This window comes from Ranitomeya imitator, chromosome 5, assembly GCF_032444005.1.
Source record: "Ranitomeya imitator isolate aRanImi1 chromosome 5, aRanImi1.pri, whole genome shotgun sequence".
Taxonomy (NCBI): Eukaryota; Metazoa; Chordata; class Amphibia; order Anura; family Dendrobatidae; genus Ranitomeya; species Ranitomeya imitator.
In genome coordinates, this window is record NC_091286.1 from 82775680 (window position 1) to 83352395 (window position 576716).

Below are 576716 nucleotides of genomic sequence, written 5' to 3' on the forward strand. Positions count from 1 at the left end.
CTCTCTCTGAGGCTGTCTCGGCCTCCTCCTCTCTCTCTCTCTGAGGCTGTCTCTGCCTCATCCTTTCTCTCTCTGAGGCTGTCTCTGCCCCCTCCTCCTCTCTCTGAGGCTGTCTCTGCCTCCTCCCCTCTCTTCTTGAGGCTGTCTCCGCCTCCTCTGTCTCTCTCTGAGGCTGTCTCCGCCCCCTCCTCTCTCTCTCTGAGGCTGTCTCTGCCTCCCCCTCTGTCTCTCTCGGAGGCTGTCTCTGCCCCCTCCTCCTTCTTTCTCTGAGGCTGTCTCTGCCCCCTCCTCTCTCTCTCTCTGAGGCTGTCTCTGCCCCCTCCTTCTTTCTCTGAGGCTGTCTCTGCCCCCTCCTCTCTCTGAGGCTGTCTCTGCCCCCTCCTCCTTTCTCTGAGGCTGTCTCTGCCCCCTCCTCTCTGCCCCCTCCTCTCTCTCTCTGAGGCTGCCTCTGCCCCCTCCTCCTTCTCTCAGAGGCTGCCTCTAACTGTCGATCCCTGGGCCACGCCTCCGGTGAACCCTGCTGGACCGTTACCCGGTACAGCCGTCCCTGGTCCCAGACCACCTGCTCGCGGTCTGACTCCCCGGGAGGCTGTGCCGCCTGCTCCTTAAGAGCTTTCAGGCTAGCGTCGGCTTCCAGCGCTGCCTGAAATCCCTGACTCGATGCGGCGAGAATGGACGACACTGCCACATCCACCGTCCGCTCCCCGGGATCTGTCTCCTGGCTGCTGTCTGACTCGGCAGCCGCTTGGTCAGAGAGGGGGAAGCCGTCGGACCTCTGCAAGGCTCCTTGGGCTCCAGCGCTCCCACTCCTGGTGACAGCGGCAACGACCGCTGTGCCCACGGGTAGCGCCTGCTTCCCCCCGGCTCCTGACCAAGTCGCCGGGTCAGGCAGACTTCCCTGCCCTCCTGACATCCCGGGTGTGGGGAACTCCTGCCCTAGGGTCTTACCTGGTGGCTCCTCTCCCGGGACGCCTCCTCCCCCCCTGGCCTGTTCCTCTTCCCGTAGGGGCCCTAGACTCAGCAGGCTGGATTCACTTAGGGGCCCTACACTGCCCATAGCAACCCCTCCCTCCACCTCTGATCTCTCCCCTACAGTCTCCTCACCTGTCCTCACTGTGAGCCCCGTGTGTGTGGTGTCAGTGTATGGAGTACCCTCAGGTTTCACTCCCTCCCCCACTGTTGGAGGCACATTCAACACATCAACATTCACAGTAGAGTCACGACATTCTTGGGGAGCCGAACTTGGGGGTTCAGTGGCCACATACTGGGACACTAGCCGCCCCAAATCGGTCCTAAGTAATACATTAGCAGGAATATTTGACGTTACTCCCACCTCCCGTACTCCCCTCCCGGCACCCCAGTCCAAAAACACCTTTGCAACAGGCAGTGCCGGTTCCACGCCTCCAATTCCGGAGACAGACAGGGTTCTCCCTGGCACCAAGTCTTGAGGGGACACCACCTCAGGACGTACCAGGGTTCGTTCAGCGCCTGTGTCCCGCAGTCCCATGACCGCTGAGCGGCCGATAGTGACGGGTTGGTAATTGTCCAGGGACCTCCCACCACCCCCTCCCACACATAAAACAGTGGACGGTTCCAGGGATGGGGGCTTAAGACGCTGGGGACATGCAGCCTTGAAGTGTCCCAGCTGGTTGCAGTGATGACAACGTCTGGGTTCTGCGTCTGGCCTGGAGAGGGCAGCAGGGGGGTACACCCCTTGCACTCTGGGGGTTGGGGGAACAGGGGCCGGATTGGGCTTACCCCCTCTCCAGGTGCTGCTGGCAGGCTTCTTCGGCTCAGGTGCCCTGTTATTGGCATACTCGTCTGCCAGGGCGGCTGTAGCAGAAGCCCCCTTCGGTTTCCGGTCACGGAGGAACTGCTGAAGGTCCTCTGGGCAGTTCCACAAGAACTGCTCCGTGACGAACAGTTCCTGGACCTCCTGGCGGGTGGTGAGCGCTAGACCCGAGGTCCAGTGCTCTGCAGCTCTCAGCAACGCCCGCATGTGGTCGGTCCAGGTGTCCTTTGGGCCCTGCTGCAGGCTCCGGAACTTCTTGCGGTAAGACTCTGGGGTGAGGTTGTAGTGCTGGATCAGGGCCCGCTTGATGCTGCTGTAGTCCTGCTCCGCCCCGGCAGGTAAGTCCCCCAAAACTTCCAGGGACTTACCCCTCAAACGGGGGGTCAGGTATCTTGCCCACTGATCCGGGGCCAGATGGTGTTGAAGGCAGGTCCTTTCAAAGGCCAGCAAGAAGGAATCCAGGTCTCCATCCTTCTCAAGCAGAGGGAAGTCCTCGGCCCGGACTTTGGAAGCTCTGGACTCTGGTGGTGCTGGGGTGTCCAGCGGGAGCCCGCGTTGAGCCATCTCCAGTCGGTGCTGGCGCTCCGCTGCCCACTCAGCAGCTCTCACTGCCCGCTCCGCTGCCTCACGGCGTTCTGCCCGCTCTCGCTCCTCTGCTTTCTCTGCAGCTGCCATGAGTCTCATATAGGCGTCTTCATTACCTGCCTCGAGACGTGCCACTGCCGCTGCAACAAGGGCCTCTGATGTGGACAGGCTGGTGCGGGTAGGTGGTGGGTAGTCCCTTGCCGGACTAAGCACGGGTGGCTGGCTCCTTGGGGAGTCTGGGCTGAACTCCCCCTCGCATGGAACAGTACCGTCCACCACCACCTCCTCATAGACCATAGCACTGGCCTGCGCCCTCACTGCACTCCTGGTGCCATCCGCCATCTTTGGAACCTCTGGTTACTGACACAGCTGTAACCCTGACCTTGCACACAGCTTATTATATCTACACTCTGACCGTCTAGTGCTGGGCTGACCTTAAGACCCCAGCAGTGAAAGTTACCATTGGTAGTCTTTAGTGTCTGGGAGTAGGGGTCCCACGCACACTATTACTCTGATCCCACGTACGCTGCCACCACTGTGAAGGATTACCCCTTCCTCCCACGTCACCAATCCGTGACGTCACTACACAGGCCCAGCTCTCCGGCGCCCCCTTTGTCTCTCAGGTCAGTAAAAGAACTGCACCCAGAGCAAATGGCCGCCGGGGAGACTGCCCTGTTACCCACACTGGGTATTCTAGGATTCGCAATCAGAGTAAAAGGATCACCCCAAAATTAATTTATGATTTAATTGCCTTAAGGGCGCACTAGATAATTACAAGAAATATACAATCACAATATATCAAGAGTTACAGTCAGAGTACAATATAACAACAATAATACAAGGCTTAAAGATATAAAGCTGGAGGTCAATTTACCAGGTTGAAGGTCGCTTGTGGAAGCCGGGGGCGCGCAGCATTCCGCAGGTCCAAACTTAGTTACCGGGCAGCCCCCAGAAAGCGTGTGCTTGCTCCCCTCTGGCTGGCATACCCTGTTCCTTAAGATATCAGCATGATCTTCTTCTGTGGAGTGAGTCTCCCAGAGACCTTAGCTCTTCTTAAACCTGGCTGAGCCCCCCTGCCTGCAGTTGGGTGGGCTTAGCAATCTCCACCCCCTCTGCCTCCCTGCAAGATTTATTCCAATTTCTAATAAATGGGACAACTTCCCTCAGGATGATCGTATCAGCACACGGGCAGTACCAAAGCCTGTGGTTTGTCCTGCCGGTCGTACTGGGATCAAATCTGGACCCATTCGGTCCCTGTGGGAGGCTGATCCCTATATCTCGGGTTTCAGACCTCCCACAGCCACGGGAGTCGCACTGTTAGATGCACAATTTCTTTAGGGCGAGGAGAATATTTTTTATGAGCCTGTACCTCGGACGATGCATCCATAATTCACAATTCCATGTTGGAGACGGTTCGGCTGGGCTGCCATAATAGATGTGTATCCAGTGGCCACTTGGCATGCGTGTTTTAATTAAGCCCCCAAGCATTTCCAAGCCCGCTGCTGGCGTGGTTTCCTCATTGAGCTCTGAAATACTGTCTACAGTTTACACTGAGCTCAGCCCGTTAGCATACTAATAGGAACCTTATTCATCAGAAAGGTGGGGGCCAGAAGCACTCCTGCTGCCGACCTGTGACCAGGAGACAAAATGGAGTCACGCCAATCTGTAGTATGCCTGTCCCAAGATAGCGGCTGTTCCCTCATCACACCTCCCTGCTTTAGAGGGCTCTAGGGGGCATCACATTCCTGTGTTCCCCCATGCGCCCTTCCACACCTCCGTGCCGGGGCAACCCATCAGCATTACTAGGGTCTCGACCTCTCTCTCCCTGAGCCTGTCCCTGCCTCCTCCTCTCTGAGGCTGACTCTGTCCCTCCTCTCTCTCTCTCTCTCTCTGAGGCTGTCTCTGCCTCTCCCCTCTTTCTGAGGCTGTCTCTGCCTCCTCCCCTGTCTCTCTCTGAGGCTGTCTCTGCCCCCTCCTCCTTCTCTCTCTGTGGCTGACTCTGTCTCCTCCCCTGTCTCTCTCTGAGGCTGTCTCGGCCTCCTCTCTCTCTCTGAGGCTGTCTCGGCCTCCTCCTCTGTCTCTCTCTGAGGCTGTCTCGGCCTCCTCCTCTCTCTCTCTGAGGCTGTCTCTGCCTCATCCTTTCTCTCTCTGAGGCTGTCTCTGCCCCCTCCTCCTCTCTCTGAGGCTGTCTCTGCCTCCTCCCCTCTCTTCTTGAGGCTGTCTCCGCCTCCTCCTCTGTCTCTCTCTGAGGCTGTCTCCGCCCCCTCCTCTCTCTTTCTGAGGCTGTCTCTGCCCCCTCCTCCTTCTCTCTCTGAGGCTGTCTCTGCCCCCTCCTCTCTCTCTCTGAGGCTGTCTCTGCCCCCTCCTCCTCTCTCTGAGGCTGTCCCGGCCTCCTCCTCTCTCTCTCTGAGGCTGTCCCTGCCTCCCCCTCTGTCTCTCTCGGAGGCTGTCTCCGCCCCCTCCTCTCTCTGAGGCTGTCTCTGCCCCCTCCTCCTTCTTTCTCTGAGGCTGTCTCTGCCCCCTCCTCTCTCTCTCTCTGAGGCTGTCTCTGCCCCCTCCTCCTTCTTTCTCTGAGGCTGTCTCTGCCCCCTCCTCTCTCTCTCTCTCTGAGGCTGTCTCTGCCCCCTCCTCCTTTCTCTGAGGCTGTCTCTGCCCCCTCCTCTCTCTCTCTGAGGCTGCCTCTGCCCCCTCCTCCTTCTCTCAGAGGCTGCCTCTAACTGTCGATCCCTGGGCCACGCCTCCGGTGAATCCTGCTGGACCGTTACCCGGTACAGCCGTCCCTGGTCCCAGACCACCTGCTCGCGGTCTGACTCCCCGGGAGGCTGTGCCGCCTGCTCCTTAAGAGCTTTCAGGCTAGCGTCGGCTTCCAGCGCTGCCTGAAATCCCTGACTCGATGCGGCGAGAATGGACGACACTGCCACATCCACCATTCGCTCCCCGGGATCTGTCTCCTGGCTGCTGTCTGACTCGGCAGCCGCTTGGTCAGAGAGGGGGAAGCCGTCGGACCTCTGCAAGGCTCCAGCGCTCCCACTCCTGGTGACAGCGGCAACGACCGCTGTGCCCACGGGTAGCGCCTGCTTCCCCCCGGCTCCTGACCAAGTCGCCGGGTCAGGCAGACTTCCCTGCCCTCCTGACATCCCGGGTGTGGGGAACTCCTGCCCTAGGGTCTTACCTGGTGGCTCCTCTCCCGGGACGCCTCCTCCCCCCCTGGCCTGTTCCTCTTCCCGCAGGGGCCCTAGACTCAGCAGGCTGGATTCACTTAGGGGCCCTACACTGCCCATAGCAACCCCTCCCTCCACCTCTGATCTCTCCCCTACAGTCTCCTCACCTGTCCTCACTGTGAGCCCCGTGTGTGTGGTGTCAGTGTATGGAGTACCCTCAGGTTTCACTCCCTCCCCCACTGTTGGAGGCACATTCAACACATCAACATTCACAGTAGAGTCACGACATTCTTGGGGAGCCGAACTTGGGGGTTCAGTGGCCACATACTGGGACACTAGCCGCCCCAAATCGGTCCCAAGTAATACATTAGCAGGAATATTTGACGTTACTCCCACCTCCCGTACTCCCCTCCCGGCACCCCAGTCCAAAAACACCTTTGCAACAGGCAGTGCCGGTTCCACGCCTCCAATTCCGGAGACAGACAGGGTTCTCCCTGGCACCAAGTCTTGAGGGGACACCACCTCAGGACGTACCAGGGTTCGTTCAGCGCCTGTGTCCCGCAGTCCCATGACCGCTGAGCGGCCGATAGTGACGGGTTGGTAATTGTCCAGGGACCTCCCACCACCCCCTCCCACACATAAAACAGTGGACGGTTCCAGGGATGGGGGCTTAAGACGCTGGGGACATGCAGCCTTGAAGTGTCCCAGCTGGTTGCAGTGATGACAACGTCTGGGTTCTGCGTCTGGCCTGGAGAGGGCAGCAGGGGGGTACACCCCTTGCACTCTGGGGGCTGGGGGAACAGGGGCCGGATTGGGCTTACCCCCTCTCCAGGTGCTGCTGGCAGGCTTCTTCGGCTCAGGTGCCCTGTTATTGGCATACTCGTCTGCCAGGGCGGCTGTAGCAGAAGCCCCCTTCGGTTTCCGGTCACGGAGGAACTGCTGAAGGTCCTCTGGGCAGTTCCACAAGAACTGCTCCGTGACGAACAGTTCCTGGACCTCCTGGCGGGTGGTGAGCGCTAGACCCGAGGTCCAGTGCTCTGCAGCTCTCAGCAACGCCCGCATGTGGTCGGTCCAGGTGTCCTTCGGGCCCTGCTGCAGGCTCCGGAACTTCTTGCGGTAAGACTCTGGGGTGAGGTTGTAGTGCTGGATCAGGGCCCGCTTGATGCTGCTGTAGTCCTGCTCCGCCCCGGCAGGTAAGTCCCCCAAAACTTCCAGGGACTTACCCCTCAAACGGGGGGTCAGGTATCTTGCCCACTGATCCGGGGCCAGATGGTGTTGAAGGCAGGTCCTTTCAAAGGCCAGCAAGAAGGAATCCAGGTCTCCATCCTTCTCAAGCAGAGGGAAGTCCTCGGCCCGGACTTTGGAAGCTCTGGACTCTGGTGGTGCTGGGGCGTCCAGCGGGAGCCCGCGTTGAGCCATCTCCAGTCGGTGCTGGCGCTCCGCTGCCCACTCAGCAGCTCTCACTGCCCGCTCCGCTGCCTCACGGCGTTCTGCCCGCTCTCGCTCCTCTGCTTTCTCTGCAGCTGCCATGAGTCTCATATAGGCGTCTTCATTACCTGCCTCGAGACGTGCCACTGCCGCTGCAACAAGGGCCTCTGATGTGGACAGGCTGGTGCGGGTAGGTGGTGGGTAGTCCCTTGCCGGACTAAGCACGGGTGGCTGGCTCCTTGGGGAGTCCGGGCTGAACTCCCCCTCGCATGGAACAGTACCGTCCACCACCACCTCCTCATAGACCATAGCACTGGCCTGCGCCCTCACTGCACTCCTGGTGCCATCCGCCATCTTTGGAACCTCTGGTTACTGACACAGCTGTAACCCTGACCTTGCACACAGCTTATTATATCTACACTCTGACCGTCTAGTGCTGGGCTGACCTTAAGACCCCAGCAGTGAAAGTTACCATTGGTAGTTTTTAGTGTCTGGGAGTAGGGGTCCCACGCACACTATTACTCTGATCCCACATACGCTGCCACCACTGTGAAGGATTACCCCTTCCTCCCACGTCACCAATCCGTGACGTCACTACACAGGCCCAGCTGTCCGGCGCCCCCTTTGTCTCTCAGGTCAGTAAAAGAACTGCACCCAGAGCAAATGGCCGCCGGGGAGACTGCCCTGTTACCCACACTGGGTATTCTAGGATTCGCAATCAGAGTAAAAGGATCACCCCAAAATTAATTTATGATTTAATTGCCTTAAGGGCACACTAGATAATTACAAGAAATATACAATCACAATATATCAAGAGTTACAGTCAGAGTACAATATAACAACAATAATACAAGGCTTAAAGACATAAAGTTGGAGGTCAATTTACCAGGTTGAAGGTCGCTTGTGGAAGCCGGGGGCGCGCAGCATTCCGCAGGTCCAAACTTAGTTACCGGGCAGCCCCCAGAAAGCGTGTGCTTGCTCCCCTCTGGCTGGCATACCCTGTTCCTTAAGATATCAGCATGATCTTCTTCTGTGGAGTGAGTCTCCCAGAGACCTTAGCTCTTCTTAAACCTGGCTGAGCCCCCCTGCCTGCAGTTGGGTGGGCTTAGCAATCTCCACCCCCTCTGCCTCCCTGCAAGATTTATTCCAATTTCTAATAAATGGGATAACTTCCCTCAGGATGATCGTATCAGCACACGGGCAGTACCAAAGCCTGTGGTTTGTCCTGCCGGTCGTACTGGGATCAAACCTGGACCCATTCGGTCCCTGTGGGAGGCTGATCCCTATATCTCGGGTTTCAGACCTCCCACAGCCACGGGAGTCGCACTGTTAGATGCACAATTTCTTTAGGGCGAGGAGAATATTTTTTATGAGCCTGTACCTCGGACGATGCATCCATAATTCACAATTCCATGTTGGAGACGGTTCGGCTGGGCTGCCATAATAGATGTGTATCCAGTGGCCACTTGGCATGCGTGTTTTAATTAAGCCCCCAAGCATTTCCAAGCCCCCTGCTGGCGTGGTTTCCTCATTGAGCTCTGAAATACTGTCTACAGTTTACACTAAGCTCAGCCCGTTAGCATACTAATAGGAACCTTATTCATCAGAAAGGTGGGGGCCAGAAGCACTCCTGCTGCCGACCTGTGACCAGGAGACAAAATGGAGTCACGCCAATCTGTAGTATGCTTTTTCCAAGATGGCGGCTGTTCCCTCATCACAGCTTCTTACACCTGTCAACTGAAATTTTTGACCACTTTTTTTTTGCAAACTGCTCCAGGCCTGTTATTTGAACGGTGCCTTCTCCAAACAACAATTTTAAGATCTCTCCACAAGTGTTCAATGGGTTTTAGAACTGGACTTCTGAGGAGCGAGTGTGCTTGTGTCCTAATTGAGGTTTTTTTTTTCGGCATGGTTGAATCACCGCAGCTGCAACACATGCAGGGATTGCCTAGCAAAGGCAATCCCTGCATGTGTTGCGGCTGTTGAACAACTTTAAGACATGCAGCTGCGGCAAGTCGAGTTTTTTTTTTTTTTTGTTTGCGAGAAGGGATCCGTCCTTCAAGGTTAGGAAACCTTCAAGCTGAAAAGGGCGGCACCTCCTCGTGAGTTGGTTTCCTGTCCTTGATAAGGAACCTTCGGCAAGAAGACTGATGTGAACAAAGAAAGAAGGAAAATGTTTCCCAGCCCAGGGCCAGTCGGTGTCTTGCAGGGCATCGTATCTGCTGCGGCTGGCACTAGGAGGAGCTGGAAGTGCTGTGGCAGGTCCCACATGTGTGTCCTCCCCAAGCGTGCATGAGCGGGGCGCCAGCGTTTGCACAGGAAGTTCAGAAATCCATAAAATCACTATCCCACTTGGAAGATAGGAGCACTAGGGGAAAAAGAAGCCTAGAAAGTCCCCTCTGTCATCAGATAAATCCTCCGCGTCAGTCTGGATTCATACCCTCTTTTCTAAGGCTAGGTTCCCATTGCGTTAATGGGAACGCGCTAACGGACAGCGTTGCACGGCGAAATTAATGCCGTGCAATGCGTCCGTTAGCGCGCCCATTCACGGCAATGGGAACGCGCAGCACTAGCGCGTGCCATGTTCGGCACGCGCTAGCGACGCGTCGGTGTTTTCTGGCACGCCGCGGACGCTGCTTGCAGCGTCCGAGGCGAGCCCGCGGTCCGTTCCCCGCTCTCGCAGATCGGGGATCTGCGAGAGCGGGGACGTTACCGCAACCCCCGGGACGCGGCCCCGTTAAAAACATTGCGTTAGCGCAATCCGCTAGCGCTAAACGGATTGCACTAACGCAATGTGACCCTAGCCTAAGTTCTATCTCATCTGAAAGTGACGCAGAGGGTTGACATTGCATACCTCTAGAGGCTATAGATTAAGGTCTACAATGGGTCTCGTAGACCTAAAGTCCCAAAAAAATTCAGGATATGATGTTTAAGCGAAGCGTAAGACCTTTCCCATAAATGAGAAAGTACAGGACCTTGTTAAAAGGGAATGGGAAAACCAGAGAGAAGAGGCCCATTTGTAGCTTCCTTTAAAAGAAAATATCCTTTTGAGGAGGAGTTTACTAGATCTTGGGATAAAGCCCCTAAACTGGGTGTAGCCACTTCCAAAGCCTCCAGGAAGTTTTCCCTACCTTTTGAGGATCTAGGATCATTAAAAGACTTGTTGGACAGGAAGACGGATAGCTTCCTTAGAGCAACGTGGGAAGTCTCCGCAGGTGCCCTGAGACAAGCAATAGCAGTGACCTCCAGAGCCAGATCCCTAAGGGTCTGGTTAGATAATTTGGAGGGTCATCTTGAGCAAAAAGTGCCAAGGGAGACCATCCTAGACTCAATCCCAACCAAAACGGGGATGGCATCGTTCCTTACAAACCCATCAGTGGACTCCGCTAGTTTGGAAGCTAGATCAGCAGCCCTATCTTAACTCAAGTCGTAGAGCAGTGTTCCCCAAGTCCGGTCCTCAAGAGCCACCAACAGGTCATGTTTTCAGGATATCCTTAGTATTTCCCAGGTGATAATTGCTTCACCTGCACAGGCAATAATTCCATCACCTGGGCAATACTAAGGAAATCCTGAAAACATGACCTGTTGGTGGCTCTTGAGGACCGGACTTGGGGAACACTGTCGTAGAGTGTTCTGGCTGAAGGGGACATACAGACAAAAGGTCAAGTTATGTTCTCTACCCTGCAAGGGAAGATTCGGGTCTTTCTTATCTTTCAGGTTACATCGGGGGGCTTATCTACACCATTACAGAATGCTGCAGATAAGCCCCTGATGGCGGTGGCCTTAGCTTATAGGCGAAAAATGGGGTGACAGATTCCCTTTAAGGTCATAAGTCTTTTTGGGCCTTATAATAGACTCAAGCAGAAATGCCATCTCCTGGAGGAGAAAGATGAAAAAAATGTAAGCCAAATCTCCAGCAGCGATGAATCTGATAATGTCCCTCAGAAAGATGTTGTCCCTTCTGGGTTCTCTAACCACATGTAGTCCAGCAGTCAAGTGGGAATTGCAGTGGTGTATCTTGGAAAACAAGGTAGTCTTGCAGGGACTATTGGAGGGCAAGCTGACACTTCCTTGGGCAGTAGTCCACTCCTTTGGTGGCTAGGAATAAAATCTGCTCCGATGGGGTATGTACAATGGGTTTGCAATGTATCCAGTGTGGTCACTATGGACGCCAGCCCCAGACAACCATCTAGTGCAGGGAACTTGGTCAGAGGAAGAGATGTTGGCGTCCTCAAGCAGCTGTGAACTTTTGGCAACGGTCACTGAACGAACGGTTACATTTTCTGCGACATCACCATGTGAGGGTTCTCTTCAACAACCGTGTTGCAGTAGCACTCATAAACCACCAAGGGGGTACTCGTTCCAGACCACTAATGGCAGTAGCAAATCAAATATTTATGACAGCAGAAGAACACTTTCCTCTCATTATCGGCCCTGCATATCAGGGGAAAACAAAATTTCAAGGGAGACTTTCTAAGCCGCAAACAATTATGTCAAAGAGAATGGTCACTGGAAAAAATCGGTGTTCGATCAGATTGTGGATATGTGTTACCAGAAAGAACGGGAAGGTCCAGAAATTATGTTCTCTAAGCATGGTGAAGAACCTCACATGGTGTATGACTTCAGAATGAAATGGACCCTCAGGCTAGTCTATGCGTTTCCCCCGATATATCTAATTACGTCAGTCCTAAAGAAGATCAGGGAGGACGAAGCAAGGATTATCCTCATAGCCCCCTTTCGGCCAAAGAGACTGTTGTTCATTTGGCTGAGAGCGATGTCGGTCACGGATCTGTGGGTTGTCCCGGGAGACCCGGATCTTCTATTCCAAGGACTATTTCATAACGCCCAAGTATCCAGGCTCCATTTAACAGCCTAGAACTTGAAAGTAGAAGTAAAATTTAAAAAAGGGGGGTACCTCTAGATTAGTATCTACCCTACTTAGCATTAACCCCTTTCTGACATATGACGTACTATCCCGTCGAGGTGGTGTGGGCCCGTATGACCACCGACGGGATAGTACATCATCACCGATCAGCCGTGCTCACGGGGGGAGTGTGGCCGATCGGGGCCGGGTGTCAGCTGACTATCACAGCTGACATCCGGCACTATGTGCCAGGTGCGGTCACGGACCGCTCCTGGCACATGAACCCCCGGAAACATGATCGCAGCGTTCCTGTGGCATAGAGAAGCATCGCGCAGGGAAGGGGCTCCCTACGTGCTTCCCTGAGACCCTCGGAGCAACGTGATGTGATCGCGTTGCTCCGAGGGTCTCCTCCGTCCTCCCTGCAGGCCCTGGATCCAAAATGGCCGCAGGGCTCCTTCTGGGTCCTGCAGGGAGATGGCTTGCAAGGGCCTGCTCAGAGCAGGCGCCAGCAAGCCTCCTGCAGTGCCTGTCAGATCGCCGATCTAACACTGTATAGTCATGTCCCCCCCTGGGACAAAGTAAACAAGTAAAAAAAAAATATATATTTACATGTGTAAAATATATATATATATATATATATATATATATATATATATTGTTCCAATAAATACATTTATCTAAATAAAAAAACAAAAGTACACATATGTAGTATTGCCGCGTCCGTAACGACCCGACCTATAAAACTGTCCCACTAGTTAACCCCTTCAGTGAACACCGAAAAAAAAAAGGTGGCAAAAAACAGCACTTTATTATCATACCGCCGAACAAAATGTGGACTAACGCAATCAAAAAGAGGGATATAAAAAAATCATGGTACAGCTGAAAACGTCATCTTGTCCCGCAAAAAAAGAGCCGCCATACAGCGTCATCAGCGAAAAAATAAAAAAGTTATAGTCCTCAGAATAAAGCGATGCGAAAATAATAATTTTTTATATAAAATAGTTTTAAATGAGGTATCACCGTAATCATTCTGACCCGAAAAATAGTACTGCTTTTACCAGATGTGGAACGGTATAATCACCCAGAAATTTATGAATTGCTGGTTTTTGGTCATTCTGCCTCACAAAAATCGGAATAAAAAGCGATCAAAAAAATGTCACATGCCTGAAAATGTTACCAATAAAAACGTCAACTCGTCACACAAAAAACAAGACCTCACATGACTCTGTGGACCAAAATAATGGAAAAATTATAGCTCTAAAAATGTGGAGACGCAAAAACAATTTTTTGCAATAAGCATCTTTTAGTGTGTGTGACAGCTGCCAATCATAAAAATCCGCCAAAAAACCCGCTATAAATAGTAAATCAAACCCCCCTTCATCACCCCCTTAGTTAGAGAAAAATAATAAAATTAAAAAAAAATGTATTTATTTCCATTTTCCCATTAGGGTTGGGGCTAAAGTTAGGGCAGCATGGTGGCTCAGTGGATAACACTCCAGCCTTGCTTTTGCAGCGCTGGAGTCCTGGGTTCTAATCCCACCTTGGACAACATCTGCAAGGAGTTTGTGTGTTTGCTTGGGTTTCCTCCCACATTCCAAAGACATACTGATAGAGAATTTAGATTGTGAGCCCCATTGGGGACAGTGATGATAATGTGGGCAAACTGTAAAGCGCTGTGGAATATGTTAGCGCTATATAAAAATAAAGATTATTATTATTAAAGTTAGGGATAGGTTTTGGATTACATTTAGGGTAAATTCACACGTTCAGGAATTTTCGCGTTTTTCGCTATAAAAATGCATACATATGCATTCTATCATTTAGAATGCATTCCGCAGTTTTTGTGCACATGATGCGTTTTTTTCCGCAATAAAACGCATTGCAGAAAAGGAAGCAACATGTTCATTATTTTTGCAGATTTTATGCGGATTTCCCATTATATTATGGCATTTGGAGTGTCAGGAAAAAAAAAACGCAAAAAAAATCTACATAAAATCTGCAAAAAAAAAAAACGCGCAAAAAACGCATGCAGAATTCCTGCAGAAAACCTCATGTTTATCTCAGGAAAATTCTGCATGCATTCCGGACGTGTGCACCTACCCTTACGGTTGGGATTAGGGTTGGGGGTGTGTCAGGGTTAGGGGTGTGGTTAGAGTTGTGTTGGAGTTAGGGGTGTGGTTAGGGTTGGGATTAGGGTTAGGAGCATGGTTGGGATTAGGGTTAGGGGTGTGTTTGGGTTAGGGTTTCAATTACGATTGGGTTTCCACTGTTTAGGCACATCAGGGTCTCTCCAAACGCGACATGTCGTCCGATCTCAATTCCAGCCAATTTTGCATTGAAAAGTCAAACGGCGCTCCTTCCCTTCCGAGCTCTGCCATGCGCCCAAACAGTGGTTTACCCCCACTTTTGGGGTATAAGCGTACTCAGGACAAATAGCACAACAACTTTTGGCATCTAATTTCTTCTGTTACCCTTGGGAAAATAAAAAATTGAGGGCGAAAAGATCATTTTTGTGAAAAAATTATTTTTTATTTTTACGGCTCTACATTATAAACTTCTGTGAAGCACTTGGTGGGTGAAAATGCTCACCACACATCTAGATAAGTTCCTTAGGGGGTCTACTTTCCTAAATGGTGTCACTTGTGGGGGTTTCCACTGTTTAGGCGCATTAGTGGCTCTCCAAACGTGACATGGCATCCTATCTCAATTCCAGTCAATTTTGCATTGAAAAGTCAAATGGCACTCCTTCCCTGCCGAGCTCTGCCATGCGCCCAAACAGTGGTTTACCCCCACATATGGGGTATCAGCGTACTCAGGACAAATTGTACAACAACTTTTAGGGTCCAATTTCTCCTGTTACCCTTGGTAAAATAAAACAAATTGGAGCTGAAGTAAATTTTTTGTGAAGTTAAATGTTCATTTTTTGTTAAAACATTCCTGCGAAACACCTGAAGGGTTAACAAACTTCTTGAATGTGGTTTTGAGCACCTTGAGGGGTGCAGTTTTTAGAATGGTGTCACACTTGGTAATTTTCTATCATATAGACCCCTCAAAATGACTTCAAATGTGATGTGGTCCCTAAAAAAAATGGTGTTGTAAAAATGAGAAATTGCTGGTCAACTTTTAACCCTTATAACTCCCTAACAAAAAAAAATGTTGGTTCCTAAATTGTGCTGATGTAAAGTACACATGTGGAAAATGTTACTTATCAAGTATTTTGTGTGATATATCTGATATAAGGGCAAAAAAATTCAAAGTTGGAAAATTGAGAAATTTTCAAAATTTTCGCAAAATTTCCGTTTTTCTCACAAATATATGCAGGTAATACCAAATAAATTTTACCACTATCCTGAAGTACAATATGTCAGGAGAAAACATTGTCAGAATCATCCGGATCCGTTGAAGCGTTCCAAAGTTATAACCTCATAAAGGGACAGTGGTCAGAATTGTAAAAATTACAGAATATAGGGTACCAGCGCACTACTAATACTGTATATCAAATAAGGAGGGCTGCAGAAGAGTGGTAATATAATGACAATGAAGAAAAAAGAGGGGAAAAGGACCACTCTAAAACACTGCACACCACAATGAGTATAGAAATATATAAAAAAAAGGCAAACTTTATTGATGCAAAGATAAAAACATTAAAAACAAGTGAACACACCGAAAAGTCCCCACAATGATCCGTAAAAGTAACGGTGGCCAAACAGGGGCACATACCCTGCAAGTATTGCAGAGGTAAAGTATCACATAACCTAAGCAATATGTACCGTATATCTAAATAACAAGTCAGTATAATAAACATACACCAAATACAATGCATAAGGGTGGCCCTGTATAGCTGCGCCTCACTAGATAAACACAAAGTTCCCTAAATGGAAATTATATGTAATGCTCATAAACGTCCGAGTAAGAACACAGACCCTATCCACAGGTACCTAATGGGTCTCTAGATTTATCGAGGCCTGTAATAGATTTAGATCAATCTCTTCCTGTAGAGCCCATTCTTGGGACTTGAAACTAGTCTTAGGAGCATTAATAGAAAGCCTCTTGAATCCTTGGATTCTGCCTCAGACAAAATAGTCTTGCTAAAGACATCCCTGCTAGTAGTCTTAACATTGACCTGCAGAATAAGTGACATCCGAGCTTTATCAGCAGATTCTCTATTCACTCAGGTTCTGGATGATAGGTTAGTTATAAAATTAGACCCGGGTTATCACAATAAGGTAGTTTCAAAATTCCATAGGTAGCAGAAAATTGTGTTGCCATCTTTCTGTTCTAACCCTACAAACCCTAAGGAAGAAAACCTACATACCTTGAATGTCATAAGATGTTTACTGCAGTATTTAACAGTCACAGAACCTTGGAGAAATCTAGAGCCCTTTTGTATCATTTCAGGGATCTAGAAAGGGCCATAAGGTGTCAAAGGGAGCCTCTCTGACAGCGCGATGGGTCAGAGAGGCTATTAAAGGGAAGGTGCCGCAATTTTGTTTTTGTATTAAAAATGATTGTTTATATAAAAAATTATTTTTAATACAATTTTTTTTTTTTACTTTAATATCTTTTTTATTAATAAATATTTTTGCAGCCACTGGGCGCCGCCATTTTCCTTTGCAAGAGTGTAAGAGTCCCAGCACGACACTTACACTCTGCAAATATGGCAGCCCTGGGCATAGGTACTGCGGTCGGCATCCAACCCCATAGTTATCATTGAGCTGCTCCCTACTGTGATCTGGCCACGCCCCCTGGGCTGTCCACATCACAGCAGAGGAAGGAGGTCGGCGCCATCTTTCTTCAGCCCATGGAGTGTATCTGTGAGCTCCACTGTGACTTGAGAGCTGCGCTGTTATAGGAGGGACAGCTTCATCTGTCTGTCCTTTCACACTGTCAGCAGCGGCCATTCCCTGTCCTCTTCTCTGCTGCCTGGTGCCCTGGCTCTAATCTCTAGAATCGCTAGAGAGGATGAAGTGCTGCGGTCTGATGTCCTCTTATCAGGAGCTGCAGAGAGGTAACAGAGGGGGATGGGGGGGCTCTCTGTGCTGCTTCGACCCTGCCTCTCACTGTACCTCCTCATCAGGACATCAGACCGTTTATCTATCAACTATACTGTGCTGAGCCGTGTATCTAATTCTCTCCTGTATGATACTGTCTGCTGACCTGTGTATCTAATCCTCCTGTGTGATACTGACTGCTGAGCCGTGTATCTAATAATCCTCTCCTGTGTGATACTGACTGCTGAGCCGTGTATCTAATAATCCTCTCCTGTGTGATACTGACTGCTGAGCCATGTATCTAATTCTATCCTGTGTGATACTGACTGCTGAGCCATGTATCTAATCCTATCCTGTGTGATACGTTCTGAGCCATGTATCTAATCCTCTCTTGTGTGATAGTCTGCTGAGTCGTGTATCTAATAATCCTCTCCTGTGTGATACTGACTGCTGAGCTGTGTATCTGACTAATCCTATCCTGTTTCATACGGACTGCTGAGCCATGTATCTAATCCTATCCTGTGTGATACATTCTGAGCCATGTATCTAATCCTCTCTTGTGTGATACAGTCTGCTGAGCCGTGTATCTAATCCTATCCTGTGTGATACTGTCTTCTGAGACGTGTATCTAATAATCCTCTCCTGTGTGATACTGTCTGCTGAGCCGTGTATCTAATAATCCTCTCCTGTGTGATACTGACTGCTGAGCCATGTATCTAATCCTATCCTGTGTGATACTGTCTGGTGAACCGTGTATCTAATCCTATCCTGTGTGATACTGTTTGGTGAACTGTGTATCTAATCCTCTCCTATGCACTCCTCTCCCCCCTGCATGTCTTTTCCCATTGCACACACAACTCAATGCGTGCGATAACCGGAGCTGAAGAGGTCATGCTGTATTATGGCATTATGTGAGATCTATGTGACAGTATTATGTGATCTGTATGGTGGTATTATGCTTGATCAGTATTGTGAGAATTATATGGTGGTATTGTGTGATCTATGTGGCGGTATTATGTGAGAACACTATGGCGGTATTGTGTGATCTATATGGCGGTATGTGAGAACACTGGCGGTATTATGTGTGATCTATATGGTGGTATTATGTGAGAACTGTTTGACAGTATTGTGTGATCTATTTGATAGCATGTGTGATCCATATGGCGGTATTATGTGTGGTCTATATGGCGGTATTATGTGTGATCTATATGGCGGTATTATGTGAGAACACTATGGCAGTATTATCTTCAGAAAGGGGACCCATGCTATGGTGGTTCTGGCTGAGCAGCTGCACACGGGTCTGGGGTAATAGAGGGGGCAGCATGACCTCCAGTTCGGTGCAGTCAGGGGAAGGCTGGTGAGGCAGCTGAAGAGAGGCGTCTCATATTTATAGTTACTATATGGCTACATTTCCTTCCCAGCTTCGCCCCGGACTTCGCCTGTCACCTCGCTTTCACACATTGCCAGGACAGGATGGAGAAGACAGGATCTGAGGAGGGGAATGGGGTCTTTGCATGCAATATCTGCATCAGAACAGGCCATCAATCCGCAGAAATGTTTCCTGGATTTCTGTGGAGCACATGGTCCATCCATGTGTATAAAAGACAGCGCTCTATGTACAATCCCTGGCTGCTCTGCGCACCAAACAGGGTGCCGCCCATAGACCAGCACACTGCTCTCCTGAAATACACTGTGCTGCTGTCATACTGCTCCCTCCACCATATATCTCCCAGAATCTTTGCTGCCTGCCATCCTCTGTGACTGTCTACTTGTCAGTATAACTCTGAAGCCACCAACAAAACGGCTGCTCACTGGGTTCCTGAATATCATCCTCTCATATCCCTTAGCAAACACCCAGAAGGGGGAGGAGAGGAGTGACATCACACCCATGTCAGCAGACTCCGCCCATATTTACTGCAGTGCTGTAATATAAGCTATTTGTACACTTGGTTTTTGTGAAATTTCAGCAGCTGCTCCCCCTAGTGTTTAAAAGTGGAAATTCCAAAACTTTTCAAATTATTTTTCATATTTTACTAAATTATAAACAAATGATAATATTTTTTAAGAAAATATAAACATTAATTCTTTACATTTTTTCAATTGCTGTAAAAAAAATTTTTTTTATGGCACCGTACCTTTAAGTTAGCTTATGGGAGTGCAGGTAGGGTTGTTCGAGAAAGTCTGAGGGCCCATTCAGAAGAGCAGTGGCTGTATCCTGGGCAGAGAAGGTGAATGTCTCCATCGACAAGATCTGTAAGGTGGCCACGTGGTCTTCTCCATCTACCTTTTATAAGCACTATAGACCAGATCTACCTGCCTCCTCTGACCTCACATTTGGGAGAAGCATTCTACATTCAGTGGTCTCTCCCTGATAGAGGATTAATTCTCAATTCTCTGTAATTCTCTCGTTGGTGTTGTCATGGGTGACAGAAAAACACGTATATTACAACCCCTGTCAAAAAATTATGGAATCACCGGCCTTGGAGGATGTTCATTTAGTTGTTTAATTTTGTAAAAAAAAAAAAGCAGACCACAGACATGGCACAAAACTTTAGTCATTTCAAATGGCAACTTTCTGGTTTTAAGAAACACTAAAAGAAATCAAGAACAAAAAATGTGGTAGTCAGTAATGGTTACTTTATTTTAACCAAGTATAGGGGAAAAATTATGGAATCACTCAATTCTAAGGAAAAAAATATGGAATCACCCTGTAAATTTTCATACCCAAAAATAACACCTGCATCAAATTAGATCTGCTCATTAGTCTGCATCTAAAAAGGAGTGATCACACCTTGGAGAGCTGTTGCACCAAGTGGACTGACATGAATCATGGCTCCAACGCGAGAGATGTCAATTGAAACAAAGGAGAGGATTATCAAACTCTTAAAAGAGGGAAAATCATCACGCAATGTTGAAGAATCTGCATTGGGCAAGGTGATGATGCTGGAACTTTTGTTTGGTGCCGTTCCAATGAGATTTATAAAGATGACTGCCTGAAGAGAACATGCAAATTTCCAGTCATTGATGATATGGGGCTGCATGTCAGGTAAAGACACTGGGGAGATGGCTGTCATTACAGCTTCAATAAATGCAACACTTTTCTTATCCCATCAATTGAAAGGATGTTTGGGGATGATGAAATAATTTTTCAAGATGATAAATCATCCTGCCATAGAAATTGTGAAAACATTCCTTGAAAAAAGACACATAAGGTTAATGTCATGGCCTGCAAATAGTCCGGCTCTCAATCCAATTGAAAATCTTTGGTGGAAGTTGAAGAAAATGGTCCATGACAAGGCTCCAACCTGCAAAGCTGATCTGGCAACAGCAATCAGAGAAAGTTGGAGCCTGATTGAAGAGTAATGTTTGACACTCATTAAGTCCATGCCTCAGAGACTGCAAGTTGTTATAAAAGCCAGAGGTGGTGCAACAAAATACTAGTGATGTTTTGGAGTGTTTTTGTTTGTTCGTTTGTTTTTCATGATTCCATAATTTTTTCCTCAGAATTGAGTGATTCCATAATTATTCCCCTATGCTTGGTTAAAAAAAAAAGTAACCATTACTGACTACCACATTTTTTATTCTTGATTTCTTTTAGTGTTTCTGACAGCCAGAAAGTTGCCATTTGAAATGACTTAAGTTTTGTGCCATGTCTGTGATCTGCTTTTTTTTTCTACAAAATTAAACAACTGAATGAACACATGACTAATGAATCCTGCACACCACACTGGTTAACCACACTGAACGAGCACATGGAGGGCTGTGCGGCCCTCCAAAGAAATGCCAGCCCACACCATTACTGACCCACTGACAAACAGGTCATGCTGAAGGATGTTGCAGGCAGCAGATAGCTCTCCATGGCATCTCCAGACTCTGTCACGTCTGTCTCGTGCTCAGTGAGAACCTGCTTTCATCTGGCGAATTTGCCAATCCTGGTGTTCTGTGGCAAATGTCAAGCGTCCTGCATGGTGTTAGGCTGTGAGCACAGCCCTCATCTGTGGACGTCGGGCACTCAGACCATCCTCATGGATTCAGTTTCTAACCGTTTGTGCAGACACATGCACATTTGTGGCCTGCTGGAGGTCATTTTGCAGGGCTCTGGCAGTGCTCCTCCTGTTCCTCCTTGCACAAAGGCTGAGGTAGCGGTCCTGCTACTGGGTTGTTAACCCGTACTATGGTCCCCTCCATGTCTCCTGGTGTACTGGCCTGACTCCTGGTAGCGCCTACAGCCTCTGGACACTACGCTGACAAACACCACAAACCTTCCTGCCACAGCTCGCATTGATGTGCCATCCTGGATGAGCTACAATACCTGAGCCACTTGTGTCGGTTGTAGAATCCGTCTCATACTACCACGAGTGTGAAAGCACAAGCAACATTCAAAAGTGACCAAAACATCAGCCAGAAAGCATTGGTACTGAGATGTGGTCTGTGGTCCCTGTTATGATGCGGTGGTCTAGGAGCAACATGGAACGAGCTCTGAAGGAAGTGGTAACTGTACTGATCGCAGTCCCTAATCTCAACACAACACTAGAAGTAGCCGTGGAATGCTCCTAACTCTCCCTAGGCATCTCGTCACAGCCTAAGAGCTAACTACCCCTAAAGATAGAAGCAGGAAAGCTATCTTGCCTCAGAGAAAACCCCCAAAGGATAGATTAGCCCCCCACAAATAATGACTGTGAGTGGAGAGGGAAAAGACATACACAGAATGAAACCAGGATGAGCACATGAGGCCAGTCTAGCTAAATAGATAGGACAGGATGGAATACTGTGCAGTCGGTATAAAACACTACAAAAAAATCCACGCAGAGTTTACAAAAATCTCCACACCTGACTAAAGGTGTGGAGGGTAAATCTGCTTCCCAGAGCTTCCAGCAAGACAGAATTAATTCATACGAATGTCCAATGGAGCGCTGTTCATTCTACTTCTCTAGAATTAATTAATACTGATAAGCTGGACAAACAAAGAAAGCACAGAACGGATAAGTCCACAATCTATGGACAGAAAAGAGCAAGCAAAAACTTAGCTTTGCTGAACTGGTCAGGATAACAGGGAAATCCAAAGAGATGTGAATCCAACCAGGAACCATTTACAAGTGGCACTGGCTGAAGGAAAGAGCCAGGCCTAAATAGCAGAGCAGAAGAGACGATAAGTGGAGGCAGCTGAAGACAGCTAACTCCAAGGAGCAGCCATACCACTTGAAACCACAAGAGGGAGCCCAAGAGCAGACTCACAAAAGTGCCACTTACAACCACCGGAGCGAGCCCAAGAGCGGAATTCACAACAGTACCCCCACCTTGAGGAGGGGTCACCGAACCCTCACCAGAGCCCCCCGGCCGATCAGGACGAGCCAAATGAAAAGCACGAACCAAATCGGTGGCATGGACATCGGAGGCAACAACCCAAGAATTATCCTCCTGGCCATAACCCTTCCACTTGACAAGATACTGAAGCCTCCGCCTCAAAAAATGAGAATCCAAAATCTTCTCAACCTCATATTTCAACTCTCCCTCAACCAACACCGGGGCAGGAGGGTCAACCGAGGGAACAACGGGCACAATATATCTCCGCAACAAAGATCTATGGAAAACATTATGAATGGCAAAAGAGTCTAGAAGAGCCAAACGAAAAGACACCGGATTAATAATTTCAGAAATTTTATAAGGGCCAATAAACCGAGGCTTAAACTTAGGGGAAGAAACCTTCATAGGAACATGACGAGAAGACAACCAAACCAAATCCCCCACACAAAGCCGGGGACCAACACACCGACGGCGGTTAGCAAAATGTTGAGCCCTTTTCTGAGACAACGTCAAATTGTCCACCACATGAGTCCAAATCTGCTGCAGCCTGTCCACCACAGAATCAACACCAGGACAATCAGAAGGCTCAACCTGCCCAGAAGAAAAACGAGGATGAAAACCAAAATTACAAAAGAAAAGTGAAACCAAAGTAGCCGAACTAGCCTGATTATTAAGGGCAAACTCGGCCAACGGCAAGAAAGACACCCAATCATCCTGATCAGCAGACACAAAGCATCTCAAATAGGTCTCCAAGGTCTGATTAGTTTGCTCAGTTTGGCCATTAGTCTGAGGATGAAACGCCGAAGAAAAAGACAAATCAATGCCCATCCTAGCACAAAAGGCCCGCCAAAATCTAGAGACAAACTGAGAACCTCTGTCAGTCACAATATTCTCCGGAATGCCATGCAAACGAACCACATGCTGAAAAAATAATGGAACCAGATCTGAGGAGGAAGGCAACTTAGGCAAAGGCACCAGATGGACCATTTTAGAGAACCGGTCACAAACAACCCAGATAACAGACATCTTCTGGGAAACAGGAAGATCCGAAATAAAATCCATGGAAATATGCGTCCAGGGCCTCTCAGGGACCGGCAAAGGCAAAAGCAACCCACTAGCGCGGGAACAGCAAGGCTTGGCACGGGCGCAAGTCCCACAGGACTGCACAAAAGCACGCACATCACGCGACAAGGAAGGCCACCAAAAGGACCTAGCAACCAAATCTCTGGTACCAAAAATCCCAGGATGACCAGCCAACACTGAACAATGAGCCTCAGAAATTACCTTACTAGTCCATCTATCAGGAACAAACAGCTTCCCCACTGGACAGCGGTCAGGCCTATCAGCCTGAAATTCCTGAAGCACTCGACGCAAATCAGGGGAGATGGCAGAAAGAATCACCCCCTCCTTAAGAATGCCAACCGGCTCAAGGACTCCAGGAGAATCAGGTGAAAAACTCCTAGAGAGGGCATCAGCCTTTAACATTCTTAGATCCCGGAAGATACGAGACCATAAAATCAAAACGGGAGAAAACAGGGACCATCGAGCCTGTCTAGGATTCAGCCGCTTGGCCAACTCGAGGTAAATCAGATTCTTATGATCGGTCAGGACCACAACGCGGTGTTTAGCTCCCTCAAGCCAATGTCGCCACTCCTCAAACGCCCACTTCATAGCCAACAACTCCCGATTGCCGACATCATAATTGCGTTCCGCAGGCGAAAACTTTCTGGAAAAAAAAGCACACGGTTTCATCAAAGAACCATCAGACTCCCTCTGAGACAAAACGGCCCCTGCCCCAATCTCAGAAGCGTCGACCTCAACCTGAAAAGGAAGAGAAACATCCGGCTGACGTAACACAGGGGCAGAAGTAAATTGGCGCTTAAGCTCCTGAAAGGCCTCAACAGCCTCAGAGGACCAATTCGTCACATCAGCGCCTTTCTTCGTCAAATCAGTAAGGGGCTTTACCACACTGGAAAAGTTGGCAATGAAACGGCGATAGAAATTAGCAAAGCCCAAAAATTTTTGAAGGCCTTTCACAGATGTGGGTTGGATCCAGTCATGAATAGCTTGGACCTTAACAGGATCCATTTCTATAGACGAGGGAGAAAAAATAAAACCCAAAAAAGAGACCTTCTGAACTCCGAATAGGCACTTAGACCCCTTCACAAACAAAGCATTATCACGAAGGATCTGGAACACCATCCTGACCTGCTTCACATGAGACTCCCAATCATCGGAAAAAATCAAAATATCATCCAAATATACGACCATGAATTTATCAAGATAATTGCGGAAAATATCATGCATGAAAGACTGGAACACAGATGGAGCATTAGAGAGCCCAAATGGCATCACAAGGTATTCAAAAAGGCCTTCGGGCGTATTAAATGCAGTTTTCCATTCGTCACCCTGTTACGAACAAGATTATATGCCCCTCGGAGGTCAATCTTAGTAAACCAACTAGCCCCCTTAATCTGAACAAACAAATCAGTAAGCAAAGGCAAGGGGTATTGGAATTTGACCGTGATTTTATAAAGAAGACGATAATCAATACAGGGTCTCAAGGAGCCATCCTTCTTAGCAACAAAAAAGAAACCAGCTCCCAATGGTGATGAAGAGGGCCGAATATGCCCCTTCTCCAAAGATTCCTTAACATAACTCCGCATGGCGGCATGCTCTGGCACAGACAGATTGAAAAGTCGGCCCTTAGGGAACTTGCAACCAGGAATCAAGTTAATAGCACAATCACAGTCCCTGTGCGGAGGAAGGGAACTGGACTTGGGCTCATCAAATACATCCTGGAAATCCGACAAAAACTCAGGGACCTCAGAAGAGGGGGAAGAGGAAATTGACATCAAAAGAACGTCACTATGTACCCCTTGACAACCCCAACTAGTCACCGACATAGTTTTCCAATCCAGCACCGGATTATGTTCCTGTAACCATGAAAAACCCAGTACAACAACATCATGCAGGTTATGCAACACCAGAAAACGACAATCTTCCTGATGTGCAGGAGCCATGTACATAGTCATCTGTGTCCAGTACTGAGGTTTATCCTTGGCCAAGGGTGTAGCATCAATACCCCTCAAAGGAATAGGGCTCTGCAAAGGCTGCAAGGAAAAACCACAGTGCCTGGCGAATTCTAAGTCCATTAAGTTCAGGGCAGTGCCTGAATCCACAAATGCCATGACAGAAAAGGACGACAATGAGCAAATCAGGGTCACAGATAAGAGAAATTTAGGCTGTATAGTACTAATGGTAACAGACCTAGCGACTCTCTTAGTACGCTTAGGACAATCAGAGATAACATAAGCAGAAGCACCACAGTATAAACACAGCCTATTCTGACGTCTGAATTCCTGCCGTTCTGTTCTAGTCAAAATCCTATCACCTTGCATAGGTTCAGGACTCTGCTCAGAGGATACTGCCATATGGTGCACAGCTTTGCGCTCGCGCAGATGCCGATCAATCTGAATGGCTAGAGACATAGATTCGCTCAAACCGGCAGGCGTAGGAAAGCCCACCATAACATCTTTAAGGGCTTCAGAAAGACCTTTTCTGAAAATAGCAGCCAGAGCCTCTTCATTCCATTTAGTGAGCACAGACCATTTTCAAAATTTCTGGCAGTATAACTCTGCCGCTTCCTGACCTTGACACAAGGCCAACAGGGTTTTTTCTGCATGATCCACAGAATTAGGTTCGTCATACAATAATCCGAGCGCTTGAAAAAATGTTTGTTTTCTGTCCCCAAAAAAACAAATCAGGAGTAGGAATTCTAGGCTCTAAAGCCGGAGTCTGGACAACATAGTCCTGGATACTCTGTACTCTTGCAGCAAGTTGATCCACACGAGAAAACAAACCCTGAACATCCATGCCAAAGCATATATCCTGAACCACCCAGATATCAAGAGGAAAAAAAAGACAAACCAGAGCACAGAAAAAAAAAATGGTTCAGAACTTTCTTTTCCTTCTTTTGAGATGCATTTAATTTATTTTTGGCCACTTGTACTGTTATGATGCGGTGGTCTAGGAGCAACGTGGAACAAGCTCTGAAGGAAGTGGTAACTGTACTGACCGCAGTCCCTAAGCTCAACACAACACTAGAAGTAGCCGTGGAATGCTCCTAACTCTCCCTAGGCATCTCGTCACAGCCTAAGAGCTAACTACCCCTAAAGATAGAAGCAGGAAAGCTATCTTGCCTCAGAGAAAATCCCCAAAGGATAGATTAGCCCCCCACAAATAATGACTGTGAGTGGAGAGGGAAAAGACATAAACAGAATGAAACCAGGATGAGCACATGAGGCCAGTCTAGCTAAATAGATAGGACAGGATGGAATACTGTGCAGTCAGTATAAAACACTACAAAAAAATCCACGCAGAGTTTACAAAAATCTCCACACCTGACTAAGGCCATTTTCACACTATGCGGTTTTTACTGCGGAACCGCGGCGATTTTGCCGCTGCGGGTCCGCAGCTGTTATCCATGCAGGGTACAGTACAATGTTACCCTATGGAAAACAGAAACCGCAGTGCACATGATGCGGAAAAACCCGAAAAAAAACGTGCATAATTGCTGCGGAAAAAAAGAAGGACCATGTCACTTCTTTGTGCAGAATCGCAGCGATTCTGCACCCATAGAAATGCATTGATCCGCTTACTTCCCGCATGGGGCTGTGCACACCATGCGGGAAGTAAGCGGATAATGTGCGGGTTATACCCGGGGTGGAGGAGAAAAGACTCTCCTCCAGGCCCCGGGAACCATATTTGTATTAAAAAAAAAAAGAATTAAAATAAAAAAATCATGTATACTCACCCTCGGAAGTCTCAGCGCTGCACGCGGCCGTCCGGTCTCAGGTTTGCTATGCGACCAGGACCTTCGGTGACGTCGCGGTCACATGACCGTGACGTCACCGAAGGTCCTGGTCGCACAGCATCTTTGGAACCGGACCGCCGCCTGCAGCGCCGAGGAGATCGGGACGTCAGAGGGTGAGTATACCATGATTTTATTACTTTTAACACTACTACTATTAATTCATACTGATAAGCTGGACAAACAAAGAAAGCACAGAACGGATAAGTCCACAATCTATGGACAAAAAAGAGCAAGCAAAAACTTAGCTTTGCTGAACTGGTCAGGATAACAGGGAAATCCAAAGAGATGTGAATCCAACCAGGAACCATTTACAAGTGGCACTGGCTGAAGGAAAGAGCCGGGCCTAAATAGCAGAGCAGAAGAGACGATAAGTGGAGGCAGCTGAAGACAGCTAACGCCAAGGAGCAGCCATACCACTTGAAACCTCAAGAGGGAGCCCAAGAGCAGAACTCACAAAAGTGCCACTTACAACCACCGGTGGGAGCCCAAGAGCGGAATTCACAACAGGTCCCCACCTGCAGAACCACTCCTTTATTGAGTGTGTCTTGATAATTGCCAATAATTTCCATCTGTTGTCTATTCCGTTTGCACAACAGCATGTGAAATTGATTGTCAAACAGTGTTGCTTCCTAAGTGGACAGTTTTATTTCACAGAAGTTTGATTTACTGTGTTATATTCTGTTGTTTAAGTGTTCCCTTTATTTTTTATGCAGTGTATATATATATATATATATATATGTGTATATATATATCTACTCTATAACTGTCTAAGGGTCACTTCCATCTGTCTATCTGTCTGTCTGTCACAGATATTCATTGGTCGCGGCCTCTGTCTGTCATGGAAATCCAAGTCGCTGATTGGTCGCGGCAAAACAGCCACGGCCAATCAACGACGGGCACAGTCGGGAAGAAAATGGCCGCTCCTTCCTCCCCGCAGTCAGTGCCTGGCGTCCGCATACTCCCCTCCAGTCAACGCTCACACAGGGTTAAGGCCGGCGGTAACGGACCGCGTTATGCCGCGGGTAACGCACTCCGTTACCGCCGCTATTAACCCTGTGTGTCCCCAATTTTTTACTATTGATGCTGCCTATGCGGCATCAATAGTAAAAAAAATGTAATGTTAACAATAATAATAAAAAAAAAAACCTGCCATACTCACCCTCCGTAGTCCGCCGAGTCGCTCGCGGTTGCCGCCATCTTCCGCTAAGTCATCTGGGTAATTTTGCAATGCATCCTGGGAACGGAAGATGGAGGCAGCCGCGCGCCTATCGCCGGAGCTTCGATGGATCCTAGGGGGTGAGTATATAACTATTTTTTATTTTAATTATTTTTTTAACAGGGATATGGTGCCCACACTGCTGTATACTACGTGGGCTGTTAGATACCGCGTGGCTCTGTGCTGTATACTACATAGGCAGTGTTATATACTATGTGGGCAGTGTGATATACTCCGTGGGCTGTGCTAGATATTACATGGCCACTGTTATATACTATGTGGGCAGTGTTATATACTACGTGACTGTGCAATATACTATGTGGCTCTGTGCTGTATACTACGTCGCTGGGCAATATACTTTGTGGCTGGGCAATATACTACGTGGCTCCGTGCTGTATACTACGTCGCTGGGCAATATACTACGTGACTGGGCAATATACTACGTGACTGGGCAATATACTACATGACTGGCCCATATACTACGTGACTGGGCAATATACTACGTGACTGGGCAATATAGTACATGGCTGGGCAATATACTACGTGGCTGGGCAATATACTACGTGGCTGGACAATATACTGTTGTGAATTCTGCTCTTGGGTTCCCTCCAGTGGTTGTAGGTGGGAATGCAGTTGTCTCTGAGTCGCAGTCCTGGCCAGGTGTATCTGCTGATTGCAGTTCTGACTGGGATATTTAGGTGTGCAGGATTCATTAGTCCTTGCCAGTTGTCAATGTTTCTTGTGAAGTGTTGGATCACTTTCTGGCTTCTCCTGCTTAGCTGCCAATTCAGCAAATATAAGTGTCTGTTTCTTTTTCTGTGGCACACATGCAGTGTGCTTATATTCTGTGCTATTCATTTGTTTTTCTCTTGTCCAGCTTAGACTGTGTCAGTGTTTTCTCAGTCTTGTTGGATTCTTTGGAGTTGCAGATGTACGCTCCATATCTTTAGTTAGATGGTGGAGTTTTTGTATTTTCTGCTGTGGATATTTTCGGAAGGATTTTAATACTGACCGCTTAGTATTCTGTCCTATCCTTTCCTTTTTAGCTAGAGTGGCCTCTTTTGCTAAATCCTGTTTTCTGCCTGCGTGTGTCTTTCCTCTCCTTCTCACAGTCAATATTTGTGGGGGGCTGCCTATCCTTTGGGGTTCTGCTCTGAGGCAAGGTAGAATTCCTATTTCCATCTATAGGGGTATTTAGTCCTCCGGCTGTGTCGAGGTGTCTAGGGTTTGTTAGGCACACCCCACGGCTACTTCTAGTTGCGGTGTCAGTTCAGGATTTGCGGTCAGTACAGGTTCCACCCACTCCAGAGAATGTTTCATGCGGCTCCAAGGTCAACGGATCATAACATTCTACCTATTCTATTCTGTCAGTGTAATTTTACTGTACACCGCACTGAATTGACGGCTTTTCTGGAGAACACCGCAGGGTATTTCTCGCAAGTCACACTGCTGGTCCGTGTGTAATCCGTATTTTTCTCCCCCCCATAGACTTTCATTGGCGGTGTTTTTGCGCAATACGGTGACAAACGCAGCATGCTGCGATTTTCTACGGCCGTACAAGACCGTATAATACGGATCCGTAAAATACGGCAGATAGGAGCTGGGCCATAGAGAATCATTGGGCCGTGTGCAATGCATGTTTTCTGCATGTATTGTCTGCGCTCATACGTCCGTAAAAGTCGTTAGTGTGACGTCGGCCTGACAGGTTAGAATAGAATAGATTTATACACATAGAATACATAGATATATAGATGTCAGTGACACACACACATATATATATATATATATATATATATATAGTAGCGTTTCACCCACTACGTGTCTTGGGGAACACTCACTTGGCAGCAGAATAATCATAGACAGGCACGGTTCCTCACATAAGCAGACCATATGGTTTATTTAAACTCTGCATAAACCAGATAGGGTACAGTCCATTTCATTACAGCCAGGAAACATTATAGGCCATCAGTCAGTTCATATAGCAGCTAGGCTTCTCTGCCGTATATTGTGATCCCCTTGGCCGGGGTCACCTTTCAGGAGTTCCACTCCTCACGCTGATTTCACTTCAGTCCCAGGTCCTCAACACAGACCATCCAGGACCTACAGCACACAGGCCACTCAGTGCCAAACACAGGAACATGTGACCCACACCCTGGTCACATTATATACCTTTTAACCACTCCCCTGGGTGGGAGTGTGGATGTGTGGCTAGTTTGTCCCGCCCATCTCACATAACTAGCCTAGTAAGTCCCCCTTCATAACTATACAAACTCTTGAGGGACTACAGGTCCCAGAACAACAACATTGTATCAGACTTACCACGCAGACTCCTTCTGAGACACATATCGGCCATTCACAACTCTGCCAGTCACTGTTTCATCAGCTTTATGCCTCCAAGCACATCTTGAAGTGCACACACAGTGCCCCCTGGCTGTAACGTGGGTCACAACAGCACATACCTCCCCCCTTTGTTCAACCCTATCGGGGTGGACACATGACATAAACCCGGGGGTTCCGATACCGGGAACCCTCGTCACCTTTGATAGGCCTCCCCGCCCCAGCGGTCAGTTTGTCGGCCTTGGGTTTCAACCCTTGAGTCACCATCCGTCTGTGTCAGCAGACCCTTTTTGGTCAACCCACTTACAGTCGAGTTGACTGCCTGGTCTGAGTCTGACCCTTTGCTACTTTGCGCTTTCCTGGCATGCTCCAAACGTCGAGCTGTTTCATTGTTCCTCAACAGGATCATTTGTTTCGTGCGAAGACATTGTAGGTGCATATCCTTCAGGATAGCTACCCGCTTTACTGTGACTTCCTTAGTGGACAGTATCACCAACTGTTTTGTCTCTGGGGCCCAGTTCACACTACATGCTTCCACTGCTTTTCTAAAGGCCTCATGCACCCCTCCACCGGTACAGGCTTCTTGCACCTCTTCGGGTACATCAATCACGGACTTGAAGAGCGGGGTCTCACTCTCTTCATAGACGGACAGCTCCCTTTTTGCCTCGGACCTTTCCATCAAGTCGTCTGCCACAACCGGATGACTGTCTTGTTCTGTTTTTAGCGCCAATTCTTCCTCCGCTTTACTCTCTTCCAGATCCCTGGCCAGGATGGGCACTGACAGCTTCTCCTCATTACCACTCTGGTACCGCAGCTGTGAGTCTTCGACCAGCAACCCCTTCTCTTGCAGAAGACCATTTAATGCTTCTCTGAGCCCTTCCAGCTCATCTACCCTGTGCTCAGCTGCTTGTCTCAGATAACTTAACTCGGCCTGTAAATCTGTTACCTTTTGTTTCTCTTGATACAACTCATTAGGAGATCCTGGACCTCCTCTTTAACATTCTTCTCACAGGGTGCAATTTGTTCAGCCCCTTGTCCGGGGTCACCTTTCAGGAGTTCCACTCCTCACGCTGACTTCACTTCATTCCCAGGTCCTCAACACAGACCGTCCAGGTCTACAGTCTCTAGGTGCTTCCAGGACCTACAGCACACAGGCCACTCAGTGCCAAACACAGGAACATGTGATCCACACCCTGGTCACATTATATAACTTTTAACCACTCCCCTGGGTGGGAGTGTGAATGTGTGGCTAGTTTGTCCCGCCCATCTCACATAACTAGCCTAGTAAGTCCCCCTTCATAACTATACAAACTCTTGAGGGACTACAGGTCCCAGAACAACATTTCATCTGCCGTCTTCTGTAAAATCACTGCAGGAGCTGATAGGCTAGAAGACATGGATTACATATAGTAAATACACATATAATAGGTAGATATATAGATGTCCGTGACAAATACAATTAGTACAGTGTGTGTGCAAATTAGTGGACATGTATTTAATTAATAAAAGATTATTTTTTTAAAAATGGCGTGGGCTCCTGTGCAATATTCGTAATCAGCAGAGGGAAAACCGACGGCTGGGGGCAGATGTTTATAGCCTGGGAAGGGGGTAATACCCATGGAACTTCCCAGACTATTAAAGGGAACCTGTCACCTGAATTTGGCGGGACCGGTTTTCGGTCATATGGGCGGAATTTTCAGGTGTTTGATTCACCCTTTCCTTACCCGCTGGCTGCATGCTGGCCGCAATATTGGATTGAAGTTCATTCTCTGTCCTCCGTAGTACACGCCTGTGCAAGGCAAGATTGCCAAACATGATCGCGGTGTGCCGGCGGTATAGGGAAGTATCGCGCAGGGAGGGGGCTCCCTGCGTGCTTCCCTGAGTCCCCCGCAGCAACACGATGTGATCGCGTTGCTGCGAGGGTCTCTTACCTCCCTCCCTGCAGCAGGCCCGGATCCAAAATGGCCGCGGCATCCGGGTCCTGCAAGGAGGGAGGTGGCTTACCAAGTGCCTGCTCAGAGCAGGCGCTTGGTAAGCCTGCCGTGCTCTAAGTCAGATTGCTGATCTGACAGAGTGCTGTGCAAACTGTCAGATCAGCGATCTGTGATGTCCCCCCTGGGACAAAGTAAAAAAGTTAAAAAAAATTCCACGTGTAAAAAAAAAAAAAAAAAAAAATTCCTAAATAAAGAGAAAAAAATATTATTCCCATAAATACATTTCTTTATCTAAATAAAAGAAACAAAACAATAAAAGTACACATATTTAGTATTACCGCGTCCATAACGACCCAACCTATAAAACTGCTCCACTAGTTAACCCCTTCAGTAAACACCGTAAGAAAAAAAAACGAGGCAAAAAACAACGCTTTATTATCATACTGCCAAACAAAAAGTGGAATAACACGCGATCAAAAAGACAAATATACCGTATATACTCGAGTATAAGCCGACCCGAGTATAAGCCGACCCCCCTAATTTTGCCACAAAAAACTGGGAAAACTTATTGACTCGAGTATAAGCCTAGGGTGGAAATGCAGCAGCTACCGGTGAATTTCAAAAATAAAAATAGATCATTATTTCCCCATAGCTGTGCCATATAGTGCTCTGCACCGTTCATTATTTCCCCATAGCTGTGCCATATAGTGCTCTGCACCGTTCATTATTTCCCCATAGCTGTGCCATATAGTGCTCTGCACCGTTCATTATTTCCCCATAGCTGTGCCATATAGTGCTCTGCACCGTTCATTATTGCCCCATAGCTGTGCCATATAGTGCTCTGCACCATTCATATTTCCCCATAGCTGTGCCATATAGTGCTCTGCACCGTTCATACTGCCCCATAGCTGTGCCATATAGTGCTCTGCACCGTTCATACTGCCCCATAGCTGTGCCATATAGTGCTCTGCACCGTTCATACTGCCCCATAGCTGTACCATATAGTGCTCTGCACCGTTCATACTGCCCCATAGCTGTGCCATATAGTGCTCTGCACCGTTCATACTGCCCCATAGGTGTACCATATAGTGCTCTGCACCATTCATACTGCCCCATAGCTGTACTATAGTGCTCTGCACGTTCATACTGCCCCATTGCTGTGCCATATAGTGCTCTGCACCTTTCATACTGCCCCATAGCTGTGCCATATAGTGCTCTGCACCGTTCATACTGCCCCATAGCTGTGCCATATAGTGCTCTGCACCGTTCATACTGCCCCATAGCTGTACCATATAGTGCTCTGCACCGTTCATACTGCCCCATAGCTGTGCCATATAGTGCTCTGCACCGTTCATACTGCCCCATAGCTGTACCATATAGTGCTCTGCACCGTTCATACTGCCCCATAGCTGTACTATAGTGCTCTGCACGTTCATACTGCCCCATTGCTGTGCCATATAGTGCTCTGCACCGTTCATACTGCCCCATAGCTGTACCATATAGTGCTCTGCACCGTTCATACTGCCCCATAGCTGTGCCCTATATGCTCTGGACCGTTCATATTTCCCCATAGCTGTGCCCCATATAGTGCTCTGCACCGTTCATATTGCCCCATAGATGCTCCACATAAATCTGTGCCGCTGCTGCCGCTGCAATAAAAAAAAAATGCCATACTCACCTCTCTTGCTTTCAGCTCCCAGCGTCCGGTCTCGGCGTCTCTGCGCACTGACTGATCAGGCAGAGGGCGCCGCGCACACTATATGCGTCATCGCGCCCTCTGACCTGCACAGTCAGAGCGGAGAGACGCCGGGAAGATGGAGCGGCGCCCGGTGGCTGGAACGGGGACAGGTGACTATGCGATACTTACCTGCTCCCGGCGTCCGGCTCCTCCGGGACAGCTGTCTTCGGTGCCGCAGCTTCTTCCTCTATCAGCGGTCACCGGCACCGCTGATTAGAGAAATGAATAGGCGGCTCCACCCCTATGGGAGGTGGAGCCGCTTATTCATTTCTCTAATGAGCGGTTCCACGTGACCGCTGAAGAGGGGAAGAGCTGCACACCAAAGACCATGGGACGGCAGGGGGAGCGTCAGGATCGCTGGAAGCAGTTAAGTATGCCTCAGCGCCCTCAACCCCTCACCCGCCGACCCTGCCACCCACCTTGACTCTAGTATAAGCCGAGAGGAGCACTTTCATCCCAAAAATTTGGGCTGAAAATCTCGGCTTATACTCGAGTATATACGGTAAATAACCATGGTACCGCTGAAAACGTCATCTTGTCCCGCAAAAATGAGCAACCCCACAGCATCATGAGCAAAAAAATAAAAAAGTTATAAGGCGATGCAAAAATAATTCTTTTTTCTATAAAAGAGTTTTTATCGTATAAAAGCGCCAAAACATAAAAAAATGATATAAATGAGGTATCGCTGTAATCGTACTGACCCGAAGAATAAAACTGCTTTATGAATTTTACCAAACGCGGAACGGTATAAACGCCTCCCCCAAAAGAAATTCATGAATAGCTGGTTTTTGGTCATTCTGCCTCACAAAAATCGGAATAAAAAGCGATCAAAAAATGTCACGTGCCCGAAAATGTTACCAATAAAAACGTCAACTCGTCCCGCAAAAAACAAGACCTCACATGACTGTGGACTCAAATATGGAAAAATTATAGCTCTCAAAATGTGGTAACGCAAAAAATATTTTTTGCAATAAAAAGCGTCTTTCAGTGTGTGACGGCTGCAAATCATAAAAAGCTGCTAAAAAACCAGCTATAAAAGTAAATCAAACCCCCTTAGTTAGGGAAAAATTAAAAAAATGTATTTATTTCCATTTTCCCATTAGGGTTAGGGCCAGGGTTAGGGTTAGGCTAGGGTAAGGGCTAGGGTTAGGGTTGGGGCTAGGGTTAAGGCTACAGTTAGGGTTGGGGCTAAAGTTAGGGTTAGGGTTTGGATTACATTTACGGTTGGGAATAGGGTTGGGATTAGTATTAGGGGTGTGTCTGGGTTAGAGGTGTGGTTAGGGTTACCATTGGGATTAGGGTTAGGGGTGTGTTTGGATTAGGGTTTCAGTTATAATTGGGGGTTTCCACTGTTTAGGCACATCAGGGACTCTCCAAACGCGACATGACGTCCGATCTCAATGCCAGCCAATTCTGCGTTGAAAAAGTAAAACAGTGCTCCTTCCCTTCCGAGCTCTCCCGTGTGCCCAAACAGGGATTTACCCCAACATATGGGGTATCAGCGTACTCAGGACAAATTGGACAACAACGTTTGGGGTCCAATTTCTCCTGTTACCCTTGGAAAAATACAAAACTGGGGGCTAAAAAATAATTTTTGTGGAAAAAAAATATTTTTTATTTGCATGGCTCTGAGTTATAAACTGTAGTGAAACACTTGGGGGTTCAAAGCTCTCACAACACATCTAGATGAGTTCCTTAGGGGGTCTACTTTCCAAAATGGTGTCACTTGTGGGGGGTTTCTACTGTTTAGGTACATTAGGGGCTCTGCAAACGCAATGTGACGCCTGCAGACCATTCCATCTAAGTTTGCATTCCAAATGGCGCTCCTTCCCTTCCGAGCCCTCCCATTCGCCCAAACGGTGGTTCCCCCCCCCACATATGGGGTATCAGCGTACTCAGGACAAATTGGACAACAACTTTTGGGGTCCAATTTCTCCTGTTACCCTCGGGAAAATACAAAACTGGGGGCTAAAAAATAATTTTTGTGGGAAAACATTTTTGTTTTATTTTTATGGCTCTGCATTATAAACTTCTGTGAAGCCCTTGGTGGGTCAAAGTGCTCCCCACACATCTAGATAAGTTCCTTAGGGGGTCTACTTTCCAAAATGGTGTCACTTGTGGGGGATTTCAATGTTTAGGCACATCAGTGGCTCTCCAAATGCAACATGGCGTCCCATCCAATTCCTGTCAATTTTGCCTTGAAAAGTCAAATGGCTCTCCTTCCCTTCTGAGCTCTCCCATGCGCCCAAACAGTGGTTTACCCCCACATATGGGGTATCAGCGTACTCAGGACAAATTGTACAACAACTTTTGGGGTCCAATTTCTTCTCTTACCCTTGGGAAAATAAAAAATTGGGGGCGAAAAGATAATTTTTGTGAAAAAATATGATTTTTTATTTTTACGGTTCTGCATTATAAACTTCTGTGAAGCACTTGGTGGGTCAAAGTGCTCACCACACCTCTAGATAAGTTCGTTAGGGGGTCTACTTTCCAAAATGGTGTCACTTGTGGGGGGGTTTCAATGTTTAGGCACATCAGTGGCTCTCCAAACGCAACATGGCGTCCCATCTCAATTCCAGTCAATTTTGCATTGAAAAGTCAAATGGCGCTCCTTCACTTCCGAGCTCTGTCATGCGCCCAAACAGTGGTTTACCCCCACATATGGGGTATCGGCGTACTTAGGACAAATTGTACAACAACTTTTGGGGTCCATTTTCTCCTGTTACCCTTGGTAAAATAAAACAAATTGGAGCTGAAGTAAATTTTTTGTGAAAAAAAGTTAAATGTTCATTTTTATTTAAGCATTCCAAAAATTCCTGTGAAACACCTGAAGGGTTAATAAACTTCTTGAATGTGGTTTTGAGCACCTTGAGGGGTGCAGTTTTTAGAATGGTGTCACACTTGGGTATTTTCTATCATATAGACCCCTCAAAATGACTTCAAATGAGATGTGGTCCCTAAAAGAAAATGATGTTGTAAAAATTAGAAATTGCTGGTCAACTTTTAACCCTTATAACTCCCTAACAAAAAAAAATGTTGGTTCCAAAATTGTGCTGATGTAAAGTAGACATGTGGGAAATGTTACTTATTACGTATTTTGTGTGCTATATCTCTGTGATTTAATTGCTTAAAAATTCAAAGTTGGAAAATTGTGAAATTTTCAAAATTTTCACCAAATTTCCATTTTTTCACAAATAAACGCAGGTAATATCAAAGAAATATTACCACTATCATGAAGTACAATATGTCACGAGAAAACATTGTCAGAATCACTGGGATCCGTTGAAGCGTTCCAGAGTTATAACCTCATAAAGGGACATTGGTCAGAATTGAAAAAATTGGCCTTGTCATTAACGTACAAACCACCCTTGGGGGTAAAGGGGTTAAAATGGGGGACTCCTTTAATGTTCTTAATTAAACCATACTGACAACCTCACCTAATTCCACCGAAGCTCTCGATCTCCTATAATAAAACTAAAATAAAAAAACAACAATATACTATACCTGTCTGTCGTTGTGTCCCACGCTGTAATCCATGTCTGTTTGAGCAATAGTTTTCAACCTTGCCGGTGCCAAGATGCGACCATCCAGGCTGAGAACCACTGATGAATGAGCTGCTGAGAGCGCAGCGTCAGTGACTAATAGTGACATCACTGAGGATCCATTCCCAGCCGGGATGAACTACGGTGACCTCGGTGAGATCCCCGATAGCACCGTGAGAAAGTCGCACGGTGCAGAGGCGAGATCACCGGGAGAATTTCATTGCGGTGAACTCGCTGTTAGCTGATATTAATAGTCTGGGAAGTTCCATGGGTATTACCCCTTCCCATGCAATAAACATCTGCTCCCAGCCGTCGGCTTTCCTTCTGCTGGTTATGAAAATTGTGTGGGAGCCCACGCCATTTTTTTCCAAAAAATAATCTTTTATTAAATACATGTCCAGTATTTTGCACACACACTGTACTAATTGTATTTGTCACTGACATCTATATATCTATTCTATATGTATTTACTGTATGTAATCCATCTCTTCTATCCTGTCGGCTCCTGGAGTGATTTTACAGAACACGGCAGATTAATTACCAGCTTTTCTTCAATCTATCTATGTAATATAGATACATATAAATGTGGCACCCCTAGGGGTATTTGCCACAAAAATAGTTACTGACAGTAAGTACAAATACTAAAATAGCAAGACTGCACTACCACCTCCGGCCAGAAGGGGGAGCTCCAGAGACTCCCCTTGATCCATTCTGGTCTGAGAGAAGAAATGGCAGTTGGGCTAAGGAGCTGAAAGTGAGAGGTCATACAGCTGAATTTCTAACAGCCCTGTGACTGTTACCAGGCCTAAATCACCGGCCTGAGGAGAAGAGGGATAGAGAAAAAGGACATTGTGAGAACCGGGTAGCATTAATCACTACCCAGAACAGGCGCAAAGACGGATACCGGATCCGTGGCTGTATTCATTATATATAATACAGCAACCGGAAAAACGTGAGGTGATATCAGCTTCACTAGGGCTGGACGCAGCAACAGACACAGAGTTCAGCGGTACTCCCGGAGGGGGTAAACCGATAAAAGGACTCGGGTTGCCCGTCGAACCAGGACCCGGAGGGGACAGATTGGGCCGGCAGCCAGTTCACATACAGCAGCAGGGCCACACAGAAATTGCGCACAATAAGAGGCGAAGACCCCGGCAGGGTCAAAGTAACTCAGAGTTCCCATACAGACTCCGGTGACAGGACTGGTTGTAAATCCTTTTATGTTAAAGTAAACTGGTTAAACGTTTCAGTGCCTCAGTCTTTCATTTGGACAATAGCCATCTATCCAGGATCGGGATCGTCACCGCTGGGAGAACCTGCTGCTGATCAAGTAAGTGCCTGTCCCCTCATGATACCCCTTTCACTGTGCATTGCCTGAGGCCACAGCACCGGGTCAAGCCACCCGTGACATCCCCCTCAAGAGACAGACTCCATTGGTCCGGTGCTGGGTATCCCGGTCTCCTGGGCGTCACAATTGGCGTCACGAACAGGATCTAGCCAGCCCGTATACCGGGTATTGTGTGCCGTGATTGGAGCCCAAAACTGTGAAAACTGGGATGAAAAATCTTGAAAATTGACTTTATTAAAGAAAAATCCATTCCCCATTGAAAACTATTGAAAGTGACTTTTCCCCATTGGTTATAATGGAGTAAAGATGGCCGCCATCCCCTGAGGTAATCACTTTATAACCGTTAGGCACTAGACTGTTAATTGAGCTACGCCATCACCTGAGCCCCAGTCTAACTGAAAAACTTCAGAATCCGCCATTACAGAGCGCGGTGGGTGGGAGCAGCAGGGGGTGTGTCATTGTGGGCGGCACCAAGCTGAGCGCTCTGACATCAGAGCAAGGGGAAAATCGATCCTGCTGCACAGCGGAACGAATCTACACTATCCCGACGGAAGCGGAGGACCGGAAGGGTCCGGATTAACTAAGGGGGCACAGTATGTCGCAGCACGGAGACGCCGCAGCACCCGGCAACGCTAATGCAGCTAAAAGACAGAGTGTCAATAGAGAGTCCGGCAGCGCAGCGGTGCAAGGAGTGGCGCCCATCATGCCGGTGCTGATGCCATATACCCCGGGTGGCCCATGGCTTCCAATGTATGAAGGTGAGCCTAATACCCTTGACGATTTCAGAGAAAAGATGCTGGCCCATTTTGACATGTTCCCTGTGGGTGAAGTTCAGCGTGTTAGTCTCCTGATGATGCAGTTAAGTGGCCATGCTAAGCGAGAAGTCACAGCATGGGCAGCTGATCTAAAAGGCACTGTTGAACGCATATTTGCTGGATTAAAAGCTACATTTGAAACCACGGCCAGCAGCAAAGCTAAAATACGATTCTTTAATTGCAAACAAAAAGCTAATGAGGGCGTGAGAGACTTTGCCTTAAACCTGCAGGAAGCCCTTAAATCACTTACACTGGCTGAACCCATTTTTAACACCGGAGCGGATAAACTGCTAAGAGATCAATTTATTGAGGGACTCTACACCCCTTCTCACCGGGGGCATGTGAGCATGCTTGTTTTTAAGAACCCTGAATTGACATTTGCCCAATTAAAGGAGAGCGCTATACGTCTCCAGCTGGCAGAGGCACCTCGGGATCAGGATCCTGCGCAACCCATGGCAGAGGCACCTCAACAACAGGGAGTGCCAGTGACATCAGCTATGTCTGGGGCCATTGCTAAGCCCCTGGGGCCCAGTACTAATGAGGCTCTTCAACAAAAGCTTGACTCTTTAGCTGATGTTGTTGCTTCAATGGCTAAAACCATGCAGGAGATGAGAGGACACAAGATGGAGTTGGCAAACTGTAGAGAGGATGTTCCATGGATGAGACCCCGGAGATACCCGACATGGAGAGGACGACCCCGCGACCGCTACCAACCGGATGGACAGCCCATTTGCCGCCGTTGCCAGCAGCCGGGCCACTTTGCACGAGATTGTGATTTAAACGGGAATCCCCTGGGAATGCGGGCCGCTTCGCAGGAATGAACTTTCAAGGCCCAACACCCTGGCACGACAGGTACATCGGAGGACGACCCATTATCCCTATCGTGCTGGACGGAATTCCCCTCAACGCTTTGCTGGACACAGGTTCCCAGATTTCATCTATACCGTATATCCTTTATAAGAGGTACTGGGCTGATGCAGATATTGATAAAGGGCCCTCTGATGTTGAACTAGATATATGGGCCAGTAATGGTAAGTTGGTACCGAAACTAGGATTCAGGGAGATGACCATAAAGATTGGTAAAGTAGAACTGAAGAAACAGTTAGTAAATGGGTTAGTAACTGGCTTAGTGATAGAAAGCAGAGGGTGGTTATAAATGGTATAGTCTCTAACTGGGTCGCTGTGACCAGTGGGGTACCGCAGGGGTCAGTATTGGGACCTGTTCTCTTCAACATATTCATTAATGATCTGGTAGAAGGTTTACACAGTAAAATATCGATATTTGCAGATGATACAAAACTATGTAAAGCAGTTAATACAAGAGAAGATAGTATTCTGCTACAGATGGATCTGGATAAGTTGGAAACTTGGGCTGAAAGGTGGCAGATGAGGTTTAACAATGATAAATGTAAGGTTATACACATGGGAAGAGGGAATCAATATCACCATTACACACTGAACGGGAAACCACTGGGTAAATCTGACAGGGAGAAGGACTTGGGGATCCTAGTTAATGATAAACTTACCTGGAGCAGCCAGTGCCAGGCAGCAGCTGCCAAGGCAAACAGGATCATGGGGTGCATTAAAAGAGGTCTGGATACACATGATGAGAGCATTATACTGCCTCTGTACAAATCCCTAGTTAGACCGCACATGGAGTACTGTGTCCAGTTTTGGGCACCGGTGCTCAGGAAGGATATAATGGAACTAGAGAGAGTACAAAGGAGGGCAACAAAATTAATAAAGGGGATGGGAGAACTACAATACCCAGATAGATTAGCGAAATTAGGATTATTTAGTCTAGAAAAAAGACGACTGAGGGGCGATCTAATAACCATGTATAAGTATATAAGGGGACAATACAAATATCTCGCTGAGGATCTGTTTATACCAAGGAAGGTGACGGGCACAAGGGGGCATTCTTTGCGTCTGGAGGAGAGAAGGTTTTTCCACCAACATAGAAGAGGATTCTTTACTGTTAGGGCAGTGAGAATCTGGAATTGCTTGCCTGAGGAGGTGGTGATGGCGAACTCAGTCGAGGGGTTCAAGAGAGGCCTGGATGTCTTCCTGGAGCAGAACAATATTGTATCATACAATTATTAGGTTCTGTAGAAGGACGTAGATCTGGGGATTTATTATGATGGAATATAGGCTGAACTGGATGGACAAATGTCTTTTTTCGGCCTTACTAACTATGTTACTATGTTATGTTACTAAACAGGGTATAATTGTTGTTGATGTTGACCGGCGGAACTGTGAACCAACTGTATTGATAGGAATGAATGTGTTAGAGAACTGCTTTTCCGAAGTCATTTCTGTCTTACAGCAAATTGCTGAAACTGCCCAATCCTGCCAGCAGAGAGTTCTCCGGAGGGAAATAAAAGTATTGATGTTAAGGCAACAGGTAGAAGTTGCAGGTGGAGAAATCGGCAGTGTGAGGGTAAGTGATCCAACGTCTATTGTAATCCCACCAAAAACAGAAATGCTGGTATGGTGTAGAGCAGCCATTGGTACTAAGGGACGAGATTATCAAGCCTTAATAGAACCAGTGTACACCGACAGCAGGCCCACTATACTCACAGCACGAGGGATAGTCGAGGTACACCGGGGACGAGTGCTGGTACGACTTTTGAACTGTGGAGAGGAAGAGGTCACTTTGCCAAGGTATGCTACAATGGCAAAGCTATATACTGTTGACAACAATGCCATCACAACCATTGAGCCCTTAGAACCAACCTGTCAGGTGGAAGGCAATGGCTCAGATGGAGAAATGGAGGATTGGTGCCAACAGCTACACGTGGGCATAAATTCAACACCTACCCATCAAAAACAAGGGGTGTATAGGCTAGTGACGGAATATGAACAAGTCTTCAGTAAACACCCATTGGACTTCGGACGGATAGAAGGGGTAGAACACACAATCCCCACAGGTGACCATCCCCCAATAAAAGAAAGATATAGACCCATACCGCCCGCTCACTATCAATGTGCAAAAGATATGCTGAGGGAAATGAAACAGGCCGGGGTAATAAGAGACAGCTGTAGCCCCTGGGCGGCCCCTCTAGTGATTGTCAAAAAAAAGGACGGAACCATGAGAATGTGCGTAGACTACCGGAAGATTAATAACATCACCCATAAAGACGCCTACCCCTTGCCTAGGATAGAAGAGTCCTTAACTGCTTTGAAATCTGCTAATTATTTTTCCACCTTAGACTTAACAAGCGGGTATTGGCAAGTCCCTGTGGCTGAGAGAGATAAGGAAAAGACGGCATTCACCACACCAATGGGTCTATGTGAATTTAATCGCATGCCGTTCGGACTCTGCAACGCATCCGGTACCTTCCAGCGGCTGATGGAATGCTGCCTCGGACTCAAGAACTTCGAGACCGTCCTCCTGTACCTAGATGATGTGATCGTCTACTCAAAGACTTACGAACAACACTTAATAGACCTGGCAGAAGTGTTCGAAGCCTTATCCAGGTATGGCATGAAAGTCAAGCCATCCAAATGTCACCTTCTCAAGCCAAAGGTACAGTACCTGGGACACATCGTGAGTTCGGAGGGAGTAGCACCAGATCCCGAGAAAATAAGCGCCATAAGGGATTGGCCAAGACCTACCAGCGCAAAAGAAGTGAGACAATTCCTGGGATTGGTGGGTTACTATCGCAGATTTATAAAAGGATTTACCAAGTTGGCAGCACCCTTGCAAGACACCTTGGTAGGGCAGACGAAGAAACCTTCAAACCGAAACCCTCCTTTTCAGTGGAACGACGAAAGGGAAGACTCCTTTGAACAACTAAAGAAGGCACTAACTGGAGAAGAGGTTCTGGCATACCCAGATTACCATCAACCTTTCATCCTCTACACCGATGCCAGTAATGTGGGACTAGGAGCGGTGCTGTCACAAAAGCAAGAAGGTCGGGAGAAAGTCATCGCCTTTGCAAGTAGAAAGCTCCGGCCTACTGAAAGAAATTCAGAAAATTACAGCTCCTTCAAATTGGAACTACTGGCAGTAGTTTGGGCTGTGACGGAGCGTTTCAAACACTATCTGGCCGCTGCAGAATTTATTGTCTATACTGACAACAATCCGTTGACCCACCTGGACACAGCCAAATTAGGTGCGTTAGAACAGCGATGGATAGCCCGGTTATCTAATTACAACTTCATAATCAAGTATCGAGCAGGTCGCAAGAATGGAAATGCCGATGCCCTATCCCGGATGCCACACTTGAGAGATGTAGAAGAGGAAACAGGGGAGCTGGAAGAAATTGAACTACCAGCCTTCCATCGTCCCAAGGCAAAACATCATCAGTCAAGTACCTATCAGAAACAACAAGAGGTGAATTTTAATCCGTTAGCACACCATAGATGGGCTGACACCCAAGACAGCAATCCGGCTGTGAAGTTGGTGAAGGAACTGTTGACTGAGCAAAGTGCATATCCCGATGAGGATGCCCCAGGAGAGACGCATCAACTCTGGAAAGAGAGAGGCAAAATGTTCCTGTATCAAGGGAAGCTCTGTAGAAGATACACCAATCCGAAAACACATGAATTGGTTTGGCAGATTATTGTGCCTAAACAAGATGTGAAGATGGTCCTCGAAGCTTACCATAATGGTGCTGGTCACTTCGGTTGGAAAAAGTTAGAAGTACTTCTAAGAGAAAGATTTTATTGGGTCGGGATGAGAAAATCAATCGAACAGTGGTGCAGAAATTGTGGCCCGTGCAACCTCAGAAGAAACGATCAAAAGAACCAAAGAGCACCACTGCAGCCCATAATCACCAAACAACCACTTGAACTTGTAGCCATGGACCACGTGAAGTTGACACCAAGCCGGTCCGGCTATGTCTATGCCTTGACCATCGTGGACCATTATTCACGTTTCTTGGTAGTAGTACCCGTAAAAGATCTGACAGCAAAAACAGCAGCCAAAGCGTTCCAAACGTACTTTTGTAGACCCCATGGATATCCGGAACAGGTTCTCACCGACCAAGGTACAGCCTTTGAATCAGAGATCTTCAGAGAATTCTGTAATATGTATGGTTGCAAAAAGATCCGGACGACGGCCTATCATCCACAAACAAACGGTTTATGCGAGAAGATGAACCATATTGTAATAGACCTACTAAAGACTTTACCTGAGACAGAAAGGAATCAATGGCCAGAGAAATTGCCTGACTTGGTGGATCTGTATAATCATGTCCCGGTGAGCTCCACCAACTGCACCCCAGCTTACCTTATGCGTGCAAGACCCGGCCAATTACCAATCGATCTAGAAATGGGAATTCTGAAACCAGACGCAGAAGTTCAAGACTCCAATTGGGATATCATACGGCAAAAGCAGTATCGCCAAGTGCAAGAGAGTGTGGAAAGAAGCCTTCAGCAAACTAGAGAAAGACAAGAGCGAACTTTCAACCAGAATGCTCTAGCGACCCCATTAAGACCGGGTGACCAAGTGCTCAAGAGAAATCGTCGAACCAATAAACTGGACAATCAGTGGGAAGCCGTACCCTACACAGTTTTACCAACAAGAGTGGATAATCCTAAAATGTGTCTCATTAGCAAAAACGGAGGCTTAGCATCTGTACTAGTGTCAAGAGACAATCTTAAATTGTGTCCGGAAGCATTGAAAGAGCCAGACGTTGTCCAGCCAGAACCAGAAGTTATTCAACCCATACAGGTTCAACCAGTAAAGGAAAGAGAAGAGGAAGTGTATCACACCTGTATAGGAGACTTTCCCAAAACCCTACTAACATACCATGGTCAACCCAATAGAGAACTTATGAAGACACTGGATCAATAATATAAATGTTAAAAACCAAAGGCTTTATTACATAGAATCTATAAAAAATACATATAAAATAGTATAACAAACTGGTGAGATATAATATACCGTAAGTACAAGGTCATAGCAGAAGCACAAGACTGGTCGGACTCCTCTACATAATAACCTGTATAGAGTAACTATCGTAACTATCGTATATACGGGTACCATATGAAAAGAGAGGCTCCTAAATACTACCAATAATACAGCTAGCCTACAGTGTATATATGAATAGGTCCACACCAAATGACAAGATCATGTAAAGATAACAGTCTAACAATCATATATACCTGTAGACATGATGGAGCCCAGAGGAGAGGAGTCGTGCAGACTAGGCACACCTCGACGCGCGTATCGCTGCGAAAGCAGCTTCGTCAGGAGGTACCATGGTGCAGTAGTGGTTCCCATGGTGGCCTTTTACCCAACACCGAACCCAATACCAGAAGTCCCAAGACAGGAAGAGGCTGACCCCGTACTACAGGAGGTTCCAGGCCAGGAAGAACAGATTCCTGGTCAGAGTAATCCCATTCACGGTGGACTTGCCAACTCCATAGTCGTGGAATTATCTTTAGCAGAGCGGGCAGATACTACATCCGCAGTAGACAGTAGTACACCACATGAAGAGACACCGCTATTACGTAGATCACAGCGTAGTACCCAGGGTCAATTACCGGCCAGGTATGCAGATTACCAACTATAAAGCTCATAATGTGAATTGTATATATGTTATGCCGTATATAGTTAAACAGAAAATGTAGTATAGTCATTGTTATCAGTCTGCAACGTTTAAGCCCAGTGCCTACAGAGACTTGTCTGTATGAACTTATTGCATATTCTTGAACTTTTTATCAGCCCGGAGGCACTTAATCAAAGCTCCGGAAAGACTGCTTTTTGAACTTTGCTTTTTGCTCTTTTTGAACTTTCTTTAGACTTTATATTGATAACTCCGTTGGAAAAATGGAACTAAATTCCTGGACACTAAGTACAGTGCCTTTCCTAATACCTTCAAGGATAGAACTGTATTAATGGACGCTATTTGAAGTGACTTTTTTACAGAACTCTATTTTTGTTTCCTTGAGTGGTTTTTGTAACTTTTCATTTTTAAGACTCTGTACATATTAATTGTTATTTCAAAATGTTATTGTCCCACAGTCCCGGAGTACTGTTCTTAACTAAGGGGGAATGTGGCACCCCTAGGGGTATTTGCCACAAAAATAGTTACTGACAGTAAGTACAAATACTAAAATAGCAAGACTGCACTACCACCTCCGGCCAGAAGGGGGAGCTCCAGAGACTCCCCTTGATCCATTCTGGTCTGAGAGAAGAAATGGCAGTTGGGCTAAGGAGCTGAAAGTGAGAGGTCATACAGTTGAATCTCTAACAGCCCTGTGACTGTTACCAGGCCTAAATCACCGGCCTGAGGAGAAGAGGGATAGAGAAAAAGGACATTGTGAGAACCGGGTAGCATTAATCACTACCCAGAACAGGCGCAAAGACGGATACTGGATCCGTGGCTGTATTCATTATATATAATACAGCAACCGGAAAAACGTGAGGTGATATCAGCTTCACTAGGGCTGGACGCAGCAACAGACACAGAGTTCAGCGGTACTCCCGGAGGGGGTAAACCGATAAAAGGACTCGGGTTGCCCGTCGAACCAGGACCCGGAGGGGACAGATTGGGCCGGCAGCCAGTTCACATACAGCAGCAGGGCCACACAGAAATTGCGCACAATAAGAGGCGAAGACCCCGGCAGGGTCAAAGTAACTCAGAGTTCCCATACAGACTCCGGTGACAGGACTGGTTGTAAATCCTTTTATGTTAAAGTAAACTGGTTAAACGTTTCAGTGCCTCAGTCTTTCATTTGGACAATAGCCATCTATCCAGGATCGGGATCGTCACCGCTGGGAGAACCTGCTGCTGATCAAGTAAGTGCCTGTCCCCTCATGATACCCCTTACACTGTGCATTGCCTGAGGCCACAGCACCGGGTCAAGCCACCCGTGACATCTCCCTCAAGAGACAGACTCCATTGGTCCGGTGCTGGGTATCCCGGTCTCCTGGGCGTCACATATATGTTTGTGTCACTGACTCCTATATATCTATGTATTCTATGTGTATATATCTATTCTATCTATTCTGTTCTAAGCTGTCAGTGTGATTTTACTGTAAGTGGCACATGAATTGACAGCTTTTCTTCTATCTATCTCTCCATCAAATATATATATACTGTATATGGTTGTGAGTGTGTGCGTGTGTGTTTTGATGAAAATTTCTTTTGAAAACGAAGTGTAAATGACAGAGAATTGCTGCATGTAAAATCTCATGTTAAAATCGCATTGTAATCGGATAACAATCGCACTGCATTTGGATGTAAATCGGATGCTAGGTGTGAAAATCACATTGTATGCATGACACTCGTCCGCTTTTTCGGTCCTGATATCAGAACTCTTTTAATTCACAGATATGGGTATGAACCCTTAATAGGAGAACCAGAGATTGCTGAGAGCAGTGCTTGACTGATCTCCTATTAGATTGAGTGGAGCGTTAAGGCCCCTTCACATTAAGCGACGCTGCAGCGATACCGACAACGATCCGGATCGCTGCAGTGTCGCTGTTTGGTCGCTGGAGAGCTGTCACACAGACAGCTCTCCAGCGACCAACGATGCCGGTAACCAGGGTAAACATCGGGTAACTAAGCGCAGGGCCGCGCTTAGTAACGCGATGTTTACCCTGGATACCATGCTAAAAGTAAAAAAAAACAAACACTAGATACTTACCTACCGCTGTCTGTCCTCCAGCGCTGCGCTCTGCACTCCTCCTGTACTGTCTGTGAGCCGGAAAGCAGAGCGATGACGTCACCGCTCTGCTTTCCGGCTCACAGACAGTACAGGAGGAGTGCAGAGCACAGCGCTGGAGGACAGACAGCGGTAGGTAAGTATCTAGTGTTTGTTTTTTTTTACTTTTAGCATGGTAACCAGGGTAAACATCGGGTTACTAAGCGCGGCCCTGCGCTTAGTTACCCGATGTTTACCCTGGTTACCAGTGAAGACATCGCTGGATCGGTGTCACACACGCCGATCCAGCGATGTCTCCAGGGAGTCCAGCGACGAAATAAAGTACTGGACTTTGTTCAGCGACCAACGATCTCCCAGCAGGCGCCTGATCGTTGGTCGCTGTCACACAGAACGATTTCATTAACGATATCGTTGCTACGTCACAAATAGCAACGATATCGTTAACAATATCGTTATGTGTGAAGGTACCTTTAGTGTGCATTGTCAACCTCCGCTTCATTCAACCCAAGGTTCTTTAAAGTCCTGATTCTTGGAATTGGTGGAGGCCACAGTGGCAAGATCACCAGTGATTGGAAAGTTATCCCTTTAATACAGGGTAACTTTTAAACTTGAGAACATGATTTTAGCATTCATAGCGTGTCCGTATTTTTGTAGCTTTATGTTCACAATTTCTGATTCGATTGTGAGTCTTATGACCCAAACTTGCAGTTATATGTTTTTAATGCTGCATGTTCAGACCGACCGTCAGATCAGGAATTGAAGCTGAAAGCCATCTGGATAAGGCTGGAGACCCCTAGACAGGATCAGAATTAAGCTACCTTCACACAGCCTGATTTTACTGGTATTGGAAAAATTAGTACCAGCGTGATCAGGGTTGTGTGTCCATGTGAAACACTTGTGGTACCTGTGTGGCATCCATGTGTACGTGTGCATTATCAGTGTGCTGTCCATGCAGCGTCCGTGTGACACGTACCAGAATAGAATGCAGAATAGAAATGACAGATGTTTAGGTGTTAAAGATGTGCAAAGATATAGTTCAAAACTCACTTCAATACACTGAATTGACTGTAATGCGACTGTTCGTGCAATGTTTCAGAATCTGGGGCCCCACTTTGAATTTTGCCTAGGGCCCCACTTTGTCTAAAACCGGCCCTGCTGCCTAGAATAGATATACCATGGTATACTCCCCAGGCACCACATATTTGATTATACTTCATAAATGCTTTCCTTTTCTTATATACCCAAAATTCTAATTTGAACATGAGGTTTTAGATTATAAATTCACACACAGTAAAAATATTATTATGCAACCGTTTTGCTGCTCTACCATTCCTGGCTTGATATAATATGGGGAACAATGACAATTGCAGGTATTTGCATTCCATTCGATTATATACCACAACCAAGACACAAAGATCTGGTTGAATAGAGATTTGGAGGACTGTTTAGATGCACATCCAAAGGGTGACCAAAATGTAGTCACCACTCAGCACACATGTACAGAGCATATGGAGTAAATTTACAGGGTACACCGAGCCTCAGACCTAAGTCCACTTCTTTTTAGAAACAAAGGGGTTCTATATACTCTATAAACTAAAAAGATTTTCAATATGTGGGAGCATGTCCAGAAGGAAAAATTAAAAATAATCCTTTATTTCATCTAATTAAAAACATGAAAAAAGGCAAAGATTCCTAAGAGACTGTTCTATGCGTTTCAAACTGTGAAGTTCTTAATCACGTGGAAATGTGTGAAATAGAGGATTATTTTTAACTTTTCCTTATGAATGTGCTGCTAGTTTTCGAGCACATTTTTTGGAGGTCCTTACTCTTTAGACATGCAGATTTTTCACGTGAACAATCAATAATTTAAAGTCTTTTATGGTTAACCTTGGTGGGTGACCTTAGATCAAGTTTACTTTATTTTTTTTACTTTATGAACTAAGCATAAATGAGAACGATGATAAGCCTTAGTTGTTAATAGCTAAGGTATAAAGACAAGAATGGATTCTCATCGTTTAGTCAGCCTCCAATTTTTCCTTACTTTGCAATGGATAGGAGCCTAAAAAGTCAGTCAACAGATATTTATATAGCAAGGAGCTGAGAAATTCTGTACAGCCTAGACAAGCTCTCATTGACTTTTTGCAAATTGCATTACCAGTCCTGGTAGATTGTCCCTATCCCATGGCAATGGTGTTGTGGCTCCTGCATTTTTGGGATAAATGGTCTTGGAATTCTATTAGGCTCACCAGGTGAGGTGGATACTCTAAAGCTTAGGTTCGTTTGGGCAACCGGACCCCAGAGCTTGATGCAACAGGTAGGAAGGCACATGGGAAGTGAGGACTTGGCACACACAGGAATCTCAGTCGCAGCAGGACTGATGGAGTGGAACCCAGCAGAAATTAATGCAAACAAAAATACAAAAAGCACTGATGATAGAGCACACCAAACATGGGACTAGAGTCTCAATCGCAAGACTCAGCTGTGTGTCAAAATGGGCTTTTAAAAGGTCTAGGGATATTATATAATTGATACTCCAGGCAACTCGCAAAACCAGGTGTGGAGCACAGAAGAGGGCAGCTGACCCAGGGGAAGGAAATGGAGCTCGGGATACTCAGGTCAGGTGTGTAACAATTACGTAGCAAAAACCTTGTGACATATTCCATTTAACACATATATATATATATATATATATATATATATATATATATATATATATACACTAGATGGCAGCCCGATTCTAAAGAATCGGGAGTCTAGAATCCATATATACTTTATTTATTCAAATGTAAGAATAATACAATTAATAAATAATAGTAAGAAAGAACAAAAATAATAGGCAGTATATGGAGAAAACACCAAACAAAAGTTCAAAATTGGTGTGAAAATGTCACTGAACCACTTCACAACTAAATATATATAGTTTTGGTAAATGGTATTATCATTTTTTTGACGAAATTCGGCAGGAGCTTGAAGAGCAACGTCACTGGGCCCGCCTCCACGCAGTAGAAACTTGCTGTGAGGTAAAAATTCAAAAATCACACCAAAATGGCGGGCGGAGTGTGTCACAGTACGGCACGTTTCTGATTGGTCGCTCGCAGCAGGCGGCAACCAATCAGACACTGGACACTGTTGACGTCACTTATCTCCGGACATTAGCTCCGGACATTAGCTCCGGACATTAGCTCCGGACAAAGCCACGGAAGTTGGCACAAATTGCAGGAAGTAGTATTCTAGGCAATTATATATTAGATATATATTTGCAATTGAGGAATTAGATCCTAGCTTTTTCCCGCAGACTAAATCCTTCTAACCAAAAGAATTCTATTATTTCGTGATTATAACAAATAGGAGATAGCAGACAGAACCCGGATACTTTCATTATCTCCATATTCTTATATTATAAGTCTAATTGTGGGAAAACCGCATTCCTGCAGGTTGGAAAACAAGGCACACAAAGTGACAGTATATTGCTGTGCTCAGCAGTATGCCGACTGTACCCCAAACTCACCACTTCACCCCACCCACCTAATAGTTGTAGCAACTATAAAATATATCCAAGGATTAGGAGCTGTAAGGTCTCCTGCTTCTTTGCTTCTCTGTAATCTCTCATATTTAATACGCGGATCTGTTTTTATACCTAAAAAGATTATGAAAGAAAGACTGTACTTTAACCCCTTAGCGACCGCCGATACGCCTTTTAACGGCGGCCGCTAAGGGTACTTAAACCACAGCGCCGTTAATTAACGGCGCTGTGGAAAAAGTCCATAGCGCCCCCCAGAGGTCGATTTTCTCCGGGGTCTCGGCTGCCGAGGGTAGCCGAGACCCCAGAGAACATGATTCGGGGGTTTTTTAACCCTCCCCGCATTTGCGATCGCCGGTAATTAACCGTTTACCGGCGATCGCAAAAAAAAAAAAAAAGCGATCTCTTTTTAATTTCTCTGTCCTCCGATGTGATCGCACATCGGAGGACAGAGAAAAGGGGTCCCAGGTGGCCCCCCAATACTCACCTAGCTCCCCCGATGCTCCTCGTGTCTTCCGGTGGGCGCCGCCATCTTCAAAATGGCGGGCGCATGCGCAGTGGGAGAATCTTTGGGGTCTCGGCTGCCGGGGGTAGCCGAGACCCCAAAGAGCATGATCGGGGTCGGTATTACCGACCCCTGTTTTGCGATCGCCGGTAATTAACTGTTTACCGGCGGCCGCAAAAAAAAAAAAAAAAAAAAGTAAAGTGTAATTCTCTGTCCTCTGATGTGATCGCACATCAGAGGACAGAGAAATAGGGGGATTCGGGGACCCTAGCATACTCACCTAGGTCCCTGGATCCTCTTGCTGCTCCTCCTGGCCGCCGGCAGAAGAACATGGCGGACGCATGCCCAGTGCGCCCGCCATCTGTCTCCATCTGCCGGCCGGCAGGAGAACAGCAGTTGGGGCTAAAATTAGGGTTAGGGTTAGGGGTAGGGTTAGGGGTAGGGTTAGGGGTAGGGTTAGGGGTAGGGTTAGGGGTAGGGGTAGGGTTAGGGGTAGGGTTAGGGGTAGGGTTAGGTTAGGGTTAGGGGTAGGGTTAGGGGTAGGGTTAGGGTTAGGGGTAGGGTTAGGGGTAGGGTTAGGGCTAGGGTTAGGGCTAGGGTTAGGGTTAGGGCTAGGGTTGGGGCTAAATTTAGGGTTAGGGTTGGGGTTAAATTTAGGGTTAGGGTTGGGGCTAAATTTAGGGTTAGGCTTCTTTCACACTTACGTCGGTACGGGGCCGTCGCAATGCGTCGGCCCGACATACCGACGCACGTTGTGAAAATTGTGCACAACGTGGGCAGCAGCTGTAGTTTTTCAACGCATCCGCTGCCCAATCTATGTCCTGGGGAGGAGGGGGCGGAGTTACGGCCACGCATGCGCGGTCAGAAATGGCGGATGCGACGTACAAAAAAACGTTTCATTGAACGTTTTTTTGTGCTGACGCTCCGCCTAAACACAACTGATCCAGTGCACGACGGACGCGACGTGTGGCCATCCGTCACGATCCGTCGGCAATACAAGTCTATGGGCAAAAAACGCATCCTGCGGGCACATTTGCAGGATCCGTTTCTTGTCCAAAACGACGGATTGCGACGGAATGCCAAACAACGCAAGTGTGAAAGTAGCCTTAGGGCTAGGGTTAGGGTTGGGGCTAAAGTTAGGGCTAGGGTTGGGGCTAAAGTTAGGGTTAGAGCTGGGATTAGGGTTAGGGTTTGGATTAGGGTTGGTATTAGGGTTAGGGTTGGCATTAGGGTTACGCTTGGGATTAGGGTTAGGTTTGGGATTAGGGTTAGGGTTGTGATTGGGGGTGTATTGGGATTAGGGTTAGGTTTGAGGTTAGGGTTGAGATTAGGATTAGGGGTGTGTTGGATTTAGGGTTTTGATTAGGGTTATGGTTAGGGTTGACATTAGGGTTGTTTTGGGGTAAGGGTTGTGATTATGGTTATGGTTAGTGATTAGGATTATGGATCAGGTTGGGATTAGGGTTAGGGGTGTGTTGGGGTTAGGGTTGGAGCTAGAATTGGGGGGTTTCCACTGTTTAGGTACATCAGGGGGTCTCCAAACACGACAGCCAATTTTGCGCTCAAAAAGTCAAATGGTGCTCCCTCCCTTCTGAGCTCTGCCGTGTGCCCAGTGGGTTACCCCCACATATGGGGCATCAGCGTACTCGGGATAAATTGGACAACAACTTCTGGGGTCCAATTTCTCTTGTTACCCTTGTGAAAATAAAAACTTGGGGGCTACAAAATCTTTTTTGTAAAAAAAATTTTTTTTTTTATTTTCACGACTCTGCATTCTAAACTTCTGTGAAGCAATTGGGCATTCAAAGTTCTCACCACACATCTAGATAAGTTCCTTGGGGGGTCTAGTTTCCAAAATGGGGTCACTTGTGGGGGGTTACTACAGTTTAGGTACATCAGGGGCTCTGCAATCGCAACATAATGCCCACAGACCATTCTATCAAAGTCTGCATTCCAAAAAGGCGCTCCTTCCCTTCCGAGCTCTGCCGTGCGCCCAAACAGTGGTTTACCCCCACATATGGGGTACCAGCATACTCAGGACAAATTGGACAACAACTTTTGGGGTCCAATTTCTCTTGTTACCCTAGTGAAAATAAAAACTTGGGGGCTAAAAAATCTTTTTTTTGGAAAAAAAAAATATTTTTTATTTTCACGGCTCTGCATTATAAACTTCTGTGAAGCACTTGGGCATTCAAGGTTCTCACCACACATCTAGATAAGTTCCATGGGGGGTCTAGTTTCCAAAATGGGGTCACTTGTGGGGGATTTCTACTGTTTAGGCACATCAGGGGCTCTCCAAACGCGACATGGCGTCCGATCTCAATTCCAGCCAATTCTACATTGAAAAAGTAAAACGGCACTCTTTCTCTTCCAAGCTCTGCGGTGCGCCCAAACAGTGGTTTACCCCCACATATTGGGTATCGATGTACTCAGGAGAAATTGCACAACAACTTTAGTGGTCTAATTTCTCCTGTTACCCTTGTGAAAATAAAAATTTGTGGGCAAAAAGATCATTTTTGTAGAAAAAATGCAATTTTTTTTTTCACGGCTCTACGTTATAAACTTCTGTGAAGCACATGGGGGTTCAAAGTGCTCGCCACACATCTAGATAAGTTCCTTAAGGGGTCTAGTTTCCAAAATGATGTCACTTGTGGGGGGTTTCCACTGTTTAGGCACATCAGGGGCTCTCCAAACACGACATGGCGTCCAATCTCAATTCCAGCCAATTCAACATTGAAAAAGTAAAACGGCGCTCCTTCACTTCCAAGCTCTGCGGTGCGCCCAAACAGTGGTTTACCCTCACATATGGGGTATCGACGTATTCAGGAGAAATCGCACAACAACTTTTGTGGTCTAATTTCTCCTGTTACCCTTGTGAAAATAAGAATTTGTGGGCGAAAAGATCATTTTTGTGTAAACAAAAGCGATTTTTTATTTTCACGGCTCTACGTTATAAACTTCTGTGAAGCACTTTGGGGTTCAAAGTGCTCACCACACATCTAGATAAGTTCCTTAAGGGGTCTAGTTTCCAAAATGGTGTCACTTGTGGGGAGTTTCCACTGTTTAGGCACATCAGGGGCTCTCTAAACGTGACATGGCGTCCGATCTCAATTCCAGCCAATTTTGCATTGAAAAAGTCAAACGGCGCTCCTTCACTTCTAAGTTCTGCGGTGCGCCCAAAAAGTGGTTTACCCCCACATATGGGGTATTGGCGTATTCAGGAGAAATTGCATAACAAAATTTATGGTTACATTTCTGTTTTTACACTTGTGAAAATAAAAAAAATGGTTCTGAATTAAGATGTTTGCAAAAAAAGGTTATATGTTCATTTTTTCCTTCCACATTGTTTCAGTTCCTGTGAAGCACGTAAAGGGTTAATAAACTTCTTTAATGTGGTTTTGAGAACCTTGAGGGGTGTAGTTTTTAGAATGGTGTCACACTTCATTATTTTCTATCATATAGACCCCTCAAAATGACTTCAAATGTGATGTGGTCCCTAAAAAAAAATGGTGTTGTAAAAATGAGAAATTGCTGGTCAACTTTTAACCCTTATAACTCCCTAACAAAAAAAAATCTTGTTTCCAAAATTGTGCTGATGTAAAGTAGACATGTGGGAAATGTTATTTATTAACTATTTTTCGTGACATATCTCTCTGATTTAAGGGCATAAAAATAAAAAGTTTGAAAATTGCAAAATTTTAAAAATTTTCGCCATATTTCCGTTTTTTTCATAAATAATCGCAAGTAATATCGAAGAAATGTTACCACTAACATGAAGTACAATATGTCACGAAAAAACAATCTTAGAATCAGCGGGATCCGTTGAAGCGTTCCAGAGTTATAACCTCATAAAGTGACAGTGGTCAGAATTGTAAAAATTGGCTCGGTTATTAAGTACCAAATTGGCTCTGTCACTAAGGGGTTAAGGCTACGTTCAGATTAGCATTTCCCGACGCTGCGTCGGGAAACGCAGCGGCGACGCACACGTCATGCGCCCCTATGTTTTACATGGGGGACGCATGCGTTTTTCTTGTTGCGTTTTCCGACACGTGCGTCGTTTTTGACGCTAGCGTCGGACGCAAGAAAATGCAACAAGTTGCATTTTTCTTGCGTCCGATTTCGTCCAAAAAAACGACGCACGCGTCGCAAAACGCAGCGTTTTTTCGTGCGTCGTGCGTTGCATCGCCGACGCAGCGGCGCGCAACGCTAATCTGAACGTAGCCTAAAAAGTATTTCAGGGGAATCCAAACCGGAGAATTGTGAATAAGATATAACAATTGAGACATTAGCAAAATTTGATCTAGATTGAATCTTCCAATGACTAATAATGAATATTTTACCTGTTATGCAAGACCTTCCAATATTGGGGTGATGTTTCTAGAGACAAATGTTTTAAGGTGTGCAGAAATTTGCATTTAGAGATATATAAATTCCTACACAATCACCAGCCGAGTCTGAGACACATGAAAATGGTGCAGGATGGGATCTATAAGCTTTAGTATAGATTTATTCAAATTGGCACACTGGCCTGAATTATTGCCAAACGCCGACAGATTGTGCTCTGTAAGCAATTACTTTTTTTCTCCCCAAAACATTAGATTGTCAACATATATAGTATGCCCAGCTATTTAAGCCATACATAAACCACTGAATGTTGGAAGTGTCTCTTAATTTAATTGCCAAAAGATTTATTGCTAGAGCACATAACATTGGAGACAGCAGGCCTCCTTGCCATTTCCCCCTTGGCAAGCTAATATGAAAGAATGCCATTGGCTCCGTTTCAGACTGAGAGGAGGTGAAATCCCATTTCCCTCATCACCATGCAAAGGTGCTCCCACTAGACACTGGACACTGGCACAAATGGAGATGTAAGTAAAATTATTATTATTATTTATTATTATTATTAATTATTATAGCGCCATTTATTCCATGGCGCTTTACATGTGAGGAGGGGTATACATAATAAAAACAGGTACAATAATCTTGAACAATACAAGTCACAACTGGTACAGGAGGAGAGAAGACCCTGCCCGCGAGGGCTCACAATCTACAGTCATGGACAAAAATTTTGAGAATGAGACAAATATTAATTTTTCCAAAGTCTACTGATTCATTTTTTCTAATGGCAATTTGCATATACTCCTGAATGTCAGAGTGATCAGCTTAACAACAATTACTGTACTTGCAAAGTCAGTATTTGCCCAAAAATGAACTTTAACCCCCAAAACACATTTCAACATCATTGCAGTCCTGCCTTAAAAGGAGCAGCTAACATCGTTTTAGTAATTAATCCATTAACACAGGTGTGAATGTTGATGAGGACAGGGTTGGCGATCAATCAGTCATGATTAAGTAAGAATGACATCTCTGGACACTTTAAAAAGAGGCTGGTGCTTGGCATCATTGTTTCTCTTTAGTTAACCATGGTTATCTCTAAATAAACATGTGCAGCCATCATTGCACTGCACAAAAATGGCCTAACAGGGAAGAGTATCTCAGCTACAAAGATTGCACCTCAGTCAACAATCTATCGCATCATCAAGAACTTCAAGGAAAGAGCTTCCATTGTTGTCAAAAAGGCTCCAGGGTGCCCAAGAAAGACCAGCAAGCGCCAGGACCGTATCTTAAAACTGTTTCAGCTATGGGATCGGACTACCAGCAGTGCCGAGCTTGCTCAGGAAGGGCAGCAGGCTGGTGTGAGTGCTTCTGCACGCACTGTGAGGCGGAGACTCTTTGAGCAAGGCCTGGTTTCAAGGAGGGCAGCAAAGAAGCCACTTCTCTCCAGAAAAAACATCAGGGACCGACTGATATTCTGCAAAAGGTACAGGGAGTGGACTGCTGAGGACTGGGGCAAAGTCATTTTCTCTGATGAATCCCCTTTTCGATTGTTTGGGACATCTGGAAAACAGCTTATTCGGAGAAGAAGAGGTGAGCGATACCACCAGTCTTGTCTCATGCCAACTGTAAAGCATCCTGAAACCATTCATGTGTGGGGTTGCTTCTCAGCCAAGGGAATCGGCTCACTCACAGTCTTGCCTAAAAACACAGCCATGAATAAAGAATGGTACCAGAATGTCCTCCAAGAACAACTTCTCCCAACCGTCCAAGAGCAGTTTGGCACCCAACAATGCCTTTTCCAGCATGATGGAGCACCTTGCCATAAAGCAAAGGTGATAACTAAATGGCTCATGGAACAAAACATAGAGATTTTGGGTCCATGGCCTGGAAACTCCCCAGATCTTAATCCGATTGAGAACTTGTGGTCAATCATCAAGAGACGGGTGGACAAACAAAAACCAACAAATTCTGGCAAAATGCAAGCATTGATTATGCAAGAATGGACTGCTATCAAGTCAGGATTTGGTCCAGAAGTTGATTGAGAGCATGCCAGGGAGAATTGTAGAGGTCTTGAAGAAGAAGGGTCAACACTGCAAATATTGACTTGTTGCATTAACTCATTCTAATTGTCAATATAACCTATTGGTACTCTTAATATGATTGCAATTATATTTCTGTATGTGATATAAACATCAGACAAACACTAATAAAAACCAGAGGGCAGCAGATCATGTGAAAATATAATTTTGGTGTAATTCTCAAAACTTTTGGCCATGACTGTACAAATTGCCTAATACTAACCACAGTAGGCTAGGTAGGAATGAAGCTTTACTGATCTTCATGCACTTAATATGCTCTAACCTTTATAAGTCTAAGGGATAGAATTTTAGCCAAAAATTTTTATCAACAGAAGAATAATGGGCCTATGTGACTACGTGAAAAGAGTCTTTACCATATTTAGTAATAACTACAGTACTAGAGTTGAACGAGCACTAAAATGCTTGGATGCTAATTACTCGAACCAAGCAATTTCTAAAGCTTGGGTGCTCATTTTGAGTAACGAGTATAAAGGGAGTCAATGGGAAATCCGAGCATTTTTCCGGCAGACCCTACAAGGAGTTCTGAGATACAGTGAAAATGTTGAAACGGATAGAAAAAGTGATGAATGGAAGGTAAACAGCATGGGGAAGACCCCTGGAAGTATCTCTGACTCCCAGATTGCTGCTGAGAACAATGGTGTCATGCTGTCACACTTTTACTCTACCTTAATGACTAACAATGAAACTTTCAAAATTTATGAGAAGTTGGAGTTTATAGGAAAATAGTATTAAAACATTTTTTCCTGTATAATGGCTTCTATATGTCAGTGTAACTTATGAAGAAAGCAAGAAGGGTAAAAAATTACGGATTCAAATACACCCTGTGTGAGGAGGGAGCAGCCGCCATCTTGGATACGGGCATAATAACAGAGATTGGCGTGACTCCATTTTGTCTCCTGGTCACAGGTCTGCAGAGATGAGCACTCCTGACTCCCACCTTTTCTCATGAATAAAGTTCCTTTTAGCATGGTAATGGAATTAAGCTCAGTGTAGCAGGCAGAAGGTACTTCAAGGCTCAATGAGGAAGCCACACCAGCAGGGGACAAGGAGGTGCCTGGGGGCTCAATTAAAGCATGCATGTCAAGTGGCCACAGGTAACACGTCTATTGTGGCCTTTCAGTCGAACCGTCTCCAACATGTAATCATGAATTATGGACGCATCGTCCAAGGTACAAGCTCATAAAAAATATCTCCCTCGCCCTACAGAAATTGCGCATCTGACAGTGCAACTCCTGGGTCCGTGGGAGTTCTGGAACCTGAGATATGGAGATCAGCCTCCCACAGCGACCGAATGGGTCCGGGTTTGGTCCCTGTGCGACCGGCAGAACAAACCTCATGCGCTGGTACCGCCTGTGTGCTGATCCAATCATCCTGAGAGAAGTTATCCCATTTATTAGATATTGGATACAGATCTTGCAGGGAAGCTGAGGGGTGGAGATTCTTAGCCCGCCCAGGTACAGGGGGGAGGGACGCAGCAGGGATAAGAGCTGGGACCCTTGGAGAGTGGGGCAGAACAGAGGAAGATAAGGAACTAAGGGAGAGGGTATGCCAGCCAGAGGGGAGCAAGCACACGCTTTCTGGGGGCTGCCCGGCAACTAAGTCTTGGACCTGCAGAACGTCGAGCCCCCCGGCTTCCACAAGCGACCTTCAACCTGGTAAATTGACCTCCAGCTTTATACCTCTAAGCCTTGTCTTGTGATTGTTATATTTTACTCTGACTGTAACTCTTGGTATATTTTTACTGTATATTTCTTGTAATTAACTAGTGCGCCCTTAAATGAAATGAAATCATAAATTAATTTTAGGCTGATCCTTTTACTCTGATTGCGAATCTTAGAATACCCAGCGTGGGTAAAAGGGCAGTCTCCCCGGCGGCCATTTGCTCTAGGTGCAGTTCCCCTATTGACCTGAGAGACAAAGGGGCGCTGGAAAGCTGTGCCTGTGTAGTGATGTCACGGATTGGTGACGTGGGAGGAACTGGGTTTCCTTCACATTGGTGGCAGCGTGTGGGATCAGAGTAATAGTGTGCGTGGGACCCCTACTCCCAGACACTAAAGACTACCAGCGGTAACTTTCACTGCTGGGGTCTTAAGGTCAGCCCAGCACTAAACAGTCAGAGTGTAGATATAATAAGTTGTGTGCAAGGTCAGGGTTACAGCTGTGTCAGTAACCAGAGGTTCCAAAGATGGCGGATGGCACCAGGAGTGCGGTGAGGGCGCAGGCCAGTGCTATGGTCTATGAGGAGGTGGTGGTGGACGGTACCATTCAAGGCGAGGGGGAGCTCAGCCCGGACTCCCCAAGGAGCCAGCCACCCGTGCTTAGACCTGCAAGGGACTACCCACCACCTACCCGCCCCAGCCTGTCCACATCAGCGGCCCTTGTTGCAGCGGCATGGGCATGTCTTGAGGCGGGTAATGGAGACACCTATGTGAAACTCATGGCGGCTGCGGAGAAAGCAGCGGAGGCTGAGCATGCAGAATGCCGTGAAGCAGCGGAGCGGGCAGAGAAAGCTGCAGAGCGGGCAGCAGAGCAAGCAGCGGCAGAGAGAAGCGGAGCACAAGCACCGAATGGAGATGGCTCAACATGGGCTCCTGCTGGACGCCCCAGCACCACCAGAGTCCAGGGCTTCCCAAGTCCGGGCAGAGGACTTCCCTCTGCTTAAGAAGGATGGAGACCTGGATTCCTTCTTGCTGGCCTTTGAAAGGACCTGCCTTCAACACCATCTGGGCCCGGATCAGTGGGCAAGATATCTGATCCCCCGTTTGAGGGGTAAGTCCCTTGAAGTTTTGGGGGACTTACCTGCCGGGGTGGAGCAGGACTACAGCAGCATCAAGCGGGCCCTGATCCAGCACTACAACCTCACCCCAGAGTCCTACTGCAAGTTCCAGAGCCTGCAGCGGGGCCCAAAGGACACCTGGACTGACCACGTGCGGGCGTTGCTGAGAGCTGCAGAGCACTGGACCTCGGGTCTAGTGCTCACCACCCGCTAGGAGGTCCAGGAACTGTTCGTCACGGAGCAGTTCTTGTGGAACTGCCCAGAGGACCTCCAGCAGTTCCTCCGTGACCAGAAACCGAAAGGGGCTTCTGCTACAGCCGCCCTGGCAGATGAGTATGCCAATTGTAACAACTCTGCTGGCATCACGGCATGGCCTCGCATCTCTCACACTATCTTACCCACTGCTCCAGGTCATGATGTGGTTTCTGTTTCATGCCAGCTCCATGTTCTGTGTCTCTGCTCTCTGCATGCTTCATGGCTGTGTGTATAGGGGGGGGGCGGCGCCTGAACTCTCTGGTTCTTATAGGATTCAGGTGCATCTGTCTAATCTGTTCCTGACCAATTACCAAGAGGCCTCCAGTATATAGTGCAGCTCCACCCTGTGGTCTGGGCCTGTGCAATGTGTTAGCTCAGTTTGTGTCTTGCTTCTGAGTTTGCCAGGCCTTGCTCTGAGTTACTCCCTCTCTGGAGGCTTTTCTCTGTGCTATTGCCTTGATCTTGTTGTCCACCCTCCAGGAGGCAGAATATCCCGGTCCCTGTGTCTTTGTCCTTGTTTCTTGTCTTGTTCCTTTTCCTTGTCTGAACTTAGTCTTATCTCGATCTCCTTGTCTATGGCTTCCTTCCCTGCTGTGTCTTTCCTCATGTTCTCAGTCTGCTTACACTCCGCACTCTTGTGGCTCTGCCTGCTCTGTACCTTTGTGGCTTTACCTCTGCTCCGCACTCCTGCGGTTCTGCTCCTTTCTACTCTGCTTATCTTCTGCTGCTGCAGTTATTCCTTGCTGCAGCTCCTCTCCTTATTCCTTGTGGCTCCGCTCTGCTTTGCTGCAGAAACCTCTCACTGCAGCTCCTCTCCATATTCCTTGCAGTTCTGCTCTGCTTAGCTTTTGTTGCTACACTATCTCTTGCTGCTCTACCATTCCTATCTGCAGCCTTGCGGTTTTCTTCCTGTGTGAACAGGTCCCAACCTGTTCCTTCATTCTCCTTTCCTTCTGGCTTGTTTCCGTTCCTACATCTCCTGTGTGAACAGGTCCCTACCTGTTCCTCCAAACTACATATCCGTACCTGCACCTCCAGTGTGAACAGGTCCCTACCTGTTCCTTCATATACCACATCAACCAGTCCTGAGTTCTCTGCCGTGCCTTACAATCCTGTGTTCCTGCCAGTTCTGCCGTTCCTGCCGTGCCTTCCAGTCCTGTGTTTCCTGCCATCCTAGCCAGCCCTGTGTTTCCTGCTGTCCTAGCCAGTCCTGTTTCCTGCCGTCTCTGCCAGCCCTGTGTTCTCTCCCGTGTCTCTGCCAGCCCTGTGTTCTCTGCCGTGTCTCTGCAAGCCCTGTTTTCTCTGCCGTGTCTCTGCAAGCCCTGTGTCTTAGCCGTGCCAGCCTACTCGTCTGAGTTCCAGCCGTGCTCTTCTGCCAGTCCTGCCTGATGCCCGCACCAATCCTGGTGTTCCTGTCTCCCAAGTGGGATCAGCAGCCACAGCCAGACACCACCCTGGAGTAGCACCTGGCAGCTGCCTGCTGCACAAGCCTGACCTCACCATCAGGCTCCAGTGAAAACCCAGGCAGCTGTCATAGTCACGCCCCTTCTAGGGTAGCCTGGTTTGTGGCACAGTGGGGCCACAACCCCCCCGAGCTCACGCCCACCAGTCAGGGCGTGAGCATGACACCAATAATAGGGCACCTGAGCCGAAGAAGCCTGCCAGCAGCACCTGGAGAGAGGGTAAGCCCAGTCCTGCCCGTTCCCCCAGCCCCTAGAGTGCAAGGGGTGCACCCCCCTGCTGCCCTCTCCAGTCCAGGCGCAGAACCCAGACGTTGTCATCACTGCAACCAGCTGGGACACTTCAAGGCTGTATGTCCCCAGCGTCTTAAGGCCCCATCCCTGTCCCCGAAACCGTCCACTGTTTTATGTGTGGGAGGGGGTGGTGGGAGGTCCTGGACAATTACCAACCCATCACCATCGGCCGCTCAGCGGTCATGGGACTGCGGGACACAGGCGCTGAATGAACCCTGGTACATCCTGAGGGGGTGTCTCCTCAAGACTTGGTACCGGGGAAAACCCTTTCCATCTCCGGAATTGGAGGCGTGGAACCGGCGCTGCCTGTCGCAAAGGTGTTTTTGGATTGGGGCGTCGGGAGGGGAATGCGGGAGGTGGGAGTAACGCCAAATATTCCTGCCAATGTGTTACTTGGGACCGATTTGGGGTGGCTAGTGTCTCAGTATGTGGCCACTGAACCCCCAAGTTCGGCTCCTAAAGGATGTTATGACTCTACTGTGAATGCCGATGTTGATGTGTTGAATGTGCCTCCAACAGTGGGGGAGGGAGTGAAACCTGATGGTAATCCATGCACTATTACCCCAAACTCAGGGCTCACAGTGAGGACAGGTGAGGAGACTGTAGGGGAGAGCTCAGAGGTGGAGGGAGGGGCTGCTATGGGCAGTGTAGGGCCCCTAAGTGAATCCAGCCTGCTGAGTCTAGGGCTCCTGCAGGAAGAGGAACAGGCCATGGGGGAGGGGGCGACCCGGGAGAGGAGCCACCAGGTAAGACCCCAGGGCAGGAGTTTCCCACACCCGGGATGTCAGGAGTGCAGGGAAGTCTGCCTGACCCGGCGACTTGGTCAGGAGTTGGGGGGAAGTAGGTGCTACCCGTGGGCACAGCAGTCGTGACCGCTGTTACCAGGAGTGGGAGCGCTGGAGCCCAAGGAGCCTCGCAGAGGTCTGATGGCTATCCCCTCTCTGACCAAGTGGCTGCCGAGTCAGACAGCGGCCATGAGACAGATCCCAGGGAGCTGACAGCGGATGTGGCAGTGTCGTCCATTCTCGCCACATCGAGTCAGGGATTTCAGGCAGCGTTGGAAGCTGATGCTAGCCTGAAAGCTCTCAAGGAGCAGGCGGCACAGCCTCCCGGGGAGTCAGACCGCGAGCGAGTGGTCTGGGACCAGGGACGGCTGTACCGGGTAACGGTCCAGCAGGGTTCACCGGAGGCGTGGCCCAGGGACCGACAGTTAGTGGTACCCTATCCGTTCAGGGCGGAATTGTTGCGGATAGCACACGAGATTCCCATGGCCGGACATCTAGGGATCGCTAAAACCAGGGCCAGGCTAGCACAGCATTTCTACTGGCCTGGAATGAGGGCCGAGGTAATTGCCTACTGCCATTCGTGTGACACCTGTCAGAGAGTGGGGAAGGCGGGGCGGCGGCCCAAAGCCCCACTGGTAACCCTGCCCATCATTGAAGAGCCTTTCTCGAGGGTGGCTGTGGATCATATTGAACCTCTGTCCACTCCCAGCCGCTCTGGAAAATGCTTCATATTAACGGGAGTGGACTATGCCACCCGGTACCCGGAGGCGATAGCTTTGTCGTCCATTCAGGCTGACAAAGTGGCCACTGCCTTACTGTAGATCTTATCCAGAGTGGGGTTTCCCCAGGAAATGCTCACCGTCCGAGGGACCCAGTTCATGTCACAGCTGATAGAGTCTCTCTGTAAGCAGATACAGGTAGCCAGCCCGAATCACACACAGACCAATGGCCTGTGTGAGCGGTTCAATGGCACCTTAAAGCAGATGCTTAAGATGTTGGTCAACTCCCATGGGAGAGACTGGGAGCGGTATCTCCCACACCTTCTATTTGCCTACTGGGAGGTTCCACAGGCCTCAACGGGGTTCTCCCCCTTTGAGCTCCTGCAATGGCGACGTGTACGGGGGCACCTTGCTCTGGTGAAGGAAGCGTGGGAAGGAGATTTGGCCAGCCCTGGAGTGTCGGCCATTGAGTATGTTGTGTGCTTCCGGGACAGAATGACGGCCCTGACACGGCTGGTGCATGACAATATGGCCCAGGCCCAAGCTGACCAGAAGTCGTGGTACGACCAGAATGCTTGTGAGAGGACTTACCAGGTGGGTCAAAAGGTGTGGGTACTGGTCCCCATCCCACAAAACAAGCTTCAGGCAGCCTGGGAGGGTCCATACCTCGTGCTCCAGCAGTTCAACGCCATCACCTATCTGGTCACCCTGGACCACGCCCGTGGAAGGAAGGCCTTCCACATGAACATGATGAAGGCACATCATGAGCGGGAGGCTTATGCCCACCCAGTGTGCAACCTCCCCGAGGAAGGTGAGGTAGAAACCCTCCTGGATCTACTCACCCAAGGCAGGTGGATCCATCGAGGATGTGGGGGTTGGCCACCAGCTCTCAGAGGACCAACGTTCCCAGCTGGGGGTCACCCTACACCCCTTTCAGGGGCTGTTCAGCAGCCTGCCCGGAACGACTGAGGCAGCCGTCCATGAGGTGGACACCAGCAATCATTCCCCCAATCCGGCGTTCAGCATATCGGGTCTCTCTCGAGGTGAAGCAGCACAGGCGCCAAGAGATAGATGAAATGCTGAAGCTGGGGGGTGATCCAGGCGTCCAACAGCGCATGGGCTTCGCCTGTAATCCTCGTCCCTAAAAAGGACTGAACTACGCGGTTCTGTGTGGACTACCAGGGGCTCAACGCTGTGACGGTCACCAATGTGTACCCAATGCCGCCCATCGATGACCTGCTAGATCAGCTGGCCGGGGCCACGTACCTGACCATCATGGATCTGAGCAGGGGATATTGGCAGATTCCCCTGACCCCCTAAGGCACGGGAAAGCTCTGCCTTTATCACCCCATTTGGACTGTACAATGAAGAATGCACCTGCCACTTTACAGCAGATGGTCAACACGCTGCTCGAGGGACTGGAAGGGTATTCGACCACGTACCTGGATGACATTGCCATCTTCAGTCCCACCAGGGAGGATCACCTACAGCACCTGGCGCAACTGTTAGGGCGGATCCAGAGAGCAGGGTTGACCATTAAGCCGGAAAAGTGCAGCTGGGTATGAGTGAGGTCCACTACCTGGGACACCGGGTAGGTGGGGAAGCTGTGAAGCCAGAGCCCAGGAAGGTGGATGCCATCACATCCTGGCCCTCCCCCAGGACCAAGAAGCAGGTGATGTCCTTCTTGGGGACTGCCGGGTACTATAGGAAGTTTGTTCCACACTATATCACCCTGGCCAAGCCCCTGACGGACCTCAACAAGAAGGTGCCTGTCGCAGTCGACTGGACAGTCGCCTGCAAGACAACTCTACCAGGCACTCAAAACCGCCCTTTCTAGCTCTCCTGTACTACAGGCTGCCGACTTCACGCGGCCGATCGTAGTACAGACCGACGCCAGCGACTTTGGCCTCGGTGCTGTGCTCAGCCAGGTCGACACTACGGGACATGAACACCCCATTTTGTACCTGAGCCGGAAGCTCCTGACGAGGGAAGTGGCCTATTCCACAATGGAGAAGGAATGTCTGGCAATTGTATGGGCCCTGCAGCGTCTGCAACAGACCACAACCCCCCTCAGCTGGTAACACTCGCTCTCTGGGACGAGAGGGAGGTTTCTACGCTGGAGCCTCGCTCTCCAGCAGTATCACTTCACCATTCACCACTGAAGAGGCAGCGGCCATGGTAATGTTGATGGTAAGGTTGATGGGTTGTCCCGGCAAGGGGAAGGTGCAGAAGGGCGCATGGGGGAACACAGGAATGTGATGCCCCCTCTAAAGCAGGGAGGTGTGAGGAGGGAGCAGCCACCATCTTGGATACGGGCATACTAACAGAGATTGGCGTGACTCCATTTTGTCTCCTGGTCACAGGTCTGCAGAGATGAGCACTCCCGGCCCCCACCTTTTCTCATGAATAAAGTTCCTTTTAGCATGGTAATGGAATTAAGCTCAGTGTAGCAGGCAGAAGGTTCTTTAAGGCTCAATGAGGAAGCCACACCAGCAGGGGACAAGGAGGTGCCTGGGGGCTCAATTAAAGCATGCATGCCAAGTGGCCACAGGTAACACGTCTATTGTGGCCTTCCAGTCGAACCGTGTCCAACATGGAATCATGAATTATGAACGCATCGTCCGAGGTACAGGCTCATAAAAAATATCCCCCTCGCCCTAATGAAATTGCGCATCTGACATTGCAACTCCTGGGTCCGTGGGAGTTCTGGAACCTGAGATATGGAGATCAGCCTCCTACAGCGACCGAATGGGTCTGGGTTTGGTCCTTGTGCGACTGGCAGAACAAACCTTGTGCGCTGGTACCGCCCGTGTGCTGATCCGATCATCCTGAGAGAAGTTATCCCATTTATTAGATATTGGATACAGATCTGGCAGGGAAGCTGAGGGGTGGAGATTCTTAGCCCGCCCAGGTACAGGGGGGAGGGTGTTATGAACAGGTGATTCAGAACCACAATGGACCTAGTGGTTAAGAGCACACAAAGTGACCTGATAGTTACTAACATAGGACGAGCTCTGAGACGTGGGAACTCTGCTGACCGCAATCCCTAATCCTTTCATACCACACTAGAGGTAGCCGTGGATTGCGCCTAACGCTCCCTATGCAACTCGGCACAGCCTGAGAAACTAGCTAGCCCTGAAGATAGAAAAATAAGCCTACCTTGCCTCAGAGAAATTTCCCAAAGGAAAAGGCAGCCCCCCACATATAATGACTGTGAGTTAAGATGAAAATACAAACACAGAGATGAAATAGATTTTAGCAAAGTGAGGCCCGACTTACTGAATAGACCGAGGATAGGAAAGATAGCTTTGCGGTCAGCACAAAAACCTACAAACAACCACGCAGAGGGGGCAAAAAGACCCTCCGCACGGACTAACGGTACGGAGGTGCTCCCTCTGCGTCTCAGAGCTTCCAGCAAGCAAGAAAAACCAATATAGCAAGCTGGACAGAAAATATAGCAAACAAAAGTAACACAAGCAAAACTTAGCTTATGCAGGGCAGACAGGCCACAAGAACGATCCAGGAGAGAGCAAGACCAATACTGGAACATTGACTGGAGGCCAGGAACAAAGAACTAGGTGGAGCAGCACCTAACGACTTAACCTCGTCACCTGAGGAAGGAAACTCAGAAGCCGCAGCCCCACTCACATCCACCAGAGGAAGCTCATAGACAGAACCAGCCGAAGTACCACTCATGACCACAGGAGGGAGCTTGACCACAGAATTCACAACAGGAGGGATACAGCAGGGTTAAGAGCCCCAGCTCGGTTGAGCCCCCCGGCTTCCACAAGCGACCTTCAACCTAGTAAATTGACCTCCAGCTTTATACCTCTAAGCCTTGTCTTGTGAATGTTATATTTTACTCTGACTGTAACTCTTGATATATTTTTACTGTATATTTCTTGTAATTACCTAGTGCGTCCTTAAGGCAATAAAATCATAAATTGATTTTGGGCTGATCCTTTTACTCTGATTGCGAATCTTAGAATACCCAGCTGTTGTGAATTCTGTGGCTGAGTTCACTTCTGTGGTCACAAGTGGTATTGCAGTCTCTGGGCTTCCTCCCTCAGGTGTTTTGGTGAGCTCGTTGGCTGCCTTGCTATTTAGCTCCACCTGAGTCTGTCTTCCTTGCTCCTTGTCAATGTTCCAGTGTTGGATCTGAGCTACTGCATCTTTCCTTGGGCCTGCTGCTCTGCTAGATAAGTGCTTCTAGTTTGTTTTCTGTTTTTTCTGTCCAGCTTGTTATTATCTTTTGCTGGAAGCTCTGAGAAGCAAAGGGGTGCACCGCCGTGCTGTTAGTTCGGCACGGTGGGTCTTTTTGCCCCTTTGCGTGGTTTTCGTTTTAGGGTTTTTTGTAGACTGCATAGTTCTCTTTGCTATCCTCGCTCTGTCTAGAATATCGGGCCTCACTTTGCTGAATCTATTTCATTCCTACGTTTGTCTTTTCATCTTGCTAACAGTCATTATATGTGGGGGCTGCCTATTCCTTTGGGGTATTTCTCTGAGGTAAGTCAGGCTTGTATTTCTATCTTCAGGCTAGTCAGCTCCTCAGGCAGTGCCGAGTTGCATAGGTAGTGGATAGGCGCAATCCACTGCTGCTTCCAGTTGTGTGAGGATAGATCAGGTACTGCAGTCTACAGAGATTCCACGTCTCAGAGCTCGTCCTATTGTTTTGGGTTATTGCCAGATCTCTGTATGTGCGCTGATTACTGCACGCTGTGTTGCCTGATTGCCAGCCATAACACCCAGCGTGGGTAACAGGGCAGTCTCCCCGGCGGCCATTTGCTCTAGGCGCAGTACCCTTATTAACCTGAGAGACAAAGGGGGCACCGGAGAGCTGTGCCTGTGTAGTGACATCACAGATTGGTGATGTGGGAGGAGCTGGGTTCCTTCACACCCTGTATTAGACATAAAGGAGAGCCTCATACACATTCTGTTCAAATTGTCATGTAGTGGTAGTCCTAGACTCATAAAGACTATACACTAAGTGCAAATCCTGCCAAAAATTACAAGGAGGGTCATCCATACACCCTTGAAGGCACCAACTGGAGTGCCTCATAAAAAATTAGGAAAGTGTAGTTGTGGTACTTCTATACTCATAAAGGCTTTGCACAAAGTGCAAAGCCAGAAAAAAATTATAAGGAGGCTTAGCCAGTCATCCATAGACCCTAGAAGGCAACAACTGGGGGACCTCATTCAAAAAATGGACATTAAAAACCCTTTATTTGCTGCTGTCATCTGGTTTTGTGGAAAAGTTGGTTCTAAACCAGTCTTTTTTCATTTTTATCAGTGTTGACAGACTAAAGTGTCTGTCTGAAATGAACCTCCCAGTGGCACTAAAAACCCGCTCATACAAGATGCTAGCGGCAGGGCAGCACAACATCTCCAAGGCATAGAGGGACAGCTCATGCCAGATGCCCAGCTTTGAGACCCAATAGCTGAAGGTTGCAGAGGAATTAGGGACTACACTAGTTTTGTCGGCCAGGTATTGCTTGACCATCTTTAAAAATGTTTCCCTCTTTGCCAAAAATACCTGGTCATCAGGCCCTGGATGCTGGGAGGGTGTCATGAAATTGACCCAAGCCTTTCACAGTGTACCCCTGCCTCTGCTGTGTGTCTCCCTTGCCTCTTCTCGGTTGGAAAAGCAAGCTTGCCCCCTGCAGGTAGAATTGTCTGATGGGAATTTTTTCAACATGTTTTCCACAATGGCTTTCTAGCACCTTTAAGACCTCTCCGCCTCAGGAAGAAGCAATGCAAAATTCTGCTTGTAGCATGGGTCTGGCAGGGTAAACTAGTACTTTTTTTGGCCAAGATGAATGTAAGTCGAGGGCCATGGGAAAGGCAGCGGTACATAAAGTCTGCTATGTATAGCCAACACTTCCCTAACTCCACCTTGATGACTAATCTCCATCTCCTCCTCCATCTCTTCCTCATTTCCCACCTCAGCTCATCCATGTAGTAGAGCAAGCTCCTGTTTCTCCTCCTCTTCCTCAGCCTCTACCTCCTCATTGTTACCCAATCTGAGCTGAGCAGATGAGATGAGGCTTGGTAGTATCTGCCTGTCTCATCTCTTCCTCAGTCTCCACTTGATCCGCATGCAAAGCTTCATGTTCAATTGTCAGCAGCGACTGTTTAATTAGGCACAGAAGCAGGATCGTTGTGCTCAGGCCCACACTGGCAATCTGCCAAGATGGGAAGATACTCAGTGGGTTGGCGGCTCTGAACTACAAAGTAAGCTGCCGGCCCTTTAAAACTTCTCAATAAAGGCCCCGTGTGAGCATGCTCTCTCGCTTGCACGAAACACCGAATTCCCTCGGGGGAGCTCCGGCAAGAGAACCCCTTAACAGGGATTGACCCTGCACAACCAAGAAGGCTCAAGTGCAACAACTGCAAGACCAGAGGGTCAGACCCAAGAGGAACAGTAGAACTGACAGGAGGAGAGTGAGAGGTCCAGGGAACCGGAGGTGGACCAGAAGTTCCAGATGGTACCTTCAGAGTCCACAGGTAGATGTTAGGTAGGCAGGACACCGGCACTAGAGGAAAACACTGGGTATTAGTACAAGGCAAGACAAGGCTGAACAAGCAAGAGCTGGTCTGGGACATGAGAATGATAACTAGAACAATGCACCTCCCAAAGTAAGTGAGGGACTTAAGTATACACAAGCCTCACAGCGATTTGCTGAGCGGTGATTACAGGAAAAGGGTGCACTGGCCCTTTAAATCATTTGACAATGGCAGGCGCATGCCCTATGCTCGCTCCTCCGCCATCCAGAAGTGAGGAGGCAGAGGAGACACGTCAGAAAGACGTCGCAGCCCGAGGGAAGATCGCAGAGCACGGACATGGTAAATAAGATTGCGGGGAACAGGGGAATGCCTGCGGCCAGACAGAACCTGATCTCCCAGTATTCTGGAGATGGGTCCAGCTGACCGGATCATTACACTACCGCCTCCATTATGCCCCCTCCTTTTCAAGCCAGCCAGGAACCTATGCATGAGACGAGGAGCATTAATATTCTCTCTCGGTTCCCAAGACTTCTCCTCCGGACCAAAACCCTTCTAGTCTACCAAAAACAGCGTTTTGTTCCCTCTCCGTTCCACATCAAGTATGGCCTTAACCTCAAAGATATCACCAGCAGAGACAGGGGAAGGAAGAATACCAGGATCCTGGAAGTAGTGTCCGAGGACAATAGGTTTAAGGAGAAAGACATGAAAAGAATTGTGGATACACAAAGAGGGAGGCAGTTTTAGCCAGTAGCATACCTTATTGATTCTCTGAAGCACTTTAAATGGAACAATGAATCGAGGGGCAAATTTGTAGGAGGGAACCTTGAGGCGAATGTGCCTAGAAGAGAGCCATACTGTACCTTGTCCCCAGGTTGAAATGGAGGGGAATCCAGACGTCTCTTGTCTTCGCGATCTTTCATCCACATGGATGCCCATTCCAAGGAAGCCTTGGTCTCGGACCAGATCTTGGAGAAGTCTCTAGCCAGATCCTTGGCTGCTGGATTACTGGAAAAGGTGTTCAAGGGAGTCGGAGTCCTAGGGTGGCACCCATAAACCACAAAGAATGGAGAATTAAGCCGGGGTCACACTTGCGAGAAACACATGAGTCTCGCGCCTCAATACCCAGCACTGCTGCCGGCACTCTGGACCAAAGCGCTCAGCTGCATAAAAATACATGCAGCCACACACTCCGGTCCCAAGTGCCGGGTATTGAGATGCGAGACTCCTGAGAGTTTCTTGCAAGTGTGACCCCGGCTTTAGAAGAAGACTCATCGACATGATTGTTGTAAGAGAACTCCACCCATGGCAACAAGGCAACCTAGTCACTGTGGTGTGCTGGTTGACTGTGGGCAACAACAGGTGCAGGGTCTGAGGCATCTTCACAGGCATGGTGAACTGGGGATTGGCTTGTACGCAAAACAGTGGAAGAAGCAGTGGTGTCACCTGCAGTGTTCCTGGAGCCTGGGATTCGGCCCACAAAGTCAGGTGCTTCGCTGCTATGTGCCTAAACATGCTCGTGGTCGTCAGGCTGGTTGTTTTTCTACCCCTGCTCATGCGGGCATGGCAGGTGCTGCAAATGGCCTGTTTGGGATTATCGGCAGAGTCTTTAAAAAATAACCAGACTCGGGAAGATCTAACAGTTTGAATGGCAACTTCCATCATGTTGGTGTTACAGGGAACGGATGCACGCCTTATTTATGTGGCCACCACACTGCTGCTTCCTGCCTGTTGGGGGCATATGCCTCCTTCCCCATGTGTGCTGCTGTCCTCCTGCCAGGTTGGATCAGTCACTATGTCATCCACCACCTCGTCTTCCACATAAGCACCCTGCTCCTCCTCCTGACTTTCTGGCAATTGTGTCTCATCATTGTCCACCTCTTGTGACACTTCCCCACCATCGTCTTCGTGTGACCGTAGCTGTTCAAATCTTTGGGCATCGCTACATACGATCTCATCTGGCCTCACTTCATGTTGACCGGCCAAGAGTCCGGAATCTTTAAAGGGAAAACTGAACAACTCTTGAGTGTCCAAGTGTGGGATCAGTTGTCTCAGGGCACTCGACATGGTGGGAGGAAGGAGGATCAGGGTGAGTAATATTCGGTCCACACTCACAGCTACTCAGACTTGACCGTGTGGAAGACATGGTTGTGGTGGTGGTGGCTAAGTGACTGGAAGCATTATTCGCTATCCAACCAACAACTGTTTCACACTGCTCTGGCAAAAAATAACGAGTAGACTAAGGCTAGCAGACAAAAAATTACAACGTATGCCTGCGAAGAATTTGACACCACAGATACTCCAGGTGTCTGACGGAGATAAATATTTTTCAATTTTTTTGTAATGTTTGAAAACACTAAATACTGAGTAGACCAAGGCTAGCAGACAGAACAATACAACGTATGCCTGCGAAGCGAAGAATTTGACACCACAGGTACACCAGGCGTCTGACAGAAATAACAGATTGTATAAATATTTTTAAATGTTTTTTTTTTAATTTTTGAAAAAACTCAATATTGAGTAGACCAAGGCTAGCAGACAGAACAATGCAACGTATTCCTACGAAGATTTTTGCACCACAGATACACCAGGCATCTGACGGAGACAACAGACTGTATAAAGTTTATTACTTTTTTTTGTAATGTTTGAAAACACTAAATACTGAGTAGACCAAGACTAGCAGACAGAATACTGCATCGTATGCCTGCGAAGCGACTATTTTTACAACACGGATACACCAGGCATCTGATGGAGATAACAGAATGTATACATTTTTTAAATGTTTTTTTGTAATTTTGGAAAGCACTAAATACTGAGTAGATCAAGGCTAGCAGACAGAACAATGCAACGTATGCCTGTGAAGCAGAGATTTTGACACTACAGATGCACCAGGCATCTGACGGAGATAACAGACTATACATTTTTTTTACATTTTTTTGTAATTTTTGAAAACACTAAATACTGAGTAGACCAAGACTAGCAGACAGAACAATGCAACATATGCCTGCAAAGGGAAGATTTTTACGCCACAGATACACCAGCTATCTGACGGAGATAACAGATGGCATACATTTTTTTTAATTTTTTTGGTAATTGTTGAAAACACAAAATATTGAGTAGACAAAGGCTAGCAGACAGAACAATGCAATGTATGCCAGCTAAGGGAAGATTTTTACACCACAGATACACCAGGCATCTGAAGGAGATAACAGACTGTATACTTTTTTTTGTAACTTTGGAAAACACTAAATATGGAGGAGACCAAGGCTAGCAGACAGAACAATGCAACGTTTGCCTGCGAACTGAAGATTTTTACACCACAGATACACCTGGCGTCTGATGAAGGTAACAGACTATACATTTTTTTATTTCATTTTTGAAAACACTAAATACTGAGTAGACCAAGGCTAGCAGACAGAACAATGCAATGCATGCCTGCAAAGCAAGGTTTTTGACACCACAGATACACCAGGCCAGAGATAACAGACTGATCAAAATGTGGCCTTGATTTTTTTGGGCACACCAAAATTGTGTCAAATAAGTTGGCTATGACACAAAAAAAAAAAATTGGAGTACTAAAATTTTAAGATGAAGACACAAAAGAGCACAGTGAGGTCAAAAATACTCTGTTGTAAAAAAAAATCACAGTAATAAGCAAGTGCTAGTCAAAAGATGGAAAAAACAGGGTATTTAGTTGATACGTTTTTTGCAAAAAAGTATACTAAGCTGCTCCACCAATCGTCAAGGTATACCCATATAGAGCAGTCCTACCTAATGTATATAATCCCTATCTGATGTATTTAAAAACCTGATCATCTGTATGGTACCTGTATAAGCAGGGTTCAGAGAGGGAATTTTCATGTGGACATGCTGGATGGAACAGCTTTGATGCAAATGACCCATAAGGAGTGGTGGACTCCCTAGTCTTGTAGAAACAAGAGAACAATTACAGAACCAGAAACACATGGGCTACTTGCACAATGAACAAGTCTGTAGGAACCTGTTCACACACCACCAAGAAACTTGAAGACACAAAAGAGCACAGTGAGGTCAAAAATACGCTGTTGTAGAAAAAAAATCACAGTAATAAGCAAGTGCTAGTCGAAAGATGGAAAAAACAGGGTATTTAGTTGATACGTTTTTTTTGCAAAAAAATGTATACTCAGCTGTTCCACCAATCGTCAAGGTATAACCATATAGAGCAGTCCTACCTAATGTATATAATCCCTATCTGATGTATTTAAAAACCTGATCATCTGTATAGTACCTGTATAAGCAGGGTTCAGAGAGGGAATTTTCATGTGGACATGCTGGATGGAACAGCTTTGATGCAAATGACCCATAAGGAGTGGTGGACTCCCTAGTCTTGTAGAAACAAGAGAACAATTACAGAACCAGAAACACATGAGCTACTTGCACAATGAACAAGTCTGTAGGAACCTGTTCACACACCACCAAGCAACTTGAAGACACAAAAGAGCACAGTGAGGTCAAAAATACTCTGTTGTAAAAAACAACAACACAGTAATAAGCAAGTGCTTGCACAATGAACAAGTCTGTAGGAACTTGTAGGAATTGTAAGATATTTTGCACAATGATATGCGATGCGTGTGGCATACAAATTAGAGTGATAAATATAAGAACTGTAGCTAAATAATTTTGGGCCAGCTACAGAATTTTGGGGCAGCAAAATGGTGTCCAAAAATGTTGTAAGACAACAAAATATTAGATAGTACCAAAAAAAAGGACAGATTTTTTGGCGCACTCAGATCTGATGCCTGGGACATTTTTTTTTTAATTCTTAGATTTGAATGCTCTCGTATTGCAATGACCTGGCTGTAGTCTGCAGCTGACCAAGCAAATAAATGTAGAAAAAGGGGGCTGTGGATTGCTGTATAATAAAATGAGCAGGTATAAGCTGCAAAAAAAAAAAAATTGCCATGGATAACTGCAGCTAGGTATACATAAAATAAGCAGCAGCAGACAGTAATGGAGCTTTTTGAGGTATGCAGTGAGATCTACTGTATGTACTCACATACAGTGCCTGCAGGCCTTGCACTGATGTGTATATGTGCACATAGACTCCCCTGCCTATCAAGCGCTGCAATCTATGTACTTCCGAATTAGCCCTAAAAGGACTGTTGGTTTATCAGGATTTGTGGACTAAACACTAGCAGACCCACACGATTAAAAGAACGATTCTGACCCTATCTCAGCAGCAACTCTCCCTACAGTAGCTGACTCCGGAGCAGAATGCGGCCAGCAGGTCGGTGCCATGTCTCTTATAGACCTGATGACGCTGTGCGGCCAGCCAATCACTGTAATACTATAACAAAGAAGGCTTCAGCATTACAGTGCATGGCAGAGAATCTCTGCATGGTCATTGGCGCTCTAAAGAGCGCCAAAATTGCAGGGCGGAGACCCGAGCTCCCGCTGAATAATCCCAGAAACACTCGGTGCTCGCCGAGTACACCGAGCATAGTTCTAGGGGGCGCCCCCTTGGAAGAAGCGACGAAGCAAAATGCGCGTCGGGGGTTCTGTCCCCTTGCAACCACCGCACCAGGTATTGCCCATATTCCGGCAGCATTTGTTGTTTAACCCATGGATCTTATTTTCTGCTAGTATTACACAGCACTTTGCATTAGCGTTTAGGATCATCAACCTTGATTCCATGGGCTGTTTACATCTATATACAATTGTTTAGCACTTTGGCACATTGCACTTTTTTTTATATCACTTGTGTTATGATTTTTTCATATTTTTAAACTGCCTTTTTAGGAAGTCCAGTTCTTTTCCCATGTTAACTTCATTCCCTTTTGGGTTTTATTTTGTTTATATGAGGGTATATACTTCCTGACTTCTTATCAATGTGCTATTATTTATACCGGGTTTCATTTGAAGTTATTTGTGTGATGCTTGGAGTTCACTCTGCCATGTTCTATATATTGATGTTTTCCTCTGAATAATTGTACTAATTTTGTTAATAAACCACTCAGACTCTATTAAAACCTGTGGAGATGGTTAGAGAAGATTCCTCATCCAATGTTCCGCCAGTGTTGTAGAGGGTCAGCTGGAGTATGAGGTAGGGCGCACCATTGATTCACGGTGATTGTGCCGGGGGCTTCAGTACCTAATCCACTGGAAGGGATATTCCATTGAGGATCGGTCATGGGCTCCAGCCAGTTCTGTGCATGCTGATCCACTGGTGCAGGCTTTTCATGCAGGATACCCTGAGAAGCCTGGGGGTCCAGTGGCCCCAAGTTAAGAGGGGGGTACTGTCATGGTTAGGACATGGTTAATGTCCTGTTCTCTTAGGGTTAATTTTCTCTGGCCTTCCTTTGGATCTCGGGGTGGTATTTATTCTCACTCCAGACTAGAATACCCTGTCAGCTATACTTTCGTCTTGTTTGTGTGCCTGACCCCTGGAGTGTGTGCTCGTTTTGCAATTGTGTTCCTTGCTCTCCATGCTTTACTCTGCTCATTTGTTCTTTTGGATTTCTGACCTTTGGAATCAATTCTGACAATCCCGTCTCTTTCCTTTTGGTACCTCGTGATCTCCTGGTTCTGATCTTAGCTTGTTTGACTACTCTCCTGTATCGTCTCCTCTGCACCCTGGCATCTGGCTCCACCCACGACCACCTCCCACTCTGTCACATGGCTCAGGTCCTGTTTGTTACCTGGTTAGTAACCCGGCACTTTTCTCAGCTCCCTTGCTGCTGTGTGCAGCTCTCCCCGCAGTAGTAATAACTGGGAGTCGTGACAAGGGGTCTTTGGAAGGATGGAGCTAAACGGGGAAATCGCCTCTCATGGAATCTCTCCTTGGTCCGTTCTTAAAGGCGGAGATCGATTCAGATGGTGAGAGAGATGAAGTCATCCAGGGTATCGGGTAGCTCCCGAACCGCCAATTCATCCATTATTCTCCCGGATAACCCACATCAGAAGACTCCAATCAAGGGTTCGTCGGACCACTGTAACTCAGAAGCCAGAGTACAGAACTGAATGGCATATTGACCGACCGAGAGAGAACCTTGTTGTAGGTTGAAAAGAACTTCCATCGACGACAATGCCACTTGTACTGGCTCGTCAAAGATCTTGCGGAAGGTGTCCAGGAAATTATGGAGATGTGACACAATGGGATGGTTCCGCTTTAGTATGGGATTAAACCATGCTAAGACTTCTCCCTCAAAGTGGGAGGCAAGGAATGCCACTTTAGCTACGTCTGTCGGATACTGATGGGGAAACAACTGAAAAAGCAGCTGACACTGGTTAAGAAACCCCCTGCACAAATTGGTATCACCATAGTAGCGAGTGGGTTTGCAGAGACAAGGAGAAGGACCAGATGCCGCGGCAACCACCGGATCGAACACTGGTACCGGAACAGGAAGAGGAGCAGCTGCCATTTGCATGCTGGTTAGGCGTTCATCCACAGAAGTAATGTAATTAAACATCCAGGTTTGCATTTCACATTGCCGGTCAAATTCCTGATGTAAATCCTCAAGTTGTGTAGCATTGGTTGGTTCAGCAGCCTGAAGAGAACTGAGACGGGCATCCAAGATCTGCATGAAAGTCATGAGTTGGTCCTGACTTTGTCGAAGGCCTACTAGTTCCCTTTGGGAGGAGAATCGGGTATCAGCGGGAAACATGGCCTGGGCAAAATTTGTCACGCCTAGGCAGGCAGAGCGAGGTTAGTGAATCCACAAGACCACAGAGGACACTGTGGAAGCTGAACCCTAGGAACCAGCCAGACAAGGATGTCAGGTAAATTGCAAGGCTTTATTTAGGCTTTTAAACAGGAGAACCTTCAAGGGAGAACCGCCTGGGCCAAAACACCGAATTCCCTCAAGGGAGCTCCGATGAGCGAACTCCTTAACAGGGATTGATCCAGCTCTACCAAGGTTCAAATGCAACAGCTCCAAGATCAGTGGGTCAGACCCAAGAGGAACAGTGGAACTGAGAGGAGGAGAGCAAAAGTCCAGGGAACCGGAGGTGAACCACAAGGTCCAGAGAGTACCGTCAGAGTCCGCAGGTAGATGGTAGGTAGGCAGGACACCGGCATTAAGCGCTGGTCTGGGACCTGAGAACAGCAACTAGAAAAATGCACAAAGCTGCGAAGACACCTCCCAAAGGAAGAGAGGGCCTTAAGTACACACAGGCCTCACAGCGATTGGCTGAGCACTGATTACAGGAAAAGGCGGCACTGACTCTTTAAATCATTTGTCAATGGTGTGCACACGCCCTATGCTCGCTCCCCCGTAACACGGAAATGAGGCAGAGGAGACACGTCAGGAAGGCGCCGCAGCCCAAGGGAACATCGCAGAAGCGCGGAAAAGGTAAGATTGCGGTGAACAGGGGAATGCCTGCGGCCAAACGGAGCCCGATTTCCCAGCATTCTGGAGTCGGGTCCCGCAGACCGGATCGTTACACCACTGGCCTGTACCAGCATCAGAGAAAATTATGCTCTACTCATCATTCCCAGGGATCTGTTCCTTAGCACGCCCGAGGCTGAACCCACTTCAGCTCTTCATCTCCCCCTCCATCTCAGGGATCTGGGTGAGTCCCAAAATGGAAACTTTTTTTATGTAGAAACAGCAATTGTAGTTTCACCTGTATAATATATATAGACTGCTGTATTTACAATATACAGTGGCTACGGGAAGTATTCAGACCCCTTTAAATTGTTCACTCTTTGTTTCATTGCAGCCATTTGATAAATTCAAAAAAGTTCATTTTTTTTCTCATTAATGTACACACTGCACCCCATCTTGACTGAAAAAGAAATGTAGAAATTTTTGCAAATTTATTAAAAAAGAAAAACTGAAATATCACATGGTCATAAGTATTCAGACCCTTTGCTCAGTATTGACTAGAAGCACCCTTTTGAGCTAGTACAGCCAGGAGTCTTCTTGGGAATGATGCAACAAGTTTTTCACACCTGGATTTGGGGATCCTCTGCCGTTCTTCCTTGCAGATCCTCTCCAGCTCCGTCAGTTCCATGGTGAATGTTGGTGTACAGCCATTTTCAGGTCTCTCCAGAGATGCTCAATTGGGTTTAGGTCAGGGTTCTGGCTGGGCCAGTCAAGAATGGTCACAGAGTTTTTCTGAAACCACTCCTTTGTTATTTTAGCTGTGTGCTTAAGGTCATTATCTTGTTGGAAGGTGAACCTTCGGCCAAGTCTGAGGTCCAGAGCACTCTGGAAGAGGTTTTCATCCAGGATATCTCTTTATTTGGCCGCATTCATGTTTCCTTCAATGGCAACCAGTCGTCATGCCCCTGCAGCTGAAAAAAAACCCCATAGCATGATGCTGCCACAACGTTTCAATGTTGGGATTGTATTGGGCAGGTGATGCACAGTGCCTGGTTTTCTCCACACATACCGCTTAGAATTATCACCAAAAAGGTCTATCTTCATCTCATCTGACTAGAGAATCTTATTTCTCTTAGGCTGGGAGTCCTTCATGTGTTTTTTTTAGCAAACTCTATGCGGGCTTTCATATGTCTTGATTATCTTGAACTGAAGAGACACTTTCTTCGGGCTACTCTTCCATAAAGGCCCAACTGGTGTAGGGCTGCAGTGATAGTTGATTTTGTGAAACTTTCTCCCATCTCCCTACTGCATCTCTGGAGCTCAGCTACAGTGATCTTGGGGTACTTCTTTACCTCTCTCACCAAGGCTCTTCTCCCACGATTGCTCAGTTTGGCTGGATGGCCAGGTCTAGGAAGACTTCTGGTGGTTACAAACTTCTTCCATTTAAGGATTATGGAGGCTACTGTGCTCTTAGGAACCTTGAGTGCTGCAGAAATTATTTTGTAACCTTGGCCAGATCTGTGCCTTGTTGCAATTCTGTCTCTGAGCTCCATGGCCAGTTCCTTTGACCTCATGATTCTGGACCACTGGGTAAATCTGACAGGGAGAAGGACTTGGGGATCCTAGTTAATGATAAACTTACCTGGAGCAGCCAGTGCCAGGCAGCAGCTGCCAAGGCAAACAGGATCATGGGGTGCATTAAAAGAGGTCTGGATACACATGATGAGAGCATTATACTGCCTCTGTACAAATCCCTAGTTAGACCGCACATGGAGTACTGTGTCCAGTTTTGGGCACCGGTGCTCAGGAAGGATATAATGGAACTAGAGAGAGTACAAAGGAGGGCAACAAAATTAATAAAGGGGATGGGAGAACTACAATACCCAGATAGATTAGCGAAATTAGGATTATTTAGTCTAGAAAAAAGACGACTGAGGGGCGATCTAATAACCATGTATAAGTATATAAGGGGACAATACAAATATCTCGCTGAGGATCTGTTTATACCAAGGAAGGTGATGGGCACAAGGGGGCATTCTTTGCGTCTGGAGGAGAAAAGGTTTTTCCACCAACATAGAAGAGGATTCTTTACTGTTAGGGCAGTGAGAATCTGGAATTGCTTGCCTGAGGAGGTGGTGATGGCGAACTCAGTCGAGGGGTTCAAGAGAGGCCTGGATGTCTTCCTGGAGCAGAACAATATTGTATCATACAATTATTAGGTTCTGTAGAAGGACGTAGATCTGGGGATTTATTATGATGGAATATAGGCTGAACTGGATGGACAAATGTCTTTTTTCGGCCTTACTAACTATGTTACTATGTATTCTCATCTGGTCAGAAAAGCAATGTGAGCTGTGCGGTCTTATATAGACAGGTGTGTGCCTTTCCAAATCAAGTCCTATCAGTTTAATTAAACACAGCTGGACTCCAATGAAGGAGTAGAACCATCTCAAGGAGGATCACAAGGAAATGGACAGCACGTGACTTAAATATGAGTGTCTGAGCAAAGGGTCTGACTACTTATGACCATGTTAATATTTGTTTTTCTTTTTTAATAAATGTGCAAAAATTTCTACATTTCTGTTTCTTTTTTTCAGCCAAGATGGGGTGCAGAGTGCACATTAATGAGAAAAAAAATAACTTTTTTTAATTTACCAAATGGTTGCAATGAAACAAAGAGTGAAAAATTTAAAGGTGTCTGAATATGTTCTGTACCCACTGCATGTGCTATATATCGTATTTTTCGGACTATAAGATGCACCGGATCATAAAGACGCACATAGGTTTTAGAGGAAGGAAAAAAATTGAAGCAAAAAATGTAGTCATGACACCCTGTTATAGGCAGGGCCGCCATCAGGGCTTTAAATTTCATATATTTACATCTCTTTTGCTTTTCTATTTTTTCTACTGTCTCATTCATCACCATTTTTGTTGTACGCTTTTTTTCATCAGTTACATTTTTTCTTTTTGCCATATGACCTAAGTTTCTATATTATTGAAGTATCCTGCACGCATATTATGTGCCTTATTATAGGGATGTATGGTATTGCAATATTAACATCTTCACACCCATTTTATGGAGCGGTTATTTATTCTTGCATTATTTTCGCTTGTGCAGTCAGATTCTTGTGATAACCTTATTGTGGGAAGCACATGTTTTGTGGGCTGTCATTTTCCTCATTCTAGGATATGACATATATATGGGCATGTTTTCTTGCATGTTTGCATTTTTTAAGTGTTTTTAATGGTTTTTGTGTTGTTGTTTTGTGTGTGTACTTATGTCCAGTCTTGAGTTTTTTGCCAATTTAATAAAAACTATTTTTGATACTGGTATATATATATATATATAGAGGTGTTCCTGTCTATGTGGGCATGATCTTTTTCTTGCTCTTTCTTCATGTTTAATCACAAGCCCACAGCGAACCTTCCAATCTTTGGTGTATTTTTGCGGTGCCCTCCATTTATCTATTTATAAATGATGGAGGGGGCTGCAAATGATGGAGGGGGCTGCAAATGATGGAGGGGGCTGCAAATGATGGAGGGGCTGCAAATGATGGAGGGGTGCTGCAAATGATGGAGGGGTGCTGCAAATGATAGAGGGGTGCTGCAAATGATGGAGGGGGCAGCAAATAATGTAGGGGCAGCAAATGATGGAGGGGGCAGCAAATGATGGAGGGGGCAGCAAATGATGGAGGGGCAGCAAATGACGGAGGGGGCTGCAAATGACGGAGGGGGCTGCAAATCATGATGTGAGGGGACAGGGGCAGCGAATTATGAAGTGAGGGTGGAAGGGGTACTGCAAATGATGAAGGGAGCTGCAAATGATGAAGTGAGGGAGAGGGATGGGGACAGAAATTGAATTGAAGGTGGGGATGTGGAGAGCAAAGGAGGACCTGGGGGAGAGCAAATAATGATGAATTTTGAGGGTGGTGGGAGCAAATGATGTATTGAATGTGGGGGGAGTGTATTTGATAATGAATAGAGGGTGGGAGAGAGAGAAGACATGACAACGAATTGGGGCAGAAGGGGCATGTAAATATAATGAATCGGTGGAGCGGGAGCACATAGTGGGGGCGTTGAGGATGCGGTGACTGGTAATGAATTGGGGGAAAGAGTACAGTGGCTAATGTACAGTATATATTAGGTGGGGAAAATGGCTATTTCTAGTTGGTGGGAGCACAGTGGTGGATTATAATTTATATTTGGAATGATGGATTGCATAATAACTAATGTTATATTAATGGTGTATGCACGGCTGTATTCAGCTGTGTAGTGTAGAAGAAAGGGAAAAAATTGGGAGATCTCTTCTGGAAGCTGTGCTTTAGGTTACTACTGTATGTGTTATTTTATGCAGACGAGTCCTGACTGGAAGAAATGATGGCGGTCTGAGCTGCATGAAAAAGAAAAGCAAAGATGAAGGACTCGTGAGTCAGAGTGTTACCTGTACATTGACACTATATACAGAGGAAATGTGTATAATTTCACTGGTGATCCCTGTATAACCTGTACACTGACACTATATACAGAGCTCCTGTGTATAATGTCACCATTGATTATTGTATTACCTGTACTCTGACATTATATACAGAGCTCCTGTGTATAATGTCACTGGTGATCACTGTATTACCTGTACACTGACACTATATACAGAGCTCATGTGTATAATGTTACTAGTGATTCCTGCATTACCTGTACACTGACACTATATACAGAGCTCATGTGTATAATGTCACCGTTGAGATCATTATATTACCTGTACTCTGACATTATATACAGAGCTCCTGTGTATAATGTCACTGTTAATCACTGTATTATCTGTAAACTATATACAGAGCTCCTGCGTGTAATGTCACTGGTGATCACTGTATTATCTGTACAGTATATACAGAGCTCCTGTGTATAATGTCACTGGTGATCGCTGTATTGTCTGTACAGACACTATATACAGAGTTCCTGTGTATAATGTCACTGGTGATCACTGTATTATCTGCACACTATATACAGAGCTCCTGTGTATAATGTCACTGGTGATCACTGTATTACCTGTACACTGACACTATATACAGAGATCCTGTGTATGTCGTCACTGGTGATCACTGTATTACCTGTACACTGATACTATATACAGAACTCCTGTGTATGATGTCACTGGTGATCACTGTATTACCTGTACACTGACACTATATACAGAGCTCCTGTGTATAATGTCACTGGTGATCACTGTATTATCTGTACACTATATACAGAGCTCCTGTGTATAATGTCACTGGTGATCGCTGTATTGTCTGTACAGACAGTATAAACAGAGTTCCTGTGTATAATGTCACTGGTGATCACTGTATTATCTGCACACTATATACAGAGCTCCTGTGTATAATGTCACTGGTGATCACTGTATTACCTGTACACTGACACTATATACAGAGATCCTGTGTATGTCGTCACTGGTGATCACTGTATTACCTGTACACTGATACTATATACAGAACTCCTGTGTATGATGTCACTGGTGATCACTGTATTACCTGTACACTGACACTATATACAGAGCTCCTGTGTATGTCACTGGTGATCATTGTATTACCTGTACACTGACACTATATACAGAGATCATGTGTATGATGTCACTGGTGATCACTGTATTACCTGTACACTGACTATATATATACAGAGCTCATGCGTATAATGTCACCGTTGATCATTGTATTAGCTGTACACTGACACTATATACAGAGCACCTGTGTATAATGTCACTGGTGATCACTGTATTACCTGTACACTGACACTATATACAGAGATCCTGTGTATGATGTCACTGGTGATCACTGCATTACCTGTACACTGACTATATATACAGAGCTCATGTGTATAATGTCACTGGCGATCACTGTATTAAATGTAGACTATATACAGAGCTCCTGTGCATAATGGCACTGGTTGTTATGGACCTGGTGGTTAGGAGCACCCGGAACGACCTGATGGTTTAACTCACACAGGACAAGCTCTGGGAAGTGGGAGCTCTGCTGACCGCAACCCCTAATCCTACCACACAACTAGAAATAGCCGTGGAGCGTACCTAACTCTACCTAGACGCCTCTTCACAGCCTAAGAGCTAACTAGCCCTAGAGATAGAAAATAAAGCCTACCTTGCCTCAGAGAAATTCCCCAAAGGAAAAGGCAGCACCCCACATATATTGACTGTGAGTAAAGATGAAAGTCACAAACACAGAAATGAAACAGGTTTCAGCAAAGGGAGGCCAGACTTACTAAACAGACTGAGGATAGGAAAGGTATCTTTGCGGTCAGCACAAAAAACTACAAAAAGACCACGCAGAGTGTGCAAAAAGACCTCCGCACCGACTCACGGTGCGGAGGTGCCACTCTGCATCCCAGAGCTTCCAGCTAGCAAGGCAAAATCATGATAGCAAGCTGGACAAGGAAACAATGAACAAATAATTAACTAGCAGGGACTTAGCTTCTGCTGGAGTAGACAGGTCACCAGAAAGATCCAAGAGCGAACTGAACCAGTACAAGAACATTGACAGCTGGCATGGAGTAACGATCAGAGTGGAGTTAAATAGAGCAGCCAGCCTAAGACTAATCTAGGTCACCTGTGGAAGGAACCTCAGAACCAGCAGCTCCACTCACAGCCACCAGAGGGAGTCCATGGACAGAACTCGCCGAAGTACCATTCATGACCACAGGAGGGAGTTCGATAACAGAATTCACAACAACTGGTGATCCTTGTATTACCTGTACACAGACATGATATACAGAATTCCTGTGTATGATGTCACTGGTGATCACTGTATTACCTGTACACTGACATTATATACAGAGCTCCTGTGTGTCATTGGTGATCACTGTATTACACTGAAACTATATACAGAGCTCCTGTGTGTAATGTCATTGGTGATCACTGTATTACCTGTACACTATATACAGAGCTCCTGTGTATAATGGCACTGGTGATCACTGTATTACCTGTACAATGACACTATACACAGAGCTCCTATGTATAATGTCCCTGGTGACCACTGTATTACCTGTACACTATACACAGAGGCCCCCAGAATAGTAGGAGTCGGTATGGCACATACCAGGCCTCCAGCATAGTAGGAGTCGGTATGGCATAGAACAGGCACCCAGGCAGTAGGAGAGGAACGACAGACCAGGTCCCCAGGCAGTAGGAGAGATTAAGGCACAGATGCCAGGCCCCCAGGCAGTAGGAGAAGAATGACACAGGCCAGGCCCCCAGGCAGTAAAAGAGGTATGGCACAGAAAAGGGTCCCAGGCAGTATGATAGATATGGCACAGACCAGGCCTCCCAGGCAGTAGGAGAGGTATGGCACAGACCAGGCCCCCAGGCAGTAGGAGAGATATGGCACAGACCAGGCCCCCAGGCAGTAGGAGAGGTATGGCACAGACAGGCCCCCAGGCAGTAGGAGAGGTATGGCACAGACCAGGCAGTAGGAGAGGTATGGCACAGACCAGGCCCCCAGGCAGTAGGAGAGGTATGGCACAGACAGGCCCCCAGGCAGTAGGAGAGGTATGGCACAGACCAGGCAGTAAGAGAGGTATGGCACAGACCAGGCCGTACATAGATATGGCACAGACCAGGCAGTAGGAGAGGTATGGCACAGACCAGGCCGTACATAGATATGGCACAGACCAGGCCCCAGGCAGTAGGATGGGTATGGCACAGACCAGGCCTCCCAGGCAGTAGATAGATATGGCACAGACCAGGCCCCAGGCAGTAGGAGAGATATGGCACAGACCAGGCCCCAGGCAGTAGGAGAGGTATGGCACAGACCAGGCCCCAGGCAGTAGGAGAGGTATGGCACAGACCAGGCCCCAGGCAGTAGGAGAGATATGGCACAGACCAGGCCCCAGGCAGTAGGAGAGGTATGGCACAGACCAGGCCCCAGGCAGTAGGAGAGGTATGGCACAGACCAGGCCCCAGGCAGTAGGAGAGGTATGGCACAGACCAGGCCCCAGGCAGTAGGAGAGGTATGGCACAGACCAGGCCCCAGGCAGTAGGAGAGGTATGGCACAGACCAGGCCCCAGGCAGTAGGAGAGGTATGGCACAGACCAGGCCCCAGGCAGTAGGAGAGGTATGGCACAGACCAGGCCCCAGGCAGTAGGAGAGGTATGGCACAGACCAGGCCCCAGGCAGTAGGAGAGGTATGGCACAGACCAGGCCCCAGGCAGTAGGAGAGGTATGGCACAGACCAGGCCCCAGGCAGTAGGAGAGGTATGGCACAGACCAGGCCCCAGGCAGTAGGAGAGGTATGGCACAGACCAGGCCCCAGGCAGTAGGAGAGGTATGGCACAGACCAGGCCCCAGGCAGTAGGAGAGGTATGGCACAGACCAGGCCCCAGGCAGTAGGAGAGGTATGGCACAGACCAGGCCCCAGGCAGTAGGAGAGGTATGGCACAGACCAGGCCTCCATCTTTTGGAAGCTGTTGCTGTAATTTCTCCATTCTGCAAGGAACCACAAACTCCCCTGTAAACAGGAAGTCAGGAACACCCCTAGTCTGTCACAATGGACCAGTCCATCCCGGGTGTCGCCCCAGGTCTATTGGATAGAGCTAAAGGTGACGGGGTGCAATACATCAGCTGGGCTAAGGCTGTGGCGGCCATTTTGCAGGCGGGCGGCCGGAACACGAGAACGGAGCAGAGCTCATATATGGTGAAATGGCTTCTCTGGAGGGTCACAATGAGGGACCCGCTACAATAAGGCTGACACGACGATTTCACCAGTGACTCTAGTCCGTAACAGGCTACCAACACAAGTGATACACACAGGCGGCGACATAAAGGATTGCTGATCAAGCACACAACTCCCAGCATGCCTCAGGCTGGGACACGCTGGACAGTCCGAGCTCGCAGGCTGCAGTCCCCCGCTAAGCCCCGCCTCTCTTTTGATTTGGTCATGTGACTTGAGAGTTGGCCGCTGGGCGGGATCTCTAAGCCGAACAGCCGAATCACTTCCGGAAACTGCCGAGCTGAACCGAGCATCCCCAACCAAAATGGCGGCGGCTGTGGTGCTGATGGCTCGGTGAGGCAGTGAGTGGCTCCGCTTGTCGCCGCCTCGGTCACATTTGGGAATAATAAACTCGTCGTTATTCTTTCCACTTCGCCCCTTCTTGCCGCCTCCTTCTCGTCGTAAACATCCAGTCACAGCGCGTCCCTCACGCCTGCTCGTTCCCGGGCCTTGCAGCCACAAGCGGCGCCGAATACACCGGCTGACGGGCCGCGGCAGCACCAGATCCATGCTCGGGACGCGGCTCCTTCATGAACGATGTGTGAAATCTGCGCAGACCTGGTGGAGGTGTTAAATGAGAGTAAGTGACCGATGAGGGGACGACGAGGACCGGGGCCTGGAGAGCTGGAGGGGAGAACTGAGGCCTGGGGAGCCATGGCTGGAGGGGACGATGAGTGCCTGGGAAGCCGGGGCTGGAGACGAGGACCGGGGCCTGGAGAGCCGGGGCTGGAGGGGGGACGAGGACCGGGCCTGGGAGCCAGGGCTGGAGGGGATGACAAGGACCGGGGCCTGGAGAGTCGGGGCTAGAGGGGAGGACAAGGAGAAGGACAGGGGCTTGGGGAGCCAGCGCTGGAGGACGAGGATCGAGGCCTGGGGAGCCGAGCCTGGAGGGGACGATGAGGACCGGGAGTTGGGGCTGGAGGGGAGGACGTGGACCGGGAACTGGGGAGTCGGGGCTGGAGGGGAGGACGCAAACTGGGGAGTTGGGGCTGGAGGGGAGGACGTGGACCGCAGTCAGAGCTGGAGTGGAGGAACTGGGGGGTTGGAGGGGAGGATGAGGACCGGGAACTGGGGAGTCAGGGTTCGAGGGGAGGACCGTGAACTGGGGAGTCGGGGTTGGAGGATTAGGGGTTTGGAGGGGAGGATGAGGATCGGGAACTGGAGAGTCGTGGTTGGAGGGGAGGACGAGGACTGGGGAGTCGGGGCTGGAGGGGAGGACCGGCGGGAACTGGGGAGTCGGGGCTGGAGGGGAGGACCGGCAGGAACTGGGGAGTCGGGGATGGAGGACGAGGATCGGGAACTGGGGAGTCGGGGTTGGAGGGGAGGACGAGGATCGGGAACTGGGGAGTCGGGGTTGGAGGACGAGGATCGGGAACTGGGGAGTCGGGGTTGGAGGGGAGGACGAGGATCGGGAACTGGGGAGTCGGGGTTGGAGGGGAGGACGAGGATCGGGAACTGGGGAGTCGGGGTTGGAGGGGAGGACGAGGATCGGGAACTGGGGAGTCGGGGATGGAGGACGAGGATCGGGAACTGGGGAGTCGGGGTTGGAGGGGAGGACGAGGATCGGGAACTGGGGAGTCGGGGTTGGAGGGGAGGACGAGGATCGGGAACTGGGGAGTCGGGGTTGGAGGGGAGGACGAGGATCGGGAACTGGGAAGTCGGGGTTGGAGGGGAGGACGAGGATCGGGAACTGGGGAGTCGGGGTTGGAGGGGAGGACGAGGATCGGGAACTGGGGAGTCGGGGTTGGAGGGGAGGACGAGGATCGGGAACTGGGGAGTCGGGGTTGGAGGGGAGGACGAGGATCGGGAACTGGGGAGTCGGGGTTGGAGGACGAGGATCGGGAACTGGGGAGTCGGGGTTGGAGGGGAGGACGAGGATCGGGAACTGGGGAGTCGGGGTTGGAGGGGAGGACGAGGATCGGGAACTGGGGAGTCGGGGTTGGAGGGGAGGACGAGGATCGGGAACTGGGGAGTCGGGGATGGAGGACGAGGATCGGGAACTGGGGAGTCGGGGTTGGAGGGGAGGACGAGGATCGGGAACTGGGGAGTCGGGGTTGGAGGGGAGGACGAGGATCGGGAACTGGGGAGTCGGGGTTGGAGGGGAGGACGAGGATCGGGAACTGGGAAGTCGGGGTTGGAGGGGAGGACGAGGATCGGGAACTGGGGAGTCGGGGTTGGAGGGGAGGACGAGGATCGGGAACTGGGGAGTCGGGGTTGGAGGGGAGGACGAGGATCGGGAACTGGGGAGTCGGGGTTGGAGGGGAGGACGAGGATCGGGAACTGGGGAGTCGGGGCTGGAGGGGAGGACGAGGACCGTGGCCTGGGATGCTGCAGGCCCCGGCGGTGTGCGGACTGTGCTGCTCTGCAGGCTGCTCCCTGGCGGTGTGCTGACTGTGCTGCTCTGCAGGCTGCTCCCTGGCGGTGTGCTGACTGTGCTGCTCTGCAGGCTGCTCCTGTCATCACTGGGCTGGTAGCATCGGGGATCATGTGACATGGATTCCACATAGATCTGCAGTCTGTGCCTGGTTTACAGATCTTCCTGATGTCTGTGCAATCACCTGATGTGTGTGGAATAGTCTGATGTGTCTGATCGAGATCTGGTCGGATGTAACTAATTGTAGCCTGTAGACGATATCTGCCAGAATTTGATTTCTGAAGGTTTAACTGAGATGAGAGCAGTTCTGTCCTAATGGTTCATCTGTAGCCAACCAAGTCCGATTGTCGTTATCTGTAGAAATGTGTTACCACAAGCTGAGGTGATGTCAGGGAGACAGACCCCACTACACCCTGGAGGGAGCTGGTCTGTGAGTGGGGTGACTACTTTGGGCTGCACAGATCCAGTTGATTCCAGTAAGGCTGTTGAATTAGATTATATGGACTGTATTTTTTTGCCCCATCTCTTTGGATCCTAACAGCTGCGTTGGAGATCAGAGGCTGTACTCAGACCTTCTGAGTTGAAGGGACTCTGTCACCCCTGGGAAATATCCTACCCATATGCCTCATATCTGCCATCTTGTTGAGAAATCCTCTTTTATTTCCTTATGCTAATTATTTTTTCCGGGATGTGCGGTGCCTTTAAGAAATCTTTGCCTCCTGTCCTCATTACACCACCCTCCTTCCATCAGTGTCACAGTGTGCGGTGATGTGTAACGGTGGCTCCAGAATCCCGCGTCCGCGCCCTGAAATAGCGCGATTATACAGTACCTGTTCTGTCCTATGGGCATTGGCTTCAGCATTGTTCTGTGCAGGTGAGTCACTGATACTTCCATTGCAGTGACCTCCGGCGTGCGCAGTGATAAGGTGCTCTCACTACCATGCATACGTGGGTGACCGGGGCATCAGAAACGGTATGGTTCCTAACTATGCAGGGAGGAAGGAAATGGGGAGAGCACCTTATCGCTGCACACGTCGGCTTCTATGCAGAAGTATGCTGAATCCAAGGCCTATAGGAGGACAGAATAGGAACTGTATAATTGCGCTATTGCAGGTGCTGGGTTCTGGGGCCACCATTACACGTCACGGGGCACTGACATTTGGTACCCAAATGAAGACAGGAGGCAGAGATTTCTTAAAAGCACCGCAATCCACAGAGCCTGGAAGAAATTATTAGCATATAGAAATAAAATATGATTTTTCAACAACAAGACCACAGATTTGAGGCATACGGGTAGGACTAGTTTCACATTTCCATCATCTGTATGCCCATATTAATAAGTTTTATATGTCCCAGACGGTGACAGACTCCTTTTAAGGCTGGTGTCCCACTTGCGACTTTTTTTCGAGAAACTCGCGCCTCAATACCTGGCACTCGGGACCGTAGTGTGCGGCTGCATGTATTTCTATGCAGCTGAACTCTCCGGTCCGAACCGCGGTTGGCAGTGCCGGGTATTGAGGCGAGAGTCTAGCACTACAGTCGCAAGTGAGACACCGGCATAATGCTGGGGCTATGTGATGACTTTGTCCGTGAAACTTGTAATGCAACCAAAGTTCGATAGGGAGTCCTTTGTGCATGAGAAATTCCCCCATCAGGAGTCAGAAAAGTCTCCAGCTATGTATTTGAGGAAGATTTCTGCCCATAATGAGTGCCAATCATTGATATGACAACTTGGTCAGTGCCCATTTCTTGTGGCCTGATACAATCTGTATGGGTTTGAACAATTTTATGTGGTAATTTCCTGATGAAGAAGTCATTTGGACTTTGAAACATGTAGATGAAGGGTATGTTCACACAAGGCGTTTTTTGCTTCTTTTTATTTTTTCTGCAGCAAAACCTGATTTCTTGGCAGGAAAGGAGCTGCAGCAAAAACGCAGGTTTAGGTGCGGTTTTGGTGCGATTTTTGGGCTAACTTGTGTCTCTTTGTCCATGCTAATGTCCATGACTTTTCTGCAGAAAAAAAGCTACAAATAATGATACCTGCGTTTTTGCAGCGTTTTTTCAACACCCATTCAAGCCAATGGGTGAAAAACGCTGCAAAAACGCTGAAAGAAGTGACATGCTCCAAAAAACACAGCAAAGCACAAAATACTGATCACACAAAAAACCAATGTGTGTGTATGAGATTTCTGAAACCTCATCGGCTTTGCTGGTACTGTAAAAAGCAGCTGAAAATTATCATAGAAAAACGCAGCAAAAGAAAAACGCAGCAAAAACGCCCAGTGTGAGCATACCCTAAACCACTATATTCCATTTTTCTATCACGTCTGGACCTGCATTTTTTCAACAGCGCTGATTATATCCACAGAACTTTTTTTAATTTAAGTAAAGGTCATTAATATCTTGGTCAGGGAAAACCCTTTTGATGGAATTGTTTGGCCTCCATATTTTCCACAAACAGCCCATATTTAGTGGAGGAGTTGTGATACCAAGAACGATTATTTTTTTTAGTGTGTATAAAAGATGCTATTGGCCAATAAATGAATATTTTCTTTCATTGTCTGGTCATGCCATGTTTGTGTGCCAGCGATTTGTTGGGTGCTGGCCTGTGTTAGAAAACCTTAGGCCGGTTTCACAGGTCAGTGGCTCCGGTACGTGAGGTGACAGTTTCCTCACGTACCGGAGACACTGACTCACGTAGACACATTAAAATCAATGTGTCTCTGCACATGTCAGCGTGTTTTCACGGACCGTGTGTCCGTTTGAAAAACACGGAGACATGTCAGTGTTTGTGGGAATGCACGGATCACACGGACCCATTAAAGTCAATGGGTCCGTGTAAAACACGTACCGCACACGGATGCTGTCCGTGTGCCGTGCAGGAGACAGCGCTATAGTAAGCGCTGTCCCCCCAGCGTGGTGCTGAAGCCGCCATTCATTTCTTCTCTCCAGCAGCGTTCGCTGGAGAGAAGATATGAAAAATCTTTTCTTTTCTTTTTTGCTGTTTAAAAAAAGATCCCTGTCCCCAACCCCCTCCCACCCCCTGTGCTCCCCCTGCTGTTAATAAAATACTTACCCAGCTCCCTCGCTGCTTCCTCTCCTCGCCGCAGCTTCTCCTGTATGAGCGGTCACGTGGTGCCGCCCATTACAGTGATGAATATGCGGCTCCACCTCCCATAGGAGAGCCCAGCATGTGAGTATAAGTTATTTTTCTTCTCTTACAGGTTGGGTTGGGGCAGATATACAACATTATAGAATGCCGTATATCAGCTCTGAAATGTGATGGCCGTATATACCTCATATCGGCCAAACCTGGTGACAGGTTCACTTTAAGGAAATTGCATGTGAAAAAAAATTACCCCATTCACTAGTTTATCCTACAAATACAATAAGGCCTATTTCAAGCTTATGGATGCCCCCCAAAACTCTATACAGAGCCTCAGTACAGCATCCAATTTTTACAGATGCATTGCAATTCTGTAACAAAGTAAATTGTAAATAGTGTCTACTAAATAATTGTCTAAGGGTCACTTCCGTCCTTGTCTGTCCTTCTGTCACCGTTATTCATTCGCTGATTGGTCTCGCCAGCTGCCTGTCATGGCTGCCGCGACCAATCAGCGATAGGCACAGTCTGGAAGAAAATGGCCGCTCCTTACTCCCCACAGTCAGTGCCTGTCACCCGCATACTCCCCTCCGGCCACCGCTAACACAGGGTTAATGACGGCGGTAACGGACCACGTTATGCCGCGTGTAACGCACTCCGTTACCGCTGCTATTAACCTTGTGTGTCCCCAACTTTTTACTATTGATGCTGCCTATGCGGCATCAATAGTAAAAAAAATGTAATGTTAAAAATAGTAAAAAAAAAAAACCTGCTATACTCACCCTCCGTAGTCGCTCGCGCCAGCCGCCATCTTCCGTTGCAGGTTCCGGTGGCAAAGATGGTATGGGAGAAGGACCTGCCATGATGTCACGGTCATGTGACCGCGACGTCATCACAGGCCCTGCGCGAGAAGGACCTGCCATGACTTCACGGTCATGTGACCGCGATGTCATCGCAGGTCCTGCGCTCATACCAATCCTGGGACCGGAAGCTGCCGTGGACTACAAGGGGCCCTCGGAAAGGTGAGTATATGTTTATTTTTTATTTTTTAACCTGTGAGAAACCTGGCTGGGCAATATGCTACGTGGTTCTGTGCTGTATACTACGTCACTGGCCAATATACTACGTGGCTCTGTGCTGTATACTACGTTGCTGTGCAATATACTACGTGGCTCTGTGCTGTATACTACGTCACTGGGCAATATACGTAACTGGGCAATATACTACGTGGCTCTGCTGTATACTACGTCACAGGGCAATATACTACGTGTCTGTGCTGTATACTACGTGGCTGGGCAATATACTACGTGGCTGGGCAATATACTACGTGGCTGGGCAATATACTACGTGGCTGGGCAATATACTACGTGGCTGGGCAATATACTACGTGGACATGCATATTCTAGAATGCCCGATGCGTTAGAATCGGGCCACCATCTAGTTATATTATAAGTGATTAATAGCTGCTGCTGTAAATAACAGATTTTCTACGGACTGCACACGGATAAGTGAGGAAAAAAAATCATTCATCTTTTCTGGATGAAACTTTTTTTTTTTACATATCTCATTTTCACTCGTGTGAACCTAACCTGTACTCATTTTCAGCAAATAACTGGTTTATTAACTAGTGTTTTTTGTTTTTATGGCTTTTCTATTATTTTCTATTACGGTGTGTTTGCATTAGAACATACTGATAGGGAATTTAGATTGTGAGCCCCAATGGGGACAGCAATGATAATGTGTGTAAAGCGCTGCGGAATATGTTAGCGCTATATAAAAATAAAGATTATTATTATTATTATTATTAGAAGACTTGCTCTCTGCAAACATTGAAATCCTGCTGTTTCCCATTCATTTTATTCCTTTTAGTCCTGGTTCTTAGTGTTTCTGCAAATTCAAATATATCTGGACATTTGTAAAAATCTCTGAATATTTGCTGTGTTCTGGTATAGCCTCTGTTCGGGTCATGTGTCGCTTTGATGGATGGATACACACTGCCTCAATCCTGTAATAACCGGTGGCTGGTCTGGGTGACACCTGCAGGGGCGACTATTCCTGGTTATTTCCTGTAGTAACAGTATGTCCTGAACAGGTTTGGGTGGGATCTGGTTTGTCTCATGTATTTTCTGGATCACTGCATTTAATGCCCATGTCATTGTAATTAGTGACAGCATTGAGTGTATTCTTGCTTTAGGCATTCCACTGCAGACATGAATGCTCTGGCCGTGTTTTATTTTTTTTAGATTTCTAGAATGCATCAGTATGTGACTAGTTGTGTTCAGTGGTTTGATAGTGATATACTAGTGTGTACCCCTATCACCTTATAACTGGTGAGGAGGGTCCACTCTGTAGGATCTCACTGAGGCTAAACTCAGATGTCCGTGTACAGACCATGATGCATGGATTGGCCGCAGTTCTGACCCGAACTTGAGCGCTTTATATAAATCTATGATGCTTTCCTGTTCAGGCTAGAAGACGCATGGCAGTCTGTAAGGCCTTGGGGTTCCCTCACGTTGTCGAGTAGCCAGCGTATAACTTGGACGAGTGCTATCCATGACTTTCTTTGTAGTTTATTGCAGGTGAGTCTTGGAAACGTAAAAACATTTGACTCTGTATTGCAGTGAGACGCCATAGAAGCTCATTCTATGCAATGTCACAATGTGGCACTGCAATTTGAGTGCGCCTCGACACATGTTGTGTAGCCCTATCCTAAAGGTGCTGCAGGGCTAACTCTGCCTTGTGGCAACTGACTTTTTCTCTGCACCTTTGCCTTATGAGATTTTAATATTTAGTGGATGTCCGTTCCCTTGTATTGGTGCATATTCAAGTGATTCTCACTAAATAAGAATATCTTCAAAAAGTCAACTTATTTCAGTTCTTCAATACATAAAGTGAAACTCATATATAGTTGTTACAAACAGTGATCTATTTCATTTGTTTATTTCTGTTAATGTTGATGATTATGGCTTACAGCCAATGAAAACCCCAAAGTCATTATGTCAGTAAATTAGAATATTTTATAACACTAGCTTGAAAAATGATTTTCAAATCAGAAATGTTGGCCTACTGAAATGTATGTTCAATAAATGCACTCAATACTTGGTTGGGGCTCCTTTTGCATCAATGCGGCATGGCATGGAGGCGATCAGCCTGTGGCACTGCTGAGGTGTTATGGAAGCCCATGTTGCTTTGATTGCAGCCTTCAGCTTGTCTGCATTGTTGGGTCTGGTGTCTCATCTTCCTCTTGATAATACCCAATAGATTCTCTATGGGGTTAAGGTCAGGAAAGTTTGCTGGCCAATCAAGCACAAGGATACTGTTGTTCTTAAACCAGGTACTGGTAATTTTGGCAGTGTGGACAGGTGCCAAGTCCTGCTGGAGAAAGAAATTTCCATCTCCAAAAAGCTTGTCGGCAGAAGAAAGCATGACGTGATCTAAAATTTGGTAGACTGCTGCACTGACTTTGGTCTTGATAAAACACAGTGGTCCTATACCAGCAGATGACATGTCTCCCAAAACGATCACTGACTGTGGAAACTTCACACTAGACCTCAAGCAGCTTGGATTGTGGCCTCTCCACTCTTCCTCCAGACTCTGGGACCTTGCATTCCAAATGAAATGCAAAATTTACTTTCATCTGAAAACACCTTGGACCAATGAGCAACAGTCCAGTTTATTTTTTCTTCTTGGCCCAGGTTAGACACTTCTGGGGTTATCTATTGGTCATGAGTGGTTTGACACAAGGAATGCGACACTTGTAGCCCATGTCCTGGATGCGCCTGTGTGTGGTGGCTCTTGAAGCAATGACTCCAGCAGCAGTCCACTCCTTGTGAATCTCCCCCAAATTTTTGAATGGCCTTTTCTTAGCAATCCTTTCAAGGCTGCGGTTTTCTTGTGCACCTTTTACTACCAAACTTTTTCCTTCCAATCAACTTTCCATTAATATGCTTGGATACAGCACTCTGTGAACAGCCAGCTTCTTTAGCAATGACCTTTTGTGGCTTACCCTCCTTTGGAATGTGTCAATGACTGCCTTCTGGACATCTGTCAAATCAGGAGTCTTCCCCATGATTGTGGAGCCTACTGAAACAGACTAAGGGACCTTTTTAAATGCTTAGGAAGCCTTTGCAGGTGTTTTTGGTTCGTTCTAATTTACTTATGACATTTTGGTTTTCATTGGCTGTAAGCCATAATAATAATAATAATCTACTATATAATTGTCTAAGGGTCACTTCCGTCTGTCCTTCTGTCTGCCTGTCTGCCTGTCACGGTTATTCATTCACTGATTGGCCTCGGCAGCTGCCTGTCATAGCTGCCGCGACCAATCAGCGACGGTCACAGTTCGGAAGAAAATGGCCGCTCCTTCCTCCCTGCAGTCAGTGCCCGGCGTCCGCATACTCCCCTTCGGTCAGCGCTCACACAGGGTTAATGGCAGCGTTGACCGCGGTGTAACACACTCGGTTAACGCTGCTATTAACCCTGTGTGACCACCTTTTTACTATTCATGCTGCCTATGCAGCATTAATAGTAAAAATATCTAATGTTAAAAAAAAAAAAAAAAAAAAAAAAGTTACATACTCGCCCTCTGGTGGCCTCCCCGGATCAGGAACCGGCCTTTCCCGCTCCGCGCGACGCCCCGGAGACCGCTGCATGCATTGCGGTCTTGCGAGATGACGTGCGGTCTCGTGAGACCGCTACATCATCATCTCGCGAGACCGCAATGCAATCTTCAGACCGGACCGCGCGAAGTGAATCGGGAACCGGCCGCTTCGATCCGGAGGCTCCAGGAAGTGAGTATGTAACTATTTTTTTAATTTAATTCTTTTTTTTTTTTTTTTTTGATACTACATGACTGGGCAATATACTACGTGGCTCTGTGCTGTATACTACGTGGCTCTGTGCTGTATACTACGTGGCTCTGTGCTGTATACTACGTGGCTCTGTGCTGTATACTACGTGGCTCTGTGCTGTATACTACGTGGCTCTGTGCTGTATACTACGTGGCTCTGTGCTGTATACTATGTGGCTCTGTGCTGTATACTACGTGGCTCTGTGCTGTATACTACGTGGCTCTGTGCTGTATACTACGTGGCTCTGTGCTGTATACTACGTGGCTCTGTGCTGTATACTACGTGGCTCTGTGCTGTATACTACGTGGCTCTGTGCTGTATACTACGTGGCTCTGTGCTGTATACTACGTGGCTCTGAAATAAATTAACTTTTTGATATTCTAATTTATTGAGAAGCACCTGTAACTGTACACGATGCTGGAGTTTGATATCTGCTGCTTTGCACATAATTTACTTTACTATGACTGATCACTGTTAAAGGGAACCTGTCACCCCCAAAATCGACGATGAGCTAAAGGTACCGTTACACTACACGATTTACCAATGATCACGATCAGCGATACGACCTGGCCGTGATCGTTGGTAAGTCGTTGTGTGGTCGCTGGGGAGCTGTCACACAGACAGCTCTCTCCAGCGACCAACGATCCGGGGAAAGACTTCGGCATCGTTGAAGCTGTCTTCAATGATGCCGAAGTCCCCGGGTAACCAGGGTAAACATCGGGTTACTAAGTGCAGGGTCGCGCTTAGTAACCCGATATTTACTCTGGTTACCATTGTAAAAGTAAAAAAAAAAACACTACATACTCACATTCCGATGTCTGTCACGTCCCCCGCCGGCGTCCACAGGGTTAAAACTGCTTTCGGCAGGAGCGCTGCTAATGCACGCGCTGCTGCCGAGAAGCTTCCCTGCACTGTCAGTGCTGGCTGTAAAGCAGAGCACAGCGGTGACGTCACCGCTGTGCTTTGCTTTACGGCCGGCACTGACAGTCAGTGCAGAGAAGCTCTTGGCCGGAGCGCGTGCATTAGCAGAGCTCTTGCCGAAAGCAGTTTTAACCCTGTGGATGCTGGGGGACGTGACGGACATCAGAATGTAAGTATGTAGTGCGTTTTTTTTTTTTTTTTTTAACTTTTACAATGGTAACCAGGGTAAATATCGGGTTACTAAGCGCGGCCCTGCACTTAGTAACCCGATGTTTACCCTGGTTACAGGTGAACACATCGCTAGATCGGCGTCACACACGCCGATCTAGCGATGACAGCGGGGTGATCAGCGACCAAAAAAAAGGTCCTGATCATTCCCCACGACCAACGATCTCCCAGCAGGGGCCTGATCGTTGGTCGCTGTCACACCTAACGAGATCGTTAGCGGGATCGTTGCTACGTCACAAAAAGCATGACGTTGCAACGATATCCTTAACGATATCGTTGTGTGAAGGTACCTTTAGCCCACCGTCATCAGGGGCTTATCTACAGCATTCTGGAATGCTGTAGATAAGCCCCCGATGTAACCTGAAAGATGAGAAAAAGAGATATTATACTCACCCAGGGGAGGTCCCGCTGCGGTCAGGTCCGATGGGCGTCGCAGTCCAGTCCGGGGCCTCCCATCTTCTTACGATGACATCCTCTTCTTGTCTTTACACTGCGGCTCCGGCATACTTTGTCTGCCCTGTTGAGGGCAGAGCAAAGTACAGTGCGCAGGCGCCTGATCTCTCTGACCTTTTCTGGCGCCTGCGCACTGCAGTACTTTGCTCTGCCTCAACAGGGCAGACAAAGTACGCCTGCACGCCGGAGCTGCAGCGTGAAGACCAGAAGAGGACGTCATTGTAAGAAGATGGGAGGCCCCGGACCGCGACGCCCACCGCATTGGGACTGCCCCTGGGTGAGTATAATCTAACCTCTTTTTCTCATCTTTCAGGATACATCGGGGGCTTATCTACAGCATTACAGAATGCTGTAGATAATCCCCTGATGTCGGTGGGCTTAGCTCCCCTTCGATTTTGGGGGTCACAGGTTCCCTTTAATATGGAAGTGCATGCTGTGTAATATTGTTCCACATCGAGTGTTGCATGTAAGGTTAACTGGACATATGACATCAATCATTAAGCATGCTGCATTTTTGTGTGTATTTTGTATAAATCTGTTTCCATGTTATATTTGTGGACCTTTTGCTGTATAGAGTATACGTATCATGCAGTAGTGTACAAAAGGACAGAATCCAGTGGTGTTAATGAAACGCATTATGTTTATACTGATGGTCTTATTTAATTTCAGATTGGGCTTATCACACTGGGCAGTAACTGGCCATACAGCTTGCACTTAGAGGTGCTTTCAGATGTTTTAAAAACGTCTGGAAATTGTATAAAATAACAAAATATCCATCCTTATACCTTCTTAACCGCGAAAATTGGACTCAGCCCTTCAGTGTACTGTACTAGTACTGTCACTACTCAGTGACGAGTCTTAATACCGGTAGTATGCCACATGTCCTCTGCAAGTGACATGCTCACCACTTAGCTAGGCAGGGAGGAACACTGGGGCATCAGTGCTGTACTGCTGGGGGAAAAAGGATGAATGTTGTTGATTTGCTTAGACTATTTGATACTTAAAAAAAAAAAAAAAAAAAGTTGGATAACACATTTTTACAGGATACCTGCACACACAAAATTTGAATGCAAAGCGTTGCTGTATATTATACTCTGAATTGCAAAAGTGAAAACTTCAGCATAAATTGACACGCTGTGGACTTAAAGGGGTTTTCTGATTGGCATCAAAATAACAGCAGTTATTATGAAACAAATATCTAACTTGTTGTTTACTCGTGTCTGAGTTTCCCACCGTCTGTCCTGGTGTCTATTATCCTCAGCGCTAACGTCGCTTCCGCTGCGCTGTGGCCAATCAGTGAGCTCAGCGACTTGTAGGATCTATTCGAGCTCAGCGCTGTTATTGCCTGGAGTGCTGCCGATGATCCCAGACACTCAGAGCAACGGTGGAGACTCAATGCTGAATCTGCGGAGGGCGAGTGAAGCACAGCGTTCTCTTTTAAACGATCCATGCATGGGAGTGTTTTTTTTTTTTTTGTTTTTTTTGTTTTTAAGTATAAACTGCGGTGTGTTGTTGATATTTTGCAATCGTAGCCATTTTGCTCTCACTATTAGGGCCCCTTTCCACTTGTGAGAAAAACGGACGAGTGCAATCCGATAAAAAATCGGATTGCACTCGGACCAATGTTTTTCAATAGGTGACATTCCATTTGCGATTTTTTTTCCCAGCCGAAATCGGACTGAGAAAAATCTGTGTCGGCTGAGAAAAAAATCGCAGCATGCTGCGTATTGCTGAGATTCTCGGACGAGACTCGCCAATGCAAGTCAATGGGTGCGAGAAAAAAAACGCATGGAATACGGACCATCCGTATTCCATCCGTTTTTTACGGATACCTTACCATTCTGTGGCACAGAACACTGTAAATAGTCCTGTAAATGACTGTATAAAAATAGTTGCAGAGAAAAAAAACGGATTGCATACGGATGTAAAAACGGACGATGCGATTAAAAAATCGCATTACACTCGCATTACACTCGCATGACAATCGCACACGTTACATCCGTTTTTTCGGTCCGTAAATCGGACCGTTTTTTTCTCACACAAGTGGAAAGGGGCCCTTAGGCTATGTGCACACTTTCAGGATTTCTTTCAGAAAATTCCTGAGAAAAACCTGAAATTTTCTGCAAGAAATCTGCATGCATTTTTGGTGCGTTTTTTTTCCCGGACATTTCCCAATGCATTTTATAGTGGGAAATCCGCAAAAAAAGTGCAAAATTAATGAACATGCTGCGTTTTTTTTGCGGAAAAAAACGCATCATGTGCACAAAACATGCGGAATTCATTCTAAATGATGGGATGCTTATTGTATGCTGTTTTTTTTGCGTTTTTATAGCGTTTTTATCGCCAAAAAAACGCAAAAAATCAGCAACGTGTGCACACAGCCTTACATGCTGCAGACTTTCTGCCCAGAAAGCCCTGTGTGAACACCCCCTTCAGTTTTATTCAGACTTCATTGCCATGTGTGTTTTGCCTAAGGGTACCGTCACACAGTGCAATTTTCATCGCTACGACGGTACGATCCGTGACGCTCCAGCGTCGTAACAATATCGCTCCAGCGTCGTAGACTGCTGTCACACTTTGCAATCTACGACGCTGGAGCGATAATTTCATGACGTATGTGCGATGTAGAAGCCGTTGGTTACTATGCACACATCGTATACGATATATGTTACACCATGCAATCATGCCGCCACAGCGGGAAACTTGACGACGAAAGAAAGTTTCAAACGATCTGCTACGACGTACGATTCTCAGCGGGGTCCCTGATCGCAGGAGCGTGTCAGACACTGCGATATCGTAACTATATCGCTCGAACGTCACGAATCGTGCCGTCGTAGCGATCAAAATTGCACTGTGTGACGGTACCCTAAGAGTTTACTTTGTTCTAGAATTTGTTGGGAGCCCTGCAGTTGGACCCCCCTGCCGTTTGCTATGTGCCATTTTCTGCTGAGTTGGGATAGCCCCTGTAGATAGTTTGTAGGGGGCACCCGCATTGTCCCCCTGTCCTTGCTGTGGCAGTCGCTGCGGTCTTTTTTTTTTTTTTTTCTTTATATACTGGAGGTAACCTGATATATTTTGCAAAGTGCTGCATCAGAAAAGACAAGTATTTTGGCAAAATTGTTTCCCAAATTCTTGGACAGACCTTGTATTTCGGGGCAAAAATGAGCTATAATCTGCTCCCCTCGTATTATTTTTCCCCAAAGCTGCTCCTTATTCAGAATGGTTGAGTAGTTTGTGGTTGTAGTGACCCAGGGATGTTCTGCAGCTGCACATTGTCATATAACAGTGGAAGATGTTTGTGAGCTATTTATGTTCCTAGGAGACTAGAAGAAAACTAATGTGAACCATGCAGTAATGAACAGTGCCCTGGTAAATGAGTCAGGAGAAGAGGCGAAGACTAGGAGGTGCATGAAGAGATTACTGTACGCGAGATGATTTAGTTAAGGAATGTTGACTTCTATAAAAAAAATAAGACTTGGTAAATGCCAACCTATTGAACCATATGTAAAAAAGTTACCATGCACAGAGACATTTAACACTGAAGATTCCTGGCTTGTGGATATGTGTTTTGGGGATTCCTGTGTTTGGTTAGGTTCTTTAAGGGTACCGTCACACAGTGCAATTTTCATCGCTACAACGGTACGATCCGTGACGCTCCAGCATCGTAACAATATCGCTCCAGCGTCGTAGACTGCTGTCACACTTTGCAATCTACGACGCTGGAGCGATAATTTCATGACATATGTGCGATGTAGAAGCCGTTGGTTACTATGCGCACATCGTATACGATATATGTTACACCATGCGATCATGCCGCCACAGCGGGACACTAGACGACGAAAGAAAGTTTCAAACGATCTGCTACGACGTACGATTCTCAGCGGGGTCCCTGATCGCAGGAGCGTGTCAGACACTGCGATATCGTAACTATATCGCTCGAACGTCACGAATCGTGCCGTCGTAGCGATCAAAATTGCACTGTGTGACGGTACCCTAAGGGGAACCTGTCTGTTGATTCATTCTGCCCAAACCGCAGGCAGCATGAATTAGAGCCCGGCTACACGATTGCAGTCAGGTATGCTTTTCTCTGAAAAAGTCAAGAAAATATAGTTCTAAGATCTGTCTGGGGAACCATAGGAATAGATGAGAATAGTCCGTTTCCTCCCGTAGACCGCTTTCCCTGTTTTGCTAGAGGTGATTGATCAGTCTCTCCCATAGAGACCTGTCAATCAATTGTAGCAACACTGGGAAAGCGGTGCAGGGGTGGTGCTGGACTAGTTTAGTCTCTGGCCAGATCTTCTAACTATATTTTTCTGAAACACTGGTATATTATAGAGAAGGTCATCTTTAAACAGGCATGCTTGGAGAGCGGAGAAGTTCTAATTACCATGTTTTTCGGACTATAGGATGTACCTAGGTGTTAGAGGAGGACATTAGGGAAAAAATTGAAGCAAAAAAAGTGGTCAATTCTGTACTTAATATCCCCTATCCTGGTATAGTACAGACCAAAAAGTTGGACACCTTCTCATTTAAAGACGTTTCTGTATTTTCATGACTATGAAAATTGTACATTCACACTGAAGGCATCAAAACTATGAATTATCAAATGTGGAATTATATACTTAACAAAAAAGTGTGAAACGACTGAAAATATGTCTTATATTCTAGGTTCTTCAAAGTAGCCACCTTTTGCTTTGACCAGGGCCGGCTCCAGGTTTTTGAGGGCCCCGGGCGAAAGAGTCTCAGTGGGCCCCCCCCCTTTAACACATACCCGATTTATGATGCACAGATATGGCAGAGAAATGTATAGTACAATGCCAGATTTCACTTCTTACATGAGTGACAGCTATTGTAAATTCTGCAGTGTATATATACAGGACAGGAGGAGTGGTACTGTGCAGTGTATATATACAGGAGGAAAGGTGCTGTGCAGTGTATACATACAGGAGGAAAGGTGCTGTGCAGTGTATATATACAGGGGGAAAGGTGCTGTGCAGTGTATATATACAGGAGAGGTGCTGTGCAGTGTCGTGAGCAGGGCGTTGTTGTATCAGAAAATCTTTTCTGTTTTGAGTTTTTCTATGAAACAAAGACTTTTCTACATAAACAACGTTGTTTGGTTTTGCGGCCCTAACAGATCTGTGCTACAAAGTAACATCGCTCGGGCATTAATGAGGGACCTGATGCTGAATCCTTTCCACAAACCCTAATGACCCAATTAGTGCCCCGCCATTAGAAGCTCATTAAACGCCTCCCTGTCCCAAGCAATCATGTACAGTATGGGGGGATCCTGCAGCCCACCCCCTGACTGCTCCATACCATACACTGCCCTCTGTCGCTCTCACTATTATCCTGTGCATTTCTCCTTCATCGTTACCCCATGTTACACTTGTCACCCCCCACTACAGAGTAGCAGGGCAGCCAATGTCACCCACTCCCGGACCCTAATGGCAGCAGGAAATGTCTGCTCCTCTATTGGGTTGGAACCTGATTTAATCAAGGAATAATGTGGATTTGTTGCCGGTGGCTGCAGGGGAAGGGTTAAGTGATGCCATGTCCTTGGTGGGAGCAGTGGCAGCTGCTGGGACCTGGACAGAGACAACCAATGTTGCTGTGCCTGCACAGTGTGACCTGGAGGAGAGAAGCTGAGACTCCGGAGCAGAAATCACCCACATGCCAGCACTGGGCAGAGTCCCTCCAGTCACCAGCCTGGGACCACGGGGCCCCAACATACAGCCCACATGGCAGCAGCTCCCCTTTCTCCTGGCATCTGGTTAACCCCATTTATGCGGGTCAGATTGTTATATTTAAGGTTTAGCAATAACCTTCATACAGATGGGAAGGGGTTAAGCTTCTTCCTACCCCACTGGTGCAGGTTTGGTGCAGCATGCATGTATTCTGGGGTTCTGGGAGAGCTGGGTGGCTGCAGGCTGCACCCCACCAGCTGCTCCTCCAGACATCACCCACATTTTTAGGCAGCAGAGACAGACAGCAGCAGACTGAGCCACAGGACCAACTGCAATTATTGCTGGATACCTTTGCACTCTGGTAGGACTAGCTCCTCAGAATCTGCCTGATAAGTTCAGCACTGCAGCACTGTCTGCAGCCACCCAGGGGGGAGAGCAGAGAATGTGCTCTCTCCGCCCACAGACAGTCACGCTGGCTGCCTTCTCTTAACCCCTATGTGTGCCTGCCTGGCTGCACTGACTGAGTGAGAAGATGCTTGTGTCAGAGCTGGCACATAGGGGTTAAGAGAAGGCAGCCAGCAGTGACTTTGTGGGCGGAGAGACCATGTTATCTCCTGCTCTGCTCTCCCAGATGCTAGTGGGCCCCCCTTTCTTCCCAAGGCCCCGGCATTTGCCCGCTGTGCCGGGTGCTGACGCCGGCCCTGGCTTTGACTGCTGTGCACACTCTTGGCATTCTCTTGATGAGTCTCAAGAGGTAGTCACCGGGAAAGGTTTTCACTTCACAGGTGTGCCCTGTCAGGTTTAATAAGTGGGTTTTCTTGCCTTATAAATGGGGTTGGGACCATTAGTAGTGATGAGCGAATATACTTGTTACTCGAGATTTCTCGAGCATGCTTGGGGGTCCTCCAAGTATTTTTTTTAGTGCTCGGAGATTGTTTTTCTTGCCGCAGCTGAATGATTTACATCTGTTAGCCAGCATAAGTACATGTGGGGATTCCCTAGCAGCCAGGCAACCCCCACATGTACTTATGCTGGCTAACAGATGTAAATCATTCAGCTGCGGCAAGAAAAACTAAATCTCCAAGCACTAAAAAATACTCAGAGGAACCCCAAGCATGCTCGCGAAATCTCGAGTAACGAGTATATTCACTCCTCACTAACCATCAGTTGTGTTGTGCAGAAGTCTGGTGGATACACGGCTGATAGTCCTACTGTATATAAATATAGAGATATTGGCCTGCACTCTGTATTAGGTCGGGGTGCTGGTGCGACAGACCATAAGGTCTAATGTCAATGTAATATTAAATCCACCGCACTCCCTACGTGGAATATCTTTGAGCAGAAATGTAACTTTTTTTGAAATTTGCTAATTTATTCAAGTTAAGAAATAATAAATCAATAACATCGGATCAAACCCAAGGCAATTGTTACAAATTGTGTATGCGACTCAGAAATTCTGAGTCGCATACACAATTTGTAACAATTGCCTTGTGTTTGATCCGATGTTATTGATTTATTATTTCTTTACTTGAATAAATTAGCAAATTTCAAAAAAAGTTACATTTCTGCTCAAAGATATTCCACATAGGGAGTGCGGTGGATTTAATATTACATAGTCCTACTGAATAGACTGTTGGCTGCTTTTTTTCTTGCCATAATACAAATTCTAAGTAAAGAAAAATGAGTGGCCATCATTGCTTTAAGAAATGAAGGTCAGTCAGTCCGAAAAATTGGGAAAACTTGTCCCCAAGTGCAGTGGCAAAAACCATCAAGCGCTACAAAGAAACTGGCTCATATGAGGACTGTCCGACTGCCCCAGGAAAGGAAGAAGAAGAGTCACCTCTGCTTCTGAGGATAAGTTTATCCGAGTCACCAGCCTCAGAAATCACAGGTTAACAGCAGCTCAGATTAGAGACCAGGTCAATGCCACACAGTGTTCTAGCAGCAGACACATCTCTACAACAACTGTTAAGAGGAGACTTTGTGCAGCAGGCCTTCATGGTAAAATAGCTGCTAGGAAACCACTGCTAAGGACAGGCAACAAGCAGAAGAGACTTGTTTGGGCTAAAGAACACAAGGAATGGACATTAGACCAGTGGAAATCTGTGCTTTGGTCTGATGAGTCCAAATTTGAGGTCTTTGGTTCCAACCGCCGTGTTTTTGTGCGACGCAGAAAAGGTGAACAGATAGACTCTACATGCCTGGTTCCCACCGTGAAGCATGGAGGAGGAGGTGTGATGGTGTGGGGGTGCTGTGCTGGTGACACTGTTGGGGATTTATTCAAAATTGAAGGCATACTGAACCAGCATGGCTACCACTGCATCTTGCAGTGGCATGCTATTCCATCCGGTTTGCGTTTAGTTGGACCATCATTTATTTTTCAACAGGACAATGACCCAAAACACACCTCCAGGCTGTGTAAGGGCTATTTGACCAAGAAGGAGAGTGATGGGGTGCTACGCCAGATGACCTGGCCTCCAGTCACCAGTTCATTCTTTCTTTCGCCGGAACCATCGCTGGCCGTTTTTTCGCCGGACAGAAAAAAATGTTCCTATGTACGTTTTCGACGGATCCAGCAATAAATGGATGAAATGTGAGGCCATCCAGCGCTAATACAAGTCTGAGAAAAAAACTGATCCAGCGGCAACTTTTGCCGGATCCGTTTTTTTCCAAGTTTGCCGGATAGTGCCTGACGGCAAAAAACTGATGTGTGAAAGTAGCATTAGAAGGTAATTTACACAAACTGACAGGCGGCCCTAAACAAACAACTGCTGGTCATCAACTTGTGTAGTTTTCAATCTGTACATCACTTTTGTGCCTTGGATGCTGGGATTCCCAGCATATTGTGTGGTTTTTTTTTTTTTTTTCCCTTATGCAACACACAGAATAGATCAGTATTCACATTCTTCTCGTCAATACGGTGGGCATCACAGGTACAGCTGGCAGGTAACGGTTTCATAATCATTGCAGCAGCTTCCACTGCATTATTTGCAAATTGCTTGAACTTTAGACATGCGATGATTGCTACATAGGGTAAGGCTAGGTTCACATTGCGTTAACAGCAGCCCGTTCAACACATGCGTTAAACGGGCTGCGTTAACGCAAGTGCCGACATGCCAGAGCAGATAGAGCTAGCAGATGCTCTATCTGCGCTAGCGGTGACGGACACGGAAATGCTGCAGCCCGCGTCCCAGGGTCCGTCGCTCAATGACGGCACATCGCTAGCGCATGCCCATTCTGGGCGTGCACTAGCAATGCGTCCGACATAGGGCTTAATGGCGGCGTTAAGGGACTGCGTTACACCGCGTTATGCCGCGGTGTAACGCAGTCCATCTAACGGACTGGGGAAATTTAGTGTGAACCCAGCCTAACTCCTGCTGCGCAGGGACACCCAGTTTCTATATTCTTATGTTTCTAGGGGGAATAAGAGGAGAACAGCATCATTCAGAGTTATAAGAAAAGATGCCCCAGAATTATTTCTTAGTGCAGACTTCTTCTTTAAACTTTCTTTTATTGGAAAGTTGTGATTACCCCCCTCCCCCATTTAGACGAAGTTCACATTGGGCGTTTTTGCTGTGTTTTTTTTTTATGCTAATCTTCAGCTGCATTTTTCAGTACCAGCTGTTTTTGAGATTTCAGAAATCTCATGCACACACATTTTTTTTTATCAGTATTTTATGCTTTTTTTTTTGGGGGGGGGGGGGGGGGGGGATGTAGAGCATGTGACTTGTATTAGCGTTTTTCACCCATTGAATTGAATGGAAAAAAAAAGCATGAAAAAAAACCCCATAACATCGCAAAAACTGCTTCAAATCCTGCAGGTTTTGCTGTAGAACCCCCCCAGCAAATATGCCCAGTCTGAACTTAGCTTTAAGGCTGTGTGCACACGTTGCTGATTTTTCGTGTTTTTTTTTGCTATAAAACCGCAAAAAAGCAGCATACATTATGCATCCCATTATTTAGAATGAATTCTGCAGTTCTGCACATGCAGTAAAAAACGCAGCATGTTCATTAATTTTGCGGATTTTTTGCGGATTTCCCACTATATAATGCATTGGGAAATGTCCGGAAAAATCCACAAAAAAAAAACGCACCAAAAACGCACAAAAAACGCATGCAGATTTCTTGCAGAAAATTTCAGGTTTTTCTCAGGAAATTTCTGCAAGAAATCCGTGTGCACATAGCCTTACATTAAGTCTATGTGCACACGTTGAGTATTTACTTGCCGAAATTTCTGCAAGGTTTCGGCATCTCTTAACAGCAATATCGCTGTGGCAAAAACTCGCATTTTGCCTTGGTTTTGGATGCGTTTTTGCATGCGTTTTTGCACAGCAATGAAGGCTTTTTTGAGTGAAATAAAGATATTAAAAAAAAAAAAAAAAGTTTTATGTAATTTCTATGTTCAACACCACCTTTTTTATTCTGATGCAGTAGCATCAAGGGTAATGGGATTAGGGCTTGGTGTCCACAGCTGTCATTAACACAAAGCCCTAGGTTTAGTAATGAAAAGGAGTCAGCCTGACATCCTCATTACTAAGCCTGTAAGTACACGCTCACTCTGTAACCAGCCTACTTAGGAGCGTTAACAGAATGAACCTACATAGGCTGTAACCAAACTGCAGCTGTTAATTTTTACAGAAAAGTATATAAAAAAACTAAAATATATTGTATTGGCTCCCTCATAATTTTCTTAACCCGCAGAGGCAAAGCTGAGGGCTGATGTTAATGTTCTGGGAAGGCGCCCATAGTCATAAAGCTATGTGCACACAGTTCATTTTTTTTAATGCATTTTCCCACATGGAAATGGGCCAAAAACGCTATGGAAACCTTGTGCAAGCTAATTCAATGACAGTCATGAAGTGTTGTGCACATGATCAGTAAATTTCCTTGGAGTATTTGCAGTACGTTTTTTTTTTCTGCAGCATGTCAATTTTTTGTGCATTTCTGCAGCGTTTCCCACACATTGATTTCAATTGAGTCAGTCAAAGCCATTTCAAAACCACAGGTGTAAAAATGTTTGCGGATTTGCTGAGTTTTTGTTTCTGTTTTTACAGGCTGCCCATGGTGTTTCCCATGCTGTCGTCTGTGTGATAGCATGGGAAAGACTGGCGTGGTGGTTTTGATCGGCGGTAACGCTACCGCCGGTAAGACCGACAGAGTCCTGAGGGGTCATTCTGTCAGATGTTAGCTTGACCCCCCAACTGTGACCCGCAGCGATGACCTGCGGTAAAAAGCTTACCGCAGGTCAGCAGACGTGGGCTGATGAGACTACTCTACCCCCCCCCATCAGACTTTCTGCTGTCATTGATGACAATGATATCATAAGACGTAGTCTCTCATCAGCCGGTGCCTGTGCTCACACTTAAAAAGCAAAAAAAAAAAAAAAAGCAAAACCATAATTGCATACATATTCTGATAAAAATAAAAAACACATTATACTCTCCTAACACCAAATCCTGACACCCTTGTCTCCTAGAAAAAATGTAAAATAAAATATACTCGCCTTAAGGGCTCCTTTTCATTTGCGAGAAATACTTCCGAGTGTCGCAGGTTAAAACCCTGCTCTGGCAACGGCACTCCAGAGCGGAGCGTGCAGCTCCATGTATTGCTGTGCACCAGAGCAGGGTTTTAACCTGCGAGACTCGGATTTCTCGCCAGTGAAAAGGAGCTCCTACGCCCATTCTTAGGATGCCCATGTCTCCTAGAAATAATCAAATATAATGAACCACCATATACTCACCTGTCTGCCATAATCCAGATTGTCCCGTGGTGATCTCAACAGTCACATCGGGATATGTGACTGCTCTACCCAGCCACCGGCGGTACATTGACAGGTGGTAATTGCTCCTGAAGTGTATCACTGAGCTGCCGTGCGGCTGAGAGCTGATGGTTTTTAGCCTGGGGGCGCAATATCCATGGCCCCTTCCCAGGCTATTACGTTCAGCCCACAGCTGTCTGCCTAGAATTTGCTGGTTAGATTTTATAGGGGGACCCTGTGTCAATTTTTTTTTTCTTGAGTCCCTCTGTAAACTAGCCGGTAAAGGCTAATCCGACAGCTGTGAGCTGATATTAATAGCCTGGGAACCTTTATGGCTACTGGCTCCTTCCTAGAATATTAACATCAGCCCTCAGCTGTCTGCTTTCCCTCTGCTGGTTATGAAAATTACGCGGGAGCCCATGCAATCTTTTTTTTCATTATTTTTTTTTTTCTTTTAAGACTTGCTGTTTGGTTACAACCTATGTATGTTCATTCTGTTAACACTCCTACATAGGCTGGTGACTGTGTGTTTGGGTCATTCCATATGAAGTGATCCAAATATGAATATTTTTGTACCTGACGTCTTTAGATTTTTTTTTTTTATTTTTTTTTTTTATGCAGTACAACTTTAGGTAATTACAAATTAAAAGTTTTGAATTTTTTTCTTCATTATTTAATTTTTTACAGACTTCTAAAGTTTTGAAAAAGCGCCAATTTTGACCTGGTATAGCTTTACATTTGTTCTCATATCTTGGGCTAGAATTAAAATAAAGAGGTGGGAGAGGCATCATCTTTCTCAGAACGGTACCGGCTTTCAATATGTTTCTTTATATTTTGTTTCGGAGAAATCAAATTTAAAATTTTTATGCACAATTGTGGAAAAACATGTTTTAAAATGGTAAAAAAATGCATTTTACTTGTGTTCTTGTTTATATTTGTACAGGGATTCAACTTTGGACCTATCAAATTTTTTTTTTTTTTAAAGCCTTGAATCATCTGATTTTGCTTGTGTGAGTTCCTTCCTTTTTTCTTTTCAAATTACAACATATTGAATTCAACGTTTATATGTAATAATAAACACAAAAAACAAATACTGAAGTGCCAGAATAAATACATCTTAATCATCATAACACAACTTGCTCAGCATTTTCAACCTGAATTCATTGAACAAACCAAAAGAAAAAGGTGATCACATCCTCATGTGATTTTCTAAATACAATTTGATCCTAATTATATGTTAAAAACAAGATTAAAAGAACCAATATTTTTACCACCTATTTATACATGTAACAATTATTTTCTGTTATATCACTAAACATGTCATTTATGAAGTGTTTAAGAATAGTACAGTAGTTACATCCTCGTTCTATAAAATATGAACTAATCAAACAATAGTATGGTTTTTACACTGGCCTTTTATCATGATTTTTTCCCTTCTAGTGGCTGAAATGTAATCTTGTCCATAAGCGCTTACTAGCAATGGCCATTTCCTTTTGTGTCAGAGTATGTACGACCTGTCATGGTGTTCGGCTCCACCTGAGTTAATATCTGATTTTTGTTAACTTTTAAAATGTCTGGTTTTCTTGGATACACAAGATGGCGCTGGGCCAGAAGGATTCAAACAAGTCGATTCTACTTCTTCATTTTCACAATCTTTGGAGAGTACAATAGCCAGCCACCAGCGCCAGTCATATTCACAGGTTACAACCAGTTATGTCATCCATTGCCAATCTTGTGTCGCCTTCTACCAGTTCATGGACTTCACCGTCTTTGCTGAATGAAAAAATCCTTGTTTTTATCCTTCACTACATGGGATGACAGTGCGGTATTGCTGAGTCCCTGTGGTGGGTTCTGCTTCCTGTAACCGATGTTTTAACAAACTCTCCTCCTCTTCGTAGTCCTGGTTTTTACAATACATGAACTGGATGTTAAGAATATTTTTCTCCCTCCATTTGAAAAGTTGCACGGGTGTTAAGATTTGGTGTGAATACGGCCTCTGGAGGCTGGAGCTGCCAGCCTGTCATCTGCTCTGCATTCACTGTCTACCCCTGCTCATTCTCAGCCCTAACAAAGCTTTCTCCTCTGTCCTCTCCTGCTTCTAAGCTGTAAAATAATAAAATAATACAGTAATATCTTAAAATCATGGATTATTTGGTAAATATAGACCCCACACTTTTAGACCACAGGCTGAACAGATCTGAATTCAAGATTTTTGAATTGACACTGTAATAGTTTTATTTTTTTAAATATGATCCCATCACGATCCCAACTTGTATTTTGGTACAGATGTGGCTAGGAGCCCAGCAGGCACGTGCAGTTTTTGAAATTTTTAAATTAAACTTTGTTTTTGCAAATGCGTTTTAAAATTTTGCTTTGCATGGGTAAAATATTAACAAAGATACTCTTGTGACATATCTGGTGAAAGCCTGTACAGTTCTGAGTAGAATGGTGTTTATTTTGTTTCTCTATCTTTTTTCTAGCCTGAGTTATGAAGAGAAATGTAAAGGCAGGCAACACTGAAACTCGCACTTTTTCTGAACTTTGAAAATCAATTTAAAAAAACAAATTTAGAATTTTTTTTTTCACATTTTGCATTCTGACACACTAAGGCTAGTTTTACACTTGCGTTTTTAACCCCTTTACCCCCAAGGGTGGTTTGCACGTTAATGACCAGGCCAATTTTTACAATTCTGACCACTGTCCCTTTATGAGGTTATAACTCCGAAACGCTTCAACGGATCCTGGTGATTCTGACATTGTTTTCTCGTGACATATTGTACTTCATGATAGTGGTAAAATTTCTTTGATAGTACCTGCGTTTATTTGTGAAAAAAACGGAAATTTGGCGAAAATTTTGAAAATTTCGCAATTTTCAAACTTTGAATTTTTATGCAATTAAATCACAGAGATATGTCACACAAAATACTTAATAAGTAACATTTCCCACATGTCTCCTTTAAATCAGCATAATTTTGGAACCAATTTTTTTTTTGTTAGGGAGTTATAAGGGTTAAAAGTTGACCAGCAATTTCTCATTTTTACAACACCATTTTGTTTTAGGGACCACATCTCATTGGAAGTCATATTGAGGGGTCTATATGATAGAAAATACCCAAGTGTGACACCATTCTAAAAACTGCACCCCTCAAGGTGCTCAAAACCACATTCAAGAAGTTTATTAACCCTTCAGGTGTTTAATAGGAATTTTTTGAATGTTTAAATAAAAATGAACATTTAACTTTTTTACACAAAAAATTTACTTCAGCTCCAATTTGTTTTATTTTACCAAGGGTAACAGGAGAAAATGGACTCCAAAAGTTGTTGTCCAATTTATCCTGAGTACGCTGATACCCCATATGTGGCAGTAAACCACTGTTTGGGCGCATGGGAGAGCTCGGAAGGGAAGGAGCGCCGTTTGACTTTTCAATGCAAAATTGACAGGAATTGAGATGGGACGCCATGTTGCGTTTGGAGAGCCACTGATGTGCCTAAACATTGAAACCCCCCACAATTGACAACATTTTGGAAAGTAGACCCCCTAAGGAACTTATCTGGATGTGTGGTGAGCACTTTGACCCACCAAGGGCTTCACAGAAGTTTATAATGCAGAGCCATAAAAATAAAACAAAATTTTTTTTCCCACAAAAATTATTTTTTAGCCCCCAGTTTTGTATTTTCCCTAGGGTAACAGGAGAAATTGGACCCCAAAAGTTGTTGTCCAATTTGTCCTGAGTACGCTGATACCCCATATGTGGGGGGGGGGGGGGGAAACCACCATTTGGGCGCATGGAGGGCTCGGAAGGGAAGGAGCATCATTTGGAATGCAGACTTAGATGGATTGGTCTGCAGGCGTCACATTGCGTTTGCAGAGCCCCTAATGTACCTAACAGTAGAAACCCCCCACAAGTGACCCCATATTGGAAACTAGACCCCTCAATGAACTTATCTAGATGTGTTGTGAGAACTTTGAACCCCCAAGTGTTTCACTACAGTTTATAACGCAGAGCCGTGAAAATAAAAAATCTTTTTGTTTTCCCACAAAAATTATTTTTTAGCCCCCAGTTTTGTATTTTCCCAAGGGTAACAGGAGAAATTGGTCCACAAAAGTTGTTGTCCAATTTGTCCTGAGTACGCTGATACCCCATATGTGAGGGTAAACCCCTGTTTGGGCACACAGGAGAGCTCGGAAGGGAAGGAGCACTGTTTTACTTTTTCAACGCAGAATTGGCTGGAATTGAGATCGGACGCCATGTCGTGTTTGGAGAGCCCCTCCTGTGCCGAAACAGTGGAAACCCCCCAATTATAACTGAAACCCTAATCTAAACACACCCCTAACCTTAATTCCAACGGTAACCCTAACCACACCTTTAACCCTGACACACCCCTAACCCTAATCCCAACCCTATTCCCAACTGTAAATGTAATCTAAACCCTAACCCTAACTTTAGCCCCAACCATAACTGTAGCCCCAACCCTAGCCCTAGCCCTAACCCTAACCCTAGCCCTAGCCCTAACCCTAATCCTAGCCCTAATCCTAGCCCTAACCCTAGCCCTAACCCTAGCCCTAACCCTAGCCCTAACCCTAACCCTAGCCCTAACCCTAGCCCTAACCCTAGCCCTAACCCTAGCCCTAATGGGAAAATGGAAATAAATACATTTTTTTTTTTATTTTTCCCTAACTAAGGGGGGTGATGAAGGGGGGTTTGATTTACTTTTATAGCGAGTTTTTTAGCGGATTTTTATGATTGGCAGCCGTCACACACTGAAAGACGCTTTTTATTGCAAAAAATATTTTTTGCAATACCACATTTTGAGAGCTATAATTTTTCCATATTTTGGTCCACAGAGTCATGTGAGGTCTTGTTTTTTGCGGGACGACTTGACGTTTTTATTGGTAACATTTTCGGGCACGTGACATTTTTTGATCGCTTTTTATTCCGATTTTTGTGAGGAAGAATGACCAAAAACCAGCTATTCATGAATTTCTATTGGGGGAGGCGTTTATACCGTTCCGCGTTTGGTAAAATTGATAAATCAGTTTTATTCTTCGGGTCAGTACGATTACAGCGACACCTCATTTATATCATTTTTTTATGGTTTGGCGCTTTTATACGATAAAAACTATTTTACAGAAAAAATAATTATTTTTGCATCGCTTTATTCTCAGGACTATAACTTTTTTATTTTTTTGCTGATGCTGTATGGCGGCTCGTTTTTTGCGGGACAATATGACGTTTTCAGCGGTACCATGGTTATTTATATCTGTCCTTTTGATCGCGTGTTATTCCACTTTTTGTTCGGCGGTATGATAATAAAGCGTTGTTTTTTGCCTCGTTTTTTTTTCCTTACGGTGTTTACTGAAGGGGTTAACTAGTGGGACAGTTTTATAGGTCGGGTCGTTACGGACGTGGCGATACTAAATATGTGTACTTTTATTGGGTTTTTTTTTTTTATTTAGATGAAGAAATGTATTTATGGGAATAATATATATATTTTTTTTCATTATTTTGGAATATTTTTGTTTATATTTTTTTACACATTTGGAAATTTTTTTTTTTACTTTTTTACTTGGTCCCAGGGGGGGACATCACAGATCAGTGATCTGACAGTTTGCACAGCACTCTGTCAGATCACTTATCTGTCTCAGAGTGCTGCAGCCTTCACAGTGCCTGCTCTGAGCAGGCTCTGTGAAGCCACCTCCCTCCCTGCAGGACCCGGATCCGCGGCCATCTTGGATCCGGGGCTCGAGCAGGCAGGGAGGGAGGTAAGACCCCCGCAGCAACGCGATCACATCGCGTTGCTGCGGGGGGCTCAGGGAAGCCCGCAGGGAGCCTCCTCCCTGCGCGGTGCTTCCCTGCACCGCCAGCACATCGCGATCATGTTTGATCGCGGTGTGCCAGGGGTTAATGTGCCGGGGGCGGTCCGTGACCGCTCCTGGCACATAGTGCTGGATGTCAGCTGCGATAAGCAGCTGACACCCGGCCGCGATCGGCGGCGCTCCCCCCGTGAGCGCTACCGATCGCTATGACGTACTTTCCCGTCCAGGGTCAGATAAGCCCAGGGCACCTCGACGGGATAGTACGTCTAAGGTCACAGAGGGGTTAAAGATATGTACGCGTAACGCATACAGATCGATGCAGATCGTACGCTACGCACAGATGCAAATGTAAATTCAGCCTTAGACATAGGTGGTCGATTTCAGGTTAGGACAGACACGTCTGGTCCGTGCATCGGACCCCAAAAAACTGTTGTGTGAATCGAACCTTATCCTTATCCTTTGCTCTATGCTGAGCATTCATCAGGGTTCCCGTCTAAGGCCGGGTTCACATTAGCGTTTCTGTGCGCAGCGTATGATCCGCATACTTCCTCATGCGTACATATCTTTAACCTTGTGTACTCAGGGACATGCTTTTGCATGCGGATGCTTACACATGCGTCGTTTTGCGGTGTGTGGCGGTTTCCGGCAAATGCAACTGGTTGCATTTTTTGAGGCATCAAATATTACGCAATCGTCCAAATGCGGATGATTGTGTCAAAAACCGCATTATTGTCTATGGCAACGTATTGGTACACAATGACATGTGCGAATGCGTTCGATACGCATGTGTACTTTAGACTGCACATGTCCAAAAAATGTCACCGCCTCCACAATGTGCATAAAGGCAAACGCATGGCAAAACGCATTTAAACGCATGCACACACAACGTTTTTGTTTGCGTAAGATGATGCGGAGGCGTAAGCATGCTTTTGCATGCGTTTTGGCACGCGTTTGCGCATGCAGATGATACGCTGCGCACAAACGCTAATGTGAACTTAGCCTAATTCTTTAAGAAAAACAACATTCAGGCCAAACCCCTGACAGAACCATTCACTGTAGCGAGTCAGATGGAGTCACTTTGGACTGTGTGGCCTCTGTCCTGGCGGTGTCTCTTCTTTTTAGACATGCACAAAAGCGTGTAATTTCCAAAATGTGGCCGCTTGGGGGTTTTCTGCTGCTGTTGAACCCTGTGGGTTCTGCAAATAACTGCCATTAACTATTACTGCAGAATATGGCCTCCAAAAGTCAAATAGTGCAGGCTCTCTTCTGTGTCCTGCTGTGTGCCCAAACAGTGGTATATAATATATATATTTATTATTTACTAGATGGTGGCCCGATTCTAACGCATTGGGTATTCTAGAATATGTATCTATGTATATAGCAGCCACATAGTATATAGCATAGGCCATGTAGTATATAGGAGCCATGTAGTTTTTTTGCAGACAAATACTACGTGGCCTGTGCTATATACTATGTGGCTGCTATATACATACATATTGTAGAATACCCGATGCGTTAATACAGGCCACGCAATATATAACAGTGGCCACGCAGTATATAACACAGGCGACGCAGTATAGAACACTGGCCACGTAATTTATAGCACAGCCTACGCAGTATATAGCAGCCACGTAGTATATAACACTGCCCACGCAGTATATAGCAGCCATGTAGTATATAACACTGCCTACGCAGTATACAGCAGCCACGTAGTATATATCACAGCCCACGCAGTATATAGCAGCCACGCGGTATCTAACACAGCCCACGTAGTATACAGCAGTGTGGGCACCACCAAATTACCCATATGACTTGGCGGTCTTGCGAGACCGCTAAGTCTTCCGGGTAATTTCGCAATGCATCGCCGGGAACGGAAGATGGCGGCCGGCGCGAGCGGCTTGCCGGACTACGGAGGGTGAGAATAGCAGGTTTTTTTTTAATTATTTTTAACATTACATTTTTTTTTTTTACTATTGATGCCGCATAGGCAGCATCAATAGTAGAAAGCTGTGGGCACACAAGGTTAATAGCAGCGGTTACAGAGTGCGTTGCCCACGGCATAGCGCGGTCCGTTACCGCCGGCATTAACCCTGTGTGAGCGGTGACTGGAGGGGAGTATGCGGGCGCTGGGCACTGACTGCGGGGTGTAAGGAGCTGCCATTTTCTTCCGGACTGTGCCCGTCGCTGATTGGTCGTGGCTGTTTTGCCGCGACCAATCATCGACTTGGATTTCCATGACAGACAGAGGCTGCGACCGATGAATATCCGCGACAGAAAGAAGGACAGACAGAAAGACGGAAGTGACTCTTAGACAATTATATAGTAGACTAGATGGTGGCCCGATTCTAACGCATCGGGTATTCTAGAATATGCATGTCCGCGTAGTATATTGCCCTGCGCCGCGTAGTATATTGCCCAGTCACGTAGTATAGAGACTTAAAATAAAAAATAAACATATACTCGCCTTTCGAAGGGCTGTTGAAGTCCTGCTATACTCACCATCCGCCGCCTTTCCCGCTCCTCGGGACGCTCCGGTGACCGTTACATTGCAAGCGGCAGCTTCTGGTCCCAGGGCTGGTATGAGCGCAGGACCTGTGATGACGTCGCGGTCACATGTCCGTGACGTCATGGCAGGTCCTTGTCGCATACAATCCTTGCCACCGGAACCTGCCGCTTGCATGGAGCGGTCACCGGAACGTCCAGAGGAGCGGGAAAGGCAGCGGATGGTGGGTCTAGCAGGTTTTTTGTTTTTTATTATTTTTAACACGACATATTTTTACTATTGATGCTGCATAGGCAGCATCAATAGTAAATAGTTGGGGACACACAGGGTTAAGCGGTAATGGAGTGCGTTACACCACGGCCCGTTACCGCTGGCATTAACCCTGTGTGAGCTGTGACTGGAGGGGATTCTGGAGCGGGCGCTGGGCACTGACTGCAGGGGAGTAGGTGAGGGACTAATCGGACTGTGCCCATCGCTGATTGGTTGCGGCAGCCATGACAGGCAGCTGACGAGACCAATCGGCGACGCGGGATTTCCGGGACAGAAAGACTGAAGTACCCCTTAGACAATTAGATAGATAGATAGATAGATTTTTTTGAGACAATAGCAACGTTTTTTTGTGTGGAAATAATGTAATTTTTCATTGCACTTAATGTTAACCCTTCAGGTTCTGTCCTTGAATTAGAATTTAAAACCACATTTGGAAAGTTTTTGAGGGGTGTGCAAGAGAAAGAAGTGTGGGACATTCTGACATGTAGACTCTTCAAAAGTGAAATGGCCCCTAAAAAACAAAACACAATTTGTAAATTTGATTGAGAAAGTGAACATTTGATACTAAACTTTTAAGTTTTCTAACATACTAGCAAAATATGATGTTTGAAACTGATGCTGGCGTATAGAAGACGTGCGGTAAATGTTAGTATTAGATATTTTGTGGTATCTGGTTTAAGAGCAGAAATAATTTTCCCCCAAAAATAATTTCTCTAAATTTGTCAAACTTAAAATAGTGTGTTTTGCTTTTAGTTTTCAAAATATCGACCTAAATTTACTAATATAAAGTGTACAATGTGTCATGAGAAAAAGTCTCTTAATCACTTTGATATTTTGAAGCGTCCCAGAGCTATTTCTGCACAATGTGAGACAGGTCAGTTGTGATAAATGGGGCTCATGCAGGAACGTCAGAACCCTCTGACGGACTTATTCCAGGCAGACCGCAGTCTTGTGCTCTCAACTTTCTCCCAAGTGCTCAAAACCCATACTAAAAGGCTGATTGTGTTCCTATGTATGCATCTGGTATAGGGACAGATGTGAATGGTGATGGTCTGCACGGTGCTGTGGTTTGGCGCGTTATGAACCAGTGTAAAATATCTCCGCAATTGGTTCGCACTTCAGCCTCGTACTGGCTTTTATACCTCGTCATAATAACTATTTTTTTTTTTAATTGTAGTATCTGACTCTGATGGCAGTGATGAGTTGCACCTCAGAAAAGAACATGCTCTCAAGATATTTGCTTACATTAATTCCTGGACACAGAGGTAAGCGGTGTGTAATTCTGAAGCGGAACTGATTATAAAGAATGCAAATCCTTCTCGTTCTTTATAGAGGTCTTTGCATTTTATATACGTTATTAATTGTAATGTGGTGTTTGTGTATATATGACCTTTATCTCCATTTAACTCTAAAGGTTTTTATTTTTTAGAAATGTATGATCAGTATAGAATTGTGAGACGATTACTGTGGTCAGCAGGGAGCTTCCCTGTGTACAGTTGTGGTTTTTGTACAGTGTTCTCCAAAATGTTTTTTTTTTTTTTTTTGCATTGATATAAAGTTTTTTTTTTTTGCTTGTATGAACTATACACTACATTTCAAGCGCTGTCTGCCTATAAACAGTGTGCGGAGCGGGACAAGAGCTTCTGGGTCTTGCAGATCTGCTTCTTTTACAGAGGTGGCGTCCTTCTCCGTAAACAGTTTACAGCTTTACCACTGGGCGTTCATGGAGAAGTTAACTGCTGATCAGAGGGACCGCCAGGTGTCGGGCCCCTTCCCACTGATCTAATCCCAGAAGTGGAAAATGCCTGTATAGGAAACCTGTCAGCATGGCAGTAGTTGTATGGCCCTAATAAAAATGCTACCTGTTTTGTCGCGATTCGGTGTCAGATATGAGAAACCTGCCTTATAAGACAAATGCAAATCAGGGTGGAAGTGCACTGGGGGTCCTTGCCCTCGGACGGATTCTTCCAAGTGTATTGACACGCACCTAGTGCACTTCCAGCCTGATCTGCATATGACTTCTACACTAGCTTTCTCATGAGTGTCTATCCTTTTTACGCCGGTATGTCCCCAGTAAAATCGTCCTGACCAGTTCCCTTTATGTGTGAGTAGTGTATGATCAGAACATGTGAAGGTCACGGTGTAGCCTTAATTGGATGCACACTGGTTTATTTATTTTTTCACTTCTGTTTTCAGACAGTGTCTGTGCTGCTTTAAGGAGTATAAACATTTGGAGATCTTCAACCAAGTGGTATGTGCCCTTATTAACTTGGTGATTAGCCAAGTCCAAGCCCTGCGGGACCAGCTTTTGAAAATTTGCACTACTAGCCCTGATACAAACTGGCAGGATGAGACTAACCCATCCGAGGAGCTGCTGAATGTGGAGAAGGGGCCTCCGGAGGAGGAGAGGGAAGAGGGGCCATCGCCACCATGTAAAGCCCCTGAGAAGCCGATGGAAACTGCAAGGACTATTAACCTGACAGAAGAGGACCCACTGAAAAGCACTGACCCGTTTACTTTATGGAGCACTGATGAAAAAGAAAAACTGTTATTGTGTGTGGCAAAAATCTTTCAGATCCAATTTCCCCTCTATACAGCATACAAGCATAACACCCATCCCACAATAGAGGTAGGTGTCATGGTCGCTGCCGGGGTTCATCTCTTGCTAGTAGATGGTTGTAATGCTGCAAAGAATTGTTTTCATTTACTGAAACTTGGTAATATGCAATCTCCAAATGTTTAGGCTGTAGCTGGCATTTTAGGGACCATGTGAATATATCGCCCCATGGCCAGTCCCTATGTAAGAGACACTGTACATGGTGTGGCTGTAATATGGACATGCTCAAAAAGTTTGTTTGTTGACCTCAGGAAGGACCTTTTTAGTGTTTTTTTTTTTATGGTGGCAGTTTTGATCATATATATGGATGTAGACATGTCACCAAAAGTGCATGTAATAGAAAAAAAATATTTTTAAATGCATGGATCTAACATTTATTTTATAATTAACAAAAGGAAATGTAGCATAGGCCGAATTTAGCTAGCAGTGCTCTTCTGCGCTGTCCTTGCAGGCTGTGCCCTCACCGAACAGTTTACAAATAACTACTAGAGATGAGAGCATCTGTTCACAGGACCTCGGTCCAGTGACTACATCAGTACTCTGACCGGTGAACGAAAGCCTTGCAAGCCTCCTCCTACAATACTGGCTCTTTTGTTTGGTTGGCCTGGTGCTATATCATTGTTGCGCCATAGCGGTTAATAGAGAAGACGGCTATGTCGGCAGGTAGGAGGCCGTTCGCAGGGCTCCTGCCTGGTGGCCTAGTGAGGGTGATGTGGCAGTACCCTGCTGCCACCTTTAATACAGCTGACGGAGCTGTGCTGCTAGCTCCGCAACTGGTAACATCTGAAGCATCAAAAACATTACATGTGAATAATGTGTTGATATGAATTACGAAGCTGATGATCCAACTACAAAATGGCCAGTAGCTACTGGGATAGGGGGTGTACAAAGAGCTTCTTGCACTGGCTAAATGTGAACATTTTCTATTGTACACACACAGTCCGGCATAATGCCATGTAGCCTGGAAATGTTATAATAACAGTTAAAGGGAACCTGTCATTAAAGGCAGCGTGAAACTGCCGTCAGCTGCGCGATTGCAGGCAGGTGTGCTTACTCTTAAAATACTGCATTTCAGAGGGAACATACTTAGAAAAGCTGGTGCGGCCTCTGTGTTTCAGCTGACTAGTCCGAGGTATGTCTCCGGCTGGTTGTATTTCTACTATAGTATTTTGATTTGACTACAGGACTATTGGATGGTGTCCTCGAGGCTGACACCTACCGTACATCTTTGTCTACTTCCAGTGCTGCTGTCCTGGCCTATGCATAAAATATATGCACACGTGGTGAGCATGCGGGCATCCCATGGCTTTTGCTGCCGGTAGAGTTGTGATACTCCCATACACAGAACAACCTAGAAGTTGTGATAGCTGCTATCTGTCGCATAAGTTTTGGGGAAATGTGGCTCTCACAATTGCTGACTTCAGTTACCGCTCAATTGTGTTTTTTATGCACCAGTATGGTAGAAGAGGATGCCTCATAATAAAAGCAGGAAAATATGATAAGGATTCTGGACAGCTGGGTGACATCCCATAAGGAGCTTGAAGCCCTTACTGTGAATGGTCCCTTTCTTTGAAGTAAGCTCAGAATCTGAGGCTGCTTTTACCAGCTGATGATGGCTGTGTGATTGAGCCATCATCTGCCTTTAACCATCACTGGTGGAGCCGAGCTCTGCCTGATGCTATTAACTTGTGAAATGTCGTGTCTGAAAGTGGCATTTACAGTGCATTGGTCTAAGTGCCCATCAACCCCAAGAATGCAATTGCAGGGTGCCGTTTTTTTTGCCAGGTCGGCCAGTGGTCTGCTGAAGCCCCTATTGTCTGTCATGACTGTGCTCTCATGAAGCCCAGTGGTATTTTGATTACTATGTACTGCAATAGTACAGTATAAGCGATCACAGGTTCAGGAAAAAAAAAAAAAAAGAAAATATTTAAAAGTTAAAATTATTTTTTTCACCATTAAAATAAATTAAAGAAATTAAAAAAGAAACATTTTTTTCTCACCATATCCATAGAAATCTGATATATCCAAATATAAAAATTAGTGATGAGCGAATAGACTCGTTATTCGAAATTTCTCGAGCACGCTCGGGGGTCCTCCAAGTATTTTTTAGTGCTCGGAGATTGTTTTTCTTGCCGCAGCTGAATGATTTACATCTGTTAGCCAGCATACGTACATGTGGGGATTCCCTAGTAACCAGGCAACCCCCACATGTACTTATGGTGGCTAACAGATGTAAATCATTCAGCTGCAGCAAGAAAAACTAAATCTCCGAGCACTAAAAAATACTCGGAGGACACCCGAGCATACTCGAGAAATCTTGAGTAACGATTATATTCGCTCATCACTAATAAAAATGATAAACCTGATCCTTAGCTGGGGTAACAGGAAAAGATCAAAGCAACAGAATTGTGTTTTTTCATTCACCTTAACTTAGAAAAAAAATGCAATAGTAATCAATCCAAATGTCTAATGTAAAAAAATAAAAAACAAGCCTTTACATAATGACATTAATTGAAAAATGAAAATATTACTGGTCGCTGAACATGGTGACGTGAGTAAATTTTTATTACATTTCTGAATATTTTTTCCCCACTTAAAATAAAATATGTACCTTTGGTATTGCCATCACTTATTAAAAAAAAAAAAAAAAAATAGTAGACATTTTTTTTTCTTTGCAAATTTGCACCGCACTTGAATTTTTTAAATATTCCTAATGAGTGGTGTCTTATGCGGATGGAAAAATATAAAAGTTATGTGCCTTAAAAGGAGAGGAGAGAGAAAAAACAAAAACGTAAAATCGCCCGGCTGGGAATGGGTTACGTAGGTGATTGTGAGAGGAGAGGAAAACTTCCCACAAGGCCAGAGATTGTGTAGCTGCTGCTTCTTCTGGCAGGATAGGCTAAATGTCAAAATAGTTGTAGTAAGGAGGCATTTACTGTGAATAGCACGTGCTCTAGAGTAAGCGGTTACATAACCTGACTGCTTAGGAATGCTATGGACAGGTGAAATGTCTCTAGGTAGGTCTAGATGATAGTTTTTAAGAATTACCGTATACACTCGAGTACAAGCCGACCCGAGTATAAGCCGACCCCCTAATTTTGCCACAAAAAAACTGGGAAAACTTATTGACTCGAGTATAAGCCTAGGGTGGGAAATGCAGCAGCTACCGGTGAATTTCAAAAATAAAAATAGATGCTCCATACCGTTCATTATTGCCCCATAGATGCTCCATATAAAGCTGTGCCACATATAATGCTCTGCACCGTTCATTATGGTCCCATAGATGCTTCATAGAAAGCTGTGCCATATATAATGCTGTGCACCGTTCATTATGGCCTCATAGATGCTCCATAGAAAGCTGTGCCATATATAATGCTCTGCACCGTTCATTATTATTATTATTATTATTATTATTATTTATTGTTATAGCGCCATTTGTTCCATGGCGCTTTACATGTGAGGAGGGGTATACATAATGAAAACAAGTACAATAATCTTAAACAATACAAGTCATAACTGGTACAGGAGGAATGAGGACCCTGCCCGCGAAGGCTCACAATCATTATGGCCCCATAGATGCTTCATAGAAAGCTGTGCCATATATAATGCTGTGCACCGTTCATTATGGCCTCATAGATGCTCCATAGAAAGCTGTGCCATATATAATGCTCTGTACCGTTCATTATGGCCCCATAGATGCTCCATAGAAAGCTGTGCCCCATATATAATGCTCTGCACCGTTTATTATGGCCTCATAGATGCTCCATAGAAAGCTGTGCCATATATAATGCTCTGCACCGTTCATTATGGCCTCATGGATGCTCCATAGAAAGCTGTGCCCCATATAGAATGCTCTGCACCGTTCATTATTGCCCCATAGATGCTCCTTATAAAGCTGTCCAATATATAATGCTGCTGCAATTAAAAAAAAAAAAAATCACATACTCGCCTCTCTTTGCTCAGGACGCCGGCGCTTTCAATATTTACCTGCTCTTCGTGCGGCTCCGTCTCCAGCACTGACTACGTCACCGCGCCCTCTGAACTGAGCGTCACAGCCAGAGGACGCTGGAGACGGAGCCGCATCGGAGTGAGAAGCAGGTAAATATCGCGCAGCGCTGTGCTCCCCGTATACTTACCTGCTCCTGGTGCAGTCCCTGGCTTCCCCGGCGCTGCATCTTTCTGTATTGAGTGGTGACAGTTACCGCTCATTTACAGCAATGAATATGCGGCTCCACCCCTATGGGAGGTACCATGTGACCACTCAGTACAGGAAGAATCTGCAGCGCCGGGGAAGCCAGGGACTGCAGAGACTGCGCCGGGAGTAGGTAAGTATAATTACACAGTCCCCGCTCCCCCTCCCCAGCTGACCTCCCGGTATATGACTCGAGTATAAGCCGAGAGGGGGACTTTCAGCCCCAAAGAATGGGCTGAAAATCTCGGCTTATACTCGAGTATATACGGTACTATCACACTATATCACTAAACTGCTTTACGGCAGAGGTTAGTAACCTGTTACCCCAGCCGTTATGAAAATTCAACTCCTAGATAACGTTCAGGGTAAGCTGGGATTTATAGTTGTACAACAGCTTGTATGCGGCAGGAAAAATGCTGTTTAAAATACATACATTTTTCATTCATTTGGGTAAAAAATGCTGCAAAAACATTGAAAGAATTGGCTTGCTGCAGATTTGTAAAATGCTTTGTCTGTTCCCACGGTGAGTTTTTTAAGTGTTTTTTTTTTTTTTTACGCTTGAAAAACACAATTAATCTTTGACTTAATGGGTACAGAAAATCTGCAACATCAAAAACTCACCAAAACCTTATTGTGGGAACATAGCTGAAAGTTCAAATCTGTGTAGTTTAAAGGGCCACTGTCACCCCCTCCAGCCGTTATAAACTAAAAGAGCCACCTTGTGCAGCAGTAATGCTGCATTCTAACAAGGTGGCTCTTTTAGTTTTAGGCAATGTTCACACCATCCTTTTTTTCATGCGGAATCGCCGTGATTTTCCCGCTGCGAGTCCGCAGCTGTTTTCCATGCAGGGTACATTACAATGTACCCTATGGAAAACAGGAACTGCTGTGCCCACATTGCGGAAAATCGCGAAAAAAGCCGCACTGAATAGCCGCGGTAAAAAAGAAGTACCATGTCACTTCTTTTTGCGGAACTGCAGCGGTTCTGCACCCATAGATCTCCATTGTGAGGTCAAACCTGCAGTAAAACCCGCAGATGAAAAAAATATCTGCGGGTTTTCTGCGGTTTGTGGTGCAGAACCGCTGCAGTGTGGCTGCCCCCCGTGCCCCAATCCCACCCCCCCATGCTCCGACGCCCTCATCTCCCCCCTTATACTTACCCGGCCCCCCGGTGTCCGTCTGGCCGTCTTCTCCCTGGGCGCCGCCATCTTGCAAAATGGCGGGCGCATGCGCAGTGCGCCCGCCGAATCTGCCGGCCGGCAGATTCGTTACAAAGTGCATTTTGATCACTGAGAGAGGTTATATCTCAGTGATCAAAATAAAAAAATAGTAAATGACCCCCCCCCCCTTTGTCACCCCCATAGGTAGGTTAAGAATTTTTTTTTTTTCCCCACTAAGGTTAGAATAGGGGTAGGGGTAGGGTATTTTCAGCCATTTTAACCCTAAAAAACTTCCTAGAAAACACACAGACTCTGCATAGAAAACTGCATCAAAAAACGCATCAAAAAACGCACCAAAAAAGCACCAAAAAAAAGACCTGCGTTTTCTGCCAAGAGCTGCGGTTTTTGTCCTGAAAAAAAAGGAGGGAAATCAGGAACGTGTGAACATAGCCTTAGGTTCAAGTATACCCCAAATAAAGCATTTTTATACTTAGCCACAATTCCTGTCTCTAGCCAGGGAGGCGGGTCCTCACTCCCCAGCTCTAACCGCTCCTCTGCCGTCACTCACATCTTCCTTCGCAAAACCGGCGCCTGCGCAGTGTACTGCTGTGCTGCGCAGACGCAGTAAGCTCTGGCCTTCTGACGTCCCAGCCAGGCTTGCAGACTGCGCCTGCGCGGGCATTGCGGCCAGCCACCTTTGGAATCCCCGCCCCGCACTGTGTTATGCATAGTCTCGTTGTGTTTGACACGCAGCAGCGATCAGGTTCCTGCTGTGACATCGCTGGTCGTAGCTAGAAGTCCGGAACTTTATTTGGTTGTCAGGTCAGCGTGATTCGTCATGTTTGACAGCAATGGTTTTTCATGGAGCGAACAACCAGCGAGAACAATAAGTGAGTCGCCGTTACGTCACTGGATCGCTCCTGCATCGCTCAGCTGTTGCCGGTGTTTGACGTCTCCTAGCGACCTAAACAGCGACGCTGCAGCGATCGGCTCGCTGTCTATATCGCTGCAGCGTCGCTCAATGTGACGGTACCTTTATGTGACATGGCACCTGTAAACCTTTTCAGCAAAATATTCCTAAATATGGTGCTCCTTCCCTACTGAGCTTTGCTGTGTTCTTCAAAAGTAGTTTTTGACCACATATGGGGAATTGGTGTACTCAAGAGAAACTGCCTAACAAATTGTACCTTTCATTTTCTCCTATTGTCCCCTTTGACAACTGAAAACTTGGGGGCCAAAGTAACATTTTAGTGGAAAAATTGTATTTTTCCATTGACTCAGTCCAATATTATACAATTCTGTGAATCGCCCGAGTGAAAAATACTCACTACACCCCTAGACGAATTCCTCAAGAGGTGTAGTTTCCAAAATGGGGTCACTTGTGGGGGTTTCTGCTTTTTTTGGCATGGCAGGAGCTTTTCAAATGTGCCATGACTTCTGCAATCCATTTTTTGCCAGAATTGCTCCAGAATTCAATTTGGCACTCCTTCCCTTCCTAGCACTCCGTGTGACCAAACCGTAGTTTTCCATCACGTGGGGGCGTCTGTGCGCTTTGGAGAAATTTCACAACAAATTGTACTGTCTTTTTTTTTTCTTCTTCTTCTGTTTCCCTTGTGAAAATGAAAAATTTGGGGCCTCAGCAACATTTTTGTGGGAAAAATTTATATTTTCATGGCTCAACATATTAAAAATCTGTAAAATACCAGTGAGTTGAAAGTGCTCACTACACCTCTTGAAAAGTTCCTTGAGAAGTGTAGTTTCCAAGATGGGGTCGCTTGTGGGGGGTTTCCTTTGTTTAGCCACATTTGGAGCTCTGCAAACGTGTGGTGGCATCTGCTGTCTATTCCAGACAATTTTACATTCCAAAAGTCCATTGGTGCTACTTCTGTTTGAGCCCTGCCTTGCGCCCAAAGAGTAGTTTCCCCACATATGAGGTTGCAGCAGACTTGAGAGAAACTGCACATCAAATTGTGTGGTATATTTTCTGATGTTACCCCGTTGTGAAAATACAAAAATGTTCATTTAGCCCCAAATTTTTAAGAAAAAATGTGAATTTTCCTTCCACATTCATTTAATTCCCGTGAAGCACCGAAAGTGTTTATAAACTACTTGAATGTTGTTTTGAGCACTTCGTGTGGCGTAGTTTTAAAAATGTTGTCACCTTTGTTTTTTTTCTGTCACTTAGGTCCCTCAAAGTCACTTCAAATGTTATGTGGTCCCAAAAACATTTTTGTAAATTTTGTTGGAAACATAAGAAATTGCTGACATTTTTAACACTTCTAACTTCCTAACAAAAAAAATATTTAAAACTGACACTGATGTAAAGTAGACAAGTGAGATGTTATTTATAAACTAGGTGGTGGCCCGATTCTAACGCATCGGGTATTTTAGAATATGCATGTCCACGTAGTATATTGCTCAGCCACGTAGTATATTGCACAGTCCACGTAGTATATTGCACAGTCCACGTAGTATATTGCCCAGCCACGTAGTATATTGCCCAGCCACGTAGTATATTGCCCAGCCACGTAGTATATTGCCCTGCCAAGAGCCCCGTAGTATAGAGACTTTAACCCCTTCCCGACCCATGACGCCACGTAGGCGTCATGAAAGTCGGTGCCAATCCGACCCATGACGCCTATGCGGCGTCATGGAAAGATCGCGTCCCTGCAGGCCGGGTGAAAGGGTTAACTCCCATTTCACCCGATCTGCAGGGACAGGGGGAGTGGTAGTTTAGCCCAGGGGGGGTGGCTTCACCCCCTCGTGGCTACGATCGCTCTGATTGGCTGTTGAAAGTGAAACTGCCAATCAGAGCGATTTGTAATATTTCACCTATTATAACGGGTGAAATATTACAATCCAGCCATGGCCGATGCTGAAATATCATCGGCCATGGCTGGAAATACTAATGTGCCCCCACCCCACCCCACCGATCGCCCCCGCAGCCCCCCGATCTGGCCGGTACACTGCTCCGGCTCCCCTCCGTCCAGTGCTCCGCTCCCCCCCGTGCTCTTGTCCGCTCCCCCCGTGCTTTAATCACCCCCCCCGTGCTCCAATCACCCCCCTGCACTCCGATCCACCCCCCCCCCCGGTGCTCCATTCCAGCCCCCCCGTGCTCCGTTCCACTCCTCCCGTGCTCCGATTCCCCCCCCCCCGTGCTCCGATTCCCCCCCCCCCGTGCTCGAATCCCCCCCCCCCCCCCCGTGTTCCCCCTCGCCCCATCATACTTACCGATCCAGCCGGGGTCCTGTCCGTCTTCTCCCTGGGCGCCGCCATCTTCCAAAATGGCGGGCGCATGTGCAGTGCGCCCGCCGAATCTGCCGGCCGGCAGATTCGTTCCAAAGTGCATTTTGATCACTGAGATATAATCTCAGTGATCAAAATAAAAAAAATAATAAATGACCCCCACCCTTTGTCACTCCCATAGGTAGGGACAATAAAAAAATAAAGAAATTTTTTTTTTCCACTAATGTTGGAATAGGGGTAGGGTTAGGGTTAGGGTTAGGGCTAGGGGTAGGGGTAGGGTTAGGGCTAGGGGTAGGGGTAGGGTTAGGGTTTCGGTATGTGCACACGTATTCTGGTCCTCTGCGGATTTTTCCGCTGCGGATTTGATAAATCCGCAGTGCTAAACTGCTGCGGATTTATGGCAGATTTACCGCGTTTTTTTCTGCGCATTTCACTGCGGTTTTACAACTGCGATTTTCTATTGGAGCAGTTGTAAAACCGCTGCGGAATCCGCACAAAAGAAGTGACATGCTGCGGAATGTAAACCGCTGCGTTTCCGTGCAGTTTTTCCGCAGCATGTGTACAGCGATTTTTGTTTCCCATAGGTTTACATTGAACTGTAAACTCATGGGAAACTGCTGCGGATCCGCAGCGTTTTCCGCAGCGTGTGCACATACCTTTAGAATTAGGCTATGTGCACACGGTGCGGATTTGGCTGCGGATTCGCAGCAGTGTTCCATCAGGTTTACAGTACCATGTAAACATATGAAAAACCAAATCCGCTGTGCCCATGGTGCGGAAAATACCGCGCGGAAACGCTGCGTTGTATTTTCCGCAGCATGTCAATTCTTTGTGCGGATTCCGCAGCGTTTTACACCTGTTCCTCAATAGGAATCCGCAGGTGAAATCCGCACAAAAAACACTGGAAATCCGCGGAAAATCCGCAGGTAAAACGCAGTGCCTTTTACCCGCGGATTTTTCAAAAATGGTGCGGAAATATCTCACACGAATCCGCAACGTGGGCACATAGCCTTAGGGTTAGGGTTGGAATTAGGGTTGTGGTTAGGGGTGTGTTGGGGTTAGGGTTGTGGTTAGGGGTGTGTTGCGGTTAGGGTTGTGATTAGGGTTATGGCTACAGTTGGGATTAGAGTTAGGGGTGTGTTGGGGTTAGTGTTGGAGGTAGAATTGAGGGGTTACCACTGTTTAGGCACATCAGGGGTCTCCAAACGCAACATGGCGCCACCATTGATTCCAGCCAATCTCATATTCAAAAAGTCAAATGGTGCTCCCTCACTTCCGAGCCCTGACGTGTGCCCAAACAGTGGTTTACCCCCACATATGGGGTACCAGCATACTCAGGACAAACTGCGCAACAATTACTGGGGTCCAATTTCTCCTGTTACCCTTGTGAATCTAAAAAAATGCTTGCTAAAACATAATTTTTGAGGAAAGAAAAATGATTTTTTATTTTCACGGCTCTGCGTTGTAAACGTCTGTGAAGCACTTGGGGGTTCAAAGTGCTCACCACATATCTAGATAAGTTCCTTGGGGGGTCTAGTTTCTAAAATGGGGTCACTTGTGGGGGTTTCTACTGTTTAGGCACACCAGGGGCTCTGCAAACGCAACGTGACACCCGTAGACCATTCCATCAAAGTCTGCATTTCAAAAGTCACTACTTCCCTTCTGAGCCCCGACGTGTGCCCAAACAGTGGTTTACCCCCACTCATGGGGTATCCGCGTATTCAGGAGAAACTGGACAACAACTTTTGGGGTCCAATTTCTTCTGTAACCCTTGGGAAAATAAAAAATTCTGGGCTAAATAATTATTTTTGAGGAAAGAAAACGTATTTATTATTTTCACGGCTCTGCATTATAAACTTCTATGAAGCACTTGGGGGTTCAAAGTGCTCACCACACATCTAGATAAGTTCCTTTGGGGGTCTAGTTTCCAAAATGGGGTCACTTGTGGGGGGTTTCTACTGTTAAGCCACATCAGGGGCTCTGCAAACGCAACGTGACGCCCACAGAGCATTCCATCAAAGTCTGCATTTCAAAACGTCACTACTTCACTTCCGAGCCCCGGCATGTGCCCAAACAGTGATTTACCCCCACATATGGGGTATCAGCGTACTCAGGAGAAACTGGACAACAACTTTTGGGGTCAAATTTCTCCTGTTACCCTTGGGAAAATAAAAAATTGCAGGCTAAAAGATCATTTTTGAGAAAATAATTTTTTTTTTTATTTTCATGGCTCTGCGTTATAAACTTCTGTGAAGCACTTGGGGGTTCAAAGTCCTCACCACACATCTAGATTAGTTCCTTTGGGGGTCTAGTTTCCAAAATGGTGTCATTTCTGGGGGATCTCCAATGTTTAGGCACACGGGCTCTCCAAACGTGACATGGTGTCCGCTAATGATTGGAGCTAATTTTCCATTTAAAAAGCCAAATGGCGTGCCATCCCTTCCGAGCCCTGCCGTGCGCCCAAACAGTGGTTTACCCCCACATATGGGGTATCAGCATACTCAGGACAAACTGGACAACAATATTTGGGGTCCTATTTCTCCTATTATCCTTGGCAAAATAGGAAATTCCAGGCTAAAAAATCATTTTTGAGGAAAGAAAAATTATTTTTTATTTTCATGGCTCTGCGTTATAAACTTCTGTGAAGCACCTGGGGGTTTAAAGTGCTCAATATGCATCTAGATAAGTTCCTTGGGGGGTCTAGTTTCCAAAATGGGGTCACTTGTGGGGGAGCTCCAATGTTTAGGCACACAGGGGCTCTCCAAACGCGACATGGTGTCCGCTAACAATTGGAGCTAATTTTCCATTCAAAAAGTCAAATGGCGCGCCTTCCCTTCCAAGCCCTGCCGAGTGCCCAAACAGTGGTTTACCCCCACATATGAGGTATCGGCGTACTCGGGAGAAATTGCCCAACAAATTTTATGATCCATTTTATCCTACTGCCCATGTGAAAATGAAAAAATTGAGGCGAAAATAATTTTTTTGTGAAAAAAAAAGTACTTTTTCATTTTTACAGATCAATTTGTGAAGCACCTGAGGGTTTAAAGTGCTCACTAGGCATCTAAATAAGTTCCTTGGGGGGTCTAGTTTCCAAAATGGGGTCACTTGTGGGGGAGCGCCAATGTTTAGGCACACAGGAGCTATCCAAACGCGACATGGTGTCCGCTAACGATGGAAATAATTTTTCATTCAAAAAGTCAAATGGCGCTCCTTCCCTTCCGAGCCTTACCATGTGCCCAAACAGTGGTTTACCCCCACATGTGAGGTATTGGTGTACTCAGGAGAAATTGCCCAACACATTTTAGGATCCATTTTATCCTGTTGCCCATGTGAAAATGAAAAAATTGAGGCTAAAAGAATTTTTTTGTGAAAAAAAAGTACTTTTTCATTTTTACGGATCAATTTGTGAAGCACCTGAGGGTTTAAAGTGCTCACTATGCATCTAGATAAGTTCCTTGGGATGTCTAGTTTCCAAAATGGGGTCACTTGTGGGGGAGCTCCAATTTTTAGGCACACGGGGGCTTTCCAAACGTGACATGGTGTCCGCTAAAGAGTGGAGCCAATTTTTGATTCAAAAAGTCAAATGGCGCTCCTTCCCTTCCAAGCCCTGCCGTGCGCCCAAACAGTGGTTTACCCCCACATATGAGGTATCAGCGTACTCAGGACAAATTGGACAACAACTTTCGTGGTTCAGTTTCTCCTTTTACCATTGGGAAAATAAAAAAATTGTTGCTAAAAGATAATTTTTGTGACTAAAAAGTTAAATGTTCATTTTTTCCTTCCATGTTGCTTCTGCTGCTGTGAAACACCTGAAGGGTTAATAAACTTCTTGAATGTGGTTTTGAGTACCTTGAGGGGTGCAGTTTTTAGAATGGTGTCACTTTTGGGTATTTTCAGCCATATAGACCCCTCAAACTGACTTCAAATGTGAGGTGGTCCCTAAAAAAAATGGTTTTGTGAATTTCGTTGTAAAAATGACAAATCGCTGGTCAAATTTTAACCCTTATAACTTCCTAACAAAAAAAATTTTGTTTCCAAAATTGTGCTGATGTAAAGTAAACATGTGGGAAATGTTATTTATTAACTATTTTGTGTCACATATCTCTCTGGTTTAACAGAATAAAAATTCAAAATGTGAAAATTGCAAAATTTTCAAAATTTTCGCCAAATTTCCGTTTTTATCACAAATAAACGCAGAATTTATTGACCTAAATTTACCACTAACATGAAGCCCAATATGTCACGAAAAAACAATCTCAGAACCGCTAGGATCCGTTGAAGCGTTCCTGAGTTATTACCTCATAAAGGGACACTGGTCAGAATTGCAAAAAACGGCAAGGTCTTTAAGGTCAAAATAGGCTGGGTCATGAAGGGGTTAAAAAAAACCCCCAAAACATATACTCACCTATAGCCCGTTGAAGTCCTGCTATACTTACCCTCCGCTGCCTTTCTCGCTCCTCTCCACGCTCCCGGGACCGCTCCATTGCAAGCGGCAGCTTGCAGTCCCGTCCCAGGGCTGGTGTGAGCAGGACCTATGATGACGTCGCGGTCACATGACCGTGACGTCACGGCAGGTCCTTGTCCCACACCAGCCCTGGGACGGGAGCGGAAGCTGCCGCTTGCAATGGAGCGATCCTGGGAGCGTGGAGAGGAGCGAGAAAGGCGGCGGGGGGTGAGTATAGCAGGTTTTTTTTTTTTCTTTATTATTTTTAACATGACATATTTTTACTATGCCTATGCAGCATCAATAGTAAATAGTTGGGGACACACAGGGTTAATAGCAGCGGTAATGGAGTGCGTTACACCACGGGCTGTTACCGCTGCCATTAACCCTGTGTGAGCGGTGAGTGGAGGGGATTACGGAGCGGGCGCCGGGCAGTGTCTGCAGGGGAATAGGGGAGGGACTAATCGGACTGTGCCCGTCGCTGATTGGTCGCGGCAGCTGCCGAGACCAATCAGCGAACGAATAACCGTGACAGAAGGACAGACAGACGGAAGTGACCCTTAGACAATTATGTATATAGATTATTTTGTGCATCATGACCAACTGGTTTAGCCCCTTCACAAGATTTGCCGTACATGTACGGCGCAAGTTGGAGGCAGGTGATGGCCGTGCTCCCGCAGGTAATGACTGCGCTCTGCCCCTGATTGTTACTCTGTGAAATGCAGCTGTCAGACAGCGGCATTAAAAATGTGTTGACACGCATGCGCGTCATTCTCTGTCCATCTACTTGCCCGTGACGTGATTGGGGGTCGCCGATGGGTTGTCATGACACGCTGAAGCATCGCTGTATATAGCACAACCAATTGGACCATTGCATCTTCAAGTACCAAAGTAAAAGAAAAAGTTTTAAAAAAATATGAAAAATAAAAAACCTAAGTTCAAAACTTTCCCTCCTTTTCCCCTATTTTAAATAGATATATTTTTAAAAAATATATAAAGTACACATGAGGTATCGGCGCGCTCAGAAAATTCCCATGTATCAAAATATACAAATAATTAACCCGATCGGTAAACGCCGTATTTGATAAAAATTCAAGAACATCAAAATAACGTTTTTGGTTTGCCGCAATTCTACAAAAAAAAAAAACAAATGATCAAAAAGTCACCTATACTTAGGTTCTCACCTACCACGAAAACCTTCAAAAGGAACCTGAAGACCAAACTTTTCCGACAAGCCTACAACCTGCAGTGATCCCCAGTCTACTGAACCGCCACATGACCAGCTCTATCCTCACCTACTGTATCCTCACCCATCCCCTGTAGACTGTGAGCCCTCGCGGGCAGGGTCCTCTCTCCTCCTGTACTTGTGTGTGCCTTGTTTTACTCATGTTTATTGTACTTGTCTATATTTGCCCCATTCACATGTAAAGCCCCATGGAATAAATGGCGCTATAAAAATGAATAATAATAATAGTAATAAAATCCCAAAATGGTGCTAATAAAACCGTCTTCTTGCCTCCCCACAAATAAGTCATCACACAACTCCATCGACTGAAAAATAAAAATGGTACGTGTCTCTGGTAATGACGACATAACCCCAACTTTTTATTTTTCCCAAACTTCTGATTTTTTTTTTCCCCCACCACTAAATTAATAAATAAAACTGGACATGTTTGTTATCGCTATAATTGTATTGATGAGGAGAATCGTATCGTAAGTTCATTTTTACCACAAATGTACACTGTAAAAACAATTCCCCAAAAGCTGTTAGATTTTTTTTTTTTTTCACAATTTCACCACACTTGGCTTTTTTCTCCCATTTCTCAGTACACTCTATGGAAAAATGTACAATGTCATTCAAAAGTACAACTTTTCCTGCAAAAATCAAGCCATCATATGTCTGTGGACATAATAATAAGCGTTCTGGCTCTGGGAAGGAGAGCAAAAATTGGAAATACAAAACCTGAAATTGACTGCGGCGTGATGGAGTTAAGGATATAAAAATTGGAAGTTTGAAAACTGCAACATTTTCACAAACGCTAAAAATGTTTACCTACATTTACCACTAACTACCACTAAGTACAATGTGTTATGAAAAACAAACTCAAAATCGCAGTGATACGTTGGTGTTAGAATTATTACCTGATAGTGACACTGGTCAAAATTGCAAAATTTGGCCTGGTTATGAAAGTGAAGACAGGTTGGGGGCTGAAGAGCTAAACGAGGACCTCCTGCTCTTCTGACGTCTATTCTTCAAGACATATGAACGTTGAAGCCTCTTTTCTTAATCTGTGTGTTGTGCTGTTCCTGTCTTATTCCTCCATGAAATATATAAATAATGACAATAGGGTGTTGCCAGTTACTGGAGGGGGTACATGGTGATGGAGTGAGGTCAGTGCTGACTCTGACACACCCATTTGACAAGAAATACGAGTGACATCCAGCTGTCAACTTGTTCATAAATATTCAGGAAGGATAACGGGAACAGCAGCACCATTTTGTAAAAAAAAAAAAAAAAAAAAATGAGGCTTCTGAGTTATATGGTTTATATGTCTTTCAAAAAATGGACATGTCTGGAGAGGTGATGGATCCTCTATAAAGAGGGAGAACATGAATGGTGAATTTATTGATGTATATTACCGTATATGATGCAGCTTGCATTATGTCTCTGGGTCTATCTGAAATAATGCAGCTGTTTATGACAACCTGCATGTGGCACAACTACTATAGGAGGCCATAACCTGCGACTGTGCAGGAGCCCGATGTCTGTGATATCCGCTCATTGTAGCAGCTAAACACTTGTTTTATTCTGACTGGTTTTTTTTAAATTTTTTTAGGATATCTCTGCGCAGGAAAGCAATCTCCTGGGGGCATTCTGTGACATGAATGTAAGTATATTACGATCATTGTATTAAGAACGTTCAGTGACTGCAGACTTATCACTTTGGACTGGACAACCCTTTAATTTAAGAAAAGAATGCTTTGAACATGTTTCCTGAATATGGTTTCTCAAAGAAGTAATGCCTCATGTCCTACTACCTGCAAAATACTAGACCTCGTATTATTACGTTGAGATATATAAAAAATCTTTGCTTAACTGCATGCAGGGGAAGACGTGTACTGGTCTTAAAGGAAGCATGTCACCTCCAAAAATGCAGATATAGTGGAATCTTCAGTTAAAGGGAACCTGTCACCAAGTTTGGCCGATATGAATTACGGCCACTGCCTTTCAGGGCTTATATACAGCATTCTATATTGTTGTATAGAAGACCCCGATCCGACCTGTAAGAGAAGAAAAATAACTACTTATACTCACCTGCAGGGTGGTCTTGGTCCGGCGCCTCCCATCCTGTGATGCTGTCCTCCTGCTTGGTTAATGTGGATGACGTGTCCCTTCGTCATCCACACAGGCTCTCTGGAATCGCGCTCCTGCGCAGGCTGTTGAGGGCAGAGCAAAATCCTGCAGTGCGCAGACGCCGGGCCCCCTCTGACCTTTCACGGCGCCTGTGCACTGCAGGATTTTGCTCTGCCCTCAACAGGACAGATAAGTACGCCTGCGCAGGAGCACGATGCCGAGCAAATTGTGTGGATGACGCATTATAGAATGCTGTTTATCAGCCCTGAAAGGCAGTGGCCGTAACTCATATCTGGCAAACCTGGTGACAGGTTCCCTTTAAATGGTGTTTAGAATTTGCCTGGCTGCCTTACCAAAGAAGCGGCTACAGGGAGAAAATGAAGTTTTACTCTCCCTGCAGCTGCTCACTTACAGCCATTGGGGTCCGCAGGGAAGTGATTATTATAGTCACTGCTCATGATGCAGCGACTGTTCTGTAATCACTCCCATTGGCCGTACACACGCACACTGAACATCATTGTGCAAGGGAAGTATTACAGCATGCTCACTCGGGTATCAATTTTATTATTTTTTTTTACTTTTTTTTTGCGTCCCTTGGGGGCATTGAGCCAGAGATCCTTTTATGGCTGGGCTTCACAGGAGTGCCAAGATGGTAGCGTTCCTCTTGGCCATCGTAACTCATTGGCTCCCAGCATTTGCAGCGGTGTAACAAGCAGTCGTCAGTGGACTTGTCTCTTGAGCCTGCTCCCACATGCTGACCCCAGCGCAGATGTACTTCCATATGCACAAAGGATTTAGTAGGGTTAAAATGCACTAAAGAGACCTGCATAATTCCCCCCCCCCCCCAATATATTTACATGAGATCTTAAAATAAAGAAATTGACTCTTGAGACATTTGCTTTCCTCCCAATTTTAATGTCCTTATGTGGTTACATTTCCATGAGATACTGTGGTAGAATATGAACATACAGTAGTCCTTTAAGGGGAACCTGTCACCTGACTGAGGCTGCCCAAACCGCAGGCAGCATGAATAGGAGCCTAGCTGCACAAATGTGTGTATTTTTTATTTTTTTTGCATATATTTTAACCCCATTCTGCCCTCGAACGGAATAGTACGTCCGAGGTCAGATCCCCCGCTTTGATGTGTGCTCCGGCTGTGAGCCCGCATCAAAGCCGGGACATGTCAGCCGTTTTGAACAGCTGACATGTGCCCGCAATAGGCGCGGGTGGAATCGCGATCCACTCGCACCTGTTAAATGCTGCTGTCAAACTCTGACAGTGGCATGTAATAAGCGCATCTGGCCGGAAATGCGTGCATCACGTGATCGGGGGGTCATTGGCATGTCAGCATGACAACCAGAGGTCTCCTTGAGACCTCTATGGTTGTTGATGCCAGATTGCTATGAACGCCACCCTGTGGTCGGCGCTCATAGCAATGCAGTAATTCCGCTAAAGGCGATCTGATCATTGCCTCTATGTAGCAGAGCCGACCAAATTTTGGCAGCTTCTAGCCTCCTATGGAGGCTATTAAAGCATGGCAAAAGTAAAAAAAAAAAAAAAAAAAAAAGTTTTTAAAAATATGAAAACAATAAAAAAAAGTTTAAATCACCCTTCTTTCGCCCCATTCAAAATAAAACAATTACAAAAATCAAACCTAAACATATTTGGTATCGCCGCATTCAGAATCGCCCAATCAATAAAAAAAAAAAAAAAGCTGATCGCTAAACGGCGTAGCGATAAAAAAAAAAGTCAAAGCGCCAGAATTACTTTTTTTGGGTCGCCACAACATTGCATTGAAATGCAATAATGGGCGATCAAAAGATCGTATCTGCACAAAAATGGTATCATTAAAAGCGTCAGCTCGGTACGCAAAAAATAAGCCCTGACCCAACCCCAGATAACGAAAAATGGAGATGCTACGGGTATTGGAAAATGGCACCATTTTTTTTTAAAGCAAATTTTGAATTTGTTTTCATCACTTCGATAAAAAATAACCTAGACTTGTTTGGTGTCTATGAACTCATAATGATCTGGAGAATCAGAATGGCAGGTCAGTTTTAACATTTAGTGAACCTAGCAAAAAAAGCCAAGCAAAAAACAGGTGAGATTGCACTTTTTTTTGCAATTTCACTGCACTTGAAATTTTTTTTCCTGTTTTCTAGTACATGACATGCTAAAACCAATGATGTCATTCAAAAGCCTTCACATGGCCATATTGACAGAAAAATAAAAAAGTTATGGCTCTGGGAAGAAGGGGAGCAAAAAACGAAAACGCAAAACCAAAAAAAGCTGGGTTAAAGGGTTAAAGACCCAACATTTCTGAGAACATATACTTTAACCTTCGTCAGGCTGCATAATTTTACAAAGTTAACAGGCTGGAGAGGTACAATTGTACATTCATATATACCTTCATATATACCTCCACTGGGATATTTGGCCAATATATTCTGGACCAAAACTGCAGAGATGTCACAAAATTTCAGCCCTCTACGGCTTTTCGAAAAAAAGTTATTGCAATTTTAAAACCGAATAGTTACAATTGTACCTAGTCAGCCGGACGAAGGTTAAATAACCGGCTGGGGGCTGTAGTTGGAGATGAGACTGGTCTGGCCCACCCACTGACCGACTTTTCTAAGTGCAGGTGATTAACTTAACTGGTTTCTCCCATTGCGAGAGACCTGTCAATCATCCAGAGCGGTGCAGAGAAAGCTGTCTGTGTGCATAGCCAGGCTAAACTGGCTTAGGTTAGGTTCAGATTGCGTTAGTGCAATCCGTTTAGCTCCCAGCGCTAGCGGATTGCGCTAACGCAATGTGTTGTAAAGGGGTCGCGTTAAACGTCCCCGCTCTCGCAGATCGGAACGGATTGCGGGCGCGCCTCGGACGTTGCAAGCAGCGTCCGTGGCGCGCCACAATACACCGGCACATCGCTAGCGCGTGCCGAAAATGGCACGCGCTAGTGATGCGCATTCCCATTGCTGTTAATGCGCGTTCCCATTGCTGTTAATGGGCGCGCTAACGGACGCGTTGCACGGCGATAATTTCGCCGTGCAACGCTGTCCGTTAGCGCGGTCCCATTAACGCAATGGAAACGTTATGGTTCCTGGGAGTATCAGAGAGACGTAATCCTGGCTGCATTCGTGCGGCCAGGCTCTGCTTCATGAATAATAGAAATTGTAGGGCAGCACCTCACCAGAAATAAGTTGATATGTAGGTAGTGCTTGCAAGTATGCCAAAAAGGGGATGATCCCAATCTTCATAAGATCCGAAGGTGAAGAAAACTGCAACAGCATCCACTGTAGCAAAAAAGTAACTTCTGCTTTATTAATACATTTCACAATACAGGGAGACGGCAACGTTTCAAGCTGACAAGATATGTCTTTATCAAGCCATGACCTGTATTATGTGATGTATTAATAAAGATATTTTTTGCTACCATGAATACGCTTGTTGCTTTGTATACCCCGCCCACAACACTGATTGGCAGCTTTCTGCCCATGCACAGTGTACACAAAGCTGCTAATCAGTGATGGGGCAGGGTCTATGGAGGACTACATGGCAGCAGGTTTACTAGTCCTCTAGTCTCTATTGATAATCTCATGCTGAAAACAGTGATTTTCAGACCTACAGCAAGAAGCCCAGTGACACATCGCTGGAGTCAGGGTCTAGATCTCTACATTATGCTACTCTCAAATTAGGTGGCAAAAACCTGGTGACAGTTCTCCTTTAGGGAAATTCAATTATCCTACAGAAATTCATACTGTGGCTTTGTTTTTTTGCCACCATTTTGTTCCCCCTACCAGTGTATTGGTTTTTTGTATTGTTTAGTACATTGTTTCCTGCTTTTCTTTCAGGATGTAGAAGTCCCACTGCACCTTCTCCGTTACGTCTGTCTGTTCTGTGGAAAGAATGGGCTTTCTCTAATGAAGGATTGCTTCGAATATGGATGTCCGGATTCTCTTCCCTTTTTAATTGCTCATGCATTCATCACTGTCGTGTCCAATGTAAGTTGACAGTCATGATAGGCTTTTATACCGACTTGCATGTTGGTCTGCATATTCAAGATGGAACCGTAGACGTAAGAATTCCAAATATTCCATAGCTGGGTAGCATTAGATTTTGAATTATTTGTCAATATTTAGCGTGCCAGCAGTGGAAAAATTCTTAGTCGTAGAGTGTCGCGTACCTACTTCTCAACACGTGACTGGAGGTTGCGCCTGCAAGGGGTAATCTATCTCCTGTCACTCAGTCCAGCATTCAGCCTCTGTCCTATACTGCAATGGGAGCATAAATCACACCCTGACACGGACCACGCACCCTGCTCGTACACGCTGCCACCACTCACCAAACACACGGGCGATGAGTCCCGGAAATACTACTGCTACTGTCTGCCAATCAGCAGGGTCACACACTCTAAGGCTATGGATTCTTTAGAGCGTACAAAGTTCAAACTTATTAAACGTAGTAGTATAAGGAGCAGAACGGCACTAGAGTAGAATGTCTCTGAAATCAATAGGACTATTAGTGGACCGCTGTGCGTTCAGGCGTCACAATCATAGAGGGTAGTGGTGCTCTGCATGAATGTCCAGCAAATAATCCGTATGTAGCAAAAAGGGAAGAAAATTATGCGGCACTCACCCCAAATAAGCTGTGAAGATTGTGATCTTTATTGAAGAAAAATGAAGATTACATCCGTCAGGACATCGGGTACATGAGAGGGTGCGGTATAGGAGCACGGACGACGGCCGTTTCGCACACACAGGTGCTTCAACGGGTCCAGGTCTGAACTAATATCTAAATTTTGCAGTCTGGCATTCTGCTCCTTGAGGGGGGATGAATATGAAATGGATCACATCAGCTGGCTGCCCCTCAATCTGTGAACAGGTTTCTAAGTGTACAAGCCTAATTTATAGGCTAATTTATAGAGTTAACCCAGGGGTTAGAGTTCTAGAACAGCCTCTCAGGTTAATATTCTAATTCCTTGGTTTGTGACGGACTATTCTACCAATGAATACATTATATTTCTTTGAACACTATTCGTGTAATCTTTCTTTCTCAGAGTAAATATACAGTGTCAGGCTGCAATTTGGCGTCTTCCCATCAAAGGCGCTAGGAGGTGTGAAGTATTTCCAATTGTGTGTGTGTTGTCAGAACATCCCCCTGGGGTGACTGGAGACCCAGGAGACTGCCTTCTCAGGATAACATAGGTCATGCCCTTTGTGAGAGCTGCAGTCTGCAGGACAGATGTTGATTTACTGCTGGTCGTACATCCATACATACACATATTTCACTACTTAGAGGTAAAACAATCTTTTTTGACTGATGGAAATCTGTCACACCGGTTAAAACATTTATTGAATTTCCAGTATCTGTGACGTTTCATATACAGAAGTTAGTTACGTTGTTTTAACCCCTTAATGAACTTTGACGTGTATATTTTTCATATATTGGATGTGGGTATATTGAGCAAACTTGACTCCAAAAACATTTAAACATCTGCCTCTACAGCAGTGACCAGAGCTAGCCCTGACTGCTGCGGGTTACCCAGTTAGATGCTACGGTCAATCTCTGACAGCGGCATTTAAATGACTTGAAATTGTTTTGACATAATTGGGTCAAGAAGCCATTAACTGTCTCCACCCCCTGCAACACAATTGTGGGGTGCAGAAGGATTAGGATAGCAGCCGAGGGCTTACCAAAGACCCCGTTGAAGTCATTTTGGCGCAGCAAAGGCTGGGCTTCATAGAGTTGAGCAAATTTTTTACAAATTTGGTTCTGATGATCGCCGACATATTATTTTGGCAATAATCGCCGAGCACAAGCTGACTGTCATTGGGGTCAATGGGAGGCGATTATCAAACATAAATTCGGCACGAATAGGTTACCAATATGGTACAAATATGGCAAACTCAGATTCGGCGACCGATTCCGAACATATTTGCTCAACTCTATTCATAGATTATTTTTACTATATATTGCAGTACTCGCACCTTCAGTTTCCTAGGTGGGATAAAGAAAACATGTTAAATGTACTTAAATGTAATTAAAAAAAATAAAAATAGTTAAAACATAAAAAAAAAACTTTGTTGCCCAATTGTACCAATCCGGAAGTATAAAAAAATAAAGCAATTTTGGTATTGCCTCGTCCATAAGTATGATGTATCAAAGTGTAAAGTTAATTTTCCCATACTATAAACATGCTAGGAAAAAAAATGAAAACAGAATTGCTGGTTATTCTATCACAGCATCTTTGAAAAAAATGCATTAATGAAAATGTTCTATGTAGGGCAAAATTTTACCAATAAATACATCAACTTTTCGCACAAATATCAAGTCCTCACATCAATAGAAATTCTTTTTTTTTTTTTTTTAAAGCCATAAAATGTACAGTATAAATTGTATCATGATTTATATTAAATACTGTAAAAATGGAAACCATAAAATCAATGGGGAATTTTTATTTTCCTTTTATTTCACTTGTAAGTTTTTAATTGAAATTTTATGCTGAAAATGATGTGTGTAAATGCGGGGATTTCTGCTCGTGGAGCTCATACTTGGGCCCTGAATAAATCGAGATGTTTGGAAAATGTTTCCATTTTTTTTATTTGCAGTTTATCATGTCTTTCCATCTTGTGATTTCCATAATTCCACATTTTCCTTCTTGTCAGTGATGATATGTGTATATATTTTAGTCTATGGTCTGTTGGGTCAGCGCTTAATCCGATACTTGTGACAAAAATGTATTTTTTTCCTTTTATAGATCAGAATATGGCTTCACATCCCAGCTGTTATGCAGCATATTATACCCTTCAGGACCTATGTTATAAGGTGTGTGCGTATATAGCAATAACTTGGTTTATGAAAGTCTAAAAGAAAAGAAAACAAATATGTGATGACTTGTAGATAGTGGGATGACTGCTTGGTCTCCCAGATTGGGGCTCTGAAATGCCCTATTGGCATGAAGTGGCCGCTAAAAGTGATCGAATACTCAATTAATTTTCTATGGGATTACCTAAAATACTGGAGGATTGTCCTCAGAGCACCACCTATCCGCAGGCTTTCACCTAGATGATAGCATGCACTTGTTGGGTGCAACACATTTTTCTGCTTTTGGGGAAACCACTGGCACCACTAAGAGGCTTGAAGCTAATCCTGTCATTTGGTTTTGGGCAGGGCTGTGGAATTGGTAAGCCAGACCTCTGACTCCTCAATTTCCATGACACCGACTCTACAAAAATGGATTCGGACTCCACAGCCCTAGTAAGCCAGACCTCTGACTCGTACTCAATTTCCATGACTCCGACGTCACCAAAATGGACTCCAACTCCACGACTCTGACTCCATAGCCCTGGTTTTGGGGTACTAAACAATCAATCTGCCTTTATGCAGACTTTTATCGACTGCCTAATAAGCTTTGTAAAGGGAATGTCACCCCAAAATTCACCTTTAAGCTAAGGCCCCTGCTATTAGGGGCTTATCTGCAGCATTCTGTAATGCTGTAGATAAGCCCCGATGTAACCTGAAAGAAGAAAAACAAGTTAAATTATACTCACCCAGGAGCGGTCCCGGTGCGGTCCGGTCTGATGGGCATCGCGGTCCGGGTCCAGCGCCTCCCATCTTCTTTGCTTCTTGCCAGGCTCCTGTGCAGGCGTACATTGTCTGCCCTGTTGGGGGCAGAGCAAAGTACTGCAGTGCGCTGGGGCTTGGCCTTTCTGACTGCAGTACTTTGCTCTGCCCTCAACAGGGCAGATAAAGTACGCCTGCGCAGGAGCCGTGGCAAGAAGCAAAAAGGACATCGGTGTGCGAAGAATTAAAGTCCTATAAAAATACGGAAGCAGTGTTAATAAATTATTAGTCTCCAGCAAAAAAGCAAAAAATGCAAGTAGTGCTATGTTCAGGTTAAATACCCAAACCAGGGACTCAATCAGAATAATAAAGCAAAGATACAAGTAAAGAGTGTCTGAAGTTAATTGTTGTAGATGGCTAAAGTGCCAAGTGCTTAATACGAGGACCAATAGGGTAGGTTAAACTGCACTGTGTGCATTGGCAGATAGTGTAAACAAGGAAAAAGGCTTAGGAAGATACATGATACGTAACCTGTGAATGCAAGCACGGACCCCGTTTCGCAATAGCTTCTTCCTTTCTTCCTTGGGAGGTTTTCGTGAGAGTTACATTGAGAGATTGTCTGACTTCTGGTCAGACAGAGGTTGTGGTTACAAGATGGCAGTGTGGGACCACAGCAGTGTGAGGAAGAACTGAAGTTGGCAGCTTGTGAGTATAATGCTAGGGTCAGGGACCTTAGATTAATTGCACCACCCCATCACTGAAATGAAAAGAAAAAAAAAATGGTTGAGTTTGGAACACGATGTCTTGGGTCTCCTGATCTGAATGTATCAGTGTCAGATGCATATATGCGGCTGCTGAGTTTTTGGGTCAGAAGACCCACGGCTGGAAAAGTCCTCACGGTTCGTTTTCTGACCATGGATGTCTTATTAAACCTTCCTAATTGTGTGTTCACATGCTGGGCTTTTGGAAATCCTGTCCAAATAAAGCCAAAATCCTCTGCAGAGAGAAAAGACATGCTTAGGTTGGTTTCACATTTGCGTTTTTTGCCGCTGCGTTTTAGCGCAAAAAAGCATGCGTTTTCCCCCCCCTATACTTAACATTAAAAACGCATGCGTTTTTTTTTGCATGCGTTTTGCCGCGTTTTGACAACGCATGCGTCGTTTCTATGCATGAGTTTTGTTGCAGAAACGCAACATGTAGTAATTTCTAGCGGCGTTTTTTTGCCGCAAAAAAAGTATTGCTGTCTATGTAAACGCATGCGTTTTTAAGCACATGCGTTTGCATGCATTTTAATAGAAAAACACAAGAATACACACTGATAAGCCACCCCCCAACCCTAACCCTAAGGGATCCTAACCCTAGGTTTAGGGTTAGGATCCCTAGGGTTAGGGTTAGGATCCCTAGGGTTAGGGTTAGGATCCCTAGGGTTAGGGTTAGGATCCCTAGGGTTAGGGATAGGATCCCTAGGGTTAAGGTTAGGATCCCTAGGGTTACTAGGGATCCTAACCCTAGCTATTTCTGTTTATAGTGGGTATTGTAGTTGAATTTGATTGGCAGCTGTCCCACAATTGTCATCATGCATTTCAAAAACTCAAACGCAGGAAAAAACGCATGTAAACGTGTCAAAACGCCGCGTTTGTTTTAAAACATGCAAAAACTCATGTGTCTAAAAAACGCAGCGTTTAAACGTGGGTTTTCACCACATGCGTTTGCGTTTAAAACGCTGCGTTTTTAAATGCAAATGTGAAACCAGCCTAACTGTGGCCTTAATATTTTCGGCATGTCATTTGTGTTGCAGATTTATGGTAAGTTTTGATCTGGGATTTCACTCCTTCACTTTGTAGGCATGCAATCTGCACTTTAATTGACCATAATGACTGACTGTTCTAGGGCTCTTGTAATTATGCTCCCAATTATTGTAGGATATTTCTCCAAGAACAGCTGTAACGTGGCAGGTAAAGCACGTTATTTATATTCTCAAGGTTCTGACTTTTCTGCGTTTCATGCAGCACTTACCTTTCTAAATACCAGAAGTGCAGTGTCCCACAGGTGCCGTTAGAGTCCCCAAGGTGAATACAGATGTATACTGTGCCCACCAGTATATGGGTGCACTCAGCCAGGTTGCACCTACTTTTTCTGTAGATGAAATGTAGGAATGTGGATCTCTGAACCTGCCTATGTGGTGATACTGTTTTCTGTTCTTCCAGGTATTTGTGTAAACTGTCTGACCAGGATCTACGGCAAAGTGCAGCCCGTAACATGGCTGACCTAATGTGGAGCACAGTGAAGGAGCCCCTGGACACAGCTTTGTGCTTTGATAAAGAAAGCCTGGACTTGGCATTCAAATATTTTATGTCCCCTACACTAACAATGAGACTTGCTGGGCTGAGCCAGATAACGGTAAGTGCGCCATCTTCTTCTTGGAAATCTTTGTCTTGTGTCAGGTTTGCTCTGATGCTGGTTGTAATGAATTTATATCCTGGCTTTATTTTCTAGCAAAATACATTCTCAAATGTTAAGTTAAAAATCTCTTGTATTAAATATAAATATTTTCACAACTTTTCTCTGTTCAAGATTTCTTAGAATTATAAGGGGAAATAACCTCACAGAAATTAGCATAGATCTTAGTGTGGCTGGGAACATGTATATCCTAAATTGATCTGTGTGTCCCCCACATAATATTCCATTTGGACAAATCAGTAGTTGTAAACACCCATCATATATGTTTAATCAAAAAAGATACACATTTAACACAATCAACAACTAGAATGCAAAACCTAGATGGTGATCAAAAAAGCCTGGGATGGACATGAACCACAATGTAATCACAGTGCATGGTGGTAAGTAATCTTTGAATGAATGAATGTTTGCACGAAACCCTGTGAATCCTAATGCATATGAAGTAAAGGGGTGAGATGGCAATGCCTCATCTAACCTATCATGCATAAGTTAGTGCAAATAAATAAATTAAAAGTGCAAAGTAAATAGTGATCACAGATATTGTGGTTCATGTCCCCCCAGGGAATGGCGGAGTTGCGACCCACGTTTCGTGGTAGCTCCCTGTGAAAAAGCTATTGCGAAACGCACGTCTGGACTCCGCCATTCACTGGGGGGACATCTACCACAATATGGGTGAGCACAATTTACTCTTGTAATTTTAATTATTTGCACTAATTTATGCATGATAGGTTAGATAAGGCATTACCATCCCACCCTTTTACTTCATAAGCACTCGGATCCACAGTGTCTTGTGCAACATTCATTTATAGATTATTTACCACCATCCACTGTGATTACATTGTTTATGTCCATCACAGTCTTTTTCTGGCCACATCTAGGTTTTTTGTCCCTGTAGTTGATTGTGTTAAATGTATATATTTTTTTTTTTTTTAATATATTATTAAAACTTTTTAGAATTTAAGATTTGTTGACTTTAGCCCCTTCATGACGGAGGTATTTTTGTTTTTGCAGTTTTGTTTTTTTGCTCCCCCTTCTTCCCAGAGCCGTAACTATTTTATTTTTCGGGCAATATGGCCATGTGAGGGCTTGTTTTTTTGCGGGACGAATTGTACTTTTGAACACCATTGCTTTTAATGTATCGTGTACTTGAAAACTGAAAAAAAAAATTCCAAGTGCAGTTGCCAAAAAAAGGGCAGTCCCGCAGTTGTTTTTTGTTATGCTTTTGTACCATGTTTACTAAATGCTAAATCTGACCTGCCATTATGATTCTCCAGGTCATTTCGAGTTCATAGACCCCAAACATATCTACGTTCTTTGTTTTATCGAAGTGGTGAAAAAAAAAATCCAAACTTTAAAAAAAAAAATTGTGCCTCTTTCCGATACCTGTAGCGTCTCCATTTTCTCCTTTGCCACATTGGGGGACATAGAACCATGGGTGTTATGCTGCTGTTGCTAGGAGACTGACACTAAGTTGAGACAAAAAAGTTTGCTCCTCCCCTGCAGTATACACCCCCATGCTGGCTTCCAGAGACCCAGTTCAAGCTTAGTGTCCGTAGGAGGCACACAGGGTCTGCTATTCAGACCAGAGTTTCTCTTATTTTTTTATTTTTTACTGTTTAACTTTTTTACCCGGATGAAGGGGCAACGGAACCTTTCAAGGCTCCGCTCTCCCCGAACCAACAACAGGCGAGCACGGAGAGTGTCGCCTCTCCGTATCCTCTCCTGCGACGTGGGATGCCACTGCCTGGGCTGATTCTAGGGGCGACTGGCCCCTTTAAGGGCACCGATCTCCCCTCCTCCCTTAACAGACGAGCACATGGAGTGTCACCTCCACGTATCCTGTTCTGCAGCCAGGCCTATTGCCGGACATTTTGTCCTGCCCACCAGGTTATACCCTCGGATGCTCAGAGGCACTCTCAATCGTGGCGTCCGTGCAGCCCCCACTGCATCACCACTGAAGAAAGCGGATGATGGAAGGAGGCGGACGGTTCCTCTCCACCCCCCTTTTTAAGGGGATGGTGGATGGAGGTTCCCCCAACCCTGCACCGTCCTAACTACCCCGGGCACAGCTCTGTCCTGCGGCATCTGCCATCCTCTTCATATCTTGGTAAGTGCCACCCGGGAGGGGTTGTTTTCCGGCGGTCATAGGAGTGCTCCATAGCGCAGGGACTCCACAGGGCTCCGCGGCATCTTTTCCGGTGGTCCGCGGGTGCGTGCCGGCCGAAGCCATAAATTTAGTCCCCGGCTTCGGCCTAGTGCGGGCAGCATCCCAATAGGCCCCGCCGACCACTCGCATCACTCTTGCGGCTCCGCCCCCAGACCTGGCGCTTCTCGCTCCTTGTGAGACTACCTCCCAGCTCTCGGCAGCCATCTTTCCCCACTGCACAGCAGCTCTGGCCGTCGTCTGCAAGTGTCGGCACTCCTGGATGCCAGTCTTCCCCTACTCAGCGCCATCATCTTCAGATTGCGGGACACAGGCCCTGGTAAGGAGACTGCACTAGGTGCTTCCCTGCAGCTTTACCCCACATTGCTTCCACTAGCAGTGTTTTTTACTCTTATTGTGGTACATCATGTCGCAGTCAAGGGCTAAAAAGGCTACAAAGGTACATACCGCCTTTTTCACTGCTTGTACCACCTGCCAGGCTCCTTGGCCTCGAAGCTCCCCTCTCTGCTCAGCCTGTGATGCCCAATGTGCCCAGTAGCCCTCTGCGGCTACCGACCCCAGTGTATCTAGCCCCCCCCCCGAGTGGGCCGCGTCACTGTCACAATCCATGGCTTCATTGGCCAAAGCGACTGAATCCCTTCATGACCCCTCTGGGGAGCGGGGCACTCGTCTACCTGGGTTAAGAGACCCCTCCCTTACAGGGGAATCATCGGCCAGCAGGGGTCACTCTCACCTGAAGGAGGTTCGGACATCCAAAAAATGGATCCGCACTACCTCTCCTGAGCATTGACCACGCCATTCAGCCTCTGGTAGCTCCACTTCTCGCTCACCCTCTCCAGGGGTTCGCAGCGATCATGACTCCAAATATGAGTCTGAGGCATCCTTGGACCCCAGAATTTCAATCGACTGTGGATTCCCTCATTGAAGCTGTCAATCACGTGCTAAAGGTTGATGACCCTAATTCTGCTCCGGATCATGCGGTAGAACCAAGCAATCCCATAGGGTGTTCGCCTCTCATCCGGATTTTTTAGATATAGTCCGGCGACACAGGGAGCGAGCGGATAAGCGCTTTACGGGAGAAAAGGCCCTGGAAACGAAGTATCCCTTTTCTGCAGATCTTGTCAAAGATTGGACGGAACCTCCACCAGTAGATCCTCCGGTATCTCGTTTGGCTACCAAAACGCTTTTATCCGTTCCTGATGGGGCTTCGATTAAAAATCCCACAGAACGCCAAATAGATTCCCTGACTCGCTCAGTATATGAAGCCTCAGGTTCCTCTCTATCCCCTTCCTTCGCTGCGGCATGGGTCGCAAAAGCAATGGTTTTCTGGGCAGATATCCTTGTAAAATCCATTCAGGACCAGGCTCTTCCGTCTGAGGCGGCGTATCTCCCCAAACAAATCGCTATGGTTAGAGACTATGTGATGTATGCGTCTTTAGATGCAGCAAACTGTGCTGCAATTGCTGCTTCAAATGCCGTCACCATTAGGAGAGCACTATGGCTTAGAGAGTGGCGTGCAGATTCCTCTTCTAAAAAGTCTTTGATTTCTCTGCCTTTACAGAGCGGACGTCTGTTTGGAGAAAAATTAGACCAGCTTATTTCCGATGCTACAGGAGAGAAAAGCAAATTCCTCCCCACAGCACAGGCCTAAAACTGCTTTTCAGCGTCAGCAATATTTTCGCCCTTTCGCAGTAGCCCATTCTGGTCCACCTCCACAGCCTCGTCCAGATCAGAACGATCTCCACGTACAGAGAGAGACCCTCGGCCCTCATACAGGCCTAATCAGTCCTGGCGAGGTAAGCCTAGGCAACCCAGAACCAGGGGATCCAAGTCCTCCAGATTTCCTTACGGAGGTCTTCCAGCAGATTTGCCTTCACTGGGGGACTCCGGACGTGGATCTGATGGCGTCCAGACTAAACGCAAAAGTTCCTAATTTCATAGCACGTGCTCGGGATCGCCAGGCCATCGGGGTGGACGCACTGATATCCCCATGGCATTGGTTCCACTTCCTGTATGTGTTTCCTCCGCTTCCTTTACTACCGAAGGTGATCTGAAAAATCAAGATGGAGGGGGTTCCTTTGATCCTAGTCGCCCCAGATTGGCCAGGTCGCACGTGGTACGAGCTCGTTCAATTCGTATCAGACGTACCCTGGCGGCTACCAGATCGCTCAGATCTGCTTCGCCAAGGGCCGATCTACTACCAGAGCTCAGAGGCCCTATGTTTAATGGCTTGGCTGTTGAAACCTGGATCCTAACTCAAGCTGGTTTCTCCCAGGAAGTCATTGCCACCATGATAAGCGCTCGCAAGACGTCTTCCGCTCTCATCTATCACCGCACCTGGAAAGCCTTCTTCTCATGGTGCAGGCTCCGTGAACGTCCTCTCCTTTTTTTCAGTTCCCTCCATTCTGAAATTTTTCCAGTCCGGCTTTGATTCCGGTCTGGCGCTCAGTTCCCTCAAGGGTCAGATCTTGGCATTATCTCTGTTGCTCCAATGTAACATTGCTGCTAACTTGCAAGTGAGGACTTTTGTTCAGGGGGTCCCCTTTTGAACCTCTGCAAGATGTCTCACTGATTGTTCTCTCCTGGAAGGTCGCCTTCCTTGTGGCAGTAACCTCTATCAGGCGAGTCTCAGAGTTGGCCACCCTGTCCTGCCGGGCGCCCTTCCTTTCCTTCCACCAGGACAAAGTGGTCCTACGTCCATCTCGGTCTTGTCTTCCCAAGGTGGTTTCATCCTTCCACCTTAATGAAGATATCGTTCTTCCCTCCTTCTGCCCACAGCCAAGACATAAAGTTGAAAAGGTCCTTCACACCTTGGAAGTGGTAAGGGCTCTCAGGAGGTACATTTCTAGGACTGCCCCCTTCTGCAAATTGGACTCCCTCTTTGTGCTCCCTTAGGGTCACAGAAAGGGTTTAGCTACTTCTAAAGCCACGATAGCCAGATGGATCCGATCAGCTATTCAAGAATCTTATCGGGTCAGGGGCAGACCTATCCCAGCAGGGATTAGGGTACACTCAACTTGGTCGGTGGGTGCTTCCTGGGCCATTTGGCACCAGGCGTCGGCAGAGCAGGTTTGCAAGGCCGCAACATGGTCCAGCCTGCATACTTTCCAGCCTGCATACTTTCACGAAGCACTACAATGTCTACACTCAATCTTCTGCGGATGCGGCCCTTGGCAGACGTATTCTGCAAGCGGTCGTTGCGCATTTATAGTCAATTGGTACACGGAGTTATTTGGTTATATTGTTCCCCACCCAGGGACTGCTTTGGGACAACCCATGGTTCTGTGTCCCCCAATGTGGCGAAGGAGAAATAGGGATTTTTGTGTACTCACCGTAAAATCCTTTTCTCCGAGCCACTCATTGGGGGACACAGCACCTACCCTGTTAGCCTTATGGCTCGTTCCTTTTTTGGCTTACTCTGACATGTTATACTCTAATATTATATTATGTGTTGTTAATGATCTCCTACTGCTTTTACACTGAACTGGGTCTCTGGAAGCCAGCATGAGGGTGTTTACTGCAGGGGAGGAGCTAACTTTTTTGTCTCAACTTAGTGTCAGCCTCCTAGCGACAGCAGCATAACACCCATGGTTCTGTGTCCCCCAATGAGTGGCTCGGAGAAAAGGATTTTACGGTGAGTACACAAAAATCCCTATTTTCTTGCTCTCGGTTTGAGTGAGGGCTTATTTTTTGCTCAGCGAGCTGACTTTTTTAATGATATAATTTAGGTGCAGATACAAACTTTTGATCACCCGTTATTGCATTTTAATGCAATGTCGCGACGACCAAAAAAAAAATAATTCTGGCATTTTTTTCCTCTATGCCGTTTAGCAATTTAAGTTAATCCTTTTTTCTCATTGATTGGGCGATTCTGAACGCGGCCATACCAAATATGTACATGTTTGATTCTTTTTTTGTTTTATTTTGAATGGAGCGAAAGAAAGATGATTTGAACTTTTTATATTTTTTTTTTATTTTTTTTAAAAACATTTTTTTTTTTTTTTTTACTTTTTGCATGCTTCAATAATCTCCATGGGAGACTAGAAGCTGCCATAACCCGATCGCCTCTGCTACATACAGGCGATGATCAGATCGCCCAGAAAAGGAAGAGCTGCTCTGCCGTTGGGTAGAACAGGCAGGTTAGCAACTACCTGTCAGTAAGTTCTTGGCCCCATACAAAAAAATAACCAAAGCCCCTGATAATACATTTAATTCATGAAATATTTGATGTGCATACAATTTTTGCTTGTTGTCTATGTTGATTTCTGCCTTGACTAAAATTTAAAGGACCTTTTTATAGTCAATTTGGTCCATCAGGCGCTGCTGTTTATTGACATGTAAGGGTGCGTGTCCACTGTCCGGATTGACGGCTCTTTGGATGGATTGGAAAACCCCCTCCGCCCAAAGCCCCGCCCCCTTATGTACTCGCGGTGATTTTGGATGTGTTCATCGCACATATCCGGAATCGCCGCACACTATGCATTGGACCCTGTTATTTACCTTGTGGTGACGGAGCGTCGCCGCAAGGTAAACAGACGTGCGGCGTTCTAAAAAGACACCCCGCATGTCCGTAAACACAGGGCCGCCGGATGCGTGTTCGCACACATAGTGGAGACGGGATTTCATAAAATCCCCTCCACTATGCTGTAACATCTGGACGCTGCAGGTTGGACGCTGCGGTTGTACGCAACGTTCAATCCGCAGCTAATCCGGATGTAATTCGGCCTGTGGACACATACCCTTAGGCTACTTTCACACTAGCGTTTTTTTTAAATCCGTCACAATGCGTCGTTTTGCAGAAAAAACGCATCCTGCAAAAGTGCTTGCAGGATGCGTTTTTTCCCCATACACTTCTATTGATGACGCATTTGCGACGGATTTGCACACTTCGCATCCGTCTTGCGACGAATGCGTCGTGCTTTGGCGGCCGGAACTCCGCCCCCACCTCCCCGCACCTTACAATGGGGCAGCGGATGCGCCGGAAAAATGCATCCGCTGCCTCCATTGTGCAATGCAGCAAACGTTAGCGTCGGAATCTCTCCCCGACGCATTGCGACGGGGAGATTCCGACGCTAGTGTGAAAGAAGCCTTAGGCGTTTAGCACTTTTGTTAATTTGATCTGCTCTGTTATGCTTGGGATACAGTGCAAAACACATCACGTGACATTGAGATCATGGTGCCGCTTTGTCACATATCACGACATCACAACCATTGGTTTCCTTAAGCGTTGCATTGAAACTTATTGTGCTACAGAGCCATAAATATTTTTAATTAGGTTGGATTCTCTGGTGCAGATCGCACGCTGCCCATTTGCTGTACACTTCAAGTTGTCTCCAACTTGTGATTTGGAAGTTTTGTTTTGTTTTTTTTGTTTGTTTTTTTTTTTACAGCAAAATTGCTCCTCTAAAATCGACTTTTCTGAGTGTTGATGTTGCAGGATACATGTTGCAGTGACCGCTGAACAGTGGATTTAAATAACGTAAATATGGATAGAGCCTTGGATTTCTCTGCTGTTTGTTGACTTTTTCTTTTTACTTTTCTGTTTCCTAGAATCAGCTGCATACATTTAATGACGTCTGCAACAATGAGTCCTTGGTTTCTGACACAGAGACGTAAGTGCTTTAGTGATTTCATCCCTGTTTACCGCATATGCTCTCCTAATTTCTAATTAACAGTATGAAGTCTTAGTTATGACCATACGTTGCTTATTTGGGGCGTTTATCCGATGTGGTGTTAAGAATTAAATTACATTATGAACAGTTTGATAATATACTGATGCAGTTATGTTATTTAATGGACAATGGAAATATCTTGTCATTGCACAGGGAGGCTTTCCGACTTGTCTATAAACATAGCCGTGGGCCTGTGAGGTTTTCTCTCTTCGATGCGGTCAGCCGTTCTGCCTCCAGTGCCACACGTCCAGCGTGGCCATATATTGCATCTGGCCTCTGTTATTTTAGATTTCCTTCTAAATCGTGTTAAGTGTGTCTGACAAGATAGCTAACAGAAACTTCTTCCAGGTCTATAGCCAAGGAGCTTGCAGACTGGCTGATCAGCAATAATGTGGTAGAACATATTTTTGGACCAAATTTACATATTGAGGTTAGTGTTATTTCTTCTTTAGGGTATGTGCACACGATGCAGATTTTTCTGCAGCAGAAACGCTGCAGAACTGCACTGTGATTTACAGTACAATGTAAATCAATGTGAAAAAAAAAAGCTGTGCACATGGTGCAGAAAAATCTGCGCAGAAACGCTGCAGATTTCAAAGAAGTGCATGTCACTTCTTTTGTGCAGTTCTGCAGCGTTTCTGCACCCTCCATAATAGAAATCCACAGTGGTAAAAAACTTACAAAAAATGCATAAACGCATCAAAAAACGCATAAAAAATGCACCTGCGGATTCTGCCAGGAGATGCAGATTTAGTGCAGATTTTATGCAGAAAATTCTGCACCAAATCTGCATCGTGTGCACATACCCTTATTTTCTTTTTTCGGAAGATCAGGGAATCTTGAATATGATGTTGAAAAATGTACTGAACAAAGGTTTCTGCATGTTTCAGATCATCAAGCAGTGCCAAGTTATTCTGAATTTTTTGGCAGCAGAAGGTCGTCTGAGCACACAGCACATAGACTGCATTTGGGCAGCAGCCCAGGTATGTGTCCTGTAGCGAGAGACTGTATTTTGCCTGTGCCATTTTGTAATGACTATATAGGCACATGGCACTTGTTGTAATACTTGATACTTTTCTTCTTTTGCAGCTAAAACATTGTAGTCGCTACATCCATGATTTATTTCCGTCATTAATTAAAAACTTGGATCCTGTGCCTCTAAGACATCTTTTGAATCTTGTTTCTGGCCTTCACCCGAGTGCACACACAGAGCAGGTAGGTGGCGTTTCTAGCGCTAAGATACCTGATGATGTGCTGACCCTATCCACTCTGATTCTATCTCATTAAATCACATTATATTGCATGTCTTTCTCAATATGTCGTTCTGTGGTTGTGAATTCCACATGTCATTGTACAAATCTATGCAGTCAGGCAAACCCCTTGGACGCAGAGGCTAGGAGTACAAATGTTTCATCATTTCTCTGTGTAGCCACCACGCGTGCTAGTTTTGAATTTTAAAATAAATCTGTTACATTTTAGGCCCCTAATCGCTCACCATTCTGATATACCCCATGGTGATGGACTTCTAAGGATCCTATAAAAACATTACTACTAGTGATAAATGAACGTGCTGGGAAAGGGTGTTATCTGAGCATGCTTGTGTGCTAACCGAGTGACTTCGTTGTGCTCGAATAATGGGTTCTAGTCCCCGCGGCTGCATATCTCGCAGCTGTTTGACAGCCACAACACATGTGGGGATTGCTTAACTAAGAGGAAATCCCTGCATGTGTTGTGGTTGTCGAACAGTCGCGAGGACCAGAACATAATATTCGAGCACGCCCAAGACAGTCAGTTGGCACACAAGCATGCTCAGATAACACCTTATCCAAGCACGTTCTATCATCACTCATTACTACCTGATTGGACTAAAGGTACCTTCACACTCAGCGGCTCAGCAGCGATACCGACAACGATGTCGATCGCTGCAGCGTCGCTGTTTGGTCGCTGGAGAGCTGTCACACAGACAGCTCTCCAGCGACCAACGATGCCGGTAACCAGGGTAAACATCGGGTTACTAAGCGCAGGGTTTTTTTTTTTTTTAACTTTTACGATGGTAACCAGGGTAAACATCGGGTTACTAAGCGCGGCCCTGCGCTTAGTAACCCGATGTTTACCCTGGTTACAAGTGAAGACATCACTGAATCGGCGTCACACACGCCGATTCAGCGATGTCTGCAGGAGGTCCAGCGACGAAATAAAGTGCTGGACTTTCTGCAGCGTCCAACGACATCACAGCAGGATCCTGATCTCTGCTGCCTGTCAAACTCAAACCTAGCCAGGACGCTGCAACGTCACGGATCGCTAGCGATATCGTTCAGTGTGACGGTACCTTAAGTAAAATCATCCAAGTAGCAATTTCAATGGTCACAAAAAAAAAATCACTATGCTCTGTGTTTCAGACTATTTGGTCTTTCTTTTTAACTTGTGCTATAATTTAACCAAGCTTTAAACATGTTTTTGTTACAATTTAGCAGGCACAACTTTAATTGCTGGCAGATTGGTGGGTGTTTCTAGGTTGTGAGGCCTCCACCGATTGCTCAGTAGACCTCTGAACAGTTTCTGCTTGAGTACGCACACAAATTGGAGGATAGATCCAATAGAAGGCATGAAGGAGCACATATGCTTTATATTGACTCTATACTCCACTCTGTGCGCTTAGGCAGTAACTGTGTGCTCCTGTCTGCTGAGCTGCGCACTGTTTGGGGTCTATTGAGCAATAGGCAATTAAAGTGCTGCCTACTAACTATATACAAAACATGTTCAAAGTTTAGTTTACTCTTTAACTCCCTTCGCGATGTGTATCATTACGGGCGTTAGTGTGTGGGGACTGCTCAGGAGCTGCGCTCTCTCCAAACGGACCCACTTATTACGTAGCATCCACACCTGAGCGCTGAGCAGCCAGGGACCTGCTGATGGTTTCCATCGCTGCCATCCTGGTACTTGTGGGTAGTTTGGATGCATAGGAGACTGTTTTTCACTATATACTGCCATACTATGGTATTGCTTTATAAAGTATAAGTGATCAAATGATTACAGGTTCAAATCCTCTAGAATGGGTGAGCAATTTCTCCATCGCCACATTGGGGGACACTGGACCGTGTGTGTATGCTGCTGCCACTAGGAGGCTGACACTAAGTAAATACAAAAAGGGTTCGCTCCTCCTCTGCAGTATACACCGCCCACTGGCTCCGGATAATACCAGTTCTTGCTTCTGTTTTGCTTCTTGCTGTCTGTTTTTTTCCAGACGTTCTTATTTTTATTTTTCACTTTGCGCAAGAGTATGAAGGGGGCGACGGACCCTTTTGAGGGGGCCGATCTCCCCCGAAACATCAACAGGCGAGCACGGCGAGTTTACTCCCCGTACCCTTTCCTGCGACGTGGGATGTTCGGCCGTGGACTAGCCCTGTGAAATCCTAGGGGAGCGAACCCGTAGACTGCACAGAGGCCACCTTACCATGAGCACAGTCCGGCCGCCCTCACTCTGCACCACCACTGTAGACCAGCGGTGCAGCAAAGAGTTTCCCAGTCCCTCTCCACCTCCTCATCAAGAGGGCGGCAGATCGAGGTTGACTGCACTTCCCCTCATACCTCGCCTGAAGAGGACCTAAGCGGTGAGTCTAGCAGGGGTGGGGGAGGGCTCCAGAGCACACCGCGGGCTCGGCCGCATCTTGCAGCCGGGCACCGCTAATTTAGCCCCTGGCACACTGCGAGAAGCACCCCACAAACTCTCGGTGGCCATCTTGGACAACGAGGAGCCTCAACGCCACCCTCTCCCCCCAGTCTCAGTGCGGCATCTGGACACAGGACCTGGATAGGTGCGCTGCACGCTGACACAGGCCCTCATACTCCTGCACAGTGCTCTGCTTTACTAGCTGCACAGGTGCTCCACAGCCCGGCACGGAGGTTAACAGACAAGTCTCTGCCTAAACGCAAAAAGTCCGCAAAAACAGTGTTCTTGACATCTTGCACCTCCTGTCAGGCTGCGCTACCAAGCGAGCATACTACTCTGCTCTTAATGCTTGTGACCGTAAATGCGCTAAGGAGCCCCCCGCCGCAAATGAGCCGGCGGTGACCAGTCCCCCTGAGTGGGCTTTGTCACTTTCGCAATCTATCGCTTCTTTGACTAAAGCTATCGAGTTCTTCCAGGATCCAACCAGGAGCAGGACCACTAATCCGCCTATTCAGGAAGCTTCCCCTACGGCTGCAGAATCTCCAGGGGCCGCTCTCATTCTAAGCACAATCGCCATATAGGAAGCGCGTCCTTAGCTTGTCACCAGGCGCTCTGGTGCCTCGGCGTCCGTTAGCTCCGCTTCCCGCTCTCGCTCCCCAGGCACCTCTTCCGACCAGGACTCTGATCCGGAGTCTGATAGGCCTCTAGATCTGGAGTCGCCAGGTTATCAGAGCACTATAGATTGTCTCATTGAGGCCGTCAACCAATCCCTTCAGGTTGATGAGGAACCGGCGACCTCCAGTACGGATAATTCGGTGTCTTTCAAAAAAACCAAATGTACTCACAGGGTGTTTCTCAATCACCCGGAGTGCCAGGACATAGTCCAGCAACATAGGGAGGGTCCAGACAAACGTTTTCAGGGTCATATCTCTGGAGTCCAAATATTTTTTTTCTTCTGATCTCGTTCGCTGCTACCTGGGTAGCCAAAACCGTGACTTGTTGGGCATTCCTCAGCCAGTTCCCCTGGTTTGGGGCGCCGCGCCAGCAGAGACAGAAGCCCTCAGGCTTCATACAGGCCCAACCATTCCTGGAGGGGCCGCTCCACACAGTCTAGGTCCAGGTGATCCAGACCCAAACCATCTTCTTCTAAATGACTCGCAATCCCGTCCGCACGTCACCAGCAAAGTAGTCGGACGCCTTCTCTTGTTTCGTCATGCCTGGCTTGCAGTCGGAGTGGGTCAGGGATTTGGTGTCCTCCGGTTACAAAATCGATTTTTCCTTTCCTCCTCCAACCCGGTTTTTCACTTCCTGCCCTCCCGAAGCAGTAATGCGCGCTGGGGCTTTTTCCCAGGCCCTCCAGTTGCTCCGACAAGATGGAGTGATTGTCCCTATCCCAGAGGACGAAAGGTTCTGCGGTTGTATTGAAATCTGTTTATGGTCCCCAAAAGGGATGGAACAGTACGGCCCATCCTGGACCTAAAGCTCTTGAACAGATTTGTCAAAGTCCGTCATTTCAGAATGGAATCTCTCCGTTCCGTCATTGTCTCGATGGAACATGGTGAATTGTTAGCATCAATCGACATCCGGGATGTGTACCTCCACATCCCAGTCTTCCCACCTCATCAAAGGTTTCTTCGCTTCGCCGTCGGAGAGGAACATTTTCAGTTCACGGCCTTGCCTTTCAGCCTCTCCACCGCCGCCAGAATTTTCACAAAGGTCATGGCGGCGGTCATGGCCATTCTGCATTCTCGGGGTCTAGTTGTGCTTCTCTACCTAGACTACTTGCTGGTCAAAGGTCCATCTTTCCGAGCCTGCGAGGAGTGCGTCCGCATTTCCTTGGATACTCTTTCTCGGCTGGGCTGGTTGATCAACATTAAAAAGTCATCCAGCTCAACGGATCTCCTTCCTGGGCTTGACCCTGGACACCTCCCTAGGGTTGGTGGTGCTTCCTCGGGACAAGGTCCCGGCTCTTCAACAGGGGGTCTGGAAGCTTCTTCAGCTGTCCCCCCCCATTTCAGCATGAGGATTCTCGGGAAGATGGTGGCCGCAATGGAGGCGATACCATTTGCGCAACTACACCTCCGTCCCCTCCAGCACGCTCTGCTGGACGCATGGGACGGGAGTCCGTTTTCCCTCGACCAACTGTGTCCTCTCTCTCCTCGGGTCAAGCAGACACTGTAATGGTGGATGCTCAGATCGTCTCTTCTCCAAGGGAGGTCCTTCCTGCCAGTCCTTTGGCTGGTAGTCACTACCGACGCCAGCCTCCTAGGCTGGGGAGCGGTCTTTCGACATCACACTGCGCAGGGAACCTGGACTCATCACGAGTCTCGTCTTCCAATCAATATCCTGGAGATACGTGCGATTCGGCTGTCCCTAAAGTGGTTCCATCATCTCCTAGCAGGCCACCCCATCCGTAACCAGTCCGACAATGCCACGGCCGTGGCTTGTATAAATCATCAGGGGGGCACCTGCAGCAGAGCTGTAATGCGTGAGGTAGAGCACATCCTTCGCTGGGCCGAACACAGCCACTTGGTCATATCGGCTGTTCACATTCCAGGAGTGGAGAATTGGGCTGCGGATTTCCTCAGTCGACAAGGTGTTGCCTCAGGAGAGTGTTCTCTCCATCAGGACGTATTCCAACAAATCTGCCTACGTTGGGGTACTCCGGACGTAGACTTGATGGCTTCCTGGTTCAATGACAAGGTACCTCAGTTTATGGCCTCCCTTACCTGTTTCCCCCCCTGCCCCTGCTTCCCAGTGTCATCAGGAAGATCAGGGCAGAGGGTGTCCCGGTAATTCTCATCGCCCCGGATTGGCCTCGCCGGGCGTGGTATGCAGAGCTGGTCCAGCTCATCGCAGATGTTCCTTGGCGCCTACCATATTGTCCAGATCTACTTTCCCAGGGCCCAAACTACCACCAGAACTCAGGGTCCCTGTGTTTGACGCCATGGCCGTTGAATCCTGGGTTCTGACTCAAGCAGGTTTTTCCCGTGAGGTAGTTTCCACCTTGATCAATGCCCAAAACCTGGTGTCATCGCGCATCTACCATCAGACCTGTAGGATCTTCTTTGATTGGTGCAGAAGCAGAGGTCGCCCTCTGATGGTTTTCAGCATCCCTACCATCCTGTCCGGATCTCCAATCCGGTCTGAATTTGGGGCTTTCGCCGAGTTCCCTTAAAGGGCAGGTCTCGGCCTTGTCAGTCCTTTTTCAATGAAGAATTGCTTCTAAACCTCAGGCCAGAACGTTCTCTCAGGGAGACTCTGTCGTGCCTCCCTACAGACCGCTTCTAGAGGCTTGGGACCGTAATCTGGTCCTAGGTGTCCTGCAGGAATCTCCCTTTGAGCTGTTGCAGGACATCTCTCTATCTCTTCTTTTATTATTATTATTATTATTATTATTATTTATTTATATAGCACCATTAAAGGGAAGGTACCGCGTTTGTAGATCATTAATTAATCAATGTAATGTAGCATATCATGCTGTTATAACCCAGATATGAATGCATGTAAAACAGATTCCGTGTGTTATATGAGTAGAAAGAATGCACTGGGGGCTGACATCTTGGTTTTGCAGCAGTAGTACGTCACTATCAGTGTCAGATTACGGCACCCCATGGACATAGGAGATAATAGATCGGCTCGGACCCTATCTGTAACATTGCAGCAGCATTAGCAGTGAGCTGGGCACGCCTCTGTGGGCTGCACAACTCACTGCTGTAGGTGTGACTAGCTGACATTTTATTAGAGCCCTGTGCTATCTGCCGAGCTCCACTTGCTCTCTATCACAGGAGAGAAGCACTGACTGCTCCTCTGTACTCCAGGCACTGCACATCCTGGGCACACATCCTCTGCTCTCACACGCTGCCCTGTGTGCTTCTCCTGCTCTGTCTCCGCCTCCCCACTTGCACAGAGTCCCAGTGATCTCCGGTAAACTGCACTCTCCCCCTGTGTCGCTCTCCCTCTCTGTGCGGCGTGTTGGGGTCTCTGTGCGGCGTGGGGGGGTCTCTGTGCGGCGTGGAGGGGTCTCTGCGGCGTGGGGGGATCTCTGTGCGGCGTGGGGGGGTCTCTGTGCGGCGTGGGGGGGTCTCTGTGCGGCGTGGGGGGATCTCTGTGCGGCGTGGGGGGGGGGGTCTCTGTGCGGCGTGGGGGGGTCTCTGTGCGGCGTGGGGAGGTCTCTGTGCGGCGTGGGGGGATCTCTGTGCGGCGTGGGGGGGGTCTCTGTGCGGCGTGGGGGGATCTCTGCGGCGTGGGGGGATCTCTGCGGCGTGGGGGGGTCTCTGTGCGGCGTGGGGGATCTCTGTGCGGCGTGGGGGGGTCTCTGTGCGGCGTGGAAGGGTCTCTGCGGCGTGGGGGGGGATCTCTGTGCGGCGTGGGGGGGTCTCTGTGCGGCGTGGGGGGGTCTCTGTGCGGCGTGGGGGGGTCTCTGTGCGGCGTGGGGGATCTCTGTGCGGCGTGGGGAGGTCTCTGTGCGGCGTGGAGGGGTCTCTGTGCGGCGTGGGGGGTCTCTGTGCGGCGTGGGGGGGTCTCTGTGCGGAGTGGGGGGGGGGGTCTGTGCGGCGTGGGGGGGGTCTCTGTGCGGAGTGGGGGGTCTCTGTGCGGCGTGGGGGGGGGTCTCTGTGCGGCGTGGGGGGGGGCTCTATGCGTGTATGCAAGCATCGTCCGATGGGACTACAAGTCCCATCGGACGATGCCTGCTACAATGACAGTGATTGACACATTAGCCAATTATGGGACAGTAATAGTCCCATCATCCGGCTAATGTGTTGAATGAAAAAAAAAAATACTCCATACATACATGCTACATACATGCTATATACATGCTACATACATACTCCATGCATGCTACATACAATACATTCATACATTACATACATATAGACATACAGTACATTAAACATAGATTTCATACTCACCATTACTTGTCACTTTGTTCCCCGAAGCCAGTGTCATCTGTAAAAAAAAATATGAAAAAAACAAACAACCAATATACTCCCTGTCCGCAGAAATCCACGAGTGTCCCACGGCGATCTCCCGTGGAGAGCAGCAGCATCAGATAATGCGACTGCTCTCCAGGGGCTCCAGGAACACAATGACAGCAGGAAGGTATCCTTCCACCACTGTATTCCTCCGCCACTGTAAAAAAAAAAAAAAGTCCCTAGTCTCACTTTATGCCATTGCTGTATGAGAAATTTTCCCAGGCAGCAATTGCCATAAAGTGAGACCTTGTCCTAAGGTAACCTCTCAGTGATGCACTGGAGGAGCCATTGTCTCCTGTCAGTGTGTCACTGAGGGTCCTATAGAGCGGTGACATCACCCGATGTCACTGTTCTATAGGGGAGATCGTCGTGGAACACTCAATATTAATTGGACTACGGCGGACAGGTAGTATACGGTTTATTATTTTACGTTTTTTGCAGGCGCTGAAGTATGGTAAGTATGGTGAAATGAAGAATATTAAAATACTTTTTTCCTAATGTGTGCGTGTTTTTTTTTTTTAACCCTTTCTTACTATTGGATTAATAACGGATAGGCGTCTTATTGACGCCTCTCCGTTATTAACCCGGCTTAATGTCACCTTACAATAGCAAGGTGACATTAACCCTTCATTACCCCATATCCCACCGTTACACGGGAGTGGGAAGAGAGGGGCTAAGTGCCGGAATTGGCGCATCTTACAGATGCGCCATTTCTGGGGCGGCTGCGGACTGGTATTTGTAGCCTGGGGGGGGGGGGGCAATATCCATGGCCCCTCTCTAGGCTATGAATATCAGCCTGCAGCTGTCTGCGTAGCCTTTCTGGCTATAAAATATAGGGGGACCCCACGCAATTTTTTTTTTGGGGGGGGGTCCCCCTATTTTAATAGCCAGTAAAGGCTATACAGACAGCTGCGGGCTGATATTCATAGCAGGCTACAGATATTGGCCCCCGGCCGTTGGCTTTCCCCCTCTGGCGCAGAAAATTGCACGGGCGCCCACGCGTTTTTTTTGTTTTTTTTTTAAAATTCAACCCTCATAAAGGCCTCTTTCACACTTGCGTCGGTACGAGTCCGTCGCTATGCGTCGGGCCGACGTACCGACGCACGTTGTGAAATTTGTGCCCGACGTGGGCAGCGGATGCAGTTTTTCAACACATCCACTGCCCATTCTGAAGTCTGGAAGGAGGGGGCGGAGTTTTGGCAGCGCATGCGCGGTAGAAAATGGCGGACGCGCTGGACAAAAAAAGTTCACTTGAACGTTTTTTCGTGCCGACGGTCCGCCAAAACACGACGGATCCGACCACGCGACGTGTGGCCATCCGTCACGATCCGTCGCTAATACAAGTTTATGGGAAAAAAACGCATCCTGCGAGCACATTTGCAGAATCCGTTTTTTTCCGCCAGACCCGTTTTTTCCACCGGATCCATTTTTTCCCGCCGGATCCGGTTTTTTCCGCCGGATCCATTTTTTCCTGCTGGATCCGTTAATTCCCGCCGGATCCGTTTTTTCCCGCCGGATCCGTTTTTTTCCACAATTTCCTTTTTTTTTCTGCCAGATCAGGTTTTTTTTCCATTGGATCCTTTTTTTCCCGCCTAATCCGTTTTTTTCCGCCGGATCCGTTTTTTTTTCCACAAGTTCCTTTTTTTTCTGCCAGATCAGTTTTTTTTCCATCGGATCCTTTTTTTCCCGCCTAATCCGTTTTTTTCCGCCAGATCCGTTTTTTTCCCCCACAATTTACTTTTTTTTCTGCCAGATAAGTTTTTTTTTCGCCGGATCCGTTATTTTCTCATTGAGTTGTATTAGCGCCGGATGGCCACACGTTTCATCCGTTTTTTGCAGGATCCGTCAAAACAGCTGTTTCCGCCGGACGGAAAACACATACAGAGGAACGGTTGAATCGCGATCTCACCCGCCACTATTGCGGGCACATGTCAGTCATGTTTTTTTTTTATTGACAGATTGGGCGATTTTGAATGCGGCGATACTAAATATGTGTAGGTTTGATTTTTTTGTTTTATTTTTGATGGGGCAAAAGGGGGGTGATTTAAACTTTACATTTTTTTTTTTCATATTTTTAAAAACATTTTTTTTTACATTTGCCATGCATCAATAGCCTCCATGGGAAACTAGAAGCTGGCACAACTCGATCGGCTCAGCTACATAGCAGCGATCATCAGATTGCTGCTCCGTAGCTGAATTACAGGCTTGCTATGAGCGCCGACCACAGGGAGGCGCTCACAGCAGGCCGGCATCAGTAGCTATAGAGGTCTCAAGGACCTCTATGGTGACCATCCTGACGCATCGCCAACCCCTGATCATGTGACGGGGGTGGACGATGCGCTCATTTCTGGCCGCGCGGCTGGAAGCGGTAGTTAACTGCCGCTGTCAGCATTTGACAGCGGCATTTAACAGGTTAATAGCGGCGGGTGAATTGCGATTTCACCTGCCGCTATTGCGCGCACATGTCAGCTGTACAAAACAGCCGACATGTCGTGACTTTGATGTGGGCTCAGCGCCGGAGCCCACATCAAAGGAGGAGACACGACATGCGCAGAACATGTTGCGTTTCTTACTGCGATGCGTTTTTCCCCCAGAAAAAATGCAACATAGGCACAAAAATTGCGGAATGCATTATAAATGATGTATGCATTTTTAAATTGTTTTTATCACATTTTTATAGCGAACAAACGCAAAAAAATGCGAAAAATCCTGAACGTGTGCACACAGCCTCAATGTGTATCTCCCCATCACACTCCATATGTGTCTCACTCATCATACTTCACGTCTCTTTCTCTCCCATCAGTCACTCTTAGGCGGGGGACACACACAACGTATAAAAAAACGGTCCGTTTTTGACGGACGAGAATCGCACAAATGTTACCAAAACAGTGATCCGTGTGCAGTGCGAGGATGCGATTTTCTCGCATCCAATGATCCGTTTGGCGTCCGTGTGACATCCGTATGGTGAGATTTTCTCACACACTTGCAAAATGAGCAAATAATGGCTGAGCCTTTCCTGTCACCTGCCCAATGCCTGAGAATTTCTCGCACGTCACACTGATGGTCCGTGTGCTGTGCTATTTTTTCTCGCCCCCATAGACTTCAATTGGCGATTCTCGGCCGAGAAACGCTGACAATCGCAACATGCTGCGATTTCACTCGGATCCTGAATACGGCCGAGAAAATATCGGATGATGGGAGCTGCCCCATAGATTAACATTGGAACGAGCGCTATGCGATTTTTTTATTGCATTGCACTCGTCCGTATTACGGTCTAGTGTGACCCCGGCCTTAGCCATACAATGCATCTCTCCCCTCCCTCCATAATGCCTGGCTATTCACTGCAGAGCTGGAGCTCCCAGACAGCTCCCAATGCTGCTCCATGCACACCACATGTCTTCACTCTTCTTGGGTCCAGATGCTGCTGAGCCCACTGTGTTCTGCTCCTCTGTAAACAAGCTGTCACTCTGATGCAGTAACTGCTGGTGATAGCAGGTCACAGGGCAGTCACACACAAAATGGTGCTGCCCTGTGATGCTGCTCTTCATTCTTACTGTTGGGGCAGTAACTGCTGACATCACCATTTCCCTCCCCTTTTTGGGTGGTCTAATATCCCTGGGGCAGAGCTGCTAAATCTTACTATAGCTGCTTGAGGTCTAAAACGGAAAATGCTCCCCCTAGTGGTAAATATGTATATTTGTAGAAAAATATATAATATTTTTCATATAGAAATGTTTGCAAACAGTGCAAACATTGCATTAATACATTTTAATTACTATTTTAAGCTTAATTTCACAAAAAAACAAAATACAAGAAAACTGGTGGCACCTTCCCTTTAATTCCATGGTGCTATACATGAGAAAGGGTTTACATACAGAGTTATAGATATCGTTTACAGTAACAGACTGGTACAGAGGGGAGAGGACCCTGTCGTTGCGGACTTACATTCTATGGGATAATGGGGAAGAGGCAGAAGGTAGGGGCGAGGCGGCGGCTCTGGCGATGGAGAGGCTGTGGCGATGGAGAGGCGGCATAATGGTTATTGCAGGGTGTAGGCTTTCTTGAAGAGATGGGTTTTCAGGTTCCGTCTGAAGGACGTATTGAGGCATGGAATTCCAGAGGATGGGAGATATTCGGGAGAAATCTTGGAGGTGGTTGTGTGAGGAACGAATAAGTGTGGAGGAGAGTATGAGGTCTTGGGAGGATCGGAGATTAGGTGAAGGAAGGTGGCCTTCCAGGGAAGGTGGCCTTTCTCGTCGCTATTATCTCGATCAGACGAGTCTCTGAGTTGGCTGCCCTTTCCTGTCGGACGCCGTTCCTTTCGTTCCACCGGGACAAGGTGGTTCTCAGACCGTCCCCTACTTTCCTCCCGAAGGTGGTGTCTTCCTTCCACCTCAGAGGATATCGTACTTCTGTCCCTTTGCCCCACTCCAACGCACCACGTGGAGAAGGATCTTCACTCCTTGGACCTTGTTAGAGCTCTCGGGAATTACGTGTCCAGGACGGCATCTTTTCGACAGACGGATGCTCTGTTCGTGCTCCCGGCAGGACACTGGAAGGGACTGGCCGCTTCTAAGTCGACAATCGCCAGATAGATTTGGTCGACTATTCAAGAGGCCTACCGCGTCAGAGGCAAGCCTATCCCTACGGGCCTCAGGGCACACTCCACTCGGTCGGTGGGTGCTTCCTGGGCCATTCGGAATCAAGCGTCTGCAGAGCAGGTTTGCAAAGCTGTGACCTGGTCTAGCATGCACACCTTTTCAAAGCAGTACAATGTCCATACTTGGGCATCTTCAGATGCAAGTCTGGGTAGGCGTATTCTGCAGGCAGCGGTAGCGCACCTTGTAGACAGCAGGTGCCATAAGTTTACACTGTTGGGTTGTTATTTCCCACCCAAGGACTGCTTTTGGACGTCCCACGGTCCTGTGTCCCCCAATGTGGCGATGGAGAAATAGGGATTTTTGTGTACTCACCGTAAAATCCTTTTCTCCGAGCCACTCATTGGGGGACACAGCACCCACCCTTGTTTTGGCTTGTTGCCCATGATAAGTATTTTAGTCTCTCACATGTTGTTTCTACGGTTAAATCTTCTTAATCTCCTACTGCTTTGCTACGAACTGGTATTATCCGGAGCCAGTGGGCGGTGTATACTGCAGAGGAGGAGCTAACCCTTTTTGTATTTACTTAGTGTCAGCCTCCTAGTGGCAGCAGCATACACCCACGGTCCTGTGTCCACCAATGAGTGGCTCGGAGAAAAGGATTTTTCGGTGAGTACACAAAAATCCCTATTTTCTTGAGGGGCCACATGAGACCGTGATCGTTGTGGAGGGTCGAACCAATGGGCTAAAATTAATTATATACCATGTGTATACAGTATGATCCTCCACGTATCCTCTGTATATACAGTGAGCCCCCACTTAGCCCCTGCTTACAGTGTGAGCTCCCACATAGTCTCTCTATATAGTTAGTCCCTATGTCAATTGTTTCAGTGTTTTTCACTCATTCAAATGAATGGGGGAAAAAAGGCGTCAAAAAGTGCACATTTTACCCAGCATTGTTTTGCCGATGCTCTGGTTTTTGCAACATGTACACTTATCAGAATGCCTTAAAGGGAATCGTCACCCCATTTTAGGCCTATATGCTAAGGCCACCGCCATCAGGGGCTTATCTACAGCATTCTATAATGCTGTAGATAAACCCCCAATGTAACCTGAAAGATAAGAAATAAGTTATATTATGTTCAACAGGGGGCGGTCCCGGTCCGGTCCAATGGGCGTCGTGGTACGGCGCCTCCCATCTTCATACGATGACGTCCTCTTCTTTGCTTCCTGTCGCGGCTCCTTCACAGGCGTACTTTGTCTGCCCTGTTGAGGGCAGCGTAAAGTACTGCAGTGCACAGGCGATGGGAAAGGTCAGAGAGGCCTGAGCACTGCAGACAAAGTACGCCTGCGCAGGAGCCGTGACAGTAAGCAAAGAGGGCGTCATCGTATGAAGATGGGAGGCCCTGGATCGGACTGGACTGCATCGGGACCGCCCCTGGGTGAGTATAATCTAACTTTTTTTTCTTATCTTTCAGGTTACATCAGGGGTTTACCTACGGCATTACAGAATGCTGTAGATAAGCCCCTGATGGCGGTGGCCTTAGCTTATAGGCCTAAAATGGGATGAGTAAGTAAGAAAAAAATTCAGCTCCGGAGTAAAAGTCATCAATTTTATTTCCACAAATTTAAAATTCGGAAAAAGCTGCTTGCAAGTAACTGCACAACTATTCCAGAAAAGAAGCCATAAGTTAGCTGAATGCGTTTCGAGCACGCATGGTGCTCTTTGCTGTGGACAAAGAGCACCATGCGTGCTCGAAACGCATTCAGCTAACTTATGGCTTCTTTTCTGGAATAGTTGTGCAGTTACTTGCAAGCAGCTTTTTCCGAATTTTAAATTTGTGGAAATAAAATTGATGACTTTTACTCCGGAGCTGGATTTTTTTCTTACTTACTCAGCAGAGGACGTTGGGTGGTGGCGTTTTCCTTGCTCGGATGTTCCTGTGGACTCTCATGGATTTGCTGATGGGGGTGAGCTGAAACTTAACTTTTCCACTGTTCTAAAATGGGATGACAGATTCCCTTTAATATTTAGGTTAATTAACCTGGTAGGTAAATAAGCAGTCTTTGTTATAGAGACCTCACTGTCTCTTGCATTTGAGAACGGCTCTACTCCACCTCTTGCTAGTCTGTTAACAGACTCCGTTCCAAGAATCCAAAAACTGGAAAGATTACACTACGCAAAAATGGTATGAAGAGTTTGGAGATTTTTGAGCCTTAAGCATCTGTTGCTTGTGCAGTGGGTAGAGGTGAACTGTCCTTGGCTTCATCTGCACCAGATTCCTCTGGTGATGGTTTGTGGGGTCGTCATATAAGCCAGCAGCGAAGTGTTCATGACTGAATGACTCCTCAGGAGAGCGGCACCACAACTCTTCACCTGTAATAAACATACAGCGGATGTTATTTTATAGCTCCAGTTTTCTGCCGCACTTTATACAAACCTGCTACTCTTTGGTATCATGGCAGAATGAGGTTTGAAAAGCCCATCCATGTGTAGCAGAAAAAAATCGACTTGGAAAAGCAAGCAAAATGCAGACATTACCCATATATTCACTAAATTTTGGTGAGACCTCCCAATATGGCTTTGAGGTTTATCACATTGCGTTCTTGATGTGACGCAGCCCTGGATGTGCTGCACTGCTCTTTGATAGCGTATAGCCGATGTTTAGCTGACTGTTTTTCCTTTTTATTTTGTGATCCTATAGACCTTGTACTTGGCATCAATGCTGATTAAAGCTCTCTGGAACAATGCCCTCGCTGCTAAAGCCCAGCTTTCTAAGCAGAGCTCATTTGCTTCATTACTAAATAACAACTTACCAATGGGTAATAAAAAGGGTAAGTCTGTTCATGTCTACTTTTAATGATTTTTCCGTCACACTCGCAGTGTATTGTGGAGTTTTCCTTGAATTGTCCTTGTGTTTTTAGGATCGCCGGCAGCCAGTCCACAGAGCAGCGACAACAGTGACACTCACCACAGTGGAGGAAGCGACATAGAAATGGACGAGCAAATCATGAATCGATCCAAGCATGTACAGCAGCGACTGTCTGATACGGAGGTACTCGGCTTTGTGCTTGTAGTTTTGATTTCAGCCGCCTCCTGAGGCCTGGCCTACAGTGTCGTAATGCTTGAAGGATGTTTCACTTTTATGTTAATATGTAATGTGGACTGCACATGCAGATGAGTTCAGAGATTGGCTGCAAAATGTCACCGCTGCAGCTGATCAACAAAGACTCAAGCAGCGTACTGCGATGTGAACACTTGTTTGCCCCTTAGAGCCCTCCCCATTTTCCCAACCTACAGGTAGGCGGTAACTGGCACAGAGGCGGCACACGCTCACTGGGGACACTGCTCCGGCGTTCAGTGAGTATACACTGAGACACAGATCATGCTGGGAGTGCAGCCGTCACAGCGAGGCCCTGCCCGTAATCAAGTGTGTCTACTCTGTACTCTGAGTATGGAGTTTACTCTCAGATCTGAGTATGGAGTTTAAGTAGCAAACCTGAGCTGGAACAGATGGGGATGTGTATAGGGGATGTGTGAAGTGTGACAGAATGGTAATGGAGTGGACTTTAAAAATACCTAAAAGTGCCGGCGCTACAGTTTGATGCAACATTTAAGAAAAATAAAGTAACCCCCCTCAAAATTGTACAATTCCCACAAGGCTGTTTGATTTTATGAGTCACATGTACATAAGTGGCAATGGACTGACTCATGCCCTGTTGTCTCCTAAGCACGCATATTAGGTGTTCTGTTAGCCACCTTACATCGCTTTCTGTGCAGTGAAATCTCCCGTGTTCTGTCACTAGGAATCCATGCAGGGGAGCTCAGATGAGACGGCAAACAGCGGTGAGGATGCAAGCAGTGGACCCGGGAGCAGCAGCGGGCACAGTGATGGGTCAAGCAATGAAGTAAATTCCAGTCACGGCAGTCAGTCTGCGGGAAGCCCGGGCAGTGAGGTGCACTCGGAGGATATAGCAGATATGGACGCCTTAAAAGAAGAGGAGGAGGATGAGGAGGAGCATTGCCACAACCCACCAAAGAACAGCAGAGTGGTCGACTTGCAGAAGAGAAAATTGGAATCTCAAGCAGGTATTTGTTTGGGGGAGCCCCAGGGGACATCAGGCATGGGTACAGCAAGTAATGGCACTTGCAAGGACCTGGTTTTTAATTCAGAGTCTGTTCAACCAGGTGATAGTCGCATTCGCATCTTGGATGCCTGCTCCCATGCCGAAGATCATGATCACGACATGGAAGGAGAGATGAGCGGCGGCCACATCCAAGGCTCTCACGATACCTGCATCACCCGGACCGGAGACTTCCTGGGAGAAACTATTGGGAATGAGCTGTTTAACTGCAGACGGTTTATAGGCCCCCAACATCACCATCACCACCACCACCATCACCACCATCATCACCATCACCACCATGAGGGGTAAGTCTTCATTCAGGAACTTTATTTAGATGATTCTTTGTGATAAGAAGCCACAATGTCACCTGGGATGCATCCCTATTACTCTCGTTACAGCACTGTTTTATATGGTGGTGGGCATTTCTGGTGCAGCACCTATACATTATGGCTCTGCAGATTAGCAGTATCATAGGAGATTTATTAATCCGAGGAAGTTAGAAATCTCTTTATTTGCACAAACAAGCAGTGTGACCTGCCCGCCACCACATTTATTACACGATTTAGAGATACTTCCTTCCCTTGTGATGAGGGGTGCGGCTTTAGGAGCAACACAATGCGCTAGAGTTGTGCCCATTGTAGGCAAGATGCCTACTTTTTCCCACATGGCTAACAGTGCTGGTATTTGGGTTAGTGACGTGGTCTCCCATCAATGCAGCATGCGGCGTACAGAGGGTTTGCCATTGTTACCATAGTCTTTTTGATAAGTCCTGAAATAGCACCCTGTAAAAAAAAAAAAAAAAACCTGAGTAAAAGTGACTTAAAACATTAGAAATGTATGTTAGGCCTAGTTCACACTTATCCAGTGCCCTTCACTGTGCGCCTACATCACGTTTTCTGCTACATCTTTAAAAATGGATTCAGACTGAACCCGTGATGGGGCATCCAGTATAATGGGACAGATGAAGACACCTTGGACTCTTGTTTGCGCTTTGTTCTGGCGGTGTCCATATTTTGACACATGCACAAATACATAGTCCACCATGCCACTGCCCACCTGAAAAATAGTGGAAATTCAATAGCAGAGCTAAAATGGCGAGAAAGTTAGTTATGTCATTTAATGTTCTACACTATGTAACACTAGAAATATCACACGTTTTGGGAAGAAGGGTGGAGGCTTTAATTCTTTGTCATACTACATATTGTCCATGTTCAAGACATGCTGTGCTTTTATTTCAGGCACATGGTGGACGACATGCTGAGTGCAGATGATGTTAGTTGTAGCAGTTCTCAAGTAAGTGCGAAGTCCGAGAAGAATATGGCTGACTTTGATGGAGAGGAGTCTGGATGTGAAGAAGAACTTGTGCAGATCAACTCACACGCCGAGCTGACCTCTCACCTGCAGCAGCACCTCCCCAACCTCGCTTCTATCTACCATGAACACCTCAGCCAAGGCAAAGCGGATTTATTATTTTCTTTTTTTTAATGTAGCTTTTAGGGTTTGTATGAGAAACTCAACATCATTTACAATATAAACATTTTTACATTGCAATTTATTTGTGGAAAGGTATCCATTTTCTAAATATCTGTTTAAAAAAAAAAAAGGGGGAGAGGCATTTCTGGTTATCACTTATCTCCCCCCACAGAGGATTACACATACACTATGACCGATCCTTCTCTCCATCTGACATCTGCTGTCAGGACACTCTTGTGAACATTAATTGCTCATGGTCATCTAATCTGTGTCTGCATTTACCTTAAGGCCGGGTGCCCATGATCTGAAAATAGCAGCGCTTTGGACGCGGCATATTTTCGCTGCGTTCTATTGAGCGCAGGTAAATCTGTATGTGTTCACTGAACCGAGCGGATTTCCCGCATTCAATACATTCTATTGATTCAGTTTCTGTTGCGGAGACTAGCGGTCTACAGTTCTGAAAGACATGCCGCATGTCCGTCTCTGCGGGTGATGCGCAGGCTGATACACAGAAATCCCATCCACTATGTTGTAACATCTAAATAAATACGCATTGTCAAAACCACAGCAATTCGTGATAGTTTGCACGTACGCGAACAGTGTATAGTGCCATATAACACATGCAAGGCAGCATAAAATATCCATTATACAATTCAGATGTCTTAGTGAATATTTACTCATCTCCTTTGTATGTTCTGTGCAGGTCCCTCTGTTCATAAACACCAGTACAACAGCAATGCTGTGGTGGACATCAATCTAGATAATGTGTGTAAGAAGGGCAACACGCTGCTGTGGGACCTGGTGCAGGATGAGGACGCTGTGAGTTATCATTTACACTTTTGCAGTGTATGGATTTGATAAGTATGTTAATAGTTTTGTCTGTCACTATATGCATTTTTCTGATTTTGCAGGTTCACCTTTCTGAAGGGTTAATAAATGAAGCAGAGAAACTTCTCTGCTCATTAGTTTGCTGGTTTACGGACAGGCAAATTAGAATGCGTTTCATTGAGGGCTGCCTAGAAAACCTCGCTAATAATAGGTAAGGAATAATAATACAGATCATCATTTGTTCTATAGGATTATGTTTTCATCATGTTCAGAGAAAACGAATCTATACTTAGATTGCATGTGCTGTGACAGTGACACAGCCGCTACACAAACAGCTGATCAGCCGGCGCGCTCCATGTATCCGGGTTACCTCTGCAGCTTATTCAGCAAGCGCTATAGCTTGCCGAATAAGCAGGGACCCAATTAAATGCGCTCAACTCTCGATACTACACTTTCGCTTACTATTGGTTTGAATAGGAGGTGCATGTGCAGTACCCTTCCATGGTCACTGTCATAAGATGGAGCAGATCCGCAATCGAGCAGTGCCAGTCAGCGGCCACCACAACCAACACAAAGTAAAGCTCATCAGCAGGGATGCCATGTCTCGGACCCCGACCGATCAGACATTGATGACGTATACTAAGAATAGGTCATTATTGCTAAAGTAGTGAACAACCTCTTGAAGTATAATTAGCACCTCTACACTAGAAAAACATCTAACTTTTATTACCTGTGGTCCTACACCATGTCTGTGCCCCACACTGCATGTTGTGGTATAAAAGTAAATACTTAGGATAGATTGTCACTTAGTAAGTCAAACATTGCATATTACAAGAGCAGCGTTTGATACTTAATTTAAAAATAATAAATAATCTTTTCAGAATTTAGACTGGGTCTGACCTGTGCTTAGCTGTTCTCTGGATTTTGGTGTATAAAATAGTACACAGTTTATGAAAATACAACTGCACCTTTTTGACCACTCAGAAAAATAGTCTTTATGGTCAAGAGGAAAAAAATAAAACTGCTGTAAGAAAATGCTGCACACAGATTTACTTGCACTGGAAATGAACATGAATGTTTCCTATCCAAAATGTATAAACATGTCTTATGTTTTCTCAGTGAACCTTAGTTTTACTGCATTTGCATTGCTTTCTATAAAGTATAAGATTGACTAGTGATGAGCGAGTATACTCGTTGCTCGGAGATTTAGTTTTTGTCGAAGCAGCTGCATGATTTACAGCTTCTAGCCAGCCTGAGTACATGTACGAAAACTGAATCTCCCAGCACGCTGAAATACTCAAATCACCTGAGCGTGAACAGAATAACCCGAGCAAGGAGTATACCCCTTCTCTGGAACTCTCTAGCACAACATATCAGACTCTCACCTACCATCAAAACTTTCAAAAAGAACCTGAAGACCTACCTCTTCTGGCAAGCCTACAACCTGCAGTAACTGCCGATCGACCAAACCACTGCACGACCAGCTCTATCCTCATCTACTGTATCCTCACCCATCCCTTGTAGATTGTGAGCCCTCGCGGGCAGGGTCCTCTCTCCTCCTGTACCAGTTGTGACTTGTATTGTTCAAGATTATTTATTGTACCTGTTTTTATTATGTATACCCCTCCTCATATGTAAAGTGCCATGGAATAAATGGAGCTATAATAATAAATAATAATAATACTCACTCATCACTAATTATGACCCTTTGATAATGGTTTTCAATTTATTGTTTTCAGGTCTGTAGTTGTGTCTCTCCGACTCCTGCCCAAGTTGTTTGGTACCTTTCAGCAGTTTGGAAGCAGTTATGATACCCACTGGATAACCATGTAAGTTACCAAAGACCCCATCCCCTGCCCACAGCAGTTTCTTCAGAGACTGCAAAAGTCTACTGTGGGACAATCTATTCACCTGATAGTCCGTCCACAATCTCCATAACAGGGCCCGTTCCTTGTTCCAGTTCTGTATTTCACCCTTTCTAACTGCCGTATTTACTTTAAGCATAGCACCATGGCAGGATGCCAAGGCAGACTACTTACACAGGTTATGGTCCATCTCAAAGAAGACTTGGTTGTAAAATTGCAATACTCTTCTATTCTGTAAACACGTTCAACTTTCTGACTCCGTTATGGAGCCTGCACCACATAGTCATGCCTCCAGAATTATAGGTAGTAGTTATCAGCTCTTCTCATATTTAAGTGGTCTTTGTCAATTTCTACCAATCAACGAGATACAGTCATACCATTCATAAACTGTGTCCTGTATGCATCCAGTTTAGCATTACCGTAGGGCTGTTTAGCACTTTGGTGCAAAAATTCGACTTGTGGAGATCACCAACTTAGCCATATTGACACAAGTTTTCAACATTGAGCCAGTTTAGTCTGACTTTTTATTTCTTTGCAGGTGGGCAGAGAAGGAATTAAACATGATGAAGCTGTTCTTTGACAATTTGGTGCACTACATCCAGTCTATTCGAGATGGGAGACACAAGCATGTTCTGTAAGTTTTTGTGCGTCAAATGGGTAATATACCATATATACTAGAGTATAAGCCGACCCCCCCTAATTTTGCTACAAAAAACTGGGAAAACTTAATGACTCGAGTATAAGCCTACGGTGGGAAATGCAGCAGCTACCGGTAAATGTCAAAAATAAAAATAGATAGGGCGTGTCCTAGCTGGCCATGTGAGTGGAAGCAGTGAAGAGTGCTCCTGCTGCCAGAAGGACAAAAATCCTGCTTTAACCCCGATTTTCGGGTAAACTCACCTAAATCCGGCTGGCTGAAGGTCCGGAGAGTGCAGCGGTGCGGAGCGGCGGGTCCGGAGTCGGCAGCGATGACCAGGAGGCGGCAGAAAGACGCTGGCACCAGCGATGCAGGAGCCGGCCAAGATGGTGCTAATGCTAGGGAGGACGCCGAGAAGGAGAACGCCGCATGTCAGCGGCGCATGGAGGTGGCCGCAAAGCTGCAGCAGTATGCCAGAGTGGAGGCTGCTGAGGAGGCAGAACCAGGATCTGGAGCTGGAGCTGACCAGGAGGAGGAGGATGCAAGCACGGCTGAGCAGCATGAGGTACAGAGGGGGAAGGAGAGAGGCAGCATGGCTGGGGCTAGTGGGGGACCTGAAGCTATATCACAGGGAGAGGAGCCGACTCTTAGAGATGTTATCACACTGATCTCTTCATGTCAGCAATCCCTGAACTCCTTGGCCCAGCAGATGCAGGAAGTTAAAGCGGACACAGCACAGATTAATGCGGCTCTGCAGAAAATGGACAAACGTATAGGAGTGGTCGAGGAGAGGGTGAGCACGGCAGAAGATCACATAGTTAAGCTACAAAAAGCTGAAAAGAAGTTTGCCCAAGCAATAGCCGAGCTCGCTGCTAAAAATGAGGATCTGGAAAATAGATCCAGAAGAAATAATATACGTATAGTGGGGCTGCCTGAAAAGACTGAGGGGAGAAATCCCACTGAGTTTGTGGAGAACTGGCTGTTGGAGAAGATTGGGAGCACAGTGTTGACAAAAGTCTTTGCTGTTGAACGGGCTCATAGGGTCCCGCTGCAGCCCCCGGAGCGAATCCCCGTACCATGCTTGCTAAAATACTCAATTACAGAGACAGAGACATTATCCTTAGAAAGGCTAGAGAGATGGAGGATCTGACGGCTGGAGGTCAAAAAATCGCCATTTATCCGGATTATTCCGCTGCGGTTCAGAAACAGCGGATGAAGTTTACTGGAGTCAAGCGACGGCTGAGGGAGCTGGGAGTGCAGTATTCAGTGATGTTTCCCGCCAAGCTGAGACTGGTGGCTTTTAATAAGACCCACTTTTTCCTAACACCGGAGGACGCTACCCAGTGGCTTGATACTCATGAGAAAAAACTTAAGGGAATGGCCGACTGACATTTCGGCGAGATCCAGTTGGGATTTGTTTTCTCTGTCGATAGAGGAGAGTTCTGCGCTCGTTAGCAATGGTTAAAGAGTTGAGCAACTGTTGGGGCTTTTGCTGGGCCATATTGAAGGAATGGCCGGAGGGGACAGTACCAACTACTAAGTACGGGGGAGGAGGGTTATGCTGGGTACTGTGAACTGGTTTGGTACTTTTTCTATATGTTAATATAAGTTGAAATGTTAAGATACAATAAAGTGAAAGTTGGGGGGGAAATTGTGATTGCTATGGCAGCGGGACGCGAATGGAGAGGGTTAAGCAGTGGGCAGTGGAGCCCCACTCTTGCTGAGAGGAAGAATGCGTTATATTGGGGGGGGTTAGGGGGGCAAGTTGGGAGGGGGCAGGGGGGGTGGGAGGGTTGGGGCAGCTCATACTTGGGAAATTGGATACTTTAAGAAATGATGAGCCACATTATGGGAGATTGTATTAAAATATTGAGTTGGAATGTGAGAGGTCTGGCGGATAAAACACGGCGGGCGGCAAGTCTGCAGTATGTCCGAGAACAGAAGGTCTCAATGATATGTCTGCTGGAGACACATTTAGTGCGGGAGAGGGTGAACGTATTGAATAGGCGCTGGATACAGAGGGCGTATCATTCTACTTTCTCGACGTACTCTAGGGGTGTGTCTGTGTTAATACCTGCGGGGGTGCAGTATGAGGAGGTAATGGTAAAAGAGGATGTGGATGGTCAGTATGTGGTGGTGAAATGTAAAATAAATAGAGTGTTGATGTGTATAGCGGCAATGTATATTCCGCCCCCATACTCAAGTAAGAAGATAAGAGAGGTGCTGGAGAGGGTAGAGCGTTGGGGACCGTTACCATCTCTAATTATTGGCGATCTTAATAATATCTGTGATGACTTTTGGGACAAAAACAAAAATCCCCAGAATAGAACAGGGGGACATATCACTACGTTTGGGACCTATGTCCGGGAAGTAGGTATGATTGATTTATGGAGAGTTAGACATATTGGGGAAAGGACGTACTCATGCTACTCGCCAGCTCATGGTACTTTGTCTAGGATTGACTTGGCGCTGGGTAACTGTTTACTGGACACGATGGTAGGGGAGGTGAGATATTTGCCTAGGGCTGTTTCAGACCATAGTCCAGTTGAGGTGGAATTTCGGCCTGTGGGGACACGGATCGGGAGCAGGAAGGAGTGGAAGATTCACCCTAATTGGCTACACAGTATGGACTTGGAAAAGATAAAGAAGGAGTTGGTGGAATTTTTTGAGATCAACGAGGGAAGTGTAGATGTTCTTACTGTGTGGGAAGCCGTGAAGGCGTACTTGAGGGGACTGCTGTTCAGGGATATTAGCAGGTGTAAGAGGAAATCGAGAGAGACAGAGAGGTTGGCGGTTGAAGGTGCTGAGGATAGCCGAGGATGAGATGGTAATAGCGGGTACTCCGGAAGCTGGGAGGAGGCTAAAGGCAGCTCAGAGTCAGTTGGAGGAGGTATTGCTCGGTAAGGCTGAAAGGAAGAGGGAATTCATGAATCTGGCTTTTTACCAGGAGGGCGAATCTGTGGGTCATTTGCTATCGATGGTGGCTTCTGCCCAGAGAAACACTTCCTTTGTTCATTCTTTGGTATCGGGGAGCGGTGTGGCTGTCTCTGAGACTTCAGAGATTTTGGAAATTTTTGCGGATTTTTATGCGGACCTATATTCCTCTCAGGTAGATGGGTCGGTGGAGGACACGGTGGCGTTCCTTGAGGAATTGGAGCTCCCAAGGCTGAGTGGCATAGATAGAGAAGATTTGGAAGCTCCCATTACGGAGGAGGAATTGGGTCGGGCACTGCAGTCTATGGCTAATGGGAAGGCACCTGGTGTAGATGGATTTCCTGCTGAAATTTATAAAAACTTTGGGGAAGTGCTGATCCCTAAATTAAGGGTACTTCTGGAGGAGGCTAGGAGTGGCGGTCGTCTACCGGCATCTATGCGGGAGGCCATAATAGTGGTGATTCCTAAGGAGGGGAAGGACCCGACACAGCCGGATTCATATCGGCCAATCTCCTTGCTTACTACAGACGTTAAACTTCTGGCTAAGGTGTTGGCGATGAGGTTGACAAGTGTTATTTCCGGCCTGGTGCACTCAGACCAGTCCGGCTTTATGCCTGATCGGTCCACTGCGATCAACTTACGAAGGCTGTATATGAATTTGCAACTCAGATCTGACAACTGTGGCCAGAGAGTTATTGCATCTTTAGACGCTCATAAGGCGTTCGATAGTGTGGAGTGGGGATATCTCTGGCAGGTGCTCCGGAGTATGGGGTTTGGACCGCAGTTCATATCCTGGATTCGACTGATGTACTCGATGCCGATGGCTAGGGTTAGGGTAAATGGGGGGTTATCACGGACCATACAACTGGCTAGAGGGACGAGACAGGGGTGTCCGCTCTCTCCTCTTGTTTGCTCTGGCTGTGGAACCACTGGCTGCTAAGCTTCGACGGTCTGATGAGGTGACTGGGTTTAAATATGGGATAATTGAAGAAAGGGTGGCGTTGTATGCGGATGACATTCTGCTATTTCTGGCTGACCCGGGTACGTCCTTGGAGGGAGCAATTGGGATTATTGAGTGTTTCGGATCGGTGTCGGGACTTAGGATAAACTGGAGTAAGTCTGTCTTGTTTAAGGTGGATGTTGATGGTGGGGAGCCACTGGAGGATGGGCGACTGGAGGTGACTAGCCAATTTAAGTACCTTGGAATATGGGTATCTATGCCTGTTACTGACTATATACATAGAAATCTGACTCCAATCTTAGGTGTTCTTAAAGCGAAAGCGGATGCTTGGCTTAAACTGCATTTATCTGTGGTAGGTAGGGTGAATCTTATTAAAATGATTTTGATGCAAAAAATACTGTATATTCTTCATAATGCGCCAGTTTGGATACCACGCGGGAGATTTAGACAGATTAACTCTCTGTTCAGGAATTTGATATGGGGGAGACAGCATCCGCGTATAAAACTGGAGACACTTCAGCGACCCAAGGAAGATGGGGGATTGGCATTGCCTAACCCTGAAATATATTTTCTTGCAGCCCAGAGTCAGCATTTAAAAGGCTGGGCGCATGAAGGGTCATCTGGGGCGGTACAGCGGCTGATGGAAGTGGTGACAAAAAGAAGGCCAGTGGTACAATGTTTGGAGGATGGATCCCTGGGGGCTCTTGGGAAATTATACCCGACTGTTTTGTTGATACGCAGGCTGTGGGGTAGGCTGAGACATATACGGGGGGTCACGGATTTGACTAGATTCTCATCGCTATGGCATAACAGCAACTTACAGGAGTTTGAGGCACTGGGGGTACTGACAGAATGGCTGGGCAAAGGGATTCAGTACGTGTATCAAATAATTGAGCGAGGTGAATTGAAATCATTTTCCCAATTACAGGCGGAATTTGGTCTTGGGACTGTGGGGGAATTTCAGTATTTGCGGATGAGGCATGCTTTTGGAGCTCAGAGTAGAAACGGAGGTATTGGAATTCAGAGGGATATAGTACTGGAGTATGTGTGTAATGAAGGGACTACTGGGGGAGTCATATCTACTTTGTATAAAGATCTGTTGCACACTTTCCTATTGGGGTTTCCAATAATGGCGAGAGCTAAGTGGGAGAGGGATCTGGGTCCAATGGAGAATGAGACTTGGGAGTCGGTGCTAGAATGCGTCCCACGATTGTCACTGAGCGAACCGTATAGACTGTCACAGCTCTATGTGATATACAGGGTTTATAAGTCACCGATGGTGCTATATAAGGCTGGTTTGCGTGATGATTCTGAATGCCCGAGGTGTAAAACTGCAGATGCTGATATACTCCATATGATGTGGACGTGTCCCAGACTGGCTGCTTTTTGGGTGGTAGTTTTGAGTCGTATGGATGTAGGGTGCCAAGGGATCCTATAGTGTGCTTGTTGGGATACGTGGATGAGATTGGAGTGGATAACAACCTAAAGATAGCTATTGCCAGATTGTTATATATGGCTAGGAAGGTAATAGCTCGAAATTGGATTAGGGAAGAACCGCCGTCAAGAGGAGAGTTCCTCCAGTATGTGAAGCAGGGCCTGACACTGGAAAAGGGGTTTTATAAAAAAAGAGGGAAAATCGAAATGTTCAATAAAATGTGGTCTCCGTGGATTGCTATGGGATAGGGGTATTATAGAGGGAGAGTTAATTAAGGTTCCTAATTAATGGTAATGTTAAATGTGGCTTATATTATTGGCCGAGGGATTAGATAGTATATTGGTCTAATGATGGAAGTGCTAAGGCTACGTTCACACTAGCGTTGTGCGCCGCTGTGTCGGCGACGCGACACACAACGCACCGAAAAACGCGTGCAAACACACGCAAAAACGCTGCGTTTTTCGACACGTGCGTCGTTTTTTGACGAAAATCGGACGCAAGAAAAATGCAACTTGTTGCGTTTTCTTGGTCCGACGCTACCGTCAAAAAAAGACGCACGTGTCGGAAAACGCAACAAGCAAAAACGCATGCGTCCCCCATGTTAAACATAGGGGCGCATGATGCGTGCGTCGCCGCTGCGTCGCCCGGCGCTAGCACGATGCACACTAGCCGAACGCTAGTGTGAACGTAGCCTCACCAAGGTGAGCTGCTTTGGAGGGTGGTGGGATTGAAGGGGAATGTTTGAAGGGGGGAAAAAAGCTTTGTATTGAAAATGAGAATGTAACATGTCCTTTATCTTGTTATTCTTAATAAAAATTTATTTGAATAATAAAAAAAAAAAAATAGATACCAATAAAAGTAAAATTAATTGAGACATCAGTAGGTTAAGTGTTTTTGAATATCCATATTGAATGAGGAGCCCCATATAATGCTCCATAAAGTTTATGATGGGCCCCATAAGATGCTCCATATTAAAATATGCCCCATATAATCCTGCATAAAGGTTAATAATGGCCCCATAAGATGCTCCATAGACACATTTGCCCCATATAGTGCTGCACAAACCTTGATTATGGCCCTATAAGATGCTCCATAAAGACACTTGTCCCATATATCGTAATGCTCCACAAGCGTTAATTATGGCCCCATACAGACACTTGCCCCATATAGTGGTGCGCAAACGTTATGGCCCCATAGATGCTCCATACAAACACTTGCCCCATACAGTGCTGCACAAATGTTATGGCCCCATACAGACACTTGCCCCATATAGTGCTGCTCAAACGTTATAGCCCCATAGATGCTCCATACAGACACTTGCCCCATTTGCTGTTGCTGCAATAAAAAAAAATAAAATCACATACTCACCTCTCCGTCTTTCAGGCCCCCGGCACTTTCAATATTCACCTGACTTCGTTCAGCGTCTTCTGCACTAACGTTCAGGCAGAGGGCGCGCGCTAACCACGTCACCGCGCCCTCTGACCTGAGCGTCACTGCTAAAGACGGAGCGGCGCCAGAACGAGGAACAGGTGAATATCGCGCAGCGCTCCCCTCCCCGTTATACTCACCTGCTCCTGGCGCGGTGCAGTCCCTGCTTCCCAACGCCGCAGCTTCATCCTGTACTGAGCGGTCACCGTTACCGCTCATTACAGTAATGGGAGGTGGAGCCGCATATTCATTACTGTAATGAGCGGTACCATGTTACCGCTCAGTACAGGAAGAAGCTGCCGGCGCCTGGGAAGCCAGGGACCTGCAGGGACCGCACCAGGAGCAGGTGAGTATAATTAGACAGCCCCTGCTCCCCCTCTCCTGCCGACCCCTGGGTATGACTCGAGTATAAGCCGAGAGGGGGACTTTCAGCCCAAAAAAGTGGGCTGAAAATCTCGGCTTCTACTCGAGTATATACAGTATATGGAATTGTTCAGAGTAAAGAGTTTTCTCTCTAAATATCAGCTATCCATGGGATAAGTGAATGAACCTGTGGAGCTCATGCTGGATCACTGTTTATTTCTATACGTTATTCCTAGACATTGTGGATTGGTGTAAAATGTATTTATTGGCAGTACCCATTTCAATAACAATTTTCTAGAATTGATTCACCATTGTATGCATGTTAGTCTTTTGTTACAATGCAAGTTTAATGAACTTGGTAAAAAGGCAGCATGCAGTAAACTGTCCTGGTTCCTGCATGTACCCAGCACGATAATGATTAAATTTGTGTTTCTGCAGAAATCTGCTTAGTTTCTTTGATATGTTAACATTTGGGTTTGGGTCAATGTAAGCAGTGACCACTCACAAAATAATATTGAAATTGTTACCGTTCAGGTACAGCCACAGTGCAGAGGTCCAGGTTCGTCTTCAGTTTTTAACATGTGTGTTCTCTACCTTGGGATCACCAGACCATTTTAGTAAGTATTCGACACATTTCAGTTTATATATTTCTTTCAGTATTGTTACACTATCTGCTGCTTGACACTGCTTCCAATAAGAAATAGTCCTGCAAAATGGACGACTCCAGGTTGCTCATTTAGAAACTCTTCAAGTATTTCCTCTTTCCTTTTGTTAGGATTGAGTTTAGAGCAGGTGGATATCCTGTGGCACTGCCTAGTAGAAGATTTGGAGTGCTATGATGATGCTTTACATTGGTTCCTAAATCAGGTGCGCAGCAAAGATCAGCATGCCATGGGGATGGAAACTTACAAGCATCTCTTCTTAGAAAAGGTAATTGAATTTGTACTTCTTTTTATTTGACATGACTGTCAGCAGACCGTGGTTGGATCGGAATACACTGCTCGACCCCTGGGTCTCCTTGCCTGAACTCCCTGCCTCATGCGAACGATAAATCACTAAAGAGATAAATATTACTCAAAATTCATAAATAAGTTTTCTGGTCTTAAGCTACAAGTCTGTCGTCACACTGTGACAGCAAACTTGTGAGTGTTAACGTTGTACCCATTGAGCGCTGTGGGGATACGCCGGGAGCCGGTGGTCATATGACCGCAGGTATGCAATTTGCATACTCCCTGGCACATTCCAACTATACGGTATTCGCCCTCGCTTAATACACATGCATTGAGTGAGGTCGTGCACGTTTAGTTGGCATGTGACTACATCTATGCCAATCACATGCTTAGTCATGCTCCCACCGCTCCAGTCACCGGAGAATCCTCACAGCGCACGATGTGGGGATTCACAAGTCTGCAGTTGTGCTTGTAGCTTACACCCAGACTACCCCTCCAAGTGTATGCACACACAAAATGTATGATGTATTTGTATTTGTAGATGCCACAGCTGAAACCTGAAACTATTAGCATGACAGGCCTCAACCTGTTCCAACATCTGTGCAATCTTGCTCGGTTAGCAACTAGTGCCTACGATGGTGGCTCAAACTCAGAGGTAAGTAATAATCCTTGATGATCAGATTTCTTTAGGTTGTGTGTTCTCCGTATCACAACAAATTACAACTTTAAGCTGCGCAATTTGTTTAATAATGGCATTTCTAACCTACTTTTATCTAGTTATGCGGAATGGACCAGTTTTGGGGCATTGCTTTAAGAGCACACTCCGGAGATGTCAGCCGCGCTGCAATCCAGTACATTAATTCTTATTACATTAATGGTAAGAATAACTTTGACTTAAGTTGCAAGTACAAATTAAAGGAATTTTTTGTGTTTAGTATCACAAATTGCCTGGGCTTACTACAATTGTTTTTTTTTGTTCTAAATCGATTTTTATTAATTTTTTTAAAGGTAAAACAGGGCTAGAGAAAGAGCATGAATTTATTAGTAAATGTATGGAAAGCCTTATGATTGCATCTAGTAATCTTGAGCAAGATGCGCAGTCGAGCCTGACGATCATTGAACGAGGGCTGTTGATGCTGAAAACACACCTTGAAGCTTTCAGGAGACGGTAAGCAGCTGGGCATTAATGCGTCTTACTACTTTTAAAAGATTTACCTCTTTGTCGAAAAGGGGCATTATTCTCTCTTTGCTAAATAATACAGTAGAATAGTGAATGTTTGGGCTAATTTACCATGGACTAAACTTTTAAGTAGATGAATACAAAGGAGGAATTTTTTTTATACTTGCAGTGTAAACTTTTTATGGTGTCCCCCCCCCCCCCCCTTGCCTTTTTTTTGGCATCTAGAGGCGCCAAAACTAAGGACAAGACAGTCAGCTTTTACATAGACTTTTGCTGACCCCCCTTGCACCAAGCTAATCAGTTTATGACTAGCAGTAGGGAAAGTAATAGCAAATGAGAAAGCTCAGAGACCACCTCAAAAGAGACAGCCCTAATATCAGAAGGGCGACCGAACAATAATGTAGCGGGACCTGTGTCCTCCAATGACTCTCTGGATTGGGAAGGAGAGTGGCATAAAGCTAGGAGGGAGGAAGTCTGTTGAGATTGAAGGCCTAGGGGGAGTGTTACCGGATGTGGAGCTGAACGGACTTGGGAGGCTCAAGCTCCCTAGCCACCAGCTATCATATGCAGCTCAAAGCATAGTGAAGTGACCGGAGGAGGTCAGATCCGGAGATAAGATAAGTGAGGCGCGGCAGGAATGAGGCGAGGGAGAAGGAGGGGGCAGGCGCCCAGCAGGGTCCCGGTCTTTGAAGCGGCCAGTAGCTGGATCCAAGATGGCGGCCGCAGCTCTCACCACGCGGCCGCCGGCAGCAGCAGGTGTAACAGCAGTGTGAGGCAAAGGTCAGAGCTGCACAGTGAAACACTCCAACAGCCCCAAACTCCCAGCAAAGGTGCAAACTCCCTGACCACACAGAGCTATTCACCAGCATTGCAGTCCCTGCTCCTCCCCCTGCTGGGAATGCTGAAGGTCCAGAGCCTGAAGATTTACAGCCACTAAACACAGCCCTGACCGTCTCCTCAGACTCTCCTATTACAGACTCCAATTCTGCCCCTGTCACTGTAGCCACACTCAGATCCCTGCTGGGAGACCTGAAGCAAGCCATTCATACTGATATCACAACGGCTTTCACTGAGCTACATAAAGGAATTATTCAAATTGGCGACAGAACCTCACACATAGAGGGGAAACTGGAGGAATATACTACAGCGCACAACCAACTAGTAGACGTGCATAATGAAGCGGATGAAGAAATCATGGCCCTGAAACTGAAGCTTGCAGACTTAGAAGATCATTCCATGCGCAATAACCTACATTTCAGAGGAATTCCTGAGAGCGTGTCAGTGGATACACTAAAGGAGTTTTTAATGGACTTTTTTACAATTCTGGTGCCGTCAGCAGAATAGAGAGACCTGCTGATTGACAGGGTACAACGGATCCCCAAACCGAAGTCTGCTCCCAGCTCCGCACCGCGAGACGTGATAGCCAGGCTGCACTTCTACCACTTCAAGGAGGCAGTGACCAAGGCAGCGACAGCAAAGCAAGAACTTCCAGAAAGATTCCAGAACATCCTAGTGTTCACCGACTTGTCTGCGACAACCCTGAACAGGAGGCTGGAATTCTCATGCACAACCAAGATTCTGCGGGACAGCAATATTGTCTACAAGTGGGGATATCCAGTAAAGCTCATCGTGACAAAAAACGGAGCTTCACACGTCCTTGTGTCTCCCAGAGAGGCCATGACCCTGCTCCAGGAATGGTCCCTGACATCAGTGGATGAAGATACCAGCTCCCCACTAAAGAAAAGACCCCCGGCGCTGAACAAAGAATGGACCTGATACTCACGCAAGTCCTCTGTATCTACATGTATCACCTATGTGCTTATGCTGGGACACCACACTGTTATTTTTTTTTTTTTTACCTGCCTGGCAGGTTGAAGGGACATGAGAATAACGCTTTCGCTTTTTCTATTCTTTCCCCTCTTTAATACTGGATAGAAATGATTATCCAGTTGGTTCACGTAGAATCGGACTCGGAGTTGTAGAAGTTGTACTTGTTGTAGTTGTTAATAACTTTAACCCTTTTGTTTCCCTTATTATCCTGTATTTGGTGACTGATTTTTTTTTTCTTTTTTGTAACCAATGGTATTAAAGATATCGAGCATTAATGCGAAAGGCCTAAATAGCCCTTTCAAGAGATCGTTATTATGGAAAGAAGCCCAGGCACTCAAAGTGGACATACTATGTGTCCAAGAAACTCATTTAAATCGTGAAGATACACATAGATTACAACATAAAAATTACCCCCATATCTATGTGTCATATGCGGCGAAAAAGAAGAGGGGTAGCGATTGCAAAAAGACACTATATAGCATTCCAGCTTGTTGATAGCGTTCTGGATGATGAAGGCAGATAGGTCATATTGATATGTAATATCAATAATACGGTGTATACAATTGCATCTATATACTCACCCAATTCCGCTCAAATCACTTTATTAAAGACCTTATAACCAAATTATCCAAAATAAAACAAGGATCCCTGCTAATCTGTGGAGGTTTTAACATCGTCCCGATACCTAATATAGACAAATCTTGGTGCTCAAAGAAAAAGTCCCAATCCCATGCGTTGTCCCAGTGTCTTATGTCAGAAGAACTGTATGACACGTGGAGGGTCCTTCATGCTTCTGAACGGGATTATACATAATATTCCCACCCACATAAAGTATATTCAAGAATAGATCTAATAGTAGTGGATAAATGGCTCCTTCAAAATATACAATCAGCAAAAATTGGGAACATAACCTGGTCGGACCACGCTCCTGTAACATGCCAAATTAAAGAGACGTACAATAATTTAACTTATTCCCCGTGGATTATTAATAACTTTTTAATAGCCTCAGATAATATCAAATCCCATCTAAACGACCTTCTCCAGGAATTTTTTTTATATCAATAGTACCCCCGACATATCCCCGACCACAGTGTGGTGCGCCCACAAGGCCTATATAAGAGGGCGGCTAATACAGATAGCAGCGCAACACAAAAAATTGAGAATGCGACAAATGGAAGCGCTTCATAAAAATATAGCAACATTGGAAAACACCCATAAACATAGTCCCTCACCCACGGTATATAGAAAACTATAAAAGGCAAGATACAAACTATATCAGCTATTCCATTATAAATATGAGCATAATTTGAGGAGGAATAAAGCAAAATATTATTGGCAGGGGAATAAAGCGAGTAAAATACTTGCCAATAAGATTAAAGCGAGATTTGCAAAGCAAAAAATAGCTCACATACAAGATGATCAAAAGAACAAAATATACAACCCTAAAAGAAATAGCGAATACTTTTGCAAGATACTCCTCACTCTATAATCTTAAGACCGATAACCTTATCCCACAACCCAACGCTGAGCTAATTAATAATTCCCTAAATAGCATATCTTTACCCCAAATCCAAGAGGATAAATTGATGGCAATAAATCAACCTGTAAGCCAAAAAGAAATCCAACAAACCATTCAAGCTACAAAAAATAATAAATCCCCAGGACCGGATGGTATAACTAATGAATACTTGAAGTTATTCAATCAAATATTGTCCCCACATCTATTATTAGTCTTCCAAAATATATTTGAAATGGGCAAAATACGAGAAGAAATGTTACAGGCGACTATAATCCCCCTCCCCAAGCCAGGATAAACGCCCGACCACCCAAGTAATTTCAGGCCAATATCCCTTCTAAATACTGACCTCAAGCTGTACTCAAAAATCTTAGCAAATAGAATCTCCGATGTAATCCCTTCCCTGGTGCACAGAGACCAGGTTGGATTTATCAAATCTAGACAGACATTGGACGGCACCAGATGAATGATTGACCTCATCCATGTGGCGGGGAGGGACTGGATGGCTTCTCTGCTCCTATCCCTGGACGCGGAGAAGGCGTTCGATCGGGTGCATTGGGGATACCTGTTTGAGGTTCTGGGCAGATTTGGATTTACAGGTAATATTGTTAAAGCAATCACTCTGCTATATTCTTACCCATCAGCGTCGGTTTCTGTCTCTGGAATGATGTCTGACAGGTTTACTATTACTAACGGGACGAGACAGGGGTGTCCGCTATCACCCCTTATTTCTCCTTCGCCTCATTGGGGGACACAGGACCATGGGTTATGCTGCTGTCACTAGGAGGCTGACACTAAGCTGAGACAAAAAAGGGTTAGCTCCTCCCCTGCAGTATACACCCTCATGCTGGCATCCAGAGACCCAGTTTAAGCTTAGTGTCCGTAGGAGGCACACTGATTTTTAACCCTTTTGGTTTTTTTTTCTCTTTTTCTTTTTTCTTTTTCCTTTTTCCGGACGAAGGGGGCGACGGATTCTTCTAAGGTCCGATCTCCCCCGAACCAACAACAGGCGAGCACGGGAGTTTCACCTCTCCGTATCCTCTCCTGCGTCGTGGGAGCCACTGCCTGAGCTGTCCTTTTTTGGGCGACGGTTTCTCCCCTAATGGGCCCCGATCTCCCCTTTTTGTTATACAGACGAGCACTGGTGTTCCTACCTCCAGTATCCTCCTCTGCAGCCAGGCCTTTTTATTGCCGGACATCTGCCCTGTCCACCAGGTCCTACCCTCGGCTGTACAGTGGCTTTATCCCAGTGGCGTCCGTGCAGACCACACTGCATCACCAATGTGACTTGTGACTCAGGTGGTGGACGGTTCCTCTCCACCCCCCATGTGGGGTCGGTGGATAGAAGGCTTCCCAACCCCTGCACCGTTCCTATGCATGGCACCTCCATATGGCACCCTCTCACCTCCATATCAGGGTAAGTGCCCGGTGGGGGGATTTGGGGGGGGGGGGGGGGGGGTCGCCAGCGGTCAGGAGGGCTCCTCATACCTGGGCTCCATCTGCAGGCTTTTTGGGCGGTGTCCCTTTCTTTTTCCGGCGCTCGCGACCGCACGCCGGGCCGAGGCCGCAAATTTAGCCCCCGGCTTCGGCCTAGCCGCTGGTCGCCGCCGTTAAGCCCCGCCCACTCCAGTCAGTGTCAGCGGCGCCGCCCCCCGCTCCTGGCGCTTCTCACAGCCGCCGAGATTTCTCTTCCTGATCTCGGCGGCCATCTTGGCCCCTCTCCTCAGCGCCGCAGCTCCTGCCTGTCGCATCTCTGGTGCGTCAGTGGCCCACGTGCAGCCGGCTTCCTCTTCTCAGACTGAATATCTCAGCAGTTCGTCTCTCCTGGATAGCGGGACACAGGACCGGGGTAAGGAGACATCGTTAGCTCCCCTCTGCAGCGCCCTCTCAGACACTGGTTACCCTATATAGACTCCGTAAATTTTTTCTGCATTAGCATCATGTCACAGTCAAGGTCTAAAAAATCCTCTAAGGTACATACAACCTTTTTTTCTGCGTGTACCACCTGCCAGGCCCCACTTCCCAGGCCTCAAAGCTCTCCCCTCTGCTCTGCCTGCGATGCCCCATGTGCCCAGGAGCCCTCCACCGCCGCCGACCCTGGCGTACCTAGCCCCCCCCCGTGGGTCGCCTCTCTTTCTCAGTCCGTGGATTTTTTAGCTAACACCATCAAATCCATTCAAAATCCTCCCGGGGAACGAGGCAATCCGCTACAGGTGCTAAGAGATCCCTCCATAGCAGGGGAATCGTCGGCCAGCAGGGGCCGCTCTCCTCTTAAAGAGGCACGGTCGTCCAGAAAACGGACCCGTACTACCTCTCCGGAGCGTTCTCCTCGCCACTCAGACTCTGGCAGCTCCACCTCTCGTTCTCCCTCTTTGGGGGCTCGCAGCGTTCAGGACTCTGAACATGAGTCTGAAATTTCTTTGGATCCGGAGGCTCCGGAGTTCAGAGCCACGGTTGACTCCCTCATCGTAGCAGTCAATCACGCACTAAAGGTGGATGACGATTCTAATTCCGCTCCGGAACACGCGGTCTCCTTTTCCAGAACCAAGCGTTCTCACAAATCTTTTGCCTCTCATCCAGCCTTCCTGGATATTGTCAGGCGTCACAGGGAGCGCCCAGACAAGCGCTTCACGGGAAAGAAGGACTTGGTTTCCAAGTATCCCTTCTCAGCTGATCTCGTGAAAGACTGGACGGATCCCCCTACGGTAGATCCGCCGGTCTCGCGCCTGGCTTCTAAGACTCTTCTCTCAGTCCCGGAGGGCGCTTCAATTAAGAGCCCCACCGAACGCCAGATAGACTCTCTAGCTCGCTCTGTGTACGAAGCCTCTGGCTCGTCCCTGTCTCCCTCCTTCGCCGCGGCTTGGGTGTCCAAGGCTATGGTTTCCTGGGCGGATGCCCTAGCGAAATCCATTAATGAGCAGGATCTCCCCTCTGAGATGGCGGACCTGGCTAAGCAGCTAGCCATGGCCAGTGATTATGTTATGTTCGCATCTCTCGACGCGGCAAATTGCGCTGCTTCGGCGGCTTCCAACGCCATCGCTATTAGACGGGCCCTTTGGCTCCGAGATTGGCGTGCAGATTCTTCCTCTAAAAAATCCCTGATTTCTCTCCCTTTTCAAAGCGGGCGTCTTTTCGGCGAAAAGCTTGACCAGCTTATTTCCGACGCCACAGGGGGAAAGAGCAAGTTTCTTCCCCAACAGAGGCCCAAGGCGGCTTTCCAGCGCCAGCCTTATTTTCGTTTTCGACCTTTTCGTACCAACTCTGCCTGGTCCAATCCCTCTGGCCTTCCCAGATCGGACCGCTCCGCCCGCGCAGACAGAGACGCTCGTCCATCCTTCAGACCTAATCCCTCCTGGCGCGGGAAACCGAGGCAGCCCCGAACCAGAGGTTCGAGACCCCCCAGATTCCCTTCTCAATGACTCGGGAACGGCGCCAGTCGATACCAGAAGAGTAGGCGGTCGTCTACTCCTTTTTCAGCAAGCCTGGCTCTCCGTCGTTCACGACGAATGGGTCAGAGATCTGGTATCATCTGGCTACAAGATAGAGTTCTCCTCTCCCCCTCCAACTCGGTTCTTCCCCTCTCGTCTTCCCAGTTCGGGAGCTCAGTCTCGCGCCCTTCTTTGCGCCATCCACTCCCTCCGCCAGAGCGGGGTCATCGTGCCGGTCCCGGAACACGAGAGGTTCAGAGGCTTCTACTCAAACCTCTTCGTCGTGCCAAAGAAGGACGGGACAGTTCGTCCCATTTTGGATCTGAAGCTCCTGAACAGGTGCGTGAGAGTCCGGCACTTCAGGATGGAATCGCTCAGATCGGTCATCTCCTCCATGGAAAGAGGGGAATTTTTAGCCTCGATAGACATCAAGGATGCCTATCTTCACATCCCGATTTTCCCGCCTCATCAGAGGTTCCTCCGCTTTGCCATTCGAGAAGACCACTTCCAGTTCACGGCCTTACCCTTTGGTCTCGCCACGGCGCCCAGGGTGTTCACCAAGGTCATGGCGGCTGTCATGGCCATTCTTCACTCTCGAGGAGTCGTCGTATTACCTTACTTAGACGATCTCCTCATAAAAGGCCCGTCTTTTCAGGCCTGCGAGTCAAGCGTCCACATTACCCTGGATTCGCTTTCGCGCCTGGGCTGGCTGATCAACTTAGACAAGTCATCTCCCGTTCCTTCCCGTCGGATCTCCTTTCTGGGAATGATCCTGGACACTTCAAGGGGGCTGGTTTTGCTTCCTCGGTCCAAGGTCCAAGCGCTCCAACAGGGAGTCCGTACACTCTGCCATTCTCGCCCGCGAACCATTCGGTTCGCCATGAAGATCCTGGGAAAGATGGTTGCGGCAATCGAAGCTGTTCCCTTCGCTCAACTCCATCTCCGCCCTTTGCAACAGGCTCTGCTGGACAACTGGGACAGGAGTCTCTTTTCTCTCGACCTCCCTTGTCCTCTGTCCCCACAGGTCAGACATTCTCTCATTTGGTGGACCCTGGGACCGTCTCTTCGCCAGGGGAAGTCCTTCCTCCCGATCCGCTGGTTAGTGGTAACCACCGACGCCAGTCTTCTGGGCTGGGGGGCGGTGTTTCTTCACCACTCGGCCCAGGGCCGTTGGACTGTTCGGGAATCCAGTCTCCCCATCAACATTCTGGAGATTCGTGCTATCAGACTTGCTCTGATTCACTTCCACGCTCTGCTCGCGGGTCACCCAGTACGAGTTCAATCGGACAACGTCACGGCGGTGGCTTACATCAACCACCAGGGGGGTACCCGCAGCAGGGCGGCAATGAGGGAAGTCTCCCTCATCCTTCGTTGGGCCGAGACCAACCACTCCATCATCTCGGCGGTGCACATTCCGGGAGTCGAGAACTGGGCGGCGGACTTCCTGAGCCGCCAGGGCCTTGCCTCGGGGGAGTGGGAACTTCACCCAGAAGTTTTTCACCAGATCTGTCTTCGCTGGGGGACCCCGGACGTGGATCTGATGGCGTCCAGATGGAACGCCAAAGTCCACAACTTCATTGCTCGATCTCGGGATCCCCAGGCCATAGGAGTGGACGCGCTGATTTCTCCGTGGCATCATTTTCAGCTCCCATATGTGTTTCCTCCTCTTCCCTTACTGCCGAAGGTCATCCGAAAGATCAGGACGGAGGGAGTTCCGGTCATTCTGGTCGCCCCAGACTGGCCTCGTCGCGCGTGGTACGCGGAACTCGTCCAGCTCGTAGCCGACGTCCCCTTGCGGTTGCCAGACCGCCCAGACCTACTTCGCCAAGGACCGATCTACCATCAGAGCTCAGGGGCCCTACGTTTAACGGCGTGGCTGTTGAAACCTGGATTCTAGCTCGTGCTGGTTTCTCTCAGCAGGTCATCCCCACCATGCTAAGTGCTCGCAAGGCGTCTTCTGCCTCTATCTACCACCGCGTCTGGAAGACCTTCTTCTCCTGGTGCAGGCTCCGAGGGCACCCTCCGCTCAGGTTCTCCATCCCTTGTATCCTGAATTTCCTTCAGTCCGGTCTGGATTCCGGTTTGGCCCTGAGCTCTCTTAAAGGTCAGATCTCAGCCTTATCCGTGCTGTTCCAGCGTAGGATCGCCACCAACCTTCAGGTCAAGACTTTCATTCAGGGAGTCTCCCATGTTGTTCCTCCCTACAGGATGCCGTTGGAGACCTGGGATCTCAACTTGGTCTTGGGGGTTCTCCAGGAACCGCCGTTCGAACCCCTTCAAGACGTTCCGCTCTCTGTTCTCTCTTGGAAGGTTGCCTTCCTGGTAGCGGTGACGTCCATCAGAAGGGTTTCAGAGCTCGCCGCTCTATCCTGCCGGGCACCTTTCCTTGCCTTTCATCAGGACAAGGTAGTCCTACGTCCTTCTCCCGCGTTTCTTCCGAAGGTGGTCTCAGCTTTCCACCTTAACGAGGACATCATTCTTCCCTCCTTTTGTCCGCAGCCCAAACATAGGGTCGAGAAAGCTCTCCATACTCTGGACGTGGTACGGGCCCTCAGGAGGTACATCTCCAGAACGGCGCACTTCAGAAAATCGGACGCCCTTTTCGTGCTCCCGGAGGGTCACAGAAAGGGTTTGGCTGCGTCTAAATCCACGATAGCCAGATGGATCCGATCTGCTATCCAGGAATCCTATCGGGTCAGGGGCAGTCCTATCCCGGCGGGGATTAGAGCTCACTCCACTCGGTCGATGGGTGCTTCCTGGGCCATCCGGCACCAGGCATCAGCGGAGCAGGTTTGCAAGGCCGCGACGTGGTCCAGCCTACATACGTTCACAAAGCATTACAATGTTCACATCCAATCCTCTGCGGACGCGGCCCTTGGCAGGCGTATCCTGCAAGCGGCCGTTGCGCACCTGTAGTCAGACGGTACATGGAGTTATTATGGTTGTATTGTTTCCCTCCCAGGGACTGCTTTGGGACGTCCCATGGTCCTGTGTCCCCCAATGAGGCGAAGGAGAAATAGGGATTTTTGTGTGTACTCACCATAAAATCCTTTTCTCCGAGCCACTCATTGGGGGACACAGCACCCACCCTGGTAGCCTTACGGCTAGTTATCTTTTTTAGTCTTTGACTGTTGTTTGACATGTTATGTTCCAATGTTTTTTGATATATTGTTCTCATTATCCTACTGCTTTTGCACTTAACTGGGTCTCTGGATGCCAGCATGAAGGTGTATACTGCAGGGGAGGAGCTAACCCTTTTTTGTCTCAGCTTAGTGTCAGCCTCCTAGTGACAGCAGCATAACCCATGGTCCTGTGTCCCCCAATGAGTGGCTCGGAGAAAAGGATTTTACGGTGAGTACACACAAAAATCCCTATATTCGCTTTGGTGATTGAGCCTCTAGCGGAGAAAATTAGATCACACTAGATGATATCAGGAATTCAGGTGAATAAAACAGAACACAAAATAGGTTTATTTGCGGACGACATCATTCTAGCGTTAACAAACCCGACCGAATCATTACCGGCAGCAATGCAAATAATCGAATCATATGCTAAAATATCATATTATAAGCTAAACGTGTCTAAATGCCAGGTATTAAACCTAACCCCATTCATAAAAGACCCCAAAAAGTTTGAGAATAAATACACTTTTAAATGGGAAAATGACCATATTGAGTATTTAGGTATTCGGCTGACTCTCTCAGCAGATAAAATGTTATCATTGAATTATGTCTCTAAGGAAGAAAATCCAAACTGACATGTTACGCATGAAGAAACACGAACTATCATGGCTGGGCAGGATTGCGTCAGTGAAAATGTTCATTCTCCCACAAATAGTGTATTTGTTCCGCAATCTCCCCGTCATATTCCCAATGAAAATATTAAGAGATTCAAGCAATGATTTTAAAATACATTTGGCAGGAGAAAAAAACCCAGAGTCCAAGCGGACACGCTTTACATCCCTATGAGTAAGGGTGGCCTGGGGTGCCCCTCAGTGGTCTGTTACTACAGGGCCGCATTTTTCGAACAGTTCCGACATGTGGAATAATGATGACGACCGGCACTGGATAGGAATTGAAAAACATTTGTTGAGAACCTCCAATGTCTCAGCTTTTTACCATGCACATTAAATTAAGGTCCCTAATAAAAACCTAAAAATGTCCCCAACAATAGACGCGGCTCTGGAGCTATGGAGAGTGCTGACAAATAAATAAATATATTAGGCCTTATACAAACCGCATTCCTTAAAGCTCCCATAGAGACACTGGAACATTGTGTCCCGGACCTCAAACTTAAAAATTGGAATTTACCCCAAACCACCTCAATTGGGAACCTGTATGAGGGGAGGAAATAATTACTTTTCATCATTGCGAGATAAATACAATGTCCCTCAAAGGGATTTTTACAAATAATTGCAGATCCGACATTTCCTAACTGAAAGGAAAAACAGATGCCTGCACCGCCATCAATACTATACTCTCTGCTGATGACCCCGATATCACAGATTAGGGCGCTGTCCACAAGCTATGACTTTATGTTGGAGAATACCCTGCCCTCTCTAACTACATACCTGCAAAAGTGGGGAAAAGACCTAAATTGCACATTCACACCGGCTCAGTGGAGGGCATGTTTCTCAATTATTGAAAGCCAATCTAAATGTACTAACCACATAGAAAATGCAAGGAAGTTGTTCTATAGGTGGTATTTCACTCCCAATAGATTGTCTAGGATGTTCCGCAGTTCCCCAGACACGTACTGGAGGTGTGGAGCCGCTAGTGCAGACATGCCACATATATGGTGGAGTGGTGACAGAATTAGACGTCTGTGGAAAAGCCATAGATCATCTGATGTTCCAGATTTGTGGTATACCGGTGACTCTTAGCGCACAGCAGGCATTACTCGCTATTGATTTGGACTCGTTTTCCCTATGAGTTGCATACAGTGATTGTACCTATTATTGTAGCAACAAGAATCAAAATTGCTAGTTACTGGAAAGACTCCAAATGCCCCTCACTGTCCGAGGTCGTGTCACTGATCGAGAACGGTCTATCAGAAAAGATAATTGCTACATCTAATAATAATATAGCTCATTTTCATAAAAAATTGAACAATTGGTTATCTTTCCATTTAAATATCGTTATTAAATAATTTTGCAGATTCCCACATAGAGAATGTGATTAGATAGTTATTGTAATGTCACCATTTCTCCATCGCCACATTGGGAGACACAGGACCGTGGGTGTATGCTGCTGCCACTAGGAGGCTGACACTAAGTACATGTAAGTATAAAACGGGTTAGCTCATCCTCTGCAGTATACACCGCCCACTGGCTCCGGATAATACCAGTTCTTGCTTAGTGTCTGTAGGAGGCACACTGCGTCTGGTTTTTCTCCAGACATTTTTATTTTTAATTTTATTTTTAACTTTGCGCAAGAGGATGATGGGGCGACGGACCCTTTTAAGGGGGCCGATCTCCCCCAAAACATCAACAGGCGAGCACGGCGAGTTTACTCCCCGTACCCTCCTGCGATGTGGGATGTATGGCCAAGAACTAGCCCTGTGAAATCCTAGGGGAGCGAACCCTTCGGATACACAGAGGCCACCTTCCATAGGCATAGTCCGGCCGCCCTCCCTCTGCACCACCACTGAAGAACTGCGGTGCTGCATGGAGTTCTCCAGTCCCTCTCCACCTCCTCATCAAGAGGGCGGCGGATCGAGGGTTATTGCATCTCTCCCCCCCCCCCCCCCCCCCCCCCCCACAATACCTCGCCTGAAGAGGAGCATCAGCGGTGAGTCTGGCAGGGGTGGGAGGGCTCCCGAGCGCACCGTGGACTCGGCCGCATCTTGCGGCCGGGCACCGCTAATTTAGTCCCCGGCTTCAGCCCTAGATAGGCCGCGTCTACGCCCACAGCACGTGTCACGCGTGAGGCCCCGCCCACCAGTTTAGCATTTCTCGCACACTGCGAGAAGCGCTCCACATACTCTTGACGGCCATCTTGGATACGAGGAGCTTCAGGACGCCAGCTGCACCTTCTCCTCCTCGTCACAGCACTGCGACAGGACCTGGGTAGGTGCGCTGCACACTGACACAGGCCCTCCTCCTCCTGCACACAGTGCTCCGCTTTATTAGCTGCATTAGTGCCCCACATCAGCCCTGCACTGCTCAGCTTTGTAATGCTTGTGACCCTAAATGCGCTCAGGAGCCCCCCCATCTCCCCCCCAAAAAAAACGAGCCCACGATGACCAGTCCCCCTGAGTGGTCTTTGTCACTTTCGCAATCTATGGCCTCTTCTATCGAGTCCCTCCAGGATCCATCCAGGAGCAGGACCACTAATCTGCCTATTCAGGATATTTCCCCTACGGCTGCTGAATCTTCAGCCTGCAGGAGCCACTCTCATTCTAAGCACAAGTGGCCATCTAGGAAGCGCGTCCTTAGCTCATCCCCCAGGCTCCCTGGTGCCTCGGCGTCCATTAGCTCTGCTTCCCGCTCTCGCTCCCCAGGCACCTCTTCCGACCAGGACTCTGATCCTGAGTCTGATGGGCCTCTAGATCTGGAGTCGCCAGGTTATCAGAGCACTATAGATAGTCTCATTGAGGCTGTCAACCAGTCCCTTCAGGTTGATGAGGAACCGGCGACCTCCAGTACGGATAATTCGGTGCCCTTCAAAAGGACCAAACGTACTCATAGGGTGTTTCCCAATCACCCGGAGTGCCAGGCCATAGTCCAGCGACATAGGGAGCGTCCGGACAAACGTTTTGCAGGCCAGAGATCTCTGGAGTCCAAATATCCTTTCTCCCGATCTCCGCAAACAATGGTCAGAATCCCCACCTGTGGATCCTCCTGTTTCACGTTGGTCCTCTAAAACTCTCCTATCCTTGCTGGATGGACCTTCTATCAAACATACTACAGATCGCCTAGTGGACAGTCTCGCCCGTTCAGCCTTTGAGACTTCAGGCTCGGCACTCTTTCCCTCCTTCGTTGCTACCTGGGTAGCCAATGCTGTGACTTGTTGGGCAGACTCTCTGCATAAGGCCTTACAGAATAGTGATCTTCCTTCTGACATAGCGAAGCTAGCAAATCAAATTTCCTTGGCTGGCGATTACTTAGTAAACGCTTCCCTGGACGCGGCAAACTGCTCTGCACTTACGGCTTCAAACGCTGTGGCGATTAGGAGAGCGCTATGCTTGAGGAACTGGCGAGTGGACTCTGCATCTTAAAAGTCCCTCACGTCCCTGCCATATCAGTGGCCGACTATTTGGTGGAAAGCTGGACAAGCTGATTTCAGACGCTACAGGGGGAAAAAGTACTTCCCTTCCCCAGCAGAGATTCAGACAACCGTTCCGATATCAGCCGCAGGCTCGTTTTTGGCCCTTTCGTGGAAATTACGCATGGCATTTATCGGCCAGTTCCCCCAGTACGGGGCGCCGCACTGGCAGAGACAAAAGCCCTCAGGCCTCGTACAGGCCCAACCATTCCTGGAGGGGCCGCACCACGCAGTCTAGGTCCAGGGGATCCAGACCCCATCCATCTTCTAAATGACTCGCAACCTCGTCCGGACGACACCAGCAAAGTAGGTGGACGCCTTCTCTTGTTTCATCATGCCTGGCTCGCATAAGGCCTTACAGAATAGTGATCTTCCTTCTGACATAGCGAAGCTAGCAAATCAAATTTCCTTGGCTGGCGATTACTTAGTAAACGCTTCCCTGGACGCGGCAAACTGCTCTGCACTTACGGCTTCAAACGCTGTGGCGATTAGGAGAGCGCTATGCTTGAGGAACTGGCGAGTGGACTCTGCATCTTAAAAGTCCCTCACGTCCCTGCCATATCAGTGGCCGACTATTTGGTGGAAAGCTGGACAAGCTGATTTCAGACGCTACAGGGGGAAAAAGTACTTCCCTTCCCCAGCAGAGATTCAGACAACCGTTCCGATATCAGCCGCAGGCTCGTTTTTGGCCCTTTCGTGGAAATTACGCATGGCATTTATCGGCCAGTTCCCCCAGTACGGGGCGCCGCACTGGCAGAGACAAAAGCCCTCAGGCCTCGTACAGGCCCAACCATTCCTGGAGGGGCCGCACCACGCAGTCTAGGTCCAGGGGATCCAGACCCCATCCATCTTCTAAATGACTCGCAACCTCGTCCGGACGACACCAGCAAAGTAGGTGGACGCCTTCTCTTGTTTCATCATGCCTGGCTCGCAGTCGTTCACGACGAGTGGGTCAGGAATTTGGTGTCCTCCGGTTACAAAATCGATTTTTCCTCCCCCCCCCCCCCCCCAGTTTTTTGCTCACCCCCCCAACGAAGTGGGAACGCGTGCGCGGGCTTTTTCCCAGGCCATCGAGTCGCTCTGCCAAGATGGAGTTATTGTCCCTGTCCCAGGGGACGAGCGGTTACGCGGTTTTTGTTCAAATCTGTTTATGGTTCCCAAAAAGGATGGAACAGTCAGGCCCATCCTGGACTTAAAGCTCTTGAACAGATTTGTCAAAGTCCGTCATTTCAGGATGGAATCCCTCCGTTCCGTCATTGCCTCGATGGTACAAGGTGAATTCTTAGCATCCATCGACATCCAGGATGCATACCTCCACATCCCAATCTTCCCACCTCATCAAAGGTTTCTTCGCTTCTTCATCGGAGGGGAACATTTTCAGTTCACGGCCTTGCCCTTCGGCCTCGCCACCGCCCCCAGAGCTTTCACAAAGGTCATGGCGGCGGTCATGGCCATTCTGCATTCTCGGGGTCTAGTCGTGCTTCCCTACCTAAACGACTTACTGGTTAAAGGCTCATCTTTCCAAGCCTGCGAGGAGTGCGTCTGCATTTCCTTGGATACTCTTTCTCGGCTAGGCTGGTTGATCAAATTAAAAAGTCATCTCCTGTTACGGCTCAACAGATCTCCTTCCTGGGCATGACCTTGGACACCTCCCTAAGGTTGGTGCTACTTCCTCGGTACAAGGTCCCGGCTCTTCAACAGGGGGTCTGGAAGCTTCTCCAGCCATCCCCCTGTTCCATCCGTTTCGGTATGAGGATTCTCGGGAAGATGGTGGCCGCAATGGAGGCGATACCATTTGCGCAACTACACCTCCGTCCCCTCCAGCACCCTCTGCTGGACGCATGGGACGGGAGTCCATTCTCAACCGACCGTGTCCTCTCTCTCCTCTGGTCAAGCAGACACTCCAATGGTGGATGCTCAGATCGTCTCTTCTCCAAGGGAGGTCCTTCCTGCCAGTCCATTGGCTGGTAGTCACTACCAATGCCAGCCTCCTCGGCTGGGGAGCGGTCTTTCGCCATCACACTGCGCAGGGAACCTGGACTCATCACGAGTCTTGTCTTCCAATCAATATCTTGGAGATACGTGCGATTTGGCTCTCCCTAAAGCGGTTCCATCATCTCCTAGCAGGCCGCCCCATCCGTATCCAGTCAGACAATGCCACGGCTGTGGCTTATATAAATCATCAGGGGGGCACCCGCAGCAGAGCTGCAATACGCGAGGTAGAGCACATCCTTCGCTGGGCCGAAAACAACCACTCGGTCATATCAGCCGTTCACATTCCAGGAGTGGAGAATTGGGCCGCGGACTTCCTCAGCCGGCAAGGTCTTGCCTCAGGAGAGTGGTCTCTCCATCAGGACATATTCCAACAAATCTGCCTTCGTTGGGGTACTCCGGCCGTGGACTTAATGGCTTCCTGATTCAATGCCAAAGTGCCTCAGTTTGTAGCACAATCTCGGGACCCAAGAGAAATCGGGGCGGACACGCTGGTCCTTCCTTGGAGTCAGTTTTGCCTTCCTTACCTGTTTCCCCCTCTGCCCCCGCTTCCCAGAGTCATCAGGAAGATCAGGGCGGAGGGTGTCCTAGTGATTCTCACCACCCCAGATTGGCCTCGCCGGGCGTGGTATGCAGAGCTGGTCCAATTTATCGCAGACCTTCCTTGGCGCCTGCCAGGTCGTCCGGATCTACTTTCTCAGGGCCCGATCTACCACCAGAACTCAGGGGCCCTGCGTTTGATGGCTTGGTCGTTGAAGCCTGGGTTCTGACCCAAGCAGGTTTTTCCTGTGAGGTAGTTTCCACTTTGATCAATGCCCGAAAGCTGGTGTCATCGCGCATCTATCATCGGACTTGGAAAATTTTCTTTGAATGGTGCAGAAGCATAGGTCACCCTCTGTTGGTTTTCAACATCCCTACCTTCCTGGATTTCCTCTAATCCGGTCTGGACTTGGGGCTTTCGCTGAGTTCCCTTAAAGGGCAGGTCTCGGCCTTGTCAGTCCTTTTTCTATGAAAAATTGCTTCCAAACCCCAGGTCAGAACGTTCTTTCAGGGAGTCTGTCATGTAGTGCCCCCCTACAAAGCACCTCTAAAGGCTTGGGACCTTAATCTGGTCCTAGGTGTCCTGCAGGAATCTCCCTATGAGCCGTTACAGGACATTTCTCTACCTCTCCTTTCATGGAAGGTGGTTTTTCTCGTCGCTATTGCCTCGATCAGACAAGTCTCGGAGTTGGATGCCCTTTCTTGTCGGACGCCGTTCCTTACATTCCACCAAGACAAGGTGGTCCTCAGATCATCCCCTATCTTCCTCCCAAAGGTGGTGTCTTCCTTCCACCTCAACGAGGATATCGTACTTCCGTCATTTTGTCCTGCTCCAATGCACCGCGTGGAGAAAGCTCTTCACTCCCTGGATCTTGTGAGAGCTCTCAGGAAGTACGTGTCTAGGACAGCACCTTTTCGACAGATGGAAGCTCTGTTCGTGCTCCCGGCGGGACACCGGAAGGGACTGGCCACTTCTAAGTTGACATTCGGCAGATGGATTCGGTCGACTATTCAAGAGGCTTACCGCGTCAGAGGCAAGGCTATCCCTGCGGGCCTCAGGGCACACTCCACTCGGTCGGTGGGTGCTTCCTTGGCCTTTCGGAATCAAGCGTCTGCAGAGCAAGTTTGCAAAGCTGCGACCTGGTCTAGCCTGCACACCTTCTCAAAGCATTACAATGTCCATACTCAGGCAACTTCAGATGCAAGCCTGGGTAGGCGTATTCTGCAGGCAGCGGTAGCGCACCTGTAGACAGCAGGTGCCATTAATTTACACTGTTGGGTTATTTCCCACCCAGGGACTGCTTTTGGACGTCCCTTGGTCCTGTGTCCCCCAATGTGGCGATGGAGAAATAGGGATTTTTGTGTACTCACTGTAAAATCCTTTTCTCCGAGCCACTCATTGGGGGACACAGCACCCACCCCTGTTTTGGCTTGAGTGTTTTTAGTCTCTGACATGTTCCTACGGTTAAATTTTGTTAATCTCCTACTGCTTTGCTACCGAACTGGTATAATCTGGAGCCAGTGGGCGGTGTATACTGCAGAGGAGGAGCTAACCCTTTTTGTATTTACCATACTTAGTGTCAGCCTCCTAGTGGCAGCAGCATACTCCCACGGTCCTGTGTCCCACAATGAGTGGCTTAGAGAAAAGGATTTTATGGTTAGTACACAAAAATCCCTATTTCCCCTATCCTATTCCCTTCCCTAATCCCCATAACATTGTGTTAATCATTAAGAATTTACTGTCAATAAGATGTAATGCTCGACACAATTTGTAAATAAAAATGTATGTTTAAAAAAAAAAGGAGATTGAAGGCCTATACTACCGTAGGAAGGAAGTACCGTACGTACTGGCCAGTCACTTGCAGGAGGAAATTTTGCAAGTTCAATTCACCTTTGAAGAAAGAAAAGGTCTGTACATAAGATTTGGAGGCTAACCGCTCCTGGAGAAGAAATTACACAGCGTGATGTGGCCCTTCAAGGTAGCATGGTGGCTCAGTGGTTAGCACTGCAGCCTTGCAATGCTGGAGTCCTGGGTTGAAATCCCATCAAGGTCAACATCTGCAAGGAGTTTGTATGTTCTCCCATTGTTTGCGTGGGTTTCCTCCGGGTTCTCCGGTTTCTTCCCACACTCCAAAAACATACTGATAGGGAATTTAGATTGTGAGCCCCATCGGGGACAGCGATGGTGATGTGTGCAAACTGTTCAGCGCTGCGGAATATGTTAGCGCTATAGAAAAAAAAATAGAGAAAAAAACAATCTTGAGGGCCAGGTTCTCTTCAAGGATTTATATAAAGAAATTCAGAATAAGAGGAAGAGAAAAGACTATGGAGACCTGTTTTTGCTTACACTGATGGAAATAGGCCTTCCAAGTGCAGTGGTAAATGGAGAAAAAGGCTTCCCTGCCTTGAAGGGAAATTGCCAGCAGGTTTCTGCTATGTATTATGAGAAGCATGATGTAGGGGCAGAGACCCTAATTCCATCTCTGTATAATCCCGCCCACAACCCTGATTGGCAGCTTCATTTGTACACTGTGCACAGTGGGCAAGCTGCCAATCCAGGGTGGGAGCGGGGTTACACGGATTAGCCTGACAGGTTTGCACACCACACCTAATCCAGTAGTGATAAACTGCTGGTAAAACATGGATTGACTTGAAACTACAGCAAGCTGCTAAGCAAGTGACACATCCCTGTATTCAGGCTCTCTGCTCCTACATAGTAAAAGCTTGAATTAGAGAGTGGGGAGGACTGTACCAGAATAATTGGCTATATTAGGATGAAGGGGGCCTCTGACCTGCATCCAAATTAGAGCCAGAGTCTGAGGATCTTCATTGCGGGAAGAATGGTCCGCAGGAGCACAGGAGTGGATCGATGAGGGCCCGTAACACTGAATCAGGGCCATAGTGAATCATGAGGAGGTCTGAGTACTTGCCAGCACTGTATGGTTTTGTAGAAGTTTGATAACAATTACAGTGGATTGAGAAATCCTGATTAACTCTTCCTGAGATGAGACTTTTTTTTTTTTCGGAGGGAAAACACTTAGTTGGCCAGAAGTGGTGGATATTTTGGGTTGGTTGCAGGTGGGCTAGAGGACGGGGATAGATGAATTAAAGTGACTAACCACTACATTAATGCATTCTGTAGATTTACTGTTCGGTTTCTTTGCTAGGTTTGCCTATCATCTGAGGCAATGGCAGATTGAAGGAACTGGTATCAGCAGTCACTTGAAGGCGCTGAATGATAAGCAGTCGTTACCTCTGCGGATTGTGTGCCAGCCGGCAGGACTTCCAGATAAGGTTAGGGTGCTACTTTTCTTACGTTGCCGGGGCTTGTATTAAGGGTGTGTTTAAGTTGTCCGACCTGCAGCCATTAAATGACTACCGGTCACATACATGAAGCTGAATAGCGGTCTGATTAGTTTAAAGGTACCTTCACACTGGCCAAATAACAACGATATCGCTAGCGATCCGTGACGTTGCAGCGTCCTGGATAGCGATATCGTTGTGTTTGACACGCAGCAGCTATCTGGATCCTGCTGTGACATCGTTGGTTGGAGCAGAAAGTCCAGAACTTTATTTAGTCACTGGATCTCCCGCAGACATCTCTGAATCGGCGTGTGACACGCCGACCCAGCGATGTGTTCACTGGTAACCAGGGTAAACATCGGGTTACTAAGCGCAGGGCCGCGCTTAGTAACCCGATGTTTACCCTGGTTACCAGCGGAGACGTAAAAAAAAAAAACCACTACATACTTACATTCCAGTGTCTGTCCTCCGGCGCTCTGCTTCTCTGCACTAGCGCCGGCTGGCCGTAAAGCAGAGCACAGCGGTGACGTCACCGCTGTGCTTTCCGGCCGGCGCTTACACAGTGCAGGGAAGCAGAGCGCCGGAGGACAGACACTGGAATGTAAGTATGTAGTGTTTGGTTTTTTTACGTTTACGCTGGTAACAAGGGTAAACATCGGGTTACTAAGCGCGGCCCTGCGCTTAGTAACCCGATGTTTACCCTGGTTACCAGGGGACTTCGCATAGTTGGTCGCTGGAGACCTGCCTGTGTGACAGCTCTCCAGCGACCACACAGCGACGCTGCAGCGATCGGGATCGTTGTCTAGATCGCTGCAGCGTCGCTAAATGTGACGGTACCTTAAGGGTAAGTTCACACTGGGCGTTTTTGCTGTTTTGTTTTTCTTCAGCAAAATCTGATCTTCTTGGCAGGAAAGAAGCTGCGGCAAAAACGCAGGTTTAGGTGCTTTTTTGCTGTGTTTTTTTGTGCCTCTTTGTCCATGCTAATGTCCATTGACATACTGCAGTAAAAACGCTGCAAATAAAGGTACCTGCGTTTTTTTTCAACACCCATTCAAGCCAATGGGTGATAAACACTGAAAGAAGTGACATGCTCTGTCCAACACAAGCAGCAAAGCACAAAATCCTGATGACACAAAAAAAAAAAACAATGTGTGTGCATGAGATTTCTGAAATCTCATAGGCTTTGCTGGTACTGTAAAAGGCAGCTGAAAGTTAACATAAAAAAAGCAGCAGCAAAACCGCAACAAAAACGCCCAGTGTGAACTTAGCCTTCCAACTGCACCACCATGTGCACAGAGCGATCGATAAGAGAATATCTTTGTTCTCATCGGCACATGTGCTGCTTGCTCTGGACAATGTGCGGTTGGAACAATTATTTTTAAGCAAGTTTAATCTTTTCACCCAAGGAACCAGCATTTTTCTCACTAGACAGATAAGTTGCCAGGTTATGCTGCATGATTATCGCAAAATGATAGGAGGGCTCGTTCCCAATAATCAGCCAATGTGCCCTTACCCATCACTTAGCTGAACAGGACTTTTTTTTTTGTATTTTAGATGACTATAGAAATGTATCCAAGTGATCAAGTAGCTGACTTGCGGGCAGAAGTAACCCACTGGTACGAAAACTTGCAGAAAGATCAGATGAACCAACAGCCCCAACTTCAGGAATTTGGGCAGAGTAGCCGTAAAGGAGATTTTCCTGGTAAGCATTTTTTGTTTTTTTATATTGGCACATGAAGTTTTGCTGTAAACGAAAGCCTGCATGTTTTGGATGGTTTAGGCTACTTTCATACATCAGGTTTTTGCCGTCAGGCAGGATCCGGCAAATTTTTAAAAAAAAACAGATCTGTTACAAATTGTGAAAAACTGATGCGACCGATCCGTTTTTTTTTTTTTTTTTTAATCCCGGGGATAGAGTTTGAACTTCCTGTTCAAAGAGAGAGAGACCAGAATGGAAAATGAAGCTACGGGGCATGCTCAGTGTAAAAATACCAGAATATGTAGCCGGATCCGCTCATTTCTCCTCAAGTTCCATCTGTTTATCGCTGAAACCGTCGCTGTGTGTTTTTTTCACAGGACAAAAAAAACCGTTCCTCTGAACTTTTTCTCCGGCGGAAAATCACTTTTTTTCGTTGTCGTATCGCTGCAGCGTCGTTTCAGTGTGACGGTACCCTATTGCAGAGGGGGAGGAGAAGGGAAAACACAAACACATCCTGCAGGATTTCCTAACAAGTGTTTTACCTCACATCAGAGTTTGATTCTGACCAAGACTGCTCGGCTCTGCTGTGTAATGTCATCCATGTTGCTGCAGCTTGTCTGTGAGCTAAAAAGTGAATAGGAAGTGTTTCTGCGCTCTGCGGATTACGTCACACATATCACACATAAATTGAACTGTATGTTTGATAGGCGTAGCACTCCTCTGCAGTATCCCCGGCCCCTCACATGCCCAGACCTAGGGAGCTTCACTCCCACCTATATCATTCACTATGCCTGCGCCCTCTCCAAAAAGAAGGCCTCTGCCTTCTGCCAAGCTTGCAGCCCTTCCACCATGCTGACATCACAGTAACCCCCCGCCGCCCTGGACGAGAGCACTCCCCCTCCCACGGAGTGGGCTGTTGCTATTTCTCAACCAGTATCTGACCTAACCAAGGAATCGCAGTCCCTGGTGTAGGCCCTAGAACGTTTACCTAACGTTCTACCTAACGTTTACCTACGTTTACCTAACTGCCACCTCCAGTGCTCTGAACGTTTCTCATGATGATTCGCAGACATCCTACCACCACTCTCAGAAGGGCAGATCAAGGATAAGATCCAAGAAGTGGGCTAACTCTAGCTCCTCGTCCAGCTCCCCTTCCCCTTCCATCTCCAGAATGCCCTAGGTATTCCGAGTTGGCCCTGGGGTCCGAGTCAGATTCTGACGCCGACACGGACCAGACTTCCAAGCTTCAGGATTTGGTCGACAGCAGAACGCACCCCACCCAGGACAACAGTCTCATTCAAAAAGGCAAAACTCCCTTCTCAGACGTTTTCTAACCAAGAGGAGTTTGATAAAATCTTTACACAGCACTTGGGAGCACCTGGAAAAGCTCTCCCCCGGGTAGAAAGAAATTGGATATCCTTTTATCCCGGACCTTATGAACAAGTGGACAGTCTCCGACTGTGGATCCCCCTGGTCTTTCGCCTGTCCGCAAAGATGGTTCTTTCCCTGCCTCATGGCTCCTCTCTCAAGAACTCCACTGAAAGCCAGACAAGCCCTAGCCAAATCAGCCTTTGAGGCTGTTGGTACATCCCTCTTTCCCGTCTTTGCTTCCACATGGGCAGCGAAGTCTGTCTCCGCTTGGGCAAAGCTCCTCTGGCAGGGCATCCTATTATCTCCATTTTTCAGCAATGTCCCCATCCTGTAATGTTTTTTGTCCTAGTTCCATCTTGTAGTAACATCTCCATCCTGGTCCCCTTCTTGTACTAGCGGTTCCCATCTTAGTCCCGGAGTCAAAGTAATCACTGCACTCGTATAGTTTCAAGTTGCATATATCAAAAATTTATTTGACTTGAGTCAGTAGACAAATGCTTGGCGAATTTTTGTCTTAGTCCCATTTTGCAGTAATGTCCCCCATTTTGGTTCCCATCTTGCAGTAATGTTCCCCATCCTGGTCCCCTTCTTGCACTAATGTCTCCCATTCTGGTCCCCATCTTGCAGTAATGTCCCCATCCTGGTCCCCATCGTGCAGTAATGTCCCCATCGTGCACTAATGTCCCCATCCTGGTCCCCATCATGCACTAATGTCCCCATCCTGGTCCACATCGTGCACTAATGTCCCATCCTGGTCCCCATCGTGCAGTAATGTCCCCATCCTGGTCCCCATTGTGCAATAATGTCCCCATTGTGCAGTAATGTCCCCATCGTGCAGTAATGTCCCCATCATTCAGTAAGGGCCCCCAATATGCTGTTTTTTACACACCTGTACACTCATTCTCACCTTACCTCGCTCCATCAGCAAATGGCATCCTCTTCCCCCTGGCAGTACCATCTGTTGCTACACTGGCTTTTGGCCAGAATAGGTATTGTGGTGCAGAGGGCTGGTTTCTGCACTGCCATACAGTTCAATTGACTGTGTCCTCGGACGCACATTCAGTTGAAAACAAGCGCTGGTGTCATCAGTCACCTCACTCTCTGTATGCAGTAGTCTCAGGAACACGGGCTGCACAATGGAGCCCGCAGAACCAGTGTTCTAGACCCCTGACATAGAGCTTAGAAGGATTCAGATAGTCAGTTTTTAGTCATGTGATGCCATAGACCTAATGGAAAAGAGAATAATTGGCTGGGTAGAAAGGCAAAATTAGCAATGGTAAGTACACAGTGCTATATAATCTATAGTTCATCCTGCAACAGAAGTTAAAATTTCACTAGGTGAATAAACCAGGCGGATATTCGTGGAACTGCCCGACTATCATTCTGTTACTCTAAAACTTCCTTACCCTCACTTCCCAACATGCACGTTATTTGCCATTGTTCAGTTGCTTTTCTGTCCCAAAAACTGAAGCCCTCCATTCTATTATACCTACATGCAGTTCTACAGAGAGGCAAAGACCCGTCCCCACTTCATGTAATGTTGTCATCTCTGCTTCTGGAGGCAGATGACATTTGACAGTAGCCAGTGTTTTCTGTCTAAGGCTATGTGCACACGATGCAGATTTAGTGCGGATCCGCAGCGGATTTTTCCGCGCAGAAATACTGCAGATCCGCACTGTGATTTACAGTACAATGTAAATCAATGGGTAAAAAAAAAACTGTGCGGAAATGCTGCGGATTTAAAAGAAGTGCATGTCTCTTCTTTAGTGCGGATCTGCAGCGTTTCTGCACCATTTCTGTACCCTTCCATTATAGTAATCAGCAGAAGTAAAAAATGCAGCAAATCCGCACCAATTAGGAGGCAAATCCGCATAAAAACCGCAGCAAATCCGCAGCTGTGGATTCTGCCAGGAGATGCGGATTTTGTGCAGAAAATTCTGCACCCCATTCCCTACATGTGCACATAGCCTAAAACCATCATTTGGGTATATATGGACTGTTCTGTGTCTGACCTGTACTTATATATGGACTACTTTCTCTATTTAAATAAAATCCTCATCACAAGAACAAACTTTACTAGCTTTTGGTATGATGTGGTGGCTTTGTTATACCCTGTTTATCAGGCCACTCCATTATTGCGTGCATTTGTTCTCAAATTCCAGACTTGGTTGGACTCGATAGAAGTACAGTGTCCAAGTAGAAAAGTGATGGTCCCAGAGTAACCTAGTACAATCGCACATGTTTCAATTCACTTGAGAATTTTGTGCACAAATTTTAAACCGTGTAGCCTTCATTTAAAGGGAATCTGTCAGCCGTCTATATAGACACACAGGTCATAGCAAGCTGAATAAATTATACCTTGAGATCTGATGTCTTATTCTAAAGTAAACTCTTTTTTTTAATATGTAAATGAGTTCTTAAGAATCTGCCTCCAGAGGTGTTTTTTCTTTTTAATATGAAAGAAGGCGTTACCAGAGTCATTCATGTAAATAAGCTCTGGAGGCAGATTCTCAGGGAGATCTATGTCCGGCCCATAGATCTTGAAAGCTCATTTACATATTAAGAAAAATGTGTATTTCTCTGGAGTGAAGCATCAGATCACTGATGTCAAGGTATAATTTTATTCAACTTTCTATGACCTACATGTCCATATAAAGGAACTCGTACTCCCATTTGTTACTGTGCTCAGAAGGAAAATTGGAATATTCCAATAGAAGAAAGACTTTGTCACACAGTAAAGAATAAACTATATCCTGTTAACCCCTTCATGACATGCGTCGTACATGTAGGCGCATCTTGCGTCTCTCCCTTTGATGTGTGGACTCTGACGCTGAGCTCACATCTTTCCCTGCATGTCAGCCGATTTGATCAGCTGACATGTGCCTCTAACAACCGTGAGTGGAATTGCGAGCCACCCGCAGCTGTTAACCTGTTAAATGCCGCTGTCAATCTGTCAGCAGCATTTAATGTGACCGCGCCGGAAGCGTGTTGGTAATCCCGCCCATCGGCGCCCGTGTCACATGACCGCAGATCACTGATGGGTTGGCATGACAACCAGGGGTGGTTGTCATTGCTGGATTGCTGAGTGCTGCCGCCGGTACTCATAGCAAGTGAGCATTTCTGCTACTTAGAGCAGGACCTCAGCCCTCCTCTGTGTAGCACAAGTAATCGGATGATCGCAGCTTCTAGTCCCCCATGGAGACTATTGAAGCAAGTGCTGGAGTCCTGGGTTCTAATCCCACTCAGGACAACATCTGCAAAGAGTTTGTATGTTCTCTCCGTGTTTGCGTGGGTTTCCTCCGGGTACTCCGGTTTCCTCACACATTCCAAAGATTGTGAGCCCCATCGGGGACAGCGATGATTATATATTACAAGGTCAAATGAACCCCATTTGCCCCATTCAAAATAAAACAAAAAAATAACTCATTTGATACCACTGCATTCAGAATCGCTCGATCTATCAAGATATAAAAAGAATTAATCCGATCTGTAAACGGCATAGTGAAAAAGTCAAAACGCCAGAATTCTTTTTTTGGTCACTGCAACATTGCATTACAATGCAATAACGGGTGATCAAAAGATCGTATCTGCACCAAAATGTTATCTATAAAAACATCAACTCAGCATGCAAAAAATAAGCCCTCACCCAACCCGAGATCACGAAAAATGGAGACGCTACAGGTATCGGGGAAAAAGAAGCAAATTTTTATTTTTTTAAATAAACTTTGGTGTTTTTCTTCACCACTTAAATAAAATAAAAAATAAAACAACCTATAAATGTTTGGTGTCTACAAACTCTTATTGACCTGGAGAATCATAATGGCAGGACAGTTTTAGCGTTTGGTGAACATGATAAAAAAAAAAAACAAGAATAATCACAGTTGTGGAATTGCACTTTTTTGCAATTTCTCTGCAGTTGGCTTTCCCCCCATTTTCCAATACACGATCTTGTAGCGGAGCACTGACACTCGGCTCACACTCGTAGCAGAGCAGGAGCCTACCATATTGTCACTACCATATTGCATCCCGTATCATACGCTAATGTGTCTCTGGCCTAAGTCTGTGAAACCATCCAGCAGTCTGTTTCCAGGGAAATCATGGAAAATTTTAAGTGCATTGTCAATTCAAATCCCATAATTGGCAATAACAATTAATCATATGTTGGGACAGCAGTCAGTTTGGTCATTGTTACATTTTAGACACTGGACACTCGCTGCCAGATTGGTTTCACCTTTGAATTGGGCTGTGTTCACACTGACATCTTGGCTTTCATTCATTTCACAAGTCATGGTAAGGTTTTAGATCCATGTCCTCACCTACCCCAATGACTCACACTGGGGTTTTTATGGCTACTTTCTCCTTCGCCTCATTGGGGGACACAGGACCATGGGTTATGCTGCTGTCACTAGGAGGCTGACACTAAGCTGAGACAAAAAAGGGTTAGCTCCTCCCCTGCAGTATACACCCTCATGCTGGCTTCCAGAGACCCAGTTTAAGCTTAGTGTCCGTAGGAGGCACACTGATTTTTAACCCCTATGGGGTTTTTTTCTCTTTTTTCTTTTTCTTTTTTCTTTTATCTATTCCGGACGAAGGGGGCGACGGATTCTTCTAAGGTCCGATCTCCCCCGAATCAACAACAGGCGAGCACGGGAGTTTCACCTCACCATATCCTCTCCTGCGACGTGGGAGCCACTGCCTGAGCTGTCCTTTTTTGGGCGACGGTTTCTCCCCTAATGGGCCCCGATCTCCCCTTTTGTTATACAGACGAGCACTGGTGTTCTTACCTCCAGTATCCTCCTCTGCAGCCAGGCCTTCTGCCCTGCCCTGTCCACCAGGTCCTACCCTCGGCTGTACAGTGGCTTTATCCCCGTGGCGTCCGTGCAGACCACACTGCATCACCAATGTGACTTGTGACTCAGGTGGTGGACGGTTCCTCTCCACCCCCCATCTGGGGCCGGTGGATAGAGGCTTCCCAACCCCTGCACCGTTTCTATTGCATGGCACCCCCCTCCATATCAGGGTAAGTGCCAGGTGGGGGGATTGTGGGGGGGGAGGGGGGTCGCCAGCGGTCAGGAGGGCTCCTCATCCCTGGGACACCATCTGCAGGCTGTTTCCGTCATTGGGCGGTGTCCCCGTCTTTTTCCGGCGCTTGCGACCGCGCGCCGGGCCGAGGCCGCAAATTTAGTCCCCGGCTTCGGCCTAGCTGCTGGTCGCCGCCGTTAAGCTCCGCCCACTCCGACGCGTCACAGCGGCGCCGCCCCCCGCTCCTGGCGCTTCTCGCAGCCGCCGAGATCTCTCCCCTGATCTCGGCGGCCATCTTGGTCACTCTCCTCAGCGCCGCAGCTCCTGCCTGTCGCATCTCCGGTGTGTCAGTGGCCACGTGCAGCCGGCTTCCTCTTCTCAGAGAGAAATTCTCAGCAGTTCGTCTCTCCTGGATAGCGGGACACAGGACCGGGGTAAGGAGACTTCCTTAGCTCCCCTCTGCAGCGCCGCCCTCTCAGACTTGGTTACACTATATAGACCCTGTAATTTTTTCTGCATTAGAATCATGTCGCAGTCAAGGTCTAAAAAATCCTCTAAGGTGCATACAACCTTTTTTTCTGCGTGTACCACCTGCCAGGCCCCACTACCCAGGCCCCAAAGCTCTCCCCTCTGCCCTGCCTGCGATGCCCCATGTGCCCAGGAGCCCTCCACCGCCACCGACCCTGGTGTACCTAGCCCCCCCCCCCCCCCCGTGGGTCGCCTCGCTTTCACAGTCCGTGGATTTTTTAGCTAACGCCATCAAATCCATTCAAAATCCTCCCGGGGAACGAGGCAATCCGTTACAGGTTTTAAGAGATCCCTCCATAGCAGGGGAATCGTCGGCCAGCAGGGGCCGCTCTCCTCTTAAGGAGGCACGGTCGTCCAGAAAACGGACCCGTACTACCTCTCCTGAGCGTTCACCCCGCCATTCAGACTCTGGCAGCTCCACCTCTCGTTCTCCCTCTTTGGGGGCTCGCAGTGTTAAAGACTCTGAACATGAGTCCGAGATATCTTTGGACCCGGAGGCTCCGGAGTTCAGAGCCACGGTTGACTCCCTCATTGTAGCAGTCAATCACGCACTGAAGGTGGATGACGATTCTAATTCCGCACCGGAACACGCGGTCTCCTTTTCCAGAACCTAGCGTTCTCACAAATCTTTTGCCTCTCATCCAGCCTTCCTGGATATAGTCAGGCGTCACAGGGAGCGCCCAGACAAGCGCTTCACGGGTAAGAAGGACTTGGTTTCCAAGTATCCCTTCTCAGCTGATCTCGTGAAAGACTGGACGGATCCCCCTACTGTAGATCCGCCGGTCTCGCGCCTGGCCTCTAAGACTCTTCTCTCAGTTCCGGAGGGCGCTTCAATTAAGAGCCCCACCGAACGCCAGATAGACTCTCTAGCTCGCTCTGTGTACGAAGCCTCTGGCTCGTCCCTGTCTCCCTCCTTCGCCGCGGCTTGGGTGTCCAAGGCTATGGTTTCCTGGGCGGATGCCCTAGCGAAATCCATTAATGAGCAGGATCTCCCCTCTGAAATGGCGGACCTGGCTAAGCAGCTAGCCATGGCCAGTGATTATGTTATGTTCGCATCTCTCGACGCGGCGAATTGCGCAGCTTCGGCGGCTTCCAACGCCATCGCTATTCGAAGGGCCCTTTGGCTCAGAGATTGGCGCGCAGATTCTTCCTCTAAGAAATCCCTGATTTCTCTCCCTTTTCAAAGCGGGCGTCTTTTCGGCGAAAAGCTTGACCAGCTTATTTCCGACGCCACAGGGGGAAAGAGCAAGTTTCTTCCCCAACAGAGGCCCAAGGCGGCTTTCCAGCGCCAGCCTTATTTTCGTTTTCGGCCCTTTCGTACCAGCTCTGCCTGGTCCAATCCCTCCGGCCTTCCCAGATCGGACCGTTCCGCCCGCGCAGACAGAGACGCTCGTCCATCCTTCAGACCTAATCCTTCCTGGCGCGGGAAACCGAGGCAGCCCCGAAGCAGAGGTTCGAGACCCCCCAGATTCCCTTCACAATGACTCGGGAACGGCGCCAGTCGATACCAGCAGAGTAGGCGGTCGTCTACTCCTTTTTCAGCAAGCCTGGCTCTCCGTCGTTCACGACGAGTGGGTCAGGGATCTGGTATCATCTGGCTACAAGATAGAGTTCTCCTCCCCCCCTCCAACCCGGTTCTTCCCCTCTCGTCTTCCCAGTTCGGGAGCTCAGTCTCGCGCCCTCCTTTGCGCCATCCACTGCCTCCGCCAGAGCGGGGTCATCGTGCCGGTCCCGGAACACGAGAGGTTCAGAGGCTTCTACTCAAACCTCTTCGTCGTGCCAAAGAAGGACGGGACAGTGCGTCCCATTTTGGATCTGAAGCTCCTGAACAAGTGCGTGAGAGTCCGGCACTTCAGGATGGAATCGCTCAGATCAGTCATCTCTTCCATGGAAAGAGGGGAATTCTTGGCCTCGATAGACATCAAGGATGCCTATCTTCACATCCCGATTTTCCCGCCTCATCAGAGGTTCCTCCGCTTTGCCATTCGGGAGGACCACTTCCAGTTCACGGCCTTACCCTTCGGTCTCGCCACGGCGCCCAGGGTGTTCACCAAGGTCATGGCGGCTGTCATGGCCATTCTTCACTCTCGAGGAGTCGTCGTGCTACCTTACTTAGACGATCTCCTCATAAAGGGCCCGTCTTTTCAGGCCTGCGAGTCAAGCGTCCACATTACCCTGGATTCTCTTTCGCGCCTGGGCTGGCTGATCAACTTGGACAAGTCATCTCCCGTTCCTTCCCGTCGGATCTCCTTTCTGGGTATGATCCTGGACACCTCAAGGGGGCTGGTTTTGCTTCCTCGGTCCAAGGTCCAAGCGCTCCAACAGGGAGTCCGTTCACTCTGCCATTCTCGCCCGCGAACCATTCGGTTCGCCATGAAGATCCTGGGGAAGATGGTTGCGGCAATCGAAGCCGTTCCCTTTGCTCAACTCCATCTCCGCCCCTTGCAACAGGCTCTGCTGGACAACTGGGACAGGAGTCTCTTTTCTCTCGACCTCCCTTGTCCTCTGTCCCCAAGGGTCAGACATTCTCTCATTTGGTGGACCCTGGGACCATCTCTTCTCCAGGGGAAGTCCTTCCTTCCGATCCGCTGGTTAGTGGTGACCACTGACGCCAGTCTTCTTGGCTGGGGGGCGGTGTTTCTTCACCACTCGGCCCAGGGCCGTTGGACTGTTCGGGAATCCAGTCTCCCCATCAACATTCTGGAGATTCGTGCTATCAGACTTGCTCTGAGTCACTTCCACGCTCTGCTCGCGGGTCACCCTATAAGAGTCCAATCGGACAACGTCACGGCGGTGGCTTACATCAACCACCAGGGGGGTACCCGCAGCAGGGCGGCGATGAGGGAAGTCTCTCACATCCTTCGTTGGGCCGAGACCAACCACTCCATCATCTCGGCGGTGCACATTCCGGGAGTCGAGAACTGGGCGGCGGACTTCCTGAGCCGCCAGGGCCTTGCCTCGGGGGAGTGGGAACTTCACCCAGAGGCTTTTCACCAGATCTGTCTTCGCTGGGGGACCCCGGACGTGGATCTGATGGCGTTCAGATGGAACGCCAAAGTCCACAACTTCATTGCTCGATCTCGGGATCCCCAGGCCATAGGAGTGGACGCGCTGATCTCTCCGTGGCATCATTTTCAGCTCCCATACGTGTTCCCTCCCCTTCCCTTACTGCCGAAGGTCATCCGAAAGATCAGGATGGAGGGAGTTCCGGTCATTCTGGTCGCCCCAGACTGGCCTCGTCGCGCGTGGTACGCGGAACTCGTCCAGCTCGTAGCCGACGTCCCCTTGCGGTTGCCAGACCGCCCAGACCTACTTCGCCAAGGACCGATCTACCATCAGAGCTCAGGGGCCCTACGTTTAACGGCGTGGCTGTTGAAACCTGGATTCTAGCTCGCGCTGGTTTCTCTCAGCAGGTCATTCCCACCATGCTAAGTGCTCGCAAGGCGTCTTCTGCCTCTATCTACCACCGTGTCTGGAAGACCTTCTTCTCTTGGTGCAGGCTCCGAGGGCACCCTCCGCTCAGGTTCTCCATCCCTTGTATCCTGAATTTCCTTCAGTCTGGTCTGGATTCTGGTTTGGCCCTGAGCTCTCTTAAAGGCCAGATCTCAGCCTTATCCGTGCTGTTCCAGCGTAGGATCGCCACCAACCTTCAGGTCAAGACTTTCATTCAGGGAGTCTCCCATGTTGTTCCTCCCTACAGGATGCCGTTGGAGACCTGGGATCTCAACTTGGTCCTGGGGGTTCTCCAGGAACCTCCGTTCGAACCCCTTCAAGAGGTTCCGCTCTCTGTCCTCTCTTGGAAGGTCGCCTTCCTGGTAGCGGTGACGTCCATCAGAAGGGTTTCAGAGCTCGCCGCTCTATCCTGCCGGGCACCTTTCCTTGCCTTTCATCAGGACAAGGTAGTCCTACGTCCTTCTCCCGCGTTTCTTCCCAAGGTGGTCTCTTCTTTCCACCTTAACGAGGACATCATTCTTCCCTCCTTTTGTCCGCAGCCCAAACATAGGGTCGAGAAGGCTCTCCATACTCTGGACGTGGTAAGGGCCCTCAGGAGGTACATTTCCAGAACGGCTCACTTCAGAAAATCGGACGCCCTTTTCGTGCTCCCGGAGGGTCACAGAAAGGGTTTGGCTGCGTCAAAATCCACTATAGCCAGATGGATCCGATCTGCTATCCAGGAATCCTATCGGGTCAGGGGCAGTCCTATCCCGGCGGGGATTAGAGCTCACTCCACTCGGTCGATGGGTGCTTCCTGGGCCATCCGGCACCAGGCATCAGCGGAGCAGGTTTGCAAGGCCGCAACGTGGTCCAGCCTGCATACCTTCACAAAGCATTACAATGTTCACACCCAATCCTCTGCGGACGCGGCCCTTGGCAGGTGTATCCTGCAGGCGGCCGTTGCGCATTTGTAGTCTGATGGTACACGGAGTTACTTGGTTGTATTGTTTCCCTCCCAGGGACTGCTTTGGGACGTCCCATGGTCCTGTGTCCCCCAATGAGGCGAAGGAGAAATAGGGATTTTTGTGTGTACTCACCGTAAAATCCTTTTCTCCGAGCCACTCATTGGGGGACACAGCACCCACCCTGATAGCCTTACGGCTTGTTATCTTTTTTAGTCTTTGACTGTTGTTTGACATGTTATGTTCCAATGTTTTTTTTTTTTTAATATATTGTTCTCATTATCCTACTGCTTTTGCACTTAACTGGGTCTCTGGAAGCCAGCATGAGGGTGTATACTGCAGGGGAGGACCCTTTTTTGTCTCAGCTTAGTGTCAGCCTCCTAGTGACAGCAGCATAACCCATGGTCCTGTGTCCCCCAATGAGTGGCTCGGAGAAAAGGATTTTACGGTGAGTACACACAAAAATCCCTATTTTTGGTGTTCATTGTTTTCTTTTCCGAAACGTAAAAAAAATATATATTTTTTCAAGCAAAATATATACAAAATTACCAAATGTCTGTTCTTTCTCATTTACTAGTATATGCACAATTTGTAGTGATGAGCGAGTGTACTCGTTGCTCGGGTGACCTCCGAGTATTATGACTGCTCGGAAATTTAGCTTTCATCACGGCAGCTGAATGATTTACGGCTACTAGCCAGGCTGAAATACATGTGGGGGTTGTCTGGTTGCTAAGGAGGTCACCCGAGCGTACTCGTGGAAAACCCGAGCAACGAGTATACTCACTCATCACTAATAATTTGACATGTTGAGTGCAAGTCATGTTTGGATTTTCATTGGTTATGGTCTTTGTGTTTAAAAATAAAGTTTGTTTTTCCCCCTCCATAAAATAGGCGGCCTAATGGGTCCAGTTCGCATGATTTCATCAGGCCATGAACTAACAACGGATTATGATGAGAAGACTCTTCATGAGCTGGGATTTAAGGATATGCAGGTACTTTCGAGAAGAGGATTTCTACTGGTGCCATTTTAATTATTCACCATTGTGATTCCGTGTTTCCTAAACTACCGTAATTCAAGGCATCCCTTCCCTAATAGCCCTAGAAAAATGTTCCCTTTTGGTTATTCACATCTTCTATACACAATAGATCTGGATAGATATATAGATATAGATAGATATATAGATAGAGATAGAGATATATAGATATATATTTATATTTTCGGGGGAAAATGTGAACAGGAAAAAAAATGCATGCCTTCGGCCTAAGAACAAACAGCACATCTCTCTGCACACAAAAGTCACATCATCCTAACTAGGACAGAAGGAGTAGTGTTCGTTTCCTAAACTGTATACACAGTGTTAGGGTAAGTTCACACAGGACGTTTTTGCTGCTTATTTTTTTCTGAAGCAAAACCTGATCATCTTAGCAGGAAAGAAGCTGCATCAAAAACGCAGGTTTAGGTGCGTTTTTGGTGCGTTTTTTGTCTCGTACTTGGTGCTTTTTTGGTGCGTTTTTTGGTGCTTTTTTTCCCCTCTTTGTCCAGACTAATGTCCTTGGATTTTCAGCAGCAAATAACGATACCTGCGTTTTTGCTGCGGTTTTTTTTTCAACACCCATTCAAGTCAGTGGGTGAAAAAACAGCAAAAAAAACAGTGAAAGAGGTCACATGCTCTATGTAAAAAAAAACGCAGCAAATCACAAAATACTGATCAAACAAAAAACCAATGTGTGTGCATGAAATTTCTGAAATCTCATAGGCTTTGCTGGTACTGTAAAAAGCAGCTGAAAATTGGCATAAAAACTTAGCAAAAACGTCTTGTGTGTCGTTTAGACCGCAGTCAGGAAAGCGGACACTGTAATAAATCATCTCTTCTGTCTCTGAAGAGTCCAGCTATCTGACAGTCGGCTCCACATGCTTTAGGCTATGTTCACACGTAGCATTTTTGATGCGTTTTTTTTTTTTTTTTTTTTAACCAATAGATATTTATTGAAATTTTGCATGTTAAACAACACATCAGTAAACTTCAGAGGGGGAGGGAGACAAGGGTAAACGGGGGGGGGGGGGGGGGGAGGGGGATGTGGGAAAAAAGGGCCAGCGCCCAAGTTAAAGACCACAATATGAACAGTATAATACACACAGATACAGTGTCAAAACTTGAGAAGCAAACGATTTAAATGAGGGCAAGAGCAGACTGAGATATATGTGCCGAGGACACCCAGGGATCCCACCACGAGAGGACCCTAGTTCTCCTCGATAGATCCTGTGCCATGATAACCTCATAGCAGAAGTGTAAGTCAATTCTGGCGATCAGTTCGGCTCTGGAGGGAAGACCCGAGGATTTCCAATGTTTCGCTATACATTGTCTAGCGGCAACTAGGATATTTGAAATTATGGGCCGGAGAGGGGAAGGGAGACCCATGAGGGAAATACCCAGGACAGCTAGTTGACCACTCAGCGCAAGGGGGAGACGTGTCAGATCGACAATCAAAGCCTCCACCTCACGCCAGAAAACCCGGATCTGCGGGCACGACCACCATACATGAGAGGAGGACCCCAAGGCGCCGCACTTCTTCCAACACAGAGGGGAGGAAGACGGGAAAACCTTCGCCAGGCGGACAGGGGTAAAGTACCAATGCAGTTGAATTTTTTTCACCTGCTCCAAGTGGCCAAGACATGTGGAGAACCTGGAAGGGTGCACCATAGCAAATTGCCAGTCCTCCAGGGAGGCCTCGAAACCCAGCGAGGACTCCCAGGCGGTCATGAAAGGGAGCTTGTCAGCAGAACCATAGGAGATGAGAGCTTTATAGATTATGGAGATGCCATGGGGCAATATGGTGGCCGGTCTGAAATATCTATGAGCCGGGTCCTCTGTCAGAGGCGGGGGCACTCCGAATGACCGACGTGACCTGAGAAAGCTACGGAGCTGCAGGTATTGATAGAAGTCAGACCCAGTAAGAGAGAATCTCCCTGAGAGGTCCTCAAACGACAGAAGGCCATTTGAGCCGAAAAGGTCTGCCACCCGGAGCACCCCGCGGTCCGTCCAGGAGGAAAGAGAAATGTGCCCGATAGCATACTCCAAAGCCTGCAAAGAAACATAGTCAAACATAAATATTAGATGGGAAGTGCTGAGTAGCGCCCACAATTTAGAAGCATTCCTAATAGAACGGAGACAAGGGCCAACTAGAGGTACCTTAAGCAGCTGAAACTCCAAGAGCAATCTAAGCGAGTTTTTGGGGGCAAAATGCGATTCAATCAGAAACCAGGGTAAACATGAGTTCCCCTCCCACCATATTTTAAGGGGCTCGAGGATCGCCGCCCTATAGTATGAAAGCACTGCAGGCGCGCCCAACCCACCCATAGAATACGGTAGGGACATAATCCGACGCTTAATCCTGTGAGGTTTCCCATTCCAAATAAACCGATCTATAAGAGATTGAAAAGCTGAAATAAACTTCGAAGGGATAAAAAGGGGGAGGCATCGGAAGAGATACATTATTTTGGGTAGGAATAGCATTTTCGCCGTTTGTATGCGGGCCATCCAGGAGAGCAGTGCACCCGACAGATGATCCATGCTCTTCCTGACTTCCGCAAGAGTTTCCTCACAATTTACACGAACTATATTATTCAGCCTAGTTATCCTGATGCCTAAGTACGTAAAGCCCAGGGGAGCCCAAATGAACTCGTATTGGGATTGAATTTGGATTTGAAGGGGGGCCGGGAGAAAAAGGGGGAAAATTGTGGATTTGGTCAGATTAAGTTTATAATATGAAACCGCCGAGAACTCAGTTAAAATAGAGGTAATCGCGTTCAGCGATGCTAACGGTGAGGCACAAGTCAGGACCACGTCGTCGGCATAGAGGCCAATTTTGTGTTCGGTTCCCCCCACCGGGATTCCCTCAACATCCGCACTCTGTCTGACCATGGAAGCCAAAGGCTCCATGACCAGAGCAAAAATGATAGGCGAGAGGGGGCAGCCCTGACGAGTGCCATTCCGAATAGAAAATGTCCGAGATCTAAATCCTGCCGAACGAACCGACGCGCAGGGATTGGAGTATAATGCCATAACCGCTCTACTAATTTGCCCGGTGAGCCCAAATTTTTCCAGCGTGAGTTCAATGTAACTCCAGTGTACCCTGTCGAACGCCTTTTCGGCATCAAGCGAGAGAAATACACTGGGAAGGCTCCCCCTCTCGACCACATCCAAAAGATCTATCAGGCGCCTGGTGCCATCCCTGGTCTGTCTGCCAGGAACAAACCCAACTTGGTCGGGGTGGATGAGACCAGGGAGAACCGAGAACAGTCTGTTGGCCCAGATTCTTGCATAAATCTTAACGTCGCAATTTAAAAGTGCTATCGGACGAAAGTTCCCCGGGGATGTTGGGGGTTTCCCTTGTTTGGGGAGAGTCGCTATGGATGCCTCCAACCCCTCAGCCCTAATACTGCCCGTCGACAGCCAATTATTAAAAAGGCGCAAGAGGTAGGGGGAGAGGGCAGGGAAGAACTGAGCATAGTAGAGAAAAGAAAAACCATCAGGCCCCGGGGAAGAACCCTTGTTGGCCTCTCTGACAATCTGCGAGAGTTCAGACTCCACAATGGGAGAGTTTAGGAAGGAGAGCTGTTCCTGGGTGACCGAGGGGAGATTAACCTTCTCCAAGAACGCCAAAATTGACTCCCGCGAAGGCTGAGGAATCCCTAGGTCAGACCCGAGGTCATAGAGCGAGGAGTAATAAGATGCAAATTCCTCCGCGATATGAATCGGATTATACACCCGGGAGCCGTCAGGCTTGAGCAAAAATGGAATCTTGGATTGAGCCTCTCTCTTCCTAACACGTCTGGCCAGAACAGCACCCGCTCGATCGCCCATTGTGTAAAATTTAGCCCTAGTTTTCCTCAGGGCCCTCTCAGCCTTATGGAGAAGCAAATTGCGAACATGCATGCGTGCTTTGGAGAGGTCGGAGAGAAGCGCCGGGGTAGGAGATAATTTGTGCGCGGACTCCAGGCGCCTTAATTCATCTAGGGAAGACTGGAGAGCTGCATTATACTTTCTTTTGGCCCTTGCCGCCAGTTTAATAAAGTGACCCCTAATTACCGCCTTGTGGGCAAACCAAAGGGTGTCGTCGCCTATGTCAGGAGTATCATTGGAGGTGAAAAATTCCCCCAAAGCCTCCTCAATACACCGAGAGTTGGAATGGTCAGCGAGGAGATGGGGGTTGAGACGCCAGTGCAAGGGGGGTCTAATAGCCAAGGGATCTCTCAGTGTAAGGGACACCGGGGCATGGTCTGACCATGTGATACTGCCTATATCTGCTGAAATGCAGTGAGGGAGAGCCACGTCATTTACCAGCACAAAATCAATCCTGCTATAGGAACCGTGCCTGGGAGACAGGAACGTGTAGTCTCTCTCGCCGCAATGCAAATATCTCCAGATATCATGCAGGTTAAAAGAGTTAGTCAGAGGACCTGCTTCGCATCTTGACAGGGAAGAGGCAGAGCAGTCCAAGTCCCTAAACATTGGAGCATTGAAATCACCAGCAATCAGGTTATGACCATGTTGGATATCACGCAAAGTTTCAAAGACCCCCTCCAGGAACCTAAGCTGCCCTACATTGGGGGCGTAGATCGAGGCGATGGTATAGGGGGCGTTATTAATGAGGCATAGGACCACAATAAACCTACCCAACGGATCCGCTATGGAGCGAACCAGCTGGAAGGCGTTGGACCTACTGAAAAAAATGGCTACTCCCGCCTTTTTTGACGGGCCGTTGGCAAAAAATTGATGCGGGTATAAGCCTGACTGCATTCTGAGATTATCACATTCCAGTAGGTGTGTTTCCTGAAGACACAGAATGTCGTGACGGGATTTACCCAACTGACGCCATACCACAGACCTCTTGCCCGGCGAATTGAGACCATTAACATTAATTGAATACAGCGATATACTCATAATGAGAACATGTAAACAGTTTTGCAAACTTCAGGACACCTGAACCTGTGTAAAAGAGTCTAGTACTTGTGGCAAAAAAGTAAGTAAGGGGGGACCAGAAGGAGAGAAGGGGAAAAAGGGGAGCAAACAAGACATACAACAAGTCAACCAGTGGACCGAGGTCCATCAGGGATACCCTGAGTCCAAGAGGTGAGAATCAGGAAAACAATTCACCTATGGGGCAAACAAATGTTGCGGATACTCTCGAGAGAGGAACCAACGCAGCTTAAAAAAAGAAAAAAGAAAACCAAATGAATCCGTGCGGGAAAATGGCCAGGAACCAAAGTTGCAGTGGGCTCAGGCCACCTCCCAGTCCGGTGTGATGCGGGCCCTGAGACCTCCACCAGCTCCACGCTTAGGAAGGGTCACGGCGGTCGGAGAGTCCGGAGTTGAGAATCCCCATTTGGTGAAAGCAGTAGCTGCGTGTGACGGAGTCAGGCAGGTGGTGATTGATCCATCTTTACGGATGAGGAGCTTGGTAGGAAACCCCCAGCGCGGTACAGGATGCCTTTCTCTCTGAGGATGGTAGTGTAGGGGGCAAAGGCCCTCCGTAGAGCCAACGTGCCCGGGGAGAGATCTGGAAAGACGGAGATGCTTGCAAATCTTTCAGGAAGAGCTGGACCCTTCCTTAGGGCCTGGAGAAAATCCTCCTTCATCTCGAAGAAGTGTATGCGTGCCAGGACATCTCTCGGGATGGAGGGCCCCAGGCCAGACGGTTTAGGGATCCTGTGCACACGGTCAATTATAATGTCCTTTGGGGCCAACTGCGGGAGAGCTGCGGCCATAAAATCCTGCAGAAATATCTTCAAATCCGCCGCCAGGACAGATTCCTCAATGCCTCTCAGTTTGACGTTGTTTCTCCTGGACCTATCTTCCAGGTCCAAGGCTTTAGCATGGGTTTTAGTGGCCATGATTTGCAGGGTCTCATGAGCGTCCCAAAGTTCATTATGAGAAGAGACCAGCTCCGCCATTTTGCGTTCCAAACGGTCAGTGCGGTTACCCAGCTCAACCACCTCCCCTCTCAGTTCAGCCAGCATAGTGCGTATATCTTCCTGGATGGAGGTTCTAAGGTCTCCCAGCAAACCCTTGAGGAGAGAAGCAGTCACCGGGCCATCAGCCAAATCAGACGCTGTACCACTTGAATGCAACGCCTCTCCGCCTAAATGCGACGCTGCTCCGCTTGAATGCGACGCTGCAGCGCTCGATTGCGACGCCTGAGCGTTGCGTTGTGAAGAGCGGGAAGATCTGGGGGAGGGCGGCGCCATCTTGGACTCCGGCAGTAGCTGTGAGGAGGCCGCAAAGAAGTCAGGAATTCTCCTGGTGGGGTCACGGGAGCGCGTTTTGGATTTCCCCATACACTCACCACCGTACCAGGGACCGGAATCAAGATCGAGGAGGAGCAGAAGGGCGCCGGAGAGGTAGATAAGAGCCGCTTTAGGATTCCTGGACACGGAGCTCCCACTCTGTGTGACCTACTCCATCAGCAGTTAGGCCACGGCCCCGTTTTTTTTTTTTTTTCAGCAAGCAAAACCTGCTCTCTTGGCAGTAAGAAACTTGCTTCAAACAAAGCAGGTTTTGCTTAGTTTTGCATTTTTTCCTACGTTTTTGGTGCGCATATGTCTTTTGTGCATACTGCTAAAATTTAGTGCATAAAAAACATCTGATTCTATTTCATCAGGTTTTGGCACTAAAAACGCAGGAAAAACTGATACCTGCTTTTTTTCAGCGTTTTTTGCACTACTCATTGCTTTCAATGGGTAAACGCTATAAAAACACAGTGACATGCCACGTTTGGCAAAAACCAAGGTATTGCACAAAATACTGAGGACAAAACACCAAGCTGTGTGCATGAGTTTTCTGAAATCTCAGACTTTGCTGGTACTGCAAAAACACATAAAACACTGAAAAAGCAATGTGTGAACATAGCCTTATAGTTGCACATTTTCTTCACAGCTGATGTCTGCAATAATTTTCTAAAAGGTCCATGCAGAGTCATATGCTTCATATCCTAATGTTGTTACTGACGTTTCTTTATCTGCAATAGTTAAAGGGGTTGTCCAATACTGAAGAAGCCCTTTTGAGGGACCGCCATGTGTAGCATTAAAAAAAAATATATCTTCTACTTATCTCACAGCTGCACCTTTTAGGCTGGTTGCCCGTGAACCGAAACTAGCAGCACTGTGGACGCAGCGTATGTTCGTTGCTTACAAAGCGCTGCCTTCTATTGAACACTGGTATATCCGCATGTGAAATTGATATGCTGCGGTCTGGAGAGATGCGCCGCATGTCGGTCTCCGCAGGTGTCTGTGGACACACAGTGGGCATGGGATTTCCTGAAATCCCATCCACTATGCTATCATAGCAGGCCCCATCTGGTTTGACGTTGCATAAATACGCAGCGTTAAACCCACAGCAGTTCCTGACGGTTGTCACATACCCTTAGTGTTGTCTTCCCCAGCAAACTTGTAACATTATCATCAATAATGATGTATCCTATTGGGCTGCAGCCTTCATCCGCTCTGCTAGAACTGTGAATCCTGCAGCGATCCGTAGTCAGTCATGAGATCGCTGGGGAACACAGCGCTTGGAGCGGAGCAGAGGTACTGGTCTGAGATACGGCAAGTGTCTTTTATTTTATTCTGCTCAATGGGGCCATTCAAAAGTGGTTGTCTACTAGTGTTAATGTCTGTCATTGCTGAACAACTTGTTTACTGACATGTATAGAGACCTCATCATCACTGTCCCCATTGGAGCTCACAATCTGAATTCCCTATCCGTATGTCTTTGGAGTGTTGGAGGACTCTGGAGACCCACACAAACACGGGCAGAACATACAAGCTCCTTGCTCATGTTACAAAGCAGTAGTGCTAACCACTGCACACTCTTAGGTCCTTATAAGAGGTGTAGTCCTGCAATGGCAAAGGAACCATTGTTGTTCAGGGAGGAGTAGCTATTACCTGATTTTTTTTTTTTTTTTTTTGCTAGTCTACCACGGATTTGGTGGCATTTACAAGCAGAATTTCTCCTGAGCGGATTGCTGCCAGTCCTCAGCACTGTTGTGTGTCTGTGATGTATAGCTACAATTTTCCCAGATGTACTGCAATGTTTTTTTAATCTAGTAATTATCTTATGCCTTTATCAGATGGTATTTGTGTCTTTGGGGGCGCCACGACGAGAAAGAAAAGGAGAAGGTGTGCAGCTCCCCGCTTCATGTTTGCCCCCACCCCAGAAGGAAAATATTCCCATGCTTCTCCTACTACAAGAACCTCATCTCACCACGCTATTTGATTTGTTGGAAATGCTAGCATCTTTCAAGCCTCCTTCTGGGGAGATGGATTTATTGGACATTGAGGTAAGACACTTGTGTTTGTGTGAATTTACACGTGTGGGTTTTAATATACCAATATGATATAATGGTTGGATTCTTAGTGTGGTATCCGAGCCTGCAGTGCTGACCACTAAGCCTCCGATTATTTCATTTGGAAAGATTCTGGTAGGAGATATAAGTCGCAAAACAGATTATATTATCACCACATATTGCAAAAAGAATGTCCCTCCTGTGAATGGAGCAATATTTGCACAAGTGTGGCCAACCCCTGCATTCAATATATATTGGAGCGTTGTTCTTCTCACAAGTGCACTCCTGCTCCCATAAGCCTATAGAAGTGAATGGCGTGGTGGTCACACTTGCGCCCCCTAATTATATATGGGACTGAGGACCGCCGTGTTGGTGATCAGTGCAGGTATCGGCTGTGGGCTCACTACTGATTATAGTCATCATTTTTCCTGTGGATAGGTAATGTTGGAGGATGACCCCCTTTAAATCAGTCACTTTCTCTTATTATAGCTATTTCTATAAAGATCTCATATTCTGGGTCTGAAAGATAAACCGCAATGCATTTTCGTATCTACTGACGTTATCCACTTCATTGTAGAGTGCAAGGTGTGAAGAACTGCATCTCCACGCAGAAAACCTATCCAGACGGGTCTGGGAGCTCCTGATGTTACTTCCTACCTGTCCGAATATGCTGCAGGCATTCCAGAATGTGTCTGAGGAGCAGGTGAGAGGACCCCAATGTTGGGACACTTCCCTATACACATTATACGTTGCACTCACGTACGACTTACTTATCAATATCCCATGCAGCTGCTGTGGTTCATTTATTTTTATAACAATTTATTGTCTTAAATCTTAAGGGAAATGACGGACCTTGCTGGAAAGACTTGCTTCGGATAAAAAGCGCACACAAGCTTCTGTATGCACTAGAAATTATTGAAGCTCTGGGAAAGCCAAACAGGAGGATAAGAAGAGAATCCACGGTAATGGGCTGAAGTGGATGCAATTCTTCTTGTATATTCTTCACTTATCTGGTCTTTTAATAAGATGAATATGCAGACTATCCATAGAAATGTAAAATTGTTATCTGATAATGTTTATCCTTTGATTGTTTCTCTGGTTAACGCTAAACGAGGCCAGAGCACAGTTGTAAGGCATCGTGGGGTGATAGAAATAATGCAGTCACTTCTTTAGGTCTGTCAGTGCAAGTACTAAAAATGTGACAGATTAGATTGGAAACACAAGCGTCCGAAAAAGGATAGGAATTGCTGAAAGCTGCTGATATATCAGCCGTCCTGTGTGAGAACCTGTACATAAAATAGCTGCTAGATAAAAGCTTGATACTGTCGCTATACAGCTACTGGACAGAGTGGGATGAGGTAAAGAGAGAAGACGTGTAGAAATAATGTTCCAACAAAATTTGAACATGTCTGTAGATGAATGCAAATGACATTCCTGCAACTAAGATACAAAATTTATGAAGTAAATAATAATTTAATTTATATACTGCCAACATATGCTGCAAGACTTTACAATTAAGCAGCGACATATACCGACAATAAATTCAATACAAGGTGAGATGGTTGAACAGTTACAGGAGTAAACTCACATGCTTACAATCTACAAGGAGATGGGGTGGACACAATAGGTAAAGTGCTTCCTTCAGGTCCAGCCATTATAGTAAAGCTTTTCCTATAAAGCTGCATGATCCAGTAAGCAGCCAGTATGTATAAGTGCGGTTATCGTGTGCGTGGAGGGTGTGGAGGCAGATGAATAGGAGGGAGCAGATTCTGAATATTTAGAAGGTGGGAACAAACAGTTGTTAGTGAGGTGATAGGCATAAAGAGATGTCCTTAAATTACGCTTAAGAACTTGAGGGCTAGGTATCTGTGGGATTGCCTTAGTGCATTTCAGGAAACTGGCGCAGCATGAGAGAAGTGTTGGAGACAGAGGTGCGAGGTTCTGGAGGATGGTAGTCTTGGGTCCGTTACAGAACGGAGGGCATGTGTAGAGAGAAGTTTATATTGTACTACTCTGTGCCGAATGGGCGACCAGTGTAATGACTGACATTAGGTGGAGGCATCGGTGAAGCAGCGGGACAGAAATACGAGCCTGGCAGCCACATTCAGGACAGAATGGAGAGGCGAAAGTTTGGTTAGTGAGAGATAAAACCAGTAGTGAACTGGAAATGTCAATAAGTGATGATCCTATGTGACTGATGCAGCAGACCTATTGCTCCAGCTGAAGATCTCACAAGTATATAACAGGAACACATGGGCTATATAAGTAGTAAAGTAGAAGTGGTGTCAGGTAGATATACAGTTTGCAGAAATTGGTTCCTCCTTGTGGTCTCCAATTATCTGCCGGAGGGTAGGGGTTTGTGCTCTCCTGTCCAGTGTCCTGGGATGGCTGGATGTGGGCAGCGTGCCTCTGAGAAGTCAGAGACCAGGGCGCTCTGGCTGGTAGCGTCTCTGGTAACCACGAGTGCAAATGCTGGAATAGCATGTGATGTCACTATTGTTAGGCACGGAGTCCTGCAGTGTACAGATACCTATTTGTTTTGGGGAAATCTCTGTTCCTTTTTGTCAGGGGTCCTGAAAGGGAACGCCCTGGTCTCATTGACTTTTCAGAAGATTTTCAGCGGCATGCTGCAACGTACTTATAAAGTAACTGTATTTTCACCAAACTTTGCATAATTTGAAAGAAGCGATTAGAAGAAACTTTGTAATGTATCTTATCAGAGAAATCTGTTTCCTTCCCACTTACCACATTTCTTCCCCTCTCCTTTGCCTCATGAATAAACCATCCACTGTGAAAATAGAAAGTCTGTGTTGTCAGAGGAGATGGACTGCATGGGTCATATGACACAGCCCATTATTCTCTATGGGGAGGTGTGAGCTCCAGGGAAGGAACAGACAAAAAAATGAATGCAGAGCTCTGTGACAAGTTTTACTGCACTACTTGATTCATTCCAGCACAGCTCAGCTCTGCTGTGTGGTGTCCTCCACATACCCATAGAACAGAGAGGTATAATATATCACAAGGATCACTCAAAAGAATGTGTAAAAATAATTACTCTTTATTGACATACCCAGCAATGTAATACTAAAACCATTTAAAACCAGAAAAACCACACACAAGAATACATGCCCATAATAGGCAGAGAGGCATGTCCAACTCTTTTTTTTTTTTTTTTGTTTTTTTTTTGTTTTGTTTTGTTCCTGGTGTAGGGTACGTCTGAATCACCACAAATAGAATCAGAAAATCATGTTATAAATAAACCTCAAACAGACACGGCAGAATAAACTACAAAACCCACACTATCCCGACCATTGATAATTATATACATGTTGCTGTCCAATACCCCCACCTGGGGAAACTATGCTGAAAACAAAGAACACCATACCGTCCCTATGAAAGTTCTAAAATGAGAAGGGGGAGGAGAAACCTCCGTGATGCAGACTGATGGGAGAAAAATTAAAACACCAAGTGGTACCCCAAATGGCAAACACTTGCTGCAGGGTACAGGCAGCCAAGTAATAGCTGATGAGAGGGTTAACAACACATGTACAAACAATGATACTACCTGTACCCCGGGAATATATATGGACACCACTGGTCGGCCTCTAAAATGACAAAAGGTCTGGATTGGAAGGGTTAACCAGGCGAAGGAGGACAGCAAGGACTTGCCCAACGGGTGTCACCAGACAAGCTGGCTTTGTCAGGCTCTATGGGTTTCAGGATTGTAAATTGGGCATAACACGGGTGATCCTCCTTAATTGTGGTTGTGTCCTCCACATCGCTGCAGCTTGTCTCTGTGAGACTCACTCATGTCTGTTCTGTGTGGTCTATGGGAGAAATCACTGCAGTTTGTCTCCACCAACTCCCAGTGCATTGTATATTACAGATAGAGCCTGCAGAGGGGAAAACCGGTGAGAATGTCATTAGTCACATAATGGCAGAAAGTGTTAATCCACGTGTACACACACAGGACAACTTATACTGAAAAGTTACTTGAAAGTACAGTTGCCCTTTAACCTAAAGGTACCTTCACACTCAGCAACTTTGCAACGAGAACTAAAACAATCCGTGACGTTGCAGCGTCCTGGATAGCGATCTCGTTGTGTTTGACACGCAGCAGCGATCAGGATCCTGCTGTGCCATCGCTGGACAGAGCTAGAAGGCCAGAACTTTATTTCGTCGCCAGGACACCGTGTATCGTCATGTTTGACATCAAAAGCAACGATGCCAGCAATAATTTACATGGAGCGAACAACCAGCGAGAACGATAAGTGAGTCGCCGTTACGTTACTGGATCGCTCCTGCATCATTCTGGAGTTGCTGTGTTTGACGTCTCTACAGCGACGCTTTATCGATCTGGTTTAGATCGGCTCGTTGTCTATATCGATGCAGAGTCGCTGAGTGTGACTGTACCTTTAGAAATGATCTGCTTGATGGAGAGATTAGCCATGATCCTACTGATCCAGTGCCACTCCATGCCCCTGCTTACTGTGCTGTCGTTTAGAACATTTTCAGTTGAACTTTCTGAGTTTCTGCACATAATCATGGGTTATACATGACTTCTCTATTACAGGGCAGTTATAGTGATCTGTATCCAGACTCTGATGACTCCAGTGAAGATCAGATTGAAAACAGTAAAAACACTTGGAGTTGCAAGGTACATCACCTTGTTGTAATCCTGTCATTGCAGTTATTGGAAGGTTTTCATTTTTTCCAACTTGACGCTAGTTCTGATAAGCTAATAAAAAAAGCAGTGCATAGTTCCTGCCGTGGAACGTCATATTGTGGGGTGGTGGAGAAAGTGAAATGTTTTATATGTAGGCATTGAACCAATAAGTATTTGACTCTCTCCATTATTCTTAGTTTGTAGCCGCAGGGGGTCTACAACAGCTGATTGAAATTTTTAATTCTGGGATTTTGGAGCCAAAGGAACACGAATCTTGGACTGTGGTGAGTTTTATTTTTAGTGCTTTTAGTTGTAAACTCAAAGGTAATGTGAACTGCCTGATTTATATGTAACTGTGGGGATTATTTAGATTGCGTGAGTCCTCCTGCAGATAGATATGTGGAGAAAGTATTTCCTGACCGATACCTGTGACTGAATGGTTTCCATTTTTTCCGTCTGTTTCTGCAGTGGCAGCTGGACTGTTTAGCGTGTTTGCTGAAGCTGATATGTCAGTTTGCTGTAGACCCCACAGATCTGGATCTGGCATATCATGATGTATTTGCTTGGTCAGGGATAGCAGAAAGCCACAGGAAAAGAGGGTGGCCTGGCAAATCGAGGAAATCAACGGCCGATCACTCAAAGGGCCTTCATATACCACGGTTAACAGAGGTACATTTGAGCACGCGTGGTGTCCTTGTATGTATAATCCATTATTTCACCCATTTACATTGAAAGTAACCAGTCGGCTAATTCATACTGTCCAAATTACAGAAAAAGGGGTATGACAAAATAAACATTTTCTATAGAAAAAAAACAACTATTTTCTCCTTCGCCTCATTGGGGGACACAGACCGTGGGTGTATGCTGCTGCCAATAGGAGGCTGACACTAAGTGATACAAAAAAAGTTAGCTCCTCCCCTCCAGTATACACCCTCCTGCTGGCTCTCAGCTCCTCCCCTGCAGTATACGCCCTCCTGCTGGCTCTCAGCTCCACCCCTGCAGTATAAACCCTCCTGCTGGCTCTCAGCTCCTCCCCTGCAGTATAAACCCTCCTGCTGGCTCTCAGCTCCTCCCCTGCAGTATACACCCTCCTGCTGGCTCTCAGCTCCTCCCCTGCAGTATACACCCTCCTGCCGGCTCTCAGCTCCTCCCCTGCAGTATACGCCCTCCTGCTGGCTCTCAGCTCCTCCCCTGCAGTATAAACCCTCCTGCTGGCTCTCAGCTCCTCCCCTGCAGTATACACCTCCTGCTGGCTCTCAGCTCCTCCCCTGCAGTATACACCCTCCTGCTGGCTCTCAGCTCCTCCCCTGCAGTATAAACCCTCCTGCTGGCTCTCAGCTCCTCCCCTGCAGTATAAACCCTCCTGCTGGCTCTCAGCTCCTCCCCTGCAGTATACACCCTCCTGCTGGCTCTCAGCTCCTCCCCTGCAGTATACGCCCTCCTGCTGGCTCTCAGCTCTTCCCCTGCAGTATACACCCTCCTGCTGGCTCCCAGCTCCTCCCCTGCAGTATACACCCTCCTGCTGGCTCTCCGCTCCTCCCCTGCAGTATATACCCTCCTGCTGGCTCTCAGCTCCTCCCCTGCAGTATACGCCCTCCTGCTGGCTCTCAGCTCCTCCCCTGCAGTATACACACTCCTGCTGGCTCTCAGCTCCTCCCCTGCAGTATACACCCTCCTGCTGGCTCTCAGCTCCTCCCCTGCAGTATATACCCTCCTGCTGGCTCTCAGCTCCTCCCCTGCAGTATACGCCCTCCTGCTGGCTCTCAGCTCCTCCCCTGCAGTATACGCCCTCCTGCTGGCTCTCAGCTCCTCCCCTGCAGTATACGCCCTCCTGCTGGCTCTCAGCTAACCAGTTCTTGCTTAGTGTCTGTAGGAGGCACATGGGTCTGTTTCAGACCCCAACGTTTTTATTTTATTTTTTACTTTTCTGTAAATTTTTTTTTTTTAATTAACGGAGTGAAGGGGGCGATGGTTCCTTTCAAGGTTCCGATCTCCCCCGAACCATCAACAGGCGAGCACGGCGAGTATACCTCCCCGTACCCTCTCCTGCGACGTGGGAAGCCATGCCTGAGCTCACTTCAGGGGCGACGGTTCCTTCACTGTCCCGATCTCCCCACACCAGCAGCAGGCGACCACATGGAGTGTCGCCTCCATGTATCCTCTCCTGGAGCCAGGCCTAATGCCGGACAACTGGCCCTGTCCACCTGGACTGAACTCCGTGGCTGTACAGAGGCCCCTCTCTATGGCGTCCGAGCAGCCCCCACTGTCCCACCACTGTGAAAGCGGATGGCACAAGGAGGCGGACGGGTCCTCTCCACCTCCTAACAAACGGATGATGGATTGAGGCTTATCCCTGCACCGTCCACGCTGCACAGAACAGCGCTGAAACCCACATCCGCGGCGGCTCCATGCTGGGACGCGCACCAATGGTGAGTGGATCCATCTACAGAGGGATATCCACATGCTGACAGAAAGCCTCAGCCACTTCCCTGTGGCCCACCTCTAAGGTAACGCTCTGGATGGCTGCAAAAATTTAGCCCCTGGCTTCAGCCGATTTGTAGGCCGCATCCTGGAAGTCTTGCCTGGAACGACCCACTGGTGACTTCCGCCGGCTACAGAAATTTAGGCCCCGGCTTAGGCCTATTCAACATCGTGTCTGTGGCTCCGCCCCACAAATTGGCGCTTCTCGCTCTCTGCGAGATTTTATCAACTCTGCAGCTCCCGGTGGCCATCTTGGTCCACCCGGCCAGCTCACACTGGGGTGACAGTATTTTTGCATTAAAGGGGCACATCGACTCTACATCAGTACCCGGGTAAGGAAGTACCTGGTCTTAAAGGCACATGACCAGTATTCCCTGGTCTTAAAGGCATGTGGCCAGGATTCCCAGTCTTAAAGGCGCATGACCAGTATTCCCTGGTCTTAAAGGCGCATGACCAGTATTCCCTGGTCTTAAAGGTGCATGTCCAGTATTCTCTGGTCTTAAAGGTGCATGACCAGTATTCTCTGGTCTTAAAGGTGCATGACCAGTATTCTCTGGTCTTAAAGGTGAATGACCAGTATTCCCTGGACTTAAAGGTGCATGACCAGTATTCTCTGGTCTTAAAGCTGCATGACCAGTATTCTCTGTTCTTAAAGGCGCATGACCAGTATTCCCTGGTCTTAAAGGCGCATGACCAGTATTTCCTGGTCTTAAAGGCGCATGACCAGTATTCCCTGGTCTTAAAGGCGTATGACCAGTATTTCGTGGTCTTAAAGGTGCATGACCAGTATTCCCTGGTCTTAAAGGCGCTTGATCAGTCCGAGGAGCCCTCCGCCGCCGACCTTAGCTTTATCCTCTAGTTCCCCTCAGTGGACTTCTTCACTGACCAATCCATGGTTCTCGGACCAAGAGATTGAATCCCTCTGTGTACCCTCTGTGTTTGGAGTGCTCGCAGGACCAATATACATGGTCCCTATCCTACATGGGAGCCGTCGGCTAGCAGGGGCCGCAAGTATTCTAGAAACGTGCAGGCGTCTAGAAACATACAGGCATCTAGAAAACGGAAGTTTTTCGTTTCCTGCTCCCTCACCAATGATTTGATGACAACAAGGCTCTGAATATGGATTGGATATTGCCTGAGCTTGCCAGAGCTTCAGAGACTAAACTCCGTCGAGAGCATTTGCCATTCAATTCGGATAAGCGATTCACTGGACAGAAGCCTCTACGTGGGATGCCATGCCTGGCCTGTTTTTTAAGGGCGACGGGTCCTTTAAAGGGCACCGATCTCCCCACACCATCAACAGACGAGCACACGGAGTGTCGTCTCCATGTTTCCTCTTCTGCATCCAGGCCTAACGCCAGACAACCTGTCCTGTCCACCTGGAGACCTGTACTCTGTGGACATATAGAGGCACCCTTTTTGGCGTACGAGCTCCCCCCTCTGCATCACCACTATTTAGTGGATGATGCAAGAGGGCGGACAATTCCTCTCCACTTCCCTGTTAAGAGGTTGATGGATCGAGGGTTCCTAATTTTTATCTCTGCACCGTGAAAAGAGGAGATGGCAAGAGACTATGACCTGCTGGATGCAGCCGCACATTCTGCCATGGGGTAGAATCTCCTGTGGTATACCTACCAGTATCCCTACCTGATGGGTCATCAATTAAAAATACCACGGACTGTCAGATAGCAAATCTGGTTCGTTCCGTCTTGTGGCTTCGGGTCCAGCGCTCTATCCTCCCTAGCGGCCGCATGGATTGCTAGAGCAATGGTCTCCTGGCTGGAGACCTTAACTACCTTGATTCACACCAGCAACAACTGGCCAATCAAATCTTTTGAGCGGGAGACTGACAAAGGATTGTATAAGGATTGTCCAGCACAGTCTAGATCTAAGGGATCTTGGTTCCCAACAGGGGAACAAAAAGTAAGATCGACCCTGGACCTCAAACTTCTAACAACCTTTGACATGGTCCTCCTTCTTTGGATGGAGTTCCTCCGCTCAGCCATTACTTCAACAGAAAAAGGTGCAGTTTCCGGCATCCATCGACATTCGGGTTGCTTGCCCTCTGCAAAAATTCCTTCGCCTTTCCATTCGTCAACAGCATTTTCAAGTCACAACCTTGTCCTTCGGCCTTGCTTCCGCACCCAGAGTGTTCACTCGGGTCATGGCGGATGTCATGTTTCTCTTGCACTCTAGAGGCGTGCTCGTCCTGCCCTGTTTGGTCTGTCTAGCCGCCCTTCCAGGACTTCGCTGAGTCGTCTAGATCTCTTACGATACCTTCTCTCCTGGGCTGGCAGCTACACTTAGACAAGTTCTCCTCATTTCCAGCCCAGCAGATATCCTTTTTGAGGATGATCCTGCACACTTCTAGAAGGATGGTAATTCTTCCTCGAGACAAGGTCATGGCCCTTCAACAGGGAGCTCGCGCAAGGAGAGTTCTGAGGACTTGATTACTCACCCCTTCATTTCATTCGATTTGCTAAGAGAGTTCTGAGCAAAAATGGTGTCGACAATGGAAGCGGTTTCCTTCGCTCCGCTCGTTTTCGGCAAGTCAAGCAGACTTTCAGACAATAGTCTCTGAGCTCCTTCTTCATCCACGGCCTTTCTCCCAGTTCAATGGTTATTAGTAACTTCCAATGCCAGTCTTCTTCTCCCCATCATTGTTCTGGAGATCCGAACGGTAGTCTTACAGCAGGTCCACTGCCTTCTGGCGGGTCTCCCTATCCGAATTCAATTGGATAATGCCACGGCGGTGCCTTACGTCAGTCATCTAGCAGGTACCCACGGTCAGGCGCCATGGCCGAGGTACCTCACTTTCTCTGATGGGCCGAAGTCTATTATTCGGTGATCTCGGCAGTATATATCCCAGAAGTAGAACTCTGAACGGCAAACAAATTCAGCCGTCAGGGTTCCGCCTCAAGTCAGTGGAAACTTCACCCCGAAGTCTTCCATCAGATCTGTCCTTACTGGAGCTCTCCAGTTGTAGGTGGGATGACATCCAGACTGAAGGCCAATGTACTCGAGTTCGTGGTTCGGCCTCGAGATCCAAGAGCCATCGCTCTCCATGCTCTGGTTCTGCCGTGGTACCAGTTTCCATAACTCCCCTTCCACTGCTTCCGAAAGCCTTTCGGAAGCAGAAAGGGGCCCCAGTGATCCTCAGAGATCCGCACTGACCACATCCGTTTTTTTGTTTGCGGAGCTAGTATCTTCTCGCCTTATCGCAGCACAACCGCAAGTAGGGACTTTTTCACAGGGAGTTTTCACACGTAGTTCTTCCCTATCGCATACCGTTAGATCATTGGGACCTTATTATTCCTAGGAGCCTTACAGTAGGCTCCTTTTTTCATCCGGGCAGACTTTACTATCAGGGAAAGTCGTCCCGTTCTCCTCTGCGATATTCTCACTCTGACGAGTCTTCGGAGCTAGCTTCTCTGCTCTTTCAGACTTTTTTCCCTTATTACCTTCGAGGCAAGGTTGTCCTCAGGCCATCTCCATCCCTTGTTACCAAGGTGGTACTGTATTACCACTGTTATGAGGGCATAGTTCTTCCCTCATCTCTTTTGGCCCCAGTCCACAAAATTGAATAAGATCCCCCATATTCTGGACAAAGTGAGTGCTCTGAGTAGGTACGTCTTGAGGACGGCGTCCTTCTGAAGGTTGGACGTTTTATTTGGGCTTCCTGACGGTAGAGGAAGGCTTCTTGACATTTTCAGGAACGGTTTAGCCGTTTCATCGACCATGATAACATGGTGAATTCTTTTCACCATCCAGGAGTCCTTCCGTGCTAGATGTCAGCCTATCTCCCTGTCTATCAAGGGTTCTAGGCACCAGGCGTCAGCAAGGCACGCCTGCAAGCTTGCGGATTCGTCCAGTCCGCATGCATTCTTGAAGCACTATAATTCCCACACTTCCACAGATGTGAGTCTGTGCAGGCGGACTCTGGAGGCTGCGGTGGCGCACTAGTAAGTAGCGGTTACACAGGGCCTGATCTGTTGGGTTCCCCACCCAGGGACTGCTTTGGGATGTCCCACGGTCTGTGTCCCCCAATGAGGCGAAGGAGAAATAGGGATTTTTGTGTACTGACCGTAAAATCCTTTTCTTCGAGCCATTCATTGGGGGACACAGCTCCCACCCTGTTATTAGCTTATGATTGTTTTTTATAATCTGACATGCTATACTCTCATATATAATATGACATGCTATACGCTCATATATTGTTATTGATCTCCTACTGCTTTTGCACCGAACTGGTTAGCTGAGAGCCAGCAGGAGGGTTTATACTGCAGGGGAGGAGCTAACTTTTTTTGTATCACTTAGTGTCAGCCTCCTATTGGCAGCAGCATACACCCACGGTCTGTGTCCCCCAATGAATGGCTCGGAGAAAAGGATTTTACGGTGAGTACACAAAAATCCCTATTTTTCGTATCTACTGTATTTTTCAGACTATAAGACACACTTTTTTCCCCCAAATTTTTTTTGGGGGAAATGGGGGTGCGTCTTATAGTCGGAATATACTTACAAATAGGGTGGCGACAGCAGAAGTCGGGCGTTTCTGTGGTGGTCCTGGTCCAACACTGCAGGGCTGTGGTGCAGGGGGCTCAGCTGGCATTTTGTGAAAGCCCAGAGGCCGCCGCACATCCATTGCTACGATGCGGTGGCTTCCGGGAAAATGGCCGCCGGGGGCGGCGCATGCTCAGATTGAGTTCTTGGCATCATTTTGTTCTGTGCCCCTGAAATCTGAAGATTCAGACAAAATTATTATGCTGTACGTGGGCGGGGGCCGGCTGTACATGGGCGGGCAGAAAATGACCAAGGTCTTTAAAGATGCCTTTAATTTGCTTGTAAATTTGGAGAAGTTGTGTAAGGGTACTTTCACACTGGCGTTTTTTTTAATACGTCGCAATGCATCGTTTAGGGGGAAAAAACGCATCCTGCAAAGTTGTTTGCAGGATGCGTTTTTGCCCCATAGAGTAACATTACCGACGCATTGCGACGTATTAACACACGTCGCAACCGTCGTGTGACGGTTGCGCCGTGTTGTGGCGGACCGCCGAGAGCAAAAAACTTTAAATGTAACGTTTTTTGCTCCAGACGGACCGCTTTTTCTGACCGCGCATGCGCGGCCGGAACTCCGCCCCCACCTCCCCACATCTCACAATGGGGCAGCGGATGCGCCGGAGAAATGCATCCGCTGCACCCGTTGTGCGGCGCTAACAACGCTAGCGTCGGAATCTCGGCCCGACGCAATGCGATGGGCCGAATTCCGACGATAGTGTGAAAGTACCCCAGGTCTGCCTTTTACTTGTCCGAGAAGCAGGTGTTGGGGGATATGTGATTATTGAGCTGAATTCACACGTCTGTGAAACACAAGCCATGTCTGGATCCTAATATTTGACCTGACTGGCGGGTTGCCTAATCTGAGCAAAAGTGCCTTATAGGCAGCGAGATCAGGTCAGGAGACCCTCCTGTTTTACCTCTTTTAGGCTACTTTCACACTGGCGTTTTTTGCAATACGTCGCAATGCGTCGTTTATGGCAAAAAACGCATCCTGTAAAGTTGTTTGCAGGATGTGTTTTTGCCCCATAGATTAACATTAGCGACGTATTGCCACACGTAGCATCCGTCGTGAGACGGTTGCGCCGTGTTGTGGCGGATCGCCAGGAGCAAAAAAAAGTTAAATGTAACGTTTTTTGCTGCCGACAGACCGCTTTTTCCGACCGCGCGTGCGCGGCCGGAACTCCGCCCCCACCTCCCCGCACCTCACAATGGGGCAGCGGATGCGCCGGAGAAATGCATCCGCTGCACCCATTGTGCTGCGCATCAAACGCTAGCGTCGGAATCTCAGCCCGACGCAATGCGACGGGCAGATTCCGACGCTAGTGTGAAAGCAGCCTTAGGAGGTAAACTAGTATCAGATGGTCAGTAACATGTTCATAGAAAGTTTATTGTCAATATAGTTTTCTTTAATTGAGGCTTTGCTTATCCTAATCTCTCCATTTTCTACCTCTTGCTTAAAGTAGAACAGTTGTTTTAATTTTTATTTCACAAACTAATCCTACACAAAAATGAGCAACTGTGTAATATAACTTATCAGATGAATCTGCTTCTTTCTCTGCCAGAATTGATCAGTCACGATCAAAATTCTCAATTCTGAGGTAAAATCTGTCTTCAGTGCAGACACTTTCCCCATTACTGAGAGGAGATGGCGGCTGGTGCCGATGAGTCTGTTGATGAGGGAGGAGGAGCTAGAGGCCGAGCTCCTCCCCTCTACATAGAATCTTACCAGCCGCCATCTCCTCAGTAATGGGAAAGTGTCTGCACTGAATACAGATTTTTCCTCAGAATTTGGAATTTTGGCAGATTCCTCTGATGAGATAAATTACAAAGTTGCTTAATTTTGTGTACAATTGATTTAATAAATAAAAGTTAAAACCGTTAAGTTTTAAGCAACATAAAGGATATAGTAATCCTCACATATTGTATAATTTGATGTTTCTATATTGTGGTTTTTGTTCAGCTTCCACTTACACAATACTTCTGCATAAACTCTTGGTTTCTTCTCCCTTTGTCTCCCTGAAGGTTTTTCTAGTTCTTGTCCAAGGAACTTGTTTGATTCAGCGATTAATGTCTGTGGCTTATACCTATGATAATTTAGCCCAACGGTAAGTGCACTGCTAAATTCATAAATAAAATTAAATGTGTGTGTATGTTTCACAGAGAGGGACAAGTCAAGCCTGACATGCCAAAGTGAGGAGCCTTTTAAGCTGCAATTAGAGAATTGACTTTTAGGATTGGTACTTCCTATAGGTGCACTAGAGTTGTAGTCCTCTTCTCTGAAGAGACCGCTTGCGTATTTCACTACATACCATGCCTCTGTCTTGCAGGGTACTGAAGGCACAGTCTGACCATCGTTCCAGGCATGAAGGTAAGGCGTCAATATTGAAGTGTTCACGGCCATTGAGGTACATTTCGTTGCAGTGGTTTCCGGAGACTTCAATATTCATGGCCTAGTCTTAGGATGTGACCTCGATATTTGATCTTTGGGGTTAAACTTTCGGGACCTTCACCGGTCACCAGAATGAAGATGTCACTGTGGTCAAGCAGGTGTGACGTTCCCAGCATAGATTACACAGGCACAGCTCAATTCAAGTGAAGCACTGGGCCATCAATATTTCAGTCTTGGAATACGTCATTAATATTAGTGTCCTTTGTGAAAGGATTTCTGCTCCCCTGACAGCAGCCATATACATTTTAGTCTTCAGACTCCTTTATAATCTTTGAGATCCACATAATAAAATGTATAGTGCTGTACACTTTGTGCCAGGTGGTTTAGGCGTTTCGTGCTTTCTTACTTGGATGTACCTGCCAGTTGTCTCTGTATTCCGCTCAGGGGCCAGTTTGTATACATGAGATTTCAGACCAGGCGTTGTCATGTGCGTCTAACCCTATTCATGCATTTTCCGCCCAACAGTTACACATTATTCCATGTGGCTTCTGGTCAGCTGGGCTCATTGCTGTTCTGTGGTGAAGTCCAGCCTCGCAGACAGTGACAATTTACAAGATTGGCTTAAGAAATTAACTCTTCTTATTCCTGAGGTAAGATGTTAGAAAACGTTTACAGATTATTTTTTTTTGTTCTAGTTACCGTATTCTTTTTTTATTTTTTTTTTTATTTCACATTCTATCAACATACAGACCAGAGGTCCACAACTAGTAATGTTAATGACTCTATTCTGAGTCAATAGATATGCACCCACCAAACACTAACCGTATAGTACAACCTTGGTGTCCCAACTCCGTTCTATACATTTCTTATTGCCATGTCACCAGTTTTAAACTAAAAGAGAACCTTTCACACGAAAAAAAACGATATTAACCTTAAGATATATGGTTAATCTGCAGGTCAGTAGCGTTCTGACTCTGTGTGGCACCCGTACTTAGACCTCCCCGCCGGTAGGAAATAAACTTTATTCCTCCTGTTAGCGCTCTGGTTTCAGTCACGTGGGCGGAGGCAGCACGGGTTCAGTCACCGCTCAGTGTATAGAGATCGGCAGCAGTAACAGCCGTCTGCACTGATGGACAGCAGCTCCGCATTAGGGCCGGCTGTCAGTCACTAGTTCTCTTTAAGGCTCTCATTCATTGTTCCCCTGCTTTTAGGCTTTAATGGCCAGTAGTGTCCTTCTCAGACATAACCAGCGCACGTCCTGTAAGCTCCAGATGATGCTCTGTACAGTAATTCATTGCCTTTTAGGATGTTTGTGATATCAACAGATTATGCAATAAATGTTCCATAGATGGGGTTCCCAATACTCAGAAACAAGGACCCATCGCACACTGTCTATGGGACGTTGGACTGTTTTTACCTCTACATGAGGGGTTAAAAGGGATACATAAATCAGTAGTCATATGCAAGCAAAGTAGTTGCATCCTCTTTTTTTACTAGTACTTAAATATATGCTGATGCACAAGTGACATGCATATGGGAATGTTATTAAACTGTCTGCTAGGGTAAGTTTCGCACCGTACCCATTTTTGTCTAGCTCTCTCATGTAGAATTCATAAACTGTCCAATTTGTTTGATCCATTTCGATAAGTGATCAGAGGCGCAAAAAAACCCCCCCAATGTTGCGCCAAATTTTGCTAAAAGCCCTTGGTAACTTTTATCCATAGTGGTTTCTTATTTTATTACTTGACTTGCATCTTATCATTGTTAGTAACTGGTAATCAAAGACTTGGAAATTCTTAATTTAAAACCTTAAACATTTTGTTCCTCATGTTTAATTTAATTTATTTAATATTCATAGACTGCGGTCCGTCACGAATCATGCAATGGTCTGTACAAACTGTCCCTTTCTGGTTTGGATGGTGGTGACTCAATAAATAGATCATTTTTGCTTCTGGCTTCATCAACATTGTTAAAATTTCTTCCTGATGCTCAAGCACTAAAGCCTATTCGGGTAAGTCATGCCAGAAAAGCATAAATGAGTATTCCTCTATATTCCGTTTTTTTCCCCTCATTCTAATTTCTTTATGATAAATCAGTAGTGCAAGTGAGTATAGAAGTATATTTGCTATATAACTTATTAGGAAATATAAGCTTCTGCATCACCTTCCGGCAGCCTGCAGTTCATTGTTTTCTCTCTGCAGGATTTCTGTAAATGTTCAGAAACATGTGGAAAACAGTATAATGACAGGGAGGAGGGAGATGCAGCTGCAGTTTTCCAACAAGGAATGCAGTCTTCTGATTGGCCTTAGGCACAGAGCAGTGACATCATAGCAGGAAGCTCTGCCCTCATCTGCTGTGAAGGGAACTGTAGTTCAATCCCTGATGAAGTGCATGGGTAATACATAGAGGGGCACCAGTGCTGCATTCTCCATTTATAGGGTCTGTGTAGTCCCAGAGGTAGGACTTTTGCCCATCATGAAGCTATAGCATATATCCTAGTGATATGCCATCACTTTGCACAATGGGAATGACCCTTTTAACGAATTGTCTCATCAGGGTGCCCCTTCATGTGCGACCTGCAATAATGATTACCTAACAGGTCCGGCTCGAATTGTTTCTTTTGCAGTGGCTTCTGTGGAGAGAAGAGTATTTTATGTACTCGCTGTAAAATACATTTCTCATAGCCTTCATTGGGGGACACAAGGTACCATACATTATTGCTCTGATTTCTATATAAGAGCACTTTATACGTTATAATGGAAACAAACTTCATTCTGAAGCGGCGTAGTCTGACCCATTTGTTCAACAGCTTCATCCAGGACCGGTGAAAACGAGCCATACTTCTTGGGCACAGCGAAGATGTTTGAATAAATAACTTGTTAAGCGCTCCTCTTTAGAAGCTGGAGCAGTAACGCATGGTTTCCTGTGTCCCCCCAATGAGGCGTCCAAGAAACATGGTCTTAGTGACCATTCAGATGAATGACACGGTGCTATACAAGAATGACTTCTGCCCCCGGAGCAGTAGATGCTGCTGTTGCCACCTCTCCGCTCTGGCTCATAGCCGTGAATACTTCGATTTAAAATAGGTAGTCGTCCTTAAAAGAAGAGAAACCAACCAAGAAGGACAGAAAAATATCTGAAATATAGCGAATATACGCACCACATCTAACTGCCCTTCATCCTGTTTTTTTGAGTGTTTTTATTAAAATTTTCCAACAATTTTCAAACAAACAGAACACAATCAAAAACCATGTTGAATAAAGAAAGGGAAGGGGGAGAAAGGAGGAAAGACAAGAACACAAAAACACTTGTCATCTTACTGATAAGACAGTGAAAATATTTTCGTTTGTATGTCATTCTAATCTATCCATTTCTATTCCACCTCTTTATACCAGTAGATGCGCTTTCCACTGTTGTAATACAATGTTACACTGGATTTCTGACTAGGAAGCATAAGCTTTTACCACAATGATTTCATTGGGGGGCACAGAAGCCGTGGGGGTATTTGCTGCTGCCAAGAGGCTGACTGTGAGGTTTTTTATGAATATTCACAGGTTGAAGACTATGAGGAAGAAACTATTCTACGACCTGGATGTAAAGAATATTTTTGGTTACTGTGTAAACTGATTGATAACATCCACGTCAAAGATGCCAGCCAGGTATTGTCTGCTCTTCTGTAATGAATGTTTGTTTTTCACTGCTTCAGTACAGTTTGAAAAATGGCTGTAAACAGGCGTCTGTCTAGAAGGTGAGGGCAGTCTTCAGTCGTCACATTGTTCCAGTTCAGCTGCGACTCCGGTAGAGTTCATTAATAGGGGTTGCAAAAAGTCGTGGCACCTGTCTGTCTGCTCCTTTCCTGAGTGATGGTGGACTAACAGCAAGGCAAGCTACACAACAGTATAGAAAGAAATGTAGGATACGGGCACAGCTGATAATGACTATCCAAAGATCAGACGTCCGTTCCTTTATTGGCAAGATTGGTAAGGAGACTCTGTTGAATACCGATTTGGTATCTTTATCCGGTCAGTTACCCCTGCCCAGACAAAGCATTACCCAGTGTGATACTGCCATCATCTTGGTATATTCCCCCGTATGGCTTTCTAATGCCACTGATGGAGTAAGTTACAGGCGATGACGCGCTGCCATTTTTTATTTCCGTATGAACGAATTTGCTCTTTGGTAAAGATGCTATCCTGTTGCACCACCATGATCTGCAAGTATTGTTCCCGAACATCTCAGAAAAAGTATTTGGGGTGGTGCCAGCTCTTACTCCTTGGCTCACAAGTTCCTGAAAGGATGAAATGCATATTGAAAATGTACATTAATAAGTGACGTGAGGTTTTAACATCTGCAATAAATCTCAGCTGGTGTTAGTGTTTGCTGATTTTCTGTAGCCAATCTGCAACTAATCTTATACCGTAATGGGTATCTGTCTTGAGAAGAAAGGCTGTTAACCTGCAGATATAGATATTGTGTTAATCTGCAGGTTAATGGCGTTGTGAAACAGTGCGGCCGCTGCACTGAAGGCTCGCCTTCCCGGACGAAAGTAACTTTATTCATCTGGCAGTCTCAGGCTTTTAGTCATAGAGGCTCAGCCGGTGCGACTTCAGTCAGTGAGCAGCGGCTGAAATCGCACCCCTGGCACTGACTGACAGCTGGCTGTGCAATGGTTACAGCCGCCCCAATCACTGTGTACTGATCAGTGACTGAAGCCGCCCCCGCTATTCCTCTGTTATTGAAAGCCTGAGTCTGCCAGGAGGAATAAAGGGACTGTGAGCACAGAATGTCTGTTCAGGCCAAGTACAGGCGCTAGGTGCATCATGGCGAGGCCAGTCATTTATATACACCTTACCACCTGCTTGTTTCCAATCTGTCTCCACCCTTGCCTGACCCTATGAAGCCAGAGCTGTCAATCAAAGAAGAGAAGGGTGAAGATAGAGGGAAAACAAGCAGGTGGGAAGGTGTATATAGATGATTGGCCACACAGTGAAGCACTGAGCGCCTGTACTTAGTTTGAACAGTCATCCTCTGCTGCTGTTCGCTTTAATTACCTCTGGGTAGTCAGGCTTCAGAACACTATTAACCTGCAGGATAACCCTATATCTGCAGGTTAATGGCATTGTTTCACATGATCGGTTCCCTTTTAAATGTGTACATGAATGGATTCTGGTAACTATTTTTAAAACCATTTTCCCATTTTTAATCTAGACAACATTGCTTGATTTGGATGCACTAGCTCGACATTTGGCCGACTGCATTCGCAGGTAGATCTGTTTTTGTTTTTTTTTGTGATTACTTCTGGTTTTAATTGGTATTTTAAATACTATAAATATAGCTTAGGTATTGTATAAGTTGTACAATATATACTTGTGCAGCCATTAATCATCTTTTAAGGTCTCTGCTTGCAGTCGTTGAATGTCAGCCTTAATTCCAGAAGGTGAAACTCCATAAAACTGCATACCGGTAAACAAAGGTTTCCATTCAATGATTACTAGCAGAGTCCTGGAAAACTGCAAGGAATGAATACACCATCTGTGTTACTTAGCATTACCCAGCTCTAAGGGCTGTTACACAAGCATTTAGATTGTATTTCTCCTAACAGCAGGGAAATCCTGGATTACCAGGATGGCAATGTAGAAGACGATGGTATGACGGGACTCCTGAGGCTGGCAACCAGCGTCATTAAACACAAACCACCTTTCAAGTTTTCCAGAGAAGGCCAGGTGGGGCTCACCATTATTAATACTGTCCATTATAAAAATGAATGTCCAACTTTGTCCAAGATGCTACAGTTTTGGTTTCTTTTCTATATATATATATATATATATATATATATTTTTTTTAATATTTCAGGAGTTCCTCCGAGACGTCTTTAACCTCCTGTTCATGTTACCAAGTTTAAAGGACAAGTTGCAACCCAAATGTAAATCCCATTCTTCCCGGGCGGCAGCGTATGACCTCTTGGTGGAAATGGTGAAGGGCTCGGTGGAGAACTACAGGCTGTTACACAATTGGGTAATGGCGCAGCACATGCAGTGTAAGAGCCGGAGCATTTCTAACACTTACTGTCTGTCCTGCTTAGCTGAGTTACCATCTCATGACCCTCTGTAAATAAAATTAAGGAGAGATTCACTTCTCTGTGAAACACAACCCATGTTCTGATAGCAAAACCCGGCCCAACCTGCGGTTCCCCTGACCAGAGTACATGGTCACATATTCATTTACTGGCCCTCCATTTCGACAGAATATTGCGACCTGAGTACGGTCTGTGCTTCAAGAGGGTGTAAATTCAGCCTTAATCTTCTTTACAGAAGCACTTTTAGATTAACTATATGACACTAATGTCGGAGTATTCATGAGCTGTGGCCTGCAACCACCAGCCTAGTATTGTGCCCGAGAAGTCAGCAGCCGGAGAAATAAATAGGCTGGATTGTCATCTCACAGCTCCCTGCAACTCATAAGAGTGGCCGGACTCCAGCGTTCCTTGTGCATAAGTCACAGTAATGTATATCGCTGTCACGGCGCAGCATGAAGTAGGTGGTGGCTTCCTTTTAACCCCTTCACGTCGCTGCCAATTTCTTTTTGTTTGTGTTTTTTCCTCCCCTACTTCCCAGAGCCTGAGAATTTTATTTCTCCTTCGCCTCATTGGGGGACACAGCCCGTGGGTGTATGCTGCTGCCAATAGGAGGCTGACACTAAGTGATACAAAAAAAGTTAGCTCCTCCCCTGCAGTATACACCCTCCTGCTGGCTCTCAGCTCCTCCCCGGCAGTATACACCCTCCTGCTGGCTCTCAGCTAACCAGTTCTTGCTTAGTGTCTGTAGGAGGCACATGGGTCTGTTTCAGACCCCAACGTTTTTATTTTATTGTTTACTTTTCTGTAAATTTTTATTTTTTAATTAACGGAGTGAAGTGGGCGATGGTTCCTTTCAAGGTTCCGATCTCCCCCGAACCATCAACAGGCGAGCACGGCGAGTATACCGCCCCGTACCCTCTCCTGCGACGTGGGAAGCCATGCCTGAGCTCACTTCAGGGGCGACGGTTCCTTTCATGGTCCCGATCTCCCCACACCAGCAGCAGGCGACCACATGGAGTGTCGCCTCCATGTATCCTCTCCTGGAGCCAGGCCTAATGCCGGACAACTGACCCTGTCCACCCGGACTGAGCTCCGTGGATGTACAGAGGCCCCTCTCTATGGCGTCCGAGCAGCCCCCACTGTCCCACCACTGTGAAAGCGGATGGCACAAGGAGGCGGACGGTTCCTCTCCACCTCCCTAACAAACGGATGATGGATTGAGGCTTATCCCTGCACCGTCCACGCTGCACAGAACAGCGCTGAAACCCACATCCGCGGCGGCTCCATGCTGGGACGCGCACCAATGGTGAGTGGATCCATCTTCAGAGGGATATCCACATGCTGACAGGCAGCCTCAGCCACTTCCCTGTGGCCCACCTCTCTGAGGTAACGCTCTGGATGGCTGCAAAAATTTAGTCCCCGGCTTCGGCCGATTTGTAGGCCGCATCCTGGAAGTCTTAAAGACACAAAAGAGAATAGTAAAACCAAAAACACTCAGTTTGAAAAAATGTTGCAGTAATCCGCAAGTGCTAGTAAAAGATGTAAAAAACAGGGTATTTGGTTGATACGTTTTTTGCAAAAAATGTATACTAAGCTGCTCTACCAATCTTCACGGTATACCCTTATCAGAGCAGTCCTAACTAATGTATGCAATCCCTATCTGATGTATTTAAAAACCTGATCATCTGTATATAACCTGTGTGAACAGGGTTCAGAGAGGAAAAATCCATGTGTGCATACAGGGTAGAACAGCTATTGTGCAGATAGCCCAAGAGGAGTGGTGGAACTCCCCAGTCTTGTAGACACAAGAGAACAATTATGGAAACAGGAACACATGGGCTACTTGTACAGTGAACAAGTCTGTATGATCATGTTCACACACCACCAAGAAACCTGAAGACACAAAAGAGAATAGTAAAACCAAAAACACTCAGTTTGAAAAAATGTTGCAGTAATCCGCAAGTGCTAGTAAAAGATGTAAAAAACAGGGTATTTGGTTGATACGTTTTTTGCAAAAAATGTATACTAAGCTGCTCTACCAATCTTCACGGTATACCCTTATCAGAGCAGTCCTAACTAATGTATGCAATCCCTATCTGATGTATTTAAAAACCTGATCATCTGTATATAACCTGTGTGAACAGGGTTCAGAGAGGAAAAATCCATGTGTGCATACAGGGTAGAACAGCTATTGTGCAGATAGCCCAAGAGGAGTGGTGGAACTCCCCAGTCTTGTAGACACAAGAGAACAATTATGGAAACAGGAACACATGGGCTACTTGCACAGTGAACAAGTCTGTATGATCATGTTCACACACCACCAAGAAACCTGAAGACACAAAAGAGAATAGTAAAACCAAAAACACTCAGTTTGAAAAAATGTTGCAGTAATCCGCAAGTGCTAGTAAAAGATGTAAAAAACAGGGTATTTGGTTGATACGTTTTTTGCAAAAAATGTATACTAAGCTGCTCTACCAATCTTCACGGTATACCCTTATCAGAGCAGTCCTAACTAATGTATGCAATCCCTATCTGATGTATTTAAAAACCTGATCATCTGTATATAACCTGTGTGAACAGGGTTCAGAGAGGAAAAATCCATGTGTGCATACAGGGTAGAACAGCTATTGTGCAGATAGCCCAAGAGGAGTGGTGGAACTCCCCAGTCTTGTAGACACAAGAGAACAATTATGGAAACAGGAACACATGGGCTACTTGCACAGTGAACAAGTCTGTATGATCATGTTCACACACCACCAAGAAACCTGAAGACACAAAAGAGAATAGTAAAACCAAAAACACTCAGTTTGAAAAAATGTTGCAGTAATCCGCAAGTGCTAGTAAAAGATGTAAAAAACAGGGTATTTGGTTGATACGTTTTTTGCAAAAAATGTATACTAAGCTGCTCTACCAATCTTCACGGTATACCCTTATCAGAGCAGTCCTAACTAATGTATGCAATCCCTATCTGATGTATTTAAAAACCTGATCATCTGTATATAACCTGTGTGAACAGGGTTCAGAGAGGAAAAATCCATGTGTGCATACAGGGTAGAACAGCTATTGTGCAGATAGCCCAAGAGGAGTGGTGGAACTCCCCAGTCTTGTAGACACAAGAGAACAATTATGGAAACAGGAACACATGGGCTACTTGCACAGTGAACAAGTCTGTATGATCATGTTCACACACCACCAAGAAACCTGAAGACACAAAAGAGAATAGTAAAACCAAAAACACTCAGTTTGAAAAAATGTTGCAGTAATCCGCAAGTGCTAGTAAAAGATGTAAAAAACAGGGTATTTGGTTGATACGTTTTTTGCAAAAAATGTATACTAAGCTGCTCTACCAATCTTCACGGTATACCCTTATCAGAGCAGTCCTAACTAATGTATGCAATCCCTATCTGATGTATTTAAAAACCTGATCATCTGTATATAACCTGTGTGAACAGGGTTCAGAGAGGAAAAATCCATGTGTGCATACAGGGTAGAACAGCTATTGTGCAGATAGCCCAAGAGGAGTGGTGGAACTCCCCAGTCTTGTAGACACAAGAGAACAATTATGGAAACAGGAACACATGGGCTACTTGCACAGTGAACAAGTCTGTATGATCATGTTCACACACCACCACACCACTGTGAAAGCGGATGGCACAAGGAGGCGGACGGGTCCTCTCCACCTCCTAACAAACGGATGATGGATTGAGGCTTATCCCTGCACCGTCCACGCTGCACAGAACAGCGCTGAAACCCACATCCGCGGCGGCTCCATGCTGGGACGCGCACCAATGGTGAGTGGATCCATCTACAGAGGGATATCCACATGCTGACAGGCAGCCTCAGCCACTTCCCTGTGGCCCACCTCTAAGGTAACGCTCTGGATGGCTGCAAAAATTTAGCCCCTGGCTTCAGCCGATTTGTAGGCCGCATCCTGGAAGTCTTGCCTGGAACGACCCACTGGTGACGTCCGCCGGCTACAGAAATTTAGGCCCCGGCTTGGGCCTATTCAACATCGTGTCTGTGGCTCCGCCCCCCAAATTGGCGCTTCTCGCTCTCTGTGAGATTTTATCAACTCTGCAGCTCCCGGTGGCCATCTTGGTCCACCCGGCCAGCTCACACTGGGGTGACAGTATTTTTGCATTAAAGGGGCACATCGACTCTACGTCAGTACCCGGGTAAGGAAGTACCTGGTCTTAAAGGCACATGACCAGTATTCTCTGGTTTTAAAGGCGCATGACCAGTATTCCCTGGTCTTAAAGGCATATGGCCAGTATTCCCAGTCTTAAAGGCCCATGACCAGTATTCTCTGGTCTTAAAGGTGCATGACCAGTATTCCCTGGTCTTAAAGGCGCATGACCAGTATTCCCTGGTCTTAAAGGCGCATGACCAGTATTCTCTGGTCTTAAAGGCGCATGACCAGTATTCCCTGGTCTTAAAGGCGTATGACCAATATTTCCTGGTCTTAAAGGCGCTTGATCAGTCCGAGGAGCCCTCCGCCGCCGACCCCAGCTTTATCCTTTAGTTCCCCTCAGTGGACTTCTTCACTGACCAATCCATGGTTCTCTGACCAAGAGATTGAATCCCTCTGTGTACCCTCTGTGTTTGGAGTGCTCGCAGGACCAATATACATGGTCCCTATCCTACATGGGAGCCGTCGGCTAGCAGGGGCCGCAAGTATTCTAGAAACGTGCAGGCGTCTAGAAACATACAGGTATCTAGAAAACGGAAGTTTTTCGTTTCCTGCTCCCTCACCAATGATTTGATGACAACAAGGCTCTGAATATGGATTGGATATTGCCTGAGCTTGCCAGAGCTTCAGAGACTAAACTCCGTCGAGAGCATTTGCCATTCAATTCGGATAAGCGATTCACTGGACAGAAGCCTCTACGTGGGATGCCATGCCTGGCCTGTTTTTTAAGGGCGACGGGTCCTTTAAAGGGCACCGATCTCCCCACACCATCAACAGACGAGCACACGGAGTGTCGTCTCCATGTTTCCTCTTCTGCATCCAGGCCTAACGCCAGACAACCTGTCCTGTCCACCTGGAGACCTGTACTCTGTGGACATATAGAGGCACCCTTTTTGGCGTACGAGCTCCCCCCTCTGCATCACCACTATTTAGTGGATGATGCAAGAAGGCGGACAATTCCTCTCCACTTCCCTGTTAAGAGGTTGATGGATCGAGGGTGCCTAATTTTTATCTCTGCACCGTGAAAAGAGGAGATGGCAAGAGACTATGACCTGCTGGATGCAGCCGCACATTCTGCCATGGGGCAGATTAACCGGGTAGAATCTCCTGTGGTATTCCTACCAGTATCCCTACCTGATGGGTCATCAATTAAAAATACCACGGACTGTCAGATAGCAAATCTGGTTCGTTCCGTCTTGCGGCTTCGAGTCCAGCGCTCTATCCTCCCTAGCGGCCGCATGGATTGCTAGAGCAATGGTCTCCTGGCTGGAGACCTTAACTAACTTGATTCACACCAGCAACAACTGGCCAATCAAATCCTTTGAGCGGGAGACTGACAAAGGATTGTATAAGGATTGTCCAGCACAGTCTAGATCTAAGGGATCTTGGTTCCAAACAGGGGAACGAAAAGTAAGATCGACCCTGGACCTCAAACTTCTAACAACCTTTGACATGGTCCTCCTTCTTTGGATGGAGTTCCTCCGCTCAGCCATTACTTCAACAGAAAAAGGTGCAGTTTCCGGCATCCATCGACATTCGGGTTGCTTGCCCTCTGCAAAAATTCCTTCGCCTTTCCATTCGTCAACAGCATTTTCATGTCACAACCTTGTCCTTTGGCCTTGCTTCCGCACCCAGAGTGTTCGCTCGGGTCATGGCGGATGTCATGTTTCTCTTGCACTCTAGAGGCGTGCTCGTCCTGCCCTGTTTGGTCTGTCTAGCCGCCCTTCCAGGACTACGCGGAGTCGTCGATATCTCTTGCGATACTTTCTCTCCTGGGCTGGCAGCTACACTTAGACAAGTTCTCCTCATTTCCAGCCCAGCAGATATCCTTTTTGAGGATGATCCTGCACACTTCTAGAAGGATGGTAATTCTTCCTCGAGACAAGGTCATGGCCCTTCAACAGGGAGCTCGCGCAAGGAGAGTTCTGAGGACTTGATTACTCACCCCTCATTTCATTCGATTTGCTAAGAGGGTTCTGAGGAAAAATGGTGACGACAATGGAAGCGGTTTCCTTCGCTTCGCTCGTTTTCAGCAAGTCAAATAGACTTTCAGACAATAGTCTCTGAGCTCCTTCTTTATCCAGGGCCTTTCTCCCGGTTCAATGGTTATTAGTAACTACCAATGCCAGTCTTCTTCTCCCCATCATTGTTCTGGAGATCCGAACGGTACTCTTACATCAGGTCCACTGCCTTCTGGCGGGTCACCCTATCCGAATTCAATTGGATAATGCCACGGCGGTGCCTTACGTCAGTCATCTAGCAGGTACCCACGATCAGGCGCCATGACCGAGGTACCTCACTTTCTCTGATGGGCCGAAGTCTATTATTCGGTGATCTCGGCAGTATATATCCCAGAAGTAGAACTCTGAACGGCAAACAAATTCAGCCGTCAGGGTTCCGCCTCAAGTCAGTGGGAGCTTCACCCCGAAGTCTTCCATCAGATCTGTCCTTACTGGAGCTCTCCAGTTGTAGGTGGGATGACATCCAGACTGTAGGCCAATGTACTCGAGTTCGTGGTTCGGCCTCGAGATCCAAGAGCCGTCGCTCTCCATGCTCTGGTTCTGCCGTGGTACCAGTTTCCATAACTCCCCTTCCACTGCTTCCGAAAGCCTTTCGGAAGCAGAAAGGGGCCCCAGTGATCCTCAGAGATCCGCACTGACCACGTCCGTTTTTTGTTTGCGGAGCTAGTATATTCTCGCCTTATCGCAGCACAACTGCAAGTAGGGACTTTCTCACAGGGAGTTTTCACACGTAGTTCTTCCCTATCGCATACCGTTAGATCATTGGGACCTTATTATTCCTAGGAGCCTTACAGTAGGCTCCTTTTTCATCCGGGCAGACTTTACTATCAGGGAAAGTCGTCCCGTTCTCCTCTGCGATATTCTCACTCTGACGAGTCTTCGGAGCTAGCTTCTCTGCTCTTTCAGACTTTTTTCCCTTATTACCTTCGAGGCAAGGTTGTCCTCAGGCCATCTCCATCCCTTGTTACCAAGGTGGTACTGTGTTACCACTGTTATGAGGGCATAGTTCTTCCCTCATCTCTTTTGGCTCCAGTCCACAAAATGGAATAAGATCCCCCATATTCTGGACGAAGTGAGTGCTCTGAGTAGGTACCTCTTGAGGACAGCGTCCTTCTGAAGGTTGGACATTTTATTTGGGCTTCCTGACGGTAGAGGAAGGCTTCCTGACATTTTCAGGAAGGGTTTAGCCGTTTCATCAACCATGATAACCTGGTGAATTCTTTTCACCATCCAGGAGTCCTTCCGTGCTAGATGTCAGCCTATCCCCCTGTCTATCAAGGGTTCTAGGCATCAGCAAGGCACGCCTGCAAGCTTGCGGATTCGTCCAGTCCGCATGCATTCTTGAAGCACTATAATTCCCACACTTCCACAGATGTGAGTCTGGGCAGGCGGACTCTGCAGGCCGCGGTGGCGCAGTAGCGGTTACACAGGGCCTGATCTATTGTTGTCCCCACCCAGGGACTGCTTTGGGACGTCCCACGGTCTGTGTCCCCCAATGAGGCGAAGGAGAAATAGGGATTTTTGTGTACTGACCGTAAAATCCTTTTCTCCGAGCCATTCCTTGGGGGACACAGCTCCCACCCTGTTATTAGCTTATGCTTGTTTTTTATAATCTGACATGCTATACGCTCATATATTGTTATTGATCTCCTACTGCTTTTGCACCGAACTGGTTAGCTGAGAGCCAGCAGGAGGGTTTATACTGCAGGGGAGGAGCTAATTTTCTTTGTATTACTTAGTGTCAGCCTCCTATTGGCAGCAGCATACACCCACGGTCTGTGTCCCCCAATGAATGGCTCGGAGAAAAGGATTTTACGGTGAGCACACAAAAATCCCTATTTTTCTGCCCCCATAAGTCTTATAGAGACCTATTTTTTTTGCAGTCCAAATTGTACTTTTGAATGACACCATTCATTTCACTACATCTGGAAAATAGGAAAGAAATTATGAAAGAAAAAAAAAATGCAATTCTGACAGTTTTTTAGGGAAAAGTCTTTACAGTGTACATTTTGTGGTAAAAGGACCTTGCAGTATGATTCCTCCTCATCAATAAGACTACGGCGATACCCAACATATCCCGTTTCTTTCTCTCCTCATTGGGGGACACAGGTAACCATGGGTGTATGCTGCTGTCACTAGGAGGCTGACACTATGCAAATAAAGAAGTAACTCCTCCCCGGCAGTATACACCCTCCGACAGGCACCAGGCAACTCAGTTTTTGCTTAGTGTCTGTAGGAGGCGGACCTGGATCTAACCCCAGATCCGCATTTCTTTTTACAGGGATTTGTTTTGTTTATTAACCTTTTCCCTTTCTTTTTCAGATTTTTCCTTCAGGGTAACAGGGTGCAGTTTTTCTCACCCTGTTTTCCCCACTTTGAGCGACCGAGAGAGCAGTGTGGTATCACCCATATTGCACCCTCTCGGACCCGCTGGGCAGGACTTGTCCCCTGTCACCCGGGTGTTCAGGGTGACCCTTTTCCTCGGTGGCCAGTCCTGCCCGTTCCCCTCCTCATCCCTCTCCTCATCCCTCTCCTCGGAGTGGGCTGAGAGGAAGACGGCGGTCACTTCCAGTGACCCTCTCCCCCTGGTTAGGGGTCGACGCCGTCTTCTGCGCCAGATTTCGTGGCGCGGGAAGGAGGACTTTTTCGAGGACCCTCCATCCTACAAGGGATCCTGATGCGTTCCTCAACCCCAGTTAGGGGATCTTAAAGCAACAGTATGAAACATCCCCCACCCACCCCCAGCCTGCACACCGCCCGGCAAGCGATCTTCTAAGGGGGATCATCACATGGGGGTACATCTCCATCTTTATTAGGGGAGTAAAAGGGCTGCATCAGGGAAGAAGGGTCGCTACCTTTTGTTTCTGGCGCCGGTTTTTTTCTATTGCTGCACACCAGCATTTCTCCTCCTTCCTCAGGATTCAAACAGCGCGCTCCCTCCATTTTTTTTCTTTCTCTCCCACCTTTTTCTTCGCCTTCTTTCGGCGCTTCTGCGCCCCCTGGTAGCAGACGGCATTATTGCGGCCAGGAGTTTTTTCCTTCTCCTTCTTTTGGCACTTCTGCGCCCCCTGGTGGCGGCCTGTATTTTTGCGGCCAGGAATTTTTTCTCCCGTCTTTTCTTCTCCTTCTTTCGGCACTTACGCGCCCCCTTGTGGCTGCCTGCATTATTGCGGCCAGGAGTTTTTCAGCGCAGTTGGGGGCATTTCTCCTGCTTCCCCCTTCATCGCTTGTGCCCGCCCACAGCATCGCACTGTCCCAGCACTCTTTTCTGTGTCTTCCTGCTCCCTGTCAGCTTGGCTCACCGCGTGGGACAGAAGAATTTCAGGGGAACACAGGCACCTGCGGCTACCGCTGTCGCTGGTTTTCAGCTGGCTCAGCGCTACTGCTCTCTCGGGCTCAACTCCTCCCGGCAGTACTTCTCCGCTCCAGGACAAGGTAATATCCACCTATGTCCGACCCCACTCCGGCCTTTGCCACTACGGCCATCCATTACGCCTGCGCTCACTGTAAGAAAAAGTGGGCCTCAGGTCAGCCTTCACCCTTCTGCCAGTCCTGAGTTCCTCCCATCATGTCCGCCCCTCAGGAAGCTCCTAGGTCCCGGGATGAGTGCACCCCCCCTCCCCCAGAGTGGGCTGTTGCTATGTCTCAATCAGTGTCCGACCTGACTAAGGTTTCTCAGTCCCTGGTCCAGGCACTTGAACGTATCCCGCTTCTCTCTAATGCCACCAGTGCCACGAACGCCTCACACGGCAATTCGCTCGCACCTGTCCAAGACCCTCACAGAGGCAGACCGGACAAAAGAGACAGAAAAAGGACCTTATCTAGATCCTCTTCCAGTTCCCTGGACGGGATTCCCCTATCTGCCCGTTCCCCCTCCTCAGAGGCGGACGTCGGGTCTGATCTATCCTCTGTCGGAATCTGACTCTGATGCAGATCAGACTTCCAGAACACAGGAGATGGTTGATAGCCTTATTTCGGCTATCATTCAGACGCTTGATCTTAAGGAGGATGAAGCGAGCTCTCAGGACGTCTCCGTTGCGTTTAAATGGATTAAACGTCCCTCTAGGGTTTTTCCTAATCACAAGGAGTTTGACAACACTACCTCTACACACTGGGAAAACCCTTGTAAGCGTTTCCCTGACAGGAAACGGCTTGACGTGCTATACCCCTTTCACTCCGACCTTGTCTCAAAATGGTCTGAGTCCCCTAAGGTCGACCCGCCCGTCTCCTGGCTATCCTCGCAGACGGTTCTGTCTATCCCTGACGCGGCTTCCCTTAAGGACCCCACAGACAGGCAAATCGAGGCATTAGCAAAATCGGCATTTGAGGCGTCCGGAGCCTCCCTCTGCCCTAGTTTCGCCTCGTCCTGGGTAGCCAAGGCTGTGTCAGCCTGGGCCAAGACCCTGCGCAGGAGCATTTTGGCCTCTGCTCCTGCTGAGGAACTGTCTGATTTGGCGGATCAGATTTCTCTTGCGGGAAAATACCTCATGAATGCCTCCCTTGATGCAGCGGCCTGCTCCACCAGGGCTAATAGCAACATTGTGGCCATTCGCCGGATTCTATGGCTAAAAGCGTGGAACGCTGACCCCGCTTCTAAGAAATCTCTCACTGGTCTGCCCTTCCAGGGTTCCAGACTCTTCGGCACGCAGTTGGATCAAATGATCTCGGAAGCTACAGGGGGTAAGAGTACCTCCTTACCCCAGTCCAAGCCCAAACGTCCCTTCAACAGGAGGGGCCCCAGTCCTTTCGCCCTTTTCGGTCCTTCGCCTCAGGAAACTCCAACCAGGACCGTTCTTCCTCACAGGGAGACCGAAGAAAACCTTCTTTCAGACCTCCACCACGCTGGAGGGCTAAGAGCCACCCCGCAAAACCATCGGGATCTCGGGGCCACAGGTTTTCTAACAAATGACGGGTCGCCCCCACCTGGAAATCCCTCCAGGGTGGGAGGCCGACTTCTTCTGTTCTCAGAGGTTTGGCTATCAGTAGTTGATGATGCCTGGGTCAGGGAGATCGTCACTTCAGGCTCAAGCAGCTGAACCACCATCTCCGCATTCGGCGCTTCAGGATGAAATCTCTACGCTCGGTGGTCGCGTCCATGGAGGGAGAGTTTCTGTGTTCCGTGGATATCCGAGATGCGTACCTTCACGTTCCTATTTGCGTATGGCATCAGAGATTCCTCCGGTTCACGATCCAGGGTCATCATTATCAGTTCACGGCCCTCCCCTTCGGTCTGGCGTCTGCGCCCAGGGTCTTCACGAAGGTCATGGCCATTCTTCGTTCGAAGGGGATTCTGGTAATCCCATACCTCGACGACCTCTTGATCAAGGGTCCATCCCGTCGGGATTGCAGCCAGAGCCTCCAGCTTACTCTGGACACGCTTCTTCGTGTCTGCTGGATAATCAATTACCAGAAGTCTTCCCTGATTCCAACTCAGCGGCTGGAGTTCCTGGGCATGGAATTCGATACCTCTCAGGCTCAGGTCTTTCTTCCCAAAGAGAAGTTCCTTTCTCTTCGCCGGGGGGTCAGAGCTCTAAAGAGCCCGAATCCTCTGTCTCTCCGCCTTGCCATGAGGGTTCTGAGGAAAATGGTCGCTTCCATGGAAGCGGTCCCCTATGCTCCGTTCCACTCTCGTCCCCTCCAGCTGGCCCTTCTGTCTGCCTGGGACAGGAACCAACTTTCCCTGGATCGTCCGTTTCGCCTCTCGCCCAGGGTGAAACAGTCTCTCTCTTGGTGGACGCTGTCCACCTCGATTCTGCGCGGGAGGTCATTTCTCCCTCCCGCTGGCAGGTAATCACCACCGACGCCAGCCTCCAAGGTTGCGGGGTGTTTTTTCTCCACCCCACGGCCCAGGGCTGCTCAGGAGGCGTGCCTCCCTATCAACCTCTTGGAAATCAGAGCCATCTTCCTAGCTCTCATCCGCTGGGAGTCTCTCCTTTCAGGGAAACCAGTCCGCATTCAGTCGGACAACGCCACAGCCGTGTCTTACATAAACCATCAGGGAGGGACTCGCAGCAGGCAAGTCATGGCGGAAGTGGCAAAAATTCTGCGTTGGGCGGAGGGTCACGTTCCCTCTGTCAGCCGTCCACATCCCAGGAGTGGACAATTGGGAAGCCGACTTTCTGAGTCGCCAGGGCATCGTGGCGGGCAAGTGGTCTCTTCTTCCCGCAGTCTTCAGCCAGATTTGCCAGCGGTGGGGCGTTCCAGACGTCGACTTGATGGCTTCCCGGGCAAACCACAAGGTTCCCCAGTACGTCTCCAGATCTCGGGATCTGATGGCTGTCGGATGCGACGGTCTCGTGATCTCGTGGACCCAGTTCCAGATGCCCTATCTGTTTCCACCCCTCCCCTTGATCCCAAGGGTCGTAAAAAAGATCAAGACAGAAGGGGTTCCCGTGCTCTTAGTAGCTCCAGATTGGCCTCGCAGGGCCTGGTATGCGGAACTGGTGAACATGCTATCGAACGTCCCGTGGAGGCTTCCGGATCGTCCGGACCTTCTTTCGCAGGGCCCCCTCTTTCACCCGAATTCTCGGTCTCTGAATTTAACTGTATGGCCGTTAAGGCCGCGGTCCTGAAGGACGCGGGTTTTTCTCATAGCGTCATCCAGACTATGATAAGGGCGTGAAAACCGGCTTCCTCGTGTATTTACCACAGTTGTTGGAAGGCCTTTTTCCGGTGGTGTCAGGACAGCAATCTGTTTCCTATGACCTTTTCCCTTCCATCCCTTCTCAGTTTCCTTCAAGCGGGTCTAGATTCGGGTCTTTTCCTTAGCACCTTGAAGGGTCAGATTTCCCCTCTGTCCATTCTTTTTCAAAGAGACCTGGCCTCCCTGCCTCAGGTGTGAACCTTCATCCAGGGGGTCGCTCATATAGCTCCCCCTTATCGTCCTCCTGTTGAGCCTTGGGACCTCAACCTAGTTTTGGACGACCTCCAGCGTACGCCCTTTGAACCGATTCAGGACATTTCCTTCTCACTTCTATCCTGGAAGGTAGCCTTTTTGGTCGCCATCACCTCCATTAGAAGAGTGTCGGAGCTGGCGGCATTATCCTGTCATTCTCCCTTTCTAGTCCTGCCTCAGGACAGAGTGGTTCTTCGTCCGGTTCCTTCCTTTCTACCAAAGGTGGTTCCGGCTTTTCACATCAATGAGGACATTGTCCTCCCTTCCTTGTGCCCTTCCCCGGTTCATCCCTTGGAGAAATCTCTTCACAAGTTGGATGTGGTCAGGGCTACCAGAATTTATCTTGCCAGAACTGCCTCTCTTCGTCAGGCCGATTCTCTGTTCATCGTCTCGGAAGGGCGGCGAAAGGGGCTCCCCGCCTCCAAGTTCACAATTGCTCATTGGATCCGTCCGGCGGTTCTGGAGGCATACCGTGTTCAACACAAACGGCCTCCGTCGGGGGTGAAGGCTCACCCTACCCGGGCTGTGGGAGCTTCCTGGGCAGTTCATCACCAAGTGTCGGCCTCGCAGGTTTGCAAGGCCGCAACGTGGTCATCCATTCACACCTTTGTCAAATTCTACAAGGTGCATACTCAGGCTTCTGCGGACGCGAGCCTGGGTAGGAGGATACTGCAGGTGGCGGTTTCTGACCGGTCGACCTAACTCTTTTTCTGCAGAATATCCCGCCCTAGGGACTGCTTTTGGACGTCCCATGGTTACCTGTGTCCCCCAATGAGGCGAGAAAGAAAGAGGGATTTTTGGTTTTTACCGTAAAATCTTTCTTGGATCCTTCATTGGGGGACACAGCACCCTCCCTTGAAGTTGTGCCGTTGTTGTGGGTTGGTACATAGGTTGAGTTTTATATTACCTGTTCCTACTACTGCTTTTGCACCAACTGAGTTGCCTGGTGCCTGTCAGAGGGTGTATACTGCCGGGGAGGAGTTACTTTATTTGCATAGTGTCAGCCTCCTATTGACAGCAGTATACACCCATGGTTACCTGTGTCCCCCAATGAAGGCTCCAAGAAAGAGATTTTGCGGTAAGAAACCAAAAATCCCTCTTTTCTAAATTTTTATTTTTTTTGGGTGGTGAAAAAAAAGTTTGCTTAATTTTTGGGGGATATTTACCGTAGCTATTTTTAGAGACGTGTTCATTTTTCAGCCAATAATGCTGTGAGATGATTTCATTTTGGCGTGGTGAGACAACATTTTTTAGTAAAACCATTTTGAGATAGATGTGACTTTTTGATCGCGTTTTCATGGCCAAAACATGTGATTTTGGTGTTATAATTTTTTTTTACGGTGTTTGCCCCTCGGGTTGCTTTGTTTTTATACTTTGATAGATCTGACTTTTGTAAACGCGACGATACCACGTGTATATATTTTTTTTAATCTTTATTTTCAGTAGAGGAAAAGGCGAATGATTTGAAGTTTATTGTTTTTAAACTTTGTTTATTCTTAAAATATATTTCTATATGATTTTTGGCATTAACTTGGGCCTTTTTCTTGATGATGTACCATCCATTTTGGACCACAGCTTCCCACGCACCTTACAAATGGGACTACTGGCCACATGATGACGTCCGGGCCGAATGCAGGTTTGTTGGACTCACGAATCTCGGAGCAACGTGTTATTTGGCATCTACCATTCAGCAACTCTACATGATACCTGAGGCAAGACAAGCCATCTTTACTGCTAAGGTATTTTATTTGATTATACACAAGAACTTTATGTAGCAAAAATAAACACTACGTTTCTTACAATACAAAAAATCATTCATTAAAAGCTGTTAAAAAGTGGGCACCACAATCCCACATGTAGTATGTTACAGGAGGCAGGTGAAAATACATATATACACATGACACACGTCAGTGTTTCCTTATAAGTTATACTATATCAAATACATACAAGGCAAAGATAGCTTAAAGGGAAAATATCATGCAATTTTTTTTTAGCATATAAACTGTCCTGAAATTAAGCCCCCCCATGACTAAATGAGAAGTTACAATCAAACTATGTAAAGTGCTTTTTGCACATGATTATAGCACCGGTGGTAATGGAAAAAAAAAAGTGTTAGTAATGCACATTGCATCACTAACAATGCACTGGAGACAGTGGCATAACAGGTTCCCCTTTAGACCAACAGGAACAAGTGAACTAAAAGGACAAAAAAACAATGTATGCAATGAGAGACACACTACCTCCTGTGCGATGTGGTATGAAGCCCCGATGCGCATTTCGGGACACTGTCTTCTGGGGGTATTTTATGGTATACCCTAGCTTCTTATACTGTTAGAGGTTTAACCAAAATAGCAGGAGACTTCTGCATACAGCCAGCCTTAATAAAACGGCAGGTTTTCCTCAATCCAAGTAGTGAAGCCTAGAAATGAAGCACTATATATTTACCTACAAATATAGTTGTCCTCACTATTAGTCTTCTGCGTTTTCTGCTTGATCCTGAAACCGCCTTGTAGAAATCCTGCAGAGAACGCTCAGGTTATTCTCCTGGTGATTTGCTTCACCTTCGGCTGGTGGCTAACGCAAGTCCCTTCACCTTGGCCAGAAGGATGAGACCACTGCAGACAGTTGTCTTTATAGCTGCACACCTAACAGTAAGGAGGAGGGAAGATATGGATGACTTCACGCAAAGTAGTCATTATATATTTTTCAGTTTTAATTGTGTTATAAGACAAAGGATCGGAAAAAAAGAAAATATATTTTTTTAAGATTATTCCCTATCAAGATCATAAACTTTGTCTCAATGATCACTGGGGCTACCAAATATTTCAATGCCTTGTCTCTGCAGAGTCTTACTCGATTAAAGTGTGGATTGATTATATACACCTCCGCTTTTATGGACTGCCGGAGATGGTCGATTCTCGTGCTAGACCTCTGCTCCAGTCAGCCCCTGTAGTCTGATTTTCAGGATCTGTGGGGGTCCCAGTCAATCACTGTTATCTTTTTTTTTTTTTTAAGAAATATTTTACTTTGTGGTGCTTATTAATGAAAGGTAAAATGGATAGCAATCTGAACCATTATTCTTTGTATAAAACTATAAATTATTTTTTTTCTCTTATAGTATTTGGATGATATTAAACATAAGACTACCTTACTGGAATTACAGAAAATGTTTACTTATTTAATGGTAAGTGGAGTGTCAGTTAAGCAGGTTATCCTTTTGACTAGTTTACAATTCTTGATTATATGTTCTGCTTCCTGAAGCAGAAATTTAGTCCACTTAACCCCTTTCTGACCTCGGACTGGATAGTACGTCCGAGGTTAGATCCCCTGCTTTGATGTGGGCTCCGGCGGTGAGCCCACATCAAAGCCGGGACATGTCAGCTGTTTTGTACAGCTGACATGTGCGCGCGATAGCGGCGAGTGGAATCGCGATCCACCCGCCGCTATTAACTAGTTAAATGAATCTGTCAAACGCTGACAGCGGAATTTAACTATCGCTTCCGGCCATCTGGCCGGAAATGCGCGCATCGCCGTCCCCTGTCACATGATCCGGGGGTCAGCGATGTGTCGGCATAGTAACCAGAGGTCTCCTTGAGACCTCTATGATTGCTGATGCCGGCTTGCTGTGAGCGCCACCCTGTGATCGGCGCTCATAGCAAGCCTGTAATTCAGCTACATAGGAGCGATCTGATGATCGCTGCTATGTAGCAAAGCCGATCAGGCTATGCCAGCTTATAGCCTCCCATGGAGCCTATTTGAAGCATGGCAAAAGTAAAAAGAAAAAAAAATGTTTAAAAAAATATGAAATAAAAAAATATATATAAACGTTCAAAATAAAACAATAAAAATAAAATCAAATATACACATATTTGGTATCGCCGAGTTCAGAATCGCCCGATCTATCAATAAGAAATAAGGATTAACCTGATCGCTAAACGGCGTGGCGAGAAAAAAATTTGAAACGTGCCCGAATTACTTTTTTGGTCTCCGCGACGATGCATTAAAATGTAATAACGGGTGATCAAAAGAACGTATCTGCGCCAAAATGGTATCACTAAAAACATCAGTTCGGCGCACAAAAAATAAGCCCTCACCCGACCCGAGTTCACGAAAAATTTTGGAATTTTTTTTCACCACTTAGATAAAAAATAACCTAGACATGTTTGGTGTCTATGAACTCGTAATGACCTGGAAAATCATTATGGCAGGTCAGTTTTGGCATTTAGTGAACCTAGCAAAAAACAAACAAAAAACACGCATGGGATTGCACTTTTTTTTTGCAATTTCACCGCACTTTAAATATTTTTAAATATTTTTCCCATTTTCTAGTATGTCGTTCAAAAGTACTACTCATCCCGCAAAATAACCCCTCACATGGCCATATTGACTGAAAAATAAAGTTATGGCTCTGGGAAGGAGTGGAGCGAAAAATGAACACAGATTAATGGAAAATCCCAATGTCATGAAGGGGTTAAAAAAAAGAAGAAAATAGTCCAAGTGGCCAGTGTGACAATTGCAAGATTTTTATTTTTTATATTAAAAAAAAAATGTCAAAAAAAAGATTTTGACATAAAATCGATTTAAACAAATCATTTTCTGATGAGCGTCTCTTTAAATCAGAGGTCCCCAACCTTTTTTGCCCCAGGGACCGGCTTTAAGCAAGACCAGTTTTCCATGGCCCGGTGGGGTGGGGGTGGGGCAGGGGTGGGGCTCTGGTCATATGGGGGTGGAGTTATGGAGGGGTGGAGCTTAGTGCATACTTATCATGTAATTATGACATTTATAATGAGAATTTGATTCACACATTCTCACACACACATTCTCACACACACATTCTCACACACACATTCTCACACACACATTCTCACACACACACACACATTCACACACATTCACATTCTCACACACACACACACACATTCACACACACACACATTCACACACACATTCACACACCCCTCTCACCTCTCCTCGCACTCTACCACAGCATCTCATTGCCTTCCTCTGACACAGCCGGCCGCTGAATGATGACGTCATCCAGCGGCGCGTCTGTGTGAGAGGAAGCAGGAAGACAGATCGCTGGGCAGCGGAGCTGCACGGATTTCTCCCTGCCTGCCGCAGCCACCCTGCAGGGGCTCCCCTCCACCTCTGCACACATTGGGATCCGGCGCTCTGCAGCTTCTCTGTGCCGGCTGTCAGCTTGACAGTCGGCACAGAGAACAGCTGACTCCCTGACCGGGGACGGCAGAATGCAGCCGCCGGGGGGAGACACTGCGGACCGCCGAATGAGGCGGCCCGACTGCGCCCCTCCCTGCCGGCTGCACCCGGGGCAAATGCCCCGGCTGCCCCCCCCTAGATACGCCACTGGGCGTGTCAGTGAGGAGAGCCTGCCGCCCCACCCCATCAGGAACACACCATGCTGCGCAGGAAGGCTGCCCCCTCGTCATGCATAATGTTCTCTGCCGGGAGCTGCGAGCTGTCACAGCGCGTGCTCTGACCAGGCGCAGGGCCGCGAAGCTAGCTGTCAGCGGCGCCGTGGACCGGCTGAAAAACCTCAACGGCCCGGTCCTGGTCCGCGGACCGGCGGTTGGGGACCTCTGCTTTAAATGATAAAGTTCTAGCACCACTAGGTGGCGCTTACTGCTTATTTAATTCATTACTTCACTGAGGATTTGATGCATGACATGAATCCTTTCTCACTTCTAGTTATTTCGGATGGGTAGACTGCCATCTTTTGATTGTCTGCAGTGTCATACACCTGAGGCTGGGTTTTGATAATGGTTGCATTTGTTACAGGAGAGTGAATGTAAAGCTTATAATCCTAGACCCTTCTGTAAGACTTATACCATGGACAAACAGCCACTGAACACCGGAGAACAGAAAGACATGACAGAGTTCTTTACAGACCTCATTACTAAGATTGAAGAAATGTCTCCCGAGTTGGTGAGCTCTGCTTTACGTATTATCTGTACTATATGAAAACAGGTGTTTTTTTTTTTATTTAACTTTATCCTTTTTTGTTTTTTCCCACACAATCAACAGAAAAACACGGTCAAAAGTTTATTTGGAGGAGTAATTACTAATAATGTTGTGTCTTTGGTAAGTTGTCTTGTTTTGTGTTGGGTATGTATAAAATTTCCATGAAAAAAGAATGTCTAAAGACTAAATACACAAAAAGTCTACGGAGCCACATAGAAAAGGTTTCATATAGTTATATCTTAAGAAAATGCAGTAGTCTGATTTATAATAAGATTTCAGCCAAATTTTTGTGCCTAGAAAAAACATTTTAAATCATTCCTGTTACACCCAAAATAATGTTAAAATAGTGTTGCTGCCCTAATGGACCCATAACACGTCAAAAATGCATTTTGGTGGACATAAGTCTATTATGTCCACGAGCTGTCATACTCTGTAACTTCTTATCCATAGTGAGGATAAGGGTACCGTCACACAGTGGCACTTTGATCGCTAGGACGGCACGATACGTGACGTTCCAGCGATATCATTACGATCTCGCTGTGTCTGACACGCTACTGCGATCAGGGACCCCGCTGAGAATCGTACGTTGTAGCAGATCGTTTGAAACTTTCTTTCGTCGCTGGCTCTCCCGCTGACATCGCTGAATCGGCGTGTGTGACGCAGATTCAGCGATGTCTTCACTGGTAACCAGGGTAAACATCGGGTTACTAAGCGCAGGGCCAGCGTAAACGTAAAAAAACAAACACTACATACTTACATTCCATGTCTGTCCTCCGGCGCTGTGCTTCTCTGCACTGGCTGTGAGCGCCGGTCAGCCGTAAAGCAGAGCGGTGCAGAGGAAAGCACAGCGCCGGAGGACAGACACGGAAGGATAAGTATGTATTGTTTTTTTTTTTTACGTTTACGGTGGTAACCAGGGTAAACATCGGGTTACTAAGCGCGGCCCTGCGCTTAGTAACCCGATGTTTACCCTGGTTACCCGGGGACTTCAGGATCGTTGGTCGCTGGAGAGCTGTCTGAGTGACAGCTCTCCAGCGATGCTGCAGTGATCGACATCGTTGTCGTATCGCTGCAGCGTCGTTTCAGTGTGACGGTACCCTGAGACTTTCTTTTTGTGGAGAGGCGGAGATCCTCCCCTCAACTCCTTCTGGTGGAGGGGCAGAGGTCCTCCCATCAACCCACCGCCCATTCTTGTGGAGGGCTGAAACCCTCTTCATTCACCCACCCTTTGGCTTCACCCACCCTTCCATCATTCACCCACCCTTCCATGTCATGTTATCCATCTCTCCTGCTAAGCTTGCGGACAGCACATTATAGAAGGGGACCTATTGTCTGCCAATTACATTTAATTTTTTTGATAAATCAGTTTGCAATTTCGCATTTAGTTTAATGAATCAGGAGACCCTTGAAAATGTCGCTTTAATGCATTTTCCCTCCCGACTCGGGGTGCTTGCAGGGAGAAACGATTCCCACAAGTGTTAGCATGATTCCAGGAGAGCTTTACTTGTGGGTTCTTTACTAGTCAATAGAGCCCATGTATGAGGCTCGCCAGGCTTTGTAAGGATGCAATATAAGCACAGCAAAATTGATTTTAGCTTATAGCGATTTCCATATAACGATTTCACCTCTTACTCCAGGACTGTGAACATGTCAGTCAAACAGCAGAAGAATTCTACACGGTCCGATGTCAGGTGGCGGATATGAAGAACATCTATGTGAGTAGCTGAGCGCTCCATGTATCCCATTCTCTTCATAGTATACGATACAGTTATTCAGGCCTAATATGTATAAGGCTAAAATGCAGCTGCCATACTCTTCATTGTAACCTGCTGAGTGGTAAGAGCAGGTGGAGCTTAGCCTTGCCTCCTGCATACACGCCGTCCCCCTTGAATTTATCTCCGTTTTTTTCAGTACATTATATGGTGAAATGAATGTCAAATCTACTACTTAGAACAAGCTCCAATATGGCTAAGTCGGCGGAGAAATAAAAAGGGTATGAAGTAACTTAAGTTTAAAAACATAAAAAATATAGTGAGGTCTTGAAAGGGTTAAAGTTCTAAGAAAATATCAGGTGTCCATAATGGGCAGTTTGTTAAAGGGGTAGTTCATTACTCTGACACCCTCTTTGCACTATATTCCCCCATGTGAAATGAAAACACTGCACTCTTAGGCTAGGTTCCCATTGCGTTAATGGGAACGCGCTAACAAACAGCGTTGCACGGCGAAATTAACGCCGTGCAACGCGTCCGTTAGCGCGCCCATTCACGGCAATGGGAATGCACAGCACTAGCGCGTGCCAGTTCGGCACGCACTAGCGACGCGCCGGTGTTTCCTGGCGCGCCTCGGACGCTGCTTGCAGCGTCCGAGGCGCGCCCGTGGTCCGTTACCCGCTCTCGCAGATCGGGGATCTGCGCGAGTGGGGACGTTACCGCGACCCCGGGACGCGGCCCCGTTAAAAACATTGCGTTAGCGCAATCCGCTAGCGCTAAACGGATTGCACTAACGCAATGTGACCCTAGCCTAATTGTCGGCACCAGGTCTTCCAGGGCTCGTGTGACATTGTGACCCCTGCAGCCAATCAGTGGCTGCTAATAGTCCACTCTTTCCTCAAACAAAACCTCACATCTGTTGCTGCTTTCTCACTGCCTCCGGATGTCCGTTTTAGCCGAAGTAACTGAGCATGAAATGGAAAACCTCTTTAAGCCAAATGCCATGTCTGGTGACAGAATATACCACAGATTCTGTTATATGTAAATGAGACTCAGATATTGAATAACAGAAAAATACATAACTTTCTAAATAGGAATTTATTTTCAGAGGACTCTTTATGGTTTTGCTTGTGGTTTTGTTGCATTTATTTGCTCCAATTTTCTGTTTAAATAGAACGGTTCTGCGTAGAGTTGCTTCCTTCATAAATCTGGCTAAAAGGGTGTTTTTAATGATTTGTATAATGGCGTCTTACCACTGGGAAGCTCACAGAGTATTTTATAAGTAGTATAACTTTTCATTAATCCGTGAATATACACAGATCTTGCTGCATTTTATCCATCAATACAACATCCATCCACCCATCACATATAGATATATTATAGATCCCCTGTCTATAGCCATTACATATAATATCCGGCCTTTTCCCAGGAATCCTTGGATGAAGTTACCATCAAGGACACATTGGAAGGTGACAACATGTACACGTGTTCTCACTGTGGAAAGAAGGTGCGAGCAGAGAAAAGGTTAGTCCGTCCTTTGTGCCTAGTATGGGACTCCAGCAAGAAAGCAATGTGTATTTTCGTAATGAAAGCATCTACCAATGACAATCTGCCACAATAATAGACCAGCTACATGAGCATATCCTTAAAGAGCAGCTTTGCTCCTGCTAGATAGATGTGTTTGTAGAGGACCTGTAGGCAGGACATCCATCCCCTAAATAAAGCAATTACTGTAAAGCCCCTGTAATGCTTCTTACATTCAGACCTTTCTTGTATTTCATTGGGTCATTTTTGAGAAATCCATTCTTGATGTTTTAATTGTAAGTGTAGCATGCGCTAAACTTCCAGCTCTGCTGTGCTCTCTCCCACCGCAGACCTTTGGTCTTTTACAGGTCATTAGCCTCGCAAACCTTGGTGACTGATCTCCTTTTTAAACTTTTTGGCTATGTTCTCAATCCAGTGCACCCTCATCGCTCACGTGAACCCGGTCTTAATTTGTCACTTGTTTTTGTCCATTTTGCTGTTCACATCTCCCATCCTATGCATTGGTTTCAAGTTTTTTTATTTTCTGTATCATATGAGCTGACTTATTGTGTGCCGTTTATTTCAGAGCTTGTTTTAAGAAGCTGCCTCGGATATTAAGCTTTAATACAATGCGGTACACATTTAACATGGTGACCATGATGAAGGAAAAGGTCAATACACATTTCTCTTTCCCTCTGCGACTTGATATGACGCCCTACACAGAGGATTTTTTAATGGGAAAAAATGATCGAATAGAAGGTAATTTATATTAAGAAGAAAAAAAATCTAAATAAATTGTTTATATGAAGTGATTAAAATAAAAAAAATTCTTCCCATTTCGACTTTTTTGGTGATTTGTGCATCCCCATTTGCTTGTTGTTCAATGCAAGACGAAATGTGTAAAACCAAAAAGAAATCCTTAAAGGGAATCTGTCACCCCCTGGACTAGTTTAAGCTATTCCTATGGGCATACAGGTAGTGGAATGGTTAAAGGGAAGGTGCCATCAAAAAAATTTTTTTTCCAGCGATTGAAAAAATGTACAGAATTAATGTTTAAATTTTCTTAAAAAATATTTGTTTATAATTTACTAAAATATGAAAAATAATTTTAAAAAGTTTATAATTTCCACTTTTAAACACTAGGGGGAGCAGCTAGTGAAATTTGACAGAAATCTAGTGTACAACTAGCTCACATTACTGCACTGCAGTAATTATGGGCGGAGTCTGCTGACATGACTGTGATGTCTTCTCTCCTCCCCTCCTGGGTGTTTGCTAAGGGAGGATGATATTCAGGAACCCAGTGAGCAACCATTTTGTTGGTGACTGCAGAGTTATACCGACAAGTAGACAGTCACAGAGAATGGCGGGCAGCAAGGATTCTGGGAGATATATGGTGGATGGAGCAGGGTGACAGCAGCACAGAGTATTTCAGGAGAGCAGTGTGCTGGTCTATGGGGGGCCCCCTGTTCGGGGCGTGGAGCAGCCAGGGATTGTACATAGAGCGCTGTCTTTTGTACACATGGATGGACCATCTGCTTGTCTGCTCCACAGAAATCCAGGAAACATTTCTGCACTGTGAGCTCCAGGAAGATGGCGCTGATCTCCTGCCTCTGCTGTGATGTGGACGGCTCAGGGTGCTTGGCCACATCAGAGAAGGGAGCAGCTCAATGGGTCAGACGCCGACTGCAGATGTCTATGCCCAGGGCTGCTGTATTTGCAGAGTGTAAGTGTTGTGCAGCTACACTTACACTCCTGCAAAGCAAAATGGGGCCGCCCAGTGGCTGAAAAAAAAAATTAATATTAAAACAAATGTTAAAGTTAAAAAATGTAAATTTGTATTAAAAATAATTGTTTATATAGACAATCATTTTAATACAAAAAATTAAATGCAGCACCTTCCCTTTAAAGTCTTACCTGTATACCTCATAGCTGTCCTTTTAGATGCTGAGAAAAGCAGTTTTAAGGTTTTATGTTGATGATTTCGTCCAGGCTCCGGGGCGTGCAGTGCATGAAGAAATCACTACTTCCTCACTGTATTATAATAACATCCCCCTCCCATGCCGCCACACAGCCCTGTGACGTGCAGTTGCTGCGCTGTAATCCCACACTTGCCTTGTCCACTCGTTCGGTTATTTGAACCTTATCCACACACCTATGGGCAGAGTCTTCATCGAACTTCTGGGCAGGCGAGTTTCTGCTACTGTGCAGTCCCTCACCTGCGCAGAAGATAAATGAAGACGCTGCCCATCAATGGATACGGTTCATATAACCGTACATGCACCGCACCCCCTGGAGCTTATAAGAAATCATTAACAACACTAAAAGTGCTTTTCTCAACATGTAGACCGCAGCTATGAGGCACATGGGTAAGACTGGTTTAACCAATCTGATACCTGTATGCCCATAATAATAGCTTAAATTTGTTCAGGGGGTGACACATTCTCTGTAAAGAGGACTTGCGGGGTCTCCGGACATGTCTGTTTTAGTAAATATTTGTTTTCTTCATGACTGTTTCTGAGCATCTTTTTTTGCTCCTGTGTTTTGTTCTTTTGTTATTCCTCCTATAAATTAATGAGTAAGGTGCTCAACGCACAATTCTGAGAAGTGATGACCTAGAACAGGGGTGTCAAACTGCATTCCTCGAGGGCCGCAAACAGGTCATGTTTTCAGGATTTTCTTGTATTGCACAGGTGATAATTTAATCACCTGCACAGAATGATTCCAGCACCTTGTGTAATGCAAAGGAAATCTTGAAAACACGCATGGTCTGAGGCCCTCGAGGAATGCAGTTTGACACCCCTGACCTAGAACACAAAGACTGCAGGCATATTATGTATCACCAAAGTCCGAAACATAAGGGTATGTTTGAATGGTCAGTATTAGCAGCACTTTGGACGCAGCTCCGTTCAATGCGCTGCCGGCTTTTGAACGCAGGTGATTCCGCCTGTGTTCACTGAATTGTGCGAAATCACCGCATCCTATACATTGGACGGTGATATTTATCTTGCGGAGAAAGATGTGCCACATGTCCGGTTACGCAAGGAAGCCGGAGGCGTCCCTGTACGCTTAGTGCAGATAGGATTTCATCAAATTTCATCCACTATGCTGTAACATCTGGCCGCTGCGGCTGTACTCAGCGTCCAAGCCGCAACAAATACTGACCGTGGAAACATACCCTTAGGGTATGTGTACATGTTCAGGAATTGGCTTCGCTTTGGATGCAGCACATGTCCACTGCACCCAAAGTGATGCCGTCTATTGGATGCAGGTGAACCTGTGCGTGTTCACTGAACCGTGCAGATTCACCGCGTCCAGTACATTATACGGGTGAAATTGATCTTGTGGAGACTCGTGTCTCCGCAAGATAAAGACATGCTGCGGTCTGGAGAGATTCCACATGTCTCTCTCTGCAATGATCCGTGGATTTCTGTGCATGCATAGTGGGCATGAGATTTCTTGAAATCCCATCCACTATACTGTAACATCTGGATGCTGCACAAGTACGCAGTGTCCAACCCGCAGCATTTACTGATCGAGTGCACATACCTTAATAACTAAATACCTGTCAGTAAATAAACAGCAATAATGCATGAAAATAATATAGGGTACTTGGTTAGCATTTTGCGCTTATATAATATTGAAAACACTGGTGTGCATGCAGCATCTATCAATCCTGATCTGGTGTGTGTGTGTGTATATATATATTAGGTTATATTATAGTGATTTCTAGAGTTGAGCGACCTTGACCTTTTTAGAATCGAGCCGGGTTTCGCGAAACCCGACTATCTCAAAAGTCGAGTCAAGTGGAATCGGCCGATTATCGCGAAAAGTCGGGGATCGACCGAAACACGAAACCCAATGCAAGTCAATGGGGGAGCATAGTCGGCAGTGAGTAGAGGCCAGGAAAACATGTACAGAGCCCATTGTATTGGCAAAAACATCCATTCTTGCTACTGAAGCTTGTCAATCGTAATTTAGCTTATAATAATTGTAAGGCATTTGAAATTGGGGGTCATTTGGCTAAAGTTGTGGGGGGTAGGGCTGGTTCAAGCAATTAGTGGGCCCAGGACATCTGGACCACGTCACGGCAGTGGAGCAGGGAGAGGTAAGTATTTCAACTTTGCAAGTGCTGTGATCCTGAGCAAGCAGGGGGGGCCCCCTCGTTGGCATTGGCACTGGCACAGGGCCCCTCAAAGTACAGCGGTGTGTTTGCACGGCAGGGGCGCCTCCCACCGGCAGCAACACTTTTGCGTACTATGAGGGGTCCTGTGCCAGTGACGTCGCCAACGAGTATTCCTCCCCCCACTTGATGAAAGAACCTGCACCTTCCTCTTTGTCCCCGTGTAAGGTGGTATGGTATGCGGGAAGGGGGACCTGACTTTCAGCAGGGTCACAATCTTGCAGTGTAGCGTGCGGGGGGAATGTTGCGTTATGGGTCAATGTACCAGCAGACTCATCTATCACTGGCTGGGCAATGGGCAGGATGAGGAGGAAACACAGATATAGGCCCAAAGAATAAAGTGGGCTAAATGCAGTTCAAAATTGGTAACAGGACTAACCAGGGGGCATTGTTTTGTTCAGTGGAGGACAACTGGAATGAGAGGCTGACACAGAGAGTAGGCCCAAATCTGTAAGTAGTCTAAATGCAGTTCAAAATTGGCAAGAGTAGTAAACAGGCGGCACAGCTTTGTTCACTGTAGGAGAACAGCAAGGAGCGGCAGACACAGATAGAAGGCCCCAACCCAACTAGTAGGCCCACTGCAGTTTTAAAATCCCGATAGGCTGAAAACCAGATAATTGTAGGTCATTTTTTGTAAAGAGGACAGCTGTATTGAGTGGCGCAGCCAGACACTACAAGTAGGCCTTAAACCACTCGACGCTGGTTTAAAAAAGGTTACATGGGTACACGTTCTGCATTGTTGTGCTCAGTGGAGGACAATTGGAAGGAGGGACTGCAGAAAGACTTTGTAGGCGTAAAATTACAAAATAGGCTCTATGCAGCTTCGATTAAGTGGCAACCTGGAGAACACCTTGGAGCGGCAGACAACGTCTCTACGACCCAGACCCAACTTGTAGGCCTAATGTAGTGTTGTTTCAACAACTACTTAAGACGAGCATGAAGATTGAAGCTATGGAGAGGAAACCTGGAGAACACCTTGGAGCGGAAGACACCGTCTCTACAACCCAGACCCAACTTGTAGGCCGAATGCAGTGTTGTTTTCAACAACTACTAAACAAGAGCTTTAAGATTGAAGCAATGGAGAGGCAACCTGGGGAACACCTTGGAGTGGAACACACCATCTCTACACCCCTGACCCAACTTGTAGGCCGAATGCAGTGTTGTTTTCAACAACTACTAAACAAGAGCTTTAAGATTGAAGCAATGGAGAGGCAACCTGGGAAACACCTTGGAGTGGAACACACCGTCTCTACACCCCTGACCCAACTTGTAGGCCGAATGCAGTGTTGTTTTCAACAACTACTAAACGAGAGCCAGAAGATTGAAGCAATGGAGAGGAAACCTGGAGAACACCTTGGAGCGGCAGACACTGGTAGTAGGCCCCAACCCAAGTACTAGCCCCACTGCAGTTAGATTAAAAAAACTAATAAACGAGAGCCTGAAAATCAAAGCTCAGAAAAGGCAACCCGGAGAACACCTTGGAGCGGCAGACACTGGTAGTAGGCCCCAACCCAAGTACTAGCCCCACTGCAGTTAGATTAAAAAAACTACTAAACGAGAGCCTGAAGATCAAAGCTTAGAAAAGGCAACCCGGAGAACACCTTGGAGCGGCAGACACTGGTAGTAGGCCCCAAGCCAAGTACTAGCCCCACTGCAGTTAGATTAAAAAAACTACTAAACGAGAGCCTGAAGATCAAAGCTCAGAAAAGGCAACCCGGAGAACACCTTGGAGCTGCAGACACTGGTAGTAGGCCCCAACCCAAGTACTAGCCCCACTGCAGTTAGATTAAAAAAACTACTAAACGAGAGCCTGAAGATCAAAGCTCAGAAAAGGCAACCCGGGGAACACCTTGGAGCGCAGGCACTGGTAGTAGGCTTTAAACCAAAAATTTGGGTCAGTGGAGTTTATAAAATGTTCCAGGGGTACACAGGCAGTATTGGTGTGGTAAGCGGAGGACAATTTCTATTTGGGACTGCAGACAGACTTAGTAGGCTGTCCCCTGTGGACCATGCATCCACAACATTAACCCAGTGCGCCGTAATGGACATGTAACCTTTCGTGAACATGCCTACTGGTCCATGCATCTGTTGTCCGGTGCACCTTTCTACTATTAGATAGCCTGAGAGCATAGACAATGCGGATTTTTACATGATGGTGGAGGGCTGGGATGGCTTTTCTCGCAAAAGAAGTGACGACTGGGTAGCGCTTACCGTGGTACAGCGTAGTCCATCAGGGCTTTATAATTATAAAATAAAGAAAAAAAGTAGGTTGTATGCACTTTAAAATAGGTTCCAGGGGTACACGGGCGGCAGTGTACAGGTCAGTGGAGGACTAGTGGAAGGAGGGACCGTAGACAGGCTTCGAAGGCCTAACATAATAAAATTGGGCTGTAGACACATTAAAATTGGTTCCAGGGGTACACGGGCAGCAGTGGTCTGGTCAGTGGAGGACTAGTGGAAGGGGGGACCGCAGACAGGCTTCGAAGGCCTAACATAATAAAATTGGGCTGTAGGCACTTTAAAATTGGTTCCAAGGGTACACAGGCAGCAGTGGTCTGGTCAGTGGAGGACTAGTGGAAGGAGGGACCGCAGACAGGCGTAGTAGGCCTAACATAATAAAATTTGGCTGTAGGCACTTTAATATTGGTTCCAGGGGTACACGGGCAGCTGTGGTCTGGTCAGTGGAGGACTAGTGGAAGGAGGGACTGCAGACAGGCTTCGAAGGCCTAACATAATAAAATATGTCTGTAGGCACTTTAAAATTGGTTCCAGGGGTACACAGGCAGCAGTGGTCTGGTCAGTGGAGGACTAGTGGAAGGAGGGACCGCAGACAGGCGTAGTAGGCCTAACATAATAAAATTTGGCTGTAGGCACTTTAATATTGGTTCCAGGGGTACACGGGCAGCAGTGGTCTGGTCAGTGGAGGACTAGTGGAAGGAGGGACTGCAGACAGGCTTCGAAGGCCTAACATAATAAAATATGGCTGTAGGCACTTTAAAATTGGTTCCAGGGGTACACAGGCAGCAGTGGTCTGGTCAGTGGAGGACTAGTGGAAGGAGGGACCGCAGACAGGCGTAGTAGGCCTAACATAATAAAATTTGGCTGTAGACACTTGGAATTCTCTTGCAGGGGTACACAGGCAGCATTGGTGTTGTCAGCGGAGGCCGATTGTAATGAGTGTCTGCCAGTTAGTAGTCCCAAACAATAAATACATGTTAATGTCTCGCATTACAACAAAACGAAACCACCAAAGGGTGCAATCATTAGGTACTGGGGTGGGCTCCTCTGCGTAGTTTCTGACCTAGTAATTTGGCGCAAAGTATTTACTTGGGTAAATATAGGACACTGCCCCGGACTATGTTAAGTACCATCATACATGTCAATACAATGGTATTGTCAGTGGCAGGAATTTAAGGATGTCAGCGCATAGACTAAACATTGGTGGAACTGTGAGAGATAATTGTGCAAGTGGTACAGCAATGTTTGAGCTGGGGGTGGGGGAACTCTCTTGTGGCCGGCGGTACAGGCCCAGGGCCCCTCATGTTACAACAGTGTGTCTGACGTTGGGTGCGCACCATCACCGCCAGAGACACTTTATTGTACTATGAGGGACCCAGTAGCAGTGCCGTCGACCAAAAGCGGGCACACCCACCTCTTCAGACAAACAGCACTCTCACGGGTGCTTGCGCCGAGTGGCAATACCACGGCCCCGTGTGGGGAGTTTGGCCATTTAGGGAGGTGTAAACATGTCGTATGCTGGACAATCAGCTGCTGCAAATTTCGAGATTGGAAAAGTCATTCAGAGTAGTCCACAGGCAAGACCTTTTCATAGGAAAGCTAGGTGTCGGCCGGGCAAGGTGGGGCAAAAGAATTCGAAATCCAGTTGTGGGTCATTTTAATGAAGGTTAGATCATCAACATTTTGGGTAGCCAGACGAGTCCTTTTTTCGGTTAATATTGAACCTGCAGCACTGAATACTCTTTCTGATAGGACACTAGCTGCCGGGCAAGCAAGCTCCTGCAATGCATATTCTGCCAATTCTGGCCAGGTGTCTAATTTGGATGCCCAGTAATCAAATGGGAATGACGGTTGAGGGAGAACATCGATAAGGGATGAAAAATAGTTAGTAACCATACTGGACAAATGTTGTCTCCTGTCACTTTGAATTGATGCAGCAGTACCTGTCCTGTCTGCGGTCATAGCAAAATCACTCCACAACCTGGTCAGAAAACCCCTCTGTCCAACCCCACTTCTGATTTCTGCCCCTCTAACACCTCTGGTCTGCTGGCCCCTGCAGCTCGTGTGAGAACGATCACGGGCGCTGTGTGCTGGGAATGCCTGAAGCAAACGGTCAACAAGAGTTGATTGTTTGGTTGCTAATATTAGTTCCAAGTTCTCATGTGGCATAATATTTTGCAATTTGCCTTTATAGCGAGGATCAAGGAGGCAGGCCAACCAGTAATCGTCATCGTTCATCATTTTAGTAATGCGTGTGTCCCTTTTGAGGATACGTAAGGCATAATCCGCCATGTGGGCCAAAGTTCCAGTTGTCAAATCTGCGGTTGTGCTTGGTTGAGGGGCAGTTTCAGGCAAATCTACGTCACGTGTCCCTCAAAAAACCAGAACCCGGCCTTGCCACGCCACCAATTTCCAGTGGCCCCGGAAAAGCTTCCTCATTAAAAATATACTCATCCCCATCATCCTCCTCGTCCTCCTCCTCTTGGCCCGCTACCTCGTCCTGTACACTGCCCTGACCAGACAATGGCTGACTGTCATCAAGGCTTTCCTCTTCCTCTGCTGCAGACGCCTGATCCTTTATGTGCGTCAAACTTTGCATCAGCAGACGCATTAGGGGGATGCTCATGCTTATTATGGCGTTGTCTGCACTAACCAGCCGTGTGCATTCCTCAAAACACTGAAGGACTTGACACGTCTTGTATCTTCGACCACTGCACACCTGACAACTCCATGTCTGCCATCCTACTGCCTGCCCGTGTATGTGTATCCTCCCACAAAAACATAACAGCCCGCCTCTGTTCGCACAGTCTCTGAAGCATGCGCAGTGTTGAGTTCCACCTTGTTGCAACGTCTATGATTAGGCGATGCTGGGGAAGGTTCAAAGACCGCTGATAGGTCTGCATACGGCTGGAGTGTACGGGCGAACGGCGGATATGTGAGCAAAGTCCGCGCACTTTGAGGAGCAGGTCGGATAACCCCGGATAACTTTTCAGGAAGCACTGCACCACCAGGTTTAAGGTGTGAGCTAGGCAAGGAATGTGTTTCAGTTGGGAAAGGGAGATGGCAGCCATGAAATTCCTTCCGTTATCACTCACTACCTTGCCTGCCTCAAGATCTACTGTGCCCAGATACGACTGCGTTTCTTTCTGCAAGAACTCGGACAGAACTTCCGCGGTGTGTCTGTTGTCGCCCAAACACTTCATAGCCAATACAGCCTGCTGACTCTTGCCAGTAGCTGCCCCATAATGGGACAACTGGTGTGCAACAGTGGCAGCTGCGGATGGAGTGGTTGGGCGAGTGCGGTCTGTGGACGAGCTCTCGCTTCTGCAGGAGGACGAGGAAGAGGGGGTGCGAACGCCTACAGCCAACTGTTTCCTAGACCGTGGGCTAGGCAGAACTGTCCCGAAATTGATGTCCCCTGTGGACCCTGCATCCACCACATTCACCCAGTGTGCCGTGATGGACACGTAACGTCCCTGGCCATGCCTACCGGTCCATGCATCTGTTGTCAGGTGCACCTTTGTACTCACAGATTGCCTGAGTGCATGGACGATGTGCTCTTTAACATGCTGGTGGAGGGCTGGGATGGCTTTTCTCGAAAAGAAGTGTCGACTGGGTAGCTCGTAGCGTGGTTCAGCGTAGTCCATCAGGGCTTTGAAAGCTTCGCTTTCAACTAACCGGTAGGGCATCATCTCTAACGAGATTAGTCTAGCTATGTGCGTGTTCAAACCCTGTGTATGCGGATTCGAGGATAAGTACTTCCTTTTTCTAACGAGAGTCTCATGTAGGGTGAGCTGGACTGGAGAGCTGGAGATCGTGGAACTAGCGGGTGTGCCGGTGGACATGGCAGACTGAGAGACGGTTGGAGACGGTATTGTTTCCGCCGGTGCCCTAGATGCAGTGTTTCCTACTACGAAACTGGTGATTCCCTGACCCTGACTGCTTTGGCCTGGCAAAGAAACCTGCACAGATACTGCAGGTGGTGCGGAAAATGGTGGCCTTACAGTGACGGAAGGGATGTAGCGTTGCTGACTAGCTTCATTGGCCGAGGGTGCTACAACCTTAAGGGACGTTAGGTAGTTAGTCCAGGCTTGAAAATGCATGGTGGTTAAATGTCTATGCATGCAACTTGTGTTGAGACTTTTCAGATTCTGACCTCTGCTTAAGGTAGTTGAACATTTTTGACAGATGACTTTGCGCTGATCAATTTGATGTTGTTTAAAAAAATGCCAGACTGCACTCTTTCGAGCATCGGATCCCTTTTCAGGCATTGCAGACTGAGCTTTAACCGGATGGCCACGCTGTCCTCCAACAGGTTTTGGCTTTGCCACGCGTTTTGTGCCAGATACGGGCCCGGCAGATGGAACCTGTTGCGATGTTGATGCCTGCTGCGGCCCCTCCTCCTCCGTTTCAGAACTACTGCCGCCTGCACCCTGTTCCCCCAATGGCTGCCAATCGGGGTCAACAACTGGGTCATCTATAACCTCCTCTTCTATCTCGTGTGCAACTTCGTCTGTGTCACCGTGTAAGTTGGTGGTATAGCGTTCGTGACGGGGCACCATAGTCTCATCAGGGTCTGATTGTGGATCAGTACCCTGCGAGGGCAATGTTGTGGTCTGAGTCAAAGGAACAGCATAGTAGTCTGGCTGTGGCTGTGCATCAGTGCACTCCATGTCCGATTCAACTAGTAATGGGCATGGCCTGTTAACTGTTTCACTTTCTAAGCCAGGGACGGTATGTGTAAAGAGCTCCATGGAGTAACCCGTTGTGTCGCCTGCTGCATCCTTCTCTGTTGTTGTTTTTGCTGAAGAGGACAAGGAAGCGACTTGTCCCTGACCGTGAACATCCACTAACGATGCGCTGCTTTTACATTTACCAGTTTCAAAAGAGGAGGCAAAAGAGCTAGAGGCTGAGTCAGCAAGGTAAGCCAAAACTTGCTCTTGCTGCTCCGGCTTTAAAAGCGGTTTTCCTACTCCCAGAAAAGGGAGCGTTCGAGGCCTTGTGTAGCCAGACGACGAACCTGGCTCCACAGCTCCAGACTTAGGTGCTATATTTTTTTTCCCACGACCACCTGATGCTCCACTACCACTACCATCATTACCAGCTGGCAATGAACGCCCACGACCTCTTCCACCAGACTTCCTCATTGTTTTAAAAACGTAACCAAACTAATGGTATTTGTTGCTGTCACACAACTTACACGGTGAGCTATAACTTCAGTATGATTTAGCTACCCCTTTACAGGTGGGTGAGACCACAACGAAAATCAGGCACAATGTTACACACTCTGTTGTTGTTGGCACCAAATGAAAGAGATGCCACACACGCAGGACTGTCAATCAAGCACAAATGTCAATATTAATCTCCCACTGTTTTTTTTTATTTTTTCAGGGAGAATGTAGAAACCAAATAAAAAAAAAAATAAATAGGCTTTCTATGGCCCACTATTTGAGAGAGAGAGATGGCACACTCAGGAGTCAGGACTGTCACTCAAGCACAAATGTCAATATTAATCTCCCACTGTTTTTTATTATTTTTTCAGGGAGAATGTAAAAACCAAATAAAATAAAAAAAAATAGGCTTTCTATGGCCCACTATTTGAGAGAGAGAGATGGCACACTCAGGAGTCAGGACGGGCACACAAGCAGAAAGGCCAATATTAATCTCCCACTGTTTTTTTTTTTATTTTTTCAGGGAGAATTTAGAAACCAAATAAAAAAAAAAATAGGCTTTCTATGGCCCACTATTTGAGAGAGAGATGGCACACTCAGGACTGGCACACAAGCCCAAAGGCCAATATTAATCTCCCACTGTTTTTTTTTTTTCAGGGAGAATTTATAAACCCAATAAAAAAAAGAAAAAAAAAAAGGCTTTCTATGGCCCACTATGTGAGAGAGATGGCACACTCAGGGATGGCACTCTAGCAGAAATGCCAATCTTAATCTCCCACAACTTATTTTTTGTAGGGAGAATTAAAAAAAAATAAAATAAAAGGGACTGTCCTACAATTACTATCTCCCTGCAGTAATCTCAGCCAGGTATGGCAGGCAGCAATAAGGAGTGGACTGATGCACAAATTAAATAAAAAGTGTGGACAAACAAAAAAGATAGCTGTGCAGAAAGGAAGGAACAAGAGGATTTGTGCTTTGAAAAAAGCAGTTGGTTTGCACAGCGGCGTACACACAGCAATGCAGCTATCAGGGAGCCTTCTAGGGCAGCCCAATGAGCTACAGCGCTGAGGAAAAAAAAATGTAGCTTCCACTGTCCCTGCAAACAAAAGGTGGTGTTGGACAGTGGAAATCGCTACAGCACAAGCGGTTTGGTGGTTAATGGACCCTGCCTAACACTATCCCTGCTTCTGACGAAGCGGCAGCAACCTCTCCCTACGCTCAGATCAGCAGCAGTAAGATGGCGGTCGGCGGGAACGCCTCTTTATAGCCCCTGTGACGCCGCAGACAGTAAGCCAATCACTGCAATGCCCTTCTCTAAGATGGTGGGGACCAAGACCTGTGTCATCACGCTGCCCACACTCTGCGTCCACCTTCATTGGCTGAGAAATGGTGCTTTTCGCGTAATTGAAACGCGACTTTGGCGCGAAAGTCGCGTACCGCATGGTCGACCCCACACAGGGGTCGGGTCGGGTTTCATGAAAAAGTCGGCGACTTTTGAAAATGAACGATCCGTTTCGCTCAACCCTAGTGATTTCCAAAGGTAAATGACTTTCAGTGCTGGATAGAATTGGCAAAACAAATTTTGAAAGTTTGGTTTCTCTGTAAACCAAAGTTCTCTTTCAAGTAAAATGGCAGATGCCATTTTAACATTTACATGCTTTATTTCAATCTTTTGCATCTACCTACTTTATATATTATACATCTATCTATATAATCGTCTAAGGGTCTCTTCTGTCTGTCACAGAAATCCTGCATCGCTGATTGGTCGCGGCCGGCCGCAACCAATCAGCGACGGTCACAGTCCGGCTGCCAATTCGCCCTTCCCTACTCCCCTCCAGTCAGTGCCCCCTCCAGTCAGCGCCCACATAGCGGTTTAGCAGTCCGTTAAATGGACTGCGTTACACCGCGGCATAACGCGGTGTAACGCAGTACGTTAACGCTGCTATTAACACTGTGTGACCAACTTTTTACTATTGATGCTGCCTATGCAGCATCAATAGTAAAAAGATCTAATGTTAAAAATTTTTTTTTTAAAAATCATTATATTCTCACCTTCCAGCGCATTTCCCGCTCCTTGCGACGTTCCGGTCTCAAGAATGCATTGCAGCAATGACAGGAGATGACGTAGCGGTCTCGCGCGACCGCTACATCATCACGTGTTATTGCCGCAATGCATTCTTGGGACTGAAGCGTCGCGAGGAGCATTGCTAAATGCCTGGGCTGGATCCGGGGGCCGCCGGAAGGTGAGTATATAACTAATTTTTATTTTAATTCTTTTTTTTTTTTTTTTTAACAGGGATATGGTGACCATATTGCTATTTACTACGTGGGCTGTGCTAGATACTACGTGGGCTGTGATATATACTGCATGGCCTGTGTTATATACTACGTGGGCTGTGCAATATACTACGTGGGCTATGCAATATACTACGTGGGCTGTGTTATATACTACGTGGCTGGGCAATTACTACGTGGCTGTGTTATATGCTACGTGGGCTGTGTTATATGCTACGTGGGCTGTTATATACTGCGTGGGCTGTGTTATATACTACGTGGGCTGTGTTATATACTATGTGGGCTGTTATATGCTACGCTGGCTGTGTTATATACTATGTGGGCTGTTATATACTATGTAGGCTGTGTTATATGCTATGTGGCTGGGCAATATACATGGCTGGGCAATATACTACGTGGCTGTGTTATATACTGCGTGGGCTGTGTTGTATACTATGTGGGCTGTTATATACTATGTAGGCTGTGTTATATGCTATGTGGCTGGGCAATATACATGGCTGGGCAATATACTACGTGGCTGTGTTATATACTGCGTGGGCTGTGTTATATACTGTGTGGGCTGTTATATACTGCGTGGGCTGTGCTATATACTACTATACATATTCTAGAATACCCGATGCGTTAGAATCGGGCCACCATCTAGTACTGTGTAAAACTGTTTTAATATGTTAACATTTTAGGTTTAAAAGAAGATGGAGAAGAACTGAAGAAAACTGAGAGCTATGAGTATGATTTAATTGGTGTCACTGTTCATACTGGTACGGCTGATGGCGGTCATTACTACAGCTTCATTAGAGACATTGTCAACCCACATGCTTACAAAAATAACAAATGGTAAGTTGTCGGGCTTCTGTAGCATAGACACTATTTACATTAATTCTATAAGGGTGAATAATAAAACCAAGCTCTGGCAGATCTGAGTGAGCGCAATCATTAAAAGCGAGCAAAAACGGTTTCTGGATAATTACTCATTAATATCGAAATGTTAAATAGGTGAATGTTCATGCCCTGTGGATTGGATTTTCCATGGATGTAATTAACAGCCATGTACATTATGCTGTGAAACCAGTGCCATCAAAATGCCAAATATATTTTACAACCTTGCTGCCCATTTCATACTTTGACAAATAAGCTAAATTCCACTTACCGTATGACAACCCCTCTGTGAGGCTGCACTGATGGCATTTTTTATTTTTCTGATATGTCTTTATAAGACCTATATCTTCAGTAGATGATCCTCTGTAGTACCCTAAGGTGTCTCGTTATCCTTTTCCTAGGTATCTCTTTAATGATGCTGAAGTGAAGCCCTTTGATTCGGCTCAGCTTGCATCGGAATGTTTTGGTGGGGAGATGACAGTAAGTTCACTTCACAGTTCAGCAAGCACAAAGTTTCTAATGATTCTCTTATAACAGCAATGATCTCAATATAATTATCTGGGAAGCTCGGCACTGAAATGAATTTGGATAAGACCATTAAGTGAGTGGTACTGACAAGGGAAGAGCTGTGTTGTGATATACTATAATTTTAAAGTACATGGGCACTCTAAATATATGTGCTGTAGTATAGGGTGAGTGGTTTTAACACACAAAACATTTGCAAGGATAAAAAAAATCCCAAAAAAGTAAGAGTCAGTTATCTTTAATCTTTTATGCAGTTCAACCAACTTTTTTTTTAGTTTTTAGGACTTTAGTAATGATTACCTATATAGAGAGTAAGTCATTATTATTATTAATTTTTAGAACGCCATTTATTCCATTGTGCTTTACATGTGAAAAAATGGGGATACATAGACAAGTACAATAAACATGAGCAAAACAAGGCATGCACAATTACTGAAGGAGAGAGGGCTCACAGTCTACAGGGGATGGGTGAGGATACACTAGGAGAGGGTAGAGCTGGTTGTTCGGCGGTTCAGTAGGTTGAAGATCGCAGTAGGCTTGTCGGAAGAGGTGAGTCTTCAGGTTCCTTTTGAAGGTTTCTGTGGTAAGCAAAAATCTGATGTGTTGGGGTAGAGTGTTCCAGAGTATGGGGGATGAACAGGAGAAGTCTTGTATGCGGTTGTGGGAAGAAGAGATAAGATGGGAATAAAGGAGATCTTGAGAGGATCGAAGGTTGCGTGTAGGTAAGTATTGGGAGACCATGTCACAGATGTATGGAGGAGACAAGTTGTGGATGGCTTTGTATGTCATAGTTAGGGTTTTGAACTGGAACCTCTGGACATAGGACGTGAGTTAAGGGCTTGGCAGAGAGTAGAGGCTGGGGAATAGCGGGGAGAAAGGTGGATTAGTCGGGCAGCAGAGTTTAGGATAGTTTGGAGTGGTGCAAAAGGGGAATCCAGAGAGTAGGAGGTTGCAATTGTCAAGGCGGGAGATGATGAGGGCGTGCACAAGCGTTTTTGCAGTTTCTTGGTCAAGAAATGTACGGATTCGGGAAATGTTTTTGAGTTGGAATTGGCAGGAGGGGGCAAGGGCTTGGATATGTGACTTGAGAGAGAGGTCAGAGTCGAGTATCACCCCGAGGCAACGACTGGGGAAAGTGAGAAGCCATTGACATTGATGGATAGGTCTGGTAGAGTGAGATGAGGGAATGATGATTCTGTTTTGTCCATGTTCAGTTTTAGAAAGCGAGCAGAAAAAGATGAACTAGTGGACAGACATTGTGGGATTTTGGTCAGTAAGGAAGTGATGTTCCGTCCAGAGAGGAAAATCTGCGTGTCATCGGCGTAGAGATGATACTGCAAACCGTGGTATTCTATGAGCTGTTCCAGGCCGAAGGTGTAGATGGAGAAGAGTAGGGGTCCTAGAACTGAGCCTTGAGGAACACTGACAGATGTGGGCGAAGTGAGGAGGTGGTGTGGGAGAGGGAGACACTGAATGTCCGGTTTGTTAGATATGACGAGATCCGGGATAGGGCCAAATCTGTGATGCCAAGAGATGAAAGAATCTGTAACAAGTGGGAATGGTCCACAGTGTCAAAGGCAGAAGACAGGTCCAGGAGAAGGAGGACAGTAGTGTCGCTTGCTCTTGGCGGTTAGTGGGTCATTGGTGACTTTAGTTAGGGCAGTTTGATTTGAGTGATGCAGTCGGAAGCCAGATTGTAACTGGTCAAAGAAGGAGCAGGAGGAAAGGTGGGAGGACAGTTCAAGATGGACATGCTGTTCCAGTGGTTTTGAGGCATAAGGGAGAAGAGATATCGGGCGATAGCTAGACACAGAGGATGGGTCGAGTTAGGGCTTTTTGAGAATGGGTGTCATTGAGGCGTGTTTGAAGGATGAGGGGAAGACACCATTTGCAAGTGAAAGGTTGAAGAGATGTGTTAGGGTTGGGATGAAGGCTGTGGCGAAGTTAGGGATGAGGTGGGATTGGAGCTGGTCAAGCTTGCAAGTGGTGAGATGTGATCTTGACAGAAGGGTGGAGAGCTGATCTTCTGTCATTAGTATCAGATCAGTAAGTCTTGGTTTCCCCACCGGTCAGCTGAATATATCAGAACTTGCACCCCCATACTGGTGTAGTGGTCATGAATGTTGGTGCAGTTCTCCCCTATAAATAAAAGGGAATTGCAGTTTGGTACCATTATTATTCCATCAACCACTTGGTCACTGCCACAGTTGGACCCTCACCAATGTGATATTGTTAACCTGACCTAAGGATGGCTCATCATTATTAAAATCCCAGAAAATTTCATTTAATATTGAAATAAAAATTAAAAGTCTACTTGGTACAGAAATGTGTTTAACCCCTCCCGAACCCCCACCCACAAATTTGCTGCTTGTTCTCTTTTTTTTTGTGCGGACATTGACAGTAGTCTAAAGGTACCGTCACACTAGACGATATCGCTAGCGATCCGTGACGTTGCAGCGTCCTCGCTAGCGATATCGTCCAGTGTGACAGGCAGCAGCGATCAGGCCCCTGCTGTGCTGTCGCTGGTCGGGGAAGAAAGTCCAGAACTTTATTTTGTCGCTGGACTCCCCGTAGACATCGCTGAATCGGCGTGTGTGACACCGATTCAGCGATGTCTTCACTGGTAACCAGGGTAAACATCGGGTAACTAAGCGCAGGGCCGCGCTTAGTAACCCGATGTTTACCCTGGTTACCATCCTAAAAGTAAAAAAAACAAACACTACATACTTACCTACAGCCGTCTGTCCTCCAGCGCTGTGCTCTGCACTCCTCCTGCTCTGGCAGTGAGCGTCGGTCAGCCGGAAAGCAGAGCGGTGACGTCACCGCTCTGCTTTCCGGCCGCTGTGCTCACACAGACAGTACAGGAGGAGTGCAGAGCACAGCGCTGGAGGACAGACGGCTGTAGGTAAGTATGTAGTGTTTGTTTTTTTTTTACTTTTAGGATGGTAACCAGGGTAAACATCGGGTTACTAAGCGCGGCCCTGCGCTTAGTTACCCGATGTTTACCCTGGTTACCGGCATCGTTGGTCACTGGAGAGCTGTCTGTGTGACAGCTCTCCAGCGACCAAACAGCGACGCTGCAGCGATCCGGATCGTTGTCGGTATCGCTGCAGCGTCGCTAAGTGTGACGGTACCTTAAAGTTGTATTCACACCAATCTCCCTTTTATTGACTTTCAGATCGTTATCTTAAGGCTAAGATCACACTGGGCATTTTTTGATTATTTTTTTTGCTAATTTTTAGCTGCATTTGACAGTACCAGTTATGTCTGAGTTTTCAGAAATGCACACAGCTTGTTTTTTTGTCATCAGTATTTTGTGCTTTGCTTGTGTTTTTTTCATAGAGCATGTCACTTTGTTCAGCGCTTTTCACCCATTGAATTAAATGGAAAAACCGCACCAAAAAAATACTGCGAAAAGCGCAGTAAAACCTGTTTTTTTTTTTTTTTTAAAGCTTCTTTGCTGCCGAGTACTTAGATTTTGCTGCTGAATAAAACGCCCAGTGTGAACTTAACCTAAGTGTAATGAGATACACTTTCATAAGTGCCTGTGTACATGGGCCTCTTATGTCAAACATTAACAAATACAGCTATAAAATAAAGTTGTTTTTTTTTTCCTTTTTTTTTTTTTTTTTTTTTTTAGACAAAGACATATGATTCTGTAACAGATAAATTTATGGACTTCTCTTTTGAAAAGGTATGTAAAGAACAGTCCATGTACTTTCTGGCTATGTTCACATGTGGATACACACTTTTATATGGAATTACAAGTGGAAAGTCCACTGTGTTTTATAGTAGCTGCAGAGTGGATAAGATGTGAACAAAGTTCATCCTCATGCTCCGGAAATTGACATGGTGCAGGTTTTAAGTATATGCAGCAGGTCAATTTTCTATAAAGTTTTTTACTGAATGTCTCATTTACAATTTATAGTGTAAAATGCAAAGCAGGAAAACATGGAAATTTTTGATGTGGATTCCCTGTAGGTTTATGGCCAAAAAATCCACCATGAATCATGGAAGGGAAATGAAATGGTGCTAAAAGAAAGACTTAATGCAAAATTAGTTGAGCCCAATTTACTAAAACTGCCTAATTTTAGGTGGTGCAAATAGACTATACCGTTATGTAATGTTCTGAATTTATTAAACTAGCTTGTGGTAGTTGATAAATTTGTTATCTTTACACTGTTTTGTCTAAGCCCAGGGAAATCTATTGCACCTGTCTTTTTTTTTCATGGATACCACACGTTCCCATTATAACCTGTGCTGCTATACACATGTTTTTGTTTTTACATGTGCAAACCACACGGAAACATGTCTGTCCATGTTTGTCCTAGCACGGGTGACCAGGTCCAGTGCAAGGCAATGGATCTGGGAATACACATAAAGCACTCGTGAACCGTATGTGTTTAACATTGCAAAGTATAGACGCTTTGTAAATGATTGATTCATTAGTGAAAAACACTGATGAACCACTTATGGTACAAGCGAACACAATGATGACACCAGCACGTTTTTTTTTTTACATAAATATATAAATATACAGATGTGTGAAGGAGGCCTATTGGTTGGATTACTTAGGCCAGACAATTTTGCCAAATAGTGGTACAATCGTGGTACAATTTTGGCACACTTAGACACAATCTGTTACATCCTCTTGTTTAGTGTGTGTAAATTAAAAAAAAAAACACTAAATATGTGGTGCAAGGCAGTGTTTAATGCAAATTAAGCCAGAAATCTGATACATGTAGCCTAAAGGGAATCTGTCAGCGGGATTATGCTCAGTAACCTACAGACAGTGTTAGATTGTCGCCATTATACTGATTAAAATGATGCCTTGGTTGATGAAATCCATCTTGTGGTTGTTGTTTAAGTTTTCAGTTACTTAGATTCTCGTGCCCTGGGCCGGCCTGTGAGGGGGGTGGGGGGTCTTCATGCGGTGCTCTGATTAGCTAGTCATATATCGCCTGAGTTCATTGAGCCTCCATTTTGGATTGGTGGTCTTTCATACTGCAGCTGTTTAAGCATGGGCATTGTGGGTATTGATTTCTACATGGGCGTGTTTCTGATGTTGTGTATAAAATCCGCTCCATTTTATTGGTGAGGTTATTCTCTTTGGAAAAATGTACCGTTGTCTACTCTATTATGTGAATTATTAATAAATATTATTGATTTTAATATTACAGGACAGTGTGTATTTAGTCCGATTGCGTGTCATGGCAATTTGGGACTTGTTTTGGGATTAGGATTTGGTTGTATACCACAATGATAGTATAGGGATCAATAAGTGGTTGATTATATATAGCTATTCATAATGCAGACTGCTGACAGGTCCCTGATCCCTCACTGACCTGCCCCCTGTCTTACATTCTGCATAGAATTATTGTTTTAAAAAAAATTCATATTCCTCATTCAATTTTTTTTTTTTTAAACAATACTCTTATCAAAATGGCACCGGTAATGCCTGCGCAGTACCATCTATCACGTTTCGATAGATGCTACTGCACCGGCACCATCTTGATAACCTTATTTTTTTTTCCTAGCAAAATAGCGGTGTCTGCTCAGTAACATCTATTCGAACGTGATAGATGCTACTGCACAGGCACGGCCTCCAGCACCATTTTGAATTTTTTTTCTTTACTACAAAACTATACATCTAAATAAAATGAAAACAGGCATATTATCAAACGTAATGTGCTACAGCGCAGGTGCTGCCGCCTGCCTGATGAATGTGAATTTTTTTTTCTCCCTCCCCAAACACACCCACAAGCCAAACAAACCCCCTCCCCCCCCCCCGAAGGGATCCGCCCTTCAGGGACAGGGAACCTACAGATAAAAAGGGCGGTACCTCTCCCTCGCTTAAGTTGGCTTCCTGTCCCTGATGGGGGAACCTTCAGTTCGGCGGTACCTGGAGTGAAGATTCTGGATAAAGATGATCCAGGGCTGGCTAGTCTGGGTTCTTGCAGCGGGGAGGCCACGGCTTGTGTGCCTGAGGCCGCCACCGCTGGGACCAAAGGAGTCTTGAAGGGGGAGCGCCGCCGCCGTTCTGCAGAAGGACGTGGGTCTTCTGCTTTTCCTGACGGGCACGAGGCTTCTGGGTTTCCCGGCCAACACATGCGTGGACTCCGCTGAGGCACCCCCTGATGACGTGGCCACAAGAGGATGTGCTTCCGGGGCAGAACAAAAGTAGGGCTAGGCTGGGCGGCAGATTCAAAAGGGGAAGTGTGCAGATGCTCCCTGTTGCATGTAGTCACTGTAAACATGGAGGACAGCAAACCGCAGCACCACCAGCAGCAGCCACCAATGACGCAGCCACAGCAGGCTAAAAGACATCTTGCTGCAGGCAGGCGAAGTGGATGGTCCAGTGGCCACTGCACACAGAGTAGCAGGAAATCTGGCACGATGGATTAATCACCATCTCCAAAAAGACCTTTACTAGATCCTATCCCTCCTCCAGAACTGGGAAGGAAGAGATTTGGAAAAGCAAAGCACAGATGTTGCCCCATGTGTGATAAACCACTACCTGTCACCTGGATAAGAAACTATGCTACTCTTGCATAGGACAAGAGCAATGCAAAGAAACCCCAGACTTCACCTCTGAGCTGAGATCAGTAATCAAAACGGAGGTCGAAAGTGCCTTTAAATCTCTCTCGCACGGGGCATAAGGACAGAAAAAAAGAAGCCTTCAAATACTCCCAGTCTGAGTCCTCTAGCTTCGGGGCATAGGCTCAGACATATCAGACTCCTCCTCATCCTCGGATGATGAGAAAGGGAGGCGCCACTGTTTGTCCCTAGAGGACGTAGAAAGTCTGGTTAAGGCAGTAAGATCTACTATGGGGCTGAAAGCCCTTCCCTTAAAAGAAAATACCCCTTTAAGGATGACGCATCAACATCATGGGATAAAGCCCCAAAGTTAGATGTCTTAGTGGCCAAGGCCTCTAAAAAAAATTTGCCCTCCCCTTTGAAGATATGGGAACATTGAAAGATCCTTTAGACAAAAAGGTTGACACTTTTCTTAAAGGAGCATGGGAATCAGCAGGGGTAATCTTAGGCCCGCTATAGCGGCTACCTGTACCTCTAGATGATATGGGTGGATCAGTTGGAAAAGCAGCTGTGAAATGGGGTACCCAGAAACAAGGTACTAAAGTCCATTCCCTTAATATGGAGGCAGCCGCTTTGTTAACAGATTCTTCAGCTGACTCAGGTTAATATCCAAGTCTGCAGCTCTCTCAAATGCAGCCCGTAGAGCTCTCTGGCTCAAATGCTGGCCGGGAGAGTTGCAGACCAAGTTGAAATTATGTTCAATCTCATGTGAAGGAGAGTTTTTGTTTGGGGAAACACTTGATGATATCCTTCAAAAAACAGGGAATAAGAAAAAGGGTTCCCTAATCTGGTCACCCTCACGCTTAAGTGGTCCTTTCAGAGCAGAAAATTCTGTTGAAGGCCCCCTAGGGCAGAAGTGTCAAACTGCATTCCTCAAGGGCCGCAAACAGGTCATGTTTTCAGGATTTCCTTAGCATTGCACAAGGTGCTGTAATCATTGTGTAGGTGATTAAATTATCACCTGTGCAGTACAAGGAAATCCTGAAAACATGACCTGTTTGCGGCCCTTGAGGAATGCAGTTTGACACCTCTGCCCTAGGGAACAGAGTAGATAGGATGAAGAGAAGAGGAAGGACAAGGGTTATCACTTCAGAAACTCCTCGAGATAAGAAATACTCAAAGTGACGTTTTTCCGCGGGTGGGGGGAAGGTTATCCCGTTTTCATGCAGCCTGGGAAAAGATCTGAAACAGCCCCTAGATACTGCATCTAGTTGGAACTGGCCTTCGGATAGATTTCCACTCCCTCCCCAGAACTTTGTCGTGACTCACTTGCGGTCCTCTCCACAGGAACAAGAGGCCCTAGAATGCGAGGTTATGAACCTAGTAAACAAAGCTGTTCTTCAGGTAGTCCCTCCTGAAGAAAGTAAGTAGGGATTCTACTCCCCGTTTTTTCTGCTGGGCAAACCAGATGGGTCTTACCGGACAATCATAAACTTGCGGAAATTAAACGGCTATGTGAGGGCTCAAAAATTAATGGTGGAGTCAATGAAGTCGACAGTCAAAAACAGGATTTTTGGTTGCTTACTGTAAAATCTGTTTCTCGGAGCCTTCATTGGGGGACACAGGAACCATGGGTGTATGCTGCTGCCACTAGGAGGCTGACACTATGCAAATAAAAGTTAGCTCCTCCTCTGCAGTGTACACCCCACTGACAGGAAGTAGGATATTCAGTTAGTGAGAAAGCAGTAGGAGAAGCAACATGTAAAAGAGAAAGAATAATGTAATCTTTATATAGCGCCAACAAAATCCGCAGCACTCCACAGATTAACAGTTTCAAACACTCAGTGTGTCCAAAGAACTCCAACGTTAACAGTATAACACAATAAACAGAGCTGTTCATCTTGGGAGGGTGCGGTGTCCCCCAATGAAGGCTCCGAGAAACAGATTTTACGGTAAGCAACCAAAAATCCTGTTTTCTCTATCGCCTCTCATTGGGGGACACCGGAACCATGGGACTTCCCAAAGCAGTCCCTAGGGCGGGAAAAACAGACTTCCATCAGATCAGAGGACCCACCACTGCCGCCTGCAGGATCCTTCTGACCAGGCTGGCGTCCGCCGAAGCATAGGTATGGACCTCGTAAATTTTGGCGAACGTGTGGATGGAAAACCAGGTTGCCACTTTGCAAAACAAAGCCCTGTGGCGTACCGCACAGGAAGTGCCGATTGCCCGGGTAGAGTGAGCCTTTATCCCAGGAGGGGGCACTCTGTTCTTGACCCGGTAAGCCTCCAAAATTGCCGTTCTGATCCAGCGAGCAATAGTCGCCTTAAAATCCGGCAGGCCTCTACGCGTGCCATCAGAAATGACGAAAAGAGAATCTGTCTTCCGGAAAGCGGCCGTTCTAGCCAGGTAGATCCTCACTGCCCTGATGAGGTCCAGCTTGTTCAACGATCACCCCAGGGGATGAGTCAGAGCTGGACAAAAGGAAGGCAGAACAATGTCCTCGTTGAGGTGGAAACCACCTTAGGAAGGAAGGAAGGCGGAGGCCTGAGCACCACCTTGTCCTGGTGGATAACCAAGAAAGGAGGTCGGCAAGAAAGTGCCGCCAACTCGGATAATGCAGCGGATAGGAGTGATGGCCACAAGAAAGGCCACCTTCCAAGATAGAACTGACAAAGGAACCTCCCTGAGGCGCAAAAGGGGAAACCCTCAGAACGTCCAGCACCAAATTTAAATCCCAAGAGTCCACAGGGGCCCTGTACGGAGGAATAGCATTGGCCACTCCTTGCAGGAAGGTCTTAACCTGTGGCCGAGAAGATAACGTCTTCTGAAAATGACACTAAGCTAAACTGAATATCCTACTTCCTGTCGGTGGGGTGTACACTGCAGAGGAGGAGCTAACTTTTTTATTTGCATAGTGTCAGCCTCCTAGTGGCAGCAGCATACACCCATGGTTCCTGTGTCCCCCAATGAGAGGCGATGGAGAAATAATGTTTCCGAGTTGTTTTTTGGTGGTTCTGGATCTCAGCGATGCTTACTACCATGTTCCCATTCACAAATACTCCGAGGTTTCTCAGGGTAACAGTTACCATAAAAGGGGAGATAAGGGATTTCCAATACAAAGCCCTCCCCTTCGGGTTATTAATAGCCCCTCGGGTATTTACCAAATTAGTGGCAGAAACAATGGCGCACCTGAGAGAACAGGACATGCTGATAGTCCCTTAGTTGGATGATTTTTTGATAACGGGCGACTCGGCTCAACACTGCAGAGAGCAGCTGAACAGAGTAATGACTACCCTAGTAGACCTGGGCTGGCTCCTAAACCTGAAAAAATCAAGACTAGAGCCAAGCACGGTGCAGGAGTTCATGGGTTAATATTGGACTCTAGAAGCAGGAGTGTCAACTCCCAGTGCAGAAAAAGGGAAAAATTATAGACCTGGTGTCGAAAGTCTCAGAGCCCTTCCATGACTTTGAGTAAGGCCATGTCCCTTCTGGGTTCCCTTTCCGCTTGTTTACCAGCAGTTCAGTGGGCACAGCTAGATTGGTGGAGAGATATCCGCAATCTGTCCAAAGGGTCCCTTGGGTGAAGAAAGGTGCCCCGTATAGTTAACACAGACACAAGCCCACTGGATGGGGGGCTCACCTGGTCCACAGGGTTACTCAGGGGGTTTGGAGAGGCCAAGAGCTTTAGGTATCATCAAACCAAAAAAAGGTATTGGCAGTAAGTTACACACTGTTGCGATTCCTTAATATTCTACATGGTCATCACGTGCGGGTGTTTTCGGACAATCAGATAGTAGTGGAATATCTAAACCATCAAGGGGGAACCAGATCTCGGGCCTTAATGGACATAACATCCCAGATTTTCAATCTCCTATCCCTATCGGCACTACACATTCAGGGCGTAGAAAACAAAAAGGCAGATTTTTTGAGCTGCACTCAATTAAGACAGGGCGAGTGGACTCTAAATCGGTTTGTTTTCAAACAGATTCTGGAAATGTGGGGGCTCCCGTTTATAGATCTGTTTGCCAATGTCAACAACAAAAAGGTGGAAATTTTTTGCTCTCTAGATCCCAGAGGGAACCCTCAGACATTAGATGCTTTCACGATCCCATTGACTCAGAGCCTGACATATGACTTTCCCTCGGTTATTCTCATCCCAGCAGTTCTACGGAAAGTCAGGGAGGACAAATTGAGAATAATACTGATAGAGAAAAAAAAAAAAAGAACTTGGTTTTCCTGGCTGAGGATGTTGTCGATCCCTGATCCTTGGGTCCTACCTGAACCTCCGGACCTTCTTTCTCAGGGACCGGTGTTCCACCGTCAGCCAGCGATCTTTCATTTGACAGCATGGAATTTGAAGGGGTGCTGTTGATGGATAGAGGTTTTTCTCCATATTTGGTTTCCACCCTGCTGAAAAGTTGGAAAATTGTTACCACAAGGGCTTATGTTAAAACCTTGAGAAAGTTCCTGTCCACCTCGGGTAAGATTTCAGGATGGGGCTCCAATCACTGCAATAATGGAATTTCTGCAGAAAGGGTTGTAGCCTGGCGACCAGCACCTTAAAAGTCTAGGCGGCTGCACTAGGGTCACTATATAATCGAAATATAGCGGGCAAACCATGGGAGGAGAGATTCATTAGAGCCTCTGCAATATCTAGGCCAATGGTTAGCCAGAAGCTAGCGCCATGGGATTTAAACCTGGTCCTATCAGCCCTAACAGGTCCTCCTTTTGACCCTCTTGATTCAGTCTGCCTCAAGGTCCTGTCGCTCAAAACGGTCCTCCATGTGGCTCTAACATCATCCCGGAGAGTAAGCAACATACAGGCCTTATCTGCAGGCTGGCCCTTTCTTCTCTAAGATCCTAGATGATAGAATTATGTAAAATAGGGGGGACCATTTTGATTAAGTTTTTTTTTTCTCCTTAAGAAATTAATATGACTAAATAAAATGAAAATATGGATGTTATAGATCCTATCATGCCACAGTTTCGGCGCCTGCATCATGAATGTCATTTTGTTTGTTTTAAACAATGAGATACACAGTTAGTAAAATAGGGGGCAGGTCACTAAGCGATTAGGGGGCAGGTCACTGAGCGATTAGTGACCTGTCATAAGCTATACAGATGAATATGTAAGCAGAGCAGCACATGAAGACCCCCACACACACACACACACACACACACACACACACACACACGCCGCACAGTGCAAAAGAATCTCATACACTGAAAACTACAAATAAATACTAAACAACCACAAGATGGATTTCAGCACCCAAGATATGATTTTAATCAGGAAAACTGTGCCAACCTGACCCCTCTATGTATGTTACTGTGCACAATCCTGCTGACTGGTTCCCTTTAAATGAGGCCTACCACTCTAAAGGCTCAAGACAAAAGTTCTCGCCCTTCTTTGTACCTGCACATTCTACCAGGACAATGCGAGTGTCATGGATTTTTCACCAGAAAACACACCTACTATAGCTGCCTTTTCACAATTTTGCCACTCTAAAAACTGTACTAATGTCAAAGCAGATCTTTATCTTTTTTTTTTTTTAAATATTTCTTTATGACTCTATCTAGACTCACAGTGCATATATGCTTTTCTATAAACGTGTGGAACCCGAAGAGGAAATCAGCAAGGAAGTAAAGTTTGACGTCTCATCAGAACTTCTCGAGGTTTGTAATCCGATTGTACAAATCTTTACTATTGGTCACAAACATATATTGGGTATTGCTGAATTGCATACAAATCCAGTCTTTTAGTCACTTTAGCAGTGTTAGCGGATTTATCCATTACTGGTCAAAGATGAGGACAGCTTGTGTCATTGGCTATTGATTAATATCATGAAGCATGGTACTCTAGCAAGTTCTGAAAATATCTCTTGCAGTGGATTTGGCATGACAACATGCAATTTCTTCAGGACAAGAACATTTTTGAGCACACTTATTTTGGGTAAGCATTCTAAAGTACGTGTCCCTTTCTGTTCTTTACAACATGCAGGGAACTTAAATTTTCTCATTTTGTTCCTTAGGTTTATGTGGCAGCTTTGCAGCAGTATACCGAGCACCCTACCAGATCCCAAAGCCGTATCACTAATGACTGCCAAGGTAATGCCCATTTCTGCACAAGCAACATACTCTATAGTAAATAAGAGATTAACAAAACAAATATTGGCCAATACATTAGTCACTAGAATGTTGTAACCTGGTGTTTCAGGATATACCCATCATTTTGCTTTAGGCTTTGTAGCCCCTTGCCAAAGAGTACTGACAAACATTCCTATTTCCAGGGAACATATCCTACATCATTTGCACATCGATAACGAAAGTCGTCTGCAAAACACTTTTGAACAATTACTTTTGCTACTGACATCGATGCACATGTATGTAGTGTCTTGGACGTCATAATGTAGACTATAATCTGTTGTTTCTTAACCTCTTACTGGCAGCTGACGGAATAGTACGTCAGCTGGCAGTATCCTCCGCTTTGAGGTGGGCTCCGGCGGTGAGCCCACCTCAAAGCCACAACATGTCAGCTGTTTTTAATAGCTGACATGTGCCGGCAATAGGCGCGAGCGGAACCGCGATCCGCCTGCGCCTATTAAGTATTTAAATGTCGCTGTCAAACTCTGACAGCAGGCATTTAAATGCACTTCGGGACGCCAGTCTGGAAATATGCGCAGCGATGACCCCTGTCACATGATCGGGGGTCATTGCTGCGTTGCCATCACAACCAGAGGTCTCCTCGAGATCTCTATGGCTGTTGATGGCAAATTGCTATGAGCACCACCCTGTGGTCGGCGCTCATAGCAAGCCTGTAATTCTGCTGAATAGGGGCGATCTGAGCATCACCTCCATGTAGCAGAGCCGATCGTGCTATGGCAGCTTCTAGGCTCCTATGGAGGCTATTGAAGCATGCCAAAAGTAAAAAAAAAAGTGTTTAAAAATATAGAATTTAAAAAAAAAAAAATAAATAAAAGTTCAAATCGCCCCCCTTTCGCCCCCAATCAAAATAATAATAATAATAACTAGATGGGCATTTCCTGAAGGAACTACAGATAGTGCTTTGGAATGGTGCCCGGGCTGCCCCTGCAAGACTTTCACACTTGGGTGCCCCTCAGGCGCTGGTTTGGTAGTTGTAGCCCCTCAGGGTTGAGCTTAACCCCTGGGGACCTGCTGAGGCCACTTGCGCCTCCTAGGGCCCATTTTATTTTGATCTTCAGAAAATGTAAGATCAAATTAAAAATGGAAATTGCAGATCTGACACGGGCCAACATGTGGAAGATCCCCAGAACATATAAGGTGAAGTTTAAATGTGTCAAGATTAGGGCTGAGCTGAACCGATCACTGAGGTTCGTTATTAGTAACAAACCTTGTGTGCTCATATTCACTTTAGGTGCGTACGAAAGTTCGTTCCCAAAAAAAATATTTTTGGGGGCGGGGTCAATCTGGGTCCGATTTGGTGGACGGGGCATGTCAGAGTGAGAGGGTGTCAGGGTGAGAGGGTGTCAGGGTGAGGGGGTGTCGGGGTTTCGGAGTGTCGGGGTTTCGGAGTCCCTTTATTCTGATGTTTGACTTTGATAAATGATCATGTCCTAAAATGGACACCGTACATTTGCATAGCTGCCATCTTTGGAAGGTCAAGATGGGGCTCATGGAAAAGTCACCATTAATTCCTATGGGAATTTTTTTTTTTTAAATGCGATTTTAAAAAAAAAAACTACAAATCCGATCGACACGAAAAATACTTAGCACACCTCTCGTGGATGCTAGCTTTGAAATGATGCCTCACTGGAGTCTGTGCGTGTAGCGGTTCGGGCCGCATTAATTGCGGAAAATAGCCTAATAATAAGAAGTTCACTACAATCGGATTACAAGATAGTGCTTTTTCAAATCAAACCTACACATATTTGATATCGCCGGGTTCAGAATCCCCCGATCTATCAATAAAAAAAAAATTAACATGATCGCTAAACGGCGTAGCGCTGAAAAAAAATCAAAACGCCAGAATAACGGTTTGTTTTGTCATCACGACATTGCATTAAAATGCAATAACGCGCAATCAAAAGAACGTATCTGCACATAAGTGGTATCGTTAAAAACGTCAGCTCGTTCTGCAAAAAATAAGCCTTCACACGGCCATATTGATGGAAAAATAGAAAAGTTATGGCTCTGGAAAGAAGGGGAGTGAAAAAGCTCCAGTCATGAAGGGGTTAATAACCTTACGTGATAGACTTTTGGATTACATATTGGTGTTCAGCATATCAAAATCTATAGGATACAATAAAATTTTCTCAGGGGGCAAAAACTTCCCTGAAATTTGTTGCACAGTGAATTCTTGTTTTTAGAATTAAAACAGAATATTATTATGTTTCATATCATTACTAAAAAACTTGCATGATAAGAAAAATCTGAAGTAATTTCTGAAATCAGCATGAAAAAAAAATCTATCAGGAACACTCAAAATTGTCCGAGGGACAAAACCACAGTGTAATGTAAACATTAAAGGTACTGTGTGGTGTCATATGGGATCAGTTGTGGAGCTGACTTAAAGGGAGGATTATGATTCCAGGTTCCTGCACAGTCAGCCAGATAACTATTTACTGTGATCTTTCCATTTTTTTTTAGGAATATAGGCACTTTTGTGGATTCATTTTTCAACTTAAGTGCATGTAAATTTAATTTACTATGCATTTTTGCAGTTTTCCATTAAAATTTGTGGTCTGTTTGGTATCTATGGTGTTAAAGTATCACTAAATATAATTGAGTGCAGAATGAGAGAAGTTAAACCAGTCACATAGGAGAGTATATATCCCTTACCTATTACGCTGTCGCCTCATTGGGGGACACAGGACCATGGGTGTTATGCTGCTGTCCACTAGGAGGCGACACTATGCATAATCTGAAAAAGATTAACCGTGGCTCCTCCTCTGCAGTATACACCCCTGGACGGCGTCAGCCTTTTCCAGTTTTTGCTTAGTGTCGCATAGGAGGCACACCTAAGATTTTTTACGGATTACAGATGAAGAAAAGTGGGTCTCCTGTGAGACTCGCGGCATGGCTCCTTCCTCGGCCCCCTATTACGGGGTGCCTGGTTGAAGTCGAGATGGCTATACCCTATGTCACTCCTTCCCCAGTCCCTCGGGTGCTGGTTCGAAGTTGAGACCCCCCTCCTTCCCTAATTCCTTTTGGTTTCTGGGTTGAGGTCGAGGCGAGGATGAAGCTCCCTGAAGGTCATAGCAGCACCCTCCCTAATCCCCCTCTGGGGGTATTAGGTTGAGACGCCTCAGGTAGGGCCTGTACAGGCAGCACTCTGCAGCTCCCAGCAATGGGCCAGCACACTGCGCCTGCATCCAGGGACCCCAGCCCAGCTGCGGGCTCCTGTCGGGGCCGGGGGGAGTGCAGGCAGGAATGGCACAATAGAGACACAGGGCTCCCTGCGCCCCTGTATCTGCGGCAGCATCAGCTCTATACTGCCTCAGGGGGACCCCTCACAGGGCCCCCCTTCCGCTTATAGCCCCACCGCTATCCTGCCTTTAAATCCGGGGGGGGGTCCGGTTCAGATCCGATCCCCTCCCGGACTTCCGCATCGGCCTGGAGCCTTTCTGGGCATCAGGCATCTAATTTAGTCCGCAGCTTTGGCCTAGCTGAAGCCGCCGCCTCCTCTCTGCCCCCCGGATGACAAATATGACACTCTACAGTGTCACAGAGGAGGCGGATCGAGACAGAAAGGTCGCGTTTTTACACAGCTTTGCCGCCTTTTTCCTCAGCTCTCCGCCCCCTTCTCCCCCTGCCTCTTCTCCTCCTGCCTCTTCTCCTTGGCTGCCATTTCTACTGCAGCAAGGATTAACCCTGCATCTCCCAGTCAGCAGGACCAGGCCAGCCAGTCTCCGAGGGGCACAGGACTGTGGTTCTTCGGCGCTGGACCTAGGAGCAAACTGGTGGGGTAAGATCACAGCTGGATTGTTTTACTCGGCTGTGAATCCATATTCCCTATAAGGCTCCCCTATAGGTTCCTCTGCATAGCTACCCCTGTAAGGTGCTCTGCATAGCCAGCCCTTTTGCACTCTGTGCACTATGCCGGGCTCAAGGTCCAAGAGAACCACGTAGGACTGCTATTATGCATTCTGCACAGCCTGCGGGACTGCTCTCCCCAGTGGCAGCACGTACCCACACTGCCAGGACTGCACTCAAACTACTGTGTCAGAGCCTCAAGAGGCCCCTGCCAATGCTTCGGTGTCTAATGCCACGCCAGAATGGGTCACTCAGATGTCGCAATCTATGACGCAGTCTATAGATAACCTAATCTCCACATTGCTTCAGGCTCTGCAGAGTCATGCCTCGGCTAGGACCGCTACCCAGCAAAGGGAGAGCTTGACTCAGGGACAGGATGACCCTGGCGCATGCACATCTAGGTCAGGACACAAGCAGACCCATAGGTCAAGTCCATCTGCATCATCCCATAACACACGGTCATCCCCTCCTAGGGAAAGACACCGTTGTTCCAGGTCATCTAGACCGTCCCCTTCCAGGGGCAGACAATCACCGACCAGAGAAGGCCTCCACCCCAGCTCACCCAGCAGGGGACACCTCAGTGATGCACTGGATTCGGAAGGCATCTGTGACTTGAGACAAGGAAACGGAGGGGTCCCTGATCCTGATCCCTCCTAGCAATACAGCGCTAGTTGAGGACTTAATCTCTTCCATCCATCGGGTGCTGGACATTTCTGATCCGCCACCAGAGGCCCCAGAACACAAGATTTCCTTTGAAGGACCTCTGAAGCCGCCTATGGTTTTCTCTAACCACCCAGAGTTTAAGGCGATCCTTAAAAAGCAGCTCTCACAGCCTGAAAAAAAAAAATTCGCTAATCGCAAATATCTGGAGGCGAGGTACCCCTCCCACAGAAGGATACCAAGGAATGGACAGACCCACCCGAAGTGGACCCCCCAGTCTCTAGACTAGCAGCACAGACCCTCCTTTCACTGCCAGATAGCTCAACCCTCAGGGATGCAGCAGACCTGCAGGTAGAACGCATGGCTTGTTCAGAGGCTGCAGGGGCAACCCTGGCTCCCACGTTCGCTTCAGTTTGGGCTGTCAAGGCCATTCTGGCCTGGGCCAAAAATTTACAAGCTGGCCTCCAAGCATCCGCTCCTGAGCTGTTGGACCAAGCGGTTCAAATAGCAGTCGTAGCAGATTACATGCTTCATGCAGCTCTGGATTCAGCAAGGGGTGTAGCAGGGATAGCAACAAACGCCATCACAATTCGGCGTATCCTCTGGCTGCGGGAATGGAAAGCGGACGCAGCCTCAAAGAAGTCCCTCACGCACCTCCCCTACCTCAGTGGGCGACTTTTTGGTGAACAGTTGGACACGATGATATCCAACGCCACCGGAAGTAAGAGTACCTCTCTTCCCCTACTGAAACCTAAACGCACTTACAAGAAGCGTAACCAAACTCGATTCTGATTCTTTCGGAATTCCTCGGGCTGGTCCGTCTCACGTCCAGCACAAAATCGTAACCGTTCCCCACACAGGGACAACTCACGGTCGACGCAAAGGTTGGACAAGACCTGGCAGTCAAAAGCAGCCCAGTCTAAGACCAGAGGAGGAAAATCTCAGACTTTCTCCTCATCATGGCTCACGGACTCCGGAAGACGCCACACCCGTAGGCGGCCGACTTTTGCTCTTTCATCAAGTCTGGCTGCCTATTACAGAAGACAGGTGGGTCAGGGAACTAGTGTCTTGCGGATGCAAGCCTACAACCTGCAGTAACCACTGATCGACCAAACCGCTGCACGGCCAGCTCTACCCTACCTACTGTATCCTCACCCATCCCTTGTAGATTGTGAGCCCTCGCGGGCAGGGTCCTCTCTCCTCCTGTACCAGTTGTGACTTGTATTGTTCAAGATTATTGTACTTGTTTATTATGTATACCCCTCCTCACATGTAAAGCGCCATGGAATAAATGGCGCTATAATAATAAATAATAATAATAATAAATAATAATAATACAAGATAGAGGTCACCTCCAACCCACCGGACCGATTCTTCCTTTCTGTCCCCCCCCCCCCCCCCCCCAAAACCACTGGCCAAGGCTCGTGCCTTCCGACAAGCGGTCTCCTCGCTTTTTCAAGCAGGAGTCATAGTACTGGTCCCCACGGCCGAACGCTTCCGAGGGTTCTACTCCAATCTATTTGTAGTCCCCAAGAAAGGAGGCATTGTGCGGACCATATTGACCTAAAACAACTCAATAAATATGTACGGGTCCGTCACTTCCGCATGGAGTCTTTTCAGTCCATCATTGCGTCCATGGAGAAGGGAGAATATCTCGCCTCCATAGACATACAAGACGCATACCTACATATACCGATTGCACCTGCCCATCAGAGGTTTCTCAGGTTCGCAATCGACCAGGACCACTACCAGTTCGTGGCTCTCCCGTTCGGACTCGCCACGGCTCCCAGAGTGTTTGCCAAGGTCATGGCAGCCACCATGGACGTCCTGCACTCCAGAGGCATAGTAGTCGTTCCCTACCCGGACGATCTACTCATCAAGGCTCCCACCTTCAAGGACTGCAAGCTCAGCGTCTCAATTACAATCGACACTCTGAGTCGCACGGGCTAGCTAGTCAACTTACAAAAGTCATCACCAACCCCGAGTCAGTCTCTGACCTTCCTGAGAATGCTATTCAACACCTCCAGGAGTCTAGTGCTCCTTCCCAAGGACAAGGCACTGGCTCTCCGCCTAGGAGTTCGCACCCTCTTCCGCAAACCCCCTCGATCTCTCTGGTTTGCTATGAGAGTCCTCGGCAGGATGGGGGCAGCAATAGAAGCCGTCCCATTTGCCCAGTTTCGCCTCAGGCCTCTCCAACTAGCCATCCTCAAGTCCTTAGACAAAAACCCTTCCTCTCTCGACAGGGAGTTCCGGCTAACGTCGTCAACCAAGAGGTCCCTGCACTGGTGGCTCAAGCCAACCTCGCTAGCAAAGGGGAAATCCTTTCTCATAGGCCAATGGAAGGTTCTGACCACCGATGAGAGCCTGACGGGTTGGGGTGCAGTGCACCTACACCACAGGGCAAGTGGTCCCCAGTGGAAGCGACCATGCCCATCAACATCCTGGAAATTCGTGCCATCCTCCTGGCATTGAGGGCCTTTCATCATTTACTGGCAGCCTCTCATCAGAATACAGTCTGACAATGCCACCGCTGTGGCATATGTGATTCACCAGGGGGGGACCCGCAGTACCCAGGCAATGCGAGAAGTATCACATATCCTCCACTGGGCAGAGGACACAGGGTCAGTTCTCTCGGCGGTCCACATTCCAACAAGGAATAGACTCTGGAGAGTGGTCTCTCCATCCCGAAATTTTTTGCTAGATTTGCCATCGCTGGGGGACCCCGGTGTGGACCTAATGGCATCCCACTTCAATGCCAAGGTCTCCAACTTCATGGCCAGAGCACACGATCCGCGGTCGCCGGAGCAGATGCTCTTCAGGACTGGACCCAGTTCCAGCTTCTGTACATTTTTCCACCTCTCCCCCTGATATCCAGGGTGGTGAGGATTATCAAGCAAGAGGGAGTTCCAACCATCCTAATTGCACCGGACTGCCCCAGACGTACATGGTACGCCGACATCGTACAACTTACAGTAGACGCCCCCTGGCGTCTCCCTGACCGCCCTGATCTTCTATCAGAAGGCCCGTTCTATCACCAGAACTCAGGGGCCCTCAATTTGACGGCGTGGCCCTTGAGACCTGGGTTCTAACCCAGGCAGGGCTCTCGCCGGACGTCATTGGAATCATGATCAGGGCACGGGAGCCAGCCCCTGCAAAGATCTAATACCGTACCTGGAAAGCTTTCTTTACCTGGTGCGAATCTCGTGGCCAGACTCCACTCCCTTTCTCCTTACCCAAAGTACTTGGTTTTCTCCAATCGGGTCTGGAGGCCAGGCTGTCCCTGGGTTCGCTTAAGAGCCAGGTGTCAGCCCTCTCAGTGCTTTTTCAAAGGCGCATTGCTACCAAGCCGCAAGTAAGGACTTTTCTTCAGGGGGTTTCCCGATTGGTTTTCCCATACCGACGGCCACTAGAAACGTGGGACCTCAACCTGGTCCTGACAGCATTGCAGGAACCACCCTTCGAACCCCTTAAGGAGGTCCCGCTCCGCCTTCTATCCCAGAAGGTGGTTTTCCTGGTGGCAATCACCTCGCTACGTAGGGTGTCTAAACTGATAGCACTCTCCTGCAGACGGCCCTTCCTGGTTTTTCACCAGGACAAGGTAGTTCTCCGTACGGTCCCATCTTTCCTTCCGAAGGTTGTGTCCCACTTCCACCTCAATGAGGAAATTTCTCTGCCATCCTTTTGTCCGGTCCCGGTTCATAGTGGAGAAGGCTCTGCATACGCTTGACCTTGTCAGGGCATTGCATATGTATGTGTCTAGGACGGCGTCCTTCCGGAGGTCTGATTCTCTTTTCCTTCTTCCGGAAGGCGGCCACAAGGGTCTACCAGTTTCCAAAGCTACCCTTGCCAGGTGCATCAAATCCACCATACAAGACGCCTACCGCCTTAAGAATTCTCCTCTTCCAGCCGGTATTACGGCACTCTCTACACGGGCGGTAGGGGCCTCCTGAGCACTTTGGCACAACAAGTGTGTAAGGCGGCCACTTGGACTAGCCTACACACGTTTACTAAACACTACAGGGTTCATAACCAGTCCTCAGCGGACGCGAGCCTGGGTAGATGTGTTCTGCAGGCGGCGGTGCCCCAAGTGTAGCGGCCTGTCTGCACAATATTCGTCCATTGATTCCCACCCAGGGACTGCTTTGGGATGTCCCATGGTCCTGTGTCCCCCAATGAGGCGACAGAGTAAAGGAGATTTTTGTGTACTCACCGTAAAATCTCTTTCTCTTAACTTCTAATTGGGGGACACAGCTCCCACCCTGTTGCCCTTCCGGGCCTTTGTTACTGTCGAGTTCTCATATTGTTTGCTTGAGCTCGTACATAGTTGCCTTCTTATAGGCAATGAATATGTTATTCATGTCACGTTCCTCCTACTGCTTTTGCACAAAACTGGAGAAGGCTGACGCCGTCCAGGGGTGTATACTGCAGAGGAAGAGCCACGGTTAATCTTTTTCAGATTATGCATAGTGTCGCCTCCTAGTGGACAGCAGCATAACATCCATGGTCCTGTGTCCCCCAAGTAGAGGCTAAGAGAAAGAGATTTTTACGATGAGTACACAAAAATCTCCTTTTTATGATGAATGATCTTCTTACCTGATTTATGACCAAATTAAAATCGAAAAATATTGATTTGGTCATAAATCGGCTTAGAAGTTGGTTCCACAGAAGAGAGAAGTGTTACAAACCTTGCTGTCAAGCAGTCTCACTGATGGACTCGGTTAGTATACAGCAGACCGCAGAATAAGTTGATATACATAAAAGCGACTAGTCAAATGGCTCAAATTTTTTAATGAAACCCCCATTGCAAAAGTGCTTTCTAGTAAAAAAAAAAAAAAAAGTCTCAAAAGGTGCCCAAATATTTTAAAGAATTGTGTTTCTCCAATAATACTGTGAATAACATTGTTGAGAAATGCAGATCTGGAAATAAATTATTTTTTTTTCTTTTCCAGCTCAGCACATCATTTGTTTTGGAGACCTTCATTCATTCAAAAGAGAAGGTATTTTTCTTTCTGAATGTTTTTCCTATTATTATTCTCATTAGAGAAGCCACATGCTGAATAAGAGTTTATTGTTGGAGGGGAAAGCTACCTTTGTTTTATGCTTGCTGAATAACTAACCATTTCAGAAATTACAGTTGATATAAAAAGTCTACACACCTGGGATACATTGCCAGATTTTTGCAATGTAAAAAATAAATCGCCCACAAGAAGTAGTATAATTTCTGAACTTATTTCACCTTTGTCACCCATACTCCCTACAGTTCAATTGAAAAATAAATAAATCTTTTGAGGTAGAAAAATAAAGAACTAAAATAATGTGGTTGCATAAATATTAAACAAATATGTATAGTTCCCTTTGAATTTATGACCGCATTCAGTCTTTCTGGGTATGAGTCTTATCAGCATGGCACATCTACTGTAGAATTGGCAATTTGTCATGGGAGAGCGTACTCGATCAGGGCTCGGGGTGCTTGATCAAGTATCGAGCAGTGCGGAGTATGGCGTGGTGCTCTGGTTCCCGTAAAAAGCACATTTGAATCATCTGAGCCGCAGTGAAGCGAGATACGGAGAGAGATATTCCATCCTCTGTAAAAATGCTCGAGTTTCACATTCAGTTCCATTGTGCTCACTACTCGAGCATTTCGTTGCTCCATCAGTACTATTGGCACTATATATATTTTTTTTAAGTATCTCTCCAAATCTGTCAGATTGTGAGGGCATCTCCTGTGAACAGCGCCCTCCTCAGGTCAACCCCTTTCAATTGGATTCAGGTCTGGGCTTTGGCTGGACAATTCCAAAATTATCATTTTCTTATTTTTTTCTTTTGGAGGTATGCTTAGGGTGGTTGTCTTGCTGAAAGGTGAAATTCAGCTTTTTAGCAGAGACCTTAAGGTTTTGTTCCAAAATTGACTGATGATGATAATTTTATTTATATAGCGCCAACATATTCCGCAGCACTTTACATTATAGAGGGGACTATTACAGACAATAGACATTACAGCATAACATTAAACACAGATCAAAACAGATACCAAGAGGAATGAGGGCTCTGCTCACAAGCTTACAATCTATGTCTGATATTTGAAAGTGCACATAATTCCTTCTACTTTGACTAAAGCTCCAGTTTCAGCTGCTGAAAAAATGCTCCAAAGTGTAATGCTGCCTCCACTGTGCTTCACTGTGGGTATGTTGGTCTTTTGGTGATGTCCTTTATGCTAAACATACCTTTTGGATAGTTTATCTAATACCTTGGACAAATGTTGTAGTAATATCCATTTGCTGTGTTGTAAGCGGTTTATGGACTATGGCGCTTGCTGTAAATGCAGCTATAAGTGTTAGGAAAATCTGACTAGAACAGCTAAACTTTATATGGGTTTAATCAGAACCACTGTAAATGATAGCTGTATGCCGACTACTACTATTTAACATGAGTGTAAATGTGATTGGCTATTTCTGAATTCAACCATATTCTCAATTATAAGAGGGGTGCTCACAGTTTTGCAACCAAATTATATTTTCTTTTCTTTTTTCAATAAATTTGTACCGTTTTTGGAGGACATTAAAGGTGGAGAAAGTTCTAAGATAATTCTTGGTATCCTTTATGCATGACAAAATCTTGGCCTTTTACAGTGGGTGTTATCCACTGAATGTAAAGTTTTCCAAATGTCCAGCATAGATCACTACACACCTACGAACAGCTTTTACTTGAATGTTTTGGGGGATTATTTTTTTCATTAACTACCTGCATTTTTCACACTGGTAATAAATCTGCTCTACAAGTAAATGCTCTGATTTATACTTAATGAATCTAGTTGATAAGAGATGCCTCCATAGCTTTCCCTTCCTCCCTAGTCTTCCCCACACGCTTGTATGATTCTAACAATCTTTGTTGCTCTGTTGGTGCTGTCAGTCAACAAAGAAGAATCAGGATTGGAGAATACTGGGGAGGAAGGTAAGAAACAGAGGGGTACTATCCAAATGCCAATCATGACCTCACTTGGTTTAGGCCTATAACTGTTGTTGCCTCCTTGGGCCAGTACCCAGTCTCTTCCTCCTATCTAGCACTTTTAAATATAGCCATCTGCTTATCTACACAATAAATTGCTAAAGAACGATGCATACTTGAGTACAATAACAAATTTCACATTATTTAGTCATGAGTAGTCCCGATTACTACAAGCATTACACCTTAAGATTTAGGATATTGTTTTGGCAGACTAAAGATATTTTTGAAGTGTTCTCTTTGTAAATGCCTCATGTAGGACTAAGTAGAGGAACATCCTTAAAGGGAATCTGTCAGCAGGTTTTGTTACTTCATCTGAAAGCAGCATAATGTATAATGTGTAATTCCAGCGATGTGTCACTTAAATTACTGGATGCAGCCGTTGTGACACAATCAGAGATTTTAGATTTAGAATGGAGCACAGCTGAGAAAGCTAACCCCGCCTAACACCAGCCTCTATGTACAAAATCCATAGACAGTGAGCTGCTTATCACAGGAGGGGGTGTTGCCAGTCCAGTAATGTTAATCTCTTAATGGTAAATCGTTCAGATAGTTAAACTACAGCAGATTGACAAGTGACACATCCCTGAATTCTGTGTTTCAGCCTCTATCTCCTGCCGTCTTCAGATTACATAGCAAATCCCTGCTGACAGAATGCATTTTAAAGGGGTTGTTCCTCCTTATGATGCAAGCCATTACGATCAGATCGGTGGGGACTCCCAGCACCTACCCCCATCAACGGTTTTCAGCTCTGCTCATATGTATAAAGTGGAGATGCAGTAGCACAAGCACTGTTCATTGTGTAGTGCCTATTGCTGAGACCTACAGTTACGCTACTATTGAATAGGTGCTGAGCTGCAGTTCTGCCATGGCCATTACATCGTTGTGCGGTCTGGCTCCATTCACTCTGTACATTTGGCCAGAGCTGAAAACAGCTGATCACTGGTGGGGGTTTTGGTAGTTGGACCCCACTGCTCTGTTATTGATGACTGATTAAAGGTTAGATAATCCGTATCCTAAGGCTGGACCACCCCTTTAACATCACTGATTGAGTTAGTGTAGGACATTAATGTGTGATCATTGGATGTCTACACCTTCAAACTTTCAAAATACATCAGCTGTGACCCATTCATTGCTTATGTAGCATCTCTTCCACTTGTGAGGTTGTGTTCGTTACTGCAGCTCCTTCCCATTCTCTGAGATAACATTGCTCTGCATACTGGTGGGTGGGAGGTCCCTGGGGTCAGGCCGCCACCAATCATACCCTGATCACCTATAAGCAAAAGCGATCAGTTTCTTTTTTTTTTTTTTTAATAAAAATTAAACATTATTAGTTTAGAGGGAACTTGTCACATGAAAAATGCTGATATGGGGTTAATCTGCAGGTAAATAGCATTCTGAATCTGCCCGCCGCTGGCACTTAGACTCCCCGCTGGCACTTAGACTCCTCGCTGCCTGGATGAAATTAGCTTTTCCCCTGTAGCATTCAGTTACGGGGTAGCTCCGCCGCCGCGGTTTCACTCTGTGTTTAGAGAGCAGCGGCTCTATCCATGCCCTCGGCACTGACTGATAGCCGTGTCTAATGCTGAATGAGCCGTCAGTCAGTGCCGGGGGCGCAGTTACAGCCACCACTCTCTATGCACAGAGCGGTGACTGGACCCATGGCAGTGCCACCCCCATCAGTGAAACCGGAATGCTGCCAGGAGGAATACCATTAATTTCCTCCCGGCTGTGGGGGTCTAAGTGCAAGCACTGTGCAGGGTCAGAACTTTATTAACCTGCAAATTAAACTCATATCTGCAGTTTAATAGTTTTTTTTTTTTTTTACGTGACAGGGTCCCTTTAAGTTACTTTCATCCTTAGGCCTTTTTATTGGTCGGCTCCAGAGGGGGAATATTTTTTTTTTCTCTTTAGCAGTTTTTGCTGCTTGCTATACTTGCAAAGGTACATTTTTCAGTATGATGAACTGCATTATATTCTACCCTTACAAATCCACCTCCTATAACTGGGGTTAGTATATAGATCCTTGTAGATTAATTTGTAGTTCAGTCCTTTTCCTGCAATAATATTCGCTAACCTGATTGAGTGATTATTGCAAAGCTGTAATTTTATCTTTGCCCAGTTTTATCTATGGAAAACGCAACTTCTATGATCCTTGTTGGCTGATTACTCAACATGGGTTTGTTCGAGCTGCAGTATTGGTGCATCTCCAACCAAAAGATTAAAAAGTTGTCATTGATTGGCTGCAGCCCTCACTTTTCCATAAGAACCGACTTTGGTTTAAGAGTTGGGGGTTTGCTTACCTGAGAAAACTGTGTGGTGCCGGAATCATTTTAAGAGAGCCAAGGCCATCGAGCCACCTGCTGTTTATACCTATGACTTCATACATCACCCAGGGAAGGTGCCGCCAGTTTTCCTGTAGTTCGTTTTTTTGTGAAATTAAGCTTAAAATGGTAATTAAAATGTATTAATGAAATGTTTGCACTGTTTGCAAACATTTCTATATGAAAATTATATATTTTCTTCCAAATATATATATCTACCAATAGAAGGGAGTATTTTCCGTTTTAGATCTCAAGCAGCTATAGTGATTCTTGCCAGCTTTACTGTTAGCAGCAAAAGCGGGGCAGTAACTGCTGACCTCACCATTTCCCTCCCCTTTTGGGGGTTCTAGTATCCCTGGGGCAGAATAAAGAGTAGCATCACAGGGCAGCGCAATTTTGTGGGAGACTGCCCTGTGATCTGCTATCACCAGCAGTTACTGTCTCTCTCCCATCAGTCTCTCACCCAGATTACATGATTCTCTCACCTCCCTCCACCATGTCTGGCCATTCACTGCTGAGCAGCTGACAGCTTCTGTTCTAATAATGCTATTGGTACACTGTTCCTCCTTCATGTCTCTGCTATTCTGCCTGTACTTTTCTCCTGTATTTTACTCCTGTTAGCCGTCAATCTAGCATCTGCTCTGCTGGAAGCAATACTGCTTATGTTAGCAGATCCGAGGGCTCCATGAAAATGGCAGCAGAACACTCCCACTACTGTGAATTGTGCAGCCCACAGAGGTGTGCCCAGTTAACAGCAGTGACTGCTCTATTACAATATAGGATCGGAGTCCGTCTGTTATCTCCTGTGACCATGGAGTGCCATATTATGACACTGATAGTGTCTTGGTGCTACTGTGAAATCAAGATTTCAGCCTCCAGTGCCTTCTTTACACTCCTATAACAAACAAAATATGTTTCAAATGCAATCAAAACTTGGTTATAATATCATGTTATGCTAAATTACATTGATTTATTAATCTGCAAATGCAGTACCTTCCCTTTAAAGATACGAAGGAGAGTGGTGTCCAAACTTGTAGCCGGAACTACACTTCAATTAGGTTTCATCCATGTTTTTCCTATTCAAGCCATCTTGAGAATGATGAAGATCTATATGTCCATCAGAGCCACTCGAGACACTTCTAGATCTTTAGAAGCACATGAAGAGAAGGACAGCACCACAGCAATTGTGAAAAAACAGCTCCCGTATTTATTCTGCCATCTGCAACGTTTCGGTCCGTGGACCTTTTTCAAGCATAGTGAAAAGACAATACAACCACCATTATATACCCTTAGGCCAAACCCATTAATTAACAAGCAACCAATGGTGTGGCTCCATACACCTGGAAAAAATACATCATAGTGCAACATACATATACAGATATAAAAACAGTCCCACATTGCCAGCCCCCTATATATACTAGCCGCTAACATAGTCCAACTACCTCTGATCTCTCACCGCTATTGTATCACACTCATAAATCCCCAATATGTCCCCAAAGTCCACAATGTAAACAAATATCACTCGCACCAATCCGGGTACTGCATCCACGATCGTCATGGCATTGTGGGCGTGTTCAGAACAGGAGCAGTCCAATCAGCTCCTAAATCTTAAATCATGTGATCGACATATACCCAGCATGCAGCGCTCCTCACCGCGCTAGTTCATAGGCTGCTGGTCCACATGTCAGTAATAAACAAACACCGCCCACTCTTGTCCAATGGTGCACATTGTATTGCGCATGTCCGTGACATTATCCCTGTCCGTAGCTCATATGCGCATGTCGCAGTCCCGGACTCCAGTACAATCAGCACACTGAGTCCATATAGTCGGCAACTGCGCATGACAGAGGAATTCTCCATAGATCTCTTCATGACAGATGGCTCCAGTGAGCGGTCCCATAGCGCTATAATGACTGAATCCAGCATAGTCAGCATACTGAATCTATTTAATCGGCAACTGCGCCTGACACAGTAATGCTCCATAGACTTCTTCATGATAGATGGCTCCAGTGAGCGGTCGCATAGCGCTACAATCAGCGCGCAAAAGTACATCCAGGCTCATAGCTAGGTATAGTGTTTTTTCCACTCCAGGTCCATAGTATACAACGGTATACAATGACATTTCTCCACTGGACACCTTATATATTTATCCCCAATATCGACTATTCCTATATTATGTGATCCGTCATTTTAAATATTTACATCTTTTCATATGAGCCTGTAATGAGAGACGACATATACAGAAAAAAACAACCATCATGATAACCTAAACTCAGTCCATATCAAACTCCTTGCAAGGACATACATAGATCAAAAACACCTTTGGTACCAGGGATTCCCAGCCCGTCTCCCATGTTGGTACTTGCCCAGCCTCAAGCTGCTTAGCAATTGCGATCTGACGAGAGCAGGCACATTAACTCCATAGATATATATTTTTTTATCCTGGAAAAAATACGTCCAAGCATAAAAAGGGGAATAGAAAGGGGGGGGGGGGGATCACAATTTATAAAAAAAAATAAAAAAAAAAATGGATTAACCCCTTCATGACCGGGGGATTTTTCGTTTTTCCGTGTTCATTTTTCGCTCCCCTCCTTCCCAGAGCCATAACTTTTTTATTTTTCTGTCAATTTGGCCATGTGAGGGCTTATTTTTTGCGGGACGAGTTGTACTTTTGAACGACATCATTGGTTTTAGCATGTCGTGTACTAGAAAACGGGAAAAAAATTCCAAGTGCAGTGAAATTGCAAAAAAAGTGCAATCACACACTTGTTTTTTGTTTGGCTTTTTTGCTAGGTTCACTAAATGCTAAAAATGACCTGCCATTATGATTCTCCAGGTCATTACGAGTTCATAGACACCAAACATGACTAGGTTATTTTTTATCTAAGTGGTGAAAAAAAATTCCAAACTTTGCTAAAAAAAAAAAAAAAATTGCGCCATTTTCCGATACTCGTAGCGTCTCCATTTTTCATGATCTGGGGTCGGTTGAGGGCTTATTTTTTGCGTGCCGAGATGACGTTTTTAATGATAGCATTTCGGTGCAGATACGTTCTTTTGATCGCCCGTTATTGCATTTTAATGCAATGTCGTGGCGACCAAAAAAACGTAATTCTGGCGTTTCTAATTTTTTTCCCGCTACGCTGTTTAGCGATCAGGTTAATACTTTTTTTTAATTGATAGATCGGGCGATTCTGAGCGCGGCGATACCAAATATGCGTAGATTTGATATTTTTTTTATTGATTTATTTTGATTGGGGCGAAAGGGGGGTGATTTAAACTTTTGTTTTTTTTTATTTTTTTCACATTTTTTTAAACTTTTTTTTTTTAACTTTTGCCATGCTTCAATAGCCTCCATGAGAGGCTAGAAGCAGGCATAGCACGATCGGCTCTGCTACATAGCAGAGATCTGATGATCGCTGCTATGTAGCAGAATTGCACGTGTGCTGTGAGCGCCGACCACAGGGTGGCGCTCACAGCGACGGGCAATCAGTAACCATAGAGGTCTCTAGGACCTCTATGGTTACCATCCAGACGCATCGCCGACCCCCGATCATGTGACGGGGGTCGGCGATGACGTCATTTCCGGCCGCCCGGCCGGAAGCGGTGGTTAAATGCCGCTGTCTGCGTTTGACAGCGGCATTTAACTAGTTAATAGGTGCGGGCAGATCGCGATTCTGCCCGCACCTATTACGGGCACATGTCAGCTGTTCAAAACAGCTGACATGTCCCGGCTTTGGTGCGGGCTCACCGCGGAGCCCTGCATCAAAGCAGGGGAGCCGGCATCGGACGGTATAGTACGTCCGATGCCGGTAAGGGGTTAAGGTAGATATCAGGCGACCAGCCACACTCTATTCAGATCAAATTGATCATTATAGCGCTATGGGACCGCTCACTGGAGCCATCTGTCATGAAGAGATCTATGGAGAATTCCTCTGTCATGCGCAGTTGCCGACTATATGGACTCAGTGTGCTGATTGTGCTGGAGTCCGGGACTGCGACATGCGCATATGAGCTACGGACAGGGATAATGTCACGGACATGCGCAATACAATGTGCACCATTGGACAAGAGTGGTCGGTGTTTGTTTATTACTGACATGTGGACCAGCACCCTATGAACTAGCACGGTGAGGATTGGTGCGAGTGATATTTGTTTACATTGTGGACTTTGGGGACACATTGGGGATTTATGAGTGTGACACAATAGCGGCGAGAGATCAGAGGTAGTTGGACTATGTTAGCGGCTAGTATATATAGGGGGCTGGCAATGTGGGACTGTTTTTATATCTGTATATGTATGTTGCACTATGATGTATTTTTTCCAGGTGTATGGAGCCACACCATTGGTTGCTTGTTAATTAATGGGTTTGGCCTAAGGGTATATAATGGTGGTTGTATTGTCTTTTCACTATGCTTGAAAAAGGTCCACGGACCGAAACGTTGCAGATGGCAGAATAAATACGGGAGCTGTTTTTTCACAATTGCTGTGGTGCTGTCCTTCTCTTCATGTGCTTCTGGATTTACCTACTGGGATGGATCCCCTGGTGAGGACGTGCACTCTGCTGTCCATAGAGACATTGCCATTATAGGGTGCGGCTTTACTATTAATATTTGATACTTCTAGATCTTTAGGCAGTCTTCACTCAATTATTAAAGGGAACCTGTCACCCCCAAAATCGAAGGTGAGTTAAGCCCACCAGCATCAGGGGCTTATCTACAGCATTTTGTAATGCTGTAGATAAGCCCCCAATGTATGCTGAAAGATGAGAAAAAGAGGTTAGATTATACTCACCCAGGGACGGTCCTGGTACAATTGGCGTTGCGGTCCGGTCCGGGGCCTCCCATCTTTTTACGATGACGTCCTCTTCTTGTTTTCACGCTGCGGCTCCGGCGAGGGCGTACTTTCTGCCCTGTTGAGTGCAGAGCAAAGTACTGTAGCGCGCAGGAGCCCAGGCCTCTCTGACCTTTCCCGGCGCCTGCGCACTGCAGTAATTTGCTCTGCCCTCAACAGGGCAGGCAAAGTACGCCTGCGCCCAAGCCACAGTGTGACTACAAGAAGAGGACGTCATCGTAAGAAGATGGGAGCCCCGGACCCGACCGCAACGCCTACCGGACCGCAGCGGGACCGCCCCTGGGTGAGTATAATATAACCTCTTTTTCTCATGTTTTAGGATACATCGGGGGCTTATCTACAGAATTACAGAATGCTGTAGATAAACCCCTGATCCTGGTGGGCTTCGCTCACCTTCGATTTTGGGGGTGACAGGCTCCCTTTAATAGCTCCTCCTATGTTAGGATGTTTACAGAAATCGCTGTTCATCAGAGTGGGATCTCCTTGTCTTGACCCATAAGCCAATAGGAAGTAGTATGTATATCATAGATGTCAAACTCAAGTACAGACGGGGCCAAAATAAAAAAACTTGTCTACAATTAAAGAAGTTTTTTCTTTATCAAGTATAACAATGAACCTTTTCATATGGAATCAAACTTAAATGGAGCTTATTGGAATAATATATGTTAAGTAACAGCAGTAAAAACCACATGGTGCTCTGGCCTAATTTAAATATGTAATAACAAAGAATAACAAATAAAAAAAACTTCAATTAATAAATACAGGTAATAAACTAAGAGGTCTACAAAAGTGCCCCCACAAACACAGTATGATACCCCCAATGTGAATTCCTCCAAAGTACCCTCCACATGCACGGTATGATGACCCTACTGTACCCTCCCCAAAGTATGGTGACATCAACACAATGTGATTACCGTAAATATATATATTCTAATGGCCGCACATAGCTTTCCATATATTATAATGGGCCCCACATAGTCCTCTATATAGTATAATGGGCCCCAAATAGTCCTCCATTTAGTATAATGGGCACCATACAGTCCTCCATTTAGTAGTATAATGGGCCACGCACAGTCCTTCATACAGTATAATGGCCCCACATAGTCCTTCATACAGTATAATGGCCCCACATAGTCCTCCATACAGTATAATGGCCCCCACATAGTCCTCTCTACAGTATAATGGCCCCACATAGTCCTCGTTACAGTATAATATAATCCTCCCAGCCCTCAGGTCAGTTTGATATGTGCGATGTGTATGAATAAGTAATCTTTTCGCACAAAGCTATACATTAAATCTCTCCGTTCCTCATATTTTATTACATACTCTTGGGGTCTGACTTCAGTGAACGCACTGATCCAGGGCAGGGTCTACTCTGTAATGGAGTGATGCTCAAGTCTGCATACCACCAATCTATTGTCTGGGAGACTGATGGAGAAAGACGAATACTGTGCTATAGTACGGTGGCCATCTCCTATTAGGCAAGAAAGTGGGAGTATGAAGCTCATGTCAGTGGAGTGCGAAAACACTCAGCCTTTTGTGCTGTTATGAACAGCGATGTTGCCCAGAGAAATCATTCAGAGTTTAAAGTTATATGTTAAGTAAAATTGATATGAGTGGCTATGTATTTTGTTCTCCCTAACACAAAAACTTTCCCCACAATGGTCAGACACATGAGAACCAGTAACTTCAGTTCAAGGTTCGCTATCTGGTTGTTGAGCACTGCAATGGATGTGCATGTAAAGAGCTGTATATATTTTACTGTAAGGCATATATTTATAAATGTTAATTGTAATGATTTCCCCCTTGATTTAGCCCACTATGCTTCAGTGGATTGAGCTTCTAACAAAGCAGTTTAATAACAGCCAGGCAGCTTGTGAGGTAAGATGGCCATGAGCTACTCGTAAGTCGCCGCCTGCTATTATCAGGGCTGCTGACTGACAGATCCTGCTTTTTCTCTCAGTGGTTCCTCGACCGCATGGCTGATGATGATTGGTGGCCAATGCAGATACTGATCAAGTGCCCAAATCAGATTGTAAGACAGGTGTGTGAAATGTTTTCCTCTAAAAATTAAGTTTTTATTTTATGAATACGCCAAGTGACATCTGAAATTTTTGTTAGGTTTTTTTTGTTGTTAAACTACATAGGGTCCCGCAGTGGTGAACATATCTGCAGGAGTCAGGATCACGCATGCTCACTACAGCTTTAGTATCGCATCCCCATCGGCATCAGATGGGCTCTTCGTAGCGGGGAGATCGAGCAAGCGTACACTTATTCTGCAAATAGATAAATGTAGTTCATGGAAAAACCCCTTTAAGAATATTTAATTATGACTTTTTTTTTCTGTTTTTAAGTTGGTATTTCATTTTATTTTTGACTTAGATGTTCCAGCGTCTGTGTATCCATGTTATTCAGAGGCTGCGATCAGCACATGCTCACTTGTACCTGCAGCCTGGCATTGAAGATGGGTAAGAATATTGGGATTCACCGCTTTAATGAATGCTTTTCTTCCCATATATATATATATATATACAGTTTATTTAACATTTAAATCATTCATAAGTGTTTAATAGAGCATAGATCTACCTCTTGTGTATATTCTCTGATAGGCTGGACTATAGAGTTGTCTTGGCTAAAAAGTTTTCCCATCCCCCTCCCTATAAGTTTTGCAGGCTAAAGTGAACCTGTTAGCAGGATTTTGCTAAGTAAATACGGGCATTGTCCTGTTGGCAGTATTAAACTAATGAAATTTATACCTATTGTGAAGAAATTCTTATTGTGGTTCTTGTGTAATCAATGTTAGAAGTTTACACAAGTTAGATATTCCTGTCCTCCGTGACTGTAGGCAGAGTCTTATCTTCCTGGGCCAGAGAAAACGAGGAAAAACCTGCCCACAAGCCGCCCTCAAGCACAAACAGTCTGTCTATGATGAGGAACATGTTTGTGTTTCGGGGGTGGCCTGTGGACAGGTTTTTCCTTGGTTTCTCTGGCCTAGAGCAGGAAGATAAGACTATGTCTACAGTCCCACCCCAGATCACGAGCATATCATTAACTGAAAACATCTAACACTCATTACACAAGAACCACAAGACTGATTTCTTCTCCCCTGGTATTATTTTAATCAGCTTAACATTGCCAACCTGACAATGCCTATATGTTATTTAGCAAAATCCTGCTGACAGGTTCGCTTCAAAAGCAGAACCAAACCTGGGTCATATGTTTGTATTATGATTATTTGCAACTTATTTAAGTAACTGTTTTTCACTTTCTTTATCGCCTCTCATTGGGGGACACAGGAACCATGGGTGTATGCTGCTGCCACTAGGAGGCTGACACTATGCAAATAAAAAAGTTAGCTCCTCCTCTGCAGTGTACACCCCACCGACTGGCATTATACTCTTCAGTTTAGTTTAGTGTCCCTGGACGGGGCGCCTCCCATGCAACTAGCGGAGCTTGCCAACCAGATTTCCCACGCCGGTGAATACCTGGTCTCTGCCTCCCTGGATGTCGCGTCTTGTGCGGCTCAGGCTTCCAGCAATGCCGTTGCCATCCGCCGCACCGTTTGGCTCAAGGCCTGGCAGGCGGATTTATCTTCTAAAAAGTCCCTCACTAGTCTGCCCTTCCAGGGCTCTCGTCTCTTTGGTTCCCAGCTGGATCAAATCATTAAGGACGCCACCGGGGGTACAAGTTCTCTTCTCCCCCAGGCTAAGCCTCGTCGCCCTCCTCCTAGATGGCAGTTTCGCTCTTTTCGGCCCTTTCGTCGCTTCGCTGCATCAAACTCCTTTTCCCAGCAGCAACAGAGGCCACAGGCACGTCAGGAGAAGAAGGCGGTGTCCTTTAGGCCCACTCCGTCCTGGCGTCCTCGCTATTCCCAGGGTAGATCCTCCAGGCCCAGGACTGGAAGATCCACCTCGGCATGACTCTCGGCAAGACCCCAGCCCACCTCCCAGGTTGGGCGGCCGTCTTCTCTTTTTCAGGGACGTCTGGATTTCCGCAGTAGAGGACGCATGGGTCAGGGAAGTTGTATCCTCGGGATACAAGATAGAGTTCGCCTCCCGACCCAGGGATCGTTTCTTCCAATCCCGTCCTCCAAGAGATCCCGCTCTAGTTCCGGGCTTCTTCGCAGCCATCGCTTCTCTGCTCAAATTCGGGGTAATCGTTCCCGTCCCAGAGAAAGAACGGTTCACGGGTTTCTACTCGAACCTTTTTGTGGTACCGAAAAAAGACGGCAAGGTTCGCCCCATTCTGGACCTCAAATTGCTGAACAGGAGAGTTCGCCTGAGACACTTCAGGATGGAATCCCTTCGTTCAGTAATTGCTTCCATGGAGGCCCAGGAATTTCTATGCTCAATAGATATCCAGGACGCCTACCTCCATGTCCCGGTATTTCCCGGACATCACCGTTTCCTGCGCTTCGCAGTACAACAGGAACACTTTCAATTCGTCGCCCTGCCGTTCGGTCTCGCAACCGCTCCAAGGGTGTTCACGAAGATCATGGCGGCGCTGATGGCAATATTGAGAGTCAGAGGCCTGGTCCTATTTCCATACCTCGACGACATTCTCATCAAGGCTCCGTCCTTTGCTCAGGCCCACGAAAGCCTGTCCATTGTTCTCGACACCTTAGCCCGTTTTGGGTGGCTGGTCAACCGGAAGAAGTCCTGCCTTATTCCTTCTCAGCGCATCATCTTTCTGGGCATGCTTTTCGACACTCGTCAGAGCAGAGTCTTCCTTCCCAAGGACAAGAGATCCACTCTTTGTCTGGACATACGCTTGCTCCAGGGTCCTCGGCCTCCCTCCCTCCGATCGGCCATGAAGGTTTTGGGGAGGATGGTGGCTACCTTGGAAGCGATTCCCTTCGCCCAATTTCATTCGCGACCCCTTCAGCAAGCCATTCTGTCTCAGTGGGACAGGTCTGTCTTCTCCCTGGATCGGCCGATCAGGCTCTCTTCTCGGGTCAAGCGGTCCCTCAACTGGTGGCTGACGTCACCTCTCATCTCCCAGGGCAGGTCCTTCCTTCCAGTTCACTGGCAGGTGGTGACAACGGACGCCAGCCTGATCGGCTGGGGTGCGGTTTTTCGCCACCTGACGGTTCAGGGCCGTTGGTCGTTGCAGGAGTCAACTCTGCCAATCAATGTCCTCGAGATTCGGGCCATCTTTCTGTCCCTCCGCCACTGGGAAAGGATCCTCAGGGGCCTTCCAGTCCGGATCCAGACGGACAACGCCACGGCTGTGGCGTATGTCAACCATCAGGGGGGGACCCGGAGCTCCTTGGCCCTTGCCGAGGTATCCAAGATCCACCTTTGGGCAGAGGCAACGGTTCCGGTGATATCCGCGGTGCATATCCCCGGCGTGGACAACTGGGCCGCCGACTTCCTCAGCCGCGAGGGCCTCGCGGCAGGGGAATGGTCCTTGCATCCGGAGGTCTTCCATCAGATTTGCCTTCGATGGGGGACTCCGGATGTGGATCTCACGGCGTCTCGAATCAACAGGAAGGTTCCGCAGTTCGTCTCCAGGTCCCGCGATCCTCTCGCAGTGGACGTCGATGCTCTGGCCATTCCTTGGTCACAGTTCGAGCTGCCCTACCTGTTCCCACCCCTTCCATTACTTCCCAAGCTGTTGAAGAAAATCAAAGCGGAAGGGGTGCCGGTCATCCTGATCGCCCCGGATTGGCCCAGGAGAGCTTGGTTCGCGGAGCTCGTCAACCTTCTCGCGGACGCTCCCTGGCGCCTTCCAGACAGGCCCGATCTGCTGTCCCAGGGTCCGATCTGCCACCCGAATTCTCGGTCGCTCAGTTTAACGGCGTGGCTGTTGAGACCGCGGTTTTAAGAGCGTCCGGCCTCTCGGACCGGGTGATTCACACCATGATTCAGGCTCGGAAGCCTTCGTCTTCCAGGATCTACTACCGCACCTGGAAGGCTTACTTCCGTTGGTGCGAGTCCAACCGCGTTCCGCCTATGGTTTTTTCCCTGCCTTCTCTTTTGGCCTTCCTTCAGGCAGGACTGGATTCGGGCCTGGCGCTTAGCTCCCTGAAGGGTCAGGTCTCTGCGCTTTCCATCCTCTTTCAGAAGACCTTGGCCTCTCGGCCACAAGTTAAGACCTTCTTTCAAGGGGTAGCCCATGCTGTCCCGCCGTACAGGGCCCCTGTGGAGGCATGGGACTTAAACCTGGTACTGGACGTTCTGAGGGTTTCCCCCTTTGAACCTCTTAGGGAGATTCCTCTATCAGTTCTATCTTGGAAGGTGACCTTTCTTGTGGCCATCACGTCTATTCGCCGCGTTTCCGAGTTGGCGGCCCTGTCTTGCCGCCCTCCGTTTTTGGTCATTCACCAGGACAAGGTGGTCTTCCGGCTCCCACCTTCCTTTCTTCCTAAGGTGGTTTCCACCTTCCACCTCAACGAGGACATCGTTCTACCTTCCTTTTGTCCAGTTCCGACTCATCCTCTGGAGCGATCATTGAACAAGCTGGACCTCGTCAGGGCAGTGAGGATCTATCTGGACAGAACGTCCACTTTCCGGAAGACGGATTCCTTTTTCATCATTCCTGATGGCACGTGCAGAGGCCAACCGGCTTCTAAAGCGACTATTGCTCGCTGGATCAGATTGGCAATTTTGGAGGCTTACCGGGTCAAGAACAGAGTGCCCCCTCCTGGGATTAAGGCTCACTCTACCCGAGCAGTCGGCGCCTCCTGGGCGGTGCACCACAGGGCTTCCGCCTTACAGCTTTGCAAAGCGGCAACTTGGTCTTCCATCCTCACGTTCGCCAAATTTTATAAGGTCCATACCTACGCTTCGGCGGACGCCGACCTAGGCAGAAGGATCTTGCAGGCGGCAGTAGTGAGTCCTCTGACCTGATGGAAGTCTGTCTTTCCCACCCGTGGGACTGCTTTGGGACGTCCCATGGTTCCTGTGTCCCCCAATGAGAGGCGATAAAGAAAACAGGATTTTTGGTTGCTTACCGTAAAATCTGTTTCTTGAAGCCTCCATTGGGGGACACAGCTCCCTCCCAATGTTTCTGTTATCTGTTTTATGACTGTTCTCACGTTTACAGTTCTCAAGTTTGTGGTTATGGTTTTTCAACCTTGTTCTTTTCTCCTACTGCTTTCTCACTAACTGAAGAGTATAATGCCAGTCGGTGGGGTGTACACTGCAGAGGAGGAGCTAACTTTTTTATTTGCATAGTGTCAGCCTCCTAGTGGCAGCAGCATACACCCATGGTTCCTGTGTCCCCCAATGGAGGCTTCAAGAAACAGATTTTACGGTAAGCAACCAAAAATCCTGTTTTTACTCCGATTTGGTGTATGTGGTGTACGCATTGCTGTTGTTAAATTTACTGATCACCTCCAGTCTCCCAATGTTTGTTTGCTCTATTCTAGTGCCCTCTTGCACTTGGTGACCTCCAATGAGACTAGTCAGATCCCACCGTGTCTAGTGTGTTGACCGGAAGTGACTGTCACAATGCAATCTTATGTCTTGCACTGAGAAAGCGACTTCCCATCCGGCTAGTCTCGTTGTGGGTTTCATGGCGCAGAAGATGAGCGATTGATAAGTATACAAACACCTGCATACACTTACATGGGAGAAAAAGTGAAAGTTTCACTGGCGTGCCACTTTATTCCATCATCATACAGAATGGTACAATGTTTTGCATTCAGCTCTAATGCTCCATTCTGCATATTTATGGAAAGATGGCTGTTAGGGCAAATGCTGTCAGTATTTCTCTTAAGTCATTCGATATTTAACGCTCATCTCCTTGGTGCATTGTGCAGCTCTGATGACATGGATGGGCCTGTAGAGGATATTGGCAGTCGTTCCTGTGTTACACGATTTGTAAAAACCTTGCTGTCGATAATGGAGCATGGAGTGAAGCCTCATAGCAAGCACTTGACCGAGTACTTTGCATTTCTCTATGAATTTGTCAAAATGGGAGAGGAAGAGGTAATTTCGTATGTTCTGTATAACAGTAGATATTTGCCTGTGTTTATACAATTTGTGGTTGTAAAATATGTATATACGTAGAGAAGCTAGGGGAGGGCTGACGTGCTGTGGAAGGTGGGGAAGAAAGGGTCGAACCTGCAGCAGCAGAGACTGACACACTATGGTCATTTTTTTCTTATTTACAATTGTAAGTATTGAATGAAATCTGTCATATAGATAGATCCCCCAATTGTTTGTGCTTGTCGGTCAGTAAATGATACATTGGTACCTTTATAGCATCTCTTCTAAGCCTAAAACCAGAGAAATGCTTTTATGTCCAGAGCACTTGAAGTAACCGTCCTTTTAATTTTTATTTAATAAATCAATCTTAAACATGAAAATGAGCAGCTGTGTAATATATCTCATCAGAGGAATCTGCTTCTTTCTCTGCCAGAATTGATCAGTCATTATCAAAATTCTCAATTCTGAGGTAAAATCTGTATTCAGTGCAGACACTTTCCCCATTACTGAGAGGAGATGGCGGCTGGTGAGATTCTATGTAGATGGAGGAGCTCGGCCTGTAGCTCCTCTTCCGCCGTACAATCTCATCAGCACCAGCCGCCATCTCCTCTCAGTAACGGGAAAGTGTCTGCACCTAAAACAGATTTGACCTCAGAATTGAGAATTTTGTTAATGGAGGATCAATTCTGGCAGAAAAGGAAGCAGATTCCTCTGAAGATACCTAACATAGAAGCTTATTTTCACATGTACTATTGAATTGGTAAATAAAAATGTAAATGACGGTTACTGGTTTACAAAACGCTACGGCCAGGTTCACACTGCGTTGCTAGCGTCCATTAGACAGACTGTTACACCGCGGCATAACGCGGTGTAACGTAGTCCGTTAACGCTGCCATTAATTCTTATGTCGGACGCATCGCTAGCGCAAGCCCACAATGGGCGTGCGCTAGCAATGTGCCGTCATTGAGTGACGGACCTGGGACACAGGCTGCAGCGTTTCCGGGTACGTCACCGCTAGCGCAGATAGAGCATCTGCTAGCTCGATCTGCGCTAGCGCGATCACATACCAGCACTTGCGTTAACAGCAGCCCGTTAACGCATGTGTTGAACAGGCTGCTGTTTACGCAGTGTGAACCTAGCCTAACTCCTGAAATTCTTTCCATCTTTAGCATCTTGTGCTCGGAGTGGCTCAATGTGACGTCAGGTGCCTGCCGAGAAATCTATCACCTGCATCGATCTCCGCTGTCCTGCTAAGAGCACTGGCTGCAGCGTTCTGTGCATGTTGAAGAGCTCTTGCGCCTGCAGATGTACATAGTGGCTGGGTGGCACATGCGCAGTAAAATGTTGAAGCCAGTGCCCTTAGCAGGAGACCCAAGTTTGCAGAAACATAGAAAGCGCTCATCTACGCAGGCACTACAATTTCATAACCGAGAACTAAGCCAGCTCACTGCGTTCACCAGAGAAATGCTCACAGCCATGAATGCACACGCCAACAAAATGACAAGTTATCCACGCCCCTCCGGCTAGTAATATATTATGTGGCCCTGGCTGTACTGATAGTGTTATCACCCCCACCGAAGCTGTAATATATCGCTCCGTAATCTGTGTACAGTGTACTCCGGCCGTACCCGTGTAACGTTGTCACCTCCCTCCAATCTGTAATACAGTTAGGTCCATATATATTTGGACAAAGACAACATTTTTCTAATTTTTGTAATAGACATTACCACAATGAATTTTAAACAAAACAATTCAGATGCAGTTGAAGTTCAGACTTTCAGCTTTCATTTGAGGGTATCCACATTATAATTGGATGAAGGGTTTAGGAGTTTCAGCTCCTTAACATGTGCCACCCTGTTTTTAAAGGGACCAAAAGTAATTGGACAACTGACTCCAAGGCTATTTCATGGACAGATGTGGGCAATCCCTTCGCTATGTCATTCTCAATTAAGCAGATAAAAGGCCTGGAGTTGATTTGAGGTGTGGTGCTTGCATTTGAAAGGTTTTGCTGTGAAGTAAACATGCGGTCAAAGGAGCTCTCCATGCAGGTGAAACAAGCCATCCTTAAGCTGCAAAAACAGAAAGACCCATCCGAGAAATTGCTACAATATTAGGAGTGGCAAAATCTACAGTTTGGTTCATCCTGAGAAAGAAAGAAAGAAAGCACTGGTGAACTCATCAATGCAAAAAGACCTGGGCGCCCACGGAAGACAACAGTGGTGGATGATCGGAGAATAATCTCCATGGTGAAAAGAAACCCCTTCACAACAGCCAACCAAGTGAACAACACTCTCCAGGAGGTAGGCGTATCAATATCCAAATCTACCATAAAGAGAAGACTGCATGAAAGTAAATACAGAGGGTTCACTGCACGGTGCAAGCCACTCATAAGCATCAAGAATAAAAAGGATAGACTGGACTTTGCTAAAAAACATAAATAAAAGCCAGCACAGTTCTCGAAGAACATTCTTTGGACAGATGAAACCAAGATCAACCTCTACCAGAATGATGGAAAGAGAAAAGTTTGGCGAAGGCGTGGTACAGCTCATGATCCAAAGCATACCACATCATCTGTAAAACACGGCGGAGGCAGTGTGATGGCTTGGGCATGCATGGCTGACAGTGGCACTGGGTCACTAGTGTTTATTGATGATGTGACACAGGACAGAAGCAGCCGAATGAATTCTGAGGTATTCAGAGCCGCCATACTGTGTGCTCAGATCCAGCCAAATGCAGCCAAACTGATTGGTCGTCATTTCATACTACAGATGGACAATGACCCAAAATATAAAGCCAAAGCAACCCAGGAGTTTATTAAAGCAAAGAAGTGGAATTTTCTTGAATGGCCAAGTCAGTCACCCGATCTCAACCCAATTGAGCATGCATTTCACTTATTAAAGACTAAACTTCTGACAGAAAGGCCCACAAACAAACAGCAACTGAAAACCACCGCAGTGAAGGCCTGGCAGAGCATCAAAAAGGAGGGAACACAGCGTCTGGTGATGTCCATGAGTTCAAGACTTCAGGCAGTCATTGCCAACAAAGGGTTTTCAACCAAGTATTAGAAATGAACATTTTATTTAAAATTATTTAATCTGTCCAATTACTTTTGGTCCCTTTAAAAACAGGGTGGCATAGGTTAAGGAGCTGAAACTTATAAACCCTTCTTCCAATTTTAATGTGGATACCATCAAATGAAAGCTGAAAGTCTGAACTTCAGCTGCATCTGAATTGTTTTGTTTAAAATTCATTGTGGTAATGTCTATAACCAAAATTAGAAAAATGTTGTCTCTGTCCAAATATATATGGACCTAACTGTATGTTATATGGCTCTGCAGCCTCTGTACAGTGTCACTCAGGATATACCGATAGATATAATATTATCCCTTCTCCTATTACTCCAGCCTATGTACAGTGTGAGCCCAGCTGTACCAATACAACGTTATGACCTCCTTCCTGACCTGTTATGATATATGGCTCCACAGCCTGTGTACCACGTGAACCTGGCTGTACCGGCATGTGCCAATTTTCCGTATGTGAATACAGTCTTAGCCCTCAATTTTTCCTGTGGGCATTTTTCATGGAGCCGCTCACAGGGTGTGGATGTGCCTATTCTCAGGCACAGGCCATGATCCCTATGTAGCATTCCATTGTAACTTAAGATTTATATCTTGGTACCGTGTTAGCCAGTAGATAAAACAATATTTAGAATTGAGAGTCCTCAGTGGGTTGACACCTTTTAATGGCTAAATGAAAAGATGGTAACAAATTGCAAGCTTTCCAGACTACTCCGGTCTCTTCATCAGGCATAGACTAATACAAATTCTGAAGAATCACATATTTATACACAACACAGCAAAGAAATAATGCCATAGATAAGACAGGTGACGTGAAGCAGAACTACCATTATGGGAGAGGGATGAACAGTTGTGACCATAAATATTGGAACAGTTCATAGATAAGGAGTGTGAATATTTTATTGTCCTCCGATTGGGCACTGGTTCTGTGTTGGGATGTTGGGGCCCCTGAGTAGTCTTGAAAGCTTGCAATTCACCATTTTTTAGCCATTAAAAGGTATCATCCACCGAGGACTCTCAATTCTAAATATTTTTCTATTGTAACTTCTAAGGTAAATCCTTAGTCCAGCCACAAGGATAGAGCAATATAATCTTTATGCTGATAAAACATATTTCATTCGAGTAACATCAGAAGAATTAGGTACACAACGTAGGCCCAGTTCAAATAGTTTACCCCCTTGTACATCATGGTGTTTAAAAAAATATATACATGTGAAAATTTATACAATGATAGTGTGTAAAAAGCTCAAAACTCCTTGCTTTTGTACCTGATCTTTACGATGTTGCACTGCTGAAATCTGTTTAATTACCTAAAGAACATTTTCTCTATCCATGTGACTGGACTAAGGATTTACTACTGAAGCTAGATTTTGTAGGAAGGCCGACACATTGACCTATCACTCTTAGAGTGAGGCGCTAAGGAGGGAAATAACCTCGCAGGCTGAGTTTCTTTAAGGGCTCTAGGCGTGACAGCTTTTCTCCGGATTCAGACAATGGATAGCAGATATAAAGGTGCCTTCAAGGCCTTTCTTTTCCTGACCTTACAAGTGCATATCAATGGCTTTGAAGGGTTGAACTTGCTGACAGATTCCGTTTAATTAATATTGTATTTCCTTTCAGAGCCAGTTTTTATTATCTCTACAAGCCATATCAACCATGGTGCATTTTTACATGGGAACCAAAGGGCCTGAAAATGTAAGTGTGAAGTACACAGCCGCATTACTCTAATGTTGGTAGAAAACATTATTTGATGTGTGTTTTGAATCCTTTTTTACGACTGTACCTTTTGTGTTCAGCCACAGGTTGAAGTATTGTCTGAAGAGGAGGAAGGCGAAGAGGAGGAGGAAGAAGATATTCTCTCACTAGCGGAGGAGAAGTACAGGCCAGCAGCTCTGGAAAAGATGATTGCTCTAATAGCTTTCCTAGTGGAACAGTCGCGTTCAGAAAGGTTGGTTGAAACTTATCTACCTGCTCCTTTTCACTTCATTTGGTCCTCATCAAGTAGTCAATACTCTCTGGATATTGCTTAGCGCAGTGTTACACTTAAAATGAAGTCTATCGACAGTCTGAGAGTACTGCACCAGGGTACATATTGGAAAAGCCTTCGTCTTCAGCTTATTGGCCGTTCTTTTCAAACTTTTCTTAGGCCTCTTTCACACTTCTGTCCTTTTCCTCCCGTCGAAATCTGTCGAGTTTTGAAAAAACAGGATCCTGCAAATTTTTCTGCAGGATCCTATTTTTTCCCATAGACTTGTATTAGCGACGGATTGTGACGGATGGCCATCCGTTTCATCCGTCGTGCAGTGGATCCGTTGAAAAATAGTGGTCCATCTGGAAAAAACGTTCAATGAAACGTTTTTTGTCAGCGTCGGAAAAACGTGCAACGATGCATCATGCGGCATACGTCGTTGGCTATAATGGCATCCTACGGACGCAGGATGCTTCGTTGCAGGAATCTAGCGACGTATTGCGTTTTTCTATTCTGAGCATGCCTGGAACGATTTTCTAGTCTGGGGAAAATCTCTCTCTCCTCTCCCTCTCCCTTTTGCTGCATACATGGAGTATGCACTTGGGTGGCTGTATTTTAGATGGTAAGTTAACCTGTTAACTATACTGAACGGGGAGAACAGTAGTTATGCTGAACACTAAGCACTGTTAATACGGATTGCCACTTCATGCATCTTCTATGAATTATTTCACCCTTTTGACTCCAACCAAAAAAACTAAAGTATAATTTGAATTCTATTTGTTAATAAAATTTAATCTGCTTAAACTAGAATATATTTTTCTCCTCCTTGACAGGCACCTTACTCTCTCCCAGAATGACATGGCAGCTTTAACTGGTGGAAAGGTAACCGTTTTGGCAGTGTACTCATGTTCAGATGCTATTTACTTGTATATCTTCCGTGCAAACTCCTTCCTTGTAATTATCTGAAGATCCCTCTAATGTTCGTTTTTTGTTTTTTCAGGGTTTTCCCTTTCTGTTCCAGCATATACGTGATGGAATCAATATCCGGCAAACTTGTAATCTCATTTTCAGTCTTTGCCGATACAACAATCGTCTTGCAGAGCATGTGAGTACAGTAGTGTCTCAGCTACGTAATACATAGTGACCTAGTTAAAAATAAAATCTGAACCTAAAGTTCTACTACTGAATAGCGCTACAACGGACTACTACAGTATGTGTTAAAGGAATTTTCTGAAACTTAAAGAGAACCTGTGACCCCCAAAATCAAAGGTGAGCTAAGCCCACCGGCATCAGGTGCTTATCCACAGCATTCTGTAATGCTGTAGATAAGCCCCCGATGTATCCTAAAAGATGAGAAAAAAAGGTTAGATTATACTCACCTGGGCGGGCCGTCCGATCCAATGGGCATCGCGGTCCGGGGCCTCCCATCTTCTCACGATGACGTCCTCTTCTGGTCTTCATGCTGCGGCTCCGGCGCAGGCGTACTTTGTCTGCCCTGTTGAGGGCGGAGCAAAGTACTGCAGTGCGCAGGCGCCGGGAAAGGGAGAGGCCCCGGCACCTGCGCACTGCATTACTTTGCTCTGCCCTCAACAGGGCAGACAAAGTACGCCTGCGCCGGAGCCGCAGCGTGAAGGCCAGAAGAGGACGTCATCTGATGAAGATAGGAGGCGCCGGACCGCACCAGCAGCAGTACCGCCCCGGGTGAGTATAATCTAACCTCGTTTTCTCATCTTTTAGGATACATCCGGATGCTTATCTACAGCATTACAGAATGCTGTAGACAAGCCCCTGATGCCAGTGGGCTTACCTTACCCTCGATTTTGGGGGCGACAGGTTCCCTTTAAGCCTCATTTGCCAATCCTTTGGATAGGTTAGAAATTTTTGATTGTGCAAATTGGTGGAACATGTGATTATTCATGGCTCATTCACTGTTTACTTAGGCACAGCTCTTAAGGTGGATTTTCACAACCTGATTTTATAGGCTTAAAATTTACCAATTGATCATTTATTAACCGGTTTCCACAGGAAGACAGAGCTTAACAATGCCTACTGATCGATCTGTAGTAGATCTCTCCACACACATACAGTGCCATTATTCTTGGCTTTTACTCATTGGTTAATTTAGTACAGGCACAGTGAATCATATTGGTGGAAACACAATTTTGTGAACAGTTTTGTCAATTTTTCAGAGCATAAGTGCTTATGTATCAATGCACCATAAAATAAAATCTATAGCAGTCATGAGATGGTGTAGTTCTGCCACTTTTGGCTACTGGTCCACCTCGCTTCCCCCACTTCTCTTGTCACTTTGAAAAAGTTGGTTGGGAAAAATAAAATCAGTCAGTTTTGCGAAAAGTTGTAAGGTTGATATGTGTTGATAGCTTGTAAAATGCAAAGAGGAATTGTTCTGTTCTCATGCTTGTTTTTGTTTTTATTTTTATTTTTTAATAAAGATTGCATCAATGCTCTTCACATCCATAGCAAAGCTGACCCCAGAGGTAAGAGGCATATAGCTACCAGAGTCGCCCTAAACAAGCATTTCACTTGTAAAATGTTTACAGTATTATAAATTTTAAAAAAGCATAAAACCAAAAATTTGTGTTTTGCATCTTCATGGACAGTGTCAATTTATTTTCTTCTACTGGAAGACTCAGTATACCCCCTTCTGAAAGGAGCACCTGTTTTTGTGTTTTTTGTAATTCTACTGATGCTGTACGCATAACTTGTTTTTTTGATACATTCTGACATCTAAATTTAATGTTGATCTACTCTTTATTTTAGGCTGCTAATCCATTCTTCAAACTGCTGACCATGATAATGGAGTTTGCCGGTGGGCCACCAGGGATGCCTCCTTTTGCCTCCTTTATTTTGCAAAGAATATGGGAGGTGAGTAAATATAATAATAATAAAAATCATTAGGCATTATAGAAACTTCTACTTTAGTCTTGCTTTTTTTTTTTTTTTCTTACAGGTAATCGAGTACAACCCATCTCAGTGCTTGGATTGGCTGGCAGTGCAGACTCCACGAAACAAGCTGGCACATAGCTGGGTGTTACAGAACATGGAGAACTGGGTGGAACGTTTCCTGCTGGCCCACAACTATCCAAGAGTGAGAACATGTAAGCACCTTGAAGTTAAAGAAGTCCATAACAGTGGAGGGGCTAACTAGTGACATCCGTGTAAATATTACTTCAGAAATACCTTCACTTAAAACATTAGTAAAAATGTTTTGTATGGCTTACTGCACAAGAATATACTGAACAGATAAAGCAGAGCATTAATTACCACTAGTCTTGTAAACTATGCTGCCTGACCTGCATTTTTTTGCATTATTTTCAAACTACGTTTTGATGGTGTAAAGCACAATAGATATTAATAGATGGGGAATTCATACATTAGATTGGATCTTAAAAAGCAACTTGCACATATTTATGTATATTCTATGTGACATTAGGAGTTTACTCCTCTCCTGGAATGTAGCTACTGTGGAAACCAGCTGTACACTCTAAAAGATTAAAGCCATCATTGCTGCAGATGGAAAATGCAAATCAACGCAAACTTGATTTTCTTACTATCAAACTAAGGCAATTTAAAAACTTGGGAATACCTTTTATAATTAAACCTAATGCGCTGCGGAATATGTTAGCGCTATATAAAAATAAAGATTATTATTATTATTATTAATCTCTAATGGGCATCAACAATGTATTCACCAGTAGCTATTTTATATATGATGGAAATACACTTCAGTAATCTGCCTATTGGGACTGTGTAGTAATTGTCCCTGGTATTGCAGCCTTAGTTCCATCTGATACCGTAAACTAAAGGTGACTTTAGAGTGAATGTTCATTACTGCACACACGTTTAGGGTTATAACTACTTGGCACCATGATTTAAAAACTAGGGACTAGCCTCATCGTGTTCTGCCTAGTCAGGGGCTGAGGTCACTGGACATGGAGCACTGTTTAGCTGTTGCCTCACTGAGCTGATCTCTATTAACGCCCTCTGTTAAAATAATCTTGCTCGCCGATCAATGTGCTCCCTTTCACTGCTCAGTAGGTATAATTAATGGTGATGTGCGAGTGTACTCGTTGCTCTGGTTTTCCCGAGCACGCTCGGGTGATCGCCGAGTATTTGTTAGTGTTCGGAGCTTGTTTTCAGCTGAATGATTTATAGCTATTAGCCAGCTTGATTACATGTGGGGATTCCCTAGCAACCAGACAACCCCCACATGTACTCAGGCTGGCTAGTAGCTGTAAATCATTCAACTGAGGCAATGAAAACTATATCTCCGAACACTAACAAATACTCGTAGACCACCCGAGCAACGAGTATACTCGCTCATCACTAATAATGTCTGAAAGTCATTGAATTCCATAGGCATACGGGCATATTGGGTCCCATGAATGATCCAACGAATCTGTGATGGGAAGTTTTAACCACGTGGACCCCCACACCTATTAAAGGGAACCTGTCACCCCCCCAGGCGTTAGAAACTAAAAGAGCCACCTTGTGCAGCAGTAATGCTGCATTCTGACAAGGTGGCTTTTTTAGTTAATGGTGCTGTAAATGCTGGAATAATGCGTCTTGTAATTTCTCCAAAATACCTGTCTTCAGTCCTGGAGTCAGGCCTTTCCCCCCTGCTGCACACACCACACAGCCGTCACCCAGCTGTCTTCTCGGCGCCGGGCGCCGCCGCCTCAGCGCTGTTTTCAAATCATCCGGCGCCTGCGCTCTTTTGTCCTGCCTGGGGCAGGCGCAGTGAGCGCTGCCCGTCTGACCTCATATGCAGTCTCGCAGACTGCGCCTGTGCGGCCGCCCTGCTTCTGAATCCCAGCCCCGCAATGTGAATAAATCATAAGACACTGCGGGGCTGGGATTCACAAGCAGGGTGGCCGCACAGTCGCAGCCTGCGAGACTGCATATGAGGTCAGACGGGCAGCGCTCACTGCGCCTGCCCCAGGCAAGACAAAAGAGCGCAGGCGCCGGATGATTTGAAAACAGCGCTGAGGAGGCGGCTCCCGGCGCCGAGAAGACAGCTGAGTGACGGCTGTGTGGCGTGTGCAGCAGGGGGAGAAAGACTTGCCTCCAGGACTGAAGACAGGTATTTTGGAGAAATTACAAAACACATTATTTCGGCATTTACAGCACCAATAACTAAGAGAGACACCTTGTCAGAATGCAGCATTACTGCTGCACAAGGTGGCTCTTTTAGTTTCTAACGCCTGGGGGGGAGGGTGACAGGTTCCCTTTAACTTCAGTGCAATAATTGGAGAACATTACTATGTCAGGAGACCCCGCTATGCGAATACTTACAAATACATGGCACCCACTGATGGCTATCCAAGAGGAATACCAGTGCGTGTGTCATGACTTTGAGCATGAGTGTGAACACCTGAGTTAGATGTCAGTATATAGGCTACTCCTTAATCTGCATACAAATGGTACTAGCCATTGGTAATATATTGAGTTGTACATTACTGAAACCGGGGAGCCATGTGTGATAAGTGGGTTTATTTTGTTTTTTTTTTCATTTTGCTCCTTTTTGTTTTTTCTCATTTCAATAATTTTGTTGCTTTTGTCTTTTTTAGCTGCAGCTTACCTGCTAGTATCCCTGATCCCAAGTAACTCTTTTCGACAGATGTTCAGATCGACACGTTCTCTTCACATTCCTACACGAGACCTTCCCCTTAGCCCAGACACAACAGTTGTGCTTCATCAGGTGTACAATGTCCTCCTCGGCCTCCTTTCTAGAGCAAAGCTTTATGTTGATGCTGCTGTCCATGGTACCACCAAACTGGTGCCGTATTTTAGTTTTATGACTTATTGTTTGATTTCTAAAACTGAAAAGCTCATGTTCTCTACATATTTTATGGATTTGTGGAACCTCTTCCAACCCAAACTGTCTGAACCAGCCATAGCCACGAACCATAATAAGCAAGCATTGCTTTCATTCTGGTACAACGTATGTGTTGACTGTCCTGAGAACGTCCGCCTTATTGTTCAGAACCCTGTTGTCACCAAGAACATTGCCTTTAACTACATTTTGGCTGACCATGACGACCAGGATGTGGTGCTCTTCAATCGTGGCATGCTGCCTGCCTATTACGGTATTCTTCGTATGTGCTGTGAGCAGTCGCCTGCCTTCACTCGTCAGCTTGCCTCACACCAGAACATTCAATGGGCCTTCAAAAACCTCACACCACATGCCAGCCAGTACCCCGCGGTAAGCAATGTCAAGAAACTCGCTAAATAGGTCGTCTGGCATCAATCATTTCCACATCTGGAACAGCAATGCCAATAATGTCCCATTAATATGTCTGCTTTAACGTGTGCACAAGAAGCTGGTATTATATATATATTCTAGCCTATTAAATGGGGAAGATGCGCAATATCTTCCGTACATGCACAGGATTGGGTATGTATGTGTAGACTCGGCGTCATTGGCAATGCTCACCTTCCAATGCAGAACTGAGTAGTGCCAGATCACACCTTTAATTTACTTTATTAACTTGAATAATATCATAGTAAAATGTGTGAGTATATGTGTGTATGTATATAGGTAAGCCTTGTCTGGAAGCCACTGCAGGGGAGATATTGCATTACATGGTGGCTATTCAGATGACCATACATTTAATACATAGAGGGCTCTCGTTCGCCAGAGAGGTTCTTCATTCTAGATCAGAGGGGGATCTGAGTGGTGGAAAAGGATGGGGTCACCTAATATGAGCTCTATATGGGCTGGATTTATCCTATGGACACAACCCCTTTCCTCCTTTCATTATTCATAATCCGTTAAGTACCTCATAGATAAGACTGACATGATAATTCAGCAAGGCTATGGGAAATATAAGCCGTTTCAAGGTGGTTTTAATTATGGTGGTTAATTATACCCATAATTTAGTCAGTTTTTTGGCAAACAGAGCCTTTGATCATGTCATAATGATCCTACTGTGATTTGATCTTTGGTGCTAAGCTAAGCCTCATAAGCCATATTGGTGGTTTTTGTATTTCATGCAATTTTCTTAGCATCTTTTAAGGTAGTTTACCAGGATGTTAATACTGATTTCAGATCTGTGGGGTCTGTTATCCAGCACTTCTGTCGGCCAGCTTGTCTGAGCGTGGTAAACAGGGGCAAGCCTCATTGCTCCCTTATTGTCTACTGTTCACTGATCAGTATGGGAGCTGGGGGTCTGGCCTCCGATTTGATATGGATAGCCTATCTGAAAAGAAAATCAATATCTTTATCCAGGAAAACCCCTTTAAATAGATTGCTGCTTACATTGCAGAGCCAAGAATTGCTGATTTCTGAAATACATTCTCCAAGGACTTTTTCAATCATATTTTTAGCCTTTTTTTTTTTTTACTTTCTAGGCTGTAGAAGAATTGTTTAACCTCATGCAACTGTTTGTAGCTCAGAGACCAGACATGAGAGAAGAGGAGCTTGAGGATATCAAACAGTTTAAGAAAACTACAATAAGCTGCTATTTACGTTGCTTAGACGGTCGCTCCTGTTGGACTACATTAATAAGGTAAAGGGAGTGTGGAAAGAGCTGAACTAACAGTTGGTCTCCAATCATGTTAATAAGCTGTGTTTTTAATGTTCTAATAGCCCTTAAAAGATTTAGTCAATTTATAAATGCTTGCTTATCTTATATCTCATATATCAGCACTTACATATTTAATGTATACCTGCTAGGGGTTGACTGAGCAGAATAAAAACTTTGCTAAAGGTATACGACATGTGTAAAAAAAAAAAAAAAAAAAACATTCATCCTTCTCGGCACCCACGTGGACCTAGCGCAGACCGCTCCATGGCAAAGAGAGGAAGTGATGGTGTCACTGCTCCACCAACAGCCGGGACACTGCTGCCTGTGATTGGGCAAAGTTTTATTTCTTCTGGACAACCACTTTAATCCCTTAACGACCGCCGATACGCCTTTTAACGGCGGCAGTTAAGGGTACTTAAACCACAGCGCCGTTAATTAACGGCGCTGTCGAAAAAGTGAATAGCGCCCCCCAGAGTCAGATTTTCTATGGGGTCTCGGTTGCCGGGGGTAGCCGAGACCCCAGAGAACATGATTCGGGGTTTTTTTTTTACCGACCCCCGAGTTGCGATCGGCGGTAATTAACCGTTTACCGGCGATCACAAAAAAAAAACGCGATTTCCCTTTTAATTTCTCTGTCCTCCGATGTGATCGCACATCAGAGGACAGAGAAATGGGGTCCCAGATAGCTCCCCGATACTCGCCTCTCCCCCGGTGCTCCTCGTGGCTCCCGATGGGCGCTGCCATCTTTTTCCGGCAAAAAAATGGCAGGCGCATGCGCCCGCTGGCCAGCACCGGGAGGATCTTTGGGGTCTCGGCTGCCGGGGGTAACTGAGACCCCAAAGAACATGATCGGGGTTGGTTTTACCGACCCCTGTTTTGCGATCGCCGGTAATTAACTGTTTACCGGTGGTCGCAAATGAAAAAAAAAAAAAGTAAAGTGTAATTCTCTGTCCTCTGCTGTGATCGCACATCAGAGGACAGAGAAATAGGGGGATTCGGGGACCCTATTATACTTACCGGTGTCCCTGGGTCCTCCTGCGTCCTCTCCTGCCCGCCGGCTTCTTCATCGGGAAAGAAAATGGCGGGCGCATGCGCAGTGCGCCCGCCATCTGCCGGCCGGCAGGAGAAGAGCAGTTGGGGCTAAAATTAGGGTTGGGGCTAAATTTAGGGTAAGGCTATGTGCACACGTTCAGAAATTCATGCAGAAAATTCCTGTGGAAATCGGGACATTTCTGCCAGATTTCCGCATGAAATCGCAAAAAAAAAACGCAAAATTAATGAGCAGGTTCATTATTTTTCTGCAATGCGTTTTTCATGCGGAAAAACGCACATCATGTGCACAGAAATTGCGGATTTCATTAAAAATGATAGGATGCTTAATGTATGCAGATTATTTGCGGTTTTATAGCGCAAAAACGCTAAAAAACCGCAAATAATCTGCAACGTGTGCACATACCCTTAGGGTTGGGGCTAAATTTAGGGTTAGGGTTGGGGCTAAATTTAGGGTTAGGGTTGGGGCTAAATTTAGGGTTAGGCTTCATTCACACTTGCGTCGTTCCGACATATCGACGCACGTTGTAAAAATTGTGCACAACGTGGGCAGCGGATGCAGTTTTTCAACGCATCCGCTACCCAGTCTATGTCCTGGGGAGGAGGGGGCGGAGTTACGGCCACGCATGCGCGGTCGGAAATGGCGGACGCGACGTACAAAAAAAGTTACATTGTACTTTTTTGTGCCAACGGTCCGCCAAAACACAACTGATCCAGTACACGACGGACGCGACGTGTGGCCATCCGTCGCGATCCGTCGGCAATACAAGTCTATGGGCAAAGAACGCATCCTGCGGGCACATTTGCAGGATCCGTTTTTTGTCCAAAACGACGGATTGCGACGGATGCTAAACGACGCAAGTGTGAAAGTAGGGTTAGGGTTGGGACTAAAGTTAGGGCTAGGGTTAGGGTTGGAGCTAAAGTTAGGGCTAGGGTTGCGGCTAAAGTTAGGGTTAGAGTTGGGATTAGGGTTTGGGTTAGGGTTTGGATTAGGGTTGGTATTAGGGTTAGGGTTGGCATTAGGGTTACGCTTGGGATTAGGGTTAGGGGTGTATTGGGATTAGGGTTAGGTTTGAGGTTAGGGTTGAGATTAGGATTAGGGGTGTGTTGGATTTAGGGTTTTGATTAGGGTTAGGGTTGACATTAGGGTTGTTTTGGGGTTAGGGTTGTGATTATCGTTAGGGTTGTGATTAGGATTATGGATCGGGTTGGGATAAGGGTTAGGGGTGTGTTGAGGTTAGGGTTGGAGCTAGAATTGGGGGGTTTCCACTGTTTAGGTACATCAGGGGGTCTCCAAACACGACAGCCAATTTTGCAGTCAAATGGTGCTCCCTCCCTTCTGAGCTCTGCTGTGCGCCCAAACAGTGGGTTACCCCCACATATGGGGCATCAGCGTACTCGGGATAAATTGGACAACAACTTTTGCGGTCCAATTTCTCCTGTTACCCTTGTGAAAATAAAAACTTGGGGGCTACAATATCTTTTTTGTGGAAAAAATATATATTTTTTATTTTCACGACTCTGCATTATAAACTTTTGTGAAGCACTTGGGCATTCAAAGGTCTCAGCACACATCTAGATAAGTTCCATGGGGGGGTCTAGTTTCCAAAATGGGGTCACTTGTCGGGGGTTTATACTGTTTAGGCACATCAGGGGCTCTCCAAACGCGACATGGCGTCCGATCTCAATTCCAGCCAATTCTACATTGAAAAAGTAAAACGACACTCCTTCTCTTCCAAGCTCTGCGGTGCGCCCAAACAGTGGTTTACCCCCACATATGGGGTATTGACGTACTCAGGAGAAATTGCACAACTACTTTTGTGGTCTAATTTCTCCTGTTACCCTTGTGAAAATAAGAATTTGTGGGCGAAAAGATCATTTTTGTGTAAACAAATGCGATTTTTTTATTTTATTTTCACGGCTCTACGTTATAAACTTCTGTGAAGCACTTGGGGGCTCAAAGTGCTCACCACACATCTAGATAAGTTCCTTAAGGGGTCTAGTTTCCAAAATGGTGTCACTTGTTGGGGCTTTCCACTGTTTAGGCACATCAGGGGCTCTCTAAACGTAACATGGCATCCAATCTCAATTCCAGCCAATTCTGCATTGAAAAAGTCAAACGGCGCTCCTTCACTTCCAAGCTCTGCGGTGCGCCGAAACAGTGGTTTACCCCCACATATGTGGTATCGGCGTATTCAGGAGACATTGCACAACAAAATTTATGGTTTAATTTCTGTTTTTACACTTGTGAAAATAAAAAAAATGGTTCTGAATTAAAATGTTTGCAAAAAAAAGTTAAATGTTCATTTTTTCCTTCCACATTGTTTCAGTTCCTGTGAAGCACGTAAAGGGTTAATAAACTTCTTGAATGTGGTTTTGAGAACCTTCAGGGGTGTAGTTTTTAGAATGGTGTCACACTTGGGTATTTTCTATCATATAGACCCCTCAAAATGACTTCAAATGTGACATGGTCCAAAAAAAAAATGATGTTGAAAAAATGAGAAATTGCTGGTCAACTTTTAACACTTATAACTCCCTAACAAAAAAAAATTTTGTTTCCAAAATTGTGCTGATGTAAAGTAGACATGTGGGAAATGTTACTTATTAACTATTTTTCGTGACATATCTCTCTGATTTAAGGGCATAAAAATACAAAGTTTGAAAATTGCGAAATTTTAAAAAACTTCGCCATATTTCCGTTTTTGTTTTTTTTATTATAAATAATCGCAAGTAATATCGAAGAAATTTTACCACTAACATGAAGTACAATATCTCACGAAAAAACAATCTCCGAATCAGCGGGATCCGTTAAAGCGTTCCAGAGTTATAACCTCATAAAGTGACAGTGGTCAGAATTGTAAAAATTGGCTCGGTCATTATGTACCAAATTGGCTCTGTCACTAAGGGGTTAAATGCATAGTTGTGTATATTGTTTACCATATGTGATTTAGTAACCCAGTATACGTGTGTATTGCAGTGCCTTCAGAATATTGTTAGAGTCTGATGAAGACCGGCTCCTTGTTGTATTTAATAGAGGCTTAATCCTGATGACAGAGGTAAGCTACTCACACTCGGGCTTCTGAATGGTACACATAGAAAACAGATCTATTGAATATAGCAGTGGTGGGGAAACTTTTTTCTGCTAAGGGCCAATTCAATTATTATAACCTCATTTGGAGGCCATACAAAATTAACTTGAAAATGACCCTGCTAGATTTGGTCAAACAATTAACTCGCCCATAATGTGATAGCTTGTACTGCTTATGTTTGGTGGTAATATTGCTACTCACAACTGCTTTTCCAGTTTTGCATCAGTCTTGAGCACAAGTTGAATCTTTGCAGTATGTTTTGTAGTGCACTGTTCACAGCAGTAAGTTGTACTGAACACAGATGTAGGTTACACTACAGGTCTCCTCACAGTGGGAAATAATTGCTTACATTTATAGAACTCAAGCAGTTGGAGGTCTGCTGTATACACATCACATAAGATACAGTGAGACTGCACTATATACATCACATAAGAGACACCGAGACTGCTGTATACATTACATTGGAGACACTGGGATTTATCCATACTCATCACATAGAAGACACTAAGGTTGGTGTGTACAGACACCACATAAGAGACACTTGGGCTGGTGTATGTACTTCACATAGGAGACTCCGTGACTGCTATATATACATCACATGTGAGACACCCAGACTGCTGTTTATACACACATCACCTAACCTCAGACATAGACAGTGGGGCTGATGCATCACAAAAAACAGACTGCTTGCTTCATCCTCAAAATAGACAGCATAGGTCACTGTAACTTGACATCCAAAGAACGTCTTGACGCTAAAATTGGCAAACGTCAGGACCTGCATGTGCCATAGTGTTCAGTAGTAGTGATGAGCAAATATACTTGTTACTCGAGATTTCTCGAGCATGCTCGGGGTATTTTTTAGTGCTCTGAGTTTGTTTTTCTTGTCGCAGCTGAATGATTTACATCTGTTAGCCAGCATAAGTACATGTGGGGGTTGCCTGGTTGCTAGGAAATCCCCACATGTACTTATGCTGGCTAACAGATGTAAATCATTCAGCTGCAGCAAAAAAAACTAAAACTCCGAACACTTTAAAAATACTCAGAGGACCCCCGAGCATACTCGAGAAATGTCGAGTAACGAGTATATTCGCATCATCACTATTCAGTAGTGAATGCTGTTTGCGTGAGCTCACAGTGTATGGGAAGATTTAAAGAGCTGGTGTCAAGGTAAAACTGGGCTGGCCTCTGAAGCACAGCAGTCCCTGTGAATCTACCCGGGGCCATAGAAAATTACATTGTGGGCCGTAAAATGTCCGCAGGCCGGAGGTTCCCCACCTCTTGCATATAGCAAGGCTTGACGTTCCCAAGTCTAAATATTTTGGATCCACACTATAATTTTGGGTAGATAAATGAAAAAATTATCACATGTAAAATAGTTAGCATCAGACTCTGGACTGATTCAGCGTTAATACTCTTTACCCTCCAGTTTCTTCTTGGAGCCTCTTGTAAGGGGGAGTGTAAAAGCAGACACTGTACAGTTGTAAAATAATTGCTTGTTCTTAAGTTAGGCCTTCGGTTTCTGTCAGATCTGTGGGGTCTAACTCTAAGCACCCTCACTGATGTGCTGTGTTTTTATTCACTGGTATTGGATAACACTGCAGTACTGACACTATTTAACAGATGACTTGCAAGTATACGGAGTACGGTAAACATTTTAAGAGGTTTCAAATGAGCACCATGGCCCCTCTAATCAGCCAATCGACAAGGTCCAACTCTGTTAATATTTTGATCCCAGAAATTCCCTTTAATACCACTGAGTAAAGTCCACTCCCATCATGCCTCTAGTAGCAGTCAATCCTTTGTTTTACATCTAAGCTTTTGCAATAGAGCTCCAGGTGATAAGTCACTTATTTATTTTATTCACTTATTAAGCACCATTAATTCCACAGCGATTTACAGACATCGGCTCTGTCCCCATTGGAGCTCACCATCTAGATTACCTATCGGTATGCTTTTGGAATGTGGGAGGAAACCCAAACAAACTTGGGGAGAACATACAAATTCCTTTCTGTTGATTTTAGTGGGATTCGAACCCAGAACCCCAGCGCTGCAAGGCTGCAGTGCTAGCCACTGAGCCATCTTGCTACTCTATGGTTCTTAAATTTAAATAAAATCTAGGAGTCGAATATAAAATGTGGTTCCTTTCCCTTTCTGGAGCCCTGTATTATGTGCAGTTCAATGTGAACTATTGTTAATGCCATCCAGTGCACATCTTGCCACATGTATGCAATCCTTGAGCAGCCGATCGAGGGTGCATACTGCTGTGCGAGATGTGAGCACGTTGTGCATTTGGAAACCCAGATTCTGAATCTAAATGTGCAGCTGGCAACACAAAGATCCATAGACAATATGGAGAGGAGTCTTCTGCTCACTGCGCAGACGCTCAATGGGATAGATGAGGGGGGGATGGTAGGATGGAGCTGCAGGACGATGAAGTAGCAAGCTAGGTGACCGTTAGAAGGCCGGGTAGAGGGAAGAGTGCCAGGGAGGCTAGTCCTGATCTGGAACACCCCAATAAGTTTGCTAAGTTGGCAGATGAGGGGGTGCCAGTACAGGGGTAGCACTGCTGCAGTCAGGCATGTCCTCTGAAAGCCGGAGGAGTGACTGCTCCAGTAAGGAGGGAAATAGGAGAGCAGGGGAGGCCAGACAGGTGCTGCTAGTGGGGGACTCAATTATTAGGGGAACAGATAGGGCAATCTGTCACAAAGACAGGGATCGTCGAACGGTGTGCTGCCTACCAGGCGCTCGAGTCCGACACATCGCTGATCGGGTGGACAGATTACTGGGAGGGGCTGGTGAGGACCCAGCGCTCATGGTGCACATTGGCACAAACGACAAAGTTAGAGGTAGGTGGAAGGTCCTTAAAGATGATTTCAGGGAATTAGGCTGCAAGCTGAAAGCAAGGACCTCCAACGTGGTATTCTCCGAAATACTGCCTGTACAACGCCAGAGAGGCAACGGGAGATTAGGGAGGTTAATAAGTGGCTCAAGAATTGGTGTAGGAAGGAGGAGTTTGGGTTCCTGCAGAACTGGGCCGACTTCTCAGTTGGCTACAGGCGCTACGCTAGGGATGGGCTGCACCTCAATGGGGAAGGTGCAGCTGTGCTGGGGGAGAAAATGGCTAGAAGGTTGGAGAAGTGTTTAAAGTAGGTATTGGGGGGGAGGGTATTCAATTTATAGGAGGGGAAGATAGTGCAGATAGAGACCTGGGCACAAATAAGGAAGTTGGGGGTGGTGGTGGTATGGGGGGTGGGGTTAGAACAATTAATAATTTAAGAAACAATAGAAGTACAGAGAGGAGCATCAAGTGCATGTATACTAATGCTAGAAGCCTCGCCAACAAAATGGACGAATTAGAACTAATGTTGTTGGAGCATAATTATGACATGGTGGGGATATCTGAAACATGGCTGGATGAGAGCCATGACTGGGCTGTTAAATTGCAGGGCTATAGCCTGTTCAGAAATGACCGTACAGATAAGCGAGGGGGTGGGGTGTGTCTATATGTAAAATCGTCCTTAAAACCCATCCTGCATGATGATATAGGTGAATTTAATGGAAATGTAGAATCCCTGTGGGTGGAGATAAGGGGAGGGGGAAAAATAATAAATTACTGATAGGGGTTTGTTATAAATCTCCAAAAATAATGGAAGCAACGGAGAATATCCTCGTAAAGCAAATAGATGAAGCTGCTACTCAAGGAGAAGTCATTATTATGGGGGACTTCAACTACCCTGAAATAGATTGGGGAACAGAAACCTGCAGTTCCAGCAAAGGTAATCGGTTTTTGACAACTATGAGAGACAATTACCTTTCACAACTGGTTCAGGACCCAACAAGAAGGGGGGCACTGCTAGACCTAATATTAACCAACAGGACAGACCGCATAGCAAATATAAGGGTTTGGGGTCACTTGGGGAATAGCAATCACAAAATAATAAGTTTTCATGTATCCTTTAAAAAGATGTGAAGTAGAGGGGTTACAAGGACACTAATCTTCAGGAGGGCAAATTTCCAACGGATGAGAGAGGATCTTGGTGCAATTAACTGGGACGATATTCTGAGACACAAAAATACACAAAGAAGGAGACGTTTATTAGCATCCTGGATAGGATCTGTGCACAGTATATACCGTATGGGAATAAACATACTAGGAATAGGAGGAAACCAATATGGCTAAATAGAGCTGTAAGGGGCGCAATAAGTGACAACAAGAAAGGATTTAGAGAATTAAAGGAAGTAGGTAGTGAGGAGGCATTAAATAAATACAAAAAATTAAATAAATTCTGTAAAAAGCAAATCAAGGCAGCAAAGATTGAGACAGAGAGACTCATTGCCAGAGAGAGTAAAAATAATCCCAAAATATTCTTTAACTACATAAATAGTAAGAAACTAAAAAAATGATAGTGTTGGCCCCCTTAAAAATAGTCTGGGTGAAATGGTGGATGAGAATGAGGAAAAAGCCAATATGCTAAATGACTTTTTTTCATCAGTATTTACAAAAGAAAATCCCATGGCAGACAAAATGACTAGTGATAAAAATTCCCAATTAAATGTCACCTGCTTAACCCAGCAGGAAGTGCGGCGGCGTCTAATAATCACTAAAATTGACAACCTCCGGGCCCGGATGGGATACACCCTCGAGTACTGCAGGAGTTAAGTACAGTCATTGATAGACCATTATTTCTCCTTCGCCTCATTGGGGGACACAGACCATGACCATGGGTGTATGCTGCTGCCACCAGGAGGCTGACACTAAGTAACACAAAGAAAGTTAGCTCCTCCCCTGCAGTATACACCCTCCTGCTGGCCCCCAGCTAACCAGTTCTTGCTTAGTGTCCGTAGGAGGCACACGGACGGGTCTGTTATTCAGACCCAAAGATTTTACCTTTTTACCTTTTACAACGGACGAAGGGGGCGACGGATTCTTTCATGGTCCGATCTCCCCCGAACCAACAACAGGCGAGCACGGGAGTTTCACCTCTCCGTATCCTCTCCTGCGACGTGGGAAGCCACTGCCTGAGCTGATTTTAGGGGCGACGGGCCTCTTCATGGGCACCGATCTCCCCCCTCCCTTTTCAGACGAGCACTGGAGTTTCACCTTCAGTATCCTCTTCTGCAGCCAGGCCTATTGCCGGACATTCAGCCCTGTCCACCAGGTTTTACCCTCGGCTGTACAGAGGCACCTTCCAGCGTGGCGTCTGAGCAGCCCCCCACTGCATCACCACTGAAAAAGCGGATGATGGAAGGAGGCAGACGGTTCCTCTCCACCCCTCTTCTGCAGGTATGGTGGATGGAGGCTCCCCACCCCTACACCGTCCTATCTTCCCAGGCACAGCTCCTACCTGTACGGGGTAAGTGCACGTTAATAATTGACTTTTTTGGCGGTCATAGGTGGGCTCCATAGCGGCAGGGTCCCCACAGAGCTTTGCGGTCCCTTTCCCTTAAGTCCGCGGGTGCGCGCCGGCCGACTCTATAAATTTAGTCCCCGGCTTCGGCCCTGTTTAGGCCGCATTCCAGGAAGCCCCGCCCCCCGCCGCCTTCACTCTAGCGGCTCCGCCCCCCTATTCTGGCGCTTCTCGTGCAGGACGAGATCTCGGCGGCCATCTTCTCCCTGACCTCAGGAAGGGGCTGCGGAGTTTCCGGCCCCTAGTTCTTCTGGAAGGGGCTGCTGCCGGCGGTTTTCAGCGCTGAAGTCAGCGCTATTCCAGACTGGGGACTCAGAATCCCGGTAAGGTGAATCGCTCCCCTCCCCCGCAAATCCGCACGTCCGGCAGCATAAAGGGACTAACATCACGGTTTTAAATACTTGGGACCCGCATTCTCTGGGGCTCAGGTCCCCTGGTCTTTAAGTCTCTTGCCCAGTAGCCGCTGGGCTTGTCTCATGCCCAGTAGTCGCTGGGCTTATAGGTGCATCCCCAGTTTTTTCCATGGTTTTTCTCATAAACCCTTCACCAGATTCCCTGGTCTTAAGAGTTCCCTAGTGTAAAAGGAGCACATTACCAGCGGAGCCGGTCACTTTTCTCATAGTGCTTAATCAATTGAGCTCAGGAGCCTTCGCTGCGCCTATCCCGGCTCCTCCCAGAGTACCTAGTTCCCCTCCTGGGATTCCATCTCTGGCATTATCCTTTTAAAAGATGCCCCGGTCTTGTCCAGCATTCCTGGTCTTAAAGGAGCATGACCAGCATTCCCGGTCTTAAAGGCACACGACCACACATGACAAGTATGCCTTGGCCTTAAGGGCACGTGACCGGCATGCCCTGGTCTTAAAGGCACATGACTAGTATGCCCTGGCCTTCAAAACACGTTACCAGTATTTCCTGGTCTTAATGACTCATGACCAGTATGCCCTGGTCTTAAAGGCACGTGACCGGTACTCTTCGGTCTTAAACGCTAGTGACCAGTATGCCCTGGTCTTAATCTCGCATGACCAGTACGCTCATGACCAGTATGCTCTGGTCTTAAAGGCACATGACCAGTATTCCCTGGTCTTAAGGCGTTTGTCCAGCATGCCGTGGTTTTTAAAGGTGACCAGTACACGGGGACTTCTACTCTCCTGCTTTTAAAGGTACTCGACCAGTATGCCCTGGTCTTAGAGACACGTGACCATTATACCCTGGACTTAAAGGCACATGTCCAGTATGCTCTGGTCTTATAAACACATGACCAGTATGCCCTGGTCTTAAAGGCACATGACCAGTATGCCCTGGTCTTAAAGGCACATGTCCAGTATGCCCTGGTCTTAAAGGCACATGTCCAGTATGCCCTGGTCTTAAACGCAAATGACCAGTAGGCCCTGGGTTTTAAGGGCTCATGACCAGTATGTCTTGGACTTAAAGGTGCATGTCAAGTACGTCCTGTTTCTTAAAGGCACATGACCAACAGGCCTTGGTTCTTGATGGCACATGACGCACATGAACAGTATGTCCTCCTCTTAAAGGCACAGGACCAGTATTCCCTGGTCTTAAAGGCGCATGACCAGTATTGACTGGCCCTAAGAGCACATCAGCAATCCTAAACTGGTCTCCCTAACTGAACTCTGGAGCACTCAACATGCTCCCTCTTCTACATTAGGAGTCGCCGGCTAGCAGGGGCCGCAAGTATCCTTGAATAACGTACAGGTTCTACAAAATGGAAGTTTTCTTTTCCTGATCTCTCCCCCATGTTTGGTTGAGAACAATGCGAAATATGGATCGGATATTGCCTTGATTTGCCAGAGCTTCTGAGAAAGAGGGACTCTCTCTCTCTCTCTCGCTCTCTCTCTTTATATCATCAACAGTGGGACGGGCGATGCACTGAACAGAAGCCTCTAGCTGGATGCCATACCGGGTCGGATTTTTATGGCAACGGGTCCTTTAAGGGGCTCCGATTTCCGCCCACACCTTCAACAGACGAGCATATGGATTGTCGCCTCCGTGTATCCTCTTCTGCATTTAGGCCTATTGCCAGACATCTGCCCTGTCCACTCGGGGACTTCTTCTCTGAGGATGTACGGCACACATTTTTGGCGTCCAAGCACCCCTCCCTTTGTATCATCACTATTTAGCGGATGATGCAAGAAAGCGGACGATTCCTCTCCACGCCCCTGTTAAGAGGACGGTGGATTGAGGGTTCCTTTTTTTCTACTCTGCACGTCGATGGCTAGAGACCTGCTGGTCGCAGTCCCGTATTCTGTCTCTTGGCAGACTATCCGGGTTGTATTTCTTGTGGTATACCTACTGGTATTCCTGCCCTATGTATCATTTACCACAGACGGTCGGATAGCAAACCTAGCTCGTTCCGTCTTGTGGTTTCGGGTTCAGCGCTTTTCCCTTCCTTAGCCACCACACGGGTGGCTTGACCAATGGTCTCCTGGTCAGAGACCTTAGCTACTTTGTTTTCAACAGTATAGCTGGCCAATCTAATTTTCTGAGCGGGAGACTAGCAGGGATCGTATCTCCTCTACAGACCCAACCAGCAGTGGAAGCATTGTCCAGGATAGTCTAGATCTAGGGATCTTGGTTTCAAAATGGAGGGAATGTAAAGTGTCACCATTCCTGGACTTCAAACTTCTAACAACCTTTGTCAAGGTCCTCCCCTTTTTCCGATGGAGTTTCTCCGCTCAGCCATTACTTCATCAGAAAGAGGTGGATTTTTCTGGCATCCTTAGTCATTCGGGAGTCTTACCCTCACATGCCTATTTCTCCCCGCTACAACAATCTCTTCAAGGTCAGCTGATGGCTGAGTGGTTAAGCTCTTTGACTATTGAGTGGGAAACATGGGTTCTATCCCCAGTGAAAGTAAATTTCTTCCTTTCCATTTGCGAACAGCATTTTCTAGTCACGACCTTGTCCTCCGGCCTGGCTACCACACCAGTGTGGTCGCAAGGGTCATGTCGGTTGTCGTGTACTTCTTCCATCATAGAAGCATGGTCGTCCTGCTCTTTTTGGTCGACTTTGTAGCTGCTCTTCTAGGACTACGCTGAGTGGTCTATATCTCTTGCAATATCCTTTCTCTGGGCTAGCAGCTAAACTTAGACAAGTTTCTTTTCCTCTTTCCCAGTTCAGCAGATCCCTTTTTCAGGATGATCCTGCCCAGCAGGATGGTTTTTTCTCTCTCGAGTCAAGCTCGTGGTTCTTCAACAGAGAGCTTGCGCACTTCATATCTCATTCCCTCCGTTCATTCAATTCGCTAGGAGAGTTCTGAGGAAAAGGACGACAATGGAAGCAGTTTCCTTCGCTGCGCCCTTTTTTTCTGCAGATCTATCAGGCTTTCAAAGAGTATTCTCTGAGCTCCTTCCTCTCCCAGAGCCTTCTCCTGGTCCAATGGTCATTGGGGAATTCCAAGGCCAGTCTTCTTCCGATCTTTCCCCTGGAGTTCTGAACGGTACGTCTAATCCTGCAGCAGGCCCACTGACTTTAGGCGGGTCTTTGGTCTACCCACAGTCAAGCGCCATGGCCCAGGCACCTCTCTCTCTCTGACGAGCCGAGATCTTTCATTCGGGGATCTCAACAGTACATATCCCTGGAGTAGTGCGCTGGGCAGAACACATGTTCAGCCGTCAGGGTTCCTCCTCTAGTGAGTGGGAACTTCATTCGGAAGTCTTCCATCGGATCTGCCTTCACTAGACTTCTCCAGATGTAGGTCAGATGGCGTCCAAGCTGAACGCCTATGTGCTCCGGTTCTTGGTTTGGCCTTGACTTTCAAGACCATCGCAGTGCATGCTCTGCTCTTCCATGGGACCAATTTCTATAACTCCTCTTGAACTTCTTCTGAGATCTTTTCGGAAGCAGGAAGGGCTCCAGGGATCCCGGGAGTACCGCACTGACCATGTCAGGGTTTTCTCGCTTGCTGTTCTTCTAGCTTTCCGTCTTATTGCGACAAATCTGGGAAGATGGACTTTCTTGCAGGGAGCCCTAACCTGTAGTTCTTCCCTACCGCGTACCGTTAGATCCGTGGGACCCTAATGATCCTCGGCATTTTACAGTGGACTCCTTTTTTGGACCCGGACAGCCTTCACTATCAGGGAAGGTCTCTTCCATTCTTTCTTAGCGTTCTTGTACTCCTGATGAGTCTTTGGAACTCGACGTTCTGTTCTTTGTCTTTTTTCCTTATTACCTCAAGGCAGGGTTGCCCTCTGGACATCCCCTTCCCTCATTGCCAAGGTGGTATTGTATTCCCACTGTTGCAGGGGAATTGTTCTCTCATCTCTTTCGGCTCCGATCTACACACCTCGGAAGGGATCCTCTATAACCTGGAAGGAGTGAGTGCTTCGAGTGGGTACGTATCGAGAATGGCGTCCTGCCAAGGGTTGGACGCTTTACTTAGCTTTCTCGATGGTAAGTAGGCTTCCTGACAGACGCAGGAAGGGTCTAACCAGGTTAGCCTGGTGGATTGTTTTCTCCATCCAGGAGTCCTTCCGAGCTAGATGTCAGCCTATCTCCCTGTCTAAGGGCTCTAGGTTCCAGACTTCGGCAAGCACAACCGCAAGCTTGTGAACTCCTCCAGTCCGCATACATTCTTGAAGCACTTTTATTCACATACTTCCACAGATGTGAGTCGGGGCAGGCGGACCTTGCAGGCCGCGGTGGCGCACTTGTAAGTAGCGGTTACACGGCCTGATCTGATGATGTCCCCACCCAGGGACTGCTTTGGGACGTCCCATGGTCTGTGTCCCCCAATGAGGCGAAGGAGAAATAGGGATTTTTGTGTACTCACCGTAAAATCCTTTTCTCCGAGCCATTCATTGGGGGACACAGCTCCCACCCTTAGCTTATGCTTTGTTTTTATCTTTTGATATTTTTATACTCTCTTATATAATGTGACATGCTATATGTTTATATATTGCTATTGATCTCCTACTGCTTTTGCACCGAACTGGTTAGCTGGGGGCCAGCAGGAGGGTGTATACTGCAGGGGAGGAGCTAACTTTCTTTGTGTTACTTAGTGTCAGCCTCCTGGTGGCAGCAGCATACACCCATGGTCATGGTCTGTGTCCCCCAATGAATGGCTCGGAGAAAAGGATTTTACGGTGAGTACACAAAAATCCCTATTTTTAATCTTTAAAGACTCCATAATAACAGGGTCTGTACCACAGGACTGGCGTATAGCAAATGTGGTGCCAATATTCAAAAAGGGGACAAAAACTGAACTCGGAAATTATAGGCCAGTAAGCTTAACCTCTACTGTAAGTAAAATCCTGGAGGGCATTCTAAGGGATGCTATACTGGAGTATCTAAAGAGGAGTAACCTCATGACCCAGTATCAGCACGGGTTTACTAGGGACCGTTCATGTCGGACTAATTTGATCAGCTTCTATAAGAGGTAAGTTCCGGACTGGACCAAGGGAACCCAGTGGATGTAGTGTATATGGACTTTTCAAAAGCTTTTGATACGGTGCCACACAAAAGGTTGATACATAAAATGAGAATAATGGGGATAGGGGAAAATATGTGTAAGTGGGTTGAGAGCTGGCTCAGGGATAGGAAACAAAGGGTGGTTATTAATGGAGCACACTCGGACTGGGTAGCGGTTAGCAGTGGGGTACCACAGGGGTCTGTATTGGGCCCTCTTCTTTTTAACATATTTATTAATGACCTTCTAGGGGGCATTCAGAGTAGAATTTCAATATTTGCAGATTACATTAAACTCTGCAGGATGATCAATACAGAGGAGGACAATTTTATATTACAGGATGATTTATGTAAACTAGAAGCTTGGGCTGATAAAGGGCAAATTAGCTTTAATGGGGATAAATGTAAGGTTATGCACTTGGGTAGAAGTAATAAGGTGTATAATTATGTGCTTAATTCTAAAACTCTGGGCAAAACCGTCAATGAAAAAGACCTGGGTGTATGGGTGGATGACAAACTCCTATTCAGTGGCCAGTGTTAGGCAGCTGCTACAAAGGCAAATAAAATAATGGGATGTATTAAAAGAGGCATAGATGCTCATGAGGAGAACATAATTTTACCTCTATACAAGTCACTAGTTCGACCACACTTAGAATACTGTGCACAGTTCTGGTCTCCGGTGTATAAGAAAGACATAGCTGAACTGGAGCGGGTGCAGAGAAGAGCGACCAAGGTTATTAGAGGACTGGGGGGTCTGCAATACCAAGATAGGTTATTACACTTGGGGCTATTTAGTTTGGAAAAACGAAGACTAAGGGGTGATCTTATTTTAATGTTTAAATATATGAGGGGACAGTAAAAAGACCTTTCTGATGATCTTTTTAATCATAGACCTGAAACAGGGACAAGGGGGCATCCTCTACATTTGGAGGAAAAAAGGTTTAATCATAATAACAGACGCGGATTCTTTACTGTAAGAGCAGTGAGACTATGGAACTCTCTGCCGTATGATGTTGTAATGAGTGATTCATTACTTAAATTTAAGAGGGGACTGGATACATTTCTGGAAAAGTATAATGTTACAGGGTATATATACACTAGATTCCTTGTTAGAGTGTTGATCCAGGGAACTAGTCTGATTGCTGTATGTGGAGTAGGGAAGGATTTTTTTTTCCCCAAGGTGGAGCTTACTCTTTGCCACATGGGTTTTTTTTTTTTTGCCTTCCTCTGGATCAACATGTTAGGGCATGTTAGGTTAGGCTATGGGTTGATCTAGATGGACTTATAGTCTTCCTTCAACCTTAATAACTATGTAACAAGTAAGGAGGTATAGTGCAAAAAAGTTCTTAAAGCCACTTATAGAAATTCCTTGTGATGTGTGGATCGAGTGGATATGCTGCACCAGACTGATGACCTGATCATTGGTAAGGCCCTGTGAATGAGCTTTGGGGTTTCACTAGTCCTAGTAGAATGCTAGCTGATATTTCTCTGTTTCTTCAGTAAGAAATTAAAAAGTATTTTCTATTGTACATGAAATATAATCTCCTTTACTGATAACATTATAGTATACTATAGTGCTTATTTCCTGTGAACTCTGTATTGCAGTCCTTTAACACATTACATATGATGTACCATGAAGCCACAGCTTGCCATGTGACTGGGGACTTGGTGGAGCTTTTGTCCATATTCCTGTCTGTCCTTAAGTCCACCCGTCCTTATCTGCAGAGAAAAGGTAGGTGTGCAATGTAGTATAGACTTGTGTTACATGGAGTTAACATCTGTGCGCTCTTCATTATGCCTTTCTATATCCACAGATGTGAAGCAGGCGCTCATCCAGTGGCAGGAGAGAATTGAATTTGCTCACAAACTCCTAACCCTGTTAAATTCCTACAGTCCAGCAGAGCTCAGAAACGCCTGCATCGGTAATGCTTATTCCGTTGTGATTCGTTAGTGAATAAAGTGGTGGGATTAGGATTGGAAGGAACTGCATTAGTTTATTTCCTGTCTGGCGACTGTTGAAATCTCAGTAACTAAATGTTCATTTTTATATATTTTTTTTTTTTTAGTAATTTTTTCAGCATGGAAAATTGTGAACTTTTGCAAATCACTTTTTCTTTATCGCTTCATTGGGCGACATAAATAACCATGGGTGTATACTGCCGTTGATAGGAGGCTGACACTAGGCAAAAAAGTTACTGGTAGCTCCTCCCCAGCAGTATATACCCACCAATTGGCACAAAGCTCATCAGTATTAGCTGTGTGTCCCAATCTAATAGGTTATCTTCTGCATGATGCGTTGCCCTCACCTGGAAATTCTCTCTGGGTGGTTGGCAGTAGTCGTCTTCTCTTCCGGGACACGTGGCTCTCCATAGTCAATGAAGCTTGGGTCAGGCAGATCGTTACCACCAGTTACAAAACAGAATTTTCTTCTCCCTCCCACCAACTATGCTTCTTGTCAAGTGTCCCAGACCAAGTTCCCGGATGCTTTCAGGCCATCTCATCTCTGCTCTGGGCAGATCTCATCATACACATCTCCTCTCAGGAGCGATTCTAAGGCTTCTTTTTAATCCACTTCGTGGTCCCAAAGAAGGATGGCTCACTTTGCCGGATCTCCTAAACCAGCAGGTGCACCTTCTTCACTTAAGGATGGAGTCCATCCATTCGATTGCCTCCATGGAACCCGAGGAATCCCTCTGCACAGTGGATATCCAGGATGCCTATCTCCACATTCCAATTTGCTGCTCACAGTGTCTGTGCAGACAGGGAATCCTCTTCAGAACACCAGTATCTAAGTAGGCTCTGTCTAAGAGCGTTTTTTTTTTCTTGGCTTAGCCCTCCTCAGCAGCCCCCCTCGGCCCCAGGCTACTCCATATGCCTTTTCCAACACCTTTGCGAAAGTCTTTAGATCACCCTCGACACACTTGCCCGCTTAGTCTGGCTAGTCAACACGGCAAAGTTGTTTCTGATCCCGGAACAGCTCTGTTCTTCTTTGCATGCCTTTCGATACTGCCAGAGTCCCAGAAGTGAAGTTCTCTGTGCTCCTCCTGGGTATTCGCTCCCTAAAATGCCCATCCCCCCTGTTTTTGTCTTTGTGAGAGTGCTGGGCAGGATAGTTGCTGCAATGGAAGCCATCCCTTTCTCTCAGTTCCATACTTGCCCTCTCCAACTGGCCCTCCTGTCAGCTTGGGACAAAAGGAACTTTTCTCTGGATCGCCCTATCCTTCTGCCTCTTCGAGTTAGGCAGTCCCTGGGCATGGTGGGGTCTCTTCCCCTCCATTCAGCACGGGAGATAATTCTTCCCATTCCACTGGCAGATCGTCATGACCGATGCCAGCCTTCTTGAGTGGGGGGCTGTCTTCCTTCAGCACAGTCCAGGGCCGCTGGAACTCTCGGGAGACATCTCTCCCCATCAACATCTTAGAGCTTAGAGGCATCTACCTTTTCCTACTCCACTGGCAGGACCTTCCTTCAGGCCGCACAGTTCACATTCAGTCTGACAATGCCACGGTCGTGGCATACATCAATAATCAGGGCGGGACACAGAGCAAGTCAGTCAAGTCTGAGGTCTCACAGATTCTGGCTTGCGCCGAACAGCACATTCCAGCAATATCAGCGGTGCACATTTCAGGTGTGGAAAATTGAACTGCTGACTTCCTAAGTGGTCAGGGCCTCTTCTCGGGCGAGTGGTCCCTCAACTCATCCTTGTGTTTATACAAATCTGTCAGAGGTGGGGCATCCCTGACATTGATCTGATAGCGTCCCAGATGAATCTTAAGGTTTCTTGTTTCGTGGCCAGGTCTTGCGACACCCTGGTACTTGAATCCGACTCCCTGGATTCAATGGTCTCTGTTCCACCTTCAGTACCTTTTTCCGCCTCTTCTCCTGATTCTCAGACTTGTCAAAGTCATCCTCATGGCCCCTGAAGAGCCTGGTACGCAGAGTTAGTCTACCTACTCACAGATATACACTGGAGACTCCAGGATTACCCTGACCTATTTTCTCTAGGTGGATCCCCTTTTCCACCAGAATTCTCAATCTCTCAATTTAATAGCCACTGTCCTGAGGGAGACAGGTTTCTTATTCCAGGACATACAGATCATGATCAAGGTGAGGAAACCCTTGTCCTCGCTCATCTGTCATCAGATCTGAAAAGCCATATTTCACTGGTGTGAACACAGTCACACAGCCCTAATGTATTTTTTTCCATTCCATCCTTTCTGCCCTTTTTACAATCTGGCCTAGAGGGTGCTCATTTTGAGTACAGATGATGATGATTGGTCAGTGCCTGTCTCCTCCTTTTTGCTCTGCTTATCATAAAAATCTCCTCCAGCAACATATCCCCAGAGCTAGCAAGGTACCGGTACTGAGCCTTCCTGCTATCATCTGTCCTCAACAGGAGTACTTCTGATATTAGCGCAACTAAGGAGAAACAAAATCAGGTGTCTGGTAGCCACTTAAATGCTTTTTTTTTTTTTTTTACAGAAATGTAGATAAATACCCTTTATAATTCGATTTGCAAAGTTTCACAACTTTCCCTGCTGGTTAAAATTTAAAAATAAGTTTTAGTTAATTTTTAAGAGACCTTAATCCAAAAAGAAAATTGCCTTCATATTTTTAGTTCCCTGCACATTACACTCATTAAGAAACCAGTTCTGCTTTCTGTCCCATTACATGTAGCATTGCTAAACCTGCGTGTCCCAGGTCTTCATGTTTTGGATATTCCCTTATACTCATTATTACTATTCAACATATAGCACCTACAGCCATATTCTCATGTTCTAATATACTGCGATGGTGGAAGATTGTAGTCATCATGTTTTATTAATTAACATTTACTTTTGCTCTTAGATGTCCTGAAGGAACTGGTGCTCCTGAGCCCTCATGATTTCTTGCACACATTGGTTCCATTTCTCCAGCACAACCATTGTACATACCATCATAGCAATATCCCAAGTAAGTGTTTATTGCTGGAGGTTATTTTCAAAGTATTTATTTTTTTATATATAATGTGTGTTGTTTGCACGTGATCTCAGAAGGTGTTGATGGTAAAGTACAAGATAAGGAAAGGAGTGATGAGCTTTTCCAGAGATGAATATTCCGGTCTAATTTGTTTTTGTTTTTTCTGTTTTTTTTTCTCCAGTGTCCCTTGGTCCCTACTTTCCCTGTCGTGAAAATATGAAACTTATAGGAGGAAAAAGCAATATCCGTCCTCCCCGCCCTGAACTTAATATGTGCCTCTTGCCCACAATGGTGGAATCCAGCAAGGTTGGTAAACGTACAGATTTCCCATTGTATTTTTACCTGATGCAAAATAAATTAAAGGGGGTTTTCGGTTTTGTATGTAGGAAACGTATTCACTGGATTTGCAGCTCATATCATCTCCTTCCATTCCTCGCCACTTTCACTTGTGGTCAATGAATGGAATGTATCATGTTTGCATTCAGAAGTTATAACCTTGCCCTGATCATGTAGTAGTGATTGGTTCTAGGAACGCGTCCCTATTTTGTGTTTTCAGGGTAAAGATGACGTTTATGACCGCATGCTACTGGATTACCTGTCTTCATATCACCAGTTTATCCATCTCCTGTGCCGTGTGGCAATCAATTGTGAAAAGTTTACTGAAGCTTTAATCAAGCTAAGTAAGTTCCATTAATAATACAGTTTCCTAATAGTTCACTTTCTATAGGGGTTGTATGAGGGTAGATACTTGGGTCTGTATGTTTTTTTTATCCCAAGAAGAGAGCGGCACTCTGAACCATGGGCTGTGACTGCCCCAGAGCCTCATTCTAGTGAGTGAAGAGAGGTGGTGTGGTTTTTGGTTTTTTTGTTATGGGAGGGGGAGGGTGCAGATCTTTTTTTTTTTTTTTTTTTATTATAAAGTCTTCCACATTTTAGTGTGTGTCAAATATTATACATTATTTTTTATTGGTTACATTTTTACAGGACTCTCTGCTCACAATTTGAACTCTGCATTTTATGGATGTTTTCCCATGATTACTATACCCTCACGATGGCTTTCATATTCTGCCTTTAAGAACTACGGTGGCATTTTGCTGCTTTGAGCTTCACAAAGCTAAGCGATGTCCTTCTGCTACCAAGCTGCCATCATCAGTGCAGGAGTGACGAGCAGAGTTCTGTGTAGTGTAGTGCAGTCTGCAGCACAGACTTTGGGGTTTATCAGTAGGGCTGATCAAATAGCTTTGGATACGTGCTTATCCGAATAGCTATAGCGCTTACCGAATAGCTGCATCAGGAACCCGGATACCTGGAGCACTCCCGATGATCAGCTGTTCAGCGCTGCAGATGCATGTGTCACGGCTCTGTGACAGTCACAACACACAGGCTCTCCATTAATGTGTTGTGACTGTCACACAGCCGCGACACATGCATCTGCGGCTCCGAACATCTGATTATCGGGAGCGCGCCAGGTATCCGGGTTCCCGAGGCAGCTATTTGGTAAGCGCTATAGCTATTAGGATAAGGACTTATCTGAAGCTATTCACTCAACACTACTTATCAGCAAAAATGTGTAATAAAGTGATCATACTGAAGATGATTAAAGCGTACCAACACTGCAAATTGCTTAAAGAAGACCTATCATCACTGGTGGAGCTGCGGTGATCGGTCTTCAGAGACAATGCAGCCATGTCACCAAGAGCCACGTGTTTGAGAACACTTCCTGGTCTCTCCTCACTAAGCAGTGAGATCATCTGAAAAGACGGATCATAGCCGCTTCAGCAGTGATGAGTGTAATTATGTAATATTTTTTAATAAAACTAGATTTTTGATCATTTGTTCTCTTTAAACATCCAGCTTGTATTTCCACTTAAGCCTATATTGATAACATTGATTTAATTTGCAGGTGTCTTGATTGCCTATGAAGGGCTCTCCTTGCACCTAGCATTGTTCCCAAAACTCTGGACTGAGTTGTGCCAAACACAGGTATGCCATTTTTTATTACACTGTGCTCAAGCTACTCATAACAGATCTGTAGGTCAAAAAGGACTTTTCTAAAATCGTACAATGAAGCAAGTCCATCATGACGATGGCTGAGCAAATTCTTTCTCTTCTCTGTTCCCAGATGGTGGCCCAAATTCAGATATTTTCTATATACCAAACAAATAGGAACATACACGGCCTTCTAGTTCTACTAAATATGTAGATATTAAAATTCCAAGAGTGCCGGGGTCCTTCCTCATTAACCTATTTGATTCTGTAAATGGGCCATTATTGTAGAAAGCCTCCTGAGGTCAGATGAACAACGGTCCATGTAATGCATAGATCACGTGGGTCCACCTGAGCGATAATCATTTTTACAAAGCGAGTCTCCGCTCTTGGTCATAGAAAGTTGTTCCTAATGGAGGACCCCTCCTCCCCATCCATTTGTGCCTGCTGATTGGAGTTGCCTTCATGACACAACCCCTTATACTAAAGAATATTGGGCTGCAGGAATTGAGGAGAGCAAATAAATGGAAGGATATTCACTTCACTATGTAAATTATTCCTTTCTTTTGGAAATCTAGTCTCAACTGGCAAAAAACTGCATCAAGCTTCTGTGTGAGGATCCAGTTTTTGCAGAATATATTAAAAGTATTTTAATGGATGAACGTGTGTTCCTCAATAACAACGTGGTGTACACATTCCAGAGCCATTTTCTAGTGAAGGTATGCAATTAAGTTCACAGTTGTTGGTGGTTTTTTTTTTTTTATATTATTTACTGGTAAGGAAGTAAATCGAGAAGAGGGTGGATTATAATTTACAACGTGATTTTGGTCTTCGCTTTCACAGGTTCAAAGTCAGGTTTTTTCTGAAACGAATTGTGCAAGTCTCATTAACACAATAGTTACGCATCTCATCAATCAGTATCAAAATGCTGAGTCCGATTTTATCAGCAGAATTGAAATTTCCAAAGCAAGCAGCACTTTAAATGGGGTGAGTGAATATCCATTTGTGTTTCCTCCACAATACACTGGCTGAAATCAACATTTTCATTTTGTTTTTGATCTGTGTAGGCTTTGTTTTCATATTTCAGTGTTTGATAAAATATCTCGTTACAAATTTGTGTTGACTTTATTCCACATACAGGAGGGTTGGATCACAATTGTTAGTTCATATGATTGATAACTTCCGAATCAATGTGGATCCCATAACTGGCACTCTCATTGATACTGAGAATAAGGCTGAAAAACGCTCTGCTTGATTAGAGCATTGGTCCTGTGTGCACACCTCAGCTCTGCTCATGGTCTCTGGGAGTACGAGAGCCTCTGACGGTACAGCAATTGGCTGTTTAAGCCAGTCCCAAAGAAATGAGTAGAGTGTGCATGTTTTGACCTTTCTGGTGATCAGTGGGGGGTTTCCTAGCTCGGACCGCCACCAGTTTAGTAGTTAGCACCTATTGTATGAAGAGTTCATAACTTCTTTCTGTAATACTCCTTTAGGCAACCCTAGGACTGGCTAACATGACCATTAGCAAATATTCCTACCTATAATGGCAACAAAACAGAACAGGTTGAAATGGTCCTTCTTGGCCTGAAGATTGCCTCACCATTCAAATAAACCGGACCTGATGCTAAAACTTGAGGCTGAATATTAGCCACACATTTAGTCTCCAGTGTTATTACACAACTGCAATTTGCATTAGTCATAGGCCTCTATTAATCAAAACAGTTTTGCCATAATAGTGCAGGGTCCTTCCTCAGTAACCTCTGCTTTGATTCTGTAAATCGGCCATTATTGTAGAAAGCCTCCTGAGGTCAGATGAACATCGGTCCATGTAATGCATAGATCACCTGGCTTTGGAATGTCGCAAAAATTTTACGGCTTGTGGCGTTTTCACGCCAGTTTCTCCCAGCTCTGCCAAAATGCACAGAACTGAGGCGCAATATGCTGTGCCAGGGAGAGTTTACAGCCACTACTATGCATATTAAAAACAGTGACTAAACCCGGGCCCCCGACCCTGACTGACAGCCGGTCCAAATGCAGAGACAGTGTATATCAGGGACAGGGGCGCAGTTACAGCCCCCGTTCTGTATACTCAGAGCTGTGGCTAAACTCGCTTCGCTGCCGCCCCGTGACTGAAACGGGAACGCTGTTGGGGAGAATATAGTTAACTAGATGGTGGCCAGATTCTAACGCATCGGGTATTCTAGAATATGCATGTCCACGTAGTATATTGCCCAGTAACGTAGTATATTGCCCAGTCACATAGTATATTGCCCAGTCACGTAGTATATTGCCCAGTCACGTAATATATTGCACAGCGACTGAGTATACAGCACAGAGCCATGTAGTATACAGATTTAAAATAAAAAAATAAACATTTACTCACCCTCCGTTGAAGTCCTGTCGCCTGTGTGCAGTGCACGAGGCAGCTTCCGGTCCCAGGGTTGGTATGGGCGCAGGACCTGTGATGACATCGCGGTCACATGACCGTGACGTCATGGCAGGTCTTTCTCGCAGGACCTGTGATGTCGCGGTCACATGATTGTGACGTCATGGCAGGTCCTTGTCGCATATCATCCTTGCCGCCGGAACCTGCCACTTGCATGGAGCGGTCACCGGAGCGTCGCGAGGAGCGGGAAAGGCGCCGGAATGTGAGTATATGAATTTTTTTATTATTATTTTTAACATTAGATCTTTTTACTATTGAGGCTGCATAGGCAGCATCAATAGTAAAAAAAAAAGTTGGTCACACAGGGTTAATAGCAGCGTTAATGGAGTGCGTTACACCGCGGCATAACGCTGTCCATTAGCGCTGCCATTAACCCTGTGTGAGCGCTGACTGGAGGGGAGTACGGAGCGGGCACTGACTGCGGGGAGGAAGGAGCGGCCATGTTGCCACCGGGCTGCGCCCGTCACTAATTGGTCGTGGCAATGGTCGTGGGCGTTTTGCCACGACCAATCAGTGACTTGGATTCCATGACAGACAGAGGCCGCGACCAATGAATATCCGTGACAGAAAGACAGACAGACGGAAGTGACCCTTAGACAATTATATAGTAGATTTTCTCCCCGCAGCGTTGCGCTACATGCAGGCGCCAGCAGGTTAATAGCGTTTTTTCTGTTTACCAGTTCCTGTTAATGGGCTGCAGGGCTATTCCCTCGTTAATCCATCAGTTAAGCAGGTGAAAAGTGTGGAGCTGATTCCAGATATGGTATTTGCATTTGAAAGCTGTTGCTGTTAGACCTCATCATGCAGTCAAAAGGAGCTTACCGTGTAAGAGAAAAAATCCATTTGAGAGAGCAGAAATGTTAGGAGTGGCCAAATCAACAGTTTGGTATATTCTATAAAATAAAAAAAAACACATTGGTGAGCTTGGGAACTCAAAAAGGCCTGGACATGCACAATAGACAACAGTGATGCATGATTACAGAATCCTTTTCTATGGTGAAGAAAAACCAATTCACAACATTCACACAAGTGAAGCAGGAGTTTGAGTTTCTAGGGCAGCACAGTGTCTGTGGGGGTAGTAGGGTAGCTTTGTAGGGCTGGGGTCCTGGGCTCAAATGCCACCAAGGACAACATCTGCAAGGAGTTTGCATGTTCTCCTTGTGTTTGCGTGGGTTTCTTCCGGGTACTCCGGTTTCCTCCCACACTCCAAAGACCTAATGATGGGGAATCTATTTTGTGAGCCCCGATGGGAACAGCGATGATAATGTTTGTAAAGCGCTGCAGAATATGATGGAGCCAGACCAGGTCCACCATAAAGAGAAGACTTCATGAGGGCAAATGCAGAGGGTTCACCACAAGCTGCAAAACATTACTCAAGATTTACCAATAGAAAGGCCAGATTAGAATTGCCAAAAAAAAAAAAATCATCTAAAGAAGCCCCCCAGTTGTGGAAAAGCAATCTACGGACAGATGACACTTAGATCAGTCTGTACCAGAATAAAGGGAAGAAGAAAGTCTGGAGAAGGCTTGGAACGACTCGCTATCAATGAACACCAAATCCTCTGAAACACATGGTGGAGCTGGTGTGATGGTGCGGGCATTCATGGCCTCCACTGGCACTGGGTCGCTAGTGTTGATGATGTGACTGAAGACAGAAGCAGCCACATGAATTCTGAAGTGTACAGGGTGATAGTTTCTGCTCAGATTCACAAGGATGACTGAACAGCACTTCACAGTACAGGTGGACAATGACCCAAAACATACTGCTAAAGCAACCAAGGAGTTTCTTACAGGCAAAGAAGTGGAATATTGTGCAGTGGCCAAGTCAATCAACAGATCTTAACACCATCAAGTATATGTTTCACATGTTTAAGACAAAAATTAAAGGTAGAAAGACCCCCAAACACGCAACAGCTGAAGTCAGCAGCAGTACAGGCCAACAAAGCATCACAAAGGAGGAAACCCAGCGTTTGGTGACGTCCGTGGTTTCCAGACTTCAGGCAGTCATTACCTGCAAAGGATTCTCTACAAAGTAGTAAAAATGATCATTTTGTTGTAAAATTTTGTCCAATTATTTTTGAGCCACGGAAGTGAGGAGACTTTGTAGAAAATTGGATAAGATATAAAGTACCAGTTCCAAAGTTGACAATATAGCCATCAAGTTATAGACTCTTGTACAAAATTATTTAGAAAGGAGCATCTGAGTCATTTTACTTAACAATTTAACCCCTTCGCGACCTCCGCCGTACTAGTACTTCAGAGTTCGCATCTCTTCCTTTGATGTGGGCTCTGGTGCTGAGCACACATCAAAGCCGAGACATATCAGTTGTTTTGTACTTTGTCAGCGGCATTTAACGTGAGCTTCCGGGAGTCAAGCTGGAAATATGCGCACTGGTACCCCGTCATGTGATCGGGGGTCATCGGTTCGTCGGCATGACAACCAGAGGTCTTTTTGAGACCTCTATGTCAGTGCTGGATTGCTTTGAGCGCCTCCCAGTAGTCGCGCGCATAGCAATGCATTCATTCTGCTACATAGAGACGATCTGAGCATCGTCTCTATGTAGCAGAGCCGATCAGGATATGGCAACTTCTAGCCTCCCATGGAGACTATTAAAGCACGCCAAAAGTTAAAGTAAAATGTGTTTAAAAATATGGGAAAAAAATATATAAGTTGAAATCATCCCCCTTTCGCTCCATTCAAAATATAATACAAACAAAAAAAACTGCACATATTTGGTATCGCTGCTTTCAGAATCGCCCGACCTATCAATAAAAAAAGGATTAACCTGATCGTTAAACAGCGTAGTGAGAAAAAAATCAAAACGCCAGAATTATTTTTTTGTCGCCTCAACATTACATTAAATTGCAATAACGAGCAATCAAAACAACATACCTTCATCATTAAAAACGCCAGTTCGGCGTGCAAAAAATAAGCCCTCACCTAACCTGAAATCACGAAAAATGCCGACGCTACGGGTTTCGGAAAATGGCGTTTTTTTTTTGTTTTGTTTTTTTAGCAAAGTTTGTATTTTTTTTTTTACCACTTAGATATAAGAACCTAGACATGTTTATCTATGAACTCGTAATGACCTGGAGAATCATAATTCCACATTAGTTTTAGCATTTAGTGAACCTAGCAAAAGAGCTAAGCAAAAAACAGTTGTGGGATTGCACTTTTTGTGTAATTACTGCACTTGTAATTTTTTTCCCATTTTCGAGTACACGACATGGTAAAACCAATGGTGTCGTTCAAAAGTGCAACTCGTCCTGCAAAAAACAAGCCCTCACATGGCCATATTGAAGGAAAAATAAAAAAAAGTTATGGCTCTGGGAAGAAGTGGAGCGAAAAACAAAAACGCAAAAATGAAAAAGGGCTGTGTCTCTAAGGGGTTAAAGATTTTAATAATACAAAATACTTTTTTGTAAAAAATATGCATTCTATAAAATTTTATGTGGGTACACAAAGTTTTGATTCAAAGGTGAAGGGAAAGCAGTGGCCTTAGGCTATGGTCAGGATTACATAGATGTGGAGCGAATCACCAGAATGCTGTATCAAAAAGATTCCTTAGCAGATAACATAAAGGGGTAACAATATCTAGTTACTTTAATATAGTACTCTATACCTAAACATGGCATGTAAACCGTCTAGACCAACATGCTGTTATACACAGTCTACTGTGGAGTGACATGTTTTCTGATGTGCTCTGTACATGTAAATTAGATTGGGTAAAATATAAGGTTAGTTACCCATGGAATGAGGGGTCCTGCCAAGACTGCGGCCACTTACCCCTACGCGTGTATGTCGCTTCTTCAGGGAACACCCTGAAGTATAAATTTCAATTGCACCTGTTTCATTTTAAGTAAAGAATAGTGCCCTGCAGAGCTGAAATAACAAAGATTCGGTCACTATCCTCTTATTTCTGGACCTAAATGTATGCCACCATTTTTATGTTCTAGGATCTTCGAGCCCTGGTTTTACTCCTTTCAGTTCACTCCCCTAAACAGTTGAACACAGCCTTAATACCGACTTTACAGGATCTCCTGAGCAAATGCCGAGCCTGTCAGCAGCAAAGAAAGTCGTTACAAGAGCAAGAATCCAAAGATGGTAAAGCTAAAGGTGAGTTTAAGTGACCCTATTCCCCTTGTTGACTTCACACATAAGCACACTCCAGTACATAAACATCCATAGCCGTGTATACACACCTGTGCAGCCCTATAAACATCATTCTACCTACATGTATACACACTCAATCACTTCTACTTATGCACATACACCTCTATCCACAGACCTGCTTTGTACTGTGAATGTATGATGCTTGTTACAGAATTTCACATTTGCATCATTTTTAATATAATTGGACTTTGACTCTGGGTATGTGATGAACCTTATCCCCATTGGCAACATCCGCATCAATGAGGATGTAAATGTTCTTGTATTGAAGTCTTACAGGACTTGTGTGGAAGTGGAGAAGAAACTCTTACTCAGATCTTTCCATATACTTTGTTTATGCCGTTGCAACAAGCAGCTTCCTAATATTTTAGCATATATTCATCCCATAATATCGCAGTAAAGTTGGTTTGATACTTTGATATTAACATAACATTTATAGATAAACCTGTATTTCTATGTGAATATATACAAATTAGCAGTAAATATGAGATTTCTCTCTTTAGATGATGAAGGTGCTACACCAGTAAAGCGGAGACGGGTTAGCAATGATGAGGATCACATGGTAGACGGCTGTATAGGTGATCTGAAAAATGAACGTGAGGCATCCACACCAACAAGCACATCTGACAACGAGACAAGAGACTCTTCCATCATTGATCCAGGAACAGAACAAGATCCTCCATCTCCCGCTCCCCTGTCTAAGGAATACAGAATAGAAATGTCATCTTCATTTGCTGAAGATATGCTGCTGCCTGCGCGGCCACAAGTAAGCAATGATCAGCCCAGCAGCAGCACTAAATACGAAGATGGAAAAGATATGAAAGAACTTCGAAGTCCTAACGAGACTAATTTGATGGAGGAAGATGGTGAGCTCCCTTCCACTTCCATATCTGCTGTGCTGGCTGACTTGGCAGACTTACGGAGATGTGACGGTCAGCCGTCACCCACACAGGACAGCCCAGAGCTCAGCCTATCACTAAATTGTGAGCATTCCAGGGGACTTTTTAGTCATATACAACAGAATGACATTTTAGATACCCTGTGCCGGACCATTGAATCCACGATTCTCGTGGTCTCGAGGATATCAGGAAAAGAAAACAAAGCTGCTTCTTGACATTAGTTGTAGCATGTCTGCTTTTAAGTCTTTATTTTTTTTTAAAGCTGTTTGTATACATTTTTGCAGGGTTTTTTTTCCTGTTTTTCTTTTTTTTTCTATTTTTTTTTTTGTGCTTCAGTTTGTCAAGTGCTTTCTGCTTGGATGGCAAGATAGATTTATATGCTTTATTCTTGGTCAGGCAGAAGTCAAGAAACAAAAGTTGCATCTGCAGTACACTTTGTAAAGGCCAATCATTATGGTTATGTTTTATGTAATTCAGGTTCGCTGTAGTGGCTTTCATGAAGTGGCCGCTTGAATTAATAGGGGGCCCCTTACCCAATATGATGTAATTTAAACTTGTCATTTTTACAGTGTATAATATGGTGTCCTCTGTGCCAGTTTTGTACCTTATAATCGAGGCAGTTGCCTCAAAACTCTGTGGTTCTTATTATCAAAATTAAGTTTACTTGTACTAAACCACAAGAAATTTGATTCTGTAAAGAATCCTCTCTAGCTGTGGCCTGGCAGTATATATGGTGCTTTATTTAACAGAATACCTGTGGAGGAAGTAAAGCACATTTGATGTAAAGAAAAAAGCAAAAAAAAAAAGAAAACAAAAATAATTGTTTTATTTTATTGATATGATTGATCGCTATTCTGTGCACTTCATTAAACTAATTGTGACGACTTTTCATTTTTGTGTATATTGGCCTCTTTTAGAATCCACGTGTATACATCGTGCCACGTTAGACTGACTTTTTTTTCTACTGTTCAGTTAGTTTTTACGCATGTCTGTATTTCAGAAAATGTTAATTTGCGGGACTAAAGGCAGAAATAGTTCACCGAGTTTGGCAGCAACGAGACAGAGAAGGAACATAGAAATTGCACTTTGTTTTAAAATATAGTTTGTAAAAGATTTCAAAAGTTAAGAGCGATGTTACAGAACTACCTATTTTATCACTGTTCTACCATGGTTTATCCTGCAGGATACAAGTCTGATATTAATAAAAAAAAATTATTTTAGAGACTCTATCATTGAGTCCATAAAGTACAGATTCTCCCGTCTCCTAGTATTGTTCTTGTAAGGCCGCCTTGTATCTTTTCGCATACACTTTCATGGCTTTGAAACTTTTCTTGTTTCCATTTGGCTTATTGATTTAAATGGGTTACGTAAAATAAGGAGCAAAACAGTACTCTTGTCTGGTATTGGAGTAGGGCTGGAGGTATCACTCACGCACTGCTGATAACAGATCATCATTAAATTAAAACCTTTATTAGACAGGTTTAAAAGTCAGGTTGTCTGGTAATGAAGTGCAATTCAAGTAACCGGCAGAGCTGCAATACCAGACACTGCCATAGATAATAGTGGTGCTGCTTCTGGAAGACCATACTTGTGTTTGTTTTTTTTGTTTTTTTTAAATCTGGCTCCTCTATTAAGTAACCAAACATTGCCACAGCACAGACATACCAAAATGAATTCTCTTGGTACAATTGCTATTTGTATTGATTTGATTATCAAGTGCCGCCATAATCATGATTAAATCGATCCCAGCTCTGCATTTCTGTTTTGGGAAGAGCATTGGATTTAAGATGGCTAAAAAGGCTATTCCTTTACAAAGAAAATACACAGAGCACAAACATATGTGCAATTTGCATATTCAGTAGGAAGCTATCCTGCCCCATAAGGCCCTAATCACACATACCCATAACAGCCGAGGACTGCTATGACCTGAGTGGAGCTCACACAAAATATAAAGTTATTTATTTTATATGTACCCCGGACAGTTATTTTTATCCATTGATGTAGCTATATTACCAATATAGCTACATCAAAATATATACCAATAACCTTAACACAATTGATGCCGAAAATGGAGCACGAGAATTATCATAGTAACATAGTAACATAGTTAGTAAGGCCGAAAAAAAACATTTGTCCATCCAGTTCAGCCTATATTCCATCATAATAAATCCCCAGATCTACGTCCTTCTACAGAACCTAATTGTATGATACAATATTGTTCTGCTCCAGGAAGACATCCAGGCCTCTCTTGAACCCCTCGACTGAGTTCGTCATCACCACCTCCTCAGGCAAGCAATTCCAGATTCTCACTGCCCTAACAGTAAAGAATCCTCTTCTATGTTGGTGGAAAAACCTTCTCTCCTCCAGACGCAAAGAATGCCCCCTTGTGCCCGTCACCTTCCTTGGTATAAACAGATCCTCAGCGAGATATTTGTATTGTCCCCTTATATACTTATACATGGTTATTAGATCGCCCCTCAGTCGTCTTTTTTCTAGACTAAATAATCCTAATTTCGCTAATCTATCTGGGTATTGTAGTTCTCCCATCCCCTTTATTAATTTTGTTGCCCTCCTTTGTACTCTCTCTAGTTCCATTATATCCTCCCTGAGCACCGGTGCCCAAAACTGGACACAGTACTCCATGTGCGGTCTAACTAGGGATTTGTACAGAGGCAGTATAATGCTCTCATCATGTGTATCCAGACCTCTTTTAATGCACCCCATAATCCTGTTTGCCTTGGCAGCTGCTGCCTGGCACTGGCTGCTCCAGGTAAGTTTATCATTAACTAGGATCCCCAAGTCCTTCTCCCTGTCAGATTTACCCAGTGGTTTCCCATTCAGTGTGTAATGGTGACATTGATTCCTTCTTCCCATGTGTATAACCTTACATTTATCATTGTTAAACCTCATCTGCCACCTTTCAGCCCAAGTTTCCAACTTATCCAGATCCATCTGTAGTAGAATACTATCTTCTCTTGTATTAACTGCTTTACATAGTTTTGTATCATCTGCAAATATCGATATTTTACTGTGTAAACCTTCTATCAGATCATTAATGAATATGTTGAAGAGAACAGGTCCCAATACCGACCCCTGCGGTACCCCACTGGTCACAGCGACCCAGTTAGAGACTATACCATTTATAACCACCCTCTGCTTTCTATCACTAAGCCAGTTACTAACCCATTTACACACATTTTCCCCCAGACCAAGCATTCTCATTTTGTGTACCAACCTCTTGTGCGGCACGGTATCAAACGCTTTGGAAAAATCGAGATATACCACGTCCAATGACTCACCGTGGTCCAGCCTATAGCTTACCTCTTCATAAAAACTGATTAGATTGGTTTGACAGGAGCGATTTCTCATAAACCCATGCTGATATGGAGTTAAACAGTTATTCTCATTGAGATAATCCAGAATAACATCCCTCAGAAACCCTTCAAATATTTTACCAACAATAGAGGTTAGACTTACTGGCCTATAATTTCCAGGTTCACTTTTGGAGCCCTTTTTGAATATTGGCACCACATTTGCTATGCGCCAATCCTGCGGAACAGACCCTGTCGCTATAGAGTCCCTAAAAATAAGAAATAATGGTTTATCTATTACATTACTTAGTTCTCTTAGTACTCGTGGGTGTATGCCATCCGGACCCGGAGATTTATCTATTTTAATCTTATTTAGCCGGTTTCGCACCTCTTCTTGGGTTAGATTGGTGACCCTTAATATAGGGTTTTCATTGTTTCTTGGGATTTCACCTAGCATTTCATTTTCCACCGTGAATACCGTGGAGAAGAAGGTGTTTAATATGTTAGCTTTTTCCTCGTCATCTACAACCATTCTTTCCTCACTATTTTTTAAGGGGCCTACATTTTCAGTTTTTATTCTTTTACTATTGATATAGTTGAAGAACAGTTTGGGATTAGTTTTACTCTCCTTAGCAATGTGCTTCTCTGTTTCCTTTTTGGCAGCTTTAATCAGTTTTTTAGATAAAGTATTTTTCTCCTTATAGTTTTTTAGAGCTTCAATGGTGCCATCCTGCTTTAGTAGTGCAAATGCTTTCTTTTTACTGTTAATGGCCTGTCTTACTTCTTTGTTTAGCCACATTGGGTTTTTTCCTATTTCTAGTCCTTTTATTCCCACAAGGTATAAACCGCTTACACTGCCTATTTAGGATGTTCTTAAACATTTCCCATTTATTATCTGTATTCTTATTTCTGAGGATATTGTCCCAGTCTACCAGATTAAGGGCATCTCTAAGCTGGTCAAACTTTGCCTTCCTAAAGTTCAGTGTTTTTGTGACTCCCTGACAAGTCCCCCTAGTGAAAGACAGGTGAAACTGTACAATATTGTGGTCGCTGTTTCCTAGATGCCCGACCACCTGCAGATTTGTTATTCTGTCTGGTCTATTAGATAGTATTAGGTCTAAAAGTGCTGCTCCTCTGGTTGGATTCTGCACCAATTGTGAAAGATTATAATGAAAAATCCTAAAAACAATATTGGTGCCAGTTCCCACTGTAACGCAAGCTCAGCACAAGTCATTCAAGTAATTGATATCAGCTGTTCGTGTGAACATAAAGGTGCATGTCATAATACATATTGTGCATATTGAGATATTGGTAACCATTCACACTGTGACACAGGAAAACTCAATAAATCAAGGCACACAGGGCTTCCAGACGCTTCATCTGGCTGATTGCAGATTTGATTTTGTCTACCACGTTTGGGGCAGAGGATCCGGACATAAAACAGGCATTGGCACAGTCTATCACCGGAGATCACCTTTCCTGACCAGATTTACATGTGCACTGTAATATTTTTATACAATTGTTGACCACCTGTCATTTTGCACTCATTACTACCAGGCCCTTGTTATTGTGTTATGGGCTTTTCTACATTTGCTTTAAGGACACAGTGCTGTATTTCTATATTTTATGATTCTCCATAATATAAAAAACATCTTAGATCTTGTCTTCCTGTACCAGGTTGTTATCCAATAACAGCAGGTATCATTCATTCATTCACCCCTGCTGCTATCATTCACTCTGTAGGTAACCCAACTTTCCACACAGACTTTTCTTACCTCTGCTGCCAGCATTCACTCACATTTCAACTGACCTCTGCTTTACCCCAGTGTTATTTATGGCCTTGTTTACTCTGCCTTGATTATATGCATCTGGCTCATTGTTAATTATCTGACCAAGATGAGCACAGACCACTCCTCTCAGCTTCACACCTGAATGCACTTTCTAGCAAATATATTGCAGACCCTAGGTCTGCCCTGTGTATCACATAAGTGTGATGCTTAGAATTAATTCCGGAATTGAACCAGAAGGGGAACTGAAGTTATCTGGATACAGTCACTAAACAATGTATGTTTGTTTTCACGCTCACCCCTATAATCCTTCACTTTCTACTAACCCCCCTAATCCCTACACCTAGTAAGGAACTGTTCATCTCTTCTTCAATTCTCCCCATTCATCTCACCTCCTCAGATCTGTTCCTTAACATACAATCCTCTGTCTCCAAACACAGCCCCCTGATGCCCTCTCCTGCTCCCACCTGCTAACACTTTCTCTGCTCCTTCCCACTGCTGGTGATATCTCTCCAAATCCTGGACCTCCTCACCACTTTCCCACAGTCATTTCTACCTTCCATCCATGACTATCACAAGTTTCCGTAGCCTCTCTAACTTTATAGCTATTTGCCCAGCCCCCGCTTCCCCAGTCCCACTAACAGAAGCTCTCTGGAACGTTCGCTCTGTCTGCAACAAACTTTCCTACATCCATGATCTTTTCATTACTCAAAAACTTTCCTTCCTCACCATCACCGAAACCTAGCTCACCCCCTCTGAGACAGCCTCCTCACACTCACTTTGTGACATCACGGTCACATGACTGCGACGTCATCTCAGGTCCTTTGCACAATGCATCCCTGGGAAAGGAAGCAGCTGCGTGCACTACTGAGAGTCGTGAGAACTCTGGGAGCCATCGTAAGGTAAGTATATCCCTAATTTTTATTTTTATTCTTTATTTTTTACATGAATATGGATCCCAGGGCCTGAAGGAGAATCTCCTCTCCTCCAGACCCTGGGAACCATCCAGGACCGCTCCCTGCACCATATGCGGCGACCTCAGAGCTCCACACACGTCGTACCCGGCATATAAGACGACCCCCGACTTTTGAGAAGATTTTCAGGGGTTAGAAAGTCCTCTTGTACGTCGGAAAATACGGTAATAAACTTGGCACAACTTGCTTATCATGTTAGAAACTTGTCTATGCAGAACAAACTAATGTGTAAGGGTACCGTCACACACTGCCATTTCGATCGCTACGACGGTACGATTCGTGACGTTCCAGCGATATCGTTACGATATCGCTGTGTCTGACACGCAGCAGCGATCAGGGATCCTGCTGAGAATCGTACGTCGTAGCAGATCGTTTGGAACTTTGTTTCGTCGCTGGATCTCCCGCTGTCATCGCTAGATCGGTGTGTGTGACACCGATCTAGCGATGCGATCCAGCGATGCGTTCGCTTGTAACCAGGGTAAACATCGGGTAACTAAGCGCAGGGCCGCGCTTAGTAACCCGATGTTTACCCTGGTTACCAGCGTAAATGTAAAAAAAAACAAACAGCACATACTTACATTCCGGTGTCCGTCAGGTCCCTTGCCGTCTGCTTCCCGCACTGTGACTGCCGGCCGTAAAGTGAAAGCAGAGCAGAGCGGTGACGTCACCGCTGTGCTGTGCTTTCACTTTACGGCCGGCAGTCACAGTGCGGGAAGCAGATGGCAAGGGACCTGACGGACACCGGAATGTAAGTATGTGCTGTTTGTTTTTTTTTTTACGCTGGTAACCAGGGTAAACATCGGGTTACTAAGCGCGGTCCTGCGCTTAGTAACCCGATGTTTACCCTGGTTACCCGGGGACCTCGGCATCGTTGGTCGCTGGAGAGCTGTCTGTGTGACAGCTCCCCAGCGACCACACTGCGATTTACCTACGATCACGGCCAGGTCGTATCGCTGGTCGTGATCGTAGGTAAATCGTATAGTGTGACGGTACCCTAATGGTGCAGGAAGAAAAGCCAGATGCTAATCTTTCTTGTGGCCAGAGGCTTCTTTTAGAAGTTTGGATTTATTTACACTACAGAGGATAGGTGGTAACGTGCATATCAGTGACGGACCAACCACTGGGACTTTTGTCTCTGTTAGCATGGTATGGCAGTGAGCATGCTGGACTGCTAGCTCCATTCATTAGCCTGACCTTTTTCCAGAAGACCCATACAGAATGAAAGAAGTGTTTGTATAGCCCTGTTGAACAGGGTGTGTCTTACCATTAAGAACTGCACTGATTAACAGAAGGGGGGGACTTTTAACCCTGGTCAGTGACGGTCTCAATGGTAAGACACACTTCAGCAGGGCCATATTTGCCAGTATTCACCAGAGGGTGGGTGCCTAAGGCGGCAGGTTGCAAGGTGGTTGCCACAGTGAAGGAAAAAAAATTTTTAAATTTCACTCTTTATACCCACACTGTACCAATTGCCAAAACTGGTGTTTATTCCGGAGGGAGGTGGGATGCAGGGAATGGGAATTCCAGATGCAAATGCTCGTGCTGCATGAGTGGAGAAGAGCTGAACTGATGACGTCATGCCCATGTGACTCGTGTGGGAGGAGCCATCATAGAGATTGCAGGACATTAATCAGCAGAAGGGGCATTGATGACAGGTAATCAAGGAACGGGGTACATGGGGGTGCAAACTGTATGTGGTGTACATGAGGATGCATCAGTAGCGTAGCTACCGGGGAGGCATAGGGGGCCATTGCCCCGGGCCCGGTGCTCTGACAGGGCCCACCCGGAGCTACGCTACTGTAACTATTGGCGTGCACAGCACGCCGATACAGTTAACATTCTGCGGCAGAGCAGGGAGAATTGATCTACAGCTGACCGCATTGATGGGAGAAGGAGCGTTAAGCTCCCATCATCCCCCTGTCAGCGTCTGACATCACAGACACTTGACAGCGGGCGCGATGATGTCACTGCCCGGAGCCAGCGTTACGAAGATGTGCTGTCACTCAGAGCAGTGGAGGAACCAGGAAGAAGAGAGGTGAGTATTTATTTTTTATGGGTGCTGTCTTATTACATGGTCTGCCTATGGGGGTGCTGCCTTATTAAAGGGTCTGCATATGGAGGTGCTGCCTTATACTACAGGGTTTGCCTATGGGGGTGCTGCCTTATACTACAGGGTCTGATTATGGGGGTGCTGCCTTATACTACAGGATCTGCCTATGGGAGTGCTTCCTTATTACAGGGTCTAACTATGGGGGTGCTGCCTTATTGGAGTCTGCCTATGGGGGTGCTGCCTTATACTACAGGGTCTGCCTATGTAGTTCTGCCTACGGGGGGTGCTGCCTTATACTAAAGGATCTGCCTATGGGAGTGCTGCCTTATTACAGGGTCTGACTATGGGGGTGCTGCCTTATTACAGATTCTGCCTCTGGGGTGCTGCCTTATTACAGGGTCTGCCTATGGGGTGCTGACTTATTACAGATTCTGCTTATGGGGTGCAGCCTTATTACAGGGTCTGACTATGGGGGTGCTGCCTTATTACAGATTCTGCCTATAGGAGTGCTGCCTTATTACAGGGTCTGACTATGGGGGTGCTGCCTTGTTACAGGGTCTGCCTATGGGGGTGCTGCCTTATTACAGAGTGCCTATGGGGGGCTACCTTATGCTACAGAGTGCCTATGGGTGCTGCCTTATGCTACAGAGTTTGCCTATGGGGGATGTCTTATGCTGTAGAGTCTGCCTATGGGGGTGCTGCCTTATTACAGGGTCTGCCTATGGGGGTGCTGCCTTATTACAGAGTCTGCCTATGGGGGTGCCTTATTACAGGGTCTGCCTATGGGGGTGCTGCCTTATTACTGAGTCTGCCTATGGGGGCTGCCTTATGCTATAGAGTCTTCCTATGGGGGCTGCTTTATCCTATAGAGTTTGCCTGTGGGGGATGCCTTATGCTATAGAGTCTGCTATGGGGGGATGCCTTATGCTATAGAGTCTGCTATGGGGGGCTGCCTTATACTAGAGTCTGCCTGTGGGGGCTGCCTTATGCTATAGTGTCTGCCTATGGGGGGCTGCCTTATTACAGATTCTGCCTATAGGAGTGCTGCCTTATTACAGGGTCTGACTATGGGGGTGCTGCCTTGTTACAGGGTCTGCCTATGGGGGTGCTGCCTTATGCTACAGAGTGCCTATGGGTGCTGCCTTATGCTACAGAGTTTACAGCATAAGGCATCCCCCATAGGCAAACTCTGTAGCATAAGGCAGCACCCATAGGCAGAGTCTGCCTATGGGGGTGCTGCCTTATTACAGGGTCTGCCTATGGGGGTGCTGCCTTATTAGAGTCTGCCTATGGGGGTGCTGCCTTATTACAGGGTCTGCCTATGGGGGTGCTGCCTTATTACAGAGTCTGCCTGTGGGGATTCTGCCTTATTACAGGGTCTGCCTATGGGGGTGCTGCCTTATTACAGATTCTGCTTATGGGGTGCAGCCTTATTACAGGGTCTGACTATGGGGGTGCTGCCTTATTACAGATTCTGCCTATAGGAGTGCTGCCTTATTGCAGGGTCTGACTATGGGGGTGCTGCCTTGTTACAGGGTCTGCCTATGGGGGTGCTGCCTTATTACAGAGTGCCTATGGGGGGCTACCTTATGCTACAGAGTGCCTATGGGTGCTGCCTTATGCTACAGAGTTTGCCTATGGGGGATGCCTTATGCTGTAGAGTCTGCCTATGGGGGTGCTGCCTTATTACAGGGTCTGCCTATGGGGGTGCTACCTTATTACAGAGTCTGCCTATGGGGGTGCTGCCTTATTACAGGGTATGCCTATGGGGGTGCTGCCTTATTACAGAGTCTGCCTATGGGGGTGCTGCCTTATTACAGGGTCTGCCTATGGGGGTGCTGCCTTATTACAGAGTCTGCCTATGGGGGCTGCCTTATGCTATAGAGTCTTCCTATGGGGGCTGCTTTATCCTATAGAGTTTGCCTATGGGGGATGCCTTATGCTATACAGGTCCTTCTCAAAAAATTAGCATATAGTGTTAAATTTCATTATTTACCATAATGTAATGATTACAATTAAACTTTCATATATTATAGATTCATTATCCACCAACTGAAATTTGTCAGGTCTTTTATTGTTTTAATACTGATGATTTTGGCATACAACTCCTGATAACCCAAAAAACCTGTCTCAATAAATTAGCATATTTCACCCATCCAATCAAATAAAAGTGTTTTTTAATAACAAACAAAAAAACCATCAAATAATAATGTTCAGTTATGCACTCAATACTTGGTCGGGAATCCTTTGGCAGAAATGACTGCTTCAATGCGGCATGGCATGGAGGCAATCAGCCTGTGACACTGCTGAGATGTTATGGAGGCCCAGGATGCTTCAATAGCGGCCTTAAGCTCATCCAGAGTGTTGGGTCTTGCGTCTCTCAACTTTCTCTTCACAATATCCCACAGATTCTCTATGGGGTTCAGGTCAGGAGAGTTGGCAGGCCAATTGAGCACAGTAATACCATGGTCAGTAAACCATTTACCAGTGGTTTTGGCACTGTGAGCAGGTGCCAGGTCGTGCTGAAAAATGAAATCTTCATCTCCATAAAGCATTTCAGCCGATGGAAGCATGAAGTGCTCCAAAATCTCCTGATAGCTAGCTGCATTGACCCTGCCCTTGATGAAACACAGTGGACCAACACCAGCAGCTGACATGGCACCCCACACCATCACTGACTGTGGGTACTTGACACTGGACTTCAGGCATTTTGGCATTTCCTTCTCCCCAGTCTTCCTCCAGACTCTGGCACCTTGATTTCCGAATGACATGCAAAATTTGCTTTCATCAGAAAAAAGTACTTGGGACCACTTAGCAACAGTCCAGTGCTGCTTCTCTGTAGCCCAGGTCAGGCGCCTCTGCCGCTGTTTATGGTTCAAAAGTGGCTTTACCTGGGGAATGCGGCACCTGTAGCCCATTTCCTGCACACGCCTGTGCACGGTGGCTCTGGATGTTTCCACACCAGACTCAGTCGACTGCTTCCTCAGGTTCCCCAAGGTCTGGAATCGGTCCTTCTCCACAATCTTCCTCAGGGTCCGGTCTCCTCTTCTCGTTGTACAGCGTTTTCTGCCACATTGTTTCCTTCCAACAGACTTACCATTGAGGTGCCTTGATACAGCACTCTGGGAACAGCCTATTTGTTGAGAAATTTCTTTCTGGGTCTTACCCTCTTGCTTGAGGGTGTCAATGATGGCCTTCTTGACATCTGTCAGGTCGCTAGTCTTACCCATGATGGGGGTTTTGAGTAATGAACCAGGCAGGGAGTTTATAAAAGCCTCAGGTATCTTTTGCATGTGTTTAGAGTTAATTAGTTGATTCAGAAGATTAGGGTAATAGGTCGTTTAGAGAACCTTTTCTTGATATGCTAATTTATTGAGACAGGTTTTTTGGGTTATCAGGAGTTGTATGCCAAAATCATCAGTATTAAAACAATAAAAGACCTGACAAATTTCAGTTGGTGGATAATGAATCTATAATATATGAAAGTTTAATTGTAATCATTACATTATGGTAAATAATGAAATTTAACACTATATGCTAATTTTTTGAGAAGGACCTGTAGAGTCTGCTATGGGGGGCTGCCTTATACTAGAGTCTGCCTATGGGGGCTGCCTTATGCTATAGTGCAGTGGTCCCCAACTCCAGGCCTCGAGGGCCGCCAACAGTGCAGGTTTTCAGGATTTCTTTAGTATTGCATCGGTGGTAATGTGATCATCTGCACAGGTGATGATTCCAACCCCTGTGCAATACTAGGGAAATCCTGAAAACCTGCACTGTTGGTGGCCCTCGAGGCCTGGAGTTGGGGACCACTGCTATAGTGTCTGCCTATGGGGGGGCTGCCTTATACTACAGAGTCTGCCTATGGGTGCTGCCTTATGCTGTAGAGTCTGCCTATGGCTGATGCCTTATGCTGTAGAGTCTGCCTATGGGGGATGCCTTATGCTGTAGAGTCTGCCTATGGGGGATGCCTTATGCTGTAGAGTCTTCCTATGGGGGCTGCTTTATGCTATAATTTGCCTATGGGGGCTGCCTTATACTACAGAGTCTGCCTATGGGTGTTGCCTTATGCTATAGTCTTCCTATGGGGGCTGCTTTATGCTATAGTTTGCCTATGGGGGATGCCTTATGCTATAGAGTCTGCCTATGGGGGGCTGCCTTATACTACAGAGTCTGCCTATGGGGGGCTGCCTTATACTACAGAGTCTGCCTATGGGTGCTGCCTTATGCTATAGTCTGCCTATGGGGGCTGCTTTATGCTATAGTTTGCCTATGGGGGATGCCTTATGCTATAGAGTCTGCCTATGGGGAGTGCATTATGCTATATGGAGGCCTATGAGGAGTGCATTATACTACATTGTGGACTATTTGGTGCATTATGCTATATGGAGGCTATCTAGGAGGCCATCTTACCATGTGAAGATTACAGTGAGGGGGTCATCATACAGTGTTGGAGCAATCAAACAGTTTGGGGGCTTCTAAGGGGTCAGTATACTGTGTGGGTGGTACTATACAGTGAGGGGGCATTATACTGTGTATAAGAGAGCATCATACTGTGTATAGGGGAGCTGTACAGGGGGAGACTTGGGATATTATTAAATGTAAAGTGTGCACTTATAGGGGAACTCAGGTTACTGTGACTATCAAAGGGGCACACAGGGTATTATTACTTTCTAGAGGGTAAAATATGGGCACTGTTTTCTAGGGCACTTGCACCCGGCATTACCATATAAGGCTGGTTTCACATGTGCGGTTGTGTCCGCAGCGTTTCTACCGCATATATCTGCATGCGTTGTGTATTCCTATATTTAACATGAGGGACGCATGCGTTTTTGATTGTTTGCGTTTTTCCGCGTTTGACGACACATGCGTCGTTTCATTGTTTGCGGCTTGGCGCGGAAATGTAACATGTAGTAATTTTTAGGGGCGTCAATTTGCCGCCTGGAAACGTATGTGGTCTATTGCGCAAGGATTGCGACAAAAAAATGCAATGCTGTCTATATGAACGCATGCGTTCACAAGCACATGCGTTTGCTTGTGTTCGTGAACGCATGCATTTAACAAGAGAAAAACATGTCTGGACACTGATAAGCCACCCCCCACATAGTAGGTGATAAAGGGAGGTAGTGGACATTTGCAGGTCTCTACTCGGCAGACACTGAAGCAGACGAGACACAGGCTACATCTTAGAGGAAAACAAGACACTGAACAATGTGAGTATATCCTATCCAATGCCTTTATTTTCTATTTTCTGTCTCTACATGTCCTAATTTCTTGCATTTCTTTCTTTCTACATGCATCAGAATGTCGTCTTCTGGTGAGGAGCAACGTCCTGGGCCGTCGGAAGTCGAACATGTCAGTGAGGTGAGTACTTGCCTCCTCAGATTGGTAAGCATTCACTGTCACATCCACACGTGACAATTTTTGTTTTTAATTTTTTTTAGAGCTCTTCTTTAATAAATAATAAAGGGGATGGGAGAACTACAATACCCAGATAGATTAGCGAAATTAGGATTATTTAGTCTAGAAAAAAGACGACTGAGGGGCGATCTAATAACCATGTATAAGTACATAAGGGGACAATACAAATATCTCGCTGAGGATCTGTTTATACCAAGGAAGGTGACGGGCACAAGGGGGCATTTTTTGCGTCTGGAGGATAGAAGGTTTTTTTCACCAACATAGAAGAGGATTCTTTACTGTTAGGGCGGTGAGAATCTGGAATTGCTTGCCTGAGGAGGTGGTGATGGCGAACTCAGTTGAGGGGTTCAAGAGAGGCCTGGATGTCTTCCTGGAGCAGAACAATATTGTATCATACAATTATTAGGTTCTTTAGAAGGACGTAGATCTGGGGATTTATTATGATGGAATATAGGCTGAACTGGATGGACAAATGTCTTTTTTCGGCCTTACTAACTATGTTACTATGTTCTTCATCTGCGGCAGAGACTGGGCAGGAGCAGCCAAGTCAAGATCGGGTGGAAAGACGGCAGCAGGTACTTATACAAGGCTGACTGTTTACTGTATCCTCAGTGTAATATTCTTGAATCTTCCTTTCTTTCCATTCCTATTTATTTACTTTTTTTCTTCTGGAATCCTTTTGTATGTTGACTTTCCTATTCATGCCATTTCTCAGCATCTTTTTTCTTTCTTTTCTTTCTGTTAATTGACCAAACTTTAATGACTTTATTTAATTTTTAGGTTCCACAACGGGAGGATGACCTAATTGAAAATGACCTCCTCATCTCCCTGGTCCAGGAGCGAGTCCCGTTGTGGGACACCCAGGATCCACCGCACTCAAACAACGTCACAATGCGGCGCCTATGGAATGAGGTGGCCAAAGAGATGTGGGATGGCTGGGACAACGCCCCGACTCGGGTCCGAAATGCATTTGGTAAGTATTGCACTGCAGTGTGAAGCAGCAGAGACCTTGGCCGTGCTCACTCGACGCTGTGTGATGAAAGAAACTCAGGAGTTTCTGTCATCACACACAGTTGTGTGAGCACGGCCAAAAGTCCTTTCTCTGACCATAATGTTTTGTTTTGTTATTTTTAACAGTGGCCAACGTCAAAACACGTTGGCGTTCGATGAAGGACCGCTTCAACAAGGACCTGCGTCAAGAGAGCCGTGTTCCCAGTGGTTCAGGAGCAAGGATCAGAAGATAAAAATACTATCGAGTTCTGGGATTTTTAAGACCGGTCCTTGCCCAGAGAACGTAAGTATTTATCACGTGCATTAGGTTGTATTGTATTGCCATAATCTGTATTTTTCTATTCCACAGGATTTTGCATCTGGTTAATTTTTGGTATTTTCTTTTTCCTTTTTTCACAGCACATGGAGCAGTACTGTTGGCCCAGGTTCTGGAGCGGTCCCTCATCCGACAGCCACGGACCCGTCCCAGCCATCCAGCAGTGCTGCAGCAAGTGGGCCTTCCACACTAACTGGAGACCAGGGAGCTGGACCATCAGGTGTTCCCCTTTCGCAGTCCTCTTCCACTGCCCCTTTTTTTTGGGCTCCTCCCGGCAGCGGCAGAGGGCATCGGACAGGTCACTCATGCCCGAGTTTTTGCACTTGAGCTCGGTTTTGCACGAAGCAATCAAGGCTTTGGGTGACCGAATGGATATTTCACATAGCTTCTTGAATGCACGTATCCAGGAGGTCAGCAAAAGCCTTGACCAAGTGAAAGCCAACCTCCAGAGGCCAGCACATCATTTTTTTAACCAAATTGAGCAGGGCATGTCGGAACACCTTACTCCTGATATCCAGCTGAGTGTCATGCAGGCCTGCAATGCTGCTTACGTGCAGGCTATGCAGCAGTCGGTATTTCCAGCAGACCGTGTCGGCATATCCACCTGTGCCTTCACTGTCATGGTTAACCTCAATGTCGACCTCTGCTGCATACCACTGCATGGCTACCTCAATTCCTAGCACTGCTGGACACCACTACAGCACCACCACCATGCCGAGTGCAGTTGGACATCCCACCACCATGACAACCGCTGCTCCTGCTTGGACCTCCTCCACTGACACCACGATGCAGCAGGACCCTGGCATAGCCTTCCGTACCGCCACCACCACGATGCAGCAGGACCCTGGCATGGCCTTCCGTACCATCACCACCACGATGCAGCAGGACCCTGGCATGGCCTTCTGTACCGCCACCACCACGATGCAGCAGGACCCTGGCATGGCCTTCCATACAGCCACCACCACGATGCAGCAGGACCCTGGCATGGCCTTACACTCTACAAGCGCTATGGAATCTGGCATGGCTGCACGCTCTACGAGCACTATGGACTCTGGCATGGCTGCACGCTCTACGAGCACTATGGACTCTGGCATGGCTGAACGCTCTACGAGCACTATGGACTCTGGCATGGTTGCACGTTCTACGAGCACTATGGACTCTGGCATGGCTGCACGCTCTAAGAGCACTATGGACTCTGGCATGGCTGCACGCTCTACGAGCACTATGGACTCTGGCATGGCTGCACGCTCTACGAGCACTATGGACTCTGACACAGTGCAGCCGGACCCTGACAGGTCACCCACCACCACGCCACGCCATAAGAGCCCACCAAGGCTTACCAGAACCCGGCAAACCCCCTCCCAAAAAACAAAGGACTCTTAGTATTCCTCTGCCTTCACCTCCCAATGTGTTTGTAATGTCAGGTTTCTCACCCTTCCAGTGCGTCTCAAGCCTCTCATGTGTCAAGCCCCATCCCCGAACTACCAGACCCCACTAGTTTCATTGCCCCTTCTCCTGCTACTACTGCGTCGTCCACGGTTAGCCAGGCCTCAGTGCGTCACACCCCCCGTTTACATCACTCTACCCCAAGCCGGCGCAGTTAAATACATTTTTTGGTTGTTAAAAAATAAATACAATTTGATTTGCCCCAATTATGTTTGGTTTACTGTGTCTTTTGCCGCCGGCAACACACACCATGCGCCAAATAAGAAACTTCGCCACACACTTAATTTTTGGGCCACATCATATCTCCAGTAGTTATAAAAAAAAAAAAAAGACTCCAGCTTTGTGTGTCTTTAGTATAAAGATGTGAGGTGGGCCAAAAAATAATAGATGTATTACCTCCATAATCTCTTCTTTCTGCTTAGTCTGTGACTAGTGTGGCAGTCTGAAGACAAAATGGCGGAAATACAGTGCAGAACTCTACTGAACAGGTCAGGTGTCAAAAAACTCATTAGTTAGGACACCTGACCTGGTGAGTAGAGAACTGCCTTGTATAACCTCCATTTTCTCTTATGTGTACATAATCTATTACACACAAATTGAAGGGACGATGGTGGTCACACACGGCATATCTATGCTCACCTGCACAGGTGTCAGAAATAGTGAATTCATGAGGCTGTTATATGTGCATCATGAATTCATTATTTAGGACACCTGACTTGATGAGTATAGATCTCTTTAGTGTGAGTCATTGTCTCTTCAGTCTGTGTCCAGTGGATACAGCAGAACAGAATCAGGATGCAATGACTTCAACAAGCTTACCAATAAAGCAACATGGCTGCCATAGCGCTAGCAGTATGTGGCCAGTGTTTTATATCAGTATTTGTAAGCCAAAACAAGGAGTGGAACAATTAGAGGTAAATTATGATATTAACATAATAACTAGCACCTCTGCCTTTAACACCCACTCCTGGTTTTGGATTACAAATACTGATATTAAATACAGACCAAATACTGCTAGTTTTAGGACAGCCTTGGTTTGTAGAGGAAATACATAGGAGACACGGTCAACATAACCAAAACTAAAGTTTATTAATGAGAAATATTATCATTTCATAAAATTACTTGTACAGATCTAATTACAACAGGACATTTACACAACATTGTCCTGCCATGACACACGTCCAATATCTGAATCAAAAAAGGCAGCAAATTGGTCCCGCATGTGACCAACTGCTGCAGTTGACCGCAGCGGGTGATGCTGGAAATCAGGCAGTGGGTGTGCAACTGGTTCATCCAGTTCAATGTTGGATTGCTCCTTAGCCATTATATAATTGTGCAGAACCACACAGGCTTTGACCACCTCGTCGACTGTTTCCACTTTTAGAGGATTTATGGCTGATGCAAGAATGCGCCATTTAGAGACTAGAATGCCAAAGTAACACTCTACTATTCTTCGGGCCCTAGTCAGTCTGTAGTTAAAGATCCTTCTAGTGTGGTTCAAGTCCCGACTGGAATAGGGCTTCAGTAGGTTTTCACACATCTGAAAGGCCTCATCCCCAACCATAACAAATGGCATCAGTGGACCTTGAGTGTTGGGGAGAGGTTGTGGCGGGGGAAAATTGAAAATTTTTGCCACACACACACACGGCAGCCCATATCCGAGTTCTTGAAAGTCTGGGAATCGTTGCTACTGCCAAAAGCTCCAATGTCCACGGCGATGAAGCGACAGTTCGCATCAGCTATTGCCATGAGCACAACAGAAAAATATTTTTTATAGTTGAAATACTCCGATCCTGTTCTGGCAGGTTTGATAATGCAGATGTGCTTTCCATCCACCGCTCCTAAACAGTTGGGGAAATCACACACACTCCAGAATTTTTCCCGCAATTTCAAGCCACATGTCCAAGGTGGGTAGGGGTATAAACTCATCCCGGAGTACATTCCACAAAGCCGGTATTGGAAGTGGAGGGATGATAAACTCTCTCCGGTTGCCAGAAATCTGTAAGAAAAACAAACCCCCAAAAAATTACAATCTATTCTATTTATGGTGTGGTTACACTAAAGAAAGAAAGGAAAATACCCAAAACATACATGTCAGAAAACACATAATGGTATTTACCACTGACCATATGGCGGTAACATCAATGTTGCTCTTTATATAGAGATTATTTTCAGCAACAACGCGGTCATCTGCTAAGGTTCTCCTCCACTTGGTGCGTCACCAAGTTGTAATAAAGGATACCTGGTTAGGGGCCCACTCAGAAGCTTCACACCCCAGAACCAAAACCCTAGCTACGCCTCTGTGGCTGCCTTAATACAAGGTCTGCCTATAGGGTGCTGCCTTATTACAGGGTCTGCCTATAGGGGTGCTACCTTATTACAGGGTCTGACTATGGTGGCTGCCTTATTACAGGGGCTGCCTTATTACAGGGTCTACCTATAGGGGCAGGGCCGCCATCAGGGCATGACAGCCGTGACTGGCGTATGGGGCCCGGTGAGCAGAGGGGGCCCGCATCGGGCCCCGTCTCATCTGCTCACCGGGCCCCCCCTGCAGGCGCTGCGGGTGGCACACTATTGACGTGCGGGCCCGCGCCCGCACGTCAATAGTTAACAGCCGCCAGCCAGTCTGAGGCTGGCAGCTGAATAGGGCCCCGGCCGCAGTGCGCACTCGCCGGCGTCTGACGTCATTGTCAGCCGCCGGGCCCGGCGAGTGCGTCTGTGTGGAGCCTGGGGGGATCTTCGCCCGGCGCTGGAGCATGGCCAGGTAAGAAGTCGTGTTTTTTTTTTTTTCTGAGAGCGGCATCCAGGGGGGCCCGGGGGGCAGAATGCTGGACACACAGGGGCAGAAATGCTGGACACAGTGGGGCAGAAATGCTGGACACAGTGGGGCAGAAATGCTGAACACAGTGGGGCAGAAATCCTGGCCACAGTGGGGCAGAAATGCTGGACACAGTGGGGCAGAATGCTGGACACAGTGGGGCAGAAATGCTGGACACAGTGGGGCAGAAATGCTGGACACACAGTGGGGCAGAAATGCTGGACACAGTGTGGCAGAATGCTGGACACAGTGGGGCAGAAATGCTGGACACACAGTGGGGCAGAAATGCTGGACACACAGTGGGGCAGAATGCTGGACACACAGTGGGGCAGAAATGCTGGACACACAGTGGGGCAGAATGCTGGACACAGTGGGGCAGAAATGCTGGACACTGGGGCAGAATGCTGGACACAGTGGGGCAGAATGCTGGACACACGGGCAGAAATGCTGGACACAGTGGGGCAGAATGCTGGACACACATTGGGGCAGAAATGCTGGACACAGTGGGGCAGAAATGCTGGACACAGTGGGGCAGAATGCTGGACACAGTGGGGCAGAATGCTGGACACAGTGGGGCAGAATGCTGGACACAGTGGGGCAGAATGCTGGACACAGTGGGGCAGAATGCTGGAGACAGTGGGGCAGAATGCTGGAGACAGGGGCAGAATGCTGGACACAGTGACAGGGGCAGAATGCTGGACACAGGGGCAGACTGTGAGACCCAGGGGCAGAATGCTGGACATTGGGGCAGAATGCGAGACACGGGGCAGAATGGAGATACGGGGCATGATTGGAGACACGGGGCAGGATGAAAGACATGGGGGCATGACTGGAGACAGATGGGGCAGGATTGGAGACAGATGGGGCAGAATGGAGACACAGGGGGCATGATTGGAGACAAGTGTCAGGATTGCAGACATGGGGGCATGGTTGGAGACATAGGGGGCAGAATGGAGACATGGGGCATGATTGGAGACAGAGCGTGCAGGATCATGGGGCAGAATGGATATGATGGAGACAGATGGGACCGGATGGAGAGATCACATGGGGCGATCATATGGGGCAGAATGGGGAGATCATATGGGGCAGAATGGATACTCATGAGGGCAGGATGGGAGAAAATCTGGCTGACGCCAGGAATGAGACACACAGGGCCAGGATGGGGGATATTATTAATACCATAGGGGCTAATTTAGGGATATTATTACTGCAGTGATGTATTTATTTTATTTTTTGAGTATACTGTTTTAAATGGGGGGCGGTCCTGTTACTGTATAGAGTGATACTATGTCGCCTTCTTCATGTGGTGTAATGTAGAAGTTGTGAAAAATTAAGTAATGTGTTCTGCAAGCGGAGCTCGAGATAACTGTGTTATTTCCTGCAGAGAGAAGTCCTGGCTGGATGAAATGATGGCGGTCTGTGCTGGATGAAAGATGAAGGACTTCACCTAGAGACGTCACTGGTGAGTCAGTGTGTTACCTATACACTGACACTATACACTGTATACTGTATACAGAGCTCCTGTGTATAATTTCACTAGTGATCACTATATTATCTGTACACAGACACTGCTTACTAATTACAGATCTCCTGTGTATAATGGCACTTATGGTGATAGTATGGTGCTTTTTTTTAAATTACTGATCAGAATTGTAGTATTCAGTCACTATGTGGTGTTAATATGTGGTCTGGACATGGTGTTGTGGTATTTGTTCCTTGTATGTGATATTATTCGATCCCTGTGGTGGTAATATGTCATCTGGTCATGGTGTTGTGGTATTTGTTCCTTCCTTCCTTTTAAAAATTGAAAAATAAATAAAAATATACCTAAATTGTATTGCATATTTTAACAAATATTTAATAGGTTACAGCAGAGTAGGGCCCGGCCAAAAGTGTCTACCTTGTTATGGTGGCGGCTTAAAAAATATTTTGGCTAAAACAAAAGCTGCCGGCTATATGTGTGATATGGTGATGGGAACTGTCAATGTGTGATAGGTGAGAAGTGGAGTTTTTCCAAGAGAGAGCGGTGGGACTGTGGACAGTTCGAGGGGTGGAGCCTGGAGGCGGCGCTGGGGTGGAGCCTGGAGGCGGGGCTGGGGTGGAGCCTGGGCGGAGTCTCAAGGGGGCCCCAAAAATTTTGCCAGTATGGGGCCCCGAAATTTCTAGTGGCAGCCCTGTATAGGGGTGCTGCCTTATTACAGGGTCTGACTATGGGGGTGCTGCCTTATTACAGGGTCTGACTATGGGGGTGCTGCCTTATTACAGGGTCTGCCTATGGGGGTGCTGCCTTATTACAGGGTCTGACTATGGTGGTGCTGCCTTATTACAGGGTCTGCCTATAGGGGTGCTGCCTTATACTACAAGGTCTGCCTATGGGGGTGCTTCCTTATACTGTAGAGTCTGCCTATGGGGGTGCTGCGTTATTACAGAGTTTGCCTATGGGGGTGCTGCCTTACAGAGTCTGCCTATGGGGGTGCTGCCTTATTACAGGGTCTGACTATGGGAGTGCTGCGTTATTACAGGGTCTGCCTATCGTGGTGCTGCCTTATTACAGGGTCTGCCTATGGTGGTGCTGCCTTATTACAGTCTGCCTATGGGGGGGCTACCTTATACTACAGAGTTTGCCTATGGGTGCTGCCTTATGCTATAGAGTTTGCCTGTGGGGATGCCTTATACTACAGAGTCTGCCTATGGGTGCTGCCTTATGCTATAGAGTCCTATGGGGAGTGCATTATACTTTGGAGACCTATGAGGAGTGCATTATACTATATTGTGAACTATTTGGTGCATTATGCTATATGGAGGCTATCTAGGAGGCCATCTTACCATGTGATGATTACAGTAAGGAGCCATCAAACAGTTTGGGGGCTACTAAGGGATCAGTATACTGTGTGGGTGGTATTATACAGTAAGGGGGCATTATACTGTGTATAAGAGAGCATCATACTGTGTATAGGGGAGCTGTAGAGGGGGAGACTCGGGACATTATTAAATATAAAGTGGGCAGCCATTGTTATAGGGGAACTCGGGTTACTGTGATTATCAAAGGGGCACACAGGGTATTATTACTTTCTAGGGGGCAAAATATGGGCACTGTTTTCTAGGGCACTTGCACCCGGCATTACTATATTATAGAGGGGTGCGTTACCATTTAGAAGGCACAGAGAACCACACATCAGGTGCAGTAATAGGGTCACATATAGCAGCAGTGGCTCAGTATCAACAGGATAAGGAGTTTGTGCAGGTTGGGAATAGATGGTGATGTGTGAATATGAGAAGTGAAAGGTGTCTATGTTGTATTCTCTGCAGCTGAGTCGTGGCAGGAAGAAGTCATGTTGGTCTGCATGGCAGTAATATCCATGTTGGTCTTTATATAGAGATTATCTTCTGTAACAACGCAGTCATCTGCTGAGGTTATCCTCCATTATTAGGGTGCGTCACCGAGTTGTAATCAAGGTTACCTAGTTAGGGGCCCACTCAGAAGTTTCGCCCCCAAAAACCCTAGCTACGCCTCTGCTAAGGCCTTGTTATAGGCTGAAACATGTTGTTCTAGATGTCCACTGGTTTGATCTGACTGCATGTAACTGTGCTTTTTTACATTTTGTAACTATTTCTCAATAAAATGGGAGTATTATACAAATAAGACCTCTGAAGGTGCAGCGGATTCTTCATCGCCGGGTCACACATTTTTTTTTTCTGGATTTCGTTGCTGCTGCTGCCGTGCCGCGACCCTGGCTGATAGACGGACCCCTGGAGTGAGAAGAGGACTGTAAGTTGACTAAAATATTTCTTTTCTTGTTAAAACCTCTAAGAGTATGTTTTCAAGTTCAGTAAACGCTGCGTTCATCCTCAGCGTCAAACCTGCAGCGGCCAGATGTCCAGCTTCCCTGCGGAGATGGACATGCGGCACGTCTTTCTAGACCGCCACATGTCTATTTATCTTGCTGAGACGCTCCATCTCCGCAAGATAAATATATGTATACTGGCCAATGTATAGGACTCGGTGATTCCGCATGGTTCAATTAACACATGCGATATCACCTGCGTTCAAAATCTGGCAGCTCTTTGGACGGAGTGGACATGTGCTGCGTCCAAAGCGCTTCCGGTTTCTGCCCGTGGAAACATACCCTTACAGAAGAAGAGTATTGGCAGTCCAATATTGGACATGCCAGATCCTTATTTCCTCGGCAATCATCTGTCATGGTCAAGGGGCCCCATACATATTAGGCTAATCTCCCATGGTGAGTATTTGGTGTGTATGAGTTTATGGAAACCTCATGTCCACTGTTTTTTTACATTGCAGAAACTGACCTACAGTGCGACTTTGAAATCTGCAACATGTCAATTTCTCTTGCAGTAAATATGCATTTTATCTGCAGATTTTAATCATAGGCTTGAATGAGATGAGAAAAATCCGCAGATATAATAACATATATATGTTTTTAGTTCATTTCCGTAGTGGAAACACAACAAAAATCCATGTAAACAGCACATTACTTTATTAATGAAGTTATATCAATGCTCAGTAACAGAAGTTACCCAAAACAAAGTAATTTTATTTAGAGCATGTCATACCAAAAAAGAGACAAAAAGGCGGAAAAAAAAACCTGAGATAGAAACCCATGTAAAAAAATGCAAGTAATCTAATTTAGCTAACTGTGTTTTGAAATCAAGATCAAAAACTCACCAAATCCTCACCTTAGGTCCGGGATCACACTTGCGAGTGTGATGCAAGAAACTCGCTCGAGTCTCTCGCATCAATACCCGGCACTGGTGCCAGCACTCGGGACAGGAGTGTGCGGCTACATGTATTTCTATGCAGTCGCAGGCTCCGGTCCCAAGTGCCAGGGGCGGGGCTCGGTATTGATGCGAATGACTCGAGAGAGTTTCTCGCAAGTGTGACCCTGGCCTAGACCAAATTCACACATCCGTGTGACTCGTACAATAGCTGACCAATTTTTTTTCTCTCTTGGGCAGCATTTGGTCCCATGGAGGAAAATGGATGTGCTAACACAACTGTTAAAATCATGGCTCTGAGAGTGAGATCCATGAGACTCAGAGCAGATCCTATTATCTGATTAACACATCAGACTCGGCCATTCAAATCTATGGGGATCTGTGATAAACAGATGCAGATCAGAGTCTTCCGACTTTTTTCCATTTTGCATCTGTGTCTCACTGAGCTGTTAGTGATTTTTTTCAATTTGGACTAGTGTCACTTTATGAGGTAATAACTCTGGAACGTTTCAACTAATCCCAGTGATTTTGAGAATATTTTTTCATCACATATTGTACTTCAAGATCATTGCAAAATTTGTTCAATATGACTTTCATTGTTTGTGAAAATATCGGAAATTTGGCAAAAATGTAGAAAATTTAGCAATTTTCAAATTTTTTATTTTTATGCCGTTAAACCAGAATAATGTTACACAAAATAGTTAATAAATAACATTTCCCACATGTCTAATTTACATATACATAGTTTTTCAAACATTATTTTTTTTTTGTTAGGAAGTTAGAAGGATTAAAATTTGATAAGCGATATCTAATTTTTCCAACAAAATTTCCAAAACCATTTTTTTTTTCAGGAGCACATCACATTTGAAGTTACGTTGAGGATTCTATGTGACCAAAAATAAACAAAAGTGACACCATTATAAAAACTGCATCCCTTAAAGTCCTCAAAACCACATTCAAGAAGTTTATTAATCCTTCAGATGCTTCACAGAAATTAAAGAAACATGGAAGTAAAAAATTAATATAACTTTTTTTCATAAAAAAAGTTACCGTACTTAAGCCGCAAATTTTTAATTTCACAAGGGTCACAGGAGAAAATGGACCCCAAAATTTGTTGTACAATTTATCCTGAGTGTGTCAATATCCCAAATGTGAGTGTAAACTACTGTTTGGGTGCACAGAAGGGAAGGAGTACTGTTTGACATTTTGAATGCAAAATTGACTGTAATCGAGAGCAGACACCATGTCACATTTGGAGACCCTCTGATGTGCCTAAACAGTGAAAAACATAATTGACCCCATTTTTGAAACTAGACCCCTCAAGGAATTTATCTAGATTTATTATGAGTACCTTGAACCCCCAGGTGCTTCACAGAATTTTATACTGTTGAGTCATGAGAAAGGTCCTAGCATACTCATTATGTATTGAAATAACAATGGCATAATTTTTATTTTTTTTTAGGATTTTACATTTTTCCAAAGGATATTCACAATTAAGGTTTAAGTCCTGCAAAAAATACACCCAACTCTTAAATACAAAAAAAATTACACAGATGTTTTTATATTTTATTTTAAATTTGATGACTACTTAGCTGTCCAAATCAAATATGGAGTGCAACTCTAAAAATATTTGTGCTTGATGGTCACCGGGGCATCTCTGCAGACAAATCTAAACAGTAAACAGCAATAATAAAACCTTTACAATCAGCTGTCATTTGTGGGCAGCTGTATGTTGCTCATGAAACTTCCATGTTGTACATGGTTTTACTTAGTCCTCTAGTGGGAAATATGGACAGGGTTTGTTTCAATTAGACAAACTTGTTACCTCTAAAATCACAAATGAGTTATGTTTGTAATGTTAATTAAACAGTTCTCCCTTGGGCTGGGCTCATATGGTGAAGTCACAGTGCATTTTTTTGCTGTAGTCTTTAAAAACAGCAATGTTGCCACCTTGGAAAATCACATAAAAAAATGCCACACAGCTGTAACTACAAAGAATGGAGAGGTCTGTAATTGTTATCGTAGGTACACTTCAACTGTGAGACAGGATAGAATCTAGCTAAAACAATATCCAGAAAATCACATTGCGTGATTACTACATAATTAACTTGCATTTTATTGCATGAAATAAGTATTTCATAGAAAAGAAAAACAGAAATTAATATTTGGTCCAGTGTATAGGTACCAAGATATATTTGGTCCAGAAACCTTTGTTTTCAATTACAGAGGTCAGATGTTTCCTGTAGTTCTTGACCAAGTATGCAAACTCTGTGGCATGGATTTTGGCCTACTCTTCCATACAGATCTTCTCCAGATCTTTCAGGTTTCGGGGCTGTCATTGGGCAACACTGAGTTTCAGCTTCTTCCAAAGATTTTCTATTGGATTCAGGTCTGGAGACTGGCTGGGCCACTCCAGGACCTTGAAATGCTTCTTTCGGAGCCAATCCTTAGTTGCCGTGGCTGTGTGTTTCAGGTCATTGTCATGCCACGATCCATCTTTAATGCTATTACTGAGGGAAGGAGGTTGTTGGCCAAAATATCGCGATGAATCCTCCCTTCAATACAGTGCAGTCATTCTGTCCCCTTTTCAGAAAGCACCCTGTTGTGAATTCTGTTGTCGAACTCCCTCCTGTGGTCGTGAATGGTACTTCGGCGAGTTCTGTCCATGGACTCCCTCTGGTGGCTGTGAGTGAAGCTGCTGCTTCTGAGGTTCCTTCCACAGGTGACGTGGTTTATCCTTTGGTTGGCTGCTCTATTTAACTTTACTCAGATTGTTACTCCATGCCAGCTGTCAATGTTCCTGCATTGGTTCAGTTCGCTCTTGGATCTTTCTGGTGACCTGTCTTCTCCAGCAGAAGCTAAGTTCCTGATAGTTTTTATTTGTTCATTGTTTCCTTGTCCAGCTGGTTATCATGATTTTGTCTTGCTAGCTGGAAGCTCTGGGATGCAGAGTGGCATCTCCGCACCGTTAGTCGGTGCGGAGGTCTTTTTGCACACTCTGCGTGGTCTTTTGTAGTTTTTTGTGCTGACCGCAAAGATACCTTTCCTATCCTCTGTCTGTTTAGTAAGTCTGGCCTCCCTTTGCTGAAACCTGTTTCATTTCTGCGTTTGTGACTTTCATCTTTACTCACAGTCAATATATGTGGGGGGCTGCCTTTTCCTTTGGGGAATTTCTCTGAGGCAAGGTAGGCTTTATTTTCTATCTCTAGGGCTAGCTAGCTCTTAGGCTGTGAAGAGGCGTCTAGGGAGTGTCAGGAACGCTCCACGGCTATTTCTAGTTGTTGTGATAGGATTAGGGCCTGCGGTCAGCAGAGCTCCCACATCCCAGATCTTGTCCTGTGTGAGTTTAACTATCAGGTCGTGCCGGGTGCTCCTAACCACCAGGTCCATAACAGCACCCCCAAAGTATGATGTTTCCCCCACCATGCTTCACTGTTGGAATGGTATTCTTGGGGTCGTACTCATTTTCTTCCAAGCACAGCGAGTGGAGTTGATACCAAAAAGTTCTATATTGGTCTCATCTGACCACATGACCTTCTCCGATTCCTACTCTGGATCATCCTATGGTCATTGGCGAACTTCAAACGGGCCTGGACATGTGCTGGTATGAACAGGGGGACTTTGCGTGCCCTGCAGGATGTTAATCCATGAAGGTGTAGTGTGTTACTAACTGGAATGTTTGAGACTGTAGTCCTAGCTATCTTCAGGTCATTGACCAGGTTCTCTGATGTTGTTTCTGGGCTAACTCCTAACCATTCTCAGAATCATCTTTACCCCATGAGGTGAGACCTTGTATGAAGCCCCAGCACAAGGAAGATTGACAGTGATCTTGTATTTCTTCCATTTTCTAATAATTGTGCCAACAGTTGTTGCCTTCTCACCAAGCTGCTTGCCTATTGTCCTGTAGCCCATCCCAACCTTGTGCAGTTCTACAATTCTGTCCCGTGTGTCCTTAGACAGCTCTTTGGTCTTGGCCATGGTGGAGAGTTTGGAGTGTGATTGATTGAGTGTGTAGACAGGTGTCTTTTATACAGGTAAGGAGTTCAAACAGGTTCAAGAAATACAGGTAATGATTGCAGAGTAAGGAGGGCTTTTTAAAGAAAAACTAACAGGTCCGTGAGAGCCAAAATTCTTGCTGGTTGGGAGGTGATCAATTACTTATTTCATACAATAAAATGCAATTGAATTATTTAAAAATCATACAATGTGATTTTCTTTTATTTTTTTTTTCTTTTAAATTCTGTCTCTCAAAGTTGAAGTGTACCTACAATAAAAATTACAGATCTATCCATTCTTTGTAGGTGGGAACACTTGCAAAATTGTCAGTGTATCAAATACTTATTTTCCCCATTGGGACAACCCATTTAAGTCTTGATTCAAGTTACAGCTGTGGTGCATTTTTTCTGGGATTTTCCAAGGTGGCAACATTGTTGTTTTTTAAGACTACAGCAAAAACCTAACCACTTTTGTAATTTGCTTTATTTGAAAGTTCCCGAATTTCCCTACCATTCTCCCTATAGAGCTAATGCCTATATCTGTTTCCCACTTTACTTCCCTGAATGTTCATTCAAGCCTCTTGCATTCACTGTGGATTCCCAAACAGGATTTCATCACTGAACTGCGCAATACCCTGATAAAGTCCTGTTTAAGGGGATTGATCGAAGCTGTTTGAGAATCCCATTATGACTTGAATGAAATGTCACAGAAAGCAAAGTAAGAAAATAGATATAGGGATTAGCTGTACAGGGAAAACAGTAAGGAATGTTCAAATAACACAAATAGCGAGAGTGGTTACATTAGAAATATATATATATATTATTTCATGGACAATCCCTTTAAAGTATTACTAGCTGTACTACCCGGCTTCGCCCGGGTTAATAATTAGCAAAATAGAATGTGTTAACAAAAATTTATTCTGCACACAAAAACCACAAAACAAATAGATAGAAATGTAATTATTAAAAGGCAAAAACTAAGCTAATAGAGGCATTTCACAACATATATTTCAACACCAGAGATATTCCACACAGATTTAACTACCATATTTTCCGACATATAAGACGACCCCCCAACTTTTCCAGTTAAAATATAAAATCTTCTTAACAGTCGGGGGTCTTCTTATATGCCATGTGTCATCTTATAGGGCGGGTGACTAATGTGCCATTTGGGGGAGTGGTCCCGATGACGAAGAGAGGGGGCATCTAACAGGAAAGTGTGAGTGGAGTAACCCCATATTGCCTCATTGTGGCAGTGTGGGGTCTCTGTGCTGGGGAGCAGCGGCGGTGGCTCCTCTTTGTGCCACGTGGTTGCTCTGTGCTGTGGGGCGGTGGATCTTCATGCAGCATCGGGGCTCTGCTGTGGAGCAGCGGTGGATCTTCCTGCAGTGTCGGGGCTCCGCCGGCATTTCCTCAAAGCCTGGAGGCACCGGCAGCTCCATTGCTGCGATGCGGTGGCCTCCGGGAAAATGGCTGCTGGGGGGCGGCGCATGCTCAGATTCAGATCTCGTCCTAAGATCACCCATGCGGCACAAAGAGGAGCCGCCGCCGCTCACCAGCACAGAAACCCCACGCTGCCACAATGAGGTAATAGGGGGATACTCCACTCACACTTTCCTGTGAGACGCCCCCTCTCTTTGTCATCGGGACCACTCCCCCCCCCACCCACCATGTGCACATTGGTCGGCACACGGTGTATAAGACGATCCCGGACTTTTAAGAAGATTTTCAGGGGTTAAAAGGACGTCTTATATGCCAGAAAATACGGTAAATTAGCCAAGAAATGTGAAGTAATCTTCTACTACTTTTCGAGAGCCTTTTGATAAACGACATTCTTAGTTTTATCTTCAGGTGCAAAGACGAACAGATTTTTGGCTGTTCCAACTCTTGAACAGACCACATAAAGTTGACCATGAGAAAAGCATGGAGATTGTAAATCGATTCCAACTACTTTCAAGGACTGTGTCTGAGCCTTGTTATGGACATAGCAAATGCCAGTCGAACAGTAAACTGGAGGCATTTAAAATTAAAAGGCAAATCAGATGGAATGAGAGGAATTGTTGGAATGAAAACATCTTCTCCTAATGTGGTTGACATCAGCCTTTCCACCAACACACCCTAACTGACATGCTATTACCTCACACAAGCTTTGTTATACTGAGAATGTCCTTTGTTGCCTATATTAACCAATCAGAGCTCAGATTAGTTAACTGTAGCAAAATAGAAGCTGAGCTGTGATTGGTTGCTATTGGCAGTCTGATAAATCCCCAGCCAACAGGAAGTCCTCCCCCTGGCAGTATATATTAGCTCACAAATACACATAATAGGTCATGCGACTGACAGCTGCCGTATTTCCTATATGGTACATTTGTTGCTCTTGTAGTTTGTCTGCTTATTAATCAGATTTTTATTTTTGAAGGATAATACCAGACTTGTGTGTTTTAGGGTGAGTTTCATGTGTCAAGTTTGTGAGATGAGTTTTGTGTGGCGACATGCGTGTAGCAACTTTTTGTGTGTCGAGTTGCATGTGACAGGTTAGTGTAGCAAGTTGTGTGCAGCAAGTTTTGCGCGTGGCGAGTTTTATTTGTGGTATGTTTTGAGTATGTGCAAGTTTTGTGTGAGGCAACTTTTGCATGTGTTGCAACTTTTGTGCATGTGGCAATTTTTCCGCGTGTGCAAGTTTTGCGTGTGGCGAGTTCTCCATGAGGTGAGTTTTGCACGTGTGGCGAGTTTTGCATGTGGCGAATTTTGTGCGTGGTGAGTTTTGAGTGGCGACTTGTGTTTCGACTTTTATGTGACGAGGTTGGTGTATGTGTGGTGAAATGTGTGCTGAGGGTGGTATATGTGTTCAAGCACGTGGTAGTGTGTGGCGCATTTTGTGTATGTGTTCATATCCCCGTGTGTGGTGAGTATCCCATGTCGGGGCAACTGTACGGTATATACTCTTTGGCGCCATCGCTCTCATTCTCTAAGTCCCCATTGTTCACGTCTGGCAGCTGTCGATTTGCCTCCAACACTTTTCCTTTCACTTTTTCCCCATTATGTAGATGGGGGCCAAATTGTTTGGTGAATTGGAACGCGCGGGGTTAAAATTTCGCCTCACAACATAGCCTATGACGCTCTCGGGGTCCAGATGTGTGACTGTGCAAAATTTTGTGGCTGTAGCTGCGACGGTGCAGATGCCAATCCCGGACATACACACATACACACACACATTCAGCTTTATATATTAGATTATTATCTCCTAATAAGTGGCAGAATATAATGCAACTTTCACATTTGGCTGATGAAAGAAGCTATGCGACCCTGACAACAGTTCTTTTAAGAAATAAACAATATTGTTTATTCTTCCTTTAAAAACGTAACACCGCCACATGTCTTTATCTCATCGCCATCACTCTGTGGTCTTTCACTTTCTTCAATGCTGATAGTTTCAGGAAATTCTGAGATTTGTTGCTGTATTTCATCATTTTTAGTAGACTCCTTTAAGAGGGGAACATAAACATAAAAACAGATTTGTGAACATGCATTCTTATACCAAAAGACAGCGTCATCACCTTATATATAAGTAATCTATGGAAACCTAGAAGTCCTTCTACTGTAGACTTATTACCACCACATGAAATTTGACCACTATCAAACATAGCTGTAAATAAATATTCATAAAAATACACAGTGAAAAACACAGCTGACCGCACCACCGCTGCAGCTGACTGCCTCCTGTCTAGGCTGATTAGCCCCAGCTGGCTCCCAGATCTCAGGTGCTTCGGCCAAGAAAACAGATATCATAGATGAATGGAATAGAAAACGGCAGCACTCACCGATCTTCTTAACAGGTACCTTTATTAGTAAAAAATCTTCACGGCTCGGGGGTGAATGAACAAAGAATGTGGGAGCAGAAATATTCATAAAGGAAATAAACAAAAGGTAAAAACATAAAGCACAATAAAAACTGTTCACTTTCCATGACCTTAAAAACAAATGAGACAGAAATTGACACCTGAGATTAGAACAACATTTGATTGCAACACTTTTACCTTTTAGATCAGGGGTCCCCAACTCCAGGCCTCGAGGGCCGCCAACAGTGCAGGTTTTCAGGATTTCTTTAGTATTGCATCGGTGGTAATGTGATCATCTGCACAGGTGATGATTCCAACCCCTGTGCAATACTAAGGAAATCTGAAAACCTGCACTGTTGGCGGCCCTCGATGCCTGGAGTTGGGGACCACTGCTTTAGATGATTCAATCAAAAGTGATTGCGGCATCTAGGCAGTTAAGGTACCGTTGCACTAAACGACTTACCAACGATCACGACCAGCGATACGACCTGGCCGTGATCGTTGGTAAGTCGTTGTGTGGTCGCTGGGGAGCTGTCACACAGACAGCGCTCTCCAGCGACCAACGATCCGGAGAAAGACTTCGGCATCGTTGAAACTGTCTTCAACGATGCCGAAGTCCCCGGGTAACCAGGGTAAACATCGGGTTACTAAGTGCAGGGCCGCGCTTAGTAACCCGATATTTACCCTGGTTACCATTGTAAAAGTTAAAAAAAAAAAAAAAAAAAAAAACACGCCGATCCAGCGATGACAGCGGGTGATCAGCGACCAAAAAAAGGTCCTGATCATTCCCCACGACCAACGATCTCCCAGCAGGGGCCTGATCGTTGGTCGCTGTCACACATAAGGAGATCGTTAGCGAGATCGTTGCTACGTCACAAAAAAGCGTGACGTTGCAACGATATCGTTAACGATATCGTTATGTGTGAAGGTACCTCTAGACTTAGGGGGGCTAATAGAGCAATGTATCTGAGGAGATTAGCTTGATGGCTGTGCACTACAATGAAAGGCCATGTCTGCCATTTTCTCTTTCCCCCATGATGGCACCACGGAGAGAGGGGTCCGCCCCCAGGGACAGGAAACCTACAGGTGAAAAAGGGTGTACCTCTCTCCCACATCAATTGGTTTCCTGTCCCTGACGGGGAACCTACAGCACGTACCTGAAGGGTTCTAGAGGCAGTGGTCCCTCCCTAAGAGTTACAATCTATGCAAATCTCTCCATGGTGCCATCATGGGGGAAAGAGAAAATCGTAGTTACTTACAGATAACGGTATTTCTCTGATCCCATGATGGCACTTGTATATTCCCTCCCTTTTCACACAAAGGTGTGCACATTATAATGTATTAGTCGTTAGCTTTAGTCACGGTGCCTCTGTTAAGTTAAATTGGTTAAGTTTAATTTGTGCAAATATTGAGTTGCAGCTGAAGTTCTGTATAAGGCTCTGTAAACCAACTGATGTGGGAGAGAGGTACGCCCTTTTTCACCTGTAGGTTTCCTGTCCCTGGGGGCGGACCCCTCTCTCCGTGGTGCCATCATGGGATCAGAGAAATACCGTTATCGGTAAGTAACTACAATTTTTTATACCTATGAAATCCTACCAGACAAATGTTCATAAGAGATTGCTATATGGACAATCAAGTGATTGCTAGTTGGTGTCCCCTATGGGGACTAAAAACATTTATAAAAAGTAATGAAACTTTTTTTTAAGTATTACAATTATATAAATGAAAGGGAACCTGTCATGTGAAAAAAAACACATTAACCTGCAGATATGAGGTTAATCTGTTAGTAGAATTCTGAAGCCGTGCAGCCGCTGCGCTGAAAGCCCCACTGCCTGGAGGAATTTAGCTTTATTCCTTCCAGCAGCATTGATCTTTCAGTGAAAGAGGTGCGGCTTCAGTAACTGCTCAGTACATAGTGAGCAGCCGCTATAACCGCACCCCAACACGGACTGACAGCCAGCTCAGCAGTTCATCAGTACAGGGCCGGCTGTCAGTCAGTGCCGTGATGCAGTTACAACCGCCGCTCACTATGTACTGAGTAGTGACTGAAGCCACTTTAGAAAACTATGAACCTGCAGGTTAACCCCATGTCTGCTGGGTAATAGCATTTTTTCAACATAATAGATTCCCTTTAAGTTCAATCACAACATTATTTATCCCACACAGTAAATTAAATTAAAAATGCAGGTTTTGGTCACCTTGTCTGGTAAAAAAAAAAACCCAGAATAAATAAACATGTAAATTTTCCTGCACAGTGGATGCCATAACAATACTTTGCCGTGGTGAAATCTGCATTGGAAGCGATGGATCTTTTGTGGCTTAAGTGCAGTTACTTTGTTGTGATATTTGTTCTATTTTTCTTCTCCTTTGTAAATCTCTCCTCCAGGCTTACTGTAACACCCCAGGTAACCGGTTGTTACAGTGGCATTGCTTTCCTTTCGGGGAGAGTGATATCATGCTTGGAAGTGAGGAAGGATTCCTTTTATCAGGTATCACAAACATGCAACATGTTCTTACTCCAGGCCAGAAGGGGGAGCTCTGACCCAGTTTGTGGGTGGCTCCCCTATATATATTTTGACTGGAGGGAAAGTTAGTTAGTCTGTCACAGAAGAGTCTGTTAGGGACAGAGCAGAGTAGCCTGAGAGAGGAAAGTGAGGGGCCGTGCAGCCACGTGAGGTGTTGCAGCTCCTGGAAAGGAGAGAGAAAAGGATGGAACAAGCTGTAGAGAGTGTGAAGGAGGAGAATCACAGAAGAGTTGAGAGCTGGAGAGAAGCTGCGACTGAGCTTCCTCCATGCTGAAGCGCAGATACCGGTAGCCGGAAGACCAAGGTTGTGCAGTACATTATGTCTCACAGCAGAAACCGGCAGACAGCTAGATTTCAAGTCACCTGTCAACCATTAACACCCGAAGACACAGTAGCAGATAGAGCCCGGCGTCATCTGAGAGACCTTGTAAAAAGGCTCGAGTTACCTGTCATGTGGGTGGTGTGCTACCTAAAGAGTGACAGAGAGAACGTGAAGACCTTGTGTGAGGCCTAAGGCAGCAAGGGACTACAACGCAACGCTAGAAGGAAGGTTTCTAACCCCACCTGGTTAGGAGGATTCCAGATTCGCTTCCAAAACGGCCGGACCACAAGAACACCTGTGATCCGGTATCCTGGACTGCGGCTGCCTTGCATCAGTAAAGAGGTAAAGAAACTGCAACCCTGTGTCCTCTGTTTCTTTCTGCACCATCCTTATCCACCACATCGGGAGCCCTGGGGACCCAGCTTCACCTGTGGGAAGCCATACCATCCCTGCTGCCATAACATCACCCCAGTGGACCCCTTTAAGCAGCATCGATCATCCCTGACCGAATACCACAGGTGGTGTCACGAACAAACTTTATTCAAACCCCTTTAAAGACCGTCCCCTTAACATGGGCGCCCAGGGCCACGGACCGGGTCACCACGTGACACATTCCTTTAAGTAGGGGACCCGTTACCGAGTACCCCACGGCCCTGGCCGACGTTCCATTACAGTTTTGATTTTGGGTATTTTTTATTTTATTTTAGGGGGAAGAAGTTAATTGTTGGGTACTGTATGCCTTCATCCTAACTGACCACTTTTTGCCTTTAGATGCTGCTATTGTTTAGCTATAGAATGATATGATATATGAAAGTGTTTTCAATATTAAATATTATTTGCCTTATGTATTATTTTTCCACCAGGTTCCCTATTTGTTTTATCTGTCCAATCAGTGGACTTTATGTGGATTTTTTATTTCAGTTTTTAGAGATGAGCAAAAATATTCATGCTACACTGATCTGACGCCCATTTCGCTGCTCGAGGCAGCCGAACAGGGCAGTAGGCATGTCTATCAGCATTCGAGCGCCAGGCAATGAGGTTCGTACTGCCCTGGTCCACCTAAGTATTGAAATGGACTTTGGACCAGTGTTGCACTGATCTTGTTGCTCACCTCTATAAATTAATAAACACGATATCAGCTAAATTAAATTACTGCATTAAAAACTGCAACTCATCATACAGCAATTTCGATGAAAAGATAAAACTATTCTGACTCTTGGAAAATGTGATTAAAAAAATGAAAGTGAACGAAAGTGTTGCACCAAGGCTTCTTTCACACTTCCGTCTTCCAAATCTGCACAGGATCCGTCAAGATGTTGAAATGACGGATCCTGTGCAGATTGTGGAAAACGTGTGCACTGGGCCCGTCTTTCTGACGGACCCCTCGAGCCTATGTGCACCTGTTGTGTATGCGGAAAACCGCTGCGAAAACGCATACACAACACAAACCAGGTTAAAAAAAATAAAAAAAATTGCAGTATTCTCACCTCTCGACGTTCCCGTGCACCGATGCTCCCGGCAGCTAGCGTTTCTAGTAATACATTGCGAAATCTTGCGAGAAGTCGTGGTCTCGTGAGACCGCTACTTCTCGAGAGATTTCGCAATGTATTACTAGGAAGTAACGCTAGCTGCCGGGAACATCGGTGACGCTGCGCGGGAACGCCGATAGGTGAGAATACTGCGATTTTTTTTTAACATTATATCTTGTTACTATTGATGCTACATAGGCAGCATCAATAGTAAAAAGAGAAAGAGAGGGAGCAAGAGAGAATTTCCCTGACGGGAAATTCTTCACCGCATGCTCTCTTTGAAAAGGCGGGACCCGTCGCTGGATTCCTGCTTTTCACAGGCAGCAATGCTGACCGATTTTCAGACGTGCAGAAAAAAACGTTCCTCTGAACGTTTTCTCTGCCCGACGGACCGTTTTTTTTTATGTAGGATCCAGTGAAAGACGGATGAATCGTGAGGCCATCCGTCACAATCCGTCGCTAATACAAGTCTATGAGAAAATGCAGGATCCTGCAAATTATTTTGCAGGATCCTGCATTCTCAAAAAATGACGAAATGTGGTGGGAGCTCAAAGACGGAAGTGTGAAAGAGGCCTAAGGCTTCTTTCACACATCCGTCGGTACGTGGCCGTCACGAAGCGTCGGCGCGACGTACCGACGGAAGTGTTTGCTTTCGTCTGTGTTGTCGAGCAGGAAAGTTCGTGAGAGCGATATTTCCTGCTGGGCATGCACAGTCTGAAACACTGGATGCGACGTACAGAAAAACGTTCCCTTGATCGTTTTTCTGTGACGACGGGCCGCCAAAACCCGACGGACGTGTGGCCATACGTCACGATCCGTCGGCAATAATAATCTTTATTTTTTTATATAATAATAATAATCTTTATTTTTATATAGCGCTAACATATTCCGCAGCGCTTTACACACATTATCATTGCTGTCCCCATTGGGGCTCACAATCTAAATAATGCAATGCAAGCAAAATAAATAAGTCAATGCAAGTCTATGGGAAAATGCAGGATCCTGCAAATTTTTTTGCAGGATCCTGCATTTTAAAAAATCGACGGATTGCAACGTAAGCAGAAAGACGGAAGTGTGAAAGAGGCCTAAGGGATTAACTTGGTTAAAAAGTAATTGCCAACTTTGTAAATTATCACTCATCCACAATATAGGTGATATCTTTCTAATTGGTTTCCGTCAAACTGCTGATGCCCACACTGATTCCAATAAAAGGGTATGGAACACCCTGTTGGAAGAGTAGCTGCTGGACATGCGCAACAAAACTCCATTTTTTCTCTATGGGACTGTTGGAATTAGCCTCATACAGCGCTTGGATTTCCCCAGTAGTACCATAGAGAATGAATAGAGCATGTGCAGACATTTCAGAACCCCAATGGGGTGGCCAGGGATTTTACCCCCACCGATCAGAAAATAATTACCAATTCTGCGGTTAAGTGATAATGTTGCTGCTCTTGGTTATTGTTCCCCTCCTGCTCCTGCCATTTTTGATGACTATGCTGACCATGTGCATGTGACTTCTGTATAAGTTTGCTTTTATCACATTCCCTGCCTTTCACAATCTTGAAAAGCAAATTGTCTCTTCAGAGAGGAAGAGGACTAGAACTCTAGTGCCACCTATTGGAAGTAGCAATCCTAACAGTCAGTCAACCCTTTAACGAGTCTTGTCACATGACTTAGGATAAAAGCCAAACCAGAATCTCAATTTGCAGACATTGTGTTTCGGGGCACTGCCCCTCGTCAGTGCAAAGTGGAGATCTGGTTTGGCTGAGTGAGAGGCATCTGACTGGGATCCAAGAAGTATTGTTTCGCCTCCCACTCAGCCAAACCAGATCTCCACTTTGCACTGACGAGGGGCAGTGCCCCAAAACACAGTGTCTGCAAATTGAGATTCTGGTTTAGCTTTTATCCTAAGGATACTGTCACACTTAGCGACGCTGCAGCGATACCGACAACGATGCCGATCGCTGCAGCGTCGCTGTTTGGTCGCTGGAGGGCTGTCACACAGACAGCTCTCCAGCGACCAACGATCCCGAAGTCCCCGGGTAACCAGGGTAAACATCGGGTTACTAAGCGCAGGGCCGCGCTTAGTAACCCGATGTTTACCCTGGTTACCAGCGTAAACGTAAAAAAAAACAAACAGTACATACTTACCTACCGCTGTCTGTCCCCGGCGCTGTGCTTCTCTGCTTTCTCTAGTCACCTTCCACGACGGCATATGGAGGTTGTCTCTTTGCCCTAATGGGGAACAGGAAACACAGAGAGGTTTAAAAGGACCTCCCACCTGCCAGTGTCTTTTCTGTTCCCCATGGGACAGGGAGAGGTCTCCAGGTGCTGTTGTGGCCGGCGACTGCGGTACCTTTGTGCAGGCTCTGCCTGTTATAGCCGGGCAGCTGATGGTCGCGCTCCGCCTCCTCCCCTGCTGCTCCCGTCGTCCTGCTATGCAGGTGCCTCAGGGACCCCCTCCCGGCCTTCCCGCGCCCCCACGAGGGCAAAGCAGGCCTGGGATCCCTCGCCGGGCTCCTCCATGAGCTGCTCGGCGTTCTCCCCCTCCATTGCCGGCTCGGCGTTCCGGATGTGACGTCGGCGGTCTCGCGCGTCACTTCCGGTCCTTCGTTCTCCTGGAGGCCGCTTCTTCCGGGTTCGCCGGCCGGCGTGTCGGACTGATGGCGTCCCCTCACATGGATCCCGGAGGGGGAGGGGGAACTGTTGATTGCTGGAGGCAGGTGCGGACAGCGTTCTTAAACCCTGCTGAACCACCACTGAGGTAAGACTATTTTTCCCAGTATGGATGGTTCCTTGTGCCCTGCATCTGCAGAGCCCAGCGCTACCCCTGCTACAGTAAGTGTTTTGCAGGGATAGGATCCGGGAGGTAGTACCTATAGGGGGTTTAATGTCCTCACTCCCCTCTCCCTTGTCATTTCAGGGAGAGAAGTCTGCCCCTAAAGCCGCTATTAAAAAGAAGTGCCCAGTCTGTTCTACTAAATTCCCTCTTAACTGGGACAAAAGACTCTGCCAGCCATGTACTGACAAGATTGTAAAAGCTGAGCAACCATCTCTGCTGGATGAAATTCGCTCCTTAGTAAAACAGGAGGTGCAATCTTCGTTAGCAGCTTTTACTACTCCTCCACCTCCGCCACCACATTCCCCAGCTAAAAAGAGAAAAATTCAGGTGGTCGAATCGGACTCTGATTCAGACCTCTCCCATACTTCATCTGTGGGCTGGGAAGATCCTGTATCACCTAAAGCTGAGGTCAGGAAATACCTCTTTTCCTCAGATTATATTGAGGATTTAGTATCTGCTGTCCGTAATACTATGGGCCTAGAAGAGGAATATGAACCACAGTCCGTACAGGATCAGATGTTTGGTGGACTCAGATCGGAGAAGAGAGTGGGGTTCCCGGTGCACGCTAACATCGTTAGTATGATTAATCAGGAATGGGAACAGCCTGAGAAACGCCTCACTACCCCTGCAGAAATGAAGCATAGATTTCCTCTAGAGGGTGAAGTAATCAAATTGGACATTCCAAAGGTTGATGTGCAGGTGGCTAGAGTCGCCAAAAGAACAGCACTCCCTTTTGAGGATTCTTCACAATTAAAGGATCCTATGGACAGAAAGATTGAAAGTCTCCTAAAGAAATCTTGGGAAACTTCTACGTCTATCCTTAAGGCCAATGTCGCTTCCACTTGTGTTGCCAGGGCCCTCTCCTGCTGGTTGGAGAAATTAGAGTCTCATATATCTCAGGGTACCCCGAGAGGTGAGTTATTAGATTCACTTCCCATCCTGCATAGAGCCTCTGGGTTTCTGGCTGACGCTTCTCTAGAATCTGTTAGAGTGGCTGCCAGATCTCTCGTACTCTCCAACTCTGCTAGAAGAGCCCTCTGGCTTAAAATATGGAGCGGTGATATCACCTCAAAGGCCAAGTTGTGTGCTATACCCTTTAAGGGAGATTATGTTTTCGGTCCGGCCTTAGACGATATTCTTGACAAGGCTACTGACAAGAAAAAGGCACTCCCGGAGCAAAAACAACCGAGAAAACGTTTTTTTCGTGCCCCACAGTCTCAGCCCCCTCAAAGAGGGAAAGGCAAAACCGGCAGGTGGAGTTACGCAAAAGGTAGAGGGAAAAATATTTTTGTCCCCCAGCAGCAGCAGCAACAGTCCCAACAGGACAAGCAATGACTCCGACCCGGTAGGGGGGAGGCTCTCGAAATATGTGAGTCAGTGGGAAAATATCACCAGTTCCCACTGGGTCCTCAATGTCATCAAGGAGGGCCTATTAATAGAGTTAATTTCTTCCCCCCCTCAGGGTCTAAAAATTACTACCCTGCCGACTTCAAGAGATCACAGTTTATTGACTCTAGGTCTCAGGGATCTTATGAAATCAAATGTGATCTCCCCAGTTCCACTTTTGGAACAGGGAAAAGGACATTATTCCCGGCTGTTCTTAGTACCCAAACCCTCAGGGGATGTAAGAATTATTATAAACCTAAAGGGTCTAAACCAACATGTGAAATATCGCAAGTTCAAGATGGAGTCTGTAAGATCTGCAATTCCTCTGATAGGACATCACTCCTTTATGGCAACCATCGACCTAAAGGATGCATATTTTCACATCCCTATCCACCCGAGACACAGAAAATACCTCAGGTTTGCGATACAGGGGAGTCATCGTGTGGAGCACTATCAGTTTGGAGTCCTTCCCTTCGGCATTTCCTCAGCACCAAGAGTATTCTCCAAAATCATGGCAGAAGCAGTGTCATTTATCCGGAGTCAATGTGTCTGCATAGTGCCCTACCTGGACGATCTCCTGATAGTAGCCCCCACCGAGATGACCCTGATGTCCCATGTGTCAACCACTTTGGAGATATTGAAGTCTCTGGGTTGGATTCCAAATATGAAGAAATCACAGCTTCAACCCTCAAAAACCAGAAAGTTCTTGGGTGTGGTTCTGGACTCAGCAAAACAGATGTCCTTTCTCCCAGACGATCACAGGCTACCATTAGTAGCAAAAGTCAGAAGATTCAAGGAGACGAATTTCCTACTCTTCGGGAGGGAATGTCTCTCTTAGGCTCCATGACAGCCTGCATACAATCAGTGGCTTGGGCTCAAGCTCACTCGAGAATTCTTCAAACCCACATTCTAGACAGATGGGATGGTCGTCCTGGCACTCTAATAAAAAGGATTCACACACCCGGTCGAGTGAAAGCATCCTTAACATGGTGGATGAATTCCACAAACCTCCTGAAAGGTGTAAGTTGGATTCAGCTTCCGCTAGTCACAATCAAGACAGATGCCAGCAGGAGGGGCTGGGGAGCCATAATAAATCATGTTCCTTACCAAGGTCTTTGGAACCAGTCAATCAGCAACAAATCGTCAAATTTCAGAGAACTCAAAGCTGTGGAAGAGGCCCTGTTGGCAGCAAGCCGTCAGATTTCTGGTCAACATGTCCAGATCTATTCAGACAATATGACCACGGTGGCTCATATCAAGCACCAGGGCAGTACAAAAATCCTCAGTCTGAAAAAGATCTCCGCTCGAATTTTTTATTGGGCCGAAAAACACTTGCTGTCCCTGACGGCAATTCACCTAAAAGGGACTGCAAATATTCAAGCAGATTACCTGAGTCGCCAGGACATTCATCCTGGCGAATGGAGCCTGGATCTTCAGACGTTCAATATGCTAGTTCAAAAGTGGGGTCTTCCAGAGGTCGACCTCTTTGCCTCTTACCAGAACGCAAAAGTCAAAACCTTCTTTTCCTTGAACCCAAGAGGCAATCCCAGAGGTCTGGATGCCCTAGTCCAAGATTGGCACTTCCAGCTTGCCTACGCATTTCCGCCAATCCCAATCCTGGCAAAGGTTCTAAGGAAGATACGATCAGAAGGGACTCCGACTATCTTGATAGCTCCTTTTTGGCCCAAGAGAAGTTGGTTCAACTTGGTCATCCAACTACAAGTGGATGGACCGGTAATATTACCTCAAAAGAACAATCTCCTCTCTCAGGGTCCTATTCTCCACGCAGACCCTCAGAAATGGAACTTAGCAGCGTGGTTACTGAAGCCCACGTGTTGAAAGCAAAAGGTCTATCGGACCCCGTCATAGCTACTCTCCAAAAGTCGAGAAAGCCAGTAACCAACGCCATATACAACAAAATATGGAAAAAGTTTTCGTCTTTTTGTTTACCAGACCCTCTCAAGCCTAATATACCTAACATCTTAGATTTTTTACAAAAAGGCTTAGAAATGGGTCTTAGGCCCAGTACTCTCAAAGTCCAGGTCTCGGCACTTAGCTCCTTTTTTGATCAAGATCTAGCAGGTCATCGCTGGATCAAAAGATTCTTAACATCAGCAACTAGGATGAATCCTAGAAAACAGATAATAGTTCCCCCATGGGATCTTAATGTGGTGCTTCAAGGTCTTACAGGCCCGCCTTTTGAACCTTTGTCCTCCTGCTCTCTTCAAAATCTTGCCTATAAAACTGTGTTTTTGGTAGCCATAACTTCGGCTAGAAGAGTGGGTGAACTACAAGCCTTATCTATAAGAGAGCCATATCTTCTAGTGAAAGATGACTCAATAGTACTTCGTCTAGATCCTTCTTTTCTTCCGAAGGTAGTCTCTGATTTTCATCGTTCCCAAGAGATTGTTCTACCAACCTTTTGCCATAATCCTGCAAATTCGGAAGAAAGAAGATTCAACACTCTGGACGTCCGACGTATTGTGCTGCAATACTTAGATCAGACCCGTGCTTTCAGAATCGATCATAACCTCTTTGTCCATCCCTCTGGGCAAAATAAGGGTAAAAAAGTAGCTAAAAGTACCATTGCTACATGGATCAAAAAGGCTATAACGGAAGCCTACCTTGCTCAAAACAAAATACCTCCAGTAGGGATCAAGGCCCATTCAACAAGATCTACGTCAGTCTCCTGGGCAGAAAGAGCAGGTGCATCCCCAGAGCAGATCTGCAGGGCAGCAACGTGGTCTTCACTTCATACTTTCTCTAAACATTACAGATTAGATGTATTGTCCAATAAGGACTTAGTCTTCGGCCGTAAAGTTCTGCAGGCCGTTGTCCCTCCCTAGTGCCAAATTAGTTGGTATTCCTCCATATGCCGTCGTGGAAGGTGACTAGAGAAAATAGAATTATTCTTACCGTTAATTCGGTTTCTAGGAACCTTCCACGACGGCACTAATTTCCCACCCGATACATATTCCTGGACTAGTTCTGGGATTCAGAAGGTAAACCGGTGCTATGGTTTCAGTTGTAAGTCACTGGCAGGTGGGAGGTGGGAGGTCCTTTTAAACCTCTCTGTGTTTCCTGTTCCCCATTAGGGCAAAGAGACAACCTCCATATGCCGTCGTGGAAGGTTCCTAGAAACCGAATTAACGGTAAGAATAATTCTATTTTCCTCTGCACGGACTGTGAGCACAGCGGCCGGAAAGCAGAGCGGTGACGGCACTGCTCTACTTTCCGGCCGCTGTGCTCACAGCCAGTGCAGGAGGAGTGCAGAGAAGCAGAGCGCCGGGGACAGACAGCGGTAGGTAAGTATGTACTGTTTGGTTTTTTTACGTTTACGCTGGTAACCAGGGTAAACATCGGGTTACGAAGCACGGCCCTGCGCTTAGTTACCCGATGTTTACCCTGGTTACCAGTGAAGACATCGCTGGATAGGTGTCACACACGCCGATCCAGCGATGTCCACGGGAGATCCAGCGACGAAATAAAGTTCTGGACTTTCTTCAGCGACCAACGATCTCCCAGCAGGGGCCTGATCGTTGGTCGCTGTCACACATAACGATTTCCTTAACGATATCGTTGCTACGTCACACAAAGAAACGATATCGTTAACGATATCGTTATGTGTGAAGGTACCTTAAAGGGACACTGTCACCTGAATTTGGAGGGAACAATCTTCAGCCATGGAGGCGGGGTTTTTGTGTGTTTGATTCACCCTTTCCTTACCCGCTGGCTGCATGCTGGCTTCAATATTGGATTGAAGTTCATTCTCTGTCCTCCATAGTACACGCCTGCGCAAGGCAAGATTGCACCTTGCGCAGGCGTGTACTATGGAGGACAGAGAATGAACGCAAGTTGCAGTGAAAGCTGGGTACAATGACCTATCATGCGACTTTGCTGACAAAGGCGGACTTAGCCAAGGACTTCACACGTCTAGTCATGCGGTCCTTAGGGCACTAGCTGCAGAATATGATGAGGGGTTGAGGATGGCTGTCCTGCAGGAGCTGCTGCAGCAAGCCTGCACAGTAAAGATGGTGTTGCTCTAGAGATATAGGAAGGGCTGGGAGTAGGTCTATCATGTTGGCTTCCAGAGTGAGTCCGCATGCCAAAAGAGATGGATCCAGGGAGACCCCACTGCCTAAAGAGTCCCTATGGAGATATAGAGTCTGCATGAGACAAGGGCAAGGACCATCTGCCTGATCACCTGAACTGGACTGTGATAGGGTTTTGGGTCCTGCCATCCAGACCATCCTTTCTCTATATGGTGTGACAGAGAGGCCATTATGCTCTGTTTCCAAACCTAAAAGAGAAATGCAGTGCCCCAGAGACCTGGTCGTTGCAGTATGGCACTCTGCCGCTAAGGGGAGTAGCGGTACGTCTGATGGCACTAAGGAGTTCTCCTGACCAGGTATCACCAGAACACATTACACTTCACACTCCGGCCACTAGGGGGAGAAAAAGGCTTTATTTATTGGGCCACTCCTTACACTGGTAAAACTAGGGGCTGGGGAGGATGTTAGTGAGAAGCTGACTGGGTTGGATTCAGGCAACATCCCGTGGCAGGGGGTGTTGCAGGGAGAAGGCACAGGGGGGTCCCTGTCAGGCTTGGGAACCTGGCAGGAGCCTAGCGAACAGAACGTTACAGAACCGCGTCTGCACACCCTGTGGCGGTATCTTAAGAAAGAGACACGAAGGGAAGGATATTGTGGAACCGTGTAAACGAGATCAAGCACAAAGGAGAGCCAGTAAGAGTCGTGCCGAGAGAGAGAGAGGCAACATCTTACTGAGGCGCGTAGTCGGTGGCCGGAACACCGTAGGAGTAACTGACTTCAGGCCTTACTTCAAACTCCGCTGGACAGTTAGTCATAGGTTGGCTGTCTACCTTACTACATCTACGAAGACATAGGGGGCAACATTGGGAGAGGGGCATCTCTAGGGTCCCGGAAGACCTCCAAGCCTTCCCGTCATACGGGTGGCGTCCTAGCCATAACACACCTGGGGGACGTTAGAAACTAGTAACATCTGGAACCAAAGAACGAGAAAGAGAGCTGTAGAGAACGAACGAACGAGAACAGCAGTTGTGAGGACTATTCCGGATGCTCAGCAGGATAGGACTACAACACACAGGCGCTATTGGTAGGCAACGATTTCCATCTGCGAGGGAAACTCTGGATGTGCCCATCGGACCGGCCGGTCTCATAGCCCTGTTAAACGTACTCTGGATTGCGGATCCTGAAGCCTTCAGTAAAGAGGTAAAAAGACTGCAACCTTGTGTCTTCATTATTGACTGTACCTCACACCATCACTATTCACCGTACTGGGAAGCCCTGGGGACATACTTCACCTGTGGGAATGTATACCATCCAGCTGCCATTCCATCACCCCAGCGGACCCCACAGCAGCGTCGGTCACCCTGACCGAACACCACAGGTGGCGTCACAAACCACTGACAGACTGCTTTGCTACTTTCATTGGACGCCCCTTAGCAGGGTCGCGGACTGGGTCTAGCCACCGTGACAGCCTCGGAACTGAGCCAGAGAGGCCCTTTACCGAAACGCGTGGCCGTGTGTCTGGGGGCGCTCCAGAAATAAAGAAAAAGAAAAAAAAAACTAAAGGGAGAAAAAGATCTTCATCTCAGACCTGTGCCTGCCTCCTACGGACACTAAGCTAAAACTGGTTTAGTTAGTTGTCTGCAGTTGGGTGTAGTCTGCAGGGGAGAAACTGACTTTTTCTTTAAGGGGTCTCAATCAGTACTCAGCATGGAATGATTGTTCAAACCAAGTAAAGGTGCTCCATGATGTGGGCATACATTTTAGCGCACCTTGCCACCTGCTTGCTTTTCCTTTTTCTCCACCCCCATCTCTTCTTTGATTGACAGCTCTGGCTTCATAAAGGCAGAGAAGGGTGGAGATAGGTTGAAACCAAGCAGGTGGGGAGGTGCACTAAAATGTTCGGTTCCGCCATGATGCACCGAGCGACTGTACGTGGTTTGAACAATCATTTTGTGCTGACAAAGTTCTTTTAAGGGTAATTCATGGTGGCAGCAGCATACACCCATGGTTTCCTGTGTGCCCCAATGAAGTGACTTAGAAAAGACTTTTGTGGCCATTACAGGTCAATATTCAATGTAAACTCCTTCTTTGTAGCTGAAGGCCAAATGGGAAAGTAAAAAATAGTTACTGGAAATGTTGCTTTCAAGTCCAAAGACAGCACATAATAAAAGTTTTATTAAAAAAATAGTATTTTTTTTTAATTCTGGCAGTATTTTGTCTCTTTTCATTATGTATAGGTATCTGTCATGATATGGGGTTATATAGTGTCTATATAATTGTTAGCGCTTTATTCAAGGTTGTGAATTCAGTGCTTCTTAAAGATTCAATGAAAGAAAAATTTCAGGTAATATCTTTTCTTTCTTAGCATTGTTTTTTTTTAAACAGAAGAATAAAGTTTATAACAAAGACTGTACCATATCAGAATCTTCACTGCTTTCATAAGATTCCCAGGTTTCTACATATTCTGTTTGTTTCTCCTCTACTATCTTTAGCTCTTTTCCATCTTTTATTATTTCTTCTTCAGATACTGTTACAGTTTTATGTATACTTGGCTCTGGTTTACTAGATAGAGAAAACACAAAGGAGTAAAACGTTAATGAGGGAATTTTTTAACTCCATTTTGTATGTCGCTGTATTTATTCGTGCAAAAGTGATCTTAGTGTTGCATGATGTTTCATAAATTTGGCATGTCTTTAAAGACAAGATTTCCATCTACAGTTTTTACTCAATTTTTACAACTACTGCCTACTGGAGTGAGAAATCCGACTTCACTGCAAGAAGTTACAATTGACACATCTGACCAGGTGCGTATATAAAAATCATGGGGTCCCATAGCAAACATCCTAACTGCCCCCCGCACAAAAAAAAAAACAATATACCCGAGGGTGTCTCATCCTTGCTCTCTGTTTTGCATTCTACCAGCTGCAATGAAGCTCGGTGCCTGTGTTCCCACCCATAGCTGGGGCTCAGTGAGTCCACTTCATCAGTTGAGCCCCACACAACCATCTATACTGAATGATGGCCTACATACTGTATGATGACTCGCACTAGCCTTCGAAACAGTATAATGACCCTCCATTATACTGTTCAAAAAAGTACAGTTGGCCCATATGTAGCCCTCCAAACAGTATAATTCACTCCCATGTAGCCCTTCGAACAGTATAATTATTATAATTTAATTATATAGCACCATTAATTCCATGGTGCTGTACATGAAAAGGTGTTACGTGCAAAATACAGATATAACTTACAGTATACAAACTAACAATGATACCCTGTTTTTTACATCTTTTACTAGCACTTGCGGATTACTGCAACATTTTTTTCAAACTGAGTGTTTTTGGTTTTACTATTCTCTTTTGTGTCTTCAGGTTTCTTGGTGGTGTGTGAACATGATCCTACAGACTTGTTCACTGTGCAAGTAGCCCATGTGTTCATGTTTCCATAATTGTTCTCTTGTGTCTACAAGACTGGGGAGCTACCCACCATTCCTCTTGGGCTATCTGCACAAAAGCTGTTCTACTCTGTATGCACACATGGATTTTTCCTCTCTGAACCCTGTTCACACAGGTAATATACAGATGATCAGGTTTTTAAATACATCAGATAGGGATTGCATACATTAGTTAGGACTGCTCTGATAAGGGTATACCGTGAAGATTGGTAGAGCAGCTTAGTATACATTTTTTGCAAAAAACGTATCAACCAAATACCCTGTTTTTTACATCTTTTACTAGCACTTGCGGATTACTGCAACATTTTTTTCAAACTGAGTGTTTTTGGTTTTACTATTCTCTTTTGTGTCTTCAGGTTTCTTGGTGGTGTGTGAACATGATCCTACAGACTTGTTCACTGTGCAAGTAGCCCATGTGTTCATGTTTCCATAATTGTTCTCTTGTGTCTACAAGACTGGGGAGCTACCCACCACTCCTCTTGGGCTATCTGCACAAAAGCTGTTCTACTCTGTATGCACACATGGATTTTTCCTCTCTGAACCCTGTTCACACAGGTAATATACAGATGATCAGGTTTTTAAATACATCAGATAGGGATTGCATACATTAGTTAGGACTGCTCTGATAAGGGTATACCGTGAAGATTGGTAGAGCAGCTTAGTATACATTTTTTGCAAAAAACGTATCAACCAAATACCCTGTTTTTTACATCTTTTACTAGCACTTGCGGATTACTGCAACATTTTTTTCAAACTGAGTGTTTTTGGTTTTACTATTCTCTTTTGTGTCTTCAGGTTTCTTGGTGGTGTGTGAACATGATCCTACAGACTTGTTCACTGTGCAAGTAGCCTATGTGTTCATGTTTCCATAATTGTTCTCCTGTGTCTACAAGACTGGGGAGCTACCCACCACTCCTCTTGGGCTATCTGCACAAAAGCTGTTCTACTCTGTATGCACACATGGATTTTTCCTCTCTGAACCCTGTTCACACAGGTAATATACAGATGATCAGGTTTTTAAATACATCAGATAGGGATTGCATACATTAGTTAGGACTGCTCTGATAAGGGTATACCGTGAAGATTGGTAGAGCAGCTTAGTATACATTTTTTGCAAAAAACGTATCAACCAAATACCCTGTTTTTTACATCTTTTACTAGCACTTGCGGATTACTGCAACATTTTTTTCAAACTGAGTGTTTTTGGTTTTACTATTCTCTTTTGTGTCTTCAGGTTTCTTGGTGGTGTGTGAACATGATCCTACAGACTTGTTCACTGTGCAAGTAGCCCATGTGTTCATGTTTCCATAATTGTTCTCTTGTGTCTACAAGACTGGGGAGCTACCCACCACTCCTCTTGGGCTATCTGCACAAAAGCTGTTCTACTCTGTATGCACACATGGATTTTTCCTCTCTGAACCCTGTTCACACAGGTAATATACAGATGATCAGGTTTTTAAATACATCAGATAGGGATTGCATACATTAGTTAGGACTGCTCTGATAAGGGTATACCGTGAAGATTGGTAGAGCAGCTTAGTATACATTTTTTGCAAAAAACGTATCAACCAAATACCCTGTTTTTTACATCTTTTACTAGCACTTGCGGATTACTGCAACATTTTTTTCAAACTGAGTGTTTTTGGTTTTACTATTCTCTTTTGTGTCTTCAGGTTTCTTGGTGGTGTGTGAACATGATCCTACAGACTTGTTCACTGTGCAAGTAGCCCATGTGTTCATGTTTCCATAATTGTTCTCTTGTGTCTACAAGACTGGGGAGCTACCCACCACTCCTCTTGGGCTATCTGCACAAAAGCTGTTCTACTCTGTATGCACACATGGATTTTTCCTCTCTGAACCCTGTTCACACAGGTAATATACAGATGATCAGGTTTTTAAATACATCAGATAGGGATTGCATACATTAGTTAGGACTGCTCTGATAAGGGTATACCGTGAAGATTGGTAGAGCAGCTTAGTATACATTTTTTGCAAAAAACGTATCAACCAAATACCCTGTTTTTTACATCTTTTACTAGCACTTGCGGATTACTGCAACATTTTTTTCAAACTGAGTGTTTTTGGTTTTACTATTCTCTTTTGTGTCTTCACATTAAACTAACAATGATAGCCTGGAACTGAGGAAAGAGGACCCTGCCTTGTGGGCTTACATTCTACACATTAGCCCCATGTAGCCCTCCAAGTAATATAATGGCCCTCAAATTGTACTCATTGATTTAAAAAATATACTTACCTCTTCCCGTTCCCCCAGTGTCTGCAGCGTGTGGTCTGCACTGCTCGGCACTGCGGTCGCGATATAATGATGTCAATGCGCCCACTGCACTGAGATGTCAGACACACAGGGAAAATGATGAAGGAGGGAGCTGGTGGCTCCCTGTTCCACCACTGCTTTCAATTGTATCTGCATCCAGGATGCAGACACAGTTGTAGCGTGATGCCTATAGCGGCCATGTGGCTGGCGCTATTAGCGGTAAGCCACAGCAAACAATTTAAATAGGAGATCAAAATATATAACCTCTCTCAAATGGATACACGTAGGGAAACGCAAAAAATCCTGTCCTATGTATGCGAGAACGGTGCAGATTTATCAATGTAGCTTCGTGGTGTAGTTTTTTTTAAATACGTGCTTGAAGGGTTATTTGGCACCAATCGCTTCCACATTGGTAGGTAAGCGGTGCCGGTGATATCATATTTATAGATACCTCCCTGATCCGTGCACAATGGGCAGATAGCATACACCTGTACCACTTGAGGAGACGTAAAGGGTAATTTTGGCACCGCTCACTTCTGCATTCTAAGGACAGATAAATTAGTGATTGTAAGAGAAATTTACCATATAAACCTTTCTGCAGCTCAGCTGCTATCAGTTTAGGGATCTTTTTAGTTGCTTTATTTATTTAAAAAAAAAATCATCATTATATAGAATAGTCTCTGTACAAGCACAGGCCATTTTACCAGGGCCTCAGCCATAACACTGGTCTGGATAATACCTGTCGGTAGAAGTGCTTCCATAACTGGGATCCTCAACATAAGTCACTGTTTCACTGATCATCACGTCTACAATTTCCGTTACTGTCGTTCCCGCTTCCTTTTCTGTCAGTAGTGTGCTGTAAAACAAATGACAGAAATAAAGATATACTGGCGCTTGTGCACACACTTCACTATAACGGAAAGTCAAAAACAGAGTATTGTCTGAGTTGTCCATTTTGTGAAATCCATTTTTGTTAAATGGGTCCTCTGATATAAGGCTCATCTCAGAATGTCCTGTCATGATTCTAGTTTGATTGCACATTTTGTTTAGTTATGGGGGCTGCCATCTTGCCTCAGTTTTTGTGAATACACAAGCTTTACAGCAGCCATTTCGGCTAAAGACAGTAGTCCGGATCTGACTCATTAACTTCTGTAGGATAGTTCTATTAGCATGTTTGGAATTTGCTTAGAGGTCATCATTGTACAGGAAGGAGAAGGAGGTGAGCTGTGCCCACCAACTAATTACAAAAGGTGTGGTATTGTGTTTTTTACTATATCTAGAGCTATTTGTCATTATCCTGCCTTGTTGATAATGAGATATCTAAAAAAAGAAAGTGGACTCTACAGACCAGGAGTTCACAGACTAACATTAAAGGGTTTGTACTAATTCCTGTTCACTGGTGGTCTGATAGTTGGGATCCCCACAGATAGAATGTAACTATTCAGAGTCCTATCTGAAGAGAACAGAGTTCATGCTTGTGCACCTGTGCTTCTTTCATCCTCTAGAAGCCTGCAGGTGGAAGCTGAGCTCTGTACCCACCTATCTCTGGCATAGACAATGAATGGAGTGGAGCCCCATTCACAGGATCGGTGGGGGTCTCAATACTCAGACCCGAGCGAACAAGATTTTATCACCTATTCTACCCATAGATGATTACTTATTAACTTGGTATCACCCCTGTACTCTTAGAGAAAAGAATGAGAATTACAAGATTTTAGGATAGTTTTAAATATAGATGGTGATATGAAAAATAAAAAATTTAAAAAAATATGTGTAACACAAAAACTTTATTTATACAAAAAGTCATTTTCTAATGACTCATTCCCTTTGAGGATGAGCTGTGGCTAAATTGTGGGGTACCAGAGTAAGGGGCAGTCATTTGATTTTCAGCTATAGCTACAAAATGTTGATCCTGAACATAATGCCTTTATTGGGTGATTTAATCTATGCTTTCCTAATCAGACAGCAATTAAAGGAAATATGTAATCAGAAAATGACCTATTGTTTAAAACATGTTTTATGCTAAATGTATTTTTTTTGTATTTTAATTTTTTTGTTATATTTTATTAAAAAAATATTTTCAAACTGGCCACTGAGTCTTATATTAAACTCCTTCAATTATTCACAGGGACACTAGCAACAATAGCCTGACTCAAACCCAATTTGCTTCCATATAAGCATCATCTGAGCATGTTCTAATCTGGGCAATGGTCACTCTGCAGGGAGTAGGAGGGGAGCTGTAACATCACCTAATGTGCATAGTGCATCCCTGTGTTAGCTACTGCATTTAGAGGTGTTAACTTTGATTGTAATCCTGTCAGTAATGATAATGAGATTGCTGAAAAGCCATCTGTACAGATAATGAAGTATGAGTTTAGTATAAGGCCTAGAGGTCAATGTGAAAATTGCAATTCTAATTTTTTTTTTAAATAGATATGGAAATGGAAAATTGAAAATAAAAGTTATAATGAAACAGGTATGGATTTTAAATAACAAAACAAGCACATGGAGGTATATTCTTATTCTGTCACTTCTGTGGATTCAGCACAGGCAACTCTGGAGTTCTGCACAACCTTAAAAAACTATGACTGCGCCGTCTGGATGTGAGAGGACCTTTGAAGCCTGTGAGTAGCAACAGCAGTCTGGTGACTAGAAGACCGCAGCATCAGAGAAATACTGTATCAGATGACAAGCCATTCCAGTCACCTGACCGCTGCAGCCAATCACAAGCTTTAATGCAACTTGTGTTGGATCCACAGAGGTGACAGAAGGTAAGAATGCATCCTTTATGTTGTTTTGAAAGTTTTCATGCCTCAGAAAAAAATTCAACTTTGGACAATCCCTTTACAATACAAATGTAATTTTAGCAAAAGGTCATTTTCTGATGACACATTATTACCTTAAACAGTGATGTCATAGCAGAAATGTAATTTCACCTCCCCCTTCAGCTGTAGTGACAATCTTATTACTTATATTAAGAGAAGAGATTTCTACTTTTCAATCTATCTGTAAGTAAAAAGGCTTAGATTGCTTTCAAATTGTGCCCCGTGTCCCTGTCGGGGTATACGTCCGAAATTCCCTGCAAAACGGGTTCGGACCCATATGCCGATAGACTGTAATAGTGACGGCAGAGCTCACATTCGCCTTGCCGTGCACTTTGTTCAGGAGCATACGCCTATAGGAGGCAGACACTCAGATGCAGTCTACTATGTCTGAGTGTCCTCCTCCTGTAGGTGTACACTCCCAAAAATGATGCAAGTCAGAGCACATGTTCGCTCTGCTGTAATCATTTCAGTCTATGGCGCTGTGCTCGAACCTCATTTTGTGGGGGATTTTGAACTTATACCCCAATGGGAACATAGAACTCAATGTAAAAGCACACTTAGATGTCCATCCTGAAGGACTAAGATATTTGTCTGAGACAAAATGTAGTAAACCTCGGCTTACTCCTGTCATTTACTAAATAGCTCTTCAGTGGACCACAGGCTAAAATAGCTAAGAGACAGAGAATGTATAGGATTCTTAGACCTATGTCATTAGCACTATGTTAAATGGAAGAGGTGTGGACACTTGTGGGAAGGGCACCTCTTAAGGTACCTTCACACTGAACGATATCGCTAGCGATCCGTGACGTTGCAGCGTCCTGGCTAGTGATATCGTTCAGTTTGACAGGCAGCAGCAATCAGGATCCTGCTGTGCCATCGTTGGTCGGAGCAGAAAGTCCAGCACTTTATTTCGTCGCTGGACCTCCCGCAGACATCGCTGAATCGGCATGTGTGACGCTGATTCAGCGATGTCTTCACTGGTAACCAGGGTAAACATCGGGTTACTAAGCGCAGGGCCGTGCTTAGTAACCCGATGTTTACCCTGGTTACCAGCGTAAACGTAAAAAAAAAAACACTACATACTTACATTCCGCTGTCTGTCCTCCGGCGCTGTGCTTCTCTGCACTGTGAGCGCCGGCCAGCCGGAAAGCAGAGCACAGCGGTGACGTCACCGCTGTGCTTTCCGGCTGGCGCTCACAGTCAGTGCAGAGAAGCAGAGCGCCGGGGGACAGACAGCGGAAGGTAAGTATGTAGTGTTTTGGGGTTTTTTTACGTTTACGCTGGTAACCAGGGTAAACATCGGGTTACTAAGCGCGGCCCTGCGCTTAGTAACCCGATGTTTACCCTGGTTACCAGGTGACCGGCATCATTGGTCGCTGGAGAGCTGTCTGTGTGACAGCTCTCCAGCGACCACACAGCAACGCTGCAGCGATCGGGATCGTTGTCTAGATCGCTGCAGCGTCGCTAAATGTGACGGTACCTTAATTCCTTAGTTTACTGATTATCTGAATCTTCCTGTTTACTGTTTTCTTAAAGTCACAGCAGGTGGTTCATTTCTTGCAGGAATAATTTACAGTAAGTTACCACCTTCCCATGTGATGTGATGGCATTTTTGGCAACATTGTCTTTCATAAAATAAAGTTGCAGACTATCCTCCTACATAGATATTTAGATGCAGGGGGTCAGCCCTTGCTAGGCACTGATTGACACTGTGACTTTAGGAGACCATGCTCCCCTCTGAATTGTGTGCACTTGGACTAGTCCTTTCTCTCCTGCAGTTTGCTGTGTGTTGGTTTTGGAAAAGAAGCAGGAAGTGAGAGAAGCCTCATGTCTGAGGGAGACTGGCAGGACTATTTTCTGTGTCCTAACAATGAGAAACTGACAATTTAACAAACAGTTTAAAAGGAGAAGATCATGTCCTGCTATTGCAGGATTGGTTACCAGGACCGTGCCCACAAGGAAAGAGTTGCATCGCACAGCCAGGTGAGTTCTCCCTGATCACCTGAAACCTGAGAAAGAAAATAACACCATGTACCAGTGATCTCTCAACATTGAAAGTGTGAACAAGACTTGCCCAGATCTGGGAGAAGAGAGATGAATTAACCTGAAGGAGGAGCTCAACACAACAAACTCAGCCCAGCTATAAACAGGACCGAGCAGCATTTACCAGACTGCCTTCTAGTCTGCAGAACTGTGAGTGAATTACCGGTGTTTAGTGTGTTAGGGTGTAGTACAGACTTCTTTAGCTAGGAGACTTTAGCAGCATGGCACGATTATCAGAAGCTAGGTAGTAAGTTAGCAGAGAGTAGTTTGCGAAACTTGTTCATACTGTTTGTATTGATCTTTCCATTGCTATAGCTGGAGTGCAGCTTGTGGGACACGCTCCAGCTATCTCTCCTTGTAACCAATATTGCTGTTACCATTACAATAACTGTTAGTCTTATTTTCCAGCATATAATCCTCTGTTTTTCAATAAAGCCAATTTTTTTTTTTTCTCATCTACTGTATCGTATTTGAGTCCTGCCCAGCAGTGTCATTCAGGCACTGCTACACAGTAGCTGAAAAATGATCATTTATTGGTTTAAAAGTCAGTAAATGCTGTGACCAAACCCATCGTTTGTTGTCTGGTGTTCTTATCATGCTATGTAATGGTTTGTTGTGTCCCTGGTCTTGTAGTCTCTGCCCCTAATATTACTAGAAGGTAAAAGATCTGTCTAGATGCAGTTGCCCAACACTAATTCTGCCTTCATCTCTCTCTCCCGACTCCCCATGGGCTGAGCTTAGTATTCATGTGTTCCCAATGGGAAGAAGGCAGAAAGCTGATGCCAGACACTTCTTTCTTGATAAAAAAAGGTTTAGCTGTTTAAATTCAATTTCCCCGTTCTTCTCTCTCCTGATATCATTGGTCAAGAGACTCCCAAACACATAAACAATTGGGTGTTTCCACAGAAATTAGAAATGAGTTTTGCAGACTATTGTGCATTGGGCTCTCTAAAGCCCAGCTGGCTCATGAGCCGAACTCTGTAGTGCTTCGGCTTGTATCAATTACTGTGATACTTATTGCAGTGGTTCTACCTACATACCACTTATCCCCAGAGGAACTAGACAGTTACGACACTGAGAATTGAAGGATTTGTCCAGGACTATTCAACTTTTTTACTATGAGCCTAAGAACTAACAGGCAGGTAGTTGCTAATTATTTGCCTGTTGTGCCCAGTGCAGATCTTGGATGGCACAAAACGATATAGACCATTCCTGTCAGCAATTCTGCTCCTTCAGCTGACATCGTTGACTGAACAGCAGCTACTATTCCGCTCTACTCTATCGACGGGATTTAACTGCGGATGACATGCTGATTGATAGCTAGCTCCATACTGCCTAACTGTGAGGAGCCAGCTGTCAATCAGCATGACATAAATCTCTGCTGATACAGAGCAGTTACCAGGCCCAGGTTAGCAATCTGCCTCACAGGGCAGATTCCTGGTGGGCTACAGCTTTATAACACACAGTGGTCCGTTTGCACTGGTTTCATGACTTTCGGTTAAAGTGTGCATGCACGCTACGATCGGGGCTCCGCAGCATTTTCATAAGCATGCTACAATCAAGAGCCTTAATGTGCTTGCCTGGAATCTCTTCACAGACATGGATGCCTTTTTAGGCCTTTCCCCCCTTATTTCATGCATTACTGGTGCAGATTAGTGATGAGCGAGTGTACTCGTTGCTCGGAGATTTAGTTTTCCTTGCAGCAGCTGCATGATTTGTGGCTACCAGACAGCTTGATTACATGTGGGGATTCCCTAGCAACCAGGCAACCCCCACATGTACTCAGGCTGGCTACTAGCTGTAAATCATTCAGCTGCGTCAACAAAAACTAAATCACTGAGCAGTCACAAATATTCGGAGACCATCTGAGCGTCAACGGGAAAACCCAAGCAACGAGTACACTCGCTCATCACTAGTGCAGATGTGTTTTTTCTATAGTACAGAAAAGCTTTGATTCTGCAATTAAAAAAGGTATTTTTTCCATGCATTTTTTTAGGCTGCACCTAGAAGACAAGAGAGAATTACAAGTGGGAGCCGAGTGTCATGCTACTGTGCTCCAATCTTCTTTTCTTAACAATCTTTTCAAGGCTGCGGTTATCCTCGTTACTTGTGCACCTTTTTCTACCACACTTTTTCTTTCCACTCAACTTTCCATTAATATGTTTGGATATCTACCTATCTGGACCAGACCTCACTTTCTTACTGACCAAAATCCCACAATGTCTGTCTGCTATTTCATCCTTCTTTTCTGCTCGTTTTGTAAAACTGAACATGGACAAAACAGAATTCATCATCTTTCCCCCACCTCACTCTACCCCTCCACCCGACCTATCCATCAATGTCAAGGGCTGCTCACTTTCCTCGGTCCCGCACGCTAGGTGCCTCGGGGTGATCCTTGACTCCAACCTCTCTTTCAAGCCACATATCCAAGCCATTGCCTCCTCTTGCCGATTCCAACTCAAAAACATTTCCCGGATCTGTGCATTCCTTGACCATGAAACCACAAAAACACTAGTACATGCCCTTATCATCTCCCGCCTCGACTACTGCAACCTCCTACTCTCTGGCCTCCCCTCTAGCACTCTGGCACCAAGCCAATCCATCCTAAACTCTGCTGTCCGACTAATCCACCTGTCTCCCCATTATTCCCCAGCCTCTCCTCTCTGCCAGGCCCTTTACTGGCTTCCTTTTGCAAAGAGGCTACAGTTCAAAACACTAACAATGACATACAAAGCCATTCACAACCTAACTCCTCCATACATCTGTAACATGGTCTCCCGGTACCTACCTACACGCAACCTTTGATCGTCTCATGATCTCCTTCTCTACTTCTCTCTCATCTCTTCCACAACCGCATCCAAGACTTCTCCCGTGCTTCCCCTATACTCTGGAACTTTTTACCCCAACACATCAGGCTCTCACCTACCACGGAAACCTTCAAAAGGAACCTGAAGACCCACCTCTTCCGACAAGCCTACTGTCACGGAGTTTCCGCGACAGAGCAGTACCAGAAGACCACGGTGTCTGATGGCTCCTGCTTCATCGCTGAGGAGAAGCACTTCTCCTGTGTATTAAAGGTGTTTTGTTTTCTTTCAGCAGGACAGGGGTTAATAGGCCATGTGGAAATCCCTGCTTTCAGCTGTGCTTGGTTAGCCACTTCTCTCTTCTATAAAAGCTAGGCCTTCTGGTCAGACCTTTGTCTGAGATAGCACTTGCTTGATAGACCTGGAGTAGTGAGGAGCTGGTGTTCGAAGAGCTGGAGGAATTTATTGTGCGACAGTTGTATGGTTTGTACCCTTGGAAAATTCCTTATCCTTACCTGCCTTATTTACTTCCCCTGTCCTTCACACCCTGGTGAATACCTCTGTTATTTGAGAGAGCATATTTTGTGTGAGTGGAGTTTTCTTTTACCCTTGTCTTTGTTCCCCTATTTGTCGGGTTGGTGTACTGTGGTACATGGTAGCGCCTCTCTTCCTCGGGTGGGGAGGGGACATACGCAGGGCTGCAATTAGGAGACAGGGCAAGGGCGGAGGCCCCGGCATCCTCACCATCTGAGGTATCCCGGGGAACAGGGTGAGTTAGGGCGCCCCCTAGAGCTAGGGCCAGGAAAGGTGCCCCTGGTCCCAGTTTAATCGCCAGTCCAATCGTGACATCTACAACCTGCAGTGATCCCAGTCTATTGAACCGCCGCATGACCAGCTCTACCCTCTCCTAGTGTATCCTTACCCTTACCTTGCAGGGAGAAGATTCAGGGGGGTTCCTGTCAGACGTGGGAACCTGGCAGGTACCTAGCGAACAGAACAGAACGTTACGGAACCGCGCCTGCACTACCTTGCGGCGGTATCCTAAGCAAGAGACACGAAGCGAAGGATATTGTGGAACAGTGAGAAACGAGATCAAGCACAAGGAGAACCAGTAGGAGTCGTGCCCCGAGAACGGCAACATCCTACTGAGGCGCGTAGCCGGTGGCCGGAACACCGAGGAAGTAACTGACTCTATGCCTTACTTCAAACTCCGCAGGATAGTTAATTATAGGTTGGCTGTCTACTTTAAATTTCCTATGCAGACATAGGGGGCAACGCGTGGAGAGGGGCGTCTCTAGGGTCCCGGAAGAGCTCCGAGCCTTCCCGTCATACGGGTGCGTCCTAGCCATAACATACCTGGGGGACTAGAAACTAGTAATATCTGGAAAGAAAGAGAAAGAACTAGAAAGAACGAACGAATGAACGAACTAGAACAGAAGTTGTGAGGACTATACTGAATGCTCAGCAGGGTAGCACTACAACACACAGGCGCTATTGGTAGGCAACGATTTCCACCTGTAAAGGGAACTCTAGATGTGCCATCGGACCGGCCGGTCTCAGACAGCCCTGTTAACTGTGCTCTGGATTGCGGATCCTGAAGTCTTCAGTATAGAGGTAAAGAGACTGCAACCTTGTGTCCTCGTTATTGTCTGCACCTCACACCACAGCCATCTACATCACTGGAAAGCCCTGGGGACATACTTCACCTGTGGGAAGGTATACCAACTAGCTGCCATTCCATCACCCCGGCGGACCCCAAGCAGCGTGGGTCATCTTGACCGAAAACCACAGGTGGCGTCACGAAACCTTGACAGACTCCTATCACCTTTTATTGGACGCCCCTTAGCAGGGTCACGGACTGGGTCCAGCCACCCTGACAACCCCAGAACTGAGACAGAAAGGACCGGTACCGAGTAACCTGTGGCCCTGTGTCTGGGGGCGATCCATATACACTGCACAGTATCACGTCTCCTGTCCTGTATACTGGGTGTAATTCTCAGTATCTGTATTATTCTGTGTATACAGTATATACACAGTACAGTACCACTTCCCCTGTCCTGTATACTGGGTGTTATTCTCAGTATCTGTATTATTCTGTATATATACACTGCACAGTACCACTTCTCATGTCCTGTATACTGGGTGTAATCCTCAGTATTTGTATTATTCTGTATATATACACTGCACAGTACTACTTATTCTGTCCTGTATACTGGGTGTTATTCTCAGTATCTGTATTATTCTGTATATACACTGCACAGTACCACTTCTCCTGTCCTGTATACCGGGTGTAATCCTCAGTATTTGTATTATTCTGTATATATATACACTGCACAGTACTACTTATTCTGTCCTGTATACTGGGTGTAATCCTCAGTATCTGTATTATTCTGTATATATACACTGCACAGTACTACTTATTCTGTCCTGTATACTGGGTGTTATTCTCAGTATCTGTATTATTCTGTATATATACACTGCACAGTACCACTTCTCCTGTTCTGTATACTGGGTGTTATTCTCAGTATCTGTATTATTCTGTATATACACTGCACAGTACCACTTCTCCTGTCCTGTATACTGGGTGTAATCCTCAGTATTTGTATTATTCTGTATATATACACTGCACAGTACCACTTCTCCTGTCCTGTATACTGGGTGTAATCCTCAGTATCTGTATTATTCTGTATATATACACTGTACAGCACCACTTCTCCTGTCCTGTATACTGCGTGTAATCCTCAGTATTTGTATTATTCTGTATATATACACTGCACAGTACCACTTCTCCTGTCCTGTATACTGGGTGTAATCCTCAGTATCTGTATTATTCTGTATATATACACTGCACAGTACCACTTCTCCTGTCCTGTATACTGGGTGTTATTCTCAGTATCTGTATTATTCTGTATACATACACTGCACAGTACCACTTCTCCTGTCCTGTATACTGGGTGTAATCCTCAGTATTTGTATTATTCTGTATATATACACTGCACAGTACCACTTCTCCTGTCCTGTATACTGGGTGTAATCCTCAGTATCTGTATTATTCTGTATATATACACTGTACAGCACCACTTCTCCTGTCCTGTATACTGCGTGTAATCCTCAGTATTTGTATTATTCTGTATCTATACACTGCACAGTACCACTTCTCCTGTCCTGTATACTGGGTGTAATCCTCAGTATCTGTATTATTCTGTATATATACACTGCACAGTACCACTTCTCCTGTCCTGTATACTGGGTGTTATTCTCAGTATCTGTATTATTCTGTATACATACACTGCACAGTACCACTTCTCCTGTCCTGTATACCGGGTGTAATCCTCAGTATTTGTATTATTCTGTATATATACACTGCACAGTACTACTTATTCTGTCCTGTATACTGGGTGTAATCCTCAGTATCTGTATTATTCTGTATATATACACTGCACAGTACCACTTCTCCTGTCCTGTATACCGGGTGTAATCCTCAGTATTTGTATTATTCTGTATATACACTGCACAGTACCACTTCTCCTGTCCTGTCCTGTATACTGCGTGTAATCCTCAGTATCTGTATTCTGTATATATACACTGCACAGTACTACTTATTCTGTCCTGTATACTGGGTGTTATTCTCAGTATCTGTATTATTCTGTATATATACACTGCACAGTGTTACTTATTCTGTCCTGTATGCTAGGTGTTATTCTCAGTATCTGTATTATTCTGTATATATACACTGCACAGTACCACTTCTCCTGTCCTGTATACTGGGTGTAATCCTCAGTATCTGTATTATTCTGTATATATACACTGCACAGTACCACTTCTCCTGTCCTGTATACTGGGTGTAATCCTCAGTATCTGTATTATTCTGTATATATACTCTGCACAGTACCACTTCTCCTGTCCTGTACACTGGGTGTTATTCTCAGTATCTGTATTATTCTGTATATATACACTGCACAGTACCACTTCTCCTGTCCTGTATACTGGGTGTAATCCTCAGTATCTGTATTATTCTGTATATATACACTGCACAGTACCACTTCTCCTGTCCTGTATACTGCGTGTAATCCTCAGTATCTGTATTATTCTGTATATATACACTGCACAATACTACTTATTCTGTCCTGTATACTGGGTGTAATCCTCAGTATCTGTATTATTCTGTATATATACACTGCACAGTACCACTTCTCCTGTCCTGTATACTGGGTGTAATCCTCAGTATCTGTATTATTCTGTATATATACTCTGCACAATACTACTTATTCTGTCCTGTATACTGGGTGTAATCCTCAGTATCTGTATTATTCTGTATGCAGTTAGGTCCATATATATTTGGACAGAGACAACATTTTTTGAATTTTGGTTATAGACATTACCACAATGAATTTTAAACAAAACAATTCAGATGCAGTTGAAGTTCAGACTTTCAGCTTTCATTTGAGGGTATCCACATTAAAATTGGATGAAGGGTTTAGGAGTTTCAGCTCCTTAACATGTGGCCCCCTGTCTTTAAAGGGACCAAAAGTAATTGGACAATTGACTCCAAGGCTATTTCATGGAAAGGTGTGGGCAATCCCTTCGTTATGTCATTCTCAATTAAGCAGATAAAAGACCTGGAGTTGATTTGAGGTGTGGTGCTTGCATTTGGAAGGTTTTGCTGTGAAGTAAACATGTGGTCAAAGGCGCTCTCCATGCAGGTGAAACAAGCCATCCTTAAGCTGCGAAAACAGAAAAAACCCATCCAAGAAATTGCTACAATATTAGGAGTGGCAAAATCTACAGTATGGTACATCCTGAGAAAGAAATTAAGTACTGGTGAACTCATCAATGCAAAAAGACCTGGGCGCCCACGGAAGACAACAGTGATGGATGTTCGCAGAATAATCTCCATGGTGAAGAGAAACCCCTTCACAACAGCCAACCAAGTGAATAACACTCTCCAGGAGGTCGGCGTATCAATATCCAAATCTACCATAAAGAGAAGACTACATGAAAGTAAATACAGAGGGTTCACTGCACGGTGCAAGCCACTCATAAGCATCAAGAATAAAAAGGCTAGACTGGACTTTGCTAAAAAAATCTAAAAAAGCCAGCAAAGCACTGGAAGAACATTCTTTTGACAGATGAAACCAAGATCAACCTCTACCAGAATGATGGAAAGAGAAAAGTATGGCGAAGGCATGGTACAGCTCATGATCCAAAGCATACCACATCATCTGTAAAACACGGCGGAGGCAGTGTGATGGCGCGGGCATGTATGGCTGCCAGTGGCACTGGGTCACTAGTGTTTATTGAAGATGTGACACAGGACAGAAGCAGCCAAATGAATTCTGAGGTATTCAGAGACATACTGTGTGCTCAGATCCAGCCAACTGCAGCCAAACTGATTGGTCGTCGCTTCATACTACAGATGGACAATGACCCAAAACATAAAGCCAAAGCAACCCAGGAGTTTATTCAAGCAAAGAAGTGGAATATTCTTGAATGGCCAAGTCAGTCACCTGATCTCAACCCAATTGAGCATGCATTTCACTTGTTAATGACTATACTTCAGACAGAAAGGCCCACAAACAAACAGCAACTGAAAACCACTGCAGTGAAGGCCTGGCAGAGCATCAAAAAGGAGGAAACACAGCATCTGGTGATGTCCATGAGTTCAAGACTTCAGGCAGTCATTGCCAACAAAGGGTTTTCAACCTAGCACTAAAAATGAACATTTTATTTAAAATTATTGAATCTGTCCAATTACTTTTGGTCCCTTTAAAAACATGTTAAGGAGCTGAAACTCCTAAACCCTTCATCCAATTTTAATGTGGATATCCTCAAATGAAAGCTGAAAGTCTGAACTTCAACTGCACCTGAATTGTTTTGTTTAAAATTCATTGTGGTAATGTCTATAACCAAAATTAGAAAAATGTTGTCTCTGTCCAAATATATATGGACCTAACTGTATATACACTGCACAGTACCACTTCTCCTGTCCTGTACACTGGGTGTTATTCTCAGTATCTGTATTATTCTGTATATATACACTGTACAGTACCACTTCTCCTGTCCTGTATAATGGGTGTTATTCTCAGTATTTGTATTATTCTGTATATATACACTGTACAGCACCACTTCTCCTGTCCTGTATATTGGGTGTAATCCTCAGTATCTGTATTATTCTGTATATATACACTGCACAGTACCACTTCTCCTGTCCTGTATACTGGGTGTAATCCTCAGTATCTGTATTATTCTGTATATATACACTGTACAGTACCACTTCTCCTGTCCTGTATACTGGGTGTAATCCTCAGTATCTGTATTATTCTGTATATATACACTGTACAGTACCACTTCTCCTGTCCTGTATACTGGGTGTAATCCTCAGTATTTGTATTATTCTGTATATATACACTGCACAGTACCACTTTTCTTGTCCTGTATACTGGGTGTAATTCTCAGTATCTGTATTATTCTGTATATATACACTGCACAGTACCACTTTTCCTGTCCTGTATACTGGGTGTAATTCTCAGTATCTGTATTATTCTGTATATATACACTGCACAGTACCACTTCTCCTGTCCTGTATACTGGGTGTAATTCTCAGTATCTGTATTATTCTGTATATATACACTGCACAGTACCACTTTTCCTGTCCTGTATACTGGGTGTAATCCTCAGTATTTGTATTATTCTGTATATATACACTGCACAGTACCACTTCTCCTGTCCTGTATACTGGGTGTAATCCTCAGTATCTGTATTATTCTGTATATATACTCTGCACAGTACCACTTCTCCTGTCCTGTATACTGGGTGTAATCCTCAGTATCTGTATTATTCTGTATATATACTCTGCACAGTACCACTTCTCCTGTCCTGTATACTGGGTGTAATCCTCAGTATCTGTATTATTCTGTATATATACACTGCACAGTACCACTTCTCCTGTCCTGTACACTGGGTGTTATTCTCAGTATCTGTATTATTCTGTATATATACACTGTACAGTATCACTTCTCCTGTCCTGTATACTGGGTGTAATCCTCAGTATCTGTATTATTCTGTATATATACACTGCACAGTACCACTTTTCCTGTCCTGTATACTGGGTGTAATCCTCAGTATTTGTATTATTCTGTATATATACACTGCACAGTACCACTTCTCCTGTCCTGTATACTGGGTGTAATCCTCAGTATCTGTATTATTCTGTATATATACTCTGCACAGTACCACTTCTCCTGTCCTGTATACTGGGTGTAATCCTCAGTATCTGTATTATTCTGTATATATACACTGCACAGTACCACTTCTCCTGTCCTGTACACTGGGTGTTATTCTCAGTATCTGTATTATTCTGTATATATACACTGTACAGTACCACTTCTCCTGTCCTGTATACTGCGTGTAATCCTCAGTATCTGTATTATTCTGTATATATACACTGCACAGTACCACTTCTCCTGTCCTGTATACTGCGTGTAATCCTCAGTATCTGTATTATTCTGTATATATACACTGTACAGTACCACTTCTCCTGTCCTGTATACTGGGTGTTATTCTCAGTATCTGTATTATTCTGTATATATACACTGCACAGTACCACTTCTCCTGTCCTGTATACTGGGTGTAATCCTCAGTATCTGTATTATTCTGTATATATACACTGCACAGTACCACTTCTCCTGTCCTGTATACTGCTTGTAATCCTCAGTATCTGTATTATTCTGTATATATACACTGCACAATACTACTTATTCTGTCCTGTATACTGGGTGTTATTCTCAGTATCTGTATTATTCTGTATATATACACTGCACAGTACCACTTCTCCTGTCCTGTATACTGGGTGTAATTCTCAGTATCTGTATTATTCTGTATATACACTGCACAGTACCACTTCTCATGTCCTGTATACTGGGTGTAATCCTCAGTATCTGTATTATTCTGTATGTATACACTGCACAGTACCACTTCTCCTGTCCTGTATACTGGGTGTTATTCTCAGTATCTGTATTATTCTGTATATATACACTGCACAGTACCACTTCTCCTGTCCTGTATACTGCGTGTAATCCTCAGTATCTGTATTATTCTGTATATATACACTGCACAATACTACTTATTCTGTCCTGTATACTGGGTGTTATTCTCAGTATCTGTATTATTCTGTATATATACACTGCACAATACTACTTATTCTGTCCTGTATACTGGGTGTTATTCTCAGTATCTGTATTATTCTGTATATACACTGCACAGTATCACTTCTCCTGTCCTGTATACTGGGTGTTATTCTCAGTATCTGTATTATTCTGTATATATACACTGCACAGTACCACTTCTTCTGCCCTGTATACTGGGTGTAATTATCAGTATCTGTATTATTCTGTATATATACACTGCACAGTACCACTTCTCCTGTCCTGTATACTGGGTGTAATTATCAGTATCTGTATTATTCTGTATATATACACTGCACAGTACCACTTCTTCTGCCCTGTATACTGGGTGTAATTATCAGTATCTGTATTATTCTGTATATATACACTGCACAGTATCACTTCTCCTGTCCTGTATACTGGGTGTTATTCTCAGTATCTGTATTATTCTGTATATATACACTGCACAGTATCACTTCTCCTGTCCTGTATACTGGGTGTTATTCTCAGTATCTGTATTATTCTGTATATATACACTGCACAGTACCACTTCTCCTGTCCTGTATACTGGGTGTAATTCTCAGTATCTGTATTATTCTGTATATACACATAACGTCAATGGGAGAGGGTGCTTTAATATCTGGGCTGCTGGGGTTTGTGTTCCATGTTGCTTTTCAATCCCAGTCCAGCCCTGGCGGTCACAGACCACTTCTGCCAGTGATTCTGTTCTTTCCACTGATGTCATGTCAACAAAATAGCAGTCTCCCTTCCGCTCTGCTTTGACAATGGGGCATGACTGCCAATATCATGCTGTTAGGCAGACTGCTGTCTAACTGCGGGAAGCTGGCTGTCAATCAGCATGCCATAGACAGTCATGCCCCGTCAGCAGAGCAGCCCAGAAGAGGAAGAGCCGTCTGTTGGCATGGAGCAGCAGAATCACTGTCAGAAATGGTCTGTGATGGCTCTAAGTCGGCAACTTGTAGAACAGGCTGGTAGTTAGTCCCGAAAATAGTCCCAGAAAACCCCTTTAAGTAACTTTTAGGGGCTGTGCCCACGTTGCGGGAAGTAAGCGGACAATGTGCGGATGGTACCCGGGGTGGAGGAGAGGAGACTCTCCTCCAGGCCCCGGGAACCATATTTGTGGTTAAAAAAAAAAAAATTAAAAATAAAAAATCATGTATACTCACCCTCTGAAGTCTCAGCGCTGCACGCGGCCGTCCGGTCAGAGTTGCTGTGCGACCAGGACCTTCGGTGACGTCGCGGTCACATGACCGTGACGTCACGAAGGGTCCTTCGCGCACAGCATCTTTGGAACCGGACCGCCTGGTGCAGCGTCGAGGAGATCCGGACATCAGAGGGTGAGTATACCGATTTTTATTATTTTTAACATTACTATTGATGCTGCATATTGCTGCATATGCAGCATCAATAGTATAGGCGGAAACCCGCAGCGGAAACCGCGGAACAAACCGCGATAAATCTGCAGGGAGAACCGCAGTTGTTTTGCCCTGCAGATTTATCAAATCCGCTGCAGGAGAACCCGCAGGGACAGGACGCAAAGTGTGAACATAGCCTTACTCTGCACAGGGGGCATTTATTGTGGTACAAGGTTAATTAAATTTGCTCCTTAATTTCTAATATGATTCTTTCTGAATCACGTCTCCTGTGACTTATATTTCTTTTTTTTATTGGTTTATTTATATTAAAACAAAATAAGTTATCGGCTTATATAAGGCTAAGTTCACACTGGGCGATTTTGCTTCATTTTTTTCCTGCAGCAAAACCCGAGTGCTTAGCCAGAAAGAAGCTGTGGCAAAAATGCAGATTTTGCTGCTTTTTTTGTGGCATTTTGGTGATTTCTTTTCATATGTTTTTTCCATTCAATGTGTGAAAAACGCTGAAAAAGCGCTAAAAGTAGTCACATGCCTTATGTCCAAAAAAACAAGCAAAGCACAAAATACTGATGACAAAAAACAAGCTGTGTGTATGAGATTTATGAAATCTCAGTCTTTGCTGCTACTGTAAAAAGCAGCTGAAATTTAGCATTAATAAGCTCATTAAAAAAATGCAAAAACACCTAGTGTGAACTTGGCCTAACAGTCCACATACAAGCACAGGTCATATAATCAGGCTCCACCATCATCATACTTGTCTACTTGTTCTATAGTGGGCTCCTCTGTATCTTCAATAATCTGGACTTGTGCAATTTCCTTTTCTGAGGTATTGCTGCAGAATACAGAAATGAAGAATTACTGGAGATTTTGCACAGACAAGCCACATTGCAAAGTCATAAACAGATCATTGTCTGAGCTGTCCATTTTTAATATCCATTGATGTGCAAAATGGGCGTTTTGCATAACGGACGCGACTGAAACTATTGACTATTAATCATCCATTACGCTCCATTATGTGTCAAGTTTTTTTTTAGATATTAATGCTTTTTTGTTATAGATATTTAAAAAAAAAAAATATTCAAAATGATATGTAAGTGTAATATTGGATTCCTACTTCCGATTATTCACGTGGACACGCATATAAGCATCATCGGAGCTTCAGAAAAAAATGTCAATATAGGATAATTCCCTTTAACATAATTTTAACAATAAGAAATTTTCTGACATCTTCAATTTAATAAGAGCTTTTCTATACAGATGTATAACAAACAATTCATGAATATCATAACAAAAAGTCAATGCACCCCCCCCTCCAGCTATAATGACCATCTTGTTACCTTTACTAGGAGAACAGATTTGCACTTATTTTTGCAATGTATATCTGTAGTGAAAAGGCTTAGATGTCTTGAATTATGAATTAACACATGTGGAATTATATACTTAACAAAAAAGTGTGAAACGACTGAAATTATGTCTTATATTCTAGGTTCTTCAAAGTAGCCACCTTTTGCTTTGATGACTGCTTTGTACACTCTTGGCATTCTCTTGATGAGCTTCAAGAGGTAGTCATCGGGAATGGTCTTCCAACAATCTTGAAGGAGTTCCCAGAGATGCTTAGCACTTGTTGGCCCTTTTGCCTTCACTCTGCAGTCCAGCTCACCCCAAACCATCTCGATTGGGTTCAGGTCTGGTGACTGTGGAGGCCAGGTCATCTGGCGTAGCACCCCATCACTCTCCTTCTTGGTGGTTAAATAGCCCTTACACAGCCTGGAGGTGTGTTTGGGGTCATTGCCCTGTTGAAAAATAAATGATGGTCCAACTAAACGCAAACCGGATGGAATAGCATGTCGCTGCAAGATGCTGTGGTAGCCATGCTGGTTCAGTATGCCTTCAATTTTGAATAAATCCCCAACAGTGTCACCAGCAAAGCACCCCCACACCATCACACCTCCTCCTCCATGCTTCACGGTGGGAACCAGGCATGTAGAGTCCATCCGTTCACCTTTTCTGCGTCGCACAAAGACACGGTGGTTGGAACCAAAGATCTCAAATTTGGACTCATCAGACCAAAGCACAGATTTCCACTGGTCTAATGTCCATTCCTTGTGTTCTTTAGCCCAAACAAGCATCTTCTGCTTGTTGCCTGTCCTTAGCAGTGGTTTCCTAGCAGCTATTTTACCATGAAGGCTGTTATGATAAGATAATTCAGTACCACAATGGACATAGAGGTCAGAGCACATACAGTGACCTGACAATAACCCAAAAACATAGAACGAGCTCTGAGACGTGGGAACTCTGCTGACCGCAATCCCTAATCCTCTCCAACCACACTAGAGGCAGCCGTGGATTGCGCCTAACGCTCCCTATGCAACTCGGCACAGCCTGAGAAACTAGCTAGCCTGAAGATAGAAAATAAGCCTACCTTGCCTCAGAGAAATACCCCAAAGGAAAAGGCAGCCCCCACATATAATAACTGTGAGTTAAGATGAAAAGACAAACGTAGAGATGAAATAGATTTAGCAAAGTGAGGCCCGACTTTCTGAACAGAGCGAGGATAGGAAAGGTAACTTTGCGGTCAACACAAAACCCTACAAAAACCACGCAAAGGGGGCAAAAAGACCCTCCGTACCGAACTAACGGCATGGAGGTACACCCTCTGCGTCCCAGAGCTTCCAGCAAGCAGGAAAAAACAAATAGACAAGCTGGACAGAAAAAACAGCAAACAAAATAGCAAAGCAGAACTTAGCTATGCAGAGCAGCAGGCCACAGGAACGATCCAGGAGGAAACAGGTCCAATACTAGAACATTGACTGGAGGCCAGGATCAAAGCACTAGGTGGAGTTAAATAGAACAGCACCTAACGACTTCACCACATCACCTGAGGAAGGAAACTCAGAAGCCGCAGTACCACTTTCCTCCACCAACGGAAACTCACAGAGAGAATCAGCCGAAGTACCACTTGTGACCACAGGAGGGAGCTCTGCCACAGAATTCACAACAGAAGGCCTGCTGCACAAAGTCTCCTCTTAACAGTTGTTGTAGAGATGTGTCTGCTGCTAGAACTCTGTGTGGCATTGACCTGGTCTCTAATCTGAGCTGCTGTTAACCTGCAATTTCTGAGGCTGGTGACTCGGATAAACGTATCCTCAGAAGCAGAGGTGACTCTTGGTCTTCCTTTCCTGGGGCGGTCCTCATGTGAGCCAGTTTCTTTGAAGCGCTTGATGGTTTTTGCAACTGCACTTGGGGACACTTTCAAAGTTTTCCCAATTTTTCGGACTGGCTGATCTTCATTTCTTAAAGTAATGATGGCCACTCGTTTTTCTTTACTTAGAATTTGTATTATTGCAAGAAAAAATCAGCTAACAGTCTATTCAATAGGACCATCAGCTGTGTATCCACCAGACTTCTGCACAACACAGCTGATGGTCCCAACCCCATTTATAAGGCAAGAAATCCCACTTTTTAAACCTGTCAGGCCACACCTGTGAAGTGAAAAACATTTCTGGTGACTACCTCTTGAAGCTCATCAAGAGAATGCCAAGAGTGTGCAAAGCAGTCATCAAAGCAAAAGGTGGCTACTTTGAAGAACCTAGAATGTAATACATAATTTCAGTTGCTTCACACTTTTTTGTAAAGTATATAATTCCACATGTGTTAATTCATAGTTTTGATGCCTTCAGTGGGTGTGTGTGTATATATATATATATATATATATATATACATATATATATATATATATATATATATTTCATTGACACACATATATACAGTATATATGTATATACATTTCATAGAGAGTTAGGTTGCAGAATAGGCGATAATTCAATTGTTGGGTTCTGTAAAATCATTGCAGAAGCCGACAGGATATGAGACATGGTTTACATACAGTAAACCATTGCAGAACAGTTAGGCTGTGTGCACACGTTGCAGATTTTCACGTTTTTTTTGCTATAAAAACGCAAAAAAATGCATACATTATGCATCCCATCATTTAGAATTTATTCCGCAATTTTTGTTCACATGATGCGTTTTTTTTGCGGAAAAAAACGCATCACGGTAAAAAACGCAGCATGTTCATTAATTTTGTGGATTTTTTGCAGATTTCCCACTATATTACGGGATTTCCGTTACAGACAGACAGACAGAAAGACAGACAAACAAACGGAAGTACCCCTTAGACGATTATATAGATAGATTGATTACAAATATATATATATACAGTTAGGGCCAGAAATATTTGGACAGTGACACAATTTTCGCGAGTTGGGCTCTGCATGCCACCACATTGGATTTGAAATGAAACCTCTACAACAGAATTCAAGTGCAGATTGTAACGTTTAATTTGAAGGGTTGAACAAAAATATCTGATAGAAAATGTAGGAATTGTACACATTTCTTTACAAACACTCCACATTTTAGGAGGTCAAAAGTAATTGGACAAATAAACATAACCCAAACAAAATATTTTTATTTTCAATATTTTGTTGCAAATCCTTTGGAGGCAATCACTGCCTTAAGTCTGGAACCCATGGACATCACCAAACGCTGGGTTTCCTCCTTCTTAATGCTTTGCCAGGCCTTTACAGCTGCAGCCTTCAGGTCTTGCTTGTTTGTGGGTCTTTCCGTCTTAAGTCTGGATTTGAGCAAGTGAAATGCATGCTCAATTGGGTTTAGATCTGGAGATTGACTTGGCCATTGCAGAATGTTCCACTTTTTGGCACTCATGAACTCCTGGGTAGCTTTGGCTGTATGCTTGGGGTCATTGTCCATCTGTACTATGAAGCGCCGTCCAATCAACTTTGCAGCATTTGGCTGAATCTGGGCTGAAAGTATATCCCGGTACACTTCAGAATTCATCTGGCTACTCTTGTCTGCTCTTATGTCATCAATAAACACAAGTGACCCAGTGCCATTGAAAGCCATGCATGCCCATGCCATCACGTTGCCTCCACCATGTTTTACAGAGGATGTGGTGTGCCTTGGATCATGTGCCGTTCCCTTTCTTCTCCAAACTTTTTTCTTCCCATCATTCTGGTACAGGTTGATCTTTGTCTCATCTGTCCATAGAATACTTTTCCAGAACTGAGCTGGCTTCTTGAGGTGTTTTTCTGCAAATTTAACTCTGGCCTGTCTATTTTTGTTATTGATGAATGGTTTGCATCTAGATGTGAACCCTTTGTATTTACTGTCATGGAGTCTTCTCTTTACTGTTGACTTAGAGACAGATACACCTACTTCACTGAGAGTGTTCTGCACTTCAGTTGATGTTGTGAACGGGTTCTTCTTCACCAAATTAAGTATGCGGCGATCATCCACCACTGTTGTCATCCGTGGACGCCCAGGCCTTTTTGAGTTCCCAAGCTCACCAGTCAATTCCTTTTTTCTCAGAATGTACCCAACTGTTGATTTTGCTACTCCAAGCATGTCTGCTATCTCTCTGATGGATTTTTTCTTTTTTTTCAGCCTCAGGATGTTCTGCTTCACCTCAATTGAGAGTTCCTTTGACCGCATGTTGTCTGCTCACAGCAACAGCTTCCAAATGCAAAACCACACACCTGGAATCCACCCCTGACCTTTTCACTACTTCATTGATTACAGGTTAACGAGGGAGATGCCTTCAGAGTTAATTGCAGCCCTTAGAGTCCATTGTCCAATTACTTTTGGTCCCTTGAAAAAGAGGACGCTATGCATTACAGAGCTATGATTCCTAAACCCTATCTCCGATTTGGATGTGGAAACTATCATATTGCAGCTGGGAGTGTGCACTTTCAGCCCATATTATATATATAATTGTATTTCTGAACATGTTTTTGTAAACAGCTAAAATAACAAAACTTGTGTCACTGTCCAAATATTTCTGGCCCTAACTGTATATATATATATATATCTCAATGTGTTTTCACAAATATTTGAGCCCATAGATCCATTATGTCCATTTTGCAAGCCGATGAGAAAATCTCATCATACGAATGTCACACGGATGCTTACATGCGAGAAAATCGCATCCTCGCACTGCACACGGATGACATACCGCTGTTCAGAGAACATTTCTGTGATTTTCGTCTGTGTAAAACAGACCGATTTTTTTTTATTTTTTTTTAAATTTGATTTATAAATTGTGCGTTATTCCAGCCTTAAGGAGACCCCCAAGCACACTAGACAGTTGGGCGTTTCCACTGATCTAAAAATTGTGTGTGTATATTAGAGACTCTGGAGCACGGCAGGACCATGAGTAGTACTCTGTAGTGATTGGCTTGTATCAATTACTGTGATCTTTATAAGAGATGAGCGAACCTTTCAAGGTTTGGTTCAGTCCAGATCAGCAAACATCGCCGAACATATCCGAACCCCATTGATTTCAATGGGAGGCAAATCCAAAGGCATAGACAACACCTTCAGCGGGGCCAAAAGCTACCAAAACAACTAAAATTAGGGGCAGACACCAGCAAAAGTGGCATCAATTCACCCATCAATTGCACTATAAATAATTTAAAAAAAGTTTTGATGTGGATTCCCCTGAGAACCAATCAGGCAAAAAAGGGGGAAAATGCATAAAAGAAATGCAGCAAACACACAATAATCCGAGAAGATTATTATTGCCTTGTGTGGTGAAGACACATGCAGAAAAAAAAACAGTAGTAAAAAAAACGCAGCATTTCCGCTATGTGTGAACATGGCCTCAGCGTTATATTTTTAAAAACATTTTTAATGGAGTTCACAAAGAAAAAACATTAATCACACCATTTACTGATTCCAGGAAATACGGTAATCTGATCTCTGTGTGGTGCATGTCATTATGATTACAGGGACACCAAATATGTCCGTGTTATTTTCTGATTTATTATGTTTATTATTATTTTTTTAAAGTGTTAAAAATAACATTATTTTTTTCAAGTGTATTTAATCTTTGTTAGTAATTTTATAGGATGAAAAAATCCTTTTTATTCTCCCTCTAGAATACAAATACATAGAAATACACTGCTGTGTACATTTTATCAGTGCAGTGTGCCGGTGGAGTCAAAGCCTGCAATACACATCAAGTACACACAATTCTTCCTGTCACATCACCAGAACCTGTTGCTCAGCAGCTTTAGCTCCTGACTGTAATGTTGAAGGTTGTGGGTTTGATTACAGGGGAGACCCCCCTCCCCCCCCCAAAGAAAAAAGTGACATTTTTGTAATTGCTTTTTATTATTTTTAGTAGTTTTATATGAACAAAAATATTTACTTTTTCTTCACCTCAGTATACAGGGAACACAGAGATACATTGTTTTTTTTACAATGTGTCTCTATGGACATGTATAATCTGCTTCTGGGTTCATTGCTTGCAATACAGGTCAAGACTACCAAATTCTCCTATGTCTATCATTGTGGGTTGTGGCTAATAGAGCTGCTGCTTAACAGAACAATGTACCACAACTCCAGAGTCTGCTAAATCTTCCTGAAAGTCTTTTGCAGTCAAGCAGGAGTTCTGATTTGCCTCTCTATCAATCCTACGAGCAGCTTTCACTGAAATTTTGCTTGATCTTCCAGACCTTATCTTGACCTCCACTGTTTCTGTTTCTGCCATTTCTTAATTACATTTTGAACTGAGGAAAGGGCTACGTGAAAACACTTTTATATCTTTTCATAGTCGTTTCCTGCTTTGTGGGCCTGCATCATTTTCAGAGTGCTAGGTAGCTGCTTAGAAGAGCCCACCTGCTGGTAGCTGCTGGGTTTTGGCACAAGGTTAGAGGAGGCTGGGTTTTTATAAAGCTGGGAAATTTGCATCTCCTAACGTTAGTGAACAAGCCATTACCCTAACAGGCTAATTAAGGCCTGAAACCTTGGTCAACGTTATCTGAACACACAAATCGCCAAGGGTGCCTAAACATTTGCATCAGCCCATTTTTCTTTTTGTAGTTTTTACAATGCAAACATTACAATATATTTTTCCCCCCTAAAATACAAAGGAAATGTGTCATCTTTAACTTTTGGCCTTTTAGAGATCATTACTTAAGTGTTTACAATAAAAGTAATTCTGACCAGGAGTGCCCAAACTTTTACATGCCGCTATAATCATGGTCCACCATCATAATACCTTTCTTCTTGTCCTATAGTGGGCTCCTCGATATCTTCCCTCATCTGCACTTGTACAATTTCTTTTTTTGCAGTATCGCTGCAGAATAGAAAAATTAAGAGTTACTGAAGCTTTTGCGCAGACCTGACCACATTGCAAAGTAAAAAACTGGTCATTGTCTGATGAAAGGAGCTGTTCATTTATAATATCCATTCATGTGCAAAATGTATCTTTTACATCTTTGTAGCCCATCCCAACTTTGTACAGGTCAACAATTTTGTCACTGGTGTCCTTCGACAGCTGTTTGGTCTTTGGCCATGATGGAGAGGTTGGAGTGTGATTGAGTGTGTGGACAGGTGTCTTTTATACAGGAAATGAGTTCAAACAGGTGCAAATAATACAGGTAAAGAGGGCAGAGTAGGAGGTTTCTTAAAGGAAAACTAACAGGTCTGTGAGAGCCAGAATTCTTGCTGGTTGGTAGGTGATCAAATAATAATTTCATGCAAAAAATGCAAATGAATTATGTTAAAAAATCATACAATGTGATTTTCTGGATTTTATTTTTAAGGCCGGCGTCACACTACAGTGGATTAGGGGCAAGTGCTACATGAGAAAACATCGCATAGCAATCGGCCCAGTTTTGAAGGGAACCTGTCACCTGAATTTGGCGGGACTGGTTTTCGGTCATATGGGCGGAGTTTTCGGGTATTTGATTCACCCTTTCCTTACCCGCTGGCTGCATGCTGGCCGCAATATTGGATAGAAGTTCATTCTCTGTCCTCCGTAGTACATGCCTGCGCAAGACAATCTCAGTATCTGTATTATTCTGTATATATACACTGCATAGTACCACATCTAATGTCCGGTATACTGGGTGTATTTCTCACTATCTGTATTATTGTGTGTATACAGTATATACACAGTACAGTACCACTTCTCCTGTCCTGTATACTGGGTGTAATCCTCAGTATCTGTATTATTCTGTATATACACTGTACAGTACCACTTCTCCTGTCCTGTATACTGGGTGTAATCCTCAGTATCTGTATTATTCTGTATATATACACTGCACAGTACCACTTCTCCTGTCCTGTATACTGGGTGTTATTCTCAGTATCTGTATTATTCTGTATATATACACTGCATAGTACCACATCTAATGTCCGGTATACTGGGTGTATTTCTCACTATCTGTATTATTGTGTGTATACAGTATATACACAGTACAGTACCACTTCTCCTGTCCTGTATACTGGGTGTAATCCTCAGTATCTGTATTATTCTGTATATACACTGTACAGTACCACTTCTCCTGTCCTGTATACTGGGTGTTATTCTCAGTATCTGTATTATTCTGTATACAGTTAGGTCCATATATATTTGGACAGAGACAACATTTTTCTAATTTTGGTTATAGACATTACCACAATTAATTTTAAACAAAACAATTAAGATGCAGTTGAAGTTCAGACCTTCAGCTTTCATTTGAGGGTTTCCACATTAAAATTGGATGAAGGGTTTAGGAGTTTCAGCTCCTTAACATGTGCCACCCTGTTTTTAAAGGGACCCAAAGTAATTGGACAGATTCAATAATTTTAAATAAAATGTTCATTTTTAGTACTTGATTGAAAACCCTTTGTTGGCAATGACTGCCTGAAGTTTTGAACTCATTGACATCACCAGACGCTGTGTTTCCTCCTTTTTGATGCTCTGCCAGGCCTTCACTGCGGTGGTTTTCAATTGCTGTTTGTTTGTGGGCCTTTCTGTCTGAAATTTAGTCTTTAACAAGTGAAATGTATGCTCAATTGGGTTGAGATCAGATGACTGACTTGGCCATTCAAGAATATTCCACTTCTTTGCTTTAATAAACTCCTGGGTTGCTTTGGCTTTATGTTTTGGGTCATTGTCCATCTGTAGTATGAAACGATGACCAATCAGTTTTGCTGCATTTGGCTGGATCTGAGCACACAGTATGGCGGCTCTGAATACCTCAGAATTCATTTGGCTGCTTCTGTCCTGTGTCACATCATCAATAAACACTAGTGACCCAGTGCCACTGGCAGCCATGCATGCCCAAGCCATCACACTGCCTCCGCCGTGTTTTACAGATGATGTGGTATGTTTTGGATCATGAGCTGTACCATGCCTTCGCCATACTTTTCTCTTTCCATCATTCTGGTAGAGGTTGATCTTGGCTTCATCTGTCCAAGGAATGTTCTTCCAGAACTGTGCTGGCTTTTTTAGATGTTTTTTAGCAAAGTCCAGTCTAGCCTTTTTATTCTTGAATCTTGTGAGTGGCCTGCACAGTGCAGTGAACCCTCTGTATTTACTTTCATGCAGTCTTCTCTTTATGGTAGATTTGGATATTGATACTCCTACCTCCTGGAGAGTGTTGTTCACTTGGTTGGCTGTTGTGAAAGGGTTTCTCTTCACCATGGAGATTATTCTGCGATCATCCACCACTGTTGTCTTCCGTGGGCGCCCAGGTCTTTTTGCATTGATGAGTTCACCAGTGCTTTCTTTCTTTCTCAGGATATACCAAACTGTAGATTTTGCCACTCCTAATATTGTAGCAATTTCTCGGATGGGTTTTCTCGGTTTTCGCAGCTTAATGATGGCTTGTTTCACCTGCATGGAGAGGTTCTTTGACCGCAATGTTTACTTCAGAGCAAAACCTTCCAAATGCAAGCACCACAACTCAAATCAACTCCAGGCCTTTTATCTGCTTAATTGAGAATGACATAATGAAGGGATGGCCCACACCTGTCCATGAAATAGCCTTGGAGTCAATTGTCCAATTACTTTTGGTCCCTTTAAAAACAGGGTGGCACATGTTAAGGAGCTGAAACTCCTAAACCCTTCATCCAATTTTAATGTTAATACCCTCAAATGAAAGCTGAAAGTCTGAACTTCAACTGCATCTGAATTGTTTTGTTTAAAATTCATCGTGGTAATGTCTATAACCAAAATTAGAAAAATGTTGTCTCTGTCCAAATATATATGGACCTAACTGTATACACTGCACAGTACCACTTCTCCTGTCCTGTATACTGGGAGTTGTTCTCAGTATTTGTATTATTCTGTATATATACACTGCACAGTACCACTTCTCCTGTCCTGTATACTGAGTGTAATCCTCAGTATTTGTATTATTCTGTATATATACACTGCACAGTACCACTTCTCCTGTCCTGTATACTGGGTGTAATTCTCAGTATCTGTATTATTCTGTATATATACACTGCACAGTACCACTTCTCCTGTCCTGTATACTGGGTGTAATTCTCAGTATCTGTATTATTCTGTATATATACACTGCACAGTACCACTTCTCCTGTCCTGTATACTGGGTGTAATCCTCAGTATTTTTATTATCCTGTATATACACACTGCACAGTACCACTTCTCCTGTCCTGTATACTGGGTGTAATCCTCAGTATCTGTATTATTCTGTATATATACACTGCACAGTACTACTCATTCTGTCCTGTATACTGGGTGTAATCCTCAGTATCTGTATTATTCTGTATATACACTGCACAGTACCACTTCTCCTGTCCTATATACTGGGTGTAATTCTCAGTATCTGCATTATTCTGTATATATACACTGCACAGTACCACTTCTCCTGTCCTGTATACTGGGTGTAATCCTCAGTATCTGTATTATTCTGTATATATACACTGCACAGTACCACTTCTCCTGTCCTGTATACTGGGTGTTATTCTCAGTATCTGTATTATTCTGTATAAATACACTGCACAGTATCACTTCTCCTGTCCTGTATACTGGGTGTAATCCTCAGTATTTTTATTATCCTGTATATACACACTGCACAGTACCACTTCTCCTGTCCTGTATACTGCGTGTAATCCTCAGTATCTGTATTATTCTGTATATATACACTGCACAGTACCACTTATCCTGTCCTGTATACTGGGGGTAATTCTCAGTATCTGTATTATTCTGTATATATACACTGCACAGTACCACTTCTCCTGTCCTGTATACTGCGTGTAATCCTCAGTATCTGTATTATTCTGTATATATACACTGCACAGTACCACTTATCCTGTCCTGTATACTGGGGGTAATTCTCAGTATCTGTATTATTCTGTATATATACACTGCACAGTACCACTTCTCCTGTCCTGTATACTGCGTGTAATCCTCAGTATCTATATTATTATGTATATATACACTGCACAGTACCACTTCTCCTATCCTGTATACTGGGTGTTATTCTCAGTATCTGTATTATTCTGTATATATACACTGCACAGTACCACTTCTCCTGTCCTGTATACTGTGTGTAATCCTCAGTATCTGTATTATTCTGTATATATACACTGCACAGTACCACTTCTCCTGTCCTGTATACTGGGTGTAATCCTCAGTATCTGTATTATTCTGTATATATACACTGCACAGTACCACTTCTCCTGTCCTGTACACTGGGTGTTATTCTCAGTATCTGTATTATTCTGTATAAATACACTGCACAGTATCACTTCTCCTGTCCTGTATACTGGGTGTAATTCTCAGTATCTGTATTATTCTGTATATATACACTGCACAGTACCACTTCTCCTGTCCTGTATACTGCGTGTAATCCTCAGTATCTGTATTATTCTGTATATATACACTGCACAGTACCACTTCTCCTGTCCTGTACACTGGGTGTTATTCTCAGTATCTATATTATTCTGTATAAATACACTGCACAGTACCACTTCTCCTGTCCTGTATACTGGGTGTTATTCTCAGTATCTGTATTATTCTGTATATATACACTGCACAGTACCACTTCTCCTGTCCTGTATACTGGGTGTAATCCTCAGTATTTTTATTATCCTGTATATACACACTGCACAGTACCACTTCTCCTGTCCTGTATACTGGGTGTAATCCTCAGTATTTTTATTATCCTGTATATACACACTGCACAGTACCACTTCTCCTGTCCTGTATACTGGGTGTAATCCTCAGTATTTTTATTATCCTGTATATACACACTGCACAGTACCACTTCTCCTGTCCTGTATACTGCGTGTAATCCTCAGTATCAGTATTATTCTGTATATATACACTGCACAGTACCACTTCTCCTGTCCTGTATACTGGGTGTAATCCTCAGTATCAGTATTATTCTGTATATATACACTGCACAGTACCACTTCTCCTGTCCTGTATACTGCGTGTAATCCTCAGTATCTGTATTATTCTGTATATATACACTGCACAGTACCACTTCTCCTGTCCTGTACACTGGGTGTTATTCTCAGTATCTGTATTATTCTGTATAAATACACTGCACAGTACCACTTCTCCTGTCCTGTATACTGGGTGTTATTCTCAGTATCTGTATTATTCTGTATATATACACTGCACAGTACCACTTCTCCTGTCCTGTATACTGGGTGTAATCCTCAGTATTTTTATTATCCTGTATATACACACTGCACAGTACCACTTCTCCTGTCCTGTATACTGGGTGTAATCCTCAGTATTTTTATTATCCTGTATATACACACTGCACAGTACCACTTCTCCTGTCCTGTATACTGGGTGTAATCCTCAGTATTTTTATTATCCTGTATATACACACTGCACAGTACCACTTCTCCTGTCCTGTATACTGCGTGTAATCCTCAGTATCAGTATTATTCTGTATATATACACTGCACAGTACCACTTCTCCTGTCCTGTATACTGCGTGTAATCCTCAGTATCAGTATTATTCTGTATATATACACTGCACAGTACTACTCATTCTGTCCTGTATACTGGGTGTAATTCTCAGTATCTGTATTATTCTGTATATATACACTGCACAGTACCACTTCTCCTGTCCTGTATACTGCGTGTAATCCTCAGTATTTGTATTATTCTGTATATATACACTGCACAGTACCACTTCTCCTGTCCTGTATACTGGGTGTAATCCTCAGTATCTGTATTATTCTGTATATATACACTGCACAGTACCACTTATCCTGTCCTGTATACTGGGGGTAATTCTCAGTACCTGTATTATTTTGTATATATACACTGCACAGTACCACTTCTCCTGTCCTGTATACTGGGGGTAATTCTCAGTACCTGTATTATTTTGTATATATACACTGCACAGTACCACTTCTCATGTCCTGTATACTGGGTGTAATCCTCAGTATTTGTATTATTCTGTATATATACACTGCACAGTACCACTTATCCTGTCCTGTATACTGGGGGTAATTCTCAGTACCTGTATTATTTTGTATATATACACTGCACAGTACCACTTCTCCTGTCCTGTATACTGGGGGTAATTCTCAGTACCTGTATTATTTTGTATATATACACTGCACAGTACCACTTCTCCTGTCCTGTATACTGGGTGTAATCCTCAGTATCTGTATTATTCTGTATATATACACTGCACAGTACCACTTCTCCTGTCCTGTATACTGGGTGTAATTCTCAGTATCTGTATTATTCTGTATATATACACTGCACAGTATCACTTCTCCTGTCCTGTATACTGGGTGTTATTATCAGTATCTGTATTATTCTGTATATATACACTGCACAGTACCACTTCTCCTGTCCTGTATACTGGGTGTAATCCTCAGTATTTGTATTATTCTGTATATACACACAACATCAATGGGAGAGGGTGTTTTAATATCTGGGCTGCTGGGGTTTGTGTTCCATGTTGCTTTTCAGACCCAGTCCAGCCCTGGAGGTCACAGACCACTTCTGCCAGTGATTCTGTTCTTTCCACTGATGTCATGTCAACAAAATAGCAGTCTCCCTTCCGCTCTGCTTTGACAATGGGGCATGACTGCCAATATCATGCTGTTAGGCAGACTGCTGTCTAACTGCGGGAAGCTGGCTGTCAATCAGCATGCCATAGACAGTCATGCCCCGTCAGCAGAGCAGCCCAGAAGAGGAAGAGCCGCTCTGTTGGCATGGAGCAGCAGAATCACTGTCAGAAATGGTCTGTGATGGCTCTAAGCCGGCAACTTGTAGAACAGGCTGGTAGTTAGTCCCGAAAATAGTACCAGAAAACCCCTTTAAGTAACTTTCACTCTGCACAGTGGGCATTTATTGTGATACAAGGTTAATTAAATTTGCACCTTAATTTCTAATATGATTCTTTCTGAATCATGTCTCCTGTGACTTATATTTCTTTTTTTTATTGGTTTATTTATTTTAAAACAAAATAAGTTATCGGCTTATATAAGGCTAAGTTCACACTGGGCGATTTTGCTTCGTTTTTTTTCCTGCAGCAAAACCCGAGTGCTTGGCCAGAAAGAAGCTGTGGCAAAAATGCAGATTTTGCTGCGTTTTTTTGTGGCATTTTGGTGATTTCCTTTCATGTATTTTTCCCATTCAATGTGTGAAAAACGCTGAAAAAGCGCTAAAAGTAGTCACATGCCTTATGTCCAAAAAAACAAGTAAAGCACAAAATACTGATGACAAAAAAACAAGCTGTGTGTATGAGACTTATGAAATCCATAGTCTTTGCTGGTACTGTAAAAAGCAGCTGAAATTTAGCATTAAAAAACTCATAAAAAAAACAGCAAAAACACCTAGTGTGAACTTGGCCTAACAGTCCACATACAAGCACAGGTCATATAATCAGGCTCCACCATCATCATACTTGTCTACTTGTTCTATAGTGGGCTCCTCTGTATCTTCAATAATCTGGACTTGTGCAATTTCCTTTTCTGAGGTATCGCTGCAGAATACAGAAATGAAGAATTACTGGAGCTTTTGCACAGACAAGCCACATTGCAAAGTCATAAACGGATCATTGTCTGAGCTGTCCATTTTTAATATCCATTGATGTGCAAAATGGGCGCTTTGCATAACGGACGCGACTGAAACTATTGACTATTAAACATCCATTACGCTCCATTACGTGTTATGTTCAAAATGATCTGTAAGTGTAATATTGGATTCCTACTTCCGATTATTCACGTAGACACGCATATAAGCGTCATCTGAGCTTCAGAAAAAAATGTCAATATTGGATAATCCCCTTTAACATAATTTTAACAATAAGAAATTTTCTGACATCTTCAATTTAATTAGAGCTTTTCCATACAGATGTATAACAAACAATTCATGAATATCATAACAAAAAGTCAATGCACCCCCCCCCCTCCAGCTATAATGACCATCTTGTTACCTTTACCAGGAGAACAGATTTGCACTTATTTTTGCAATGTATATCTGTAGTGAAAAGGCTTAGATGTCCATCCTGAAGTACTAGGATATTGGTGAGATGAAATGTAGTGATCCCAGGCTTACTCCTGTCATTTACTACATAGCTCTTCAGTGACCACAGGAGAATATAGCAAAAGGACAAGGACTGCGTATGGTCCTTAGACCCAAGTCATTAGCATTATGTTAAATGGAAGGTAAGTGGCGTGGGCACTTTAATTGTAGGTAGGGCACCTCTTATTCCCTGGCTTACTGATCATCTTGTTTGCTGTTTTCTTAAAGTCACAGCACGTGGTTCCTTTCTTACAGGAATACTTTACAGTAAATTATGGCTCTCGCAGCTGGTGAAATTGCAGTTTTGGTAACATTGTCTTTCACAAAATAAAGTTTCAGACTTAAGATGTTTCTGAGCTGCAAAAATCCTTTACTGATTTACACATTGATACATGCTATGGCCGAACCCTGTGTCCATCCATCGTTGGCAGTCTGGTGTTCTCATTATACTATGTCATGGTTTGTTGTGACCCCGGTTCTGCCCTTACTATGCCTAGAAGTTAAAAGATCTGCCCGGATGCAGTTGATAAATACTCATTTTGCCTTCAGCAACCTCTCCCGGCTCCTCCTGGGCTGAGCTTAGCATTCATACGTTCTCAGTAGGAACCAAGGCAGAAACCAATGCCAGACAACATGATAACAAAAGCTTTAGCCTTTAAAATTCAATATGCCTCATCCTTCTCCTGACATAATTGTTAGGCCAGAGTCACACTAGAGAGGAATACGGACAAGTGTTATGCGAGAAAAAAATCGCATAGCACTCGGACCAATGTTAATCTATGGGGCAGCTCCCATCATCAGCATTGTTCTCGGCCGTATTATACGTGCGAGTGAAATCGCAGCATGCTCCGATTTGCACCATATATCGGCCAAGACTCACCAATACAAGTCTATGGGTGCGAGGAAAACTCGCACAACCACATGGACCATCAATGCGACTTGCGAGAAATACGCACCGCTGTCCTTTAGAAAAGCTGGCAATTCAGTGCAGTGTAATGTAAAATTACACCGACAGGTTAAAATAGAATAGATAAAATGTCTACAAATAGTATAGGTATATACAGTATATACAGTACAGACCAAAAGTTTGGGGACACCTTCTCATTTAAAGATTTTTCTGTATTTTCATGACTATGAAAATTGTACATTCACACTGAAGGCATCAAAACTATGAATTAACACATTTGGATCATCATTTATTTTTCAACAGGACAATGACCCCAAACACACCTCCAGGCTGTGTAAGGGCTATTTGACCAAGAAGGAGAGTGATGGGGTGCTACGCCAGATGACCTGGCCTCCACAGTCACCAGACCTGAACCCAATCGAGATGGTTTGGGATGAGCTGGACCGCAGAGTGAAGGCAAAAGGGCCAACAAGTGCTAAGCATCTCTGGGAACTACTTCAAGACTGTTGGAAGACCATTTCCGGTGACAAGCTCTTAAAGCTCATCAAGAGAATGCCAAGAGTGTTCAAAGCAGTCATCAAAGCAAAAGGTGGCTACTTTGAAGAACCTAGAATGTAAGGCTAGGGTCACATTGCGTTAGTGCAATCCGTTTAGCGCTAGCGGATTGCGCTAACGCAATGTTTTTTATGGGGCCGCGTTCGGGGTCGCGGTAACGTCCCCGCTCTCGCAGATCCCCGATCTGCGAGAGCGGGGAACGGACCGCGGGCGCGCCTCGGACGCTGCAAGCAGCGTCTGCGGCGCGCCAGGAATCTCCGGCGCGTCGCTAGCGCGTGCCGGACATGGCACGCCCTAGTGTAGCGCGTTCCCATTAGCGTGAATGGGCGCGTTAACGGCCGCGTTGCACGGCGTTAATTTCGCCGTGCAACGCTGTCCGTTTAACGCGGTCCCATAACGCAATGGGAACTAAGACATATTTTCAGTTGTTTCACACTTTTTTGTTAAGTATATAATTCCACATGTGTTAATTCATAGTTTTGATGCCTTCAGTGTGTGTGTGTATATATATATATATATATATATATTTCATTGACACACATATATACAGTATATATATATACATTTACATTTCATAGAGAGTTAGGTTGCAGAATAGCAGATAATTCAATTGTCGGGTTCTGTAATGTCATTGCAGAAGCCGACAGGATATGAGACATGGTTTACATACAGTAAACCATTGCAGAACAGTTAGGCTGTGTGCACACGTTGCAGATTTTTCACGTTTTTCCGCAATAAAAATGCGAGAAAAAAAACGCATACATTATGCATCCCATCATTTAGAATGCATTCCACAATTTTTGTGCACATGATGCGTTTTTTTCCGGGGAAAAAAACGCATTGCGGTAAAAAACGCAGCATGTTCATTAATTTTGCGGATTTTTTGCGGATTTCCCAGTACACAAAATTCTCCCTGTCACATCACCAGAACCTGTTGCTCAGCAGCTTTAGCTCCTGACTGTAATGTTGAAGGTTGTGGGTTTGATTACAGGGGAGACTCTCCCCCCCCCAAAAAAAAAGTGACATTTTTGTAATTGCTTTTTATTATTTTTAGTAGTTTTATAGGAACAAAAATATTTACTTTTTCTTCACCTCAGTATACAGGGAACACAGAGATACATTGTTTTTTTTACAATGTGTCTCTATGGACATGTATAATCTGCTTCTGGGTTCATTGCTTGCAATACAGGTCAAGACTACCAAATTCTCCTATGTCTATCATTGTGGGTTGTGGCTAATAGAGCTGCTGCTTAACAGAACAATGTACCACAACCAGAGTCTGCTAAATCTTTCTGAAAGTCTTTTGCAGTCAAGCAGGAGTTCTGATTTGCCTCTCTATCAATCCTACGAGCAGCTTTCACTGAAATTTTGCTTGATCTTCCAGACCTTATCTTGACCTCCACTGTTTCTGTTTCTGCCATTTCTTAATTACATTTTGAACTGAGGAAAGGGCTACGTGAAAACACTTTTATATCTTTTCATAGTCGTTTCCTGCTTTGTGGGCCTGCATCATTTTCAGAGTGCTAGGTAGCTGCTTAGAAGAGCCCACCTGCTGGTAGCTGCTGGGTTTTGGCACAAGGTTAGAGGAGGCTGGGTTTTTATAAAGCTGGGAAATTTGCATCACCTGACCTTTCCTAACGTTAGTGAACAAGCCATTACCCTAACAGGCTAATTAAGGCCTGAAACCTTGGTCAACGTTATCTGAACACACAAATCACCAAGGGTGCCTAAACATTTGCATCAGCCCATTTTTCTTTTTGTAGTTTTTAAAATGCAAAAATTACAATATATTTTTTCCCCCTAAAATACAAAGGAAATGTGTCATCTTTAACTTTTGGACTTAAGTGTTTACAATAAAAGTAATTCTGACCAGGAGTGCCCAAACTTTTACATGCTACTGTAATCACAGTCCACCATCATAATACCTTTCTTCTTGTCCTATAGTGGGCTCCTCGATATCTTCCCTCATCTGCACTTGTACAATTTCTTTTTTTGCAGTATTGCTGCAGAATAGAAAAATTAAGAGTTACTGAAGCTTTTGCGCAGACCTGACCACATTGCAAAGTAAAAATCTGGTCATTGCCTGATGAAAGGAGCTGTTCATTTATAATATCCATTCATGTGCAAAATGTATCTTTTACATCTTTGTAGCCCATCCCAACTTTGTGCAGTTCAACAATTTTGTCACTGGTGTCCTTCGACAGCTGTTTGATCTTGGCCATGATGGAGAGGTTGGAGTGTGATTGAGTGTGTGGACAGGTGTCTTTTATACAGGAAATGAGTTCAAACAGGTGCAATTAATACAGGTAAAGAGTGCAGAGTAGGAGGTTTCTTAAAGGGAGGGTGCCGTGATTTTAGTTTTTGTATTAATAATTATTGATTATATAATCAATTATTTTTAATACAAAAGTAAATGTACTACTTTAATACTTTTTTATTTATTCATTTTTACTTTTGCCACTGGAGGCCGCCATTTTCATTAGTGTGGGTGTAAGTGTCTGGGCACGACACTTGCACACCTCACTTACGGCAGCCATGGGCATAGGAGCCAACAGTCGGGCTCCGACCGCTCCTCCTGCCTCTCAGCTGTGACTTGGGCACGCCCTCTGGGCTGCTACATCACAGCTGTGAGAGGAGATCGCGGCCATTTTGTTTTTTCCTCTATCATCGCACACACAGCTCAGTGTGTGCGATCATAGCAGGAGCTGCCAGGGAGAAGCTGCTGCTGGGAAGAGAGGGTCGGGGTGAGTATCTGCAGCCAGGAGCTGTGATTGCAGCCTGTACTTAGTATTACAGCACAGGCTGCAATCACTGCTCACTGCCGTTCAGAGCAGAGCAGGGAGATCGTCACACTGCTCTGCCCTGAACATGACTCAGCACTTCCTGGGAGAGGACTGAAGGTAAGTACAGAGTTTTTATTTTCTTATGCATCTACCACTGCTACTAGCCCCTATATACCACTGCTACCAGCCCTTATATACCACTGCTACCTGCCCCTATATACCACTGCTACCTGCCCCTGTATACCACTGCTACCTGCTCCTATATACCACTGCAACCTGCTCCTATATACCACTGCAACCTGCTCCTATATACCACTGCTACCTGTCCCTATATACCACTGCTACCAGCCCTTATATACCACTGCTACCTGCCCCTATATACCACTGCAACCTGCTCCTATATACCACTGCTACCTGCTCCTATATACCACTGCAACCTGCCCCTATATACCACTGCTACCTGCCCCAATATACCACTGCTACCTGCTCCTATATACCACTGCTACCAGCCCCTATATACCACTGCTACCTGCTCCTATATACCACTGCTACCTGCTCCTATATACCACTGCTACCAGCCCCTATATACCACTGCTACCAGCCCTTATATACCACTGCTACCTGCCCCTATATACCACTGCTACCTGCCCCTATATACCACTGCAACCTGCTCCTATATACCACTGCAACCTGCCCCTATATACCACTGCTACCAGCCCTTATATACCACTGCTACCTGCCCATATATACCACTGCAACCTGCCCCTATATACCACTGCAACCTGCCCCTATATACCACTGCAACCTGCCCCTATATACCACTGCTACCTGTCCCTATATATCACTGCTACCAGCCCTTATATACCACTGCTACCTGCCCCTATATACCACTGCTACCTGCTCCTATATACCACTGCTACCTGCTCCTATATACCACTGCTACCAGCCCCTATATACCACTGCTACTTGCTCCTATATACCACTGCTACCAGCCCCTATATACCACTGCTACCTGCTCCTATATACCACTGCTACCTGCCCCTATATACCACTGCTACCAGCCCCTATATACCATCTACCACTGCCGCCTGCCCCTATATACCACCTACCACTGCTACCAGCCTCTATATACCACCTACCACCGCTACCTGCCTCTGTATACCACCGCTACCTGCCTCTGTATACCACCGCTACCTGCCTCTGTATACCACCGCTACCTGCCTCTGTATACCACCGCTACCTGCCTCTGTATACCACCGCTACCTGCCTCTGTATACCACCGCTACCTGCCTCTGTATACCACCGCTACCTGCCTCTGTATACAACCTACCACTGCTGCTTGCCTCTATATACCATCTACTACTGCTGCCTGCCTCTGTATACCACCTACCACTGCTGCTTGCCTCTATATACCATCTACTACTGCTGCCTGCCTCTGTATACCACCGCTACCTGCCTCTGTATGCCACCTAACACTGCTGCCTGCCTCTATATACCATCTACCACTGCTGCCTGCCTCTGTATAGCACCGTTACCTGCCTCTGTATAGCACCGCTACCTGCCTCTGTATAGCACCGCCACCTGCCTCTGTATACCACCTACCACTGCTGCCTGCCTCTATATACCATCTACCACTGCTGCCTGCCTCTATATACCATCTACCACTGCTGCCTGCCTCTATATACCATCTACCACTCCTGCCTGCCTCTATATACCATCTACCACTGCTACCTCTGTCCTGTGTAGCTAATCTATTCCTGTGTAGCTAATCCTGTCCTGTGTACAGTATCACACAAGATAGGATTAGAAACACGGCGCAGCACAGTATCACACAGGACAGGATTAGATACACGGCTCAGCAGTCAGTATCTAATCATCTCCAATGCACTCCTCTCCCCCCTGCGTGTCTTTCCCCATTGTGGTTTATTATTTTTGTTCTGGGAGATGAGGGAGTCGAGGATTATGCGTTCGGTATGGTATAAAAAAGATTAATAAAGGACTTTATTCTGGCCGAGTCTTTATTTACAATACATGTGAGATCTATGTGGCGGCATTATGGGTGATCTATATGGCGGTATTATGTGAGAAGCATATGGTGGTATGTGAGAACACTGGCGGTATTATGTGTGATCTATATGGTGGTACGTGAGAACACTGGCGGTATTATGTGTGATCTATATGGCGGTATTATGTGAGAACACTATGGCAGTATTATCTTCAGAAAGGGGACCCATGCTATGGTGGTTCTGGCTGAGCACCTGCACGCGGGTCTGGGGTAATAGAGGGGACAGCATGACCTCCAGTTAGGTGCAGTCAGGGGAAGGCTGGTGAGGCAGCTGAAGAGAGGCGTCTCATTTTTATCGTTACTATATGGCTACATTTCCTTCCCAGCGTCACCCCAGACTGCGCCTGTCACCTCGCTTTCACACATCGCCAGAACACGATGGAGAAGACAGGATCTGAGGAGGGGAATGGGGTCTGCATGCAAAGTCTGGATCAGACCAGGCCATCAATCCGCAGAAATGTTTCCTGGATTTCTGTGGAGCAGACGGTCCATCCATTTGTATAAAAGACAGCGCTCTATGTACAATCCCTGGCTGCTCCGCGCACCAAACAGGGGGCCCCTATAGACCAGCACACTGCTCTCCTGAAATACTCTGTGCTGCTGTCACCCTGCTCCCTCCACCACATATCTCCCAGAATCCTTGCTGCCTGCCATCCTCGGTGACCGTCTACTTGTCAGTATAAGGCTGCCTTCACACTATCATTATTTGGTCAGTATTTTACCTCAGTATTTGTAGCCAAAACCAGGAGTGGGTGATAAATACAGAAGTGGTGCATATGTTTCTATTATACTTTTCCTCTATTTGTTCCACTCCTGGTTTTTGCTTACAAATACTGAGGTAAAATACTGACCAAATACTGATAGTGTGACGGCAGCCATACTCTGCAGTCACCAACAAAATGGCTGCTCACTGGGTTCCTGAATATCATCCTCTCTAATCCCTTAGCAAACACCCAGAAGGGGAGGAGAGGAGTGACATCATATCAGCAGACTCCGCCCATAATTACTGCAGTGCAGTAATGTGAGCTATTTGTACACTAGGTTTTTCTGAAATTTCAGCAGCTGCTCCCCCTAGTGTTTAAAAGTGGAAATTCCAAAACTTTTCAAATTATTTTTCATATTTTACTAAATTATAAACAAATGATAATATTTTTTAAGAAAATGTAATCATTAATTCTTTAAATTTTTACAATTTCTGAAAAAAATTTTTTTTGATGGCACCTTCCCTTTAAAGGAAAACTAACAGGTCTGTGAGAGCCAGAATTCTTGCTGGTTGGTAGGTGATCAAATAATAATTTCATGCAAAAAATGCAAATTAATTATGTAAAAAAAATCATACAATCTGATTTTCTGGATTTTATTTTTAAGGCCGGCGTCACACTACAGTAGATTAGGGGCAAGTGCTACATGAGAAAACATCGCATAGCAATCGGCCCACTGTTAATCTATAGGACATTTCACATCACCGTTTATTTTCTTGGGCATATTCATCATGCATGTAAAATTGCAGCATGCTTTAATTGTACACGTATATCGTCCGAAACTCACCAATGTAAGCCTGTGGTTGTGAGAAAAAAATTGCACAGCACTTGGGACCATGCGCGTGCTCGCTGATTTTTATGCACCAGTGTCCTTTGAAAAGCTGGCAATTCATGTGCCATGTACAGTAAAATCACACTGACAGGTTAAAGTAGAACAGATAGAATAGATTTAAACACATAGAATACATAGATATATAGCAGTCAGGGATACACACATATATATATATATATGTATATGTGTGTATATATATATATATACATTTGTGTATTTATATTACATAGATACATAGAAGAAAAGTCAGCAATTCATCTGACGCGTACTGTAAAATCACTGCAGGAGCCAACAGGATAGAAATGATGGATTACATACAGTAAATACATATAGAATAGGTAGATATATAGATATCTGTGACAAATACAGTTGGTACAGTGTATGTGCAGCTTACTGTACGTGTATTTAATTAAAAAAAGATTTTTCGGAAAAAAATTGGGCTCCCGTGCAATTTTCGTAACCAGCAGAGGGGCCAATGTTTAAAGCCTAGGAAGGGGGTAATACCCATGGAGCTTCACAGGCTATTAATATCAGTTCACAGTTGTATAATTAGCTTTTATTGGAAATTAACATGCCCCCCCCCAAAAAAAAAAAAATGACGTGGGGTCCCCCTATAATTAATAACCAGCAAAGGCTATGAAGACAGCTGCAGGCTGATATTAATAGCCTAGGAAGAGGCCACGGATACTGCCCCCCAGGCTAAAAACATTAGCTCTCAGCCTCCCCAGAAAAGGCGCATCTCTAAGATGTGCCAATTCTGGCACTTAGCCTTGATCTTCTCACTTACTCTGTAACAGTGGCAAGTGGGGTGATAGTTGGTGGAGGTGATGTCACTATTGTATTGTATTGATATTGTGAGAAAATTTCCCACGGCGCTCGCACTGCCGTTAGAAAGTTGAAGTGAGTTCATTGGCTGTGAATTCGCAGGACCTGTCTAACAGCACCTTCAGCAGGAGAACTTTCTCACGCTCGCGGTGCCCTCAGGCAGGGAATATATATATATATATATATATATATATATATACACACACACATACACAGCCTCTGGCAAAAATTAAGATACCACTGCAAACACTGCTTTTGTGTGACCTTATGCCACTCTTGGCCCAAAAATTTAAGTAGTTCTTTGTTTGATGGCTTGTGACTATCCATTTTCCTTTTGATTACATTCCAGAAGTTTTCAATGGGGTTCAGGTCTGGAGATTGGGCTGGACATGACAGGGTCTTGATGTGGTGTTCCTTCATCCACACATTGCTTGACCTAGCTGTGAGGCATGGGGCATTGTCCTGCTGGAAAAACAAGTCCTCAGAGTTGGAGAAAATTGCCTGAGAAGAAGGAAGCAAGTGTTTTTCAAGAATAACCTTGTATGTGGCTTGATTCATACGTCCTTCGCGAAGATTAACTTGCCTAATTCCAGCCTTGCTGAAGCATCCCCAGATAATCACCGATCCTCCACCAAGTTTCACAATGGGTGCATGACACTATGTCTTGCATGCCTCTTCAGGACTCCGTCTAACCATTAGACGGCCCGATATTGGGCAAAGCTGAAAATTAGACTCATCAGAGAAGATTACCTTACCAATCTTTATGGTCTTTGGCAAACTTCACCCTGGCTCTCCTTTGCTTCTCATTGATGAAAGGCTTTTTTTGTAGCTTTACATGACTTGAGTCCTGTCTCCAGGAGCTTGTTACAAGCTGTTCTTATCGTGCACTTCACCCCAGCTGCCATTTGCCATTCCTTTTGTAGGTCACTTGATATCATCCTGCGGGTGCTGAGTGACATTCGAATAAGATGATGGTCATCTCAGTCAGTGGAGAGTCGCCTTCGCCCTCTACCGGTTTGCAGCTTTGTTGTCCCCAATGTCTGCTGCTTGACCTTGTTGTAATGGACTGCCGTCTTCGAAATTTTAAGGATGGAGGCAACATGATGCTTACTGTATCCCTCTGCTAATAAAGCCAGAATCGAGCCCTTGTTTTCCTCACTTTTCTTTTCAACTCCTTTTGCATGGTTAAAAGTTATTTTTTCATTCAAATTACTTTTGGGCAATTCCTCGCACTTGTTTAGCCATCAAGCTTGTCCTATTGCAAGAGGATTGTGAATACCACAGCAGTGTTTTATATTTTCCCTCGTTAAATAAGATTTGGTTAAGGAGATCACCTAATCTGAAGCACATTCAGTAGAATGAGGCGTACTCTGGTTGGAATTCAACTGACACTGGAATGGAATGGCTGTCAAACATGTAGAGATGGTGATTTTTAGAAAACTGTGCAGTGGTCTCTTAATTTTTGCCAGACCAAGGGAGTCTCGGACCGATTTTTCTTACGTTTAGTGTGACTCCTGCCTAAGGTTCTGTCTTTCACAGTTGAAGTTTACCTACGATATAAATTACAGACCTCTCCATTCTTTGTAGGTGGTAAAAACTTGCAAAATTGGCAGTGTATCAAATACTTATTTTCCCCATTGGCAAACGGTTCTGTTCTTGTTTTTTGTCATTTATATATTTTTTTACAATTTTGCAATAAACAAAGAAAGCTTTATTCAAAAAATTGTTTTTTAATAACCTTTACAAATTGTATATATTTTTAATTTCCATGATGCTATCTTCTGATTATTTAAATAATATATATATACTGTAATATTAAAGCTTGCCAATAATACCTTTGCAAAAAGATGGTGCTATAGTGGGAAATGTTTTATATATAGTATACCTGTTCCAAAAACTTTCTAAATAGTTGTTTGTTTGTTTTTATTTGTTACTTTTTTTTTTTAAATTAACTGTATTGCTTGCCTCCGACGTCTGTGATATAAAAATTCCAGCTGGTAGCCTGCTGTCAATTACCATGATGTCAGCAGTGACGCCCCATCAACAGAGCAGAGTAGAAGAGGAAGAGCTGCTTTGTTTACGTGTGGTCAAATGAAGCAGTAGAATTGCCGGCAGGAGCGGTCTGTGACTGCTCTGAGTCGGCAGATATCGGCGTTGGGCAGAACAGGTAGGTACAACTACTTGTCTGTAGGATCTTAGCCCCCACCAAAGTCTCGGATAACCATTTTAACAATATGCAAAAATATAAAATGCAGGTCCAGTTTGACTGGCTGTGAAAAGACTGAACAAACTTTAAAGTAAGATTTGGTTATGGATTTAGCTTGTGGGGCAAATACCCTATTTTGCTTTTGGAAAATACAGTACAAATAGCAAAAAAAGTTGTAAAAATATGAAACTAATTGTTTTCTTACCAAGTTTTGAAGTAAAGCCTTACCTCTTGTTCTCGTCTCCAGTAATAAGCTAAAATGTTTAATTCACATTTTTGTTTTACAGAAAACTTAGTTCTTCCAGTTTTATCAGCATTAATATTTCATGTTTTACATTATATCACCATAATAAAACAAATTGGTTATTATTTAGATAGATAACCCACATCCTTTTTAATTTTCCACTGAAGTAGTCTTAGTTTTATGATAAATTAGTCTATCATACTTTTTCGAAAGTGTTAAACATCAGAAACAAAATGTAGATTTTTAATAACCTTTTATGTAGTGTATTTAGCTTCCATGTCCACATTGCTGATTTAACGCTTTTGTATATAGAATATGCCAAAGTGTTGTAGCCTGTTAATGATATCTTTGCAAAAAGATGTTGGTATAGTGAGAAATTTATACAGTATAGAGTATATCTCTTCCAAAAACATATTTTTTTAAAAACAAACAATTTTGCTTGTAATTTTATGTTCTACTAGATGGTGGCCCGATTCTAACGTATCGGGTATTCTAGAATATGTATGTATTTATGTATATATATATATATATACATATATATATAGCAGCCACAAAGCATATAGCAGAGGCCACGTAACACAGAGAGCCACGTAGTATTTAGCACATCTATATAGGAGCCACGTAGCCTATAACACAGCCCATGTAGTATATTACACAGCACACGTAGAACATAACACAGCCCACGCAGTATATAACACAGCCCACGCAGTATATAACACTGCCCACGTAGTATATAACACTGCGCATGTAGAATATAACACTGCCCACGTAGTATATAACACTGCGCATGTAGTATATAACACAGCCCACGTAGTATATAACACAGCCCACGTAGTATATAACACAGCCCACGTAGTATATAACACTGCCATGTAGTATATAACACTGCCACGTAGTATATAACACTGCCCACGTAGTATATAACACTGTCCACGTAGTGTATAACACAGCCCATGTAGTATATAACACTGCCCACGTAGTATATAACACTGCCCACGTAGTATATAACACTGCCCACGTAGTATAAAACACTGCCATGTAGTATATAACACAGCCCACGTAGTGTATAACACTGCCCATGTAGTATATAACACTGCCCACGTGGTATATAACACTGCCACATAGTATATAACACTGCCACGTAGTATATTGCCCAGCCATGTAGTATATAACACTAACAAAGTAGTATATAACAGTGCCCATGTAGTATATAACACAGCACATGTAGTATATAACACTGCCCATGTAGTATATAACACTGCCCACATAGTATATAACACAGCCCACGTTGTATATAACACTGCCCACGTAGTATATACCACTTCCATGGAGCATATAACAGCCCACGTAATATATAGCATCCACACAGTATATAACACAACCCACGTAGTATAAAACACTGCCATGTAGTATATAACACTGCCCACGTAGTATAAAACACTGCCACGTAGTATATAACACTGCCACGTAGTATGTAACACTGCCACGTAGTATATAACACAGCACATGTAGTATATAACACTGCGCACGTAGTATATAACACTGCCCACGTAGTATGTAACACTGCCACATAGTATATAACACTGCGCACGTAGTAAATAACACTGCGAACGTAGTATATAACGCTGCCCACCTAGTATTTAACACTGCCACATAGTATATAACACAGTCCGCGTAGTATATAACACTGCCCGCGTAGTATATTACACTGCCCGCGTAGTATATAACACAGCCCGCGTAGTATATAACACTGCCCGCGTAGTATATAACACTGCCCGCGTAGTATATAGCACTGCCAACGTAGTATATAACACTGCCCACGTAGTATATAACACTGCACACGTAGTATATAACACTGCCCACGTAGTATATAACACTGCACACGTAGTATATAACACTGCCCACGTAGTATATAACACTGTCCATGTAGTGTATAGCACAGCTTATGTAGTATATAACACTGCCCATGTAGTATATAACACTGCCCACGTAGTATATAACACTGCCCACGTAGTATAAAACACTGCCCACATAGTATATAACACAGCCCACATAGTATATAACACTGCCGACGTAGTAAATAACACTGCGAACATAGTATATAACACTGCCCACGTAGTATATAACGCTGCCCACCTAGTATTTAACACTGCCACATAGTATATAACGCAGCCCGCGTAGTATATAGCACTGCCCGCGTAGTATATAACACTGCCCACGTAGTATATAACACTGCCCACGTAGTATATAACACTGCCCACGTAGTATATAACACTGCCCACGTAGTATATAACACTGCCCACGTAGTATATAACTCTGCACACGTAGTATATAACACTGCCCACGTAGTATGTAACACTGCCACGTAGTATATAACACAGCCCGCGTAGTATATAACACTGCCCGCGTAGTATATAACACTGCCCACGTAGTATATAACTCTGCACACGTAGTATATAACACTGCCCACGTAGAATGTAACACAGCCCGTGTAGTATATAACACTGCCCGTGTAGTATATAGCACTGCCAACGTAGTATATAACACTGCCCACGTAGTATATAACACTGCCCACGTAGTATATAACACTGCCCACGTAATATATATAACACTGCCAACGTAGTATATAGCACTGCCTACGTAGTATAAAACACTGCGCACGTAGCATATAACACTGCCCACGTAGTATATAACACTGCCCACGTAGTATATAACACTGCCCACGTAGTATATACCACTTCCATGGAGCATATAACAGCCCACGTAATATATAGCATCCACACAGTATATAACACAACCCACGTAGTATAAAACACTGCCACGTAGTATATAACACTGCCGCGTAGTATGTAACACTGCCACGTAGTATATAACACAGCACATGTAGTATATAACACTGCGCACGTAGTATATAACACTGCCCACGTAGTATGTAACACTGCCACATAGTATATAACACTGCGCACGTAGTAAATAACACTGCGAACGTAGTATATAACGCTGCCCACCTAGTATTTAACACTGCCACATAGTATATAACACAGCCCGCGTAGTATATAACACTGCCCGCGTAGTATATAACACTGCCCGCGTAGTATATAACACAGCCCGCGTAGTATATAACACTGCCCGCGTAGTATATAACACTGCCCGCGTAGTATATAGCACTGCCAACGTAGTATATAACACTGCCCACGTAGTATATAACACTGCACACGTAGTATATAACACTGCCCACGTAGTATATAACACTGCCCACGTAGTATATAACACTGCCACGTAGTATATAACACAGCCCACGTAGTATATAACACAGCCCACGTAGTATATAACACAGCCCACGTAGTATATAACACTGCCATGTAGTATATAGCACTGTCCACGTAGTATATAAGACTGCCCACGTAGTATATAACACTGCCCACGTAGTGTATAACACTGTCCACGTAGTGTATAACACAGCCCATGTAGTATATAACACTGCCCACGTAGTATATAACACTGCCCACGTAATATATAACACTGCCATGTAGTATATAGCACTGCCCACGTAGTATATAAGACTGCCCACGTAGTATATAACACTGCCCACGTAGTATATAACACTGCCCACGTAGTATAAAACACTGTCCACGTAGTGTATAACACAGCCCATGTAGTATATAACACTGCCCACGTAGTATATAACACTGCCCACGTAATATATAACACTGCCATGTAGTATATAACGCTGCCCACGTAGTATATAACGCTGCCCACCTAGTATTTAACACTGCCATGTAGTATATAGCACTGCCCACGTAGTATATAAGACTGCCCACGTAGTATATAACACTGCCCACGTAGTATATAACACTGCCCACGTAGTATATAACACTGCCCACGTAGTATATAACACTGCCCACGTAGTATATAACACTGCCCACGTAGTATATAACTGCACACGTAGTATATAACACTGCCCACGTAGTATGTAACACTGCCACGTAGTATATAACACAGCCCGCGTAGTATATAACACTGCCCACGTAGTATATAACACTGCCCACGTAGTATATAATACTGCCCACATAGTATATAACTCTGCACACGTAGTATATAACACTGCCCACGTAGTATGTAACACTGCCACGTAGTATATAACACAGCCCGTGTAGTATATAACACTGCCCGTGTAGTATATAGCACTGCCAACGTAGTATATAACACTGCCCACGTAGTATATAACACTGCCCACGTAATATATATAACACTGCCAACAAAGTATATAGCACTGCCTACGTAGTATAAAACACTGCGCACGTAGCATATAACACTGCCCACGTAGTATATAACACTGCCCACGTAGTATATAACACTGCCCACGTAGTATATAACACTGCCCACGTAGTATATAACACTGCCCACGTAGTATATAACACTGCCCACGTAGTATATAACACTGCCCATGTAGTATATAGCACTGCCTACGTAGTATATAACACTGTCCATGTAGTATATAACACTCCGCACGTAGTATATAACACTGCCCACGTAGTATATAACACTGTCCACGTAGTATATAACACTGCCCACATAGTATATAACACTGCCACGTAGTATATAACACAGCCCACGTAGTATATAACACTGCCATGTAGTATATAGCACTGCCCACGTAGTATATAAGACTGCCCACGTAGTATATAACACTGCCAACATAGTATACAACAATGCGCACATAGTATATAACACTGCCCACGTAGTATATAACACTGCCAAAGTAGTATATAGCACTGCCCACGTAGTATATAAGACTGCCCACGTAGTATATAACACTGCCACCATAGTATACAACAATGCGCACATAGTATATAACACTGCCCACGTAATATATATAACACTGTCAACGTAGTATATAGCACTGCCTACGTAGTATAAAACACTGCGCACGTAGCATATAACACTGCCCACGTAGTATATAACACTGCCCACGTAGTATATAACACTGCCCACGTAGTATATAACACTGCCCACGTAGTATATAACACTGCCCACGTAGTATATAACACTGCCCACGTAGTATATAGCACTGCCTACGTAGTATATAACACTGTCCATGTAGTATATAACACTCCGCACGTAGTATATAACACTGCCCACGTAGTATATAACACTGCCCACGTAGTATATAACACTGTCCACGTAGTATATAACACTGCCCACATAGTATATAACACTGCCACGTAGTATATAACACAGCCCACGTAGTATATAACACTGTCATGTAGTATATAGCACTGCCCACGTAGTATATAAGACTGCCCACGTAGTATATAACACTGCCAACGTAGTATACAACAATGCGCACATAGTATATAACACTGCCCACGTAGTATATAACACTGTCCATGTAGTGTATAGCACAGCTTATGTAGTATATAACACTGCCCATGTAGTATATAACACTGCCCACGTAGTATATAACACTGCCCACGTAGTATAAAACACTGCCATGTAGTATATAATACAGCCCACGTAGTGTATAACACTGCCCACGTAGTATATAACACAGCCCACATAGTATATAACAGCCCACGTAGTATATAACACTGCCATGCAGTATATAGCACTGCCCACGTAGTATATAAGACTGCCAACGTAGTATATAATACTGCCAACGTAGTATACAACAATGCGCACATAGTATATAACACAGCCCACGTAGTATATAACACTGCCATGTAGTATATAGCACTGCCCACGTAGTATATAAGACTGCCCACGTAGTATATAACACTGCCAACGTAGTATACAACAATGCGCACATAGTATATAACACTGCCCACGTAGTATATAACACTGTCCATGTAGTGTATAGCACAGCTTATGTAGTATATAACACTGCCCATGTAGTATATAACACTGCCCACGTAGTATATAACACTGCCCACGTAGTATAAAACACTGCCATGTAGTATATAATACAGCCCACGTAGTGTATAACACTGCCCACGTAGTATATAACACAGCCCACATAGTATATAACAGCCCACGTAGTATATAACACTGCCATGCAGTATATAGCACTGCCCACGTAGTATATAAGACTGCCAACGTAGTATATAATACTGCCAACGTAGTATACAACAATGCGCACATAGTATATAACACTGCCCACGTAGTATATAACACTGTCCATGTAGTGTATAACACAGCTTATGTAGTATATAACACTGCCCACGTAGTATATAACACTGCCCACGTAGTATATAACACTGCCCACGTAGTATATAACACTGCCCACGTAGTATATAACACTGCCCACGTAGTATATAACACTGCCCACGTAGTATAAAACACTGCCATGTAGTATATAACACAGCCCACATAGTGTATAACACTGCCCTCGTAGTATGTAACACTGCCACATAGTATATAACACTGCGCACGTAGTAAATAACACTGCGAACGTAGTATATAACACTGCACACGTAGTATATAACGCTGCCCACCTAGTATTTAACACTGCCACATAGTATACAACACAGTCCGCGTAGTATATAGCACTGCCAACGTAGTATATAACACTGCCCACATATTATATAACACTGCCACGTATTATATAACACAGCCCACGTAGTATATAACACTGCCATGTAGTATATAACACAACCCATGTAGTATATAACACTGCGCACGTAGTATATAACACTGCCAACGTAGTATATAACACCGCGCACGTGGTATATAACACTGCCTACGTAGTATATAACACTGCGACGGAGTATATAACACAGCCCACGTAGTATATAGCACAGCCCACGTAGTCTATTGCCCAGCCACGTAGTATATAACACTGCCCACGTAGTATGTAACACTGCCCACGTAGTATTTAACACTAACAGAATATACGGCAAAAGCCAGCTCACTGATCATTGCAAGAAGCCCGGAACTTCGTCCTGACAAGACGCAGTAGGATTCCATAAACGAAAAGAGAATGGTTCCAGCTTCAGTAAAATCATGAAAATTTATTCCAACTTTTAGAATGGAGAAACAACTCCTGGGACAGCACCATAACACATGCGAGGTAGGCAACGCGTTTTGACCGAAACAGCGGTCTTTATCACAGCTTTATCCATTTTAAAAGTTGTAATAAATTTTCATGATTTTACTGAAGCTGGAACCATTCTCTTTTCGTTTATAGTATTTAACACTGCCACGTACTATATTGCCCAGCCTTGTAGTATATAACACTGCCACGTAGTATATAACACTGCCACGTAGTATATAACACTGCCACGTAGTATATAACACTGCCCACATAGTATATAACACTGCGCACGTAGTATATAACACTGCCCACGTAGTATATAACACAACCCACGTAGTATATAACACTGCGCATGTAGTATATAACACTGCCGCGTAGTATATAACACTGCCACGTAGTATATAACACTGCCACGTAGTATATAACACTGCGCACGTTGTATATAACACTGCGCAAGTAGTATATAACACTGCCCACGTAGTATATACCACTGCCCACGAAGTATATAACACAGCCCACGTAGTATATAACACTGCGCAAGTAGTATTTAACACTGCCACGTAGTATATTGCCCAGCCATGTAGTATATAACACTGCCCATGTAGTATAGAACACTGCCACGTAGTATATAACACTGCCACGTAGTATATAACACTGCCACGTAGTATATAACACTGCCCACGTAGTATATAACACTGCCCACGAAGTATATAACACAGCCCACGTAGTATATAACACTGCGCAAGTAGTATATAACACTGCCCACGTAGTATATAACACTGCCACGTAGTATATAACACTGCCCATGTAGTATATAACACTGCCCACATAGTATATAACACTGCGCACGTAGTATAACACTGCCTACGAAGTATATAACACTGCCCACGTAGTATATAACACTGCCCACGTAGTATATAACACTGCCCACGTAGTATATAACACTGCCACGTAGTATATAACACTGCCCATGTAGTATATAACACTGCCCACATAGTATATAACACTGCGCACGTAGTATATAACACTGCCCACGTAGTATATAACACAACCCACGTAGTATATAACACTGCGCATGTAGTATATAACACTGCCAACGTAGTATACAACAATCCGCACATAGTATATAACACTGCCACGTAGTATATAACGCAGCCCACGTAGTAAGTAACACTGCCATGTAGTATATAACACTGCCACGTAGTTTATTGCCCAGCCATATAGTATATAACACAGCCCACGTAGTATATAACACTGCGCACGTAGTATATAACACAGCCCACGTAATATATAGCATCCACGCTATATATAACACAGCCCACATAGTATGTAACAGAGGCCAGACAGTATATAACACTGCCCACGTAGTATATAACGCAGCCCATGTAGTATATAACACTGCCCGCATAGTATATAACTCTGCCACGTAGTATATTGCCCAGCCACGTAGTATATAACACAGCCCACGTAGTATATAACACTGCGCACGTAGTATATAACACAGCCCACGTAATATATAGCATCCACTCAGAATATAACACAGTCCACGTAGTATTTAACATTGCCCACGTAGTATATAAAATTGCCCTCGTAGTATATAACACTGCCCACGCAGTATATAACACAAGCCACACAGTATATAACACTGCCCACGTAGTATATAGCAGCCTCGCAGTATAAAACACAACCCAAGTACTATATAGCACTGTGGGCACCATATCCCTGTTAAAAAAAGAATGAAAATAAAAAATAGTTATATACTCAGCGAAGCTGTCCCTATGCGCGCGACGCGGCTGCCAACTTACGTTTCCAGCGATGCACTTCAAAATTACCCAGATGACTTAGCGATCTCGCGAGACCACTACGTCATCATCTCGCGAGACCGCAATGCATGGCCCGGAGCGTTGCGAGGAGCGGGAAAGGCACCGGACGGTGAGTATATAATGATTTTTTATTATTATTATTAATTTTAACATTAGATTTTTTTTACTATTGATGCTGCATAGGCAGTATCAATAGTAAAAAGTTGGTCACACAGGGCTAATATCGGTGTTAACGGACTGCGTTTCACCGTGGCATAACGCAGTGTAACGCAGCCATTTACCCTGTGTGAGCGCTGACTGGAGGGGGCACTGACAGAGAGTAGGAAGGGGCGAATTTGCGGCCGGACTGTGCCCTTTGCTGACGGCCGCAACCAATCAGCGACGCGGGATTTCCGTGACAGACAGACAGACAGACGGAAGTGCCCCTTTGATGATTATATAGATAGATTCACATCATATTTTTGTATCCTTTTCTTTCATATGGTCATATACCTTAATTATATAAAAAGCATTATCCATATATATGCTACATTTTTTTTACATTCTGCTTTAATGGTGTATTGGGTTCAAAATATGACAAAAGTAAATGTATCCTAACAAAAGTAGTAGACATTTAAAGCTTACCCATAATCTTTTTTAAGAGCAGCCAAATCACCACTTGCTTTTATTTTAATGAAACCCTTACTTGCTGCTTTGAAGCTCTTCTGGGAAGTTGTTCTGCAACAAGTAAAAATATGAATACATTATTTTATGCTTTATATTATATGTCTTTGTAAATTTGACAAAAGAAAACCAATCCTCCCTCTAATTTGATGTTGAAACCAAACCGCGGCAATAGACATATTAGACTTACGCATCATCTGTCTTAGGAACATTACTTGCGGGCTCATCATCACCACTTGGTTCTTTGAAGCCCTGTGAGGAAGTTTCTCTAGAAAGAGTAAAAACATAAATACACCAAAACAATTACAGCTCTTAAATAATAAACAGTAATAGGCATAAAGCCACGAGAGATCTATATTGCCATAGACTTTACAAATTTACATTATCCCGCGGGTTAGTATCACCAATAGCCTTTAAAAGGGAGGGAGGGTGGGACAAAAGCTTCCAGGTGTCCGCCGGGAGGAAAAGAGGAAGTTCCCAGCCGGACACCTGGATTTAACCCCTGTAGGAGTGGCCGTAGGACCCCTCCCCTCTAGTGACCACTGGCCGGCTGGGAGTCTTCCAATTAGTGCATCACTAAGGGGGAGTGATGCTAGGGGGGAACTGGCACAGACATCCTTTTCGTGCTGCTCTCTATGTGTGCTCCCCAGTCAGAGGCGCGCACCTTATTCAGAACCGCGCCTGCCAGACCAGTGATGGTGACCCTATGGCACGCGTGCTAGAGGTGGCACTCAGAGCCCTCTTTACCGGCAAGCGCACCAACACCCCAGCACTATGACTTTTTCTGGGAAATGGCCATCAAGCTGACAGCTGTCAGAAGGTGTATCGTGCCGGCTCCCAGCAACCAATTGCACTCGTGTCAATTGAAGCCCTGACAGCTGGGTCAGGGAGACATCAGAACCATGATCAAGTCATGAGATCATGTTGCTGATGTACCTCGCCGGGTTATGTAGTCCTTTCAGAGCGCTGCTTTATGAGGCATGGTGGAAGCAGGAGCTTCAATTCCCGAGAGGCTGTGATGAGCCATCTGCCTGTCCTGGAGCTTTGCTGTAGAGCCACAACGAATGGGATTCTGGTATGTGACTGCAATTCAGTTCATAATCAGTGGGATACTCAGCCTAAGTGGATTGCACTGGGAAATCTGGGGAGCAAAGGGATGGATAAACTTGAGGACACTGTTTGGGGAGCAAGCAAGGGTTGGGTGCAGACACAGTATGTGTAGTGGGGGTGGGAAGCATGTATGGGTGGGTGCAGAAACAGTTTGGGGAGCAAGGGAAAGGGAGAAATTTGAGGGCACAGTGTGGAGAGTGAGGGAAGGGATGGGTGCATAAACAGTATGGAGAGCCATAAATTTGAGGACACAGTATGTGAAGCAAAGAGAGATTATGGGTTCAGAAACAGTATAGGTAGCAAGAGGGGGGATGGTGCTGACACAGTATGAGGACCAAAGGAATGGGATGAGTGCAGACAAAGTAGGAGGGGAGAATGTATACACACAGTATGAGGGGGGAATGTATGCAGACACATTATGGAGGAAAAGTATGTGGACACAGTATGAGGAGCAGTGGCATGTGGGAGCATACAGTATGGAGAGTGAAGAGGTAAATATGTGAGGAGAGACAGTATGGTTAGCAGGGGGGATGTGAGGGGAAACAGTGTGAGGGAGGTAGAAATGTGTGAGGAGACTATTGAATAGTGTGAGGAGACAGTACCATTAGAGTCAAATATTTTGTGCAGGTGATATAGTGAACGCCAGTAATTTATACAGGGGTTCAGAATAGGGCAGAAATTTTTTTATCAAGAAGCATTATAATGACTCTGCTATTTTTAAGGGAATTGTGTCAAGATGTGCTGCAAAAGACCAGAGAAGAGACAGGCTGTGGCTGTGAATAGTCATCATGACGTATGGACAAGATGAAAAAAGAAAGAGGACAACTCAAATAAGAGACATCATCTATAAGGTATCTGGATGTAAATGTTTTTGTGTGATCCTGCTAGCATCTCACCAGTACTGTGGTCCCTGTATGGTCCACAGTCTGATAATGACTGATAACAACTCCCAGCATTTTGTTATCATTGTTAAGAACATACTGGGAATTGAAGATTCATGTGATACAAATGCATATGGGGCTGACTGGACATTACAATTCATGTAGAGTGAAGGAAATATTTATTTGATCCCTTGCTGATTTTGTAAGTTTGCCCACTGACAAGGACATGAACAGTCTATAATTTTAGGGCAGGATAATTTTTTTTTAACATTGAGAGATAGTATATCAAAATTAAAATCCAGAGAGAAATAAGTATTTAATCCCTCTGGACAACAAGATTGAATACTTGGTGGCAAAACCCTTGTTGGCAAGCCCAGCAGTCAGACATTTTTTGTAGGTGATGATGAGGTTTGAGCAAATATCAGGAGGAATTTTGGTCCACTCCTCTTTGCAGATCATCTCTAAATTATTAAGATTTCGAGTCTGTCGCTTGGCAACACGGAGCTTCAACTCCCTCCATATGTTTTCTATGGGATTAAGGTCTGGAGACTGGCTAGGCCACTCCATGACCTTACTATGCTTCTTTTTGAGCCAACCCTAAGAGGCTAATTAAGGTTTGAAACCTTGGGCAACGTTATCTGAACACAAAAATCTCCAAGGGTGCCCAAGCGTTTGCATCAGCCCATTTTTCTTTTTGTAATTTTTAAAATGTAAAACATTACAATATATTTTCCCCCCTAAAATAGAAAGGAAAGGTGTTATCTTTAACTTTAGACCTTTTAGAGATCATTTTATCTTCAACTTGCTTAACAGTTTATAATAAAAGTAATTTTGACCAGGAGTGCCCAAACTTTTACATGCCACTGTAATCAGAATCCACCATCATAATACCTTTCTGCTTGTTCTATAGTAGTCTCCTCGTTATCTTCACTCATCTGGACTTGTGCAATTTCCTTTTTTGTAGTATCGCTGCAGAATACAAAAATTAAGAATTACTGGAGCTTTTTCACAGACCTGACCACATTGCAAAGTCAAAATCTGGTCATTGCCTGATGAAAGGAGCTGTTCATTTTTAATATCCATTCATGTGCAAAATGGATCTTTTACATCTTTGTAGCCCATCCCATCTTTGTGCAGATCAACAATTTTGTCCCTGGTGTCCTTAGACAGCTCTTTGGTCTTGGCCATGGTGGAGAGGTTGGAATGTGGTTGAGTGTGTGGACAGGTGTCTTTTACACAGGAAACAAGATTAAACAGATGCAATTAATACAGATAGTGCAGAGTAGGAGGGCTTCTTAAAGAAAAAACTAAAAGATCTGTGAGGGTAAGAATTCTTGCTAGCTGGTAGGTGATCAAATTCTTACTTCATGCAATAAAATGCAATTTAATTATGTAAAAAAAATAATACAATGTGATTTTCTGGATTTTATTTTTAAGATTCAGTCTTTCACAGTTGAACTGTGCCTACGATGAAAATTGCAGACCTCTCCATTCTTTGTAGATGGGAAAATTTGCAAAATCGGCCATTGTTTTTTGTCATTTAGATTTTTTATGTACAATTTTGCAATAAAAAAAACTTTCTGCAAAAAATCCTATTTTAATAACCTTTACAAAGTGTATTTATTTTTAATTTGCATGATGCTATCTTCTGATTATTTAATAATATACTGTAAAATAAGCTTGTCAATAATATATTTGAAAAACACGTTTTATTTATAGTATACTTGTTTCAAAAATGTTCCATACGTTCTATAAAGTTAGAGCTCGGAGGTTTATTTTTTATTGTTTTTTTAAATGAACTGTATTGCCTGCTCCTGACCTCTGTGCTATAAAAAATCCAGCAGGTAGTGGGCTGTCAATCATCATGACGTCGTCAGTGATGTTCCATCGACAGAGCAGTGTAGAAGAGGAAGAGCTGCTTTGTTCACGTGTGGTCAAATGAAGCAGAAGAATTGCTGGCAGGGGCGGTCAGTGACTGCTCTGAGTCGGCAGAGATCAGCGTTGGGCAGTACAGGTAGGTACAACTACTTGTCTGTAGGATCTTAGCCCCCACCAAAGTCTCGGATAACCATTTTAACAATATGCAAAAATTATACATTAAAATAATGCAGGTCCAGTTTGACTGGCTGTGAAAAGACACAAAAAACTTTAAAGTAAGATTTGGTTATGGATTTAGCTTGTTGGGCAAATACCCTATTTTGCTTTTGGAAAATACAAATAGCAAAAAAAGTTGTAAAAATATGAAACTAATTATTTTCTAACCAAGTTTTGAAGTAAAGCCTTACCTCTCGTTCTCGTCTCCAGTAATCAGCTCAAATGTTTCATTCACATTTTTGTTTTACAGAAAACTTACAGTATATACTCGAGTATAAGCCGAGAATTTCAGCCCATTTTTTTAGGCTGAAATTGCCCCTCTCAGCTTATACTCGAGTCATAACCAGGGGTCAGCAGGGGAGATGGAGTGGCAGCTGTCTAAGCATACTTACCTGCTCCTGGCGCAGTCCCTGCACGTCTTTTCCCCGGCACCAACAGCTTCTTCCTGTAGTGAGCGGTCACATGGTTATTACATGCTTATTACAGAAATGAATATGGACCCCACTCCACTCCCATAAGGGTGGAGCCACATATTCATTACTGTAATGAGCGATACCATGTGACCGCTCAATACAGGAAGAAGCTGCCGGCGCCGGGGAAGCAGGGACCGCGACAGGAGCAGGTGAGTATAAGCAGTGTGCGATATTCACCTGTCCCCCATTCCACCGTTGCCAGCCGCCGCTGCGTCTTCTGCATCCTCTGCACTGATGCTCTGGTCAGAGGGCGCGGTGACGCGATTAGTGCGTGCCGCCCTCTGCCTGAAAAGTCAGTGCGGAGGACGGGGAAAACACAGCAGCGCCGACGGTGGAACGGGAAAGGTGAATATAGCAAGTGCCGGGGGCCTATGAGACGAGAGGTGAGTATGTCATTTTTTTGTTTTTATTTTTATAGCAGCAACAGCATATGGGGCAAATGACTGTATGGAGCATCTTATGGGGCCATGTGCAGCATTATATGGGGCTGATATCTATATGGAGCAACTTATGGGGCATAATCAGCATTTATGGAGCATAATCAGCATTTATGGAGCATTACATGGGGCAAATGACTGTATGGAGCATCTTATGGGGCCATAATCAGCATTTATGGCGCATTACATGGGGCAAATAACTGTATGGAGCATCTTATGGGGCCATAATCAGCATTTACAGTATGGAGCATTACATGGGGCAAATGACTGTACGGAGCATCTTATGGGGTCATAATCCGTATTTGTGGAGCATTATATGGGGCAAATGTATGTATGGAGCATCTTATGGGGTCATAATCCGCATTTGTGGAGCATTATATGGGGTGTATTTTGTATGGAGCATCTTATGGGGCCATCATAAACTGCATGGAGCATTATATGGGTCGTATTTTGTATGGAGCATTATATGGGGCTCCTGATTCAATATGGATATTCAAAAACACTTAACCTACTGATGTCTCAATTAATTTTACTTTTATTGGTATCTATTTTTATTTTTTACATTTACCCATAGCTGCTGCATTTTCCATCCTAGGCTTATACTCGAGACATTAAGTTTTCCCAGTTTTTTGTGGCAAAGTTAGGTGTCTCGGCTTATACTCGGGTCGGCTTATACTCAAATATATACGGTAGTTCTTCCATTTTTATCAGCATCAATATTTACATTATATCACCATAATAAAACAAATTGGTTATCATTTAGATAGATAACCTACATCCTCTTTAAGTTTCCACTGAAGTCGTCACATGTGGTCTTAGTTTTATGATAAATGAGTCTATCATGTTTTTTTTTTTAAAGTGTTAAAAATGACAAACAAAAAGTAGATTTTTAATAACTTTTTATATAGTGTATTTAGTTTCCATGTCCACATTGCTATCTTCTGACGGCTGATTTAACGCTTTTTTATATAGAGTATGCCAAAGTGTTGTAGCCTGTTAATAATATCTTTGCAAAAAGATGTTGGTATAGTGGGAAATATGTACAGTATAGAGTATATCTCTTCCAAAAACATTTTTTCTTAAACCATTTTGCTTGTAAGTTTATGTTCTATTCACATCATATTTTGTATCCTTTTGTTTCATATGGTCATTTACCTCAATTATATAAAAAGCATTATCCATATATTTCCTATATTTTTTTTACATTCTGTTTTAGGCTGTGTTCACACGTTCCGGTTTTTTCGCGGTTTTTTCGCGGTTTTTCCCGATAAAAACGCTATAAAACCGCAAAAAAACGCATACAATAAGCATCCCATCATTTAGAATGAATTCCGCATGTTTTGTGCACATGATGCGTTTTTTTCCGCAAAAAAAACGCATCAGGCACAAAATCCGGACATGCTCTATCTTTTTGCGGTTTTTTTGCGGATTTCCCACTCCAAAATGCATTGGGAAGTGTCCGGAAAAAAACGCGGCAAAAACGCAGCAAAACCGCAGCAAAAACCGCATGCGGTTTTCTTGCGGATTTCATGCAGAAAATGTCCGGTTTTTCACAGGAATTTTCTGCATGAATTCCTGAACGTGTGCACATAGCCTTAATGGTGTATTGCGTTCAAAATTTGAGAAACGTAAATGTATCCTAACAAAAGCAATAGACATTTAAAGCTTACCCATAATCTTTTTTAGGAGCAGCCAAAGCACCACTTGCTTTTATTTTAATGAAACCCTTACTTTCTGCTTTGAAGCTCTTCTGGGAATTTGTTCTGCAACAAGTAAAAATATGAATACACTATTTTATGCTTTATATTATATGTCTTTGTAAATTTGACAAATGAAAACCAATCCTGCCTCCAATATGATGTTGAGAACCTAACTACGGCAATAGACTCTACTTACGCATCATCTGTTTTAGGAACATTACTTGCGGACTCATCATCACCACTTGCTGAAGGTATTTTCTTGAAGAAACCCCTAATTGGTTCTTTGAAGCCCTGTGAGGAAGTTTCCCTAAAAAGAGTAAAAACATAAATACACCAAAACAATTACATCCCTTAATAAAGAGTAGTGGGCATAAAGCCACGACAGATCTCGGGGAATTTGTTAGACAACCCCGTCTAACCACCTAGACCAGTGATGGTATCCATATAGCGTGCATGCTAGAGGTGGCACTCAGAGCCCTCTTTACCGACAAGCGCACCATCACCCCAGCACTATGACATTTTCTGGGAGTCAGTCATCAAGCTGACAGCTGTCACAGAGAAAGTGTATCGTGCCAGCTCCCAGAAATCAATTGCACTTGTGTCAAGCTCAGACAGCTGGGTTACGAAGATGTCAGAACCATGATCAAGTCATGAGATCATGTTGCTGATGTACCTCACCGGGTTATGTAGTCGTTTGGGAGCACTGCTTTATGAGGCATGGTGGAAGCAGGAGATTCAAATCCCGAGAGGCTGTGATGAGCCATCTGCCTGTCCTGCAGCTTTGCTGTAGAGCTGCAATGAATGAGATTCTGATATGTGACTGCAATTCAGTTCATAATCTGTGGGTTACTCAGCCTAAGGCCAGGGTCATACTTGCAAATGCAATGCGAAAACTTGCACGAATCTCTCGCATCAATACCCGGCACAGCCATCGGTACTTGGAACTGGAGTGTGCGGCTGCATGTATTTCTATGCAGCTGAACGCTCCAGTCCCGAGTGCTGACAGCAGTGCCTGGTATTGATGCGAGAAACTCGTGCGAGTTTCTTGCATTGCACTCGCAAGTATGACCCCGGCCTAATCGAAAACTGCTCACATTGCCCATAACAACCAATCACAGTACAGCTTTCATATTATCAGCGCAGTTTGAAAAATGAGAGATGCGCTGTGATTGTTTGCTAAATGAGACACATTCATTAATGTTGTCTATAGCTGGTTTCAGATATCGACCTTCAAGGTCTGAGAACAGATTAAGATATCCAGGACGGCTGCAGGTCTCATGACCCAAACTGCCTCATAGGCATGCATAAGGGTGTTGAATCAGACCGAGAGATTCGGAGCTGGTCCTGACATCACAGACAGATCTCTAAAACCACTCTAAGGCCACATTCACATGTTCAATATTTAGTCAGTTTAATACATCAGTATTTGTAAGCATTTTTCACCCACTCCTGGTTTTAGCTTCAAATACTGATGTACAATACTTACCAAATACTGAGCATATGAATGAATCTAAGGGTATGTACACATGAGGTCTTTTTCTAGTGGATTGCTTTTGGAAATCTGGAGAGTGAAGGGATGGATATATTTGAGGACACTGTTTTGGAAGCAAGCAAGGGTTGGGTGCACAGTATGTAAAGCGGGGGTGGGAAGCATGTATGGGTTGGTGCAGACACATTTTGGGGAGCAAGGGAAAGGGAGAAATTTGAGGGCACAGTGTGGAGAGTGAGGGGAGGGATGGGTGCATACACAGTATGGGGAGCCAGAAATTTGAGGACACAGTAAGTGAAGCAAAGAGATTATGGGTGCAGAAACAGTATAGGAAGTAAGAGCGGGGTTGGTGCTGACACAGTATGAGGAGCAAGGTATGGGATGAGTGCAGACAAAGTAGGAGGGGAGAATGTATGCAAACACAGTATGAAAGGGGGAATGTATCCGGACACATCATGGAGGAAATGTATGCGAACACAGTATGGGGAGCAGTGGCATGTGTGAGGATACAGTATGGACAGCGAAGAGGTAAATACAGTGGGGCAAAAAAGTATTTAGTCAGTCAGCAATAGTGCAAGTTCCACCACTTAAAAAGATGAGAGGCGTCTGTAATTTACATCATAGGTAGACCTCAACTATGGGAGACAAACTGAGAAAAAAAAATCCAGAAAATCACATTGTCTGTTTTTTTAACATTTTATTTGCATATTATGGTGGAAAATAAGTATTTGGTCAGAAACAAAATTTCATCTCAATACTTTGTAATATATCCTTTGTTGGCAATGACAGAGGTCAGACGTTTTCTGTAAGTCTTCACAAGGTTGCCACACACTGTTGTTGGTATGTTGGCCCATTCCTCCATGCAGATCTCCTCTAGAGCAGTGATGTTTTTGGCTTTTCGCTTGGCAACACGGACTTTCAACTCCCTCCAAAGGTTTTCTATAGGGTTGAGATCTGGAGACTGGCTAGGCCACTCCAGGACCTTGAAATGCTTCTTACGAAGCCACTCCTTCGTTGCCCTGGCGGTGTGCTTTGGATCATTGTAATGTTGAAAGACCCAGCCACGTTTCATCTTCAATGCCCTTGCTGATGGAAGGAGGTTTGCACTCAAAATCTCACGATACATGGCCCCATTCATTCTTTCATGTACCCGGATCAGTCATCCTGGCCCCTTTGCTGAGAAACAGCCCCAAAGCATGATGTTTCCACCACCATGCTTTACAGTAGGTATGGTGTTTGATGGATGCAACTCTGTATTCTTTTTCCTCCAAACACGACAAGTTGTGTTTCTACCAAACAGTTCCAGTTTGGTTTCATCAGACCATAAGACATTCTCCCAAAACTCCTCTGGATCATCCAAATGCTCTCTAGCAAACTTCAGACGGGCCCGGACATGTACTGGCTTAAGCAGTGGGACACGTCTGGCACTGCAGGATCTGAGTCCATGGTGGCGTAGTGTGTTACTTATGGTAGGCCTTGTTACATTGGTCCCAGCTCTCTGCAGTTCATTCACTAGGTCCCCCCGCGTGGTTCTGGGATTTTTGCTCACCGTTCTTGTGATCATTCTGACCCCACGGGGTGGGATTTTGCGTGGAGCCCCAGATTGAGGGAGATTATCAGTGGTTTTGTATGTCTTCCATTTTCTAATTATTGCTCCCACTGTTGATTTCTTCACTCCAAGCTGGTTGGCTATTGCAGATTCAGTCTTCCCAGCCTGGTGCAGGGCTACAATTTTGTTTCTGGTGTCCTTTGACAGCTCTTTGGTCTTCACCATAGTGGAGTTTGGAGTCAGACTGTTTGAGGGTGTGCACAGGTGTCTTTTTATACTGATAACAAGTTTAAACAGGTGCCATTACTACAGGTAATGAGTGGAGGAAAGAGGAGACTCTTAAAGAAGAAGTTACAGGTCTGTGAGAGCCAGAAATCTTGATTGCTTGTTTCTGACCAAATACTTATTTTCCACCATAATATGCAAATAAAATGTTAAAAAAACAGACAATGTGATTTTCTGGATTTTTTTTTTCTCAGTTTGTCTCCCATAGTTGAGGTCTACCTATGATGTAAATTACAGACGCCTCTCATCTTTTTAAGTGGTGGAACTTGCACTATTGCTGACTGACTAAATACTTTTTTGCCCCACTGTATGTAAGGGGAGACTGTATGGTTAGCATGTGGAATGTGAGATGAAACGGTGTGAGGGAAGTAGAAATGTGTGAGGAGACTATTGAGGGGGAATAGTGTGAAGAGACAGTAACATAAGAGTCAAATATTTTGTGCAGGAGATATAGTGAACGTCAGTAATTTATTCAGGGATTCAGAATAGGGCAGATATTTTTCTTAAGAAGCATTATAATGACTCTGCTGTTTTTAAGGGCATCGTGTTAAGATGTGCTGCAGAAGACTGGAGAAGAGATGGGCTGTGGCTGTGAATAGTCATCATGACACGGGGCAGCATGGTGGTGCAGTGGATAGCACAGCAGCCTTGCAGCGCTGGAGTCCTGGGTTCAAACCCCACTAAGGACATCTGCAAAGAGCTTGTATGTTCTCTCTGTGTTTGCATGGGTTTCCTCCGGGCACTCCGGTTTCCTCCCACATTCCAAAGTCATACTGATAGGGAATTTAGATTGTGAGCCCAAACAGGGACAGTGATGATAATGTGTGCAAAACTGTAAAGCGCTGCGGAATATGTTAGCGCTATATAAAATAAAGATTATTAAATAAAGATTATCATGACGTCTAGACAGGATGAAAAAAAGAAAGAGAACAACTCCAATAAGAGACAACATCATCTATAAGGTACCTGGATGTAAATGTTTGTGTGATCCTGCCCGCATCTCACCAGTACTGTGGTCCCTGTATGGTCCACAGCCTGATAATGACTGATAACTTCCAGCATCTTGTTACCATTGTTAAGAACATACTGGGAAATGAAGGTTCATGTGATACAAATGTATATGGGGCTGACTGTACATTATAATTCATGTACAGTGAAGTAAATATTTTTTTGATCCCTTAATGATTTTGTAAGTTTGCCCACTGACAAGAACATGAACAGTCTATAATTTTAACATTGAGAGATACAATATCAAAAATAAAATACAGAAAATCACATTGTATAAATTATGTAAATTTATTTGCATTTTGCATTGAGAAGTAAGTATTTGATACCTCTGGCAAGCATGACTGAATACTTGGTGGCAAAACTCTTGTTGGCAAGCACAGCAATCAGACGTTTTTTGTAGTTTATGATGCGGTTTGTGCACATGTCAGGAGGAATTTTGGTCCACTCCTCTTTCCAGATCATCCCTAAATCATTAAGATTTTGAGGCTGTCGCTTGGCAACTCGGAGCTTCAACTCCCTCCATATGTTTTCTATGGGATTAAGGTCTGGAGACTGGCTAGGCCACTCCATGACCTTTGTGTGCTTCTTTTTGAGCCAACCCTAACAGGCTAATTAAGGTCTGAAATCTTGGTCAAAGTTATCTGAACACAAAAATCTCCAAGGGTACCCAAACTTTTGCATCAGCCCATTTTTCTTTTTGTAATTTTTAAAATGTAAAAAATTACAATATATTTTCCCCCTAAAATACAGGGATTTTTGTGTACTCACCGTAAAATCCTTTTCTCCGAGCCAATCATTGGGGGACACAGGACCATGGGTGTTATGCTGCTGCCACTAGGAGGACACTAAGCAAATACACAAAAAAAAAGAGTTAACTCCTCCTCCGCAGTATACACCCTCTGCTGGCTCTCTCGTGAACCAGTTTGGTGCCAAAGCAGTAGGAGCTCATAAACAGAATTGCAATATGTCAAAACCAACAAAGACTGCAAGCCAACGGACTAACAGGGTGGGTGCTGTGTCCCCCAATGATTGGCTTGGAGAAAAGGATTTTACGGTGAGCACACAAAAATCCCTGTTTCTCCTTCGCCTCCTTGGGGGACACAGTACCATGGGACATCCTAAAGCAGTCCCTGGGTGGGAAAACGTCACAACAGGTGAAACCTCACACACCCAATACTTAAAGAATTAAGTGGTTAAATGAAGCCTACAGATGCGAAACTGCCGATTGCAGAATCTGTCTGCCGACGGCCACATCAGAAGAGGCTTGAACATGAACGTTGTAATGTTTAGCGAACGTGTGAAGACTGGACCAAGTTGCAGCCTTACACACTTGCTGTGCGGTTGCCTGTCGCCGAATGGCCCTGGAGGCCCCCACTGACTGAGTGGAGTGTTACTTAATCCCTGCGGGGATAGGCTGGCCTTTGACATGGTAAGCTTCTTGGATCGCTGAATGAAGCAATCTGGCTATCGTGGCCTTCGAGGCAGGCAAACTCTTTCTGTGACCATCCAGAAGCACAAAAAGGGCATCAGCTTTGCGAAAAGACGCCGTTCTGGAAATGTACTTTCTGAGAGCCCTCACCAAGTCCAGAGTGTGAAGGGCTTTCTCAGTACGATGGACTGGAGCTGGACAGAACGAGGGCAAGACAATTTCTTCATTCAGATGAAAAGTCGAGACGACTTTAGGTAAGAAGGACGGGGACGTCCTGAGCACCACCTTGTCCTGGTGGAAAATAAAAAATGGAGATTTGCACGACAAAGCTGCCAGTTCCGAGACCCGTCTGATGGATGTTATTGCCACAGGAAAGGCAACTTTCCATGAAAGGAGAGAGAAATATCCTGTAATGGCTCGAAGGGAGTATCTTGTAAAGCACTGAGGACCAAGTTAAGGTCCCAAGGTTCTAAAGGCATCTTGTATGGAGAGACAAGATGAGAAACTTCCTGCATGAAGGTCTTAACCTGAGGCTTGAAAATTCTCTACCCCGGAATGTAAACTGCGGAGATGAGCGATTGATTTGCCTTGGCCCATTGTAGAATCTGCAAAACCTCACCGCTCTTCTGCTGCGCGTGCCTCCCTGGCGATTGATGTACTCTACAGCCATGGCGTTGTCTGATTGAATCCGGATGGGACATCCCGCCAAGAGGTGATGGAATCTATGAAGAGCCAGTGTTATCACTCAGATTTCGAGAATGTTGATCGGGAAGGTTGGCTTCGTGAGCAGACCAACGTCCCTGAGCCGTGTGGTGACGCAAAATCGTGCCCCATCCGAGGAGACTGGTGTCGGTGGTCAGTACCAACCAGTGAACCGGGAGGAAGGACCTTCCCTGATCCAAGGACGACGTTGCAGTCCATCACCTGAGAGATCGCCTGATTTTGGGTGAAGCTGCGACCCAGGGAGGCGGGATTCTTGTCCCATGCTGAGATCAAAGCCTGCTGCAGGGGACAGAAGTGAAATTGGGGAAACGGCACTGCCTTGATAGATGCCACAATTTTCCCGAGTACCTGCATGGCGAACCGCAGGGACTGAGAGTGGCCCAGAGACAGCAATTGGGCTCCCCGGATTAGAGAGGAAATTTTTTCCGGAGGGAGAATTACCAACCCTAGGAAAGTGTCCAAGATCATCCCCAAAAAGGGGACTTGCTGGGATGGAACTGGAGACGATTTCTCCATGTTCACCAGCCATCCTAGATGAGACAGAGTGTCGATGGTGACAGTGATGCTCTCTTCGCAAGCCCGATAAGACGGACCTTTGACAAGAAGATCGTCCAGATATGGAAGAATCACTACGCCCCGGGAGTGTAGAATAGACACGATGGCTGCCGTGACTTTTGTGAATACCCTGGGGGCAGTGGCGAGCCCGAAGGGCAGAGCAGTGAATTGAAAATGATCATCTCCGACCACAAAGAGTAGGAATCTTTGATGACTTTCGAAGATTGGGATGTGAAGATATGCGTCTTTGATGTCAATTGATGCCAGGTATTCCCCTTTTTCCAAAGAAGCGACGACAGAGCGTAGGGATTCCATCCTGAAATGGCGCACTGAGAGGAATTTGTTCAATAACTTCAGGTGCAAAATGGGACGCATGGTTCCGTCTTTCTTGGGGAACATGAACAGGTTCGAGTAGAAGCCCTTGAACTGTTCTGTGGGAGGAACGGGAACGATGACAGCGCTGTTGCAAAGGGCTTGTAAGGCCTGGTAAAAGGGGACTGTGTGCGCCCTGGACTTTGGAAGACGATACTGGAAGAAGCGCATCGGAGGAGGGGAATTGAAGTCAATTCTGTATCCGGAAGACACGAGATCTCTGTCCCACTGGTCGTGAACAACCGATAACCATACTTGGCAAAACAAAAGGAGATGGCCGCCTACCCTGCCTGTGTCTTCCGGACACGGCCAGAAGTCATTGAGAAGAGAATTTTTGGGGTGGGGCACTGTTGGGCCTGGATCACAGAGATCTGTTTCTCCAGGAATAAGAAATTCTGAAGGGAGGTTACGACCTCCTGCCTCTGCGTGGGGGGGAAGATGAGCTAGTGGGAGCGGCTGAGGATGACCAGCCTGTGGTACCGCGAAAGGGTCGAAAGCGAACCTGGGATTGGTTCCGAATGGGGCGAATGGGCCTACGCTGAGGGAGGAATTTGCTCTTTCCAACGGTAGCATCTGAGATAATCTGATCGAGTTTATCTCCGAACAGGCGCCCGTGCTGGTACGGCAGGGAAGTCAAGGATTTCTTTGAAGCGGAGTCTGCCCGCCATTCTCGGAGCCACAATGCCCTCCTGATGGAAACAGTGTTTGCGGCTGCAAGTGCAGCACAATTAGCCGTATCTAGAGAGTAATCCCCTGCCTGGGCAATCTGATAGGCACCTCGGGCAGTAAGCTATTGTCTATACTCTCTACTGGATTTCACTATGGCCTCGGCCCAGGCCACCATAGCTCTAGCTAACCAAGTGGTGGCGAATCAAGGGAAGAGTTGCTTCGGCAGCCTCGAAGACCGACCTGGCCAGGTTGTCAATCTGACGATCAGTGGGATTCTTAATGGAAGATCCGTCCGCCAGAGATAAGATGGTTTTTGAAGCGAGTTTTGATATAGGTGGATCTACTGCCGGGGACTCAGTCCATTCCTTTCTTAGGGCAGGTGAAAAGGGGTACCGAGCTTCTAGCGGTTTTAGGCCTCAGAAACGCTTATCTGGGCGGCTTCTATGCCTTGTAATAATGTCCATAAACTCAGGGTGGTTGGCAAAAACCCTGTGAGGCCGTTTTGTACGCTTAAAGGACACTGGGTGATCCTGATTAGTACCGGACACTTCGTCTATTTTTAGAGTGTGATTAACCGCCTCGATGAGGGAATCAATAGACTCCTGGAACTCAGGGGATTCCGGGTCTGGGGCCACATCGGATTCGTATTCTGAGTCATGCTCACTGTAAGCCCCTGAGAAGGGGAAAGAGATACAAAACTAGCGGATGAAGAAACATCGGAGTTCCGTTGGGATGCGGCATGAGTACGCTTCCTGGAGGAATTTGTACTCCCCATCGCCGTCCGGCCCCTGTCTGAAGAAGACTGTTGTGCAGCCGGGAGACCCTCTATTGGGGGTAAGGCGATGCCCTGGCTTGAGGATGAATCACAAAAGGATTCTAAGGCCCGTGCGAGGGAAGCCATGGACTGTGTCAGAGAAGAAGCCCACTCAGGAGAGCTGGCACCGCTGTGTTCTACCGTAGCGGGGGGCTCCTGAGAGCCTAAAGCTTCACAGTCTGTACAGAGGAGTTTTGGATGTTTCCGCGGTAGGGAAGCATTGCATGAGGTACATAAGGCATAGATCACCATGTGTGTTTTATCTGCCTTTTTATTAGCTTGTGGCTGAGACATTTTGCAGACGTTTGTAGGGAGCCGCAGATGGCTGCTGAGAGGCTGTATGGCTGAGCCTGGCCTAGCAGAGTGAGCCTGCAGTGGAGGGGTTAAATATGCATCTGCCGTGGAGTGGGTTAAGCAGCAAGCGCTAGCTTACCCAGGTCCTGTGTCCGTGCCCCCAGTGAGGTCTTCCTGCCGCGGTGTCAGGCATTGGCGGGTGGAGACATCCACGCTAGCTTCCTTCCGTTAACTAGGAAGCAGTCCCCGAGAGTGAAGTCGGAGCTTCTCGTGCGCAACAAGAAGCGCCAGAAGGACTAGGCGGAGCTATGAGAGGGAGGGACACAGCTGCAATATGCAGTGACCCAGGAAGAAAAGCCGGCCGGCGAGTGCCAGAAAGAGGGGCGGAGTCGGCTGGGTGGGCGGGATCTGGCCTACCACGGCCAGAAGCTAGGGGCCTAAATTAGTGGCCGCGGTCAGCGGTGATGGCCGGTCGGCGCTGGCACGTGCCGCGGCCAGCACTGTGGCGTGCCGCGGCCAATGCTGCCACATGCTGCGGTCAGCACAGTGGTCACGGTGGCGGAGACAGCTCCAGCGAGGACCGGGGGGCTCAATCGGCGGTGGCAAGGAGAGAATTATTAGGGGCACTAATCCCCTCTGGGCTCCGGACCTCCACACAGTACTCCTGAAGGGGGAGGGAACGAGTCTTCCTCTCCCCTGCTGACTGAATGCATTTGCCCTGGCTTGTGTCTGCAATCTCCAGCCAGGTACTCACGATTTCTGTAGGGGTCTGTGGCACTTTATTCTTCCTCAATCCACAATCCCTTTGATAGGGAGGTGGAGAGGGTCCATTTGCCTCCTGGCATCAGGCGCTCTCTGACAGTGGTGGTGCAGGAGCACCTAGCTGCGGCAGGGAGCCTCCACTGCAAGTAACAGCTTGTCGGTGAAGGCCTAGCTCCAGAAGGGGGTATGTGAGGGCGACACCTCATGTTTCCTTCCGTTGTTGGTGTGGTGAGAGCGGACCCGTTTAAGGATCCGTTGCCCCTAAAAGAGCCCAGGCAGACGTAGAAGTTGCAGGAGGGGGTACGTGGAAGCGACACTTCGCGTTCGCGCCTGTTGATGATTTTGGGAGATTGGGATCTTGAAATGCCCCATCGCCGTCCAATCCATGAAAATGGAAAAAAAGACACTAAGCAAGAACTGGTTCATGAGAGAGCCAGCAGAGGGTGTATACTGCAGAGGAGGAGTTAACTCTTTTTTTGTGTATTTGCTTAGTGTCCTCCTAGTGGCACCAGCATAACACCCAAGGTCCTGTGTCCCCCAATGAGGGGAAGGAGAAAAAAGGAAATGTGTTATCTTTAATTTTAGGCCTTTTAGAGATCATTTTATCTTCAACTTGCTTAACTGTTTACAATAAAAGTAATTTTAACCAGGAGTGCCCAAACTTTTACATGCCACTGTAATCAGGATCCACCATCATAATACCTTTCAACTTGTCCTATAGTGGGCTCCTCGGTATCTTCACTCATCTGCACTTGTACAATTTCCTTTTTTGTAGTATCACTGCAGAATACAAAAAATAAGAATTACTGGAGCATTTGCACAGACCTGACCACATTGCAAAGTCAAAATCTGGTCATTGCCTGATGAAAGGAGCTGTTCATTTTTAATATCCATTCATGTGCAAAATGTATCTTTTACATCTTTGTAGCCCATCCTAGCTTTGTGCAGGTCCACAATTTTGTCCCTGGTGTCCTTAGACAGCTCTTTGGTCTTGTCAATGGTAGAGCGGTTGGAATGTGGTTGAGTGTGTGACAAGTGTAACCAGATGCAATTAAAACAGGTAATGAGTGTAGAATAGGAGGCTTCTTAAAGGAAAACAGAGGTATGTGAGAGTCAGAATTTTTGCTGTTTGGTAGGTGATAAATACTTACTTCATGCAATAAAATGCAAATGAATTACCATATTTTTGTGAATTATAAGATGCACTTTTGTCCCCCAAATTTGGGGGGAAATGGGGGTGCGTCTTATAATGCAGATATACCTTACCGGCCATGGTGGAGCAGGATCCCGGGGTCACCGCTGGAGGAGGCAAGAGTAGAGCATTGCTGCAGGCCGCAGGATGAAGAGGAGAGGGTGTTCGGATGTGGGGTGCAGCGTGCCACTGTGGGTGTTTGGTGCTGCGGGGGCTCTGCTGACATCTTATGAAAGCCCAGAGCCCACGCAGTTACATGGTTTCCTATGCAGTCGACTGGAAACCGCAAAAATGGCTGCTGGCCGGGGGCGGTGCTTGCGCAGATGGAGATCTCGGCTAGGAAACCATACAACTGCGGGGGTACTGGGCTTTCACAAGATGTCAGCAGAGCCCCCGCAAGACCAAACACCCGCAGCGGCATGCCGCAACGCACACCCAAACAACCCCCCTCATCCCAGCCTGCGGCATGCAGCAGCGCTCCACTCTTGCCTCCTCCAGCGACGACCCTGAGACACTGCTTCACAGCAGCCACCACCCCTGGTAAGAAATAAAACACATGGATTATAAAAAGCACCACCATTTTATTAAAAAAAAGTTTTTTTCCTATTTTTCTCCTCAAAATTTGGGGTGCATCATATAATCCGGTGTGTCTTATAATCCACAAAATACGGTATGTAAAAAATCATACAATGTGATTTTCTGGATTTTATTTTTAAGATTCAGTCTTTCACAGTTGAAGTGTGGCTATGATAAAATTTGCAGACCTCTCCATTCTTTGTAAGTGGTAAAATCTTGCAAAATCGGCTGTGTATCAAATACTTATTTTCCCCACTGTATGTGGGCTTGCTTTATGACAAACAGTTCTGCCATTGTTTTTTGTCATTTATATTTTTTTTTTTACAATTTTGCAATAAAAAACCGAAAACTTTATTGCGTAATGCTATCTTCTCCTTATTTAAATAATATACTCTAAAATAAGCTTGTCAATAATACCTTTGCAAAAAGATGGTGCTATAGTGAGAAGAGTTTTATATATGGTATACCTGTTCCAAAAACGTGCTATATAATTGGAGTTTGGAGGGTTTTTTATATATTTTTTAAAATAAGCTGTATTGTTTGCCCCCGATCTCTGTGGTATAAAAAATCCAGCAGGTAGTGGGCTGTCAATCAGCATGACGTCTGCAGTGACGCTCCATCGACAGGACAGAGGGGAAGAGGAAGGGCTGCTTTGTTGTGTGGTCAAATTAAGCAGTTAGAACTGTTGGTAGGAGCACTCTGTGACTGCTCTGAGTTGGCAGAGATCGGCGTTGGGCAGTACAGGTAGGTACAACTACTTGCCTGTAGGATCTTAGCCCCTACCAAAGTCTCAGATAACCCTTTTAACAATATGCAAAAATTATTCATGACAATAATCTAGGTCCAGTTTGACTGGATGTGAAAAGACACAAAATACTGTAAAGTAAGATATGTTTATGGATTTAGCTTGTTGGGCAAGTCCCCTATTTTGCTTTTGGAAAATACAAATTGCAAAAAAAAATTGTAAAAATATGAAACAAAATAATTATTTTCTAACCAAGTTTTGAAGTAAACCTTACCTCTTGTTCTCGTCTCCAATAATAAGCTCAAATGTTTCGTTCACATTTTTGTTTTGCAGAAATGTATTTCTTCCATTTTTATCAGCAGCAACATTTCATGTCTTACATAAGAGGTCCCCAACCTTTCTGACCTTGAGAGCCACATTCAGATATGAAAGAAGGTTGTGAGCCACTTTTAACTCTAAAAGATCTACTCTTTATAGTTGTTTTATACACCTGGTGCTAATGCACCAAGCTGGCAGACAGCAGCAAGCCACACAACATGGCTTGCTTTCAAAATTTGACAAAAGTAAATGTATCCTAACAAAAGCAATAGACATTTCAAGCTTACCCATAATCTTTTTTAGGAGCAGCCGCATCACCACTTGCTTTTATTTTAATGAAACCCTTACTTGCTGCTTTGAAGCTCTCCTGGGAAGTTGTTCTGCAACAAGTAAAAATATGAATATAATAAAGCATAAAATAGTGTATTTCTTTGTAAATATAACAAAAGAAAACCTGCTGTGAGTCAGCAGAGATCGGCGTTGGGCAGTACAGGTAGGTACAACTACTTGCCTGTAGGATCTTAACCCCCACCAAAGATAACCCTTTTAACAATATGGAGAAATTATACATTACAATAATCTAGGTCCAGTTTGACTGGGTGTGAAAAGACAAAATACTGTAAAGTAAGATTTGGTTATGGATTTAGCTTGTTGGGCAAGTCCCCTATTTTGCTTTTGGAAAATACAAATACCAAAAAAAATTGTAAAAATATGAAACAAATTAATTCTTTTCTAACCAAGTTTTGAAGTAAAGCCTTACCTCTTGTTCTCGTCTCCAGTAATAAGCTCAAATGTTTCATTAACATTTTTGTTTTGCAGAAATTTAGTTCTTCCATTTTTATCAACATCAATATTTCATGTCTTACATTATATCACCATAACAACAAAACAAATTGGTTATCATTTAGATAGATAACCCACATCCTTTTAAATTTTCGACTGCAGTCATCAGGTGGTCTTAGTTTTATGATTAATTAGTCTATCATGGTTTTTTTTTGTGAAAGTGTTAAAAATGACAAACAAAAAGTAGATTTTTAATAACCTTTATATAGTGTATTTAGTTTCCATGTCCACATTGCTATCTTCTGAAGGCTGCTTTAAAGCTTTTGTATATAGAGTATGCCAAAGTGTTGTAGCCTGCTAGCAAGATCTTTGCAAAAAGATGTTAATATGGTGGGAAATATGTTTATTATACAGTAAATCTCTTCCAAAAACATTTTTTTCTCAACCCCTTAACCCTGGGAGCTTTTTTCGGTTTTGCGTTTTCGGTTTTCACTCCCCTTCTCCCCAGATCCATAACTGTTTTAATTTTATGTCAATATGGCCATGTGAGGGCCTGTTTTTTGCAGGAAGAGTTGTACTTTTGAACAGAACCATTGGTTTTACCATGTCATGTACTAGAAAACAGGAAAAAAATTCCAAGTGTGGTGAAATTGCAAAAAAAAAATCAATCCCACACTTGTTTTTTTGCTTGGCTGTTTTTATTAGGTTCATTAAATGCTAAAACTGACCTGTCATTTTTGATTCTCCAGGTCATTACGAGTTCATAGACACCAAACATGTCTAGGTTCTTTTTTATCTAAGTGGTGAAAAAAAAAAAGCCAAACTTTGTTAATAAAAAAATGTACCATTTTCCGATACCCGTAGCGTCTCCATGTCTCATGATCTCAGGTTGGGTGCGGGCTTATTTTTTGCGTGCCAAACTGACATTTTATTGACACTATTTTGGTGCAGAAGTGATCTTTTGATCGCCTGTTAATGCATTTTAATGCAATATTGCAGCGACCAAAAATAACGTAATTTTGGCGTTTTGACATTTTTTCTCACTACGCCGTTCAGCGATCAGGTTAATCCTTTTTTTATTGATAGATGCAGCAATACCAAATATGTGTATTTTGATTTTATTTTTATTGTTTTATTTTGAATGGGGCTTTTATTAAACTTTTGGCATGCTTCAATAGTCTCCATAGGAGACTAGAATCTGCCACATTTCGATCGGCTCTGCTAAATAGAGGCGATGTTCAGCTCGCCTCTGTATAGCAGATTTACTCACTTGCTATGAGTGCCGACCACTGGGTAGCGCTCACAGCAAGCTGGCACTGACAACCATAGAGGTCTCCAGGAGACTTCAGGTTGTCATGCCAACACATCGGTGATCCGCAATCACCTCACGGGGTCACCAGTGTGCGTATTTCCAGCCCGATGGCTGGAATGTGCGAGTTTGACAGCGGCATTTAACTGGTTAATAGCCGTGGGTGGATCGCGATTCCACCTGCGGCTATTGCGGGCACATATCAGCTGGTCAGCTCACTGCCAGAGCCCACATCAAAGGGAGGGTATTCGACATTGGAGGACTAAAGGGTTAAACATACCATTTTGCTTGTAATTTTATGTTCTATTCACATCATGTTTTTGTATCCTTTTGTTTCATATGGTCATTTACCTCAAATATATAAAAAGCATTATTCATATGTATGCTATATTTTTTTTACATTTTGTTTTCATGGTGTATTGCTTTCAAAATTTTACAAAAGTAAATGTATCCTAACAAAAGCAATAGACATTTCAAGCTTACCCATAATCTTTTTTAAGAGCAGCCGAAGCACCACTTGCTTTTATTTTAATGAAACCCTTACTTGCTGCTTTGAAGCTCTTCTGGGAAGTTGTTCTGCAATGAGTAAAAATATGAATATAATAAAGCATAAAATAGTGTATTTGTTGTAAATTTGACATAAGAAAACCAAGGGGGAAGAGGATGAAGATCACATCTCTGACACACTAGTGGAAGAGGTAGTCGACTCTGATATAGCTCAACATGATTGTCTCGCTCTCATCACTGATGTACCTTTGGAAGATCCTGATCTAATGCTCTTTGTAGATGGATCAAGGTATGCAGACCAGGAAAGCCATTTCCACACTGGTATAGCAGTATTTACAGAAGATACCGTACTCCTAGCAAAACCACTTCCTCCATCCGTCTCTGCACAGGAGGCAGAACTACGAGCCTTGACAGAAGCATGCAAAATGTCTGCTCAACGCAAAGCTACAATATATTCCTGACTAACGCTATGCTCATGGTGAGTGGCACGACTATGGATCAAACTGGAGGCCAAGAGACTTCATCACCGCTAATGGAACGAGTGTCAGACACCACAAAGCCATACAAGAACTGATGGAGTCTTTATTGATGCCAGAAAGAGTTCCCGTGGTAAAGGTAAAACACTGGAGGATCCTCAACGGAAGCAGTGGGTAACAGACTGGCTGATGATACAGCGAAAGAAGCAGCAATGCCATCGCTTGACACAGAAACATCTCATCTGTACTCTCTAATGGATCCGGAAACAGGAAAAGAAACAATCCAGGGAGAAGATCCTCTTGACACTCCAGAAGCAAGCATTCAAAGAAGAAAAGAAAAAATAGACCCAAGATGGAGCCATACAGGATGAAAGACACCTAATGATGAACAAAGGAAAACCCTGCCTATCAAGAGTCCTCAACCCTATGGTGGCCAAATGGGCCCACGGCAAAACTCACCAGTCCAAGATCAAGATGCACAATCTTGTGAGACAGTACTAACATGCACCAGGCTTCTGAACAGTAGCCGCAAATGTCACAAAAAGATGTCTTGTCTGTGCCCGCTGCAATCCAGGGAAAACAGAAAAGACATGTCAGAAGTGCACACCCATATCCCTATTCCCAGGTACGGACTAAATGGGACACTAAAAGGTAAAATGCTCAATGAGACAGGGAAGCCATAGAATGAGAGCCTTCCCCTGCACTCTTTAGTGTCAGACACACACCAGCTGGTCCAACCAAACTTAGTCCATATGAGATCCTGTTTGGAAGTGCTCCCAGGCTAGGATTGTACTTCCCACAGCAGTTGTCTATGCAATATGACACTTTTACTAAGTTTGTGTTTGAGCTGATCAAACCCCTAACTAAAATACATTCTCAAGTTTTTTCATCCATCCCTGATCCTGAGGACCTATAAGGAGCCCACCAGAACCTGCTCGGTGACTGGGACCTCAAGAAGAGGATCAACAGACGTATCCTCAAGCCCAGATATGACTGCTGTTCCAAGTCCTGTTGACCACTGCCACAGCAGTTAAGCTCGAAGGAAAGCCCACATGGATCCACGTTTCCCACTGCAAGAAGATGCCATATCCAGGAGCCAGTGGCGGCTGCCACTCTTCATTCATTAAGGCCTCTCCACATTAAGCGACGCTGCAGCGATACCGACAACGATCCGGATCGCTGCAGCGTCGCTGTTTGGTCGCTGGAGAGCTGTCACACAGACCGCTCTCCAGCGACCAACTATGCCGGTAACCAGGGTAAACATCGGGTAACTAAGCGCAGGGCCGCGCTTAGTAACCCGATGTTTACCCTGGTTACCATCCTAAAAGTAAAAAAAACAAACAGTACATGCTTACCTAACGCTGTCTGTCCTCCAGCGCTGTGCTCTGCACTCCTCCTGTACTGTCTGTGTGAGCACAGCGGCCGGAAAGCAGAGCATTGACGTCACCGCTCTGCTTTCCGGCTGACCGACGCTCACAGCCAGTACAGGAGGAGTGCAGAGCACAGCGCTGGAGGACAGACAGCGTTAGGTAAGTATGTACTGTTTGTTTTTTTTACTTTTAGGATGGTAACCAGGGTAAACATCGGGTTACTAAGCGCGGCCCTGCGCTTAGTTACCCGATGTTTACCCTGGTTACCAGTGAAGACATCGCTGGATCGGTGTCACACACGCCGATCCAGCGATGTCCACGGGAGATCCAGCGACGAAATAAAGTTCTGGACTTTCTTCAGCGACCAACGATCTCCCAGCAGGGGCCTGATCGTTGGTCGCTGTCACACATAACGATTTTATTAACGATATCGTTGCTACGTCACAAAAAGCAACGATATCATTAACAATATCGTTATGTGTGAAGGTACCTTTAAACACTTATCCTTTATCTAGCCCAAGGCGTAGCCAGTCACCAGGGGGCAGTCACTCATGAGGAGGGTATAGTGACCTTCTGGTATAATGTCTCTACCCCAAGAGTAATAGGATTTGGATGTTTCGCCCCCAGCAGTTCGCCCCCGGGTACATTTCGACCCCGTTTATCCTTGTGGTTCATGAATTCCCGTCCGTCATCAATCCAAATGTCACAAAAGTACTGTACAGAGAGCTGCACTTTTGTGACACGTTAAATCCACCGTTTCCATCTGACATCACATTGAACCACTAGACTGCACTCTGTGACCCAAAGAGCTGCAGCTGCGACAGGTAAGTATCATCCTGGGGGCCAAATGCTGGGGACGAAATGCGCGGGGGCGAAATGTACCTGGGGGGCGAACTGCTGGGGCAAAACATCCTATAACCAGGAGTAACATATCAATTTGATTATTGCCTCATAGTAGAATGCCCAGGTCCCATGGCACAGTTTGAAATCTGGTTAGGCACACAATTCTTCCGTGTCGTCACTGCTGAAACAGGTGAAGGGGCAAATTATGAGGATTGGTCACTTGTTGGGTGGCACACTGGTGAAAGTGACTGGGGATATCATCCAGTGCAGGCCCTGCAACGCAGAGACAAATGGGGAGCCAGCCTATTAGCCCACATGACTCTGACCAAATCCCCCTTTAAAGGCCAGAGGGGCCTTCCTGGTTGATTACTCTCCTTTCCTGCCACTCATTGCCCCAAAGAGGGATGTATAGTTCAGTATCTCCCCATTGACAATCCCTCGGAGAATGACCAAGGGTTGTATGTGCTATGCTCAAGTACCAAACTTGGGAGAGCTGGAGATGTTGATAAAATGGGTAGATTTCAGTTAAGAAACATTGATTCCAGGCACATCACTGACCACAAACTGAAGAAGTAGATGAAACAATAACAGGAGCCAAACTCTTATTAGATTTGACCTATGAGGATAAACTTGCAATAGAAACAGGATTCTCTGACTCCAACATCTGGCTAGAATGGGTAAGATACACTGTCACTAATGCAAATAGTTACTTATGCATAGCCTGCAGCACTGCCTAACCTCATTTAGGCACAGTGCCTTTCCCAAGAGATCCAAGGGTAGATGAAGAGGGATTCACGTGTGCCCTATCACTGTACATGAACAACCACCAAGGTAACTCATGAAAATGCTAAGCTCTATCCCACTTATACCCACCTTACCAAAGTAAGGAACCAACTGGCCATGGGATCACCCCCTATCCAGGGAATTACACCTGTTTTGAACGAGATGGTCCCAGGGTACAGGTAGATAAGTTACCATCTGACTACTGCAATCATGTCATCCAGGTCCAGGAAGGAAGCCCTTGCAATGATTTCTTGTTGGTAGGCCAAATTTACCAATTGCCTGACGTGTATTGATTATGTGGTGACATGAAAATTAGGCCCCGACTGTACACCCCTTGGAAAGGACAATGTGCTATGGTAAAAGCCCTTATGCCCTTCCATATATTTGATCTACCCAGCTGGGATCAAATACTCCGAGATGACCATCTACCCCAGAAGGTGAAGAGGGAACTGCAAGGTTCTTTTGACCCCCATATCTTCCTAGGCGCCATTGGGGTCCTCCAGGGAGTACCTAACGAGTTCAAAGCCAGAAATGAGGTAGCAGCTGGATTGCAATCAATTATCTCCATGATTGTGATAAATAAAAATGTATAATGGATAAACTACATATATTATAATCAACAAAGGTTTGTTAATTTCACCAAAGATGCTATAAGGGGACTTATTGAGCAACTAGGCCCCATATCCATCATGGCCTTCCAGAACAGGATGGCCTTAGACATGATCCTGTCAGAAAAAGGTGGAGTCTGCAAAATGATAGGTACTAGCTGCTGCACTTATATACCTAACAGCACAGCTCCAGATGGGAGCATATCCAGAACACTTAAAGGCCTTACTGACCTATCAGAAGAATTAGCCCAAAATTCAGGGGTAAAGGATCGATGGAACACCTGGTTTTGGAGGTGGGATGGGTGGGAAAGAGCACTCACACAATTTGGAATAGCTATCCTTTGTGTTTTGATTGTATTAGCCTTAATTTTATACCGCATAGCTCCATGCCTTAAGAAGATGATGATGAAAACCATGGAAACCACAGTGATGACCATGTATGCCGACTTTGATGAGCCTCTAGATGAAAGATGCTGCTGTGAAACCATGAGAGGAATGCCATATCCACCTCCCCCGGAATATGTCTGCCTGAAACACACCAATGAGGGAGAGAGTAGGATCTGAATTTCATCTGCACAAGTCCGTTAGGAGGGGGTCCATCAACTAGAGATGGGCTGTCTCGTAATCAGTGAAGAAAGCTTTAAGGTACCGTCACACATAACGATATCGTTAACGATATCGTTGCTTTTTGTGACGTAGCAACGATATCGTTAAGGAAATCGTTATGTGTGACAGCGACCAACGATCAGGCCCCTGCTGGGAGACCGTTGGTCGCTGCAGAAAGTCCAGAACTTTATTTCGTCGCTGGATCTCCCGTGGACATCGCTGAATCGGCGTGTGTGACGCCGATCCAGCGATGTCTTCACTGGTAACCAGGGTAAACATCGGGTTACTAAGCGCAGGGCCGTGCTTAGTAACCCAATGCTTACCCTGGTTACCAGCGTTAACGTAAAAAAAAAAAAAACACTACATACTTACCTTCCGCTGTCTGTCCCCGGCGCTGTGCTTCTCTGCACTGTCTGTGAGCGCCGGCCAGCCGGAAAGCACAGCGGTGACGTCACCGCTCTGCTTTCAGGCTGACCGGCGCTGACAGTGCAGAGGAAAGCAGAGCGCCGGAGGACAGACATGGAAGGCAAGTATGTAGTGTTTGTTTTTTTATGTTTACGCTGGTAACCAGGGTAAACATCGGGTTACTAAGCGTGGTCCTGTGCTTAGTAACCCGATGTTTACCCTGGTTACCAGGGGACTTGGGGATCGTTGGTCGCTGGAGAGCTGTCTGTGTGACAGCTCTCCAGCGACCAAACAGCGACGCTGCAGCGATCGACATCGTTGTCGGTATCGCTGCAGCGTCGCTTAGTGTGACGGTACCTTTAAGCGCACTAGGACAGATCGATAGGCTTGACGAGATTAGGGTTTTTAGATTTTGCATATGTCCAAAGGTGGGATCGTTAAGGATATGCACTTGATATTTGATTATGAAGATATACAAAACTTGGATGCTTATATTCAAAATGGACGCTTTGCTGAATATGTATCACAGATATTGAATGATGTGCTCATGTGTGTGCTCTAATTCATGCCTGTCAGCAGGTTACATAAACCTCGGGTGGATTCTGAAATGATGGCATAATCCACTGAGCCTATCAAGAATGAATGATTCTAAATGTGACTGTACCAGGTCGTATTTGTCCCCACTATCCTGATATAAACCAAAGATCAATATGCTGCGTGAAAGACAGATGTGAGCTTGACCTAATTGATTAACCATTATAGTAATACTAGCTATTGAACCCATTCTACGCCCGGGTGGCGAGCATTTATATTGGTATATGGTCTCCATCCTGGTATGTGCTGCTCCATCCTGCGTCCCCATCCTGTCATGTGCTGCACCCATCCTGCGTCCCCATCCTGTCATGTGCTGCATCCATCCTGCGTCCCCATCCTTGTATGTGCTGCACCCATCCTGCGTCCCCATCCTGTCATGTGCTGCACCCATCCTGCGTCCCCATCCTGTCATGTGCTGCACCCATCCTGCGTCCCCATCCTGTCATGTGCTGCACCCATCCTGCGTCCCCATCCTGGTATGTGCTGCACCCATCCTGCTTCCCCATCCTGCGTCCCCATCTTGTCATGTGCTGCACCCATCCTGCGTCCCCATCCTGGTATGTGCTGCACCCATCCTGCGTCCCCATCCTGCGTCCCCATCCTGTCATGTGCTGCACCCATCCTGCGTCCCCATCCTGTCATGTGCTGCACCCATCCTGCGCCCCCATCCTGTCATGTGCTGCACCCATCCTGCGTCCCATCCTGGTATGTGCTGCACCCATCCTGCGTCCCCATCCTGTCATGTGCTGCACCCATCCTTCGTCCCCATCCTGTCATGTGCTGCACCCATCCGGGGGCCTAAGCAGGCGGGGACACCGGCGCGCTGTGGAGGTCAGGTGCCGGTATCGCCGCCAGCTCAGGCCCCCCAGCACTTACTATATTCACCTGTCCTCCGTTCCACCGCTGGGCGCCGCCATCTTCCCGGTCTCCTGGCTGTGACTGTTCAGTCAGAGGGCGGCGCCGGCGCGCATTAATCGCGTCATCGCGCCCTCTGAACTGAAGGTCACAGGCCGAAGACCGGGAAGATGGCGGTGCTCAGCAGTGGAACGGAGGACAGGTGAATATGGCCGATACTCACCCTCCTGGCGGTCCCTGCTTCTCTGTTGGAGATCGCGGTGTGCGTTCAGTGTGCACTCTGTGAGTCTATAAAGGCTTCTGACAGAGTGACGCTCCTAGCGTTATAGATAATGCCTCATAATTATTGCTAGTAATATAACCATCTCATAATTATTGCTAGTCATTGCTGATTTCTGTTGCCCACATGTCATTATCTTTATTACTAAATACTAAATGGTTAATCAGTTAGGTCAAGCTGACATCTGTCTTTCACGCAGCATATTGATCTTTGGTTTATATCAGGGGAGTGGGGACTGATACATCCAGATTTAGTATCATTCATTTTTTATAAGCTCACTGGATATTACCATCATATCAGAATACACCCGAGCAGGGGCGCACACAGACAGCTTGGGGCCCCTGTGCAGGAAATGTGTCTGGGTCCCCCTGCTTTTAAGGCAACAAAGCTACATATACATACATATATATATATATATATATATATATATATATATATATATATATATATATATATATATAGCCACACACACATTCATGTATATATTACATAGTCTCCTTTATTATGAATATTGCCATCACGTACATATTGGATTTTATAGAGCCCTGTTTTTTATTACATACCATCCTGTCTTGTTAGCTGTATAATGCAATGATGGCTGATGGAGCATGGGAAAGCTTCTTTTCTAAAGGAGGAGCTGATGGACTGGTAGTCTGGTCACCGACTCCTCCATCAGTAGTCATTTTATATCTAACAAGAGAGGGGACTATGTAATAAAAGAGGGCGCTGTGAATACCAAAAATAACAAGAATACACTATGTAAGAGACAGCAGTGTACATAACAGCAGAGGAAGCTATATAATAAAGGAGGTCATCATATATAACTAGAGAGGATGGTACGTAAAAAGGGACGGTGTTATACATTACAAAAGAATAAACTATGTAACAAAGGATGGTGTTATACATAATAAGTGAGTACACAATACACTAAGGGACTGTGCTATACATAAAAGTGAGTACACTATATACTAAGGGACTGTGCTATACATAATAAGTGAGTACACTTTATACTAAGGGACTGTGTTAGACATAATAATCAATAATAATGTCTTCCTCCACCTCCCCCTGTTCCTAAATCCATTATAAATCCTCCTTCCTCCCATCTCAATCCCCCATACCCCTCATTGTTCTCCTCCCCCTGCATCCCATTATTGCCCTCTCCCCTACCCCCATGATTGCCCTCTTCACCACCTCCAGCATTGCTTTCTCCCCACCACCCCATTATTGCCCATTCCATAACCTCTATCATTGCCTCCTCCCCACCACCCCATCACTGTCCTTCCACTGCCACCATCATTGCCTTTTCCCCACCACCCCATCATTACCCATTCTACCACCTCCATCAATTCCTCCTCCCCCATCACGCCCATCATTGTCCTCTCCACTGCCATCATCATTGTCTTCTCCCCCATAATTACCCATTCCATGACCTCCATCATTTCCTCCTCCCCCACCATCCCATCATTGTCTTTTCCACTGCCATCATTGTCTTCTCCCCCATAATTACCCATTCCACGACCTCCATAATTTCCTCATCACCATCCCCATCATTGCCCATTACACCGCCTCCATCATTTCCTCCTCCCCACCCCCATTATTGCCCATTCATCCCATCCATCATTTCCTCCTCCCCCACCACCCCCATTATTGCCCTTTCCATTACCCCCATCATTGCCTTCTGCCCCATCACCCCATCATTGCCCTCTCCATCAACCCAATCATTGCCCTCTTCTCCAACAACACACACATCACCATTGACCTCTCTGCATACACAGACACACACAGCACCATTCACCTCTCTGCATACACACACACAGCACCATTCACCTCTCTGCATACACACACACAGCACCATTCACCTCTTGGCATACATACATACACACACACACACCTCACCTCACCTCTGCTCACGGTATCCTGAAGCTGCACCATCGCCGGCAGCTTCCTGTCTTGCACAGCCGTGGCGCTGAATGATGATGTAATTCAGCTGCTGCTGTGTGAGACAGGAAGGATCCATTCCCTGCAGCTCCACTCCGCTGCCATTTTCTCTTGCAGGCAGCGGAGCTGCCGGGATTGCTCCCTGACCACCGCACATGAGGGCAATCTGGCCAGGGGCCCCATGGAGCCAGATAAACTGGCCAGATTGCCCTCATTATTAGCCGCTTTGCAGGGGGCCCCCAGAGCATCTGGGCCCCGATGCAGCCCCACCAGTTGAACCTGCGGTATGTCCGCCTATGCACCCGAGGTTTATGTTACCTGCTGACAGGCATGAATTCGAGCACACACATAAGCACATCATTCAATATCTGTGATATATATTCAGCAAAGCTTCCATTTTGAATATAATCATCCATGTTTTGTATATCTTCATAATCAGATATCAAATACATATCCTTAACAGGGATACAGTGAACGTCAATAATTTATTCAGGGGCTCAGAATAGGGCAGAAGTTTTTATTAAGAAGCATTAAAGACACTGCTATTTTTAACGGCATCGTGTCAAGATGTGCTGCAGAAGACCGGAGAAAAGGCGGGATGTGGCTATGAAAATTCATCATGATATCTGGACAAAGTTTCATTCACCCCCCACATCCCATCACTGGCTGGCTCTTCTTATCTCCATCTCAAAAACATTTCTAGAATTCGCCCTTTTCTTACTTTCGACTCTGCAAAAACTCTTACGGTTTCACTTATTCATTCTCGTCTGGACTATTGTAACTCTCTACTAATCGGCCTCCCTCTCACCAAAGTCTCCCCTCTCCAATCTGTCTTGAATGCTGCTGCCAGGATTATATTCCTCACCAACCGATACACCGATGCCTCTACCTTGTGCCAGTCATTACATTGGTTACCCATCCACTCCAGAATCCAGTACAAAACTATTACCCTCATCCACAAAGCACTCCATGGCTCAGCACCACCCTACATCTCCTCTCTGGTCTCAGTCTACCACCCTACCCGTGCCCTCTGCTCCGCTAATGACCTGAGGTTAGCATCCTCAATAATCAGAACCTCCCACTCCCGTCTCCAAGATTTTACACGTGCTGTGCCAACTCTTTGGAATGCACTGCCTAGGTTAATACGATTAATCCCTAATCCCCACAGTTTTAAGCGCGCCCTAAAAACTCATTTGTTCAGATTGGCCTACCGCCTCAATGCATTAACCTAACTATCCCTGTGTGGCCCATTAAAAAAAAAAAAAAAAAACATAATCAGGTTCCTTGGATCATGTTCTCATACACTTCATGCAGTTAATAGCCTCTGTGTCTGTACTGCTACATACTTAGGCAGTTAACTTGTTCATGCAGCTTTACATGAACACCCGATCCTTACACTATGGCTGGTCCGAATAACTAAAGCAATTGTTACCATCCACCTCTCGTGTCTCCCCTTTTCCTCATAGTTTGTAAGCTTGCGAGCAGGGCCCTCATTCCTCTTGGTATCCATTTTGAACTGTGATTTCTGTTATGCTGTAATGTCTATTCTCTGTACAAGTCCCCTCTATAAATTGTAAAGCCCTGCGGAATGTGTTGGCGCTATATAAATAAAATTATTATATTATTATATTAAAATGAAGAAAAGAAAGAGAATAACCTCAATAAGAGACATCATCTATAAGGTACCTGAATGTAAATGTTTGTGTGACCTTGCCCACGTCTCACCGCGACCCTGTATGGTCCACAGTCTGATAATGACTGATAACAACTCCCAGCATATTGTTACTATTGTTAAGAACTTACTGGGAATTGAAGGTTTATGTGATACAAATGTATATGGGGCTGACTGGACATTACAGTTCATGTACAGTGAAGGAAATAATTATTTGAACCCTTGCTGATTTTGTAAGTTTGCCCACTGACAAAGACATGAACAGTCTATAATTTTAAGGGTAGGTTAATTTTAACATTGAGAGATAGACCATCAAAATTAAAATCCAGAAAATCACATTGTATAAATTACATAAATTTATTTGCATTTTGCAGTGAGAAATAAGTATTTGATCCCTCTGGCAAGCAAGACTGAATACTTGGTGGCAAAACCCTTGTTGGCAAGCCCAGCAGTCAGACATTTTTTGTACTTGATGAGGTTTGTGCCCATGTCAGGAGTAGTGAAGAGTGAGTATACTCGTTGCTTGGGTTTTCTCAAGCACGCTCGGGTGGTCTCTGAGTATTTGTGAGTGCTCGGAGATTTAGTTTTTGTTGACACAGCTACATAATTTACAGCTGCTAGCCAGCTTGAGTACATGTGGGGGTTGCCTCGTTGCTAGGGAATCCCCAAATATATTTAAGCTGTCTAGCAGCCACAAATCATACAGCTGCGGCGACGAAAACTAAATCTCCGAGCACTCACAAATACTCGGAGACCACCCGAGGGTGCTCAGGAAAACCCGAGCAACGAGTTTACTCGCTCATCACTAGTCAGGAGGACTTTCGGTCCACTCCTCTTTACAGATCATCTCTAAAAAGATTTTGAGGCTGTCGCTTGGCAACTTGGAGCTTCAACTCCCTCCATAAGGTTTCTATGGGCTTATGGTCTGGTGACTGGCTAGGCCACTCAATGACCTTAATGTGCTTCTTTTTGAGCCAACCCTAACAGGCTAATTAAGGTCTGAAATCTTGGTCAAAGTTATCTGAACACACAAATCTCCAAGGGTGCCCAAACTATTGCATCAACCCATTTTTCTTTTTGTAATCTTTAAAATGTAAAAAATTACAATATATTCCTCCCCCCCCCCCCCCCCCTAAAATACAAAGAAAATGTGTTATCTTTAACTTTAGGCCTTTTAGAGATCATTTTATATTCAACTTGCTTAACTGTTTACAATAAAAGTAATTCTGACCAGGAGTGCCAAAACTTTTACATGCCACTGTAATCACGGTCCTCCATCATAATACCTTTCTACTTGTCCTATAGTGGGCTCCTCGATATCTTCACTCATCTGCACTTGTGCAATTTCCTTTTTTGTAGTACTTCTGCAGAATACAAAAATTAAGAGTTACTGGAGCTTTTGCACAGACATGACCCCATTGCAAAGTAAAAAAACTGGTCATTGCCTGATGAAAGGAGCTGTTCATTTTTAATATTCATTCATGTGCAAAATGTATCTTTTACATGTAGCCCATCCCAGCTTGGTGCAGGTCAACAATTTTGTCCCTGGTGTCCTTAGACAGCAGCTCTTTTGTTTTAGCCATGATAGAGATTGGAGTGTGGTTGAATGTGTGGAGCAGTGTCTTTTACACAGGAAGCAAATTTAACCCCTTAGTGAGAGCGAATTAGGTACTTAAAGGGACACTGTCACCTGAATTTGGAGGGAACAATCTTCAGCCATGGAGGCGGGGTTTTTGTGTTTTTGATTCACCCTTTCCTTACCCGCTGGCTGCATGCTGGCTGCAATATTGGATTGAAGTTCATTCTCTGTCCTTCGTAGTACATGCCTGCACAAAGCAATCTTGCCTTGTGCAGGCGTGTACTATGGAGGACAAGGAATAAACTTCAATCCAATATTGCAGCCAGCATGCAGCCAGCGGGTAAGGAAAGGGTGAATCAAACACCCAAAAACCCCGCCTCCATGGCTGAAGATTGTTCCCTCCAAATTCAAGTGACAGTGTCCCTTTAATGACCAAGTAAATTTTTACAATTCTGACCACTGTCACTTTATGTGGTTATAACTCTGGAACGCTTTAACGGATCCCGCTGATCCTGAGACTGTTTTTACATGACATATTGTACTTCATGTTAGCGATAAAATTTCTTCTATATGACTTGCGTCTATTTATGAAAAAAAAACAGAAATATGGTAAAAATTTTGAAAATTTTGCAATTTTTAATCAGAGAGATATGTCACACAAAATAATAATAAATAAATAACATTTCCCACATGTCTACTTTACATTAGCAAATTTTTGGAAACAAAATTTTTTTGTTGTTAGGAAGTTATAAGGGTTAATAGTTGACCAGCGATTTCTCATTTTTCAAAACTTACGAAACCATTTTTTTAGGGACCACCTCCCATTTCAAGTGACTTTGGGGGGTCAATATAACAGAAAATACCCAAAAGTGACACTGTTCTAAAAACTGCACTCCTCAAGTTGAGCAAAACCACATTCAACAAATGTATTAACCCTTCAGGTGCGAGAACTAAAGCAATGTGGAAGGAAAAAATGAACATTTAAATTTTTTCACAAAAAATGTACTTTAGAAACAATTTTTTTATTTTCACAAGGGTATCAGGAGAAAATGGACCATAAAATTTGTTGTGCAATTTCTCCAAAGTACGCCGATACCCCATATGTGCGGAAAAGCCAATGTTTGGGTGAATGCCATGGCTCAGAAGGGAGGGAGCACCGTTTGACTTTTTGAACGCAAAATTGGCTGGAATCAATTGGCTGTCACATTTGGAGACCCCCGATGTACCTAAATAGTGTAAACCCCCCAATTCTAATGCCAACCCTATCCCCAACACACCCCTAACCCTAATCCCAACCCTAACCATAACCCTAACTACAACCCTAATTCCAACACACCCCTAACCCTAATCCCAACCCTAACCATAACCCTAACACACCCCTAACCTTAATCCCAACCTTAACCCTAATCCTAACCCTAATCCCAACCCTAACAATAGCACTAACCCTAACTTTAGCCCAACTCATTTTAGCCCAACTCTAACCCTAATGGAAAAATGGAAATAAATATACTTTTTTAAATGTAATTATTTTCACTAACTAAGGGAGTGATAAAAGGGGTTTATTTACTTTTTTTTTATTTTAATCACTGTGATAGGGTCTATCACAATGATCAAAATGAACCAATAGGAAAAATCTCTTGCCGGCAGATCTCGGTGAGCGCACTGCACATGCGCCGCCATTTTCTTCCCCGAAGAAGATGTCAGTGGCCGTGGGGGATACAGGAGGATCCAAGGACACCGGGAGATACCGGGGGGATCAGCGGACCCTAATTCTCTCTCCTCTGATGTGCGATCACATCAGAGGAGAGACAATGTAAATGGCAAATCAGACTTGCTTTTTTTGCGGTCGCCATTATACGGTTAATAACGACGATTGCATTGCAACACCGGGGTCGGTAAAAAACTACCCGAATCATGTTCTCTGGGGTCTCAGCTACCCTAACTAATCCAACCCTGGGGGCGCTATACACTTTTTCCACAGCGCTTTTAATTAACGGCGCTGTTGTTTAAGTACCCTTAACTACCGCCGTTTAAAGGCGTATCGGTGGTCGTTAAGGGGTTAACAGGTGCAATTAATACAGGTAATGAGTGAAGAGTAAGGAGGGCTTATTGAAGAAAAACTAACAGGTCTGTGAGAGCCATATTTCATGCAATAAAAATATTATGAAAATAATGAATTATGTAAAAAAAATATACAAAGTGATCTTCTGGATTTCATTTTTAAGATTCTGTCTTTCACAGTTGAAGTGTACCTACGATAACAACTGCATACCTCTCCATTCTTTGTAGGTAGGAAAACTTGCAAAATCGGCAGTGTATCAAATACTTATTTTCCCCATTGTATGTGGACTTGTTTTATGACAAACCGTTCTGCCATTGTTTTTTGTCATTTAGATTTTTTTTGCACAATTTTGCAAGAAAAAAACCCCAAAAACAATTTATGCAAAATAATCATTTTTCAATAACCTTTACAAAGTGTATTTATTTTCGATTTGCATTATGCTATCTTCTGATTATTTAAATAATATACTGAATATACTGTAATATTAAAGCTTGCCAATAATATCTTTGCAAAAAGATGGTGCTATAGTTAAAAGCGTTTTATGTATAGTAATAATAATAGTAATAATAATAATATACCTGCTTCAAAAACTTTCTATATAGTTGGGGTATTTTTTGTTATTTTTTTTAAATAAACTGTATTGCTTGCCCCCCGATCTCTGTGGTATAATCAATCCAGCAGGTAGCCGGCTGTCAATCAGCATGATGTCGGCAGTGACACCTCATTGACAGAGCTTAATGGAAGAGGAAGAGATGCTTTGTTGACGTGTGGTCAAATGAAGCAGTAGAATTGCCCGTAGGAGTCATTTCTGACTGCTCGGCAGAGATCGGGGTTGGGCAGTACAGGTAGGTACAACTACTTGCCTGTAGGATCTTAGCCCCCACCAAAGTCTCGGATAAGGCTGGTTTCACATTTGCGTTTTTTTGGTGTTTTTGCGGTAAAAAACGCAAAAAAACGCATGCGTTTTTTTCCTATACTTAACATTAAAATCGCATGCTTTTTTTGCGTGCGTTTTGTCACGTTTTGACGACGCATGCGTCGTTTCTATGCATGCGTTTTGTTGCAGAAATGCAACATGTAGTAATTTCTAGCTGCGTTTTTTTGCCGCAAAAAAAGCATGCGTTTTTTCGCGGCAAAAAAACGTATTGATGTCTATGTAAACGCATGCGTTTTTAACACTGATAAGCCAACCCCCAACCCTAACCCAAACCCTACCCCTAAGGGATCCTAACCCTAACCCTTAGGGTTAGGATCCCTTAGGGTTAGGATCCCTTAGCGTTTGGGTTTGTGTTAGGGTTAGGTGTAGGGTTAGGATCCCTTAGGGTTAGGGTTATGATCCCTTAGGGTTAGGATCCCTTAGCGTTTGGGTTTGTGTTAGGGTTAGGATCCCTTAGGGTTAGGGTTAGGATCCCTTAGCATTTGGGTTTGTGTTAGGGTTAGGGTTAGGATCCCTTAGGGTTAGGGTTAGGATCCCTTAGCATTTGGGTTAGGGTTAGGGTTAGGATCCCTTAGCATTTGGGTTTGTGTTAGGGTTAGGGTTAGGATCCCTTAGGGTTAGGGTTAGGATACCTTAGCGTTTGTGTTTGTGTTAGGGTTAGGATCCCTTAAGGTTAGGATCCCTTAGCGTTTGGGTTTGGGTTAGGGTTAGGATCCCTTAGCGTTTGGGTTTGTGTTAGGGTTAGGGTTAGGATCCCTTAGGGTTAGGGTTAGGATTCCTAGGGTTACTAGGGATCCTAACCCTAACCCTAACCCTAGCTATTTCTGTTTATAGTGGGTTTTCTTGATGATTTTGATGATTAGCAGCTGTCACACACTTCTCATCATGCGTTTCAAAAACGCAAACGCAGAAAAAACGCATGTAAATGCATCAAAATGCCGCGTTTGTATTAAAACATACAAAAACGTTCGCGTCTAAAAAACGCAGCATTTAAACGCGTTTAAACCAAATGCGTTTGCTTTAAAACGCTGCGTTTTTAAACGCAAATGTGAAACCAGCCTAACCCTTTAAATAATATACAAAAATTATATATTACAATAATCTAGGTCCAGTTTGGCCCGGTGAGAAAAGACACAAAATACTGTAAAGTAAGATTTGCTTATGGATTTAGCTTGTTGGGCAAGTCCCCTATTTTGCTTTTGGAAAATGTAAATAGCAAAAAAATTGTATAAATATGAAACAAATTAATTATTTTCTAACCAAGTTTTGAAGCAAAGCCTTACATCAAAACAAATTAGTTATCGTTTAGATAACCCACATCCTTTTTATTTTCCATTGAAGTCGTTATATGTAGTCTTAGTTTAATATAAATGAGTCTATCTTTTTTTTTGTGAAAGTGTTAAAAATGACATGAAAAGTAGATTTGTAATAACCTTTATATAGTGTATTTAGTTTCCATGTCCACATTGCTATCTTCTGACGGCTGATTTAACACTTTTGCATATAGAGTATGCCAAAGTGTTGTAGCCCGTTAGTAATATCTTTGCAAAAAGATCTTGGTATAGGGGGAAATACGTACAGTATACAGTAAATCTCTTCCAAAAATATTTTTTTCTTAAATACACCATTTTGCTTGTAATTTTATATTCTATTCACATCATGTTTTTGTATCATTTTGCTTCATATGGTTATTTACCTCGATTATATAAAAAGCATTATCCATAACCTGTATATGCTATATTTTTTTACATTCTGTTTTAATGGTGTATTGCTTTCAAACTTTGACAAAAGTAAATGTATCCTAAGAAAAGCAATAGACATTTCAAGCTTACCCACAATCTTTTTTAGGAGCAGCTGAAGCACCACTTGCTTTTATTTTAATGAAACCCTTACTTGCTGCTTTGAAGCTCTTCTGGGCAGTTGTTCTGCAACATGTAAAAATATGAATATAATAAAACATAAAATAGTGTATTTCTTTGTAAATTTGACAAAAGAAAACCAATCCACCATCCAATAAGATACTGGGAACCTAACTGGGGCAATAGACATATTAGACTTACGCATCATCTGTTTTAGGAACATTGCTTGTGGACCCTTCATCACCACTTTCTGAGCGTATTTTCTTGAAGAAACCCCTACTTGGTTCTTTGAAGCCCTGAGGGGAAGTTTCCCTAGAAAGAGTAAAAACATAAATACACCAAAAGAATTACAGGCCTTAAATAATAAACAGTAATAGGCATAAAGCCACAACAGATCTGGGGGAGTTTCTTAGACAAACCTGCCTAACCACCTAGACCAGTGATGGTGAACCTATGGCACGCGTGCCGGAGGTGGCACTCAGAGCCTTCTCTGTCAGCAAGTGCGCCATCACCCCAGCACTATGACTTTTTTTCTGGGAGTCGACCATCAAGCTGACAGCTGTCACAGAGAAGGTGTATCGTGCCGGCTCCCAGTAATCAATTGCACTCTTGTCAATTGAAGCCGTGACAGCTGGGTCAGGGAGACGTCAGAACCATGATCAAGTCATGAGATCATGTTGCTGATGTACCTCGCTGGGTTATGTAGTCCTTTGGGAGTGCTTCTTTATGACGTGTGGTGGAAGCAGGCACTTCAATTCCCGAGAGGCTGTGATGAGCCATCTGCCTGTCCTGGAGCTTTGCTGTAGAGCTGCAATGAATGGGATTCTGGTATGTGACTGCAATTCAGTTCATAATCAGTGGGATATTCAGACTAAATGAAAACTGCTCACATTGCCCATAGCAACCAATCACAGTACAGCTTTCATATTATCAGCGCAGTTAGAAATATGAGCGCTAACTAACTAATGTTGTCTGTAGCCGGTTTCAGATATTGATCTTCAAGGTCCGAATACAGATTGAGATCCCCAAAACCACCCTAAGGCCGCATTCACATGTTCAGTATTTGGTCAGTTTTTTACATCAGCATTTGTAAGCATTTTTCACCCACTCCTGGTTTTTGCTTCAAATACTGATGTAAAATACTGACCAAATACTGAACGCATGAATGGGTCTAAGGGCATGTACACATGAGGTATTTTTCTAGTGGATTGCATTTGGAAATCTGGGGAGCGAAGGGATAGGAAAATGTGAGGACACTGTTTGGGGAGCAAGCAAGGGTTGGGTGCAGACACAGTATGTAAAGCGGGAGTGGGAGGCATGTATAGGTGGGTGCAGTCACAGTTTGAGGAGCAAAGGGAAGGGAGAAATTTGAGGGCACAGTGTGGAGAGTTAGGGAATGGATGGGTGCATACACAGTATGGGGAGCCAGAAATTTGAGGACACTGTATGTGAAGCAAAGGGAGGGGATGGGTGAAGAAACAGTGTAAGAAGAAAAGGGGGATTGGCATTGACACAGTATGAGGAGCAAGGTAGGGGATCGGTGCATATAAAGTAGGAGGGGAGAATGTATAAGAAACACAGTATGAAAGGGAATGTATGCGAACACATTATGGAGGGAATGTATGCGAACACAGTAAGGGGAGCAGTGGCATATAGAAGGATACAGTATGGAGAACAAAGAGGTAAATATGTAAGGGGACACAGGATGGTTAGCAGGGGGATGTGAGAGGAAATGGTGTGGGAGGTAGAAATGTGTGAGGAGACTATTGAGGGGAATAGTGTGAGGAGACAGTACCATAAGAGTCACATATGTTGTGCAGGGGCAGACATTTTTTATTAAGAAGCATTATAACGGCACTGCTATTTTTAAAGGTCACATTGTGTCAAGATGTGCTGCAGAAGACCAGAGAAGAGACAGGATGTGGCTGTGAAAAGTCATCATGACATCTGGACAAGATGAAGAAAAGAAAGAGAACAACTCCAATAAGAGGCAACATCATCTACAAGGTACCTGGATGCAAATGTTTATGCGTGATCCTGCCTGCGTCTCTCCAGTATTGTGGTCCCTGTATGGTCCACAGTCTGATAATGACTGATAACAACTCCCAGCATCTTGTTACCATTGTTAAGAACATACTGGGAATTAAAGATTTATGTGATACAAATGTATATGGGGCTGACTGAACATTTCTATTTATGTACAGTGAGGGAAATAATTATTTTATCCCTTGCTGATTTTGTAAGTTTGCCCACTAACAAAGACATGAACAGTCTATAATTTTAAGGGTAGGCTAATTTTAACATTGAGAGATAGAATATCAAAAAATAAAATCTAGAAAATCACATTGTATAAATTACATACATTTATTTGCATTTTGCAGTGAGAAATAAGTATTTGATTCCTCTAGCAAACAAGACGTTATACTTGGTGGCAAAACCCTTGTTGGAAAGCACAACAGTCAGATGTTTTTTGTAGTTGATGATGAGGTTTGGGCACATGTCAAGAGAAATTTTTGTCCACTCCTCTTTGCAGATCATGTCTAAATCATTACGATTTTGAGGCTGTCGCTTAGCAACTCAGAGCTTCAACTACCTTCAGAAGTTTTCTATGGGATTAAGGTCTGGAGACAGACTAGGCCACTCCACCCCCTTAATGTGCTACTTTTTGAGCCATGCCTTTGTTACCTTGCTGTATATTTTGGGTCACTGTCTTGCTGAAAGACCCAGTCACGACCCATTTTTAATGTCCTGGCGGGGGGAAGGAGGTTGTCTCTCAGGATTTTACGGTACATGGCTCCATCCATTCTCCCATTGATGCGGTGATGTAGTCCTGTGCCCTTAGCAGATAAACACCCTCAAAACATAATGTTTCCACCTCTATGCTTGACAGTGGGGAAGATGTACTTTGTTTCATAGGCAGCATTTCTTTTTCTTCAAACATGACGATTTGAATTAATGCCAAAGAGCTCAATTTTTGTCTCATCTGACCACATCACCTCCTCACAATCACTCACAGAATCATCCAGGTGTTCATTGGCAAACTTCAGACGGGCCTGCACATGTGCCTTCTTGAGCAGGAGAACTTGCGGAGACTGCAGAATTTTAAACCTTTATGGCGTAATGTGTTAGCAATGGTTTTCTTGGTGACTGTGGTCTCAGCTGCCTTGAGATCATTAACATGTTCCCCCCCGTGTAGTTTTAGGCTGATCTTTCACATTCCTCATGATCAAGGATACCCCACGAGGTGAGATTTTGCAAGGTGCCCCAGATTGATGTCGATTGACAGTCATTTTATATTTCTTCCATTTTCTTACTATTGCACAGATCTTTTTCTACTTGTCTCTCCTACAACTTAACTTCAGTTCTTGCATACAAGCAGCTTACTTTATGTGGTAACCGCTGGGAAGTCACCTTCTCTCCCAACATTGCACCTTTTTAGAGCAAATAGATTACATTTTTATTATGAACTGAGTTATCTGATCTTACAGTCATGGCCAAAAATATTGACACCCCTGCAATTCTGTCAGATAATAATCATTTTCTTCCTGAAAATGATTGCAAACACAAATTATTTGGTATTATTATCTTCATTTAATTTGTCTTAAATGAAAAAACATAAAAAGAATTGTCCTAAAGCCAAATTGGATATAATTCCACACCAAACATAAAAAAGGGGGTGGACAAAAGTATTGGCACTGTTCGAAAAATCATGTGATGCTTCTCTAATTTGTGTAACTAACAGCACCTGTAACTTACCTGTGGCCCCTAACAGGTGTTGGCAATAACTAAATCACACTTGCAGCCAGTTGACATTGATTAAAGTTGACTCAACCTCTGTCCTGTGTCCTTGTGTGTACCACATTGAGCATGGAGAAAAGAAAGAAGACCAAAGAACTGTCTGAGGACTTGAGAAACCAAATTGTGAGGAAGCATGAGCAATCTCAAGGCTGCAAGTCCATCTCCAAAGACCTGAATGTTCCTGTGTCTACCGTGCGCAGTGTCATCAAGAAGTTTGAAGCCCATGGCACTGTGGCTTACCTCCCTAGATGTGGACGGAAAAGAAAAATTGACAAGAGATTTCAAAGCAAGATTGTGCGGATGTTGGATAAAGAACCTCGACTAACATCCAAACAAGTTCAAGCTGCCCTGCATTCCGAGGGTACAACAGTGTCAACCCGTACTATCCGTCGGCATCTGAATGAAAAGGGACTGTATGGTAGGAGACCCAGGAAGACCCCACTTCTTACCCCGAGACATAAATAGCCAAGCTGGAGTTTGCCAAAACTTACCTGAAAAAGCCTAAATGGCTTTGGAAGAATGTTCACTGGTCAGATGAGACAAAAGTAGAGCTTTTTGGGCAAAGGCATCAACATAGAGTTTACAGGAGAGAAAAAGAGGCATTCAAAGAAAAGAACACGGTCCCTACAGTCAAACATGGCGGAGGTTCCCTGATGTTTTGGGGTTGCTTTGCTGCCTCTGGCACTGGACTGCTTGACGGTGTGCATGGAATTATGAAGTCTGAAGACTACCAACAAACTTTGCAGCATAATGTAGGGCCCAGTGTGAGAAAGCTGGCTCTCCCTCAGAGGTCATGGGTCTTCCAGCAGGACAATGACCCAAAACACACCTCAAAAAGCACTAGAAAATGGTTTGAGAGAAAGCACTGGAGACTTCTAAGGTGGCCAGCAATGAGTCCAGACCTGAATCCCATAGAACACCTGTGGAGAGATCTAAAAATGGCAGTTTGGAGAAGGCACCCTTCAAATATCAGGGACCTGGAGCAGTTTGCCAAAGAAGAATGGTCTAAAATTCCAGCAGAGCATTGTGAGAAACTCATTGATGTTTACCGGAAGCGGTCGGTCGCAGTTATTTTGCTAAAGGTTGTGCAACCAAGTATCAGGCTGAGGGTGCCAATACTTTTGTCTGGCCCATTTTTGGAGTTTTGTGTGAAATGATCAATGTTTTGCTTTTTGCTTCATTCTTTTTTGTGTTTTTTTCATTTAAGACAAATTAAATGAAGATAATAATACCAAATAATTTGTGTTTGCAAACATTTTCAGGAACAAAATGAGTATTATCTGACAGAATTGCAGGGGTGTCAATACTTTTGGCCATGACTGTAGCTGTTCCAGGTGAATGCTGACTTTACTTTAAAAAAAAGTAACCATTACTGACTACCACATTTTTTGTTCTTGATTTCTTTTAGTGTTTCTTTAAGCCAGAAAGTTGCCATTTAAAAATGACTTTAGTTTTGTGCCATGTCTGTGATCTGCTTTTTTTCTAAAAAAATTAAACAACTGAATGAACATCCTCCAAGGCTGGTGATTCCATAATTTTTGCCAGGGGTTGTATATCTGTAGTGAAAAGGCTTAGATGTCCATCCTGAAGTACTAGGATATTGGTCTGAGAAGAAATGTAGTGATCCCAGGTTTACTCCTGTCATTTACAACATAGCTCTTCAGTGACCACAGGCGAATACAGCAAAGGGACGGGGACTGCTTATGGTCCTAAGACCCAAGTCATTAACATTATGTTAAATGGAAGTTAAGTGGCGTGGGCACTGTGGGTAGGGCACTTTTTATTCCCTGGCTTACTGATCATCTTGTTTACCATTTTCTTAAAGTCACATCAGGTGGTTCCTTTCTTGCAGCAATTATTTACAGTAACTTACTGCCCTCGCAGGTGGTGTAATGGCATTTTTGGGCAAAGTACTGCAGGGCGCAGGCGCCGGGAAAGGTCAGAGAGGCCCGGCGCCTGCTCACTGCAGTACTTTGCTCTGCGCTCAACAGGGCAGACAAAGTACGCCGGAGCCGCGGCAAGAAGACAAGAAGAGGACGTCATTGTATGAAGATAGGAGGCGCTGGGCCGGACCGCGACGCCCATCGGACCGGACCGCAGCGGGACCGCCCCTGGGTGAGTATAATATAACCTTTATTTCTCATCTTTCAGGTTACATCGGCGGCTAATCTACAGCATTACAGAATGCTGTAGATAAGCCCCTGATGCCGGTGGCCTTAACTCATATACGATTTTTGGGGTGACAGATTCCCTTTAAGGTCAGAGTCAGTTGTAAGAATGGAAAAAAAAATTCTGCATACTGCACTTTTTGTTGCTCATATTGTAATTTTAAGATAGTTAATATCTGATATACATGGGCTCCTCCATTGGGATCTACAGTACAGACCAAAAGTTTGGACACACCTCATTTAAAGATTTTTCTTTATTTTCATGACTATGAAAATTGTAAATTCACACTGAAGGCATCAAAACTATGAATTAACACATGTGGCATTATATACTTAACAAAAAAGTGTGAAACAACTGAAAATATGTCTTATATTCTAGGTTATTCAAAGTAGCCACCTTTTGTTTTGATGACTGCTTTGCACACTCTTGGCATTCTCTTGATGAGGTTCAAGAGGTAGTCACCGGAAATGGTCTTCAAACAATCTTGAAAGAGTTCCCAGAGATACTTAGCATTTGTTGGCCCTTTTGCCTTCACTCTGCGGTCCAGCTCACCCCAAACCATCTCGATTGGGTTCAGGTCTGGTGACTGTGGAGGCCAGGTCATGTGGCGTAGCACCCCATCACTCTCCTTCTTAGTCAAATAGCCCTTACACAGCCTGGAGGTGTGTTTGTGGTCATTGTCCTGTTGAAAAATAAATGATGGTCCAACTAAACGCAAACCGGATGGAATAGCATGCCGCTGCAAGATGCTGTGGTAGCCATGCTGGTTCAGTATGCCTTCAATTTTGAATAAATCCCCAACAGTGTCACCAGCAAAGCACCCCCACACCATCACACCTCCTCCTCCATGCTTGACGGTGGGAACCAGGCATGTAGAGTCCACCCGTTCACCTTTTCTGCATCACACAAAGACACAGTGGTTGGAACCAAACATCTCAAATTTGGACTCATCAGACCAGACACAGATTTCCACTGGTCTAATGTTCATTCCTTGTGTTCTTTAGCCCAAACAAGTCTCTTCTGCTTGTTGACTGTCCTTAGCAGTGGTTTCCTAGCAGCTATTTTACCATGAAGGCCTGCTGCACAAAGTCTCCTCTTAAAACAGTTGTTGTAGAGATGTGTCTGCTGCTAGAACTCTATGTGGCATTGACCTGGTCTCTAATCTGAGCTGCTGTTAACCTGCGATTTCTGAGGCTGGTGACTCGGATAAACTTATCCTCAGAAGCAGAGGTGACTCTTGGTCTTCCTTTCCTGGGGCGATCCTCATGTGAGCCAGTTTCTTTGTAGCGCTTGATGGTTTTTGCCACTGCACTTGGGGACACTTTCAAAGTTTTCCCAATTCTTCGGACTGAGTGACCTTCATTTCTTAAAGTAATGATGGCCACTCGTTTTTCTTTATTTAGCTGCTTTTTTCTTGCCATAATACAAATTCTAACAGTCTATTCAGTAGGACTATCAGCTGTGTATCCACCAGACTTCTGCACAACACAACTGATGGTCCCAACCCCATTTATAAGGCAAGAAATCCCACTTATTAAACCTGACAGGGCACACATGTGAAGTGAAAACCATTCCCGGTCACTACCTCTTGAAGCTCATCAAGAGAATGCCAAGAGTGTGCAAAGCTGTAATGGTTATAGGGGATAACTCAGGAGACTCTTTGCGTGGAACAAGACAACTACAGGACATAGTTTTATAAATGGTAAAGTCTATATTATCACACGGTGATTCAAACAGGTGCAGAGCAAAGCTCAAGTCCACAACACTTGGTGTAAATATTAAATGACCAGAGAAAAAGAAGAAATTCCAGCTCGACGAGGCGTGAAAAGTAAAAACTTGATACTTTATTCACTTCATGTCAGAAGCAGAGGATGAAACATCAGCACAATACAATAAAAACACTATCTACGCGTTTCAGGTGACAGAGCACCCTTAATCATGATATCTGGTATGCAGCCTGTTCGATGCTTTTTATACTAGCACTCGGTAGGCACACCGGTGCAATGGCTAATTGAAAACACCTGATAGTGTGAAAAAGCAAACAAAGAGACACACATATAATTTGGCTATATACAATTAAAGGATATGAGACACAACAGTATGATTGCCCGATAATGTGAAAGAAAATAAAATAAAAAGAAAATCATAATTAATTACGGAAATATACAAAATAGCATATACAGAAATGGTATAGAAGAATTTTCTTGTTTTGCACTGTATCAGGCTCTTCATAAGATGGTAGCAAAAACAGAATTGAAGCAATACCCAAATAGGAAGCCTGGAAAAATAATGATATATATTCTCAAATAGGTATTATGTAAGATAATGAAACGGTTAACAAAATAGCAAACTATACACTGCAATGGAAACATTCGACTGAAAAATCCCTCAAGGGGCGATAGACTAGTGGTCACATGCACCAAGAGAGGAGAAGAAAGAAAAACAACAGTCACATAAACCGAGCAGAACGACGTCAAACGCAGCTGGGCCGGTTCGAGGACTCGGAGGGCAACGGTACATACCGCTGAAAGATATATAAATTTATAAATTTAATGGGCCACGACAAGGGCAGAATAACATAGAGGTGAGAAATATATATATTTTAGAGGCATTATAATGAATAAAAAAGCATAATATCCTTTCTTTTATTAAGGCCATGCGGTGTTCTAGTTCCCAATTTAAAGATTCACCATGTTTCCCTATTTCTTAAAGTTACCTCGGTATCCCCTCCTCTAAAAGGTCTGTGTGTTTTTTCAATTGCATAAACCTTTAGTGAGTCGAGATTGGATTGATGTGAATTGATGAAATGCTGCGACACTTGCGATGTATTTCTATGGATGTTAACATTTTCCACGTCATGAATATGCTCCCGAATTCTTGTTTTGAGTTTGCGTATGGTACTCCCAACATATTTAAGATGGCATGTTGTGCATTCCATAATGTACACTACATTGCTGGTATTGCAATTTAGGAATGTTTTAATTTGGTAAGTTTTCTGATTATTTACATCCGCAAAGTCGGAGCGTTTCTGTGCAAACTTACAAATTTTACAAACTGAGGCACCACATTTATAGAAGCCCTTAGTACTAAGCCAATTGTGTGGTTGTACATGGGACGTATTTAAGGAGCTAGGTGATAGACTATGACCTAAGGATGGCGCTTTTCTTGACACAATTCTGCATCCATGTTTAAGTATGGCCGCAATGTCAGGATCTTCCCTTAAAATAGATAGATTATTTCTTATAAGTTTGCTAATGGAAGCAAATTGATTGCTATATTGAAAGACCAAAGTAATGGGATTAGTAGAAGTTGTTGTATTATTCTGCTTTAATTTGAAGCGGGGTTTTTTGTCCACAATTTTCTCGGCCCTCTGTAGGCACCACTTACTATAGCCCCTCTGTGTAAGTCTGACTTTGATGTCCTTGACCTCCTTGGCATAAGCCTCTATTTTAAGTCTATCACCTAGCTCCTTAAATACGTCCCATGTACAACCACACAATTGGCTTAGTACTAAGGGCTTCTATAAATGTGGTGCCTCAGTTTGTAAAATTTGTAAGTTTGCACAGAAACGCTCCGACTTTGCGAATGTAAATAATCAGAAAACTTACCAAATTAAAACATTCCTAAATTGCAATACCAGCAATGTAGTGTACATTATGGAATGCACAACATGCCATCTTTAATATGTTGGGAGTACCATACGCCCACTCAAAACAAGAATTCTGGAGCATATTCATGACGTGGAAAATGTTAACATCCATAGAAATACATCGCAAGTGTCGCAGCATTTCATCAATTCACATCAATCCAATCTCGACTCACTAAAGGTTTATGCAATTGAAAAAACACACAGACCTTTTAGAGGAGGGGATACCGAGGTAACTTTAAGAAATAGGGAAACATGGTGGATCTTTAAATTGGGAACTAGAACACCGCATGGCCTTAATAAAAAAGCATACTATCCTTTCTTTTGTTAATTATAATGCCTCTAAAATGTATATATTTCTCACCTCTATGTTATTCTGCCTTTGTCGTGGCCCATTAAATTTATAAATTTATATATCTTTCAGTGGTATGTACCGTTGCCCTCCGAGTCCTCGAACCAGCCCAGCTGCGTTTGACGTCGTTCTGCTCGGTTTATGTGACTGTTGTTTTTCTTTCTTCTCCTCTCTTGGTGCATGTGACCACTAGTCTATCGCCCCTTGAGGGATTTTTCAGTCGAATGTTTCCATTGCAGTGTATAGTTTGCTATTTTGTTAACTGTTTCATTATCTTACATAATACCTATTTGAGAATATATACCATTATTTTTCCAGGCTTCCTATTTGGGTATTGCTTCAATTCTGTTTTTGCTACCATCTTATGAAGAGCCTGATACAGTGCAAAACAAGAAAATTCTTCTATACCATTTCTGTATATGCTATTTTGTATATTTCCGTCATTAATTATGATTTTCTTTTTATTTTATTTTATTTTCTTTCACATTATTGGGCAATCATACTGTTGTGTCTCATATCCTTTAATTGTATATAGCCAAATTACAGTGGGGCAAAAAAGTATTTAGTCAGTCAGCAATAGTGCAAGTTCTACCACTTAAAAAGATGAGCGGCGTCTGTAATTTACATCATAGGTAGACCTCAACTATGGGAGACAAGCTGAGAAAAAAAAATCCAGAAAATCACATTGTCTGTTTTTTTAACAATTTATTTGCATATTATGGTGGAAAATAAGTATTTGGTCAGAAACAAAATTTCATCTCAATACTTTGTAATATATCCTTTCTTGGCAATGACAGAGGTCAAACGTTTTCTGTAAGTCTTCACAAGGTTGCCACACACTGTTGTTGGTATGTTGGCCCATTCCTCCATGCAGATCTCCTCTAGAGCAGTGATGTTTTTGGCTTTTCGCTTGGCAACATGGACTTTCAACTCCCTCCAAAGGTTTTCTATAGGGTTGAGATCTGGAGACTGGCTAGGCCACTCCAGGACCTTGAAATGCTTCTTACGAAGCCACTCCTTCGTTGCCCTGGCGGTGTGCTTTGGATCATTGTCATGTTAAAAGACTCAGCCACGTTTCATCTTCAATGCCCTTGCTGATGGAAGGAGGTTTGCACTCAAAATCTCACGATACATGGCCCATTCATTCTTTCATGTACCCGGATCAGTCGTCCTGGCCCCTTTGCAGAGAAACAGCCCCAAAACATGATGTTTCCACCTCCATGCTTTACAGTAGGTATGGTGTTTGATGGATGCAACTCAGTATTCTTTTTCCTCCAAACACGACAAGTTGTGTTTCTACCAAACAGTTCCAGTTTGGTTTCATCAGACCATAGGACATTCTCCCAAAACTCCTCTGGATCATCCAAATGCTCTCTAGCAAACTTCAGACGGGCCCGGACATGTACTGGCTTAAGCAGTGGGACACGTCTGGCACTGCAGGATCTGAGTCCATGGTGGCGTAGTGTGTTACTTATGGTAGGCCTTGTTACATTGGTCCCAGCTCTCTGCAGTTCATTCACTAGGTCCCCCCGCGTGGTTCTGGGATTTTTGCTCACCGTTCTTGTGATCATTCTGACCCCACGGGGTGGGATTTTGCGTGGAGCCCCAGATCGAGGGAGATTATCAGTGGTCTTGTATGTCTTCCATTTTCTAATTATTACTCCCACTGTTGATTTCTTCACTCCAAGCTGGTTGGCTATTGCAGATTCAGTCTTCCCAGCCTGGTGCAGGGCTACAATTTTGTTTCTGGTGTCCTTTGACAGCTCTTTGGTCTTCACCATAGTGGAGTTTGGAGTCAGACTGTTTGAGGGTGTGCACAGGTGTCTTTTTATACTGATAACAAGTTTAAACAGGTGCCATTACTACAAGTAATGAGTGGAGGAAAGAGGAGACTCTTAAAGAAGAAGTTACAGGTCTGTGAGAGCCAGAAATCTTGATTGTTTGTTTCTGACCAAATAGTTATTTTCCACCATAATATGCAAATAAATTGTTAAAAAAACAGACAATGTGATTTTCTGGATTTTTTTTTCTCAGTTTGTCTCCCATAGTTGAGGTCTACCTATGATGTAAATTACAGACGCCTCTCATCTTTTTAAGTGGTGGAACTTGCACTATTGCTGACTGACTAAATACTTTTTTGCCCCACTGTATATGTGTGTCTCTTTGTTTGCTTTTTCACACTATCAGGTGTTTTCAATTAGCCATTGCACCGGTGTGCCTACCGAGTGCTAGTATAAAAAGCATCGAACAGGCTGCATACCAGATATCATGATTAAGGGTGCTCTGTCACCTGAAACGCGTAGATCATGTTTTTATTGTATTGTGCTGATGTTTCATCCTCTGCTTCTGACATGAAGTGAATAAAGTATCAAGTTTTTACTTTTCACGCCTCGTCGAGCTGGAATTTCTTCTTTTTCTCTGGTCTCTTCACGCTTGACACAGCGTCTCCGTGCTCCGAGCCTTCTGGGATTACTACTATGGTGAGCTGGACTTTCCCTTCGTAAATATTAAATGCAGCTTAACAGTCTATAGGAACTTTAGAGGAAAACGCAATCAAGCAGAAAGTCTATGAAGCACAGTTGTACTTGAGGATACTTGACCCGAGTAAGTCCTTGTTTAGTCCAAACACAGATAGATATGCTTATAAGGCAGTTCAAGCAATGTCTTATCTCAACCAGGAAGGCCTGGGTGATAATCTCAGGTTTAAGCAGAGCAGCAACAGCTTACATCTCCAGCAAATGCAGATGGAAACAAACACAAGCAGCCTGATGGAGGAGGATCACTGTAAACCGATGTATGCAGCAGAAACTCAGAGCCGAGTAGCAGAATCTCCACATAGGTTTACAGGAGAAGGAGCGGGTGCAAAGCCAGGGAGCTGTGTATCCACCAGACTTCTGCACAACACAACTATTGGTTCCAACCCCATTTATAAGGCAAGAAATCCCACTTATTAAACCTGACAGGGCACACCTGTGAAGTGAAAACCATTCCCGGTGACTACCTTTTGAAGCTCATCAAGAGAATGCCAAGAGTGTGCAAAGCAGTCATCAAAGCAAAAGGTGGATACTTTGAAGAACCTAGAATATAAGACACATTTCCAGTTGTTGCACACTTTTTTGTTAAGTATATAATTCCACATGTGTTAATTCATAGTTTTGATGCCTTCAGTGTGAATTTACAATTTTCATAGTCATGAAAATACAGAAAAATCTTGAAATGAGAAGGTGTGTCCAAACTTTTGGTCTGTACTGTATGTCTATCTCAAGAATGGGGTCCTGGTGCATGCCTTTGGCCATGGACAGATTGTTGCGCATGCACAGCCCCCTCTGTTGTATTCAGGTTCTAGAGAGTGAGAGCAGTCATGAGTCCTAAGCGGCTAATCCTATTTCCAAGGCCTCGTGGGTGAAGGAGGTATGTCACACGATCTACTTATTAAAGGGAAACCCACATATAACTAGATATTTTCCAGTTCTTCAACACTAGGGGTGATTTAGTTGATTTAGGTGATATTACCCGTCTTTATGTAGTAAGGTGTTCTGTCCTGGTCGTTCTTGGGTATCTGCCACAGTCTGATCCGTCTCCCAATCTAGATTCTGTTTTTTTGCTTTCTTTGGGCTGTAAAATAAATCAGTCAAATGTGGTCACAGGGGCAGAAAAAATAAAGAAAACGTTGGCTTGCTTGTTTCTTAAACTCCTTAAGGAATTGTATGCGGCTTGTCTTTTGCAGAATTAGTTGTATATGTTAAAAGTACACCATTTGGGGTTATATAATTAAATGAGTAATATATTTTATTTTATTTTTGTTGGCGGAAGATAAAAATCATTCCACCATGTCTTGCATTTTATGCCATATATCTTTCAGCATAAGAAACTTGCTACTTTGGCTGTATTCACATGCTGCAGATTTTGTTGCAGAAATTTCTGAGATGACTGACAATAGCTTCTGGGATTCTTTCACATGTTTGAGGCAGTTGCAGAACTGGCGAAACAAAATAAATCCATATTCTCTGGGTGGCTGAAATTACATCAACACCATAAATGTATAATGTTTTATAAAAAGATTCTTTCTTTTGTAAGTTTACACAATAACCACACATTGCATGGACAAAAAAATATATATTGTCACATTCCAAAATCGATCTTTTTATTTTGTATATCTTATTTGATGTACAGTACAGACCAAAAGTTTGGACACACCTCCTCATTTAAAGATTTTTCTGTATTTTCATGACTATGAAAATTGTAAATTCACACTGAAGGCATCAAAACTATGAATTAACACATGTGGAATTTTATACTTAACAAAAAATTGTGAAACAACTGAAATTATGTCTTATATTCTAGGTTCTTCAAAGTAGCCACCTTTGGCTTTGATGACTGCTTTGCAAACTCTTGTCATTCTCTTGATGAAGTTCAAGAGGTAGTCACCGGGAATGGTTTTCAATTCACAGGTGTGCCCTGTCAGGTTTAATAAGTGGGATTTCTTGCCCTATAAATGGGGTTGGGACCATCAGTTGTGTTGTGGATACACAGCTGATAGTCCTACTAAATAGACTGTTAGAATTTGTGTTATGGCAAGAAAAAAGCATCTAAGTAAAGAAAAACGAGTGGCCATCATTACTTTAAGAAATGAAGGTCCGTCAGTCTGAAAAATTGGGCAAACATTGAAAGTGTCCCCAAATGCAGTGGCAAAAACCATCAAGCACTACAAAGAAACTGGCTCACATGAGGACTGCCCGAGGAAAGGAAGACCAATAGTCACCTCTGCTTCTGAGGATAAGTTTATCCGAGTCACCAGCCTCAGAAATCGCAGGTTTACAGCAGCTCAGATTAGAGACCATGTCAATGCCACACAGAGTTCTAGCAGCAGACACATCTCTACAACAACTGTTAAGAGGAGACTTTGTGCAGCAGACCTTCATGGTAAAATAGCTGCTAGGAAACCACTGCTAAGGACAGGCAACAAGCAGAAGAGACTTGTTTGGGCTAAAGAACACAAGGAATGGACATTAGACCAGTGGAAATCTGTGCTTTGGTCTGATGAGTCCAAATTTGAGATCTTTGGTTCCAACCACCGTGTCTTTGTGCGACGCATAAAAGATGAACGGATGGATGCTACATGCCTGGTTCCCACCATGAAGCATGGAGGAGGAGGTGTGATGGTGTGGGGGTGCTTTGCTGGTGACACTGTTGGGGATTTATTCAAAATTGAAGGCATACTGAACCAGCATGGCTACCACAGCATCTTGCAGCGGCATGCTATTCCATCCGGTTTGCATTTAGTTGGACCATCATTTATTTTTCAACAGGACAATGACCCCAAACACACCTCCAGGCTAGGTAAGGGCTATTTGATGAAGAAGGAGAGTGATAGGGTGCTACGCCAGATGACCACCAGGCCTGAACCCAATCAAGATGGTTTGGGGTGAGCTGGACTGCAGAGTGAAGGCAAAAGGGCCAACAAGTGCTAAGCATCTCTGGGAACTCCTTCAAGATTGTTGGAAGACAATTCCCGGTGACTACCTCTTGAAGATCATCAAGAAAATGCAAAGCAGTAATCAAAGCAAAAGGTGGCTACTTTGAAGAACCTAGAATATAAGACATAATTTCAGTTGTTTCACACTTTTTTGTTAAGTATATAATTCCACGTCTGTTAATTTATAGTTTTGATGCCTTCAGTATGAATGTACAATTTTCATAGTCATGAAAATACAGAAAAACCTTTAAATGAGAAGGTGTGTCCAAACTTTTGGTCTTTACTGTAGGTTTAGGTGGGCTTGTTTTTCCGAGAAATAAAAAATTAAACACTTCTTCATGGAATTTTTTTTTTTAAAAAAAACCTTTATAAAGTTTATTTATTTTCCACTTTAATTTTCACAATGCAATTAGCTGATTGGTTGTATAATGTTTTGGTATGATAAGTATACCAAAGCATTAGCCCACATGCACACGTTGATTATTTGGTGCATTTTTTACCTCAGTATTTGTAAGCCAAAACCAGGAGTGGAACAACCATGAAAAAGTATAATAGAAACACGTCACCACTTCTGCAATTTTTTTACCCACTCCTGGTTTTGGCTTGCAAATTCTGAGGTAAAAACTCACCAAATACTGAACTTGTGACAGTGGCCTTATAGTCTGTCAGTAATAACCTATAAGAGTTTGTGCACACGGCGTATTTTAGACACCGGCGTACCCACCAAATTTTGCTACAGGAACACACTTCAAGAGAACGCCGGTGGATTTTCCGGAAGGTTCTACATTGCGGTCTTTATGGTGCAGTGCATATGATCATTCTTTTTTATGTTTACTGATTGCTTTTTTAGGTGGGTAACAGAGTGCACCCATCTAAAGAGACGCTATGGTCACATACCCTTCTAGCTATACAGCCTTGGTAGGTGTATTTTTGGGAATTTGTGAGGCCCCCGGCAGCCATAACTATTCATTAGCACCTCCTAATAGCGAGCTCTCTCCCTGTATCTAACCCCCTAGACCCCCTCTGCCCCCAATCATTATTGACTGTTAAACAGCCATGATAAGATATATCTCAGCTCTGAGCCATTCCAGTGGTGGATGTTGGTGGACAGCTGATTTTAAAGTGATTGTCCCCTATGAATAGTCTTTGTCTACATGTCCTTACCGCCCTTAGGAGCATCCGTACTAAAGGAGCCATACACACACATACACATTTTGAAGAAACCCTCACCTTTTGCGCTTATCTCCAGAAATTTGTCTTTCATTCACAGGTTTTCCATTTTTATCAGCGACAATATTTTGCAGCTCATCTCTAGAATCAAATAAGAGAATACAAACTATAACATTCTAATAACAACTTGATTGATTATTGCTTAAATACCACCTTTTAATATCAGACATAACCCTTAATTTTTTCCGCTGATATACCTTTACAGTGGGGAAAATAAGTATTTGATACACGGCTGATTTTTCAAGTTTTCCCACCTACAAAGAATGGAGAGCATTTTATGTACACTCATCGCTCAATTACATGACCCTGGTATTGTCGAAGCCTCTTGGGAAAGAGGGAGATACCTCCTGCTGACACTCTTTCAATCCCTTACCTTTTCTCCCAACGCGACCACCCGAACCCATTCTCCCAATTAAGACAGAGACAAGAGTTTCTTTGGAATTATGTAGGCCACAGCAGCCTGTTTATTAAACAAAACAACAGTTAACAATTAATGTAAAAGCATACATTTCAAAAACTAGGGGAAGTCCTTGGAGCCCAAAAGAATCTGGTGATTTTAACCATACCGCAAACATAACTCAAAACCATATTTTACTCCCAGCCGTTGTAAACCTGGCTCGGGAGCACCAAAAACCCCACAAGAGGGTTCACTGTTCGCGGTAAAAACGTGAGATCCGACCACCCCTGCCGGAACTCCCCACCACCAATCACCAGATCCGAAACATAATAAACTTCAAAACAGAGGAGCCATATACCGATGGACCCCCCAAACCAATTTCCACCAACTCCAAGGACTCCCCCCAGCCGCCACAACGAGAGGCCTTTGAACACCTTAAAGGCCCGAGACCCCACCCGACCGAAAAGCTATGGCCCTCTCAATGCCCTCCTGTAACCCGAGAGCCCAAAAATCCATTCCCACAGCATTCAAATGAACACCGTCCGCCAACCAATACTCCCCTTTTCCTGATTCCAGTTCAAAATGTCTAACCGCCGCGCCCCCATTCCTAACCACAAAGGCAGACACCGCCTTGTTCACCTTTATGCGGGCCTTGTCAATTTTTACCAAAGACCGCATGTGCTTCCACCGTTTCCGCGGCACAATTTCGGACCAGACGATAGTCAACCCCGGGTACAAAACCCACAACCGCAAACAATCCTGTTTTATGTCTCTGACCAACTCCCGAAAAGGTCGGACCCCGAGATCGTTACCCCCCACGTGCAAAACCAAAACGTCGGGGGCTCTGTCCAGTCTCACGCTGTTATGGATCTCCCGCAACACGCGATTCCAGGCCATACCCCGAAAACCGAGCCACCGGATGACTGCGACGCTTCGATCAAAGCCCAGTTGCCTGCCCTCCGTCCGAACGTCGGCTCGCAGAGCTCCCCAGTGCACGTACGAGTGTCCAAGAATCCACACCAATAAACCTTGGTGACCTGGAAAACAAAACACAAACTTAACAACTGTCCCCAACTGCAGCAAAACACTCCATCAAGCCTATAAAACCCCCTCGACCACCCCCTGTGGCCGCCCATAACTCCTAAAGTGGTTGGAGCGCCACCTACCGATCCTGCGAATGGCGGAATCCCCCAATCCCCCAATTGCCGCTTCAGTTGCGGCTCCTATCCGGAAGGAGTGAGGGGCGAAACAAGCCCCATCCAAACCCACCGACGCAATCGCCTTTTTGAAAACCGCCGTGAACTGGTATCGAGACAAGCAGGAACCGTCCTGGTGACATAACAAAGACCCATCCCACCTAGGCTGCAGGCCCCAAAAGTTGCTAAGGCAAGAGACTGGACACATAACAGACCCCGCAACTGAACCCACCACAATTCTGCTGCCCCGCCCCTCCTGATCTGACTTTGACCGTCGCAACCATAACTCCACCTGGCCCTCAGCCAACAACACATCCCTGGCCAATAAGCCCCCCGACCCTTTTTTGTTTGGTGCCACCAACTCTCCCACTCTAAACGCCCCAAAAAAGGCCAATGAAAAAGCCAGCCGAAATAAACAAAGCTCATAAAACGAAGAACACAATGAAGACAACGCCTCGCCCAATTTTTCCAAAACGTTAAAAGACACGGGCCGCCTTGAATCTGTTCCTCTGGGCCGCCGCCTAAAACCTTTTACGGCCCTCTGCACCAAAAAGGACTTGGTGATATCGTCCTGACACCGCAATTTGCAACCAAAAGCCAAAGCTGCCATGACTCTTGACACTTTTGCAGGAGACCAACCCGTTGATGCCCCCCGGCTTAACCATGGCAACAGGATCCCGACCTGATCCTGGTGGCTCAGCCCACCAGATGCCGCCGCTAGGAAAACCTCCCACTCCCACCAAATTGCCTGATAGGCCTCCCAGGTTCTGGGAGCCAACGACGCCTTAATCAACGCCTGAGCGTCCTGGACACCGCTAGCCAAAGTTCTGGAGGGCACTCCAAACCGACCATCTCCGCCTCCGGGGCCAATGACCGAAAGCGATCGAACTGTAAACGAGAAAGAGAGTCAGCGATAGAGTTACGAACTCCCGGCACATGCGACGCTGTGACGTGCGCATTCAGAGTCAAACACAACAACACCAAATGCCGTAACACGCAAACCACCGGCGGCGATGATGCAGACAAACTATTAATCGCGCACACCACCCCCATGTTATCGCAGCGAAAACGAACGCGCCTGTTCCGAAAAATATCTTGCCACAAGTGCACAGATACCAAAATAGGGAAAATCTCCAGAAGAGCAATGTTACGAACTAAACCGGAAGAAATCCAACTCGCAGGCCACTTTGCCGCGCACCATTGCCCTTGAAAGTATGCTCCAAAACCCGAAGCTCCGGCTGCGTCAGTGAATAATTCCAACGACTCGTTGTCAATCACACCTGCCATAAACAAAGACCTACCATTATATGACTCAGGAACTCACTCCACACTGCCAAATCCTCCTTGTGCTCAGCTGATAACCGCACGAAATGGTGAGGAGCCTTAACTCCCGCCGTAGCGCTAGCCAACCTCCTAGAAAAAACTCACCCCATTGGCATGACTCGACAAGCGAAATTAAGTTTACCAAGCAGTGATTGCAGGTCTCGCAAAGGCAACTTACGCAGGCGACCAGTCCGCCCAACATCTTCCCGCAGGCCCGCCAATTTGTCCTCCGGCAAACGAAACTCCCACCGCACGGTATCAATGACTATGCCTAAGAAACACAAACACGTACTCGGGCCCTCTGTCTTTCCCGGGGCCAGCGTGACACCGAACCGCAAAGCCACCCATTCAATCGCACTCAAAATCCTTGCACAGCAATCAGACCCCGCCGGGCCGATGCACAAAAAATCGTCTAGGTAGTGTAGTACCGCGTCACAACCAGACACATCCCGTACCACCCATTCCAAAAAGGAACTAAACGCCTCAAACAGAGCACAAGACAGCGAACAACCCATGGGCAAACATCTGTCATCAAAAAATTTATCCTCCCAAAAACATCCAAGAAGTCTAACACTAGACGGATGAACCGGCAGCAATCGAAAAGCGGATTCTATGTCCGTCTTTGCAAGCAGGGCGCCTTTTCCGCATTTCTGCACCCAAACTACCGCTTCATCAAACGATGCGTAAACCACCGAGCACAACTCAGGATTGATGCCGTCGTTCACCGACCTACCCTTAGGATACGACAGGTGCTGAATAAGTCGAAATTTACCCGCTTCCTTCTTAGGGACCACCCCCAGAGGGGAAACAACTAAGTCCTCAAACGGAGCGTGGTCAAATGGGCCCGCCATGCGGCCCAGAGCCACCTCCTTACGTAACTTCTCTGAAACCACCTCAGAGTGTAACAAGGCTGAATGCAAATTTTTTCTAACAACGGGAACCACAAAAGGAGGGGCCGGAATAACAAAACCTTCCGTAAAACCGGACAGTAACAGTGCCGCCTTTTCCCTATCTGGGTACCTATTTAGATAAGGGACCATCCTTTCCACCATCACCGGAGTCTCCCCCATGGGAATTACCTGAACCTGATTTTGCCTTGCCCTTCTTAAAGCATTTCGTGGCTCCGTGGGAGGAACCACTGCAGTGGGAGCACAAATGTTTAAATCTACAATTGCTTCCAAATTTGCACTGTCCCTCATTAAATTGCCAGCAGACGCCCAACTTCTGTCCGCCTGCCTGACCGGCGTTGCCTGAAGTGCTCCCTGCACCGGACTGAGATCCATGGCCGGACCCACCGGCCCCCCCTTGAAAGGGATGGCCGAACTTGTACTGCGCCATTACGCGCAACCAGAGACCAATATCTTTCTGGTCCCACCTAATGGCCGGCTGCACAGCTTTTCTCTGCCTAAACTGCTCATCGTACCTAAGCCACGCCTGACCGCCATACACCCTATGAGCCTCACTGATGGAATCCATGTAGCAAAATAGCCCCGAGCAATTCTCCGCAGCCTTCTCGCCAATAACACTGGCCAAAATGGCAAAAGCCTGAAGCCAATTAGCAAAAGTCTGGGGAATCAAACGCCAACGCCGTTTTTCTTCCTCCTCCTTTTTTAAATCCTCCTTCTTCCCCTTGTCAATGTTAAATTTCTCTAGGGGGAGCATTTCTCTAGGGGGAGCAGTGAAAAGATTTCCACATACTCGTCCTTGCTAATCTTTTCCCTGACCTCTTTCTTAAGATGCGCCCCCAACGGGCCCTCAAAACACACGTATACTTCGCCGTGCGCCCTATCATCTAAGTGGACCCTACACTCCTTCTCCTTCTCGGTCTGCACAGAAACCGAAACTGGCTCCGCAACCTCGGCCTGCACTACTGCTGCACTAACTGGACTCCGTGGTACACCAGACCAAGCACCCAGAAAACCCTGCGGAGCCACATCACGATCCAATCTAGCTAGCAGGTTCTGCACATTAACCAAAAGCTCCCGCACCCCTGCCGCTTCACCGCCGCCTGCTACCCCTGCCGCAGCTACGCCGCTAAGCGCTCCCTGACCCCCACTAAACGCAGGCGCACTAGCATCAGAAAAACAAACACGAGACACAGACGCATACTCACCGGGCTGCAAGGGATCTGTGGTCCCTCCAGCCGGAGTGCTGGTATCCGGACGTCCACGAACGGCCCAATCCGCCACCGACCCGTCCAACGATGAGCCTTGGAGGTGTCCGTCAGACCCGCTGCTCCGGGACGCCGCTGGCGCGTGGGACACCGGATTCGGACTCCACACGATAGGGGGAGACGCCGCCTGGACCGGCGAGGGCACAGCCTGCTGACCGGTGCCAGCCGCACTCCAGGCCGCCGCAGGAGGCTGTCCGCTCCACAGCCCTGGAGCAGGGGGACCCCCCGCCGCTGTTGTAGGGGCCGACCCAGCGCCGTCCTGCCTCGGGCCGCCCGCCCGGCTTCCATCCACCGCTCCTCTGGGTCCCGCTCGCACCGCCGAGGCAGGCCGCGTGGCAGGGACGGCACCGCCGCGGCCTCCCGCTGCTCTAGGCCCCAAGCGCTGCCCGGCGCGTCTAGGCTCCGCCCCCACCGCACCACGAGGTGAGGGCCTTGCGACCGCCGCTGCGCCCCACCTGGCAGTCGGATTCCTCCCAGGCCGGGGCCTACTCGCCGCTGCTCTTACCGGCGCCCGGCCTGGAGGGTCCCGGGAGGGGCTCCTACACCTGCGGGGGGCGCTAGGCCCAGGATCCGGCGATAGGCGCTCGGGGGGCCGTGTCTGCCAAGCCCGCCGATCAAGATGGGGGACCGCCGGCGGGGATCCGCTGCCGCCGGCGCCGCCGTCCAGCAGGTGGGTAACCTGCGCCTCCAGCCATCCAGGAGGCCGGGAGGCTGCAGCCGCCCTCAGGCTCTGCAGCACCGCATCAACTCCGGACATGATGCTTCTAGTGCAGGTGAGCGGGAACTGACCGGCCCCCGCCCCCTGACACTTCACTAACCCTCTCTTCCACTAGCCCCACCGCCCCCTAATGCTGTTAACCCTTTCAGCCCCACCCCCTCCTCTCCAACCCATTGTCATGCTGGCCTTCGCTTAGCCGTGGGGGGGAGGGGGCGTCTCGCTCCGGCCTGTCCTGGATAAATGATGAGACCAGTAAGGCTGGGTTCACACTTGAGAGTGCAATGTGAGAAACGTGCGCGAGTCTCTGGCATCAATACCCGGCACTTGGGACCGGAGTTTGAGGCTGCATATATTTCTATGCAGCTGAACGCTCCGTTCCTGAGTGCCGGCGGCAGTGCCGGGTATTGATGCAAGTTTCTCGCATTGCACTCGCAAGTGTGACCCCGGCCTAAGACTGATCATCAGGATAAAAACTATAACGGGACTAAGAAGTATCTGGTGTATTAAAGGGTTCTGGCATTTAAAGGGAACCTGTCACCAGGTTTTTCCCATATAAAATAGAGCCAGTTATTGGTTCTATAAGGCCATGTTCACACTTTGCGTTTTTTACCGCGGAACCGCGGCGATTTTGCATCTGCGGGTCCGCTGCAGTTTCCATTAACCATATTTGTGTTAAAAAAAAAAAAAAGAATTAAAATAAAAATAATGATATACTCACCTCTCAGCGCTGCACGCGGCCGTCCGGTCTCAGGTTTCCTATGCGAGCAGGACCTGCGGTGACGTCGCGGTCACATGACCGTGACGTCACGAAGGTCCTTCTCGCACAGCATCTTTGGAACCGGACCGCCGCCTGCAACACTGAGGAGATCGGGACGTCAGAGAGTGAGTATATCATTATTTTTATTATTTTTAACATTACTATTGATGCTGCATATGCAGCATCAATAGTAGGAGTAAATCCCGCAGCGGAACCCGCAACACAAACCGCGATAAATCTGCAGGGATAACCGCAGTGGGTTTGTCCTGCAGATTTATCAAATCCGCTGCGGGAAAACCCGCGGGAGAATCTGCAGCCCCCTTCCTAGGTGTGAACATAGCCTAACACATCATGCGATGGACTTTGTTTCTTGCAAAACAAAAAATGTGTACATAATTGTTGGATCAAGACCAGCGATGCCCATCGTACCACATCACCTCATAGATGAGTGTAATAAAAGCTATTTTTTGCTTTATGAAGAACGCATTGGGGACATACAGTGGGGAAAATAAGTATTTGATACACTGCCGATTGCAAGTTTTCCTATGTACAAAGAATGGAGGGGTCTGCAATTTTTATCATAGGTAAACTTCAGCTGTGAGAGATAGAATCGAAAAATAAAAACCAGAAAATCACATTGTATGATTTTTCCATAATTAAATAGCATTTTATTGCATGAATTAAGTATCTGATCACCTACCAACCAGCAAGAATTCTGTCTTTCTCTCTGAATATGTGTAAGACGGACAATGGCCGGTTCGCAGTGAATACAACATTTCTACGGGTCAAAACATCTAGTGACGTTCAATCACTTGCTTTATCAGGTAATCAGGTGGTGCACGTCATGATAATCCACTAAAACCCATTTTAATTTTTTATAAAAACATGGACAGATCAGTTCTATCATTTAAGCCTAGTGGGCCAAATGCTCTTGTATTCAGAATACATTTTGCCTCTGTTTGTAATATCAATGTATTGTGGTTACCATCCACCTGTTCTGGGATGATTAGCCTGTTCTATTCCTGCAAAGGTTTATGTGTGTGGATCAGCTCCATGGCACTCCACTATATGTTTTATCAATTTAGGGGAACCTTTTCATGTTTATATTGAATACAAATGTTTGCAAGAAACAACGTTCGTCCCATGGTGTGTTATAAAACCTATTCTGAGTGGATTCTGGGTAAGATGATACCGGCAATACGCACAGTTGCCGCAATTGAAATTTCCTTTTGGTATATTATTTTCCAACGAACTTTTGTGAAAGTGGATAAATTCTGTGTTTTATTAGAATGTCTCCTATATTATGACTCCATTTGTAGGAAGAAAAGGGGCTTTCGTACCACTATTGGATTTAAGTCCTGGTTACCTTCAATTAAGTGCCAATTTTTGTTTATTGCAGTATGAATTATTCTATCCATATGGCTATTTTTGAAATTAAACACAAATCATCGTTTACCTGAACACTAATATAATGGAGCATTGTATTAGTAGATGTTGGTTTTTTAAATGCTCTTGTGATTAGTTGATCCTTTTTACCATAATTTGGACATCGAAAAAATTCTAAAAGAATTTGGTAAAAGAGGGTCAATACTGCTCATCACCATCATACTAAATCTGGATTACCCTACAGTCAATATTTGAGACTCCGAAAAATAAATAGTACAGATAATATGTAGAATGTGCAAGACCAGGAATTAACCAAAACCTATTTGAACAGAGGACATACTCTATGTGTTCTGAATTCAGCCTTGAAAAAAACTGAAACTGTTTCATAGGGAGATCTGCTGAAAGAAAATCTGTCAAGGAAAGATACTGATCTCACAGGTAACCGATAAATTTTGTTTAAGCTGTGTCGGTGCTTAAAAGAAAGGACTGTCACCTCTCCAGCGGTTCCCTTCTTGGATCCAGGACCCGCGACTGGACATCTCAGGATCACAGATGACATCGGGACCCAGGACCTCTTCCGAACCAGGACGACTACGGACCCTTCAAGTGTACAAGCCGGGATGCCTCTGCCATCGTCGCAGAGACTGCTCCTCATCTACGCCAGACTGATAAGTTTAACACCTTTGAACTCTCCCCTACACAATCTTACAACCGTTGCCCCCAAGTTTACCCAGAATAGCCTGTCCATCCTCCCCTCCATTTATCCTCTCCCTGTGCGGAGTAACGTTGTTACATTAAATCCCTCTGTTAACCCTTGTTATGCCTCTGACTGTTACTGCATCCCGGCACCTGGCTTCACTGCAATAAACAAAAATTGGCACTTAATTTAAGGTGACCAGGACTTAAATCCAATAGCGGTACTAAAGCCCATTTTTTTCCTATAGACGGATTCGTAATATAGTAGTCATTCTAATAAAACACAGAATTTATCCACCTTTGGAAAAAAATATACAAAAAGGAAATGTTAAATGGGGCAACTGCGCGTATTGTTGGTATCATCTTACCCAGAATCTACTCAGAATAAGTTCTATATCACACCATGTGATGAACTTCGTTTCTTGCAAAACAAAAAATGTCTGCGTAATTTTTTCTCTGTGCAAATTCTTTTATATAAGCAAAACAATTAGATCCTTGTGCATTTGTTTCCGCGAACATTTTCATTCAATAGAAACACAGAAAGGTTCCCCTAAATTGATTAAGCATATAGTGCAGTGCCATGGAACTGATCCACACACATTAACCTTTGCAGGAATAGAACAGGTGGTAACCACAATAAATTGCAATTAGAACGAGAGGCAAAATGGATTTTCAATACAAGAGCATTTAGCCCACTAGGTTTAAATGATAGAACTGATCTGTGCATGTTTTTATAATGTTTAAAAAAAATTAAAGCACATTTTAGTGGATTATCATGACATGGAGCACCTGATTACCTGATAAAGAAAGTGGTTGAATGTCACTAGATGTTTGGACCCGTAGAAACACTGTTCAGTGCAAAATGGCCTTCATCCATCTTACACATATCCCTGTACCCTCTGCCAGCTGCCTGCCACATATTTGTCTGAAAATTAAATAAAGGACTGATTTTTTTCAAAGAAATGGTGAGTGCCACATTTTTCTAACACTTGCAACATGGACCTGTTTGAAGTTTGCCAATGACCATCTGGATCATCCAGAGGAGGCATGGGAGAAGGTCATTTGGTCAGATGAGATCAAAGTAGAACTTTTTGGCACCAACTTCACACACCATGTTTGGAGGAAGAAGAAGGATGAATACAACCCCCAAGAACACCATCCCAACCGTGAAGTATTGTGAGGGAAACATCATACTTTGAAAGTGCTATTCTGCAAATGGGACAGGACAACAGTTAAAGGGCGGATGGATGGGGTCAAGTATCATGATATTTTGTCCAACAACCTCCTTTCCTCTGTTAGAGTATTGAAGATGGGTCGTGGCTGGGTCTTCTAGCTTGTCAATGATCTGAAACACACAGCCAGGGCTACTAAGGGGTAGCTCTGTAAGAAGCATTTCAAGGTCTTGGAGTGGCCTAGCCAGTCTCCACACTTAAACCCAATAGAAAATCTTTGGAGAGAGCTGAAACTCTGAAACTCAATGTTGCCTAGTGACAGCACCCAAACCTGAAAGATCTAGAGACAACCACAAGAGCACCGTTCCAACCGTGAAGCATGTTGGGGAAGAGAAACATCATACTTTGAGGGTGCTATTCTGCAAAGGAGACAAAATGAGTGCACTGTATTGAAGGGAAGATGGATGGGGTCATGTATCACGAGATTTTGGCCAACAACCTCCTTCCCTCAGTAAGAGATTTTATGATGGGTCGTGGTTGGGTCTTCCAGCATGAAAATGACCCGAAACATTAGCCAGTCTCCAGACCTGAACCGAATAGGATGGAGCTGCAACTCTGAAACTCAATGTTGTCGAGTGACAGCAAGAACTACAGGAAACGTCTGACCTCTGTAAATGCAAACAAAGGTTTGTGTAGCAAATATTAAGTTCTGTTTTTCTATTGTATCATATACTTATTTCATACAATAAAATGCAAATAAATTATGTAAAAAATCATACAATGTGATTTTCTGGATTTTATTTTTAAGATTCTGTCTCTCACAGGTGAAGTGTACCTATGATAAAAATTGCAGACCTCTCCATTCTTTGTAGGTGGAAAATATTGACAAATCGGCAGTGTATCAAATACTTATTTCCACAATGTACCTGGGCTTGTTTATGACAAACGGTTCTTCCATTGTTTTTTTGTGAGGAGGAGGCCTCCTGACGGAGCTGCGAGGACAGTGAAACGCGCGTCGAGGTGCAGCCTTTTGATCATTATCCTGATACTGAGATGGCTGCAGGTAATTGATACATCTATACAACTTAGCATGATTAACAGACTAAGCCATTTAGCTTAATATATTAACTTCATAGCCTTATTTTGGGCAAGATTTATGGTTGATTAATTTTTCATGCATATTTATGATATGTGGTTTTCAGCAGCTTTGTAGATTGACATCTTATGGGACATTTGCTATTTGATATAACATCTAAATACATTTATGCTGATTAGTATTTCTGTATAATAGCAGTGTCAGGATATATGAGTCATACTCTCTATTTCCTCTGTTACCAGTCATTATTGTCCATGAGCAACAGGGTTGTGTTCACCCCTGCTGCATATTGTATATGTGGTTATTTACAGTGAGATATATTTATGCTCTATTTGCGTTATTTATGGAATTGTCCTGATTAATATTACAATAAAGCTATTTATATGTTTTACACATTTTGATCGTGTTGCGACTTCACTGTCTCTATTGGTATTAGTTGTTTGATTGTGAAGAGGATCATAGTTGTTTGATTTGCAGAGGAATTGTTTTGCTGGTATAGTATACAGCACAGCCCACACAGTAGTATACAGCACAGCCCACACAGTAGTATACAGCACACACAGCCCACACAGTAGTATACAGAAAAGCACACGTAGTACACAGCACAGCCCACACAGTAGTATACAGCATTGCCTACGTAGTAGTATACAGCACAGAACGGATGGACTCTACATGCCTGGATCCCACCATGAAGCATGGAGGAGGAGGTGTGATGGTGTGGGGGTGCTTTGCTGGTGACACTGTTGGGGATTTATTCAAAATTGAAGGCATACTGAACCAGCATGGCTACCACAGCATCTTGCAGTGGCATGCTATTCCATCCGGTTTGCGTTTAGTTGAACCATCATTTATTTTTCACCGGACAATGACCCCAAACACACCCCCAGGCTGTGTAAGGACTATTTGACCAAGAAGGAGAGTGATGGGGTGCTACGCCAGATGACATGGCCTCCACAGTCACCAGACCTGAACCCAATCGAGATGGTTTGGGGTGAGCTGGACCGCTGAGTGAAGGCAAAAGGGCTAAAAAGTGCTAAGCATCTCTGGGAACTCCTTCAAGATTGTTGGAAGACCATTTCCGGTGACTACCTCTTGAAGCTCATCAAGAGAATGCCAAGAGTGTGCAAAGCAGTCATCAAAGCAAAAGGTGGCTACTTTGAAGAACCTAGAATATAAGACATATTTTCAGGTGTTTCACACTTTTTTGCTAAGTATATAATTCCACATGTGTTAATTCATAGTTTTGATGCCTTCAGTGTGAATTTACTATTTTCATAGTCATGAAAATACAGAAAAATATTTAAATGAGAAGGTGTGTCCAAACTTTTGGTCTGTACTGTATATGCTATACATTTTTTTTACATTCTGTTTTAATGGAATATTGCTTTCAAAATTTGACAAAAGTAAATGAATCCTAACAAAAGCAATAGACATTTCAAGCTTACCCACAATCTTTTTTAGGAGCAGCCGCAGCACCACTTGCTGAATGTATCAATTTACGTAAAACCTTATTTGCTGCTTTCAATCCCTTCTGGAAAGTTTTTCTGCAACGAGTAAAAATATTAATAAAATAAAACATAAAATAGTGGCAATAGACATATTAGACTTACGCATCATCTGTTTTAGGAACTTTACTTGCGGATCCATCATCACCACTTCCTGAAAGTAGTTTTTTTAAGAAACCCTTACTTTGTTCTTCAAAGCACTGGGGGGAAGTTTCTCTAGAAAGAGAGAAAACATAAATACACCAAAAGAATTACAGCCCGTTAGTAGTAAAAAGTAATAGCCACAACATATCTGGGGGAATTTGTTTGACAACCCTGTCTAACCACCTATCTAGACCCTTCTATTACTATTTACTGTGGCATTCAAAGGGTTAAACAGCTATGATCTGAGCGATCTCAGATCTCACCTGTTCCAGGTGAGTGCTGGCTTTGCCATCATGTCAGATTACCCTTGAGTTGATGTCGTTAGCATCCTTTCGACCATCCATACCATCAGGGCGAATTTGTAAAGTTCACAGCTGATATAACAATCAATTGGCACCCTACGATGGAGATCCTCATCAGTTTGTTTAACCAATTAAACCCTCCCAATCACTAGTAACATAGTTACATAGTTATTAAGGTTGAAGGAAGACTTTAAGTCCATCTAGTTCAACCCATAGCCTAACCTAACATGCCCTAACATGTTGATCCAGAGGAAGGCTGTGGCCGCATTTTGTTCTAAAATAAACTGTATTGCTCATCATTAGGGTTGAGCGAAACGGGTCGTTCATTTTCAAAAGTCGCCGACTTTTGGCAAAGTCGGGTTTCATGAAACCCGATCCGACCCCTGTGCGGGGTCGGCCATGCGGTACGCGACTTTCGCGCCAAAGTCGCGTTTCAATGACGCGAAAAGCGCCATTTCTCAGCCAATGAAGGTAAACGCAGAGTGTGGGCAGCGTGATGACATAGGTCCTGGTCCCCACCATCTTAGAGAAGGGCATTGCAGTGATTGGCTTGCTGTCTGCGGCGTCACAGGCGCTATAAAGGGGCGTTCCCGCCGACCGCCATGTTACTGCTGCTGATCTGAGCTTAGGAAGAGGTTGCTGCCGCTTCGTCAGAAGCAGGGATAGTGTTAGGCAGGGTCCATTAACCACCAAACCGCTTGTGCTGTAGCGATTTCCACTGCCCAACACCACCTTCGGTGTGCAGGGACAGTGGAAGCTACATTTTTTTTTTTTTCCCCTCAGCGCTGTAGCTCATTGGGCTGCCCTAGAAGGCTCCCTGATAGCTGCATTGCTGTGTGTACGCCGCTGTGCAAACCAACTGCTTTTTTCAAAGCACAAATCCTCTTGTTCCTTCCTTTCTGCACAGCTATCTTTTTGGTTTGTACACACTTTTTATTTAATTTGTGCATCAGTCCACTCCTTATTGCTGCCTGCCATACCTGGCTGAGATTACTGCAGGGAGATAGTAATTGAAGGACACTCCCTGTTTTTTTGTTTTTTTTTGTGGGAGATTAAGATTGACATTTCTGCTAGAGTGCCATCCCTGTCTGTGTCATCTCTCACTCAGTGGGCCATAGAAAGCCTATTTATTTTTTTGCTTGATTTGGGTTATAAAATCTACCTGAAAAAATCACTACATCAATCAGTGGGAGAAAAATATTGGCCTCAGGGCTTGTGTGCCACTCTTGACTCCTGTGTGCATCATCACTCACTCAGTGGGCCATAGAAAGCCTATTTATTTTTTTGCTTGATTTTGGTTCTAAAACCTACCTGAAAAAATCACTACATCAATCAGTGGGAGATAAATATTGGCCTCTGGGCTTGTGTGCCACTCCTGACTCCTGTGTGCGTCATCTCTCACTCAGTGGGCCATAGAAAGCCTTTTTTTGTTTTATTTCTTTTCTAAATTCTCCCTGAAAAAATCATTTTATTTTATTTGGTTTCTAAATTCTTCCTGAAAAAATCATTTTATTCTATTTTTTTTTTTCCTAAAGTCTCCCTGAAAAAAACAAAACAAAAACAAATCAGTGGGAGATTAATATTGCCCTTTCTGCTTGTGTGCCAGTCTTGACTCCTGGGTGTGCCATCTCTCTCTCTCTCTCCAATTGTGGGCCATAGAAAGCCCTTTTTTTTTTTTTTTGCTTTATTTGGGTTCTAAATTCTACCTGAAAAAATCAATAAATCAATCAGTGGGAGATTAATATTGGCCTTTGGGCTTGTGTGCCAGTCCTAAGCGTGCTATCTCTCTCTCTCAGATAGTGGGCCATAGAAAGCCTATTTTTTTTTTATTTTTTTTAATGGGTTTATAAATTTTCCCTGGAAAAAAAAAAAAAAAGTGGGAGATTAATATTGGCCTCTGGGCTTGTGTGCCAGTCCTGAGCGTGCCATCTCTCTCACAAATAGTGGGCCATAGAAAGCCTATTTATTTATTTTTTTTTGGTTTTATAAATTCTCCCTTAAAAAAAAGGGAGATTAATATTGGCCTTTGGGCTTGTGTGCCAGTCCTAAGCGTGCCATCTCTCTCTCTCAGATAGTGGGCCATAGAAAGCCTATTTATTTTTATTTTTTTTTAATGGGTTTATAAATTTTCCCTGGAAAAAAAAAAAAAAGTGGGAGATTAATATTGGCCTCTGGGCTTGTGTGCCAGTCCTGAGCGTGCCATCTCTCTCACAAATAGTGGGCCATAGAAAGCCTATTTATTTATTTTTTTTTGGTTTTATAAATTCTCCCTTAAAAAAAAAGGGAGATTAATATTGGCCTTTGGGCTTGTGTGCCAGTCCTAAGCGTGCCATCTCTCTCTGTCTCTCAGATAGTGGGCCATAGAAAGCCTATTTATTATTTTTTTTATTGGGTTTATAAATTTTCCCTGGAACAAAAAAAAAAAAGTGGGAGATAAATATTGGCCTCTGGGCTTGTGTGCCACTCCTGACTCCTGTGTGCGTCATCTCTCACTCAGTGGGCCATAGAAAGCCTTTTTTTGTTTTATTTGTTTTCTAAATTCTCCCTGAAAAAATCATTTTATTTTCTTTGGTTTCTAAATTCTTCCTGAAAAAATCATTTTATTCTATTTTTTTTTTCCTAAAGTCTCCCTGAAAAAAAAAACAAATCAATGGGAGATTAATATTGCCCTTTCTGCTTGTGTGCCAGTCTTGACTCCTGGGTGTGCCATCTCTCTCTCTCTCTCTCTCTCCAATTGTGGGCCATAGAAAGCCTATTATTTTTTTAGCTTGATTTGGGTTCCAAAATCTACCTGAAAAAATCACTACATCAATCAGTGGGAGATAAATATTGGCCTCTGGGCTTGTGTGCCACTCCTGACTCCTGTGTGCGTCATCTCTCACTCAGTGGGCCATAGAAAGCCTTTTTTTGTTTTATTTCTTTTCTAAATTCTCCCTGAAAAAATCATTTTATTTTATTTGGTTTCTAAATTCTTCCTGAAAAAATCATTTTATTCTATTTTTTTTTTTCCTAAAGTCTCCCTGAAAAAAACAAAACAAAAACAAATCAGTGGGAGATTAATATTGCCCTTTCTGCTTGTGTGCCAGTCTTGACTCCTGGGTGTGCCATCTCTCTCTCTCTCTCCAATTGTGGGCCATAGAAAGCCTATTATTTTTTTTAGCTTGATTTGGGTTCCAAAATCTACCTGAAAAAATCACTACATCAATCAGTGGGAGATAAATATTGGCCTCTGGGCTTGTGTGCCACTCCTGACTCCTGTGTGCGTCATCTCTCACTCAGTGGGCCATAGAAAGCCTTTTTTTGTTTTATTTGTTTTCTAAATTCTCCCTGAAAAAATCATTTTATTTTATTTGGTTTCTAAATTCTTCCTGAAAAAATCATTTTATTCTATTTTTTTTTTCCTAAAGTCTCCCTGAAAAAAAAAACAAAAAAAAACAAATCAGTGGGAGATTAATATTGCCCTTTCTGCTTGTGTGCCAGTCTTGACTCCTGGGTGTGCCATCTCTCTCTCTCTCTCTCCAATTGTGGGCCATAGAAAGCCTATTATTTTTTTAGCTTGATTTGGGTTCCAAAATCTACCTGAAAAAATCACTACATCAATCAGTGGGAGATAAATATTGGCCTCTGGGCTTGTGTGCCACTCCTGACTCCTGTGTGCGTCATCTCTCACTCAGTGGGCCATAGAAAGCCTTTTTTTGTTTTATTTCTTTTCTAAATTCTCCCTGAAAAAATCATTTTATTTTCTTTGGTTTCTAAATTCTTCCTGAAAAAATCATTTTATTCTATTTTTTTTTTTCCTAAAGTCTCCCTGAAAAAAAACAAAAAAAAAACAAATCAGTGGGAGATTAATATTGCTCTTTCTGCTTGTGTGCCAGTCTTGACTCCTGGGTGTGCCATCTCTCTCTCTCTCTCCAATTGTGGGCCATAGAAAGCCTATTATTTTTTTAGCTTGATTTGGGTTCCAAAATCTACCTGAAAAAATCACTACATCAATCAGTGGGAGATAAATATTGGCCTCTGGGCTTGTGTGCCACTCCTGACTCCTGTGTGCGTCATCTCTCACTCAGTGGGCCATAGAAAGCCTTTTTTTGTTTTATTTGTTTTCTAAATTCTCCCTGAAAAAATCATTTTATTTTATTTGGTTTCTAAATTCTTCCTGAAAAAATCATTTTATTCTATTTTTTTTTTCCTAAAGTCTCCCTGAAAAAAAAAAAAAAAAAACAAATCAGTGGGAGATTAATATTGCCCTTTCTGCTTGTGTGCCAGTCTTGACTCCTGGGTGTGCCATCTCTCTCTCTCTCTCCAATTGTGGGCCATAGAAAGCCTATTATTTTTTTTAGCTTGATTTGGGTTCCAAAATCTACCTGAAAAAATCACTACATCAATCAGTGGGAGATAAATATTGGCCTCTGGGCTTGTGTGCCACTCCTGACTCCTGTGTGCGTCATCTCTCACTCAGTGGGCCATAGAAAGCCTTTTTTTGTTTTATTTGTTTTCTAAATTCTCCCTGAAAAAATCATTTTATTTTATTTGGTTTCTAAATTCTTCCTCAAAAAATCATTTTATTCTATTTTTTTTTCCTAAAGTCTCCCTGAAAAAAAACAAAAAAAAAAAAACAAATCAGTGGGAGATTAATATTGCCCTTTCTGCTTGTGTGCCAGTCTTGACTCCTGGGTGTGCCATCTCTCTCTCTCTCTCCAATTGTGGGCCATAGAAAGCCTATTATTTTTTTTAGCTTGATTTGGGTTCCAAAATCTACCTGAAAAAATCACTACATCAATCAGTGGGAGATAAATATTGGCCTCTGGGCTTGTGTGCCACTCCTGACTCCTGTGTGCGTCATCTCTCACTCAGTGGGCCATAGAAAGCCTTTTTTTGTTTTATTTGTTTTCTAAATTCTCCCTGAAAAAATCATTTTATTTTATTTGGTTTCTAAATTCTTCCTGAAAAAATCATTTTATTCTATTATTTTTTTTTCCTAAAGTCTCCCTTAAAAAAAAAAAAAAATCAAATCAGTGGGAGATTAATATTTACATTTGTGCTTCAGTGACAGTCCTGCGTGTGTGGCATCTCTCTCATTTGTTGCCACCAACAACAGAGTGTGTAACATTGTGCCTGATTTTCGTTGTGGTCTCACTCACCTGTAAAGGGGTAGCTAAATCATACTGAAGTTATAGCTCACCGTGTAATTTGTGTGACAGCAACAAATACCGTTAGTTTGTTTACGTTTTTAAAACAATGAGGAAGTATGGTGGAAGAGGTCGTGGCCGGGGGCGTTCATTGTCAGCTGGTAATGAGGGTAGTGGTAGTGGTGGAGCATCAGCTGGTCGTGGGAAAAAAAATATTGCACCTAAGGCCTCGAACGCTCCCTTTTCTGGGAGTAGGAAAACCGCTTTTAAAGCCGGAGCAGCAAGAGCAAGTTTTGGCTTATCTTGCTGACTCAGCCTCTAGCTCTTTTGCCTCCTCTCGTGAAACTGGTAAATGTCAAAGCAGCGCGTCGTTAGTGGATGTTCACGGTCAGGGACAAGTCGCTTCCTTGTCCTCTTCAGCAAAAACAACAACAGAGAAGAATGCAGCAGGCGACACAACGGGTTACTCCATGGAGCTCTTTACACATACCGTCCCTGGCTTAGAAAGTGAAGCAGTTAACAGTCCATGCCCATTACAAGTTGAATCTGACATGGAGTGCACTGATGCACAGCCACAGCCAGACTACTATGCTGGTCCTTTGACTCAGACCACAACATTGCCCTCGCAGGGTGCTGATCAAGAATCAGACCCTGATGAGACTATATACCCAAAATGTTAGACCAAATAATGTCTGAGGTGTACCTCCAGAAATAGCATATATCCCAATAAAAGGGGAAGTAACAAACCAAGCAAATAAAATATAAAAATTTTTATTCAATATAATTAAAAGACACAAATGCAATTCATATGTAAATGTATACAAGACAAGGGGAAACACGGCAGAATGGACCCAAAGCAATCCACGAAATAAAAAATAAATATATAGGAAAGAATCCCTAAGTACACAAACACCAGCAGGCTCTGTATTACAAAGCATGAATGACCACAGATGAAATATAACAGTAATTCATATAAAGAGTACTAACACACTGTGTGTGTAATCAACAAAGACCATATATATATGTGGACGGTAGATGAAGATAACTGTGTCCTGGTGAAAACTACTATAATATACTAGGCAAGGGGTTATATGGTATACCCAAATATGGTACTAGTGTACAAAAAAAGTTGTCTAGAACAGTATCAATAATCCGGTATCTGCATAGGTCCGGAATAAAGTGTCAGTGCATAGTGCAAATAACGCATATTAATCCATATAGGAGCCATACTGAGACACTAATGAATAAGATGTCAGCGCTGCATGTATACCTGCTGGTGAGAGGATTGCCGTGGGACAGGATAACCCCGACGCGCGTTTCGCAGCATGGCTTCTTCCAGGGGGTCGTACGACGCGCGTTTCGCAGCGTGGCTTCTTCCAGGGGGTCGTACGCGCGTCGGGGTTATCCTGTCCCACGGCAATCCTCTCACCAGCAGGTATACATGCAGCGCTGACATCTTATTCATTAGTGTCTCAGTATGGCTCCTATATGGATTAATATGCGTTATTTGCACTATGCACTGACACTTTATTCCGGACCTATGCAGATACCGGATTATTGATACTGTTCTACACAACTTTTTTTGTACACTAGTACCATATTTGGGTATACCATATAACCCCTTGCCTAGTATATTATAGTAGTTTTCACCAGGACACAGTTATCTTCATCTACCGTTCACATATATATATATGGTCTTTGTTGATTACACACACAGTGTGTTAGTACTCTTTATATGAATTACTGTTATATTTCATCTGTGGTCATTCATGCTTTGTAATACAGAGCCTGCTGGTGTTTGTGTACTTAGGGATTCTTTCCTATATATTTATTTTTTATTTCGTGGATTGCTTTGGGTCCATTCTGCCGTGTTTCCCCTTGTCTTGTATACATTTACATATGAATTGCATTTGTGTCTTTTAATTATATTGAATAAAATTTTTTATATTTTATTTGCTTGGTTTGTTACTTCCCCTTTTATTGGGATACCTGATGAGACTATGTTGCCCCATCACGAACGCTATACCACCGACCGACACGGTGACACAGACGAAGTTGCACACGAGCTACAAGAAGAGGTAATAGATGACCCAGTTCTTGACCCCGATTGGCAGCCATTGGGGGAACAGGGTGCAGGCGGCAGCAGTTCTGAAGCGGAGGAGGAGGGGCCGCAGCAGGCATCAACATCGCAACAGGTTCCATCTGCCGGGCCCGTATCTTGCCCAAAACGCGTGGCAAAGCCAAAACCTGTTGGAGGACAGCGTGGCCATCCGGTTAAAGCTCAGTCTGCAATGCCTGAAAAGGTATCCGATGCTAGAAAGAGTGCAGTCTGGCATTTTTTTAAACAACATCCAATTGATCAGCGCAAAGTCATCTGTCAAAAATGTTCAACTACCTTAAGCAGAGGACAGAATCTGAAAAGTCTCAATACAAGTTGCATGCATAGACATTTAACCACCATGCATTTGCAAGCCTGGACTAACTACCAAACGTCCCTTAAGGTTGTAGCACCCTCGGCCAATGAAGCTAGTCAGCAACGCAACATCCCTTCCGGCAGTGTAGGGCCACCATTTTCCGCACCACCTGCAGTATCTGTGCAGGTTTCTTTGCCAGGCCAAAGCAGTCAGGGTCAGGGAATCACCAGTTTCGTAGTAGGAAACACTGCATCTAGGGCACCGGTGGCAACAATACCATCTCCCACCGTCTCTCAGTCTGCCATGTCCACCGGCACCCCCGCTAGTTCCACGATCTCCAGCTCTCCAGTCCAGCTCACCCTACATGAGACTATGGTTAGAAAAAGGAAGTACTTAGCCTCGCATCCGCGTACACAGGGTTTGAACGCACACATAGCTAGACTAATCTCGTTAGAGATGATGCCCTACCGGTTAGTTGAAAGCGAAACTTTCAAAGCCCTGATGGACTACGCTGTACCACGCTACGAGCTACCCAGTCGACACTTTTTTTCCAGAAAAGCCATCCCAGCCCTCCACCAGCATGTTAAAGAGCGCATCGTCCATGCACTCAGGCAATCTGTGAGCACAAAGGTGCACCTGACAACAGATGCATGGACCAGTAGGCATGGCCAGGGACGTTACGTGTCCATCACGGCACACTGGGTAAATGTGGTGGATGCAGGGTCCACAGGGGACAGCAAGTTTGGGACAGTTTGCCTAGCCCACGGTCTAGGAAACAATTGGCTGTAGCCGTTCGCACCCCCTCCTCCTCCTCTTCGTCCTCCTGCAGAAGCGAGAGCTCGTCCACAGACCGCAGTCGCACAACCACTCCATCCGCAGCTGCCACTGTTGCACACCAGGTCTCCCATTATGGGGCAGCTACTGGCAAACGTCAGCAGGCTGTATTGGCTATGAAGTGTTTGGGCGACAACAGACACACCGCGGAAGTTCTGTCCGAGTTCTTGCAGAAAGAAACGCAGTCGTGGCTGGGCACTGTAGATCTTGAGGCAGGCAAGGTAGTGAGTGATAACGGAAGGAATTTCATGGCTGCCATCTCCCTTTCCCAACTGAAACACATTCCTTGCCTGGCTCACACCTTAAACCTGGTGGTGCAGTGCTTCCTGAAAAGTTATCCGGGGTTATCCGACCTGCTCCTCAAAGTGCGTGGACTTTGCTCACATATCCGCCGTTCGCCCGTACACTCCAGCCGTATGCAGACCTATCAGCGTTCTTTGAACCTTCCCCAGCATCGCCTAATCATAGACGTTGCAACAAGGTGGAACTCAACACTGCACATGCTTCAGAGACTGTGTGAACAGAGGCGGGCTGTTATGTTTTTGTGGGAGGATACACATACACGGGCAGGCAGTAGGATGGCAGACATGGAGTTGTCAGGTGTGCAGTGGTCGAAGATTCAAGACATGTGCCAAGTCCTTCAGTGTTTTGAGGAATGCACACGGCTGGTTAGTGCAGACAACGCCATAATAAGCATGAGCATCCCCCTAATGCGTCTGCTGATGCAAAGTTTGACGCACATAAAGGATCAGGCGTCTGCAGCTGAGGAAGAGGAAAGCCTTGATGACAGTCAGCCATTGTCTGGCCAGGGCAGTGTACAGGACGAGGTAGCGGGCGAAGAGGAGGAGGAGGACGAGGAGGATGATGGGGATGATTATATTTTTAATGAGGAAGCTTTTCCGGGGCCACTGGAAATTGGTGGCGCGGCAAGGCCGGGTTCTGGTTTTTTGAGGGACACAAGTGACGTGGATTTGCCTGAAACTGCCCCTCAACCAAGCACAACCGCAGATTTGAGAACTGGAACTTTGGCCCACATGGCGGATTATGCCTTACGTATCCTCAAAAGGGACACACGCATAACTAAAATGATGAATGATGACGATTACTGGTTGGCCTGCCTCCTTGATCCTCGCTATAAAGGCAAATTGCAAAATATAATGCCACATGAGAACTTGGAACTAATATTAGCAACCAAACAATCAACTCTTGTTGACCGTTTGCTTCTGGCATTCCCTGCACACAGCGCCCGTGATCGTTCTCACACGAGCTGCAGGGGCCAGCAGACCAGAGGAGTTAGAGGGGCAGAAATCAGAAGTGGCGTTGGCCAGAGGGGTTTTCTGACCAGGTTGTGGAGTGATTTTGCTATGACCGCAGACAGGACAGGTACTGCAGCATCAATTCAAAGTGACAGGAGACAACATTTGTCCAGTATGGTTACAAACTATTTTTCATCCCTTATCGATGTTCTCCCTCAACCGTCATTCCCATTTGATTACTGGGCATCAAAATTAGACACCTGGCCAGAATTGGCAGAATATGCATTGCAGGAGCTTGCTTGCCCGGCAGCTAGTGTCCTATCAGAAAGAGTATTCAGTGCTGCAGGTTCAATACTAACAGAAAAAAGGACTCGTCTGGCTACCCAAAATGTAGATGATCTAACCTTCATTAAAATGAACCACAACTGGATTTCGAAATCTTTTGCCCCACCTTGCCCGGCTGACACCTAGCTTTCCTATGAAAAGGTCTTGCCTGTGGACTATTCTGAATGCCTTTTCCAATCTCGTAATTTTCTGCACCTGATTGTCCAGCATACGACATGTTTACACCTCACTAAATGGCCAAACTCCCCACACGGGGCCGTGGTATCGACACTTGGCGACAGCACCCGTGAGAGTGCAGTTTGTCTGAAGAGGTGGGTGAGCCCGCTTTTGGTCGACGGCACTGCCACTGGGTCCCTCCTAGTACAATAAAGTGTCTCTGGCGGTGGTGGTGCGCACCCAACGTCAGACACACCGTTGTAATATGAGGGGCCCTGGGCCTGTACCGCCGGCCACAAGACAGTTTCCCCCCACCCCAGCTCAAACAGTGCTCTACCACTTGCAAAATTATCTCACAGCTCCACCAATGTTTAGTCTATGCGCTGACATCCTTCAATGCCTGCCACTGACAATACCATTGTATTGACATTTTTGTTATGTTAGGCCTTCGATGCCTGTCTGTGGTCACTCCTTCCACTAGGCCTCCACTGACCACACCACTGCTGCCCGTGTACCCCTGTAACCAATTTAAAATTGCCTACAGCCATGTGTTATTATTTTAGGCCTTCGATGCCTGTCTGCGGTCACTCCTTCCACTAGGCCTCCACTGACCACACCACTGCTGCCCGTGTACCCCTGTAACCAATTTAAAATTGCCTACAGCCATGTGTTATTATTTTAGGCCTTCGATGCCTGTCTGCGGTCACTCCTTCCACTAGGCCTCCACTGACCACACCACTGCTGCCCGTGTACCCCTGGAACCAATTTAAAATTGCCTACAGCCATGTGTTATTATTTTAGGCCTTCGATGCCTGTCTGCGGTCACTCCTTCCACTAGGCCTCCACTGACCACACCACTGCTGCCCGTGTACCCCTGTAACCAATTTAAAATTGCCTACAGCCATGTGTTATTATTTTAGGCCTTCGATGCCTGTCTGCGGTCACTCCTTCCACTAGGCCTCCACTGACCACACCACTGCTGCCCGTGTACCCCTGGAACCAATTTAAAATTGCCTACAGCCATGTGTTATTATTTTAGGCCTTCGATGCCTGTCTGCGGTCACTCCTTCCACTAGGCCTCCACTGACCACACCACTGCTGCCCGTGTACCCCTGGAACCAATTTAAAATTGCCTACAGCCATGTGTTATTATTTTAGGCCTTCGATGCCTGTCTGCGGTGACTCCTTCCACTAGGCCTCCACTGACCACACCACTGCTGCCCGTGTACCCCTGTAACCAATTTAAAATTGCCTACAGCCATGTGTTATTATTTTAGGCCTTCGATGCCTGTCTGCGGTCACTCCTTCCACTAGGCCTCCACTGACCACACCACTGCTGCCCGTGTACCCCTGGAACCAATTTAAAATTGCCTACAGCCATGTGTTATTATTTTAGGCCTTCGATGCCTGTCTGCGGTCACTCCTTCCACTAGGCCTCCACTGACCACACCACTGCTGCCCGTGTACCCCTGGAACCAATTTAAAATTGCCTACAGCCATGTGTTATTATTTTAGGCCTTCGATGCCTGTCTGCGGTCACTCCTTCCACTAGGCCTCCACTGACCACACCACTGCTGCCCGTGTACCCCTGGAACCAATTTAAAATTGCCTACAGCCATGTGTTATTATTTTAGGCCTTCGATGCCTGTCTGCGGTCACTCCTTCCACTAGGCCTCCACTGACCACACCACTGCTGCCCGTGTACCCCTGTAACCAATTTAAAATTGCCTACAGCCATGTGTTATTATTTTAGGCCTTCGATGCCTGTCTGCGGTCACTCCTTCCACTAGGCCTCCACTGACCACACCACTGCTGCCCGTGTACCCCTGGAACCAATTTAAAATTGCCTACAGCCATGTGTTATTATTTTAGGCCTTCGATGCCTGTCTGCGGTGACTCCTTCCACTAGGCCTCCACTGACCACACCACTGCTGCCCGTGTACCCCTGTAACCAATTTAAAATTGCCTACAGCCATGTGTTATTATTTTAGGCCTTCGATGCCTGTCTGCGGTCACTCCTTCCACTAGGCCTCCACTGACCACACCACTGCTGCCCGTGTACCCCTGGAACCAATTTAAAATTGCCTACAGCCATGTGTTATTATTTTAGGCCTTCGATGCCTGTCTGCGGTCACTCCTTCCACTAGGCCTCCACTGACCACACCACTGCTGCCCGTGTACCCCTGTAACCAATTTAAAATTGCCTACAGCCATGTGTTATTATTTTAGGCCTTCGATGCCTGTCTGCGGTGACTCCTTCCACTAGGCCTCCACTGACCACACCACTGCTGCCCGTGTACCCCTGGAACCAATTTAAAATTGCCTACAGCCATGTGTTATTATTTTAGGCCTTCGATGCCTGTCTGCGGTCACTCCTTCCACTAGGCCTCCACTGACCACACCACTGCTGCCCGTGTACCCCTGTAACCAATTTAAAATTGCCTACAGCCATGTGTTATTATTTTAGGCCTTCGATGCCTGTCTGCGGTCACTCCTTCCACTAGGCCTCCACTGACCACACCACTGCTGCCCGTGTACCCCTGGAACCAATTTAAAATTGCCTACAGCCATGTGTTATTATTTTAGGCCTTCGATGCCTGTCTGCGGTCACTCCTTCCACTAGGCCTCCACTGACCACACCACTGCTGCCCGTGTACCCCTGGAACCAATTTAAAATTGCCTACAGCCATGTGTTATTATTTTAGGCCTTCGATGCCTGTCTGCGGTCACTTCTTCCACTAGGCCTCCACTGACCACACCGCTGCTGCCCGTGTACCCCTGTAACCAATTTAAAATTGCCTACAGCCATGTGTTATTATTTTAGGCCTTCGATGCCTGTCTGCGGTGACTCCTTCCAATAGGCCTCCACTGACCACACCACTGCTGCCCGTGTACCCCTGGAACCAATTTAAAATTGCCTACAGCCATGTGTTATTATTTTAGGCCTTCGATGCCTGTCTGCGGTGACTCCTTCCACTAGGCCTCCACTGACCACACCACTGCTGCCCGTGTACCCCTGTAACCAATTTAAAATTGCCTACAGCCATGTGTTATTATTTTAGGCCTTCGATGCCTGTCTGCGGTGACTCCTTCCACTAGGCCTCCACTGACCACACCACTGCTGCCCGTGTACCCCTGGAACCAATTTAAAATTGCCTACAGCCATGTGTTATTATTTTAGGCCTTCGATGCCTGTCTGCGGTCACTCCTTCCACTAGGCCTCCACTAACCACACCACTGCTGCCCGTGTACCCCTGGAACCAACATCAGAAAATATAAAAATAAGTATTTTGCTTATAAAAAAGAAAATACTGGAGAGATATCAAATGCAGACATTTTAACATTAAAAACAAACACATACAACAAAAATCTGGTACAGTACTAAAAATGGCCACCAGCTACAATAACTTTCTCCTGCAAGTAGTTAACTGAAAGGTTTTTTCAATTTTAAACACAGATATGGCATCCACCGAGTGTTGTCCTGTCGCGTCTTCTTTATATTATTGCCAAGAAGATGCAAAACAATGAAAATAATAAAATCATTATTTACCAAAAAAATAGAGTAAGTCAAAACCACATTGCAAATAAACATTCATTACAAATAAAGAAGCAGGGCGCGTCCGAGGGTGAGTATATACCTAATAAGAATATAATCACCCTCGGACGCGCCCTGCTTCTTTCCGACAGCCTTCCTTCCTAAGAATCAGCCCTTCCGTGGTGTAGAGAGAGGGTTTGTTACACTCCAAGGTGTTCCCCAGGTTGCCTTTCCTGAGCTTCGATCTTCCGGCTCTCGTTTAGTAGTTGTTGGAAACTACGCTGCATTAGGCCTACAAATTGGGTATGGGGTGTAGAGAGATGGTGTGTTACACTCCAAGGTGTTCCCCAGGTTTCCTCTCCATTGCTTCGATCTTCCGGCTCTCGTTTAGTAGTTGTTGGAAACTACGCTGCATTAGGCCTACAAATTGGGTATGGGGTGTAGAGAGATGGTGTGTTACACTCCAAGGTGTTCCCCAGGTTTCCTCTCCATTGCTTCGATCTTCCGGCTCTCGTTTAGTAGTTGTTGGAAACTACGCTGCATTGGGCCTACAAATTGGGTATGGGGTGTAGAGAGATGGTGTGTTCCACTCCAAGGTGTTCTCCAGGTTGCCTTTCCTGAGCTTCGATCTTCCGGCTCTCGTTTAGTAGTTGTTGGAAACTACGCTGCATTAGGCCTACAAATTGGGTATGGGGTGTAGAGAGATGGTGTGTTCCACTGTAGAGAGATGGTGTGTTCCACTCCAAGGTGTTCCCCAGGTTTCCTCGCCAATGCTTCGATCATCATGCTCTCGTTTAGTAGTTGTTGGAAACTACGCTGCATTAGGCCTACAAATTGGGTATGGGGTGTAGAGAGATGGTGTGTTACACTTCAAGGTGTTCCCCAGGTTTCCTCTCCATTGCTTCGATCTTCCGGCTCTCGTTTAGTAGTTGTTGGAAATTACGCTGCATTAGGCCTACAAATTGGGTATGGGGTGTAGAGAGATGGTGTGTTACACTCCAAGGTGTTCCCCAGGTTTCCTCTCCATTGCTTCGATCTTCCGGCTCTCGTTTAGTAGTTGTTGGAAACTACGCTGCATTAGGCCTACAAATTGGGTATGGGGTGTAGAGAGATGGTGTGTTACACTCCAAGGTGTTCCCCAGGTTTCCTCTCCATTGCTTCGATCTTCCGGCTCTCGTTTAGTAGTTGTTGGAAACTACGCTGCATTAGGCCTACAAATTGGGTATGGGGTGTAGAGAGATGGTGTGTTCCACTGTAGAGAGATGGTGTGTTCCACTCCAAGGTGTTCCTCAGGTTTCCTCGCCAATGCTTCGATCATCATGCTCTCGTTTAGTAGTTGTTGGAAACTACGCTGCATTAGACCTACAAATTGGGTATGGGGTGTAGAGAGATGGTGTGTTCCACTCCAAGGTGTTCTCCAGGTTGCCTTTCCTGAACTTCTATCTTCAGGCTCTCATTAAATTGTGGTTAAACGGAACAACTGCATTTGGCGTACTAGTTGGTTTGGGGCCTACTATCGGTGTCTGCCGCTCCTTGCTGTTCTCCTGGTTTCCTGTCCTGAAATTCCGTTTTCAGGCGCTCGTTAAGTAGTTGTTAATGTTAGACTGCATTTGGCCTACTAGTTGGGTTGGGGCCTACTATCGGTGTCTGCCACTCCTTGCTGTTCTCCTCCACTGAACAAAGCTGTGCCGTCTGTTTACTACTGTTGCCAATTTTTAACTGCATTTCGACTACTTACTGATTTGGGCCTACTCTCTGTGTCAGCCTCTCATTCCAGTTGTCCTCCACTGCAATGCCCCCTGATTAGTCCTGTGTTACCAATTTTGAACTGCATTTAGCCCACTTTATTCTTTGGGCCTATATCTGTGTTTCCTCCTCATCCTGCCCATTGCCCAGCCAGTGATAGATGAGTCTGCTGGTACATTGACCCATAACGCAACATTTCCCGTGCACGCTACACTGCAAGATTGTGACCCTGCTGAAAGTCAGGTCCCCCTTCCCGCATACCATACCACCTTACACGGGGACAAACAGGAAGGTGCAGATGAAAGTGCAGGTTCCTTCATCAGGTGGGGGGAGGAATACTAGTTGGCGACATCACTGGCACAGGGCCTCTCATGGTACGCAAAAGTGTTGCTGCCGGTGGGAGGCGCCCCCGCCGTGCAAACACACCGCTGTACTTTGAGGGGCCCTGTGCCAGTGCCAATGCCAACGAGTGGGCCCCCCCTGCTTGCTCAGGTTCACAGCACTTGCAAAGTTGAAATACTTACCTCTCCCTGCTCCACTGCCGTGACGTGGTCCAGATTTCCTGGGCCCACTAATTACTTGAACCAGCCCTACCCACCACAACTTTAGCCAAATGACCCCCAATTTCAAATGCCTTCCAATTATTATAAGGTAAATTACGCTTGACAAGCTTCATTAAGAAGAATGGATGGTTTTGACATTAAAATGGGCACTCTAGGTGTTTGCCTGGCCCCCACTCACTGCCGACTATGCTGCCCCATTGACTTGCATTGGGTTTCGTGTTTCGGTCGATCCCGACTTTACGTCATAATCGGCCGATTTCACTCGACCCGACTTTTGAGATAGTCGGGTTTCGCGAAACCCGGCTCGACTCTAAAAAGGTCAAGGTCGCTCAACTCTACTCATCATTTTAGACTCTTTTCACATCATGTTTTTGAATCCTTTGTTCTTTAAAAAAAAAAAAAAAGAAAAAAAAGTAGCAGGATCTATGTGGATCCTATATTGTCGTTCTACCCACATTCATCTTTTAATGGTGCTTTGTTTTCTAAATTTGACAAAAGAAAACCAAACCTACCTTCCCACATAATGTAGTCAGCCTTAAGGTACCTTCACACATAACGATATCGTTAACGATATCGTTGCTTTTTGTGACGTAGCAACAATATCGTTAAGGAAATTGTTATGTGTGACAGCGACCAACGATCAGGCCCCTGCTGGGAGATCGTTGGTCGCTGAACAAAGTCCAGAACTTTATTTCGTCGCTGGATCTCCCGTGGACATCGCTGGATCGGCGTGTGTGACACCGATCCAGCGATGTCTTCACTGGTAACCGCAGGGCCGCGCAGGGCCGCGCTTAGTAACCCGATGTTTACCCTGGTTACCAGCGTAAAAGTAAAAAAAAAAAACACTACATACTTACCTACCGCTGTCTGTCCCCGGCGCTGTGCTCTGCACTCCTCCTGCACTTGCTGTGAGCGTCGGTCAGCCGGAAAGCAGAGCGGTGACGTCACCGCTCTGCTTTCCGGCCGCTGTGCTCACAGCCAGTACAGGAGGAGTGCAGAGAAGCAGAGCGCCGGGGACAGACAGCGGTAGGTAAGTATGTAGTGTTTGTTTTTTTTTACTTTTACGCTGGTAACCAGGGTAAACATCGGGTTACTAAGCGCGACCCTGCGCTTAGTAACCCGATGTTTACCCTGGTTACCCGGGGTCTTCGGGATCGTTGGTCGCTGGAGAGCTGTCTGTGTGACAGCTCTCCAGCGACCAAACAGCGACGCTGCAGCGATCCGGATCGTTGTCGGTATCGCTACAGCGTCACTTAATGTGAAGGGGCCTTAACATAAAAATGCCCATTTACACTACAGGATTATTTTGAGCAAAAGTTCACACTTGTTAATCAAGCAGTCTACACATTCTGCCGATCAATCGACGAGCGAACAAAAAGCTCACTTGGTAGGCGGCAAGATCTTTTGTGCGGTTTAAAAGATCATGGTTCTCGGCAGCACATTGTCTTCTGTGTACAGCACCTGTGCTGCCAAAAACAATGACAGCCTATGTACACTAAATGATATATAGCGTATCATTCGGAGCCCATCTGCAGCGCTGTCTGCCAGTGTAAACAGGCTGTCAAATGATTGCCGATCGGTAAATGTTTTCCCATCAGCGGTTGTTTAATGCCACAAATTCATGTAATATTCACCCACTTTTACTCAAGCTGTAGACTTTTTGAACTTACCCTTTATCTTTTGGGGGTCCATCATCACCGTTTGATGCTTGCATCCTATTCATCCATTCCTTACTTGCTTTTTTACCGCCCTTCTGACAAGTTTTCCTAAAAATATTGTGCAGGCTCTGTCAGATGTCGTATGTACACAATGATGTTTAGGGAGAATATTTCCACATATAACAGCATCGACAAAGAATACAAGTATATTCTGTCAGTGCCATATAAAACAACTATATTGTTAAAGGGAACCTGTCATGTCCTTTGTAGCGTGTAAGCAGTCCTCAATGCGTTGTTAGCAACGCAACATGAATTACTTTTTTTTTCATTAATAACGTCGGTCTAACTTGTGCAAAAAGCACTTTATATAGTTTGATCGTACCTACTTATGTAGTCATAGGGATGTGCTTCATTTAGTTCAGTCACGGTTTGTGCAGCCCATGCAATTTGAAGGATGTTCCCGGTGCTGCGCCAAAGTCACTCAAATCTACTTTGAAAAATCCCGCAGGGTTTGTATTGCGGAGCTGCACTTGCGTAGTGTCGATTGGGGAGCCGCGCATGCGCCGTGACAAGCGGCCCTTGCCACATTGAAGCTGGGTACTAAACACAGCTTTATTGCGCACATGCGGGGAGCCGCTTGTCATGGCACAAGCGCAGGATTTTTCAAAGCGGATTTGAGTGATGACAGTGCAACCCCGGGAACATCATTCAAATTGCGTGGGCTGCACAAACCGTGACTGAATGAAATGAAGTATGCCCCCATGACTAAATGAGTAGGTACGATCTAAAAATAGAAAATACTTTTTGCACATGATTACAGCGCCAGTGTTAATGAAAAAAGCTTGTTAGTGATGCACATTGAATCACTAACAGCGCATCAGGGACAGTACACATACTAAAAAGGACATGACAGTTTCCCTTTAATTTCAATTAGTAAAATTCATTACCTCCACAAAAAGATTGCTGCAGTAACAATGAGACCCACCAAGACCGCCCCAAAGGTCGCAATGCCAGCTGTAGCTTCTTGACTCAGAGCAAAACTCTTCGGTTTTAGGATGACAATATCTGTGGGTTTTCCAAATGTTGAACTCAACTTGTTTCTAACTGTGGATATATTGTCTGTCAGCTTTCTGGAAAAAGAGGTAGAGAAAATGAACAAAGACTTAACTTGCAATATTAGGAATAAGCCTTCCTCATCTGTCCATACTAACTTGTAAATCGGTGGGGTTTGACCAGCAGGACACCACCGATCCTAAAAACGTGGTTCTGCAATGCATCAGTGGCCGTGCATGCCCTCCACCACTCCCCTTATTTTTTATGGCTCTGCCAGAGAAAGCCAACTGCTTTTTGGATCATGTAAGACCAGCTTTATAAGACACACCAAACCAAATACTACATGGTAACAGTTGTCCACCATGAACTCAGTTTAAGCATTTGCAAGAATGTAAGTGACAATGTGAATAATGCTCAGTTTTGCCCAGGCGTTCTGGGGACGCAGGCAGGGGAGTATAGATGACATGGAATTCCACACAGTTTTAGAAGGGTTTACTGTTATAAAGGGCTCCTCTGCTTCCATCTCAAGAACTTCACTAACTCATCTGCAGGAAAAGAAATATCCAGGCCATGGCTACTAGCTCTTCAGCCTCGAAGTGGGAATTCTTACCTTGGGGGGCTGCATAGGGGGGCACAGTGGAGTATTATTATTAAGAGGCGGTACAGATAAAGCATTACTGCGTGGGGAAACAAAAGGAGGGTACTGTTACTGCCTAGGGCACTGGTTATAACAGTGTATGGTGTCATGAGAACGTCACCGGTGAGTTGCTGGATTTATCTGTACACTATACACAAATGTGGTCTGCAGAGCAGTGGTGTAGAACTAATATTACTATTATATGGTCACTATATGGAGATAATATGAGTTTCAGTACAGTGGTTATTAGTGGTAGTATCTGGTAATGGAATAGTGATATTATTTGTCGCTAATAGTACAACAGTAGTTGGTAAGCCATGTAAATTGCCGAAACCTAATAGAACATTGAGCGAATAGGCTGAGACTCTAGTGAGTATGTGACCGCAAGTATGCAAATCGCATACTTAGTCATGTGACAACCACTGGAATAGAGCATTACGCAGCTTTAGAATTTGGCAAACTACATGACTCACTGAAAATTGGATGCCTCTTTAAAGACAAGTATGATGGCACTACTCTGGCACTATGTAGTAGTATTCTGTAGCGTGGCAGCATTATTTAATCTTATATAGCAGCAATATGGGGTCTTGCAATACATCTTGATTTTCTCCAACATCTGGAAGGTTAATATTTGTCATAGAGACCCTCATCTGGGGAAGTGTGGAGGAAAGGGCCGCATGGTCCTGTTTGCTTTCAAATATCAGGGCTATATCCAAGAAGTATCGTTTCTCCTTGCGGAGATTGACATGCTGAATTTCAGTCCCAGTCCGGCCCCCTCTCTATATGCTGAAGAGCAACTCCTACCCTACCTCCTAAAGCAAAGGAACACTAGCCAGGGTATTTCTACTTATACACACCTGCAACAGGAAAACTTCCTTCACACCTTGACTTCATACATCTCTATGCCCTGTCTATATGAAGTAGTAGACTATCTTTTACAGTTCAGGAAACTGACGTTTTCTTCATCCACTGGTGCTTCCCATAAGATCTTGCTAAGGGACCCAAAGACAGGCCGGACCTCATAATAGAGTAGGAGCACCAGGCAGAAGAAATATACAGACGTTCAAACACCAAGTACGTAAGTAGCACTGGAAGCAGAAACATTTCATGGGGGCGCAATCATACCCTTATAAATATATTAAAAGAACAAAAAATATAATTTGTAGCATGTTACCAAACTGCAAGTATAATTATGGTCAGTGAGTCAAGACCAATTTTTACAAATTTGCTACCCGTAACTTCACTTAATTAGAATAATTGGGTATCAGTCATCTAACAAAAATGTTATCCAAATGTAAAACAAACTGCGTCAATTCATCCACATGCTTGTTCTAATTTAATATCAATCTTTCATTATACTGCTGAAGTATACCTTACGATGTCTTGGTTACTCTCACCAGGAGCCTTAAATTTAATATCTGTGTCTTGTTTAAAATTGGGATCAGAATGAAAGCTGCTGATTGTAACATTGTCATGCAGAACATTCTCCAAGATCCTGCAATTGAGAAACACAGTCTATGAAACATTCAGAAATAAAAAAAAGTTTTATGCCTCTAAAAGTGAACCTATTAGCAGGATTTTTCTAAGTAAACTACAGGCATTGTCAGGTTGGCAGTGTTAAACTGATTAAATGATACCTGGGGTGAAGAAATCCATCTTGTGGTTCTTGTGTAATCATTAAAGGGACACTGTCACCTGAATTTGGAGGGAACAATCTTCAGACATGGAGGCGGGGTTTTCGGGTGTTTGATTCACCCTTTCATTACCCGCTGGCTGCATGCTGGCTGCAATATTGGATTGAAGTTCATTCTCTGTCCTCCGTAGTACACGCCTGCGCAAGGCAAAATTGCCTTGCGCAGGCGTGTACTATGGAGGACAGAGAATGAACTTCAATAAAATATTGCAGCCAGCGTGCAGCCAGCGGGTAAGGAAAGGGTGAATCAAACACCTGAAAACCCCGCCTCCATGGCTGAAGATTGGTCCCTCCAAATTCAGGTGACAGTGTCCCTTTAAATAGTTGAAGTAATCAGAAGATTTTGCACTCAATTTAATGAGTGTAGGTGCTCAGAAGGAAAAACAAGACACAGTAGTAGAAAAACACCTCCGGCACTCAAAAAAGATATTTCTTGGGAATATTTTGTGTAACAAAAGAATCTTTATTTACACCCGATATATGACATGGACAAGACAAGATTTACGACGTTTAGGCTCTCAGGCCTTTATCAAGGATGTTTATAAACAAATCACTATAAAAGAAAAGAAATAAACACAAATAAAGTGAAGCATATCACTTCTATGCAAAAAGTCTTGTCTTGTCCATGTCATATATCGGCTGTAAATAAAGATTCTTTTGTTACATGGAATATTCCCAAGAAATATATTTTTTTGAGTGCTGGAGGTGTTTTTCTACTACTTGTCTAATCAGTGTTAGAAGTTTTCAGTTAATGATATGCCCGTACTCCGGGGCGGGACTGTAGGCAGAATATTATCTTCTGTCTCTAAGCCACAGAAACCAAAGAAAGACCTGCCCAAAGGCCACACCGAAACACAAACACGTTCCTCATCATAGAGACTGAGAGAGACAGACTGTTTGTGCCTCATGGCGCCCTGTGGGCAGGTCACTTCTTGGTTTCTCTGGCCTAGAGCACCAAGATATGAGCTGGTCAGATATATACAAGTCAATTGGCACTCTTGTTTACATAGGCCAACAATTATTGATGGGAACAGAATGCTCGCTCTTATACATCAATCTGTTTACACGGAGTAATGGCTGACGATAACAATGATTTTTATAGCGGCATAAATGAACCAATCACCTGACAAGCAAGACTTTTAATCATTTGTTGGGTGATCTTCCATGGATTGATCATAGGGAACAAGGCTTCTTACAAATGTTTGTTCACTGACTGACAGCTTGCCTAAGGGTACCGTCACACAGTGCCATTTCGATCACTACGACGGTACGATTCGTGACGTTCCAGCGATATCGTTACGATATCGCTGTGTCTGACACGCAGCAGCGATCAGGGATCCTGCTGAGAATCGTACGTCGTAGCAGAACGTTTAGAACTTTCTTTCGTCGCTGGATCTCCCGCTGTCATCGCTAGATCGGTGTGTGTGACACCGATCTAGCGATGCGATCTAGCGATGCGTTCGCTTGTAACCAGGGTAAACATCGGGTTACTAAGCGCAGGGCCGCGCTTAGTAACCCGATGTTTACCCTGGTTACAAGTGTAAAACTAAAAAAAAACAAACACCACATACTTACATTCCGTTGTGCGTCAGGTCCCTTGCCGTCTGCTTCCCGCACTGTGACTGCCGGCCGTAAAGTGAAAGCAGAGCACAGCGGTGACGTGTGCTTTCACTTTCACTTTACGGTCGGCAGTCACTGAGTGCGGGAAGCAGAGACGGCAAGGGACCTGACGGACACCAGAATGTAAGTATGTGCTGTTTGTTTTTTTTTACGCTGGTAACCAGGGTAAACATCGGGTTACTAAGCGCGGTCCTGCGCTTAGTAACCCGATGTTTACCCTGGTTACCCGGGGACCTCGGCATCGTTGGTCGCTGGAGAGCTGTCTGTGTGACAGCTCCCCAGCGACCACACTACGATTTACCTACGATCACGGCCAGGTCATATCGCTGGTCGTGATCGTAGGTAAATCGTATAGTGTGATGGTACCCTAAGTGGAACTTAAGGACTCGGAGATTCTTTCTGCCTGAACCTTGAGCATGAATCAGACAGTCTGCATTATGGCAGCTGTGTATGTTTTACTCTGAAACGCGGTAACATTTGTAAGATAACACCTGAAAAGTCATCTGGGAACTCTTTATATGAGACTTATGAATATGCAACTAACATGCTGTAATTTGGCAACTGTATTATAGTTGATGGGGTTTTACGGGACAGTGGTACCTCTGGATTATTGGAATTTTCCGCTTGACCTCATCTAATGTCTGATTTATCTTAATCTCTGCAAAATCACGCGATGGCGGTGGTGACTTCACTTGAACCTGGGGAAAAGAGATAAAATAAAATATTTGGGGTTCAACTATGAAGCAATGTATTATAGAAACCACCTGGCAGGTTTGTAAATGGCAGCTTGTATTCTGCTAACAGACTTTCAGAGCAACTGCTGGATTTTTACATTTCAGCAGCAGCTTTGTTGTATTTTCAGTTCACTTCTATCATTAAAAAAAAATAATCTGATCAACAGCCTTATATTAGGGAATTCGTATATTTTAGCAATATCATGACAGCTGCTTTATAAAGTCAATATATATTCAATATATGTGTGTATATATATATATATATACACAGCTCTGGCAAAAATTAAGAGACCACCACACCAAAACCCTGTCATGGGCGGCCCAATATCCAGACGTGAACCCCATTAAAAACCTCTGGAATGTAATCAAGAGGATGATGGATAGTCACAAGCCTTCAAACAATGATGGAGCCTCCTAACAGACAATTAAACACAGGTGTGAAACTAGCCAATGTAAGGTTTTGATTAATCACTGTTTTATAGGCAGGAGAGTATTACTAGAGGACTAGTAAACCTGCTGCCATGTAGTCCTCCATATTCATGAGCTCAGTATAGCACAACCCCACCACTGATTGGCAGCTTTCTGCCTATGCACAGTGTATACAGAAAGCAGCCAATGAGTGGTGTGGGCGGGGTTATACAGAAGTCAGCATTCAGATAACTGGAAGATCTGTAGCAGATAAGACTGTGATTTTCTCAAAACTGCAGCAAGCAGTCCAGGAAATGATCATAGCTGAAATTAGGGTCTCTGCCCCTATATCACAGTGCTCTCAGATAGGGTTGCAAAAACCTGGTGAAGTATTACCTGTAAACCATGACCACTGTTACATACCTGAACCTCAGCTTGGGCAGAGAGTCCATTTTTGTCAGTTGCCTGCGCTTTGAAGTGAAACGTTCCAGTTTTTCCGGCCACATTGGCAGCTACAATCTGTCCTGTGTGCTTATCAATATCAAACGCATCCCCTGGCTGATCCACCAAGCTGTAGGTAAGTGTTGGCTTTAACATAGAATCTCTACTTTTAGCCTTCAAAAAACAAACAAAATAATTATAACCTTGAATCTGTCACAATCTTTCTTTTTCTGTTTTTTTTTGTCTTCTTTTGCATAAAATATTCTTAGAATAGTGAAATTAATATGTTCTCCCCGTGTTTGCGTGGGTTTTCTTCGGGTACTTTGGTTTCCTCCCACACTCCAAAGACATACTGATAGGGATTCTAGATTGTGAGCCCCATCGGGGACAGTGCCAATAATGTCTGCAAAGCGCTGTGGAATTAATGGCACTATATAAATGAGTAAAACAAATTATACATTAGAAGGTTATCTAAACAGCAAAAACACAGACAAAAAAAAATCAGGAGAATCGATGAAAGACACTGATGACACGCGGACCCACTTTGCATATATAAAAATGACTGACATCTGAATGTCGTCTTATGTTCCCATCTTGCACTTGGATTGGCCAATGGCAGTGATGTAACTTGAAACTCATGGGCCCCAATGCAAAAGCTCCAACAGGGCCCCCCAAATATTTTGGACTTTTAGAGCCCCCTAGGTTCCAGGGCCCGGGTGCGATTGCAACCCCTGCACCTGTTGTAGTTACACCCCTGGTCCGTGGTCTTTGCTAATAAGAAGGGAATGATTTGCTGTCAATAGGCTACCATGAGTGCCATGTTCCGGAGGTCATGTTGTGGAGTAATCTAGAACACTAAGGCAAATGTGTAGGGTCATATATGGAGCTGGATGGGTGCTATAATATTTGCCATTTTGACAACAATCTGCCTTTTTGACCAGATAACTGTAGAACGCCAAGGTTTGCATATCACAGGCCCATGACGGCCTATCCAACAAAGTTACTGTGTATCACTGGGAAGCTAAGAAAAGTAGCTGCTAGAAGCCAAAGAAGTCAAATTAAAGTGTTGCCTAATAGTCTGGCAATGACAGTCTTCCCTGCAGCTGCCACAAAGGAGAATGACTTGGGTAGAAACCAAGTGTGACCTGGAGAGATGCTGAGTAGAGTTGAGTCAATCAATATAGACATACCTTTAGTCAAATTTCCTGTTTATGGAACCTTCAGACTGACAATCACAGTAGGCAACTTTATCTACTGCTCACTTTTAAGTATTAAAGGGGTTGCCCCATATATAGCTGCTGAATTTTGTGTGTGGTGTGATGCATCCATCCATCTTCTCTTTCATTGTGGTTTCAGGTCATGTTTCCTGCTAATTACATTGAAGGACAGGATATACACTACCTTGAAAAAGTATTCATACCCTGTGAACTTTTACACATTCTTTCATGTTACATTGACAAACTTAAATGTATTTTATTGGGATTTTATGTAATATGCCAACACAAAGTAGCAAATATTTGTGAAGTGTAAAGAAAATGATAAGCGGATTTCTAAATATTTAAAAAATATAAATCTGAAAATTCTGATATGCATTTGTATTCAGCCCCTGAGTCAATAATTTGAAGGACCATCCTTCACTGCAATTACTTCTGAAAGTCTTTTTTGTGTATTTTGTTATCAGCTTTGCACATGTAGAGATTGAAAATTTTGCGAATTCTTCTTTGCAAACTAGCTGTAGCTCAGTGAGATTGGATGGAGGCGTCTGCGAATAGCAACTTTCAAGTCTTGCCGCAGATTTTTAATGTTATTTAGGTCTGGACTGTAACTGGGCCATTCAACAATGAATATGTGTTGATTTAAATCATTCCATTGTAGCTATGGCAGTATTTTTATCTCAAGTTTTTTACAACCTCTACAGGTTTTCCTTCAGGTTTCACTGTATTTAGCACCATCCATCTTCTCATCAACTCCGTCCAGCTTCAAAGTCCCTGCTGAAGAAAAGCATCCCCACAGCACGATAATGCCACCACCATGTTTTATGGTGGAGTAGGTGTTTTCACGGTGATTGCAGTGTTATTGTTCGGCCTTATACAGTATAACGTTTAGAATTTATCCCAAAAAGTTCTACTTTGGTCTCATCTGACCAGATCACCTTCCACCACTGTTTCTCCTACATGGCTTTTTGCAAACTGCAAACGGGACTTCTTGTAACTTGTTTTCAAAAATTATTTTCTTCTTGCCATTTTTCTATAAAGCCCAGACTTGCTGAGTATATGACTAATATTTTCCTGTGGGCACCTGATTCTCGCACCTGAGCTGTGGATCTCTGCAGCTCCTCCAAAATCACCACAGGAATATTGACTGCTTCTTGAATTATTGCTCTCCTTGCTTGGGATGCCAGTCTAAGTGAATGACTATATCTTGGTAGGATTGCAGTTGTGCCATACTACTTCCATTTTTGGGTGATGGAGTTAACAGTGCTCTGTGAGATGTTCAAAGCTTGGACCATTTTTATAACCTAACCCTGCTTTACTCTTATCCACAACTTTATCCTTGACCTGTCTGGTGTGTTAATTGGTTTTCATGATGTTGTTTGATCACTTATGTTCTCAAACAAACCTCTGAGGCCTTCACAGAATTGATGTAGTTATACAGAAAATAAGTTACACACAGATGGGCTCAATATATTAATTATGTGGCTTCTGAAGGCAATTGGTCACTTAGGATTTTATTTCTGGGTATCAGACTACAGAGAGATGAATTCAAATGCACGTCACAATTTTCAGATTTATATTTTTTAAACAATTATAAAATCATGTATCATTTCCATTACACTTCACAAATACTTGATACTTTGTGTTGGTATATCACATAAAATACCAATAAAATACATTTCAGTTTGGGAGTGTAACGCGAAAAAATGTGGGAAAGTTTACGGGGTCTGAATCCTTTTCAAGACACTGTATATATATAGAGAGAGAGTGTATCAGAGCGCATCAGAGGCACACAAAGACAGATAACTAAACTGAGAAGGAATGTCAAGCATGTGAATGTCGCAGAGCTGATGAAGAGGGGAAGAGCTGAGAAGGAGTGATTGAGAGAGGTCAGTGACACAATTAAAGTGTTGGCAGACTGCAACACCCGGCTGTAGAAGACCTTAGAAATATAGCTAAAGGGTGAAGTGAAGATGATTCCCAAATTGGCAACCAATTAGGACTCATCGGGTGCCAGTATGGTGCAGATTTGACCTACATAGACATGTGCTGGATGACTATTGGAAGAAGGTGAGGCCAAGGTAATAGTATTGTAAGAAACGGATTGTAAGAGGGAATTAAATTGAGTCAAGATCCACCACAAGAGAAGGAAAAGGGTCCCATTACGTGTGAATGTTGTGAGTAACAGAAGCTGCTGCATTTTCTTTGTCGTGTGTACATACTTTTGAACTGGAAAATGGGAAGATGGAGAAGCACTGAGTAAAGGTATCTGTATAAACTATCTGGTGACTTTACCAAGGGAGCAGCAATACGCGGTATCATACCGTGACTTTAATAACTGGGAATCTGGGAGGAACCGTATTCGTTATTGTAGCGGCATATATGTTTTTCTCAAACACTGGACCCTCTTTGACATCAGGTACAATAATTTCTAATTGAGCCATATTAGGAGACAGTGGACCTGTGAATAAAATGTATAAAGTACTTTTAATGCAAAATTTTAAAAAATATAGCTTTGCATTACCCATAATCACAGATTGTAAATGTTCATAATACAATGGGCTTCGAAAATGTTGATTGCATGATATGGAAACTATCGCTATCTTTATTTGCATCAGTTTTTTGTTAAGTCTCTAACTTGGGCAAACACTTGTTTGGACTACATGAAGTGGCAATAGGTAGGGGCATAGTTAGCGTGAATACCGAGATGGCGGTGCACACCGTCATCCAGGAATTTGGAAAAGCTGGATGAAAGTAGAATTTTTCTTTGTAAATAAATGAAATGTGATATCCAGTGTAAACTACATTATAATGCTTATTATCATACATCGTAGTTGTTATCTTCTAAAATATTTCACCAGTCAAGAAATATCTCATAAACGGAGAACGAATGTTACTGTATCAGTATGTTTTATAACAAAGTTCCCGTGATGCTAAATACAACAATGACTAATAGATGGCTTCTATTTCTGTTGTCATGTTTGCAAAAATGTCCATCGGTAAGTAAAACAATCATAATTACAAAACTAGGTGCTGATCCATCCTCTGATTTACCAATATAAGCCTTATGTGGCAGCTTGAGAGAAAATCCTCTATAAAAATTGCACATTTCTGCTTGGTAGCCATATTTACCGTATTTCATTTATTTTGCATGTTTTTATGCACAACGCACATATTGACTAGCGTAAGGAATGATAACTTGGGCTGAACTTATTTATACAAATACAAGATACTTTACAATATTGGTTGTTACCTATGAATACGTTATTGCTTTATAAAGATTAATATTATTTACCTTGGGTATCAGGAGGCGTATCTGCCTCGACAGTGATATTATAGGATGGCTGGGCATCTTCATCAAATTTTTCTGTTGTCCATAGATTTCCATTTTTCTCATCCAAATAAAATTCACCTGTAAATTACATTAAAGTGAGATGAATATCTCCCAACAAAAGGAAATGTGCTGCCAGCGATTGTAGGGTCTGCGTAAGTGATCCAATCAGTTGCGGAACCAAGTTTGTGATCATTCCACGACTCAATGGTGAGAAATTTACACGGCCGATGTTCAATATGATAAAGCCCTTTTAGACACAACACTCTTTTCCGAATCATGTAAATACTCATAACTATCCAGTCCTTGCTGCTATACATAGACATCCATATAGTACTTTTAAAAAGTTTTTATATTAGATATTGCTGTTATATAATAGTTAGGGAACACTTTAGTGTGTTTAAGATTCCTTCTCCGAACGTCCATTGCCAATGGATACACATGCCCAGTAACTGAGTCCCACCACCTGGACTTCCTTATACAAGGTCTGCAGACTGATTCCTGCTATTATATACGCGAGCCAATACGAATAAGTGGAGCACCCCCAGACACAGGGCCGCGGGTTACTTGGTACCGGTCCTCTCTGGCTCAGTTCTGAGGATGTCACGGTGGCTGGACCCGGTCCGTGACCCTGCTAAGGGGCGTCCAATAAAAGGGATGATGGAAGTCAGCTAAGGTTTCGTGACGCCACCTGTGGTATTCGGTCAGGGTGACTGACACTGCTTGGGGTCCACTGGGGTGATGTGATGGCAGCTAGATGGTATACCTTCCCACAGGTGAAGTATGTCCCCAGGGCTTCCCAGTAGTGTAGGTGGCGATGGTGTGAGGCGCAGTTAATAATGAGGACACAGGGTTGCAGTCTCTTTACCTTTTACTGAAGGCTTCGGGATCCTCAATCCAGAGCACTGCTAATAGGGCTGTCTGAGACTGGACGGTCCAAAGGCACATCCAGAGTTCCCTTTGCAGGTGGAAATCAGTGCCTACCACTAGCGCCTGTGTGTTGTAGTCCTTCCCTGCTGAGCATTCGGGATAGTCCTCACAACTTCTGTTCTCGTTCTTTCTAGTTCTCTCTCTCTCCGTCCCCCAAGTTTGTTATGGCTAGGATGCACCCGTTTGATGGGAAGGCTCGGAGCTATTCTGGGACCCTAGAGACGCCCCTCTCCACGCTTGCCCCCTATGTCTGCTTAGGTGATGTATGGTAGACAGCCAACCTATAATTAACTGTCCTGCGGCATTTGAAGTAAGGCATAAAGTCAGTTACTTCCTCGGTGTTCCGGTCACCGGCTACGCACCTCAGTAGGATGTTAACGTTCTCGGGGCATGACTCCTACTGGCTCTCCTTCGTGCTTCATCTCGTTTCTCACTGTCCACAATATCCTTCGATTCGTGTCCTTTCTTTAGATGCCGCCGCAAGGTAGTGCAGGCGCGGCTCTGTGACGATCTGTCCTTGTCGCCAAGTCTCTGCCAGGTTCCCACGCCTGACAGGGACCCCTCTGAAGTCTCCCCCACAACACCCCCTGCCATGGGATGTTGCCTGGGCAAAACCCAGCCAGCTTCTGCCTAACTTCCTATCCAACCCCCAGTTTTACCAAAGTGTGAGGAGTGGCCTAATAAATAGAACCTTTTGCTCCCCCTAGTGGCCGGAGTGTGAAGTGTAATGTGTGCTGGTGATACCTGGTCAGGTGAACTCCTTTAGTGCCATCAAACGTACCATCACTCCCCTTAGTGGAGGAGCGACATTACTGCAAAGACCAGGTCTCTGGGTCACTGCATAAGCACACTAGAACATTCCATGAAAAAGAGAAAAAGAAGGTGGTGTTCACCGTTCCTGTTAAAAGACTTTTATTTCATCTGTTAAAAAACATGGAGCTGGGGAGGAGTGTGGAGAGCAGGATGACCGGTCAATGGATGTTTCGCCCTGATTGTGCTTCAATGGGTCCTGAGTCTGAGTTCTCACGACCTGTTGAAGCAAAATCAACGCAAAATGTCCGTCGTCTGTTCATCCTGCTCTTCACACTCCTCCCCAGCTGCATGATTTTAACAGATGAAATAAAAGTCTTTTAACAGGTACAGAGAGTCCTACCTTCTTTTTCTCTTTTTTCATCGACTAGTATCGTGTATTTTTCTTCTACATACAGGTTAAGACCAATTTGAGTGCACAAGAACTTGTATAGTAGTATTTGATGTTGGGGCCGGATTTGTTCCCTTTTTCCCTATACACACCAGAACAGTCTTCTTACAAGAAATCATATTTATGTGAAGGTCATTATACGAGAAAATTTAATCACCAGGCGATGCTATATAACAATTCTGCAACAGCAATATCTAGGCAGAAAAACATTTTTTTTACAAATAAATCCAATGATTGGATGATCTAGTAAAGGTGGAACAAAAAGAAGTCAATGGGAACTTAAGGTCACCATGCTCTGACCAAGTCACATTGTCTTGAAAACTGGCAGAGGTTATGCTCTGACCAAGCCAAATTATCTTGATAACTGGCAGAGGTTCAGTTCTAAAAAAACCGCATTGTCCTGGTAACTGGCAGAGTTTCCATCGGTTGATTCTCCACTAATACTAACTTTTTAACATATCTCTATGGCAGCAGAATTTTGAAAGTTTCTTCTTGTATCATTTTTTTTAAATGGGACAACTTGAAATGACATTTAGTGCTTTTATACATAAGGACTAAGGCTATAACCTATCTTTATTAGTTATCGGCACATTTCATCATCAGCATTACTATTATTATTATTATTATTATTATTATTAATAGCAAGCTTTTTTATATATACGGTAATATTTTTTATAATTACGGTACTTATTTTTGGTTGACATCTTGTTGACTTTGTAGTCAATTACTAATTAATAATATAGGTCATGTCTTATGTTAAAATTGCTTTATCTTATAGTCGTTACCTTGGAATGAATCGGTATGAAACTTGAGGGAGCACTGTATTACCAACAACCCAGTTTCTAAATTACTGACTTGGAATAGCATAGAAATAATACAAATAATGAAAGATTGATAGATGATCATACCTTTGTCATTACCGGAAACAATTCTGTAAGTGACATTTTGTCCTGTAGCATTCTTAGCAGAAAATGTAAAGACAGGTTCTTCTTTGGGTTTGTTTTCCCTGAGAACTGTGCTAAAGAGGAAGAGTTCATCATTACATCAGTTCATGTTGTCCTGAATTCTCAAAACAATAGTAAAAAAATATTATATATACATAAAAAGAAATGGATATTCCACGGAGATTTCTCTTATTCCTATAGTTAAAAATATCAGACACCATAAAAAAGCCATAATGTGTTTATACAAAGAAACAAACAGAATAGAGAAAATTTAGGAAGGAATTTAGGAATTTTCTCCAGTTGGAAATACTCAGGTGTCCTATAGCTCCCTCACAGAACTTACAGTAATGTGCAAAAGGTACCATGGGTAGGTGTGGAAAAATGCTGAAAAGTAAGAATGCTTCCAAATATAGAAATTTTAATAACATATTTTTATCAATACACAAAATGCAAAGTAAATAACAAAAGAGAAATCTAAATCAAAGTAACGTGGTGTGAACATCTTTTGCCTTCAAAACAGTATCAAAGCATCAATTTTTCTAGATGCACTTGCACACAGTTTTTTAAGAAACTCGGTAGGGAGGTTGTTGCAAATATCTTGGAGAACTAACCACAGATCTTCTTTGGATGTAGGCTTGTGTGAATTATTCTGTCCCTCCATGTAATCCCAGAAAGACATATCACATATGTGATTATGAGCGGTCTTACCCACATCAAAAGGAAGTTCTGAGGTGAGATCGTTCCAATTATTATTTTGCATCGATCGCACTTACTGTATCTCCATGTGACAGATGGGGGCAGGTGATATGCGATATGTGATATATACTTGTTTAAATACTCCCTCATAGGAGTGTATATTGTGCTTCGGTTTTTTTCCCATTGGAGACTGACACATTCATGTGAACTAGCAGGTCTCAGGGATTGGATTATTGTGTTATTTCCCTTGAATGGGAATTATTTCTTGTGAGTCTTCTATGTTCTTATACAGTTGGCTATACCAACTTTTTAGCTAAATATTGATTAAAAGTTATTTTTTATTTTTTTATTAGTCACACCCTGCTTATAACATTGTATTGGACTGGTGCATATCACGTTTGGATTATATCATCACTTCCAAAACTCCTTGTTCTTCTTTATGCTAAAGATAGTTCTTAAGGGAAACTGACGGGTCCCCCATGCCTCCAACCCACCAGCATTTGTATTTTTGCTGCTAAACACCCTGCCTAACCATCCCTTTATTGTGTTTGACACCTAAAAACATGTTTAAAAAAGTTCTTTCTAAACTCAGTTTTCATATGTAAATGAACCTTTTGAAAAGTTAATGGAGCATTTGTTTCCCCAGAACAGTCATCCCACTCAGCATGCTATCAATCCCCTGTGGGCTTGATAACATGATTTGCAATACCCTGCACCATCACCGCTTCTCTGCAAAACTCAAGCAGCTTTCTTTACCCACGCCATTGCGCCTCGGAAGGCGGGTGTACGCTGCTCAGTTTCAGAGGCGCACTGCGCATGTCCAGAAGGGAAGAAGACGGCTTATGAAGCCAGGAAGAGTATAC

At 45.3% G+C, this 576716-nt stretch overlaps 2 protein-coding genes across 4 annotated transcripts in view; one reads left to right on the plus strand and one right to left on the minus strand.

Annotated features, from left to right (window-relative positions):
• Positions 1 to 89118: 89118 nt before the first annotated feature.
• Positions 89119 to 371388, plus strand: USP34 (ubiquitin specific peptidase 34). Of its 2 annotated transcripts, XM_069768888.1 has the most exons (80): positions 89119 to 89460; positions 122023 to 122110; positions 123042 to 123474; positions 139342 to 139392; positions 143711 to 143860; positions 146617 to 146684; positions 149630 to 149822; positions 157597 to 157658; positions 158067 to 158148; positions 158609 to 158701; positions 158808 to 158933; positions 173668 to 173797; positions 173888 to 174018; positions 174770 to 175052; positions 175152 to 175395; positions 176329 to 176543; positions 177267 to 177382; positions 177475 to 177602; positions 179131 to 179220; positions 179795 to 179890; positions 187549 to 187631; positions 187790 to 187944; positions 188506 to 188619; positions 188742 to 188841; positions 188973 to 189132; positions 208883 to 209009; positions 210573 to 210720; positions 222927 to 223027; positions 231162 to 231371; positions 231955 to 232080; positions 232217 to 232339; positions 235951 to 236034; positions 236241 to 236327; positions 236512 to 236712; positions 245104 to 245186; positions 245409 to 245449; positions 245996 to 246120; positions 247329 to 247481; positions 249025 to 249129; positions 250679 to 250734; positions 251073 to 251193; positions 251324 to 251507; positions 266227 to 266390; positions 267770 to 267835; positions 270448 to 270594; positions 270694 to 270750; positions 272268 to 272345; positions 273769 to 273863; positions 274450 to 274622; positions 288428 to 288581; positions 289025 to 289103; positions 292789 to 292842; positions 301267 to 301362; positions 301575 to 301639; positions 301719 to 301794; positions 311310 to 311357; positions 322353 to 322418; positions 322501 to 322581; positions 322920 to 323005; positions 328303 to 328471; positions 333169 to 333243; positions 333345 to 333496; positions 334351 to 334399; positions 334518 to 334622; positions 335971 to 336015; positions 336299 to 336403; positions 336489 to 336636; positions 339109 to 339743; positions 340892 to 341049; positions 345095 to 345173; positions 357644 to 357770; positions 357853 to 357960; positions 360887 to 360991; positions 361179 to 361303; positions 361554 to 361677; positions 362901 to 362980; positions 363562 to 363702; positions 363827 to 363970; positions 369387 to 369546; positions 370104 to 371388. In XM_069768888.1, exons 1-80 carry the CDS (start codon positions 89418 to 89420, stop codon positions 370712 to 370714), a joined length of 10539 nt encoding a protein of 3512 aa, XP_069624989.1. In that variant the 5' UTR covers positions 89119 to 89417; the 3' UTR covers positions 370715 to 371388. The 2 variants fall into 2 exon arrangements, with proteins under 2 accessions (XP_069624989.1, XP_069624988.1); XM_069768887.1 differs by having other exon boundaries at positions 174770 to 175395.
• Positions 371389 to 401678: 30290 nt separating this feature from the next.
• Positions 401679 to 576716, minus strand: part of LOC138681406 (protocadherin Fat 4-like) — a 286716-nt gene continuing 111678 nt past the window's right edge. Inside the window, exons 28-57 of one of the 2 annotated variants that reach the window (XM_069768889.1) lie at positions 575122 to 575231; positions 572047 to 572163; positions 571076 to 571212; positions 567520 to 567711; positions 566555 to 566652; positions 564014 to 564136; positions 561899 to 562081; positions 560964 to 561059; positions 542975 to 543085; positions 542810 to 542908; positions 530451 to 530531; positions 527258 to 527359; positions 513981 to 514091; positions 513753 to 513845; positions 508629 to 508706; positions 496889 to 496981; positions 494601 to 494693; positions 492185 to 492262; positions 481730 to 481840; positions 481504 to 481596; positions 477721 to 477798; positions 475029 to 475106; positions 474800 to 474892; positions 457529 to 457606; positions 453522 to 453599; positions 445892 to 445969; positions 438566 to 438643; positions 421323 to 421439; positions 417272 to 417419; positions 401679 to 401845 (exon numbers count right to left, since the gene is read on the minus strand). In XM_069768889.1, coding sequence (XP_069624990.1) covers positions 401705 to 401845; positions 417272 to 417419; positions 421323 to 421439; positions 438566 to 438643; positions 445892 to 445969; positions 453522 to 453599; positions 457529 to 457606; positions 474800 to 474892; positions 475029 to 475106; positions 477721 to 477798; positions 481504 to 481596; positions 481730 to 481840; positions 492185 to 492262; positions 494601 to 494693; positions 496889 to 496981; positions 508629 to 508706; positions 513753 to 513845; positions 513981 to 514091; positions 527258 to 527359; positions 530451 to 530531; positions 542810 to 542908; positions 542975 to 543085; positions 560964 to 561059; positions 561899 to 562081; positions 564014 to 564136; positions 566555 to 566652; positions 567520 to 567711; positions 571076 to 571212; positions 572047 to 572163; positions 575122 to 575231 — 3166 coding nt within the window. In that variant the 3' untranslated portion in view covers positions 401679 to 401704. The remainder of the gene's footprint in view (positions 401846 to 417271; positions 417420 to 421322; positions 421440 to 438565; positions 438644 to 445891; positions 445970 to 453521; positions 453600 to 457528; positions 457607 to 474799; positions 474893 to 475028; positions 475107 to 477720; positions 477799 to 481503; positions 481597 to 481729; positions 481841 to 492184; positions 492263 to 494600; positions 494694 to 496888; positions 496982 to 508628; positions 508707 to 513752; positions 513846 to 513980; positions 514092 to 527257; positions 527360 to 530450; positions 530532 to 542809; positions 542909 to 542974; positions 543086 to 560963; positions 561060 to 561898; positions 562082 to 564013; positions 564137 to 566554; positions 566653 to 567519; positions 567712 to 571075; positions 571213 to 572046; positions 572164 to 575121; positions 575232 to 576716) is intronic. The other variant, XM_069768890.1, reaches the window with a different exon arrangement.

What these genes read in the sequence shown, in the direction of transcription:
- USP34 (XM_069768887.1), top strand. Translation starts at nt 89,418, where the DNA reads ATGTGTGAAATCTGCGCAGACCTGGTGGAGGTGTTAAATGAGA. An exon ending in GGGCATTCTGTGACATGAAT is followed by an intron (nt 139,393 to 143,710) that starts GTAAGTATATTA and finishes CTTTTCTTTCAG; the next exon opens with GATGTAGAAGTCCCACTGCA. An exon ending in TCATTCATTCAAAAGAGAAG is followed by an intron (nt 311,358 to 322,352) that starts GTATTTTTCTTT and finishes CCCTTGATTTAG; the next exon opens with CCCACTATGCTTCAGTGGAT.